The sequence below is a fragment of the Sciurus vulgaris genome, assembly GCF_902686455.1.
Source record: "Sciurus vulgaris genome assembly, chromosome: 13".
Classification (NCBI taxonomy): Eukaryota; Metazoa; Chordata; class Mammalia; order Rodentia; family Sciuridae; genus Sciurus; species Sciurus vulgaris.
The window spans coordinates 15,034,442-15,611,157 of record NC_136474.1 but is presented as its reverse complement, the minus strand read 5'-3'; the positions used below and the strand labels follow the sequence as shown (position 1 = coordinate 15,611,157).

At 48.0% G+C, this 576,716-nt stretch overlaps 4 protein-coding genes and 1 pseudogene across 20 annotated transcripts; 2 read left to right on the top strand and 3 right to left on the bottom strand.

The window, feature by feature from the left end:
• Positions 1 to 52,377: 52,377 nt before the first annotated feature.
• Positions 52,378 to 56,654, bottom strand: MC5R (melanocortin 5 receptor). 2 transcript variants are annotated; one of them, XM_079108697.1, is made up of 2 exons: positions 56,458 to 56,654; positions 52,378 to 55,259 (listed from the first exon to the last, which is right to left on the bottom strand). In XM_079108697.1, exon 2 carries the CDS (start codon positions 55,230 to 55,232, stop codon positions 54,255 to 54,257), a length of 978 nt encoding a protein of 325 aa, XP_078964823.1. In that variant the 5' UTR covers positions 55,233 to 55,259; positions 56,458 to 56,654; the 3' UTR covers positions 52,378 to 54,254. The 2 variants fall into 2 exon arrangements, with proteins under 2 accessions (XP_078964823.1, XP_078964824.1); XM_079108698.1 differs by having other exon boundaries at positions 52,378 to 55,234.
• A 40,404-nt stretch (positions 56,655 to 97,058) lies between these two features.
• Positions 97,059 to 121,215, bottom strand: RNMT (RNA guanine-7 methyltransferase). The gene is made up of 11 exons (XM_079108872.1): positions 121,152 to 121,215; positions 118,856 to 119,314; positions 117,284 to 117,419; positions 114,290 to 114,415; positions 112,032 to 112,141; positions 110,629 to 110,810; positions 109,980 to 110,144; positions 107,731 to 107,848; positions 104,254 to 104,355; positions 102,785 to 102,818; positions 97,059 to 100,990 (listed from the first exon to the last, which is right to left on the bottom strand). The coding sequence occupies exons 2-11, from the start codon at positions 119,234 to 119,236 to the stop codon at positions 100,953 to 100,955; spliced, it is 1,392 nt and encodes a 463-aa protein (XP_078964998.1). The 5' UTR covers positions 119,237 to 119,314; positions 121,152 to 121,215; the 3' UTR covers positions 97,059 to 100,952.
• A 150-nt stretch (positions 121,216 to 121,365) lies between these two features.
• On the top strand, positions 121,366 to 157,749 carry FAM210A (family with sequence similarity 210 member A). Its single transcript, XM_079108919.1, has 4 exons — positions 121,366 to 121,525; positions 147,479 to 147,995; positions 152,780 to 152,891; positions 156,166 to 157,749. Exons 2-4 carry the CDS (start codon positions 147,523 to 147,525, stop codon positions 156,397 to 156,399), a joined length of 819 nt encoding a protein of 272 aa, XP_078965045.1. The 5' UTR covers positions 121,366 to 121,525; positions 147,479 to 147,522; the 3' UTR covers positions 156,400 to 157,749.
• Positions 157,750 to 166,865: 9,116 nt separating this feature from the next.
• LDLRAD4 (low density lipoprotein receptor class A domain containing 4) lies at positions 166,866 to 530,579 on the bottom strand. Of its 15 annotated transcripts, none has more exons than XM_079108897.1 (7): positions 530,256 to 530,579; positions 478,159 to 478,244; positions 394,974 to 395,431; positions 337,615 to 337,755; positions 190,971 to 191,125; positions 174,799 to 174,852; positions 166,866 to 173,685 (listed from the first exon to the last, which is right to left on the bottom strand). In XM_079108897.1, the coding sequence occupies exons 3-7, from the start codon at positions 395,011 to 395,013 to the stop codon at positions 173,155 to 173,157; spliced, it is 921 nt and encodes a 306-aa protein (XP_078965023.1). In that variant the 5' UTR covers positions 395,014 to 395,431; positions 478,159 to 478,244; positions 530,256 to 530,579; the 3' UTR covers positions 166,866 to 173,154. The 15 variants fall into 15 exon arrangements, with proteins under 15 accessions (XP_078965023.1, XP_078965032.1, XP_078965031.1 ...); XM_079108906.1 differs by lacking the exon at positions 530,256 to 530,579 and adding an exon at positions 530,053 to 530,150; XM_079108905.1 differs by lacking the exon at positions 530,256 to 530,579 and adding an exon at positions 529,338 to 529,793.
• LOC306643012 (signal peptidase complex catalytic subunit SEC11A-like) lies at positions 413,538 to 416,841 on the top strand (annotated as a pseudogene). Its single transcript has one exon. The product of its transcript is annotated as a signal peptidase complex catalytic subunit SEC11A-like (transcript).
• Positions 530,580 to 576,716: the final 46,137 nt, after the last annotated feature.

The window sequence follows — 576,716 nt, the reverse complement described above, 5'->3', positions numbered from 1 at the left end:
AATGGGCAATGACTACACAGACTCCATTTTGCTCTGGGACTCCATGTTATGTAGGAAATAAGCTTCTCCTATGGGAACACCCGCCTCTGTACCCATCACCAGTTACTTAGTGTGACATGTTTAGCAATACAAAATGACAATTCTTATGTGGTGAAAAAGTGTTCTCTTTTGATCCCTATTTCTCCCAGACAATGCGCCATGTGAACGGTGATATCAACAATGAATGTGCAGATATTAGTAACCATTCTTCAATTTGTACCTAGGTAAAGGTCGTTTTGACCCACTTCCCCCTCTGCTGATGATCTCATGATGTTAGTTTGTAATTTCAAATCATAGCAGCACTTATGATTGATGTGATTTTTGGTATAAGAACCCCTGCAACCCTGTGGACTGGGCTGTTTTCCCAATAGTCATTTTTGAGGCGTTGTGTGAGACGGTCAGTCGGCCAGCTTAATAAAGACTCTCAGGTTTGGACTTCTCAGTGGTGGTCGGTCTGTTCTTAAGTTACACCCCATAATACTCGCCCAGTCGTGATACCCCCAGACTGTTGTGGATCTCACTAGCCCCAGCTCATCCTTGACCTCAGTGAGGCTGAGCAGACTTTCTCGTCTGTTGACAATTTGTGGAAGCTTGCTGATAATGTTTGCTGATTTCATTGGTTTATCTTTGGAGTCTTTGAAATTTGGTTAGACACTGATAACAATTGCAAATGTAGCTCTTATTCTTTTTCTCCTTGACTAGGGCCTCTGGGGCCACAGGGAGAAGAAACTAATATTGAGGGATTCTTTATGCTTTCCTAAATTTTAAATAAAAATGCCTTTTAAAATCTCACCAATGTGTTCATTTTTTTGAAAGTAACCTTTAATCAATTAAAGACGTTCTTTTCCTACATAGTTTCCTAACAATATTCTTTATCATAAATAATGTTGAATTTTTTGACATTATCCTTGAAACCCTAGCGAGAGCAATCAGACAGATGAAAGAAATTAAAGGGATGCGAATAGGAAAAGAAGAACTCAAACTATCACTTTGCCAATGACATGATTCTACATTAGGAAGATCTGAAAATTTTCACCAGAAAACTTCTAGAATTTATAAATGAATTCAGCAAAGTAGCAGGATATAAAATCAATACCCATAAATCAAATACGCTTCTATACATAAGTGACGAATCCACTGCAAGAGAAATTAGGAAAACAATCGCCTCAACAAAAATAAAATACTTAGAAATCAATCTAACAAAAGAGGTGAAAGACACCTACAGTGAAAACTGCAGAACACTAAAGAAATTGAAGAGGACCTTGGAAGATGGAAAAATGATAGGCAGAATTAATATTGTCAAAAAGGCCACACTGCCAGAAGTGTTTTACAGATTCAATGCAATTCCTATTAAAATCCCAATGACATTCTTCAGAGGACTAGAAAAAACAATTACGAAATTCATTTGGAAAAACAAGAGACCCAGAATAGCCAAAGCAATCCTTAGTAAGAAGAGTGAAGCAAAAGGCATCACAATACCAGACCTTAAACTATACTACAGAACCATAGTGACAAAAATGGCATGGTATTGGCACCAAAATAGACACGTAGACCCAATGGTACAAAATAGAAGACACAGAGACAAACTCACATAAATACGGTTACCTCATACGGGACAAAGGTGCCAAAAACATACCTTGAAGAAAAAATAGCCTCTTCAACAAATGGTGTTGGGAAAACTGGAAATCCATATGTAACAAAATGAAATTAAACCTCTATCTCTTACCACACACAAAAGTCAACTCAAAATGGATCAAGACTTAGGCACTAAAACAGAAACCCTGCACCTAACAGAAGAAAAAGTAGGCCCAAATCTTTATCATGTGGGCCTAGGACCTGACTTCCTTAACAAGACTCCTAAAGCACAAGAAGTAAAATTAAGAATCAGTAAATGGGACAGATTCAAACTAAAAAGATTCTTCTCAGCAAAGAAAACAATCAATAATTTGAAGAGAGAACCTATAGAATGGGAAAAAAACCTTTACCACACTCACCTCAGATAGAGCACTAATCTCCAAGAACTCAAAAAGCTTAACACCAAAAAAACAAATAAGCCAATCAATAAGTGGTTTAAGGAACTGAACAAACACTTCACAGAAGAAGAAATACAATCAATCGACAAATATATGAAAAAATGTTCGTCATCTCCTGCAATTAGATAAATGCAAATCAAAACTGCTCTAAGATTTCATCACACTCCAGTCAGAATGGCAATTATCAAGAATACAAGCAATAATAAGTGTTGGCGAGGATGTGGGGGAAAAGGTGCACTCATACATTGTTGGTGGAAATGCAGATTGGTGCAGCCTCTCTGGAAAGCAGCATGGAGATTCCTCAGAAAGCTTGGAATGGAACCACCATTTGACCCAGCTATCCCACTCCTTGGTTTATACCCAAAGGACTTAAAATCAGCATACTGCAGAGATACAGCCACATCAATGTTCATAGCAGTTCAATTCACAATAGCTGAATTATGGATGCCCTTCAACAGATGCCCTTCAACAGATGAATGGATAAAGAAAATGTGGTACATATACACAATGGAATATTACTCAGTCTTAAAGAAGAATGAAATTATGGCATTTGTGGGTAAATGGGTGGAGCAGGAGAATATCATGCTAAGTGAAATAAGTCAAACCCCAAAAACCAAAGACTGCTGATCCATAGTGGGGGGTGGGTAGGGGAAAATGAAGGAACTTTGGATTGTACAGAGGGGAGTGAGGTGAGGGGTGGGATGTGTGGGGGTGGGAAGGACAGTAGATTGAGACAAACATTATTACCCTATATACATGTAGGAAAAGAATTTAAAAAAAAATTTATCACTGTCAAAAAAAGTTAATGAAAAAAATAGACAAAAGTTAAAAAATGTTGAATTTTATTCAATGCTTTCCCAGCATTAACTGATCATTTTTCTTTATTAATGTGGTATATTATATTAATGAAATTTTTATGTTGAGCTACCTTTACCAACTACAAATAAAAACTAATATCTATTATACCAACTGTGGCCATATTTTCAAAGCTAAAATAAGGTTTTGACAAGACTTATTCTAAATTATACTTTTACATATTCAAAATTATTTATACAGATATAATTTCATAAATGTCTTTTAATGAATTTGGAGAAAGAGAACAGTAGCAGAAAAATTTAAATTCAAGATATGTGGTCCCTATACATGTGCCTTTCAAATAGAAGAGAAGGGAAAAAGAACCCCTTACCTATACGTAATAGTAGGTTCTCGTCTGCTTGGCGTTGATCCACCCCAGCAGACTTCTACACGAAGCTGCTGTCTCCTGCTGATGGCACAACTGATCACCAAAGAAGTGGCAAGCCACCCTTTGCTGACAGGTAAGGATCGAGCTATTTGCAAAACAATCCAGTTGTTCCATCTGCAAATCCATAAATGTGCTCCCCTATTCATACAGTTTGCATTATGATTAAAATGTCGATAGCTTTTTTTTTACCAAGTCTTTGAGAGTCTTTAAATGCCAACATACATACCCTGTGGTTTGAATGAAACTCTTGAAATTTCTCTATGGACTTTGCTGGTAGTTATGTCCCTGGAAGCCCCAGCAGGGACAGAGATTCTCAGCAGGGCATCAGTGGGTGCCCATGCCCTGAGGTGGCCTCACATTCACCATGACACATTTTCAGTGCTTGGAGGTCCTGGGGAGACCTCAGCACGCTCAGAGGGCACCCACAGAGGGGAGGGAGTTCAGATGGCCCCTAGTGGTGGTGCGAAGGAATGGGTGCAGGTGCTTTTAAGGTGGCCATGGAATGCCCAATGACATGCCCACTTGAAGGAGGCAGGCTCCCAGGCTGCCGGGGAGAGAGGCCTCCAGTTCTCATCTCTGGCCCTAGCCTCCAGCCATTCAGGTGCGATGCAGAACTGGAACTGTGTGTCAAGGGCCACAAGAGAAAGGGACCCTGAATTCAGAACTGGATGCCCAGGGGGGGACGTGAAGTCAGGACCTCCCTCTTTATACCCTGGTCTCTGACCACCTCCCCGATTGCTGCTGGGATAGGGAGGGCAGGGTGCAGGAGGACTCTGCAGAAGACCAGAGCTCCTTCCAGAACAGCAGCATCTCTGCTTTTGTTTGGGTTTTTCATAAATTTGCCTCGTTTCATTCTTTAAGGACTCGGATGCAGTACAAGCTCTTCCACATCTTGAGCTCACGAGTTCTAAGAGCTTACGCACAACCTGCTAGACTCCTTTATTCCATCTGTCCCTGGATGATTCTTTCCAATCTTCAAGTTTTCAGCAGTGGGGTTTGCTGAACAACCTTGTGATATTCCAGAGACTTCAGCTGTGGCATCTCCCGGATGTTTTCCTCTGCTTCCTGTTACCAGCCTGCCTCTGGGATGATCTGCATCCCAGGAGAGTCGGGACACATGAAAAATTGTCCCAATACCATTAGAGTTAACATTTTGACCAAACAATGATGAAAGATGTCCAGAGAGAAACATGGACTAAACAAGAAGTGTCTAAGTGCAGATAAAGCAAGATAACTTCCTTCCTCTCTAGACTTGTTTATGTTTGAATCAAGATTTATAACACGGGCCATGGTTCCAAAGGTATGTAGAGGAAATATTTAAGACAATCATGATATGAAGGAGGAAGTAAACAAGCATGCACTGAAATAAGATTTCTTCATTTCACTGCAGTGGTGCAGGGTTGGCAGCAGAAGACAGCGATGACTGTGTGCAGGTGGTTTCATACCCAGAGCCACTACCAAAACGTGAGGCGAAGAGACTAGCTCTAAAGGCTGCAAGAAGGGTTATGGAAAATAATATTCCTAAAAGACAGCTCTCCAAAGAAAAATGGAGAGAGATGCTGCTCAGGAGGAGGGAGGGGAAACTAGCCAAGGAACAATGGGCCCTGAGGGAAAGGGTTGGATGCTGAATGCTGGGCCCTAAACCAAGACCTTCCCCCATGGCTAATTAATCCAAATACCAAGGGGCACGATTTGAGTACTCATCCCTGGGATCTTACAACCACCCTCCTAAATTAAAGTTTTAACCTGTTCACCTAGCCCCTGACCATCAAGACTGCATGTATACAGCTCCCAATGATTATATCATTCTACCCTTGAAACCAAATCACCTCTGTAACTGGTGGCCATTTTCCCATCTGGAAAATGGGCCCTCACGGTGCCAAGTCCACAAAGGAATAAAGGCTTCTCTGAATCCATCGAAGTCTGCCTCCTGTCCTTTTGCACTTACACTGTAGATAAATCAAAATGAAATTCCAAACAAGTGTTGAAGAAACTAGCAGGAAGGCAAAAACCAGGAACAGAAAAAATAAAAGGAAAGCAAGAAACAAAATGTCAGGCTTGAATCCTGACATCAATCATTACAGTAGGGTAAATGTAAATGACAGGAAATAGGTAAAAACAATTTAAGTGCTAGTAATTTCCATTGTTCCTAGTTTCGTTCGTTACTATGTACAGAACCCAAGATTTTCCCCCTTTTTAGTGGTTCTTTTTAGTTATGCAGAACATTAGAATTTTTTTTTGTACCAGAGATTGAATCCAGGGGTGCTTAACCACTGAGCCACATCCCCAGCCCATTTTTATATTTTATTTACAGACAGGATCTCACTGAGTTGCTTAGGGTCTCACTAAGTCGCTGAGGCTGGCTTTGAACTTGCGATCCTCCTGCCTCAGCCTCCCAAGCTGCTGAGATGATAGGTGTGCACCTCTTATCATTTTGATGTGATTATAAGAGCATGAAATATAATGTGTTCCAAGTCAGAACTGTCGCTGGCTCTTTGCAGTACAAAATCTGTGGATATTTGTCACCGCCTGCAGCAACAACTTGCACGGGTCTTATGGGTGGTGGAGTGGAAACTGAGGCACTTCTATCTTTCTCTTTAGTGCACTGCTTTCTTGCTTGTTTATAGAGGATAGAGGAAATGAGGTTTACTTGCTTTGAGAGGAGAGAGAGAGAGACTTTGCTTAAGAGAGACCTCGAGAGAAGGACAGGCTTTGCTTAGAGCTTAGAGGAAGAGACTTGCTACGCCCCACCCAAGGTCTGCTACTTCCCACTGGTGCGTCCTGCATCCTGTGAACTAAGGGTGTGTCTACCTAAGGTGCCCTAGTGATGTGTCTCAGTTCTCCGTCTGCAATCTGCCTTCCGCCGCTGCCCCTACTCGCTGCTGCCACACGCAGGTGTCTAGCTGCTTCCGTGCGTGTACCTTCTTCTCCTGCTTTTCTGCTAATGGCTGCTGTCCTCTGTCTCACTCCGCCTACGCTTATATCACCTCCAGGACGCGGAGAGCAGGGCCACGCCTCTTACGCAAAGATTAGGCGAGGCGCTGGAGCAGGCAATTAGTGCTCGAGAACACATGCGCATACGTTGTGTGCGTGGACGAGAAAATCACCTGAGTGTGCTTATGTCAATCAACCTCCTCGCTGCCGGTGTGCTGAGGCACCATCCCGGCGCCGCCAACATGGCACAGCCCCCAACAAGAACCCAGTGCTTCCCCTTTTCTCCCCTCCTCCCTCCCCCTGTCCCTTTCCCTCTACTCTGTTGGTCTTTCTGCTATTTACTTATGGTCTCTTTTCAGCCAGAGTCTGGATGGACGCCATGGTGAGCTTCACTACGGTGGATTCATGCAGGAACGGAGGAAAGTCAGCTCAGATCCATGCACTGTTCTTTTCTTATCTCATCCCTCCTTCCTCCCCTCAATCCTCATCTGTCCCACTGATCTTTCTCCTATTTTTTTTTTTTTTTTTTATCTCCTGTCCCTTGGATTAGCTTCCAAACATCACAAAAAATATTCCACCTTTAACTTTCTGGGTCTGGCTTATTTCACTTAGCATTCTAGTCTCCAGCTCCATCCATTTACTGGCAAATGCCATAATGTCATTTTATTTGTGGCTGGGTAATGCTACATTATGTATATATGGTACATTGTCTTTATCCATTCATCTGTTGAAGGGCACCTAGTTTTGTTCCATAGCTTAGCTATTATGAATTGTTCTGGCATAAATATTGATGTGGCTGTATCACTGTAGTATACTGATTTTAGATCTTTTGGATCTATACCAAGGAGTGGGACAGCCAAATCAGATGGTATTCCCATTCCTGGTTTTCTGAGGAATCTCCATACTGCTTTCCATAGTGGTTGTACTAATTTGCAGTCCCACTAGCAATTTATGAGTATACCCTTTCCCCACATCTTGACCAACATTTATTGTTCCTTGTACTCTTGATAATTGCCATTCTGACTGGAGTAAGATGATATCTCAGTGTAATTTTAATTTGCATTTCCCTAATTGCTAGAGAGGTTGAACATTTTTTCCTATATTTGGTGACCATATTTCTTCTTTAGAGAAATGTCCATTTAGTTTTTTGCCCACTTATTGGTTGGGGTATGGGTTATTTGTTTTTTTCGTTCTTTGTGTATTCTGGATATTAAGGCCCTATCTGAGGTGCACGTGGCAAAGATCTTCTCCCATCCTGTAGGCTTTCATTATCTCTGCTGTGGAGAAGCTTTTTAATTCAATGCCATCTCACTTGTTAATTTTGGGTTTTATTTCTTGCATTTTAGAAATCTTGTTAAAGACGTCCATTTCTGAGCCAACATGTCGGACAGAGTGTTGGGCCTACCTTTTCTTCTAGCAATTGTGAGGACTGATTCCTAGGTCTGATCCACTTGGAGTTGATTTTTGTGCAGGGTGAGAGATAGGGGTTAAATTTCATTCTTCTACATATGGATTTCCAGCTTTCCCAGCACCATTTCTTGGAGAGGCTATCTTTTCTCCAACATAAGTTTTTGGCACCTCTGTCTGGTATCAGATAGCTGTGTGGGCCTTTCTCTGTGTCTTCTACTCAATGCCATTGGTCTTCTTGCCTGTTTTGCTGCCAGTACCATGCTGTTTGTGTTACAACAGCTCTGTAGCATAATTTGAGGTCCAGTATTACCATGCCTCCTGCTTTGCTCTTATAGCTAAGGATGCTTTGGCTATTCTGGCTCTCTTAGTTTTTGAAATGAATTTCATGACTGCTTTTTCTAGTTCTATGAAGACTGACCTTGGTATTTTGATTGGGAATGCTTTGAATCTGTGTATTACTTTTGCTAGTGTGGCCATTAATTCTGCCCGTCCAAGAGCATGGGAGGTCTTCCCATCTTCTAAGGTCTTCTTCCATTTCTTTCTTTAGTGTTCTGTAGTTTTCACTGTAGAGCAGACCCCATGCTTTTTCTGTCACTTTGTATTTGCTGTCTTTCAAAGAGAACCCACCTACATGCCGGTTGTTAGCTTTCAGCCCCACGGAGGGGTTAGGTCTCTGCACCTCAGTATCCACAGCCTGCAGGAACAGTCCCTTGCATACAGTCCCTGGACCTGAATCAGAACAAGCAAAATGAGCCTGAGCCATTGTTCAGGGCACAGAAAAGCAGCCTGGACTGTAAAACCGCCGCTTTGGGGTTTCCTCCTGCTGTGGCCGACCCACTGTTTAGTTCTGGCTGTAGATCAGAGCAGGCAAAGTGTGCTGATGAGATAATCCGCTCCTGATTGTGGCTTGTCCTGTCTCCTGTTCTGACAACAGCTTTGGTGCTACGCTGGGCCTCTGTGTGATAGAGAAGAGGCAGCAGAAGTGGGTGACAGGGAGGAGAGCTCGGATGGGGCCCTGAGCAGGGCTGTGGCGGCTGGGTCTTTGTCCCTGGGCTCCTACGCCTGCAATCTCACATGAGTTCAGGTGACATCACTGTGCTTGGGGCGGTGCATCTCCTTGGCTTTCTTAGTAAACTGTGTACTACAGACTAGCAACAGGGAAATCTGGGGTCAGAGTTCAGCTCAGTGACAGAGCGCTTACCTGCATGCTCGAGGTCCTGGTTTGATCTCTTGCACAGCAAAGGGAAGGAAGGGAGGTAGGGGTGGGGGGAGTGAGGAGGGAGGGAGGAAACGGGGAGGAAGGAACTCTGAATTTCATGCTTTTAATCAGAACTTGATCCTTTAAGTATATTGACTGTGTGACTAAAAGTTTAATGAGCTCTCACATCCTGTTTTTGTCAAATTTATCATTAAAAACAATAGCCAATCTTTGAGAATCTCAATGCAGAGCTCTCTGGAAAGAGAATTGTTCACATCACTAAAGAACTACAATTCCCTCACTTTTTTGAGGGTTACGAGTTGAGTGTGTGTGCACAGGCACGTGCACATGCCTGTATGCGTGTGAGCGTTGGTCATTTCCCACTTGAACTAATAACATGGGGTTAGAGAAGAAAAACATACTGGGCACACTGTCTCCACTGAACAAGTCCTTGGCATTGGGCAGGTCCCAAGGGACTCTCAGCTTCTGGCATCAAGGCTGTGTGTCATTCACAACGCACGATTTTGCCTGGAGAGTGCAATGCGTCTTTTTTTTTTTTTTTTGTAATAATTTTATTATTCAGTTGGAAACTTCACACTGGCATTTACAGGTCTAGCAGAAGCAACCTAGGCCATCGTCCCAGGCTCTGAATGAAGATGTGGACAAGAGACACCATTAGGCGTGGAAGTGCTGAGGCAGTGCCATTAGGTCACTGACCCGCAGATGAGTCACCTCGCAGGCTCCCACCGCTCACCCTACAGTCATCAGTCTGAGGATCCCTGTCTGATACAAGCACTGCTGACCCTCTGGTTCTCTGAGGGCGGGTGGATGGGCAGGATGAGAACTGACTCAGTGGGTGCGAGACCATGCGTGCGGACACTGACCGAACCTTTCAGGAAAGTAGCGTGGAGGACTCCCCTGGACCTGACCGAGCTTTTTGGCTAAATCTTCACTGTTTGGGGCAGTGTCATTTCTCTGTGGTTCCCGAGCTCCGTGATCAGAACCAGTGAGAAGGCAGGGTCTTACAGCCTTAGGGAAAAATAGCCCCAGGTTTTAACTTTCCTCCAGCTTTGTCCTGCAAGCCTGGAATCTCCAGGCCACAAGGCAGCAGGATGGTGCTTACAGACTGGGTCAAGGGCTCTGCCTTCCAAGGCCTTGGTCCCAACCTACCGGTAAGGCCAGAATTAGCATGTGATCCTCCTTGCCCTATTCTATCTAAATCTCATGTATGCACTTGACCTTGACAATCAGCACCCTCTCCCTTCCCAGTCCTAGAACTTAGTGGCCTTAGAGAGTGGGGTCCCCTGTGCTGGATGCCCCTGCCTTGCTCCCAGTTCCACCCTGGCCAGTGGGCTGGGCCTCGAGGTATGTGAGAGAGTAGCAGTTCAGAAAAAAAGGTTGATCGAGCATGTTGGAGACAAGTGAGAGGCACGTTGGCGAGAGCGTGTGGGTGTTTGGGGTGACCGGGGCTTCCTGTCCCTTCACCGGGAAGGAAGCTTCCCAGAGAGGGTGTCTTCCAGACAGAAGGAGGTGTAGGAGGGCTTGGAGGTTTGTTTTGTCTTTATTTATTAGAAGTGAGGAAGAGGTGGATGCTGAGTGTTTCAGAAGAAGAGAGCAGGTAGACAGGAAGCTTCATGATTCAACACGCAAGGGTCCAGTCAGCTGGAGGTGGGACAATCCTCCAAACCTAGCCATAGAAGAAGCTGGCCAGAGGAGACTGCTACTCACTGAGCCACAAGCCGGGTCTCAGGGAATGGTCATTGATTTACTCAGTGGGGAAGGGGTGCTGCAAGCTGTTTCCAAAAGAGTTACATCCATTTCCCAGGATCCCAGCTGAGACTGTCCACTGCTCTTTGCTGATTCCAAAGCCAGTCTCTCAAACTGTACAGATCAATCATAACAGTGACCATGACAGGCCATGCAATAGGGATCTGCCATCCCCAAACTGGACTCCACCAGGCCTATCTGGGAGTAAGGTGGCCTCACTGGTCTTTTGTTGATACCAGTATTCCCAGGGCTCTCTCTTGTCACCTGTGGTGGTTCCATTTGCAGAGTCTGCCTCCCTGTTGTGAATTAGACCAGGTGAGAATCACACCCACCCATGGATATGCTCTTCCATTTTTTAGTGGCTTCTAACCAGGGCACACTGTTCTTAAGAGTTTATTTGAAGGAAGGGTAAACATCCACCATTCTTGCATTTACAGCCGTTCTCCGCAACAGGTTTTCTCTAAATCCAGCATGCCAGATGGGGAATAGGTGTTCCTGCCAGGTACTGACAGGTCTGTAGGAAGGTGACTTCTGAGCATGACAGATGTGAGTGGCCATCCCTGAACCGTGGACTGCATGGTTGGAAGTGAACCGGTGGATGTCACTGGGCTACAGAAATGCTAAGACTCCTTGTGGTATCCACTCACCCCCACCCAGCTTTTAGTGGGCTCCATGGGGTCAGGAGGAGCCCTTCCTCTGGGTTTTTCCCCTCTTCCCCCTCAGCAGAGAAACTGGAGAAAAGGACATTAAGTGCAGTACAGTCAGTGTGAGTGCTAAAATATTCCCAGGATCAATGGTGGTGCTAAACTATCTCCATGTTTCTGATATTTTTAATAGTTTTTTTTTTTTAATCTCATCACAAAAATGCAGTGTCCTTGGGGAAGGGATCCAGCCCCTTGGCCTGCCACTTTCCAGGTGTCCTTTATCACTTTGACAGGACTCTTCAGTCTGCAGAAATGCTATGTCTTGGCATGCTTCTAGACTGTAAGATTTGGGTTGTTTTGTTTTGTATTTTGTTTATGTTTACATGCATCTTGTATTTCCCTAAAAACTAAATAAAGTTTTTGGCCTTTTAAAAAAAAAAAAAAAAAAAAAAAAAAAAATAGCCAAGACATGGATTGGGAAGAAATGTTTTTGAAAACCTATATCTGACAAAGGAGTGTTATGAGAATAAGTAATTCCTACAAAAAATAATTTCCTACAATTCAATAAGAAATAGGTGAACAACTCAAAATTAGGTAAAAGATTGAAACAGATGGTTTACAAAGGAAAATACATGAATATCCTATAAGCATAGGAGAAAAGAGCTCAACATCATTAATGTCATTAGAGAAGTGTGAATCAAAATTTCAGTGAGATACCACTATACAACCACCACAAGTTTAGCTGAAATTATAAAAACTGATGATACCAAATGTCACCAAGAATTTGGAAAAATCAGTCTCATGTATTTTTGGTGAAAATGTAAAAAGTTAAAACCACTTTCAGAAAACTTTGGATAGTTTCTTACAGAATTAAAAATATACCTGCACACTGACTTGATCTTTTCATGTTAGTCTATTTTCTGTTGCCAAAACAAAATGCTGGATGCTGGGTATGTTATAAAGAAACAAGGTTTATTTGGCTCATGGTTTTATCCAACATCTGTTGCTGGTGAGGGCTTCATGGCGCATCATCTCACGGCAGAGAAGGAGAAAGGGAAGGAGCATGTGCACAGGAGAGCAGGGAAGGGGGCTGCCCACTTCACATCAGCCTGCTCCCATGCACCTCGCCCAGGCCACAAGACCTCACCGGCTCCTACAAGGCAGGCAGCAGTCCTTCAAGGATGGTGCTCCATGACTTAATCGTGTCCCACTGGGCCCCATGCCGTAATGTCCTACCACCTCTTCAGGCTGCCACATGGGGGACTGAGCTCCCAGCACCTGAACCCAAACCACAGCCAAGCCCTGGCAACTCCACTCCTGCCACTTACCCAAGGGAACAGGAAGCACGCCCACCAAAACCTGGTAAGGTGACGACCATGATAGTTTTCTATATGGAAACAGACCCGGTGTCTGTGTAAAGGGAATGGAGACAAACAGCAATGCCTTCCTGTGTCAGAAACAGTGACCAGCCACCCGTGGACCTACCGCAGCGGTGAGCCTCCAACACCGGGAGCAACAAAGCCAGACAGGAAAAGAGGATGCTTTTCTATTGTTCCGCTTACCAGAAATTCTCAAGGAACAAGATTAATCTTTTAAAAACTCACACTGTCGCTTGCCTCTCGAGGTTGAGGGAGAGGTTTTTCTTGGAAGGAACAGGAAGAACTTGCTAGGGTATACCTTGATAAGAGCAGCAGTTGCAAGATCTGTAAGAAAAAAATAAGCAGAAATATTAAAGTGAGCTCATGACACGTTGCTCAGCGTTTGAGGGAGTTGTGGGAAGCCGTCCTTATTTAGCAGAATCAGACTAGGTGGAGCCAGGGGACGCAGAGGCCTAGCTTCTAGAACTGTCGGGAAGCATGTGGCACTGTGTGGGAGTGGTTCCCTGTCTCCTTCTGGAATTTCCCCCTAAGAGGATGGCTCCCCTAACTCCACCCTATCCTGTCCATCACAGAAGATGCTCCTCCCAGGTCTTGCCCCCTTAACCTGTGTATTATAAGTAAAGGAGAGTTGGGTGAGTTGTAAGAGCCAGACCCGGTTTGGCCAGATCCGCCACGTTTTAAAAAGAATAGTGGCTCTCGTGTGTCTATTGAGTAGATGAGCTTTTGGGGTCATGGATAGAAAAACCGCCAACATCCTCCTCCGGCAGTTAACCCTTTCCTCCTCCACAGGACGTGGCAGAGAGCCCCCCCCCCCCCCCCCCAGGGAGGTGTCTGGACTCTTCCCTTTACTTTGAAGCACATGATCAAAATGAAAAAAAAAATGCCTTGGTAGAAAGAAAGATGGGAGGTGGACGTGTGGACGTGTGATAAAGAAGGTGAAGAGAGTGCACGCGGTGGAGGCTCCGGCCGAGCGTGTAAGGGGCCCGCAGTAGAAGGCTGTCGACTTCTCCGTTTGCCGTCTGTTGTGCTAAAGTGTTAGAAGCAGAAGAGTCGCCACGGGTGTTACACGCTGTGCTAGTCAGCCGTGCACCCCTGCGACCACAGTGCCTGACAAGAACCCCTTAGAGGAGGAAAGAGTCACGGTTTCAGGGGCCCAGTCTGAGGAGATCTGGCTCCACTGCAGAAACGACTTGGCAGAAGTACAGGGGGGACAGAAGGTGCTCAGCTCCTGGCAGCCAGGAACCAGAGTGGGGTGGGGAAGGTGCCGAGGCCCGCCAGCCCTCCCAGGGCACATCCCCGGGACCACTTCCTCCAGCCAGGCCCCACCTCCCACTGGTTCATTCAGCTACTGATGGATTGATCCACCAAATGGATTAATCCACTGGTGAGGTCAGAGCCTGGGGGTCACCCAAAAGCCTCACCTCAGAACCTGGCCACATTGGGGGCCGTGCTTTCAACACATTAGCTTTTGGGGGGCACATTGCAGATCCAGACCATGACACAGACATATCCCATGTGTCTTCTCATGACCAGAAAGCACATCCCTGGGCTACAGGACTCAAAAGGACAGCTTTCATTCTATGTGGGATGAATATCTCCAAATACTATAAAACGGAAAACCTGATGTGTCCAGTTTCAGAAAATCCCCAATGTCTACATAATTAATTCAAAGGTGTTCCATTGGTCCACCCTAAAATATAAAAAGGTGGGAGGTAAAGGACCTTAGTAATACAAACCTGGGCCTAAAGACACGCTGGGCCAGCTGGCGGGGATCATGGAGCAACTGGCCTCCTAGTGGTCCATGGCAGGTGGACGTGGGAGCTTACCACGGCCCTCAGAGGTTGGCTGAGAACAGCAGGGTCTGGGGTCACTCCACGACTCCCTGTCAGCCTGCTTCCAGATTACTCGTGAGTTCTTCCTCTCTTGTCTCTGTGGCCAGGGACAGGGTGCCATTCATTCCACAGAAGACGCTTCTCCAAGACTTCCTGATGCTAATCATTTGGATCAACACTCAAAATAAGCATTCTGTCCTGACGGATGTATTTGGGACAGGAGGACAGAATGACTGCTGTATGATGAAGGTCTCAAGGGAAACCAGGAGTACTCTACCATTGTTACTTCAAGGATTAGTATTCTAAAGCCGAGAGAATTCTTCCCCACAAAGAGAGTTGGCGAGTTTACACCTTTCATTTCATTATGTATTCTGAAAATCAGGTAAGGACAACGCAGGCAGAGGATAAACGGACATCTGGCATCGAGGTCCTTCCCTCTGCCTCTGTGTTCGGTGTCTTCCTCTGCTCTCCAGGTGCCAGAGTCTTTAATGTGATGACAAGGCTCTGGGTCCTCTTGGCACTTCTGTCTCTTCTTCTACACTTCCTACTCACCCATTTCCTTCCCCAGCTATCAATCTCCCAAGGAAAGCATGGTCAGTACCTCGTGACCTTTGTCAGGGCCTCATCAGGTAACCCACCAATTCATCTGTCCATCTCACTCCCGAGTGGCCGCAGGGTGACTCCCTGCATGACACATGTGCATGCATTTGCAAAGCGACTTTTAATGCCAAACTTCAAAGAACAAATAAAACATACACACTTAGGATGCCGGTTGAGCAGTTTCAGAAACATGAGCGCACACGGGAAGCCAGTCAAGACCCAGCTCCCTGCAGTTAATCACACTGCTCTCTTAAAGACTCCTCCCGCCCCAGTGTTGGTGAGCTCATTATTTTCTTAATATGAAATACAAGCTCTCAATCCTCCTCAGGTTCGTTGTATCACTATTTCCACAGGTTTAAACTGTGTCTCTAAGTCCTGTTCATTAACCTGGAGACACGTGGGGGAGGGGAGGAATTCATGTTCAAGAAGTAATGCAAATTGGAGGGGGGGGTCTGCACATTTTCCAGGGAAGGGTGGAGACACTTTGGGTTCTGAAAGTGATCAGTGACTCACCAGAGGCTGAGCAATCCTGCTTTCTGCCCCCTTTCCCTCTGTGGCACATCAGACCAGCTTTCCGGGAAAGCTAAGGCTCCACTTCTGTGCCCAGGGCTGAATGGCATCCAGAGCTCATGCGCACCGTGGAAGGAGCGAAACCAACAAGGAAGGAACCAAAGGCCACCAGTTCAAGCCTTTATTAAAAACACTGCAGCCCAACGACAGCTCTGGATGACTGTCCTGCGCCAGCCAAGAAGTTTGCAGGTTTTACAGGACAGACTGAAGAAGGTTCGTCCAAGTTGAGTTTTGTTCCGAGTACTGCTTACTGCTTGAGGGAACTGAGGTGGCACTGGTCAAGGGACAGCATGCAGACAGCAAGGCTGAAGCTGTGGTGGAGCAGGTCCCTTGGGGTTTAGCAAGAAGGGTGGGGACTAGTAGTTAGGGCTGAGGTCTCACTGAAGTCAACGGGAACATCAGTGAGTCACTGCCTTTCTTACCAGCAAGGTATAGAAGAGTTCCACTGTTTTCTTCAAGCCTGTTCTACACTTCAATGTTGCAGTTTAATTAAATGCTAAGAGCAGCTCTTGATCCTGAGAACCAGCATAGGAATAGCTTGTTACAGTAGCACTCTTAATACCCACAGGCTGGTAAACCCTGGAGCCCAGCAGTAAGGGTCTACCAGATGTATAGGCTGTTCCAGGTGCTTTTGAATTTCCATGAAAGTTTGGAATTCATCTGTCAGTTTCCCTAATAAAAACTGTTACAGTTATATTTGGGTTATATTGCATTTCCATACCAAACTTATAAGATCTACAGATTTTTGACAAAGTTTCCAAAGCAACTGGGAAAGAAAAATGTTTAATAAACTGAAAATATTTTTAACCTGTGGGTGTCTATACGAAAAAGATATGTCTCCCAACCCACACCTCAAATCATACGTAAACATTAATTCAAAATGGAGAATGACCTACGTGTAAACACTCATAATATAAAGAATCTAGAAGAAAACAGAGGAAACTATGTTTACCACCTAGAAGAAAGGTAAAAATCTCTTAGAAAACAAAAAGCATATTTAAAAATGATAAATTATGTTTCATTAAAATTCAAAATTTCTACTCAACCAAAAGCCCTACTAAACAAAATGAGCATGCAAGTCATGGACCAGAAGAAAATATTCTGAAGAAGTAAGTGCATTAATGAACTTGTATCCAGACGACATAAAAATGCATGCAAGTTAAAAATTAAAAGACCGGCAGGAGGTCCAGCTCTGTGGCACAGGGGTCGCTTAGCATGTGCAAGACCCTGGGGTTCCAGTCCCAGGACTGAGAAAATAAACAAACGATTAAAATTACAATTTAAAATAGAACAAGTCATCCCAGCAGCTCTAGAGTCTGAGGCAGGAGGATCACAAGTCACAACCAGCCTCAGCAACTTAGCAAGGCTCTAAGGAACTTAGTGAAACCCTGTCTCAAATTTAAAAAATAAATCCAAAAGGACTGCGGACACGGCTCAGTGGTTAGGCTGACCCAAGTTCAATCCCCACCCTCAGCCCAAGGTCCACAGATGGCTGGGAATAGAAACCAAAGTCATCTGCACAGAAGAGGAAGGAGCAGGATCCTGGGTGAGTACAAACCAGAGACCAGGTTGAGGAAGGGGAAGGAATAGCAAGAGGAGGAAGAAAGTTCTGCACCCAGAGCTCAGACTCAGAGGCCCTCAGGCTGAGCCCCGATCAGGAGAACCTTCCTCCGCCCACCAAGCCTGGCCCTGAGGACTAGTCTCGCATCGAAGAGGGGACAAGACATCCTCAGGACACTCGCGGGCATACGGATGACTGAGTTGAGCACAGAAGACTGAGCAAAGACCCCAGCATCCAAGTCCAACAGAGCCCAGAATGATCGTATCCGTGTGCTGGAGGACTTGGAGGTCTGTGGCACACTGCAGGTGACCAGCTCCGTCCCTCAAGAGACTGATAAGGAGGAAGAAGTCGCAGTCCCGGGTCTGGATACAAATACCTGCAGACCTCAGTCTTTACTACCCCTCTCTATCTGTATCCATCACTCAATCAAAAATTATGAGACACACCAACAGGTAAACAAATGAAACAACCACTGTCACCATAAAGCCACCAATCCAACCAGACTCAAAGATGACACAGAGTTGGAACAGCAGAACGAGGTGTTTAAAATAACACCGACAGACACACCAAAACACACGAAGTGCAGAAAACGGGGGTAATGTGGATGATCACTTGAGTGAATTCAGAACAGAGGAAACAACTGAGTCAGATGGAAATGTTAGCAATAAAATATATCTAGTCAGAGATGCAGAGAGCTTTAGCAAGTTCGCCAGCAGACGGGAAATCGTTGAAGAAGCAGTGAATGAGCACTGCTAGAGATGATTCAGACTGACGCACTGAGAGAAGAATGTGTGGCAAAACAGCAGAGAGATGGTGCAGCAATCTCAACAACAAAACTAGTAACCAAAAGACTAACATATGTGCAATTGGCACCAGGAGGAAAAGAAGAACCAAAATATTCTAAGAGGCCCAGAAGGAAAAGAGGACAAAAGAAGCATCTTAAAGACGATGAGTGAGAATTACCTAAAGCTACTAAAAGATAGCAATCAAAAACGTTTTATAAAGCCACCTGGATGCACCAAAATAAAGTGTCAAAGCAAAACAAAGATTAAAAAGAAAGCACTTGAGTGCAGCCACTCTGGAAAGCAGTGTGGAGATTCCTTAGAAAACTTGGAATGGAACCACCATTTGACCCAGCTATCCCACTCCTTGGCCTATACCCAAAGGACTTAAAGTCAGCACACTACAGAAATACAGCCACATCAATGTTCATAGCTGCTCAATTCACAATAGCCAGACTATGGAACCAACCTAGATGCCCTTCAATTTTTTTTTCTTTTTTTTTTTTAATTTTATTGTAAACAAATGGGATACATGTTGTTTCTCTGTTTGTACATGGAGTCAAGGCATACCATTTGTGTAATCATAAATTTACATAGGGTAATGTTGTTTGATTCATTCTGTTATTTTTTCCCTTCCCCCACCCCTCCCACCCTCTTTACCCTCTATACAGTACTTCCTTCCTCCATACTTGCCCCCCTCCCTAACCCTAACTCTAAGCCTAACACTAACCCCTCCCTCCCCCCATTATGTGTCATCCTCCACTTATTAACAATATCATTCGTCCTTTGGCTTTTTGAGATTGGCTTATCTCACTTAGCATGATATTCTCCAATTTCATCCATTTGCCTGCAAATGCCATAATTTTATCATTCTTTATGGCTGAGTAATATTCCATTGTATATATATGCCACAGTTTCTTTATCCATTCATCAATTGAAGGGCATCTAGGTTGGTTCCACAGTCTGGCTATTGTGAATTGAGCAGCTATGAACATTCATGTGGCTGTACCTCTGTAGTATGCTGATTTTAAGTCCTTTGGGTATAGGCCGAGGAGTGGGATAGCTGGGTCAAATGGTGGGTCCATTACAAGTTTTCTAAGGAATCTCCACACTGCTTTCCAGAGTGGCTGCACTAATTTGCAGCCCCACCAGCAATGTATGAGTGTACCTTTCTCCCCACATCCTCGCCAACACCTGTTGTTGCTTGTATTCTTGATAATCGCCATTCTAATTGGGGTGAGATGGAATCTTAGGGTGGTTTTGATTTGCATTTCTCTTATTACTAGAGATGTTGAACATTTTTCCATATGTTTGTTGATTGCTTGTAGATTTTCTTCTGTGAAGTGTCTATTCATTTCCTTAGCCCATTTGTCAACTGGATTATTTGTATTCTTGGAGTAGAGTTTTTTGAGTTCTTTATAGATTCTGGAGATTAGTGCTCTATCTGAAGTATGATTGGCAAAGATTTTCTCCCACTCTGTAGGCTCTTTCTTCACATTGCTGATAGTTTCCTTTGCTGAGAGAAAGCTTTTTAGTTTGAATCTATCCCAGTTATTGATTCTTGCTTTTATTTCTTGTGCTCTGGGAGTCCTGTTAAGGAAGTCTGGTCCTAAGCCGACATGTTGAAGATCTGGACCTACTTTTTCTTCTATAATCTGCAGGATCTCTGGTCTGATTCCGAGGTCCTTAATCCATTTTGAGTTTAGTTTCGTGCATGGTGAGAGATATGGGTTTAGTTTCATTCTGTTGCATATGGATTTCCAATTCTCCCAGCACCATTTGTTGAAGAGGCTATCTTTTCTCCATTGCATATTTTTGGCACCTTTGTCTAGTATGATAAAATTGTATTTATTTGGGTTTGTGTCCATGTCCTCTATTCTGCACCATTGATCTACCTGTCTATTTTGGTACCAATTCCATGCCGTTTTTGTTACTATTGCTTTGTAGTAGAGTTGAAGATCTGGTATTGCAATACCCCCTGTTTCACTCTTCCTGCTAAGGATTGCTTTAGCTATTCTGGGTTTCTTATTCTTCCAGATGAATTTCATAATTGCTTGCTCTATTTCTGTAAGGTACATCATTGGGATTTTAATTGGAATTGCATTGGATTTGTATAGCACTTTAGGTAGTATGGCCATTTTGACAATATTACTTCTTCCTATCCAAGAACATGGGAGATCTTTCCATCTTCTAAGGTTTTCTTTAATTTCTTTCTTTAGTGTTCTGTAGTTCTCATTGTAGAGGTCTTTCACCTCTTTTGTGAGATTGATTCCCAAGTATTTTATTTTTTTCGAGGCTATTGTGAATGGGGTAGTTTTCCTAATTTCTCTTTCTGAAGATTCATCACTTATGTATAAAAATGCGTTGGATTTATGAGCATTGATCTTGTAACCTGCTACTTTACTGAATTCACTTATGAGTTCTAAGAGTTTTCTGGTGGAATTTCCAGGTTCCTCTAAATATATAATCATGTCATCAGCGAACAGGGATAGTTTGAGTTCTTCTTTTCCAATTCGTATCCCTTTAATTTCTTTGGTTTGTCTAATTGCTCTGACTAGAGTCTCAAGAACGATGTTGAATAGAAGTGGTGAAAGAGGGCATCCCTGCCTTGTTCCAGTTTTTAGGGGGAATGCTTTCAGTTTTTCGCCATTTAGAATGATATTAGCCATGGGCTTAGCATAGATAGCCTTCACAATGTTAAGGAATGTTCCCACTACCCCTATTTTTTCTAGTGTTTTGAGCATAAAGGAGTGCAGTATTTTATCAAATGCTTTTTCTGCATCTATTGAAATAATCATGTGATTCTTGACTTTAAGTCTATTGATATGATGAATGACATTTATTGATTTCCGGATGTTGAACCAACCTTGCATCCCTGGGATGAAACCCACTTGATCATGGTGCACTATCTTTTTAATATGTTTTTGTATGCAATTTGCTAAAATTTTCTTGAGAATTTTTGCGTCGATGTTCATTAAGGATATTGGTCTGAAATTTTCTTTCCTTGATGAGTCTCTGTCTGGTTTAGGTATCAGTGTGATATTGGCTTCATAGAATGAGTTTGGGAGGGTTCCCTCCTCTTCTATTTTATGGAATACTTTGAGAAGTATTGGAATGAGCTCTTCTTTAAAGGTTTTGTAGAACTCGGCTGAGAACCCATCTGGTCCCGGACTTTTCTTTGTTGGTAGGCTTTTGATGACTTCTTCTATTTCAGTACTTGAAATTGGTCTATTTAAATTGTGTATGTCCTCCTCGTTCAGTTTAGGCAATTCATATGTCTCTAGAAACCTGTTGATGTCTTCGAAATTTTCTATTTTGTTGGAGTATAGATTTTCAAAATAGCTTCTAATTATGTTTTGTATGCCCTTCAATTGATGAATGGATAAAGAAACTGTGAGATATATATATATATATACACATACACACACACTGGAATATTACTCAGCCATAAAGAATGATAAAATTATGGCATTTGCAGGCAAATGGATGAAATTGGAGAACATCATGGTAAGTGAGACAAGCCAATCTCAAAAAAACCAAAGGACAAATGATCTCGCTGATAAGTGGATGATGACACATAATGGGGGGTGGGAGGGGTTAGTGTTAGGGTTAGGGTTAGGGTTAGGGAGGGGGGCAAGAATGGAGGAAGGAAGGACTGTATAGAGGGAAAAGAGGGGTGGGAGGGGTGAGGGGAAGGGAAAAAATAACAGAATGAATCAAACAACATTACCCTATGTAAATTTATGATTACACAAATGGTATGCCTTGACTCCATGTACAAACAGAGAAACAACATGTATCCCATTTGTTTACAATAAAAAAAGAATAAAACTGTAAAACAGAAATGAAAGCCGAATGTTAAAAAAAAAAATAAGAAGAAGAAAAAGAAAGAAAGAAAAGGAAACACTAAAAGCGGCCAAAGAAGAAAATAGACACTACACAGAGATGAACAAGGAAATGGGTCAGAGAGGAATTTTTGTCCGAAACCACTTCCACCAACCCAGCACAGTGGTGCACTTCTATAATCCCAGCCACTTGGGAGGCTGAAGCAGGAGGATCACAAGTTGGAGGCCAGTCTTGGTGACTTAGCAAGAGTCTGTCTCAAAATTTAAAAAATAAGTAAATAAAAACGACTGGGGATGTAGGTTCATGGCAGGGCCGGGTTCAACCTCTGGTAACAAAAAGAGAGAGAAAGAAATGAAAGTCTGTACACATACATCAAGTGACAATTGTGTCACAGCCTTAACCTACTGAAAGAAAACATGGTTGATGAAGAACTCCACGCCAGGTGAAGACCACCATCCCAAAGTGAAGGTGGAATAAAAACGTTTCCAGAAAACAGGACTCACAACACCCAACAGCTAGCAGGCACTACGAATAAACGAATAAGTAAATATTTCCCCAGCAAGGCATGCTTCTGCGAGTGCGCGCGCACGATGTCAGAAGAAGGCCTGCGGGGAATGGCAAGGTCCCAGATGGAAAGTCAGGTCCACCCGAAGGGAACAAGGAGGACTGGCCTGGTCGAACCGGGGTAGAGGAAACCCGTGTGCGTCCTGAATTTAACATTGTCCCCCGTGAGATGCGAAGGAAGGTGAGGACCAAGCTCCGCGAGTAACCCAAGCCTGGACACCCGGAGCGCAGGCGCTGGACAGGCCCCGGCCGCGGGGCTCTCCGTCTAGCACAGCTCACTCTGCAGCATGATCCGGCGGGTCCCCACACAGTCGGGAGAGCTCCTGCGGACAGAGCCCCCCAGGCACTTCTGCTGAGAAAAAAGCAGAAAGTGCGTCGCAGGAGCGCGTGGGGCGCGAGCAGGCGCGGCAGCTTCATTTGTAACAGCCCAACGTGGAGACGGCACATGCCCTTCGGTGGGCGAGTGGACTTCTGGAAAGGGACACGTCTGTGAACAGGAGCACAGCCCACCGACTGTGGACAGGCGATCGTGCGAATGGCTCTCAAGAGCCCCGGCCCAACACCGAACAGGAAATCCAAAGGGTTACAAGCCACAGGACCAGGTGGACATGGAAATGCCCAGCTCACAGCGGCAGGGACAGGTCAGTGGCTGCGGGGTGAGGGAGGCCTTGGCACGGGTGAAGCCAGGAGCTAGTGGGGATGGAGCAACTGTGCTCCGATTGCATTTAGGATTACACAAATCTGCACATGTGATAAAAATTCATAAAACTGTACCAAAAAAAAAAAAACGCAGTAAAATCCGAATGAGGTTATGCCCGAGTTCCCGCTGTCATGCCAAGGTCAACTTCCTGGTTTGATAACATGGTTATATAAGACGTTCTCATTGCTGTGAGCTGGGTGAAGGGTACGTGGAAGCTCTTGGTATTTCTTTCACAATTTCTTTTTTGTTGTTGTTGTTCTTACAGACTGCGTTTTGATTCATCGTACACAAATAGGGTGAAACTTTTCGTTTCCATGGTTGTGTCCAATGTAGATTCACACCATTCGTGTGATCATACATGTACCTGGGTAATGATGTCTGTCTCAGTCCACTTCCTTTCCTTCCCCCATTTCCTGTCTCCGCATTTCCCTCTACACAATCCAATGTTCCTCCATTCTTCTTACCTGCCCCCCACCATCCTTTCCCTGCCCCCCCCCCCCACCTAGGTATCCACTTATCAGAGAAAACATTCAACCTTTTGTTTTCGGGAATTTGTTTATTTCACTTATCTCCAACACCATCTATTTACCAGCAAATGCCATAATTTTATTATTCTTTATGGTTGAGTAATATTCCATTGTGTATATATACCACAGCTTCTTTATCCATCCATCCATCAGCTGAAGGGCATCTGGGTTAATTCCACAATCTAGCTATTGTGAATTGAGCAGCTCTAAACATTGATGTGGCTGTATCTCTGTAGTATGCTGATTTTAAGTCCTTTGGGTATAGGCCGAGGAGTGAGATAGCTGGGTCAAAAGGTGGGTCCATTCCAAGTTTTCTGAGGAATCTCCATACTGCTTTCCAGAGTGGCTGCACCAATTTCTTTTGTGATTTCTTATGTGTCAGATCTTTCAAGATAAAAAGTTACAATGAAAAGCCAAGTAAAAAGATAACTGCTTAAAACAAAAAAAAAATTAATAGTGGCTATTGATCACTCATAATTAATGATAATATTCCTCAGAAAGTTTATGCTGTGTTGGACTTTTAATGGGGAATAGGATAGAAAATGAGTGCCATCCTGTTCAATGCTAACGGCAAGATGCTCCCTCCAAGCTGGAGAAATTCAGAACACAGTTTATAAGACCTAAATCTTATGGGAAACCATTCTTTTGGAAAGGTCTTTGAAACTTAACGTAACAACAATGGCAAAACCAATTTTTTTTAAACAATGTAAGTATCATTTTCATCATGGGAACTATCCAGTGTCTCATTTCATATCATCAATGAGGAAAGAGCTGTGAAAAGAAAATTTTATTTCTATTGAATTGGGGGGAAGGGCAGTAACCAGGGAGTAAACTCAGGGGCACTTGACCACTGAGCCACATCCCAGCCCTATTTTTTGGATTTTTTATTTAGAGACAGGGTCTCATTAAGTTGTTTAATGCCTCACCTTTGCTGAAGCTGGCTTTGAACTATCCTCCCATCTCAGCCTCCCATATTGAATTTTTAAGGCAAGTAATACTTGCTTCTGAACCCTAACCCCTGGGACATGAATAGCTACTGCTCAGAATCACCCCGCATACACAGTGGTTCTCTAACCCACTTATTCCAAGCTTCTAAACCCAGCTGCACCCCAACATATCATATTTACCTCTCAGCAACACTTTGGGAAGAAACGAATCTCAGGAAAAAATCTAACCATAGTTGCTAAAGGTTTTCAATTCTAAATTCCTTATGGTAATATGAAAGGAAGACTATACAAGGAAACATTCTTAGTGAATGAGAATTTTCTGGAGAGACTCACGTTCTCTTTTTTGACTCACACATTGGACATAATAAACTCAGAATCCCAAGGCCATGGGCACCTGTTAACAAACTAGGTTAGTCGTTCTCTTATCAGTTTCATACAAACCCAGCACTTTTTCCAAGAACTCTCATGAGTGTTCGCCTGCAAAAGCACACCCAAGTCCTTCCCCATGGTATAGGGTACCACGAAGCAAAGCATCCCCGTAAATGGTCGTCACCCAAAAGTGCAGACAAGCCCATCATTCCTGACACTGGTCTCTTGGCTCCACCACAAAAGTCCCAGTCCACTCTGCCTTCCCATATCCTGGCCTTTGAACTTAGTGCTTCCTCCACTCCTGCGTTCAGGCCCAAGGGGGATCACCAAGGAGACCCCCTTTCAGGAAGCACTACAATGGCTTTCAATCACAACGCACCCGGGAGTAACAGCAGTGCTTGGTTCTTGGAAAAGGCCAAGAACTGGCTCTCGGTAAATCAGACTCACTTTCATCACCAGAGTGAATTCCTTCCAGCTAAGAAGAGGCTCAAAGGCTGAGAGCTTTGGCAATTTCTGTTAATTGGAACTCTAAACACTTGTCATCAACAAAACAATTTTGAGCAGTTAACAAAAATGCCTTTTGAGAATTCACTTCAGGGAAAGGGAAAGGAAAATAGATTTTTCTAACAGTTATGCAGTGACTCAATAGCAGAAATCAGCTGATCTCAAAAATTGACAGTGAAGAATGCATTCTAAAGTTGCCTTATAGAAGGTTGCAGGATACAGAATGTGTAACCACAGCTGCATCCATCCTAGACTTTTTTGTGTACATATTCATCAAAAAACTAGCTGGTAAGTGGGTTCGTAATTTATATTCTTATAGAGTACTCAAAATTTTATGCCATTTAAGAAATAAATATGCACAGAGAAATCAGCAAAATTCTCTGTAATTTGGAGAAAGAAATTAAGTCTTTTGCAATTAATGTTTTCTTGGAAGTGGTCTCCAAGACCTGCCTATCTCCGCAGAGAATGTTCCTTCTGTTTGAATCGGGGCCTGCTCAGCCCTACAGAATGTGGCAAAAGTGAGGCTACCTCACCTCTGAGCTAAGTCCTGGGCCAGTTTTTCCACCGTACACAATTCCCTTGAGTGAAGAGATCATCAAGTCTCTTGTTTCCAGTCTCCCTAGGTGCTCTACACGCCCAGCCACGTCCCTCCAACACAGTCCTTCCCACTGAATTTGTTCTCAAATGTACCAGTGTCCAGGGAGCATCCTCATAAAGCCCCATACACTGAGTCAGCCTCTGGAGGACCCTGTACACCTCTCTGAGCTGGTCAGTCTCCTCTGTGACTCTCAGCGTGGCCAGCTTCCTCATGACCCAAGCCTCCTCCTCCTCTGCCACCCCACAAACATGACCCACCGGGCACCAATCCCTGGCCCTCTACATCCTCCACATCTCCCTTGTGCCCACCCTACCCTCCCACCAACCTCTCCAGACATTGTCGTCTCTCAACTAGATACAATAGCCTCCTGCTTGGCAGCCCAGGCTTCCTGCTGGCCTCTGCCTCCCAGATTAACAGAGGCAGCCTCAGTCAACCCTTCAACACTCCCCGTGCCTAAGGACTGGGCATGCAGGGTCCTCAGTAGGATGCTGGTGGCCTCCAAGACCTGCCCCCTCTGCAGCTCAGCCGACGCATTCCTCACCTGCCACTCACACCTGGACATCCCTCACCTGCCAGTTGCACCCAGACCACTAGACCACTTGGCCTCCACTGCACACCTTTGTCCTCCTTCTCCACCTGTCTGCCCTCATGTCACTTCTGCCTGGACAGGGACGGTCCCTGCCCCCACTCGCCACTGCCTACTTTTTCTTGAAGATTGCTCAGGAAGCCTTCCTGGTCCTCAGCCCCTCCCCTCTGTACCTGGTAAGCCCTAGGCGCAGCTCTGTGCCTGCCAGACTGCAGGCTCCTGAGGACCAGAACTTCCCTCTTTCGTTCAGCTTCCCCAGCCTCCCAGCAGTGCCGGGAGTTGCACATGCATGAACGTGTGCATGATAATAAAGGCTTGTGGGGAACCAACGGAAGCATCCTGTGACCCAGGGAGATGCAGAGGCCGGTTTTCTACCACTGCCACCTGCATTTCACAACCTATAAATAAACTCCCAGAAGTTAAAGTTAATGAGGAGCGATGATATTTCCACGTATTACCACATACAGTGGTTTTCTAACATGAACTGCCAAAATGACTCCTCTTTGCTCACTGGTTACTAGAAATCATTTAGAATCTATACCAGAAGGCTGCTGATAACAAAAAGAAGTTGCTTGTCCACAGATGGTTAAAGCAATTCTTCTTAGGTTCACCTGTTACCTCCATGGGATGGGGACCACGTGCTAGGCATTGGGCCATGTGATAGTCCCCCACCCTTTTCTTTGGCCCTGGAATTGAACCTGGGGCACTCCACCCCTGAGCTACACCCCCAGCCCTTTTCCTTTCTATTTTGAGACAGGGTCTCACTAAGTTGCCCATACTGGTCTTTGAACTTGAGATTCTCCTGCCTCACTTGGTCTCCCAAGTTGCTGGGATTGTGGGTGTGCACTACCATGTCAGTTTATCCCCATTATCTTATTGAGATCTCAAACGTGACCCATTCAGAGAAGAGGGACTCGAGGCTGAGAAAAGTTATATTCCACTCCAAAGATGACAGGAATAGTAAGCAACAGAGTCCGGCCATGAATGCAGGTCTGTCTGACTGCCCAGAGAAACGCCGCCGACTTCCTGAATCTCTCTGAGGACACGGAGACCTCAATGGCATTTAAAAGTGAAATGTTAAGCTGGGCATGGTCGCCAGGCTGTGGTACCAGCAGCTCAGGAGGCTCAGGCAGGAGGATTCTAAATTCGAGACTAGCCTCAGCCACTTAGCCAGCCCCCGTTTCAAAACGAAACAAAATCAAAAAGGGGACTGGGAGCGCCTCTCAGTGGTAAAGCACCTCTGGGTTCAATCCCCAGCACCAAAAAATAAAAAATAAAATAAAATTACAATTTTATCCAGAATTGCAGTGCACCAGAGGTTTAAAACACATCTTCAAAAACATTTTTACACATGTATCCTGACAGGTCGAAAGTATCAAAAATACCAAAACCAAAACAAAAATTAAAATTATCAAATGAAATTATTGAGTAATGTTAAGAAGCCACGATCCTGAACTCTCTGGTGAACATGAACAGGGCTGTCACCACTGACGGGTCTCAACTCTGAGAATCCCAGCGCCTCAGCGGGGGACAGCCCATGGCCGCTCCTGCCCTCCTGTGCAAAGGGCCCCCTGCATGCCTGGCACCCGCAGCAGGGCTCCCGTGAGAACAGGCCTGTGGTCCAGGCGCCTTCGGTGGCTGCAGGAGAGGTTTTCTCACTGTGAATTTTGAAGATTCTCTTCAATAATCTCTAGGATCCCCCAAAGATCCCATGATTCTATAAACCTAAATGTTTGAACTTGAACCCCAGCATGTCATGCTCATTCAAGGCCAAAGGGACTGAATCTGACCACTTGTTGATCTTGAAAAAATGGAGGACACTGGCCTCACGTCTACACTTTCCGTGCGACACTTTCTCATCAATCCTGTCTTTTTTTGGTGGTGGCGGTGCTTAGGATCAAGTCCCGTTCCTCGTGTTCCTCGTTCAGCTTTGAAGAAACATTCAGGAGCAGACTGGACAATTGGACATCTGTTGAGGACTGAGGACATGCTCAGCCTAGAAACCTTCAAACCTGCATGGTATGATCCTGTGAGTCACTACAGACTCATTTAGGAAATACGCTCTTTTTAGAAACAGAAACAGTTCTACCTTCTAGATTTTATTTTCCCTACCTGTTTTTGTTGTCTTTTTGTTTTGTTTTGTTTTGGTTTGGTTTGGCTGCCTTTTTCTACAACAGATGAGCCAGAAGTGACATCTCTATTTAGGAAAGAGGAAGGGACAGCCCTTAGGGATGAAGGTAGCCATCAGCTTTAACCACAGCGCGTCAGGTAAGGTGATGAGTGAACACAGAACTCACCTCCTGCCAGCGTGTGCTCACTACCAAACCTCAGTGTCGCCACGGACTGAACCGACATCCTGCCACCACTAAACCTTCATTTTTAAATGTTCTTCCAAGGAGGATGGATTACCTCTTGTAGCAGTGAAAGACCCAACAACCATTTCTGAAGCTACAGGCATCCTGGAGGACCAAGACTTATGTGTTGGTTCACATGAGTGATGGAGTTTTTAGACAACAGTATAGAATAAATAGTTGAGATCAATTTCCCATAAAAAGGATCCTGGGGGTGGGGATGGTTAGAGAATGCCCACATGATCTCTTCACACGTGTCACACTGGTGAGTGACAGGATGACCTGTGTGCAGAAACTCAGATGGCAGTATAAGATCAAAGAGCATGCTGAAAGTCACCTGCTTCCCACCAGGAGCTGGACACTAGAGGCGGTGCTTCCTGCCCCAGCCATTGCTGAAGAATGAGGGGCTCAGGGGAGACAAGTCAGAAGAAGCACAGGGCTGGACTGCTTGGTGTTTTCTCCTCCTGACGCGGGGGATTTGCCCAGGAAATTACCCATCCACCTCGCAGAGTAAAGGGCTGGGCCTTGGCAAAGGCCTAATGGACCACACTGTTGGAAATTCAGTGTGAGCTGGGAGGGGGAGGGGCATGCCAGCGATTCCAAGGTCTCAGGAGGCCCAGGCAGGAGGATCACACGTTTCAGGCCAGCCTGGAAAACTTAGGGAGACCCTGTCCCAAAATAAAAAATAAAGTAAAAATGAGCTGGAGGTGTAGCTCAGTGATTAGTGTACCCCTGGGTTCAATTCCTAATACAAAAGAAGACGAGGAAGAGGAAGAGGAGGAAGAGAAGAAGAAAAGCTGATGTGGACCAGACATCCAGCGACCCAAGGGGATAGCATGATCTCTGTGCGTCACGTCAGAGGGACACATCAGCAGCTTTGCTGGCTGGACATGCTGGCCCCTAGAGGCAGGTGAGCACAAAGAAGGAGCCGCCTTGGAAACAGTGCCAGGAGATCCATGGAAAGCAAAGGAACTTGACATTGGATGAGTGGGGCAGGCAGCTGGCAACACCTGGGTGAGTCCCAGACCAGGGACTTTGGCATCAGGCAGTTGACCAGGAACCATCATGCCATACACAGTTGTCCCTTGTCACCCAAGAGTGTGGTTCCGGGACGCCTGCTGGACCCTCAGCTCTCAAAATCTGCGGGAGCTCCGGTCCTTAATGTAAAATGGCACCGCATCTGTGCGTGACCTACGCGTCCTCTCAGTCTCCAGATGACACCCAATCCAAGGTAAACGTCTGTGAGCAGCTGCTACACTGTGTTGTTTAGGAAATGATGACCAAAATCTGTGCATGTTCAGGATACACACAATTAAAAAAAAAAAAAAATTCAATCAATGGCTGATTGAATTCATGGACGTGGAACCGTGGGTGCAAAGGGTCAACCACGTAACATAAACAAACGCTCACAGCAAGACGAAATCATCAACATCATGTCATGTGCATTTAAGAACACATAACAACAAAGTCCACTATTTGTATAATTACAATGCACCAGTTTTTTACAAAGGCAGTTTAGGAAACAGATCACCTATAGTCAATCTGTATTTCCTTCTGCCTAGAAGAAATATTCGGTCTTAAAACCACTAGCCAACTATGAACCATAAAACTGTAAACTGGGCACTTTGGCTTTTGTGATTTTATTTAGTTTAGTTTGATCCTCTAAACAGCCCCATGCACTCATTATCATGATCCTTGTTTTTTAGATAGGAAGCCGACAGTTAAGGGAGCTCCCTGAGGCCACTCGGGGTTGGTCTCAGAACCTGAGCTTGGCCCTCCTCGCCCACCCGCCATGCAGGGCTGCTCTGGACCCCCTCCTCCCTCTAAATGTCCCCCAAAGCCCCTTCACCTCTATGATATTGCCTGGAAAACAGGTGGGAGAGAAACATGAGGTTGGGACAAGCTTAGATTTGAACATTACTCAAGGAAGAAGGAAGAGGCCAGAACGTGTACAGTTTTTCTTTTTGCATATATGTGTGTGTGTGTGTGTGTGTGTGTGTGTGTGTGTGTGTGTGTGTGTGTGTCTTTGCAGCAATGGGGACCGCACCCAGGACCTCGTGCATGCTAGGTAAGCTCTACCACCGAGTCACATCCCCAGACCTGGAACCTGTACTGACTGTGGAATTCCAGTCAAGACAGACACTGAGGCAGCTTTGTTCCATGGCAAGGAGCTCCCAGAGCCATGTCCCAGGGTTTCGCCATTCTTCACCTCCCAACCAAGGCCGCCTGCCCTGCCCAGGTCTTACTTGGTCGCCGTCATACTAGGGATAATGTGGAAAGTCATTCTTCTTCTCCCAGGTCAGCTCACCCCGCACCTTACCTTTTGGGGCTTTTCGAGGTAATTCCTTCACTTTGTTGAACCCAGTAGTTCACAGGCTGCTTAATGGATCTAATATTTCACAGAAGTGATCTTTCACGCCACTCAGATGCATAAAATTGTGGTGTTATTTCTTGCAACTAAGCTTCCTTCCCAATTGCCTGCTTCTTGTGTCAGATGCAGGGATTCAGTGTGTCTTTGCAGACGGGTTTGACCAGCTCGCTGATATAACCACCATTTCAGCTTCAGACTCAGTGGGGCTAGTCACCACGTCCTCCCAGAGTGGCCCCTAAGAGCTACGGAAGGGTCAGTTAAGTGGAGGCACCTCCACAGACATCAGTTGGTGCAGCTGACGTCCCCGTCCCTGGGTCTTGAGTCACCGTCCTGGTCCCTGTCACCCTCCCCACATGCCTCCAGTGCCAGGACCAGGCAGAAGATTCCTGTCTGATTCTGTCCCTGCTCAGCTGCTTGCTCTCATTAGGAATCCTACTGATTTTCTGTTCTGTCCCCATAGAGTGACCCCGAATGACATCAACTCCCGCACACGGTGCAGTCTTCCCCCACTCAGCGTGCATAGGAGCAGCAAGGCAGAAGCCGAGCATCCCACCTACCAGAAAACAGATGTCCCCTCCCACCAGTCTCTCTGTGTCTCAAGGTCTCTGGTGACAAGTGTGGCTACCGGGTACCAGCAAGCCGCATCTGGTGATGGAATCTCTCCACATTCCTTCCAGACGCTGTTGTTACCTTTATCGATCTGATACAATGTGCTGGCTGACATTTGCACAAGGTTTCCAGGGACACTGGCTGTCCTCAGTGGCTTTGCCACTCAAGTGACTCTCCAGGATGAAAGCTGGATGCATGCCCAGCCTCAGTGGGAGTCTGTGGCAGGTGTGCTGGCAATCCTGCCCTCCCGCTCTGCACTGCGGGAAGATCGCCAAGCCATTGACCCTGCTCATCCCATGGGATCTGCGGGGACAAACGTCCTTCCAGATGGAATCCCAGCAGAGTTCTTATACCCTGGAAGCTCAGCTAGCTGGCTTTCACTGGAACACACATTTGCTGTCCCTTCATTGCGGTCCTGATGCAAAAGCCTGAAATGATAGAACCGGAACAAATCGTTGGCAACTGAATAGCCATGTCTGAAATGTTTGTCATCATTTCTATTAGTTGAAAACTGTAACTAAGCATCACATCCTTGTGTATATTATTTTATCCAACACCTGCAATGACAAATGAGGGATTATTTTACAATATAAGAAACTATTTTTCACATGGAAAACTGAAGCTCAAGAACTGTTGGCATGTGTCTGAGGTCTACAAGCCAGCAAGCTGGGCGCAGGATCTGAACTCAGGACTGACCATCTAGCCAAGCTCTCCCCATCACAGCCTTTAACCTACAAAGAAACCAGGTTTCCCTGGTCACATTTTTGCTTGTTTATTTTCCCCTTATATATTCAAGGAAGGAGAGTCAATCACCAATGTTCTGTGGTGCGTTTTAAAACCTATATTCTGCTCAGCCCTGGGATTTTGAGAGGAAGGAACCTCAGAGCCAGACAGTCCCATTTCAACCAGAGTACTTCTCTTTAACCTGATTTATTCACTGAATTTCCACATATTTCAAATGAGAAAAGTGCTCAATACTTGAAAGAAAAGTCAGGGATAATAGAAATGAAAGAAATCCATGGGTGATTAAAAATCTTAATTTCCATCTATGTTTTCTACTTTATCTCAAAGCCTAAGATTGCACCAATAATTTTAAAATGTCTAAAAATTGTTTTATAATACCTCTATCTCTAGTCTCAACTCTAACAGAGATTCTATAAACAAAAAGAAAAACAGAGCAGAGGAAAAGCACAAAGCTTGCATAACCAGCTCATGAGTCACAGTGCATTGACTAACAATTTAATTCAACCACAGAAATAGGAAATTCCCTGTGGTTTATCTGCCAACTGTTGGAAACTGAGAATGATCAAACATACAAACTGCGTTTTCCACATCACAGCAATCTAGACGTTTTTAATTCACCATAATACCAGTGTAACTCATTGGTGTTCTGCTGGGTACTCAGAACCAGGCAAGAAAGACCAGTCTCTGAGCTCAGCTCACCTCTAGGCAGCTGAGCTTCTGCAGACACTCTTGACTTCAACAACAGGTTAATTTTTGTCCCCCAGAGTTGGGGATAATGCAGATGTAAGGATGAAACACTGAGTTTCCCCTGAACTGTAATGAAATATTTGAGAACAAACACGATTAAATGAGGAAAAGAGATTTTGGTTAAAGATTAAACAATTTTAATGACAAAATAATTGGTGGTTTTTCTTACTAGAAAAACTAACACTCATTTATTGTGCATTTATAAACATGTTAAACTATAAGAGAAGTAAAAGAATCATTCATAACCTACAATCCAGATAAATAGTATTTTATAGTGTCCCTATTTATTATTTAATATTTAGGATAGTCTATCTCACGTAATGAATTGCCCCTGAACCTTGGTGACATAAAAGTGAAGCTGTATTTCTGTACCATACTCTGCCCAATATAGAGGGATGGAGAGCTCAGTTGCAGGTGATCTGCCCACATTCAATTGGTCACAAGGGATTTGGGCTGCATCGAACCTCAAAGGGCCTGGAAAATACATTGTGCCCAAGAAAACCAAGCCAATATCTGATACATACACAGATACAGACATAGGTATGGATGTAGATAAGTCTAGATATAGGTATGAATGATGGCTAAGGAAATGAGTGTAGGTAGGTGTGGGTATGGACGTAGCCACGGGTGTGGATACAGACATTGGGCATGGTGTGTGTGTAGAAACTTTTTCATAAGTATTCATTTATGTCCTTTTTAACATGAAACTGTGGCTGGGGGGTGTAGCTTGCTGGTAGAGCACTTGCCTTGCACATGGAAAGCTCTGGGTTCAACCCCCAGGTCTGCAAAACAAAACAACAAAGAAAAAAACAGTACCTGAAAGTATAAAATTGCATCTTAAGTGAGCATGGTGGCATGCACCTGTAGTCCCAGGTACTAGGGAGGCTGAGTAAGGCGTGGGGATGACTTTGAGCCCAGGCCAGCCTGGGAAATATAGCAAGACATGTCCTTTAGAAAGAAAGGGAGGAAGGAAGGGAGGGAGGAAGGAAGGAAGAAAGGGAGGGAAGGAGGGAGGGAGGGAGGGAGGGAGGGAAGGAAAGGAAAGCCTGCTTCTTCTTTATTTTTCATACTTCAATTTCAGAACAAAACAAACAAAAATATATGATGCACAAGATCCAACCCTGTTGTCAAATTAGGGAGGGAAAGGATTTCCTGCCTCAGACACAAGAAAGGAGAGAAAGAAACCACTGGACATCAGCAGAGGGACATGTGAGCCACTCGAGGCTGCTGTGGGGCCTTGGGGACGCTGTGCAGAGGGCACAAGATTCCCAGGTGGGATCTCCTACCCCATCTCTTCCACATGAGATGCACCCTCATCGCCCTCGAGCTGGGGGTGGGAACTCTTTGGTCACAGCAGCACCAGAATCCTCTGGCATCAGGTCATCAGTGCCTGGCCCTGACTTAATCATGGGGCAGAAGCAGCTGGAGTGGACCTGGGTTTCTGCAGGGAGCAGCCAGAGGAGAGCAGTGCAGTTTCAAAGAGCAGCACCACCAGGTCCTGACACCTTGTCATTTTTGTCCTCCTCAGCCTTCTGTCGCAATATCTCCAAATTGGGATGCCCGTTGTAGAGTGAAGTCAAAGAGCCTGGGCTTTGGGACTCAGTCCATGTTGACTCAGCCGTGGGTGCTAGTCATGATGCAGCAGGGTGAAGGCATAAGCCTATTGGAAATGATCAGCAGCTCAACCTTCTTAGCCAAGGTTCCTTTCATCCCCACGCCTTACTCAGCCTCTCCAGTACCTGGGACTACAGGTGCATGCCACCATGCTCACCATGCTCAAACCTCCACCAGATCTCCTCCACCTTCTCTTTCTCATCCTCGGGTAATCCCAGGACTTCCTTGGCAGCAGAAACCAGGCTCCTCCCATCAAACCCCTTGAACTTCTGCATGCAGCACCTACAGCTCAGTCACATACGCTGCCTCAGAACCCACTTGCTCCGCAAAAGCACAACTGGCCACCTGCTCGCGGCTCTCACCAGTGGTGTCATAGATGGACTTCCGTGTCTCCTCCATGGAGTCTCCTGAGTCCTCTGGGTTTTTCATTTCTTCTCCTGACTTCTGCCACCTTCCTCGTCTGAGCTGGCCTCTTCCCTCTGGGGCTCCTCCTCGTCATCCTTATCTCCCTCTTCTTTCTCAATCTGGTTTCCCCCTTATCTCTTCCTCTGCTTTCTGGTCACTGATTTCTTTCTCTTGTTCCTCCTCCAATTTAAGGGCAATGAAAGAGCCCAGCAACCGTGAGTGCTTCTCCACCATTTCTTTGACCCACTTCTCTGCATGCTCTGTCTGGACTTCTTTAAGGCAAGAGCCACTGTGGCACCCCAGCCAAGGGACTGAGCATGGTGAGCACGTAGAGAAAAGGAAACCCCAGCGGAAGACCCTGGGCATTCTGGTCCTTGTCATTGTGCCTTGTGGCCACAACCCCTTTCTCTGCCACCAGGGAGGCAGAATAAAAGCCAACACCAAATTGTCAAATCATGGGGATATCAGCCGTGGCCTGCAGGCCCATCATAAATGCTTTACTACAGGACTTGGCCATAGCTCCCAAGTCATTTTTGAGATCAGCCCTGGTCATGCCAATACCAGTGTCCACCAAAGCCAAGGTGTGTTCCTGAAGGCTGGGGACGAGGTCAATCTTCAGCTCTTTACCAACGCTCAACTTGGAAAAGACTGCCACACTCTCAGAGAATATTGCCCAAGCTATGAGAAGCACCAGATATCAATCCCAAGAGAAATTTCCTTGTCAGAAAAGAAAGTGTTTTCAACAATCACCCCCAATTTTGGTCCACCTCTTATTTATGAGAGATTGACCATAAATTAGGACTAGGCACCTGTCCTTGTCACCATCACAGCTGGGATATCTCTGTGTCAGCCCAGAACTCATGGAGACACAGCCTCATTGAAGAAAGATGCCTTTGTTATTCTCCTCACTTTTGCTGCTGCAATTGTGGTGTGACCATCTGGCGTATCATGGATGGTTGCATTGAAGACCCTTGACAGAAAGCAGAGCACCAGAGAGATTATGCCGAATCTCAGGAGGATGATATCAAGAGACCAAGGGATGCATCTCTGCCAAGTCCCCCAAAATCAAACCAGATAAAATCAAATAAATCAAAGGATGAAGTGGAAGGAGAGGTTCCTTCTGCATTTTTGGCATAAGATCAGTCAACAGACAGTCTTAGCTCAGCATGATCTAAGGGAGCATCCTGTGCATCAGGGTGAGGGTCAGGATGAGTCGGTGCTCACCCTTGTAAGGCAGGGGTGACAAGGCTGCAGGGTGAGGTAGATTTTGACATCTGAGGTAGAGATTAGAAGAACAGGAAGAAGATTTCATAAGATGTTGGTCCACTCACTGAAAAATGTTGGACCTGGTCAGAATTCAACAAACTTTCAACAGCCTTTAGACCCTGTGAGTACAGCTCATTTCCTAACACTGGTGTAGATGAGATCACTACCCATTTGGCTGCTACTGCTGTTAGACAATCTGGATGTGTTCTAGCCACTGGCTCCAATTTCAGGCTAAAATAAGGAATGGGCCTACATTTAGGAGTTCTTGAGTAAGAACTCGTAAACCCTGGCTGACACATTCATGAACAAACGAGGCGAAAGGTTGGTATACTTTGGGAGTCCTGGGTTTGAGGGTTGTTGCACAGCCAGTTTTAGTTGGCTGAAGGCCTTTTGTGATTATTCTTCCAGAGTAAAGGCTTTGGGACAGAGGTGTTTTTTTTTTTTTGTTTTGTTTTGTTTTTAATTCGTTCAAGGACGATACCAGCAAGGAAGAATTTGGGACTCAAGACCTACAAGATCCTGCAAATCCAAAAGTCCAAGGAGACCTCTTAATTGCATTTTAGTAACAGGTCTAAAGAAATTTGAAATGTTTCTTATTCTTTCCAAATGAGAGAGAAATTCCTTCTGCAGTCAGATTTATGTTCCAAATAATGGAATCTTTTCTTCAGAAAATTGGAGATTTTTTCAACGAAGGCCTTACGGCCTTTGCAAGCTAATTTTGTCAGAAGTAAATCAAACCGATTTCTTAATATTCCTTAGATGTACACGGCAGTCCATCATCCGCATATTGAATAAGAGCATAATTCCCAGGGCATTGTAAGTTTTCCAAATCTTGGTGCAACATTTGAGAAAAATAAGACAGGGCCTTGGGAAACCCCTGCAGTCAAGTGCCTCCTAGATTTTTCCTACTAAAAGCAAGTCAATATTAACTCTCTTAATCCACTGGAATACTTAAGAAAGCTGAGCAAAGGTCCACTCCTGTGAACCATTTTGAATTTGTGTGTACGTTAGAAAGCAAGCCCTTAGCTTTGGGAACTACTAGAACTCGGGTATCACGAATGCAGCCACTGCACGGTTTGAACATCTCCAGTCTCACCCGTTGGGCTTTATTTTGAAAGGCAGGATTGGTGTGCTGGAAGAGCTGGAGAGGGAATTATAAGTTCACTACAGTTGCTAAGAGACCCTGGGTGGCCACTGGCTTTACTGGGTACGGTGGTAACTCAGGTAACCACTTAGAATGGTCCGCTTGCATTTTGACAAGTTCAGCATGTTCATTTGCCCTAGTAGTTGAGGAGAAAGCTCACAAATACTCAGATCCTTCAGCAAGTGTAGGGGCTTCATAGATTTGAGCTCTCAGGAATAGTCGCTCAGGTTTGGGTGAGTCAGGAAATTCTAAGATTGTCTTCCTTTCATGAAGAGTTTTATGTGAACTCTTCATTTAGAGAGCAAGTCTGGGTCCAGAAGATTCGTCTGGGGCAGTATCACCTAGTAAGACATATTTTTCTGAAAATGGTCTAAATGTCCATTAGATAGTTTGGGACATAGTGGCCTTTGGACTTGATTTGAATCCCCCACCACGGAAACATTCCTTTGATGGATGTGTGAGGGTCAGATTTAATCAGAGAAGATGGTTTCGGTATCCATAAATCCTATACAAGATTTCCCATGAATCCCTATCGTAGGTCCCCCTTGTTTATTTAAAGGTGTTGTGGGAAGCAGTTCACAAGAGCCCCACCAATGCTGACTATCCTGGGGACGAGCTCAGGGACTTCCTCTAGTGAAGAAATAGTCTGGGCTGAGGGAAGGGGCCCAACGGATGGCAGAAGACCTCTTTTCCAGGGCGTTCAGAGCCGTTCCTGTCCCCACAGTGGTCACTCCAACATTACATCGCCTTCCGTAAATTTCACCCCTTTCTCTAGGTAAACACGAGTTCTGGGTCAATAACTCATCTCCATAAAATCTGCTGAAGTCCCAGATGGGGTTTTCTTCATCATGCACCCATGATTCTCTGTCTTTCCAAAATCTTCCTGCCTGAGGTCCCTCACTGGACCTGTCCAGTTTCTACCAGACCCAATCCAATGACAAAGCCAGTCTTGATTTCCAGACCTAGTTTGGATTAAAAATGCTCAAATAAAACTCTACCCATGGAAAAGTTAGGTGTAGAGAGGGCCAGGGACATAGCTCCGTGGTAGAACACTCGCCTGGCATGCACAAGGTCCCAGGTTCAATTCCCAAATAAATAAATAGACTCAGAGAGCCCAAAAGTAAATGCGAGTCCTGGAAGATTATCAGACTCACCTGACCTCCAGTTACAAATGAGAGAACAGCAGCGCCATGGGCTTCCTCCGTGACTCGTCACTCAGGGTCCCTGGGGCCACTTAGGTCTCCTGTGGACCCTCACTTCTGATCCAGAACTCTTCAAAGATCAGCTAAGGCACATTAAAATTTCAAAGTGCTTTAGTTGAGCAGACAATGATTGGTGGATTGTGCAGCAGCTGGTGTAAGTGGTCAGCACACGACGGTGGGGCGGGCCTTTCCTGGGATATTCACAGAGGAAGACAAGGAGCCACATCTGACCAGATAGCAGGCCCCGTGGGTTAGTGCGTGGTTTCTGGTGGGTGAAGTCTCTGGTTTCCATTTGCTCTTCCTTGGGCTCAGTTTATTTATCCAGGAATCCAAAACCTGGCATCATCTCCGTCTAAGGACCTTCGATTAGAGATTTTTAATAGTGGTGACTGTAAATGTCGGTTGGGCCCAGCTGCACTAGAGAATTAACGGATTTCCTGACTCAGTGTGTCTTCAAGTCAACAAGATTCAGTTAGAAGAAAATAATCCTCCAAAACAGGATGGACCCTGCAGAGTTCCTTAGCAGTGTTGCTATGTAGCTGTGACAAATACCTGAGAAGGACACGGGGCCTGCAGGGAGACTGCCTGGGTCCAAACCCCAGGTCTGCCACTGGGCAGCTGAGTGCTTGAGTCCTCTCTGCCACCATGTGCTCATGTCTGCAGTGGAGACCATACTGGAGACCCACCCGTGTGGTGGGTACCTCGTGCATCTGTGCATGGGCGAGAGGAGGGCCTGGGACCTGCTCTACTGCTCTACAGACCCAGCAGCGGTGAGAGCTGTTCTAAATGCAGAATGAACATTTGCACACACGTCGGTCACAAATCACAAGTGGACACAACTAGGGCACAATTCAGGTGTTAACCACCCATCCTTCCTCCCTAGGGATGGTGCCTACAGCCAGAAGAGCTCAGGATGGACAGGGTCTCCCCTTGTGTACTGACATCTGCTCTTCCATCCTGATGCTTATGCACTGCTCTGGGACCTACCTTTAGGAACGGTTCCACCTGGGATGATTTGTGCCCATTCAGGCCACGCCTGTCAGGTTGGAGTCCCGAGCAGAGCTCTGTTTCAGAAGTCCAGAATCTCAGAATGCTTGTGCACATGCTCCCGCTCGGGCTGGCTTTGTTCTCAACAGCTGCTGCCCAGGCAGCGGCAGGACAGGCACTACTTCCCGGGTGCCCTCTTCTGCCTTGCTTCAGAATGCCAACATGCTCTGTGTGGGCTCCATGACGGTACCCTCACACAGGTGGCATTTGTGCCTGACAACTCTGTAGCCTCAGCAACGTAGCAGACCACTGTGGAGAAAAGAGTCTCAAAGATACTTACCTCCAGGGCTGGGGTTGTGGCTCAGTGGTAAAGTGCTTGCCTAGCATGTGTGAGGCACTAGGTTCAAGTCTTATCACTGCATATAAATAAAATAAAGGTCTCTTGACAACTAAAGAAAAAATTTTTTTAAAAATCCACTCACCACCAGATACCTTGCGTGCTTGGCTTTCTACTGCTCCACACTAGGTGGTTGTTACTATTATTTAGTTATTTTTATTTTCTTAGTTACTGCTACAGCTGGTGCCTATTGGGGATCCACCAGGAGATGGATCGCACACAGTGCTAACCTGTGCTCTCAGTTTTGGGGGAATGCAGTCCCACTTTGTCAAACTTAGAAAGACTCCATCTTTTAGGCATCGGCATCGACCACCGCGTTAAACTGGAACCATAAACTCTGGTATTCGTGTGGATAATCCAGAGAGGTTACAGAAAAGATCCTTGTCACTCTGGAAACAAAAAGTTACTGCTCCCTGAGAAAAGGGGAGGTGGGAAGTAAAAACAAATGAAATCAGGACACACGCTCAACCTGACTGCAAGCTGGGCCGCCTCTCCGCTTCTTTCCACCAAAACCCCAGAGCTTCTCATGCTCTCTCACCCCTCAGATGGGCCCTGACCCTGGAGCCCTGTGGGAGGTTCCTGGAGAGGAGCTCCCGCGCATGCCTGCGGAGGCCTTTCATCCCCAGAGACTGTGCCAGGCCTGTGCACTGCACTCAGTCTCCTGGCTGAGTTACATTCCGTGGGCTCTTAACACTGGGCATTTGTTGATGGGTATGCTAGACACGGTGACTTGGTGGAAGGTTTGTGAGCCTTGGTTTTTGCTGGCAATTCATGAATCATAAATATGGAACCATCATCTATATTTCAAAGCCCTGAAGTACAGCTCTTTTAGCTTGGCTGGAAAAATCTACCCATCCAATCACAAGTATGCATGCTATTCCAGACCACAGCGGAGAAAGGAAGGCAGGTGATAGATGAGTTTATGGCTTTGTACTCAGCACCTAGCACCCTAGGCAGGTCTTTGAAGATAGATGAGTTTATCGCTGTGTACTCAGCCCCTAGCATCCTACCCAGCTCTCAGTCGTTGCTGGCTGTCCACTGAATAAGTAGAGGAAGACACCTCTGCTCCCCGGGAGCAGCAGAGAATCTAGTGCTCAATGGAGACGATAATGCAGGTGCTGAGTGACAAGGGAAGCACAGGGTGACGGGGACCAGGGAGGGGCCATCTGGGTGGGAGGGAAAAGTGCTGCTTCCCAGTGGGAACTGCGTCAACCACGTGCAGGGGTGGCCTAGAGCAGGAGGGGACAGGAGCACAGGCCCTGTAGACAGAGGCAAGGCCTGGAGGCTGAAGACCAAGAACACGGCTCCAGCTCTGACGGAGCAGAAGCAGGTCCCTGGCACCGGAGCCGAGAAGCAAGAGGTGAGGGCTCAAGGGCAAGAACTCCAGGTCAGAGGAACCGCCGGGGCCATCTACAGAATGGGATGGGATGGGCTGGGATCGGCCAAGGGAGTGGTGGCTACTACCAAGGAGCGCAGGTGGCGGGAGATGAGGTCGGCACCCAGAGGACGCGGGACGGGGTGGTGGGCGCACACACAGAAGCAGCACGTGTCTTTGCACACGTGTCAAAAGCTCCGGGTGCTCTTCTCTCCCGGGCCTGATCACGCGCGGCCTTCGGGATCCTCTCCCCGGCTCCTCAGTGACTCAGGCACAGGAAAGGCTAGGGGTCTCTAGAAAGCAAACTCAAGTCAGAGAAAAGGCAGGCAGACTGAGCCCTCGGTGGGCAGCTTCATGGATTTGGCCAAGGACCCAGGAAGGGGCTATGAGGGCAAACGGAGTCCAGCCCAGCCACCACTGACTCCCCTGCACACGCTCCCATGAGACCTCCTGAGCCCCAGATGTTCAGAAGGGAAGATAAAGTAGACCCAAAACCCCGGGGATGAGGTATGACACCCTCAGGCAAGACTGCACGCTCTCATCTCCCTCTGTCCCATTCCCCAGGCGCCAGCCCTCCCCGGGCCCTACCACTGGTGCCCTGTGGGGCTCGTGGCACCCAGGCCCATGGCAGATGCGACCCAGGCGAGGCATTGGCCCTCTGCCTCTGACTCTTCCAATTCACCACTCGCGCCGTTTCAGTGCAGGGAAGGAACAAACAGCCTCTTATCCATTGCGCGTCTCAACATTGGCCCTCAGGAATAGCTCCACAAAGGAGTGAATGTGCAGCCTTGATTCACCTGCAGAGAGTGACATTAATGGGGAAACCCCCTTAGGAGGATACCCGTGGTGTCCCCACAGTCTGTAAGGGCTGTCGCAACCAGGCCCAAAAAGGACTTAGAAGGAGCTGCCCATCCTGAGCCGCAGGACATCCTGAGCCGCAGGGCACCCTGCTGCAGCCCCTGCCAAGACGGGGATTCCTGCTAGACCCTCCTCCTGACACTTACGCCTGCTGGAGAGGGGTCTGGGAGGCTGCCCCGCTGCTCCCTAGAGGAAGGAACAGGAGCAAGTCCGCCAGGCAGGGCAAAAGCTGCTTCCTCCAGGCCTGTTGCAGCCAAAGTGGCCCTGGACGGTTAGCCTCTGGGGCCCCTGTGACACAGCCAGCACTGCCTCCGAGCAGCCCCAGGGCTGCACCAGACTGTACAGATGCCTCCAGCACCTGTCCTCACCAGTCACACCTACCTGGAACCTCAGCCACCTGCTGCCCCATCCCATCTCTGCCTGGCACACACTCGAGGAGGGTTGGGGTGCAGTTGGACTGCTGAAGCAAACTGGGCCCGCCCAGAGAGCGGCAGAAAGCGGAGAAAGCAGGTATCCAAGAACTTACGGCAACAAAGAAATGTGGCGACTGTTTGAAGCCCCTAAGCTTGACCTCAGAGACAACTACGCTCTGAGTGTGACCTTAAGCAGATTACTCTCTAAGCTTTGGTCTCTCTAAGCTTTGGTCTCTTGGGGGTGAGTTAGGGATAGGAAAGTTTATCTGTTTTTTTTTTTTTTTTTTTTTTTTTTAACTTGAGCAGAGGGTTGAATACATAGCACATTGCAATGTGCACTCACGATGTTTTTTTTTTTTTTTACATTTTTAAAATTTTTATTGGTGTACGCTAATTATACAGAATGGTGGATTTTGTGGTACAGGCATGTAACAAGTGGATCGATTTCACTCCCCAGTACCTCCTCTTTCCGCCCTCGTCCCTCCACTTGGTCACCTTCCTCTACCCTGATGGTCTCCCTTCTGTTTTCCCGAGACCCTCCCCCTCCCCCTTTTTTCTCTCTAGCTTCCACATATCAAGGAAAACATAGAGCACTTGCCTTCTGAGTCTGACTTATTCCACTTAACCTAATCCTCTCCAGTCCCATCTATTGCAAGTGACATAACATCATTCTTCTTTATGGCTGAGTAAAACTCCATTGTGTATACGCACCACATTTTCTTTATCCAGCCATCTGTCCGTGGACACCCAGGCTATTTCCATAACCTGACTATTGTGTGCTATAAACAGGGGAATGCATGCATCTCTAAAGCCTGCTGTCTAATTCTTCTGAAAGCGTCCTGAGGAGTGGTAGTCCCGTCGTTGGTCTGTTGAGGGACCTCCAGGCTGGTTGCCGTCGGCTATCTACTTTACTTGCCACTAACTGTGCAGAAGGATACCCTTTCCTTCACATTCTGGCAGCATCTATTGCCACTTGTATTCTTTGTGATTTTTTGAGCAATTTCCAAGCAAATTCTCACCTGGGCTACTTTAATTCACAGACCAGTCAGAGGGTGATAGGTGGAAGACGGAACAGAAACTGAGATAAGTTCACTGCCACCTGCTGGCAATGAGAAGAGTTTGGCCCTTGAACTTTAAGCAGATGAAAGGAGGTCTCTCCTCTGGGACCGGGAAGTGTCACCCTCAGTCAGCTGTCCCCTCTGGCCTGGGTGATGGGCTTTGCTTGAATTAACTGATTGCTTTGTTCTCTCTCTCCAGGAGCCAAGACAGGAAGAAAGGCTGAGAGGGTGCCAGGATGAGGCAAGACCCCTCCACCTACTTGGCCTTGACAAAGGCTCCTGTCCTGGCCGTGGCCACGGCTCGTAAGTAGAACCAAGGTGAGAAGAGGGCCTGGAATCCAGCAGCCTCCTGCCCTTCTGCTTTGCCCAAAAGGTAGATCTTGCCAACCCCAAGCCACCTCCTAAAAGTGTGCTTAAAGTATTAGTCCTCAATCGACGTGCAGATTATACAAGTACCCATCTGCCCCTCTTCCGGAAAACCCACGGAAGTGACCATTTAAAACATAAAAGGGAATGAATCATAAAAGAGCAGAGAACAAGATGCGGACAGCCACGGACAAGAACATGGATACATTTCAGAAGTTGGAAGGTGAACCAAGAGAGAAACCTGGAAGGAATCTCCCCAGCACAGGCTGAACTGGAAGTGAGGTTGGAAGAAAGAGAAAATGAGGTGATTGACAAGGAACTCACAGCAGAGAGCAGCCTGCTCCACTCCCCTCTGCACCCCACAAGTGCTTCAAGCACATGAAGGTTGGGCACCACAGCGCCGAGGAGCTCGATTCCCAGAGAGAGGAGCAGAGCCCACGCAGACCCCTGCTCACTGCTGCCCAGCCATCAGCTCTTCCCGCCTAACACCCTGGGCAAAGCCTGGTGATGGATGTGCCCACCCAAGGAGAGTCGCCCAGCCGGCCCTCTTCATTCCAGACAGCAGGAAGGAGCCCCGCACCCTGACTGTCAGTCACTCATAGGAATGGAAGGAGGATCCAGGCTCACTAAGCATTTAAGGGGAATAGGCCACACACACAGGAAGGAGCCTGAGAAAGAACGACCGACTTTGGAGAAAGCAAGGGATTCAAAAGGACAAATTTTTTTTTTTTAAATAGAGAAAATTGGGCAAGATATGAATCCGTGCATCTGAAAACAGCTTGCTGTGAACAGACGCTGATGAAAAGATAAATAAAATTCATAGGAATTGAACATATAGTTTCCCAGTTAAAGACGCAATAGAAGAGATGAAGGGGAAGAGACACAGTTGAAGTCCTTCAGCCTATGTAACCGAAAGTCAAAGGGAGCAAATAAATATGAAGAGAAAGAAGAAAAGACGGAAGATCAGTCCAAATGGGCAGGCACCAGACTCACGGGCATTTAGAAAAGAGACCGAGAAATGCGGGGAGAAAATGATCATAATCAAAGAGCTCAGAGAAGAAAATTTCTCAGAGCTGAAGGAAAACCTTTGTGGAAGAAAGCTCCTTGTCTCCACTGTTCCCCCTGGTGCAGCCCAGGACTCAGCTCTGGAGGCGGGGCTTGGTCATGGAGGGCCCCAATGACAGCAGTCAGGATTCTTTTTGTTAATCTCATATTTACTCTTTAAAATCTTATTCAAGATATTAAATAATACAGTTTCAGAGAGGAAAGGTCAGTGTACACAGATATCCTTTATGTATACAAACATTGTCATTGGGGTATAATTTTAATACAAAAGACCAAGACACCATCTTATTTAAGTGATCATGGCCCCTAAAATTTACTCAAACTTACTAAACAATAAGAACAAAAATGAACAAATCCTATAATTTTAAACTCTGCCCATTACTTGAAACCTTGGAGGAATCTGTGGTACAATCAACTGCTAACTAAAACTAATTTTCCATCATTGACATTTTATCTATTTCTACCTATAGTTTAATTTATAATTCAAGCCAAAAAAATTATATCTATATAATAACATTTTATCTATGTTCACTGCAAATTTTAGAGTCTCTTTAGCCAGAATTGCTGGACACATTTGGTATATTACTTAAAACTGTAGTCAGAATGAGCAGTCTCATTATCTTAAACTGTTCTAATTGCTTAAAATACACAAAGCAGCTTTCTGGAGAGAAAAAAAGCATGTTACTTAAATGCAAAGTATTATTACCCTTGCGCATTTCAGTTTGGGACCCCAAAGTAATGTGAAATTTCTTAAGAATAGTATCTGGATGACAGAGAGTGAATCTAAGTCGATAGTGATAAGAATGCTAGAATTTAGTTACAAGTCTAGAATCTTTTAAAAGTAGCATTACTTCCAGAAGACGTACAATAAGTAGAAAATAATAAAAACTACCAGTATAAATGTAAGGTAATGCTTCACTCACATTTCAGACATCTGATTGAATTCATCTCTAAAAATGTAGATTAAAAAATCATGTACTCCCTGTTTGTGACATTCGATTTCCAAAACACCAAGGCAAAAGAGATATCAGATTCTCATTTAAGATGGCAAACATCTGCACAATATCATATAAAAAGTCAAGCAAATAAAATTATATAATGAGCAAATTCAAATCACAGTGCTTTAAACAATACAACCACTGGTAGTCTCCAGAGAAGGCATGGCCTCGTTAACATTCTGCTGTAGACGATGATATTCCTCTGTCTTGGAACAAAGGCCATCAGGCCATTTCCTGCTTTGAACTAGGAGGAAGATCTTCCTTCTGTTGTGATATGTAAGGTAAACAATGGCAACACAGAAAGCAAAACTGAGAAGATGAAAGAGAAGAGGCTGTCTTCCTCTTCTACGTTTGAGGATGGGGCTCCGAGATGTCCCTGACGGTTCAATTTCCAGGTGACCCCCATTTTCTTCCCAAGTGTCCTGGGACTCCTCACCCCTGGGTGGGGCTGGTGGTCCAGTTGTAGTCTGGTTCTCCATCATCTCCGTTGTCCAGAGGGTCCTTGGTAGTGGACAGGGCTCAAGCAGGAACACAGGACCCGTGGCTGCACCAGCCCTCCAAGGGCCTGGATGCCGGGCCTGGGAAGCAGGTTCCCCCGTGCAGCCCCCTCATCCCCCCAGTAAGGGATTCGGCCAGGAGCCTGCGCTGCTCAGCCAGGCTTCCTTATGGCACCCAGACCGACTCTCGCCTTCAACTGCCTCCCTCCAGATTCTGGGGAAAGCAGTGCTCCTCTGTCCTGGGAGTCACTGTTTCTCGCAGATTTTCTCTTCTGTATAATGAGCCAAATTCTAACTCCGTGTGGTTCAATACTGCAGTTATGAGCCACGGGTGATTATTTTAAAATGTTAATATGAATTAACTTAAAAACTCGGGTCCTCGACCACACTGGCCACATTTTTAAGCTCAATGGATGAAGCACAAATATGTAAATACAGGATATTTCTGTTTGCAAAAGCTCTGCTGGACAATGCTGCCCAAACTGATTCAAGTTGCTTCCCACAAGGATTCTTACACTCTTATAAAGGACATTTAAACTGTCTTCTCTCTGAAATACCTGGCTGGATTATGACTGTGGATGTTAAAAAGGATTCAAGGAAGGCAAGACCCCTGGCCTGCCCTTTGGGGGTCACGTGGATGTACACAGGTGCTCCCGCAGGTCTGCACGCCGAAAAGGGTAAGTCAAGTTCAGAGGAGTCTGATTTTCTTGATATGTAGGGAGATGGGCTAACATTTGGAAATGCTTGAAGGAAGAGGAGAGGATTTGGTGCTTCCTGGGGAGGCGCTGAGCTGGGGAAGGTTTCCAAGTGGGGGATGACCCTGGCGGAAGAGCCCCGAGTGTAGACCGACAGAGGACGAAATCAGAACAGTTTGGATACGAATGCCAAAATCCAAACTTAAATGTCAGAAATCAGAGCCCATTTGTGACTGAAGGAATCAAGGACGAGGCTTCTCAGCTGCATAGCTTACAAGATTTTCCAGATCTAGAGCTGCCCAGGGAGAGGGAGGAGTCCACCATACTTCCGGGGTCTAGGGGCCTACAGCTCAGGGAGATGGTCTCGCCCACACAGGGGAGGCAGGGAGAGAACTCTGTGCGGCTGAGTTTGAGACTCTTGGAGAACAGTTCCCTAAAACACCAGGCAGATGTTTAGAAGACAAGTTAAGCTTGAAAATAGTGGGTTTAGGAATTCTTTTTCTAGAGTTAAAAGAAGAAATGCAGATGGCCAAAAAATTATGAAAAAAATGCTTATTATCACTGACTGTCAAGGAAATGTAAATCAAAACTATGATGAGATACCTCACTCCACTCAAAACGGCTGTTACCAAAAATATATATGTATAACAAACGCTGGGAGAAAGTAGAGGAAAAGGACTCGTGTGAACTGCTGGCGGGAACATAATTCAGTCAGCCATTATGGAGAGCAGAGTGGAGGGTCCTCTAAAAACTAAAGCTAGATCTACCGTAGGATCCTGCCATGCTGCTTCTGGGAATATAGCCAAAGGAACTGAAATCAGCTCACCCAGATACCTGCATGACCATGTTTATTGTGGCACTATCCACAATAGCAAAGATACGGAATCAGCCTCCGTGTCCACTGACGGATGAACAGATAAAGAGAATGTGTCTCACCTACACAATGGAGTATTATTCAGCCATAAAGAAAATGAAATTCTTATCAATGACAGCAAAATGGGCGGAACTGGAGGACCCTGGGTTAAGCGAAAGGCCGGCACCGCATGTCCTCCTTCCAATATGGAGGCTGAACCTGAAGCCAACCTGCAGGTAGAGTGGCGAGGAGTTGGAAAGGAAGGGAGGGTGGCTGAAGGGAGTCCAGAGTGGACAGCACATGCTGCATGCCTAGGCGGAAAAGCCACACCCAATCCCATCCATATGCGCCATTACTAGAGTCAATAAAGAATTGTACTTTAAGCTGAATCCATGGGATCACTGAGAGAAAGATTATAAAATAAGAGTAAAGAAGTTAAAATACAGTCTCTGGGCAAGTCTAAATGAGAGACTGTATGGATAAAAGAGCAAAAGAAGCTCAACATCTGGGCCCAGAAGAGGGATCAGAAACCAGGATAGGGAGTGCCGTGCAGCTGAGAAAGGAAGACACGGGTTTCAAATACCACAACTGGGCCGGAGAGGACAGAGACAGGGGAGGAGAGGACAGAGACAGGGAGACAGAGGACAGAGACAGGGAGACAGAGGACAGAGACAGGGGAAATAGAGGACAGAGGCAGGGGACAGAGGGGAGGAGAGGACAGAGACAGGGAGACAGAGGAGAGACAGGGGAGACAGAGGACAGAGATAGAAGACAGAGGATAGAGACAGGGAGACAGAGACAGGGGACGGAGACGGGGAGGAGAGGACAGAGAGAACAGAGACGGGGGCAGAGAGGACAGAGACAGGGGTGGAGAGGACAGAGACAGGGAGACAGAGGACAGAGACAGGGGACAGAGGACAGAGGCAGGGGACAGAGGGGAGGAGAGGACAGAGACAGGGGAGGAGACGACAGAGACAGGGAGACAGAGGAGAGACAGGGGAGACAGAGGACAGAGACAGGAGACAGAGGACAGAGACAGGGAGACAGAGACAGGGGACGGAGACAGGGGAGGAGAGGACAGAGAAGGGGGACAGAGAGAACAGAGACGGGGGCAGAGAGGACAGAGACAGGGGCAGAGAGGACAGAGACAGGGGAGGAGAGGACAGAGACAGGGGAGGAGAGGACAGAGACAGGGAGACAGAGGAGAGACAGGGGAGACAGAGGACAGAGATAGAAGACAGAGGATAGAGACAGGGAGACAGAGACAGGGGACGGAGACGGGGAGGAGAGGACAGAGAGAACAGAGACGGGGGCAGAGAGGACAGAGACAGGGGTGGAGAGGACAGAGACAGGGAGACAGAGGACAGAGACAGGGGACAGAGGGGAGGAGAGGACAGAGATGGGGAGACAGAGAGGACAGACATGGGGGCAGAGAGGACAGAGATGGAGGGACAGAGAGGACAGAGACAGGGAGACAGAGAGAACAGAGACAGGAGAGCAGAGGGGGGATGGCCGTGGAGGTGGCGAGTGTCCTTGCAACAGGCAGCAGGGGTGGAAGCCAGGTGCCATGGCCCCGGGGCCCACGTGGGAAGAGCAGAGCAGGCGCCAGTTAGTGGTAAACATAAGGGAAAAACCAGGCAACTGGAGGGTCTGTGTTGGGAGGACCCTGAAGACCTCTGGCCCCGCCTCCTTGGCTCCTCCATCCCTGTCACCTGCTGCCAGGCTCGCCCTTGCTAATGGGACCTGCTGGAGCCCGGCAGCAGGCCTGCCCTGGCCAGCTCGGCCCCCTCCATGCGGCTCAGAGACGATCCTATCACACTGGCCTCAAAGCGCAGACCCTGCTACGAAGGCCGAGGAGAGGAGCAAGCCCTGCGGCCGAGGTCTGCTCTTTAGAACCAGCACTAAGCGGCTTAACAAGACAACAAAAGAAAGAGAAAAAAGAGAGGGTGTCGGGACGGGATGGAGAGACAAGCCCAAGTTGTGATCTGAAAGGTATCAGAAGAAACAGTTTGCATTCCGTGTCGGCTCCAGACACCTGAACATCATCTTAACCGAACACTGAAAGAACCGACACCATGTTGGGATTCGGTGGCGAGAACGGAACACTCAATTATTAAGACGGGAAATTCCGTGTTATATGTGTCACATCATGTGTCTTAAAATAAATAAAACAATGGGATAGAATTCTCTAGTGATGAAACCATGGTGGGGGTTGGGGGAAGACTCAGGAAAACCCAGGGTCAGGGACTTCAAAGTGGGGAGAGATCACTCTTCTCAACCCAGCAAGCAGAAGGTAAAACCGGGAAAGCTGAATAGCACAGACAATCATAACCCCCAGGGGGCACCAGGATCGAATCACACCTTGCTCTCGCCATTGCTCCTAACTCCTCCCAGTGCATATGGAAGTGTCTCAGAGTCAAGTCCAAGGAGGATGTGTTAGAAGGGTCCAGTGAACCCTCTCGTTGGATAAAATGGCTCAAAGAAAATAAAATTCGTCAAAGCCTGATAGACTCAATGTATACATAGTTGAGAGGCAGGGAGAGTCCTGGGACAATAAGAAGAGATGTGCGGTATGCCAAGGATAGGTCCAGATCCGCACTGTCCAGTATGACTGTCATGGCCGTGTGAGGTGGGTGAGCACCTGAACGTGACGTCATGTGTCCCCATTCTTCCCTTTCTTGAATGGGATGGTTTGCACGGCCCCCTGTTCCACCGTACTTATTGCCTTGGGGTAATGGACCAGATAAGTTGTCCTTTTAGTTTATTGGTCTCCAGCATAAAGACTACCTTTTCAAAGTTACTCTCCCTTACCTCAAAATTCAGGTGTCCACCTCTGCGTCCAGCAGTGAGAACCGCCATGAGCGCGTCATTTTACCATGTGTTAGCCCTCACTCTGAAGCACACAGCCCTCCCGTTGCTTCACACGGAACGCTGAGTGGTGTTTGCACGCGTCTTCAGACAGTCCCATTCTAAGGAGTTCCTGTTCTCTGAGCTCCAGGAGAGCAGGGATCTCCTGATGGGCACCATGTCTACCCCATACCAAGCTCCCGAGAGATGATAAGCTCCAAACACTTGTCTGCGGAGACACAGACTTTTGGAAAGCACATAACGTCAAATGTGAAGCTTTACTTTGTTAAACCATTTCAAATGGAGAACGGGGCATCCTCCAGACAATAAATATTTTCAAGTACAAACCATCATCATTTGCCATCGATGTACCTGCTTACTTTGCAGGACCTGCTAACGAATTGACAGAAAGACCAAGAACCTTCCGAAAGCTCTCATGCAAATGACTAGTTCAAGTGGACACTCGGGTCCTTCCATCTTATTTTTTAATGTGCATTTTGTTAGCATCTTTTTAAAACTGATACATCCTTCCATTTCTTTGAACATATATTTTTTATACCAAATAAATTTCTTACAGAAAAGGAAAGTTAACATACAATACCATACAATATTTGACTTTTACATGTATTTATATTTTTATTCTTTTTTTCTTTTTCTTTTTGTGGTGGGGGAGGTTTTGTATTGGATGCCAGGATTGGTTTATTTACAGGTTTCTGTCAAATCTCTAGATACATGTATTCCTTCCAACTGGAAACACATCTAAACACATGAGCTATTACTGTTTTATTTATATGCAGATTAAAAGACATTTGCTTAAAGGCCTTTATGTAAAAAGTTGGACCTTGTGTGGAGCCATGAAGCACGAGGGCCGAGAATTAGCCAAATGAGAACTGAGTTCCCAGATGGAGCCAATGTGAACCACAAGAGTCAAAATTTGATTCCGTCCATAGAACTGGAACTCTAGAAATATCACTTAGCACTCAGGGCTATTAGAAAAGTCAACACATTTATTTAACCACAATTACAAACATTAATTGAGTGCCTACTCTGTGCCAGATGAGAGGCAGCTTGCACAGAACCCAGACTCCAGCGAGACATCCGCGGGAACACCAGGCTGTGGTTTCACACAATAATCACATTGTGATCACTTGCTTCCTGTTCACGGGCACACACAGGAATGTTTAGCAAAAAGGAACAGAAAATGTTTGAAGAGCTAGATGTCCCTTCAAAGTCCAATTGTCAACCACCTACTAATTTACCAGTGTCCCAAGATCTGGATACCCCATGTACTTTCCTACTGAAGGCAGCACCTCTTTTACCAAGACTGCACTCCCACGGGTGAGGGTCATGCCCCTAGGTTATTTCTGGCACCCAGGAAGTTCCTCTGCCTCAGAAGGCTTCAGCAGGAGGGCCCTCTTCATAATAGTAGCTCATTCTTGTATGAACCTAATGATCAACTGCTTGGTTTACATTTTTCCTTCATCGGGAGCAGTCTAGATGTGAATGTCCAAACCAAAGAGAAATTACTAACACCAAGAAGCCATTAAGAGACTGGAACACACACCCTTCCCTTCTGATGAGGACGCTGGGACCCGGAGGCCACATAGCAGGTCTGCCAGTGTCCAGGCCACTGCTGTGACCACTGAGCCCTGCATCCGCCCTTCGTTGTGTCCCATCTGGATCATTTCTTTAAAATAAGAAGAACCCCCTTGCAGTGCTTTACCATTCACTGGAAGTTCTCATTCTCCTCAAGACTGTTCTGGGAGGTCAGCACAGATGCAGAGACTGAGATGAGATTTCAGGGAAGGCCACACGGCCACTGATAGCTGAGCTGGGGCCTGAACTGGGGTATTCTTACTCCATTCTAGGTTGGAGAAGATGGGGCTCCCTGGGTACCGGATTGGACCCCTGACCTTCAACGGCTGCTAGGGTCAGGTTGAGATAGTGCAAAGCATACACAGATGAGGTTTCAGACACCAAGTCAGACCCTGGGTGAGAAGATTAAAAACAGCTCAGCTCGGGCGTGTGCTCCATGCAGCAGGAGAGGGGAAGGGCCCCTGACATACCCCAAGTACTTGGGACGCTGGATTGAGTCAGAATAAGACAGTAGGGAGTCGTCACAGAGACTTCCACAACACACGAGGCAAGGTTTGTAGCATTAGGTTTTATGTGTGGGTAAGTACAAAACCATGACTGGCAGAAGTATAATAAAGAAATTCCATCTTTGGATAATTATAAATACAAGTTGCAAAGCCAAAAGTTCAGGAAAGGAGGACCACAGAGACATCCATCACAAGTGAACAGGGCATTTCAAATGGAAAGAATTTTACCATCTCTTCTTTCCTGGAAAGCATGCATTACTCTACAGTGAACCAAGCAAAGTACGGACCTGCTTCTAGGGCAAAAAAAAAAAAAAAAAAAAAAAAAATCATACTTAATGTAGATATTCATAGTTTTTCTTTCCATAGCAGCCTGTTGTGCAGCTTAGACTCACACTCTGTATATTGTACATTCCCTGAGGACACAGATGGAGGATGGAATCGAGAAACAGGAGGATGAACAGGGACAGCGAGAAATTGTCACAGACCATGTCTGAAATGGATAAGCAACACGCACCTGTTTGACACGACAATAACCATAGGAGAAAAGGAGCCCACGTCTGAGCTGGGGAAGAGCTCGAGGGAATGCAGTTTGGATTCCCAGGGATCCTCCTTACTCCTTGGCTGAGTAAGCTCTGAGAGCCGGAGGAGGCCTTGTGTTTAATACCCGCTAGGGAACCTGCAGGTGGTTCGGAAGCCGTGGCAACAAAGAATCTCCTTGAAGGTCTTCCGCATCTCCTGGCTGCGGAAGGCGTATATCAGCGGGTCTATCACAGAGTTACACATGATGAGTATGAGGTACATGTTGAAGTGGGACATGAAGCAAGAACAGTAGACGTTCTGCGGGCACGAGAGCATGAGGACGAGGTGGAGGAAGAAGGGGGCCCAGCACACGATGAAGACGCCCAGCAGCATGGTGAGCGTGATGGCGCCCTTCATGCTGGTCCTCTGCCGCACCGAGCTGTACCCAGGCGCGGCGGCGATGCGCTTGACGTGGGTCCGCGCCAGGAGGAACATGTGTATGTACAGGGACACCATGAGGAAGAGCATGGTGAAGAACATGGAGATGAGGCAGACAATGACGTAGGTGGACTCGTAGTACAGGATGAAGACGATGCCGCACCCGGTGCAGAAGGTCCAGATGCAGGCAATGATCACCCCCGCGCGCTTGGCCGTCATGATGTGATGGTAGCGCAGTGCGTAGAAGATGGTGACATACCTGTCCACCGCGATGGCCAGCAAGCTGCACATAGAGGCCACCACGGAAATGCAGATCATGGAGTCAAACACGTTGTCAATGTGACGCACAAAGGTGTCCGCCATCACCAGGTGCTTGTTATTTATCAGGTAGATGGCGATGGTCTCCCAGGCGTTGGACATGCTCACCAGCATGTCAGCTACCGCTAAGCTGCACACGAAGAAGTACATGGGTGAGTGCAAGTTCTTGTTCTTCACGATGGCACCGATGACCAAGATGTTCTCCAAGAGGCTGATGAGACCCAGCGTCAGAAACACCTCCACAGCAATGCCCATGTCCTCGCAGGGCGAAGACTTGTTCTTGACACTGAGTCCTGAAAGGTTGCCCTCGGTGGCATTCAGGCTGAGGTCCAAGAAATGCAGGTGAAATGAGGAGTTCATCGCTGGAGAAAAACACCAGCAAGTTTACTGCAAGACAGGATTTGTCATAATCCAAAAGGTTAAGAATACACGAAAGGAAGGAAGGAAGGAAGGAAGGAAGGAAGGAAGGAAGGAAGGGAGGGAGGGAGGGAGGGAGGGAGGGAGGGAGGAAGGAAGGAAGGAAGGACCCAAAAGTCATCACAACCCATGAAAGGGGATGAATGAACATTCTGGCTTACATTCCTGATCCCTGCGATACTGCCCCTCCAACACTCAGACCTAGAATTTTCTGATCTTCCTGTAAACTCACATCCTTTCGCCTTTCTCTGAATAGAGTGGCTTTCATCTCTGTGCATCCAGGATGGTTTCACTTTTTATGCCTGTTGTCCTGGCCCCAAGTTTACTCTCAAAATTGAAGTCCCCTATAGCCTACAAAAATCTCATAAAACCCCAGCCTGTCTCCAGATTTTCACATTCCTAAGGCTACTGCACCACACGCTCCTCCAGTGAGCACAGATTTCTCAAGACCCATATTTGTGTTCTTCACACTGGTTCTGACTGTCCTCAAACCCCCTGTGATTCAGACTGCACAGTGCACACCTCAGTAACCGAGACGGTAACAATGGTTCTGTTACCTTGAGCATGATCTCGTGTGGAAGTGACTGCCTTCAGCTCCTAAGCTTCGCCTGCACAAACAGGTCAAAGTTAAGAAAAATGGGGCTGTTTTTCCCGAAATCAGTATTTCTCCCTGAATTCTGCATTATTTGAAATTCCACAAAAGTCTGATTAACAGCTTTGTAAGTTCCGCAGGAACACATATGAAGAACCCAGCCATTTACATTTATCAAGGACTACAGCCAGACACTTGTTCCTTTGTTATTCAATTTCACCTTCCTGATGTATATTCAAAAAAATCCTTTTGCCCTTCAAACTCAGATCACATCTGGGGAGAGAGAATTTGTCCTTATCCTTGCTCATACTGATAATCATAAGCATTTATGGAACTGTAATATGCATAGTTGTTATATATTTATGTCCAGTTCTATCCCAGAGATATCGACCAAGAATACTATAATATTAAGCATCAAATCCAGCTTTTTTAAAAGTTCACCGCGCCGAGCTAGCCGAGCTAGCCACGGTAGCCCAGCTAGCCACCGCCGCCCTGCTCTCTGCCACCTGTGGGGTAGGCACGATTGTGCATTCGTTTCGGGGCGATTTCAAGGAAATGGAAAGTTTGGCTATTTACCGGCGCTCCTCCCGGGCTCTGGTCTTGCACGGCGCTCAGCCTGGGCACCCGGTGTCCACGCGCCCGGACCGCCTCCGCGAGCTCAGGGCCATCGCCGGGACGCGTCCTCGTCCCGCGGAGAGCCAGCGGCTGCCGCCGCGCCGCTTGGCCTTTATGCAGCCAGCCCACCCCGTGTCGCCGCCCCTCGGACCCGCGCGTCCCTCCTCTCCGCAACCGTTCTCAGCCGGGCAGAGCCCAGGAGCCTAGGTTTTCGGTACCACCTAGCGGTCCGGCGCTGTAGAGCAGCACCTGCACCCGCGACCCGGCGCCCGGGCCAGCCTGGGGAACCACACCTGCCAAGTAGCGAGCGCCGCTCCTGCCCCAAGGGCGTCCGCCCACGTGCTTTTTTCCAATTGTTCTTCTTGCCTTTACCCTTTTCCCTCCTCCTCTCATGCACTGGTTAAAATGCCGTCCAGCTCAAAGATCGTTCTGCCTGTGTTTCTCCGGAACAGAGGTCACTGGTGTACCCCAACGCTCATCAAAGTCCCAGAAGTGGGTACTATTGCCATTCCGTCGCACAAGGAGGGAGCCTACACTTGCATAGGTCACCCAGCAAACCCACCTTCCCAACCTGGACAGCAGTGCAAATGGGGGACTCGGAAGCCTGGCAGGCTGGCCAGGGAGCCCAGGCATATCACCTGGCATGACATTGCTTCCCGAAGGAAGCCTGGAGGCTGACAGGCATTGTTTTTTCAAAATCTTGCTGGATTTATTTGCAGTTTTCTCATCTTCATGTTGTCTTTATCAGATCTTGGTATTCAGGTTACCCTGACTTTGCTAAATAGACTGCGCAGGGATTGCAATTACTTTTCTATTCTGAGACAGGATAAGTGGAGTAGGAATGACCAGTTTCTTGCAGAAAAATAATCAGGTAAATAAAGTGAAAAAGATATAGGCTAAGCTCTTCAGTTGTCCCTGTCATTGGACACTTTCTTTTTCCCAAATAGCACCCTAGCAACCATATGAGCACACACAGTAGTGGGGTGCTCTATGATCCCCTCCAACACCATTTGGAGCACCGCCTTGCCCACGGAGACCAGAGCGACCATGTAACAAATCCAGTGCTCATTTTGTTTTATTTCTGTCTTAGCTTTTCATCTCAGAAAAACTGGACCCAAACAACTCAGAAGAGGGAAAGTTTATTTAGAGCTCACAGTTTCAGAGGTCTCAGTCCATAGACGGCCGAATTCTTTCCTTCTAGAAGCACATAAAAGTCCTTTCCTTCTAGAAGCACATAAATCCTAATCAGTAAACTGAGCCCACCATGTTCCTTTCTCAGGGTATTGTGTCACTCATCAGAGGGTCCTGTGATTTCTTAGCTGGGAATGCAGATGGTCTTTGGAAAGTTCACTGCCACTCTGGAGAGGTCTCCTTCCCAATACCTCACTTCTTTTTATTTAAGATGCTTCTTCTAGACTAGTTGCTACTTCAGGCTCACCAATAAAACTGCTTTTTAAATACGATGTTATTAAATTCTCTCCTCCTTTGATCATTAAACTCCTGTTCATTCTTTAGACACCATCTCCTTCCCTCCTGCTGGGAATGTTCCCGGATACCTCTGCACCTGCCCAAGGTCACCCGCCTCTCACCTCACCTCACCTAGCCTGTCACAAACTTTCCCATACTACCTGGGAACTCCTGCGGAGGCCCCCCTTGGTGCCCCCCCATGGCCAGCATTGAGCTGACACCCCCCACAGGTGGATCCATACGAACTGCTTAGCCATAGGATGAGTTTAAAGGTAGCCAAGTGACCCCATCCACAGAGATGAAAGTGGACATTTTTTAGGACGCTCTTGGTGGGGAAATCTTTTTTCAGTGATAGCTACAACAAAGCTTTGCTCTGTCCCCACCACTAAGCATGAGTAAAACCCTGAAATAGCCATGATGGTTGCTAACTGCCACCTTTCACCCCTGGGACAGTCAACCTTAGGTTGTTCCAACAGCCTGATAAATTGAGCAAATCCAGGACTTGACTGAGACGTTGACCTACTACTCCCTGTATCATTTAAACAAATTTGACTTTGGTTTTCTTATACTTGCAGCTAAGAAGATCAGATCCTGCAGTCCCACAATTCTATTGCATGATCTCTTTTCTCTTTATTATTCTATTGTATCAGCCTCGTACAATATTCACATTCTTAGACACCAACACATGCATTTCATTGTCTTAACAGTTCATAAAAACTATGCATTCACTGAGTGGTTCACCAGCACAGCCGTATAAGTTATTGTATAAAAAATGAAAACCTTTTTCTCACATGGAGAAGATGCTGGGATTTCGTTTAGCTCTCAGTGAAACCAACACGCCATAGAATCAATGCTGATTCTCTTTCATGTTCCAGAAAGTTCATTTCTGCATCAGAATTGGGAACACGCTCTGCATTTTCGACAATGTTCTTTGAATGTTTAACAACCTTAATTGTTTTCAAGTTGAATAATTTTTGCTTGGTTCACATTGTACAGGGTAGCTATGGAGGAAGAATGCCAATTTGAATTCATTAATCTGTCACTACACAGTCTTTCCCTAAAGTCATCAACATAATTTACTCAAAATATCAGTCTTCCTTATTTTAAAAATTCCAGTCTGCAAAAAAGTAATGTCAGAAGACATTAGAAAAAAAAATTCGCCACAGATTTGACAAAAGAACCTGTTCCCTCTTTCTAGACCATTTAAAAACCAGTCCCCAAAAAACAAGGAACACACACACACCCTTGTGGAGAGATGGGCAAGAGATTACCACAATTCTAGCTACCAGTCCACTAGCATGGAGGGACCCAGAATGGCCACCCCAAGTAAACCCAAAAGAACTGCTCTCTCCAAGAACTGGAGTCAAATGATAACTAGTGTATGAGTCAGCAAATGCTTTGACAATGCTGCATAACAAAGCACCCTAAAAATACAGGAACCGAGAACAAAAATAACATAATCTCATGCTCAACCCAGCTGTAGCCCAGAGAGGCCACCTGGACTTTAGGCTCAAGATTCCAGACAGAAGGTTGTTTCAGGTCAGCTCCAAAGGCTACGAGGGGCAACTTCCCTCTTTGCTGGAAGTTAAATATGAGAGAACAGTAGCAAACCAGAGCACAAGAGCCAATTTAAACCACAAAAATAAACGTGAGCCTGTGACTGGGACTCACCTGCTGCCATTTCATCTGAGTAAGTAAGCCAAGTCCCATGTCAGAGCCCACCTCGAGGGGCAGGGATGTGCTCTGCCCACAATGAGGAAAGGGATATAGACACTTGAGAATCCACGATCCAGACAATCATAGCCAGATTCTCAGCAGATCTTCTCATTGGCACAGCTCAAGAACCATGGATCCAGGTTGAAGCCAATGACCTGTGGCCATATAGGGTTTCCCTCTGGTTCAAGGTTGGTCTGCCTCTTTCTCTAGGGACTCTGAAAAGAGAATATGCTGTGGGCAGGGCCCAACTGGGAAGAAGGGGAAATTTTGACCTTTGGAAGCCTCACATTGAAAGTTGAGTGCATGAGATAAATATTACTTCATTTCACAAAGAGATTTAAGAGAACAGTCAGAACAATTATGTTTAAAAACGTCTTACTTCCAAGACACCAAAGATTTGAGAGTCAATATATGACAAATTAAATAGGATTTCTCATCCAGGTCTCCTTCCCAGTACAGCTTCCTCATGGGTGGTGAGGAGGCGAGAGACAGAAAACTCAGGCCTCCCAGGATTCAGTTCTTAAAAATATCCACCGCGGCAGCAAAAGAGTTCCATGCACTGATAATCGCAAGGATTCGGTAACTGTCTACTAATAAAAGTGAGGCATGAGACAGAAGATACATTTCTTCAGTTTCCAGAGCAAATGCTCGTTAATATTAAGTTTTGGCCTGTTGCTATTTGCTTTTATTTATTCTATTTTTACAAACTCTATGTATTTATTAATTTGAAAAGTTTCAGCCATGAGCTCTTTTGTGATCTCTCCCATAAGAGGGACTGTGACCAAGGCAATAACCCTCAGACAGCCCCCATGGCTCAAGGGCCACACCTGCTTCTATCTGAGTCCTTACCAGAAACAACCAGAAACAACCTGCTGTCTTAGCTTTGAGGCTGCTGCTGTGGTGCTCTATTACCCAGAACCGCGCAAAATCTCAGCTCACTTAAACAGATAGCAATGAAACCAAGGAAGACGGCCACGGTCTTGCCATTCACTTCCTTCCTTCTTTCTTTCTTTCTTTACTTATTTATTTATTCTAAATTGCCATTCCCTTCTGCTGTGCCTGCCACCTTTGGCACACTCAAACTTATTTACTTACTTATGGTCTCCTTTTCCTCGCATAGGACCTAATGCCCACATAAAATTGTTACTGGCCTTCAAATACTGACACAGCCATGGAATTTCACTCCTGTGAAGAGACAGTGCCAGATATGCTGTTAATGAGTTCTTTAGGAATGCTTCTTGGTCCTCTGAAGTTCCCGCACTTGCATATGTATGCGATCTGGAAGAAAAGGAGCATTTATGCAAAAATACCTGTAAGAAATGAAGCACCCTGTCATTTAAAACCTGCTCATTTCTTGTCTAAACTTTGTGACTATTCAATTCGATGTGTTTTCTAGTAATAAGAATGAAATTTAACTTTTATGATTCAATAACAGAATCAGCGTAAATCCATTCTCAAAGACCAAAGCAAGCAAATAATTTTTATACTATGCTACAGGTTAAGCAGCCTCTATCACCCACTTGTGAGACTTTATTTAAGAAAATAGTCCAAATGAAGGGTAAACATAGAATCACAGAAGTTTGTTGCAGAATTATTCACAATTGCAAAAAAGAGATAAAATTGGATAATGACAAACTAAATCACATGTCCACCAGGAGGAATATGACCCTGAGTGTTGGCCAACTTTTTGTCACTGTGACCAAAATACCCGAGAAGAACCAATGAACAGGAGGAAAAGTGTAATTTGAGGCTCCTGGTTTCAGAGGTCTCAGTCCATGGTTGGCCAACTCCATTGCTCTGGGCCCAAGGTGAAGTGGAAGATCATGGAGGAAGTGCGTGGAGGAGGAGAGCTGCTCAGCTCATGGCAGCCAGGAAGCAGAGAGGGAAAAAGAGAGAGAGAGAAAGAGAGAGGAAGAGAGAGAGAGAGAGAGAGAGAGAGAGAGAGAGAGAGAGAGAGAGGAAGAGAGAGAGAGAGAGAGGAAGAGAGAGAGGAAGAGAGAGAGAGAGAGTGAGAGAGGAATAGAGACAGAGAGGAAGAGAGAGAGGGAGGAAGAGAGAGAGGAAGAGAGAGAGAGAGGAAGAGAGAGAGACAGAGGAAGAGAGAGAGAGAGGAAGAGAGAGAAAGAGAGAGAGAGAGGAAGAGAGAGAGGAAGAGAGAGAGGAAGAACCCTTTGTAACAAACCTGTGATTCCCTTTTTCTACCTGTCAAGAAATTCCCTAGATGTCTTTTTAAATTGGGGTTTTAGTGCATTGTAGTTATACATAATAGTGGGGTTCATGCTAGCTATTTTTAGTGATTTAGAAAAATATGTATTTAGAAGAAATGTATTGGTGGCATCTGCCCAGAGAGTTCTGATCTGACTCATTCCAATCTGCCAGCTTTGTTTTGCTCATCCTTCTTCTCTTCTGGAAATACAAGCTGCTACTCATGCAATTCCCTCCCCAGGTTCCAGCACCACTGTCCCAACTTTTTGCAATACACATCAAGCCCGTGGCTCTCTGCCTGAAGGCATTTTCCTCTGCTGTTACCTCGTGCTGGATTACTGACTGACGGAGCCCTCAACCTTGCAGCCCTGACTCAGGGAACTCTCTGCTGCCCTCTCCTGGTGAGAGGGGGCACTGCCTCAGCTGTCCCATGAAAATCTGCCAACTCCTAGGATTTCAGACCAAACCTTAAGACATTAGGTAATTAAGGATGATAGCTCTAGAATTCACCCTTATTCTATATTAAAAAATCAGAGGGAGACAAACAAAAGCGTGCTGTTTTTCTGGAAATGTGGGGGTCTAATTAACCAAAACAAAACTATTGTTCATCACAGCACCACCTAAGACTTTGCAACTTTGGGGATTATTGAAGATGCAATTTATAGTAACTCACTCACAGGTGGGTTCGATTTTACCAGTGAAATCAGATACTGTAATGTCTGCCTTTACATGAATATTTGGGACTTTTGAGAGCCACACAAACAAATTGAATTGCCAAAGCCAGTGTTGATGCTCTCAAATAAAGCTCTTGGTGAACCAATTTAGCCATTTCTACAGACCAGAGAAAACATCCTAACAAGAGATGATGCTTTGTCTGATGTCTCAGAAATTAAAGAACAATGCCTACAACAAACCCTTGCTGCCGCAGGCTGGCCCTTGCTAGTGGGGTCTGCAGAGCAAAAGAAGGGCACGTGGCCCAGACCAGGCAGACGGTTCTGGTCTTTGCTGCTCCTAATTCCACCTGAAATCTGTCTGCAGATGTGGGGGTGCAGGGCAGCCTTGCTCATGTGGAGCTCCGATCCTCAGTCCACACAGGCTTGGTATTGCCGTCTTCCCAGGTGGTAAGGACGCTGATCCGTCAGCTTGAGGGCAGGAATCTTTCCAGCAGCATCTGCCCTTTTGGGGACTATTGTTGCCCCTTCCTCCTTCCTTACAGACTCTGGATTGTGCTCAGGGACCCACTTCCTCCTGCCCACTGCACACCTCTGAGCAGGCCGCCTCGCCCGCACCACGCCCAGTTCCCAGGGTGGGCCTAACTGGTTTGGCTAATTCTAGTCAATAAGGGAAAGTGACCTGCTCAATGGTTTCTGGATGATTGACCAGATGGCCTGCATCTGGTGTGACTTGGCCAGGTGGCAAATGTGCCTGAGAGAGCCCGCTGGAAACTCTGCAGTGATCTCCCGAAGTCAGGTGCTCCCCTCCAGTTGTGGGGGTTTGCAATCCAGAGAAGGCCTGCATTCTGTGCGAGGGAGAGGGGACTGAGGGGCGCACTCAGCGGGAGAGCATGTGGTTGGCGCATGTGGGGCCTTGGGTTCCACCCGCAGCATCACAAGAGAAAAGGAGGACGGGAGGGAGGGAAGGGGAAGGGAGGGAGGAAGGCAGGAGGGAGGAAGGCTCTCCCGCGTCTGGATGTTTTCTCTCCGCATCTGTGGGAGAGGCCCAGGGTAGCCTCAGATCATGAGGCTGAGGATGTGCATTGAGCACATCCTTACCTTGGAGGAGCTGCTTCCCTATTTCCTTCCTTCTGGATGGTCTAGGAGCAGCCGTTCCAACAGGGAAATCTCCCTCTAAACAGCCGCACGCAGAGAAAAAAGCCCCCGACCTTCCAAAGGCCGTCTTTATTATGCCCAGATCGAGACGAGTCGTTTCCAGATCTGGAGCTCGAAGGCAGATTTTCTTCCCCTTGGCTGTTTTGGGGAGGCAGGAGGGAAACACTACCCATGCGATGCTGTCTGGAGGTGGAGCCTTCGGGAGGTAATTAGGCGGGTCCCCGTCGACAGGACTGATGGCCTGGTAAGAAGAGGCCCAAGAGCTGGAGTCCTGGCCACCACTGAGGAGGCAGCGAGGTCAGAGTCTGCAACCAGGGGCCTCGCCAGGACCCCGCTGAGCCGCACCGTGACCTCTGCTGCGCAGCTGCAGAGCTGTGAGAAGCACGAGTCTGCTGTTCACAAGCCGCCACCACGGCTGTGTCACGGCGGGTGGCGAGACGACCTGTTAGTGTCACTCAGGGTCAGGTTCCATCCACGCGGCGTCCACCTTCATGTGAGCTCCAAGGCGTCACTGTCAGTATCATTCTTTACATGTGGAAAGTCCAGCTTCCCACCACCGGGTGTGGAAAGACTGTCCTTCCCTGTGACCTGTGACCAGGATGGAGGCTCTCTACTGTCCTTCCCCCCTGTGACCTGTGACCAGGATGGAGGCTCTCTCTGGGGCCGTCTATTCCACGCCCCTGATCTGGGCCTGTCTGGTGCCGAGACCACACGTTCTGATTACAGCAGCTTTCTAGCCAGTCTTTAAACCTGGAATTGCCAGACCTCCAACTTTGTTTTCCTTTTTCAAAATGATTTTGGCTGTTCAGAGTCCCTAGAGATAACATGAATTTTAGGATGGATTTTTTTTTTATTCCCTGCAAAAAGCGTCACCAGGATGTGGTTGCTCTGGGAGGCCCGGAGCTCCCTTGTCTTTCTCCCACTCGCCCTCTCCTGGGCCTGCAAAGTGTGGTGAGTATATTCTCTGGAAGCCTGAGTCCTTCCTATTTATTTTTATTTTAATAGACTTTATTTTAAAGCAGTTTGATTTATTTTTAAAAAATTGAAATAAAAGAGAATTCCATAGTCCCCCCCATCCTCCATCAACACAATTTCTTCTAGTATTAATATTTTCCATAATATGGTTGAGAAACGCATGTGATTTTCTTTTTTTTTTTTTCTCTCTCTTTCTTTTATATTTGTACCAGGGATTGAACCCAGGGGCACTTAACCACTGAGCCACATCCCCAACCCTTTTTATATTTTATTTAGAGATAGGGTCTCACTGTGTTGCTTAGGGCCTCACTAAATTGCTGAGGCTGGCTTTGAACTGGTGATCCTCCTGCTCAGCCTCCTGAGCCACTGGGATTACAGGCACATGCCACCATGCCTGGTATTAGTACATGTGATCTTTAGGGTGATAAATGGTAAGGAAAGATATGATAACTGGAGTATTTAATGTGTACATTTGTTACAAATTTTGAACCAATATAAATACATGTTTTGTGTGGCTAAAGTTCATAGTTTACATGAAGGTTCTCTCTTTGAGTTACACATTCTGTGGGTTTTGACAAGTGTACGATGACCCGTGTCCACTGTCATAGTGTCATTTAGCATGTCTTCACACACATACACCCAAGACATAAAGAATAAGCCACAGACTGGAATCAAATATTTGCAAACTTGTATTGAAAAAGGATCTACATCCTAAATATATAAAGAAATCCTAAGAGTCAACAACTTAAACGAATATCCCAATTAAAAAGAATCAGAAGAGCTAAACGGAGACCTCACCAAAGAAGATACACAGATGCAGAGAAGCAGTCGAAAAGATGTTCAACACCAGATGCCATTAGGTAACTGCACATTGAGACATCGCCATCGCCATCACTATCTCAGAATGACCAAAATACACGACACTGGTGTCCCCAAACGCTGACATGGAGCACAGCAATCCTCGCTCATTGCTGGTGGGAATGCAAAACAGTACAGCCACCTAAAGGCAGCTCCATGATTTCCTACAAAGCTAAACATAAGCTTAACAAAATGAACACTCCTAGGCATTCACCCCAGTGAGTTTAAAACTTATGCTCACACAAAAATCTGCACGCGAACGTTTATAGCATCTTTATTTGTGGTTGGCAAAACCTGGAAGCAACTGAACTGTCCTTCAACAGGGGAACAGACTAGCAGACTGGTCTATCTATGCAATGGAGTGGCATTCAGTGACAAATAATGAACTACAAGCAGGGAAAGAGAGGGGAAACTTCCATGCATATTGCTTATTGAAATCAGTCAGTCTGAAAAAGCTGTGTGCTGTATGATTCCAACTCTGTGACATCCTGGAAATGACAACACTATATGGAATATACACAATCCTCAAAAACGCAGTGTGGGCAAGAAGAGAACGGAAGCCAGCTGGTGAAGGCAGGAGAGGGGATGTGACCCAGCAGTTGGGGCAGTGCCAATGACCTGGTAAGAATGAAGCTCCTGACACTGTCTTACCTGGAGCATGTGGGCTGGACCCATTTCCACATCCCTAAACTGGTGCTTTGCCACCACCTGACTCCTTGACCTATGTTTGTTCTAGTGGTGAAGAATGTGGATCTTGATCCAGTTGTTAGAGATTAATCAAATTTAAATGAGAGGGGTAGCACCCCTGGGGCACCAGGGCTGGCTTCTTACAAGGGAGAGCAGCCCACAACAAAAACGGCCTGCGGATTCTCTCTGCAGAGCTTGGAGTCCTGACAAGGCTACAATGGCTGGAAGACCTGCGCTCCAGACTTGACCCGTCCTTGTATGGACAAGAGAGCAGTGGCTGTCAAGGTGCTGTTCTTGGAAGGCAGGAAAGGCTGAGTTTGGCGATGACTCACAACCCCGTCATGTCGCATGCCTGATGAGCAGACCGTGGGAGGAACAAGACACGCGGTGATGAACTTATCCCCCAAAGAACACAGGATGCGTGGGAGCCTTTCCTAAGGTGCAGCCTGTGAGCCCTGGGCATCCGCTACCTGAGCAGCTTGGTACAGATTCAGAGGCCAGGGCGTCCTCCAGGCCTCTGGAGACAGCCTCTGAAGGAATGGGCCCCAGAGTCTGATTGTCACTACTGCCAACCTGAGGCGCTCTAAAGTTTGAAGACACCATACTGTGTACAGGTCAGAAGTCAAGGGCCCACATCCTCACCTGCACACACAGAGTGTTATAACCCCATTTCATAGGGCGGAAGCTGAGACCCAAGACCACGTGGCTTGGAAGTTGCAATTCTAGGATTCTATAAGGTCAGTGCTAAAGTCATTTGTGAAAACGCAGGCAATTTCTAATAAATAAAAATGAAGAAGCGATGGATTGGGAATCTAAACTTGGGGACTTCTCCTTCGATTTTTTTTTTTTTTTCAGTTTGTGTTACTCTGAACAATCAGTTTTAAATGGAAAGTTGTGTGTCTCTAAGAAGCCACTGCAGCAATCACGTTCTCATTAATGCAGATGAGAATGAAAACGTGACTTTAGCCACTTGATTTTACGGCTCTTTTGTGGAGCAAAAGGACCCTGGGTTACATGTTGTAAATAATGTAACATCTTGACATGAATTTCTATTTTCAGAAAATAGTGCTCAAGGGGAGGTTATTTCCAGATCAAATAAGAAAGGATCAATATTTAGAAAAGTCTCTTCATATTAAAACTTGATCTTGCAGGCCAGGGTGTAGCTTAGCGGTGGAGTTTCTGCTTAGCCTGCAGGAGGCCCTGGGTTAAATCCCCAACACCAGTTTTTAAAACAAACTTTATCTTGGGGAATCACTTCACAGTGTTTTTCTCATAGATCATGTTAGCTTCCCATAACTATAACAAAATGCCTGAGATAATTAGCTTATAAAGAGAAAAGGTTTATTTTGGAGATTCCAGTCTATGATCAGTTGGCCTCATTGCTTTGAGCCTGAACAGAGGATAACATGGCAGAGTAGAACAATTTGCCTCATCCCCTGCAAGCAAAGAGAATGGAAGGATCCAAGGGCATACCTTTCAAGGGCATCCTCCAGTTACCCAAAGACCTCCCCCAAGGCCCCACCTCTCAACAGGACCACCATGAGGACCAAAAGCCCCTTGGAGACATGCTAAGATGCAGACCATAGCATGGTTGCTCTATAAAACACCACCGATCTCTGTGAGTTAAATCACCAGGTCAATCTTTGCCTTCTCTGCAGGAAGGTCATGGTGGGCCTGCCCTCTGGGCTCCTCCTGCTGCCCCACTCAGGGTGGGCTTCATGAGCAGCCAGATGGTAGGACCCATGCCAGCCTTAGGGAGAACTGTGGTTTGGAAGTGAGGTGCCCCCAGAAGCTCACACGTGGGACAATGCAAGAGGGTCTGGAGGTGAAATGATTGGGTTCTGAGAACCTTAACCCAATCAGTGAATTAACCCCCTGTTAGGGATTAACTGAGTGAAGACAGAGGCAGGTGGTTTGTGGCTGGAGGAAGTGGGTCGTTGGGGTGTGCCTTTGGGGTACACATTTCGTGCCTGGTGAGGGGAGGCCCGCTAGGAAATTTCACATGATGTGTGTGGCTCACATTCTGTTTCCCTGAGCAGCTCTGGACTAGTAAAAACCAGTGCCCCCCAACAATACGCAGCAGAGGGCACAAGCCTGGAGGACACGGGACAGGCAAGCAGAAGCAAGACCTGCCAGCTGCCCGTGGCCTCCTGAGATAGCCTGGCTGAGGCTGAGGCAGGTGAATAGCTGAAGGAGACTGTGCAAATCAAGTCCCAGGCTGTGTGTGATGAGACCCTGCAAGAGCCGTGGAAGCAGAGCAGGGGCCCAGGGCCAGCGTGTTGCGGGGCCCTGCATCTGCTGGGCATGGGGGAGATGGGACAGAGAGTGGAGGAGAGTGAGGCCCAGGGAGGAGGACAAACACACTCCCTGAGAAAAGTGAAGCAAGACACAAAGAGAAGTCACAGGTGGCCTGGCCGGAGCAGCCTCTACAGCCCGGCCACAGCTAAGGAGTGGACGTGGTGTGGCAGACCCTCCGCCAGAGTCCACGGCCTTGCTCTGGTCTGGATCACCAGCACCCCTGAGTTATCCGTGCAGCGGGGCTCTTTCCAAACCTGTCAGCGCTACCTGGCAAAACCTGTGGAGGGCCGGCTGGCTCCAGGTGATGCTCCACCAAACCACCTTTCTCGTATCTGAGAGTTAGATGAACCATCCAGTCACCAAAAGCCACCCTGAGAGGCAGTGTCGCCAATGGTTGGGGGCCAAAGAAAGCTGTTCCTTGTTTTGTTGGCTTGCCCCTTGCTGCTCCGTCCAGTTCCTGGGCTCTTTGCTGAGTCCTGGTCTCCTGTTCAGCCCACTTTCCTGTGGCCTCGTTTGCCCAGACTGACCCTTGGCATCCAGCCCTGCCCCCAGGTCAGCCTCTTTCCCATGTGAGAAGAATATCGTTTGTGTCCCTTCCTGGCCCTTAAAAAGAATCATTGCAAAAAAAAGCTAAGATTCTCAGATCTGAAGCTGTGGTGCGCCTGCTTGTCTCCATACTAAAGACCCATTTGCTTAGCTCGAAGAGCAAAACTTCAAAATGCACAGCCTCTGCTAGTCCACGGACTGCAGCCAAGTACCTGAGGTCCTCCAGGGCAGGGCAGTGCGGGCATGTGCGGAGTAGCTCCTGCCTCTGAGGGCTCAAGAAGCCGCATGTTGAAGGCAGTATTTCCTGGGGGCTCGGGGAGCTTGGGCAGGAGAGAGATCCAGGCGTAGGTGATATTTATTTTTCATTAGACCAGGCACGTAAAGTATTTCTCTCTCCTATGGTAGTAGGTCTAACATCCCAAAAGTCCTGAAAAAGGCCCACATCGCTGCAGCTTCTCTGTTCAAACATGTCAGACATCTATCCATTCAAAATAGACGTGGACTACACTGTACTGCACAAGGTTCGTAGGATTGGTAGAAGTTTGGCTTGAAAAACACTCCTCTCCTGAATCTGTGTTCCAGCCTAAACCATCGCTGCTGCTGGTTCTGGCCCGTGCTGCAGTGACGTCTGTGGCCAGGGCGGGGCTGCGGCCAGGGGCCACTTGCTGTGCAGGTCTCACCAGATCACAATCACAGCCCTGGGCCACTGTGTCCTCGGGACATGCGCTCAGCCAAGGAAGCAAACCAACCAGCCAAGGAACCTGCACCGTGCTCTCCGGGGAGTAAACCTGGGGCGTGCTGAGCTGCAGAAAGGTGGGTGCTGCCAGCCCCGGAGGAGCCCCCGCCCCAGTCTTAAAGCTTCTCCAGCCCCAGCCCGAGGCGCTCCAGGCTGCTGCGGCAGCCACTGGCTCTGCAGTCTGCCCCTCATCGCCACGGTGTCCCACACCATGGCGGGGCTCAGCACTTGTCTCCGTTCCACTCTTGTCTCTTTTGAGGGGCCCAGGGGTCTTCCATCCTGCCTGGGAACAGCTATAACCAGCCCCCTTTCAACCCGACCCACTTCCACACGTGCATTGGAGGTATCAACCCCCCTCTTGCAACCAGGTAGAGGAAAACCACTGGCCCTGGACACAGGAACACACCTGCGGGCCAGGCTGGAGGAGGTGATGAGGGACAGCAGGCTGGGCGAGGGCGAGGGGCTCCGTAGGAATGCAAAGAAGCGAAGGACCAAGGACCTGGCCACTTCTCCCTCAGGGAAGGGCAGCACGGGGGCACTTAGCCAATGCCTTCTGGCGGCCTGGGCACTGCTCTGGGCACCAGGGACACCTGTAAGGAGAAAGCCCGTCCCCATGGTCAGGGACATCACCTGCCAGTGGCAGGCTGAGCCGTGCCACCTGCTGAGGAGTCTGGAAGAGAGCTGAAGCTGAAGCAGGATGTGGGGCGGGAGGGCGAGGCGGGGCTCTCCCAGGAGCCGTCCTGAGGGAAGCCACTGCCAGCTCCACAGCGGAAGGCAGGGAGGAGACTGGCGGCTCAGCAATGCTTCAGCCCAGAAGCTCCTGAGGACCTAGAACGAGTCCAGAACTTCCGCTCCAAAGCCAGCACTCCTGGCAGGGCCAAGTACCTCCCATGATCGAATCTGCTACGTACCGCAGAGTATTCTTCTTTCCACTGACATTAGTGTCACTTTGATAGCAAGCAAAGGTATCAGTATCACAGTCCTCGAGAGCACTGGTCCCTTCTCACCACATGCTCAGCTTTTTCCTGATGGCCGACAGGCAGTGACCACAACTTGCCCTGCCTCCTGTTCGTACTCAGGGTCCCTAGTGGATGTGTGTCTCCGGGGAGGACTGACTCAGAATTCTCTCTCTACGTGGGAAGAATAAGGCTCTTCTGAGAAAGTCAGAAGTGTAATTAGGTATAAAATTTACAGGCCTGAGGCACAGAGGCGGGTCTGGGCTCGAGTCCCAGCACTGGAAATGACTAGCGATAAGATTTAATCAGTGACTTAACCTTCTTCGGCCTCAGTTTCACCTGTCTGTTAGAAAGAGAACAATATGTCCCTTCAAAGGTTCTTGTTAATAAATGACCACTGCATGTGAAAAGAGGCTTCCCATTAATGACCAGGAAATGCAAATGAAACCCACACTGGGCTAAGGCCTTACACCCACACAGCCTCTGCAAACACAAAACAGCAGGAGATCGTAGTGTTGGCAAGATGCGGAGAAAACGCACCATTGGGCGGGATGTGAGGTGGTTCAGCTGCTACAGGAAACAAGAAGGCAGCACCCGAGTCAATCAAAAACTGCCATGTGACCCAGCAACTCCACTTGTGGGTGTGCACCCAGAACAGAACACAGAGAACCGAACGGACACCTGTCCACCCGTGCTCATGGCCGCCTTATTCCACACCTGGAAACAACCCAAGTGTTCGTTAAGGGGTGAAGCCACACACAAAAGGCAGTGCATATACCTCGAAATAATCCAGTCCCACAAGGGAATGAAATCCAGACACTCCCTGTGAGGATGAATGTCACAGGTACTACGCTTAGTGAAATAAGCCAGTCCCAGTAGGACTCCACTCTGCGAGGTGCGAAGAGTAGACAAGGTAAACTGGAGTCACCAGGCGCCCAGGGAAGAGCTCGCTTTATCATTGTGTTTCAGTTTCACAAGATGAACAGTCACAAGGATGGGTGGCTGCACCACCTCATGAGGGTATTTAGCACCACTGAACTGAAAAGTGGATAAGACAATAGTTTTTTGTCACGACATCACAATTCAAAAAATTAAAACTAAAAAGGAAGTTGTTATACACCCAAAATGAGACTGGTTCTTAAATATGCTTCTTACAGAGCCTGGCACATAAAGGCTACTCAACAAATGTTAGTGTCCCTCTAAATCCCATCCCCTGGCCCCTGATGGTTCCTGCTTTCTCCACCATAAAGGTTATTTGGGAAATATGTGGTGTTTTCATTAGCTAAAAACATTAGCCAGCACAGAAATAGGAATTATCACTGATGTCCCAAAGAGAGGACACTACTGACAGAATGAAAGCCAGTTCAGCAAAATATAGTTGGGAAAGAAGGAAAAGGAAGAAGGATCCATAGGTTGGTGGCAGCCCAAGTCCCTGGGCCCAGGTATGGGGCTTCGGGCTTCCAGAAGCAACAGGAGGTTCAGTCTGGGGACCTGCAAAGGAGTCAAGTGGGTTAAGGAACCAGAACCAAAGAAGGAAGGAGACTTGGAGGCTGACTCTGACCTCAAACAGCCTCCGTGTAGCTTGAGCAACTGCTCAGCCCTGCGGGGAACAGTCTGCCCTTCCCATGCAGCTGGGAAGCCATGCGAACTCTGCCAACAGCCATGCAGTGACCGGGCAGCTGAGAACACACGGGCTTTCTTCTGTTGCTTCACGGAGAAGCAGACCTTGATTTGAGCCATGTCATTTGGAATCAGTGGCTGTTGACAATCTGGTAAACATTCTAGAGTCTTGAGTAATATGAGGGTTTTCTGACCCAAGAGAACCCCTAACTCATGTGGCCCCAAACTGCTCATGGCAAGTGGCTCCACTCCCAAAGAGCACCTCTCCAGCTCCCCGGTGGCTCAGGCTGCCAACTGGGTGCCACTAGTCACTGCACAGAGTGAGCAGACACTGTACTGGTTTTAATCGCCCAAAGAGCCTGATTGGCAAGTTGCTGTCTAAGTGGGTTGACAAGCTAGCTACTCAAAGAAGACAGGACATGAGGAAAGCCCCGGGAGCCAAGTGGCCTCTGTCAAGAAGACCTTACCAGTAAGAGTGGGATGAGAGTCCAGAGAAACAGCAGAGTATGGAGAGAAGGGAGCGAGGGTCCAGAGGACAGGGGACGGGGACCGGAGACTGGTGGCATCTCCAGCATGAAGGTAGCTGAGGGGAAGTCTGAAATGCGTCAGTATTTCTGGAACAAGTGCTGCCACTTGTTCCAGAGATGGGTGTCCTTCTGGGGCACATCTCGGTCGCTTTGTTTTGATACCTGAGACTGTGTGACTTATAGAGAACAGAAATGCATTTCCTCAGAGTCCTGGGGGCTGGGAAGTCCAAGTCCCAGCAGCCGTCGTGGGTCTCTGGCTGTCCTCACACAGAGGAAGGCAGGATGACAAGGGACAGTGAACTCAACCTGCAAGCCCTGATTAGAGGCATTAACTGACGAGGGCTCCGCCCTCAAGACCTAAACACCTCCCCACAGGCCCTGCCTCCTAACAGGCAGTTGATGTAAAATAAGCAATCAGGGCAAATGGAGGAATGAAGGCCATCTGAGTCTGGGAAGTTGGAGACTGCCGCTGGGAGAATGGAATGTCAGTGTCTCCAGTGCCCTCTGATCGCCAAGGTCACCTGCCTAACTGCCCCTCCCAAAATGCTGCAGGCAGGGAATTGCTAATTAATGTCCCCTGGGCCCCTACCTGCCGAATCCTCCCTGTGGTCCTTCCCTCTGCCATCTGCTTCTCACCTTTTCCGCTATGTCACTGGTGTCTCCTGGGCCTAGTCAGTAGGCTGGAAGGAGAAAGATAAGGGAGGAGAGAGCAGAACAAAGAAGAGCCTAATCTATAAAAGATGCAGGGTGCGCTCACTTCTTGGGATTCTAGAACATCATCCACGGCCCTCTTCTCCCTCCTGGGAGAAGTTTGTTACTACTTTTAAATGAAATCTGCTTAATATTTGCTTGCCTTGACGGCTGCTCTGGCATTACACTTCAACACCAGAGGAAGCAGAACTTGTCACCGGTACATGGCAGTATCAAAGGGGCTGGAGTAGTCAACTGGTCCTAGAAAGAAGCGTGCAGACAGGTCTTCTCCTCTGTGATCATGGGACGTTCAGAGATGGCTGCGTCATGTTCAGACTGGTTCCGCAGTACAGAACCTTCGAGGATTTCCAGAAACATGCTTTTCTCATATCGAACGTGTTTCCAGCGTGGCACAGCAAGGGCCCTGGAGATTCTGTTCCTCCACAAAAGTAGTAAGGACAGCTGACCTCGTCGAAGTCTGGTTTCTCAGAACTCTGGATGCTCACCAACGGCTTACCACGGCCTGAGGAAGGCTTATTCAAGGAAAAAAAAAAAGCAGCAGGAACCCAGAAAGCACAGCTCTGGGGACTTGCCCGTTCCCGTCCCCCTCCTCAGCCCTGCAGCCAACCCTGAAAATCCAGTGTGGAGACCGTGATAGCTGTGGAAAGCCAGTCACCAGGCCCCACTAGGGGAGGCAGAGTGGGCTGGGAGGGCCCCCACGTCTCCAGCCCTGGAGAGCTGTCACTATCCGAACTGTCTGGCAGCCCTGGAAAGCTCTGTTCTTGGAGCTTGTCTCCCCCCTGGCTTGACTTAGAGCTTATTCCAAACCACCCCCCCAACCCCCTTGCACACCGACCAGGCTTAATATCAAAGTTGCCTGAGGAAGAAGTGCCTGTTAGGGCAAAAAAGTAAAAAAATCCCCAAAACTTAAAAGGACACCCAAAGAAATAGAAAGGGAGTGGGGGCAGGGACAGTCAATAGAAACTATTCCAGAGGAAGCCCAGACTTTGAACTTCCTAGAGAAAAATATAAGATCAGCTAGTTTAAGTACCCTGAAAAACTAAAGAAAAAAAGAAATAAGCAAAAGTGTCAAAATATCTCGCCTAAGAAAGAATTCCAGTGTATTAGTTTCCAGCTGCTGCTATAACAAATTATCACAAGTTTAGTGGCTTAAATATATATCTATATTTGTGTATCAATAGATATATAGGTACAGGAACATAATTTTTATAGCTATAGATCTCAGAAGTCCATAATGGAGTAGCAGGGCTGCATACTTCCTGGAGATACCAGGGAATCCTGTTTCCTTCCTCCAGCTTCTAGAGGGAATAATATATGTCTCCCCGCCTCTTCTCCATCTCCCTCGACTTCCTTCATCACTTTTCCTCCCTCCTCATAAGGACTCTTCATTACACTGTGTCCACCAGGGCAATCCAGGACAACCTTCCCAAGTCAAGGTCCTCAATTACATCTACAAGGTAATTTATAGACAACTTATTCACCAATTTCAGAGGTTAAGGTGTGAGCATATTTGGGACCCTTATCCTGCCTACCACAATCAATAAAGAAATAGAAATTAATAAAAGAGAACCAATACAAATTTCTGAACTTAAAAGTAAAATAACTACCAAGAAAAATTCACTAGAGGGGATCAATAGCAGATTAAGCTGGTATAAAAGAAGATCTGCAAACTCTAAAATATGAATTGAGACAATCTGGTCTGAGGCACTGAAAAACAGCAAAGGAAGGAGACTAAACTCAGAGACCCAGGGGGCCCATCAAATGTACCAATATGTGTCAGTGGGACAGAAGGAGAAAGGAAGAAAGGGGTCAGGAAGATATTCAAGAAATAATGGCTAAACAGTCTACGCATTTGATGAAAAATATTAATTTGCTTACTGAAGAAGCTCTACAAATTCCAAGTAGGATAAACCTAAAGAGATTAAAAAAAAAAAAAAACTCATTAAAAACTATGAACAGCTGCTATAGGAACCATCGATTGAGTGAAAAGCAGCTTCTGGAATGGCAGAGAATATTTGCACACCACGTGTCTGATAAGGGTTAGAGAGCCAAAGCGTATAAAGAACTCAACAACAAAGCAAGTCAGAGGGATCCAAGATGGCAGTCTAGAGGGAGGCTGCGTTCCTTGTCGCTCCGCAACGCCGGATTCAAGCAGAGGATATATGTTTCTCAGTGAGGTAGTTTTTGCTGCTTATCGATCCCCTGCTCTTTACCCCATTTGTCTGCTGTGATCACCTGCAATCTGCCAGCATATTGACGCCTTTTTTGAGAGCAGATTGCTCACTGTCAGGTGTCTATCATCCGCCATTTGCCTGCCTCTCGCCTGTCCATCGCCTGCCTTACCCCTATCCATCACCCAACGCTCGAGGTTCACCTCCCGATCGTCCGACAGCTGCCAGCAGATTGACCGCAGACCGCCAGTGGAGAACCAGCTGCCTGCTGCTGCCTGGAAGTTCACTGTTACAGTACCTGCAGGTTTGAGTACATGAGGCTGCCGCCATTTTGAGACAACAGCCAGGCCCCGTAGGACCCCTGGCCAGACTGACTGAGTCCCGTCTCCAGGATCCTTTAGCCCAACCAATCACTCCCTGCCTCTGGGGCCCTCACATCAACTGACTGCTCCCTGCCGCCAGGACCCCCAGACCAACTGACTGCACCCTATCACCGGGACCCCAGACCGACTGATTGCACCCGGCCTCCTGGATCCCACAACCACACCAAACACACCCGACCTCCAGGACCCCTGCCTGACCAACTGCATCCTGTCTCCAGGACCTACAGCTGACCACGTCCACCCCTGAGCTGCAGCTCCCCATTTGCCAATATATTTGGAAGCCAGAGCAGCCATCTTGGATAATCCTGGAAGCCGAAGCTTCGATCTTCAGGTGGGGCAAATCCCATCCTGAGACGCCTGCTGGAGGCTTGAAGTTCATTGTCAGGTACCTCTCATACATCAGGCTACTAAACACTGGGAGGTTTCATTAGTATATGACTATTATACAGTAGATTTTCTTTTTTCTCCTTTTTAAAAAAAATATTTAAGTTTTTATTTCTTTACGTTTCTTGCTTTCCTTTCCTTCTGTTTACCTGTTCCCTCAGAGTCGCTTTCTCCCTTATTTACATGATGTTATTGTCCCCATAGGGGCTATTTGGTCTAGGATTGCACGGTGTCTGATTTGGGCACTGCTAATATTGATCTCCCCTTAAAGAAAGGGTTTTTGAAACCTATAGGGCCACTATAAGCCTATAGGGGGAAATCTGCAATACCCCAGATTTGCAGCACTACAGGGGAAGATACATGAACAACATGAAAAAACAAGGGAATAAAATGATCCAAACAAATCTAGATTCTATAGTAACAGAATCCAATGACAGTACGTTAGAAGAAATGTCAGAAAAGGACTTCAGATTATACATGCTTAAGATGATTCGTGAAGCAAAGGATGAGATAAAAGAGCAAATGCAGGCAATGAATGATAATACCAATAAGCTGAAAGAGCACCTGCAGGAAGCAAAAGATCATTTCAACAAAGAGATAGAGATTCTCAAGAAAACCAAACAGAAATCCTTGAAATGAAGGAGACAATAAACCAAATAAAAAACTCAATGGAAAGCATCAACAACAGACTAGACCACTTGGAAGACAGAACCTCAGACAATGAAGACAAAATATTTAATCTTGAATATAAAGTCGCCCAAACAGAGAAGATGGTAAGAAATCATGAACAGAATCTCCAAGAACTATGGGACATCATGAAAAGACCAAATTTAAGAATTATTGGGATTGAGGAAGGCACAGAGATACAAACCAAAGGAATGAACAACCTATTCAATGAAATAATATCAGAAAATTTCCTAAACCTGAAGAATGAAATGGAAAATTAAATACAAGAGGCTTACAGAACACCAAATGCACAGAATCACAACAGATCTACACCAAGGCACATTATAATGAAAATGCCTAACATTCAAAATAAAGATAGGATTTTGAAGGCCGCGAGAGAAAAGCATCAGATTACATATAGGGGAGACCAATACGGATAGCAGCAGACTTCTCAACCCAGACTCTAAAAGCTAGAAGGGCCTGGACCAACATATTTCAAGCTCTGAAAGAACATGGTTGCCAACCAAGAATCCTATACCCAGCAAAACTAACCTTCATAAGCCAAATGACTGGGAATACAAATTATTTCTCAATAATAACCCTGAACGTTAATGGCCTAAACTCATCAATCAAAAGACATAGACTGGCAGAGTGGATTAAAAAGAAAGACCCAACAATATGCTGCCTGCAAGAGACTCATCTCATAGAAAAAGACATCCACAGACTAAAGGTGAAAGGATGGGAAAAAACCTACCACACACATGGACCCAGTAAAAAAGCGGGGGTTTCCATCCTTATATCAGATAAAGTGGACTTCAAGCCAAAGTTAGTCAGAAGGGATAAAGAAGGACATTTCATACTGCTTAAGGGAACCATAAATCAGGAAGACATAGTGATCATAAATATTTATGCCCCAAACAACAGTGCATCCATGTACATCAAAAAATCAAATAGACCACAACACAATGATTCTGGGCGACTTTAACGCATTGCTGTCACCACTAGATAGATCTTCCAAGCAAAATCCAACCAAAGAAACCATAGAATTCAATAACACAATCAATAACCTAGACTTAATAGACATATATAGAATATTCCATCCATCAACGAGCAGATACACTTTCTTCTCAGCAGCATATGGAACCTTCTCGAAAATAGACCATATGTTATGCCACAAAGCAGCCCTTAGGAAATGCAAAAAAATAGAGATACGGCCTTGTGTTCTATCAGATCATAATGGACTGAGAGTAGAAATCAATGACAAAGTAAAAAAAGAAATTACTCCAAGACTTGGAGACTAAATAATATGCTATTGAATGAAACATGGATAACAAAAAACATCAGGGAGGAGATTAAAAAATTCTTAGAGGTTAATGAGAATGATGATACAACATATCAAAATCTCTGGGACACTATGAAAGCAGTACTAAGAGGAAAATTCATTGCATGGAGCGCATTCCAGAAAAGAATGAAAAGTCAACAATTAAATGACCTAACATTACAGCTCAAAGCCCTAGAAAAAGAACAGAATAACAGCAAAAGTAGTAGAAGACAGGAAATAATTAAAATCAGAGCTGAAATCAATGAAATTGAAACAAAAGAAACTATTCAAAATATTGACATAACAAAAAGTTGGTTCTTTGAGAAAGTAAACAAAATAGATAAACCCTTAGCCACACTAACAAAGAGAAGGAGAGAGAAGGCTCAAATCACTAAAATATATGATGCAAAAGGAAATATCACAACAGACACCACTGAGATACAGAACATAATGAGAAGCTACATTGAAAATCTGTATTCCAACAAAATAGAAAGTACCAAAGACATTGACAAATTTCTAGAGACATATGCTCCTCCCAAACTGAACCAGGAATACATACACGATTTAAACAGATCAATATCAAGCAATGAAATAGAAGAAGCCATTAAAAATCTACCATCCAAGAAAAGCCCAGGACCAAGCAGATGGATTCTCAGCCGAGTTCTACAAGACCTTCAAAGAAGAACTCATTCCAATACTTCTCAAAGTATTCCAGGAAATAGAAAAGGAGGGCACCCTACCAAACTCATTCTATGAAGCCAATATCACCCTCATACCCAAACCAGGAAAAGACACATCAAGGAAAGAAAATTTTAGACCAATATCCTTGATGAATATAGATGCTAAGATCCTTAACAAAATATTGGCAAACCGTATCCAAAAACATATGAAGAAAATTGTGCACCACGATCAAGTGGGGTTCATTCCTGGAATGCAAGGATGGTTTAACATCCGTAAATCAATCAACATAATCCATCATGTCAATAGACTTAAGGATAAGAATCATATGGTTATTTCAATTGACACAGAAAAAGCATGTGACAATATACAACACCCCTTCATGCTGAAAACACTAGAAAAAATAGGGATAGTAGGAACATACCTGAACATTGTAAAGGCTATTTATGCTAAGCCCATGGCCAACATCATTCTTAATGGAGAAAAACTGAAAGCATTCCCTTTAAAAACGGGAACAAGACAGGGATGTCCTCTTTCACCACTTCTATTCAACATTGTCCTCGAAACTCTAGCCATAGCAATTAGACAGACTAAAGAAATTAAAGGGATACGAATAGGAAAAGAGGAACTTACGCTGTCACTATTTGCGGATGACATGATTCTATATTTAAAGGATCCAAAAACCTCCTCCAGAAAACTTCTAGACCTCATCAATGAATTCAGCAAAATAGTAGGCTATAAAATCAACACGCATAAATCTACAGCATTTTTATACGCAAGCGATGAAACAGCTGAAAGAGAAATGAGGAAAACAACTCCATTTGCAATAGCCTCAAAAAAAATAAAATACTTGGGTATCAATCTAACCAAAGAGGTAAAAGATCTCTACAATGAAAACTACAAAACACTGAAGAAAGAAATTGAGGAAGACCTTAGAAGATGGAAAGATCTCCCATGTTCTTCGATAGGCAGAATTAATATTGTCAAAATGGCCATACAACCAAAAGTGCTATACAGATTCAATGCAATTCCAATTAAAATCCCAATGACATACCTCACAGAAATAGAGCAAGCCTTCATGAAATTCATCTGGAAGAATAAAAAACCCAGAATAGCTAAAGCAATCCTTAGCAGGAAGAATGAAATGGGGTATCGCAACACCAGAACTTCAACTATATTACAAAACAATAGTAACAAACAGCATGGTATTGGCACCAAAATAGACAGGTAGATCAATGGTACAGAATAGAGGACATGGACACAAACCCAAATAAATACAATTTTCTCATACTAGACAAAGGTGCCAAAAATATGCAATGGAGAAAAGATAGCCTCTTCAACAAATGGTGCTGGGAAAACTGGAAATCCATATGCAACAGAATGAAACTAAACCCCTATCTCTCACCCTGCACAAAACTCAACTCACAATGGATCAAGGACCTTGAAATCAGACCAGAGACCCTGCATCTTATAGAAGAAAAAGTAGATCCAAATCTTCACCTTGTTGGCTTAGGATCAGACTTCCTTAACAGGACTCCCAGAGCACAAGAAATAAAAGCAAGAATCAATAACTGGGACAGATTCAAACTAAATAGCTTTCTCTCAGCAAAGGAAACTATCAGCAATGCGAAGAGAGAGCCTACAGAGTGGGAGAATATCTTTGCCACTCATACTTCAGATAGAGCACTAATCTCCAGAATCTATAAAGAACTCAAAAAACTCTACACCAAGAATACAAATAACCCAGTCAACAAATGGGCTAAGGAAATGAACAGACACTTCACAGAAGAAGATGTACAAGCCATCAACAGATATATGAAAAAATGTTCAATATCTCTAGTAATAAGAGAAATGCAAATCAAAACTACACTAAGATTCCATCTCACCCCAATTAGAATGGCAATTATCAAGAATACGAGCAACAATAGGTGTTGGAGAGGATGTGGGGAAAAAGGTACACTCATACATTGCTGGTGGGGCTGCAAATTAGTGCAGCCACTCTGGAAAGCAGTGTGGAGATTCCTTAGAAAACGTGGAATGGACCCACCATTTGACCCAGTTATCCCACTCCTCGGCCTATACTCAAAGGACTTAAAATCAGCATACTACAGAGATACAGCCACATCAATGTTCATAGCTGCTCAATTCACAATAGCCAGATTGTGGAACCAACTTAGATGTCCTTCAATTGATGAATGGATAAAGAAACTGTGGTATATATATACAATGGAATATTACTCAGCCACAAAGAATGATAAAATTATGGCATTTGCAGGCAAATGGATGAAATTGGAGAATATCATGCTAAGTGAGATAAGCCAATCTCAAAAAACCAAAGGAAGAATGATCTCGCTGATAAGTGGATGATGACACATAATGGGGGGTAGGGGGGGCAAGAATGGAGGAAGGAAGGACTGTATAGAGGGAAAAGAGGGGTGGGAGGGATGGGGGGAAGGAAAAAATAACAGAATGAATCAAACATCATTACTGTACATAAATGTATGACTACGCAAATGTTATGCTGTTACTCCATGTACAAACAGAAACAACTTGCATCCCATTTGTTTACAATAAAAATAAATTTAAAAAAAGTTTTATCCATGTTGTAACATCTATAGGAAATTTCTTTTCCTTATAAGGTTGTATAACATAGCATATATGTATATATATCACATTTTGCTTATCTATTCTTTCATTCATTGATATGTGGGATATGTGGGTTGCTTCCACAGTGCCATTGTGAATGATGTTTCTATGAAGATGGAAATAATAACATGTCTTAGAGCCCTTGCTTTGGATTCTTTTGAGTATATGCACAGAAGTAGAATGGTTAGATCATATGACAATTCTATTTCTAATTTTTTTGAGAAATCACCGTAGTGCTTTCCGTAGTGGCTGCACAGTTTTGCATTCCTATCAACAGTGTGCAAGGGTTCCAAGTTTTTCCCTTCTTTTCTCTTTTATTTCTTGAGACAGAGTCTCACAAGGAAGTCTTGAACTTGCGTGGCTCTAGTGATCCTTCCACCTCAGCCTTCCAAGTAGCTGGACTCCAGGCACGTGCCACCACACCCGTTCCAGATCTCCATGTCCTGGGAGTGTGTGTGCTGGGGACTGAACTCGGGACCTTGCACAGGCTAAGCTCATGGGCTGAGGTTCCCTCTAAGCCACTTTCACTGTTTGGGTTTGTTGTTGTTGCTGTTATTTTGCTTTTGTTATGGTGATCATCCTAGTGGGTGGGAGGTGGTCTCTCCATAGCTTTGATTTGCATTTCCCTGTGACGAAGGGCATGATCATCTTTCCCATACTTATTGGCCATTTGTCTATCTCCTTTGAGGAATGTTTACTCAAGTTGTTTGCCCATTTTTGAACCAGGTGGTGGGGTGATTGTTGTGTTTTGGAAGTTCTCTGTGTATTCTGTATATTAATCCTTTATCAGATATGTAATTTGTAAAATTGATTCCCATTCCGTAGGTTACTGTTTTACTATGCTGATAGTGTCTCCAGATGTGCGAAAAGCTTACACCTCAATGAGGTCCAATTTGTCCTTTATTCTTTTGCTGTTGTCTGTGACTTTGTTGACATATGTAGGAAACCATTGTCAAATCCAACGTTGGGAGGATTTTGCCCTAAATGTGTTATGGTATTAGGTTTATATTTAGGTCTTTGATCTATCTTGAGTTAGTTTCACTACGTGGTGTCAGGTAAGGGTTCAAACTCATCTGTTTGGGTGGACGTCCATTTTCCCAGCGTCATTTGCTGAAAAGACCATTCTTCCCCCACTACGTTGCCTTGAAACCCTCGTCAAAAATCATTTGACAATATTTGCAAGATTTTGTTTCTCGACTCTCTATTCTACTCCTTTGGCCTATATGTTTGCCCTTAGATCGACACTGTTTTGATCAGTGCAGCTCTGTAGTAAGTTTTGAAGTCAGGATGAGTGAGTTCTCCAGCTTTGCTCTTCTCTTGGAGACTGCTTTGGTTAACCAGGGTTCCATGAGAGTACAATAGAATTCTAGGATGGGTTTTCCTATTTATGCAAAAAGCATCATTGGGATCTTGCTGGGAATTGCATTGGTTCTGTAGATCACTTTAGATATTACTGACCTATCAATAACACGAAGTCTTCCAATCCATGTTTTAGAACACAGAATATGTTTCCATTTATTTATGTCTTCTTTGATTTCTTTCAGTTACATTTTGCCATTTTCCTTGCACAAGTCCTTTGCCTTCAAGGTAAGTTAATAAGTATTTTATTCTGCTTGATATTATTATATGTGAAGCTCTTTTGTTTTCAGACTGTTCGTTGCTAGTTTACAGAAATGCAACTGATTTTTGTATGTTGACTGTGAATCGTGCTACTAGGCTAAGTTCATTTGTTCTTTTGTGGAATCTTTAGGGTTTTCTTCATATAAGACCACATCATTTGTGAACAGAGATAATTTTACTTCTCCATTTCCAGTTTGGGTTCCTTTTATTATTATTATTTTTTTCTCACCCAGTTGCTCTGAGTAGAACTTCTAGTACCATGTGGGACAGAAGTCGGGGAAGCAAGCATCCTTGCTGTGTTCCTTACCTCGGAGGAAAAGATTTCAGTCTTCCATCAGTAAGTATGACATTCATTCTGGATTTTTCATATATGGCTTTTATTATGTTGAGGTGGTTTCCTTTTATTCTTTGTTTTTTTAAATTTTTTATTTGTTGTAATTAGTTATGCATGATGTAGAATGCATTTTTACACATCATGCATATTATGGAGTATAACCTCTCATTCTTCTGGTTGTACATGATGTAGAGTTACACCAGTTGTGTAATCATATATGCACATAGGGTAATAATGTCCGATTCATTCTACTGTCCTTTCTACTCCCATACCCCCTCCCCTCCTTTCATTCCCCTCTGTCTAATCCAAAGTAGCTCTATTCTTCCCTTGCCCTCCCCTTATTGTGAATCAGCATCCACATATCACAGAAAACATTCAGCCTTTGGTTCTTTGGGATTGGCTTATTTCGCTTAGCACAATATTCCCCATCTCCATCTATTTACCAGCAAATGCCATAATTTCATTCTTATTTAAGGCTGAGTAATATTCCACTGTGAATATATACCACATTTTTCTTTATCCATTCATCTGTTGAAGGGCACCTAGGGTTGGTTCCATAGTTTAGCTATTGTGATCTGAGCTGCTATAAACAATGACATGGCTATGTCACTGTAGTGTACTGACTTAAAGTCCTTTGGTATACGCTGAGGGGTAGGATAACTGGGCTGAATCATGGTTCTATTTCAAGTTTTCTGAGGAATCTCCATACTGCTTTCCAGTTTTTATCATAAAAAGTGTTGAGTTTTGGCAAGTGACTTTTCTCTGTTGAAATGATTTTTGTGTGTGTGTGTGTGTGTGTGTGTGTGTGTGTGTGTTCCCCTTCATTCTGTCAGTATGGTGTATTGCCTGAATCAATTTTTGCATGTAGAACCATCCGTGCATTCCATGATTAAAATCCACTTGGTCCTGGTGTATTATCATCTGAATAGATTAGTACTTTGCTTAAGATTTTTGGCATCAATATTCATGAAGGATATCAGTCTGCAAGTTTTTTTGTAATGACTTTGACTATGGTAGTAGGGTAATGCTGACTTCGTACAATGAGTTAGGAAGTATTTGTTCCTCTTCCTTTATGTATTTTTTTAGGAAATGTTTGAGAAAGATTGGCTCTTATTTAAATGTTTGGAAGAATTTACCAGTGAAAGCATCATGTCCAAGGATATTCTTGATCAGAGCTTAGATAACTTAGTCTCCTTACTCATTATATGTCTTTTCAGATTTTCTATTTCTTTATGATGCACTCTGGGTAGGTTTTGGTTTTCTAGGAATTTATCCAATTTGTTAGCATACAGTTGCTCATAGTACTTTTACAATGCATTTTCTGTAGAATTAGTAGTAATTTGTCTTCTCTCCTTTTACCTTAGTCCATCTAAATAAAAGTTTGCCAATTTGGTTGATATTTTTTCAAAGAGACAAATTTTGGTTTCATTGATTTTCTGTATTTTTTATTTCCTATTTTATTTCTTCTCTAATCTTTATTATTTCCTTCCTTCCTTCTTCTAACTTCGGTTCTAGTTTGTTTTTTTAAAGGTAGGTCTTAATTTCAGATCGTTTTTTTTTTTTTTTTTTTTTTTTTTGAGTGGGGTAACTGGGGATTGAACTCAGGGGCGCTTCACCACTGAGCCCTGGTTTGTATTTTACTTAGAGACAGGGTCTCACTGAGTTGCTTAGCACCTTGCTGTTGTTGAGGCTGGCTTTAAACTCACTATCCTCCTGCCTCAGCCTCCTGAGTCACTGGGATTACAGGCTGTGCCCAGATCTCTAAGTATTTTCTAATTTTCCTTGTGATTTGGTCTTTCATGCACTGGTTATTTAAAGGTGTGCTGTGTAATTTCCAAAATTTGAGAATTTTACAGTTTGTTTTCTGTTACTGGTTTCTAAATCCATTCCACTGTGGCTGGAGAATATACTTTCTAGGACAGGTATTCAGAGTTCATTTGTAACCTAACAAATCGAGAGGTATTAACAGTTTGTGGCCTCGTGTGCACTTGAGATGTGTGTGGTGGTGTTGGAGGGGGTGTGTCCTGTAGATGTCTGTTAGATTCAGTTCATTCACTGTGTTCAGCATTCTATTTCCTCATCTTCTATCCATCATCGAGTGTGTGGTATGGGAGTCTCCAACTATTATTGTAGAACAGTTTATTTCTCCTTTCAATTCCGTCAGGTTTTCGTGGTTATTTGTTTTTATTGTTTAGGTCTTTCTGTGTTGTCCACACTTGGCTGGAACCCGGGACCCTCCAGCCTCAGCCTCACGAGTGTCCAGGGTCAGAGGTGTGTGCCACTGTGCCCACTCAGTCAGCTGCTTCATACTTTTGAAGGTTCGTAATTCCTGTGCAAATATATATACATACATATATATATATATATATATATATATATATATATATATATATATCTCAAAAATGTTTTGCTCAACTTTCAGTATGCAATACACTTGTCTCCCGTAACTTGTTTTTAAAATTTTAGGTCTATTCAATGTTGGTATAGCTGACTCTGCACTCTTTGGCATAGAATCTTTTTCCAATATTTTCATTTTCAACGATTTATGTCTTTGGATCTCAAAGTGCATCTCTTGGGAATACCATAGAATTGGATCATGTGTTTTTTTCTTTTTATATGTATTTATTTACTAATGGGGTTGAACCCAGGGGTACTGAGCCACTGAGCCACATCAGTAGTCCTTTTTTCTTTTTTTTATGTTAAGACAGGGTCTTGCTAAGTTGCTTAGGTCCTCACTAAGTTGCTGAGGCTGGCTTTGAACTTGGAATCCTCCTGCCTCGGCCTCCAGAGCCAGTGGTGCACACCATGGTGCCCAGCTGGATCATGTTTTTAAATTCATTCTGCCCATCTCTGTCTTTTAATTAGACAGTTTAGTCAATTTACATTTAAAGTAATCCTAAAAAGGAGAGGCTGGCTTTTGTATATGCCTTTAAGCTTTTGTTGTCCACTTCCTGCACTATCACCATTTCTATTTGGTTTGTCATTCTCTTTTATGCACATCCTATAGCTATTTTCTTTGTGATTACATGTGGATTAAATTTAACATCCTAAAATTAAAACATTTTAATTTGAATTTAGACCAGCTTAACTTAAATGACATACAAAAATTCTGCTCCTGCACACCACTGTCTCTATGCCTCTGTTATTGGTGCCACAAAATCTTCTTATATATCTTTTTATTTATATGTGGTGCTGAGGATCGAACCCAGTACCACACACATGCTGGGCAAGCGCTCTACCACTAGCTACAGTTCCAGCCCACAGAATGGCATCTTTACACTCTGTGTACCCCGAAACATTCTTTTCTCTTGTTTCTTAAATTATGCAAAAATGTGAGTGACTATCCATTCTCATAATAATGCTATCTTTTATAGTATCACCTCTAATGAGTTTTTGAAAACTGGGCTTCGAGTCACTGTCCAGCGTCCTTTCATTTCAGTCTGCAGGACTTCCTGGAGCTTTTCCGGCAGGGAAACTCTAGTGGTAAGACTCCCTCGGGTCTGATTTATCTGGGAATCTCTTAATTTCTCCCTCACCTTTCTTTGAAGGACATTTTTGCCAGATACAATTCATGACTGAGATTTTTTAACACTGAAATATATTAAATATATTGGCCCATTGTCTTTTAGTCTCTAAAATTTCTGATGAGAAATCTGCTAATCTTACTGAAGGTCCCTTTTATGTGATGAGTATTTTCTGTTTGTCTTGAGAAAGTTTAATTTTAATGTGTCTTGGTCTCTTTTAGTATACTTGGAATTTGCTAACTTTGCTGAATGTTTATACTCATGTCTTTCATCAAATTTGAGAAGTTTTCAGCCATTATTTCTTCAAGTATTCTCCCTGCCCCTTTATCTCCCTCTTCTTCTGGGACTCCCGAAGTGCTCGGTTGGGCCAGTTGATGGTACCCCCAGGTCCCTCAGACTGCTCCTTCAGCTATTTTGTTTGTTTCTTAGACGTGTGGTTTCCTTCTTCCTATTTTCAAGTTCACCGATTTTTGTTTCTGCCTGCCCAACACTGACTTTGCTTCCCCTTTTTATATTTGTTATTTTTACTTTCTAGGCTCCAGAAATTTTTTCTCTTTACATTTTCTTTTTATCAATTGCTCCATTTTGTTAACACATTGTTTCCTTGACTTTCCCCACATCTTCCTTTAGTTCTTTGAGTTTTTTTTTTTTTTTTTTTTTTTTTGATGTCTTCCCAGGCTGGTCTCAAACTCCTGGGCTCAAGTGACACTCTTGCCTCAGCCTCCCGAGTAGCTGGGACTGCAGGTGTGCACCTCTGCACTGCCACACTGACTCTTTGGGCATCTGTAAGAGTCATTTTAAAGTCTGTCTAGCAGATCTGCCATCAGCACCCCTTCCCCACTGAGGGATAGTATCTCCCAATTAATTGTTTTCCTTTGAATGAGAAACTTTTCTCTGCATGCCCTGTGAACTTTTTTTTAGTTAAAAACTGGCTAGTTGAATGAATCTAACAACGTGGTAACTTAAAATAAGATTATTGTCTCCCCTTGGCTCCCCCGGACCTTTTTTTTTTTTTTTTTTTTTTTAAACCTGTTTTCACATTCTCTTCTTTTTTGGTGTTGTTTTGAATTGTCTCTGCACCAAGGGTCAACCTGAGGTATAAACTTCAGTTCCTCAAGCTTGTACCTTTGCCAGGGCAGGAGAGGTTACTTTCCCATATATTCCCTATATATATAGGTTGCTTTTGAATGTCTGTGTGGTTTACTCAGTTTTTTTGCTGCTGTGACCAAAAGACAAGAACAATTAAGAGGAGGAAAAGTCTGGGGGCTTACAGTTTCAGAGGGCTCAGTCCACAGATGGCGACTCCATTCCTTGGGGCTCAACATCACAGCAGAAGTGCGGTGGAAGGAAGTGGCTCAAGACATCACACCAGGGAGCAAAGAGAGCTCTGCTCACCGAACAAAATATTTAACCCCAAGGACGCCCCCATAACCCACCTCCTCCAGCCACACCCTACTGCCCACAGTTACCAGTTAATTCCTGTTAGGGGAATAATGCACTGATTAGGTTAAGGCTCTCATAACCCAATCATTTTACCTCTAAACCTTCATACATCGTCTCACATGTGAGCTTTTGGAGAACACATACCTAAACCAAACACTTATTAATATTCAGTTCTGAAAATTGGAAAAAGGAAAATGAACAGAAAGAAGAGCCCTGGCCCTTTAAATCTCAGGAAGTGTCCTTGGAGCAGAGGGAGGAGCAGTGGCTACCCACCTCTCAGTCTGTGAATGAAGCAGCAGTCGGCCATCAGCTCAGGTCCCTAGTATTTGCAGGACAGGACCCTTTTTGACCATTTGGCTCCCGCAGGCTGCTCCAGGAACATGTGCATGGCTCTCTGCATCTTCTCTGTTGCATATCATACTTTTCCTTTCCCTTTTTAAAATATTAATTTGCATCCCCTTGCCCTCTGCAGGCAATAACATTTTCATACCTCCCCCTACCAGCTCTAGGCAATACTAATTTACTTTTTATCTCTGTAGCAGGGTTTTGCAAACTACTATCATGAGGTAAATTCAGTTTGTGGCCTATTTTTGTAAACAGCTCTATGGGAACACAGCCAAGACCACTCATTTACATATAATCCATTGCTATTTTCTCTGCACAAAAGCAGTGTTGAGCAGTTGTTAAACAGATCCGTTTTATGACCAATGAAGCCTAGAATATTTACTGCATGGCTCTTTACAGAAGTGTTTGCTACCTCTTGTGTTAGATTTTCATTGCTGTAACAAAAAACCTGAGAAAGTCATTTTAGAGAAGGATTTTTTTTGGCGCATGGTTTCAAAGGTTTTGGTCCATGTCAAGTGGCTCTGCTTTTTTCTAGGCCCATAGTGAGGTAGTTCTTCATGGTAGAAGTGTGGTAGAGGAAAGCTGCTCATTTCACAGCTGCTGGGAAGCAGAGAGTGAGCAAGAATGAGGCCAAGGACAAAATGTACCCCTCCAGCACATGCCTCAGTGAGCTACCATCTCTAACTAGGTCCTACCTCCTTAAGTTTGTACCACTGCCCAATAGTTCAATTATGAACTAATCAACTGATATGAGGGCTCTGACCAAACCCTAACAGTCCCAACTCTGAACACTGCTGCATTAGCGACCAATCCTTCCATACTTGGACCTTCGGGAGACATTCCATATCCAAACCATAACACCTCTGCTAGCCTTTCTGGACATTTACATGTACATGGAATCACACAGTATGTTATCTTTTCAGTCTGGCTTTTTTCAATCGGAATGATTTGGAGGTTCATCCATGTAGCAGGGATAACAAGTTTGTTCCTTTTCATTGCTGAGTAATATCTCATTTTAAGAATGTCCCAGCTTGCCTATCCATTGGCCATTTGATAAGACATGTGGATTGTTTCCACAGTTTTGCTATTATGAATTAAGCTGTGAACATTCACATACAAGTCTTTGTACAGGTACGCATTCATTTCTTTTAGGTAGATACATAGAATTACTGGATCATATGATAGGTTTGTGTTTAACATTTTAAGAAAATGTCAGACTGGTTTCCAAAACACTTGTACTATTTTACATTCCACCAGTAATGCACGAGAGCTCTCCTTTCTCCATCATCCCCTACACTGGTTACATGTATCTTGATTACACCATTCCAGTGGATGAAGTGACTTGTGTTGCGGTTTTAATTTAAATTTCCAAGTCACTAATGATGTTAATCATCTTCGGTGCAAACCATTTGTATATCCATGTATCTTCTTTCACAAAACGTTTATTCAGTAAGTTTGTGCCGCTTGCCGCCGACCAGCGGGACAAACATGTACTCTTCAGAAGTTCATGAAGCAGCTTCCTTTTATTCCGGTAACACCCTCAATATATAAGCAGTTTCATGCATAAGCAATTGTAATCAGGTATGTCCATCCAATCCTGTTAAAGGTCAAGTGATCACGAGCTCAAGATACACGTAAGATATATCTGTCCATGCGCTAGGTGGCTGAACTAATTATCATACAGCCAATGGTAAACGCTTCGTTTTTCTCAAGGTGCATTCAGCACGCCCTTTCTCTACCAGTTGCCATCTTGGATGCATGTGGCATAACCCTGGGCCCCGGGTCTCGCCACCACAAGTTTGCCCATTTATAAACTGTTTCCTCATAGTTGAATTATAAGAGTTCCTATCTGTACGAGTATTTTGTAAGAAATGTAATTTGAAGATACCTCTGCACATGCTATAGGTTGTCTATTTGGGTTCTTCATGGTGTCTTCTGAAGCACATTTCCATCTTGATGAGGTCTAATTTATTAATTTTTAATGGATCTTTTGTTTTCATTTTATTGGATATTTTGGTTAGGTCATATCTTTGACTAACCTAAGGTCAGGAAGATTCTAAGAAATCAGGAAGATTTTCTTCTAGTGGTTACAGTTTCAGTTCTTATGTTAGGTCTTGAATCCATTCTGAATTGCATTTTGCACATGGTGCAAGGTAAGGTTTTTAAAACTGTCTCATCATTTGTCAAAAACATCAGCCTTTCCCTGCATGTCTTAGAACATTTCCTGAGAATCAACAGCCCTAAGTCTGAAGGTTTACCTTGGTACTCTACATTCCAGTCCATGGATCTGTGCAGAGGTTAATACCACATTCATCATCTTCTGCGGAACAACACCCAAACTTTCAAATGAAGAAATGTAAGTTTTTACAATTTATTTTTTCTTTAATAATTATTTTTTTACTATCCTGGGTTCTTGGCAATAATATATTAAAGTTTAGGATCAGCTTGTTAACTTCTGTGGGGGAAAAGTGCCAGAATTTATTTAGGCGTTGGGTTGAATCTACAGATGGCTTTGGGAAGAACAGACACCTTAACAATTTTGAGTGTTCCAATGCAAAAATATGGAGTCTCTCTCCCTCCATTTATTTTGATCATCATTATCCTCAGCAATATTTTGTAGTTTTTAGTGCGTAAGCTTCACATTGTTATATTTACTCTTAAATGTGTTTATTATCAACTGAAGCTTTTCTTGATTTCATTTTTCTTACCTGTTTGTTGCCAGTAGAAATACAAATACCTTTTGCACACTGATCTGGAAGGCTGTTATTAACCACTGCCATGTTAAATAGAAGTGGTTGAGAGTAGATGGCCTGCCTTCCTCCCTGCATTATCTTCTGTCTTTAGGAATGACGTTAGCTGCAGGTCTTCATAGATGCCCTCATCCGACTGAAAAAACTTCCCTTCTCTCATGTTTGTTGAAAGTTTATCACAAATGGGTGCATTTCACAAGATGCTTCTTCAGTTGAGATGACCGTGTAGCTCTGTCCTTTATCCTATCAATAAGGTGCATTGTTGTGTATTGATTTCCAGATGTGAAATCATCCTTGCATTACTGCCATAAATCCTACATGACCACAGCATGTCTTTATAGGGTGCAGGATTCTGTTTGCTGGCATTTTGTTAAGGATTTTTGCATCTATGTTCCTAAGAGATGTTGGCATATAGTTTTCTTAGGATGTTTCTGTCTGGTTTTGATCAGAAAAATATTGGCCTCACTATGTTGGAAGTGTTCTATTTTCTGGGAGAGATTGTGAAGGACTGATATTAATTCTTTAAATCTTTAACAGAAAGCACCACGTAGCCATCTGGGCCTGGATTTTTCATTGGGAGATCTTTTAAGTACTAATGTAGTTTTTTTAACTACTAGGATTTTCTCATTCTTCTTGAATCGATTTTAGAAACTTGTCCTTTTTTTCTTTGCAAAAATGGTCCCGTTTTGTCTAAAACGCCTTGTTGCCATGAACTTGTTCATACTGTCTTCTTACAGTTCCTTTAGTTTTTGTAAATTTTACTGAATTAGTCTTTTACTTTGGTAATTTGTGTTCTTTTTCTCAGTCTAGCTACAACTTGTGTTTTGTTGATCTTTTTAAGAGCTGTTTTTATTTCATTGATCTTCACTCTACAATAATTTCTTCCTTCTTCTAGATCTGCATTCAGTTAATTAAGTGGAAGTTTATGCTATTGGTTTGTGGTCCTTTTACCTTTTCTGAGATAGTAGTACCCTCGTGTTCACGGGAATACATTCCGAGGTCCCCAGGGAAGGCCCTGTTCTGCTTTTTTCCATGCAAACATACCTGTGCTAGTTCAGTCCTAAATCAGGCACAGTAAGAGAGTAACAAGCAGCAGTGAGGCACAGTGATTCTAACAATATGTTTCAGTACAAGCTATGTGAATGGGGTCTCTCAACCACATTTGATACGTTTGTCTTTTTACTTAAAAGGGGCATCACGGCTCCTCTTTGGCGTTACCAGAACTGTCTGCATCACTGCTCTTGAACTCTGGGGCGGTATCCAGAAACCTAAGGAGTTGAACACAAACACTATGACACTATGGTAGTCTACCTGGCAACACAGCTCGCTCAGTGACTGACAGGTGGGCCCGCAGCGCAGGACGCTGGGCAAAGGGATGGTCCCTGCCCCAGGCCAGGCAATGCTGCACAGCGAGAGAGCCCACTGTGCTACTTGGCATGGTACACAACTTCTAACCCCTGAATCATCTCTCAAGTCTTCTGGCTGCGGTTGACTTTGGGTAAATGAAACCACAGGAAGTAAACTGTGGGGGGCACTGTGGTGTGTGCTGATAGCCGTGGATTTTCCTCCAGGCACTCTTCGGGCTCCATCCACATATTCTGACGTTTTCATTTCATGTTGTTTTCTCATTCTCTTTGTGATGTCTTCTTTGACTCATGGCTTATTCAAAGTGTACTTTACTATTTCCAAATATTTGTGGATTTCCCTAATTGTGCTATTAACTTCTAACAATGCTATTGTGGTATGAAAAATACTATGCATGACTTTAATTCTTTTCAATTTATCAACAATTTTCTATGGTCTATTTTATGGTCTGTCCTTGAGAATATTATGTACACATATTCTTGGGGCTTTCCTTGGACTCTGTGGGGGTTTTTGTCGTTTGGTGCTGGGGATCAAACCAGGCCCTTGTGCATGCCAAGGATGCACTCTGCCACTGAGTTATGCCTAGCCCCTCCACCGACTACAAACCAACAGCTGGATTTCTTCCACCACATCAACTGGTCCCTGCTGACCTCCATGCGTTCATTATGTAACATTCATCACTTTACTCAATTAACCAGCAACTCTTCTTGTTATTGCAGGCTTGCGCTAAGATTCTGAATATGCTACTCTCTTCTACCCTATCATTCTGGTCTGAGTTCTAACGTCCCCCCCGAGATCTTTTCTGACCATCTAACTACTTTATATCACACCTCTGCTAATTCCTTTATTACACCATCCTGTTTTCTTCGTAGCACTGCTTGCTATCTAAAATCACCAGTGGTCACTTTGTATTCTGGCCTGCTTCCTGGGCTTACTGGGGGATAGCTGTTTCCATGAGTCCACAACCTTAACTGTTTTGGTTCCAGTATTCCTCTCAACAGGGTGGCACTCGATTTCTGATGGTAGTTTTATTACTGCCCTGTTTTCTGTGCTGTCTTCTGAAACTGCTGACGTGTGCCTTGGAACTACATCTATTAAGCTTTCCCCTCTTACCAACTATTTCACAGAAACTGTGGGTGACAGTGTTCCCTGACTCCTAGTTAAGCTGCACGTATGGGCTATGAGTGGTTTTTATTTACTCTTCTTGTTTGGATGTTTTGGGGAATATGTGTGGACAAATCATGAATTGCCATTAATTCTAAGGTTATGTCAATACATTTTAAAATATATTTAATAAATCATGCTAATATTTTCATAAAATGTTTCAATTACTAAGAAAAAGCTAGAAAAATTTACCCATCTATATAAAAATGATATCGTAAATGACCTTTGTAATAAAACTTTATTAATATGTTGACCTAAAACATATATAACATGATTTCACCATATATAAGATGATCAAAACTTTTTTGAAAGGAGGAATCTGAAAGACTGTATGTTTCTGTGAATGTTCAAAAGTTTAAAAAAAAATTGTGGGAAGGTTCCTTTTAGCATGCTGGTATGCTATTCACATGGTTTAAAAAAAAAAAATCCTGTCATGCACTTTGAAATTCCAGGATGAAGATCCAGTGCAAATGCAAGTTGCTCTAGGCAAACCATGAGCAGCTCACCCAGGACTCAATGTCTGGCGCTTTCTGACTGTCTTTACCCAGCTGATGGCTTAAGAGCTTTACTCTGAAATGCACCCTAGTAAAACTGGTGTGAGACTGATTCCTGAAGGTCACCGAAGGCTCAGATGACAGCAGATAGTTGACATAAGCAGAACAGGGAGGTCAGGACTTCTGGGTCTATTCTGTGAGCTTAGGCACTTCTACTCCTCTGAACCTCGGTCTTCTCTTCACTACCAAGATGATAAGGCCTGGTTGTTGAAAAGGCTAAGAAGTTAATGCAGGAGACGGCAACTGTATAAGACATGACCTACCACTACTGCCACCACATAAAGACATGGCCTACCACTACTGCTGCCACATAAAGACATGGCCTACCACTACTGCTGCCACATAAAGACATGGCCTACCACTACTGCCGCCACATCTACTTACTCAGGAGCAGTGGAAAGAGGTACCACCTGAAGAGCACAGGTGGGACGAGCAGTGCACGCAGTTACAGTGATGGCCTTGTGTCATTACCAGCAATCTTGCAAAGGTTCTCTTAAAAATTCCATTCTACTTAAAATTCCATTCTAATAAAGTAATAAATGTGAGAAAGTCTCTGGAGGGAAAAATGAATTGCAAGTCCCTCCACAGCATTTCTGCCCTACTGCTCTTCCTACAGGATTATTACCTGTTGGCACGTGACCTTCAAGCTAAATAGACAAACCACTTACTAACCACTCACTAAGTGGTTGGTTCTGCAAAGTAAAGGAAACTTTATCTCCAAAGGATAACAAAGGACATCTGCTGTGTGCTGGTAATGGCGCAGGAATCCACTCCTCTGAGAAGCCATGGTCTGTGAAGGTAAAGTACGGCTAAATTTCCTACATACCTGAGGACCTGTATCTGTTAAATCCTGCTCACTAATGTGTTGCTAGGAGCTCCTTAGGGATGTCTCAAAGAGAAGCGGAATAAAAAACTCTCAATTATTTGGCAAAAACTGTACAGGCAGGTTGATAATGACTGCAGAGGAAATACATTAAGATTATTCTGTCTATGAGGTGAGTCTAAAATGCCTAAGGAGCCAGGAATACAGAACAGCAGTAGAACACCTGGCTAGCAAGCATGAGGCCCTGGGTTCAATTCCCAGTAACACACACACAAACACACAAATTCCTTTGATCTTGGTGTGTTGGCACATGTCTATAGTCTCAGCTGTTAGAGACTCAGGCAAAAAAACTGTTTGAGCCCAGTTCAACAGTGAGATCCCGTCTTAAAACAAAACAAAAACCATAAGGAAATTCAAAAGGCCAAGAATAACCAAGAGAAAGAAGCACTTCGAAGGCCCGCTGACATCAGGAGCCATCTCGAGGACGCAGTGGTCATAATAACGGGTGTAAGGATGGGCGTGAAGGTGCACAGGTGGCCAGTTGGCCAGAGGACAGAGGCCAGGATCCACCCTACGAGGTCCACAAGGCGAGGAAGGGGTGGTCTTTCCTAATGGTGCTGGATGCTGGAAACCACGAGCTAACAGTCCTTCCTCAAACCCTACCTCCCACTATTCACACAGGTCAATTCATAAGATTTTGGATTTAAATGTGAGACATAAAAAAGAAAAAAAAACACAGCAGGGCACCTTCATGACCCTGAAGCAGACGAAACACTGTTCATGCAGAACATGCCGACTATGAAGGAGCACACTGGTGACCTGTTCGACCTTAAAACGCAGAACTTTTCCTTCATTGAGTATATTCACACAATACAATGCATTCAACAAGACTTGTGTCCAGAAAAGACACATTTAAAAACCAACTTATCAATGTAAGAAGACAATCAACACAACAGAAAAATGGGCGATTTCACACAAGGACAATCCAGGGCTCAATCTCATTAACAATCAGTGCAATAAAATCTGAAGCCACAAGATGCCACTGCACACACATCAGGATAATGTGAACAAACACCATAGAGTCGGTGAGGATATGGGACAACTGGAACTCTGGAAAGCTGGCAGTAGTCAATAAAGTCGAATGTGATGTACCTACTGTGGCCCTACAGTTCTATTCTACGGCAGAAATACGTAATTCACGTGCTAGAATAATCGGGGCCATACCAACAGTTCCAAAGCTGCAAATGAACCAAACATCCATCAGATAAATAATATGTGGTTTATTCACACAATGGAATACATTACAACCATGAGAATGAACCATGTACAAACACATACAACAAAAAACTCACATACTGCTCAGTGAAAGCCAGATACCAAGAATGCATCATGTTCAATTCCATTCACATACAAACAATACAAACCAGTCTATGCTATTATAGCTGCAAAGTGGTTACCACGGGGAGGAGGGGACCATTGCCAGGAGGAAGCCCGACAGGAGCCTGGGGAGTAAGTGCCTGTGTGTGTTCTGCTTGTGAAGTATCGCGGCTGTTTGTATAGGTGTCCTCCTTCAATAAAAAGTGAAAACAGCCACTGCCTCTGCCTGGCTCCTCTGCTGACTGCAGGCGTGCTCCCCTGGCTTCTCTGCTCAGCCCCGCTCTCCAACTTGTGCGGCCCTGCGGGTGATGGGAAGAGCAGCACTGCTCAAAACCGACGGCGCAGGCCTGGCTGCTGGTGGGCCTCACATTGTGCCCAAGCACACTGCTCTGCCTTCCAGCAGGTTTAAGTCCTGGGCATCCTCTCTACCTCCCTCCACAGCCTCTCCTTCAGGAATCAATGCTCTTCTCGGGAACATGCAAGTAAGTTTTGATCCCACATGATGGCACCCCCAACAGCTAACCCTGCGGTTTCAGGGAGTGATAGGCGAGGATCATCTGGACAGTGCTTTGGAGGTCTGAGACCTGCAACTGGATTGCAGGTACACCTTGGGTGGGGTGTTAAAACGCGGCCTCTGTCCTGGGCAATCTGCATCCTCTCTACCCCAATTTTCTCACCCATAAAAGGGAAATAATGGTCCTTGCACCATGAAGAGTTGTTTTAAAGATCAAAATGAATTACCAGATGTAAAACATTTAGAAAAGCAACTGACACAAGGTAGGAGACTCACAAATGTGAGCTGTCAACTTGGCTTTGTCTAAGGTGTGCTGTTCCCAAGGAAGGATGGCCCAGAATAAGTCTAGAGAGCAGAGGGCTTGGGGTTCACCCAAGAGTCTTCACAGCCAAACTATGGGGCGCATTTCCAGGTGTCTCCTGTCTCCTCAATTCTGCAGGGAGAAATGCATGCTCATGCCCCAGGCCTACACAGAATGGAGAGGAACTGGAAAACACAGGAGGGGGAGCAGAGCTGACAGTCCCCTGGCCCAGTCCCACAACTCTCTGCCACTAAGTAAACACAGCAGCCACTGCATTCAATCTTCAAAGAATCAGGACCAGTGCTGTCAGAGGGTGGGACATAAACAATTTCTCATCAGGTGCACCGTACTGATGTGCAGCAGCTAGAGAGGTGGTGGTCTGACACGACCACCGGGCCTACACACCACAGGCACCGTGGTACAACTTCCACTCCAGGGTCCAGGCCCCCGGGTATGGCCTCCACTTTGCAGGTCTAGAGACCTCTGCAGTGCCTGGCTCCGGATGACCCACATACAAAGCCTGAGGTAGACAACAGAAAGCTTGTGAAAGAGAAACCACTGGAACCGTCACGCTGCCACTCTGATCCTGCAGGCAGGCCTACACAGGAAGCCACATCTTCATCAAAATGAAACCTGAATGCAACGAGCTCAGAAGCTCAAGGACTTGCTCTGCTCTTCACTGAGCAACGCCGCACCCTGCCTCAGGGCCCGTTCCCTCACAGCCCTCTGCTCTGATCATGACCTGTGAAGTCAGGCAGCGATCACGCTTCCGAGACTTCCCATGCGGGGTGAAGGAGTGGGCCAGGGAACCCACTGCACTGACAACCGACTTTTCAGGCTTGGCCTGCTCATTAACTTAAGCAAAGCCTCTCAGTGGCTTCTCCCACTAAAGCCAGTGTTTCTCTGGAAACACAGTGGACTCAAGCACAGGAAGGTCCACTCGCTGTGCCAAGTCAGGTCTGCCACCCTCGACAGGTGAGGACACCAGAGGGCAGCTGCAAACTGCTGGAACTCACTTGCTCCTCTCCTGGACACTGTGGTCACTGGTGTCTTTCCTGGAGTAGATTCTAGACCCAAAGAATTCAATGTTAGTGTTCCTGGTAGCAACAAAATGCAGCCATGCTCCCCCGTCAATCATCCACTTCTCAGGCTGGATCTTTCCTATGAAGAGCTGGTCTGATCTTCATTTCTCATTTCATTGTTGGAGGGAGGACAACCACAGAGCAGATCTGAGTGCCCTGGAGCCTCTCATGGACTGCCCTCTTCACTGGGCTCAAGCTCAGGTGCTCTTCTTGGCCCACAAGGGAAAAACCAGGGCCTTCTCACTGGATATGTCCTGAACCAACCATTCAGACTGTGGGTGTTCCCCGTGTGTTGGCTTCCCCCTCCCTGGTGAGGGGCGATGGTGGACAGGGGTGCCATTTCCAGTCCTTCTCCTAAAGGATCATCCTGAGTCACTGTCCAGACACTTAACTGCAGCAGGGAGAAGTGGGGGGGGGGGGGGGGGGGCAAGCAAAGCTCCAGGGAAAGGGCTGCTGCCTGAGTAGGAGCCCCATCCTCCCTACTGGCCAGCACCACACGCCTCTGCTAGTCACGCAGCTCCAGCCAAGTACGCTAATGCTGGTTTTCCAAGTGATGGCACGGAAAGCCACCACTATGGCAAGAAGACGTGATCTTTGTGAAACTGACAGACTGCAGGAGGAACAGAAGAGAGGAAGGAAACCCATGTTCTCTTGTTGAGAAGCTTGCTACTCTAACACCATGATCAACAGATTCAAAGCAATTAAGAGACCATGTTTTTAAAACAAGTACTGTAGATGATTACAGAATGCCTTTGTAAGCCATGCTTTAAATAAACCATTTAAAAAGAATACACAATCATTCTACTTTAATCTTAAATTCTCTTAGTTCAACCAAATACTGGCAAGTTTCCTGAATGCTGACATATGGACAACAGTTCAAGTAAGCATGTTGTGGAAGAGTAATTATACTACTGACAATTTTAATGACAATTATAATGGTTCTGAAATTGCTTACTTCTGGGTGGGAACCTGGATCTAACATCAATGATGATTAATCTGAAGTCTAAGCATCTGCTTCCTCTACAGTCCTATGTGCCTAGTGCAGTTACATATACAAATCTGAACAAATTTCCAACAGGCTTTACAAGAGAGGGATTTTCACTAAATAAATCTTGAGAAAAATTAATTATGGCATCATTGTCCAATGAAGAAAGGTAAATGTCTAATTACAATTTTGACAACTGGATATATTAATGCTATTGTAGGAAATTAAAATACCAAAATAATTCTATGTTGCCATCTAAAATGTTCTAAGCAGTTTCAGAACTGCAACATATTAACAAATAATTGTTCATATCAAAATGCAGTTGATAAAAATCTAGCTAGGTAACTTTTATGACCATCTAAAGTCATTTTAAATTTATAACTTCAGCAACATATATTGAACACTTACATTCAAACTGTACAGAAAGCAATCCACTTAAACTTGAAAACTAATATGTAACAAAACCGTGGAAAAGAGCCCACTGCTGGTAGTCCAGCAGTGTGCTCTCCACCACACACAGCTGCAGCAAGTACAACACTGTAAACACACACTCTAAGCACACACTCACAACTCAACACTGTGAAGAATTCAGCTGCTTCAACAAGTCATATTGTAATTTTTATGAGCTAAGACAGTACAGGTAAATGGAATTCTTAAAACATTACCTGAAAATAGATATTTAAAGACCAAGGTCCCAACTCATTCTGTTAATCTGTCACAAGTTAATCTGTCACAGACAGCAAAGGCTGAATTTATACACTGGAGTTTCCGGCAGCATCCTGTACATTTACAATTAATTTATAATTAAAATAAACAGAAGGCTGTCAGATCTACGAGATGGATTGTTCATATCTGTGGAGGGTGGAGCGTTACTTTGGGGCCAGTGCATAAGTGCTCACTGTTGCTTCTCAAAGGCAAAAACCAAGTAAATACCTAAAGAAAAATAAAAAATATTAACAGTTTAGTTTCTCTCATTCACAGGATAAACAAATCTCAGTCCAATTCATAACCTGGTGAAAATTCTTAGGCTGGCACACAGCACTTGAAGAAGAAAAGCTTCGTTAATTTAAAGTTCTATTATCAGAGTCATCTTCAGGCAGATATGGGATCACTTACATTTACTTCAAAACAAAACTCTACCTGCTACAAACAGGGACACCACAAGGCCTGGCAAGCCAGTTCAACAGCTCTAAGAGCCCTCAAAACAGTTTAGCACGAGAAAAACTAAAAATACAAAAGCAAAGAAAACTAAAATAAAAACATCTTAAAACTCAAATCCTTTTACCCAAAACAAGGTATGTAGATAGAACAATTACATTACAATGAACACTAGTGGCAGTTGCAATCTAAATTCTCTGTACAAAAATCTCAAAAACTAATATGAAGATTTATAGGGCACAATATAAAAGTAGTCAGAGCAAATATAAAAGAATATATATATAGTATGAGACCTTCAGATTCATCTGATTACCTCACTGTGTTGTAGGGCCTGGGAAGGAAAGTGAGTCAAGGCCACATGACAATCGATATTTAAGGTGCTATTTACCTGGCCCCGACAGTGACATTTCTGCTTGCATTTACTCCCACAAGAACTCACTTAAACAAGGTACACTGCTTTGACAAGTGGTCACTTAAAGGCAGCTAAATGAATCTAATTCCTTGTTTTGCACACTACCCTGAAGTTCAAACCAATTATATCTTCTAATAAGATACCTGCAGATTATAGGGCAAAATACCCCGAAAAGTGACAAATCCTGACAGTATCACAAGGGATGTTCAGGGCACTAGATATTCAACACAAGTGAAGACAAAGGCCACGTAAGTTGAGCTAACTCCAGGACCTGCCCGGGAAGATACCTGTCTTCACAAAACTCTACCGTGGTCACACTACTCTGCTGCTCATTTATTAGCTTTGCATTTCTTTCAGTTGAAATGAAATGTGGCTGTCAACATGCAGACACATGAGCAGAAAACAGAGTGATCCACAACAACCCAACTCTTGCTGACAAAGGCCACAAGCTGTCCGGCACACGTAGGCAAGCCAAGAGACTTAACTGTCCAAATCCTGACTGGGACTTGTCCCCTCCTCCCTGTGATCCTTCTGTAGTGCAGTCCTGCCAAATCACATACCCATACAACTACGGTCACTGCAATGACCCCTGGGTCCAACTATGGCCACTGCCACAACCCTCTGGTTCTCTCCATCTGCTGAAGTAATGCAGGGCTTCAGAGACCTGCCAGACCCCTAAATTCTCTTCTGCAGACAGGACCTCACTTCAGAATGCCTTCCTAGAGGGCTCGTTTCCAATCACACACTCCTCTAAGATCCCTGGCTCACTGCTGCTTCACTGAAGGTTCCAGCATTATGACTTCACTGTCAGCACTGAAGTGGCCAGAAATAAATATAAAGTATACAGACATGACATCTAAGCCAAAAAATATTCTGAGATGAAGACCTCAAATAGAGACAGCTGTTTAGTTACAAGGAGGCAATGAAAAATGTATGCTCGTAAACTTTTATGCTTGGCAACAGCCTGCATATATTTTCTCTCTCTTTTTTTTTTCACAGCTATAAAAGAAAGGTGGATATAGGTATATTTTTGTGCTGTTTTAAACATCAATACACAGCATCTCAAGTGTGTCAGAACAATTCTAGAATTTTTCACTAATGATCCTTTCAAACAATCTTTGTAATTATCAGTTAACCAGCTTCAAAGATATACTCACTTGTAGCTTCCCATTCTGATTTACTTAAGGTTCCCTAAAATTAAAAAAGAAAAAAAAATTTTAGATGCAACAGGGAAGCAAACATATGCTTTATTTTTCAGTAGTGGACTACAGTGCCCCCCCCCCCAATTTACTGTAAGTACACATATAACTTACTGTTAATAGGATTATGATCTGAGCTTATAAAAGAAACCAACGAGAGTTAGCCTTTTTTTTCCTGGGCTGTACTAGGCACTGATCCCATGGCATGGCACATTCTAGGTAATAAGCATTCTGCCATGATCTATGTCCCAAGACTGAGATCAATTTAAAAAAAAGTTTTTTTAGTTGTAGATGGACACAATGTGTTTATTTTATTCATTTATGTGGTGCTGAGGATTGAACCCAGTGCCCCATGCATGAGTGGCAAGTGCTCTACCACCGAGCCACCACCCCAGCCCGAGATTAATCTTCAAGGCCATCTTTTCACCACTTTGTCCTCCCACCAAAAAGGGCGAATGTATGTAAAAGAGGGTGAAAAGTGAAAAAATTATAAAGACCATCTTATAACATCAAAGAGCACTGAGCTGGGTGTGGTGGCGCATGCCTGTCATCCCAATGGCTCAGGAGACTGAGGCAGGAGGATCGCAAGTTCGAAGCCAGTCTCAGCAACAGTGAGACGCTAAGCAACTTAGTGAGACCCTGTCTCTAAAAAAAAATACAAAACAGGGCTGGGGATGTGGCTCAGTGGCCAAGTGCTCCTGAGTTCAATCCCAGGTACCTACCCACCACCCACCCCCACCAAAAAAAGAGCACTGGAAGAACTTTTTTTTCCCCCAAAGGAACCCTAAAAGAAAGTACATACCATACAAAGGAAATTAATTACATCTAGTTAACCAAACATTGTCAATCTAGTAACCTGTGCTGCTTCGCACTTATTCAACAAGTGCAAGTGGCAGCTCTAGGACCTCATGGAATTCTGAAGAAGCAATGGATGGGAACAGTACTCCAAGACACCAGCAGAAGCATGCCATCAAGACAGCTGTAACTTCCGCTGGTGACAAAGTCATAGCAACAGCTGACACCACTATAGTACTGTTGTGTTCATAAGCAGAAAGATCAAAGTCCACCCTAAAGTTAGTGAAAACGAAGCTGTGCTTCCCATTCTAGTCACAGAGCTCTCAACCCTGAGCCAGCAGTACCTAGGAAAGCAGGGTGACCTGCAAACCGTGCCTGTAACGTTTCCCCATCTCTACCATCTTGGACACAGCACTCCATGCTCAAGTCACCTAAATAAATGATTCCATGTTCTATGGCACCAAAGGAGTTATAACTTAGGGGAAGCAGACTACTGTACATTTGAGTTGCACCTCAGTGAACCCAGCATTATAAACAAGTGAGTTTCCTAGATCTCCAGGTACGTACCTACATACATTTCAATGACTGCTTTTCCCATTTCCTAGAAAATACTTTAAAAAATGAAACCTTACCAAAGGTAACCTTACTTGACTGTTCTTCATGTACTCTGCTGCATGCTCATAGTCATCAGCCTTCTCAGAGGTAAGTTTAGAACTCTCATTTGCAGGATAAGGCTGGGGAAACATTAAATCCTAATTTAAAATGTTGCACTGACATTTACAATTCAAAACAGTAAATCACGGAATAAAAGAGTAGGAGTAATCTAAAAGTACTACTTCAGGGTTACAAACTTACACATATTTTTGACACATGGAGGGGAAAAAGGGGGAGGAGTGTTATGGCTTAGATATGAGGTGGTCACCTAAGTTCATGTGTGAGAAATGTGAGAAAGATCAGAGATGAGATGATTAGAATTTGAGCCCAATCAATGGACTAATACACTGACATGGATTAACTGGGTGACAACAGGGCATGGCTGGGGAGTAGGTCACTGGGGTTTTAACTTTGAGGTTTCTATTTTGTCCCTGAGTGGAGTTCTCTCGACTTCCTAGTTACCATGTCCTGAGCAGCTTTCCTCTGTCATGCTCTTCCACCATGATGCTTGCCTTATCTTGGGCCCAGAGCTATGGAGCTGGCTGACCATGGACTGAATCTCTGGAACCATGAGCCCCAAATAAACTTCTCCTCTAAGTTTTTGTCAGGTCTTTTTAGGGTCAGCAATGAAAAGCTGATTAAAATGGAAGAAATCCTCTCTTAAAGCAGTTATTATGGCCAATTGTTATCACAATATTGGAATATTCATGGCTGGAACAAACTATATAATTTAACTACAACCCAGGACCATTTAGCAACAAACACAAACTCCATCTTCTTGACAGCTGCTCAAAGGCTTTTTCTCTTGGAATACAAAGTTAAGATGGGTATTACCAAAAGAGCCAAATGTGAACATGATAACGATGCAACGGAATTAGAAATAATATAAATAAAAAAGTCAAGTCAACAGAGGACCTTGTTTAGGACAAAAGAAGATATGGCTGGGCAGTGGCACACCTGTAATCCCATAGACTCAGGAGGCTGAGCCAGGAGTACTGCAAGTCCAAGGCCAGCCTCAGCAACTTAGGGAGGTCCTAAGCAACTTAGCGAGACCCCGTCTCGAAAAATATAAAAAGGCTGAAGATGTAGCTCAGTGGTAAAGCGTCTCTGGGTTCAATCCCCAGTAGCACAAAAAAACAATACAACAGAAGATGCAAGTTCAAAAAGCTAAGACTTTTATGGCAAATATCAAGAAGGAGATCAATTAAAATCTCTGATTTAGATTAAAGCTGATGGCTCTTTCCACCTCTGGTCTCGAAGTCCCTCTAAACTATAATGCCACCCAAGTGACTTCTTATTATGGGGTCCTGCCCTCTTCTCCAAGTCCTTCACAGGCCCTCAGAAGAACTTGGTCAAGAAGTAAGCAAAAACTAAAGAACTTTTTCAAACTGTATGCTACCACTGCTTATGCTTCCAGAGAGCCAGGGTGATAGGTCGTATTTTCAGGACAGCACAAGGAAGAAGGAAAATGGAGAAGAGCGTGCTAAGAAAATGTGACAGTTATTACTACTTCCTTGAACATCCGTGCCTCTCGTGCTTCTCGGCCTTTTTCCTCCACGACTTCTTCGTTTCCAAGACTCGGAACATTTCACTATTGCTATCATGCTCAATTCTTTCCTTGTATGTCTGAGTCCTTAACACATCATAAATCTATCATCTAAGTACATTTTAAAATAAATAACACAGATGAGTTCATCACCTATGTGCTAAGTATAAATAACTGCTCACTGTGCATGCAGAGTCCTGTTAGGTAAGTGCAGTGTGCTGAAGGCATGAAGCACCTGGGGACTTAAGACACAGTTTCCAGTTTTCTCCTCTCCATCAAGACAAACAAAATAAGCTCCTGCTCTTAATACAGCGCAAACAGAAACATTCCTAATTCTGAAATATAGAAAACATAACTAATGAGCATTTAATTGATTACGGGTTTCAAAAGACGATTTAGGACTTAAAGGCGGCCTTTCACTTCACATTGTGGGCATGCGTGCAACTCCAACAGGAGAACTTCTGACTACTACCTATAAAAACTAAACAAAATATAAGAGTCTGTAGGTATGTGAACTTCAACAACTCATTTTTCCTCTTTGGGTCTTGGGCTGCCCATTCAAAAGATGTGAAAAGTAAGGTGGGGGCAGAGCTCAGGAGAATCAAAGGGAGAGTAGTAGAGGAAAGGGACCAAGGGGTGGAGTGGGGGAGTGAGGGGCAAGGGACTGGGAGGTGATATGGCTGGATTATACTCACATATAACACAACGTGTACAAATATATCACAACAAACCCCACTGCTATGTACAACTATAATGCACCGATTAAAAAAAGTGGGAAAAAAAGAATACAGAAAAAGGGGAAAAAAGATGTGAAAGGTGACTGCTTTACGGGGTAACCATGAGAATAAATAAAATGGAGTATGCTTCAAGTACTTAAAAGAATATTCTGAATTCAATAAACTCTCTGAAGTTTAATGCCATTTGAAGTATACTTCTGGTCTGTGATCCTGGTCAATAATAAGCAACTAACTGAATGGTTGAGATCTGTCCAACTAAACACTGCTTGGTAAAAGAAAAAAGAAATGTAATCAATGACTGTTTACAGTTTGCACAGACTTCCCTTGCTGCTGTATTAGAAGCATAGGAGTCTAGGCAGTAAAGCAGGTCCAGCAATAATACCCTAAAAGACGAAAGTCTTGCTAAATAGTCATCAAAGATCAAAATTATGCATGGTGTGAACTTGTCTTACACTTTGGCCAGGAAGGTTCTAAACTACTGATGTAATCATAGGGCATTGTTGTAAAGAAATAGTTTTCAACTGTGGGTAATTTTACCTGCCAGGGGACATTTGCCCATGTCTGTTACAACTGGGGCCCAGAGCAACTGGGGCAGGCATCTAGTGGGTAGAGCCAGGAGTGCTGCTGAATTTCCTAGGGCACACAGAACAGCTTCTCACCACAAAGAATTATCCAGTCCACTATGCCAACTGTCCTGAGGTTACTATAACAGTGCGCCGAGGCCGGGTATGGGCGCATCGCCTGTAAACCCAGTGGCTCGGGAGGCTGAGGCAGGAAGATTGAGAGTTCAAAGCCAGCCTCAGCAAAAGCAAGGTGCTAAACCCTATCTCTAAATAAAACACAAAATAGGGCTGGGGATGTGGCTCAGTGGTCGAGTGCCCCAGAGTTCAATCCCTGGTACCGAAGAAAAATAAAACCAAAAAACAGTGCACTGAATTTGATAATGGCATCATTCATCCCTTCATTCATTAAGTATTTACTGAGAACCCACCATAGAAAGTTTCTGTATCAAGCTGTCTTAGGAGCTGAAGTGTCCTGAGCAGCTAATGACAATCCGTATACTATAAATATAACATACCTAAATATTTAGGGTCTAAACAGCCTTGAATGGATCTCAAGAGCAAACAAGTTCACCAAGATATGGAATTTTCATATCTTTTCGAAACACTTACCTCCAGGGCCTGCATTCGTTTTAAAAGCATTTTATTTTCATTGTTCTTAATTTTTTCTTCATAGAATTCCAGAAATGTTTTTTTGTAGACTAGTTTCATATTGTACTTCTTTGCCATTCTGTCCAAAAAAGATGAATAAAAAGGTCTCTAAAATGTTACTCAACAGCCTACTTTTGCAATGAAAACAGTGACATCTAGGCTTAACTTAAAAAGCTATTATTTCCATCATAAATGTATAAGAGTTAAAAAAAAAAAAAAAAACTGAACAAAGAGTTAACATACCACATCTATTCTAAATCCCAGTAGGTAGTAGATAGCTCTTAGCATTAACAAGCAAGTCAGGAAATAAAAGAAAAAAAAGCTTCAGAAGTAGGCAACACTTTTCTACCAATTCCATTTGATTTTGGCTGATCCTCTGTGGCTGCGTTGAAAACAGATGCCAACTTCCTTTTTAAAAGATTCCCTTTCGCCTCTCTGGCAGGATACACGATTAATTTCAACACACATCTTGGACTGCTTCTCTGCAGTTTGTTTTACAGGTTTCCTTTTAACCCGCTTTCTAAGTTTCAAGGGTTTGAAGAGTGTGGCCAGGAGCCCCACTTGCCTGCCCTGTGCTGACCACAGGGCATGCTGAAAGCTGTCTGGGCTCCACTCTCTTGGGTCACACTCAATTACTCCACTGCTCATCAGATACCTCCCCTGGATGTGTCACGTTCTGGAACTTCTCATATCCAAGGCTGAACCCCACGACTGCTTTCCTGCCCATCTTTGCTACTGCAGTGAACCCAGGTCTTGCACTCCAGTGGCTGCATGTCCCTGAGTTGTCTCTCTTCTACCTACAGTGACCACCTCCCACCCCTCCATGTGCCACCATCCTGCACCAATCGTCATCATTTGCTGTTCCAGCCCAGTAACCATTTTACTTCTCTCCTGTTTCAGTCTCACCCTTCCTCAATGCAGCCAGATAAGCTTTCACAAATACAACTTTGATCATATTACTACCCTCTCTTCAGCCCCCGTCACTGGGCTCCAGTGTACTTAGGACACAATCTGAAAGCTCCAAACATGGCCTCTGAGGCACTCATTTACAAAGGGATCTGAACAGGTTTTGCAGTAAAAGCTATGTATATTTTTGTTCAGCTTTTTTATTGCAAAAGAGCATCTCAAAACCTTCATTTTTTTTTAGACTGTTTCATACCTGTTTGAATAAATTATTTAAAATTAGATATTAAACTGAGTAATTGTGACTTTATAAGTTTATCCTATCAGGCAATTTATCATTATTAGGCAGCAGGTAGATTGGTAAGTTTGTTTAGCACTTATGAAGAACAAAATGGTTTAGTTTCTTCTTTTATAAAGTTTGAGGAATAGTACATTTCTCCAAAGTTAACTAAATCTTAAGAATTTTAAAAATAGTATAAATAGCTAATATTTATAAAATCATACATAGTATTTTCCTCATGTCTAGTAACGTTACTTGATTTTCTTATATATTATTATTACATAGAATTTTTATATATTATAAACCCCTAAAAACCTTATAACCATAATTTTATAAGATAGACTGAGTCCCAATTCAAACAATCACCAAAGAAAACTAAGCAGACAATAGAACTTGCTTTTCTCAATTAATATTCAAAAGACTTTTATTTTCAAAAAAGTAGGAATTGAGTTTGGCCAACTGTCACACGGACTCCATTTAAATGGACCTTACCTTCTCCCCAGCAGGGAAACCACCAATATCAAGGCATATCCAACGGACTCAAAGCCTTACCTAACAGAGCCCAGCACCCCAAGTATTCCTACAATCTACAGTTTTCCAGGACTCCAGGGAATTCAGGCAAATGGGGGAATACATTCCTGAATCAGAATTTTATTATCAACATTGTTGGTAAGATACAGGCAATTTCAAAACTATACTAAAATGCAAAAGACTTTATATTAGCAAAATTATAAGCAGTTGCTAGAAGAACAGCTTTTTACTAACTGCAAGGTCAGGTATTTTCTGTTGCAGTTGAAGGCAACTGGCTCCTTTTCTTACCCACACTATAAAATAACTACAGGAATGAAAGAAAACAGGCTGTAAGAGGCCTAGGGAACCAATCCTGGATCTGAGGCTACCATCTTTTTTACAAGGCTAGACTTTTTCTTTGGAACCCATTTAAAATAGAGGATAAGTAGCAATATTGGGTTTTTCCTCTTTTAATCAGGAAGCGAAAAGAATAGCAACAGATAAATGACATTCTTACTCAGTTAGCAATGGAAAATACACCAAGAATTCAGGGACATCCACAACACCTTCCAAGTTGAAGTCATATTTGCAGCCAAATAAGGGATAATGTCCTTTCTTCTCAAATTTCACAGTATAGATTTCATTTCCAAATGACTCTGTTTCTGAAGCTTCAAGGCGTCTTCTAGAAGTGTTAGTCCCCAACCAAAACAAAAAGATTAAAATTGTGATCAGTGTAAATTATCCAGATTATGCATGTGAAAAGCTATATGATGCAATTGCAAAAGACACTTGATTGACTTTTTAACTGGATTCTAGCTACTTTTAAGAATCAGCATACTATAAGACTACCAAGAGTCTCACTAATAAAATTAAGCCAGAAGGTATCATTTTCATGGGAGTTGGACTGTCTTTGGGCCTTAGAAGCTGATGGGGAGTCTGCCTACCACTAAAACCTCTGGCTTAATGGAAATCAGTCTCTAACTTACACATAAGGTTTTAAAAGTTAATTGTTGAGCAGCTACTCAAATACATTATCCAAGTGCTTAGCATCTGTAAAACTAAACGGCATATTTGTATAAACTCTATTTGTGATCAACATGTGCTACTTAATTCTGTAAGCTTAATGCTGAATATTTTGTAAACTACACGTAGTTAAAAGTGCTTACATCAGCTCAAAGCTGTTAGGAGTTGTACCAATAAAATAGCCTCCAGGGCCAAGTCTCTCACAGGCATTTCTGAGCATCATGTCGGCCTGCTCAGACGACTCAAATGAGTAATGACAGACAAACTGACAGCTACAGATGTCGAAGCACACTTCTGGGTCACGAAATTTGTCAGACAAAAGTTCCTGAAATAAATTAAAATGGGTTAAGGTTTTAAAATAACACAGATTAAACAATTTAATTCCTAGAATTTAGGATTTTTAAACTAAAAGCAGACACACCCTGCCAACTACTCCTTGTTATCAAATCTTCGAACTATTCTTTTCCTTGTATATGACAAGAATCTAAAAACTATTCTTTCATTCTGGTTTAAAAGACTAACTTGCTTCCCATTTTCATAGTAATTTAAAAACCTAGGCCTGAAATCATGTTAAAAGTCAATCAATCAAATATTACTTTTAAAGTCGATCCTTTCATTTGGTTTTATTTGATGGCTAAAGTAAAATGACATTTAATAATTACTTGGGTTTAAAAAAAAGAAAACAAACCTGGCCTTTGGAATCTTAAAGAAATACAAGTTTATCACATTACTTTTTCACTTCCAAAACTGTAAACAAAATGTGTAGTTGATTAAAGCTATTCAATATTTAAATGAGAGCTAACAAATCAGACAAGCAGCACCAAATTCACAGCGAGACCTTCACTGCTCAAGTGCCTCAGCAGCTCTTGTCTTTAACAGTTTAGAAATTTGGAAACAGGTGGAAGATGGAAAAAGCAAAAAGATTCTGCTATGATGGGAAACTAATAAATTACAAGGTGAAGAAAACATACTAAGTTCAATTCTATTTAAATAGCCTATCACAGCTTCATGTTCTACGTCAGTAGATTCAACCAACCAGACTGTAAATACAAGACAAAAACTCATTGAGTCTATGTACTTTCCTCCTTGTCATCAGTCCCTTAACAATACAGTTTAAGAACCATTTACACAGCATTTACATTACATTAGGTATTGTGAATCATCTAAAGATGATTTCAAGTATGTAGGTTATCTGCAAATACTATGCCCCCCATTTTAAATAAAGAGACTGGAGCATCTGCGGATTATGGTATCCGTGAGTTCTGGAACCTATTACCCACACCTGACACACCTCACTTGGTTACTAAGGGATGACTAACTGGAAAACAGATCTTGCTCAAACCAAAAGGCAACAAAGTGATTTCAACAACTCAAATTGTTAAAAGTGAAAAATTCCCAGAAGTACTCAGTGAGTTAATGAAGGGATTTATCATAAGAGAATTTCTAGCTGATAATGAAAATGCATGTCCTAAAAATTTAATGTTTCAAAACACATTTTAACAAATGCATTAAATGAGAAACAAGAACAAAAACAAAAACTTTGTACCTTTGAACAGTCAGCAGTTATGAACTCTGCATTAAAAATATATTCATCACGACGATTTTTCATGTCCTCATACCGCTGCTGACACTGTTTGACAGAAATATCTGCAATATCTGGAAGGGCAAAAAAGTATCAGAGATTATCAACACAGAATGGCAAAAATCTAGACATCAATCTCAACTGATAAACTTTGGCATGAAATCCAGCCTTGGTACCAGCAAGAGGTTCTAGTTCATTTAAAATTCTTTGTCCCAATGCAAATTCTCTATTATTTCTCAAACCGATCTAGGTTTCTTACCAGGTTAATGACACCAGAAAAGCTCTAGTATGATTTTTAAATACTTATTCAAAGTTAAAAGCAAACAACTTATAAAATCTAGCATTTTCCATAAGTCCACTTGAGGAAAAATCAAGTTTTTCTTTTCAAAATGGAGTGCTCTTGCCCATTCTCCTGTTTTGAGATTTGCACTGGTGGTACAAGAGCAGTGGTGGTTTCGATACAGGCACTTTACCATCAATACAAGGAGCAGCGCCACACGCCATAGGCAACGCTTCATATACTCTTCACCACTACATAACCCTGGAAAGGCCAGTTTCGCTTAATGTTCTTGGTAAGTCACTAAAACTTAGATTTATTAAATCTTGGCTCTTAAATACATCTTTTGATATTGTGTGTGATGAAATGGGAAGTAACAAAACATTCTGCCACACGACCACGTGTGACCTGCCTTACAACACAGCACTATTACGACTGTTCTGAGCTGTGAACCACAAGCTGTGAACCACACTTTTCTCACAGAAAGTCATTTTGATGTGAAAGAATGACTGACAAAAATGGTTATTCAGACTTGAGGATCTGGGGCATATTTTCTTGAAAATTAAGTGCCATTTCAAAGAAAACAATAGATAGTATTTGTTGCCAAAGATAAAATCTGACTTTAAGCAAAAATTAAAATTCTGAAAAAGCTGTACTTGGCCACCATTGGATAAGGAGCTTCCTAATCTTTCAGGCTTTTCTCATCTATGGTGGTATTAACCAAATGTGATTTCTTGGTGTCAACACTTAGAACTGCATAACTTAACAGTATTTCCCATATATTACAAAACCAAGCAGGATATACAAGACAGACCAATGGATTTTCATGGAACATGGTATGGAGAACTCATCAATAAGATATCAGATTCTAAATTATAACTAACCTTTAAGGAACTACCACTTGTTGAGTTTTAATACAAAGTTAAAGATGAATATCCACAATTATCTGAAATGGCTATTAAAATATTTTTCATTTTACAATACTCATCAACTAAAATAACATAAAACATTGACCAACATGAGAGTCTAGCTGTCTGCTATTACTCCAGACTCTAGGGGCTAGCAAAAATGAAAAGAAAAATACCAGTCTTCTGATGAAGTTTATTGTAATGAATTAAAACACTTTTAAATCATTTTATTTCTAAAATGATATCTATAGGTAGAACCACACACACAAAAGTATTCTAGAGTCTTCAATAATTAAAGTATACAGGGTTCATCAAACCAAAAACTTGGAAGAGCTGCTTCTCAGGCAAATGCTGCAGGAGGTGCTGCTATCCTTCCTCCGACTCCTGATATCAGGAGGAGTGTGGCATCTGCCCAGCCCACGTCAGGATCAGACTGACCACAGGCCCAGGTGCTAGATAGGAACTTCATTAAGACTGTGGCCTAGATCTATTATTTCACCAAGGGCAAAGAAACATGTGATTTTCTAATCTATTATTCCTTCTCCATTTACTATGATTTTTCAATAAAGAGAAGTTTCCTCTTTCAACCATTTGGTTTCCCTGAAATACTGTTCATGTTAGGGCGAGGTAAGAAGAATGTTTCATTCCCTCCCCTTAATGTACTGAGTTACAAAACATGAGTCTCTCAATCCTCCAAGAGTGGACATGTGGCTTTTTCATTTGATACGCTCAGTCACTGTTGTTTTTCATGTTCAAATTTCCTATCTTGGCCAGGGGAGACCTTTGCAAATTTGTCCTGTAGACGTGACTATTTCCTTTGATAGCCTCCTTCCTTTGGGGAAGAACAAGTTATCCCAGGCTCACTGTCTATTACAAAACCATCAGAAAAATCTTACAATTAATTTTTGAAAACATGCGTAGTCCCCAGAAACCTTACCTAAAGATGTTTTAGCTCATGCTGATAAAGAGAGCCTTCACACTGCCCATTCCCCTGCATGATCATTGGCCATTCCTTCCTAGACTAACGATCATCTTACCAGTACAAATGAGCTTGCTAATTCTTCCCTTTCTCCACTTTAGCAAATCTCCACCTTTACCGCATCCCAGGTCCAAAACAGTGATATTGTGGTTTTTTTTCTGTCGTACCTTTTCCAAAAATTCCCCTAAGAGAGAAATTAGGCATAACAAATGATCTTTTCTTCACTTTTACTAAAGCATAAACTGTTATCTTTAATAATCTACTAATATCTAACAGAAAATGTAAACTATTTCACTTAAACAGTTATTTGTAACTTAATAGTTCAAAAAATAAATAGAGCTTGATCCTCTATTCCCGAAGATTAAAGATTCTATGTCTGGTGCTTCAGAAAGTTGAAGAAGCTAAGCTTTTTTTTTTTTTTTTTTTTTGGCAGTGCAGGTGACGGAACCCAGGGCCTTGTGCTTACGAGGCAAGCACTCCACCAACTGAGCTATATCCCCAGCCCTAAGGCAGTTTTTTAAAGATTACTTTTAGAATCTGAGTCAACATCAAACAGCAAACATTTCAAATTCTAATTTATACAATAAGATAACAACACTTATGATAAGAGAAAAAAAACTATTCATTGTTTTAAGCTTTCTCTTTCCATAGCTAGGTGTTTGATTATACAATGAATAATAGTGCTTGATTTTCATAAAAGTAGTCAGGTTTATCACTAAAAGAAAAACAAGAACTTGTTGAAAACTATACTTACCTTTTAATTTTACCATCATCAGAATCCTTAAACACCCCAATCTACCGAAACACATTAATAGCCAACAAATAAAAATCACAGGTCCCCAAATTAATAACCAAATAGAGCAAATATCAGTTAAAGGCTTGTTAATGTATTAAGATAAAGTATTCAGCAATTCTAAAACTTGATATAATATTGAATCCTAGATCCACTTTCCCTGTTTTCATCTGAGTCTAACTTTCTAGCTCATGCACGTACTACTATTTTGATGCTAAAACATTCTGTACAAATACTTCTGTTTTTCAAAGTCTGTAAGATCTTTTTGACAGAAGCACGAGTGTTCCATATTGAATTTTCTGCCATGAATCTTAAGAATATAGCATGAAAACAACCAGAAAGAATAAATAAATAATTATAAAATCTATTTCTACATGGTAGGCTAAGGGGAAAATCATCATGAAACATTATTTAAAAAAAAACAAAAAAACAAAAAAACAATTTTTATTACATTCAAGAACTATTACTAAGCTATAGGCACTAAGAAGAAAGAAAAAATGAGATAAAGGAAACACCAAAAGGGAGCTTGGCACAGATCACACTGACTGCATAAGGATGAGAAAAACAGGTGCGGAGAGCAAGTACTCTTTGAAGAATACCATGAATATGATGAGAAAATTTTGCTAAGTTTGTGACTCAAGTCTTTTTGTAAACTACCTGGTTTCCTAATTATAAAAATATTTTTAAGTAAAATGTGACAAATACGAACTCAAAATATTTATTCAATGAAAAAAATACATCAGTAAATGATACATTGTAAAAAAAAAAAAATCCTATAAATTACCTACTTCAATGAGGATAATGAAGAAGAGAGTATCTGAAAAGAAATTAGGACTGGGTCAGAGCCTCAAGAACAGAGGCTGAGCCCAACACTTTGGGCTGGATTGTAGCTTAGTGGTGGAGCACTTGCCTAGCATGTTCTAGCTCCATTACAGAAAGAAGAAAAATGTCATAATGTTAACCTTTAAAAACAAAACAAAACAGAAGCAGACACTCATTTACCCTACCTGACAACCAGCAGAATCAAATATATCACATTTCTGTAATAAATAAGAATGTTAAAAATGACACAGAAAAACAGTTTGAAAATAGTTAATTCCCACTCCTAATACTTCTCAGAATGGATAATTTTTCTTTGAAAATTAATAAGTTATCATCAAAACCAGTAGAAAATACTCATAATTAGCACTTTATTCATTGTAGTACATTAAGAAAGCATTCTCACTTTTGCTTAGACTGCCTAAAAAACAGAACAAAACAACCCTTTATTATGAAAACTTAAAAACACACGAGCCTTCAAATATTCTCTAACCTCATGTAAGTCTAATCATCACAATGTACTAGATATATAAATCATAATTATATTCTGAATCATAATTTGTTTACTCGTTTCCATTTTAATTTCAAGGGCAAGTTTTCTAGATAAAATGTTGGTTTTGAAAAGTTTAATATTTTCATTAATCCTCAAAGTAAACTTTATTTCTTCCAAGAAACCGTCCAACCCCTCCCATGCCAAAGTTCAATGGACCATCAATGCCAACTCACTAACCGACCAGAGATTAAAAAACAAAACAAAACTAGCAAACAAAAAATCCCATGGCACTGACCATTTTTTTCACTTGGTATACTCCAGGCTTTCAGCAACTATCAGAGTGAAATAATCACTTAACAGCACTAGACAACCTTAATTCCAAGTTGAAAGAAGCACGTTGCCTTTTGAAAGTCTGATCACCTTAACATCAATTAACATCTAGGCACTCAATCGAAAGTAGGTAAGAGGCGGGTGTGGTGGTTCACGCCTATAATCCCAGTAGCTCCAGAAGCTAAGGCAGGAGGATTCCAAGTTCAAAGCCAGCCTCAACAATTTAGCAAGACCCTGTCTCAAAATAAAAAAAATTTTAAAAGGGCTAGGAAAAGGTTCAGTGTTTTAAGCACCTCTGGGTTCCTTCAATTCCCAATAGTAACAAAAAAAGAAATAGTTAAATAGGAAAAGAATTTTTCTCAAAGGTCTAGTTTTGGCTCCAGCTTTATAAAGTCAAGGTTTGATCACTGAATTATTAAGAATTAAAGACCTAATAGTTTGAAATACGGTTAACACTGGGCAGAAAAAAAAAATAAAGAAAGCGAAGGTTGGGGATATAGCTGTGGTAGAGCCCTTTCTTAGTGTGCTCAAAGCCCTGGGTTCCATTCCCAGCACTGCAAAATAATTAAATAAAATTTTAAACACCCTCCAGACTAAAAGGCTAAAACCAGTTATACCTATAAGAACACTTTTAATCCAATTATTAAAGTTTCTTAGGTAAAAAATACGACTTTGACTACGCTTCTCCAAACCAACTTCCTTAAGCTCATTGTAGTGGGCAGCCACGGTTGAGCTGTGTCCTCCTTCCAAGATCTGAAAATAGAAGAGAAGAAAGAAAATTAAGGTTCAAGGTTCAGGACATGGCTTCAAACAAAAACAAACAAAAAAACCCAACAACAACAAAAACACCTCAGATCATCTGACTTATCAAAGAATAAAAAAAACTACCGAAATAAATCTCACTAAGCAATGGCATTACCAATGTAAATGCCATTAATCATTACCAGACCCGAGGTATATTCTCCCCTATTCCCTATGAAAAACATTTGAGGTTTAAAATTTTTGTCTTGATTTTTCATCTTTATAATTTTTGTGTCAACATCTTAATAAAACCAGTACACTTCTGGAGTTCTGATTTATTCAATTCAATAAAAGTAAACATATTGCGTTCCTACAAGAGAATAAAACAGAAATAAGCTATTACACTTGTTACATTATTACGAAATTGTTGTGGGGACTAAACATACGGTAACATACGAAGGCATTAAAGGGAAGTAGGCTATGCTCAAGGGAAGTAGGCTATGCTCAGTGTCAGTGACTCCTACTATATACTATTAATCTAAATCAACAATTTTCAATCTGTATTTGGTAAGACACTAGGAATTATATAAAAATTCCACAGTGGGTAAAGATTCTCCCACCTCCCTTTTCAAAGTGGCTCATTTTATATCTGTCTTACATACTGGGTTTGAGGTTAAAATTTCATTTGAAAAACAACAACAAAACTGCCTGTAAATGTCTGAAAAACCACATATAAAATACAAGCTCCCCTTTTTTTCAAGGACACCAACATCAAAATCCTGACCTGTCACTTTTCTCTCTAGGGCTGATGGTCAAATTTTGTTCCTCCTTTACTTTTCTCTCCAACTCCAGATTGTCTCAACTTTCCAATATGGTAAATTTGATATCCCTTGTTCCACAATTTCCCTGGTAAATATCAGATTATTGCATCAATTGTACACACACTATGATAATAAGAAGTTGGGGGTGGCCTGGTTCACAGACCAAGAAGGCTGTTAAATAAAGGATAGATCCTCAAAATGAAGTTGGAGATAATTATAGTCTAATTACATTAATAAAGGAATGTAGAGCCGAGTATGATTCTGAAATTTGTCACTTAAGTGACCATCTTAACTATCTCAGACAAAACCAAAAGAAATAAATACCCAATGAAAAGGAAATAAGTAACTAAATCATTAGACCTCATATTCTTTTCTTTTTATAAAAAAAAAAAAAAATTGGCTTTCAAGTTTCTGGTCAATAAGAGTTCTGAAATAACATAAAAAAACACCTCATTAATACAAATTTCATCCTAACAAAAATTAAGTGCTAAGAGTTAAAAGCCTACTGTGTATTAAAACTAGAACATTCTTAACTTATGAAGATTATGTAACAACCAGCCTAATTCCATAGCTGCTCCACATTTCCAGCTGACAAATTCTACTAGGAATAAAACACATTTAACATACTTTCTGCTTTTCAGGAATATCCTCCAGTTCTATTTTTCTCTTTTTCTGAGTGCCATCTCCAGTCGAAGGCTCATCTTTTAGATCATCATCAGTTTCCAGTTTCCTTTTCTTTGAAACACCTTCAACATCACCAGAACCTTTTTCCTCTGGGACAAATTCAACATCAAGTTTTCTTTTCTTGGATGGACTGTCTTCCTCATATCTGGAACTTTGCTCAACAAGATCATCTTCAAACTCTTTTCTCTTCTTCGGTGTATCTACTGGCCCACAGACAGAAGTCTTTACAGTAAACCCAGTCCCAGAAGCTGTTGTGGTTTCATCAATACTGAATGAAGTCTCTGATTCAGAATTTACTGAAGCTTTTGCCTGTTCCAGAGCCATTTTTTAATATTCCTCTGCTTTTGTAGAATTTTCTATTCTCAATTATTTGAATTGATGATAAAACTTCATGAACCAACACTAGAATGACAAGAATTTTATATTACTTAAAACACTAAAGCCCAAACTTTAAAATAATTTTAACTAGAAGCTAGCCGTTTAATTTCATTAACCAGTTTTTAAAAATCCCATTGTAGAGAGAACATTATGAAATGTTAATAAGTGTATATTAGGTATGACTTCCTGTAATTATTCATAAAAAGTCACTACAGGCACTAATATTGACAAAAGAAATGAGGATATATACAAACACAGGTGGAGCATCCCAATTCTCAAATCCTAAGTTTTTTGGAGTACACAACAGAGGCACATACTCTATTAGCAAGCAAATGTGGTTAACCAAAAATTTAGCACGAATATTACACTTTTCCCAATTTATGTGTAGTAATTTTCTAAACAGATACAAAACTGGTGGGATGTAAATACTTATTAAATCCTTTGGAAAGTAAAGAGAGTGGAATGGCTTTAGACAAATTTCAAGACTCGGCCTGCAGTTTAATAACCATTGTCTTCTTCAAATATATTCTTTGGCTTATGTAGAAAATGGGAGGAAGACGGAGATAACTGAACTATTGTATGGAAATTATTATGCTGGTTTGCTTATTAAGTTATTTGATAAATTACTACTCTCCTACTGCAGAGCTCAATGTGAATAGTGTGTTCAAGAAACTTACAAAGTACATACCACTATTAAAAAACAAAGAATGTTAGGTTGCTTAAGGGAATAGATATAGAGAGTCAGAATGAACCCAGATGGATTTCAAGGGATATTAACTTCCACTGGTTGGGTAAGGTATTTTGTTAACAGTACCAAAAGGTGTCAAGCAGGAAAGAACAGATTCAGAGAAGGCTGGGGAAAAAAAATCAAACAGAAACATGATTTGCATACTAATTACTTAAAATGATTACCGAGGAAAACTGACCTCTTTATTATCAAATTCCTATTTCTCCTCTTCTGCCATTTATTTCTTACAAGGAAATAGATTTTACATTCAAGTATAAAAGAAGTATATCATCTTTGACTGCCTAAATTAGCAGCCTAAATTAGCTAATTATCACCTAAAATCAGCATTGGAATCTAAGTGTGAATTTTATTTACACGGGACACTATTTTCACACATGTGCTACCATAAAAACATAATCCCGCAAAATAGAAGGCACAGCACCCAGAAAGACTGCAGTAACAGATAAGGACACTTAAATCGGCAGCCACCTGGCTCAGGGGCTCCACCCCCAGAACCTCACAAGAGCACTCTGCTCAGCACCCCCGAGGAGGGGCCTGGAGCAGAGCTGACACCTGGCGCACACGCATCGGCCAGCGCAGGGTGCTTCCACGCGCCTGGCGACCACGCCTCCGGAGCCAGCTCTGCCGGTGATTCCTGCTTCCCGTCTGCCTACACCGCAGCCAGACAGGTTGGTGGCCCCGACGCGCCGGCTAGACTGTCACTGCCGGGGCGCGAGACCACGCCACAGAAGGGCCTCCCGGGCCGCGGCCCCTGACGTCACCGCGCGGCCTAACGCTGGACCTGGGTTCAGGCTTCCGTGGCGCCGCTCCAGAGACCAGCCCGCTTCGGACCTCACAGCGGGCCCGCCCGGGCGCGCGCTGGTGCAGCTCCGCAGCGGTCCGCGAGGCCCGCGCGCTCCAGAGGAGCCATAGCCCGCCCGCCTGCCCCAAGCAGCACCCACTCTGCCGGGCGCCGCGGGGACAGGGAGCGCCGCGCGGCCGGTGCGGGAGGCGCAGGGCTCGTGCGAGGCGAGCCCGGCCAGGAGTCGGCGCGCTCCTGCCGCAGCCTCATCCAGCCGAGGGACTAACGACAAAGCAGCGCCGAGAGGCCGCCGAGAGGCCGGCCGCACTCACCTACGCCGCCACCCACGATTCTGTTTGCGGAAACGGCGGCTCCGCGCCACGCGAGTCTTGTTACGTCACTTCCGGGGGCGCGCGGTCACGTGTCGGGACGTCCCGGAGGGGAGCGTCGTGTCCTCCGCGCCGGAACTACGAGTCCCGACGTGCCGCGCGCGGCTGCGTGCAGAGAAGCAGCTCGGCGCGAGCGGCGGAGCGCATTGGTGGTGGGCGCGGCTGGCAACCGGGGGCGTGGGGCCGAGCGTCCGCCGGAGCGCCGCGGGTACGGCGGCCTGACTCGCGCTCCGCCAGGTGGCTGGGCCGAGGACACTCGCGGCCTTCGAGGAGCTGCGGCCAGGCTGTCCGGCGCGAGCGGCGGCCGCGGTCCTGAGGTAGCCTGGGCCCCAGACCCATGGGGCCGCGGGAGGGCCCCGGAGGGCACCTTCAGCTCGGGCGCACCCGGCGGCTGGCCGGCGCGCGCCACTCCGTGGACAGGGCAGGGTGGTCCGCGGCCGGGGGGTCACCTCTGACTGGCGGCGGAGCACCCTTCCGGGCCCCTCGTCGGAATTCGGGACCCTCTGCTTTTCCCTCGCGGGAGCCGGTGGGGAAGCGACCTGGAGGCGCCCGCCGGTGCAGCGTGGTGTAGGATCGGGCGCGTCCTCTGCTCAGGGACTGGCAGGTCGTCTTCTCCCGCCGCAATGGGAAAGCCGCGCCGACCTTCCTCCGCCGAGGCCGCGCTTGGCGGGCAGGTTCCAGGGAAGGGGGCCGCCCGGACGTGCCCTGGAGGAGCACCCCGGCTGCACTGCTCTGCGCCGGCCGGACTGCGGAGTGGGCTGGTGGGGGAGGAGGCGGCGCACGTTCTTTGACCCTCGCCCCGGATTTCCACTGGGGAGTCGGGAGGCGCCTACCGTACTGAAACTCGAAAGCTCCGTGGGTCGGGGCTTTCGCCCGGAGGTTAGAGTCAGAACTGTTCCTGTGTATTAAGGTGGTTATTGATGCGTGTTCATATTAACGTTGCTGGGCCACACCTCCTGCCTAAACAGTGTGAAGCGTGGATTTGCAATCCCATCCTGGATGTTCCTTTACCAAAATTGATTCCTTTAAAAGCAGCTTTGGATGCGTGTTTTGCCAGGCTATCTTATTGTGTGGGGTACAGTGATATTAATTAATAGACTTGGCTTTGGGGAGAGCTATATTCGCAGCATGTACCTCCTCCCAGTCTGATCACTGGTAAATGGAGGCGTTAGCCCTTCCCAGGTGGTTGATCTTTTGTAAACTTCGAACCAAGCAAGAGGCCTACTTTTAATAAGTAGGGAGGAGCCATTAATTTCGGAGGACTGTCCTTGTATTATATGCATAGGTGCACTGAGAACTAGCTTTTGAATTCACGAATACTGGCAACCTCCAAGGTATAGATCCTAGACATTGAGTGCGTTTTACACATTCAGGCATTAGGAATGGGCACTTACCTGGCCGGCATTTACTGTTTCTGATGTTGGGTTTTGGTTTTTTGAAATGATTGCTGTTGTAATTTTTGAGAAAATTAGTCTTATTTTGACCTTGAACTTGTTTTCTCATTACATTAAAAGTCTCTTAACACATGCAGACTCCACAATTAATTGACATTGTGCTATGGGATATATAAAGATCACATTTTGTAGCTTTTGTAAAACTTAGCTACATGTCTTGTAAAACCAATTGAAAATAGAGGAAGAAGTCTTAAAAGCAGTAGTGTGTAAATGGACCAGAGAAAAATGTTTTGCAAGTTACCATTGGTGTTATTTTCCCCCATTATTGACTGAGTAATCTAATGTATGTTTTCTGGAAATGGAATAAAAATAATAGCTAATCCTTTAATACCGTCTATGTGCCAAACTAAGCACTTTGCACTTTGTGCTCATTTACTTCTTATGCAATCCAGTAGACTTATGATTATTTTTGTATTACAGATGATGTTGAAGTAACTTTGCGAAGGTCATGCAGCTGGTAAGTAGTGGACCCAAGCTGCAGAGACCAGAATCTCTACTAATACTGAAATAGTGCCTGCTCAAAGGCGGTGCATGGCAAATAGATTTTCGGAGGAATGCTTTGATACTTCTTAACACTCTGAGTACTATGTTCAGAGAGAAAAATAGCTGGATAAGGATGCTGTCTTGCTAGAATATGAGCTCTATCAAGACAGGGATCATCATTGTGCTCAGTGATTTAACTCAGGTTCCTTGAACAGTGCCTGGCACAAAGCAATGCTTATTGATGAATGAGTCTTCATATGGGACTTATGTCAAGCTATTTATAAGAAAGTGAGAGCACCTTTCTCATAGATATAAGTATTTTTAATGTGTGTCGTAGAGTTGAAGATAATATATTGAAAACATAAAAACCGTTTTTAGAATGCAAATACAGTGTTAGAGCTTCCTAAGAATGGTGGTGTTGTGTGGAGGCAGGAAAGAAAGTTGTTTATGACAGATTTGTTTCACAAAATGATCATGGAAAAAGGACTGTTACCTTCTCTTTGTTTAGAACAGTGTCCAGAATGAGATTTTACCATCCTTTTGGAGCATGTAAAATATTCTTGTTTAAAGGCTTTATTTACAGTGGAAAGTAATATTTGGTTGAGAAATCTATGAGTTTACTACATGTATTGATTAATTTGACGTCGGTCTATCCACGCTATTTAATCAAATACTAATCTAGGTATTGCTGTGATAGTATTTTGAAGATGTGGTTAACTGTTGACTTTAAGATGATTACTCTCCATAACGTTCTTTTTATATATCTATCTACATGTAGTTGTTGATACTTAATTTTTTAATCTACATCTGTATTTGTTTTTCTTTTATTTATATTATGGAAAAGCCTGACTGATTCTAATTTGTACCAAGAGGTTTTATAGAATCTTAAGGATGAGGATTTTTTTTTTTTACTACTCTATGTAGTTTCTGAAATTGGGTCTCTACTAGTATTACATTTAAAGATTCTAGTGATTTTTCCAGTGTTAAGGAGGACCGATAGTGCATGGCAAAATGTGGCAACAGAAACAGGCAGCATATCCACTGGTACTTGTACTCAAATAATTATGGAAGTCTAGGCTCTGATTGATCATATATTTGATACCTTAGAACATTTTTGTCAAATTAATGAGTATGATGAGATTTGCTGGTTGTTCCTAAAGTAGGGAAAGAAAAGGACAAGCTCAGAACTTCAAATTCTTAGCTCATGATCCATATAAATGACATTAGCATTTCTATGCCCTCCCCCAAGCTGAGATTGCTAAAATCCAAACCCAAAGTGTCATCCTGTAAGTGGCTGAATAGAATGCAAATTGAATTTTCAACTTTGCAAGTCATTCTGCTGTTAAAATGGCATTGAATGCGAAGGAGTGGGGTCCCCAAATTTTGAATGGGGACATAGGAAAAAATCTTGATGAAACTGGGATATTAAGGCCCTCAATTCTGCTCAGTCTTTTTCTTAGTCCTTCCTCCTATGCTTAACACAGTTAATCAGGGTCTACCCCACCCCCCTTTGCTTCTAGAACTAAAATTAGAATCAAGTCCTGCAGGTCCTGAAGAATGATCTGAGAAGTGATTCATGAGATGTGCTACATTCCTAAAATTTGCATGGTTTTTTCAGAAATCTGGGGAGGAGTATGTGTGAAAATGGATGTCAAGGGCATGGAATAAGGGTGGAAGGAGCATAATGCTGGATCGGGCTACATTTTCCCAAGGATGGTAGAGATCAGTGTATTTGAAGGATGTAGCAGACATCATTTCTGCCATACTCTGATTCAGTTCACCTGTTTGGTCTACACAGAAAACACATTGAACTTGGAAAATAGCAGTGGATTACCATAAGCTTCATGGGGTGATGACCAATTACAACTGCTCTTCCAGATGTCATTTCATTGCTTGAGCAAATTAACTTATTTCCTAATATCTGGTGTGCAGGTATTGATCTACCAAATGCTCCTAGTATCTGTTATTAAAGACTGTCGAGTGCAGTTTGTTTTCATCTAGTAAAGCCAGAAATACACTTTCACTGTCCTACCTTGGGGCATATCAGCTTTCCAGCTCTGTCATAATTTAGACCACAAGGACCTTGTTATTGGTGAATTGTGTCCCTTAAAAATTCATATATTGAAGTTCTAGCCCTTAGTGTCTCAGAATGTGACTTTATTTGGGAATAGCATTGTTGCAGTTGTAATTGGTTAAAATGAGGTCATCATATTGGAGTAGTGTGGGCCTTAATCCAGTGTAACTAGTGTCCTTATAGAAGGGAAATTTGAGCAGAAACAAGTACACAGGGAAAATGCTATGTAAAAATGAAGGCAGAGATGGGGGTGATAGTTCTACAAGCCAAGGAGTGCCAAAGATTGCCAGTAAATCATCAGAAGCAAGAGGAGAGAGCATGGAACAGATTCTTCCTTATAACCCCCGGAGGGAACCAACCCTGCGGATTCCTTGACTGTGGACTTCTGACCTTTGGAACTGGAGATGATAAATTCCAGTTGTTACAACAGAAGCTTCAGCCTCTTAGCTTATGATCCTCTGTTATGGCATCTCCAGCAAACTAAGGCAGACCCTGGCCAGCTTTCCCTTCCACAGGGCATCACACTGGCACAGTATCTGACAGGCTGATTGGACCTGGTGAATGAGAAATAACAACAATTCCAGATTTGATGGTGAGGCATGTACTTGTCAGGTGGCAGGAAATAAACCCCTAAATTCAGGAGCTTCCACCTCAGTGAAATTTCTAGGGGTCTAGTGGTATAGGGAATGTCCCCATCTAAAAGAAAAAGCACTAAGGTCTAGTGGGCCCCTTTGGATTTTAGAAGTGATATATTCCTCATTTGGTTATGCTGCTCCGGCCCGTTTATGAGTGACCCAAAAAGCTGCTAGTTTTGAGTAGGCTCAAAACAAAAGAGCATTCTGCAGTAGGTCAGGCTACTGTGCAAGCTGCTCTGCCACTTGGGCTTTGTGACCCGACACATCCCGTGGTGCTGGAAGCACTGGTGGCAAGTTGAGCCTTGGCAGTTCCCTATAGGTGAACCAGTGTATAGAGCCTTAGGATTTTGTGGCAGAGCATTCCATCTTCTCTGGGTAACTGCTGTTTTTTGAGAAGCAGCTTTCGGCTTGCTGCTGGGCTTAGTAGAAACTGGACACTTAACCATGGGCCACCAAATTATTGTGCACCCTGACTCGAAAAATGAATAGCACCTTTTGGTGGTCAAGAACACAGCTGGATAGCATGTTCTCAGATCCTGGTTCAACTTGCTAGGCCTGTGGTCCTTGACTGAGTGGTCACATCTCCGTTAATCTCCTCGTGGAGTCTTTACACAGAACGAATGATTATAGAGAGCTTACCTCAGTACTCTGTTTCTAGTTTCTCTTTCACACTTAAAACTGCTATTACAGTGCCAAATAAGGTTACTGGTCTATGCCTTTGAATGTGGCCGTAAAATTTTTTTGTCTGAAAACAGCAATTTTTTAAAATTCATGTAAATCAGAGCAGCAGTTTGAAGTAGTGAAAAGTCTCAGAGGCATTTTATATGCTTTTAGATGGTGCATTTATTTCCTCTGAGAATTAGTAGTGGTTGCAGTGGTCCACAGCTTCTGTGGATGAAAGGGTAGGTGGGCCTTGAACCTGCACAGCAGTGGCTGAAGAATGTGAGAGAAAGGACAGCAGAAAAGTAAGAGGAATCGAGAGTGGGCAGTGGGTAGTTCAGAGCCTACAGATGCCAGTGGCAAGATGAATCCTGTTACAGAGGTTGTTTTGAAGGCAGCCTTATGCTTTCGAGTTTTCCATATTTCTAAATGGCCTTCGTAACTTACTGGACCAGATAAACTGGATAAAATTGGTATGTTATTTCGTGTCATTGATTTTTAACATAAATGTGGATTGTAGCAGCTCTCCCATTTGAGATCTGAAGTTCTTTTAATATTTAGGCTCCTAATTAGGCTGCATGGTAATTGGGGTCATTTCTTAAGAAGAGAAGTTAGATAAACAGTGATGAGCTTGTGGTGCAGTGTTTGCCAAATGGCTGTCAGGCATAATGTTTATGTGTATTTGTGTGGCACACTTTATAAAACAAAGCAGATCTGTGTCAATTCTAAATACAAAATTTTTTTAAAGATACATTTTAAAATCGAACCCAGAATACAAGAGCTTTTATTAGAACATGACTTCTGGGACTCTGATGATCAAATCACTTTTTCTGAGGTATACTTTATACAGTAAATACTGGCATAACCAGCTAATCCAAAAAGAAGGTCACCGTTACTTGTCTTGAAAGCCAGACTGTGAAACAGATTCTGCCGTGGTTCACTTCACGTAAAACAAATGTACAGTCTCTCGTCTGTACTTTTTTGGTCAGATGTACATAAACCTTACTTTCTCTATCAGACACATTCTTGCATTGTCAGGCATGCTTTCATGTTTCATATGACAGATTGGTTTTGACAGAAGTAGATTCAGCTTAGTTACTGTGATGAAGGCAGAGAGCAGTGGGGAGTTAGGGTTGTGTACAGAAAGTAATTGTAAATGACAGTGTTGTTATGAATGGAATATTTGTCCCCAAAGTTCACACCCTGAAGCCCTAGCCTCTAGTGTGATGGCAGTAGGAAGTATGACTTTCAAAAGTAATCTGGTTTAGGCAAGGTCATAAGGATGAAGACCCTGTGATGGGATTAGTATCTTTATTAAGAGAAATAGACATCTCCCTCTGCCAAGTGAGGGCACGGCCAGACACTGGCTATCTGCAAACACAGACTGGGAACCAAATTTGCAAGCACCTTGGTTTTGAACTTTCGGCCTCCAGAACTATGAAAAATAAATATCTGTTTTTAAAGATACCCAGTCTGTGGTGTTTTGTCACAGCAGCTAATAATAGTAACAGGAAACTAATAGAACCATTACTGTTAGTGTAATAATTCACTAATAGAAACATTGGGGCTAAGCTGGGTGAGGAGAAAAGTCATGAAGAGGGCCTGAGGCGGGGCAATGGTGGTGGGGTTAATAGATCAGAGGGCCCAGGAGAGGTGAGGTTAGGGTCAGAAGAAATGAGACAGAAATGTAGGTGGTGGTGTTCATGAAGGAGGAGATCTCAAGGGCGTGTGCAGTTATTGGCAGTGACATGGTAAATGTTTAAACTGGAGTGGGGTGGCTGAGGTGAGGCGTAGGGCAGGAGGGGAGGTCAGGAAACTGAGAAGCCAGGATATTTGGAAGGAAAAATGGAAGCTCCAATTATGGTTCATTTTTCAAAATAATTGTTAAGATGAATTATATAAAGCTATAGCGGCATTAACAACTTGGAACTTCTACAAAGCCCCATTCCTACTTTTAAAGAATTGTCTCAACTGGACATTCCACCTACCTTTTTCTTGAACCCCTTACACTTTTTTTTTTTTTTTTCTTTTTTCTGGTACCAGGGATTGAACCCAGGGGTATTTAACCACTGAGCCATATCCCCAGCCCTCTTTGTGTTTTACTTTGAGACAGGGTCTCACTGTTGCTTAAGCCCTCATTAAGTTGCTGAGACTAACTTTAAACTTGCTATCCCAACTGAGCCTCCCAAGTCACTGGCATTACAGGCATGTACCACCATGCGCCGCTTCTATTACTCTTTTTTCATTTGATATTTTTGTGCATTGGACCCTTCCAATTTCCATGCAGGTTGACTAATCTTTGTATTATCAAATGACTCACTGGAATATGCTTTTTGTTCTTCAGTTCATACCCTGAAATATATCTTCACCTTATTCACCTCATTGTACTTTATCTTTTAGGCAAAGTTGGCATGGTAGATTTCTAATTGTTTTCTATTCTTTTTCTCTGCAGTGTATCTGCCACACAGTTGACCAACATAAGTCCAAAGTGCATTAAAACTGAAAAAATTCTACAGAAACTGCTTAATAGACAAGGGTGGTGGGGTTCAAAACTTAGACTTGGATGTGGACAGCAGGTGGCACTGATTTCGAGTTTAAAATGATCCTTTAACAGTTTACGTATGAAAGACTTTTTGAGTCAAGGTTGCCCAAATGGCTTAACACACCATGTGAGAAAAGGCAGATGACAGTTTTCTGTGTTCTGCAGAGCCTCACAGTACAAGACGATAGCTGTCTCTCCACCTGACTTTGTTAGTAAGCTGCAAGTCACAGAAGCTGGACTCCGAAAGGTCTGTTGATCATAACTGCTCTAAAGTATTATTATGAAAAGTTTTTGTCTCAAGCATTTGGCCACCATAGAAGCAAGGATAACATACCTGTTGTGCAGATTATATGATCTGAATTTAACCAGATTAGGAAATGGAAGGTGTTCATGAGACTAAACTACATAATGTTTGATGCTACTTAGGACTTAAAAATGCTAGAGCTTTTTTTAATCTTCTTTTCTTCCAGTAATCCTATGTAATTTTGTGTTTGGCCATGAAGTTCAGAATATAGAAGACATAATGGGAAAACTCTATGTGGAAATAATACAGCAGGAATGTCACAGCCCTGGCTATCATTCCAGAAGAGGGTGCTCAACTTTTGAGGGGATATAGACAAGTACGTATTAGAACAACCGCTAATATGTGTGATATAATCCCATATCTGCATACTCTGCAGCTATGTCTGCCCAGCCAGAATTAGAGCTAAATGTTGTATTAATATCCAATAACCTAGTTCATTCTGCTAGTAGGAATTTCTTGAAGATTTAAAAATGTGGACAAAAGTTTGTTAGCATGAGGGTGCTATTTATAGTGCATTAATATTGGAAACACTCTAAGAGTGAGGAAATGATTAAATCAGTTGAGGTTATTGGTTTATTTTAGAATGAGTCTTAATCCGTTCAGGCTCATATTTTAGCTAACTCTTTAATGATGCATGCATAAGCTAATGGGAACGAATACAAAATTACATATAATACAGGAAGCAGTAATCCAGGATCCTAAATTAAGCTCATTCTAATTTGTCCTCAGCTGGTTGCTGTGTACAGAGGCAAAGGTCAGAGAAGACAGAACAGTTAGATAATTGTTTTGGACAGATCTCTACAACGTTACAGTCAATTTCAGAAACCACTCACCTCACGTTGCTCTTTTTGATGCATCACATCATTCTCTGCTCATATTTTTGTTGCTCCTTATTTAGGAATTTATGTCCTTTGCAATTCCGTAAGTACATTAAAATTCCATTCCAGAATTCCACCTTGTTTCTCGTACTCTGAAAAGTTCCTTTTTTACGTATGGACACTGCATCTTTCCCCTGAGCACTTCTGCCCTCCCTCCCTCTCTCCATTTCTCCTAAATCGTTCTTTCAGTGTATGCTGGGTAGCTTTGATCTCATCAGTACTGTTCACAGTTAGCTTTTTTGGTTTTCCCGTAATATCTGGTTTGTTTATAAACTTATAACTCATGTTTGACATTTGCCTCAATCATAATTATATTGTAAAGTACTTGAAGGCAGTAGCTATATATCATTACTAATTTGCTCTAGGTGTCGGAAGGCTACAGTTCTGTGATAGTATTTGGTAATTAGTCAATAAAAAACTCCCAAGTTGTTTTATAACTGTTACATATTGGTATGTTCTAGGTATTCTGAAGGTACTGAAGAAAATCCTGCACTCTGGTTACTCCTAAAGGAGTTAAAATTCTTTTGAGAAAACTGAGAATGAAATTTCCTGGAAATATATTAGGCAACAGGAGATGCTCAATAAACCTCCAAAACAGCGGCAGGCTCTGGTGGTTGGACATAGACTGACTAGCAGAATCTTTCCCTCTTACTCCCACAACAGAAAAGGAGAGGGACTGCCACCTTTGACCTCAAGCATCAGCTGCTGGTCTGCACCTACTTATCCATCTATTTTCAGGAATTCCAAATATGTTTGTGCTAACCCACAAGTTTTAAATATGTTCAAGAGTATTATAATCTGTGGGCACATGGGTGATATATAGGTATTAGTTTTAAGAAGTTTTAAGAATACTTAAAACTTAGTTTTAAGAAGTATTCTGAAGTACAAAATACTTCTTAGTTTTAAGAAGTATTCTGAAGGAATTTTTTAACTACCACATATGAGAAAGAACATGGAATATTTGTCTTTCTGCATCTTGTCTGTTTCAACTAATAGGTCCTCCAGTTCCATGCCCTCTGGTTCCATCCATTTTCTGCAAATGACAAGATTTTGTTTCTTGTGGCTGAATAATGTTCTACTGTGTATACATCTTTTCTCTCTCTTTCTCTTTTTTTTTTTTTTTTTGGTGGCAATACTGGGCCCAGCCCTTTATATTTTTTATTTTCAGACAGTCTTGGTAGTTGCCCAGGCTGGCCTCAAACTCCTGGTTTTTCTGCCTCAGCCTTCTGACTATTTGGAATTATAGGCACGTACCACCATACCCAACTTACATAGACCATATTTTATCATCTGTTGATGGCACCTATGTTGATTCTATATCTTGGCATTGTGAATAGTGCAGCAATAAACCCTGGAGTTGGGTATCTCTTTGATGTGTAGATTTCCTTTCCTTTGGATATATACCCCGAAGTGGGATAGCAGGTGATATGGTAGTTCTGTTTTTAGTTTGAGAAACCTGCATACTATTCTCCATAATGACTGTACTAATTTATATTCCCACCAGCAATGTATAAGAGTTCCCTTTTCTTCACATCCTTGCCAGTACTTACTATTTTTGTATTTTTGGCAATAGTCATTCTAACTGGGGTGAAATGGAATCTAATTGTTGTTTTGAATTGCATTTCACTGATGGGTAATGATAGTGAGTACTTTTTCATGTGTTTGTTGAAAAGTTTGATGTGATCTATTTATTTTTGTTGCCCGTGCCTTGGGGTTCTTATCCAGAAAAATCACTTCCTATATGATGTCTTGAAGTATTTTCCCTGTTTTCTAGTAGGTTCATAATTTCAGGTCTTACCTTTAGGTTCTGTGATCGCTTTTGAGTTGATTTTTGTGTGTGTTGAGAGATGGTGCCAAGCTTCAGTCTTCTGAGTATGGATTTTCACTTCTCCCAGCATCAGTTATGAAGAAGGGGGTGTCTGTCCTTTCTCCAATTTATATCTTTGGCACTTTTGCCCAGAATCAGTTGCCTGTGATTGCGTAGTTTATTTCTGGGATCTCTGTTCTGTTACATTGATCTGTGTGTCTGTTTTTGTGATAGGATGATGCTGTTTTGATGGCTGTACTTCTCTAGTATGTCTTGAAATTGAATATTGTTACATCCCCAGCTCTATTATTTTTGTTTGAGATTGTTTTAACTATTTGGGGTCCTTTGTGCTTGTGTATGAATTTTAGGATTATGATTTCTAATTCTGTGAAGAATATCATTAGTATTCTGATGGGGATTATTTTGAATCTGTAAATTGCTTTGGGTAGTGTAGACATTTTAAAAATATTATTCTTCCAATTCATGAACATGGCAGGTCTTTTCATTTTTTGTGTATGTCTTCAATTTCTTTCATGTCTTATAATTTTAATTATAGAGGTTCTTCATTTCCTTGGTTAAATTTATTCCCATATAATTTTTTGTTTGTTTGTATCTTGCATAAATGGGATCGTTTTCATTTCTTTCTCAGCAAATTTGTTATTTTTGTATTAAAATGCTACTGACTGCTAGGTATGGTGGCACAAGCTTGTAATCCCAGCTGCTTCGGAAGCTGAGGCAGGGAAGTGGTGAGTTGATGCCAGTCTCAGAAATTTAATGAGACCCTAACCCAGAGTCTCAAAACTTAAAAAGGGCTGGGGCTGTGCCTCATTTGTAGAGCCTTTGCCTATCCAGTATGCTCAAGTCCTTGGGTTCAGTCCCCAGTACTGCAGTAAAATTAAATGCTACTGATTTTTGTATGCTAATTTTGTATCCTACAGCTTAACTCAATTTTTCAGTTCTGTTAGTCTTTTGGCGAAGTCTTTAGGTTTTGCTATATATAGAATCGTATCTATAGAGATATTTTACTTTTTCCCTTATTCATATACTTTGTTTTTCTCTTTCGGGTTATTCTGGTTTAAACTTCCAATACTATATTAAATAAGAGCAATGGGATTGAACATCCATTTCTTCTTTTCTTAGAGGAAATGCTTTCAGCATATTCAGTATGTTATATTGAAGTAGGATCCATCTTTTTTTCTTTTTGTGTGTGTGCTGGAAATAGAGCCCAGGATTGTCCACCAAGCTACATCCCAGCCCCAAGCCCTTCTGTACCTAATTTCTTTATGGTTTTTATTATGAAGGAATGTCAATGTTGATCAAATGCTTTCCCTGCTCTATTGGGGTGATCGTATTATTTTACTCTTCATTCTTTTGATCTGAAAATGTTGAACCATCCTTGCATCCCTGTGGCAAATCCTACTGGGTCAAGATTTGTAATATTTTTGACTTGCTGATATTGTTTTTTTGAGACCTTTGTCATCTGTGTTCATCAGGGTTATTTGCTCTATAGTTTTCTTTTTTTGTTGTGTCTTTATCTGACTTTAATATTAGGGGAATGCTAGTCTCACGGACTTTGAGTTTAGAAGAGTTTTCCCTCCCTTTCAATTTTTGGGAATAGTTTAAGAACAAATGATATTAGTCCTTCCTTAAAAAGTTTTGGTAGAGTTTAGCAGTGAAGCCATCTGGTCCTGGGCTTCTCTTTTTTTCAGAAGTGTTTTATTGCTGATTCAGTCTCATTACTTATTATTGGTCTCTTCAGGTTTTCTGTGTCTGCGTGGTTCGATTTTGGTAGGTCATATGTCCAGAAGTCTGCCCATTTCTGCTAGGGTTTCTAATTTGGGGCATATCATTGTTCATAACAGCCCCTAGTGGGCTTTTGTTTCCTTGTGGTGTCAGTGTCTTTTTGTCGTCACTGATTTTTATTTGAGTCTTCTCTCTCTCTTTTTCTTCAATAGTCTGACAAGTCTTTGTTTTGACTTTTCTGCACTGACCTTTGTTGCTTCTTTCATTCTACTAAATATGGTTCTTACTCATTCTTTTCTGGGTCCTTGACCTGTACATCCTTAGGGTTATTTGAGATCCTTCTCTCTCTCTCTCTCTCTCTCTCTCTCTTTTTTTTTTTTTTTTTTTTTGTGGAGCTGGGGATTGAACCCAGGGCCTTGTGCTTGCAAGGCAAGCGCTCTACCAACTGAGCTGTCTCCCCAGCCCTCTCTTTTTTGATGTAGGTACATATTGCTATAAAATTTCCTCTTACTCCCGCTTTTGGTGTTGCCCATAGATTTTGGCCTGTTGTATTTCCATTTTCATTTAAGAAATGTTTTATTTTTTCAGTGACCCATGATGTGTTCAAAAGTGTGTTGTCTAGTATCCATGTATTTGTATGATTTCTAAAGTTACTTTTATGGTTGATTCCTTGTTTTATTCCATTGTGGTCAGAAAAAGTACATAATATGAGTTAAACTTTTTTTCTTTCTTTTTTGTTTTGTTTTTGTTTATTTGGGTCTAGGATGTTTCTATTAGTTCCACCTTTATATGTGATTTCTTCTATTTTATCTAGTTCATTGTTGAGGCTTTCAACTATATTTGTCTTTGACTTACTGAGTTCTTCATGGTCAAAATATTTATTCAATTCTTTTTTTCTGGTTCCCGTTTCTTGAATTTCCCATTCATCCCATGAATTGTTTTCCTAATTTTTTGAAATAGTCTTTCTGTGTTTTCTTGAATCTCATTGACTTTTTTAAGTGACTTATCTTTCTTTTTAATTGTTTATCCGACATTTCATCATTCTCCTTTTCTTTGGGTTTGTTGCTAGAGAGTTATTGAGTTCCTTTGGAGGCATCATATCTTTATGCTTTTTTGGACCTAAATTGAGATTTGTGCATCAGGATCAGTTTTCTCTACCAGTTTATAAGGTGATTTGTAGTAAATGGTGTTCTCTTAAAGATGAATCTTAGGGTGTTGATTGGTATGCTGTGTTGGCTTTGGTTCCAGTTGCATGTTCTAGTATAGTTTCTCTGTAGCTTCTTTGGCTGTAATCAGTGACTTTGGGCATGGTGTGTGCAGCAGCTGGGCTGAGGGGGCCATGCAGGGGAAGGGGCGCTCCAGCAGCTCAGGGAGTCAGGTGGGGCAGGGTAGAGCATGGCACATGGTAGATCCGGCTGGCTGCAGGCTGGGCCACCTGGCCTAGGCAGTGGTAGCAGCAGAGATGGAATATCCAGGGGGCATGCAGTGTGGAACTTGCACCTTCAGGCTCAGTCTGTGCTCTACGGGTTGGGGGAGACATTGCATGTTCCTTCTCTGAAGCTAGGCTGGTGCATGGACTCCAGGCAGCTCTCCTAACTGACTCCAAACCTGTGATGTCTAAAGAGCTCTCCCATTGCTTGGGTTGCTGGCATCCTTTGCATGGGGACCCATAGAGACTCTCCTGTTCACCTTTTTTCCTGCAGTGGAGAGTTCCCTAGCTGGGGAACTGGGTGGTGAAATACAGCATACTGGCTTTAGGACTGTGTGATGCCTCTGTGATGCCTCTGTGACTCCGAGGGCGCCAGCCCTCCCTTGCTGGGTTCCATACCTCTCAACTTGAAATGCACTTATTGATTTGTTGTTCTGGTTCATTTCAAGGGAGGAAAGAAGCACTGGGCACCTGTACTTGACCATCTTGCACTCTCTCCAAATATTCTTTTGATTCTTAGGTCACGCACTTTCCAGATTCTTCAGTTACTGTCCTGTTCTGTTGTTTTCTGGTTCCTAGTAAGGCAGTCAAATCTGAGTTCAGCATGACTGTTATGTCTAGGAGAGTAAGTTGTTTTCTTGACTGTATCCTAATAGGATATAGTTTTTATGTAATTGAACTTTCTCATTCAGCACATTTTATTTTGCTTTAAAACATATTGAACCTGTTGCTTTTGTTATCTCAGGTATTTTTTTCACTGGTATTGTTTTTATTTACATTTTTTAAATTTCATTTTTGGGAACATAAGATCTCTCAAATCTGTCATTTTTTTTTTTTTTCATTCTTATCTTGACTGTTTCTCTTCATTCTTACACAGCTTCTCTAATTTGCCTCTCTACAGTACTACTTTTCTGAGGCTTGACATATCACTGGATGCCCGCAAGCTGAGTGGATAGAAAAATTCTTGGCTGGCTTTCATGTAGTCTTTTGTCGTGGGCAACTTGGACTCCAGAGGAGGCAGTATTTAGGGAGTGGGGGAAGGTATTAATGAGGGCCTATGGGTTCTTTTGTTTTATAGACATGTTGAGCAATCCAGTTGGCTAAGTCCTAGTCTAGTTTGATACATTGATACTGGGAGTCAGAAACATGCCTGGAAAGGAAATGGGAGTTTGGGGCCCAGTACTTAGTGGTTGTAAAGGCCATTGTCCAGTTAATATATGTAGAGTAAGGAGAGAGCCCCCATTTGTATTTAGTAGAAAAATAAGCCTATGGATGAGACTCAGAACCTGTGCTAAAAAGACAAGACGGGATCCTGAGTCACAGAAACAAGAGTCTTGCGAGCATTTGAACAGACAGGAAGCAGGTGTCATGATGTGCTGCTGTGGCTCGTGCACGGTCTTAATATGAGCAGTTGGATAGGAGGGCAGTGTAAGGGAACAGAAAGGGCTGTCTTACGACTCTTGGCTGGTAGAGGAGGAGAGGCACTGGACCCATAACCACAGAAAGGCCTAGTTTTTGAGGTCCTGTCTGCACATTAAAGGGAAGAAGAAGGCAGCAAAGAGGGCAGTTGAAGGAACAGAACAAAACCTGGCACTGAAATGTAGGAAGAAAACATGGTCAGTAATAACTTGATTCATTTTTAATGGAGTGAGGGAAATCATTTCAACTAATTATTCACTAGCCAAATCCTCGTTAAGTTCTTCCATGTCTCGTTTCCATGATTTCAGTTGTCAGATGATGAAAGGTAACGACATGACCAGTGGTACGAACTGACCCCTGGAGAAGGTAGGACTAGTATGATATGAAAAATATTTGCTTTTGTGCCTGGTTTCTGTCACAGCCCCTAAAACCCTTGGAGTTTCCTGATTGGTAGGAGTGGAAATGTCTTTATTCATAATGAGTCCCTGAACACCTGAGTTTGTGCTAAGGAGGTGACAGGGTGGGGCGTCTGTGTAACCCAAGATGTGGCTACTCTTGGAGACTGAGCAGTTGGAGGATTTGAGGGTTGGAGCTTTCAGCCCCATCCACCAACCTGCAAGAAAGCAGGACTGCAGATTAAGCTCTTTAAAATGTTTTCAACAAGAGACCTGATGGACTTCTGGGTTGCTGAACACATGGAGGTCCTGAGAGGGTGAAAAACCCACTGCTGATTAGCAGTGTAGGAGGCCACCTACAACTCGTGGTTTGCTACAAAGTGAGGAGTGGTCTTGCCGGACTCAGCCTTTAGCCTGTGAGATCTGACTAGCTTGAAGTAGGTAATGTCAGAGTGGAATTGAAAGAGCACCAGATGGTGGCCTCTGGAGGTGCGCTTGGTGTATGAGGAAGAGCATGATACTGGGTCACAGAGGGGTTCTGTGTTGGGTATGAAAGTGAGGTGGGGAAGAGTCTTTCCCCTAACTCTAGGACTTGCAGGGGGCCCCCAAATCGATTAGTGCAGAAGACTAGAAGACTAGGAAGAGTATGGGCTTGACTTGACCAGGTCAGTAGACAAGAAGAAGAAGAGAAGGGAAGCTAGAAGTAACATTGATATGGTAAGTGCTTCATTTGATCATCATAAATATCACGATAAAAGTGACCTTAACTTCACTCTTAAGGGTGAGGGAAAAAGCAAAGCAAGAGCTCAGGTCTTCCAGGTGGCAGAGCCTCCATTCTTATTTCCACCTGCTAGAGGTGGAAGGAAGAGGTTGGCAGTAAGACCCTGTGGGTCCTGTTCCCATCACAGACCACCCTGGCTTGACGTAGGAACTTTGATGATCTGAAAAGAGATAAAGATACAAACATCTTGTGTAAATGAGTATTTTTAACCAGTTTTTAAAAATTGACATGTTTAAGATTGCCAAGTTATCAATGAATTTCATGAAATTCCATAGACTTTCACTAGGGGGCATAATTTGACCTTTTCTGAAGATTAAGGATTTAACAGTAGTTCTCTGCTTAGCTTGTTTGTGTGGCTCAGTTCTGGTACCAGAAAGTCTCAAAAGCAGAACAGATTGGAGGAGATGTATTATATAGTAGAGATTAAATTAAAACCATCCATATTCCTAATGGAGCAGGAAACTAATAACCCAGAGAGCACCCTGAAGAAACTGGCCTGCCTTTACATTTTCTAAGCCACAGACTGAATTTGACTTAAAGCAGCAGTCACAGTGTGATTAAGAAACACATGGAAGGAGAAAATCTGAATCGCCCCTGTTTAATGACATGAAAAGAGTTCACACAGGTGAGAGAAGCCCTTTCTGCCTTTTACTGTTTCACCTGCACTGCAGGGTGAGGCTATACTAAAATCAGTTGTGATTTGACAAGTCCACAGGAATACTTCAAAAAACTTAATTGGCAGACTTCAGTTTTTTAGAGAAGTTTAAGGTTTATAGAAACACTGAGCACATCAGATATCACAGAGTTGTGTATGCTGCCTTCTACCCCTGCAGACCCTCCTCTTAACATCTTGTGGTAGAGTGCACTTGTTAGTCCGTGAATGCGTATTGACTATTGACCAAGTTTTCCATTAGGGGTCACTCTTTGTGTCACACATCCTACGGATTTTGACAAATGTAGAATGGCATGTATCTACTTTTATAGCATAGAGAAATTCACCACCCTAAAAATGCCCTGTGCATTCCTCCTTCCCTATCCTGGGTCTCCTGGCAGCCATCTTTTTACTAACTACATTTCTGCCTTTTGTTGAAATCATATGGTATAACTATAATAAGAAGCACAGTGATCAGTTGTTATCCACCAGGGAATGATTCTAGGATCTCTATAGATAACTTGATCAGCAGCAGCTCAAGTCCCTCATATAAAATGGCATAGTATTTGCATATAACCTACATGCGTCCTCCCACATAAGGATTGGTCCATATCTCTAGATTACTTTTAATGCTGAATACAATGTAGGTGTTATGTAAATGTTTGTTATACTGTATTGTTTAGGGAAAAGTCTTTACATGTTCAGTACCAATGGAATTTTGATTTTTCTGAATACTTTCCAGCCACAGTTGGTAGATCCCCAGTATTTAGGGCTGGCTGTATATATTTGGTCTTCAGGGTTCATAGTACAGAGATCTGAAATCCCTTGTAATTTCCTGACTAATGAAAGGAATAGGAACATCTTTTGACATAATATTTGGTTTTTGTGCAGTGCTCTTAAAACCCTTGGTATTTCCAAAGTGATAGAAATGTCTTTGGTATTCATAACAAGCCTCCTGGAGCATACCTGGATTAATGCTAATGAAATGATGCTAGATTGCTTCAGGATGGGGCAGATGGCCAGAAAGAGTTGATCAGAGGATGGGAACTTTCAGCCCCACTCACCAACCTCAGGAAAGGGTGAAGAAGGGACTGGAGATTACAGTCAACAAAAGCTTCAGAAGGTAATGATTGATAGACTTCTGGCTGGTCAGTGTGTCCACACAGTACACCCAGCTCTTGGGGGAACAAGCTCCTCTTGAGACTCTCTTGCCTCTTCCTCTGACCACCCGTGTCCTGTATTATAAACCAGTAAACATGTTGCTCAGTTCTGTGAACCATCCCTGCAAATTATCAAACCCAAGAGGGTCGGGTGGGAACCCCCATTGGTAGTCAGAAGCATAGAAACATCCCAGAACTTGCACTATTCTCTGAACTAGGTGGTCTCCCTCTCAAGTGTACACTTCTTTTTAGTGCCTTGTTGCACTAGCTAGAGCTTGAACTACTAAGTTCAGCAGGAGTGGTGAGAGGTGTCATTCTCCTGCCTTGCTCCCAGTCTTCAGGAGGAAGGTGAACAGTCTCTTATTGTTGAGTATGGGTCCAACTTACCATATTTCCTTTAAGAGAGGAACCCGAGGACCCAGAAGTGTTTCACTCTTGGTGGCCCATCATCTCCCTTGAAGGTTAATCTGCTTTCCTAAATAAATTTCTGTATTTCTGTACTGACTGGTACACACTGAAATTCTTTTCCATCACCTGTCTCAAAGACCCCACATATCCCGAGTTGTGGTCCCCTCTTTGGGAATTCTTCAGATCTCTTTTGGTGAAATTAGAGTAAGGCTGGCCCCACAGAAGGGGCTAGGAAATCTCTCTGCCTCCGTTTTCTGGAACAGCTAATAGAGAACTCATTATTTCTTGTACATTTGATAGAATTCGCTGGTAAGTGCTGAGCCTGCTGCTTTTTTAAAAAGTTAATTATTTCTGGGTGTGATGCAGATCTGTTTTCCTGCCTCCTGAGGCTAAGACAGGAGGATTTCAAGTTCAAGGCCGGCCTCAGCAGCTTAGTGAGGCCCTAAGCAATTTGTCAAGATTCTGTCTCAAAATAAAAAAGGGCTGGTGATGTGGCTCAGTGGTAAAGCACTAAGAGTATTTCTTTATTACCTTTTTAATCTTTATGGGATCAGTGGTTATGATATTCTTTCATTTCTAATATTGGTGATCTATTTTCTCTCATGGCTTGACTAGAGAGATAAATTTCATGCATTTTTTCAAAGAACTGGAGTTTGATTTTGTTACTTTCCTCTTTTCATTTTCATTCATTTCTGTTCTGGTTTTTATTTTATTTTTTTAAATTATTCTCTCTCTCTTTTTTTCCCCTCCTGTGCTTGGGATGGAACCCAGGGCCTGGCAGTGTTATTGTTGGGGTGTCCAGTTGAGGTCCAGGTCCTTGGTGTCCTGAACAAAGAATTGAGCAAAACACACAGCAGTAACACGCAAAGTACAGACTTATAGAGAGTGGAGGTAGCACTCTGGAAGGTAGAAGGGAGCGGGCCACGAGTGAGAGGCTTAAGACCCTGATGTCTGGAGATTGGTGTCTTGTATGCTGAGCTGTGAGGTGTTCTTTTCCCTAAACGGCCTGGATTGAAGACCTACCACATTTGCTCCAGTTGGTTACCTTATGATACCTGATTGGAGTAGTGTCCAATTTCCCCTCTTTTGGTTACTTTAGAAAACCTAATTGGAATACTGCCCCCTTTACCCCCATTGATCATTTTAAAGCATCATATCCGTGGCAGGAGTTGTCAAGGTAATGGGACTTACCCTAAACAGAGACATGACTCATCTCCCCGTCTTGTCCTTCAGTGGCATCTTTCCTGTACCCTGTCTCTGCTGTCTTGGCATTTGAACTCCTACCTAATAACAACAGTAGGCAGGTGCTATAACACTGCGCTTCACCCTGCCCCGCTCTGTCTCTTCTTTCCCTAGTTCCCTAAGGAGGAAGTTTTATGGAGTTGAGATCTTCTTTTCAAATATGTGAATTCAAAGCTAAGAATTTCTCTGTGTGCACTGCTTTGCCAATACAGCAGATTTTGATGATGTATTTTCATTCAAAATATTTTTAAACTTCTTTTTAGACTTTGTTGACATTTGGATTATTGATAAGTATGCACTTTTGGTTTCCAGATACTTAAGGTAAGGGGCATCAGTTCTTCCTATCTCTGTGTTAAGGTTTCTAGTTCAATTTCATAGTAGTTTAGTAATATTGTACAATTTCTAATTTCCTTTCTTTAAAATTTCTTTGGTAATGGGAATTGAATCAGGCCCACTTTACTACTGAGCTGCATCCTCATCCCTTTTTTTTTTTTTTAAAGTTTTACTGAGTTGCTTAGGGCCTCCCTAATTTACTGAGGCTGACCTTGAACTTGGGATCCTCCTGCCTCAGTCTCCCAGGGTGCTGAGATTATGGGCATGCACCACCATATCCAGCTCTTCTAAATTTCTTTTTTTTTTTTTTTCTTTAAAGGTATGTTTAGTTATAGATGGAAATAACTTTATTTTAAATATTTTTTAAAGTGGTGCTGAGGATTGAACCTAGTGCCTCATACTTGCTAGGCAAACACTCTACCACTGAGCCACAACCCCAGCCCCTAAATTTCTTAACATGTATTTTATGTCCCAGAATATGATACTCTTGATATGATAAGTATCAGAATATGATACTTGCTGTATATAAACCTTAGTATGATGTGCATTCTCCTTTTGTATGGAATATTCTGTAAATGCCAGTTAGATCAAGTTGATTAATGGTGTTTAGTTCAACTATCTCCTTTCTGATTTCTGCCTGTAGTGTGTACTAGTGACTGAGAAGGCTGTTGAAATCTAATAATGGATTTGTCTATTTCTCCTTTCAGTGGTATCAGTTTTCACTTCGTTTGTTTTAAATCTTGTTAGGTGTATACATATTTACAATTGTTATATCTTCTTTCCATTATCATTATGTTAACAAAAAAGCTATTTTACAAGTACTGATTGGCCTTCAGAATGAACATTCCCATGAGTTGAATAGAGGAGGTTGGTTATATAGACAAAAAAAAGCAGAAAAAAATTAAAAGCAAATTGGTGGTTTCAAAGTTACTTTTCTTGTAAATGTTAAAAGAAGGAATTTCCCTGTGCTAGCCAATAACTTGTTTAGGGGTTTTGACTATGTAGGAAAGATTTAAATTTACTTTTTACCCCTGCAGGTTTGGTAATTTTAATTAAACCAACAATAGGCAGACTGGCAGGGGAAGAAAACAATGAATTTATTAACAACATGCCTGAACACAGCCACACAGAGGATGAGACTCAAAGGACAGCTAGATAGTTGAAGGACAGGCTGAGGTTTCAGGGAGTGAAGGGAGGTGGTGTGAACTGGAGATTCAGGAAGGAGGTGCACAGGAGCCAGGGTGGCAGGTGAGGTCTCCCAGGTAACAGCGCCTTGTGATCGCCTCTGGACTGGGCCAGGCATCAGACTCCCCAAGGATCTTGGCTTGGCAGAAAGGGGCATCTCAGAAAGAGAGAGCCCACTTAAAGCTACAGGCTGTTTACTCCACTGTTTAGAAATGTTCTTTAATGTTTAATATTATTGTATTTTTGGAATCATAGCTACCAGATTTATAAATTTTCCTGTCCATTGCAACTCTTTGCTCTCTGTTTTTCCCAGTTTTCCTGCCTTCTCTTTTTTAATTGGGAAATAAATGTGATTTTATTTGATCTCTTCTTTCAGTGAGTCAAGTATATTTTGGGGTTTTTTTGTCTGTCTGTTTTTTGGCATGGGGATTAAACCTGGGGCACTTTGTCACTGAACTCTATGCCCATTCCTTTTTATTTTTTGAAACAGGGTCTTGCTAAGTGCTGAGGCTGTCCTAAGCCTCCCAGGTTGCTGGCATCACTGGTGTGAGCTCCCACACCCACCTTCAGCTGTGCCTTTTCAATAAGTTTGTAGTGGTTCCCCAAGGCTTGTTAGTGTGGTGTAATAGAAATGTGTTCTGTCCTTGCCCCTGTTCCTGTCATAGAGCCAAAACTCCCAGAATTTCCAGAGTGAAAGGGGGTCTTTTGTTATCCATTGGGCCCCTTTGATAAGCCTGAGTTTATGCTAATGAGCCTCAGGGTGGGGCCAATATTTGTCAGGGAGACCTAGTGATGACAGCCAATTACATCTTTGGAAATTTCAGCCCCACCCTCTACCTCCTGGAAGGGGGTGGAGCAGGAAAGCCAGCGCCATTAAAAACTATTAAGATGTGATCAGCTTACAGGTGCTTGAACACTTGGTGGTGCTAGGAGGGTGGTGGGCCCAGAGAAGGCGCCGGAATTTTGTATGCCCTTCTTGTACTATGCCTCCCTCTACCTCTGTATCCTTTATAATAAACTGACAAACTCTTTGTTATTTTGAGCTGCCCCAGAAAATAATTTCAACCCAGGAAGGGGGTTGTGGGAACCTAGATTTGTAGCTGGTTGGTCAGAAGAATGTCTGGCTAGAACTTAGAATTGGCATCTGAAGTGGTAGCAGTTTCTGGGACTAAACCTTCAGTTCCTGGGTCTGACAGTTTCTCCAGGTAGATGGTGTCAGAACTGAATTGGAGGATATCAGGCTCAGAGTCCACTGCAGCCCTCCGCTCACTCATGCCCAGTGTTGGGAGTGGAGTGTACAACAGTCTGATTTTTCTTATTTCACTTCCCTACAATACACCGTTTATCTCCTCCACGTCAAATGGTACTGAACTACTTCAGGTATAGTAGCAGATGGATAGAAAGCACTGCCACCAAACTGCCTCTGGCCCTGAAACCAGTTCTGTTCCCAGAGAAACGATGTGCAAATTCATATTGTCAGGTATGAGTTGGCTCCTGGAGATTTTGATTTATTAGGTCCAGATGGTGCCCAGGAATGTGTATTTTAAAGCCACTCCATTACCCCTCTGGTCTTCTCCTCTTCCCATGATCTGATTCTGGGTTTGGAAGCCACTGGCCTGGAGGTTTCCTAAAGAGAAAGATAAATCTTAGCCCAAAAGATAGTAGAGTGGTAAACTTGGAAACGGTACAAGAAGGGGAAAGTCAGCCACAGAAGACCACGTTCTGTGGTTCCTTTTATGTGAAATGACCAAAATAAACAAATGGTGTGAAAGAACGTCCGTACAGTAAACTCTTGAGCATCACACAAGTCAGTTACCATCTTAACAGTTAAGGTATCCTGAATAGTTGATCGGGCCAACGAGGCCATGATGCCTTTAGACTTAGTTACAGTAAGTTGTAAATCATGTTTGTTATTAGATGGTGAGAAGAGACAGCCTGGTCTGTGCCTCCCTGCCCCCCACCCCCCAATATCAAGGGAGAAGAGGGAAGAGAACAGCAATGTCTTATTATTTCATTTGGTACCAGGGCAAGATGTCATTTGCAGTTACCTGGGATAGGGGATGGGTGAATGGCAAGTGACTGCCAATGGTTTTAGTTTCCTTCGTGGGTGATAAAAATGTTCTGAACTTTGATTATGGTGGTGGTTACATAGCTACGAATGGACTAAAATTCACTGATTTCTGCTCCTTAGAAGGGTGAATTGTATCTCAATAAAGTGGTTTTAGAAAACAGGCAATCAGAAATGGAGAGGTTAAAAATACTTTTTAAAAATTGGGAGAGGACAGTTGGAAAAACCAGGGGAAAAAGGTACTGATGGGAGTTTGGAAGAGTCTCTTTAAAAATGCTTTCTCTTTATTTTATTCACACACATGCAATTTCTTGTTTTCTGAGAGTTATGCTTCTGGGAATTTCAGCTCCTGGAATACTGCCCTGTGAAAGAAACAGGCTTAGGAGAAAAATAACCTTTGGGGTCCCCTCTAAAGCCATGGCCAGGACCTGCTGGAAGACAGTAGTGCTAGAGAAAACTGAAACAGACCCGAAATTTCAAACAGTGTTTGAAAGGAGTTTTATTATGAAAAATGAAATTTCATTTTTCATAAATTTTAAATGATGATTCCAACTGAGCTAATCCTTAGGATCTTAATAGGTGTGTTCTTCCGCCTTGGCCCAGGCATAGTGTAGATATATAAGTGCAGGTGGGGATACAGATTGTGGAATGCAGTAAGATAGCCTGTGCCCATGTTCAGCTTCCACATCAAATAATGAGGTTGGTTTTGTGAACATAACTAAGGCCTTAATCCTTTTTATTAGTGGCTCCGTTCCCTTGTATTTATTATCCATGTGGCTTCTCTTTTTATTTGGTGTAATGGGTCTAATGCTTCAGATTCTTATTTGTTGCCTACTTGGCTTTTGATTGTAACAGTCTCCAGTGTCATTTCTGAAGGCTTCCTGGGAACCTATTTATTGTGAAAGATTTGTAGCTTCACTTTACAACTTGTTTATATTATGTTGTTGAATTAACTGTGAGAGTTTGATAGAAACTGATGTTAATAATTAGGGAGGAAGTAAATTTGGATTAATCTTATAAGTGGAGAATTCATTAATGAAAGTTTTTATCTAACAGTTTTTGCTTTCCCAGTCAACTGTGTACCCTAGGTGATGAATCGTAATGCAAAATGAGGTGACTGTATTATTTCTTGGGTGAATAAATCTTACTGTTTATTATACAATTTTAAACTGAGATCACCTCTTCTAAACATGCCAGAAGTAAGGCAGGAAGGTGGGCAGGATGAAATGAGGTAGAGGTTGGAGGCAGGGGTTGACTTCTTGGTAGTAAGGGCTCTTTTAATTCCATCCACCCTGGGAGAGGGTTAGTAATCTGCTCAGTAATACTGCTGAGTCAGTTGGGTCCAAGCCTGTGTGCTTCTAAAACTACCTTTTACTGCCTTTCAGCTGGGAATTGGGGTGGGGAGTAGTTTTTGGTATCTAGAAAGTTCTCTCTCTCTCTCTCTCTCTCTCTCTCTCTCTCTCTCTCTCTCTCTTTTTTTTTTTTTTTTTTTTTTTTTCTGAGCTGGGGATTGAACCCAGGGACATTCTACCACTAACCACATACTCAGGCCTTTTTAAACTTTTTGATCATTTACTTGGAGACAGGGTCTTGTTAAGTTGCTGAGGCTAGACTGGAACTTTTGATCCTCCTGCCTCAGCCTCCCAAGTCTCTTGTGATTACAGTCATGTGCCTCCACCCCCTGCTGTTCATTTATCTTGTCATTCTTAGTTCTGCACTGATACCAAATGAAATATTAAGACATTACTGTTCTTTTTTCTCTCCAACCTTGATATTGGTGGAGTGTGGAGCAGGGAGGGGCAAGACCAGGCTGTCTCTTCTCACCATCTGATAACGTGATTTACAACTCACTGTAACTCATCTAAAGGCATCATGAAATAGTTAGCACTGGTCAGCTGTTCAGCATATCTTAACATGTTTGGTGGTGACTGACTTGTGTGATGCTCATGAGTTTACAGAAGCTCTTTCACACCAGGAATTGCACAATTCCTGTAACATTGCCGTGAAAGCCCTGCCCAGTGGCATACAACTATAATCCCAGTGGCTCAGGAGGCTGAGACTAGAGGATCACAATTTTGAGGTCAGCCTCAGCAACATAGTGAGGCCCTAATAAGCAACTTAGTGAAACGCTATCTCAAATTAAAAATGACTGGGGGTGTAACTTAGTGACAGAGTTCCCTGAATTCAATCCCTAGTACCAAAAACAAAAAACCATAAAGTAGTCCTCATTTAACCAGCGTACTTGGACTTGGAGTCTAAAAGGGAATTGCACAGATTTATGTCCCTGACACCTCCAGAACCAGATCTTGTGCCACACTCCTTCTTTCCTTGAGGACTGTAGCAGTAGCCTTACAAATATCCTTTTTTAGTTTGAAGAGAACTCGTAAACATTCTTTTCCATGATGACTGCTGACTGGTTTACTGTATTTAAAGGATATGTTTTAATGACATTTAAAATCACAGTGCATTAATTAATATAAATTCCTATGAATTGAGTGGCCATTTTTGTCCTTTCACTTTCTAATAGTTAATCATTAATTTACTATTAATGGTTTAATATTGGTTGGTTTAAAGTAGAAGCCTATGTATAATCCACCTTTTTTTTTTTTTTTTTTAAGTTCTAGCCTCTGTAAGAAGCTGAAATCCATCACCGTCATTCAAAATGCAATGGAATGTACCACGTACTGTGTCTCGGCTGGCACAGAGGACATGCTTGGAACCACAGAAAACTGGTCTCTTTGGACACCGTCAGAACATAAAAGGACCGTTACTTTTGAATAATACTGAATCCAGAGTATTTTGGGTTCAAGATCCTCAGAAGCAGTGGCTGCACTTACCTGCTGCCCAGTGCCTTGCCAAGGAGAGGAAATCATCGGGTGCTCAGGGACCCCGGCAGGTCCTTTGCCACAAGCAGTGGGAACAGGTGGTTTTGTCCAGAAGGGTTTTCTCGTCTAGTGCCACAGACAAAGGAATTCCTTCAGAAAAAAAAGAAGAGCTTGATCCTTTACAAGACAAATCTATTAGTCTTTATCAGCGATTTAAGAGAACATTTAGGCAATATGGGAAAGTTTTGATTCCTGTGCATCTAATAACTTCTGGTATTTGGTTTGGAACATTTTATTATGCAGCCATAAAGTAAGTTTTGCTTGGTTGACTGCTTTTCACTAATTTATCAGAATGGTAATATTACTTGTGCTAATGATGGTCTTAAATATTTTTTTTTAATGCTTTAGTGTCTTTCATTGGTAGAGGCTAATTGCTTTTTGTAGCCGTTTTTCACATTTTATTAGGAATAACTAATGTTTCATTACTGCATACAGGCATTTTGCTATATCCTCTGTGTCATTTAATCCTCATGGTGACTGAATGATGTAGGTAGTGCAGTTCTTCCCCTTTTGTGAATGAAGCAAGTAAAAATAACTCCAGAGGTGGAGCCAGAACAGAAGCCCCACTCAGGCTCCTCTGGTCTCAGAGCCACACTCCTCATTACTGTGCTGATGGCATCTGCACACGTCAGAGTCCAGAAGTAAAGTACCAGTCTCAGAAATTTGGCAGCACTATCAGTTCTTTACTTAATGTGTTTCTTGCAGTGTTTAAAAAAATGTAAAGATAACTATTTTGCTGGATATGTGGGTTTGGTGGGAAATTCCAAAGCCTGGTTACTATTTGTTGTTAACACAAAAAAAACGAACCACTGACAGATTGGGGCATTGACATTACTCACCTAGTAAGTGTCAGGAGGACCTCTCTGATCAGAAGTGCATCTGGAGGGCGTGGCCTCCTCCCAGTGTTGCAGGACACAGAGTCTCTAAGTCCATCTTTCTTGTTAAACACCGTTCTTTCCTCTCAAGGTAAGGTGTATTTGTGGTACCATGGCTGGTGGAGCCATAGGGATGGCTTTGCCAGTTTGTTCAGCTCTCCTGATGGATTTAGAATTGCTTTATACTTCCCAGAGTCCACTGATCTTCAGCGTGGACTCTGATATTTGGTGGCTTGGTGTTAAGGCAGTAGTAAGACACAGCAACTACCTGTGCCACGCTCCCCATGGAGAAGCAAACCCACTCCTGAGAGGCGAATGGTGTCTGCTTATTCTTGGAAACACGGGCTTCCAGGTGTTTCTTAGCTCCAGTTCTGAAGGATGGGCTTTCTTTTCCTTGTGCAGTCGATGCTGTTCTCTTCCTCTTCGTACCTTTCCGTGACATTACTCATCCTTCTTTGCTGTATCTCATTTTCTTTAAGAATTGTACTTTTCTGACAGAAGATCCTATGCGTACACTTTATGGAATTATTTCTTTGTTTATTAATGACATTTTCTGAACATGTTTCATATTCATAGAAGTCTTTAAAACTGCCCTTGGAGTTTTGACAGAACATAAATTTGTATACCATTTTTAAATAAAAGTTATTATAGGCATTCAGTCCTGCATGATTCTACACATAAAATTTCTTTCTTGAGCCACTAAGGATTCTCCTGAAAGAAGCTGTTACACTTGCTTGTTCCTTCTGGCCTTAGAGGGAGAAAACCTAAGTTTTTAATTAATTGAATATGAGATCCTCATTTGGGCTGATAAAAATAAATCTTCTATTGCTGCTGCTTAGATTTCTTCAGCTGTGGCATTTGCGGGGATGATTCTGCCATCTCTTGTGAAATGCACCCTCTTAGTTTCATCCTTCTTCCTCTCTTTTTCTGCAGAATGCTTCTGTCTAAACATGGTGGTCAAACTGTCCACTTCATACCCATACGCCTTAGGTGGCAGTGCTGCCAGCCAAGACGCCTGGCTTAGTTCATACAGCCTCCCTGGCTGATTGACAGGACACAAGGTGCGGTGCCTCCAGAGCCGCCATCCTCAGTGATTTTAGGGAATCCATAGACTTCAAGATAAAGGTCGATGGGTTTCACATGAAGACTTAATCACATGTAATAATTAGAAAGTAGAACTCATTGATGAAATAAAAAAGAATTAGGATATGTTCAAGTGGTGGATTATATTTCACTGAGAGATTATTTTATTGTAAAATTGAAGTTGATTATATAAACAGTTTTTGATCCAGCTACCAAGAGGCTAGCTGTATTTTAGCTTTTTTTTTTTTTTTTTTTTCCCCCAAACTGAAAAAAACTTGTCTGTTATATGCTTGTTACTTACTATTAAAAGAAAGCGGGGGCAATAGTTTGTGGTTGGAAGGATGGACATCTGCCATCATGCAGCATTACTGACCGGCAGCCAGCATTGCTGCCTTTCAAGGCACCAGAGAGCACAGCGTCATTCTATTTTTAGTTAGTGGTAAAGTTCTCTGGCTTTTGAAATACTTTATTTCAGGAACAGCTAAAGTAAAAGATTTTATCTTGTGCTGAACTTTGTTGCCACCTGTGGACATCTGTGTACTCTGACCAGAAGGGTTCTCTCTGAACACACATGGCCCAGTAATGACAGTGTCACCCTGGCCTTCAGAAGCCTTGTGTCTGGGACCTCTGGTTCCTAAAGGTGCAGATGCACCTCAGCCAGGGTCCAGGCCGATGTTCACTGTGCTTTTCCAGGCAGCAAATGTGCTTTGACCTGTGTTCTCTGCATCTGTTGAACCTCCTACTGCAGAGCTGCGAGATTAGAAGGTGATGGGCGCTCCTGTTTGACAGGGACCCTCTTTAGGTGCTTATTACCTTGTCTTACAGAGGCCACTAGCCTGTAGTGTTAGACCTTGTGCAAGGTATCTGAATTTATTATCTCATTTTTATAACAAGGTGTTTTTTTAATCACGGGTTTTTTGGCCAATTGTATTTTTTTTTCCTTCATTTTATACTGTTCAATGTGTAGATTTTATACAATAGGTTTAATTGGAACTAGGAAATAATTAATGAAATGGTTCCATAATGGCATTAATGCTGGAAGATAAAATCAGCTTGTTTTGGCAGGATGTAACCATACATAGTGACTTTAGTGACTTGGTTAGATCCATACAAAGGCTAGCTCTAGTAGCAAACCTTACCTTATGGAATTTGTGTTAGCTTTTCATAGCTGTGGCACCTTCTGAGAAGACCAGCTTAGAGCAGGAGAGATTGATTTTGGCTCATGGCTTCAGATGTTTCCTTCCATAGTTCCTGGTCCAGGGTAGAAACATGAGGGGACCATGTGGCAAAGGAAGGCTCGTTAGCTCATGGCAGCCATGAAGCAGAGCGAGGAAAGGGCAAAACGTTGTCCCCTAAGGCCCTACTCCCACTAGGTGCCCCCCCACCAATGTCATCACATTATTAATCTGTCAGTGGGTTGATCCACCCATGAGGTCAGAGCCCTCATGGTCTAATCACTTTCTTAACGCCCCACCCACCTCCAAACACTGCTGCATTGGACACCAAGCCTTTAAGCACCTGGGTCTTTGGGAACATTCTAGTTCTAAACCATAACAGGATGCTATTGTTATCTAGAAAGAGATTTGAAAAAGAATTGAAGGTTCAGATAGACAAAATTGGATTGGATTTATAGTTGATTTTTAAATTTACCTCCAAATATCCCTTCCACTGTTCTGGTGTCCTCTTCCTTTTTATGATAGGTGATTTTAATGGTCCTTCCTCATTGTCCATCAGCAATATCTATGGGAATATTTCCTGGTTGCTTAGTATCATTGGTGAAATCACAAAGAGCTACACCTTTTCCCTAGTTCATCAAATTATTCTTTAATATTAAAAAAGAAATTTATAATGATCACAATTAAGGGTTCAGGCAGTTCCCTTTCTTGCTGACAGAGGGAAAGACAGTCACACACCTGCCTGGGGCCTTGCCTTAACCAAGAGGAATGAACACTCAGAAACACCAAGAATGGGGTAGAGGGACATTTTGTCCCCCTTGCAGTGCTGCTCCAGCTGGACACAGCTCCAGCTGCCCTGTCCTGTGGGGAATATTAGCCTAATCCAGTTATGAGGGAAAAAAACACAGAAACCCAAAGTAAGCAGTGTCGTGCCTGCAACTGGCCTTCTTGCTTCAAAATTACCAAGGTCAAGAAAGATATCCTGCCCTCCTTCCCAGGAAAGAGGTTGGTAATCGAGTCCAGGAGAAGGAGACTAGAAAACAGGAAAACAGGACTACTGGGACACTTTAGGGGGGTTTACTGTAGATTTTGTATTCATTTACCACATGCCATTGCGTGTGTTAAATTTTGCAAAGGTGATGATTAGGTTAAGTTTATGCAGGTGAATGTCTTTGTTCTGATTCAGAGGTGGAGCTTTGTAGTGTCTGCAAAGCCTGCACATTGAGAGTGGGAGAACAAGGGCAGTGTAGCCAGGAAACTACACTGGTACCAGCTCAGCCTGGAGGCTGCCGCCTTCCCTGCCTCCAGGAGCTCGCTGCAATGCAGTGCAGTAATTGTTCTTTACCTGCCTTTCAGGTCTTAGAATAGAATCATCCTTTTAGTATAATTGAGTTTCCACAAACCCACAGAATCATTTATTCTCTGAATAATAGCACAATAAGCGATGTTAAAATATCCTTTCCTCCTTTGATAGTGGTATAGCTTGACATGAAACATTAAAGGTAAAAATCTCATGTCTTAAAATGTGAGTTGGGGCATTAAAGGAAGTTATGTTTGCATAAGGAAAGAAAGATCAGGTAAAGGACTCCGAGCCTCCTCTTAGTTTACTTAAAGCTGTTGATTTTGCTGTAATTGTTGCTTCTATTTGCTACATATGCTAATTAGGGCATCATGTTTTGACGCAGCCCATGGCACCACACAGAGGCTTGTGTGTCTGGTGTATATTGTGCTTTGAACAAGATGTTCCCTTAGAAGTGTTTGATAATACAGAATTAGTTTTGAAGCAATTTTATTAACACAAATCATGGTAAATTTGTGGTTTGTGTGTTTTCAGATGATCTCTTAAAAACATTTTTCCTTGAAGGCTTTTTGCATGTAATTTCCTTGTGCTTTTTTCATAGAGGAGTGAACGTCATTCCTTTCCTGGAGCTCCTTGGGTTACCTGACAGCGTAGTGAACATCCTGAAAAATTCCCAGAGTGGAAATGCCCTAACGGCATATGCCATGTTCAAGGTGGGTGCTGCGACGCACAGGGTGCCCCTCCCATAAAACTGCTGGTCAGCTCTTCAGAGTTTCTTATGACTTAAATTGTATCCTGTCTTTTATATGTCTGATGAATAAAGGCAAGTCATAATGGTTTGGAAGTACAAGTCAAATGATGGCTTGGAAGAAATGCCTTAAAACAAGGTGGATGGAGGATAGCTGGTCAGCAGTGTCGCCAGGGCCTTCTTGACAGCCCCCTGTTGACACTTCATTTGTCCTTAGTCAGAGCTCCTCGGGCCACCTGACTTGGTAGCGGAACTCTGCACATATTCTGCTCTTTCCAGTAGCTCACCTTTTTGTTTTTAATAGCTCACCTTTTCTTAGCAAACAAAGTAGTAGGGTTTAATTGAAACTTTTATGTGATGAACTTAGATTTGTTAGACATTCTTTTAAACATAAGTAATCTATAACTGTGCTCTGGATTCAGACAACATTGTTATTATAGTTTCTACACCCATACATCTTTATTTTGGAAGAAAAAGCTTGTTGTAAAATGTGACGTGTAGCCATATTAATCTCATTTTTTTCGGTTGACAAAATCTTATGAGGTTCTATGATGCTTGTACCTGAGAGAAGAAAACAGATAGAACATATTTGGGAATTAGATGTTATTTTACTTCTGTTGTGTTGTTATTTTGTTCTGTTCTGTTGTGCTTACAATTAGAATTTATACGCAGTGCTATTCAAAAATAGCATTGTTTTATTCTGTCATCCTTACTAGAGTCCTCTGAAATCTTAGATTTCCTTTTAGAATTTTGACTTGAGGGCCAAAGCTTTATTGCTAAAGTTTTTCTACATTAAAATGTATTTAATTCATAAATTATCAAGTTTCTAATCACATGGGTATAATTTGTCCTTAATATACCAAACTAGCATAATGGCGATTTAAGCAGTTTCCCTGATCCTCTGAGTTCCTTGTCCCAGGCTCCTGTGCCTCCTCCTGAAGTTCACATCAGTCTCAGTTTTTCTTTCTTGTTTTCTTCATTTGATTGTGAGCTCCAAGGAACAGGTCTTCATCCTCTTTGTTTTCACTGTACCCGGGACTGTGTTTCATAGGGAGGACATGCTCAGGGTCAGGGTAGGGAGCAGTTGCAGAGCCTAACTGGTGCAGTGGGGTGGGTGGGAAATGTGGGACTCTCTGCGTTTCCGTCATCCAGATTCCCAAATGGAACAACAGGCAGAGATGTCTTGCTTCCTCCAGGCAAAGCCCCAAAATGAGGTGTGGCAGAGGTGAGGAAGTTGACGGGTGCCCACCTGAGCACCCACACGTGCCCATTAAACGTACCCATAGATGAGCCGGTCAGACTCATCCAGCCCCGCTCTGGGCCACGTGCCTTGTTAGGTTAAATAAAACAGCACAAAATGCCTGCCTGCACAGAGCACAGATCCCAGTGAAGTTGGGATGGACAGATGGAGGAGATTGAGTTAAAAATGTAGGCAGTGTGCATAGCAGTTAAATGGTGATAAGTTTTAAGAAGAAAGAATTAACCACGAATGGGGTATGTGTTGTGTGTGTGTGTTTATTTTCAGAGGGAGGGTTGCAATTTTAGAGGCAAGGTCCCACTGAGAAGTTCAGAGCGTGGTCAGGCAGTTCCAAGGGAGAAGTATTCCAATCTGAGGAAACCTCAAGGGCCGAGTCCTGAGACTGTAGGATCCTGAGGGCTAATGGAGAGCCATTGTGCCTGGAATGAGTGAGCGTGGCAGAGCTGAGAGCCAGGTCAGGCCACCCAGGCAGCCCTGTGCACTAGTGCACAGTTATGAAGACTTCCGCTTTGCTTCTAAGGGCATGGGAAGTTAGTGGCCAAGTTTAAGCATTTGATCTGTTTCTGCAAAATCACTTGGACTACCATGCTAAGAATAGGCAAGAGCAGGGTGGCAGGGAGCCGTCGCAGTGGCTAGGCTGGAGTCCTAGTGACCAGGTGCCAGCTGCTGGAGGAGAGGCAGTCAGATTCTGGTTGTATTTTGAAGGAGCTAATTGGCTGTTCGAATTGTTTGAATGCATCTTACATAAGAGAAGGGGAGGTAGCAGGCTATCTCCTTGGTTTTTGGCTTTAGCAATTGGAAGAATAGAGTTGCCATTTCCTGTTGTCTTTTCCTGGAAAAGACTTTGAGAGGAGCAGGTCTGGCTGGAAGGTTGAAGTCTACAGGTGAGTTTTGAGTATTAAATTTTGAGATCAAGTCAGACATGCAAGTCGAAATGAGTAGAATATACTAGAATTCATGGAAGGAGTTTGGTCTGGAAATGAAAGTTTAGGAATTCTCATTGTACAGATAGCACTAAAGACGTGAAATTGGACAAGCCAGCACAGGGTGAGAAAGGAGAATGGGAAGGTCTGCGGACCAAGTATTGTCACTATGCTCAAAGGCAAGGGTGCAGAGGGCATCACACACTGACAGGAAGCCAGGTGGGGTGGTACAGTGTGTGCAGAGAAGAGCTGCCTTGGAGAGTCAGGGTGGGCTGGGGCTGGTTACACTTGACAGAGGGTTTGGTTTCCTGGAGGTTTGGGAGCTAATGGGAGTGGTTGGTGAGGATGGTGGGAGCCTCCTAAAATGAGGGCAGGAGGGGGGAGCCCTCTGGATCGAGGACCTGCAGGTAGGGGAGAGTTGGCACAGCTCTCCTGTGACTGGGCTGCACATGTGATGCAGCCCCATTTCCTGTGTGATTCCCTTCAGCCAGTTCATCTCCCGTTTAGTTATGGTCATTAAATCTCTGGACCTCGCAGAAGCCCCAGCTGGACTTCCAGGCCTCAGGTGAACTGTGAGGAAAAGGCAGCGTCCACTCCAGCAGAGTCACAGGAGCAGGAGTGGATGGAGAGTGAGACTTCACAGCAGGGAAACCCTGGCTCTTGCCCCAGTCCACACATGATGTTCTGGCCAGGTTTGGGGGTGTAGAAGCAGGTGCACCTTTGTTAGTTACTGTGAGGGGCCCTGAGCCCTTTTTCTGGTTTCCAGATGATCCTGCCCCCCAGGTCCACTAGCTTTAGGGTTAAGGGCATCAGTGTTGCTGACTGTAATAATTCTTAAGTCACGGCTTAGGTTATATAGGGACAAACGTTGATAAAGTGAGTTTATAGATGAAGCATCCCTTGTTAGGACAGAAAACGATGTAGAATGTTGCTACATTAGCCTTGTGAAGCAACAAATAATTTGTACTGATTGGTCATTACCAGGGATTTAAATTTCAGGTTAATTTTATATGTAGTCATAATCATGTGTTGATCTGCCTGTTGACTTTTTTCTTAAGATTGCAACACCTGCACGCTACACAGTGACCTTGGGAGGAACGTCCTTTACTGTGAAGTATTTGCGCAGTCGAGGCTACATGTCCACACCGCCACCTGTCAAGGAGTATCTGCAAGACAGGATGGAAGAGACCAAGGAGCTCATCACAGAGAAAATGGAAGAGACCAAGGATAGACTCACTGAAAAACTACAGGAAACCAAAGGAAAAGTTTCTTTTAAGAAAAAAGTGGAATAGGGTGCCTTATATAACAAATTATAGAAAGTTCCTGCACTTTAACCCTCTGGAGACTTTGGGCAAAGATACATGCTTCTGATTATTTTTTGATTAGTTGCCTAAGTAGACCAGTTCTCTGAGGGTTAAAGAACTAAAATACCTTTTTAAAGTTAAATATCCTATAAAAATCAGTGTTTTTTGAGAGGAAGAAATGAGCCCAGTATAGGAATTGTACATCAGTAGTATCAGTAAACCATGGCTACTGTCCTAGAATCCAGGGTTCTTTTCCTAGGTCTTCAGGATCTCTTTGCTTCATGTTCTCCGGTGTATGCAGACGGGACCGTTGACTTCTTGGATAACTGCAGCCTGTAGGCGAAAAGCTAACACTGGGTCTTAGTCTTCATGATATTCATTGAGGTTTTAACTGTATTCAGTTCTCCGTGGAGACAGGCTTGCACCTGTGAATAGGAGTGTGTTAGTCTTTCTATGAAAAAGATAAAAAGTTACCTATTAGCTAAAATATAGACCTTCTATGAAGAAAGTGGAATAAAAATTGAATCTTGTATGTAAATAAGATGTATCGATTACACATAAATGAACAGTGGACCCTTTCGAGATGATTTTTACCCAAAGCTTGTCAAAATCACATTTTTTAAAGCAAATATATAGCCAAAATGCTTTTTCAAAATTGGGTGTTGGTTGTGGTCACCTAGAATTTCACTTTCCAGTGAATCACTTCCTATCTCCTTTACCTAGTCTTTCAAGGAAAAGTGAAGGTTTTACTAAGTTTATTGTTCAAATCATATGTTCTTCAACAGCAACTCAGGCTCATGATTCCCAAAGAAGGAGAGATTTGGGAGACCACAGGTAGTGCCAGGCTGCTATGGAGATAGCACTGTTCCTGGGCCAGAAAGGGCCTCTTTCCAGGAAGCTGATGTGGATTCCCAATATCTTAGTCTCAGAGCCAGTGTTGATTTCATGATGGGGTGAATCTTAAAGTTGTGGCTGCTACTTTTTCTCACATTGGAGGGAAATACCCTTGCTTTAGTGTTCTACTTGATTGTTTCGTAGCAAATCTATCATTGTCATTAAATTCTTTGCTTAGAATGAAATCCAGCAGTTATCTAGAAACTGTGATTTGGGAGTGTACTTGGGTATGTGGGCGTGTTTCCTTTTTTTCATATTTTTTAGTTGTAGATGGGCACAGTACCTTTATTTTATTTATTTATTTTTATGGGTGCTGAGGATTGAACCCAGTACCTCACATGTACTGGGCAAGCACTCCTCCAGTGAGCTACAGCCCCAGCCCCTGTGGTTCCCTTTTATACTAACAACTACTTCTGTGGATTGGTAGGAGAGGAGGAAGTGGCCCTTTCAGAGGCCGGCAAGACAATGTGAGAGACTGCCTCATGACTGCCCTGCTGTTTGGCAGGATTTTCCTCTCAAATAGCAAGTTTAGAAAATAGTTCAAAGGGCAAAAATGTTTACATTGGGCACCTCTGATTGCCACATAGGCGCTCCTACAGTGACTGCTGTGGTTGGAATCTTCTCTGTGGGGTTGGGTGTGGTAGAGGCACATGGTGTGTCTGCTCTGCTGGTGGGAGTGCAGTGCACTGCCTCAGGTTGATGGTGCAGTGTCAGATTTAAATGTGGTCCCACATTGAGCATGTCCCTTAAATAACTGAGATATGGAATGCCAAGGTAGTGACAAATTTCTCATTTCTTTTTGTCTACCTGAGACAGCCTGGGTTAAACTCTGGTGTTACATGCAGTTTGTACTCTGAACATGGTTTCTTTTTACCTTTCACATTGCACAGGGTATATTAATTATGGGGATAAGTTGTGGGGTTTTAGATGTTATTGATGATTCTGAGACTAAAATTTGCTTTTCCTGAGTAGGTGTCTTTTATTTAGCCTGTTTAGGTTTTGAAACCATAATTAAGTTTATTTGGATGCAGAAAATCAGATACTGCTTAGGGATGCTTTGAAGGTATCTGGTAAAATAATTCTCTGAAGATTTGGGAAGTTCAACATGTTATCGTTATTTGGCATCAGGAGTGATATAAAAATGTTGTTGTCAGTGTATTGTTAACCTGGTCCTTAAGGCTTAGAGGGGACCCTCTGGTATATTGAGTTTGCAGTATTTGTTGATAGCAGGCCAGCAGATTATGGTGAGGTGCCAAGGTAATTTACCTAATGTGTAAAATAGTTTGCTGTGTATAACGAGCCTCTTCTCATTTGTAGGGGGCTTCGTGCTCAGGTTCATTCTCCTGTGGCTGCCGTGAGCCCGGAGAGGCCGAGCAGCCGGTGTCTGTGTGCCATCCACACTCACGAGGAACTAGCCAGCATAAGGTGGGCAGAAGGGCTTGCTTAGCGAATTAGAAATCAAAATTTAAAACAGATTAGGTAAGAAACTTAATTTATTCAAGAATAAAAGCAACAACCAACCTTTAAAAGTGCCACATCAGAAAACGCCCATTACTGAGACAGCCTTTTGCTATGACAGAATGCCTTGTGGATTTCAACAGGAGAAAAGGAATGCCTGTATTGAGATGACCTTCCTCCCGGTAGTGAAAATAATAAAATTCTGCCTTCAAATGTCACCATGAGTTTATCAGTTGCTACAGGATGCATGTACGCTCACTTATAAAGGGAGGACTGGTCCTTTATGCTCAGGATGAGGTGGAGCTGTTGGCTCTCCGCCTCAGTGACTTAGAAGTACTGCTAGGAGTTGTAGGAAGGAGAGAAGAAGCTGTGTGCTGGGCACCTTGAGCCCTCTCTGCTCTCTGCGCTGGGTGTACACCATCTTCAGGCTACTTTGGAAGATGATAATGGTCGCGAAATAGGCAGAAGTGATTTTAACAAATGAAGCAGGGACAAAAGAGTTCATCTCCTGTTTTTTCTAAAAATCATTTCTAGAAAATGTTTTTGTAAGGTATGTGTGCATTTCTCAATTATTGAAGGCTTCCTTCTGGGGAAGAACTTGTCATGGAAACGTAGCCACATCTCTCCTGATGACTGTGATTCCCTGTTGAAACGAAGACCTTTATTTCAGGTTTTCAAAACTGATTCTATTAAATAGGCCTCAAATAAGATCTAAATGTTACTGTTTTAGTCAGCTTTGTCACTGCTGTGACTTAAAGGTCTGACCAGAACAGTTTTAGGGGAGAAAAAGTTTGAGGACTCACAGTTTCAGTCCACAGTCAGCGGGCTTCATTCCTTGCAGCTGGAGGTGAGGCAGAACATCGTGCTGGAGAGTGTGGCAGAGGGAAGCAGCTTGCATGAGGTCAGACAGCAGAGAGAGCAGTCTCCACTTGCCTGAAACAATATGTACTCCAAAGCCACGCCCCCAATTCCCTCCTCCTCCAGCTACACCCCACCACTTAAGTAACCACCCAGTTAATCCCCATCAGGGGATCATTCTGCTGACTGGGACAAGACTCTTAAAACCCAATCATTTCTCCTCTGAACCTTCCCGCATTGTCTCACGTGAGCTTTTGGGGGACACCTCACATCCAAGCTGTAACTGTTACCAAAGTGTTTTGATCTGTTTATTGCAAGGCACTTATTCTTTTTATGCTGAAAGCTTACTTCTTAATTGATTTTATCAGTACCAGGGTTTTGGATGCTTCCAATCATGGCCCAGATGCCTCAGAATTTATGGGGCTTCGAACCAGAAACCTGTGGGGTGCAGGGGAGGGCGCGTGTTCATTCTGCAAGTGGTGTCCTTGCCTGGTCTCTCTTGTCCACTTAGATGCTATTATAGTACCAAGTTCACATCAAGTTGCTTGCAGAAGACATGCACCTGAAGGGATTTTAAAGACTTCATTCTCTCTTCCCTGATGAACCTGAATGGTCTGGGGGCCACCCTGCCCACATTTCATCTTCAGCTATGAATTTTGGCCTGACCTAGCTCCTGACAGAACTTTCTCCTGCACTTTGAGCTTGTGACTTTTATTAAAGAAATGCTGACTCAGGCCAGGTGAATGTAGTTTCCCCCTGGGATTTTTCCCTTGTGACTTCTCTGTCAAGTCGGTTCATTTTAACGAGTCAAAACAAGTCTGTGATTATCTTGTTTCTTCAGAGCTTAAAAATCAAGCTGTACTCTCTGCATCATTGACAGTCACCAGCAATAGTTACAGATCTTAATTGTCCTGTGGTGATTATGTGGCTATTTTGATAAGAATGATCTTACAAGGAGGAGTGCCTTCTGTTTGAGAACCCAGAGGGCAGAGCAGAGCCCCAAGGGCACGACTCGACTGGACTGGCGCTGGTTGGCCATGCAGAGGCTGCTGGCCCGGCATCCTAGGCAGAAGCACTTCCACAGTCCTGTCTTCTGGGATAGCAGGGTCCCTAGGAACTGTGTTGTGGGACAGTTCAGTGTCCCATGTGCTGCCCAAACAGATCCTTGCTGCTCCTCGGCTGGACAGACGGCAGCTTTGCTGCTGTTCCTTGCCCTCCCTTCACCCGCGTCTTCTGTTCTGAACGTCAGCCAACTTCAGGGCTAGGAAACCATCTTGAAAGTGAAGAAAAGGCGAGTGTGCGATGCTGCACACCTGGCACAGGTGTGCATGCATGTGGGGTGGCGGGGTGGCCTCAGCCCTGCTTCTGCCGTGGACTCAGCCCATTCCTGAAGAGCACAGGGAGCTCGGCTGCCAGTGACCAGCACTGCCACTCAGCTCTAGGGCAACCTCGAAGCGTCATCCTCTTTATTTTAATAAAATGAACTCTTCACTTTTCAATCAAATACAGTAGTGAAAGCCAGCCTTCTACTCCATTTTGACAGTTCCATAAAGCATGCCACATGAAGAATGACAATTCTGCCTTCCCTTGTACCAGTTAGATGTGTAACTCCTTAAAGCCTCAGATTCTTTTTTTTTTTCTTTTTTACAAAGGAAAGGCAGCATTTTCTGTGTATACATGTATTTCACCTTTTCCTTGTTTATGCTTCTGAGCACTAGATTTGAGATTCTATGAAGTCTATTTTTACTAATTTGTATTGAATTGGAATCAGTATTTTCTTTGGACACTTTTAATACGTGACTTGTTGCATTTGCTTTACTTCCCTGAGAATAATGGCTCCCCTGGTTTTCTCAGGCAAAGGGTGCCAGAATCTGCCCCTGCCTTGTCCTCTGCTGGCGTGGGATGGGGTTATGGAGATGTGTTGCCCTGGTGCTCCATCAACATGCACTTTGTATCCCCTTTTTAAAGCAGAGACAGGATATGGTGGCACATAATTTACATTCCTCACTCCTTTTGGTTCAGAAATAAGAGACAAATCTCTGTCCCCCTGCCAAAAGTTGAAAATATTATTGGACAAGAATGTCCACAAAACCTAATGCACCTTTGTAGTTTATATTGATAGTTTTGTTCCTCAGTCACTACGCAAACCACAGGCCTCGAGGACTGGAATTGGGTGCTGAGTGGCCTGTACTTTTAGTTAGGGAAAGAGGCACAAAGAGCAGATCTGAGGTGCAGATAGCTGCTTCCAGTGTGACACTCGCCCTGTTGCCTGGCATGCCGGGAAACTAGGCCAAGCTCTGGGACTCGTGGGATTCCTTGTGCTTCTGGAGATAGAAGCTCAAGCTGGTTCATTAATTTAATATTCCACATTGTCTCTTCTTCTGGCACCTTTCACCTTCTGGCTTTAATGTCATTACGTTCAGTTGTTTTCAGGCTCCTCTGTCTTCAGGGTGACGGGAAGTCACCACTGGTGACCTCGGTTTCTAACTCCAGGAGGGAAGCGTTCATTAGTGTCTGAAGCGCCAGCTCCATTTCCCCTTAGCCTGGGAAGGACCATCGAGTGGGACGCGCAAGGGCCAGCCGGTGCTGGCACCTGTCCCCATCTGGGTGAGCCTGACCTCTGCGAAGTGGTTAGGTAGCTGTTTTTATACGTCTAAATGAGGTTAGCTGTGAGGAGGATGTGACCGCAGCACATTCCCTGTTGCCCTCTTGGTTCGAAAAGAGTTCTCCATTTCCCACTTGCCCTGTGCATGGGGTGAACACCAGTCATGGCATCAGAGCCTGTACCTGTGGTGTACTTGGAGCCAGCCAGACTGGAACTTTCCATTTAATAGCTGCCAGTCACTCTCATCTGGCATTTATGGAAGCTGGCATTTATGGAAAATTTTAGTGCTGGGAAGTTTAGAATATTCCTGATTAAGAATTATTAGGTTTCACTAAAATTTAGGCGTTGCCATCTCAAGTCAGTGAAAAGTAAACTTGTCCTGTGTGGTGTACTAGACGTTTGCCAGGAGGCCAGCTCACCTGTTCAGGGTTCTTCCTGCAGTTAAGCGAGAGGGGAACGGCACCCATGCTTCACACCAAGGCAGCTGAGCCGGGTGCAGTGCCCTGCGCGCAGCTAGTCAGTGACACTGGACCTGCCAGGCTGGGGCTACTGTGCTGCCTCTGCCCTGCCCTTCCTGTGTAACGGGTGAGCCCACACTCTTTGTGGCTGAACAGCAAGAGTGACGGGCCCTGGTGGGGCTGGCGCCCTCCCCGTGGCCACCCAGGGCAGAGGGGTTTGCAGCCTCTTACTTGCCTTGAACTGTTGGCCAAAACACTTGCGGAGGGAGGTGGGCAGGTGAAGTGTCCGTGAGAAGTGCAGAGAATGCCCACTCATCCAAGCATGGGAGTGGGATGGGCAAAGAGGCGGGGCTGAGTGCCTGCGGGTCTCATTCCAGAAGGCCAGTGTTCCCAGGGGACATGGAGCAAGGAGGAGGCGGGTCTTGGGCAGGAGGGCCCCTCCACAGGTTGCTCAGGTCAAGATTGTCTCCCAGCTGTGTCATAAAAGGAACTCCAGAAGAAATGGAGAAAAAGAGGAGAGGTTGGGGGCAAGCAGCACAAAAAGGAAAGTTATTTTGAACTTTTTGTTCCCAAACAAACCTTTTTGGATTTTAACCTTATGTTACTAAGACACTAAGAAATTCCACCCACCCTGATGTGCGTCATGAAAGATGAAAACAGAAAAAGATGCAGCCCTCGCGTTAGTACATCTGAAGGAACAGGGTAAGGAGGGTGTGTATTTGGAGCCTGTGGGAGGGAAGCTTGGGCCTGGCGGCTGTCCCCCACTCAGCATGGACTGTCCTAAGCTTCCAGGGCTCTCGTGGCCGGAGCATGGCCAGTGCCGCCTGTCTGCAGTGGCAGCGGCGAGGCGTTGTGCAGGTCTGTTGTATTTGGGCACAACGTAGTTTTAAATTAAATCCAGAACGTGGAACTTCCAGCAGGAACAGCAGCCACTCCTGAGGCAGCCAGGGGCCAGGTGTGTGGCATACTAGTCTCTCCCTATCATAGCGGGTTTGGTAGGTGACTGCCGTTGGGCCTGGTTTATAGACAATTCTTAAAACCCAGTCAGGAACATGAGTCACTTCAGGTGAAGCTCCTGTAAACCCACCTTGGCCTGTGGGCCCCAAGGCCTGTGTTGCCCTTGAACTGTATGAGGGAGCTGTCCAGGCAGCCTGTCACCTGACAGAAACCCAAGCCAAAGATGGCATAACCAGTGCAGTCTCAGCTTACCTGGAGAAGCCTGGTGTTCCCGGCAGGTGGGCTCTGGGGGCAGAGGCCGGTGGACTGGGGTGAGGTGGTGCCTTTGTGTTTGGACATCAGAACTTATTTGCTCAATTTGCTAATGTAAATGGCTAAAACTTTCTCTGCTTACAGATGACTGGTAATGGTAACAGTAGAGACAAATCCAACTTTGGAAAGGCTTCATTGGTGGGTTAAATTATGTAAGAGCCCCTGATACAACTGCAGTGTTTTAGGTTCCAAAAAGACAGATGCGTTCTCCAGTGAGGCCTTCTGAAAGCGTATTTTCAGCCAGAGCCCTGCTGTGTCCAAATCATTAAAACTGGCGCTTTTGCACTTCTGCATCTTTTTGAAAGTGTGTAAAGGGGTGAATGAGGTTCGCGTTATTAGGGCGAAAGCTAAAGCCTTGACAGAAACATGGCATCAAACCCGAGGTAACAAATGGGAAGGGTTGACTTGTTGGCTGCAGTTTTTGAGTGTGCATTTCAATTAGAATCCATTTAAACCAAACAGATCAAAACAGTGTAATGAGGGAAATCTAATCATGATGTTCTAAGGCAAGGCTCATTATCAAGTGTTCTGTGCGTGACCTCACAGCAGAAGGCACACTTCGTTCCAGAGCGACTCTGACGCTCTGAGAGGTTCCACAGTGTGGACACCATGGCGGGGGCGCCTGGTGGGTCTGGTTCCAGACAGGCAGCAGCTCCGCTGTTTAAAGAACAGGCTAATGAGTAAAACAAGTTGGTCAAGAGAGCCAGGAATTGCCTAGCTTCACATCTGGGAGGGGTTTGGGGACAGCGCTGTGGTAGGGTGGAGAGTCCCCCAGGCTTGGGGCATAAGTACACCCAAGGTGGCAGGGACTTGTCAGGGAGGGAGCTGCTGGGATCCCAGGCAGGGAGCGCGGTCAGACAGCACGGAGAGGGCGGGCACTGCGGTCCTCTCTCCCAGCCCCTCACGGGCCTGCATCACAGGCCTGTGGGACCCTGGCTCAGCCCCCGCTGGGGCGGACAGCATGGGTTCGTTCTGGTTTTCTGCCTCCAGAGTCTTCAGAACTTGCCTCATCCTTATTCAGGGTGCCTGGTAAGAAGGGACCCCACAAGGGCCACCCTGCATGGAGGATTGGATCCACTGCCTCCTGTCCTGCAAGGGGATGGCTGTGTGGCTCGTCAACACGTTGACCAGAGAACCCAGCCTGGCAGCACCTCCCACAGCTGGTTGATCTTCTACTTCCTTTGGGAGAGGCTCCCAGATCCTTGGTGGAACCTCAGCTTTGAGGGAAGCCTGTGCCAAGCCCCTCCCAGGATGAATGAAGCAGACCATCAAGCTGAACCGAGTCTCTGAAGCCCCCATTCCTTGCTACAGAGCTTTCCCTGGCGTCAGTGGGAGCAAGACTTGGTAGCCTGCAGTTCTCTCCGGGCTGCTGCACTAGGAGCCTACAGGGTCCATTGCTGAGCGTGCTGCACTGGTCGTCACCAAGGGAAGGGAACCTGCTCCCACTCTCCTCTTCCTCCTTAGGGCTCTTCTCCAATCCTTTTCCAAAATATTTGTTGAGGGTGACACTGAGAACTGAACCCAGGTACCCTTTACCACTGAGCTATATCCCTTTTTATTTTTGAGACAGGGTCTCACTCCAAGTTGCTTGGGATTACAGGCACGTGCCACCAGCCTGACACTCCAGAAGGAAGTTGATTCAGAATCGAAAATGGATGTTACGAGTGGAATTTCAGGCCCATTCAACTACTTCAGTAGTATTTTTAATTTTGTAGTTTCCATCTGTTCATTTCAAATACGTAAAAGGGCAAACTGAGCCATCCTGCAGCCATGCCGAGTTCACTTACAACAGTAGTTTGGACGGTTGTGCGGACTTCTGTGCATGCACAGCCATGTCACCTGGAACCCACGTGCTTATGTAGAGCGAAGAATGTTCTCAGCAGAGGAACATGGAGTACACCCGTGCTGAGGAGTGTAAGCCCGCGGGAGTTTCCCTCGGCGAGCAGCTCTCCTTGTCGGAAGCCTGAGCTGCATTTTGCCCAGCCTTCCATAGCCCTCTGCGGCCCTCCGTTCTGACGGCCCCTCAGGACCCTCTGTGACTGTTCCATGCACAACCAGGATGGGAAGAGAAGCTTAGGCGGTGCTCTCCCCAGAGTAGTTTCAGGCAGACTCATCATTTGGTCAAGACCGACAAGGCTCAGTGGAGCCTGGACTTGGAACCATCAGAAGTGTTGCTCTGGGCCCTGGCCCCACTCAGGGGTGGGGGGCCTGCCTGGCACGCGGAGGCCCCAGGCTCCGTCCCCAGCACCACACGAGAAGTGGTGTTTCTCTGAGGTGGGTCCTAACCATGTTGGGTTCCATGTTTGTTGTAACTGAAAGATAAACAGGCAAAAACAAACCACCCATGGGACAAAGGAATATCACTGATTTTTAATGATTTTGTTCTGTGGTTTGACCACAGCATTAAAAACGAACAGAAAACCTGGTTTCACGAATGACAAACAGTACTTGGCAGAACATCTTTAAGAGCCTTGCAGTTACAGACCTTGGGTCTCCAAATGATGTTCAGGGGAAGGAGGCAGACACATGAGTCAGGGATCTTTCTACAGCTGGGAGTTATGTTGAAAATTAAGCACAAACTGTTGCCTTAAAAAAAGACGTTTAATGACTTCCGATTATCATAGCTCACAAAGATTGAAAAGTTCAAATACAGCTGTACTTTTTTAGTAGATTGCTTTGTAGTAAAATTTAAATGAACTAAATGCTGTGAATAGTATTTTATATATATTTTAAACAGCTTTAAACTAGACAAGAATACAATGACAAGACGTGAATTTTGAAGCCATGGAAAGAAAACAGTGATACACCAACACACACGGTGAACGGAACCAGTATCATCGACTATAAGGTCTCGGCCTCAGTTGGGTCTGTGGGAAGCAAGCAGTGCTGTGGTCACACATGTTGGTACCTCTACAGAACATTCTCACGCCCCAGACCCGGGGTGGCAGCTTTGTTTTTGACACATCAGTGCTGACCCTGGTGTGCCCTGCAGGTACCAGTGGCACCCCCTCCTGGCACCCAATACGTCGAAGGGCACCTGTTCACAGCCCTTTCAGGAGGTGCTGAAGGAAGACCAACCTAATCTCAATCCCTCCCGACATAAGACTTGCACTATAGAGGTGTTTCTTTCTGGATTGAGGATAAGCAGTAGTGATATTCTCTAGAGGGTGGGAAGATGATTGTGTTGTAACTTAAAATCAGAACATCAAAGCAAATAAAAAATACGGACTTGACTAAGCTACCACCCAGTGACAGAATAGACTGGAAATATGGACGGATGGGCAGAAATGCGTGGATTGCCTTGATGGACAGCACTTTGCCCACACTAAGATTCAGCGTGGCTTTTATGGTCACGGTGTTACAGGCCTTTCTTTTGTTTAAAAAATAATAGTAGAATATCTGAAGAAAAACAAGTGACAGACACAAACTGAGCCAAAAGAGGCGTAACTTCACGTGTAGCTGGAATTGTATCTCTAGTCACAAACCCTGTTGGCATTTTGGGTTAGGATTGGCGTAGGACACCTGAAGGGATGGGCTTGAGCATCCTGGCTTGGCTGGCTGACAGCTCATTTTCTGATGCCAACCCATGGTACACACTTCCTGAGTCCAGGGTCCCCCCACATGGGTCGGTTTTCCTGAGGTTCTCTCTCCCTACAGAGTTCCCTCTTCACTGGCTCCACAGCTTCAGTTCCCAGAGAAAAAGGCACAGAGAGACTCGAAACACACGTGGTCACAAATGCCCCGAAGCCCAACAGAGTCCTCTGCTGCAGTCTGGTCCGTCACTTTTTCGTGACGTCACCATTTGAACAACAAAACCGTGCACTTCTCACAAGGCCTGAGCCCTTCATACGCCACAAGGTAACGTGTGCTCACAAAGCAAGTTGAAGTCATTTTTTCTGACTCAAATATGTCAGACCATTTCTAAAATGGACTCAAATATGTCCAGCTGAGCGTTTCTAAAGTGATTAAAATAAGAAGCATCTAGTGGTAACCATAAAGCTGTGTGATTTTTTAAAAAATATTTTTCAAAGTGTTTTCACAGCAAAGATGCAACTCAATTGTTATATATACACTGGTCGTAAACGGTCGCTTGTTCAGACTTCTTTCCCTTATGTTATAATATTGGTATTTAATAGGAAAATAAACTACATAGACTTTATCTATATGCATCCATTTGCAAATTCCCTTACAAAAGAGGACCAAGCACACAGGCATTCACAAATTCTATGCCATTTCTGTTAAACTTGGAATCTATACATTATAGTACAGTATTAACAAATGTTTGTTCTACCCATTGGGTAGGATATGTGCATAATATATTCAACTTTTATATACAGCACCTTACAAATAAAACGTAGGAGGAGACAGACAACCGAAGAAGCACCATTTTAAGTGAGGCACAGCAAAGGTGGTGTGGAGCGCAGAAGCGGGCTGGGTTGCTGCGTCTGCTGAAGCCAGAGCAGGAGGCACCTGGCTGCTTGGAGCACGCAGAGCTGGAGATGGCAGGGTGCCTGCACTGTGCACACTGTCTAGCTTGAGTGCCCTGCCCCATGCTCGCACCAGGAACCAAGGCTGGGGACAAAGGCGCTGCATTCTCAGCCAGACATCCCCAAGCTGGACCACGCCTTCTGTCGGGCACGACTCAGGAAGCAAGGGCAGCAAGCGTGTCACCCTGGCACTAAGGGAAACCTGAGCTCGGCAAGAGCCACAGAGCTTCAACCTGTGTGCTACTGGAGGCTTGGAGCGCACGTCTCTGGTCTCAGGGTAGCTGGTAGCCACAAGTGCCAGCTGAGGACTCAGAACCTGGGTGCAAGCAGAGTCCCTTATTTCCTATTCTGATACTGAGCGCCAAACGGATTTGTAAATCCTCATTCAGGGGCCATGCTGGCCAGCAGCATTCCAACTTCAGTGTGTGCGCCGCCAGAGTGCGTGCCACCCAGCGGTCTTCTGATTGGCGACCCTGTGGGGCCGCTGTTAGCTACTGGTCTCACACTGAGAAGAGGACACTGCCCTCCTTGCCACCTGGTCACCCCGCAGTGTCCTTTTCCCTAAGCAGACTAAAGGCCTGGCCTTCTGCAGTGTGAACAGGAGGGTCTGTGCTCACGTGACCAGCACAGGCACACGTGTGCCTGGCTCAGGCTTGGCTCTGAACACTGGCTTCAGACAGACCAGAAAAGCAAACAGGTAGCAGAAAGCAAGTGGCCTTATGTGTTTGTTCCCCTCACATACTGCAGAGCTCCGGAGATTTTATGAAAATGTAATGGTGTGCAAGAGAGTCACTCAGCACGCACCAGCACGGCGCAAACAGTGGCCACGCTGCCCCGGCAGCGTCAGCAGAGGGCGAGGTGGGGCTCCCATCCAGGGGAGGGCAGGAAGGAGCTGTGTGTCTATCAACAAGTGTGTGCGAGTTCAAAGCCAGCCTCAGCAATGCCCTAGCAACTTGGCGAAACCCTGTCTCTAAATAAAATGTTTAAAAGGGCTGGGGATGTGGCTCAGTGGTAAAGCGCCCCTGGGATCAATCCCCAGTACAAAAAGGAAGTGCGGGCTGAGGGTATTTTTGAAGGCCTCTACCCAGGTGCCTCTCTGAAAGGACTGTTGGATGGAGCATGGAGGGTCTGCTGGCTCTGAGGGGAAAGCAGGAGTCAGAGTGCGAGCTTCTGAGTCAGAGCTTTCTGAAGGTGCTTCCTTTCGAGCCCCTCATTCTTAGATAAAGGTGAAGATAAGTGATGTTCTTTCCAAGTTCAGGAGATACTCATCCAGGGACCCAATCCCAGTGCTGCTCTGAGACCTCCCAGTGTGCCGTGGGCTCCCATTTCTCACTGGAGTTTGAGCTCAGGTTGGTGAGCAGTGTATCACCAGGGCGTATCTTTAACTGTTCTCAGCCAGCTTGAGATCAACCCTGGGCCGGTGTGTGTGTGTGGTGGGCAGAGGCGTGCATGTCAAACTGGTTTGTCAATCAGTCATGAACATGAAAAGCAGATCAACTAATCTATTTGATAATTTTCCACCTAGCTGGGTTTGGACCCCAGGCCTTGCGCACGTTAGGCAAGCCTAGCCTGAGCCACGCCCTGCCCCCAGCCCTACGTCAACTTTTTAAATGTGTGATGTTTCACACTCTCTTGCTTAGATTGCTTGCTGTTTGGAAAATGCTAGCATTTTGAACAAGTGAATGTAAGCCAGAAGGCAGTTCCTACAGAGGGGAGTCGGCCTGGCTGGGGCTTAGAACTCCTGGAAGCCCCAGTGACAGGGAATTGAAGTCTCAGCGGGATGCCGAAGAGTTTCCTTCTTAGGACTGTTACGGTGCTCTGTGGGAACAATATATGATTACGGACCTTCAGATCCCGAATCGCTGGTTTCACCAGCCCATGGACTTCTTAAAGACAACAGCCCACCGTGCGGCCTGCGTCTACACACTCCTGCTCATTCCACACCTCATGAGCCGGGAGGCCACATGTTCAGAAGAGCTCCTGATCTGAATCTCCCCCAGTGTGTCAAGGGAAATTGACTATTAATCAAATTTATGACCTTGGCTTTTACACTAATTCATTACTGAGGCCCAGCCTCAAAGACCTTTCAAAGTCAAGCTTTACTATGTATGTGTCTTTGCAACAACTGATTAACTTAAAAGGCAATTCTCTAGGGTACCTGAATGGGGGGGGGGGGGGGGACTCTTCCTTTGAAGGATGATTAAAGCTACTTGAATTAAATGATGGTTTTGCCAATATTATTGACATCTGCAGAATGTTCCTATATTTGTGAAGCTACTAAAAAATTTACAAGTCTCCAGCCTCGGCCCTGTCTTGTAGCAGGTAGGAAAGCAGGAATCGTGAAGCCATCTGAGCTGGAGCTAATGGGTGGATTCACTGACTTTTCTAGAACTACAGGAAGAATTTGGAATGAGGAAGCCATGAGTTGATCACCTTACCTGTGTCTCAGGAGCACCTGACTGGTCAGCCAGCCACACTGAGTTCCCACCAGTGGGATCCCCTTCTGGACAAGCATCTCCTCACCTTTACCTTTGTGTCACGGACCAGCTTCTCTCAGACATAGGTCTCACACCCAGGGAGCAAGGGACCTTTCAGGAAGCCACCAGAGTCATGGAAAGAGCCATCTCTGGCCTGCCCGGTGGGCTGGTTTCTCCCTGCCTGATAGAGGCCTTCAGAAAGAAGGTCTCTAGAACGAGACTGAAGCCAGCCCCAGGATTTCCACTGCAACCCTCAAGTGCTGTCCTCCCCAGCAGGGTCCTCGGTACGGCTGACAACTGCTGGCCATCTGTCTCCTGGTTCTGTGTACTGTGTGAAATGGATCCATCTAAGGGAGGTTCCAAGCCTCAAAACAAACACAGTGACTTACCTACTGAGGAAGAAGCAGAAGCAATCAGACTGGGATCAGACAGGACAAGGGCTTCCAAACAGTCTCCAGCTCTCAGCAGACTGAACAGACACGTGTCTGAGGAATTGCCTCCAAGAACACAGAGCAACACACACACACACATACAATTTGACATTAAAGCCGTTAGTCAAGGTCACCATTCCATTGGTCTTGTTATGTGCAGGGCCATAGAAGCCCAATAGAAAGCAGCCGGCCACTACAGATAAGCCCTTCGCCTGGTGCAGAATGTGTTAACCTGATCGACTGCTGCTGTTACAAAGACGGCGCTTAACACGGCAGGAGAAAGTTTTTTGTTTTGTTTTTATCTGTAAGAATGAATATTTGCTCACGTTAGGAATATTAAAACTAAGACGATATTTAGAATCAGTTTTCTGGTTGCATCTTAACTGCAGGTTGTGCTTTTTGTCCTGTGCTGTTACAGTCATGCCCCCACCTACCCCTGTCCTCTAACTGACCCCCTGGTCCTTGCCAGCAACAGGAAGGCTGCCAGGGAGGGAGGAGGTGAATCCCTGCGGGAGTGTAGGCAGATCTGCATGCTGAGTTCCATGTGACACTTGTGAAGTGCAATGGCTTGTTACCATGACTGGTAGGCCAGGTGCCCTTGCTTCAGTTCCAAGGACCTCTGCCAGCGTGGCTCACACAGCGAGTTCTGGGCAAGCTGTATGCAGGTGGCCGCTGGGAGCCTCCACTGGACTGACCAGCCTTGCAGAACTGACCTGGGAAAGGGGAGAGGCAAGGGGACACACCGAGAGTCACATATTTCAGCAGTATGCAAAATAACCACCTTGCATTTTAAACAATTTATTGCAAAAAAATATGTATCTGAATATATTTCATGCTACAGTGAAAAAATCTAAATCACTGGAGGAACCACGCTGCTGGCGGGCAAGGGCGGCACTGCATGATGCTGGATACGGAAATGCACGCATTGAGTTCATTTTATAAGGTATGCAGCCTAAAACTAGCGGAATAACTCAAAGAAGTCAGAGGTGCTGGAACTTGGTATTTCCTATCTTCCATCCACATGCTTCAGTGATGCACCACGATAGGATGCAAATTCTTGCAGCAATCATCACTTGGCCGAGTTACATAATTTGGTAAGTATTAGGCTACCTCCCCAAATAAGTCTTAGTGATCTGGGAACACTAGGATGTTCCTTGGGCCTAATAACCATCCACAGGGGAAAAGACAAGCAACATACAGAACTTCACGCAAAACAGTTCCCTCATATATATTTTAAACATCAATAGTGCAACTTTGGAAACACAATCTCAACAAAGATTAGCTCCTTGCATTCATCTAACTTCCCCACTTTATACCTTGGCACACAGAACAGTAATTTTGTTTCATATTTTTAAAACAAAATAAAAGTTCCACACCTTAGGAGAAAAAGCCAATGGGCTGATTCTTCCCCATGATAATATAACACTTCCTTTATTCAGTTAGTTACAAAACAGGCCATTCTGGCCTCATTTAATCTGAAGTCTCCTTTAGGAATTAAATAAATCAAATACCTCTGTGGTTCTTATTTCATGATATCTTCGAAGCACCCCCTTTCTGTTTCCCTGCCCGGCTTTGCCAAAACCATCCCCCATCCCCACCCTGCCCCCGAAGAAACGCCTTGGCGGTCCACCGGGTGGAAGTCTGCATCGGCTCCTTCGCATGCAACTCCCCTGGAAGGAAGCAGAAACAGGCCGTGTGCGCACATTTGGTTTTACTTGGTTGTACCATGTGAAACCGACACCACCTGGCCGACCCGGGGCCTCTGCCCTCCGCGGCTCCTCCTGGGTTCCAGTGTGCAGCCGAGGGTCAGACCAGATTCCCGGGCTTCCTGTCTTTGCCCTTGAGGGGGACTATTGTGCTCTCCGAGTCGCTCTGCGGACACTGCAGCCTGCTGCCTCCGTGAGCGCCACGGTGCTGGTGATGGAAGACGGCGGCGCCCGGGTAGCGGCCCATCACCTCGCTGTAGGTGGGTGGTGGCCCCTCCACCCGCCCACTGCTGCTGCAGGTGGCCGCGCTGATGCCCGAATTGCTGCTGGGCGGGCAGGGGCCCCCGCTGTACACGGAAATGTCTATCAAGTCGCTGTCGAAGATGGTCCGGTTGGGCGGGGCCCTCACAGACTCTCGGTTGAGTTCCATCTGCTGTTCGGGGTCCCGGAGCTGCAGGGTGCAGGGCCCCTGGTAAGGAGGCGGCTCTTCCCCATCCGACAGGGAGATGGTGGGAGGGAGGTCAATCTCGTGCTGCACGTAGGGGTAGGTGGGCTGGAAGCGGCTGAACCGATCCCGCTGTATGAAGGATGGGGCAGTGAACCTGTCCCTGGCCCGAGGGGCGTACATGATCTGGAAGGAACAGAGGAGAGGCCTGAGGATGTGCCCGGCACCACCCCACGGGGTATCAGGCGGGCAGTTCTCAGCGTTGGCCCGTCCTCTTCTGCACCACCTTGCAGGCAAAAGAGGAAAGCCTGCCAGGAACCAAAGACAGCTTTCTTATCCCTAAAGACTGGCCATGCCCAGTGCCAGGCCAGTTGGGAGTGGGGGCCCAGTGGAGTGCTGTGGCCGCCTGAGGTCTGGGTTGGACAGCTGTGCAGGCGGGGGCTGCAGTTTCCAAGAGTTCCAGTGGGATCATCAGTAACCCCAAGAAGGTGGGGCACAGGAAGGGACCAAAGAGTGCCCTGCACACGGCTGGCGGACGGGCACAGGTGGCCTCATACGGGTCTTGGTGGTTTTGGACAGGACTGGCCACCAGCCTCCTCAGGCATGGTCCAGCCCTGCACCCTGTGGTTCAGCGGAGTGGGGAGGGACTTTGAGTAGAATGGTCTTTATAGTTTTTGTAAAAATTAGGAAAGGGACCTTTTTTCCTTGCAGTTTCTAGACTTTCTCAGTTATTTAGATTCTGGATAAAAGTTGCCTATAGTTGCTTTTAGCCACTGGTATGAAAAATGTTTTTTATTCAAAGTAAATATGATTATAGCTTTAACCCTCAAAATAAATTCCGGTAGTGTTGTGTCTTACAAAATCCTCTAATTTATTCCACCATGAAAATTTCTTCAAGGACATAGGTCTTACAGGCGCATGTGTGTGTCTGTATGTATACTTGTGTATTAATGCATACATACACACATAGCCACTGGCTTCTCTCACACCATTATTTTTAACTTACAAGAGAAAAAACATGCTTTAAAATTAAACTTGAAGATGGGGGACCTCTTCAAGTTTACTTGACATGTACAACTGTCCACAGCTGCCAAGCCACATGCCCAGTAGCTTTCGGGACCATGTAAAGACCAGGGACTCCAAACCTGTTCTTTGCCGGTCTCATAAGACCAGCACAGATAACCCCTAGAAGATTCCAGGGAAATCCCCTCCTCCCCTTCTTAACCAGAATTATAGGCCATGTCTTAACCCCCGAGTTTATCCCTTAACTCTCCTTCCGCCCCTTCTGCGGCCCCTTACCTCGGAGGCCCCGGGCCGTGGCACCGAGCTGCCTGAAGGCCACAGGCACCCTTCCTGGAGGTGGGGAGGGGGAGAAGCAAGGGACGAGAGACAGAAGAGAGTCGTTAGTCTCACAGCACCCAACATGTGAACCCCATTTTTGAAAGGGGGATCCTGCTGCTCCTTGGACAGGGGTGGACCTGTCTAGAACTGGAGCAAGGGAGAACAGGTCCCTGTCCACCTCACACTTAAGTGGAGGGCTGAGACGCAGGAAGAACTAGCAGACCTACTCGTTCCTGGCCCCGCCGACGTGGGGTTGACCTGAAGTCTGACTCCACCTCCGCACTCGTGCTTCAGAACGACGTGGTGCCCTCTCCTGACACTGCTGGGCTTTGGGGCGTGTAGGTCCTCTAAGCGGGCAGAGGCTGCCCCCGCATTGCAATGTGCTCACCGTGACCTGCCCGGCCCTGAGGGCGGCTGCCCACTGCAGCCGCGGCCCGCTCAGTCTAGAACCCATTCCCAAAGCCCGAGTGCCCTCCGAATGTCTTCCACTGATTTTATCTCCCAGTCTGTCTACTCGCCGGTGTAAATGAACATCTAGTGTTTCACACGTTTTCTTCAAAAATGTTTGGTCAGACTGACACACAGGCCTTGCAGGGACCATTTCTAACACCGTGAAGTTTGCTCACAGCATCCCTGAGCCCAGGTTTCGGCTACTTGGCAGGGCCGACTGGGCTCCATTACCGCTTGACAAGCCTGTATTTTTGGATTCCCAGGAATATGTATACTTGACCTTTAGAGATCACTGTCTCCCCAGAGCCCAAAATGTCCCTAAGTAAAGCCCTCCGCAGTCCACCGCCCAGCCCCTCAGACGCAAGGCCACACTGTTCTTTCCCGTGGCCAGCGTTGTGTATAAATACCCTCCTCACTGCTAAACGGGGTGTTTGTCCACCACACAGACCGTTCCTAAGATACCGCAGGGCGCTGGGAATCAGCAGCAGACTGCGCACTGGCCCAGCTGTGCAAGGGGGAAGCGTGGGCCCCGGGGGCCGACTGTGAGGTCACGGAAAGGCCGGGCAGCTCTGGCACGGTGGCAGGTGAAGGACCAAAGCTGAGTCCAGTGCGACCTTGCGTGACACGGCCAGCACCAGCCCTCAGCTCCTGCTCCCCTCCCCTGCAAAGACTCTGGATTGTGGCGGCCACTCTGGTGCTGAGAACAGCACAGCAGAGTCCCCCACGCGCCCAGGGCTCCCGCTGCCGCCCTGCCCGTCAGCCACTTCACGGCCCCAGAGCTCTTGTCTTCCAGGGACCTCAGGGCTCCGCTCTCACCTGTCAACACCACACTGGGCAGAGTAAAGCCTTGGGCCTTTGATGACCAGGAACAAGGCCACCAGGAGTCCCCAAATTGGGGCTCCTGTTGTCTCAAATGGCAGTTGTCGTCCCCAGCGGCTTCATGTCCCCGCACGCTGGCAGAACTAGCGGAACGTCTACAAGGGCCCGGCCTCCTGAGCCCCGGCCTCTGCTGGACCCCTTGCAGGAGACTCTGCCCCGTCCCACTATTCCAGAGCCATCTCCCGGGTCACCGCCCTGCTCCTCGCTGAAGCCTCTCCTGCACTCCGCTCCATGGCAGCCCTGCGGAGCCCCTCCAGGCCTCTCCTCCCGCTGTGCGCCATGCAGCGCCCCCACGGCCACCCGGGACTCCTGAGTCTGCTGACAGACCTCGCTGGCTCCTCCCAGGCCCTCACTCCCGAGTCTGGCCACGCCCTCAGCCCGCAGCCAGTCCTGGGAGCTCTCCTTCCCTTCCCCGAGGGTCCTGGTGGCCACAGGGCTCGCCTCTGTCCCTCCCGGGCTCTGCAGCTGCCACAGCTTCCCGGACAGCGACGACCTGACTTCTCTTTGGGAAACTCACAGCCCCAGAGCTGGCGGCTGCTGTGGCTCATGCTCGCTTCGTCCTCATCTCTAAATGTGTGCTTGGGAAATCACGCCCACGCCTCCCTCGGACCGGCCCTCGGGGCCTCGTCCTGCCCTGGGGTCTGCTGGGTGCTTCTGGACCGTGTGCTTGACACATGGTAATCTGCGGCAAGTTTAAATTGCTCCGCAAGCCACCAATTCCTTCTTAAAGAAACTGCTTCCTCTGGAAGCCTGCTCTTGAAGGGAGAGCCTCGCAGGACAGTCCATCGGGCAGGCCTGGGAGCCTCCCTCTGTGGCCCCTCGTCCCAAGCAGCACCTGAGGCCTGGCTCTGCAGCTCACAGAAGAGGCCCAGGCCAGCTCCGGGGAACCCACCAGAGCCCTCGCCTATCACCATCACGTCCCACAGAGTTCCCAAGGCTAGAGGGGTGTGAGGGCCCGGCGTGGCCATTGCTGTCTATCTCCCCAGCCATGTCTCCTGATGCACCTCCCCAGGGATGCCCTGGACCAGGCGGCCACAGCCAGCTGGGAGAGGACCAGGGCACACGCGTGTCCCACACACGCCAGTATCAGTTGTGCTCAAGTGCACGACTCTTCTCCACACACTTGGCTAGCTTGGGCGAGACCAGGGGTCCTGCCCTGAGGTCCCTGAGGCCAGAGGCCAGATCCTGCAGCAGGAAGAGGGTGGGCCACGGGGAAAGGCGTCCCCGCATACCTGTGGCCAGGGCAGCCAGGGGCGGACTCCTCCTTCCAGTTCAGGTATTGCAGGAATCAGCATGAAAGGACATGAGAATCTGACATGGAGGAAGCGCATCCGTCACCCTGACCCTTGAACAGTTCTCTTATTTCAAATGCCTATCCAGGGCCTTCAGCAAGCGTTCGGACCACATCTTCCCCGGCTGTACGCAGACCCTAAGCAGCTGCAGCCGCGGCTGCCTGTCTTCATCCACGGCTCACCCGAGCACCGCCCTCCACAGCACTGCCTCCCCAGCTTCACTGAGGCATGATTAATAAAATGATAGGCATCGCTACTATTTTTTTTGGTACCAGAGACTGAACTCAGGGGCACCGACCACGGAGCCACCTCCCCAGCCCTACTTTGTGTTTCATTTAGAGACAGGGTCCTAAGCTGTTGAGGCTGGCTTTGAACTCGTGATCCTCCTGCCTCAGCCTCCCGAGCTGCTGGGAGTATGGCAGGGGCCACGGCGCCGGCTGGTCATGGCTGTTTTAACAACTGCCAACTCAGGGTTTCTTCAACGGCTTACTGTCACCTGCCCCGCCTCACTCACTCGCCTTTACAGGGGTCGTTTTTCAGGCCTTTCACCGCACGGCACAGAGAAGGCTGCCAGGTGGGATGCGATGGGCCAGCAGCCCAAGTAACCGTCACCACTCCTGTGCCCAGTGCCACCAGACCAGAGTGACTGCAGCTCTAGAAAGGCTGATCCCACCCACCCGATCATCGTGGGGTGCTCACCCCACACTCTCCTCCGGGCACCATGCTCGCCCCAGGCAAGGTTGCCCGTTACCCTTAAACTCCAAGGGCAGCTGGTGGAGCTGCTGCATGGTGCCCGCCCTCAGTGCCAGGGGAACCTCCCTCTGAATGGTCAAGGAATGGCCTGGCTCTGACCAGTGTCCTCTGAGGGCCTCGCACCGGCTGAGAAACAGGAGAGCTGGACACAGTGGTCTCTTTGTCTAGTCTAGTCACTCTGGTGCCAGGGAGAAGCTTTCCAAGCAGAGGGCTTCCTCCTACCGCTGGCACCTGGGCCTGGAGCCCTGAGGGCCCAGAGTGGGTCCGCAGCAGAAGGCGGAGCGCTCCCTGCGCTTGAGGAAGCCGCGAAGGGCCAGCTGAAGTTGTTCCCAGAATTGGAGCAACGAGAACAGCAATGCCAGTCACTTTACAGAGGTTGAGTGCCTCCCGCTGCGGGCTCCTTCCCGCAGCACGCCAGCCAGGAAGGGAAGCAGAGTGCATCTGCTCCCGCGCTACCTCCTCACCACTAGGACCGCCCCTGCGGGGGACCTGGGTCCGCCCCTCCTAGGCGGCATGTGAGACCAGGTGCGCATGCCCGACAGGTGTTCCCGCGGCACTTTCCCTGGCCGCGGGGGCGGCGGTAGGGAGCCAGGCAGGTGCTCCCTCCAGCGGGACCCTGACCCCTTGTCCCACTCAGGAAGCATTCTAGACTGTGAGTAGGTCGGAGGGACCTTCCTCTGGGATCACTTTGGATCAACTCTGGTCTATCTAAGGTGCATTATTCTCAGATCACTCAGGTTCTACACAACCTCTGCTCTAGCTCCTTCAGCTACCCACCGTGTCTGAGCAGGAAGCGTCCTGCTGCTCCAGGAAGCTTACCAGAGGGCACCCGATCCTGGCACTCAGGGTGCCCTCCTCTTGCAGTGCCCTGCAAGCAGGCACGCTCCTTATCGTCTAACTTTCTCCCTGGAACAACGGCATTGACAGACAAAGGCCACAACCAGTTGTCTGATAGCAATTTAGTTCCACCCAAATGGTGATAACGCCAGGGACGGGCTGGAGAGGTGTGGGGAAGCTAGACTGCTGGCTCCCAGCTCTCTGTCTGTGAGCTCAGACAGCTCGCTTAGCTTCTCCGACTCTCGGCTCCCTTATCTGTACAAGGAGGCCAGATACCACATGTGACAATCCCTTCTCCCGGTGCCTTGTGTGTGACACTCAGTAAATGGTCGCTGTTACCACTACAGACAGTGGTTACCAGTTGTTTTTATGCACAATTAGAGGGGATCATTTTCTGTTCTCTCTCTGAAGATAAGTCTTTTAAAAGAGCAAATTCCTTCACATTTTCTAATTAGTTTTAAATATTCCAAAGGGGTTATTTTGAACAGGAAGGCTGGGAAGCGAGGGCAGCTTGCGAGGCTGTTTCACCTCAGATTTCACCAGGAGCTTCTCCGCAGGTGGGGAGCTGCCAGCACCAAGACACTCTCAGCGCCTCTTTGGAGACCCTGGTAAAGCAAGCTCTCCCGAGGCTGCCCACTGAGAGTCCCCAGATGCCACTTGGAACAAAAGGCAGTGGTGCATGAGGAACCCTGAGCTCTGGACACCTCAGCTCAGCCTGGCCATTAGCTGCCCCAGAGGAATCTGCCACAATCATAGACCTCGACAGTGGACAGGGGACATAAAATGATTATGTAGCATTCAAATCTGTGATAAGCTTTGATTTTCCCCTGGATTTTTTTTCTACAACGATATCTTCCTCATGAATGGATTCCTTGTTTATCCTTGTACTAAGGAGGCCGCACGGTCACTCATGTTTACCATCTCTGAGTAAGAGGAGACTACTTTTCTTCTAGGTCTGCTGTGAGCAGAGCCCAGATGGCAGAGAACATGCCAAGGGAGCTTTCCTGCGACAGTGTCCCTCAGCCTGTATCCACAGAAGGCACAACGACACGTGTGTGTGTGTGACAGAGCGAGAGTGGGAGACAGCCAGGGAGGGAGGGGCAGTGCCGTCATGGATACAGGCTGCTCACATGACTACCAAAGACACGCTCTGTGCAGACTAAGCATGTGTGTTCCTGTGCTCAACACACATGGAACTGTGAAGCCCGGAGCTCTGGCCCCTCCGGCTTGGCTCTAGAACTGCCTCTGCAGGCAGCCCTGGTGAGCTCAGCCGGTAGGACTCAGGCCCTGGACCACCTCAAAGCTGACTGTTCATCAAAAGGCTCTCCTAAGCCTTGCATCGTGGCCCACACCTGCAATCCCAGGCACTCTGGAGGCTGAGGCAGGAGGATCGCAAGTTTGATGCCAGCCTTGCAATTTAGTGAGACCCAATTTCAAAGCAAAATAAAAACAGCTGGAGATGTAGCTCAGAGGTGGAGCAGCCCTGGGTTTAATCCTCAGTACCATAAAGAGGAGGCGGAGGGGGAGAAGGAGAAGGGAAACAGAAGGAAGGTTCTCCGCGTCTGGATGTTTTCTCTCCGCATCTGTGGGAGAGGCCCAGGGTAGCCTCAGATCATGAGGCTGAGGATGTGCATTGAGCACATCCTTACCTTGGAGGAGCTGCTTCCCTATTTCCTTCCTTCTGGATGGTCTAGGAGCAGCCGTTCCAACAGGGAAATCTCCCTCTAAACAGCCGCACGCAGAGAAAAAAGCCCTCGACCTTCCAAAGGCCGTCTTCATTATGCCCAGATCGAGAGGAGTCGTTTCCAGATCTGGAGCTCAAAGGCAGATTTTCTTCCCCTTGGCTGTTTTGGGGAGGCAGGAGGGAAACACTACCCATGCGATGCTGTCTGGAGGTGGAGCCTTCGGGAGGTAATTAGGCGGGTCCCCGTCGACGGGACTGGTGGCCTGGTAAGAAGAGGCCCGAGAGCTGGAGTCCTGGCCACCACTGAGGAGGCAGCGAGGTCAGAGTCTGCAACCAGGGGCCTCGCCAGGACCCCGCCGAGCCGCACCGTGACCTCTGCCGCGCAGCTGCAGAGCTGTGAGAAGCACGAGTCTGCTCTTCACAAGTGTCACTCTCAGGTTCCATCCACGCGGCGTCCACCTTCATGCGAGCTCCAAGGTCATTATCAGTATCATTCTTTACATGTGGAAAGTCCAGCCTCCCACCACCGGGTGTGGAAAGACTGCCCTTCCCTGTGACCTGTGACCAGGATGGAGGCTCTCTACTGTCCTTCCCCCCTGTGACCTGTGACCATGGATGGAGGCTCTCTCTGGGGCCATCTATTCCACGCCCCGATCTGGGCCTGTCTGGTGCCGAGACCACACGTTCTGATTATAGCAGCTTTCTAGCCAGTCTTTAAACCCGGAATTGCCAGACCTCCAACTTTTTCTTTTTCAAAATTATTTTGACTATTCATGGTCTAGAGATAACATATGAATTTTAGAGGAGGTTTTGTTTCCTTCATAAAGCAAAGCATCCCTGGGTTGTAACTTGCTTTGGGTAGTACTGACATCTTAACAGTAGTAAGATCCAACCACAGCCAGGTGGGGTGGTGCATAGCTGTACGCCCAGCTACTTAGAAGACAGAGGTAAAAGGACGGCAAGTTCAAATCCTGTCTGGGCAACTTAGGAAGACCCTGTTTCAAAATTAAAACAACAACACCACCAAGAAAAAGTCTGGAGAAATAGGTCAGTGGTAGAACATTCCTGGACTCAATTCCCAGTACTGCCAAAAAAAAAAAAAAAAAAATCCAATCCATGAGGATGGGATGTCTTCCCATTTATCTATCTTTTTTATTTCTTTCAGTAACATTTTTACAGTTTTCAGTGTATAAGTTTTTACCTTCCTTTGTTGATTTTATTTCTAAGCATTTGCTATTTTTTGTTTATTGGTTTTTATGGTGCTTGGGATCAAATCCAGGATCTCATGCACGCTACAAAAGCACTCTATTACAGAACTGCATCCCAAGCCCACATTCAAATATTTCTGATGCTGTTATAAAGGAATTTTTCTTAATTTACTTATTAGAGAAGATTATTCATTGCTATCATAAAGAAATGCATCTGCTGTTTGCACATTGATTTTTCTATCCTGCTACTTTGTTGAATTCATTTAGTGTGTGTGTGTGTGTGTGTGTGTGTGTGTGTGTGTGTGTGTGTGTATTCTTTAGATTTTCTACATATAAGACTAGGCCATCTGCTAAAAGAGATATTATTCTTCCTTTCTATTTGAATACCTTTATTTTTGTTTTCTAAATGCCCTGGCTAGGACTTCAATAAATATTATGTTCAAAGGTGGCAAAATCAGGCAGCCTTTTCTTGTTAATCATAGAGGAAAAGTTTTCAGCCTTTTACTACTGAGTATGATGTTAGCTTGTTTTGTTTTTGTTTTTTTCATACATGGACCTTATGATGTTGTGTTAGTTTCCTTATATTCTACTTTGTGTGTTTTTAATCATGAGACTGTTGAATTTTGCCAAATACTTCTGTATCAGAGAGAGAGAGAAAGAGAGGGAGAGAATCATATCATTTTCCTTAATGTGCAAATGACATTAATTAGTTTTCATATGTTGAGCCATCCTTGCATTCCAGAAATAAATCCCATTTTTTTACTCCAATACTGGTGATGGAACCCAAGACCTTGCACATGCTAGGCAAGCACTCTACTATTAAGTTACATCCCAGCACCTTAAAAACAATTTAAAAAAAAAAAATTTGAGATGGGGTCTCATTAAATACCCAGACTGACATTTGGGTATCCCAAGTAGCTGGGATCACAGAGAGACATGCACACCATGCTTAAATCCTACCTTTAATATACTACTGAATCCTAGTTGCTAGTATTTTATTGAGGATTTCTGCATCAATGGTCATAAGAGATATAGGTCTATGGTTTTCTTTGTGTGTGTGTGTGTGTGTGTGTGTGTGTGTGTGTGTGTGTCTTCATCTTACTTTGTTGACCTCACAGAATGAGTTGGGAAGAGTCTGAAAGGACTGGTGTCAATTCTTTAATTGTTTGGTAGAATTCACCAGTGAAGCCATCTGGTCCAGGACTTTCCTCTATTGAAGGTCCTTTGACTATTTGTTTAATCTGCTTACTAGTTATTCAGATTTTCTCTTTCTTCATGAACCAGTTTTGGTATGGTGTTTCTAGGACTTTACCCATTTCACTCCAGTAGTCTAACTCATTAGCACACCATGGTTCAGAATCCTCTCCTAGAATCCTCTTAATTTCTCTGTCTCCTGGGTCACTTGTCACCCAAATGATACCAAGGTCTATACTAGCAGACAGTGGTCCCTGATCATGACCTACTCCAGGGTCTGCTGAGAGCTGAGGACAGAGCCCATGTGACTGTCACCATATGTGAGGATGTCCTCACACCCTGGGCTTCCTCGGGCTTGTGCTTTCAGGGACACCCTCCATCCCAAGTGCAGGGCTCACAGGGATCACCGGATCTGGGATCTGGAAACACCGTGGAGAATGCCTACTATGGTACTTCAACAAATTGTGTTTTCCAGTCTCTTGGAAAGCGGGAAATCAACTGAGGGAGTCACAGCAGTTTCCAAAACAATGGAACAGACTAGAAATAATCTGTGTACTCTGTGTGGAAGTTTTGTTTGGTGAAACACGGTTGAGTAGATGAGGCTTGTCAAAAATGTATTTCTGGGCTGGGGTCGTGGCTCAGTGGTGGAGCGCTCGCCTCGCATGTGTGAGGTACTGGGTTCGATCCTCGGCCCCACATAAAAACAAATAAATGAAATAAAGGTATCCATAACTAAAAAAAATATTTTTTAAAAAATGTATTTCTTACTATTCTTCACGTCAAAACTCGTTTGAAGGCCTCTGATCTAAACCACGTACCCCTCATGTTAGATGGAAGGAAACTGAGGCTCAGAGAAGGTCTCTACCTGCTGTAGGTGCCAGGACCAGTCTGTGGCAAAGCAAGCCAGTGTCTGGATGTTCCGGCTTCTATTAGAGGGCTCCTCCCACTGAGCAAATGAACACCAGGGCCCCCGAGAGCGGCAAATCCATGTCCCCCTGCTCGAGGGTAAGAATTTCAAAGTAGAGGCAGAACCCATTTCTGGACGTCCAGCACCCCTTCGCCTGATAGAATCCACCTTCTCCCTGTCCTCCCTCAGACCCCTCGCCAGCCTAATTTCTCCTGGTTCTGTGCTTTCCACTCTAGGTGGCGGTAACAGCTCAGGTGCAGAGCCAAGACCTCTAGCTGGCCCCACACTGGCCAGCCCTTCCCGTCATCCTTCCAGGAATCCATCACCAGACTTCGTGAGACTCAACATTTCCCTCCTAACTGCCCAATCTAGGGCACATCCCTTTAGAGAAAAGATGCATCATGCAGGAAGCTCTGCTGGGAAGAAAAGAAAGGGAATCCTTTCTATTTCTAGAACAATACAATGTATCAGGGAGGAAAAGACACTACAAGGTGCCTCTTGCAGCTTCAAGAGAAGGCAGTGGGGAGTCGGGGAGCTCAGAGCAGCAGGAGATGTGGGGCCACCCGCTACCAGCCCAGGACCAGGCAGGACCCTGATGCTGTACCTTGAGAGAAGGACCCAGGCAGAGGGGTGATGCTTCACCCAGCAGTCACCGGGCTGGCGGGGGATTAGCCAGAACCCAGCCCGGGCACCAGAATTAGAATCATAGGGGGAAATTTTTATTTTGTTTTCAGAACAAACCACACCAAGTAAAAAAAATGAACGTTCCCCTTGGTTATAAATGCTAATGCCCTAGGTGTTTAGAAGGTCACTATAAGTTTTTTTTATTTAAACATATTAGGTTGGCCTCTTTCTGCAGCACAAACCATGCTCAAATGAGTTGCTCTGGATCTACAGGTGCTCAGGACATTATTGAAATTGCTTTCAGCACATGTTTATATAAGCAGAGGATGTTCTGTAAGTGAAAGGGGTGCATGTGGGGTGCAACTCAGTGGCAGAACGCATGCTTAGCATGAGAGCCCTGGGTTCGATCCTCAGCACCACAAAAAAAATAAATAAAAATTTTAAAAAAGCAATACATGCATGCATCCTCACCATGAAAGTTTTAGCTACATCGTCCAGGGACCCTTTGTCCACATCTGCTCCCAGAGCAGGATCAGTTTGCTGTGGGTCAGTCCTTCCTGACCTTCCTACAGCATCAGTTTGTGACTCAGACATCAGCCAAGTGTCACTTGAACCAACTGATGGCACTCAGCTTCGTCACTGACATTGCCTGGCGACTTAATCTACCTGGACTGTGGGCAGTACCAAAGCTCAAATCCATCCTCAGGGGACAAACAGGGAACAGGAAGACTTGCCGGATTTTGTTTTAAAGACCTCTAGGCTCTGAAGGCAATCCCCAAAGTGCTCCGAGCAGAGGTGACATCAGTAGCTCTCGAAGCTGCTTGCGCTGCCTTGGGCATACCTGGCATTGACAAGTCACCTGCCTCTGTCCGTGAGCCTCTGCTGGACGAGGGTGCTGGCCCGGCATTCTCGCCCATTTCCATCTACCAGCGTGGCCTCCCGTTCCTCAAACTCCAGGAGACCTCAATTTGAATGATCTCTCTCCTAACAGCTCGACCAGGGGACGCCCTGGCTCAGTCACAGAGAGAAGTGCAGTGGCTGGCAGTCAGGATCTGGTGCCGGGAGCTTCCAGTCAGGTGCCAAGCTGCCTGGGCCAGCCCCTGGCACTCGGATGGAGAAGGGTCACTGAACGTCCACGGCAGTACGTCTGGGCTTAAGGTGCAGCGGGAGCCTGTTTCCCTCACCTGGCGGACGCCTGAGGCGCTCTTCTTTAGTCGAGGACACCAGAAGCAGGGCTATGACCGCTGTGTCACTAAGTGGAGCCTCGGTTCACTTTCATTAACCTTACTGAAAGGTAAGTTGATCATTTTGTCAATTCTCTTCTGAAGTCCAAAGCAGGTGGAAATGAGAAGAGGCAGGCACACCTCAGTCACAGCAGGACCCCAGGGCGTGGCCTAGCAGCTTCCCACACACCCTGGAGCGTCTGCTGGGGGAGGAGCAGGGAGGGGCGTGGACTAGGCCGAGAAGGCACCCCCACATCCAGGGTACCTGGGGACGTCCCCCCACTGCGGGGGCTGAGCCCAACGTGGCAGCGCCTTCACCCTTCTCAGACAGAACTGCCCCCTCGGGCCACCCTGCTCCCAAGACCCACAGAGGCTGCAGCTGGCAGGCGGAGTTGCAGAGTCCAGAGGTGACGGACTGTGGGGCAGCAGGAGACCATGTCAGGCCAGGAGCAGGACACTCTGTGTCCTGTGGACCCAATACACATGTGTGCACCCCTACACTAGGACAAGTGGCTTTCCCTTCCACAAGAATGTTCTCACCCAGGTTTCTGGAAACCAGTGGCCTTCTCTGTCTACTTTTGCTTTTACCCTTGTGGCAGAGGCCGAGTGTCACTGGATATTTTCTTAAAAACACAGCGATCGCCTTGCAATCCAGTTACTGACAGGACACTCCCAATTCTGAGGATCCACAGAGAGCAACGGGGCTGCTGCCACAGGCAAGCCTGGGCCCCTCTTCTGGATGACAGCCTTGCCAGGTAGCCCAGTACGCTGCAGAGAAGACGTGGATTCTGATCTTTATGTGGCATCTCCCTAAAAGTTGCATCAGTTTTGCAGAATGCTCCGCAGGGCAAACTGCACACGCTGGCCACGCTCCAGACCACCTCTGCAACTTCTGCTGGGGTGGTCTGTGGCTGCCACCTGCCCCTACCAGGGCACTTTGGACCTGAGGAACACAACTTTCTACACCAACAGAGGTAAGAACCACAAAGTCTTGGTCCTCCTGTCCAACAGCCAGGGGGAAAAAAGACATGGCCTCCTCCCTCCTGTTTGGCCTGTGTCTCCTGCAGACCTGAGACTGGCCTGGTCCTCTTGCCCCTGGAGCTGCTGGAGAATGGTCCCCTCGGGGAGGCCAGGCATCTGGACTTGCACATCTGATTTAATCTGGTAATGAAGAAATGCCAGACATGATTCAAACTGCTGGTTTTATATGTAGAAAATGGCTGAATATCCATAATGGCATGTGGTCACATTCAGTGAAAGTCCCCGCCCTTCTGTGGGTCCTCAGGGGACATCCAGCCACTTCTGCACACCCGCTGTCTGCTCGCCCTGCCTGGGTGGGTTCAGCTGGACCTGCTGGGCTGGGCTGCCGTGGGAGAGGGCTGTAGGAGAGGCCGTGGCGACCTGGGCAGACGCCTCTCAGGCCCGAGTGCTTCCCTCGCACTCAGCAACCTCGGAGAGTGAGAAGGAGCCTCGGCCTAGGCGGCCTCACGGCGCTGAAGCCACACAGGCAGGCCCTGAGACACAGGCAGGCTGGGGACCGACATCACAGACGCCCGCTGCGGTCAGCCTCGTGGAGGTTTTCACTTTTCTTGTGATTTAATTTAAGTTCAGGTTGCTAGTTTTCATTTTCACCCAGAAATGGCTGCTTCCACCAAATTCAGGGCCAGGACCAACCCATCTGCAGGCTTCCCAGAACACACATGTCTGAGAGACACTGGGGATGGCCTCAGGGGACACGGATGCCCTCTGTGTTCATTCCTCTTGCTCACATGGACACAGACGGCAGTGAAGGGACCAGGGCAGGAGGTGCCCACTGAGGGAGCAGCAGCTGGCGGCATTGGGGAGCAGGCGCCTGCTCCATCACTACAGCCTTGGAGCTGTGCTGTGCTGGGCGCCCCTACCTACAGGAAGGGCCACAGAGAGCCACTGACTCTCCCCAAGAACCAAGGACTGTCAGGGCCACAGATCTATTTCATCAACCTGGGTCTGGCTTTTCCTGTTGGTCAAAATGGAAAGCCCTTTCACGAGAGGAGGGGTGATGAGGTTTCTGCAACCAGTTTTAAACAATATGGTTTTTACCTGTGTGCTCACTGCACCTTGGTGGGCCAGAGGCCCCGGGGCAGGAGGCAATGATGCACAGGTGGAGAGGCTGCACCCTCACGCTGCCCACTAGCAGGGCCTGGAGCCACCTGCCCTGCTGGGCTCTTGGGGAGGAAAGGCTGGGACCTAGGAGCTCCCTGATGGGAGGGGCCGGAGCAGCTCCCAGGTGGTCCTCACCAGCCACCTGCCCAAGGGCGCAGACCTGCACTCCCGAGGGGCAGCCTGGGGGCCCACACACGCGTGATGGGTAGGAGCAGAGGCTGCCCTGCCCTGCTGGCACTGTCCATCCATGCCTCTGCCCTGCTCCTGCTGGCTTCTGCAGGGAGGACGGCCCACACAAGCCATCACCCCGGGGTGCCAAGAGAGACCCAACCAGGCCTGGGCACCAGGGTAGAGAAGGCAACAGGTGTCAGGCCAGTCCCCAAACACTTCTTGACCCACAGCCCACCCCATAAGCTCAAGTGGCCGGCAGCATTCCCAGCGTCCCCTAGTAGGGTCAAGGCAATGGTGAGCAGGACTCCGCCGGGGCGGTGGGCAGGGAGACGGCACCGATCCTTCCTTTCTTGCCTCCAGGCTCTGGTGGGTGGCCGTGAGTGCCTGGACCAACAGAGGCAGGCGGCAATCATTCCCAAGGCAGAGTCCCAGCCCAGCCCTCCACTCGTGCGCCGTCCTGTTAGCAGGGTGTCCCAGGCAAGAGGGCACTTGGCACTGTCACTCAGGGTCCCTGTGTTGGGCTGCCCTGTCCACTGCAGGATGCTTAGACCTTCCCTGTAGAACCACAGTCCCTGTGGTGACAACACAGCCTAGCATCGCTGTCCAATGTCCCCAGGGAGGTAAAACCACTCCCAGTTGAGAATCACTAGTGTGAACGAACCAACTGCTGTCTGATACTAGAGGAAGGGAGCAGGCCACTTTAAAAAGGAACCAGGGAGAACTAGGCAGTTAGGGGACAGGAGGCCAGGACAGGAAGTCACACCTCCTCTGGGAGGACCCTCAGTGGACAGAAGGCGGGTCTGCTCCTCCCTAGTCGGCCCTCTTCCCTTGGTGGAACCCTAAGCTAGGCCGACAGTCCTAGCCAGGTCGGGAGCTGAGGTCAGGACCCAGGCGCTCTGGTGGCGGCTGAAATGCACCTGAGTTTATAAAGCGCTAGGCAGAGTCCCCTGCTGCACTCGAGGAGGGCTGCACCCCCCTCCGGGTCACTCAGAAAGGAAAGAGAACCGGGCTCCGGAACCAAAGGCCACGCTGTGCGGGCGGCCTCTGCGCGGGCCCCCCTGCACCCAGAACCCCTCTAGGGCACAGCCTCCAGGTGCCTGCGAACACGAGGAAGCTGCATGAGGAAGGGCACGGGGGACACGATTCGCCAGCCAGTGACGGCCTTCACTGGCCACTCAGTGTACAGCCTGGAAGGCCCTAAAAGTCACCGGATTGCCTTTCCAGTTTCCAGAGAGGGAGGCCCTGCTGAGCGGCCAGCCATGCCCCTGCCCATGGCCCGCCTGCCACAGCTTCCCAGGGCCCCGGGCGAGGGCCTCAGGGGAACAGCACCAGATGAAACGAAAACCCCTCAAGTGAAAACACCTGGAGTTTCGCTTTCCTGCCTTGGAAAAACTGGCTTCCTGCTGTGCCTCTGCTGGTCAGCGTGAGGGACAGCAGGAGCACGGCCACCGCCTGGCTGATGTTCACAGCCCTGTGGGGACCAGACTGACGGGACGGCCAGCTCCTGGGAACCACCATGGCGTGAGATCACAACCACACAGGGCCAGAGGGGCTGGCGGGTGAGGCTGGGGAGCAGCAGAGGCGAAGGGGGCACAGGCGAGGACAGGATGCAGGGAGGCAGCAGGGGCAGGGCTTCAGGGACGAATGTGCCTCTGCCTGTCTCTGCCCATCCAGTGGCCATGCAGGGGGGAGGCTGAACCCAGCACACCCACCTCTTCCCTCTGCCAGTCCTGGGCGGCAAGGCACAGCAGCACACTACCTCCACCCACAGGCTCGGCCAAGGCCATGGGCTCTGTGGCCCCAGTGAAGCATGGCTCTGCCGCCCCAAGGGGCCCTAGGGACCCTGGGCCAGCTGCCACTCCATACAACCCATGGGACAGCTATACCCTCCACACCCACGGCAGACTCCCTAAGTCACAGTGAGAGGCGGTTAGCATGCAGCCCTTGTCCTGCAAAAGCAGTCATAAGAGGTCCCTCTCCTGCCTTCCAGAGGACAGCAGACGCTGAGTACCCCAGGGACACTGCCCATGCACCCAGGGGGACCTCACACTCCTATAAGTTCTCCATCCCCAAGCTTTCTGCAGAGAGCCTTCGGGATCACAACTGAAACAGGCTCAGAAGGGAAAGTTCCAGGGCATCTGGTCTCCCAGATTTGACCACAAAGCAGGTTGGCTGGACGCTAGCTTTACCAGGGTAGGAAGGTTTTCAGGGCAAGAAACCTCCAATCAGGGCTCGAACACTAATTAAAGCCCAGCTCACCCGGCTGCTTGTGAGCGACATACGCCCCTCGCCTGAGCCAGCGCCTACTCCTCACCGCCCCCACCTGGGTCCTCCGCTGACCCAAACCCAAGCACCACTGGCACGTCCAGGGACATATGAGTGCACAGGTCATCACTGGACCAAGCCTCCAGGGCCAAGCTTAAGAGCACATTTCTACATAACGAACGCCAAATCTAACGCCGTGGAGTGAAGCCAGACAAGCAGCTCCCCCAGAGTCCCAGCACATGCAGGGTTCAAAACCTGGCTGGGCTAGTCTGTGCCGGCAGACGGTGCCCAGGTGGTGGGCAGCCCAGGAGGGACCAGAGTGGGTGTCTGGGGCTGTCCTGTCTCTTTGTGAACTGGGTGCTGAATGCTTAGAATGCACGCGTTTTCCCTACATCCTCAACTTCCCCAAATCGCAGTGGCTGATGCAAAAGGCTGACCCGCCTGACTACTGGAGCCCAAGAAGGCACCAGGGCACCCTGGGGTGGCCCGGGCCACACTCACCGGCTGCAACCCGTCCTCCTGCCTCCTGCTCTGGCTCGGGCGGTTGATGAAGGACCGTGTGGAGACTTTGTAGTGATTCAGCAGGCAGACGATGACCACAACCATCACTGTGACCACCACCACGATGATGATGATCTGGGCGAATTCCAGCTCCGCTGCAGGAGAAGAGGACAGCAAGTGAGCCACTGCCCTGGAAGGGGGACCGGCCAGGAGGCGGGGGCTCCGCGTGACCACAGCAGACAGAAGCCACAACCTCACTTGAAGAAAAAGAGGACTGAGCTCAGTGACCCAGCTGGCGTGTGACTGGGCTGGAGGTCACACCAGGGGTGGGGGGACGCGGGAGCCTGCGCTCCAGCTACACCCAAGGCCAGGTGCTGGCCTGCTGCCCAAGACCACCTGCAGACTGTGCTTTCCTGGTCCTGCAGGATGCCCTGCCCTTGGAGCTCTCCCCAAGGGCCCATGCTGCTGCAGAACACAGCTCCCAGACTTCGTCTTGGCAGCCTCATGAAAGGCCCTTAAGAAAATTGTCCTGCTGGCTCCAGAGCCCTGGTGATGCCCGCCCCTGGCTGTGGGAGAGTTCAAAGTCAGCCCCGAGGACTCAGACGCAGGCTGCTGCACGGCCACCCCTTGGCTGGGCAGTCACCTGAACACCTACCTCCAGGCTCCAGTCACCGACACCTCCTTCCTGCCAGGTGATACCCTCCTCCTCCCTCCCCAGTGCGGCCTCTCTAGAAAGCGTGGGTCCCTCTTGGAGCTTCTGGGAGCACACTGCAGAGGGGTCACAGGAAGGGGAGAGAGGCTGCTGGGAGGGCAGCTCCCGCGGCCTCACAGGCTCTGCCTTTGCAAGCGACTTGCACACGCCTCTCCTGGGCTTCAGCTTGCAGGCACATACTGGAGTGGTCAGGTCACCTCCCGTTTCCAGCCCGGCCAGTGCAACTTTATAAATGCCACTAATGCTGGCAGCACGCACAGCACAGCCCCACAGTGACGGAGTGATGGCACGTCACGCTGGCAGCCAGGTAGGGGCTCCTAAGCCTGGGTCAGTAGGAAGAAAGCAAGTCAGGGGTCAAGGGCAGCCCTAGAATCCAGATGTGCTGCTTTCTGGCCTCCAGCTCCTGGCTCTGCCCAGGGTTCCCTGAAGGGATGAGTCACTGCAGAGGAGGGTTGGGGGATGGTGAGGAGAGGACATGCAACTTTGATAGAAGGTGGCACGTGCGGCTCCAGGGAGGGTGGAGATGTTGTCCCAGGACGGTTTTCCCTCATTCTCCACGGGAGACTGGTTTCTGGGTCCCCTTCCAGGGCACCCAAATCTCCCAATGATCAGGTCCCTTGTATGAAAAGCAGTATTTGCATATCACATGCACATCCTTCCCTACACTTTGTCATCTTGATTAGTCATGATACTAATACAATGTAAATGCCATATAAATACTTGTTGCACTATATTGCTTAGGGAGTAATGTCAAGGAAAAAAGTCTGCACATGCTCAGCACAAACACTTGTTTTCAATCACTCTCCACCTGTGGTTGGTCCCATCACAGACATGGAGCTCCAGGTTTTGAAGGGCCATTTGTACTTCCTTAATCTCACAGCACACGCACGTGGTGCACACACACACACACATACACGTGCACACGTGCATGCACACTCTCTGGTCGGAGCCAGTGGGGAGGAGTTATCTCCCAGTGTGGCTGCGTGCTTGGGACGACACAGGAAGGAGGCTGGTAGTGCTTCTCTCCCAATCTCTGCAGCGAGGTGCATCTGCTGTGCAGACCCTGGGAACAAAGTCAGGGCTGGGAGGAGCCTGGGGCCCTGCCCTTTGGCACTGTCCTCCCTCCACTCCTTGAGCCCCACTTGATGCAGGGACAGAGATATCCAAGCGTGCCTGCTTCATCGGGCTGCAGTAAGCCCAACTCCGGGGCCTCTACGAGAGGGGGAAGTCGCTGCGGTGCACCCTGGAGAAGGGCTGAGTGCTGAGGGAGCCGACTGTAGAGGCACTGCGTGGGGAGCGGCTGGGGCCTGGGCGACAGGCCAGGTGCACCCTGGCTGGCAGTAAAAGGCCAGAGGGAATGTGGCTCTTTCCAGTGGACTGGGATGACTCGAGGAGACGCAGGAAGCAATGCCCAGAGTGGCCTGGAGACTGGCAGCCAGCAAGGCCCAGGGCCCGGCTCCTTGCCCGCGGAGGACCTGCCATTGCTCTGGACAACCCCCGAGGCCAGGATGGCAGCCTCCAGGGGCCTGGGGCACAGATGAGCCCCAGAGCCTGGCTCCGTGATATTTCCTATGGGGGAAGAAGCTCCCAAATTTATGTTCCCTTAAAGGCCCAGGGTTTATTAGGAATTTTCATGGTGGGGGCCTTCTGGAAAAGCCCGAAGCTGGCTGCAGACAGCAGGGCTCGAGACGGCTACAGCTGGGGCCCACATGTAGGGGGACCCCGCCGCGGGCTGTGGGAGCTAAGATGTGCCTGCTGGCCTAGAAACACCGTCTCCATGACTCCCTGGCTCTGCACATGCCTTCCCACGGCTGGGACGCCCGGCTGGACCCTGTGTCTCTCAGGACCCCACTCCCTGCTCCCGATGACTCCCCAGCGGCCGGGTGCACCCCTTCACCACTTCACTGCAAGGAGCAGCTGAGTGTTTCTGTCTGCTGCTTGCGAATCAAGGATAACGAGCTCCTGTTATTTACTCTGTACTCTTGGTGTCTGGCACCTAGTGGCGCCTAGAGGCGCCTGGCAGGTAGTTAAGTGGCTCTGCAGTAAGGTGGACTGATGAGTGACCGGAGCACACCTGGGTCCAGAGGAGCTGTCCCCACAAGGATAGCCACTGCTGATGACAGAGACTACGCTGGCTGCCCATGACGATGGGGCACCTGCCAGAGCCCCACCAACCTGCAGGTGACGGCGCTGGCGATGCGCGGGTTAGGGTGCTCTCGCTGACCAGGCCAGCGCCAGCAGGCACAGGGCAGACGGAATCCTAAGCCACGCCTGGCGTGACCAGCTCCCATCTGACAGGTGAGCAGCAGAAGATTCACCAGTTGCCTTTCAGGTTAAAGCCCGCCCCGTTTACAGTGTTCCCGTAAGACAGCGTCACTGCTCTGTGCACATGGACAGTGGGGAACACGGGTGAGCAAGGGGTCAACGCTGCACTGGAGGACGACTTTCTAGGCATCTTGAACTCAGAAAGCTACACAGAGCAGATCACCAGCTACGTTCCCTGAACTCTACAGGCATTCTTGTCCAATTGTGCTTCAACTGAAAAGAATTCTTTGTACAAAAGTAAGGAGAACGTCTTGCGGATTCCAACAATATGGAGTATACACTACTGAGTGAGGCTCGCCCTGTCCACAGTGCTGGGACGGACTGGGCTCACACCGACCAGGCTGGCACCCTCTGCTGACCACGCCCCAGCCCAGGGCTGCTGCTTTTTAACCGGCGGAATCACTGTGTGCAAAGATACTGCTGTGCTTTTCCACTTAAGCCATCATAGACACCTCTAAATAAGAGCACAGGTAAATCAACCTTGTTCTTAAAGGAAGACATCTATTGCCGAACACAGATCCACGCGACTTACATTCTCCAACTGGCTGCTGTTTAGGAGTCTGCTGTTTTTCCTTGTTATTCTGATCAAAAGATGTGTGTGTGCGTGCGTGTCTAGGCATACATGTGAGTGACGGTACACATTTGCCAATATGCCCACAGAAAGATTCCTAATAATTGGAATTTCACCGGCACAGGGGTGTAATCCCACAATTTGGGAGGCCAGGGCAGGAGGATTGCAAGTTTGAAGCCAGTCTCAGGAACTTAGAGACACCCTTTCTCAAAATAAAAATCAAAAGGGCTGGGGATGTAGATCAGTGGTAGAGCACCCCTAGGTTCGATCCCCAGTGCCACCACTAAAGAAGGAAGAAAGGAATTTCATGTTAAGAGCACGATCGTGTTTCATCCTGTGGCTCCTGTCAGCCTCCATACGCAAAGGCGACGCTGGCTGGGGTTCTTGCAGGAAGAGGGCAGTTCCTGTGCCTCCTCATCAGTCCAGTCCTGTCCTTTTAATTTAGACCAATTTGACAGGCGAAAATATAGATCTTGTTTTAATTTGAATTTCCCCAATTTCTGGTCATTTCGGATCTTTTCCTATGGTTACGGTAATTTGTATTTTCCTTTCTCATAATCATATTAGCTCACATTAGTTAACCTGTAATTTTCTCATTTATTTCTCACGTATTTATAAGAAATGTTACATACTATGCCCACAAAGCTCTACTACGTATATGGCAAATGTTTTCTCCCACTTACTATGCTATGCGTTTCTCTGTACACGATATCAATTTTCAGGACATCAAATACTGTCTGTCTTTTTCCTTTACAGCTTCTAAGCTTCCTGTTTGACTAGAGAGTCATCCTCAATATTCTAAAAACATATTCTCTTCTAAGACTTTTGTAGTCTGTATTTTTATATTTAAATCTTTATGTACTCTGAGTTTTATTCTTCTTTTGGTTGAAGACGGCTCAGAACATTCCGTATGTCGGGAAGACATGCATCTTCTTCTCTAATACACTATTTAAAACTTCAAGCAAGAGTAGAAAGACCTCAGTTGCGTGAAACAGGTCAGAATCACTCTCTTTACAGACATCCGCCCACCAGTCTTCCTTTCAGAGTGGACTGCTCCTTCTTAGGTTAACAGTCCCCAACTTTCTCATCTGCCGGTCACACTGGTGGGATGGGCCCGGCGGGCTGAGAGGCTGCATATGTGCCCTGGCCCTGGGGCTTCACGCACCAGGATGCCACAGCAGCTGCGCGCGAGGCACATAGGGTGCTCGGCAGTCTTGAGCTCAGGCTCGACTGGGCTTGGGCCAGGCCACAGGTGGACTCAGAGGCTGTGGAAGCAGGGGTAAGTTCCCCAGGGGTCCACGCACCCCAGCGAGTGGCCCAGCTGGAATCCTGGAGTCTTCTGATGGAGTCTGTGCTGCCCCAGCCCTCGGCCAGGCGTGAGAGGCCGCTCTTCCCACAGGCCAGCAAGGCCCAGGATGCCTGGTGCCCAGGGCCACCGTCCTAACAACTGAGGGCAGCAGTTGCAGCTGAGTGGCGCTCCTCAAACCATCCTGCTGATGGCAGACTGGCCCCTCCCTGACCCCCTTCAGGCCCAGGAAGGGTGTGCGGGACCCCCACACCTGTCTTCCCGCTCACTCCACATTCTAAGAGCTGCAGGGGTGTGACGGGGTGGCGGGGAGTGTGCCAGGCGACAGGGAGAGGGGAAGACGCGGGCGGGTCTGGTTTTGGTTCTGAGGGCGGGCCAGGGAGGGAGGCAATGGACAGGGTGAATTCTGGAAGAACTGTTACCACAGAAAGATTTTTTTTTTCTTAGCCGCAGAAATAGGAGCATTCTGAGAAAATAACAGGATGCTTTGGGATTTCCAAAATTTTGTGTGCCTGGTGTGGATTCTGAACACAACCCACCGGTCAGTTTTCCTTGCCTTCAACAGCTATTAGTGTCAACAGAAGAACGTCACAAAACAGGCCATGCCAGGCTCAAGTCAAGTTCTCACACCCCGCCGTCCCCTTGTGGGGTCAGAGTTCACAGTGCCACGAGGGATGAGTCACTGCCATTCAAACACAGAAACTGCACGTCAAATCTGGCCGAAAGCTTACAGGAAGTCACCATGGCACCTTATTTTATTACTGTAAAACGGTGATGGTGACGGCGGTGATGATGGCAGCCCTGTTCTTAGAGAAACATCTCCAGGAAACCCCAAGCTGCAGAGGGGAGCAATACAGGAAGAGAGGGCGTCGCGGGAGTCTGCACGCCTGTCCCCAGCTCAGTGAGGAGCCCATCTGCATCATACTCCAGGCATGAGCGTCTCTACTATTTTTACAGGAGTCCGGGGCAGGGTGGTTGTACCACCTCGGATCCCAATATAGCACCCGCTTTACTGTGGGGTGGCTGGCGCCACCTGCCACCCGGTCCTCCCCCGCTGAGACAGCGTTCTCTGTGGAAATCCCCCTTTCTAAACGCTTCCTTGTCCTGGGCCCCAGATGTGTTCTGTGCCCCCAGGGGAGTCTGTACCCTCCAGTGCCCTTCCTTTCACCAGGCCAAGCAAACACCTTTGCAGCATCTGGAAAAGTTGTGACACGGAACATGGTTATGTCACGGGTGGGGCTGGCCACTGGCCACTGGTTCCCCTCCCAGGATTCCCACAGCAGCCCCCTGCCGCCAGAGCCAGGATCATCCCCTGGGAGGACAGAGGCCGTGGCTGCATCTGGCCCTCGGGGAGCCCCGCTCCACCAGCTCTCCCGCCCCCGCGCTCAGGCCTCGCAGCTGACCCACCGGCATTTGGCTGGTCTGCTCTGCTTCCTGCGCAGTGATCTTCTGTCTGCATTTCCTTCCTGTCTGTCCTGCTCGGCAGAGACGGGTGTGGTGATAAGATGACAGCCTTGGGGGTGTCTTACTCTTTATTTATGGCTCTATGACACTTTTAAAGTGCTGAATGTTCCTAAAGGCTGGTAAATTCTTTCCAAAATCCTACAGAGCCCAGGCGGCGGGGTGTCAGGAAGACGGGTGGGGGCAGGAGCTGGACTCGGCTTGGGCTGTAATTGCCTCGAGTTTGTGAACTCTTCACAAAAATGCGCTTGGAGATTTCAGTGGTTGAATGAAAATTCACACTCACGAAACACCAGAGTCGAGGGGGCGTGCAGCCTGCGTGAGGAGGATGCCCTCACGGCGGCAAGGCCAGGGGACTGGGCAGCGAGGCAGCATCTCCTCTCCTGAGCTGCGTTTCCCGAGGTGGACAGGTCACCCCCGTTTATCTTACAACCAATAGGACAAAGAAAGCCCGGAGCCGGAGCCTCAGAAATACCCGGGCTGGTGCCCCCTGTTGGCTGCCTCCTCCTCACAGGCTCTTCTGCACCCCGGTGGTGGGCCCGCCACCCTGGCGCGGCTCCCACACACCCTCGAACCCACGGCGCCACTGACGACCTCGGTAGTGCCCGTTTCCGGTCTTCCTCCCCCACAGAGTGGACCCTGGGACCATCTCTTGCTCATCCATAGTGTCCTGGCACAAGGTTGGTGTGGGCGATTTGGGAATGGACAAAGAAACCCTTAGAGAGGAGGGGCCTGGATTGCCAGGCTCGCTGGCACAGAACCGCATCCCGCCAATGCTCACGATGGGCTTCGGTGTTGTGGGCGCTTGGCCCCAGGTGTTCATACTTTGCACCGATTGCCGATATTGCTACTCAGGAAGTGTGAACTGCTACTGGGAACGGGGGCTGGTGGTTGCTGTACGTTACCTGCGTATATTCCTATTTATATGCCTGTATTTACACAAGACAGTCTGCATGGTGATGAAGTGAGAGGTCGCACAGGACCTGTGGGTCTCCACAGCAGCAGGTGTGCAGCCCGACACCCAACTCCAGTCCCACAGGTGCCCCTGCTGGCCCTGGCGGCTCGAAGCAGTCAGCAGGAAGCAGGGATCCCTAGGATGGGCTCTGTCCATCCAGGTGGCGAAGCGTCTAAGGCCCAAGCATCCGTCCAATACAATGGCCCTTCACCACGCACCGCAGAATCTAGAGTTTCCTGATCTCTTTAAAAGAAGTTTACCTAAATATGTTCCAATCAAAAATGACTGACAGGATTTTCTGGGGAAAAAAAAAAAAAAAAAAAACAGCAGAGGAGTAAGAGCAATTACAAACCTTTTAAAAGTCTATCCTCCTGCTGTGCTATAAATGGAAAAAAATACATCCCTAAAACCATGGTTCCCCTATAGGATTCATTTAAAATCCACCCTCGCCCCACCTCCACGATATTAATTTAGCAAAGTATCAGAAGGATACAGCTGCACGTGTCGCAGTCTTCTTCAGAGAGCCGTGACTTGGGGTGCTCCCTCCCCACAGTCTGTCTGTCTGTCACCCTGAGTCACACTTCTGCCGTTGCTACCTGGCTGACCTGAGAGACTATCCAATGAACCCATCACATCCTGAGAGAGAGAGACATCTTTTCTTTAAATGCTGTTTCCAAAAACTCAGTGGGGGGGAAAAAAGTGCCCATCGATGAGTAAGAGAATTTCCAGGGGAGGTTTCAGTCTCAGGGACGGATGGAGAATTCGAAAAACACACACAACTCCCAAACAACAAACCTGCGTAATTATGCACAACACCTCCACCAGGAACAAGCTCACTGCAGCCTCCCAAAAAGACGAGAAAGCCCGAAGTCCATCTTCCCAAGAGAGTCCCACCCTGGCAGGTTCTGAGGGGACCGACCGCTGGGAAGCAGAGACCAGCTCCTCAGGAGCCTCTGCCCTCCGCCACTCGGTCCTCAGACCCAGCTTCAGGAGAAGCCACCGCAGAGCCACAGAGCATGCATCACCCAGAGCTGGTCTTGGCAAATGTACCTTTTTTAAAGAACAGGTCTTTAAACTGAGACTCCTTCAGTGTGCTGTTGTTCAGGTGGTCACTGGACATAATCAGGTCCTCTGCAAAGGGGGTCCGAGTGTGGCACAGCCCCCCAAGTTCAAAGCATCCCTCAGCGTCAGGCAATCTCCTCTCCAGGCAGCTCAGAGCTACAGTTATAGCCGGGTGGGGTGTGGGAGAGTGGGTGTGTGTGCTTGTCTCTCTCACTCTATCAGCGGGGCCCAGCCCAGGTGCTAGACTCCAGTGCTGTGGCTGCGACCGCAGACGGTGGCTACCAATTATCAACTGCCATCAACAGAAATCAGGAGCTCCGTGCAGGAAGCCGGCAGTGTCACCGCGCCGAGAACAAGTCCAGGGCTCCCGCGTGGGGACCCGGCGTTGTTTACGGCACCATGGATTCACTGCCTTCCTCGGGCTCAGCCTCACACCCAGACGTGCCGCTCCCCCTTCTACCGAGGTCGAGAGCCTTTTCACAGGCAGAAGGGGGACCCGCGAACCTCACAGCCTGCTTCCTTCAGCTCTGCGGGGCGCTCCCAGAGGGTGAGGGCGCTTACCAGGCGAGGCAGCACTCCGGCCGCAGGACGGCAGCCTGGCCGCCCGCCCGCGGTGGCTCCAGCCCCCAGGGCTCTCCCGCCGGAGCGCCGCGGTGGCCCGTGTCCTCCGCCTCTCCCCGAGTCTGGCTGAGCTCTGCAGCTCTCCAGGCCACCGCGACTGGCCTGTCCTCCCACAGCAGGAAGCAGCCTCCCCCTCCTCCCGTCCCTCCCTCGGTGTGTAGTGCGGACAGAACCGAGCACAGGGGAGTCGCTGGGTCCGGCGCGGGGCTCGCTCTGCAGGCTGCTCCACGCGGCCAGAAGCCAGAGCGCTGGGGCCACGGGAAGGGCATTCCCAGCGGGGCTCCCCAGCTCCCTCAGGCCAGCGCAGATGCACCCAGGTCTGCACGGGGGGCTGCACGGGGGTGCAGCACGCCTCCGGGCATCCTGTGCCTAGGCTGCACGACTGTCGCAGTTTTGGGGGGAAAATCACCAGCAGCCAAAGGGTGGGGGGCAGTGTGCCACCTAAGACTGCAAATAACCCCGCCACGCTCTGCCGAGCCCAGAATAGCCTCTGTTTTTCCTTATTTAGGGCAAATAGGAATGACACGTGGGCCACGACAATAGTGTTGGCGGTAGGAGGGGTTGTCAAAGCAGAACCAAACTCCCTTGGTTACTACCAGCACTAGAAACGAGGACAGCTACGTCAGCAGCCGCCCCTGCTGCTGCCTGGACGCGTCACCAGGGCATGACAGCACTGGCCGGCATTGATGTCACCACCGGGTCCTCAGGTGGCCAGAAGACATCACTGTCTCTGTCCTAATAACTGGGGGCAGGGCGGGAAAGGGACTGAAGAGTCACCAAAGAGACTTTCCAGAGGGTTCATGTGGTTAAAAGAAACAGGATGCCGGGCACATGGTGTCTGCCCCAATCCCAGAAGCTCAGGAAGCCAAGGCAGGAGGATTGGGAGTTCAAGGGCAGCCTCAGCAAGTTAGTGTGGCCCTAAGCAACTCGGTGAGACCATGTTTCTTTTTTTGGGGGGGTGCAGGGGGTACTGGGGATTGAAGTCAGGGGCACTCCACCTCTGAGCCACATCCCCAGTCCTTTCTATATCTTATTTAGAGACAGGCTTTCACTGAGTTGTTTACGGCCTCCCTAAGTGGCTGAGGCTGGCTTTGACCTTGCAATCCTCCTGCCTCAGCCTCCTGAACTATTGGGATTACAGGTGTGCACCTCTGCGCCCAGTGACACCTTATCTCAAAATAAGAAATTACAAGAGCTGGGGATGTGGCCCAGTGGTTTCAGCGCCCTTGGGGTTCAATCCTTGGTACCAAAAGAGAAAGAAAAGAAACAGGAGAATTTCAGTAAGAACAACACAACACTAGTTGAATACAGTTGCACAGGTCACTCAAACCAATGCAGCTTTTCTTGAGCAACTTCTAGATTAAACATGTAGCCCCACCCTGCATGATACTTTGTCCTGCTGTGTTCTCAGTCACACAGCTGGGTGAACAAGGAGGGGTTTGGGAGGCAGCTGGACGGCCACAGAAGGCTCCTCAGAACAGCTGCCTGTGCTTCAAGCAGGGTCTCCCGAGTCGCAGACACTCCTGTGCCCTGATGCCCAGGGGGTCCCGGTTGGCTGGGACGGCGCCTTCTGGCCCAGGCGTCAGAGGGGTGCTCAGATGGCACAACAAACACAAACACCTAGTCTCTCATGCTCTCTCCTGTGTCCTTGGCTAGGGACACATCTGCACTTTAGATGGACAGCAGGACCCGCTCTGGGGTTGGTATTGCTTACGACAACGGCACCGTGCATTTGAAAGATCCACAGGTTTCCCACTGCGATGACTGCGCCTCTTGTCCGGGTGGCCCAGCACGGAGCGTTTCGGTCACGGAGTCAATCTAATCGGCCAATCTAATTCGTTCTGTGTGATGCTTTCACTGCTTGATATGTTTAAACGTTTGGCTCTGTGGATGAAAGTTTAAACTGCTGCGCAAACCCTGTCCCCCACCTCCCCAGCGGCTGCCTTGTGACCCGTGGTGGCCCTGCACACTTGCTGTGCACAATGTCCACAGACACCCCCGGCCTGGCTCAAGTCTTGGGGTGTACACCACGCTGCCTGGCCGACCTGACAAGCTGCCCCCTGCTGTGCACACCCAGAGGTGGGCTCATTCTCCAGGGGGTGCTCTTGATCTCCGACCTCCTCCCTTTCTGAGCACCACCTGGGGAGGATGCTTCAAGGAAGAAGGTGCAGGGGTTCAGGCCCCAACACACACACACACACAGCCTCGCTCTGGCTGGCCACGACACTGTGAGAACCTGTCAGGATGAACTGACAGGTGCCGGTATTTCTTTTCCCTCAATTCAGAGAACACAGAAGCATGCCCAGCTCAGGAGTGTGGGGGACACTTTAAATTGCATCTTTAAAACGAGCGAGCACCCTGGCGGGCTGACCAACTTCACTACCGTGAGTCCTTGCGAGGTTCACCATGTCGCAGAGCATTATGAGGCTCCCCTGTATACAACAGAGGCCTGGAAAAGGGTGCAGGCGGGGTCCCTGAGACGGGCGCTTGCTGGCAGCAGAGAGCCTCTGCTTCATGAGCTCACTGAGTGACACTGCCTGGAAGGGCCTCTGGGTCGTTAATCCACCTGACAAATATTTACTAAGCATTTACAGCCCTCGGGAGGAAACACCCTGGACCGTCGGTGCCGTTCTACAGACCAGCCTTTCTGTGGGGCTGAACTGGTCCTCGGTTCCATCTGTAGCTCATTGTTTATTTAAGGGACCCAACAGGCTTGAAGAACTGGCTTCCAGCCAGGATGGAGGCAGGACCAGCTGAGGCAGCTGCAGCATGGTGCTCGGAATGGCCACAGGAGGCAGCACAGGACAGCCCAGCGCTGGGGACCGCCAGTCCAGGGTTCTAAGGCAAAACAGCAGGGCGGCTCTGCTCACCCAGTTTGGAAAAGAAAGTCTCTGGACGGCAAAGGGGTGCTCTGCTAGACCTGCCGCTTTCTCTTCCTGATAACCCAGGAAGCGTGCGGCTGGCCCAACCCTGCTTCCTTCAGCCTGGGCTCTGGGTCCCGCCTGTTCCCTCCCTCACTCTGCGCCCAGCCCTCAACGTGGCCACACCCCACACAGGACGTTCTCATAGACGAGGATCATTTGAAGAGTTAGACACCTTCAACGGCTGTGCAGCAGAAAGCCGGCCTTCACAGGCCTTTCCGGAGGTTACCGCCATGTTCCAGGAACTTGCAAGCACCATGACTTTGATCTGCACACCAACCCACAGGGCACGTTGCCTTGTTCTTGCCTTAGAGATGAGGCGACTGAGGCACTGAGGATAAGTGTCTTGTCCAAGTCAAGCAGTGGCAAAAGCGGGCGGGAGTTGGCTCTGGACTGTCCGACTGGGTAGCTCCCACCTGCCCATCACCTTCTTGGATGGGCAGTGAACTTCAACCCAGCCAACAACCAACCATGTGAAGCCCCTGAACCTAACTGAAGGATGCCAGTGGATCGAAGAGGACTTACTCTGATTTTTTTTTTTTTTTTTTAAGCCTGGCACCCGATTTCTCTGGGTGATACAGGGATGCGTAAAGTTGTGGATGGTGATCAGTGTCCCCATCCCCACCGGGCCACGTGGCTCCCGAAGCCACATTATGAGTCTCCAAGGTCTGTTAATGCAACTCTTGTTGCGAATCGATGGCTCTGTCCTCCACACGTTCCTGGTCTTTGAGGTTTATGGCTATGTCATAAAATTTTGCTCTGAGATGAAATTTTCCACATAAAAAGTAAGCTCTGGAATTTGGCCTTTAGAAAACAAAAACAGGACGTTTTAAGCCAGTTTGTTATGCTCGAAGTCATGAATGAGGACTTGAAAAGAACACAAACTTTGTGTTCCCACAGACTCCAAGCAGCAAGAGTTTGACATTTGTGGACATTAGCCTATAGCATGGAATGATTTAGTAATGTATCCTTAGTGTTTTAAAAATCGCAGCACAGAGAAGCCTTTATGCAGAGACCGAAATGCTTCACAGGTGCTCCCAACCAGCCCGGCTCAGTGGAAACGCTAGCAAATTCAAAAGCGTGCGACTCTATGGACCCAGCAAGCCAACAAGGTGGACTAACGGGTTATTAAAGAGCCTTAAAGTAACTTCCTAATCTGCAGTGGTATTCCCCGTATAAACTGGTTTTAGAGTCGACCTTACACATTATCTATGCCATGATGCATTTGGCATTTTTTTTCTTCTAAAGGGGAAAAAAATAATTACATGTTATTCTGCTTATGGTTACAGGTTTTCATGGTGGCCAAGCTGCTCCCACCAAGTGGATTACACACCTTTGAAAAGCACAGTTACTCTCCCAAACCTCAGAGGAGTGCGGAGGGCAGCAAGACATTTCAGAGTGGCTAAATTCAGGGGCCACTTGGACAAGAGTCTGGGTTCCAGCCCTGCCACCTAACTTGACCTGAGCTGGGAACGCTTTCCTAGCTGTGAAATGGGACTGAGCATGTCTACACCACAGAGCTTGGGAGAATGAAGAGGGCGTTCAACCCTCGTACTCAGAGTGCGGCCCAGGAGCATCGGCGTGCCAGAGTGTCCCACCCAGACTCCTGAGCCAGAGCCCGTGCGTTCAGGAGATCCCAGGTGGGCTCCCGTGCCCATCACAGTTTCAGAAGCGCGGGTTCCAGACTCCTGGCCTGGACCAGATGAGGAAGCCTGGGACGTGGAGAAGCTGTGACTTGTCCACACCACGGTGGGGAAATGGGCAGAATCCAGCCCTCCGGCTCCTGGTGAGCGCTGTTCAGCCATGCACAGGGTGGGTGTGCGCATGCAGGCACCACGATGATGCTCCCTCCTGGGCTAAGGGCAGAACCAGGTGCCATGGGGCAGGTGTGCCCCACGGTCCTCCCACCTGTGCTGATGGGTGTTCCCCACCCACCAGCCCCTTTAGGAAAAGCCGTGGTCAACGGGCGTTACCAGGGCCCACAAGGAGAGCAAAGCCAACTGGCTCGTGCTAACAGAGACCTGGTCTGGATGCAACTTCTAGGATGTTTGGCACTCTTCATTCAGAATTCCCAAGGTCCCTAAGGACTTCTGGACAGCATATGTCGAGAGAGCTTTCCAGGGTTGCCCTTCGCGAAACTCAAGAGTCAGGAGCAGACACTTCTTCACAGGCAGAAACGAAGGTGTCCTGCTCCACTCCTAGGAACCGGGTCTTGCTCTCTGCATGTCCCCCGCCCCTGCCTCCTTGCTCCCTGTGAGAGCCACGGGCCCGGAGAGTACAGCTTTGGCACTGGAGAGTTCTGGAAACGGCTTTCCACATCAGATGCATGGCAGCTGCTGGCACTGCCCACAAGGCTTCCCTACCTTTGTGAAACCGAGCATCATCAAGAGGAGGGCCCTTTAAAGGGGCAGAAGAAAACTCTACCCCCACCCCTGCATGCTTCAGGTGAAACACACACACATTCTATACGAACATGAAACACACTGAATAGTTTAAAATTTTCAAATAATTGGTGTGGCTGTTCAGAAAATTTTTGTTTTTGCTTTTCAAACATATTCCATGTCTCAATTTCATTCAGACACTGGAAGACTCAACCCCTTCATCCTCTTTCTGGGTAGGTCACGGTGCGGCTCTAGATGATTCTAACTCAGGTCCTAGGTATTGCTATTCTAGTTGTTAGTCCTTACGCCCAGAGAAACTTGGATGGCCCCAGGGGCAATGGCGCACACCTCTAATCCTAGTGGCTCAGGAGACCGAGACAGGAGGATCACAAGTTCAAGGCCAGCCTCAGCAACTCAGTGAGATCCTGTCTCAAAACAAGGGCTGGGGACGGGGACCAGTGGTCAAGCACCACAGGGTTCAATCCCCTATATCAACAAAACAAAAACCCAGGCTTGCTTCTTGAGGGCGGACACCCCGCTCAGCAGCACTGCTGCCCAGGCAAGGCTGGCGCATTCTCGGATGCGGGTGGCACCTGCAGGCATGCGGTAACAGAAGGAGCAGGTTGGCGCTAGGTCGCGGGGCTGCGTGGCCCCCACTCTCGCAGCTGCTGGGGCCCGGGCGCTCAGCCGTCACCCGTGTTCCTGAACCCTCTGAACACAGAGGTGAGCCCCTGCGGTCATCTCTGGAGCTCCTCCTTGTCCCACTGACAAGTTCCAGAATGTGTCCAGCACGTGCCCAAGACACCCTTTAGCTTGGGCCAGAGAATGGATTTCTTCTAAAATTGAGACAAATCAGGGCTGTTCAGAGTTCCCGTGACTGCTTGGGAGCACGTGCTCAGGCGAACATGGAGAACTGTGGGCCCCAGGCCCGGTGAACCCAAGTCATGCCCTCGGCAGCTCTGTGACCAAACCGTTCTCGCCTGTGGGCTGGGAGGCCCGCCCAGCACAGAGGCTGCAAAGACCAGGCCTCCCTGCTCTCCGAAAATTCTAGCATGAAGTCAGTCCTCATTTACGTCAGCCGAGAGCTGCCTACAGCCAACCTGGGGCACCTACTGTGTGCCACTCTGAGATTGGCTGGGAGCGACAAAGCCAGCCAGGAACTTGTCCCTGAACTCTCTAGTTCATCTTGAGCACAAGCTACCAAAGCAGTGAGACCTGGACAACTCCGTGCAGCACCCAGCACAGTGCTCAGCCTGGAGCAAGTGAACGCAGTCAGGAACTTGGGTCCTGCCAGTACACAAGAGAGGCCTTTAACCCGGAAGAGAACAAGATCAGCTTAACAATTAGCGCTTACTCCGTGCCAGCCAGTGTTCCAAAGCTCTTCAACTCATTTAATGAGGCCATTTAATATTTCCACTACCAATGGAGTAAGCACTAGTTATTTTTCCAACCATACAGAAAGAGACATGAGGCACAGAGAAGTTAATATGTTGCCCAAAGTCACACAGCTACTGTCAATGGTGGCACTTGAATTATGAAATCTGGCTCCATAATCTGTTCCTGACCACTGTCAAACTAAATTTAGCAGGTCCAAAGAAGACCCCTGAGCCAAAGCCTCGTTCTGGAAGGGATTTGATCTATAAGTCTTATTTAAAAGGCCCAAGGGACAAAATGACTTCTTGGAGACCAGGGCTCAAGGGAGGGCTGGAAGGGCATGGAGGCCATTTCTCTCCACCTTTAGGGAAGGAAGTCTGCACCTCAGGGAAGACTCACTTGGTAGTGCAAAAGGTAGAAAATAAACCTAAATGTTTACCAAAATCGGAGCTTTCAGAACAAAAGGCAGCAACAGAACCACAAGGCAGACTTGCTATCATTCCACAGCCTTCTCTTCCTCCTTTCTGATTCAAAGTGCCCTGTCCACTTAGGGATTGGGTGGCCCCTCGTCCGTGACGAAATCACTGGGCACCTGGAGGGGTTGTTGGGTTGGAGATCTTGTTTGCTTGTGAACTGGCAGGATTCTGAAACCAAAGGGGTAATCACTAGATGCAGTCAGGTCTCTTTGTTTAAGTTGAAATTCGGGAATCTTTCTGTTTTGATTGAAAGTGACCCAATCACATCTGTTATTCTCAACAACACTGGAGGCGCACGCCTGTCATCCCAGCCACTCAGGAGGCTGAGGCAGGAGGATGGCCAGTTCAAAGGCCAGCCTGGGCAACTGAGCGAGACCCTGTCTCAAGACCAAAATATAAATAGGGCTGGGGCACAGCTCAGAGGTAGAGCCCCCGGTTCAAACCCCCGTAGAGAAAAACAAAAACGTCAAATAGAGTAACAGTAATGAAAATGTCCAGAATTTTCTGCAGGGAATAGTCTTCTAGCAGGTTATATAATTTTTCTTAATTAGAAGGACAGAAATGGAAATATTGCAAATGCTTCCATAAATTTTTTTTGGAATGTGCCTTCAAGACGGGTCTTTAAGCTGGCCTCTCCCCCCTGCCTGGGGAGACAGACATCCAGAGGCCAAGGAGGCTGAGGGGAGAGGATCCCGCCACGTGTCCTTCTTGGTGACCTTTCACTCCAAGAGGTGACACGGCCGATGGACCCTGCCCGGCTCACGTGATGACCCCCTGGGCTGTCACTCCTGGAATGGGTCAGCGCCAGCTCCCGCACTGGGGTCTGATGCTGACCCGGAGAACCAGGCGCCAGTGGCCCTGCTGGCGAGTGACTGAGTCTCCCAGCTGCCTACCCGTCCTGTAGATGGAGACAAGTCAGAGTCTGCACGCTCCGCTTGCTCTGCTCTCCACGCATGCTGATGTTTGTCCAGTACAGGGTTTTAACTGGGCTTTAATTTGTTTTTTTAAAAAAACATAACTTCTAGCTGAGCATGGTGGTGCCCTCCTACAGCTAGCTACTCAGGCAGGAGGACCATGAGGTCAAGGACAGCCTTGGAAATGAAGCAAGAGGTCCCAAAATAAAAAATTAAACGTGGCTCAGTGGTAAAGTGCCTTTGGGTTTGCACCCCAGTACTGCCCCCCCAAAATAAATAAATAAATGAATCTAAGTAACACTATCCTTGAAATCACAGATCTTCTATGCTAGAGATTCTAAATATAAATTATTTTAGGTAGGTGTATTATTAAAAATTATATAGTAGTCAGGGGTGATGGGTCACGCCTGTGATCCCAGCAGCTCAGGAGGCTGAAGCAGGAGGATAGCGAGGTCAAAGCCAGCCTTGGCAACTTAGCGAGGCACTTAGCAACTCAGTGAGACCCAGCCTCTAAATAAAATATAAAAAAAGGCTGGGGATATGGCTCAGTGGTTAAGTGCCCCTGGGTTCAATCCCTGGTACCAAAAAAGAAAAAAAATTATATAGTAATATTAAATTTAATTAAAAGTACATGGTAAAGTTAAATTTAATGCGAACTATAATATTCAGAAAATATAAAGAAGACTTTCTTTAGCTAAATTAAAAAGAAATATTTGCTATGTAATTCAGTTTCAATGTAAGGAGGTCATGATCTATCTGCATATATATTGTGTTTAAAACTGAACATAATTATAATACAGGAGGATCTACTTTCAGAACAGTGGGGTGAGCGTTCTACAGATCCACTCTCTAGGGAAACAGCCATATTGGTGAAAATCATAAGAAACCAAAGTCTCTGAAAACTTTCCAAACTGGCATAGTAGATGAATAAACATTTATTTAAGAAAATCTGCGAAATATTCGTAAGAACAGAGGGGGTCCGGGGCACTGGGTCACGTCCTCCCCCCACCCAGGTCAGAGGACAGAAGCCCCCCTCTGTGTGGCTGTGGACACAGCCCGGGTTTCTTGCCCCGCATCCCAGGGAGGGATGCGTCTCACATGAGGCCAGGCGTTGGCAGGCTCTGCTGCAGACGTTCCGTCACAGGCAACTCCTGGCAAGAGGCCTTCCCCACTCTGCCCGCCTCTCCCCGCCCAAGCCTTTGGGAAGAAGGTATGCAGCAGGCATGGCAGGCTGGGCAGCGGCCGTGCGGCCCACCTCAGTGTGCGCCCCAGCAGCAGCAGCCAGCCCCGCAGACCAGGAGCGCCTGCCCCTGCCTCGTAGAGCAGCAGCCGGCAGCTTCCCTGTCCCAGCTCTGCAGCAGTGACTCCAGACTCTTCCCCGGGAGAGATGGGCTGCACAGACAGGGTGCTGCAAACTGCCCTGGGAGGCACTGCACGTCTTTAGAACAGCCTACAGGGAGCACGAGCTGAAACAGGAGCATCGGGAGGAGGCTGGGAGTTCCAGGAGGAGCAAGCTTAACTGGAGGCCGCAGTCGTAGAGAGAGAGAGACAGACAAGAAAAGCCCTCTGAGAAGGGCAGATTAAAACTGCACCGAGATTCCATCTCACTCCAGCCAGAATGGTCATTATCAGGAATACAAGCAACAACGAATGCTGGCAAGGGTGTGGGAAGAAAGGTGCACTCATACACTGATGGCAAGGCAAAGTGAGGCAAACTGAGAAGCAGTGTGGAGATTCCTTAGAAATCTTGGAATGGAACCACCACTTGGCCCAGCTATCCCACTCCTCGGCCTGTACCCAAAGGACTTAACATCAGCATACTACAGTGGCAAGGCCACATCAATGTTTTTAGCAGCTCAATTCACAATAGCTAAGCTATGGAACCAACATAAGTGCCCTTGAACAGATGAACGGATAAAGAAAATGTGGCATATATACACAATGGAATACAACTCAGCCATAAAGAAGAATGAAATTAAGGTATTTGCCAGTAAATGAATTGTACTGGAGACTATCATGCTAAGTGAAATAAGCTGATTCCCCAAAACCAAAGGCCAGATGTCCTCTATGATATGTGGATGCTAACACACAATAAGGGTGGGAGGGAAGAACAGAAGTTCATTGGCTTAGACAAAGGGGAACGAAGGGAAGGGGGGGAATAGGAATAGGAAAGACAATGAACTGGACATAGCTTTCCTATGTTCACACATGAATACACCACCAGTGAAATTTCACATCAAGTACAACCACAAGAATGGGAAGTCATATTACATGTATGTATAATATGTGAAAATACATTCTACTGCCATGTATAACTAAAAGGAACAAATAAAAAAACCAGAAAATAAAAAAAGAAAAGCCCTCTGAGGTCAGAACAAATCTCAAGGCTAGCCTCAAAACTATCCCTGCAAAAGGGACTGAATTTAATTGAATCAGACTCAGCAGCCACTCATGCCCTAGGCGTAAAGGAAACAATAAAGCAATCAGTTAGCAATTAGTGGAACCCAGCAGCTGGGTGCCCATCAACCAAGGCAGAGAGCTTAGCAGAAATAGGAGGTAAAGATGCCATCAAAGATAGCCTTGCTAAAATCCCTGTAGTCCTGGTGACCGCCTTATCCAAGGCTATGTCCTCAAGGAGTGACGTCAGAGGCTTCACAGTGTAGGATAAAGAGAGTTGGGGGCAGTCCAGCGAAGCCCCTACATGAGCGAGAGAGCAACAACAGGTCCCGGGAGGAGGAAATCAGAATCCAGATTAATAGACCATGATCAAAAAGGTCCAGTTTCAACAAAGTGAACACGAGACAAAGGAACAGGAAATGTGTGACCCACAAACCAGAAATAAAGTGGGCAAGAGAAATCACCTGGGAGAGAATTCAGGTGTCAGATTTAACAAAGACATGACAGCAGTCATTAAGTATGCTCAAAAAAAAAAAAAAAAAAACGTGATTAAAGACGCAAAGCAAGGCGCAATGACAGTGTTGCATCAACTGGAAAAATATCAACGAAGAAACAGATTATAGAAAGAGAGGGAGACAGAGGAGGAGAGAAAGAAGGAAGGAACAGACGGAAGCCTAGTGTCAAAAATACAATAATCACATGAAAAAATCCACTAGAGGAGCAACACAGCAGATCTGAATGAGCAGGTGACAGGTTTGTGAGTGTACAAATGGATAGATATTATGCACTCTGAATAACAAAGAAAAACGAGAAGAGCCTCAGAGAAATGTGGGACGTCATTAAGCATAGCAACGAACAGGAACACCACAGGAAAGGAGAGAGGAAAAGGAGCAGAAAAGTAATCCCAAGAAATAATGGCTGAAAATGTCCCAGATTTATTTTAAAACATCAACCGATACACACAGGTATATCAACAATCTCCAAGTGAGATAAATGCAAAGAGATCAACAAGCAGGCACATGATAGCAGAAGGTTAAAGGTCAGAGTAGGCAAGTTGTCAGGTGTACACAACACATCCTCCATGAGGGAGCCCCAGTAAGATGCAAGGCTGACTTCTCATCAGGAACAATGAAGAATCGAGGACAATGGTATGACATACTCGAAGTGCTTTAAAAATGGTCAGCCAAGACTTTTATATCCAGCAAAACTACCTGTGTGTATGTGTGTGCTACGTACATACACAGGGGCTGGGGATGGAGTACTTGCCTAGCATGCACTAGGCCCTGAGTTCTATCCCCAGCCCTGCAGAAAAAAGTGAACATGAAGTAAAGGTATTTCTAGATAAATAAAATCAGAATTTGTTGCTAGTAGACTCACTCAAGAAATACTAAAGGAAATTCTTCAGGTTGAAAACAAATGATAGTAATGCAAATTCAACGGACAGAGATTCAGTAATGGTGATTATGTAATTAAAAGAGTGTAATGCATATTTCTGTTACTTTCATTTTTTAACTGATTTAAAAAGCAATTGTATAAAACAATATAAAAACACAATATTGTATGATTGGCCCTATAGCATTTAAGTGTGATATATTTCACGGAAACAACACAAAAGAGGTGGCTAGGAGAAAAGCTGTATTGGACAGAGGGAATGATACCAGATGGTAACTCAAATTAACAGGAACAAACAAAACCAGAAAAGGTAAACCAGAATATTAATATAGAAAAAGCTAAAAATATACACTTGCTCTGCTTTCTTCTCTCAGCTTCTTTAAAAAAAGACACAAAATGACATAAAGTAATAATTATAACAATGTCTTATTGGTTTTGTAACATGTAGAGGTAATATATACAATAACAACATACAAATAATAGAGGGATATTTGAATACAATTTTTATATAGCATCAAAATTAAGGTAGGGATGGGCTGGAGATACAGCTCAGTGGTACAGCACTTGTCTAAAATGCACCAAGCCCTGGTTTCAATCCCCAGTACCACAAAACAACAACACCAAGCAGAACTCAAGTAGGTCAAATCTTAGATTCTGATAAGTTAAGGTGTAAATATTAAACCCCAAAACAACTACCAAGAAAATAACATTTAAAAAAAATCATTAAGATAATTAAGTTATCAAGCTAGAAAATATTCACTTGATGCAGAATAAAGCAGTAAAGGAGAAAAAGAAAGAAAAAGATATGAGACATGTTAGAAATGAAAAGTAAAATGGCAAATGTAAATTAAGTAATATCAATAACATCTGATCTGAATAGATTAAACATTCCAATCAAAATGTAGAGGGAAAACAGGATTCAAGTATCTGCCATACACAGAAAATACATTTTAGATTTAAAGATAGAAATAAGTTTAAAGAATGGAAAGATAGACAGACAACAATAAGAAGGTCAATGTGGTTATATTACTGTTAGACCACCCAGAGTTTAAAACAAAGAAAAAACTGTTACTAGGTACAAAGAGGAACGTTTAACAATGATGAAAGGGCCACTTCACCCTTATAACAACTTATAACAACTTATAACCTTATAACAACTGTAAACATGTATGCACCCAATAACAAAGCCTCCAAATTCAGAAACAAATACAGACAGATTTGAAAAGAAAAATAGGCAACTTTAGAATAATAATGGATAGTCCAACACCCATTCAATAATGGATAAAGCCACAACAGGATCAACAAGGAAATAGAAAACTTAACCAAAGTTATAAGCCAGATAAGCCTATCAGACATCTATAGAACAATATTATCTTTGCCAATAAAATAAGAAGTCTCCTCAAGTACACCTGGAGCGTTCTCAAGGACAGAAATCATGCCTGATAAATCCGAAAGGACTGAAATCATAGGAAGCATGTTCTATCATCATGCTAACCTACCTAACAACCAGAGATACTGACTTGGAAAGAGCCAGACATTGTGGCAGCACGCAGGTGCCGTCGCAAGCTGTGAGTGTATTCGGGGAGGCTGGGGCAGAAGGAAGTCTACACAGGTGAGAGGCGATCCTTGGCCACAGGATGAATGGGAAGCGTGCTGGCAGTCCGGTGCTAACCGGGCAGTCGCTGGGCAGCTGTCCCTGCAGGAGAGCTTTTGGTGAGAGGCTGTGGTTCTGGCAGCGTCTTTTCTGACACCTTCTTGCTGTTCCTCACCCTCCTTCATGGTATCCCGGGTGTATTTATTTCTCTATTCCTGGTTAGGGCCAGGGAGCGGGTGGGCCGAGTCTGCAGGGTGGTGACCTGAGGGGCGGCTGCTGCTCTGGGGACAAGGGTGTGCCCCTGGGCGAGGCCAGCCTCTGGGGCTCTTGTCAGGCCGTCACCCCCATGTAACTGCGAGGAAACGTCACGCTGGGGAGGAAACAGGAGACCTGGACACAGAGACACCCAAGGACCGCTCACAGACCCCTCCGCAGTGACAGCAGAACGAGTCTTCTGGAAAGACCGGCGAAGAATCAGTATGGATTCCTCCGGAAGAGGCTGGTAAGACTCACCAGGAGAGCCACCCGGGCCTGGGTGGGCTCCTCCTCACGGGAGGTTTTAAAATGACTCTTTCAATTTCTCGTCAGTTGTAAGTCTATTCGGATTTTCCATCCTTCTTGATTCCGTTTTGGTAGCTGCTGCCTTTCGAGGGATTTGTTCCTCTAAGTTCTCTAATTTGCGGGCGTACCGGGTGTACATTGTATTCCATTAAAAGCCTTCTATACTGCTGAGAACGGTATTAAAGCTGCCTCTTTGATTTCTGATCTCTTTGTCTACTAAAGGTTTGTCAAACTCCATCTTTTCAAAGAAGCAAATTATGTTTTGAAGATTTTCCCTATTACATTACTTTCTGCTCTAATTCTTTGGCCTGCAATGGATCTTTTCCTGTGGCCGTATGAAAAAAAGTCATCTGCTTTGCTAATCATGTCGCCCCCTTTTCCTCGCCATCAGAAAGCAAAAAGGAAGCTCTGTGGTATTTTCTACAGCGTGGGCCCCCATCCATCAGGACTGCCAATCTACTAATCAGCTTTAAACAAAATAATAGAAGTATCTGAGGGCATGCAGGAAGAAACAGGCATTGTGAGAAATTTCCACTTTGATTTCACATGCACAAGTTTGTGTTTGTGCTGAGTTATGATGCGAGATGTATTTCTCATGATGCGTCGGGTTTAAGAAGTTCGAAAGCCACCTGCTGTACGAGTAACCAACTGTTAAGTATTCATCCCCTATGAAATGACCTAAGTCACAATCTCCCACAAAACTCAGTTCTTCATTGGGAACATGCCAGTCACACACTATTCAAGGTCTTTTTAACATTTAGGATTAAAATTTAAAGGACTGGCACAGGCACACCTCTGGCTCTGTCTGAGGACCAGGTTGGTGTCCTTGTGTCCTTAGGTTGGAAGACCTCAGCTGGGACCTGAGCCACCACCTGCAAATCGTGCGACTGGCTTGGTCACTAACCCTCTTGAGCCTCGTTCTCTGCATCTATAAAGATGGCCTGATTGCCCTACCTGCCCTGGTGCTGTGAGATCAAGCAGGACACACGTGGCAGAGCCTCGGCATGACAGAGCTGGCCTTATTTCCCACTGGCCTCACCTCCGGGGGACACTTTGCACCACACTGACTCCATGGCCCCCGAGCCTTGCGTCTGACTCTGTGTATGTTCTTAGGTGCTGTGTTCTCAACTGGCTGTGGACCCTTAACCTGGGGACTGGACACAAAGCACTGCTAGGCGGGTCTCAGGCTGACTGCATCCGCAGCCAGAGGCAGGTCGGGGCCTCTGCATGTTTTGAAGCTCCCAGGGGCTCAGTGTGCAGTCGGGTGCAGAGGTGCTCTCAGCCTGGGTGACTGCTGGGCTTTATTTCTTTATTTTTAATACTCTGTCGTCTTCTCTCTTCGTACAGACAGCCAGGCGGCCAGGCTGCCAGGCAGACACCCGCGAGCCAGTGGAACATCTCCCTTCAGGGTGCAGCTGACGTCAGGAAGAAACCCCAAAGCAAGACAAGCCTGCTGGCTGGCCTCTGCAGTCCCCTCTACCCGCTGCTGAGAGGACACATGAGGCTCAGAAAGCACTGATAGCAAACCAGTTTCCAAAATGCAAGTCTTCAGTTTAAATACAAATGACTATTTTTCATATTCTTAAGGATTTCCTTCTATTACTTACATGGCATTATTTTGAAACTGTTAAGAGAGAAAAGAAATTGACTTCCACAGTGAGCACAGAGTTGGGCTCTTTCTTCTTCGGACTTTAACTGTTCAAGAAAAATGAAGCCGCCAGGCCCGGAGCCCCGAGCCACAGGTTACGGTCAAGGCGTCTGCTTCTTTTCATCCATCCTCAGAGAGACACCCGAGCACGAGAAGCCCCGAGGAGCCCGGCCAGCGGACAAGCGCCACCCCCAGGGTCGCCTTGACAGTGAGGCAGCCTCTGGATCTATACATAAAACAATGCAAATTACTTTTAAGAGTCACGTCGTTTGTGAACGTAGAGACCGGAGCTCAGCCGTGTCTCCAGGTGAGCTGGACCGGCAGCCGCCCTGCCCTTGAAGCAAGAGGAGGTCCCGTCATCCAGAGTCCGGCCCTGGGTGGAACTCTGCCCACCAGGGACTGTAAGAGGACAGGGACGGGGAGTTCCCTGGTGGTCAGGCAGGCGTTGTAGCAGAGGGGGCCTCTGGGAAGGTGGGCGCTGCCGGGTGATGTGAATTCTGAACCCTCCATCACAGGCGTGAAGGTGATCAATGCCCAAAAAAGAAATCCGATTGTGCCTGAAGTGCCACTGGACAAAGTGACCCTGCTCTGGGGTAGAGCCTGACCCAGGCAAAGCTAGAAACAGCCGCAGGTGTCTGGTGGGAACAACGCATCTGCAGCCAGAGTTGCAGTCTCCCCTCTGCCGACTACCTTGGCTCCACCCTTGTGACTTCCCAGTGGGTGTGGGAGGGGACCCGGCCATGGTGCCACCGTTTAGCCCCGAGAAAAGCATGACAAACTAGGCTGTCAGTAAGCCCGATATTTATGGCAGCAGAAACTTTGAATAAGAAACAAGAATTAGGGGCTGGGGCTCAGTGGTAGGGCATTTGTCTAGCATGTGTGAGGCACTGGGTTCAATGCTTAGCACGGCATATAAATAAATGAATAAAAATAAAGGCCTATCAACATCTAAAAAAATTTAAAAAAATAAAAACACACAAGAATTATAAAGTTGGGTGTGGTGGTGCACACCTGTGGTCCCAGCAACTCAGGAGGCTGAGGCAGGAGGATCACAAATTCAAGGCCAGCCTCCACAAACTTATAAAGATCCTGTCCCAAAATAAAAAAGTAAAGCTGTGTACACTGGCACGCTTGTAACCGCAGCGGCTCAGGAGGCTGAGGCAGGAGGATCACAAGTTCAAAGCCAGTCTCAACAAAAGTGAGGTACTAAGCAACTCAGTGAGACCCTGTCTCTAAATAAAATACAAAACAGGGCTGGGGACGTGGCTCAGTGGGTGAGTGCCCCTGAGGTCAATCCCTAGTACCCAAATAAAATAGAAATAAAAAGGGCTGGAGTTTTAACTCAATAGTAGAGTTCTCACACACAAGGCTTGAGACTCAGAATCCAGAAAAACAAAATATGTGGAAAAGAAAAATAAGAAACTCGGTTCCTGCACATTCAGCTCTAGCTCAGTGGGGTAAAGAGGGGCTGGCCCTGCCCTTCTCCTGCCTCTCAGGAGCCACCACACACAGGGACAAAGCTCCTAGCTGGACAGCGCAGCCTGTGGGGCAGCAAACTCGTGCCTCCTGCCTTCGACCAGCACAGATCATTCTAAACAGAGTACGAGATCCCAGAGGCAGGGACTGAAAATAAAAGGAGAGGCAGAGAGACGGAAGACGTGGCTGAGCCTCCTGTGGGAGCAAATGGTGGATGGAGGGCTCCAGAGAGCAGAGCGTAGGCCGCTGGGCCACCCAGGGCTGAAGGTCAGTGCACAAGACTCAGCCCAGGATCCAGGCAGTGGGACCAAGCGGGGGTGCAGGACCAGAGCTCTGAGAACGGAGCTGGCCAGGGGCCGCGCGGGGAGAGGAGGCGCTCCGTGCTCCTTTACATGGTGAGGTCATCCTCAGACGACTGCGCTTTTCTTTAAAAGTCTCCAAGGCCAGGGAGGAAACAGAAGTTGTAAGATCCTGCATCATCTGGGCGATGGGTTGAAAGCACATTTCTCTCCAAGCCCCATCGCTGCAGTTGTTTTAAACATCTCACTCAGAATATAAAAGGCGAAATTTCCAACAGACCCAGAAAGTGGAGCAGCCAGTAAGCAGGCGCAGCTTCCAGCTGCGGAACGTGATCACTGCCCGCAGGATCCCTACGTAAGACCCACCGCTCCCACCCAGCGGAGGAGACCCACAGGAAAAGACGCGAAGGAGAAGGGGTGGGCAGCACCCTCCCAGGGCCACGGCACCTGGAGGCGGCCGTGCAGGGACAAGTCTGCTCTTCACAAGCTTCTAAGGTTCCAGGCGGGAGGCCCGGAAACGAGTCCTGCGAGAACATCTTTCCACAGGCAGGGCTGGCACCACGTCCTCGGCAGGAACCTGGGGCCTGGCTCCTGGGGCAAAGGCTCCAGGACCCGACTCGAGGCACCGGGAGTCAGACGTGGGCAGCTCAAAGACCCAGCGCCGTTCCTGCGTGGGGAGAGTCCAGCTCGGTTACTATTATTTAGATGTGTCTCGGGGCTGGACTTTCAAGGCCGGGGCAATGGCGGAGCAAAGGCTCATGATCCACGGCAGTGCTGAATGCTGCAGAGAAAGAGTCCGCTGCCTGCCCGGCCTGGGCAGGGGCCCCACGCAGGCCCGCCCAAGACAGGTGACCGCGCGAAACCCACCAGCACGCGGGTTTCCTGGCCAGGGCAAGGGACCTTTGGGACAGGACGTAACGACTGACCCCTCTGTGTCATTACGGGTGTTCCACCCGTGGAACCAGGCCCACGCCTGCACGGAGCGCCGGCCACGGTGGCCCTTCCTGTCAGGACGCCCCACTGCTGGCAGCTCCGGCGTGGCCCTTGCATGTAGACGGCGCCGGGCACCAGAAAGGGCTCGGTGATATCTGCAAACAAAGGGCAGTGAGGCCAACTTTCGGAATTCTGGAACGCGGTGCCCCAGGGCTGTGGTTTCCAAAGCCGGGCACCCAGACCAGCAGCCTCAGCGCCACCAGGGAGGCTGAGCAAAGCGAATTTTCAGGTCCCTCGGGTCCAGTGAATTCGAAGCTCCAGGATGGAGTCAGCAGACGGGGCTTTACAGAGCCCTGAAGGAGTCTGCCCGTGGAGGCAGCAGAGCCTTCGACAGGAAAACCCCAAGAAGGACGGGAACGCGTACATGACATTGTGACGGCGCCAGCTTCCCAAGCCAATCCGAGTTCCCTGGGTCCCTCATCCGCGTGACTCTGGACTCACAACCTTTTTAAACTGCTATTAAAGCGTAAGTATCGACGAGACCTGTGCAGAAATAGTCCGCCGGGCCAAGAGGACACAAATGCATATTGATCCACCTTGACTTTTAAGGTATCCAGATGGCGCTGTTGTTTTTGGCAGGGGAGAGGGGCCCAGGTATGGAACTCGGGGACATTCGACTACTGAGTCACATCCCCAGCCCTATTTTTGTATTTTACTTAGACAGGGTCTCCCTGAATTTCTTAGTGCCTCGTTTTTGCTGAGGCTGCCTTTGAACTCTCGATCCTCCTGCCTCAGCCTCCCAAGCCACTGGGATGACAGGCGTGCTCCACGGCACCTGTCCAGTTTTGAGATCGACTCATCTAAAAGTCAGACCCTTGAGTGTGTGTGTGTGTGTGTGCACGTGTGTGTGCTTCCCTTACAGTGAGAACTCCACTGTCACAATCTGACGGCGACAAGGCCGTCACCAGCCCCTCCCAGCTCCTCCCCTTCCCTAGGGAGATTCTCGGCTCTAAGCACAGCAACGGCAGCCGCGGGAGTTTGCCACCCTTTGGACTCACTCTCTCCGATTCACTCGCTGTCTGGCATTAGCTCGCTGGTTCATTACAGCGTTGTCTTGATGCTTCTTGAAGGGAAGATGCTGGATAAACCTGAGGCTTTGCTGAACAGGTTCATTAGGGAGGGAGGAAGTTTGCAGAGGCAGCTCACTCTCAGTTCCCCTGTTTGATTCGTTCTCCGGGCTTTTCTTCACGTGAAGATCATTTTCTTCCAACACAGGGCTCGTAATTCTGTGATCTATTACCAGGAATCAGCCATCTCCACATACGTCACATCGGTTTGTGTTGAGTGACTGATATTCGGGTTTATGCAGCTAGTGTGCTTACATTTGGAGAAAATCGGGGAGACCGGTTGTCTGCATCCGTAAGATTCATCACTAAAACGAAATGCTTTCCCTAATGGGCTTCGGAGGGGGAGGGAAACCAACGTGCTTTCCAAAGATAATCTCCTGGAGAGGAAGTCCCCGTGGAGACTTAATCAGATCTGGGGCAGAAGTTATTGTTGCCCAAATTACTAATCATTAGAATGACCCTTCTTGCTCATTAGTGATTAATACGTGTGGACACCCTTCAGCTGGAGCAGGCTGCTAATCCCCGTGGTCAGGCAGAATCCATTTCTTCTGCTTTTTCTCCACCTCAATTTTAAAGGCTTAGAAAAAAAGGTCTCTTAAAAAAAGAATCCATGAAATAATTTTTTTAAAAAAGAAAAAAACCCAGAAGTCCCTGTTATTTATTACCAAAGATAATAAATTAATGGCACTTACAGTTTTCATGCTAGACCGAAGAGGGCTGGTATCGGGTTTGTTCCCGATGCATTAGAAATGAGCCCCAGTGACAAATGCCCGCTCCCTCTCCCGCGGGCTGATGTGCTGACTGGACAGGGGGATGGGGTACTCGGGCTGTCTGGGTGCTATGGAAATCGTGTTGAGTGCACTTGACCATCGGCCACGGGCCAGACAGCCTCATTCTTATTCCAGCCGGGGAAGGGCCTTGTCTGCGTTGGCCTTTTCCCCGAAAGGCTGCATACTTGTCAGCTCAGACGTGCGTCAGATGAGCTCTTTCCTCGTTATCTAATATTTCACCGGGCCGTGGGACCAGAAGATAAGGACCACCTGAGCTTCCACGCGGGCAGACAGCTTGGGTGCCCTCAGGCCCTGCACAGAGCCTGCAGCCCGACGAGAGGACGTGCACAGCGCAGGTAACCACTGCATTTGGAAGAAAGCTCGGAGGGCTTTGGACGCACATTATGACTTCTCCCCGTCCCGATGAGGCAGAGACAGGCCCGCACTCCTGACTCGCAGGATCATCTTCAGACCACTTCCCTCTCTTCCTCCAACCACGCGCTGTTTTAAATGTGCCCGAAGACTAAGCATGATTAAAAGGGGTGGTGTGGAATTATTTGCCCAGGGCCGACAGGGAATAGGTGCCAGGGAGGAAAGGTGGATTTTGCAGGCATCCTGCCACCTAGTCACCCAACAATGTAAACATTTATTAAATCTGCAGCTTGGGCACCGTGACAGTCACTGAGGACAAGATGATAATTTTCTGTTTTCAGAGAGGCCTGGAATGGCTTGGGGAGGAAGGGAGTGAGCTACAGACTGACAGCTACAAACCAATTGGCAGGAACGGTAACACGGATACTGGCCACAGTGGAAGGAAGACAGCTGGGAGACAGCTGGGAGGAGGTGACCATTCCCCTGGGGCTTTTTGGGGGATTTTGGTACTGGGGATTGAACCCAGGGACACTTAACCCCTTTTCCTTTTTTCTTTTCTTTTTTCTTTTTTTTCTGAGACAGGGTCTCACTAAGTTTCATAGGGTCTCAGTAAGTTGCTGAGGCTGGCCTCCAACTTGCAATCCTCCTGCCTTAGCCTCCCCAGTTGCTGGAATCTAATAATTATCCAGATGAAAGAGAGAGAGAAGAGGGGTCAGGATTCTAAAGAGACTAACAGGAAAAGAAGGCCTAAAGATGGCAAAAGTCAAAGTCTGGAACAACTAGTGGTCTGACATGCCCAGTGCCTTGTGAGGGAGTCCAAAGGTGGAGACAGATTCCTGTCCTGCACATCATCCTGTGCATCTGGGGAGCTACTGGAGGGAGTGAGGCCATGCCACCCAATTTGGGCGTCAGATGGCCTGGGCTCGCCTGGACTCTGGAAAATGGATTAGAGGAGAAGCCTGGGCTGAAAGACTCCTGGGAGAGCTGAAGCCAGGAGCCACCCAGGAGGGTAGGGAGCAGGCACAGCCCGTGTGGCGAGGCCCCGGTGGGAGGGTGGGTGAGCGAGGCAGGGCTGGGCGGTGGGAGAAGCGGTAGTGGTGGCAAGTCCCTGTCCTGTGAGCCTCACATGCACAAAGCCCAGCCGCACACCAGAGGGGGCCAAAGATGCCTGAGGTAGCGCGACCCACTGGGCGACGTCCTGGGCCACTGCTGTCCCCAGCCCGGGCACGTGCTAGGTGCCACCAACCACCAAGTGAAGGGACAAGTGGGAGCCACACCCACGGGCGGGCCTCCCAGCCTCTCGAGTGACAGAGTCTCTTTCGCTCTCTCTTAAAGGTCATGTCTGACTCAAAAGTGGTGATACGTTCCCTTGAATATCTCTGGGGCCAAACTGTTTTCTTTCTCTTTGGAACTCAGAAAATGTTTGCAACTCATCTAAGGTCTCCCACTCTCTGCTTTCCGGCACTACTAGTTGGACTCTAAGCACCTCACAGGAAGTGCATGAGTCTGGTCCTCCACCAAGGCCACCAAGCACACGGCCAGGACACAGGTGCAGCCTGCTGCCCAGGCTGGGTGTCCCAAGCCAGCCAGTCCCCCTTCTGCCGCGCACACTGTCATGTCTGCAGACTGAGGCTGAGAATATCTGACCTATTTATTTCACAGAGTTGCTTTAAGGGGGGGAAAAAAAAAGAGTGAATACAAAAGAAACACCAAGAATGTATGTGTATTTATATGATTCTATGCCTAAAGGACAAAAGTGCTGACTTTTGGATAGCAACTGGCCCACTCTGGTCAGCTAGCACACCTTAAAGTGAGAGTCGTGATTTACTCACGTACGGTCCAGACCAAACCACCAGGAAGGCCAGGCTAAAGCCAGAGCGCTCGGAGTGCAGATGCATCAGGCTCACTGGAGAAGAGAGCTGAGATGACGGGAAGCCACCTGGGAGGTGGGGACCCAGGAGCAGAGCCCCTGGGCTGGTGGGGGCGAGGGTGCGGCCATGCCCACTGCCTGCCTTGCTGTATCTCCTGGGCCCAGGGGGTCCCGGGTACTGAGACCTACCTGTTGACAATACCTCGCCACACCCACTCCAGGAAACCACAGTGGACAAAGCAGAGCAGTGTCCCACGTTGGCCGAGGCCGGCCACTTCCGCCTGCTTAGCCAGGCCTGCCCACTGGTCTCAGGACCACCGCCCCGAGGGGGTCACCCTCAGCTCTGAAGTAACACTGTTCTCGAAGGGCACCCACATTCTAGTGTAGTCCAGGCGCCATTCTTTAACCAACGGTGCCCACACCACGGCCTGCACTCAGCACAGGATGGACAAGGACAGGAAGTGGCCCTCTTCCTCCTTCCCCAGGAGCCTCTTGCCCCGTCAGGCAGCTCAAAGCTGGAGGAAGTGGCCGTTGCCAAGAGCATCTGTGCCAGGCCCCGTGCTGGCGCTGCGAGCACCTGGCGGGAAGCACCGTGCCCGTTTTCAGAGGAAGACGCGAGTGCTGAGCGGGATGATGCTGCCCGGCAAAGGAAGCCAGGCCAGTGGTGACAGACTCGAGGGCCAGGCTCCCGGGGCCCCAGAGGTTAGCTGCACAGCTCCCCAGTGGGGACAAGTCACAGAAGGTGTGACAGGTTCACTTCATAAAAAGAGCCCTAAGCTGGGCTGGGGTTGTGGCTCAGTGGTAGAGCACTCGCCCAGCATGTGTGAGGCACTGGGTTCGATTCTCAGCACCACACACAAATAAATAAATAAAATAAAATGTCCATCAATATCTAAAGAAATATTGAAAAAAAAAAGCCCTAAGCCATGGAATGCAGCAGTGCGCTTCCCTGCACCCCTCCCCACACAGAGGCCTGCACAGCACAGCACACACATGCTCACATACGTGCACACACATGCACACACACACATGTATGAGCACATACAGACCCCCCAGACCAAGCTGTTGTGATCGGAACACCTGGGTCCAGCTGTGTGTACATACGCCCCCAGGACGGGATTGCAATTTGTATTTATATTTTTAACCACTGGTAAGGGTTAGGAGCCAGAAGAACTCACAAAACCAAAATGACCAGGTTCAGATTCCTGGACAAACTTCCAAAAAAAGAAAGAATAGAAAATGAGCAGCAGACAAAACAGAAGCCAAGGCTAAGATGCAGTTTTGCAGCTGGATGATCTCTATCTTTTTATAACAGTGAGTCCCTTTTTCATGTTTCCAAAGACAGGACTCCAAAGAATTGAGCAGAGTTCATCCAGAGCAGACCGGCTGCAGGCGGCTCGTTGTGGCTGTTGGAAATACACTTGACCATCTCCAGACAGTCTCAAAGGGAGACAGGAAGCCAGAGGCAGCCTCGGTGATGACCTTGTTACAAGAAAAAATCCGACCAGAGGAAAAGCGTCACAGGGAACACAGGTGCAGTTTTCCCAACCAGCCAGCCACCTTGGGGCACCTAACTGCAAAACTGCAGGCTGAGGACCTAGTTAGAAAGGATGGACTTGCAGTGATTGAGCAACGCTGCTTTTCTCTTTCGTTAAAAGCTTGCTTAAGAAGAGAGCTGGAGTTCAAAGACGTTTTATGGCTCCCTAAGCCAGAAAAATACAGAATCTGGTTCTGTTAGTCTGTGGCCATTATTAGGCCCAAGGCCCTGCCTCTGTACGAGGCGAGAGATGGGTGGCCGCTGGTCAGTCCCAGGAAAAACCCAGGGACCAGAGCCGTCACTTTGTACCTCTGTCAGCCGTGGCACCACAGCTAGTCACCCTCACAGCCAGGCAGGTGCTCCTGTCATTCACACGTACGCCAAGGATGCCCTCCTCGGCAGCTGCCAGCACGCGCGAGTGGCAACTTACACCTGGGTGATGCCAGTGACCGGAGACCAGTGAGACCGTCCCTGACCCCGGGGGACTCAGCTCCAGGGAGCCCACCGAGCAGACGAGCCTTCAAGACCACTGCAGAGGGTGGAGGGATGCAGATGAGGACGGAGACAGCAGTGCCAGTTGGCCAGCTGGCTGGAGGGGCAAGGAGGCGAAGGGCACCAGCTCTCCAGGGTCAAGGTGAAGTCTAAGTTGAGGGCAGTGAAAGCTGCGGAAGCTCCTGGATTGGGACTGGCCTGGCATGGGTGGCAGACGTGGAGTGAGCGGAAACCAGGAGACGGAGCGGGAGGCCCCTGGAGTCCCGAGAGGCGTGTCAGTGGACGTGAGCAATGAGCGCACATGGAATGGGGGAAGCAGACCTAAGAACAGTGATCCACTCACAGCTGACGTGTGGCGAACCAGGGAAGGAAGACAGGGACAGCAGGGGAGGCCCGAAGAGGGAAGCCTCCAAGGGCCTGAGCCACTCACAGTGCCCGGCTGTGGCCAGCCCAGCAGGGACACAGGCACCAAGGGCACACACAGGGATCAGGCGAGGGACAGACAGACAGATGGTGTTCCAGACCTTCTAATAAAGGCAATTACTTAGAACTGGGAGCTACTTTTCCCATAAAAAATCACAGTTGGTAGGGTGGCGTCCAGGATACCTTGACGGAAGTCCCGTTGATCCATAGGTACCCGAAATGCTGTAAGCAAAGGCAGCATTTCAGCTCTGCTGACTCAGAATCTTTGGTGACTTTGCCTAAGAAGCTAAGACCTATGTTAGCATGTCTCCACCAGCTGAAGCCTGTAGTTCAGGACAAACTTAGGGACACTTGAGCTTGATTGGCACTTCCTATTCATGGCAATCACCAGCCAGGAGCACGCCCCTCGGCTACCATGAGGAGCCCACCACGATGGATTCTCTTCCAGAAGGAGGAGGTCAGCCACCATGGTACACGTTGGAGAGCTTTGGGCTCAGGGAGCAGGGAGGAAGTAATTTCCTGTTTAAAAGGAACTGCTTCTAAACACTTTCTGTGTGCAATCAGCTGCTACCTAAAAATTCAGATGGCATAATTTGAATTGTCATTTGATAATAACAACTTACAAAAGTCGAATGACTATAATGATAATTATTTCTTTCATAAGGATTTTGGGGATATTTTCCACACTCATAAATTACTAATATGATTTTAAACAAGTAGTATTATATTATTAACACAGAGCAACTTACGTTCCACCGTCATCTCTGACTCAAAAAAAGACAAGATTTGGACATCCTAAGCTGGTCACTGTGTTTTTATGGTTTGTTTTTGATCTGTTTACATTTCACATATTTATGCTCATTCAGTTTCAGGTTGTTTTTCATCTCACGAGTTAGTCTAGGGGTGTTGCTCTGCGGTACAGCACCCCTGGCACACACGAGGTCCTGGGTTCCATCCCAAGCACTGAAAAAATAGCGTTGCTTTAAGTTAAATATGTGACCTCTAGTTAATAAGCCAGCACGGGCTGCAACTTGCCCACAACAGCGCGGGCACCGTCTTCCTCCAGGTGGGCAGGGCATCTCCTCCTGCGAAGGCCAAGGCCGCTCCTTTCTTCTTCCGTACCCAGGGCTCCTGAAGCTCATTCTCTGGCATCGGGCCCCATATTTGGCAAACGCTACTTGGAGTGGGACACTTAAGAAGATGGTTGTTCCCATGACAACAGGGAGGACAAGGACGATAGCCATGGTCAGGAAGGTCACAGGAAACCGCTCCCAGCTCCCAAGACAACCAGGGGCCAGGTTACTCCATCTTCTTTTGGGGAAAACGTCAAGGTGTTCCAGAGGAATTGAAATAGTTGTTAAAATTAGAAAACACAAAAGCAAGGCTGCCATTCAGAAAGACATTCAGAAAGACAGAGAACCAATTGTTCAGAGGGGAAAGGGCCCTGTTGAGTCAGCAGCAGGTGCTTTCAGCTGTGATTCCATGGAAAACTTCAGTCATGAGACTTGGTTTCTCTGCCATTTTTCTGGGATGAAGCTCTTCGACCAACATCGGATTTCCAGAGGTCAAGAGCCTTTGGTTATTAGAGTTCCAGTCTCCCCACTCCTCTCTCACCCACCCCAAAGAAGCAGGAAGGCCGGGCCTCCCTACTCCCAGGCCAAGCCTCACTGGGGTGGGGGGCAGTACATAGTGTCGCTGTTTGAAAACAGTAACCACAGCTCAGTTCTAGAGGCTACAAGAGGAAAGCCCAGCCCTGACTCCAGAGCAAGGGAGAATTTCAGCATAAAACTGTGCTACGTTGCTGGTGCTGTCTCCACCTTGGGAGTCGGAGTCCATTTGCGGCAAGCCGGTTTTGTTTTCTGAAGAGGTAGGCCGTGCGTAGCCAAACCATGTCAGAATCAGCCCAGAGCAAACCACGTGCAGCTGATGATGCTGCTGCAGTTCTCGTTAGTGAGGTTCCACTGCTCATCCAACAAGAGCGGCCCAGGCCACGGTGCTGCATGTGCCAGCTCCACCTGCTCACTTCCCTCCCCATCGCCCAGGAGGGAGTCACATGTTTGTTTTTTGAGAATAAAAACCTCTCCATTCCTCTTGTTTTCTCTTAGGATTTTCCTCAAAGTTTCTTTCTTTGAATCACCATCAATGGAGTGAACTCGGGTGCCTGCTCTCCAACGTCATTGCGTTCATAACGCCTGGGCTCAGGGACGCAGAGGTGGGTCACCTCCAGACATCTCTGGGCTGCCTGCAAGCAAACTCCAACAAGCCGCTCCCGGGGGCTCTGGGGGCCGCACCAGCCCAGCATCGAAACCCAAACACGGGTGGGCAGACCTCTCCCTCTTTTCTCATCCGTTACACAATCACTGAAATATCAGTCTTGTTTCCCAAAGTAGTCACACTTCTTCCCGGGCAGTGCAGGCACGGAACGGCGCGCCCAAGGCTGCCTTACCCATCATGGACTGGTTACCATCACGTCTGCTTCAGATCGCACTGGCTGAAACTTGCAGGAATACGAAACTGATTTCACGTAAATTCAGATGCTTAGAAGCGATGCTATACCACAAAGCAAAACGAAAACATCACCAGGAAATCTGCCAGAGAACTTTACTTTTTTAAGGATCAGGTCAAGACATCCCACAATACTTTTTAAAACTTATGGTGAGGATTCCTTTCCACAAAAAAACCAGGAAGTTTTGTTTCACACTGTAACTTTTTGCCCCAAAGTCAGGTCCTCCGAGCCACTGAGCCAGCGGCTTCTATAGGTAGAACTTGGGGTCAACGGTTGCGGGCTGCCCTTCCTCCCAGGCCCCCGGTACCACACGGTCACCCTCCCTCACTGACACTCCACCTCCTCAGCCAGGGGACGTCCCCTCCTCTGCTGGGACTGTGACTTGACCCAGCAGGCCAATCTGTGGTCTCACCCAACAGACCTGAGAGTACCCAGGCCGCCAGCGTGCCAGACACAGGCAGCAGTCACACCCTGTGGAGCGGGAGGAGGGCAGAAGCTGGAGCTCCGGAGCACGTTCCAGCAGCCTGGAGCCTCCGTCAGCTCTAAACTCAGCAGAACCAGACTGAGAGTCACGAACATGGATGACGGGCCATAAGCCAGACAAGGAACTGGGCGAGGAACCTGCTCCACCGACACTGTGGCGACCTCTAGAAGACAGGAGTTCCTTCCTAGTGCAAAAGCCCTTCCTTTAAACTCCTTTGTATTTCTGAGATTTTTGCTTCATTTGTTTTGTTTGTTGTTGTTGCCATTTTTCCTTTTGAAGTAAAATCAGTGACTCAGCTGAAGCAGGAAAAAAAAAAAAAAAAAAAAAAGGAAAAGAACAGATGACATGTCACGTCCCCTAAAATGGCCTGTGTTAAAGGAGTGTTTAAAAAACAAGAAGGCTCTCCGGTGCCAACAGTCCCATGAGACGCTTGCCAGCTCTGATTTATTTCCCCTGTGGCTACTGCGGAACCTGAGTCAAGAGAACAGGAAGCTGTTTCTAAAGCTTTACAGTAACCAGTAAGACTATTCTGAGAACACCTGCCACCCTGGGACACCCCCTGCAAGTTGTGGCATTGCCGGGGACCTATCAAGAGAGATGGTGGGCAAAGGGCTCACGCCCAGGGTTGGGGCTCCAGCAGCATCGAAGCTGGGGAGTCTGGGCAGCAAAGAAAGTTAGCCCAAAACACACGCAGCCAGGGAGACCCTTCGGCTGGTGATTCTGACGTCCTCCTTAGATGCCAGGCGCTGGGGCTACACAGAGAATCAGGACACGGTTCCTCTAGATCGTGGTGGGGAAGATGTGCCGGCTGGTGAGTCTCAACGGGACCAAGATCTGAACAGGGGTCTGCATGGAGCGCTGCGGACAGGCAGAGAGTGGCTGGTCCTCAAGGGGTCAGGGCAATGCAGACGTGCCACCTTGGTGGGTTCTGCCCCAGCGCTGCAGCCCCACCACGGTCTGCTGCTGTCCGAGCAGACTTTCTAATGCAAACACAAAAACCCACGTAACACATCAAAGTAACAGACTGTAGAGTAAAGTGGACACTAGTTAGAGGGACCTTTACACATCAGGCCACCCCATACCTTTCCCAGTTATCCAAGAGGAGAAGCAAGCGTTCACAATGGTGCACGCACTAGGTCATACACACAATAAGCGTTACGTGGTGTTTTTATCAGCGGCTCAGAGGGCCTTCATCTGAGCATCCAGAGGCCCACAGAGCTCCCTCTGTTACAGGCCAACCTGCTAAAGCTGCTGCCTCTCTTTCAAGAAGTTCCTGACCAGGGACTGTAGAGACAGCAGCGTGAGATGCAGCATGTCCCCACCACCACGTGGCTTCTGTTCCCTGCAGAAGATCTAACCCTGCGCTCTTGTCTCCACTGTCCGAAAAGGCTCTAAACAGCTGAAATTAAACCTGATGTCAGTCTCTCTACCCTGGGTAGTTCTGAGTTTGATTCTCTAATAGTACCAAAAACCAATTGCTCTCCTCCCCAATCTAACAGAAGATGAGTTCTAACCCTATGCTTCCTTGCTTAGACCGGTGCATGTGCTCTCAACCTGCTCTTGTCACCTCTAACTCATTGAGCCCAGCATTCATCTAAGATTTCTCTAATATAGGAGGATTCGTACAGGAGAATCATCGTGAAACAAACCTTTTGGAGCAACAATTCCTGGGCTGGGGATGTGACTCTGTGGTGGAGCACTTGCCTAGCATGGGGAGGCCCTGGGTTCCTTCTCCAGCACCAAAAAAAAAAAGAAGAAGAAGAAGAATGAAAATTGGAGTAACGATCTATTCCCAAATAAACACCACAGCTTCACAATACCCCACAATAGGCACAGGGCACGGTAGGGAGCCCCTGAATCCACACAGAGGTCTCGTGGGCCAGGCTCGGCCAAGACCAGGGCTGCTTGGTGCCATCTGGGCTCCTCACTAGAATAGAGCGCGAGTCCTTCAGCGGCTCTCACCCTGGCACTGGGAACAGCCATTCCACGAGGGGGTGTGTCTGGTGGCTGCAAGACGGGTCAGACAAGCTACTTCAAAGCCCACCAGCTGGTTGCCAGGCTTCGGTGGCCCTGATTTAACTACAAACGGGTGAGCTCTGAGCATGGGATGCTGGCCAACGGCTCCACATAGGAATCACAGGATAACTCGAAGCAAATCCCCCTTCCTCCCACTGATGGTTCCCTGCTGTTTGTTTCGTTAGTTTGTTTTATTTTTGGGTATTGGGGATGGAACCCAGGGGTGCTAAGCCACCGAGCCACATCCCCAGCCCTTTCTATTTTTTATTTTGAGACAGGATCTCACTGAGTTACTTAGGGCCTCACTAAGTGCTGAGGCTGGCTTTGAACTTGCGATCCTCCTGCCTCAGCCTCCCCAGCCTTGGGGATCACAGGCGTGCACCGCACTGCCCAGCTGGGTTTTCTTCTCTAATGTGCACTGAAGCATGATAAGAGATCTGGGGACCCTCTTGACAAGGATGGAAGGATCCTGAAGGATCCTTAAATCTTCTAAGACCAACATGACAATGAGTGAAAAGGCTAAAGGCTTCTCTATTTATAAACTAGACTCTCCATTCCAAGCCCGGCTGCAAGCACTGTCATTTGCATTTGGATCCCTGTCCTTGGTAAGACTGCAGCAACCAGAGAATGACAGTCAGTTGAGAAGGTGGCCGGAGAGAAGACAGAAGGCCTAACTTCTGTTGCTGGAGACCCGTCAAGAAAGCTCTGTAGATTAATTCTATTTCATTACCCCAACACACTTAAAATGCAGGTCTGGCCTGAAGGAAGAATCTCAAATACTCCTCACCCAGGTTAGCGATGATTAATTGAAATGGCTTACGAATAATTGCTCCACTTTTTTCCCCCCACAATTCTGAGCAACACTGGCATGTGAATTGCATCAGGCAATCTCAATCTGCCCAAAGGAGAACTCATTTTCTCTGACTCTGGTAAGTCCAGCTCTTCGTCTCCTTGGCTGGCAGAGGAGGTGTGGTGGTGTGGAAGAGGCCTTGCTTCCTAGCCATCCCTGTACCCAGGGGCCCATGGATGCAGATGCAGAAACAGTAAGGCATTCAGGGCCCAGGGGCCAGGATGCAGCTCAGTGGGAGAGCACCTGCCTGGTATGGATCAGGCCTAGGTTTGATTTCTGGTACATAGCCACCCCCTCCCCCGCTCAAAGAAAGTAAAATAAGAGGCCAACTTCAGCTTCATATGTCTTACATAGGGTGCTGGAGGCGGCACAGCTACGAGAAAACGGCAACTCCATCTGAACTTAGTCCCAGATTCTGACTCAAGGGGCTGAGTCAGAGCCCCCGTAATCACAGCACGCTTACGTACCTGCAAGCAATAACATTCGCCTTTCTATTTCCACTGAGAATCTGTGTTGCTGGGGACACACAGGTGGGCTACCTCGTCACTGAGGCTGTGCTGTCCCAGATGGAGTGTGCCCTGGCGGCGCCTCTGGACCCGGCTGAGACACCTGCTGGATCTCCGAGGCAAACAAGGGCTCCTGCCTACCCCGTGGTGTACAAAGGTCCTTTAACAGTGTCTAGCGCTGCGGCTGTCATGGCGTTTTCCCACCTGCTAAGCAACTGATTAAGGGGTTGTCTGGCCAAGAGCATGCTGCGCCCCAGCTGCTGACGCCTGTCTTCTTCGCCCCAGGGCTGGCGGGAAGGTGGCCGCAGGAGCCCTGGGGGTGCTACCATCTCACTGCAGCCTTTGTCCCTCTTCCTCTGCCTCTGATGGCTGCCCATGTGCTCTGGTGTGTCTGCACTCCCTCTTGGCAACAGTCTAGGCAAAGAGCTGCAGGACGAGGTGGGATGGCCTGAGCCACATAGTGCATCTTGAAGACTGCAGCCCGCTGAAGGGCTGGCACGCGGAGGAACAAGCTGCTGTTCCCATGTCTGTGACTCTTTGTTGTAGGACACAGAGTACAAGGGTCAGTTTGCTGAACAAATGAAAATGTCACTTTCTAACACCATCTTCTTTCTTTGCTTCCGTTACATGAGAAAGGTCTGTCCTTCGAAGGCCTGAATAATTTTTCAGAAAGAAAACCACCGGCAAAAATAAAATACTACCCTGTAAAGAATTTCTGGGCCCAGCATCTTAATTTTGATGGAGATCAGCTGTCTTCCCTCCCTTGTAAATAATAAACAAATAAAGAGTATCTTAATCATCCAAGAGGCATATAATAGCAATTCAACCAAGTCGTTGGTACAATTATCCGTTTATATCAAAAGGGAAATTAGCCCAAAGGAATGCTAATCATTATTAGCACTATAGAGTTTTTTTTTAAGAAGATTTTCTTCCTCAAAAGACAAAGAAATTCCTTTTCAATCAAGGTGCAGATAAACAGCATCCAACTTATGAAGTAGTTTGGTTCCCCCAATTCATTTTGCAACTGACTTATCCTGTGACTGAAAAGCTTTATTTTCTTCAGAAATAGTAGTGCAGCAATTTATCCCTGGAGAGCTTAGCTCCGGTAGTGAGTTTCCACTTTAGCTCCAAGTCAGAGCCCTGAGCCTGCAGGAGGACGGGGGCCAGGGTGGGAAGGAAGCTCTGGGACTCAGACGCGAGATGGGGGACCAAGGGCGGGGAGGAGGAAGAGGGCACTTCTCAGCGCCCGTGAGCCAGGCTTCTTGGAAGTACGACACCATCCTAGATGAGCAGCAGTGACAACATTGGGTCACTCTCATGACCCCTCTGACCTTCTTAGGATCTTTTTTTTCCATATTAAGTATTTGCTCATGTCAATCCACTGAAATCAAGTCATTCCTAACATGTTCCCATGCTGAGTACTCACAGATAGCACTGCACTGGGCGAGGGTGCAGGGCAAGTGGGGCTAACGCACGCCCAGGCACCCCGAAGGCAAGAGCAGGGCCACCATCCATGCCCTCACAACGGCCATGCCACTAGGTCTGGTGTGCTCACTGGAAACGCAGTCCTGGTCGGGATGTGGATTTAAGTACCTCGCCTAAGGTAAGAGGCAGTTCGACAGGAGACCTAGACCCACCTGACCTCCAAATACACTCTGCTATAACAACACGCGAGCTCTCGACCACACAAAGACCACTTCTTCTGATCCAGCGGGAACGTCGCTGGTTCTAATTCCATTTTCCCTTCTTAGCAAGAATGGGACAATGTGGCCCCTCCTACCGCTCAGTGTGGCAACATGGGGTTCTGGCCACAAGAGAACAACAGATGCATTGGGCAAGACTTCTAGAAAGGTCCTTTAAACAAAGGAGGGGTGGCACTTTGGGTGGCTGCTCTTCCTCTCCCATCTAGCCTGCCAGATGGTGTCAGAGCCAGAATTCCAGCAAGTCCTTCTGGACCATGAGGAGACCTCAAGTTTAGATGCTTGGTGATGGTGGGTGGAGCCGAAAGAGGAGGAACTTCAGGCCCCCAGGACTTGGTGGAGCATCATCCTGGCCATACAGCTTCTCCAAACTGGTGCTTGACATGAGGGGAGAAATACGCAGGTTGTAAGGCACTGTGTCTGTCTCACAGTTACTAACGTAACAGCAAATCCATAGCATCAAACAACTACATTATTCTCAGCAAGCCACGGCGCTCTCACGCCAGGGTAGAAGCAGCAGTTGTCACTGTGTTGTTCTCTTTTTAAAATATGAGAACATATTCTAATATTTTGGGCAAAAAGGTTCTCCCAGTTCCATTTTAAAGAGAGCACTTTCTCTATTTAACCAACGTCCCATCTCGATTTTTAAGCTGAATTGCAACCAGCAGGGGAAGCTTCATTTGCATCTAGGGAAAAGAGAAAGAGAAGCTAAGAGAAAACCCTTGTTTGGTCCTAAGAGTCAATCTCCAGAGAAGTCCAACGCTGAGAAGATGTTTCTAAGTGCTGCAAACAATTTGAGGGTTTTCATCTTGACTTAGGCAGTTGGTTCTTCTACAAAAGCGTGACTTCCTCAGGGTGGCTGCGTGAGGGGTGGTGGCAGTGTTTCTGAACCAGAAGCCACGGAGACGCTGAGGATGCAGGTCAGGGCTCAGTAACTAAGACATCGTGCAATATTTGCTGTAAGAGCTCCTCGGCCATGAAGCCCCTGTGGGTAAAGAGGCCTCTTGTCTGCTCAGTCCATCTACCCGGGGGATCTCGAGCAAGCTGATTAGTTACCTTTAGAGGAGGACTGTCCCAGGTGTGTACTTCTTACCCCCAAGTCTATGTGTCTAAGCAACACCCTGGAAGGCTCACTGTACCCACAAAAGCATACATCTCAGCTCAAGAAGTGAAAGGATGAATACCAACCAAGACAGACCAAAGAGCCCACAACGAAGAGGGTCAGTGAAACAGGATTGGCTCCAAGAGGCACCAGCAGGTCACTTCCCTCCAGAGACAGAGGGGCTGGCTGGCTCTGGTTCTGCACAGCTGCAGAGCCTCCGTGTTCCAAGCCACACTCGCCCCAGAGGGAGACTGATTGGATTGAGTCTCCAGCACAGTATTTGGCACACAGTAGGTGATCGACAAATCTAAGTATAAAACCCTCAGACCACAAGCCAACACCACCTCACTTACCTCCACTGTGCAGAGACTCACCTGCAGTCATTTAATATGGGCTAATCGTGGCAGGCACACTACCTGTTCTACTGAAAACAAGAGACTGTGACGCCATCGTGCTGAGAAAAAGACAAGTGCTGGTGTTCCCTCCGGGGTACCCTGGCCTGAAGGGGACGGGGAAGAAAGGAGTGCGGGTATAGTCTGCCCATCCGCCCGAGCCTGCTCCCCTTGGTCTCCTGACCCTGACTGAGGCCTCAGCCTCATACCCTTTGGCCTTGAGATCAACCCACCAAGCCTTGGTCACTGGCCCCTTCCAACCCGGCCCACACTGCAGGGGGCAGGGCCCACGAAGGTGTATCTCTGCATCCCCCTGAGAAGATGCAGGTTCCAGAAGGAAATCAGGGCCCAGGGGTGCCCAGCCGTCCAATGAGATGGGCTGACCTGCTGGAGAGCAGCCTCAGGCTGGTTTCCAAGGCCACGTACAAGGTCACCGCGCTCCTCAGAGCTGGTTCCAGCAACTCAGATGCAAGCCCTTCGAAGCTCCACTCCGCATGTGCGGCCCTGCCGGGGAGGAGGAGCTTTGTCCTGGGCTACAGGAAGGTGGGGTGTAGGTGCAGAGCTCCGCCTGGAGGGTGGCCCTACTGCGTGAGCAGCAGTGGCCCCGCTGTCTGTTTGTTGACAAAGTTTGAGAAAGGAGGAGAGAGCAGGGTTGCAGCACAGCTGACTGGCTCTCTCTCCAGGCCTGGGCACCAGCATGGTCCAGCCCTGAGGGCAGCTCCTGCCAGGGCCACAGACCTGCTCCTGCAAGGGGCGGAACCTCTGTGGCCGCAGCCCCGGCCCTGTGGACAGCAGGTTGCCTTTGTCCACATCCTCAGGCAGCCGTCCTGGTAGCACAGCCAGGCGCCCACACCTCTGTTCCCTTCCACTGCTTGGGCCCCGCTGGGCGCACAGCCTGTCACGGGCTGTCAGAGTGGCCTGAGCCCCACTTCCGGATGCCTCACCCAGCTCTCCACGACAGACAGCTAGAAACCTAAAGGACGACGCATCACGGTTTTACAGACCCTCGGGGACATAAGCAGCTGGGACGACTTCTGTTTTAGGAGGTTTCTGACCATCGAAGACCTTTTGCTTTGGTGGTGTGGCTTTTTTGAACCGTGCTGCTTTGAGTCCAGATCGTGACGGGACTTCCTTACCTTTGCCTTTCAGAGGCGGCGAGGGGCATGGTTCTCTAAGTTCCAGGGCAGAGCCGTGAGCCGCGTCGGTAGGCACACGGCTTCCCTGCGGTCCCTGCGGGCTCAGCTTGGCTCGGTGTGCTACCTTCGGGGGACAGCCAGGAGTCTTCAGAGAGGGCAGGAGGCTCAAACCCAGACTGGCCCAGGCCTGCGGTGGAGCAGACCCGGGCTTCCACCGTCCCTGCGGCTACAGGCAAAGTGGAAGTTTGGAGAGCCGCCACTGTGGGCAGGAAAGACGGTTCCCAGACCAGCTGCCGAGGAGAGGGACCGGGAGGTAGCCTTTCTGCTGCGCCTCCACATGGGGCTCCGCAAAGCCTTTGTTTCCCTTTTCCTTTTTTTTTTTTTTAAGGAATTGGGAGCATATAAAAGATCTGTTGGCATTTACAAAAACAACACCAAGGCGCGCAGGAGAGTAAGCCGTGTCCCGGCACTAGGCAGATCTGACAAGAAGCCGAGAGAGAGAAATCAACCTGCCCAGGCACCGGCAAGGGTGGGAGGCCCGGCCACCATCCTAGGTGGACACGTGGGTAGGGAAGTGGCCAGAGAGGTACAATTAGCCTACAGAACAACGTAGGCTTGTTTCTGATGGGCTACTTGGATGGCTGACTCTAGTTCAGAACACTGCGCCAGTCGGGGGTACAGGGAAGCAACGTTGCCATCAAAAACCATGGAAAGGGGGTAGGGGAGTGTGGCAGAGGAAAATGGTCCAGAAGACCGTGCCACGGGGCTTAAGCTGCAGCTCAGGGACCCCCCGAGGGCTCTCTAAGGCCACCTGCTTAAAGATCCTCCAGGCCAGGGGTGGGTGTTGTGGCTCTGAGTCTCCCAGGGGCTGCACTTGAGTATTTACTGACGCAGAGCTAGGGATCCTTCAGACCGTCAGCACAGGAGCTGTGATCCTCTATCCGTGTTGATGTCCCAACACTGGGACTGTTGAGACGGGATGTAAGGAAGCTCCATGCCCTGGGTTTCTCTAGTGGACTGAGAAATGGGGGGAAAGTCACAGAAAACGTTCATCTGCTCTGTGGATCTTCCTTCTGCGGGTGAGGACCTTCTCCCTCTCCCTCTCTTCCTCTCCCCACTCCACCTAGGACATCATCTCTGTATGAACAGATCGGGGAGTCAGGACTCTCAATGTTTACTCGGTAAGCCACCCCGGGGTCCAAGCACCCAGCCCACCCCCTCTTCCTACTGGCATCTGCAGGCGCGGCTGGAAAGAGTTTCCTCTGGGGTGCCTGGAAAGTCTCTCTAATGCTACTGCTCATCCACAATTAAACTGGATTTAACCGTCAGGCTAAAAAAAGACTATGGGTTTCTGCTGAAGATTAATTGGATGGGAATGTGATTGATCGAATCATGTTATGTGCATGTATAAATGTGCATAATGAATGCAGAATTATAATGCACCGATTTAAAAAATAAAGAAAAAAATAAGGTACGTGGAAAGGAAAGACTAATGGGTGTTGTGACCAACTCATGTTCCCCCAAAATACCATGTACCATCGCCTGCTATCCCTGAACCAAAGAGGTCTGTTATCCTCAAAGATAAAAATATATTTGACTTAAAAATACAGAGTGAGAAGGCATAGTAAACCTTCAGGTGCATTTGTGGTAAACCATCAGGTCTGTCCCCAAATTGGAAGGGGAAACAAGGGGTTAACTTCCTCTCCTAACAACAAAACCCTCCTAGCACCGTGAGATGGAGCAAAAACAGTCTCCGTGTCGAGGGTAACAGCTGGTCCAAGTTCTACCTCCCTTTCTCAGTCAGGTCTATTTTTGGCCTGCAGCAGAGGAAACTTGGCAGCTCCGTGTTTCCAGAAGTCACCTCCCTACTTCACATGCGAGGGCACAGCCGGGGACACACGGGGACCCCGGGGTGGGAGGGGGCAGGCGCCCTCGGAACCGCCCGCTCTGCACCTGCTCAGCACGCCTGCCAGCGGCCTTCGCTGAATGGTATGTGGCCCCTGGAGAAGTCAAAGTCCCAGAGCAGAGAGTGGCAGAGGGGTTGAGGGCTGGGGTTTGGGGGAAGTGGGGACGTCTCCATTACAAGACACAAACTTCCACTCTGAGATGAACAGGTTCGGGGAGCATGTTCTCTGCAGTGGCGGAGGCTCACTGGATTCTGATGACCATTAGGTGACATCAAATCTGGTTGCACGCCCTGGACGTATGCGATCTCTACTTGCCAATTAGATATTTTAAACAAAATGATTAGAAGAAATGCACTGATATCAAATTTGGAAGGGAAGAACCTCGATCGGGGTGGAGACATGAGGTGGGCTGAGCTTTCCTGGATTCAGGTCAGCGGAGCTGGCTGAGAGCTACAGTCTCAAGCAGACTGAGTGGGTGTCGGGGTTCGAGGGTACCGGTTCCCATGAGGGTCCCCCCGCCAAGCGCGGCATTTACTCTCACGACAAGCATCCACCCGCAGAGTAGGTTCAATGATGGTGGTCTGCAGAGGAGGAAAGAGAAACCTCAGGACATTCAAGGTGCCCAAAGTGCCACTTCTCAATCGCCCGGAGCCACCAGGGTCTCACTCCACCACCAGGGGTGAGGGTCTCCAGGGCCAAGACTGGGAAAAGTTAAAGAACCACACAGCCTTTGTTGGGCATTTCAGACTTTCCATTTCTTTAAAAATCACGACTCATTGTTGAGCGTCTTTGGGTTTTGTTTTAGGTTTTCTCTAATATAAACAAAACCATGATCACTTCTGATTCCTGGAGCGCCTGATGTCAGAACCACTGTCAGGTCTGACCTCTCCTAGCTTGGCTTCAGCCCCACAGAGACTCGGGAGGCTCAATGGTGGACGCCTCACCGGGCACGGCGGAGGTCCTGCGCTGAACAAGGTGAGCTCGGGTGCTTTCTGGGAACAGCAGCAGCCTGTTCTCGCTTCCCCCGAACGCGTTTCTTGAGCTGTAATCAGGACACACTTGTGATGATGAGGCACGTGTCCCTCGAAAGGCTGCTCCGCAAACCCATCAGCTGGGTGTTAATCACACGGCAGAACCATTTATTTTCCCGTATACTTCTCTTTCTTGAAATACCTCTTCATTATCTCATTTACTCCCATATAAAATGGTGCTCAAAAATCTAAGTAGGGCTGCAAGATCTTAAGGAGTTTCCGAGTGTGTGCGTGTTCCTCACTGAGAAATTTCCAAAAGTTCAAATCCTGGGACATGAGGACAAAGAAACGGGTTAATACCCTTAAAAGGGATAAAGAACATCGGATTTATGAACAGCAGCCCATTTTTAAATGGAGCAAGTAAAACTAATTACTCATGCAATGTCCCTCAAAATAATTGAACCTGTTTGTTTCAATGAAATCTTAAAATCTTCCAATTTTTCAACCATTAGCGTTCTGTGGTGTGGTCCCCGTGGCTACTCTGGATGTGCCCTGAGGCTGTGAGGTCCAGGAAAGGAGAGGCTTTGAACACCCTGAGGTCAGGTGATATAGCCAAGGTGAGGAAACAGCCACAGCCCCGAGGAGATTCTTCTGAGTCTGAGGGTGGTGCGTGGCAGGCTTGGGACCAGGCTCATTCAGCAAGAGGATGCTGAAATTGAGACCAGAGCCCTTCAGTTACAATCCTCCACATGAAAGGCTGAGGCCAAAAGAGAAAGCCCAAGGTCACAGACCCTTCCACGGACAGGTGACAGTGAGCTCTGACTTCTGGTCCTGTGGGAAAAGGTGAAGTAAAAACTAAATGAAGAGGAAGAAATACTGTGTTCAGACTCTCATTAGGGAGGCAAGGTCTTCAAGTCAGTCACTGGATCACCGGACATGCCGATGGGCAGTGCCCACTGCAGGAGGGACAGGCTTCACTTCTCCCACTGGCGGGAGGCCCGCCCCTGAGGCAGGGCTTCCTGGCTGCAGTGGAGGCCAGGCAGAGAGAGCCTCCCATGCTCTCGGATCCACGTTGTGCTGAGTTACCTATCCCATCCTGACCTCACTCAGAAGCCACAGAGAGAAGTCAGCAGCATGATGGGTGCCCGGTGACTTGGGTTGTCACTTGGGGTCTTTCAGAAGGTCACCTACAGCACTGGGGGGCTGTTGCAGGCTTGTGCCAACACTCCCCCAAGCAGGGATGCTCCTGAAGTCACTTTACCCACTGAGGGTTTCAAGTCCCCGAAAAACATTCTCTGGTTCCTCTATTTGATATGAACAACATGCATTTAGGAAGAAAAATCAAAAGCAAACTAACTGATGAGTTCCACTTTTTCTAACTGTGAACCTGAAAGCTAAAAGGTACCCAGCATACACGAAGACTGGGGGACCGGAGATCTCAGACTGGGGCTCCTTGTAGATTATGAACTGGCAGCTGGACATCTCCAAGAGAAGACCCGTGCCTCCTGGTTAGAAGGCACCAGACAGAGACCACCCAAACGTGCAGACTCTAAACAGGAAGAGGCCTCACGGATCTCATGCCGCTGCGGAGGTGCGGAAGCTGAGGTCAGGAGAGAGGAAGCGATTTAGTCAAGGTCACAGGGAAAGTCATTCACAGAGCTGCTGTTGAACCTCAGTTTTCTGACTCTGTAGCAGTGCAATCTTGGCCTCTAGGCTTTGAGAAAACAGCAGCCTATATGCTAAATATGCATTTGTATACAGACACACACACACACCCCTGCAAACACAAAGTTATGCACGTATGGGTACACACATGCATGCACACATATGCATATATATAAATTTCAATTTGAGGCAAATAGAGACTATTTGGATTAGGCTTTATGCATAACTGACATGTCGTGAAAAGGACCGGGCTCACGCGTCTCGACAATTTCCACAGACACTGTCAAGGTAGGTACCACTTCCCAGGTCTCTGCCTGTGTCTTCTTCGCTTGTTTGTTGGTAAGGGGGGCAAGCAACAGAAACCACTGGTCACATTACAGAGACCCTGTGAGCAAGTGGCCCCGCCGATGCGGTGAAGAGAAAGTGCTACCTTTACAGTCACCAATGACCCTTTTATTGAAAATGCCACCAATGTTGGTCTTACAGAGAGCGGGTGCTACTGCATTCTGAGGCAGTGAAGGTGACACACTGCCGTTCCTGCCAACCCCAAGACAGTTCTGGGAAGGGGACACTGCATTCAGCAGTTCCACGACCTCTCACTGGTGGGATGGGCTGTGGACGGCTGAGTCCCCTGGTGGCTCCATGGGAGAACTCAAGCTTCTCCTGCGATCCTTCCTAGTGATGGTCAGGGAACAGGAAGTGACAGCGGCAGAGGACTCATGGGTGACTCGGGGCTGGCCTTGATGTGTGCTCTTCTCAGTTACACCATTTTGCATTTCCAGGGAATGTAACTGCTAAGGTAGAGCACCCAGAAACCTCTGTGGCCCTCTGGGGACTTTCTTGCTAGCCAATAACAGGGATCTCTGAAGCCATATGTGTACCTGCCCCACCAGAAATGGACCCTGTTCCCTGGTCCCAGCAAGCTGGCCAGTTACTCAGGCTTTCTCTACCCAGGGATCGCTTTTCGTCTGGTTACTGTTTTAATGCTTCATGAGTAAGCCGGGTGTCTGCGGCCACCGTGTGGGTCCAGAGCAAGACCACTGGGCCAGGAGTGCTCCTGGCCAACTCGTCCACTGGGCAGGAATGGCCGCAGGCCTCTGTGCGCCTCAGCCCCCTGCGTTGCCTGGGCTGATCTCGGGATGCGACTTTCTCCTCTTTGGAACCCATTAAGCCTTCTTTTCTTTTGCCAGAGTGACACCTGCTGGAGAATATGTTCGAATGCAGTCCACTCCTGTGGTGCAGCCCCACTCAATAGCCTCCCGGGTCTACTTCTGCACAAGGGCAAGAATTTCAACCAGCTTGGATAAACACACAAGTTGTGTGACAGGAAGATAAATTTGGCAATGGTTGCTTAGGAACTGACAACACTGTAATCAATAGGTGATTTCCCAGAACGCACCACTGCAACACCTTTTAAAATGCCATTCCAAGTTTACGAAACCATTCACCGTATTCCAATATGTGAAATTTCCTTGAAGATGATTAGATTTATTTCTGTTACAGAGCTTTCTTTTTTCTAATTCAAAGTCAAAGTGAAACATGAGATTAGCCATCAAGATGTTGGTTCTGCTGGTGTCAGCCATCTGGGTGTTTACTTAGCTGCACAATGCAAGTCACGATGATGACGAAGATGATGACAATGACGACGATGACGGCAACACTTACGCAGGGACTACTAAATGCCAGAGGCTACGTAGTTCAGCTGTTTAGCTCACTTCTTAATAAGTCCTGTTCTTCCCGTAAAAAGCATTGTCCAAAGAAAAACAACCTTAGAGATGAATTTTTGAGAAGGTCAAGTGTAGATCAGGATCTTTTTCAAAGTGTAGGTGATGCCTAGAGTTTGCTCATTTTCTTACGCCTGATGGAAAGTCTGGAACATCCATGCTTGGTTTTCATCACAATGCATTGATTAATGGCTATTAGTGGCCCTTTAAAGGGTGGTTCTCTGTAGACCCAGGGAAAAGGAGTAACTCAGAGAGAAGAACCCTGGCAAACTCCCCTCGGTCAGGTCACACATCACACATCCCGTGATGCTGCGCACGGCTCAGGAGAAGACCACCATCGTGGGCTTTTCCAAATGCATTCCGACATTTCCTGCTGGTGTTTGAAATTCCTCCACCCCAAGAAACCTGCTCACCCTTAAAATATAGGGTTTCAGTCAGGGGCAATGGCACACGCCTGTCATCCCGGCAACTCGGGAGGCTGAGGCAGGAGGATGGCAAGTTCAAAGCCAGGCTCAGCAACTTAGCAAGACACTAAAAAACTTAGTGAGATGCTGTCTTGAAATAAAAAATAGGAAGGACTGGGGATGTAGCTCAGTAAAGTGCCCCTTGGTTCAAACCCCAGGACCCCCTTTGTCTTCCCCCAAAAAATACAGGGCTTTGGTGCCGCTGTTTCAGGAGAATTTCCTTGGTCTCTAAGTCAGAAGTTATTTCTCTTTTCTTTGTCTACATGGCCATTTGATCTGAGCTCATGATTTCTTTATTTTTTTAAGTAACTCTGGCTTCAGGCAGAGCCAAGCTCCCCGTCCTACTCTCCCCATACAGCTACCTAATCCCCATCCATGAAATTCACATGGTTAAGGATGCTTACAGACTGTGGCAATTGTGTGGTTTTGTCAGATTGCAAGGCTCTTGAAAGCAGAGTTCACACCTAAATGATTTCTGCCAACGTAAAAGTACCCATTCCAGGGAGGCCCTGTGGGCTGCTAATGACATTTAGAAATGACAGTGGCTGATCACAAAGAAGGAAGCTCTGTCCACAGAAACGTGCTGTTTCCTGAGCATCTCAGAAAGTCAAAGTAATTAACAATTCATGACTCTAGAAAACAATATACATGGGTTCTAAAAAAGATGGGATTTATTAATCCAGGATATGCAGGAGCGAATCACAAACCCCAGTGACTCTGACTAGTTAGGGCAAGAACGCACTCCGAGACCGTCATCTGGCTCGTGCCAGAAGGTCAGAAGTCCAGGGCAACACGGACCCACATTTTCTCTATAACAAGGAGCTATTAGGAAGACACTAATGAAGTGATTTAAAAAGAATGTAAGAATAATTCACACACAAGAAACTACTTCCAACCTTCAAAGAAAATAATACGACTCTCAAACAAGCTCTGCATAATAATCTAAGTCCCAATTTTTCTCTACCTATAAAATAAGACCGGCCAATTCCATACTCCGTAAGCTCCTTTCAGCCTATAATTCTGCGTCTTTGTCTGATTACAGTGAACTTCTTTGAGACACACCTGGATTACCTAATAGGACAGACTATAATTTTTCAACTAAGAAACCAACTGAGCTACATTGCTTGGCACTCTGGGGTAAGGATTACTGTACACTTTACTGACGTCTGTGGTTTATTTCTATTTCCCAAGTTTTTGCATCCTATCCTTTTTCTGTCCCAGGACCCCACTCAGGACACCTCTTTCCATTTAGGATCATGTCTCCTCTGGCTCCTCTTGACTGTGACTTTATTTTTGATGGCCGTGGTAGTTTTGATGATCTTGGTCAGTATTTTCTCAGAATCCCTTCTGTTGGGGTTTGCCTGACCTTTTGCCCCACCATGATTAGACTAAAGACAGGGGCTGGAGAGAGGAGGAGCACAAAGCCCAAGTGTGATTTCATCACATCCTATCAGTGTGACATGGTGAGCAGCGATGTCACCCATCCCCGGGGACGCTGACCTCTATCACCGGCCATAGCAGTGCGGGTCAGGCTTCTCTCCTGGTGATTTGCTCCTTGCCCTTTGCATGCACACTCACCAGCACACCTGGGGAGTGCAGAGATGTGCTCCCCCATAGAATACCTACATGAGGCCCTGGTTACCCCTTGGAACCTGCACAAGTGGAAATCACTCACCTCAGTACTTCTTTCAACAGTCAAAGCTATTCACATTTAAGTTCTGTTATAATGTTCTTGAATATGAGCTTTCCCCAAAATAAATAACATCATTAAAGGTATTACTAGTAGGTCTTTGCAGCAAAAAAATAAATAAATAAGTAGCTCTGTGTCTGGACTCTGAGCTGGCATCCTTCACGTGCAGATTTACATAGAGGACTGCTCCATGTCCCTCACATCACCCTTCCAAGATGACCCCTGAGCACATCAAAGTGGAATACCAACAGGAAGGCCTATTTTGGCTGGGGTTGTGGCTCAGTGGTAGAGCGCTTGCCTCGCATGTGTGAGACCCTGGGTTCGATCCTCAGCACCACATAAAAATAAATAAAAAGCTATTGTGTCCATCCACAACTAAAAAAAACTAAAATAAATAAATAAATAAATAAAGTCACATTTTGAATTAAACACTTAGCATAATACCACTAGACTATGTAATGGTTTTATTTCAGGTTTATGGCCTCCCCCGACATATTAGCAGAACACATAGAAACAACTCATTGGCTACGTTGAGTCACTCGTACTATCACAGTGGGCACTGTGGCCGCGATTCACAATGAAGCAACTGACCTGGAGCAAACAGGTAAAATGCAAAACGCTCGTGGTGCCTGAATTGCCTGTGAGTCACTGATTGGTTGGTAACATTTACTGAGCACCTACTGTGTGCCAGGCATGGGGAGAAAGATGAAGTTGCCATACTATCTACTCAAGCTCATAGTAGATGATGAGTAGGGTCATGGGAGGAAAGCCCAGCAGCTCTGACGGAACAGTCAGGAGAAACAAGGCACAGAGGGAAAAACGGGAGGGACAGACCCTGGAGGGGAGGCCGAGGACGGTGACGCTCACACTCCCCACCCGCTGCGCAGGTGGCCGCTCGGGTGCCCGACTCCTAAACCTGACCAAGGGCTGGTGCAGTTGCCCACACCTGCTCCCAGGTCACAGGTGGCACTCAGGTGACCAGCCCTGCCGGCCTCACTCATTAGCACCCAGAGGACACGAACAGCATCGACCAGAACCACAGCAGGCTACCAGGGGCCAGGACCAGCGCCTCTGGGGAGGGTCAAGCAGACACGCTCACCAGCAGGGAGGTGCACCAGGGCACCTGGGCCCGCAAAGATCTAGATAACAAAGGTATCAGAGGAGCAGAGATTCATTAAGTTCCAGGGCTATTAATGGGAATCACCCCCTGTTCTTGGCACAGCTTGGGGAACATAATGTTTCAACTCCTGATGAGGAAAAACTGATGTTCACATCACGAAAATAATTATTTTAGAAGAAACAAATCCTTTCAATTTAGGATTTTTCTAGCTCTGTAATTTAATTTATTTCTGTGTTGCAGGGCGGTGTGCAGACATATTTTAAGAACGCCATGTTTTAAAATCTTGTCTCACATCTTCAGACGTTTCTCTGTCACTATAACCAGTGTCTAGACACCCAAATTAAGTACTGTAAACCCGGCGACAGTCAAAACGAGCCTTCTGCTTGAGATAATGCGTACACAAGGTCACAAGCACACAAGCACGCAAATATTTTCAACATGCACCCAACAGGAGACCTTTATTTGTAGACAAAAATATTGATGTTGCTAAGTGATACTGGACGAATCACAAGCTTTAATTTTTTTTTAAATTTCCATCTCCTTCCCACTCGTAAACAATTTTAATGCTACTCCGGATCTGCACATGTTGAGTCCCAACGAGAATGTCACACTTACTAAACACACATAATAACAAAATACTAACCTATTATCCTTTTTCAAATCCTTCCTTAAAAATAAATAGAGGATGGATACAGCCTTACCTAAGCAAAATCATAAAGCCAATGAACCAAACGCAATGACACTTGGTTAGTTTCAACCTAACTCCAGGTCATTTTTTTAACACAGCAAATGCCCAATTTTTCTTAACAAAAGAGAAATAAAGCCAGGCAAAGACCCACAGGCAGCTACAAACGGAAGCGCACAGAAGAACTGCACCTGTGCATTCCCCACTAGGGCAGCCAGCAAAGGGCGAAAGGGACACAGTTTGAGGTTCTGTTGCCTTCTCTGTACCTTCTAGAAGGATAACACCGCCTGAAACTGGGATTCAACAGGGAAGGAAGAAAAGAGAGCAAAGGTCCTCGAGATGCCACCTGCACACTCAGCCCCGCTGACAGGAAGTGGTGGGAGAGAGATAAGCACTTGGCCACCCATCAAAGGAACAAGCCAACTAGTGCAGGAGCCGGGAAGAGCCGGAGGGAAGGAGTCTGCCTGGGGGTGGACTTACGGTCCCTGGGGCCAGAGGAGCCGAGGGATGTTTCAGACACATAAATCCAGGTCTGGAGCACCTTCCCATCCTTCCAAATCCACCCCCAACAAGGCCACACAGCACAGAATGCAAGTAAGCACAGTGGCAAAAGAGAGGTGTGGCGGCTGGGACAGCACTGGGACTCAGTGACCTAGTGACACCACAGCTGCTCTCCAAGCAGGGAGCAGGGAGCGTCCTGAAGAGGGCAGGCGGCAGAGGGAGAGCTGCTGACTCCCCTGCACCTCTGCAGTCCCCGGGGCTGCAGGCCGGGCCTGCGGCGGGCAAGCTTCCACCTCTCGGCCTCACCTCCCTCACCCTCCAAGGTCACCACCCCAGGTGCCCCTCAGGTCGGGGGCTTCTCAGGTCTCCCTTTTCAGATGGACCCTACTGCAGGGGCTGTGACTGACAGCCAGCATGGCCAAGGGCCGGGCCCAGGGGGACAGCAACTGGACACCTCAGAGAACCTGCGGGTGGTGAAGAACGGGACACGCCACATTTACAACCAGCACAGGCTAAACGTGGAGGGCGGGGCTGGTGCTAACTCAGTGGTCAGTACTGGGCTCCAGACTCCTCTGGTAGGGGGACGGGAGCTCTGCAGGGACCACTCTTCACAGGACTCTCGGACACCTGGGGTCTGAGCAGACATGATTCCAGATCTGCACATGTGGAGTCCGGCGGGCGGGCTCAGCCAGACCAGTGACCTTCTCCAGCACCTGGCCCACCCTCAAGCCCCTGCGTTCTCTGTTCTTCACCCAGGGGCCGCTGCATCCTCGTGTGGCCGCTGCGACTTTGGCAGACAACAGCGTGCTGCTCTGTGCTGCTCGATCCTGGCATCGGCAAGGCTCATGCGAGGCCCTGTCCTTGTCACTGCCACCAGGAACATCTCCTTTCTCATGACCACGGTCCCCCTTTATGGACCAGAGAGCCCAGCCATGCTCCACACCCCAGGGCGCTGATTATGCCAAGCCCTCTGTGGTTCCATGGGTCCGAGAGCTTTGTCTCCGTCCATCACAGTGAAGGAACAACCATCGGCTGAGGACTTTTCTAGATCTAGCGTTGCCCTCTGTAGTGGAGGGTGAGGCCACATCCTTCTTCCACGTGGGTCTCTGTAGCTCCGGTGCTCCCGTGAGCTGCTCCTTGTCCTCCCTCCAAAACTGCTACACATTGTGTTGGCGCGCGTCAGGGCGCGAACTTGTGCTACTCATTGTTAGAGTGATATGTTTTCAGGCTCCTTGCTGCAGACACCGCGACTGACTTCTCCCAGGCGGGTGGCTGTGCAGGGTGGGGGTGGGCTGGGGGTTGATGGCCAACATTCCAAAATTAAAAACAAAAGGTCTGCCGAAATGAAATATGCTGGCTGGCTGATGGCAGCCGTTCAGGGTGACCCACACCACACGGATGATCATCTCTATTTTATGAGGAATAAAAGCAGCTCAGAGAAATGAGGACATGTCTCCGAGGTCTGTGGTGGCGGGGGCTGAATTTGAACCTGGTCATGTTCGATGGCAAAATCGCCTTCTTGACCCCTCTGCTGCAGGAGAAATCCACAAAACAAGGAAGCAAGGAGACCCAAAGCCCGAAGCTTTGAAACTCCACAGACTAAAATAAGACCGTCTTAGCTGCCCCGTGCACTACTGGTCTGAAGCACAGGCGGCAGGGCTAATTTTAACTCCTTCTGTTCTCTGTGTCTTCCCTCTGCTCTTCCCCCAGCACCCTGGGTCCCTTCTGTCCCTGGTCACAGCGCAGCCCTCTATGTTCACTCCAACAGCTCAGCCACTCAACTTTAGTTCCCTTTCTTCAGATATTTAAAACACAATTACAGTTTTGTTCTTCCATTTAAACACCTAGTGAGTAAAATAAATTTGACAGAACCATTTGGTTTTTTTGAACCTTACACTCAAGAACTCCCCGCCCACAGGTGCCCCCGCTGGATGTCGCCCAGCGCCTTCTAGACACTGCCATGGGCCTGTGGCCGGGACCACCTCCACCAGCCCAGGGTGAGCACCCTCGCCGTTGCTGAGAGATAAAGGCAGCCGTTCTCAGTATGGTTTCAGCCCAAACAAAACTCCAACTTCTTATTCAGAATGTTTAATAAAATCAACAGGCGTTAAACACTGCCGGCAGGGAGCTTAACAAATTAGAGGCTTGCATGGCGGCTCCCTCTGTGCCCGATGCAAACGTTCCTCATCTCTATACAGCCTTCCAGAAACATGGCCACGCCATCCCGGCCAGCCCGTGCTCCCTGTGCGCCTGTGTCTTCCGAGGTGCCCACCGGCATTGATTTGTGACACAGGTGAAACGCCACCCCGTCGGGATCAGCTGGGCTGAGCTGAGCAGCTGCTTGCTTCAGGGGGGCTGGAGACTCCAGAAGCTGCTTTTGGATGCATGAGATTATGAAGAGAGCCCCCTTTGTGATGCCCAGGTGGAGACGGTACGCCTGCGCTCTGCCGGCGTTCACCAGGTACTAGGAAAACTGGGTCCACTCTGCGAGGCGCGGCCAGGTTTCCAACTGGGGAAGGCCGTCCTCACCCTCAGCTGGCTAATTAGCAGAAAGCTAATTTTTACATCGTTGTAGCTTCTAAAGAAGCTCAGAATCCTCCACCCTAACTCGGAGGTGTAAGAAATCACAGGATCTGAATGCAGGCCACTCAAGTGAGGCCTGAGCTCAACACTTCCTCCCCCTTTACCTCCTAGGATGATTAGCTGAAACAAAGCCTGTGAGGGGAGGTGGGGAACCGGGAGAGATGCACAGTTCTTGCCGGCACGGAATGGAAAACACCGACCGCTGGGGCCCCGAAGCCTCGTCTAGCATCAGAGAAGTTCAAGGTGGTAGGAAAGGGGTGCAGCTGCACAGCCTCAGCGCTGCAGCCGTGGAGGAGATAAAAGAGCAGTGGACCCACCTCCCCAGGCAGGGGGCTCTGCCTGCCAAGGGCCACAGCCTGGCCAGCGAGCAGCCCCTGAGGGACGTAGTGCCTTCAGCGTCCTCCCTCACTAAGCCAAGCCGGCAGTATGGGGTGGGGACGTGGCCTCCTCTGCACACAGGGGCACCTCCCGGGCTGACCTGCAGACATGAAGACACGAAGACACATCCTCTTTGGGGGTGCGCCAGCGCGCCAAGTAAACCAGTTCTGTCCAGGGACATCCAGCGGCAGGGAAACTGTGGTATTAAAGAAACACATCTCCAGGCTAGGACTGCAGCTCGCTGGCTCAGCACGTGCCTAGCGGGCACAGGGTCCTGGGTGCAGTGCCAGCACCAACCAACAAACAAAAGCCACCACCTTCAGCCATTTGTTGTTGAGCTGTTTCAGGCAGACAGTGACAGTGGGGAGGCCGCCATGACGCTCCTCCACAGGGTTCGGTCCCCGACCTCCCTTCTCTTGCCTGACAAGGTGCAAACATCAGATCAAGGCTGGCTGCTCCCATCCTTCCACCTGTATGCATTGGCCTCCACTACTGTCACTACCCTACCAAAAAGGCCGCCCTGATCCTGGAAGCATCCAAGCACAGACCCAAACGCTCTCACTTCACAGGTGAGGGAGACTGAGCGCCAGAAAGGGCAGTCAAGGGCTTGAGGTCCTATGGTTACAGAGGCTGCTACGAAATCACTCCGCCTCAGCTCTGCTTTAAGATAACTGCTGATGTGAGTTCCTGGATGGAGCCAACCCGGGTCGCACCAGCCGGGCTCTTGCCAAGGTGAGTGCTGCTCGATGGTTTCCGTAGCCTTTCAAGAAGTATTGGCATGTATCAGCTCTTAGTGCCCCCCCCCCCACTGTCCCCTGGCACTCAGCAGACCTGCTGCCACCAACCAGCTCTCCGGGCTCCCGTAGCTTTCTTCTTCCACCAGCGCAGCTCACTTTGTAGGTAATAAAGAGCATCACTCATGATCGGCCACCAGCAGAGGTCATGTAAAAGAATGACCAGAGTTACTTTCTGGTCCTAACTGCATCACTCCAGAAAAAAAATCCAACAGAAAATCCCAACAGGGACAGGACAAGATTAGACAGGACCGACATTGGGCTCTGTGGGGTCACCAGAGAGTTGCTCGTCTGCAAGTTTAACATTTAATCTTATTTGTATTTTTCCAGTTCTTCAAAGGAGGGTTCTGCATACATTTTGGTTTTGCCAAAGGATTCCTTTGCAAATAATGTGGACATTGAAGAACGAGGCTCCCAGGAAGTACTCCCTTCTCCAGGCTTAAACTAGAGCTCTGAGGTTCCAGGCACCTGATGTGAAAGGTACGGCCGGTGGGTAGCTCATCCAGGTGGTGAAAGAGTCTTGGGGAACAAGGTCAGAAATGAGAGCGCTGTAGGCTTCTGGACCCATCTTCCTTCATGTCCCATCAGCGGGGTCCGCGGGGTGCATAATGAAGCAATTGGTCAGGCCCATCAGGGGGAGGGTGTCCCTGCCCCCTGTCCTCTCAGCTAAGGACCTTCCAAAGACCCCTGCAGATAAAGTCTGAATCGTCTAGCCCTTAAAAACGCCATGCTGGGCTGGGGATATAGCTCAGTCGGTAGATTGCTTGCCTTGCAAGAATGAGGCCCTGGGTTCAATCCCTAGCACCACAAAAAAAAAAAAAAAAAAAAAAAAAAAAAAAAAAAAAAAACTGCCATGCTAACTTCAAATGATGGCTATTTACCTTCTAAGAAAGCATAGGTAATCACCTGAGTGGTGGCACATGCCTGTGATCCCAGCAGCTTTGGAGGCTGAGGCAGGAGGATAGCAAGTTCAAAGCCAGCCTCAGCATTTAAGCGAGGCCCTCTCTCAAAATAAAAAATAAAAATAAAAAAGGGGTCTGGGGCTGTTGTTCAGCGGTTAAGTGCCCCAGCGTTCAATCCCAGTACCAAAAAAAAAAAGTATAAGCCATGGTTTGTCTAATAATTCCTTTAATTACAAAAGTAATGCCTGATCATCACAGAAAATTTAGAAAGCAGAGAGACGCACATAAGGAAGACACACACAAAATACTACCATCATCCCGTGCCACGTTCTGCAGGCCTCAGAAGCCGCAGCCTGTGCCCCAGCCAGTGTCTGAGGCCACGAAGTCAAACATCTGGGCCTCCAGAACCTCACTGTGTAGGGATGACTCTTCTCCATCCTCTGAAACTTCACTGGTGTGTTCAGACTTAAGCTTCAATGTCAACGGGGCCCAGGTTAGTTCTACCCGTAAGTTTCTAGTTGACTTGAGAGAAAACAATTTCTTCCATTGTTGTTCTGAAACTGTAAGACTCCACCCTCATGTCCCCAGTATAGGCCACCACCATACGCCATCAACTCCCTCCAAAAGCCACTCCAGGTAAACCAAGCTCTGTGCCCACTGCTGGCTGATTGCACAATTTTCTGTCCCCAGAGAACACATCTTTGTACCCATCCTTGTTTTCTTTTTGGATTTATAATAGTATTTAGCTCAGGGCTCAACTCCTTCCAGCTTCAAATGCCTTCCCTGTTCAGGAGGAGGGGAGGGAAGCTCAGCTGCTGCTATTTCTGGTGTCAAAGAAGGTTTGTTTACCCTGTCAACGAAATCAACAGTTGGACTCCCTGGCACCCCAAAAAACGCCTCTGGCCCACCACGGCACCCTGATTAGGAAAGAACACTCAGAGAACAGCCCCAAGGCAGAGCAGAACCCTGGGCAAAAAAAAAAAAAAAAAAAATCACATTTCCACCGAGATTTCCCAACTTTGTCTCTGAAAGTGATTTTTGAAAAGCAGCATGGTTGCCCAGCAGGCCCAGTGGCTTAGACAGCAGCAGCAGGTCTGGAGGCTGACAGGGGCCAGGCTTGCTTCATGGTGAGTCACATGGGTGTGCACACGTGGGCTCAGAGTGCACGTTCGTGAGTGCCCTCCAGGTGGGCTCCCACTTCATGCCAGGGCCCAAGCTGGTCCCTTGAACACTTCCTCAGTTCCCCCTCCAGAAGTCCTACTGAGGTAGGTGATGGGTCCTTACTGAAGAGACCAGTGGAGAAAGACTGATGCCCCCCTAGGGACAAAGGGGCCCCAGGAGAGAATCTGACTTGGAATCCAGTTGACTCCACAGGAGACCCCAAATGAGCAACAGACTCCAAGCGCTTCCGCTCATCTACCTCTGACGCCTCCTGTCCGTCGGATCAAGAAAGAAGATGTGTAAGATACACTATAAAAGCTCATGGACAGATGAGATGCTGCTTTTAACAATAAAGCAACCGTGCAAATCATCTCCATTTCAAAAATCCCTTTTCCTTAACCTCCCTTCAGGGTTCTAAAACTTTATAGACCCTTAAATTAGACACTTCCATGTCCCTTGCCCCCTGCCAGCATGCCCTCCTAAAAACAAAGGTCAACGCACTGGGGCAAAGCTGCAAAGGATGGAGCCCAAGGGCCTCAGTATTCGGACGACCCAGCACCCCCGGAGGCTGGCCTCTGCTGGGAGGGCGCTGGCAAGAGAAGGCTGTAGACACAGGAGGAAGACAATTTTAGGAGCAAGGGTGTAAGTCCTTCAGGTCCAACCCCATTTAGATCTTGTGGTTGTCCGGGAAGGTATTAAGGGCACAAAAACCATATTGCTCATCTGTGCACTTGTTACCACACCTGACGGTTTTCAAGGGAGGATTTAGATTTAATTGGCAGGATGGAACAAGAATAGCCATGTTAAATACATCCTGAAGAAACTGAAACAGGCGATCCCTAAATTGCCTTGTGATGAGCCACGTGCACCTCCCCTCTCTCAGCACAGAGAAGGCGCCCTCCAGGAGCCAGCTCTGCCCCAGACGGGCAATGATGTCACACAAAAGGCTGTAAAGGCAGCCGCTGTGACCACGTTGATTAGGTTTATCCAGAGGTGATTCTCCTCAACACCTGGGCAACCAACTGAGCAACACAGGACAGGAAAACACCAGGACTCGGAGAGGAAGCAGATAAAGGGGAGGCACTGGATCTTTGCCCCATGAGTGGCCCTTGCTCTCTGTCAACAGATCCAGCAGCTCTGTGCTCAAAACAGCCTTCCATGGCTGGGTGCTGTGGCACACACTTGTAATCCCAGCAGCTGGGGAGGCTGAGGCAGGAGGATCGCAAATTCAAAGCCAGCCTCAGCAACTCAGCAAGACCCTGAGCAACTCAGTGAGACCCTGTCTCTAAATAAAATACAAAAAAGGGCTGGGGATGTGGCTCAGTGGTTACGTGTGCTTGGGTTCAATTCCCATTACAAAAATAAAAAGCCCTACTTGGTAGGGAAGAACGCTCCAGGGCAAGGCTTTATTTAAAAAGTGCCAAGGACCAAAAGGCCACCCCTCCAGCGGGTGGGGGACGCTCACATGTAAACACAAAGGACGATACAGATGCTCAGGACAGGAATCTGGGCCACACTTTGGGGAGAAACCAGTTCTGTCTGGAGCGTCAGGGATGGCTTCAACCAGGAAGCACAGGGATCTTATTCAGGTGGAAACTGCGCACCAGACAGGAAACTGCAGGAGCGTGACTTTTTAAACCACGACCCGAATCCCCAATGTCAAGTGCACGACAGCCAGCTCCGTGAACAGAATCTAACTGCCGTCAGGAAAGTGTGACTTGAGTTCAAAGCCATCTTCCTTCAGTGTGTAAACTTTTCTTCAAGGCACCAAACTTCTCATGCCAGGCAAGGTCCAAAGGTAGTCCCACAGTACAGGGTTAGGCGGTACTTCCACGCGTTTAACAAGGGAAGAGTGTCCTGAAGCAGTGGAGTGGCTAGCAGTCATGTTCAGACTGCTGGACACTGTAACAGGAAACAACAGTTCTAGTCTCAACAAACTCACATCTCAAAAAAGGGACCTGGAAACCCATCACCCTTGAAGACCCATCTTCCTCCTGGGATGGGTGCTCTTGCACTTGTCTCAGCAGGCACACAAGTGTGTACATCCCCTTTTACACGGATCACGTGGCTCTCACTGCCTTTACTTCACTCAGTAACAGGTGCTGAGTCTCCTTCTGTAATACCTTTAACTACGTCCCTGCTGCTGGCATTGGCTAGTGCAAATCCAAGCTCTCGGTATTAGGAGGAGCCATTTCTCAGCATTGCGATAAGCATCCTCTTATATTTCTCTTTGTGCACTGGTCTAAACCGCTAAGCAGAATGGTGTGCAGGTTTTACATTCTGTTCTAGTTTCCCCAACATCTTCCGAGATGGCGGGTGGGAAGGCCTGGCTGGGGCAGACTGGTTTGGAGGTGTAGGGCAGGCATTGGTGGCTCGCCTTCTGATGGGGCCATGCGGAAACTGTCACGGAGACTGGAACACGAGGGCCTGTGTGAGACACAACCTCAAATTCTCTACCCCACAGGGAAGGGGCCAAGCTCGGCTCTGCTTCGTCCCCACTTGGAGATGTCCACAAAGTCCAAGGGACCAGTGCAGGCAAACCACCGAGCAACCCTCCAGATAAGAAATGAGACAAAAGTGCTTCTGAGACTCCAAGAGAGTCTTCCATCTTAAAAACCGTCATCAGTAGACACTGATTATCTGTGTATTTCACACCAGATCTTTCTCCTGAAATGGTGTAACTTACAACATGTGTGGCGCTTCCTTCAAATTACCTTCCCTGTGGCTCATTATCATCTGAAGCGATTCATAATGTTCCTGTGAATCACACTGGACAGATTATTTTCTTTACATCCAGTCAGCAGCTGTTGAGGCAGACTAATAAATAACCAGCGCAGAACCCCCACTGAACTCTGAAAGGGCTGTAAATAAACCTAACAACCCGCAGCATAAACACATCTCCCGCTCCCAACCAGGATTGAATACCTTTCAGAAACTCTGCTGGTTATGAACGTGTCTAAAGAAGAAGAAAAGCTCTAGAGGACACATTTGGAATGCCTGTTTCTTCCAGAAAAAATATGAGTCCCACAGTTTCCTGTTTCCCTTGGCCCCACCCTTAACTGCAGACATCTGCAAACATCTGCAAACTGCCCTTACAAACACCAAGTTTGCACACTGACTTAACATCCATTGAATTTTGGATACAAGTCTGTTTTTGTTATCTCCATTTCTTGGTTCATATCTCCTACCGATTTTTAAAAAATTTGTATTTTTAACAAAAGACAGACACAGATAAATCAGAAAGATTCGTTGTAAAAACAAACAAAACACCCTGTTTTACCCAACTGCCCTTGGGAGCTATTTGTGTGACTTGGGACGGAACCAAAAGGAGTGTCAGCATGTTGATGCCTGACACTCGGTCTGCCCCAGTTCCCTGGGGACACCAGGGTCTCAGAGCTGTCCTGATGGTGGTCTCCAAGACCCAGTCGGCCATAGCTGGCCCAGGGCAGCCACCACCTGGTCCTGTCTCAGGGCAGGGGTCTGCCAGCTAGGTGCCTGTCCCTCTCCTCAGTGACACGGGTCACAGTTCCTTTTCATGCACTAGGGATTTCTTTTTCGAGATAAGAGTTATAATTAGCTGATCCTTTACTTGTTGAATGTACTTAAAGCTGAGCCAAGTGACCAAAGACACGAACTCAACCCTTAAGTCAGTCCCTTCCACCCAGACACAAGCTGTAGCGCTCCCCATTTCATCTGTAAATCCCGTTTGGGAAAAGAAGAAAGCAAAGATATCACCTAAGAGGGAGGAAGGCTGAAGTGTGTGGGGCAGGGGCGACAGTCGCCCGAGTGTCTGCAGCACACCACGAGCTTCTGTAGCACAGGACCCAGCATCAGGAAGAGCTCGCATGTTTGTCCTATTGGCAAAACAGAATATTAGCTTCCTGGAGTTCCCAGGCTGCCCTTGAATAGCTCTTTTTCTATGTAAATAAGACAAAATGAAATTGAACTACTTTTAGTGACAGAAAAATCACCCTCATAAATTTCTCCTTCTGCTGGGCGTCGTGGGACAAGCTCTCTCAATCAGGTGCCCCGAGCTGCTTCTTGGCCCCCACATCGCCCCGGTGGCCTAGAATGAAGTGCTGCTGGGAAGGCACAGGGTGACAGCCCCGCAAGCTTGCATCATGCCAGGGGCCTTCGGGGGCGATCACTCCGCTTGGAGAAAAGGAGAGCTGGGCAGGACTCACGCATCTTTCTTCTTTGTCGGAAGGGGAAGGAAATTAAAATCAAAGTCAAAAGTTACCCCAAAGGAAACCGAATTTCTCATGAAAGACCAAAGAGGCGCAAGAGTACTGGTCCAAATGTTCCTCCCAGGGACAAACACAAAAGATCAGTGGGCATTCCCTCAAGGAATTCACTGAGCAGATAAACTCTAAAGGCTCGAACCCTGACCACAGCCAAAAGTCCCAAAAGAAGGCTCTTGGCAGTGACAATGAAAGAGTCATGGAAATCAAAAATGTGAGTGATGCCTGTCAGGTCCAAACGAGTCTACCGAAGGAAGGCTGCTTCCCCTCCACGTCCGCTTAACTCTTTCCAACAACCTGGGAAGGGTGCTTCAGGTATGGAAACCAGCCACGTGTTGTTTGGCCATGAGGCAGGTACAGAGGTGTTACTACACCCATCCGACAGACGGGGACCCCAGGACCGACTCTGCGGCCCAGGCTGTGGAGGCCTTGACGCAGCATCGCCAGGCCAGGAGACCAGGCCTCCTGCTGGAGCTGGGTGTCGATGAGGGTGGCACCTGACCAATCTGCCACGGTGGTTCCCATTTCCAGGCAGAGCCTTGCCTACGTTTCCATGGGGCACTTTCTCTCTACCGCATCTCATTCTTTTACCAGCTTTCAGAAACAGCTCCGTGGAGGCCAGCGTATTGTTAGGCCAGTCACCGGGAGTCACGTTCTCTGGAACAGGAACCAAAATGACTTTTCATGGATCCTTCAGAGAAGAGGGATGAGAAGGGGTTGGCCGATCATCTCCTCAGTTTCAGGCACTGCCACGGACCACACACCATTCAAAAGGAGTCTGCACGCTGCAGGAAGGAAACGAAACCAACGCCCAACGTCCTCCATAACACACTTCAGACACCAAGACACGGATAAAAGGACGTTGAAACACAAGCCGTGGAATCAGAAAACTAAAATCACGTACAATCAGTCTTGGGGGGAAAATATCACCAGGGACAAAAAAGAAAGTTTCACTGCAGCAAAAGGGGACTTCACCAGGGCCCAGCAAGCAAATGATTATGCAGTTAAAGACAGAGGTCAGAACACAGAGCAAACAGGGAACCAGAGGGAGAAAAGAAAACTCAACCACACAGAGGGAGGATTCAGGCTCCTCTCGACAGGGGAAGGCTGGCCTGCCTGGGGACCAGCAGACTGCCACTTCAAAGGCCATGCGTGGCAATACTACTGCAGGAGAGCAGCCACGGTGACGTCCTGAACAGGAGCCTGAACAGGAGCGGGCGGCCGGGTTCCAATAAAACTTTATTTGAAAAGCCAGTGGGACAGATTCAGCCCACAAGCTGAAGTTGACTGACTTCTACACTAATGATGATGATGATTTTTTTTTTTAAGTCAGCAAAGACATTTATAAAAGAGCTGAGGAACACATTGACTACCAGAACTTGCAAAGGCAAAGACTGAAATCACATGATGCATACTGTCCGACCACAACAGAATTAAGTTTAAAAAGTAACAGTATCAGGATGACTAGGTAACTCCCAGATATTTGGAAGGTAAACAATCCTTTTCTAAGGAATGCACACATCGAAGAGGAAATCCTCTGAACTGAATTAGTCCAAAATTTTGGGGATATAACTAAAGCATTTAGAGATGTCTTGATCTTCCAATCACTGTATTAGAGAAGATGTAAAATCAATTATCTGAATTCCCACCTTAAGAAAGTAGAACAAAAGAGTAACTCCAAAGTAAGTAAATGGAAGGCGATAACAAAGATGGAACACAATAATTTTTAAAAAAATAGAAAAGTAAGGGGAAAAAATCAATGAAGGGAAAAGCTGGTTATTCAACAAGATCAATAAAACAGATAAGGCTCTAGCTAGACTAAAGAAGAAGAAAACAGCAGACATGAATACCACTATCAGGAACAAAAGACAAAGTACCACTGCAAATCCTACAAATGTTAAAGGACACAAAAGAAAATTATAAACAGTTTGACAACTTAGAGGGAAATAGAAAAATTTATTGAAAGACATAAATTATACTAATGAATGCAATGAGGAACAGAAAAATTAAAGAGACCTATGTCAATTAAATCACACACACACACACACACACATTCTAGGCTCAGATGGCTTCTCTGATGAATTCTAAAGAATATCTAAAGATGAAATAAAACCACTCTCACTCCAATTATTTCAGAAAAGAGAGGAGAAGAGACCACCTCTCAAGTCATTTTATGTAGCCAATATTAATTACTCTGAGGTCAAACCAGATAACTACATCACAAAAGGAGAACATAATAGGCCCATATCTCTTATGAATCCAAATGCAAAAATCCTTAGCAAATTTTTAGCAAACAGACACAGCAATACATGAAAAGGATAATGCATCATGGCCAACTCGATTTTATCCCAAGAATGAAAGGTTAGTTTGATAGCCAATAATCAATCGATATAACTCATCAAATTATAGAATAATTGACACATAAAACTATACATGTTTATGGGGCACCAGGTGATGTCTCTACATGTATATGTTGCTTAATGTTGAAATCAGAATAAGGGTATCTCTCTCCTCAAATATTTACCATTTCCTTATGGTGAAAACATTCAAAATCATTTCTTCTAGTGTGTTTGAAATACACAGTACATTATCATTATCAATCTACACTGAACAGATCACTGGGACCTTTTTCTCCTGATTATAACTTAATATCTATTGATCAACCTTTCCCCCTCCTTCACCCGTATATGCTAGAATAGTTTTTACACCATCTGATCATTTCAATAGATACATTAAAAGTATTTGGCGAATTTCAACATGAATTCATGATAAAAAAAGAAAACCTCCAAGCAGAGGTAGGAATAGAAGAGAACTTCTATAATCCCATTAAAAACAATGACAAAAGGCAAACAGCTAATACCAGGCAACAAGGCAATGATGTCCTGTTTTTAGCCACATTTACTCAACTTTGTACTAATGGTTCTGGCCAAGGCTGTAAAGCAAGAAAAGGATTTAAAAGCATAAGGTTGGAAACAAAGAAGTAGAACTGCAGAAGACATGACTTTGTACAGAGAAAACTCTACAAAATCCACAAAAGAGCTGCTAGAACAGATATGTGAATCGAGCAAAGTCAGAGGACGCAGGTTAATGCAAAAAATTAATTCTATTTCTCTACACTAACAATAACTTAGAAATGAAAATTTCTAAAAACTTCCATTTGCAAGAGCATTAACTAACCTTAATTCATGAAGGATGTACATGAAATGTACAGTGAAAATTATAACACTTTGCAAAGGAAAATCAAAGAAGATCTTAGTATACGAAGAGAGAGAAAGCAAGTTAATTGATTAGAAGATTAATTGTCATTAAGATGGCAATTTGTTTCAAATTAATCTTCAAATTCTATGAAATTGCAATTAAAATCATAGCATGCTTTTTTGAACAAACTGACAAATAAAATTTAAATTTTATATGGAAAGGAAAGGACCTAAAGTCAAAAGTCTTGACAAAGGATATGGTTGGAAGACTTACATTACCTAATTTAAGAGTTCTTATAAATCTACAGTGATCAAGAGAGTGAAATTTTAGCATAAGGAAAAACACGGAGTTCAGTAGAACAGAACAGAAACTCCAAAAACAAATCCAATCAAAATTAATAGGGCCCATTAATTTTCAACAAATATTCCATGGTTATTCAATGGTAGAAAAATAGCCTTTCCCCAAGTGGGGCTGGGACAGCTGTGTCTTTAAGGAAGAAGTGAACTTGACCATGAACTCAGACCACACTACAAAAATAACTTGACAGAATCATAGAACTTAAATAGAAATTTAAACTATTAAACCTATAGAAGAAAATATTTGTGACATTAGATTGGGCAAAGACTTCTTAAATAGGACATAAAACCCAGAAACTAAATAAAATAAGAAAAATTATAAAATGGACCTCACGAAATTTTAAAACTCTTGCCCTTTAAAACAGCTAAGAAAACAAAAAGCAAATCACAGACCAGGAGCAAACATTTGCTATATTTATATGCAAAACAAAGATTTATATCCAGAATATACTGAGGTTTCTTCAAAATAAAAAGACAAACAACCCAATAAAATATGAGCAGAAAATGTGAACAACACTTCACAAAAGTAAATACATAAATAACCAATAAACACATAATACTCAATATCATTAGCCATCAGGGAAATGCATATTAAAACAGCACTGTACAACACCCAGGATGACGAAAGTAAAAAGACAATAGTAGGTGTTGGTGACGATGTGAAGCAACCAGAACCCTCATTCTTCATTGATTAGAATCCAAAATGGAACCACCATTTTGAAAACCATGGCATTATCTTTTAAGTTAAACATATATTTCCATGTGATCTGGCCCGTCAAACCCTTTGGTATTTAACAAAGAGAAATGAGAATACAGCCCCACAGTAAACACTTACAGGAGTACTAGTCATCTTAGCCCCCAAACAAGAAACAATTAAAATGGATAAACAATTAGAACAGATTAACAAATCCATACCTTAGACCACTACTGAGCAATAAGATGGAATGAACTATCAAACATACCATTATTTGAATGGATCTCAAAAATATTATACTAAGTAAAAGTAAAACATTTTAAAAGGACTACATAATGTATGCTTTGATTTTTATTATATTCTAGAAAAGGAAGGTGTACACCAGCAAACTTCCTGGGTGATGAGATTGTTCTAAAACGTGACTGTGATGTAGATGGCTTGATGGAAGAGTATTGCTAATGTTCACCAGGCTGTATACCAAAAACAAGTAGGTTTTACTGTTTATAAATTAAACTTCAATAAAGCATACAAAAAGATGTTCTACAACCAGGCAGAAAATTACCAAATGTGACTATAAGCAAGTTACTTGCACATCAGACAAAAGCAAGACTTAAGTCTTCTCTGTGTATATTTTGACTTCTCTGTAGGTAATTTAAGAGAAGATAATGTAAACCAAAGAACTCAGCACACGGTTCCTTAAAACATGGAGGATGTACGTTAGGAAACATAGACGTTTCCTTGTCATCCATGAAATACTTCACTTGGTTCTGGTTGATTCGTCATTTTCATAACAGACTACGATGGATTTGTCTGTCTGAAATCTTTCCCTGATCTTTCCTGGTCCTATGCACGACACCTTTCATCTAGTGGGTGTTTAATGAAGTCTTATCTTGGTGACAGTCCAGCTCACAATGACCTACTTTTCTCAGCAGTGTAAACAAGCTGCGATGGGCACAATGGTGGCCTAAAGCTATCCACATCCTAATCCCTAGAATCTGGAGACATGTTGCTTTATTTAGGAAAAGCCAGTTTGCAGAAGTAGCTACTTTAAAGATCCTGCCCTAAGGACATGATGTGTGCTGTCCAGGCGGGACAGTATCAGAGGGTCTGGAGAGTGAGTGAGTCCCTCCTTCCTGGCTTAACCTCTGGCCTGGCGGGACGATGGGCCCCTTGGTGCTCCTCCAGTATGCTTGGCCTTCTGGGGAAACCACGTGTTGTGCCACCTTCTATTCTCACAGAGCTCTGTTCATGGCAAATAAACTCCAGGTCTTGATTGGCCCAGTGACAGCTGTGGTCACAGGCAAGTCTGCTTGGCTGACGCCAGTGTCCATGGCCAATGGAAGAATGTCCAGGGGAGAGGTTAGTTTCTCGGCCCTCACCCCAGGTTTATACTTGTCCCTCTGTCAACTTTCCTCTTTAAAAGAGCTAGCTTACATATAACTAAAAGGAACTAGAAGCCAGCTAGTCCAGCACGCCCTCCACCGAGCCTGCAGCTCAGGTAAAATTCCCCAGGGCCGCAGGCAGGACTGCCGGAGTCTCTCCCTTTGGCCCACGTCATGCCCTCAGGCAGAGGTGGGATCTGGTGCCAGCCTAACATCTAGCTGCCAGCACACTCCCGCTATTGTTTCTACTCCTTGGTCTTGAAGCCTTACTGTCCTAAGGTATGTGCCTCCAAAGGGCACAGGAAAATAAGCAAGGTGCCTCACCCATTTAAGTTAAAATGTAATTAACATTTCTGCTTACAATAAAGAAAGTTTTTGTTTACAGGGTGATATAACTACAGGTCTCATTAAAAATTTAACCAGCTTTCTGAAAATAAAATTTTGACACATGCAGAGCATCATCAAGAAGCCCAAATACCAAACACACCCAGGTTGTGCATGGAGCTAATTACCCTCTAATTTTAAAAGTGTTGATGTATTCATGTGGATGTCACATTAAAGAACAAGAGAGGGTTACAGGAAGTGCAGACACAAACTGCCTGGAAATACTAGTCTGTAAAATCTAAAGAGGTGGCAAAATATAAAACCCCCAGGAGAGACAGTGGCAGAGAAACAGGGGATGTGGCTTCCCAGAGTTCCGGGAAGGCCCGGAAGTGTGCCAGGAGACACCCGTGAAGACTGTGGGGGTTAATGGAACACACACAGGGGGCAGCTGCCTTCTGGCCAGTCCAGTTCAGTGCCCTTGGAAACTGCACTTTTTACTCAGGCACGTTCTGAGGGGCCATTCACCAATAAAGTGAATATTTAAATGAAACCCAAATATTGGAAACTGAGTTTTTGGTGGGCTTAGTGGAAACTGCACTGGTGTATGTGAAAAAGAAGAAAAACTGAGGTCATGACCTATATACAATTCATCAATCTGTTTCTACTTTCTTCCCCACTAAGCCCTTTACCCCTGAAATACTCTACACTCCCCAGATCTGCCAATTTCAATGTTATTTTATTTCCCTTTTTCGGTCTTTCAAAGTAAGAAGGGAGTTAAACAGTCAAAAGTTTGATAATAGTTGGGGACTGGAAATATACCAAAGGGAACAGATTATCAGTCTGAAAAAATATCAGCAAGAAAAATACCTTTGTGCAGAGTAACGTGCCCTGTGTATCCAGACGAGAGCCCTCTGCCCCAGATCAACCTTCAGCCTATCACGCAACTATTACTGCCGTGAGGGACAGGGATGCTACCTGCCTTGATCCCTTATCCTCTGACACACAGTAGGTGTTTGGGAAATATGATGAACTAATGAACGGAAAACAATGGAGGAATTTATAGACACCATTTCACCCAAATCAGGAGGGACCTGTGCACATGACCTAGGTCCGAGTGAGGCGCATTTCTGCTTCCCTGAGCGTCACCTTCCAGCTGCCTTGACACCGAGTCTCCAGCTCCTGGTCAAGGGCTCCTCCTACAGCCCCTGCCCTGGATGGGGTGCCCCTGGCCCCAGTTTGGGGGCTGAAAGGGCCTAAAGCCAGGCAAGCCATTAGACAGTAGGAGCAGGAAGGTGGTCAGAGGGCTCCCAACCCGGAGGCTAGGAACCCACCACATTTCACAAGCCCATGGCTATTAAAAATTAGTACATGGATGAACATGGCTCTGTCTGCCAAGTCTGAGGTGGTGGGTTCTTCTCCTTGCATTTAAAACCACAGATAAGATAGATATGAAAAGACTGGGGTGAGATTAACCTAGCTACAGAGGTTGTCTGGTTGCCTGGATCGTCTGTGTCCTTAGACACAGGCCTCCGTTCTGATGCCAGCCCTGCTCCCAGTTCTTCAGACTTCTTCAGGAAACAGAAGACAAGGATCCAGTTTGTGCTAGTCCCCCACCAATCTCACAGCCCCTGGAGGGATAACTCAGCTCAACCTGTTTGGAAATAAACTCAGATCACCAGATCAGTCGCTGGCAGATCCGTTTGACAGTCATCAATTTAATGCCACATTTAATCCAGACAGAAGACTACAGCAGAAGTTTCAGACTCAAATTTAAATTGATAGGCACTTACTTCTCAGAGGGAGGAAGGCTGTATAATCCCAAAGTCTGCTGCCTTGGTGGCCTGTCCCCTCTTTCATACTGGAATTACATAGTGTGAGCCCCCAATCCACGACCTGGGGCCAGTCACCACAGGCCCTCATGTCCTCTGATCCGATTCTCTGCTCCCTCCTGCATCACCCAGGCCCCTGCCCTTGTGCCCACCTCCCAGCACCTGCCACTCTGCCCTGCACAGGTCCTGCTCTCTGCTCTCCTCAGTGACACCACCCAAGACAGGCTGCTGCACTCTGCCTAAATCAGGAGTAACCAGGGCACAGGGCCAATGCAGCTTGGCACAGCAGAACGTTACGTGGTCGAGGAGGTGTACCTTTCCAAAGGCCTTCCCGGCCTTCCCACTAGCAGAGGCAGGCCAGCTACCCTCTGCCCCGGGCGCCAGCCTCCAGCACCCTGCAGTGCCCCCTCCACGGCACCCTGTCCTCAGCCTCACGCTGCCTCAGGCTGCCAGCACAGCCACAGACCTCGAAGCACAGAGATCTGGCTCTGGACTACTTCTTCTGCTGAAGGAGGCCCAGCGAGGTTCTGGTCCAAGAGGAGACCACTAGTTACCAAAGAGGAATTCTGCCTTTCTCCTAACTTGAAGGGTAGCGCGTTTCCCTTCCCGCTCTACAAGCTTTCTCCATCAGTGTTGTAAAGTGTGAAGGTTAGGCTGTAAGACGGGCACCCCAAGTAGGACAGCCGCACAGCCGTCTCAGTACTGAAGAGTCTTTGTATTGAAGGAGCATCAAACAGAAGGCCTGATCCCAAGTTGGAACTGGCGCTATCCTGTGCCCTTGCCTGACCTTCAATGACATGTCACTGTCCCCAAGACTGGGCTGGTTGTGAGCCCAGGGCAGGCCCTGGAGTTGAGAAATAACGGCTTCATGCTCTCACAGTGTAGGAACCAGGGGCAAATGGGCTAGGCCTGTGGGTGGCATGGTACGGCCAGCAGAACTACTGTGTTAAGAGGCACCTGGACTCTATTCTGAATCCAAACTATTGGCCTGGAAGCTTTCTGAATGAGGTTCCTTTGGAATGAAGAGCTGCTGCCTGGGGCGCCTGGGCCTCCAGGACTGCAAACTGGAGATTCCCATCTATACTGCCTACCAAGTGCCACGCCTCCGATTCCAGCACCCGCCTCTTCCTCACCACTCAACTGCACATAAGCTTCTGGGGATCAGCGACCCCTGTCCCCTCCTGAGGGGGTCCACCCTGAGCCTGGCTGGGCCTGTGCACCTGATCGAGGCTGTCACACCTTACGTAAGAAGCCATGATTTTTACAGCTAGGGAATGAAAGCTTTCACTCAGGGTGACACGGGGCTGGTAGAGGTCACGCCATCAGTCAGCAGAGACACCCTGGCGGCCTCCCTCCTATGGGCCAATCTGCTCTTGCGGCAGCTAGAGATTCCGCTGATTTTGGCCAGGATAATTCTGAACTTATACTGGACGGACACTGTGCTCAAGCACATGCAACCCTGCCAGAATCATGTTCCTCCTGTCCAAAGTCTCAGAATGTTCCAGAAACATATCAACTATTTCAGAAGCGAGGACTGTCCACTAAATGGCCACAGGATTCAACAAAAGCTCAAAAGAAGAGAGACATCTTTTAGATTCCAATGTTTTTCTGCTGGAAGAAAAACAGAGGACATTTGGTCCTTCTCAATTTTAAAAGTCTGCAGCTACACATAGCATTTCAGCCAAGCTGTATTGATTTTCTTTTCTCTTCTTTTTCTTTTCTTTCTTTCTTTTTTTAATACTGCAGCAGCTTGGTGACTTCACAAATCATCCTTCAAGGAGCCTGGAGATGCGTGGCCAGAATCACAGCCAGGAGGCGAATTTCATTCTTTTCGACTTAAATGTGAAATTTATGATCGGACAATTTGTTTTTCTCTAGGACTTGGATTCTTAATGACACACATCTGAGGAGAAGACTCACCTTGAAATATCACCTAGTCACCTTAAATTACCTGAGCTATTTCAAAATAGCTTCCCACTAAAGAGATAAGCATATCACTTTCATGAAAGAAAACGTTATCCAAGGACAACGGGGCTTCAAAATGGAACCTCTTTGGTCTCAGTGGGAGCTGCTACAGTGTGTCTCTGTAGATAACACCAGGCGACGGGCCCGATGTGTGTGGGTGACAGAGGGGAGGAAACGTGGGTGTGATCACGTCAGCGAGCTGTCTTCCACGCACGTGTCCATTCAGGTGTCCTGCCTTTATTCAGAGAGGGATTTCTAATGGCCTGAAGGTCAGGTTTTCTCTCTCTGTTTTTCACACTGGAGGAACCAGCAGCTCAATTCCCGCTTCTTGGCCTGTCCACACCAAATACAGAAAACACACTTCACAGAGCCACTTGATAGATTCCATCACGAAGGACTCATGCTCTGAACTGCCCAGCGTCCTACAGGGTTTCTGAAATCCTGAGCGGCTACCGCCTGCCTCTGAGGTTTCCAAAGTCTCAATATGCATTTTACCTCTTCCCACACGTGGATGACCTCCTCCTAAAAGGAGCTGGCATTCAAGGGAGCTCGCAGTCATCGCCACCTGTTTGCCCTGACCCAGGCCATCCCTGGAATGCCTTTCTATTTGGGACTTGGGAGAAATAAATCAAAGGGAGCCTTGAATTTCCCTGACCATTAGTTCTTCCTGTAAGGTCACTGCTGTGGCACAGTTGGCGTCTGTCCTGTGCAGGGCACCTGGAGGGCCAGGGCTGCTGCCTGAGGGGAGGTAGAGGCAAGCCCTGGTCTGTTCAGAGGCAGAATCAGGCTGCAGGGCCTTTAGTGAGGTCCTCTCTACATACTCCCCTTCCAGATTTTCTAAACAAGGATTTCAAGGAGTGATGCTATGTGGATGTCCCATCATCTTACTGACCTCAGTTGGGCCCCTTCTCCTCTACCCGCCTATAACCCCCAGCATTGTAAAGTCAGGAAAATGGCCGAGGATCTAACCCCTGCTGCTCAATGTGTGATCCAAAGCTCAGCAGCAGGTGCGTTACCCAGAAGCCAGAGTCTCAGGCTTCACCCTTGACTTTCAAATTCAGAATCACATCTTCGTAAAATCCCCTGGGACTCAGGCATCTTACAGTTGGAGAAGCACTGTTACACAGAGCCAGCAGAGTATCTTAGTGGGAGCCATGAGTTCCACTGCAGAATCAGACTGAAGAACAAAAGCCAGTTCTGAGCAAACTCTGTTTTTCCTTTTCCTTTCCTTCTTTCCTTTTTTTTTTTCGATGTCAGGGATTGAACCCAGGGGTCCTCAACCACTGAGCTACATCCCCAGCCCTTTATATTTTTTATTTCGAGGCAGGGTCTGGCTAAGTTGCTTAGGGCCTTGCTAAATTGGCGTGACTGGCTTTGAACTTGTGATCTTCCTGCCTCAGCCTCATGAGCCACTGGGATTACAGGCATGCGTCACTGCACCCAACTGAGCAAACTATTCTTTAGAACATGTCATAATCTAGCTGTAAGTTATAGTATTTACCCTCTGAAAAGAGGGTTTGAAAAAGACAATACTAAAGTCAGTGTGCAACGCGGAGCTGCGGTGAGGGCGAACGGGCGCTGTCTGCAGTGGGGCACCTGGAGAGCACTCTGCAGAGGCTGGCCACGGGCAGCTTGCCTCCACTGCAGACTCAGAGGAGGAGGAACATCTACCCATGAGCCTCCGCTGCCAGGCTCCTGCAGGACAGCCCAGGTCGGCTGTCCGGGGCAACACCTGCAGCAGGGAAGTGAAGGGCCAGGTACGGAGGGCAGAGGGCAGGCAGGCCCCAGAAGCTGGAGGAGCACACAGCCTACTGACCCAAAAGAGCCAGCAGAGGCAGAGACGGTGCCTGCATGTCTCACCAAAACACAGCAGAAGGCAAGCTGCCGGCCAGGGCCCCTGGATGAGCAGAGCGAGGCTGGGCTACAGGGGTGGTGGAGGCCTGGCTTGACGGGCTGTTCCTGAGGCAGGGCGCCCTGGGTCTGCCTGCTCCCGTCACCTGCCAGGCTAAGCCATGCAGGCCTGCTCCTTGTCCCTGCTCCTCTTCTGCAACTCGTGACCTTCTTCCGACCTGCCCTGGGCCCTCTCTTTCGCTTCCTTCATAGGAGTCAGGCCTGTGGCCAAGTCACCACCCATCCCCAGGAGATCGGTGAGCAGCCAGCAGGACCACGGGGGACCCTGCAGGCTGGAGAGCGGCTCCCCTGTGGTTGACCCAGTATTGGGTCTTGGTGTGGGGCTGAGAAAAGGGGGGAAGAATGGGCCCTCCTTTAAACAGACTATGGATATGTAAAGATGGTCTTAAGGCAATGACAAGGAACACCCTGGTGCCTTGCCAGCAACTCTGTCAGGGGCTACACAGGTTGGTTTTGTCCAGAGCTGTTTGTGAGGGACTTCAACTGCTGGTGAGTATTGCTTTCACCTAACAGCAGCGGCGAGAGGTCAGTGCTGCCCAGCTCTTGTTTGCTGCATATTCCACCAAAGCTCCCATGTTCTTGCCAGGGAAGGGGCCTCCTGGAGAAGCTAGTGGGCAGCAGCCTCCCTCAGCCTAGTGGCCAATCTGTGAGTGGCCCCCTCTCCCCAGGGCACTGTGCAAGGCCAGGCGGACCAAACGCCAGCAGGAGGCCTGCCTGTGTGCAAGAGGCACGGTCTACACCTCGATCAAGGACACACTCATATGCCGAGTCAGTATTAAGACATCTTACGCAATACTTTCCAAGGCTGATCCCCAACGGTGTCCCCAAGTGTCTGTGGGACTGCCACTTCCTGAGCAACTTTAAACCAATTTATTTGGTCTCCCTGCCTCAGAGCTGAGCTGAGTAAAAACATCAGTCATCAAACTTCCTACCAGGGGACCTGCATCAGGGTGCAAAGCCCACTCCCTCCATCAGCATTATTTCCAGGTATTTTTTCTTTGCCAAGGGCTACTGCAAACGTCAGGGACGCTCTTCACATGCCACACATGAAAATAAGATGCATGACAAAAACCCTCCCAAAGAGAGACCAGTGACTTCAGGACAGGAAGGGAAATAGAGGGAGGGAGGCAAGGCAAGGGAGGCAGAAGCTCCTGGACAGGACTCACAAATCTCACTTCAAACTGTGTCTACTGTTCACCCGCTTTCTATCTGAGCAAGACTCCTGCCCTGTCTAAGGTTTGGATCACTCATAAAAATGGATGACTCCCTTCAAGGATCTGGTAAAGATGAAATGATCATCTATGGAAAGTGCTTTGTATATTGTATATCATGTAGAATTGACATCTTATTTTTGTTCCCACTGGAAGGAATACACACACACACACAAAGAAAACACAAATAGGGCAATTAACACACATGACAACAGAGAGAACCGTATCCATTATTTAGTTAAGTATGACCCTCCATCACAATTCAGTTCACAGATGCAGAAAACAGGGGAGGCTGGTCTTTGCCTGGTGCTCTGGCTCTGGCTCTGCAGCTGCTGCTAACCCCACGTCCCCTCTGACAGACCGAGGCTCTTCCTCTTCTCAAGCACATAGGCCTGTTTGGAGAGCACGGTATGCTTTCCACTATTGTGAAAATTCCTTCCACACACTTCAGCATCTGCTGCAGCTAATCTGGGGGTACCAGCCCTGGGCCGCGTGAATCAAGGAGTCACTCACAGGCTAACTGACAAGAGGGGCCTCGTAGGCAAAGCCTCCCGAGATGCTGTCCATTTAAGGGGGAAGGGAAAGGAACCTTCAGAGAACAGGTTTCACACGCTTCCTATGGGAGTGTGATTTCCCTAAAAAATCCCACGGGGAATAAGCCTCCCTCCCTTCAAAAGGAAATAAAGTAAAATCCCCAGTTCAGTCCATGAGATTTCGAGCACTTTCAGTATTTTAAAAGTGTTATGAAATGGAAAAGACTGCTCCAGACCTGCAGGCTCCGTCGGCATCCACGCATGGGTGGTCACGGCGCTCTCTGGGAGCAGTGACAAGCTGAGGGGGGCAGGACAGCCAACACCTGACACACGTCCTGCAGCCCACACTGGTCACAGCAATGTGGGGCTGAGGGTCTGCAGGGGCAGAGAAGGACCCCAGATGGGAGTCCAGATCAGGCAGAGTAGCGAGACCCAATTGGCAGGCGGCTGCAGAGTTTAGGGGTGCAGAGGGGAGCGGGGTCATCCTGCAGGGACATAATAGAATGAACACGTGTGTGAGCACGTGGGGCTAACCCAGGAAGCACACCAAAACATGTGAGATTGTTTCCCTCCAGCACCGCGTGGAATAAAATGGCACATGCGCAGAGACTTCCAGGGCTCTGCACCCCTTGTGCTGCTACAGAACCTCTTGCTCCTCTGAGTCCTGCTTGAGAATTTCTGCCAAGTCCTGGTGGCTACCTGGGTTCTGCCATCTTGTCCCAGTGCCCAAATCCAGAGCCCAGCTCTCCTCCTGCCCTTACGCTCCACTAACGTGGTCACAGCCGGAAATCTCAGTTGGAGAAAACCCGTCTTCACCTCTGCACTTTCCGGGCCTCATTCTTCCCGGGACCAGGGCTCAGGTAGGCTGGGTTTCTGATCCCACCAGTGCTCTGGGCTCCTGCTCAGGTCCCTCTTCCAGAGCTCCTAAGCCAAATGAGGAGAGGCCTCTTGCAGGTCCCCCTGCCAGACCTCGGGACCCTCCCAGGCGCAAAGCAGGATTCCTGCCTTCTGAGGCCTGCAGGCTTCTGATGACGGCGGTAACAGTCCTGCACCATCGCAGTGACAGGAACACCAGGGCTTCCTGGTCATCCGACTAGCTGGTGCTCCAGGTGTCCAGAATCACCGAGATCTAGAGGTAGGTAGCTCTGTGGTCTGAAAGGCAGAGGCTGACTTTCACAGATTCAGGTGTACGATCTGGAGGGACAGGGCAACCTGGCTCCCAGGTTCAGGACACTACACACTTTGTTCTCCCAGCAAAACAAGAGGCTAGCATCTTCTTTCTACAGTGGAAACACTCAAGCTGTCCAATGTTAAGCATCTGCTGAAGGCCAAACAACAGTGAGTAGAAGCATCAGAACGCGAAGCACGTCCACCAACTCCCAAACCCTCGCGCTGTCATCACACCAAACACTGTTTCCCATAGATTTAGTTCTGCAGATCCAGACCTGACCACACGTGTGTCTGTGCTGATCACGAGCTTACACACACGCAGGCAGAGGCACACACCCACACCAATCGCAGGGATTGTAATTAAGCCCTGCTAACACTCAGGCACACTCAGGATAAGCAGCCTTAACTAGGGCAACCTTAATTTAGAACTAGGGCGGAATAGATAGTGACACAAGCCAACTTAATTGGCACTCTAATTCTTTTTAAGATCAAGAAGATCAAGTCTCACTTGAGGCTTCAGAAGCTGAGAATAAAAGGGCGAGCTTAGTTCTGACCTGGAGAAGAACGGTGGGCTTCCGGTATGGAGACCCTGCCTCAGCAGCTCCTTTGGTGGGGGCGGGACATGGTTCATTCCACACCATCCAGCTGTCTGGATGCTGCAGTAAGCTGGTCTGCGAGTAAAGACACATGGGTGGTGTTGGGTGAGGACAAGTAGCGGTTATCATTTCAAGCCACTGAGCTTAGAAGGAGCTTGTTACACAGCATTACAGAGGTTCTAACTGACAGGTACAGGTGGTACCCTTCCCTTCTAGCAGCAGGAAGACAGACAGTTGAGGCCTTTGCCAGACTCTATTGCCAGATCATAGAGTAACCACCCGGCTTATTTTTCTTCTTCAAAGTCCCAGATCAAAATATTTGCCTTTATTTAATTAACCTCCTTTTTTTTAAATATAAAAAACTACATGTTCCTTTTATCTAGTAAAAAAAATTAAACAGGTATAACAATGTGAAATTATTAAGCTTCAAAAGAAGCATCTGGATGCAATAAATATAACTGTCAAAAAAAGGGTGCTGGCCAAGTGTGCATTTTCAAAGGGAAGTATAAAATGAGAGCAACCTGCCAGCACGGGTCAGGTGTGACTTTCCAGCTCTTCTGCGTGCTGAGCGCAGGAGGGCCACTGTGATGTTCAGAAAGTTCCTCTGGTGTGCTCAGGCTCGCTCCTAACCCTGAGGGCAGAGGAAGGGACACCTGAGAGAGATCCTGGGACCCTGGAGCCGAGAGGCCGCTGGGAGGAGACCCCCTCTGGGGTCCGCTGTGGGTGGCACTGGCCCCTCTCCAGACAGGGCAGATGGCGCTTGCCCTTCATCTCAGCATCATCCTGGAATATTCCAATAAGGGAGGGGGCTCAATGGACCACTAACTGACTCCCACCCAGGGACCAAGAGAGACAGGCTGCCGTTGGGTTAGAGGCAGCGAGGACGTAGCTGCCACTGCATGGGAGGGGCCGGAGGGTCCCAGAGCCTGCCAAAGCAAAGGCTGTGTGTCACCAGGGAGAGCCGCTGAAGTGAGTTCGAATCCTCCCCAAACAGTCCAACTGTAAAAGTGGAGGCATCCCACCGGAAAAGGTCTTCCTGCAGGGTCAGCCCAGCACCAGGGGTGTGGCTGCCGGAGGCGCACATGTCGGTCTGTCCGGGCATGGGCAAGAGCATCTCCCGGGGAGCAACTCTGGAGAAGCGGCTGGAGGAGCCTTTTCCTGCTTGTGACAGAGTGCCACGGGCTCAGCTGCTGTGAACTCCAGTCACTGATCAGCCCCGGCTCCCCGGGAAGGAGTCAAGCAGGCTCAGAGCCCCGGGGCTGGAGCAAGGTGCTGGTCGGGCTCGGAATCCTCTTTTGCTTCCATCGATGCCTGTCAGACCTGGTTCCTTGCTATGGCAGGACCTGGGCTCAGCCACTCTTGCTACGCGGCCACTCCCTTCTCAACAGGGCAGCCAGCTTCTCCCAGGCCAGCAGAGGCAGTGGTGTGGGCAGAGCAGGCCCTGCACATCTCTTCTAGGGACCCGACTGATTAGATCAGGCCCATCCAGGATAATCTCCTTCTTCACTGGAATATTAACCACATTTGCCAAATTCCTTCACCTTTGCACCTAAAAGGAACTTAATTCTTGAAGTGCCTGTCCTATTGTGTCCCTAGTTCCCCTCTGCCTTCAGGAGAGGGAACTGTCTGTTGTGGGCACACCAGAAAGCTGGACTCATGGGAACCATGTTAGAAGTCTGCCTAGCACTCCAAGAAAGTACCAGAAAGAAACGGCTATAAACACACGGAGACCCAAGAAGTGCAAAGCCCCTCTCTGCTGTCACCAGGCAGGCACAGCACCCCCACTTCCTGAAGGGCTTGATCCCAGCTTTAGTGACAGAAGTGAGAAGGCGGAAGGGTAGCTGAGCCTCGTCTACTTTAAGCTCCTGACAAATGCGCTGAATACATTTTTACATACTAGAATATGTATTTAAGATAACACTAAAATATTACTATGAACAAGTTGTCAATGAATTGTTTACTGAAATCCCCCCAAAGTTTCCCCACCACTCAGTTTTTAAGTGTTTGATTCACTTAAAGGATTAAAAATGCATTTGGACCAGATTTTAAACAACGACAACAACAAAAACCGAAGACAATCTAAATCTACATGTTCAGGTATGGCTTCGTGGCCAGTAACGTGTGGTTCTACCCCTCTTCACAGTGTGTGAGCGTCTGCCTGAATGACACAGATGAGGAGCTCCTCAAGCAGGTGCCAGGCGCCATGACACGAAGCTTCGTAGGTCAGTCACATCTCCAAACACAGATCTCACTTGTACGGTTATTTTTTAAATGGAATTAAGTCCTTAAGACCACCCGGTACAGACATGTTGATATCTCTAAGGATCTGGGGGAAAATAAGTGCAAAAGTCACATCATTAAGCATATTTAAGCAATTAGTATTACAGTGTAACCCTACACAAATGTAAACAGTTGGTTTGTTATAGAAGCTTTTCTGGAGGCATTTCTGGATAATGTTCCAATTTCTTTTTCTTTTCTTCTTCTTCTTTTTTTTTTTTTGGTAGCAGGGATTAAACCCAGGGGTGCTTAACCACTGAGTCATATCCCCAGCCCTTTTTACGGTTGATACTGAGACTGAGTCTCACTGAGTTGCTCAGGGCCTTGCTAAGTTGCTGAGGCTGGCTTTGAACTCTCAATCCTCCTGCCTCCGTCCCCTAGGCTGATGGGATGAGACACATGTGCCCCTGTGCCTGGCTAGTGTTCCCTTTTCAAGGGGCTGCCCACACACTGGAAATGGAGCTCCCTGGTTCTAGATCACAGGTGCCAGTCTGAGAGTGGTCAGAGAATTGGGCAGCCCCTCCCGAGAGCGAGAACTCAGCCTGCTGCAGCCACTGTGGAAAAGCAGAGCAGGCGGGCATACCAAAGCAGACTGGAAATACTGTCCTGTTCCAATATGCTACGAGGGGGAAAATGATGTAAGAAACATGACCACCAGATGAGGTTTGTTGGTTTCTGAGCTCTGGTTACCCAAGAGCTTCAGGTAAATGATCTCATCCTCACCCGGTGCAGGAGGAACGCATGCTGTTACCCCAATGCAGACAGGAGACCTGGCCACTCCAAGGGTCATAACTTGCTTGTGCAAACCAAACCTAGCGTCAGAGTTGACTGCGCCCCAGCCTTGAAGGAACATAGACTAGATTTTAAGTTGTATTTCTAGAAGTGATTATTAATATCTTATAAATTAATTTTTTCCAGACTTCTCATTCTTGTCCTAAATTACTTCCCATTTCTAAGGTAAGTTTAAGATAACCCACAGAGCAAGTGAGCAACTGAACTGGGAGAAAGCTCAGGTGGCTCTACTCACCCCCTCACTGAATGGACCCCGGACTTGGACAGTGGCAGCTTCCCAAACAAAAGCCATCGCTGCCCCTTCCTCTCAGCCACTCGCGTCCTAAAGCAGAGCAGTGGTGAAGGAAGACTGTGATCTGTGGCTTTGGGGCCACCTCCCAGCACAGGTGCTCACAGAGGATATTAATCAAGCAAACTGTCATTATTTGAATCTCCTGGTTTGTTTTATTGTGCCCCATATCTAATGAAAACAAGCACCAAAAGCTCTTAAAGACTCTTGAAAATCTTCCACAATAGGACAATTTTTATACCTGAATCAAATTACAAAATCGTCTAATTATGTAAATACACTTAAGAAGATAATTAATCTTCTCAATCACATTCTGCAAGCACATTCATAGTTAAGGCACAGGACAGTACCATTTAGGAGGGTCAGAAAGCACACAGACACACTGCCCTCTAAACAGGGGGAGGGCTCAAGCGGCCTGTCCAGGTGGCAGGGACGTCCATTAGAGGCGGATGAGGTGGACTGAGGAACGGACGGTTGGAGGCGACAGAAGACAGCTGAAGGGTGTGAGAGCACCCATGAGATCCCTTAGGTGGGGCTGGGCGGATCGTTGACGCTCAATTAGTTTTCGCTTCACATTCAAGTTCATTTGTAGACTCACGACCCAGAAAACCCTAGGTCTCAATGACCTCACGATCTGCAAGGCCAAGCGCTGCATCGGGCACAGAGAACAAGAGGGCTGGTTAGAACGGAGTCTCCCCAACCACAGCCCGTGCATTGTGTGTGTCCTGCACGTCACCAATGGGTCTTTTTCGGAAATCAAAAAGGATCGCTCAACTAATCAATAATAAATAAATAAAAATCAATAATAAATAAAAATCAATAATAAATAAAATAGCAATCAATGAAGAGAAGGAAGACCACTGGCGCAGAGGAAGGGCTCTGCAGGGGAGCGGAAGGGAGGGCAAGAGGACCTACTGGGGACTGAGAGGGAGAGAACTACGCTCTGCACCCTTGTTAAAACGTCACAGAGACCCACTACGAGGTGCCACCATATGCACTCAGGTTTTCTTCATGTAAAAGGAAGGATTCCATAGGTTAACAGGCAGGGAGACTCGCTCACGGAACAAGGCAGACTAGGCCTTCGGACTCCTCCAGGCATCCGCTCCACAGGCTAACCTGAAGGACAAGTCTCCCAAACATGGACACAGTGGCAGGACCAAGAGGTGGCTCAGCATGGCCTATGTTTTCCATCTCCAACTCCACCCCCTCATTCTCTGAATGACTTCTTTGTCGTCTTAATATCATGCAAAGTTCCAGGTGAGTGGCTGGTCGTCCCTCCTCCCCTGGGCCATCCCACCCTAAAGGATAGCTGCCCCCCCAGCGTTTCTGTGTGGACGTGTTGGGCAGCTGGGCACTGGACACATGTTCCCCTACTCTGCATGAACATGGAACTTCCTTTGTCAAGACAGATCTACTAACATCTCAGCAAAGGGAGCGCTACAGATACTGAAAGGCATTGAGGAAAAATGAAATTGGGACTACTGAGACAACAGCAATTCTTCCAAACCCCACTACCATGCAAGGTTTGTGTTTCTCTGGGTTCCTTTCTGGTGATACTGGAAGACAGTATTGGTAGTTAAGTGCCTCCTGCTAAACAGGTTTGAAAATCAGACTCATCTTCACTAATTCTTCTGAGAAATTACCAGTCATGTATTTCATTGCCCAAACCCTAATAAAGGTGTTACTAAAAAACTAGTGCCAGGCACGGTGGCACACGCCTGTAATCCCAGTGGCTGGGGAGGCTGAGGTAGAAGGATCGAGAATTCAAAGCCAGCCTCAGCAACTTAGCGAGGCCCTAAACAACTAAGTGAGACCCTGTCTCTAAATAAAATACAAAAATAGGCCAGGAATATGGCTCGGTGGTTAAGGGCCCTGAGGTCAATCCCTAGTACCTGAAAAAAAAAGAAAAAGAAAAAAAACTGATAAGTTATAGAGCCAATAGAGGATGCTCATGTTCAAAACTATTATCAAAACTTATTTTCAAACACGGTCACACACTTTGTCCCTCTTTTTCATGTGTCTTCATTATTTAAATGCACCTGTAGCTAATGCAAATTTTACCAAGTAAGTTCTAAGCACATTCTAAATGTTAAGATTTTGTAGGTAGCAGTATCTATTTTGAACAATAGGACTTGGTTATAAAAATACTCTTAAAACAATTTGGAGCTCACAGAAATGGAAAATCAATATGAACTGGAAAATCATAGTACTTTAGGGTATTTACCAGAGGTAATATGAAGTATGGCAGAAAATTTTATTTCTGCTAACTTTTTGAAAGATATCAAATCCCTGTAGAAGAGGTTAAGGCCCCTTGCCTTTAATCAAAAGAAAAAAGTAGACAAGAGAAAAGGGAACCCAGACTTCCTCTGGAACACCAGGGAGAATCAAGAACATGATTCCAGGTGTTTCTGGAGAGATGTAAGTTCCATTTCTGGCAAGGCACTTAATGAGAACCCCAGAGCAACCCTTGGTTAGAAACAGCTGAAGTGCTGGATGACATAAACAACCTCTAAAATAAAAGAGAGAGCAGGGGACAGAGCAGCGGACATTCAGAAGCCAAAAGCTAAATAAAAGCAGGAACTCAAGGAGCACTAAGGGTTTCACCTTGAAAGTGTCTGTGGAAGTGACGAATCTGAGCTTCCACTGTGATGTGCTCTTGCCTACGAATCTGTGGATCCAACCACCAACACTGCTGCTGGATAAAGCTGAGTCTCCAAAAGAGTCGTGCCCTCAGGATGCTGGCGAACTGGGTTCAAACCCACCCCCAGGTGCCCATTTCACTTCAGTGGCCTTCAGGGAAAATCCCTTCCCCTTGAGCAGAGGGGGAAAGCCATCTCCTCCCATCGGAACTGACAACCACCAGCCTGCCATTATGCAGGTCAAAACCTAAGATCATTCTCTGATGAGTCAATAACAGAAAATGGTCAGAAGCTGAGGGTGCGCAAGGCATCTGGAGTCATAAGTGCACATGCCCCTGAAGGACCACACCTTCAACCTGGGTCAGAAACTCCCACAGAGTTCTGAGAAAAGTGAGCTCACTGAAAAAAATTAAAAATTGAACAACAACCCATTTCCCTCTGAGTGAGATCCAGCAGAAGCACAGAAACCTGAATGAGAATGGCAGAATTTTCAAATATGGGAAGTACTAGATGCAAAAGATAAAATTAAGAATGTAAATGGAGGGGCTGGGGAGATAGCTCAGCTGGTAGAGTGCTTGCCTCACAAGCACAAGGCCCTGAGTTCAATCCCCAGCACCGCCAAAAAAAAAAAAAAAAAAAAAAAAAAAAAAAAAGTAAATGGACTTGGAGAATATCATAATAAGTGAAATAAGTCAAGCCAGAAAAACCAAAGGCCAAATGTTTTCTCTGATATGCGGATGCTAATTCACAAGAAGGGTGGAGGGGATAGGGAAGAATAGAGTTACTTTATATTAGGTAGAGGGGAGGATAGTAGAGTGAAACAGACATTATTTCCTCATGGACATGTATGACTGCATGACCCATGTGATCCTGCAACATGTACAATCAGAGAAATGAGAGATTACACTCCATTTATGTATGATCTACCAAAATGCATAAATGCATTCTACTGTCATGTGCAACACATTAGAACAAATAAAAAATTAATATTGTCTGCTATCTTAAAAAGGGATCAGAATCTTTGTATAAAGAGTAAGACACAGTTTTTAAAAATGACCAATCCAATTTGAAAAAGAATAAGATTTCTAAAGTGAAAAATACAATAACTAAAACATAAAGCTACTAGATGATTTAATAGTACACAGGTAAGGAGTACACTAACGACAAGAAATTATTCAGCACCTAAAGATAAAGGAGGGAAAATACAGAAAAGAGACATGAAGGATGGAGTGAGAAGGTTTAGCTTATAATTAATCATGAAGAAAGGATAAGAACTAGACAGACATTATTTGAAGAGGTAATGGCTGAGAATTTTCTAGAACTGCTGAAAGACATCAATCTTCAGAGAAGGAATCTAACAAAATACCAAGGAGGAGGGGAACAGGATATCACATAAAGATGCAAAGGTGGCCTGAGAGAAGAGCTCTCCCGTCAACCGCTGGAAACAACAGGCTCTTCCCAGGTGCCCCAAGTGTGCCACCAGGACCATACTCCTGGGTGAAAGCCAGGCGTCCACTCATCACCCTCCCCAGAACTCAGAGCCTTGCATCTTAGAGGTGGTTGTAAGAGTCATGCAAGGTCTCCCACCCAGTGGATCACGTAATTCTCAAGCAACTGTGGGACTCACTCCAAAATGAAGCTACCCTCGCTCCATCAGGGGGCTCCTTGGAAGGAAAACCAACTCATTATTTTATGTGCATTCTGCAGGCAGATGAACCTATAAGGGAAGCCATCCAGTTAGCAAAGGGAAACTTGTTTCTGAACTTAGTCATCAACGATACCACCTTGTCTCTGGGAGGCATCCAAGTCGCCCCGATTCACTGGCCTGGATGAGTGTGTATGACAGACTCACCCTGGAATTCTTCCCTGCAGGCCAGTGCAGTCTGTGTAATCACTAAAACATCCTGCTCCACCCAGATTAGTACCCCAGGCCAAGCATAAAGGTCAGTAGAAAAATGTAAGGAACAGCCATCTACCTTCTAAGATAGGTTTTGATGGTTGGTGGGATTTCTCAGCTGGCCCAGTTTGGAACCCTGAGAGGGAGTGAGGAGGCGGGCTGGTTAGCACTGTAGGCTGGCCTCGTTCTGGTGGCGTTCTGCTGATATTCACCTTGATTATGAGACAGATTGAATGGATTTGGTCTCAGTCTCTGTGACAGTCAGAGGACGGTGAACACATAGTAAAATTCATCAGAAGCCAAGTCGGTGTAGAAACACGGGGTAGATATTTTTGGAAGACAATTCTCCATGGGTCTAGGGTCTCTGCTTATCTTGTAAGCAGAGGCAGTGGCCTTACTTTATTCTGGATTATTACTTCAAAGACGTCTAGATAGCAAACAGTCAATACTGTGTCTCCCTAAAGCAAAGGTCTAGTTTGTTTACTTCAGCATAATATAGATACTATCTCCTTCCTGAACAAAAGGCAGACATATTTACTTCCCATTATGAAAGATCTGGGTTCCCTGAGCTCAGGGTCTAGTAACTCAACCCACTAGCTGCACAGGCATTCACTGGGCCCATCTGTATCCTAGTAGGACTTTGGGGCAAGGAGAATTAAATATGCTGGTATTCATGTTGTGTTTTACTCTGCAGCAAAGTCCTTTGCTCTAATCCAGAAGTCTCGTGTCTCCTGCCAACACCCATAAAACTGTGGCAGGCTAGAGGGAAATTTCAGACACTTCACAGTTCTTGACACAAACAACCCCAAAGAAAATAGACCAAAAACTTCAAGATGCAATTCATAGAAGAAAAATCAGAAAAGCCAAAAAATATATCAAATTAATGCAAATTAAAGCTCCAATAAGATATTACTTCACATTTACCATCCTGACCAAAATTGAAGTTTCCCAATCAAGTGTTGGTAATGAGAGGAAACAGCTCAACACAAATACTACTGGTGACAGTATAAATTGACACAATCGCTTTGAAAAACAATATAGCCTTCTGGTACATATCTCATGACCCAGCAATATCTTTCCTAAGTAGATAACCTAGTAAATGTCTTGCACACAGGCACCAACAAATCTCATCAAGAAAATTCATGATGACATTGTTTGCAAAATTAAAATATTTAAAAAATATTTCAAGTAATTCAAACATCTATCAATAGGAGAATGTATATGTAGCTTGTGGCATATTTTTAAGGTAGAATACTATACATATGACAATAGGGATGAATGTCAGAAACATGGCTGAAGAATAAAACGAGCTGAAGAAGAATATAAATACTACAGCTCCTCATATTGTTTGAAAAGATACAAAACAAAAAATGTTTTGAGAACACACTCAGGCAGCCAGCCATGAAGGATGAGGACGCTGGACATTCTCTGGTGGTGGGAACATAGATGTCCACTGGATTCTGACAATTCTCAATACTCCACTTACCCTACAAATATTTGCTTCTATCTACTCAATACTGATAACCCATTTTTAAAGGGGTGCCAGCTACCTCAGGAACACGGGCTGATGTCTGGCTACTTCCCTTTGAAGAAGGTTCCATTGGGAACCATGATGAAGAGCTTCATCACACTCCAGAGCAGAATCCAGACACATCTTATACGACACTACCCTGCACTTATGAAACTTGTTAGGATTAAATTACACTGATGCTCTGAGACACTGATCCCTGAATCAAAAAATGTCTCCTTGAAGGGCTGCTCTGTTGGGTACAAACAATTTAGGACAGCCACACTGACAATGAAGAGCCAGCTACTAAGTGTGTGTCCCTGAAGCCCTGCTGCCCTGGAATCCTCAGCAGCCACGCATGAACCCAGCCTCTGCGGGGAGGTGCCCAGCTCCTCCCTGTCACGCCTCCTCGGCTCTCTAGGCTGCGCTGGGCTAACAAAGACGGGCGTGTCCACAGCAGTACTGAGACCTGGCACTTCCCGTAGAAGGTGTGATCTTCTGCAAGTGTAGAGAAAAGAGATGGTTCAGTTTTGCTGCTGTCAGGGCTGCTATAGACTCTACCGTATTAGAAGTGTGCTATTGGAGCACATTTTTGCAAAACCCTCACTTTTCTACCTTCAATTATAGGGGTAGGAAAGAGGGGAGAAATGGAAACGAATTGATAACAGGTCCCAAGAACCACGTGTGCAGACTTTTTAGGAAACAAAACAAAATAATTCAGCTTGCTTAAGGAGTGGTTTTCATAAAATTCAAATAAATGTCTTAAGTAGAGGTGATCTTAATTTAAAAATATTTTAGCCTAACAACCCTCTTATGTCATTGTCTAATATTTTTAAGACCCTAAAAAAGGTAAAACAAAGAGGAAGCCGTTATTAAATGACAAGACTCAAATGTTTGAAATCCTAAGTCCCGAGATCTCAGGTAAAGCGTGAGAGGCCCTTCTGTCAATGCTGAACATCTGATCAATTACCTGTTTTATTTGACAATTTAACACTGCTAATCTGACTAACACTGTTAAGTCGCGAGTCCTATCATCAGAAGGCTTCTAAGACAAACTGAGCTTTCACTGTTACCAACTAAAATGTAGGAACCGCCCTAAGTCAAGTGTCTGGAACCCCGTCTGCCTCGAGTCCTCTGCTATATATTTGGAAGCTTTACAAAAAGCAGAGTGGAGACTACTCCTCTTGCCTTCCCTCATGGCCACAGGCAGCTCACCAGGGTTCTGGTTCATTTAAAACCAATGTAACTTCAGGGGTGGGCAGAAGAAAGAGTGCATGGCCGGCCCTCTGTGCCCGAGTCCATCTTGACATTCTTTTTTCTCTAACAGCTGACCCTTTAACACTTAAGTAGTTTAATTACTTCCTAACTACTTAAGTATTGCAAGAATGCTCAGAAAGAAGAAAAGCTGCCCACCGGAATATCTTCAGTGCTCAGCCCACAGGGGTAATATGGAAATGAGGGCCAAAGGCTGGTTGGGGTTTTGACCAACATGTCCTTCAATCGAATGCCAGAGCAATGTTGTGTTCCACCACCCAGAAAAGCCTTCACATTTTGTTCATCTGTAAGTGGCCTCACGACATGGACTGGAGGGACCCTGAAGCTCTCACCTGGGATATTAGCAGAGGCCACAACAGCAACGTGGGGCCGGGTCATGCAGAGGGCTTCTGCCTGAGTTTAGATCATCCGGCTGCACTGCTCGAGGCCGATTCTGAAGAGCTCAGGGACACAGCTGTCTGGGTAGAATTTAAATATATACGTGGATACACTGAATCTGAATAGTCCTCAGACTGTGTAACACACAGCACCCAGGTCAGGGATTCGATTCTCTTCCTCCTCCGGGCCCTGGAATCTTGACTCACCGTGGGTCAGCAAGGCCCCCCAGACTCAGATGCTATGTTTAATTCTATAGGAATGGGCTATTTAACTCCAAACTTCATAAGGGAGGGAGGAAAGGAGAGGTAGGAATATTGGTTGAGTCCCTAATTAAATACACCAGACACTCTGCTAGGAGACTTATTTGCATTCATTTAATTCCTACAGAAATTCTACAAAATTGGTTTAGTATCTTATTGCACAGATGAGGCTGAAGAAACTAAGTATAATTCCAATGTCACACACCAGGTCCACAGAAGTCAGAATTCAACCCAGGACTTCAGCATCCCAAAGCTTCTGATGAATAGATTTATATTTTGGAATGAGAACTATGTATGGTTTATTAGAAGTTAATTCAAGTGTTAAACTACATAACAAACTACAAATGACATACAGCATTAACAACTTCCAGTGTCTCCAGCTTCCCCTTAGAAAGCAGTGGAATCTTAGACGGTGTGCAGGTAAGAGACACGCCTGTCGGGACTGTTTGAACCAGAATTCTTCCATCACCCCAGTTTCTCACTGCTCGGTAAGGAAGCCATGACCCTTACTACCCTCTGCTGAGAATTCCCGACCTGTCTGCCTGCGATTTCTCCAAGTCCTGACTTTCAGAGTTTCCATCACCTGGATCTCTCAACACTCTTTCTGCTTCAAATGTAAGATAAGCTAAGGTGTGCCAGGTTAGGATCTGTCTTTTATACTTTTACCTTGGTCTGACAGCCTCTAACGTGCTTCCGTGAATCAAAGCCCAACACAGCTCCAAAGCCTAGGGTCCTGGGGATTCCCACATAGCAAAAAAGAAAAAAAAAAAAAAAAAAAAAAAAAAAAGTCCAGCAAAAGTTCTTAAAGATCACAGAAAAAAGAAGACAAGCAAGAGGGGCGGGGGCAGAAGAGTGGCAGAGCCTGACCTGCTGGCAGACACCCAGACTCCTCCCCAGGAGAAAGAGGAGTCAAGCCCCTAAGTTTGCATTTTCCATAACAAAGATGGGAAAGAAGCATGTAATTCAATTACTTCTTAACTATTTAAGTAAGGCAAAAAAAAAAAAAAAAAAAAAGTTCATGGAAAAAAAGTTGCCCACTGACAAAAACATCTTGTGTTTAGCCAACACTGGTAAAACGGAAAATGTGACCAGGTCTGTGGCTGTCTCAATGTTTTCAGAAGCTCAGGCCACTCAGATTACAGAATCGGTACCAGGCTCCACACAGGCCTGGGGACAGGTAAGGTGCAGAGCTGACACTGAGGGCCAAGCAGAAACAGTCCCCCTCCACGAGCAGCCCCTCCACGCCAGGGCAATTCCAATCAGCAAAGGGCAGCGGTGGTGAAGGACGTGCTGGAGAGAATTGTTCACCAAGCCACATGCGTCTGTGGAGCGTGTGTCCTGTGCAGTCCTGCCCCTGTGCTGAGCAGGCCCTCTGCACAGTTCTGAGCCTCCTGAGTCTCAGGGACCTGCTGCAGGGCACTAGTGACCCCACCCGTGTGGCCCACACTGCACACGCATCACCTGACTCAGAGCACCAGCCCCTGGTCCAAACGGCAGGGACAGAAGCCAGGACATTCTCCCCAGAGTAATGTGTAAAGCAGGTCACAAGGATTTCACTTACCAGTGTTTGTGGTAATTTAAGTTTTCCCAAACTTATTTTTAAGCAAAATTTGACACCCCACAATCTTATGGCCAGCAGGAATTTGACTAATACTACCCAGGCTAATATTTGAAACTAATTACCTTCCACCTCCAAAATAGATGGAAAATTTTAAATTAATTTAAACCCAAAATGCAGTCCTGGTTAACTGTTAGTGGGAGGAGGCAGAGAATACTAGGAAAAATCAATCTCCAGTTTTCTCAATTTAAAAGCAAGAGTCATTAATTTTCTAAACCTTTCCAGGAAGGATTGGTCAATTCGATTTAATACAGCGACTATGAACCACATAAAATTAGTCCATGATCTAAGGAAATATGAATCTAGCATACAAAAGACAAGCGGATCAGGGACATAATACACATTGAAGAGGAACCCAGCACCAACATGGTGAGTCCCCAACGTTCTCCACTGTGGAAACTCTTGGTAAGCACACTACAAATCCCCCACAGGATGGCCTTATTCACAATATTTTCTTACGAGTTGTCCCCATGGGAAACAAGGCTACAGTTGAGTAAGCAACTATTAGGTATGTAGGGATCTGGAAAGATCCCTGGTATGCCATGAGCCAGGTAGAGATTTCTTATTTTAAGTATTTGGTGCCACAGAAGATGAACAGCTAAGGGGCTAAAATAAATGGTCCAGCTAAAACATGGTCACATGTCCTCATGAAGCTTATATCCAGTCTCTGGACTCAGCACAAGAGATAACCATCAAAAGAAACAGGAAGGAAACCACATTTAAAAACACTACGTTTCGTCTTCCAAAGCAATCTTTATCCAATCTTAGACTAAGCAAGACGAGCACTCGTTATAAACTGAATCTCTATGCACAAAGACAAGGCTCTAAAAACATAAGGCATGTGCAGATGTTTCACAGCTTTGTGATTTCTGGAACATTCTGCCCAGCACCAGTGACACCAAAAACAGACTTCCTGGGCCACTTCTTGATACAGCCTGATTTGAGAGATTAAGTTGAGCAAATAAAGAGGAGGCTAAGGTCTTTGCTTTGTTTTGGGTTGAGAGCTTTTCCTTCTTCAGAGCATACACGTCCTACCCTGGCACATCCGCGGGAGGAGAGCTGCCAATGCTGCTACGGGAGATGCATGCAGGCTGCAGGTTTCATACCAGGGGTCAAAACCAACCTTTTTGGTCCCCAAATTTCCAACTTAGTCCCCAAGGAAGTTTTTCCCCATTAGAAAAAAGCTATAGCATTCATGCTGTACATTTCCTTTACCCATAATTTCCAAAGAACACGCCCATTTTGCTGTCAAATAATAACCTGTGGAATTATTCTGCTGCATATCTTCCTTTCCCTCTTCAGAAACAGGGTTGGAACTCAGTGGCGAAGAGGCCCCCTCCTCTTCCTCTGCCTTTGTACTCATACTATCCCACAGACCAACGACCCAAGTCCATTTCCACGGGTGACCCCATCCAGCTCAAAGGACCTTGCTCTCCCAAACCACTTCTACTTTCCCAACCTCAGTGTGAGTTTTTTCTTTGAAAGAGCCGACTTTAATTCCATTTTTTTTTTTTTTTTTCCTAAGCAGATGAAAAGATCACCTCGGCACCATCTCAACACCTCTTTCCGTTTTTGTGTTTTTAAGTTTACCTCTACGGACTGCACTAATCCCGTAATAGCCTCTGACTCTATCTCCCCGGACCTCTAGCTTATGCTTTCCTGCTCCCGTTTTCTGCGGCGGGGACAGGGAGTGTCCATCACCTGCTCTGGGTGGGGACCTCACCAGGAGCTGAAAGGAGCCAGGTGCGCTGAGCCGGCTGTCTCACGCTCTCCTCATCGCCTCACCCTTAACCATTTCTCTTACTTCCTCTGGAACTCTGTCCAAAGGACCCCTCCCTACATCAGAAAATCAAAAAGGTTCAGAGGGGAAAGGACTTTGTACAGTTACCTGGCCTTTCACAGAAGAGGAAACAGAGGCCCACCAAGGCTGGGTGGCATGCAGAAAGTCACCAGGCACAAACTGATGAAGTTCCCATCCCCACGGAAACCTACTGCCTTTTCTGTTCAAGATCTAATCACGTATAGGTTCTCCTTGCTTTACCCAGTTCAGATATGAAAACACCTCAGTTACCACCTTGGTGTGTGTGTGTGTGGCTGGGGATGGAACCCAGGCCTCACACATGCAAGTACTGTACTAATGAAATACTTCCCAGTCTTGTTACCATCATTCAGTTAAATAACAGCTGTCCGTGAACAGCATGGTTCAAATTATAGTTATCATAGTGTATGAACAGCAGATGCCCAAAATGCAGACTAGACAGCTAGCTCTGGAGACCACAGCCCACTAGAGAAGTAACAGACGAGCATCAGGATCAGTGACCAACCAGGTCATCGTTTTCAACGTCTGTAGGTGATTGATCACTGGGCAGCAATTATTCACCTACAGACAGCCCAGCGTGTAGCCGAGTTGCTTCCTGCCTCCCAGGGCTAAGTATCCATGCTGTTCTTACAAAGATGAGTGAGCAGAGAAGGAACTGACCACTGAAGATGAGAAGTGCAGCAAAGAAACTGAAGAATTAGTAATGGTGGGAGTGACATCTGGCTCCACCGAGGACGGAGTGACACAAGAGCAAAGACTGGGACAGTGGCCCTGCTGCTGGCTGAAAGGTCCTAACATGCCACCACAGAAGGTGAGCTCCTGACAGAAATGTTAAAAGGTCAGAGGGATCATTTAATAGTCCACCAACTATTAAGACTGATTTGCATGGTTCACAATACAGGGTTTTCATGGTCCCACACGTCTGTGCAAGTGAGTACCATGAGTTACAGATTAAAGTCGTGTGGTCCACAGCATCGAGGATGAAGTTCTTTCACTTTGTTCTGTCCTTATTGGGATTCACCTTAAAATCCCCTCCTTAGTGTTGACAGAATTGGAGGCTCAGCTCATGGGTAACCAGTTCCTATGGCCCAGGGGAACTAAGAGACCATTTTACATGCTTTTGTTCAGAAGCAATCTCTACCTCTGGGAGTCCCCAGTAGCCAGGGACTATGCTACAGGATGTCATGACAACCTTGGAGAGAGGGACTAAGGGACTTGTCCAAGTCACAGGGAAGAGCTGCAAACCAAAGCCACTCTCCCAACTCCAAGTGGAACTCTCTGCAGACACTTTCCAAGTCTGTCCTCTGTCTTCTGTCCAGAGGACCCCTCTTACTAAGGGTGTCTATTCCCGAGTCAGAATTGATCACCAACAGCAATGGCAAGCAAGGGGGCACCGCATGAGAATGCTGGCCTGGGCCCGCCAGCCACAACTCTCCTCCCGTCTTCTGCAGAGGAAAGGCGTGTTACGGAAACACAGAAATGCCCGCTGTTACTTAGCTCTCTGTTGGTGTCCAACTGATCACTTGAGGATGATGGATATTCTTGAAAGCCGTGCCCTTTCTTCGGTGTCCTCCGACTGATGAATGGCCTCTGAGTCCCTCTCAGGCAAAACCAAACTCACTCGGAGAGGGCCTCATCCCACGCACGCCAGCTCCGGCGTCTGCCCTCCCTGCAGCACGCTCACACTTGCATTTCCTGCACCTGCCATCCTCCCACTTTATATAGAGCCCCTTTAAACTGAATCCACAGTCTCTTTCAGAGCAAAGGAGCCCCCTTCCTGTCCTTTCCCCTATTTCCTTTTCGGATCTTTTCCTCTCATCTGAGACTTAGATTAGAAAAACACAGAATATTTTCTTAAAGTCTCAACTACTGTTGAGTCCCTGGGTCCTGTGACCTAGGAGAAGGGGACCTTCCTGCACACCACATTGTGCCAGCACGTTGAGGTGGTGAACATGCTGCTGCTGGAGACAGCGGCCGACGGCCAACATCTGCAGAAGAGGACTCTAAAGACTGCATGGGAAAGAGGTCACACCGAAGCACAAAGCGCACACTTTTCCACAGCACCCTCTGGAATGGGACGTAGGGCTTTCTTCCATGTAACTGAGGGGAAAATATTATGAAAATACATCAAAAGGAAAAAGAATAAAAGTTTTAAAAGTAGCTTTGGTACTTAGTTTTTAAAGTACCCTGAGTACTTAGTACTTTCAGTTCTACAAAGTTTAAACATTTTATCACGTATCATCAGTATATAAGTAACCACAGAAAAACCACAAGAAACATGATTCATGAATAATCAAAAGTTAAAATTCCACAGAATACGGACAGCATCTCTTGTTCATGTTAACACAACCACACGACTGATTCCACCAGACTGTTCTCTGCTGCCCTTCATTCTCAAGCATTGCTTCTCTCAAATTCTTCCTATTACACCACGTCTGCTGCGTCATGACTGACAATGACTTCAGGACTCAATCCCTACGACACAGCAATGAGTCTGTGGTGAGCTGATGAGAAGAGATCAGAGCCTGAGGCTGCTCCGTGGATGACCACAGAGTCCAGCTGGGCTCCCAGGAGATGGCCAAGGACAAGCAGAGAGTCCATCCAAGTGCTGCATGGGCAGCTACCTTCATAGGTTGGCCCCGTGACCCCAGCAGGCAGTGCCTTTTTGGTGTCAAATGTGTGGACTGGTGGCATCAAGGCCCAAGTCCGCTGGGCAGGTGTGAGAAGCAGTGGTAGATCATCAGCCACCAGCTGGGAGATAATGTTTCTCTTCCCATATATAATTTTTTTTCTAGACAGAGTTAACACATAATCAAGAATTTACTGTATAGCTGTTCTGAATACCTACAGACCTTGCATGTAATAATACTTTTAAAAAAAATTTTAATGATGTGGTAGCTAGTATAAACTTCTTACACAAAAATTTGTTAACACACACCAATAATTAGTATGCAGTGGTGGGTATGTGAAGGAATGAGTAAAACATAAATCCAAATAAGAGCATTTTAGAAAAAAATCATTATAACATCTGGACACAATCCTAAAAGCTGCTCTCTTAGGTGCCACACAGGGTCTGTTCACTCTAGGGCAGGACTTTAAGAGACATGACTCCAATTGACAACAAGTCACTTGGTAATGATAACACTGAAACCCATTGATAGGGAACTATAAAAACCTAAGTTGAGCTGGCTATCAGAGCAGGTGGGATGGTTTTCCAGACGCTATCTGGAAAACCTATGGAATGGATATTTGGTATTTTAGTGATGACTCAAGCCCTTCTGAATACTTGCAATATTGCCCAAAGATTTCACCCTCTGATGTGTACCTGTCTCCTGTAGTCCTCCAGAACCTGGACAGTACAATTCACAGAGGTTTGAGAACACAAGAGCAGAGAGATTTTAAATGTTACAGTCTTGGGGTGTAGCTTAGTAGCACGGCTTAGTGTGCACAGGGCCTAGCATTCAACCGCCAGCAACACACACACACACACACACACACACACACACACACACACACAGGAAAAAAACAGAAAAAGAAAAACATTGATTTAGGTTAAAAGAATAAAAAACACATTTTAACACAATTTCAAATGTTTTAAAAATATTATTTACTTTGCTAAAAATCATGACATAAAACCTCCCTCATTAAAGAATGTCTTTTGCATTTACCAAGAAGTAAGCCAAACCAAGAACCCTCTGGCCCTGCGCGACCCCCTGGCTGGGGAGGGGGCTGAGCATGGGGATGGGGCATCGTGGGAACACGCAGCACTCTCCTGGCCTCTGGTCCTGACCTCCCAGCTCTGAGCTGTGATACCCACCCACCTGGCTGGCAGGCCTCCCAACAATGTGCCCTTCAAGATTTCAAAACCAAATGCAGCAACACAGTTTGAAATAGACAATGACAGACTGTGGAGGTCTGGGAAGAGAAAGAAAGGGACTGAAGGCCACAGCCAGACAGACAGACAGACAGACATGCTCAAGGAAACTGCTCTCAGCCAGGGTTTGGGGCTGCACAGCTCACCAGGCAGGTGCTGAGCTCTTTATGTCTTCAGACTGCTTAGCACTGCAGCGGGCTGTCTGCCCAGGAGGATGAGGTAATGTCTAGGTTTAATGCCAAAATCTCTCCTGGCAGGACACGTCGGGTAAATATCTCTACTGCAGGAGACCACATTCATTTGCTGCTGCTGCCAGTTTGATTATTGTTATTATGCTCATTAATATTAATACTTAGCCTTCATACCTGTTTAAGATCGAAGATGGGAAAGGCAGGATTTTTGCTAAAATCGTGTTAGCAAGAGTGGGACAAGAGGGGCAGGGGCTCGCTCCCCGCCCTGGCCCCCTACTTCCCCAACATGCCAGCTGCAGCCCCAGTCTCTGCTGTCCCTCATCTGCAGAGGCCCCTGCACCAGGCTGTCCAGGTGGCTGTGAATCTGGAATGGATCTCATTTCCCCCATTTCATCCTGTCGGTGAGAGGGGTTGAGGGGTGGCAGGCAGGTGAGGTTGCAGCCCCCTCCGGCTACCTCAGCAGTTAGAACATTTGATAATGTAGAATTTCCCTGGTCAGATTGCCAATGGTTTCACCTCCCTTCTTAAAAAAAAAAAGAAGAAAAATAAAAAGGAATCTAAATTTGCTGTGCCATCTATTTTTGATGACCTGTTCTGTGGCCTCACAAATTACAGGCGCTGCGGAGCCAAAGCGCACCAGGTCTCGGGCCGTTCCCTTGATGATCTTGTCTGTGTGGTTACTGTCGGCAGTCAGCCTTCACGCTGCAGCGTGTCATCTCACCGCGGCGCTCACAGAAATGCTCAAGGCTTCTGTCCTTTCATTTAGATTTTCCCCGTTGTTACCAGCCGAGGCCTCTGACATCAGCCTCCATTCAGTTAAAAAGACAGGACGTCTTTCTGGGACTGAACGGTGAGCTTCGGGAGGGTTCACAAAGCACTGCCTATGGGGGGTCACAACTGTCACCAAGTTGATCTCTGTTGCCTGCCCCCCCAGCATTGCTGCAGGAAGGGGCAGGGAATCATGAGGCCAAGGTGCAGTCTTCAAAAACAGGCACTGTGGGAAAAGCAGCAGGTGGGAACGGCCTGAAAGGACAGCTGAGGCAGCACCGTCCTGCACGAGAGAGAGGTGGCTGCCAGTCCACCTGCTCTCAGGAAAGGGGTGCTCTAGAGGAAGAGCTCAGGAGCCAGCTCCTCCAGAGTGGAGGGGGGAAATCCAGAGGAAGCTATTCCCTGTGCCGTGGCCAGGCCGGGCCAACCCAGCTGGTGCCAAGAGCATCCCACACAGTGACTCCATGAGGTCAGCTAAGTGTTGCCTTAAAAGGTCGAGCGAGCTCCAAGTTGTTCCTGACAGCACCCACTCTCGTGTCTTGGACAACATGTCTACGCCATATGCACGCTTTTAAATAGGAAGCCACACGGCCTCGTGAACTGGGAAGGTGTTGCTCCAGAGATGGGGAGGGAAGGAAGGGAGACCCCGGTGGAACCCTCTGCTGTTAGCAGAGTGGAGAGGGACATGGCTGCTTGTCCCAAGAATAACGTTGGAAGGACACGTGAGAGCCAGGAGGCAGGCGGCCCAGCGACTTTCCATGGCTGGTGAGGTGTGTGGACAGCGGCAATTCTGCCCTCCTGCTGCGGCTTCTGCCCTCGCCCCCCAGAAGACACTTCTCTCCTCACTGTGGCTCTGGTTCTCAGAAGCCAGCTTCTTCCTTCCTGAAGTTGGGGGGCTTGTGTTGTATACAAGAAAATCAGGGCTTCCACAAATGTCTGACCTGATCCTATGTCACAAAAGCCACTTGTGCCTTCTCACAGGACTCAGCAGACATGACTGGAAATACGGTAACAATCAAGATTAAAAATGTGCTGTCGTCGCCCCTTTTAAGATGCCACGAGAACTCTCTTCTGTTGTAATAAAAAGAAGCTAAATAAAATTCCCAAGAGCAGCAGTCTAAACTTTATTTAGACTGGAAAATGCTCATTATGAGTCAGGCAACAGACTGGATGGAAATTACTAATTAATTGAACATTACAGCTTTAAAACACATTAATTCATCTTACTGCATTTCCTGAATATGTGCACATTTTTTATGTTCTGTTAAACTAATAAAAACAGAATCTTTAAAGATTATTAATGGGGAGGTTCTAACCCTGTGCTTCTTGGTTATCTTGCAGTCCACTGAGGTCCTGGACGTGAGGCTGGGACAGATCAACATGCGAGCATGACATTTTATGCTATGTGGTTTTAATTTTGTTGACATTAATGCTGTGGTTTTGTGGTAACTGCCACAAACCCGGGAATCACATCCTTCTTCTCCCTCCTCCCAACACCTTCATTAACCTCAAGTCTAGGGGACTCTTGACTCCAAAACCAAATCCAAAAGTCATATTTCTGTGATGTGCTCCTCTCCAAAACCATCGGACGATGTGACCCAGTTCACTGCCGATTCTTGAGTCTTCCTAACTGCAAATGCTCCAAATTTAACTGGATGCTTTAAAGGTTGAATTTTGATCTCCTATTCTTCATCTCCACAGGGGATGTGGCTTAACTTCCACAGGAAAGATTTAGGTCAGATGAAAAGATGGTATTAAAATCTTCAACAAAAGATTTGTTAAGCATTAAACTGTGCTACTGACTGTAGAAACCTCATCCCCTGAAACGTCTTTTAATAGAATCAGGAGGGAGACAGGGTCATCCGGTTTGCTTCCTGACTTCAAGCAAGACCCACTGAAATTCTGGGCAGCTAGAGGCCCTCACTTTCAAGGGGTGTGTGTGTGTGTGTCCCAGAGGAACGGATTCCACAATCTTCCTTAACAATCTCCTCTAGTTCCTGACAGTCTTCAGGACTCAGGATTCATTTCCTTATGCTTAACCTAAATCTTCAAAGCTGCCACAAGCTCATTTCCTCCTGGGTGCTCTCTGGTATGATGGGGAACAGCTGGTGCCCAGTCTGTGTATGAGAACTCCTCCTGTTCCTCCAGGCAAGGGAGGGAGGCCAGAAGGGTGGCAAGGGACACAGCAGAGTCGGAGGTTGTTTACAGAATTTTAAAAAAGGGATGTGGGGGTACAGGGTGAAAACTCAAAGGGAAAATACTTCCCAAGGAGGCTGGTAGCTGAAGATGGCTGCAGACCTCCAAGCCCACTGAATTTTGTGAAATAGCAGTATTTTAGTTCTGCTGTGGGATCTAGGTGGGCCTACTCTCCCTCTGAGTTTCGGTTGTCATTTCAATACAGAATTAATAACCAACTGCCCAAGGACAAGAGGGCAGGGTCAATGAACTCTGAGGTCCCTCCTGTTATGGAGTTTGTGATTTAATGCATCTATTCCAGACCCATCTTTAGCTACTCTAGAAGTTACTGGCTGATTCTGAGAAGCAGAGGGGGAATCCTGAAGTGCCCCTGACAGGTTTCCTCGGTCACTTCAGTAGTTAACACTTCCCTTCAGGAGAACCATCTCATACTGCCCTGGTACTCCCCTAAAAGGCAAATAAACTGACTCACTGCAAGGGACAGGCCCCACAGCTGCTCTGGGCCACGAACAGAAGACGCTCGCAGACAGACAAGCGGTCTCACAATTCCACCTTTGCAAGGACATTCTGGGCCCACTTTGCCCACTGAGGACAAGAAGTGGATTCAGCTCCCATCCCCTCCTGCCACATCCACCTCTCTGACACTAGAAGTGTCCCCAATTGATGACATGGGGCCATTAGAACAAGAGATTCTAGATTTTGTTTCTGTGATGAAGCTCCATGTTTACATTCACTGGAATTCTCAGTCTTTCCCCCAAATCCCACCATCTGAACCCTCCTGAATGGGCCCACACATGTACATTCAGAGGTCATTTTCTCAGACAGTTTACTCCCTGGGAGAACTTGATGAACCAGAAATGTCTCTGCCAAAGAAAGGTCCACTCGAACACAGTTGATTTGTGTCTTGAACTGAAGATCAGTCCTTTAGGGGTGACAGAACTACCTTACAAGTTATCTTTTTTTTTTTTTTTAATTTTCAGAACCGGGGATGGAACCCAGGCATCCTTAACCACTGAGCCACATCCTCAGCCCCTTTTTTTATATTATATTAGAGACAGGGCGTTGCTGAGTTGCTAAGTGCCTCGCTAAGTTGCTGAGGCTGTCTATGAACTCACAATCCTCCTGCCTCAGTCTCCAGAGCTGCTGGGATCATAGACGTGCGCCACCGTGCCCGGCACAAGTTGCCATTTTTAAAGACTTGCTTAACAATTGTTTAACAATTCACTGAGAAAATGTGCATCCTGGGAGACAATGGGGGATCCCCAAACGTTTCACCAATTGCATATTTTCTTCAAGTTCCCACTATGAATGTAACTTGATGCATACGTCCTGTGAAGGGGCAGGTCACAATCTACTATAAGGGAAGATTCATTCTGGCTGTTTCATGAAACACAGAGGGAAGACTGGAGAGATGCCCTTAAGGTAGAATTTCAGTGGGCACACCTCTTCACCAAATCATCAGAGGAAAGCTTTCACAGACTCCAGCTCCCAAGCTCTTCAACTGAGACCATGCTGGAAATGAACCGTATGAAGTTGTTTTTACTTTTTATTAATTTCTTTTAAACATAAGAAGTAGTTAGATGAAGATTCTATCTCCCTTTCAGTGAATATATGCTTTTGTGTCAGGCAAGCCAAAGGTAACACAGACAGGACACAGTAAATGTCAATATTTAATCTTTTCCATTTTTAAACCATGATGCGCCATCCCAGCACGATTAATAACCACCCTGCTTCTTCCCCCAACTGACTCCGGCTCTTTTTGTTGCTAGGTAATATCTGCAATTAGTTGCCTTCCAAATACAGGAAACGTGGCTCAGTGGTTGGGCGCTGCTAGAGTCAATCCCTGGCACAAACAATCACAATATAAATAATAATAAATAACAAAACGAATGTGGCTGGTGGAAAGAGCCCTAGCAGCTGCACGTTCGCCTCTGTCTCTAAGTTCTGGCAGTGTCACGTCGTACTCCTTCCTGACCAATAAAGGGGCACCTTGCCGTGGTTGCAGGAGCCCTTGTGGTGTGGTAGGTCTTGGAGAACTAGCTGCGTTCTCAACTCCAGCCCAGCTGCTTGTCTATCTCCACCAGCTAGCTCTGCAGTGGACAGAGCACGAGGGGCAAGCACCACCTGGAAAGAACCTGACTCTTCCTGACCTCTACATCCATAAAACACAGTCCTGCGGTGTTGGACACCATGAAGACAGCTTGGCAGGCATCCACAAGAAACTCCTCTGCCAGTCCTTGCAGCAACTCACGCAGGCTCTCGGTGGTGCTGAGGGTGCCACGAACCAACAGCCCTGCCACGCAAAGCTCCAGCCTGGCATGGCACTGCCCACTCTCTTACCTTATGGGAAATGCTGGCTCAAGCAACAGATGAGTTCTCCAGTCCCTAGTTCTGCTTTTGTTCTTTGTAAATGGGGCGAAAGTCTCACCTGACATTAACTTTACTACTGTCGGGGCAAACATCCTCACTCCGATCAGGGTGTCTTCTGCTATAAAATCAGACATTAGCATCTTCAGGATGGGCCACTGAATTAAGATGACCAGGAGCACACAGACTCTTCACAGGAAACAGACACAAGTTAGGTCCCCTCACCTCTCCTCACCTCCCCTCACCTGTCCTCACCTCACCTCTCCTCTCCTTTCCTTCCTTCTTTTTACTTTTTAAGGCAAAATTTGCTTTTACATCCAATCAGCCATTTTCAAGTGGACAGTCAGTGGCATCTGGCCTGGGTTTTTAAGGGCATAAACAACTCGGAAATCGTGATGGGCGCTTTGCTGAGCCACCCACCAGCCAGGAAGGGATGGAAGGGTGCTCCCCTTGGTTCGCCCTTCCATAACCAGGGGGAGGCCGATGCCCTGCGCTCCGTTTCAGCTCTTTCCGCGCCAGTTTTCTTTCTCCCGGGTACAGAGCCTTGGTTGCCTCTGGTCAGACAGTATCAGATTCTCTTCTCCTAGATGATTTACCGGTTGTCCCTGCATGTGACAACAGCCATCAGTCCCCCAGCTTGCTGCCTGCATGCACAACTAGCCAAGCCAGCGCGGCCAGCTCTGCAAGAGGGAAGCGGTGCCAGTTACAAGTAAGTAGGCAGCAAAGGACCTACCCCTGAGGCCCTAAAGGATCACAGACTCAGGGTGCTGGTCTGCGACGCCCCACCCCGCCGTGGGCACTGGGCCGCGAAAATCCAGCCTGCCTCCAGCAGCGGCGTCCCGACTCGGTTTCTGGAGCCCGCGGGCTGCTGGGAGGCCGGTGGCCGCGCTCAAAGTCCACTCCCAGGGCTGCAGCTTCACCCCCGGGGTCCCACGCGGCCCGCCTCCCGGCCACAGCAGCAACATGACCTCCAGAGGAGAGCGGTGACCCTGCCAGGGCGCCTGACGTGCCGCCCCCACCTTACTCAACAGCATGGCCACCTCCTGTCCTTCGTTTCCGTGAAGGTCACTTATTTACCTGGGGCCTCGATATCTGAATGGAAACGAGCAGGGCTGGTCCCACCTGATCCATGGGGATATCAGGGGACATGATGGAAAACCACTAAAATTGAGCCCCAGCACAGCAAAGCCTCAGGCCGCTGGGGAGAAGGCGGCCCAGCCCAGGACACCGACAGCAGGCACTGCCCAGCCCGAGTCGCGGATCCGTGTGGACCGGCTCTGAGCGTTCCCATAAAAGCTGCAGTTCTGGCATTGGGGAGGAAGTGAGGGGGCCTCCGGCCACTCAGGTGGTGCTCACCCCCTGTAGCGCTGAGTCGCCTCCTCCAGTAAGCATCCCTCCCTGTCCCAAGCAGATTCAGGCAGCAGAACAAGATCTCACCATGGCTGGCTCACACCCTGAGGCCAGGCTTACTGCCTCGTCCTGCAGCCTCTCCCACCAGCCAATGCGCTTCCCGCTCTCACTCTTTCCCACCAGCCAATGGGCTTCCCGCTCTCGGGCTCTTTCCCACCAGCCAATGGGCTTCCCGCTCTCACTCTTTCCCACCAGCCAATGGGCTTCCCGCTCTCACTCTTTCCCACCAGCCAATGGGCTTCCTGTTCTTAAGACCTTTCGCTCCAGCCAAGAGGCTTCCTTCGGGTCGGCTCGGTCTTTTCATCTTCGGATGTCCAATGCTTAGCAAAGTTCTAGCAAATCACAGGTGCCTGGTAGGTACCAGTCGAATGCATGTTGTAGAATATTGCTCCAAATATGTCAGTGGTGTCACTGTGGAATATCCCACTGGATAATGTGCTTTCCCAAGTTGTCAATGATTCTTTATCGTAAGTGTTAAAATACATCCAATTACATTGCCGTATCCAAGGCTGGGCTTAAACAACTTTGTATAACTACCAAGGACATTTAAATCTACCACCCACACTTCCCAATCAACAGCAGATTAGCTGACACTCATTTGTAAAATTGAAGATAGAGGCACCTGTGCTGGACATGTGCATTAGAGACCAGCTCTCAGGTGAAGTCATGGCCTTCCACTTCTAATAGCTGGGAGAGGAAGAAGTTCTTAAGAATGTTCATCACTGAGAAAGTGTTTTTAGTATCTTCCATAGATAACATAAAAATCATTGTTTAAAATTTCTTTTCCAAATCTGCTCCAAAAATCTATGTTCTGCCCACTCTGACCTTTCACTCTCCTAACTGCCAACTCTTCCTGCTCCTCTCAGATGTCTGTGGACTGAAGCATTTCCCAGCCCCCACCCCATGCCCACTGTGACAGAGGATAAAAGCTAAGGCCAGACCTGCCAGCGGGGATTCGCCTGCTCATTGCTTGGGCAAGGATGACAAGGGTCTTCCACCGAGTCTTCCTTCCCTGAACGGAGTGAAAGAGAATGCAGGCCTAATCAGAATGGCCCAGATCCAAGGATCCAATCAGGGAGCCAGGAAGGCCTGGATCGATAGGGCAAACAGCAGGACAGAGTCAGAGTGCTGAGCCCACTACTGGAGGACAGGTGCTCACGTCAGGGGAGCTGCTGGGCTCCTCCCTCCCAGAACCCTTGCTCCCTTCAGGTCCAGAAAAAGCACCGGTCCAGAGCCATGGAGTCAGAGCCACTCCTTGTGCCTCTTCCTACTTACTCTTTTCTTTTTTTTTTTTTCAGTCAACCACTTGGCCACGTCTGGGCTCAATGGTGCCACCAGGTTCACCCACCTGATCATGTCAGTATAAGTTGCTGGGAGTGTCGGGGGGACAGAGCAAAGAGCAAGCCGTTCAGACAGCACAGCGACTTCTAAAGCGACCTAACCGATGCTCTGGGTTCCACATGCGGTTTCTGCTTGGCTCCTCCAAGGGCAGGGTTGCCGGCAGCACAGCTCTGGGATTTCCTGGATTTACTCTATTGCTAAGACAAAGGCTGAAGGCACACAGTGGATGAATCAAAAGCTAAGTCACAAGCAAGCTGGAAAACCCTTTTGTAAGTGAGAGGGGGTATTCTTCTCTCCTGGAGAAGAGAGTGCGTATGAGCAGCTGTGGCTAGGGAGAGGAGGAGTAAGAAACAACCCAGGTGGGCTTGGGGAGGGCCTGGAGGAACACTCTTCCGCCCCACTGCAGTAAACATGGTACTTCTGGAAATACAAAGGGGAGGTTTGAGAAGGCAGTCAGAACACACTGGATAAAAATCAGAGAGCTTTAAGAGTGTTGCCAGAAGATACAGAGAGGTGAAGGGCTCCGGACCACCCTCCCCCAGCCCTGCCCCAGCTTTCTTCCCTTCCCCACACCCGCGTGGCCTTCAGGCACTGGGGTGACGTGCCTGGTGCCCTTCCACCAGCAACCCAGCCCAGCCATTCGATGCTGCAAAGCGGATGTGACCAAATCCAAGCAGCTTACCCCTGCAGCCCCTGTGTCCCGTCAAGGTGACTCCATGCCCCAGGAGCTCAGGCCATCCCCCTTGGGACACTTACTGTTTATCTTTGGTCCCATCAGCAGCAAATCCCGCCGACCTGGCGTTCAGCATACCACAGCACCTACCGTCCCCCCAGCTGCAGCCCTCGGGTCCCTGCACTGCCACAGCGTCCTGTTCCATTATCACTGCAGCCTCACGGCTAGCTCCTCTCTCCCTCACCCCAAGACAGCCATGCTCAAAACAGAAGCCAGACGGATCTTTTTCAACGTAGGGCAGAGCATATCTCATCTCCATTGAGAACCTCTGGTGCCTCCTTGTTTTGGAATGAACTCCTCTTCCAGTGGTCTAGGAGGCCCTAGCGAACTGGCCCCTCACCCTCCTGTGACTTTCCTCAACTGAATCAGGCAGGCTCTGTCCCAGGGCCTTTGCATGGACTGGACCCTTTCGCTGCAGGTCCATAAGTTACTCCTCTGATCCTTTGGGTCATCACGCAAATGCCATGTCCTCAGTAAGGCCTTCCCTGGAATCCTGACACTTCCAATCCCCCTTCTCTGTTTTTTCCAAAGCATTCATTACCATATAGAATACCACTTAATTAATTTGTTTAGTTTAAATAAACTAAATAAACTCTCCCTGCAGTGGAGTGTAAACTCCATGAGGGCAGGGACTGTCTATTTGGCACACAGTAAGTGCTCAATATTTGCTTAATGAATGAGTGAGTGAGCAGGTGAGTGCACAGGGCTCACATGCTATTGTACCATCAACTTCCAGATCTCTCTCCAACCCCACCTTTCAACTCAAAGGCAAAATTTAAAGTCTGGATTTCATCCCAGTGGCTGAGGAGGCTGAGGCAGGAGGATCAGGAGTTCAGAGCTAGTCTCAGCAACTTAGTGAGGCCCTAAGCAACTCAGTGAGACCCTGTCTCTAAATAAAACACAAAAAAGGACTGGGGATGTGGCTCAGTGGTTAAGTGCCCCTGAGTTCAATTCCTGGTACCAAAAAAAAAAGTTGAGATTTCTCAGCATCCCAAAACTGATATTTAACTATTTGTCTTTCACCAGTCTCTCAATAGGTCTTTTACTCTTCCCTCTCTCTGGTCTTACCCCTCCCTGCCTCTCAACCAGCCTGCTTCACCAGCCAGCTCTTGAATACATCAGCTTTCTTGGCAAAGACTGTTTCCCACAACACAGAACACACCTGTGATACCTCGGAAAACACACAGGAGCTCTGAAATCCTACTTAGGCATCTTAACAGGTCTTCAAACAGACACACAGGTGAATCCCACACTCCTGAGGAAGGGCTTGGTCTAGCTGGGCAGGCACTTGAGGACCATTCCATATGGTGTTCACCAGCAACGGCAAAAGGTGCCCCATTCCTATGATTTGAAAAGAAACAAAAAGCCACTGGGAAACATGGATGAGACCCTGAAGCTTTGTGATTTCCACTCAGGGGTCTGGAAGGTAGAGGAACCCCATCCTACTGGAGGGGCAGGGGTCATCTGAAATTAGAAACAGCGGTCCTAATCGTTTGCAGGGCTCCAGGTAGTTTTAGAACCTGGGGAGAAAGATCTGCCTTTTGCAAACCGATGAACTCCTGAAGGCACCTCGAAACACGCCCCTCTATACCTCTATTTCCCCACCTGGTTTCTTGCCTTTGAAACGTCCCAGTGCCCAGCAGTCCCCCATAGGACAGAGCCTCGGACCCAGGCCCTGGTTTTCCATCCTGCTCACCACCTTGGATGTTTGAGTCCTCGTGCATAACCAGTCAAGAGAGGCTCTCCATTTCTGCTCCAGCCTCTTCCAGCCTCTCTAGTCTCCCCTCCAGCCTCTTCCAGCCTCCTCTCCAGTCTCTCTAGCCTCCTCTCCAGCCTCTCTAGCCTCCTCCCCCTCCTTTCTTTCTTCTGTCACTGCCTCATCTTCTTAGGTGACTCATTAGGCTCCACGGAGCTTCTCAGGGCTCAGGTCTCCTCCTTTCTGAGACCCTGGATGTTGCAACTCGTCCCCTGGGGCTTGCTGGGCACAGGTGGATGCTTCCGCTGGGAGCTGAGAGTTGATTACAGCAGCCGGCGCCCAGGCTAATTATCTCTGTCCCAGTGGGAGACGGTGACGTGCCCTTCATCACCTTGGCTGCCCAGCAAGCCCAGCAGATGCTGCATAACCCCAGTGGCGACCTGTCCTTGCAGGAGCCGTCCCCTCTGCACACTAGAGGGCTCCCCACTGACCAGCCTCAGAGTGGCCACGGTCACCGCAGGACATGTGTCCAGGCACCAGGTTCAGCCTCTCTGTGCTCCTTCACTTAGACCGCTCGACGCTGGATGTCTGTTTTTGAGTTTGAGGGGAGGTGGGGAGAATCCAAACGTTCAACCACTTACAAACTCCCCAACTATTCAGCCAGAGTGGGACTCTCGCCAAGCCCAAGAACCTCTGACACCCACATGGCCAACGGGAGTCTGTTCTGGGGAAGGAGAGGAAACGTACTTATGAAGGACGAGGACAGGGTGTGGTCACCACAGTCTCCTCCTGCAGGGCTACCTGGGCTCCTCCAGAGCCTCACCTGCTGCAGGACAAGGAAGTATGAGGAGACGGAGGGGAGGCCAGGGGCTGCAGGGGTCCCCCAGGGGCAGCAGGTGCCTGTGGACGTGTCAGTGACCCCAGACACTGGCCCCTCTCCATAGGCCGCCAGTCTTGACCCTGGTCTGGGTCCCTGCTGTCCTCCTCCCACAGTGCAGCCTGTACCTCTCTGTGTCCCTTGCCTCCCCTTCTCCAGCTCAGCTAGACTGTGGCCCTCCTCCCTTGGCCACGGAGAGCTTCTCCTCACCCTGAGTCCAGCAGGCTCACCACTGCCTCCCTCTTGGTCACTGAGACTCTCCTCCACCCAGGGGCAAGGCCTGCTCCTCCTCTCCTGCAGGCCTCCCAAATGCCACTCTGCACCAGCAGACCCCACTCACTGTCCCTGCTAATGCCATTTCCTCAGGGAGTCATTTCCTGATGCGCCAGCTGGAGCCCTGGCTCAGGACTCCCATGATCACCAACCTAACTGCCTACTCCTCCTACATTCCCCTGAAGACACCTGATCAAATGCTCATCTTCCACCTGCTTATTTTCTCTGGTGAGGTGTTAACCGGTTAAGGTCACTGGCCATGTTTTCAACCAGTTTTTTTTTTTTTTTTTTTCATTGTTGAGTTTTAAGAGTTCTTTGTAAGTTCTAGATAAAATTCCATTATCAGATATGTCTTTGAAAACTTATTCTCCCAGTCTGCGGCTTGTCTTTGCATTGATTTAATAGTGTCTTTCACAGAGCATAAACTTTTAATTGTAATGAAGTCTAACTTATCAACTTTTTCATGGATCATTTCTTCGGTATTATATCTTAAAAGTTATTACCAAATCCAAGGTCATCTAGATGTTCTCCTGTCCCCTAGGAGTTTTGCAGTTTTGTGTTCTACACTTAGGTCTGTGATGGATTTTGAGTTAATTTTCATGAAAGGTGTAAGTCTGTGTCTCAGTTCATTCGTTTGTTTGTGAATGTCCAGTGGACATTGAAAAGACTATCTTTTCTCCGTTGTAATTGTCAGATCAACTGACTATATTTCTGGGGGTCTATTTCTGGGCTTTCTGTTAGATTCCACTGATCTCTTTGTCAATTTTTTTTTTTTTTTTTTTTGTCAGTACCCCATACTGCCTTGATTATTGCAGATGTACAGTTGGTCTTTTGAAGTCAGGCAGAATCAGTCCTCCAATTCCAATTTATCCTTCAATTTGTGTTGGCTACATTGAGTGTTTTGTCTCTCCACATAAGTTTTACAGTTTGCCGATATCCATAAAATAACTCACTGTCATTTTGCTGGATTATAATGATTGCATGGGAAGAAATGACGTTTCAGCAATCATGAGTCTATCCATGAACATGGAACATCTCTCAATTTAGTTCTTTGAGTTCTTTCATCAGAGTTTTGGAATTTTCCTCACTTATATATATAGTGTTAGATTTGTTTCATTTCCTACATGCAAATGTCAATGGTTTTATGCTTTTCATTTCAAATTCCACCTGCTCATCCTTGCTGTATTGGAAAGTCAAAATATATCAGCCACATATCCTGCAACCTTGCTATAATTGCTTATTTGGATTTTTTTTATACTTATTGGGGGTCTGATTGCTTATTTGCTTATTTTGATGTTTTGCCAAGTTCAGAGAAACTGAATCTTCACACAATATTATATTTTTAAGAATTATGTGTGGCTCTGGGGATTTAAGATATTTTTAATAATTTTATATGATTTGCTGTTACAACATAATCCCCTCCTCAGCTAAAGTAATTGAATAATTCTCTAATGAGAATAAGAAAGCCAATTTCAATTTTCCAAATTATGATTACACAGTTACATATTAGAGTCATTTAAAACAGAAATCAACAGCCACAGAAGAACACTGAACGTGGTCCCTGGGAGCAGACGCTCACCACGGTGCACCCTACTCAAGGAGACACTTTGTTTTCCTGTGCTAAGGTCAACTGAAACCAGGGGACATGGTGACAAGAGCCACGTTGATGCTTATGTGGTTTAACTTAATGTTTTACTGAGAGGTATTCTAAAGGCAAGACCGCAGCATGATCTCACCGTTGGAGATTGTTTTCCTTATGATGAAGAAGCCAAAAGCAAAGCTTGTTGGAACAAGTGCTCAGGGTTTCTTGGTTAAGGATTGCTTTGTTTTGAAATCCCACCGTTGTACGAGGAACTCCGCTTTTCAGGAAAGTGATCCGATTTAATGCCGACTTGAATCTCCTGCTATTTCCTGTTCTGTTGCATCCGTCTCTTGCCCTCCTTGCCCTGTGGCCCACAAACACGCAGCATCTGCTGGCAGTGCAGAACTGCTCCCCAAAGACTCCGAGCACACCCAAGTTCCTCTCGCTCTCTCCTTCTCCCGTCTCCCAGCTGACCCAGGCCCTGTGAGCTGCGTCTGACCACATCGCCACCAGCGCCTCAGCTGCTTAGGCAGAGGAGAGCAGTTCTTTTTCTCCCAATCTTGTTTATCTCCTGAGACTCAGGAATCCAAGTTTCTATTTCTAAAAGGGCAAAATCAGAGGAAATGGGTTGAATCACTGTAAGAAGTAAGACATTCCAAGAAACCTTCCATAATCACAAAAGCTCAGGGTTTGTAAGGACCCCAGCTGCCAGGACAGGGACTGTGCTACCTTGGTTGGACACTCAGACTAATATTTATGCTACGCAGGCCCATGTCACCATGCCCTGCTGTAGACAGCCTTCTCCAGAGGCACTCTGCAGGCCCAGACAACTTACCAGGCAAGGGGTTGAACTTCAGTACCCTCCGAACCTCCCTGGCTTGAAAGTTAACGCTCTACTAAGGTCTAAAGTGTGGCCTCAGAAGTGGCCCTTTCTAAGTGACCACTTACTTTGTAGTAACTTCAACGTCCACTGAAGCACCTGAGAGCCTTTAGGTTGAGCCCAGTGACCAGTTGACTTCCCAGCAGGCACGTGCTGAGGACCTTCTGTGTCTGGCACCATGTCAAGGACGCGGTCCAGCTGGCGCACAGCACGCCCTGAGGGCTTGTGGGCAGCAGTCCTCAGAGAGGCCCCCGTGGGCATGTGAGCCTGAGCCTGCGTGACGCTTCACAGAGGGAAGTCTAAGCAAAGCCTTCGAGGCAAGTGGGCCCTGAGCAAGTGGGCGAGGGCAGAAGAGCACAGGACATGAGTTCAGTGCAAGGCACCTGGCACCTGTCCCAGGGGGCTGGCAAGGCTAGACACTGGAGAAGGGCCAGATCACAGAGGGTCCTGTAGCTGGTAAGTGATGTGGAGTCGAGCTAGAATTTTAGGTGAACAGCCCACAGAGCTGAAGTGTGTTTTCAAAACAGACCTCAATTAACATTTGGAATGGACTGAAGGAGAACAGGTGCTGGTGAGGGACAGCAGTTGAGAATGCTGGCCAGCTAGGGCAGCACACCTCCCACCACCCAGCCACCACGGTCAAGTCCCAGGACACTGTGACAGGTCTAGGTGGAATCCGAGATCCCGATTGCTAACAACCTCCCCCACCACGCCCCCTGAGGCTCCAGGGTCTCGGAGGACAGAGTGGGCTGGGTCTGGGGACGAAAGGAAGAGGCTGTAAGCTCAGGCAGAGACAGAGAAGAAGGGACAGGTTCCAGAGACAGTACCTTTGTCTCCTTACTCTTAATGTCTGTACTGTGCCCTGCTCTGTATCAGAACTTGATCCAGATCACAGAGGACAGGGAGCAAAGGAGCCAGTGGGCAGAGCAATGAAGAGAGAGTCCCCGAGGCCCTTGATGGACCTAAAATGGGTGTTCAGAGCTAGGGTCTAAAGAAAGCCTGTGGTTCCCCCAACCAACGGATGTGCCCGCTGGGTTTGCCCTGCAGCCCTGTGTCCTCAACTGCCCAGCAGGATGGGCGTGTGTCAGGGGCCTCTTCGACACCTGCTTTCTCCTTCCTAAATGTGGATACAGCTCACCCAAAGGAGCAGTGAGGAGCTGGGGATGCGGCTCAGGGGCAGTGCGCTTGCCTAGCATGTCCCAAAAGAGTGGAGGGTTAACGGGGCCAGAGAAACAGCTATTCCACGTAAACGCTCAGACGGCCCCTGCGCTCACGGTTTTACTTTCTAGACTGCAATTTCTCAGCTAAGCAAAGACAGGGCTGGATTAGAAGATGCTTAGTCTCTTTCCATGACCCATAACCTGAGCCTCTGAAAGTCTCCTATTTGTTCCTAAGGTCTACCTCCAAACCGCTCCACCAGCACAGCGGGGCTTTATTTAGACTCTCGGCCTTCTGCAGCTCCTGAGGCAGAATGTATCACAAGTATTTCACAAAATGCAGGCAGCTGGGGTGCTGTCTCCCAAGACACCTGCTTGTCGTGGGCTCTGATGAGTGGGCTGCAGGGACTGCCTGAGCTGCTTCCTCCATTTCCCACCACGGGGGACTCCTTCCTTGGTCTTCTGACCAGAGGCCCCCTCCACACACACACGCATCCCAGGGAAGGAAGACTGATGTCTTGGATCAGCGCCATGGATGTCTTGCCAGAAGGCAAAGGGAGGCACAGAAGTTCCCCTTAGGGAAAACCGACTCACGATCAGGTTTCTTATTTCTGGTGTTCCCATCTCTATTCTTTACCTCAGAAAATTCCAGCAAAATTAGTAAACTATTCCTTAACACGAGTTTAATCTCCTTGTGGGCCTGAATTAGAACTCACTTTACAAGTTGACTTAAGTAACTTTTCTTGAGACATCAAAAAGGATAAGAAAAAATGCCAGTGGAGAACTCTATGATGCCAAGCAAGCGCACGGTCTATTCTCATCTAAATAATAGCGTATCGCTACACTCCCTGGCCCAATATTAGCCCAGCAAGTACCAGCTGGGGGCTCCACCTGGGGCAGGCAGAGTCGGCCAGTCAGTGGGTAGAGTGGGTGCAGCACGGGGAACAGCACGGAGGTGCTCACCAGACCTTCAGAGAACACTTGGCTTTGGGGCAGGGGACAGCGAGGGCCACGGGGGTCCTGAAGACAGAGTCAGCTGCCACAGGAACCCTAGCAACCTCATGCAGGAAGCCCAAGGAGACCGCGTCTTCCTGTTTTTTGAGATAAATTTGACTGAATTGTAAACATGAAGTCTCGGAATTTATTTTTAATGTTGGCAATTTACTCATAATTTTTAAAATGCTGAGGGACAACAGTGTACACACCAAAACAAACACGCCTGGACCAGAGGTGGCCATGACTGCTAACTGCGACCTCACGAGCCATCCAAAGCAGTGTCAGCTCTGTTCAGACTGAAGAGCCCTCGGTCTGCTCCCCAGATCAACCTGATTTACACCCTAGGTTCCCTCACAAAGCTGCGTTCTGATGAGACCGACCTCTTGCATCCCCGGAACGCACCGTTCTCGTTCCCGCGCTCGACCTTCCTTCCCCCACGAGGCCCGGGTCTCCTCCTGCAGCCCACCTCTCACTGCTCTCCACATTTTCCCCGACTCCTTGCTGAATGTACCTTTTATTGTCACGACCACACAAGTGAGCACAGAGCTGCTAGCGCCCTGTGCTCTGCTGCATGCGGGAGCAACGTGTTCCATGCACATTCATGCTATTCTGACAAGGCTGGAAGTCCTGGAGGGAAGGGGCCAGGGCACGCTGGATGCTCACGAAATCCCTTATGTAGGGTAACGGGAGTCCATGCGTTTCAAGCTAGGAAGGCACTCGGGACCTCAGCCTGGCACAATGCACTTCGTCACGTGAAAGTGACCAGCCACCGCTAACTCGCTGTTCCTTATGTAGGAGGGAGACGAGCTGCCTGGCCCCAAAGGTCAAGTTAAGAGCGTGCCAGCACAGAGCCACAAACAGCAGCCATGTTCCCATTCTAAATCAGCCAGTCTGCTCTGCTTCCTTTAGGCCTCAGGTGGATGCTCAGCCAGGCTGAAGCATACCTGGGGGCTTTCCTACACCCAGGGGGAGCAATACCAGGTCCCAGCTGAAGCTTCTGGACACCATGGCACATGCCTCTGATCCATGAACCACCTTAACCCCAGAGGCAAACGACCCCTGCTCTTGCCAGATGGAGAGTTAACTCCAAGGGCAATCCTCAGGGGTCCACCATCTGGAGCCCTTTGCTAGTCACTTCCCCAAGGCGGCCTGAGTCCTCCCTAACTCCCACCAGGAAACCTTGAGCCAGACAGAGCCCGAGATTCCAACACCCCTTAGGACCTTAATTGTCTGGCTGCGATGTGCTATTCACTCAGAAGTGCCCGGGCTGCAGGAGAGAGGCCCAGGACAAACAGCTAGAGAACCCGGCAGCCTGAAAGCCCTGGCGGGCCACCTCCCTTCCCTCGAAGGATTCCAACCTAGGAAAAACGAAGACGCATTTTTCATGGCTCTGTTTTGAAGCAAACAACTCACCTGGTATCCGATCTTCCGGTTCTAATCAGGTCTGCTTTACTTTTTTTAAACAGAACTATGCTCTGTTTAAACCCGTCTGATGTGCTGGCAGGGGAGGGGAGTTCTCCATACTCCTGTAAAGTACTTTCATTTACAAACAAACACTGTTCGGAGAATGATAATGGCAGACTGAAATGATGAGCAAATTTGGAAGTATCTTTGGAAGTCTGCAAAAGACAAGCAGACTTACACACGCCCACAGGGTCTTCTCCACACACTAACAAAGAAAAGAGACACATCTGGGCTCGTGTGAACTGCAGGACCTGCCCTTTCCAGCCACCGACCACACAGAGGCAATATGTCTGTGGGGCAAGAGTATTCACGAGATAATATAAAATTCTGCACTGTGATAACCAGAGACCTAGGTGATTCATAAACAAGATCGTTTTATTGCACTTGGCCTTAACCTGCCTCTCCACCTTTTAAGGCCAGAAAGGTGCAAACTAAGGTAAGAGAGCAGAGAGGATGGGTGCAGAATGAAGAGGAGGACAGTGGCCTCTCATGAGCTCGAAGGACACCAGGACCCTGGGGCTTGGCTGGCCACCAGGCAGTCTCCAGGTGCCGCCCCTTCGTTTACATTCTAATGTGTCCTGGGCACAGAACAGAGCAGCACTGTTGTGCTGGAACGTTTCTGGAACCCTGAGTCTATTGAAACCGAGGCCTAAATGACCTCTTTTATGGCTGGCTGGCTGGCTGGCCATCCCCCTCCCGAGCCCGAGTGAACACGAGGGACACCAGCACGGCCTCAGTTCCAGGTTTCGGCGAACACCAGGGATCTCAGAGGGCGAGGGCCTGACGTGGTTCCTGGGCCTTTGGAAGGCGTTTCTTCAAAAGGCGGCCGGTGCAGGAGGAAGTGCCACCTCAGCTTGGCCGTCGCCAGGGCCATGGCGTGGGCTGGGGGGACAGAGGGCGGCCCTGCCCACCAGCTGGGTCTCTCTCACCCTCTGTCCTCAAGGGTTGCTGGCAGGCAGGTGGCTTTGATATCAGTAGCCAAGATGAACTCACCCAAACTGAGTCCTGCCTAGAACCAGGGATCCAGCTTCTCTGAACGGAAGGCCCAAAGCCATGTGTCTGTGATCTGCGCTTCCTTCCCTCAGGCCTCTCCCTAGTGAGATGCATGTCTTCCCTTGAAACAATTCGGCATTAATCATTCAGCAAATTTTTTCTATGGTGCCAATGACTCTATGGAAGCCTAAAAAAAGCAAGCAACGCTGCTCTTCAAGAAAAATGTCCTGTCATCAGTGAGTGACCAGCAGAACCCGGGAGGGGCCTGGTCTTCCAGGATCGGCCGGGCTGCCCTGGTGGAGCGGAGGCAGAGGCCCTCGGGCCCCCACTCCCATCGTGCTCTCTGGCTCCCCAGGGTCCTCTGGCGCACTGGGCGTGTGCTTTTTCAGCATCACCTTGAACTGCAACCTTGGAACACCCCAGCCTCCTGGGTCACAGAGGAGACAACCAGGTGGTGCTCAGGAGGTTAGGAACCCCAGCCGGGGCCACGTTTCTTTCTAATGGTGAAGGCCACGCTTACTGTGAGGGACTGAACCAAGCGTCCCACAGAATCACCTCCTTCGCCTCCTTCACGGTCCCTGAGAAGACTCGCGGTGGGAGAGCCACGGCAGAGGAAGGGTTTGAGGATGTTCACAAGCCCCATCCAGACCCAGGCCATGGGTCTCTCATCAGGACAGCTCATTCTGGGCCATTCTGTGGTTGGAATGGTCGGTCCTCAGTCTAGGACAGTACATGGTCTTAAAGAGGACAAGGCAGGATTGGGGCCCCATCAGATCAAACCAGTCAGAGAAGTCAGAGAAACACCCAATCACTGGGCACATTCAAAGTGTCTCAGACTAATCATGGCATCAGTCACAGTATCTAAAGGACTTAAAAATCCAAGCTTGCTATGTCTCCCACAGTAACAAGTTTCCAACAACCATCGGCCAACGAGCCTCCTTTAGCCAGGCAGCCTAGGTGAGGAGAGGCCGGAGTTGCTGTAACTGTCAGCAGAGGCCAGCAGAGGAGAAGCAGCAGTTATGACAGCTTCCCACGGCAGGGACAGTGGCCTTGGTGGGAACTCTGGGGGCCCAGGATGCTGGGGGTTGAGAGCAGTACATAGTACTGGGGAAAGGAAGGTCCTGCTTGTGGACAAGAGGCGAGGCCTGAACCTGGGGGAGCAGGAACAACCCCGGGCACCCCTGTCGTCCCCACTCCCCACACCCAGGACACCAATCAATAAGCCAAAGTTCCTCCACCAGGATGAGAAAGGAAATGCAGTTGCTGGGATGGCGCGCTGGCCTTCCGGCCACATTCCTGACACCTCTGTTTCCAAAGCATGTTCTGCACAGAGCGGCCACAGCCACGGGCAGGTGGAGGACTGCCACCCCCAGAGTGACCCAAGGCGTCAAGCATGTCTAGACCTCCCGCTCCACAGGGGCAAAGGGACTCCACGCACATCTCACGCAGCCCACGGCCCAGCAGCCCAGGATGTGCGGCTTTCTGTGGCACAGATTCGAATCATGCACCGTGAGGACCAAGTCCAAGTCCAAGTCCAAGCTGGGGAGGGAGCCTGCTGAGGCCAAGATATGCAACTCAACCTGACTGCCTCTTGTCTAGCCATCCTTATAAAGTGTTGGAAAGTTTGTTTCTTCCTGAAATATGAACATTCAGGAGAGACTCAGCTGGAGGCTGGGGACATACTCAGGAAACACTTCTCCATGAAAACGTAACTCTGGAGAAAACCAGGGGACTCTCAAACATTTCTGCAGCCTCATTAGAGACTGGCAAAGATCTTCGGGTATGCTGCTTTGGACATCAGGGATTTTGCTAATTGCCTTTTTCATATGAGATGCAGTCATCTCAGAGGGACACTGTGACACCGTGTCCTCTGACCCCCAGATCTCTGGGCTGAGGAAGTTTGGAGAAGGATACAACTCAACATTTTTAATTCCACTCCAAATAATTCTACTGTTTTTTTCTTATTTTTATTGTGGTAAAAGATAATTAATTTTGCTGGGTGTAGTGGTACATGCCTGTGATCCTAAAGGTTTGTGAGGCTGAGGCAGGTGGATCATAAGTTCAAAGCCATCTTCAGCAATTTAGCAAGGTCCTGTCTCTAAATAAAAATATGAAAAATGGCTGGGGTCGTGGTTCGGTGATTGAGTGTCCCTGGGTTCAATCCCCAGTATAATAATAATAATAAATGTGCCATTTTAACCACATTCAGCATGCAGTTCAATAGCATGAATTACATCCACCCTGTTGTGCAATTGTTACCACTGTGTTTCCAAATCTCTTCTACCACTCCAAGCAGAACTTGGTGACCATCAAGAAACAAACCCCCATTCCCTACCTCACCTCCACCCCTGCCCAGCTCCTAGTAACTTCTAATCCACTTTCTGTCTCTCTATGGATTTTTCTGTTTGAGCTATTTCACACCAGTGGAATCATTCACTACCTGTCCTCATGGCTGCTTTCACTTGGCCTGACGTTTTCCAAGGCACATCCTTTCTGCGTGTGGCATACACTAGGACCCCTCTTCTGTTCAGGCTGCACAATATTTCATGGCATGGAGAGACCATTTCTCTATCTGTTCATCAGCTGAGAGGCATTTAGGTTATGTCCAGCCATTACAAATCCTCATTCTAGACTGTGTTCAATTCTTTGGGACGTACACATAGAAGTGGAATTTCTAGGTCATATGGTAATTCTGTTTAGCTTTTCAAGTAACCATCAAACTGTTTTCTACAGCAGCTGCACCATTTTATAAGCCTACCAGGATGTCTCTCCATTGTCAAGGCTCACTGTTTTCAGACGTTTTTACTGTAGCTCTTCTAGTGGGTATGGTGGTGTTCATTGTGGTTTTGATTAGCATTTCTCAGATGACTAAGGACATCATCTTTTTTCAAGCTTCTGGTCCATTTGCACACCTTCTTCGGAGACATGTGTACTTAATTCCTTTGCACATTTTTTAGTTGGGTGGTCTTTTTGTTATCGAGTTTTAGTAGTTATTCATAGATTCTGGATATTAAACCCTTATCAGATGTATGATTTGTATATATTTTCCCATCCTATGGGAATGTTTCACTTTTTTAACGTCTTTGAATGCACAGAAGTTTTGAATTTGGATAGAATCAATGTATCTGTTTTTTCTTCTGTTGCTCATGCTTTGGTGCCATGTCTAAGAATCCACTGCCATGGAAACTTACCCTTAAGTTGTCTTCTAAGAGTTTTAGGGGTTTAGTTGTCATATTTAAGTCATTGATCCATCTTGAGTCAACTTCTCTATGTAATGTGAGATAGAGGTCCAATATCAGTTTTTTCTCATGGAAATTCAACTGTCCCAGCGCCACTTATTGAAAACACTTGGCATTCTTGTGGAAAATCAACTAGCCACACCCACGTGGGTGTTCTGTTTCTGAACTCTCAATTCCATCTGCTTATATATCTATCCTTGTGGTCATACCACACTGTTTTGATTACTGTACCTTGTCAATTTGGGGAAGCAAGAATCCTTCAACTTTGTTCTTTTTCAAAAAATTTTTGGCCATCTGGGGTACCTTTTGAGTTTAAGGACCAGTTTTTATATTTCCATGCATACACACACAAGGCTTTTAGGATTTTGATAGGGACTGAATTAAATTAGATCTGTTGATCACTAGGGAATAAAGACATTCATCGACAGGAAGTCTTCCCACCTATGGATATGGACTCTCTCCATGAGGTCTTCTTTAACTTCTTTCAGCAATGTTCTGTAGTTTCCGGTACACAAATCTTTCCTCCTTGATTATTCTTTTAGATGCTATTTTAAGTGGAATGACTTTCTTAATTTCCTTTTTAGATTGTTTATTACACATGCACACAGACACTCTTGATTCTCATGTGTTGATCTTGTTCCAAGCAATTTTGTTAAATTCACTTATCAGTTCCAGTAGGTTTCTGGTGGGTTCTTTGATATTTTCTATGTATACTATAACCGTGTCATCTGTGAACAGGAATAGTTTTCTTTCTTTCTTTGCAATCTGCAGGCCTTGTATTTCCTTCTCTTGACCAGTTGTTCTGGCTGGGACAACTCCTGGGACAGCGCAGACTACCTGTAGTGAACCTCAGCCCCCTTGTCTTACTCCTGATCTTAGGGCAAAAGCCTGCAGTCTTTAAGTATGTATTAGCTGCAGGGTTCCCATACAAGCTCTGCTACATACTGAATATTTGGGTTCCCCAAAAACTCATGTTAAAACCTGATCCCCAATTTAAAGGTATTGGAGGGCTTTCAGTGAGATTAGGTAATTAGGGCAGAGCCCTCATGAATGGAATTAGTGTCCTTATTTAAAAAAAAAAAGGACACCAGATAGCTGACATGAGGAAGGCTACCTACCACATAGGGAGGCAGCAGTGAGAAGGTACAGCCTATGAACAGGACTCCGGCCCTCGTGGGATAGCAGATCTAACGACCCTTTGACTTTGGATTTCCAGCCTCCTGAAATACACTGCTGTTGTTCATAAGCCAACCAGGCTATGGTATTTTGTTATAGCACCATGGACAGGAAAAGAGTCCCTACATCTTGTTGAGGAAGTTCCTTTCTGTTCCTAGTGTTTTGAGTGTTTCTATAATAAAAGAAGGCTGGGTTTTGTCAAAAGCCTTTCCTGGGTACTGAGATGATACTGAGATGATCATACAGATTTCTTTTTTCTGTCGTAATACAGTGTATTATCTTACTTGAATTTTATGTTGAACTACGACCCATTATCTTTAAAAACTAGTTGAAAACTATATATCATCACACAAAAACAATTCTCTGAGCTCTACTTTAAATTTGTCAAATATTTCTTTCAACATATATTTATTTTGATCTGGGCATTATTCTAAGTAATAGAGGTACAGGAAGTGCATGCCTATAATCCCAGTGGCTGGGGAGGCTGAGGCAGGAGGATCGCAAGTTCAAAGCCAGCCTCAGCAACTTAGCCAGGCCCAAAGCAACTCAGTGAGACCCTGTCTCTAAATAAAATGTAAAAAAGGCTGGGGGTGTGGCTCAGGGGTTGAGTGCCCCTGGGTTCAATCCCCAGTACCAAAATAACAAACCAAAACAAAACAAAGCCTCTGTCATCACTGTCCCAGTAGAGTGACATTCTGAATAAGGAGAAAAATAAGCAAGAGAGATAAAATGTCTCGTAGGTGAGTTTGTGATGTGACAGGGAGAAAGCAAGCAAGAGAGGGTCCGCAAGAGAGGGTCCGCAAGAGTGAAGCGCCGAGATCTTAGAGAGAGGCCTCTCTGAGGACGTACTACAGCTCACACGTGGCTGGCTTGCCGAGTCGGAGAGATGGCTCTCAGTCAAGAGGAGACGGTTGCCCGGACAGACTCAGTGTCTTTCCCACAGTAACCCCCTGCCAAACCGCAAGCCTCACCAAGAAACCCCATCTCCCTGGCTCCGTGTCCTGCACCAGCCGACAGGACCCTGATGCCCGATTAGCATGGTTTTAGGTGCTGCAAACAAATGAGGACGCACCTGGAACAACGCTGCCCTCCTGAACCCCGCGCGGCGTGGACTCCGCCCACAGATGGACGAGCAGCTCCCAAGGCAAACACTGGACACCCTCCCTTGTCGGCTGGGTGCCCTTCCTTCATTTCCATAGCTGCAGATGTTCAGGACCAACCCTGGCCCACAACTCCAGGAGGCTAACTGCCTGACATTGATGACTGGTAACAATCTCTAAGAGGCCCAACTGTCCCTTCACCTCTGAAGCCACATACTCACAAAACATGCACGTACCCCTCTGACCTCCGGGAAGAATGGAGAAAACAGCGTGGGTAAGGACTGGCTGTCTGATGACCTGACCAGTACGGGAGCACCCCCGGGGCCGCCTAACCAAACCTCAGGCATCAAAAGAAAACACATCTGGGGTTTGAAACGCCAGATATGATGCAGGTTAAACACAAACTGATTTTAATGACAAGGCAGAGATCCTTATGAGAGCTCATAGATCTCGTAGGGAGCTCCCTAGAGAGGGTACCAGTTAGCCTTGCAACCAGGGGCTGCCATCTTGGGCCGAGCAAGCATCCTCCAGCCCGTGTTTCCTTCGCCCTCTCCCTCAAGGCAGACAGGAAGCACTGTCTGAGCAACAGGAAGCCTGCCCTGCCTCCTCTTGTGCACCGGCCAGCCAATTAGCATGTCGCCATGAGGGGCAGATGCACATGAATATGGAGCACACAGCCTCGTTTCCCTGTTCAGTCTGTCAAGCCACGGATTCACTCATCCAGTTTTGTCCTAACACCAAGCCCTGGGAATCGGGGGCTGAAGGAAGGAAGGCTTCAAAAGCCCCCTCCACAGGGATGTGAAACCCAAAGCCCTGGCAGCCCGGGAGGGTATGTCTGAGAGGGATGGCTTTCTACAGCCAGGTGTACTTCCTGGTGATATGCTGGACACAGAGGCCTCTCGAATATTCCACAGAGCACACAGTGCTAATGCTATGTCATTCATTTACGGAAGGAAAAGGGAGGCCTCAGTAAGCCTCACTGGCAAGAGGCATAACCAGACATTTTGCAAGAAAAACCAAAACACCGAAATGAGATTATTGGTTGGTGTGAGCTCAGATAAGTGTAGGGAGGTGAAAATATGCCATGTCTAATTTGATTTATCAGATTAGAGCGATTTCTATAGAAAATTACTATTCTTCACTCATCAACACAGTTTAAAGCAATGTAAACACGCTCTTATTGCTACTGTGCCCAGAGACTTCTCTGCTGAGCTATTAGCCATAGTTTCCTTTTATAACAATCATAATAGAAAATGTGGCCAAACAGATAGATGGAGTGTTCCCAGCAATATGGAGAAACAGTTGTGTTTATGCAGAGATTAGTCTTTCAGATTGAGAGATCTCCAAAGCTCCGTTTGTACTTGAAAGGCTTGTCTTTTTGTTAACCAGTAAATAGCTCATTCATATTCCACAAAGAAAACCCTCTAAATTGGGAGAAATAGCCGTATTTAACATTAGGTAGGGAAATGGGGCTGAAAGCGAGAAAAGAAGCCTATTTCCCCCATTTCTTGGACAAGATTAAAGCTTTCCTTTATAATTTAAAATAGCCTCTGTTTTTTTCCACATGTAAGAGGCAGAAATTTCATGAAAGACTGAGAAGTACTATCCATAAATGCAGAAATTATGCCAGAGAACAAGTTAAGAAACACATTTTTAAAAAGAAATCTTGGGCCCTTCTCTCATATTCTGCAGTACATACTTCTTAGCTGCTACATCTGCCGCAAAGATGGGGGGTGGGCGGGGGGTTGCCAAGAGGGCCTGGAACACAGCATGCTGGGCCGGCATTCTGAAGCACAGGTGGCCGTGGGAGGACCTACAGTCGCTTACGTGGGATTAAGGGTAAGTGTCCAAACGGTGTGATCGGGGTGGACACTGCAGGATATATATGAAAGCCACCAGAAAGGCCCGGGGTATTCGTCACCATCTCAAACAGATGACAGGTTGGGAGATGACAGTATGTGTTAACAACTGTTTTAAAGCCAGTTTAACCCTAAGAACAACAGGATGGAGCACTGATGTCCACCGGCAGCAGAGGGATGAACCCCACTCCCTGCCAGGCCTTGTTTCCACAGGACACTCCTGGGCTCTGGCAGTACGAACAGCTGGGAAGAGGGTCTGGTGATGGAAGGAACGGGAACAGAGGGCCGTGGAGGAGGAGAGAGCCCGAGGGGCTCAAGGTCCACTGAGAGTTCCACAGCCCCAGGAGTCTGCCTTTCCCTCGAGTGCACACACGTGTCATGCCCGACTCTGGAAGGCCAGGTGCTGTGGGACCTCCGGCTGCTGCCCAGAGAGTCTCAGTCACGAAGGTCTAGAGCAGCCATGAACAGGAACCTGGCTCGCTTCCCCTGAAATCCATTCAGGGTCTGGCACAGTGGTCTGCACTTGCTGTCAGCCCTCCCGTAAGATGGCAGGGAAGGCTGGCCCAGCAACGCACCTGACGTGCCCAGGTCTCCCACAGACCCCTCTTCTGAGGGCACTACCACACTCATGAAGCCTGGGCAGCGAACCTCTCCACCAACAGGTCAAATGCTCTGCTCCTCCATTACAGCTTTGTTTGGGGGCTGTGCCTCTCTGGCTGTCTTTACTGTCCCTGCTCTCCACTTAGCCACCATGACTGAGCTGCCGGGGCCTTCCGCGCCATCTCTCTGCTGTGCTGACACGTTCCTTTCTTGGGGCTCTTTCGAGGCTTGAGCATGGAAGAACTTTGCATCGTGAAGGAAAGATGGTAAGTCCTAATTGTGTGGCTCCCAGAGTTCTTTTCTCATCATAGTTAAAATCATTCCACTGACTGTCTCATCATCATAGCTGAAGTTCACCTCACCTTACATCACACGTGGTGGCTTAACCAGAAGCCCAACCCCTCCCTGACTGCAAGGTTGGGTGGTCACAGGCCGTTCGCGTGGTGCAACACCTGCACACTCGTCCTGGCTTCTCTCCTGGCTCCACAGTCTGCCAGGCCCCCTTGTCTGTGTTCAAGTTAGAGAGGGTTTCATTCACAAAACCTGGCTTCCTGGTCCTACTGCCCTGTCCTACTGAGCCCGACCTCACATCTGACCCACAGAGGGCATCCCTATGTCCAGTGTGACCACAGGTGAGGAACCGCCTACTTCCTGTGGGATGATGGGAGGTCTCACAGTGGTGGCTGTTGCTCTGTGGTCATGGTGGACATCATGGAGGACGACACCAGGCACCTCTCACAGACCTCCGTGGTTTCTGCAGAATGACGCTGCATCACATTAGCCTGACCAAAGACTTGACCCTAACGACCTCCCCAGGGTTGTTTGCTTTCCTGCAGAACCATCCAGTCAGCTGGGTAGCGCCACTTTCCCTCCAGTCTTCCTTGACTCTTCTCTGCTTTTGTTTATGATGTCCCCTGTACCTTCCTGGTGTCCCTCGTAACCCTCCCATGGATTGCTCGAGGCTCTCTGTCCAGAACCTCAGCGCCTAGCCAAAGAGAGCTCTGCAGCCTCTGACCCTCTGCCTTCTCTGGTCCCAGGAACACGTGTGCTCCTGCACCTGACCAATGTCCGTGCAGTGACCTGCAGTGGGGTCGAGTCGTCTTACGCTCCCGCAGACTCGTGCAGACCACCAACCCAGGCCATTCCAGAAGTCGTGGGTGCGTCTGTCTCTCACCTCACTGTGAGGAGTGAGGACGCTGATGTCAACAGACACGGTGCGAGGGTCTCAGGCACACAGAGGAGGCTGCCCACACTTCTCTAGAGGAAGGCCGTCTGGGAGGAGCAGGGCACCCTGGTGGGTGGCTGCTTGGCACAGGAAGAAAGCATGATGATTAGAGTTTCGTCATTCTTTGGTAAAACCTTTGATTTTGTACATATAAAGTTTATAATAGTGCACGTATATAATTTTAAAATAATTAAGCACATGAATAGGGATCACCCCCAAATCTTTTATGAAAAAGGGGCCCATGTTCTAAAACATCAGAAGCCATGAATTCTCTCCCTTAAATAGTCTCATCACTAAGTCTCTCTGGACAGCAGCATCTTCTCATATTCACACATATTCCTTCCTCCCTCCCTCCCTTCCTTCCTTTTCCTTCCCCTCCCTCTCTTCCTTCCTTCCTTCCTTCCTTCCTTCCTTCCTTTCCCATCTCAACACCAAATCAAGTAGCAAATTTTTAAAAAAATAAAACCAGGGACGCATATGGCATTGGTCACATGACATGGATCCCCTCTAGTGAACTGCTCTAAAATGATCAATTTAGGACAATAATGTCAGTTACCGGTGTTCTCAAATACACTATGCTTCTAGCACATTCTCTGAAAAGCACCTCCTTTGTATTCCTCTTCAGCAAGGGCCCTGACACCTCATGCAGGAAAATGACCCAGGAGGCCTGCTGAGCGGCACTAAGCATGTGACAAAGCTGCATCTAGTGTGTGACTTAAGGCAGAAGCTTAGGGGTTGTTCACCCTGAGTTTATTCACCTTTAAAACTGAGAGGTCTGCGGCCGGTATACGTGTTCCATAACCATCCCTCAAGGAGAGTAAACACCATCTGAGAACATGCAGAACGGGAAGGTGGTCCCTTCATTTTATCTAAAAATCACCTTTTCGTGGGAAGATCAGTTTCCTGTTGCGGCTATAACAAACTGCTACGAACTCAGTGGCTGAGAACACCAACTGCATAGCTTAGGGTCTGGGGGTGAGGGCTGCAGGGGAGGAGCTGGCAGGCTGGCTGCTTCCCGAGCTCCAGTGAGGCATGGCCTCTGGCTTTCCCATCTGCTGGTCGCCACTGCGGCTTCTGTCCCTTCCCTCAAAGCCAGCAGCGGTGGACCGAGTCCTCCCCACATCACATCTCTGGGACCCCTCTCCCATTCCTCCCTCTGACAACAGGCTCTCTGCTTCTGAGGACAGTTCAGGGCAACTTCTGCACCTTGAGGTCCCTGATCTTAATCAGACCCAGGAAGTCCCTTGTCCTTGGCCACGCAGCGAGGCGCAGCCTTGCCCTAGGCGTGCTCATTAACAGCTCTTCTCAGTTGTGCGCAGCTCCCATCCTCGCTGCTAAATTTCCTTTGCATGGATGGTACTCTGAATCCTCACCCGCGGAGTCAGCACAACCGTGGGGCTTTGCTCCGCTGTCCCTGCCTCGGAGTCAGCTCCTCCCTCACGCATCCTACGCCTGACCTTCACGCTCTGTGCACTGTCATCTCTGTCCAATTGGGAGACTTGCCATTCCTCCACTCTTCAACAGGGACATGAGAGGACCTGCCAAACTCCCCAATGAGAAAAGCAGAGCCATCGTCACCATGGGCTCCGATGATGCAGACCGCGGTGCTGGACGCCTCTCTCTCTGCTCCACCGACACACGCTGACCACGTGTCTGCCGTGCGCGACAGAGGCCCTCTAGGCCGGGCTCCCACCTCATCACCAGGCAGGACGGTGGGACCGACACTGGATGAGCACCCTGCCTGGGGAAGGGGGTCCTCCTGGGATGTGGCCGGGACCTCGTGGTGCAGCAGAGAGCACCACGGAAGCTTATGTGGGGACCCCAGAGCTGGGCCAGGACAGACGGGTGTGGCCCTGGGAGGCGAGCGGGAAGGCAAAGCGGGGCAGAGCCACTTGACAGCCCTGAAGCCGCACAGGTCACAGGGTTCTGCTGCCCTAGGGTTTATCAGGATCTGTTCCCTTGGGATGAGGGTCCCGACCTACATCAGTGGAGGACGGTCTGCAAAAATGCTACTGTTTTCCTATTTGTGTGGAATACTTTCAGAGGGTGAAATTACAGTAAAAACGGATGTATATGTCCAGTCACATGCCACGTGACGACATTTTGGTGGACGATGTACAGCACCTAGGAGGGACACACACTACACAGAGGTGTGTCAGCTCCACCATCTAGGTCCACGAAGTCCACACACTGACGAAGACCTGGTAACACATTTCTCAGAGCTTGTTCCAATCAGTAAGCAACACACACACACACACACACACACACACACACACACATTATAAATGTCAAAATCGTCACCATTGGGCTGGGGTTGTGGCTCAGTGGTAGAGCGCTTGCCTAGCATGTGTGAGGCACTGGGTTCAATCCTCAGCACCACATAAAAATAAATAAACAAAATAAAGGTCCATTAACAAAGTATTTTAAAAAATCATCACCCATTAAGTGCCTACTTTGTGCTGGACACTGAGGGTTCAAAATGAATGGAACATAGTCCCTATAGGGGAAATACTGGGGTGTGATCCTGGCCAAATGATATCGTTCTATCGTGAGCATGTACAAATATGTAACCACAAATCCCAGCATTATGCACAACTATACTGCACCAATACAAAATATGGAAAAAAACACAGTGCCTCCCCTCTGGAGGGATTCCTTCATGGCTTAGAGGGAACAGAGTGACACAGGAACACAACGGGAAGAGAGAAAGGAAACCCACCAACTGAGAGCCTGCAGCAGCCCAGGTGCCGTGCTGCGGGCCTCAACTGCCTTCCCTGCGGGGGCTCCTCACCCAAAGCTACGGAGGAATCTGGAGAGGAGCAGAGGGTGGAGGAGGAAGCTGGCAGGTGGCACTGTGCCCTGGGAGCCGGGGCTCTGAATACAAACAAAACAGACTATTAGGCTTATTTCAAAAATGTTTGCTTTCTTCTTAATTTAAAAACACATACCTGCAATTCAGCTCCCAATCACCCTAGCACCACTGGTATTTGTTCTTTGTACTTTGAACCACCAAAAATGGTACCCGGGGTGCAGATGGCTGCAGACCAAGGAGACCAAGCAGCTGAGCTCCCGGGGACTGTCCCTGGGGGCTGCATGGGGGGAGAAGCCTGATGTCACAGGAAGAGGTGAGGCTGCCCCACTCTGTTCTCCTGCCTTAAGCCTGTGTCACAAGGAACTGAGGCCACCTCCTCCAGACCAACAAGGAGGGTACACCCCGGGAGGTGACCCAGCCCTGGGATATGCTGATGCTCCTAGTGTGTCCCCATCCACCCAGCCAGAAGCCCGTGCCACTGCAGCTCCAGCACCTTCCTGCCTCTGCTGCTCAGAGCCATTTCAGGACCTTCAGGAATCTTGCAAATGTCTTTCAAATCCAGTAAAAAGCACCCACATCCCCTGTGAGACAAAGAATTGGAGCTGACTACCTCATGGCCATTCCGTTTAATCAACACTTAATTAAATGTGTCCATTTCAATTTGACAGTTTTCTCTTTATATCTTGGGGACAGTGCAGGTTTTTTTTTCAGGTCTCTAATATTTGCTTGGAGACCCCAGGCTCCCTGCCTAGGGAAGCCCCTGGTCCTGGGGCCAGGGTGCACGCAGCATCCTTACCCCTCTGCAGAGCTTTTCCTGACCCCCCCACCTGCACCCACTCCCCTGCCCAAGGTCCAGCTCACGTGCTCACAGGTGTCCCAACCCCCGTCCGCTGTAGGCACACCGTGCCTGGCACAGAGACTGCTGCACTTGAGATGTCACATCCACCCACTCAACATGGATGAGCACCTCCCAGGACCCAGCACAGTGTACACCCCACGACCCTGGGCTGTTCCTTGGGCTCAGGAGCTCACCATGTCCAAAGGCCACACAGAGCATGCACCACATCAGTGTCGGTCACAGGAACACAGTGTCTCTGGATGAAGCAAGGCCTCTGCCCACCTCACCCAGACAGGCTGCCTGGACCCGTGGCATAAGTGGACTCCCAGTCTGGGCCAGTCACCTGCTGTCACCCTCTGCACAGACAGGCACCCTTCAACATGGACACGTGACACCAGCCCTGGAGCAGCAGGCAGCATCTGGCTGGCTGCTCCCTCTGAGGACGGGTTTCCCCTGAGTGATTTCTGCAAAGTGAGAATAAGCTAATAAGGGGTGGGGTGGCTGGGTACTGGTGGGGGCAGAAAGTGGGAGAGCATGGTGTCGCTTGTCCACAGGGCCAGGGCCAGGAAGCACATGCACAACAAAACTGGAGGCCAGAAACCCAAAATTCCTTACTGTTTGTGATGACACAATGTATTAAAATGCAGTTCCTCTAAATTTGGTATACTGGAATTCTTTCACGCATTCGTACAACACATTGAAAACCTCTTTCATATTGCGTGGAAACTCCATCTAAATAAACATTAGCTACACACTGTGCAAAATCCAATTTGTTTTAATCAAACAGCTGCATTTTATCATGGTTGCTAACATTTCTCCTCTGCATGGACACCAGGTTGGGGTGTGGGGAGGCCTTACCTCATCACAGACCAGAAAGGGCGCTCATCAGCTTCAGAGAGGAGGTAGGCTTTTCTCTGGAGAACAACATCACACTGAACAAAACCAGCCACAAGCCTCGGGCCGTGAGGAGCTCGGCCTCCATCCAACCCCTGCGCTCTGCAGCAGCCCCAGAATGAACATCTGCAGTGGGGACGCGGGCCCGTTACCCCCGCAGCCTGTTAGCAGATTTTAATGCTGCGATCACAGCTTTCTATTTCTATCAAGGTGCTACGAGGTGCCAGACTCTGGATTCACACATTGCGTCATTATGGTCCCCTGTGAACAGATTACACAGCAATATTGGGGACAGGGTTGGAAGGGAATGTGCAGGGCTGCCAGTGGGAAAGGCAGATGGAGCTGGGGCAAGCTGTGAAGGGCGGACGGGCCACCTCGCCAGGAGGCTCCAGGGTTCGCTGACACTGGTGGGGGTCCCTGACCAACGCCTCTCTTGAAAAACCTTAAAACAATCACATTATTTACAAAGAAACACCTCTCTTGGCCAGCTTCACATTCAATATTTATCTCATTAAAGTTATTAACAGACGTGAAGTCACTGGTTCAGAGTGCTTTTTTGAGTCACAAGGGAATGTAGGGATCAAAATTGACTTCCTTGCGAGCAGACTGAGAAAACCTCCACGCAAGCTGTTAATGAACAAGAAAGGTCACCGCAGAGAGCAGAGAGGCTGTCTTTACTTAACTCATTCTTGTGTACAGGGAACACATGAATCCAAGGCGAACTACAATGCAAGCCGATGGCGGTGCTGCAATGCCAAGGGCACAAGGTCAAGGGTCCAGCTGCCTCCCAAGTTCACGCGGGATACTAGGGCCATCCGCACGCGGCCTGCTTTCCATAGAGCATGCATGTGCACATGGACCCACAGGCAGAAGCAAAGCAAAACAGCCCAACGTCATCTCTTCTCAAAGGGCAGCAGAGCTGGACCTGCCTCTTTATTCCGATCTGACTCCAGCTGTCACGCAGCCGCTGCGTTGGCACAGGGTGAGCATCCCACCATCTGCAGGCCCAGCCCCTCAGTGCTGCCCTCTGACCAGAACTCGGCCCCCGGGAAGAAGCCCATCTCTGTCCCCTTCCACTGCCACTGGAAATCTGCACTGAGGAACAGGTGTTCCCGGCAGGTGGGAGGCTTGCTGTCCCTCACAAGGTGGGGGGCCTTCTCTGCCTCTGGCCATTCCTGGCAGTTCTCTGTGGTGGGCAGCCTCCACTCACGGCCACAGGCCCAGACGGGACACATCACTGCCAATTTCCTTAACGTTAAGGGGGGATACTATGTGTTCCGACCACCTCTGGTGTCACGACAGTTACATGAGACGATTCAAGCAAAGCACTTTGTTAATCCTCTGTTAATTCTGTTGAGGCAGAAACTCAGAGGAAAAGTTCTTTTGCAAGTTGCAAAATGTAATCAAGATGTCAACTGTTATGACTGGATTCCCCCAACATGGGCTACTTTTCCACCCCTTGGCCCCAGGCTGGCTCATGGCAGAAGACTCAGGTGAGGCTACACTGTCCTCTCCAGCTCAGAGTCCCCACTGAGCTCCTGCCCCAGAGCCTGAGGAGGGGGCATCGCACTCTCTATGCTGCTGAGCTCACCCCCTTCAGCCCCTGGAGGGGGACTTCCTCTTCCAGTGGCAGCCGCCACCCTGAGGCTTCCCCTCCCTGGAATGACGGCAGACCCTCCCTCTCTCCCTCCCTCCCTCCCTTCTTTCCATCACACACCCAGAGCCTTCAACATGACACCAGGTGTCACGCTGGCCCCGACAGCACAGCCGTAGTGGGCCCTACGCAGGGGCAACCCCGAGCCAGGGCACACTCTGACCGACTTCGTTCATCTTCTGACATGGCTGCGTGTGGATTCCTCCAGACTCTTTTTATATAATTTGACAACAGGATATTTTCAAACCCTGTTGACAGGTGCTGGGCTTCACCCTCAGATAACCCTCCAGCTGCGTCTCTGTCCCTGCCCTCAGGGGGACGTGCCATGCTTATGAGAGGTCACCTGCTCTCCAGGTGAGCCCCCTCTCTATTTCTCGTCTCTCCCTGTCACCACCTGACCTGACAAGACAGTGTGGGGACCTTTAACAGGAGAAAGAGAACTGGCCTCAGAAGGTGCTCTGGCCTGACCAACTATGCCCTCCAAGACTCACGGTACAATCCCAACCCCAGGGGACAGTCCAGGGCAAAACCCTCACGACAGGATGGTGTCCCCACAGCGCTCCCTTGACCCTGCCACCTCACAAGGACGCAGCAAGGGGTGTGGGCTGGGACCGTGAAGTGTGCCTCCCCAGACACTGCATCTGGCAGCACCTCCATCTCTGAGAGGCAGATTCCTGTGGTTCAGGAGCCACCAAGCCTGTGGCATTTTGCTATTGCAGCCCGAACAGACTAAGAAGCAGACATATTGAGGTCTCCACCAAAGGCTGTGTTTCTGCCCTTGAGAGAGTTGTTTCAACTTGCTGGGTTTCAGTTTCATTGTCTATGAAGCAGAGTGCTGACCTAGGTCACTGCTAGAACCTTCCAACAGGTTGTGTGTTCTAGACTCACCTTCTTGTTCAAAAATGTTCAGTGACTTCCTTCAGGACAGCAAATACAAGCTCTTTGGCCTGATGTCCTGGCTTTCTAGAATCCGATGCACCTTTCTAAATCGGCTCTCACCTCCAAGCACCAGGCTGACCGTGACCACTCCCGAGACAGCTCTGTTCGCCCATCCCCCGTACTCCCGTCAGGCTGCCCAGGAGCACAGGCCCTCCTGGCACCCCCACATCCAGGACAATGCCTTCCTTCGGTACCCAGGCTCCTGGTGACATCCCCTGTCCCACACAGGGGCACCGAGAGACTGGCCCAACCTGTGCAGATCTTCTCAGATGCTGCTTCTCAGTGTGGGATGGATGCAGCTGGAAGGCAGGGGGCCACAGATCCCTGACAACGGGGTTAGCAGGATGCACTACTGGATCTGAAAGGGTGGAGACTCTTTTGGTTCTCTGCGATCAGGCCGGCATTCACAGTTTTGGTTCCATGCGCCCTCTCTCTCTCTCTGGGTAACCAGCCCAACACTTTTGTCTTCTAAGCACAGTGAAGAGGAAGGGGAGGTTTCTCCGAGGGGTGCCTTCTCCTCGGTTGCCATTCTGGGGGAAAGCATGTGAAGTCTAAGACACAGATGCCCATCAAGCGCAGGCAGGTGAACAGCCTTCCTTGACAGATCTGGCCACACGCCCCTGACAGAGAGCTGCTGCTGGACTTGAACCTGCCGCCTGCTTCAAACCCGGACATCAGACCCTCCAGCAACAGCCCCCCAGCCCTTTCACCCCTAACGAGGAACCACCCTCACTTCCTCCCCAGGGGGAGGGATGACAGGGCCAGAGGTCTTTCTCAAGTTCCTTTTTTCTCCCAATTTTTAGAATAAATAAATAACAGATACCCGGCACTCCACACTAAAGGTAGAGAAGAGGCACACACCGTGGAGCTGGTCCTTCCTGCTGCCACCAGGTGAGGGCAGGTGTCTTCTCTGAAAGAGGGAATAACACTGTACTCTGTAATATAGAATACCATACTCGTCTTGTTCCAGCTAAGGCACAGGAACACCCCAGGAGTCACCGCACTAAACCTCTGCAGATGCACATCATGCTCCTCTTTTCACAAGTAACAGAGCCCAGAGGTGCTCAGTCCTCACTGACCAGTGGCCCCCAGCACCCAGGCAGGGTGGTTGGGGCCCATGCCCCTTGCCTACTATGGCCGTTCCCACCAGACAGGTCATCTCAAGAGGGATGGCCTACGCCCTAAGCCAAGAGCCTGGGGGAGCCTGACAGAACCAGAGGGAGGGCTGAAGAAAAGAGGTCTCTGCAGGACCACCGTTCCTGCTGGACAAGCACAGCGGCACTCCCGAGAAGGGCCCCTGCAAGGAGGGAGGTGTGCTCGCTGCCGGGCCCAGGAGCTCCCGCACATCCCACTCGACTCTCCACTGGCTGCTGGCTGCCTGCCTGAAGGAGATACAGCTATACACACATTTTAACTTGGATTTTCCTTTTCTTTCTGGGAACTAAGAGGCAAAAACCATCCCTCCCCTCTGCTCTCAGCTCTGGGGACATAAGGAGAACAGATGAAAGAGTAAAAACATGATCACTGCCACTTTTAGGTTGCTGGGGTCCCCACGCGCCATGCTGGTGTCTCCACTGAGGCGCGACCCAAAGCTGCCAGCCTGGGTAGGTTCCTAGAACACCCGCCCCCAGGGGTCACTTCCACCTCTGCATTTCTCCACCATCACAGGGCAGCTTTGACCTTCAGCTTCTTTTCTGTGACTACCCAAAGATGGTCCCTTCCACACTTTACTGAATACCCTCTGGATCATTTTCACAGCATATATGACCCGTGACCACCAAGCTAAGCAATGAGGTGCCTTCCCACCTGAGGGCTGGCACGTCGAGTCAGGCCCACCCCCTCGGTGGCACCCTGCCATCCCCCAGCCACCTCCACATGCACACTGAGAGTCACTGTGAACAGAAGCTCGCTTCTGCACCAGGCACACTCCGTTCCTGACACCCGGGAGACAACCAGCAAGAAGAGCCCTCACGATCACCCACGGAGTCAAGCAGGGCGCTTAGATTTTTACTTAATTTCCTCCAGCACCAGGGTAGGACTGCCCACCACGGGATCCAGATTTGGAAAGTTCTCAGAGATTCATAAGAAGAGAAATCCAGCCAAGTGAGACTCTAAACCCTGCCAAATTATGAGGCTAAACCCTAGGAAATGAACAGTCAGGACCGGCGGCTTCCACTGGAGCGGTCCTGGGTTCTTCAACATACGCAATTAACGCAGGTCACCCGAGAGCATGCGTTCTGGGTTTCGTGACACTAATGACGACCTGCTTCTCGCAGCAGCAGCTCTCCCCTGGCCTTGGAGGACGGGGGCTGAGTCAGATTATTCTGCATTCTGGGCATGAGCGCAATTTAAATCAATAGCGTTATCATACCATGACTGGCCCTTCACGCTCTCCCTAATGCCTAATAATTGTCAAGTTTGCACTAAAATTGATCAGCAACAGGGCCCTTTCTCTTAGCACCCCTCCCTGCACACCGTCCCTGCCAGCCCCCGGCTCCCCCAGGAAGCAGGAGCGGCATTGATTACAGGAGAGCTTGCCCTGACTTTCCCCAGTTACTTAAGCCGGCGTCTCATTGCGTGTCCTTAGAGACCAGGGCTTCGCTCAGGCAGAGAGCGTCTAGACAGTATTCATGACCCATCTGTCTGGCACGGCCCAGCGGATGGCAAACTCTATTAGAACTGAAACCATTTCTCCCTCCTCCTCCTCCCATCCCTCTTCCCTTTGCGAAGCAGGAATCTGATACTGAAAATTACTATCATTGTTGCAATTCTCAAAATAGCACCACCAGACTTTCATTAACATCCACGCTAGACTACTAAATATTTAAAGAAGTGGATACATTTCATCCGAAGTGGGACAGCCCCCCACACATGAAAGCAGTCACAGAATCAAAATGTAAATCTAAGAGGTTGTTTCTATCTGGGTAAATTTAGTGTCACAGCAGGAGGAAATGATGCCTCCGGTTTATTAAAACTTTCCCTCGCATTTGTTCTCTGTCTTTGTTTATTTGAAAAGGCAGAATTACTGCTCAAGACCCTGCAAGATTTTAATTGATCAACAACCATCTTAGAGAAACAAAGGCAGCCGACTAGGAGGGGGTCCCCCCCCCCCCCCCCCCCCCGGGCCAGAGCCCGCCCCGCCCCACACACTCCCCCAGGTGGGAGTTGTTGCCAATGACAACCTGCTGCAACCTGATCCAGCAGGGTCCCAGGCCAGCCAGAGACACCCATCCTCCTCCTCACCTCGCTTTAAATACCATCTTGGATCATTTTCACACATGTCAATAAATTGTTTTGCCATGGATTCTTTTTGCTTTTTTCAAGTTGAAAAGGGGGTGGGGAGCTGTCAATACACACCGCTCTGCAGAACAGCTGGACACATGACCAAGGTAAGCCAGAATTAGTATTGAGCACGCGGAGGCTTTGCAGCGTCCCCAACCCAGCCACACCGGGAGGAAAGGGTGACAAATTGGAAGATCCCTGTGGCTGGGATCCCGAGGCTCTGCCCACCTCCAACGGCACAGCTGCAAGCGTCTGGAAGGCCACGGTGCTCACACGTGCCCGGGGACCCGGGGGGCCTGGTGAAAGCCCTTGCCTGGCCGAGGTGGGCTCTGGGTGCTCGCAGGTGGAGGGCAAGCCGGCCCAGCAGGCAGGAGCTGCAGCAGGACCAACCTGAGGGAGGGCGCTGGCTCCCCTTCACGTAACCAGTACCCGACAGGCGGATCCCAGGAGGGGCCGCTTGCCAGGCAGTCAGGGAAGCCCCAGGGAACCCACAGAAATCCACAATCCCAAACGGTGGGGATCCCTGGGTTAATTTTTCCCAATCTATTTGAAAATCCAGCATGAAACCCAGATTATCATAATCTACACAGCAATGAAAAATGATCACATAAATAACTGTTCTTGGAGCACTCAGAATAGTGGACTGTTTGATCTCCACTCCCCAAATCCTATGCCCCTTTTAAGAACCGATGAGCTGATCCCCTTCTTATTAGAATAATACCATGAGAAGGGGAAAAAACCCAAAAGGATATACCAAAACCACACCTGAGTTCAAAACCTCTGGAACAGCAAGTTCTAGCTGTGTGTCTGAATTAATGACCTACCCTCTCTGAGCACCATGTTCCCATGAACCTTTCTGGGCTGGGTTTGAGGGCCATGTGAGGTGATGTGAGTGAAGGCAGAGGCAGCTCCCCACCTCATCTCGCCCTGGGGCGGCAGATCGTCGGGTGAACAGGACGAGTTGAGTAGAACTACCTGCCAGGCACCACAGACTTCCTGAGGAGTTACTATGTGCAGGCGCTATTCTGTTTGCTGACCTGCACTATTTCATAAATCCCAGGACCATGGGTTGAGGGAGACACCAATACTATAACCCTCGTTTTACAAATGAGTACGATATTCCATGCTGTGGTTTGAACACAGCCCAGCTCGTCACTCCGACAGTGTCTGTCACAGTATCCACAGGAAACGTCACCATTCATGACACCATCACAGTGTCCACAGGAGACGTCACTGTTCATAATACTGTCTGTCACAATGAGTCAACAGGAAATGTCACCATTTGTGATGCTCTGTCCCAGCACCCACAGGAAAAGTCACCATTCATGATGCTGTCTGTCACAGCGTGTCCACAGGAAATGTCACCATTCCTAATGGTCCATAGGAAATGTGTCTCCCAGTAGCGCTATGAAACCTACCAAGGATGCACTGCCATGAAATGGGGACCCGCTCAGCCTGAGGCTACACACACATCTTGCACACTCGCCTACTCATGCACACACCCCATATTTTCCAACACCCATGCACTTGTGCATGCATACACACCCAGACCCACACACACTCTCGCACTTCTTCAGGGCTCAGTGGAAAGCACGTCACACGTCCCCTGGCTGGACGTGAACCATCCTTCATTCATCAGCATGTGGGTATCTAGAAGTCACGGCTGGTCCAGAAGGGTTGCTGGACCAGAGACTCTCGACCAGTTATAAAGTACAAAGTCTCCCATATTGCTGGTGCAAGAATAAAGTCACCCAGAGCAGGGTCACACTTTGGTCAGTTTGTGTCTGTGGTACCAAGTGCACATTCTAAGGGCAACTGGGGGGCAGACCTTACGTCATCTCTTTCTTGGGCCAGGATCGTACAGATATTCATAACCCCCGGTTCCAACTAGCAGGGAAAGAGGTCATGCAGACAAAGACTATCCATCTTCTGTTCAGATCTGAGATCTCTAAAACAGTGTTCATCCATTCAGCAAACACCTGCAGGAAGGCACCCCAACTCTACACATGGCACGTGGGCTGGGCAGAACCCTACGAGATGCTGCCCAGAAGGCCAGGCGTGCACAGCAGCAAAAGGACACTTCCCAGGTGCCCATTATGTGTGGTCAGTGCTCAGTTAGGAGGGTCAGGGCCTTAATACACTGTGGAATTACTCTTGTCCACACGTGACATCAGGCAGAACAGACACCATCTTACCAGGGCACGAGCGGCTGCCAGGCTCCAGGCAGCAGAAGTTAATTTCTGGGTATGAGGTAGGGTCAGGAGGGATACCCCCTACCGCAGCCAGGAGGTGGTCAGGGCAGCAGACAGCAAATTCCAAGATGTTAAATGTCAGATGCTGGGGTTTGAGAGGTTCGTAAGGGGCTTTCGAGAACTGCACATGTCCGCCTGGGCTGGAGACAGGGTAGTAGTGGCTGTGACACCACAAGGTGTCTGGGGACACAGAGGCCAAGGCCCAGGGGAGGGCTGGGCGTGGGGGAGCCACCACAGAGGGCAGCTGAGGGGTGCCAGAGACCATCGGGTGAGGACCCTGCATCTCAGGGAATAGAGTCTCAAAAAGGGTCAAAAGCGGGGATGCAGAGGGCGGCAGCTCCTTAGGAAGCTACAGGTGGGCAGGTGAGGGCAGGGCCTGGGGCAAGTGGGGTCCCGCGGAGGCTGTGGAGCAGGGCGGGGGGAGGGAGGGCTGGGGCTCCCAAGTGGAGAGATGGGGGTTCTCCTGGAGTTCAGCCTCTGCCCAAATCCTGGGAGGGGACCTGCAGTGGGCACCACATGGGGCAAAGGGGCTTCCCAGTGCACCAAAGTCACGTTGACGCTTCAGTTCATACTGACATAAAGGAAACCTCAGGAGTCACTTGTGAAGAGTCACAGGGGAACTGCTCATTCTTTTTGCTTTGTTTTGTTTTGTTTTTTGTACTGGAGATTGAACCTAGGGGCGCTTAACCCTGAGCCACATCCTCAGCCCTTTTTAATATTTTATTTAGAAACAGGGTCTCGCTGAGTTGCTTGGTGCCTCGCTAAGTTCCCGAGACTGGCTTTGAACTCAGATCCTCCTCCTCAGCCTCCTAAGCTGCTGGGATTCCAGGCATGCATGATCGCGCCTGGAAGAACTTCTCGTTCTTAAATGATCTCATCCTACATGATATCAGCTTCAGGGTGGTCCAATAGTTGATGGGGAGCTTCTCTTCACAGAGGCATCCCCACTGTTTAAATGGAACCAAAGGACAGAGCCAGGTCATGACTTTCGCAACCCATAATGACTGACCATGTCACAGAAAGACAACCAGACCCCAGGAGCCCAGGAGATGAGAGCATGGGGAAGGGGTCCCAAGCACGGCTCATGCACACCTGAACCTCTGCAGACCTCGGGGTCCTCCCACCCAGCACCCGGAATTACAGGGGCCAGAGGAGCATGTTCAGGGGTTCTGTGGGCAAGCAGTCTGCAAGTCCAGAGAGTGGAGACTTCAGAACAAATCAGACCCTCCCCACAAAGATCATGGGGTGGGGGGAGAGGAGAAGTGGGGAGGCTGGGGACAGAGACCCAGCAGAGCGAACATGATCCTGAGCTGATCCGTCCATCACGATGCCGCGATGCTGCTGCGGACAGAACAAATTAAAACACACGTTCACAAGACAACTGGAGGATAGGCCCTCCAACGGGATCCCAGGTGACATCGGAGAATCCTGCTAATGCTTACTGAGACAGGGGCAGAGAGCCCCGGCTGGGCTGTGTGAAGCTTGACCCCAGGGTTCCCGGGTTCCCAACGAGCTTCGCCGGAGGCGGGGGCTGCGGCAGACAGAGGGTCCTTAGAGCCTGGTGCTCGAAAGTGGCTGGTGATTTGAACAGAGTCCCTTTGGGGAAAAATACTGAGGGTGATGGGAAGGGGTGGTTTGGGAAGACAGGCAATCAGCTCAGATTTTAATATGATGGATCAAGTTATCTATTTGGTTATTATCACCCCAAGGGACCTCAGGGGGGGAACAGAGTTTCTGAAAAAGTTCTGGAGTTAAAATCCTGGCGTAATTGGCACACTCTATTAGCTCCAGTTCATCTGGCTCTGAGGCTTCGTTTTATGAGGCCACCTAGAGGGAAAGAAGCGGCTGCTACCTCCAGCCTCCAGCAGGGTGGGCGCCCCTCGGCCCCTCTCCCCCCTCGAACCTTCTCGCTAATTGGAAAGTCCACCGAAGCTGAAAGGGAAATGCTGTTCCCGCGACAGCTGGCTGCCTCTCACCTCTGGGCTTCCTCTCCAGGGCCTGGGAGCAGGTGCTCAGGGAAGGTCAGCTCTTGCCAAGATACTGAGAGCACGCGGCTCTCTCCACACCGCACAGGCCTGGGAAGGCAAAGGGACCCTGCTCCACCCACCCCCGCAGGACGTGGCGAAGGGACACAGATGGTCAGCCAAGCATGCACGTGGCTCTGGGTTGCGCCCCAGCACAGCCACAAAAGCATCTCCTGCCGTGGAAGAGCCACGCAGAGGACACTCCCGGCTGGGCAGAACCAGGAGCAGCAGCTCACTGCAGGGCCGGGTGCAGGCGCCCCAGCGGCAGGTGACCGCACAGAGGCCGCAGCGCTGCGCACGTCCCACCCTGGCTGCTCTCTGGGCCCAGCCCTTTTAGCTCTGTCTCAGGCTGCCCTGCCAGGCAGCCCTGCTCCTGTCCTGGGACGGGGCCACCCCACTCACTGCAGCACCATTTCCCACTCCTGGACTCAGCCCCACCTCTCACCATCCGCACACCGTCCTCCTGAAGCCACCAGGACCGCAAGTCCAACCAGACAGACCGCGCTCCAGAGCCACACTCACTGGCCGGCGCGCCCCTCCCCACCTCGCTCAGTCATCATGTTGGCGCAGGTGATGCCCCTGCCTTGACTCAGGCACCCTGCCGGCAGCATCTGACTTTCCCCGTAATGCCTGACCAGGGGAGAAACCGGACAGACCATATAATTAGGATGCCAAGGGTTCAGGGGCACAGTATTTTGGTAAAGCACAAGTAAGAAAAGATGTGAGAAGAGCTGGGATTGTAGCCTGGCGGCATGTTCTTCCGTGGACCGATGCACACGGAGCTCTTCCTGCGGAATGATCAAAGCCAGCCTCACCCTCACGTCTGCACAAAACCCTTTGAGTCTTGTAGCAAATCACATCTGCCCCACTCAGTGGCTGCCTGACTGTGGCTGGCAGAGCAGAGGGGCAGATGAAATCAGATGCGCCTCCATCCAGGTTCCAGAAACCAACAGGAAAGGCTGCATCCTGGTGTCAATGACTTCATAATAATAGTTGTGTTTTCTTTCTAACCTGAATTCATGCTAAACCTTAGGAAATCAAACGAGACAACACAACCAAGACACCGCAGCCTTAGTGCACACCCAAAGCCAATGGCATGGACAGAAAAGTATCTCTGACTCCCTGGGAATCCAGAAGATTCCACCTTGCTTCAGCCTCCAGCCCTGCACTCGAATGTCAACAGTGAACGTCTCCTTCAGGTGGGAAGAGAACAGGTCAACAAGCCTCTCCTGTTTTCAAACAGGAGCAAGAAGAGGCACTGCTGGTTTCTCTGGAGGGCAGCGTTCTAAGACAAGAACTCCTGTGTATAGACTTCTTCAAGGTGGAGGGGAAGGAGAATCTCATGAGCACAGCTTGGCTCCATGAAAGGGACACTGTCCATCTGCTGTAGCAAACACTCTGGCGGATGGTCCAGTTAAAAAGGTGTCATCTAGTGAAACTCACTCGAGATGGCGCACCTCTAGATGCGTCACGCAGCCACTAACAGGAAGTCCAACGCTCCTCGTTTGCACTAGACTCTTGCGGGCAGGGTGCAGGGGAGAGGGCGCGTCTTCCTTCTGGATTAGACCATCCTCCAGGCTTCACGGGGGGTGCAGTTGTGTAACTAAAGGGACTATCAGCAAGGATGGGGAAGAGACAACCTTTCCAGAAGTTCCTGACCAAGAGGACAGGCCAGCTACCCGAGCTCAGAGCAAGCATCCCCCAGTGGCAATCCTCTGCCTCCCTTTGGGAAAGCAGTGTGGGGCAGCTGCTGGCCAGGTCACAGCAAGCAGGCACACTTCTCAGGGACGGAACGGGTGGGACACACCCAGCACCTCCCAGGAGCACCCCCTGCAGCACACCTGGAAACTCCTAATACATGTGAAGGGTGGCCCTGACGTTGAGGGCAGGTGACACAGTCACAGTGATCCAGCTCCCCCAAACTGGCTGACTCACATCACAGTGACCGTGAGTGTCCACCTCTCCCTTAGGTGTTTCACAGAAATCCTCACGTGGCAGGAATCATCCCAGCCCACAGACAGCGACGCTGAGCCTTAAAGGGGCTTGCTCCTCCCCCAGGCAGCAGAAGACAGCCACAGTGGTCATCAGCCTCCTGCGTCTCTGTCTTCTTGAACGAGAGCACGCTGTAAGAATCTCCCATCTGAGCTATAAAGACACATGTTCCAGGAATTTCTGAAGAGTAGGGCCAGCACTTGGCCAATAGGATCTAAGATTCCTGGGTTAGGACAAGACAGACCCACTACAGGCATTGCTGCCTCATCTGGCTGCTAAGCAGAATGAAAGTGTGCACATTTTTATAATGAGTGGAAAAGAGCCAGGAAGGAATGCAGATGAGGAAGGGGAAGAGGGAGGAAGGGAATGACTGGTGGAGAAGGAACGAGAGGAGCAAGGGTTACAAGTGACAGAGGACCTCGTGGGAGGACTGGCAGTGAAGGAGAGCATCTGAGACAGGGCTGGTGGACAGAGGACCTCCCTGCAGCGAGGCCCTCCCCACAGGTGGTGACGTGACCTTCACAGTTTGTCACGCTCAGGTTCTCTGTTGCTCAGACCTGGAGAGAATTAAATAAGAAACTTGTGCATCGCTCTTCTCCTGGAAGATGCCTGGAAGCTGAACCGACCCACCTCCACCACCTCAAGGCCGGGTCTAGGTGTTTCATATGTCTGTAGCGCTCACAGCCACCATGCTTGTGGCCCCACTGTGCGGAGGAGGAACAGGAGCACAGGAGCCAGCACAACCTGCCTAACTGCAGGCAGGTCCCAGGGACTAGTCTGGAGCAAGCACGCCCCAACTGTGTGGTTGGGTTGCGGGGCTCATGAACCATCTCCCATTATAAGAAAGGTGGTCAAGAAGGTCCCTCGCTGCTCCTGGCTCAGGGGCTACTCCACAGTCCTCCCAGTGCCCCTCCCTGTGTTGGCTCCCACACTCTCAGCAGGACACCACCCAGCAAGTGCACCAAGGCCAGCTGGGTTATGCAAAGGCTTCCGAACCAAACAACCTGAGTTAAACATGACCCAGTACCAAGAAAGCACACAATCCATCCTCACCTTTGAGAACTGATCTGGCAGTGTGCAGGGAGGGGACATGGTGAGCGCTCAGGGTAAGAACTTGCACACAGACACAACTGAGAATCTTGAGGAAGGCTGTGCATTCAGGCTCTTGACGTTAGCAAGCATAAGCAGCAGACTTAAGATCCACCAGCACAGTCATTTTTACACTGGGGTATATGTAGCTTTCTCCCAGCAGAAAAACGCAGTAGGAAGAGAGAAACTAATTTCTTTTCTTAAATCCTCACCCATTCTCACATTTGTAGCATTGGTATTTATGTAGTCTAATTTCCCCAACAAAAAATTTTACAGGGGCTGGGGAGATAGCTCAGTTGGTAGAGTGCTTGCCTTGCAAGCACAAGGCCCTGGGTTCGATCCCCAGCACCCCCCCCCCCAAAATTTACATCTGTATCAAATATAACTCCTCAAAATAATGTCAGTAAGACTAGGGTGAGAAGCTGAAAGCATCCTGAAATGACCTCAGTGAGACCCCACAAAGAGGGCTGTGCCGGTCAGCGATCCATCGTCTACAAACATCTAACATAAGTCAACCTGGGAAGAGGAAAAGGTATTGGCTCACAGTTTCAGAGGTTCAGTCCATGGTTGGTTGGTGCCATTGCTTTTGAGTCTGTGGTGAGGCAGCACATCATGGCGGGTTCACAGGGTGGAGCCAAGCTCAGGGTGGGCAGGAAACCAAGAGAGAAGGAGGAAGGGCCAGGCCCAGTGTCTCCTGAAGGGCACATGGCTGGAGGACCCATGACGTCCCTCCTCTTGAAGGTCCAACCACCTCCCAAGAACACCAGCACTGGGGACCAAGCCTTCAACACTCGGGCCTTGGAGACACTTGTCCAGCGCTCTCCCAGGTTGAGATTCTCCCAGACAACCCAAGGGCACATGAGAAACCATGCTCCTTTTCCTAAGAGAAACTCAGTAAGGTATAAACTGCCTTCCGGCAGCCCCTTGCTCATCCTAAACACCATGAGATCAGAAATCGTTGAACTTCAAACTCTGATTTCACCTTTTCAAGATCAAGAAATGCTCACAGCCTCCGCCTTGGGGCTTCTCCCATGCAAAGATCTCACACAACAGAAAACACATGAACATAACCTCAAAGAGTCTCACATCAATTTTTCTACTTTGTTGATTAATTACAGATCCCCTGCATAGCTTTCTTTCCTTATTTAAAATTACTTCTGAAGTGATGCACTCTTTAAAAGAAAAAAACAAAAAAACCCATAACACTGACATGAAGAATATGCAAGCAACGTGTGACTTCCAGGAAGCGGTCCACGCTTCTCCCAGGAGCAGCAAAGACCTGTCCCAAAGCACAGTGCCACCAACCATCTCTGGGAACAGACTGGATTTTCTGCCCTTTCTCTCTCAACAGAAAGAACAAAGAACACGTTTCCTATGAGAAAACACGAACCTCTTTCCCTAGCCGGAAATTGGCATCCTTTCCACTCCTCAACAACCCCGCCGCCTGTCCACTTCAAAATCACAGCCAGACACCACGGCGCCAAGGTGAGTGGAGGGACTTACAGTTGAAGATGCCCGGAGGCGGGTGCTCGGTCACCAGCAGACAGTTCTCCTCATCACTGTTGTCCCCACAGTCGTTCTGTTGGTTACAGACCAGCGAACCAAGGTACAGGCATTTACCGCTGGTGCAGGTGAATTTGCAGTCTGAAAAAGTACAATATAAAGCATGAAGATGTCAATGCAACCTGGGCGCTCCGAGTCCTTACTGCCCCTGGGCTCTCCCCCCACAGTGGCTGGCGAACGGATCATCTGGATATCCCAGGACACTGCACTTGGAGAAGGTGCGTCAGGTGAGACCATCCTCCTCTGAAAAGCACGGGGACGGAGCTCTCTGGGCGGCCACAGCACTACCTGAACTTGAGCGACAGGAGACTCCCTCCCTCTCCACAACCTGCCCCGCCTGCAGAGGGGATCCGTGGTTCCACTCGACAACATCCATGGCCATTATCTAGACTTCCAAGGAGGGGGAAGCCCCTGGGAAGAGGTAGCAGCTCCAGCAGAAGTTGGAGCTCCGACTTGGCTAATGGGGCCCATGAATTTCATTTCCAACCTGCCGTTTTCTTGTGGTGAAACTCTGGGCAAAACTGTCAAACCTCCCTAGTGTACATTCATCTCGTGCCGAGAAAAATCAGTTTTAATACAGCAGGGGTAGCATTGATTTTATAATGTAAAACACAGGGAACATTATATGTGCCCTCTGCTACCTAACAAGCATCCGTGTCAAGGGTTAACGTTGGTGAATTATAAAAATAGTAGGAAGCAAGTATGGTGGGGTACACCTGTAAACCCAGCTACTTGGGCGGCTGAAGCAAGTTCAAGGTCAGGCTGGGCAACTTAGCAAAACCCCATTTCAAAATAAAATAAAAAGGGTTGAGGATGTAGCTTAGTGGCAGAGCTCTTTCCTAGCACGCGTTAGGCTTGGGGTCTAATCCCCAGGACAGGGGGTGGGGAAAAGAAGGATGGGGCCCACACCCACATCCCTGTAGGTCACACTGAATGCAGGATCGCTGAAACCTGTACAGATCAATATTTTAAAATGGAATTCACTTTAACAGGACTTTAAATTTGCAAACCTGACACATTACTGTCACTTTAAGCGATTAAGCATAAAGGAAATTACAGCGTGATATACAATCGGTCGCATAAACATCCATGTGGATCCTGTGCTGCAGATCACCTTGCATTCTGACTGGGAACTTTCTCCTGGGAGTTCCCACAGAGGTTGGTGGGATTCTCACAGGACATCCCGCCCCAGACGGCTGATAGAAAGCCTCAGGAAGAGCCCACGGTCTCTTCTGATGCTGATGGTCACAGCCTCTTCAGCTCCCCAGGCCTTGCTTTCCTCTGTCTGGAATGAGGGCAGCAGACCTGGACCAAGTCCAAGGTCATTTCAACTCTAATATTTCATCAGCATGCCCAGGCTCTTCCAGCCTGCTAGCCCCGTGTGGGGCTGTGCCAGCAGAGCCCGTTCATCCCGAGGGGCTAGATGCATCCCACAAAGAGAACAGCCCCTTACCTGTCCTAAAGAGACAGAGCTCAGGTCTCCAATGTGCTTTTGTGAACATGCACAAGAGGGATATTAAACCTTCCATTTATTCACATCCTGAAAGCATGCAGAGAGAGAAACCACGCACAGCCCAACCTCATTTAGAATAACAGGTGAATGCAGCCCAAAGGCGCGTCCACAGGCTCATGGCCGGCTGCACCTCCAGGCCAGAGGACAGGAGCTGAGTGACGGGTCCTGTGGGGAAAGAGTGCCTGAGCCAAACTCACCACCCCATGAGCTGGAAAGGTGGAATCCCAGCTGCCTGAAACCACATTAATGAAGTAAACTTTTTTAACTCAATGGGGATAAAAGGAAAAGGGAAAGAATTTTATCTTCTTCTCCAAAAGAAACACTGGACTTCAGATTAATACCAAACATGAAAAGGACATTAGCCCAAGACAGGTACTCTCAGCATTTCTAAATGAAGATGGGAAAGACGGGGTGTACCAACATAAACGGAATCAAACTCTAACTCAGAAGTTAACCGTCGCTGTGGTCTGAAAGGAGCAGAATAACCATATTCAAGTTATGTGGAACTTGGACCAGTGGGGAAATGGACCTGTGTCCACGCTGCGCTCATTTCAACTTGTTCCAAGGGAGACATGCCTCAAGTAACCACACATTTCTGATGGAATGAATTATGTGACTGATTCATTCACATAATCAATACTTCAGCCCCTTCTATGCCGTGTGCTAGGTCCTGAGACCTGGGAAGGCAGGGTTGAAAGAGTGCACCGTGTGCTGTGTGAAAACGTGAACAGGGCTGATTCATCTGCTGGCTCCTTCCCAGGCCACTTCATAGTGCCACCCAGCTGGAGGAGGCACTCAATGAGCAATGTCTTTGTTGAATCACCTAATCTGAGCCTCATAGGAACCCCATGAAGTGATTAGAGCAGAGATTGCTCTTCCCATCTTACTCCGCTCCTGCCCCGACCCCTGTGGTGCCTCCGTTCCCAGTCTGCTTTCACAAATGTGTGAGACGCATCGCGGACACAGCACGCGGTGAAATGCTGACGACAGCCCGCTTCCTCGAGGAGGATGAACATCGCTCGGAAAGGCTGCGCCACTGATTTGCTTGGACTGCTCTCCCTTCTTGGATGACAGCAATCCCCACGTCAACCCATTAGCTTCCAAATTCACAAAATCTAAATCTTCTCGAAGGTGAGTCCTGAGCCCAACATCAAACTAAAACATCTGTCCATCACACGGCCACCTGACTCAAACTGACTGGACTGAAAATGTGGATATAGAAAGCTTCTTGATTTGACATAGAAAATACTAGAAATTGCTATGAGGCTATTAAGTGTTAAAGATCAATGCAAAAGTTGGGATGAAATTGAAATTGCAGACCATGATAAAACAGCTGTCCACAATAACAAAACGGGTGTTAGCAAAATAAATCCTAAAGGTACGTGTGACTATTATGAGTCAATAAAAATAACTGGTGTAGGAAAAATACATATAATAATAACTGGTATAATAATAATAATATAATATTATTATATTATAATAATATAATAATACAAATAATAATAACTGGTGTAGGAAAAAGCAGGTTTCCAACTTGACCCTGACTCACTAAGGCCATCTCCACCACACTCTGCTACCCCAAAGCCCCCTGCATTCTGACCCTTTAATAAGTAGATTATTGTGATATTTCCAGCAAATTAATAACCCTACAAAGAAAGGCTCTTTCCTGAGCTACATGCTGGAATTGCCAGGACATCATTTAACACAACCGATGCCCAGGTCCCAGCCAGGCCACTGCTCTCGTTGGCTTATGGGTGGCCTGGGCAGCAGGGCTTTCTAGAACTCCTGAGGTGGGTTCCCACAGGCAGCCAAGATTGAGAACCATTGACCACCAAGAAGGTGGCAACTCACTTATAAAATCCTTTCCTTGACTAATGGTATTTTAATAGGATGATCAGTTGATATTTGCTAGTTTATAAAAAGTAATGCTAAAAACCAACCTCTTAAAATAGGCGGGTATTGAGGCAAATCCCGGGTGGAGGGCCTGGTCACGTCAACGATTTATTTCATCAACTTTGGCGCTGATGCAGTTTTGAACCCTGTACAACATTTTGATACATTGGAACAGAAAATCTTTTTCACTGAGTAAAACTCAAGTCAGGGAAAGAAGAGAGGAAAACAAAGAAAATATTTGTATAACATTTTGTCTGTCCTCGTGGAACCAACTGAGCACGTCCCAGACGTCCGGGGAGACTAAGGATGGTTAAACATGAGAAACACACTGGTGACAAAGTCACGGTGACTTCAGAAGTGCAGCATTGGGACGAACACAGAAGGAGCACCTTGGGAACCAGTTTCCTTCAGAAGTCATGGACTTGCAATGTTTAAAAAAATTCCCCTTCTTAAAAAAAAAAAAAAAAATAGCCATGAATTAGCAAATGAAGACAATAGCATTTCTTTCTGCCATGATTCCCTATTTGATTTCTTATAAACCTGGCAGAATCAACAACAGATTTTAGAGTCACTGCATGCACTCCTAGTTCTAAGAGCATCCTGTCTAAATCTGGGGTCTTCTTTAGCTTCTCCACATTTCTACACAGGGCTTCTGAAGAATCCTTCAGTGTCTTGGAATTACCTCAGAGATCCTCAGGATCGTGCTGAGAGGGCCCCAGAGGTCACTGGTCCACCCCCCCCCCCCCCCCCCCCACCCCCACAGATGCAGAGACACATCTCAGGGAACCCCTGACCTACCCCAAGATGAAACCCAGATTCCCTGTAACGGACGTAGAACCCAAGATTTCCACCAAATTGAGAGAAAAGTCTGTTTGTCCTGAATGTCCTCCTAATTATGCACAAACTAATATTAACCACTCAGGGCATGCAAGGAAAGAGAATAGAAAAGAACAATGAAGAAAGTTTCCTCATATTGTGTTACCCTTGAAGAAACAGGGAATTCTGTGAATCTTGAAACCAGGACAGAAGTGAAACATCCTAGTGTCCTCTGTGAATCCTAAACACAGACTAAAAGAGGCTCTATTTTTAAAATTCCTAAGGACCAATAGATTAACAATCTGAATATTCTAAATCTAACCTTAGGATTCAAAGATAAATGTTCAATCAGCTTGCGGAACAAGTTCGCCTCGTAGAGACTGAATCTAATCCACTTGGGAGAGTCTATGAAGTCAAAGGCAAAAAAACAAAAACCCAACAACAACCAAAAAGAAAAAAAGTTGTTCTCGATTTTTCCTAAACTCTTCTTAAGCCTAAGCTTTCACAGATACAATCTCAGTCACAAAATAAGGACCTATACACAGCATCGCATCTCAGCTGTAGAATCAGCCTTTTTTGTGAATTGGCAAAGTAGTGTATGTTAGTTATTGCTGCTAAAATTCATACAGCAACACTGACTCATTTAGTTCACACTTCTACCATTCTTAAACCTGGGAGCCGACAGTGATTCTGGCTCCACTGCCTCTGACATTAAAGTCTGAGACGCCTTCTCGCAACAGGGCCCTCCCCAGAGCACTTACACCAGGAATAGCACCAGGGTCGCTGGTTAAGGAGAAGAAAAGAAGGAACAGCTTTCTAAAATTAGCATCCATCATTGTGTCATCGCCCATGGATAGGGAGGACAACAATGTTGTTACTGGTTTATATAAAAATCCAAACCACCTATGGCTCTACAAGGTATACGATTTCCCAAAGTAAAAATAAAGTTCGATAAAGATGTAAAACAACGAGGTAAAACACACACATGAACCAAGAAATGCAGGAAAAAGGAAAGAGAAAAACCGTGGCTAGAGATGGCTCTTGTGACTGGTCACTAAGCTGAGTGCCCACCAATCAGGCAGCTGCCACAGAAAACCCTAGGCACGGTCAGGAGCCCTTGCTGGCCCACTGGAGCGGGCAACCCAGTGGAACAAGGGCAGGCCTTTAGCCTAAGAGGACGCGTCCCTCTGCTTATCAAAGGGAGCTGTGCCACAAGGGGAAGGCCACCTCGGGGCCGATTTCACCACAGAGGGCAGGGGGCTCCCCTAGCCTGCTCCCTACACGGCCTCCAGTGACGCTGGCCTACTGGAGTGGTTTCTACAAAGGCAGCCGAAAGGCAGCATGCACAAAGTCAGGGCATGGCTCATCGCGAAGGGAGGGACCAGTACGCAGCTGATTCTTCCTCCAGGTCAGTCTTTGCCAGCATGGGAGCGTCGTAAGGTCATCCACGCACGCCCTCTGCTATCACGCAAGGCGCACACGCTGGGCGAGCAGAGGGGCCGACATCCAGCCCACTGCCTGCACCAGCCTCCCCTGCACCGCTCGTTGCATCCAACGCCACGTAAATTCAGCCCCTTGGCCAAGGATGCTCTGCCCTCGCTCAAAGACAAGGTCCACGTTCCTGGTCATAAACTGGGGACAAGGGGAACTCAATTTAAGGTTTACATTCTGTGTAATGAATTAAGTTACTCCACAACCATTTAATCCCCCCTTGAGTGGCACAACTAGGACCATCGTTGCCTTTCAGAAAGACGGATCTAACATGACCAAAGGGCATTTGCCCTGGGATCAGATGGACGCGGAAGAGCCTCCCATCCAAGACAGAAATGAGACTTTTCCAAACTGAATCCATTCTATGATATAGACTCTCGGTCCCATTCTGGGTCCGAAAAGATTATTTTGATGTTTCGCAAAAATCTCAGAACCATGTGTGAAAAATGCACCAGGTGCTCTTAAAAGGCCAAAGTACCCGGCTTCGGATTTCTCACCCTGCAAGTACCCAGTAGAGCAGCTCAGGAAGCTTGCCCACTCTCCATCAGTCACTTCGACTCTTCTTCCCTTTCTTCTTTTGTGGTACTGGGGGCTGGACCCACCTCTGAGCCGTCCCTAGCACACTCCTCCTTGTTTGTTTGTTTTTTTTTTTTTTTTTTTTTTTTTTTAGTTTTTATCTTGAGGAAGGGTCTTGCTAACTTGCAGTCCTCCTGCCTCAGCCTTCCCAGTTGCTAAGATTATAGCACCACTGTGCCCAACACCATTGGTCTTTCTAAAAGTCAGTAAAAGTTCATTAGCATTCAAAGCAGTAGGTAACACCATTTCTTTCCGATATTTAAAACCCAACAAATGAATGAGTTTGTTTCTTTGGTTTTCTGTATATAACACCTGAGGAGGCATTCTTAGTAACTTCTTTCTCAGAACGGTACAGAGTACTGATAGGACAGGGAGGAGTCACCTTGAAAACTCCTGGAGGAACAGAAAAAGGCATATTGATACCTACGGCTCACACAGAACACGGTTTAAAATCATGTGGCCGACAGGTCACCAGTGGCCACGTCTGCGCACTGGGGTCCTGAGAACTGAAGTTTCTTGTGAATTTCACATACGGCTTTATAACTATGAAAAACAGAAAGTCATTTTTAGGAAGGAAATGCCTGTGAATACCAAATGTTGTAGAATTCTAAATCCATCAATATCATAATTTTAAAGACACTGATAAAGTGCCAAATTTCCTGTGGCATCATCCAATCAGAAACCCTAGCACATTTACGCTATTTCAGTTACTTCTCCTTCATTAAGGCACTGAGCACCTCCCTTGGGCTGGGGAGCACCGGGGATCCAACTCCAAAGGACCCTGCCTGAGGGCCCTCGAGGCAACCAGGCCCTGAGCGGCAGCCTACGGGGCCTGCGGGCTGCTGACCAGAGGCACTAACAGACTCGATGATGGAGGGTGACTGCAACGTGAGCATGCACACGGGTGTGCATGACATGGAAAAGCACAGCTCAGCGAGTTCGTGCAAAGGGAAAAAGTAGCCGGGGACGTGCCTCTGTGGGAGGGCACTTGCCTGCCCTGTGTGAGGCCCTGGGTTCAAACTCCAGCAACGCAAAAACACAGAATAAAACAAAACCCACCCTGCAGCCAGCGCCTGATCAATGTAAGTTCAATCCCCAGTACCAAAAAATACACACATAACACACAGAGGGGCAGAGGCGGTCTCCAGGGTGTTCTTCCCTGCGTTCTTGCAGGATCTCACCGCCCTGCTGTGGACCTTTGGTGGCTTCTCAACCCACAGGTCGTATGTGAATGTGTCTGACTGTTAGGGAACTGGAGACGCTGAATATGAATTCATCAAGATGAACCTTGCATAACCCCCTTACGATTTTGCTCTGCAGAGGACACGGCGTAAATGAGAAAGCCCACCGGGAGCTCAGAGTCGTCCACTAATGGATGTCCTCTCCACGCACATTTGAGGTGTGTGGGGGGACCACACCAACTGGCAGGATCCACGTAGAGAGGCACAGCTGTTCACAGCAGAAACCTGTACCCCAACGCGAGGACCACAGGGGTGTAAGGGCATTGCTCTCCGGCCCAGCAAAGTCTGGGGCTCCTTCCCTGCAGTCAGTCGGCATTCCTTTGTGCAGCCCTCAGTACGGAGTCCTGCTCTGCTCCCCGCCACAGGCCCCAGGGGAGAAGCAGACAGAAGGCACCCAGACCCAGGAACCGGGCTTCTTTCCAGCTCTACACTAAATATTTGGCTTACCCTCAGGCAAGCATCCTAACCTCTAGATCCTTATTGGTATAGTGAGGTGCCTGCATTAGATCAGCAGTTTTTAATCCTTCCTCTGAACAGCCTAGGTGTTCCTGTTGGGCCTCGGGGCCTTCCGCAGAAGTAGGGGGCGGGGTCAGGAAAGCAATCCCGGCAGGTGCGCTCAGCTCTGCAAGGAGTTAGGCTACCTGCCGAGATTTCCCTCTGTAAAAGACATATCTGCTAAAAAGAGTCAGAAAGCCCTTTTGCAGCCTTATATTCTTTAAAGTGTGTGTGTTGGTTTTACCTTTTTGCAGTGCTGGGAATCGAACCCAGGGCCTCTGACGTGCCAGGCAACAGCCCTCCCACTGAGCTACCTCCCGGCCCTGATGCCGGCTTTAAACTGCTCTCAAGGTTATCCGGGCGGTTTGACAAACCGACGCCTGCATCCTGGACATTCTGACACAGGTGGACACCAGCACCTCTCCGTGGGCCCTCGTCAGCGGCACACGCACGCACACCGTGGTTTTCCCGTCTTGAAACCCAGCCCTGGACCCAGCCCATCTCTCCCCTCCTGCAACTCAGCTCCTCAGGCTCGCTGTCTTGACTCCCTGTCTCAGTTTCTAATTCTCCACCAAATATCAGCCGGGCTCTGGCCCCCATCACTGCATCAAGGACCTCCGCGTTAACCCCACGGGGGTGGCCACAGCCCTCGTTTCCCTAGGTTATAGCTGGCGCAGCTGTCACTCCTGACCCAGGGCACAGGGTGGAGCACACCCCGCGGGCGGCCGTGCGCCCCTCCCACCTCACAGACCGCTCCTTCTCGGTCCCTCTCCTCTCCCGCCCTCTGAACCTCACATTTATACTGGACTTCCCAGAGTCTGCCAAACACCTGTTCAGCATCTCCACAGGGAAGACCTAACAGCCAGCTCAACTTCCATGTCCAAAACCAGAACCTGGAGACGGGCACAGTGGCACTCGCCTGTAATCCCAGTGACTCCGGAGGCTGAGGCAGGAGGATTGCAAGTTCAAAGCCAGCCTCAGCAATTTAGCGAGACCCTGGCAACTCAGTGAGACCCTGTCCCTAGATAAAATACAAAAAAGGGCTGGGCATGTGGCTCAGTGGTTAAGTGCCCCCGGTTTAGTCCCCTGTACCAAAAAAAAAAAAAAACAAAAAAAAAAACCCACACACAAAAACAAAAAGGCCAAATACCTAATTTTCCCACCCAAATTTGCTCCAGTATTAGTTTTCTCTATCTCAGAAACTTCATCTGAGAACGGAGAAGTCACTGGCATCCTCTTTAACTCTTTCTCTTACACTCCAAACCACTAAAAAATTCTGTGGATCCCACCTTTCAAATACATCCGGAAACTGGCCCCTTCTACCGTCTCTCTGCAGACATCCTAGTGTAAGGCCAGTCCTCTGATTTGGGGTCCTTGACAAGTCACCCTTCTCCCCTCCCACCAGAGTCTGGTCAAGACAGCCATCAGAATGTTCTTGCTGAAATGGAAGCAGGATCGGTTCTCTCTCCACTCACAACTCTTCACCGAGGGAAACCTCAAGTCCTCACCATGAGCGGACGTGACCTCCTCATCTGGTCGGGTCAGCCTCCCTCCCTCCCTCACTGGCGGGGCACGTGGGCCTCAGGGTTCCTGGCTCCCTGCTCGCTCCTCCTGCCGGGAGCTGTCTGCCCAGGACACCTGCTCGCCCACTCCCTGGCCTTCCTCAGAAGTCCCATTACACCCAGGCAGCGGCCTTCCTGGCCTCCTCTCCTGGCGGATTTCTCCCTTCGTCTGATTTCCATCTAACTTTCAACACATATGTGATGTTGCTTGACCTCTTTTCTCCATTAGAACTTAAACTACATGAGGACAGGGAGTCTTTTCTGCCTGGTTCTAACGACGAATCCCCAGAGTCCAGAATAGGCCGGGTATGTGTGACACGCCTTCAAAACCACACGGGAAGTAAGTCCACGTAGTAAGTCCTGTCGGGAAGCTCCTATAGCAGTTAGCCACTGGTGTGTCCCCTGCAAGAAGAAAATGTTCTTCAGCCGAGCAGATATCCTCACCAGGGGTCCGTCTGTGTGTGTGTGTGTGTAAAATGTGCAAAAAATGAGGTAGGAAGGAGACCAGAGGAAACAAAACAAAAGCAAACTATTAGCAAATCAAGACTTTTTCCAAAATCTATTGCTTTAGTTGTCAATGGACCTTTATTTATTTATATACGGCACTGAGGATGGAAGCCAGGGCCTCACACATGCCAGGCAAGCGCTCTACCACTGAGTCACAACCCCAGCCCCAAAAAGAAGATTTTTAAGGCAAAGAGTCAGTTAAAAGTTTTGGCCAAATCGTTTTTTTTTTTTTTTAATTGCCTGTGGTCTTCATATACGGAATTGTTTCCGCTCGCGTCCTCAATGTCATAAATATTTAGTCTTTCCCATCTGTCCCCTTCCAGATCTCTGGCTGAGTTCCTAAATCACAGTGTTCTGTTCTCAGCCCGGCGGCCTGTGCTTGGACGGCACCCACGGTCTGGCTGAAGCATGGGGTGGGTTGTTCAGGAACAGCCAGCTGCGTCCCCCGCACTCCCAGCACCCCGAGACCTGGGCGTGGACCCCGAGCTCCCACCTGTCCACCTCCTCCTTCAGGAGAACATGCCGACTGCTCCCTTGCGACTGGAAACTCGGACCAGGGAGAGGGCCGGCCGACCCATCCGGGGATTGCTGACCCCAGCCTTGTCCTCTGCTACTTTTTTACCTATTTGGGTGAAAACTGGCTGATTTTCTCTCCTCCCGTGGTGTTCGCACCCCCGCCTGCCACCCATCCTTGATGAAATTTCCTGTTTGAAACCTGGCACCTCCTGAGACCTCTACAGCATCAAAAGGTCTGCCAGGCGCTGCCCGGGACACCCGCTACGTGAATGCTGTGCCCCTGGCTCCTCAGCCACCTCTGGCTGGGGCTCTGAGACGGCATCTCTCGCTCTTCAAGTGGACAGTAGGTGTCCTCCTGCAGAGGGACGTCCCTCGCCCCAAACACGGGAGCTGCTAGTGAGCTGAACTCTCCCCGTGGGCTCTTCACAGTGAGTTCTTCGGATTCCAGAATGAACCAAATTCAAGGCCAGGGATCAAAGTGGGAGGAAAGCCACAGCCAAGTCGCACTTGAGAGGGAGAAGGAGGTGGCCTAGCTGATGTGCAGCAGAAGGCCAACCTAAAACTGTGCTGGCCTTGGGCGGGATGTGGGGACCCTTGACCTTATGTTCCAGTCCCAGCCACAGCACTGCTTTATGGGGACAGGTCACTTATTTCCTACAACCTAGGCCAGGTTAGAATTCCAGGATTCACAGAGACAAAATGCAGGGCTGGGGCTGGGGCTCAGGGGTAGAGCACTTGCCTGGCACACGTGAGGCACTGGGTTCGATCCTCAGCACCGAATAAGTAAATTAATAAAGGTATCGTGTCCATCTACATTTAAAAAATATCTATTAAAAAAGACAAAATATATTTTAACCTGCCCTTTTCAGGCACAAAGAGACTTCAGTTTTACTAACAGTCAGGACTAGGGTCTTAAACCATCTCCTCAATGGAACATGGATAAAATTCTTATCTCCCCAAATTGACATGGACCTGTCTTTCTCCTCCATTCTTCCCTGAGGTGCACCCAAGCTGGGAGCTTGCTCCACCTGTCCAGGGTCACCTGAAGACTAAACACCAGCTCGAACGTGCTGTGCCTCTGGGACGTTGTCACCAGATCTCTTCCCACTGGATTGCTGTGCTCCTCAGTGTGGTCTCCTGGAATCTCACCTCCCTATCACAGGCTCCAATCCGTCTCAACCTCCTGTGGCCATCCCTCCTGCCCCCACCCGCTCCTCTGACAGAGAGACCCCAAAGACCATGGGTGCCTCCCAGCACGGCCTCATCTGCCCTGCAGCGGCTGAGCTGACTGGCTGGAAGGGGAACCTCAGGAACTCCAGGTGGGGAGGCCTGGCAGGAACCCCGTCGCTGCCCAAGCCAGCCATTCCCCTGCAGAACACTCACACTGAGCCCTGGGCCTCACACCTGGGAATGAGGCCCATACTACCTCACTCTGCCCTTAATAAGGAGAGAAGTATCCAGTCAGGTCACACCCTTGAACATGGCTTTCTCATCTCCCCTCCAATCTGTCACACCGATGGGAGGGGCTGCCCTAATGGACAGAGTTTTAATCGTATTTCATGGCCGTATGGAAGATTTCTAAATACCATTTCTGTGAATAACTTCATGAAATAGCAATGAAAATGGCATAAATGAGACAAACGGAGCATAGAATCTGAGACCTAACTGCACATTAAAAATACAAATTACATTTTGAGACAACAGCCAGGACCTGTAGGACCCCTGGTTAGATTGATCGAGCCCCGTCGCCAGGACCGACCACTCAGTCTGACAGACCACTCCCTGCCTCTAGGACACCCAGAACTACTGACTGCACCCCGCCTCCAGGACCTCAACTTGACCACGCCCACGCCCCGAGCTGCAGCTCCCCATTTGCCAACACATTTGGATGCCAGAGCAGTCATCTTGGATTGTCCTGGAAGTGGTAGCTCCCATCTTCAGTTGGGGCAAATTCCATCCTGAGATGCCTGCTGGAGACTGGAAGCTCATTGTCAGAAAAGGTTTTGGAAACCTATAGGGTCACTATAAGCCTATAGGGGGGAACTGCCATACCCCAGATCTGCACTACTAGAGGGGAAGATACATGAACACCATGAAAAAACAAGGGAAGAAAGTGATCCAAACAAACCTAGATTCTATATTAATAGAATCCAGTGACAGCACGGTAGAAAAAAATGTCAGAAAAGGAGTTCAGGATATACATAATTAAAATGATTCATGAAGCAAAGGATGAGATAAGAGAGCAAATGCAGGCAATGAATGATCACTCCAATAAGCAGTTGAAAGAGCAACTGCAGGAAGCAAAAGATCATTTCAACAAAGAGATAGAGATTCTCAAAAACAAACCAAACGGAAATCCTTGAAATGAAGGAAACAATAAACCAAATTTAAAAACTCAATGGAAAGCATCACTAACAGACTAGATCACTTGGAAGACAGAACCTCAGCCAATGAAAACAAAATATTTAATCTTGAAAATAAAGTTGCCTAGAGAAGATGGTAAGAAATCATGAACAGAGCCTCCAAGAATTATGGGACATCATGAAAAGACAACAATTTAAGAATTATCAGGATTGAGGAAGGCACAGAGATACAAACCAAAGGAATGAACAAACTATTCAATGAAATAATATTAGAAACTTCCCAAACTTGAAGAAGGAAATGGAAAGTCAAATACAAGAGGCTTACAGAACACCAAATGCACAAAATCACAACAGATCCACACCAAGGCACGTTATAATGAAAATGCCTATCATACAAAATAAAATTTTGAAGACTGCAAGAGAAAAGCATCAGATTACATATAGGGGGAAACCAACACGGATATCAGCAGATTTTTCAGCCCAGACTCTCAAAGCTAGAAGGGCCTGGAACAACATATTTCAAGCTCTGAAAGAACATGGTTGCCAACCAAGAATCCTATACCCAGCAAAACTAACCTTCAGATTTGAAGACGAAATAAAATCCTTCTATGATAAACAAAAGTTAAAAGAATGTACAAATAGAAAGCCTGCACTACAGAATGTTCTCAACAAAATATTCCATGAGGAGGAAATGAAAAACAACAATGGAGGTCAGCAAAGGGACCAATCAAAGGAGAAATCAAGTCAAGTTAAAAACCACAAATAAACCCAAATGACTGGGAATACAAATCATATTAATAATAACCTTGAACATTAATGGCCTAAACTCATCAATTAAAAGACATAGACTGGCATATTGGATTTAAAAGAAAGACCCAACAATATGCTGCCTTCAAGAGACTCATCTCATAGGGAAGGACATCCAGAGACTAAAGGTGAAAGGATGGGAAAAAACCTACCACGCACACAGACTCAGTAAAATAGCAGGGTTTCCATCCTTATTTCAGATAAAGTGAACTTCAAGCAAAAGTTAGTCAGAAGGGATTAAGAAGGACATTTCATACTGCTTAAGGGAACCATAAGTCAGGAAGACATAACGATCATAAATATTTAGGCCCAAACAACGGTGTATCCCTGTATATCAAACAAATCCTTCTCAATTCCAAGAATCAAATAGACCACAATACAATAATGCTGGATGACTTTAACCCACCACTGTCACCACTGGATAGATCTTCTAAACAAAAACAAAGAAACCATAGAACTCAATAACACAATCAATAACTTAGAGTTAACAGACATATATAGAATATTCCATTCATCAACCAGTGAATACACTTTCTTCTCAGCAGCACATGGAAACTTCTCGAAAATAGACCATATGTTATGTCACAAAGTAGCCCTTAGTAAATACAAAAAAATAGAGATACTGCCTCGTGTTCTATCAGATCATAATGGAATGAAATTAGAAATCAATAACAAAATAAAAAACAGAAATTACTCCAACACCTGGACACTAAATAATATGCTATTGATCGAAGCATGGATAACAGAAAACATCAGGGAGGAGATAAAAAAAAAAATTCTTCAAGGTATATGAGAAGGTATTCTTCAACATATCAAAATCTCTGGGACACTAAGAGAGCAGTACTAAGAGAAAAATTCATTGCATGGAGCGCATTCAAGAAAAGAATAAAAAGCCAACAACTAAATGACCTAACATTATAGCTCAAAGCCCTAGAAAAAGAACAACACCAAAAGTAGTAGAACAAAGGACTGGGGATATAGCTCAATTGATAAGAGTGTTTGCCTTGCAAGCACAAGGCCCTGGGTTCAACCCCCAGCACCACAAAAAAAAAAAAAAAAAAAAAAAAAAAAGTAGTAGAAGACAGGAAATAATTAAAATCAGAGCTGAAATCAATGACATTGAAACAAAAGAAACAATTCAAAAAATTGACAAAACAAAAAGTTGGTTCTTTGAAAAAGTAAACAAAATAGACAAACCCTTAGCCACACTAACAAAGAAAAGTAGAGAGAAAACTCAAATTACTAAAATTCGTGATGAAAAGGAAATATCATGACTGACACCACTGAAATACATAACATAATGAGAAGCTACTATGAAAATCTATACTCCAACAAAACAGAAAATACCAAAGACATCGATAAGTTTCTAGACACATATGATCCTCCCAAACTGAACCAGGAGGACATACACAATTTAAACAGATCAATTTCAAGCAATAAAATAGAAAAAGCCATCAAAAGCCTACTAACCAAGAAAAGCCCAGGACCAGACAGATTCTCAGTCAAGTTCTACAAGACTTTCAAAGAAGAACACATTCCAATACTTCTCAAAGTATTCCAGGAAATAGAAAAGGAGGGTACCCTACCAAACTCATTCTATGAAGCTAATATCACCCTCATACCCAAACCAGGAAAAGACATATCAAGGAAAGAAAATTTTAGACCAATATCCTTGATGAATATAGATGCTAAGATCCTTAACAAAATATTGGCAAACAGTATCAAAAAACATATTAAGAAGATAGTGCACCATGATCAAGTGGGGTTCATCCCAGTAATGCAAGGTTGGTTCAACATCCGGAAATCAATAAATGTAATTCATCACATCATTAGACTTAAGGTTAAGAATCATATGTTATTTCAATTGACGCAGAGAAATTGTTTGACAAAATACAACACCCATTTATGCTCAAAACACTAGAAAAAATAGGTATAGTAGGAACATACCTGAATATTGTAAAGACTATTTATGCTAAGCCCATGGCCAACATCATTCTTAAAGGAGAAAAACTGAAACCATTCCCTTTAAAAACAGGAACAAGACAGGGATGTCCTCTTTTACCACTTCTATTCAACATTGTCTTTGAAATACTAGCCAGAGCAATTAGACAGACTAAAGAAATTAAAGGGATATGAACAGGAAAAGAGGAACTCAAGCTGTCACTATTTGTTGATGACATGATTCTCTATTTAGAGGATCCAAAAAACTCTACCAGAAAACTTCTAGACCTCATAAATGAATTCAGCAAAATAGCAGGATATAAAATCAACACACAGAAATCTAAAGCATTTTTATACATAAGTGATGAAACATCTAAAACAGAAATGAGGGAAACAAATTCATTCTCAATAGCCTCAAAAAAAAAAATTACTTGGGAATCAATCTAACCAAAGAGGTGAAAGATCTCTACAATGAAAACTACAGAACATTAAAGAAAGAAATTGAGGAAGACCTTAGAAGATGGAAAGATCTCCCATGTTCTTGGATAGGGAGAATTAATATTACCAAAATGGCCATACTTCCAAAGGTGCTATACAGATTTAACACAATTCCAATTAAAATCCCAATGACATTTCTCAAAGAAATAGAGCAAGCAATCATGAAATTCATCTGGAAGAACAAAAGACCCAGAATAACCAAAGCAAGCCTGGGCAGGAAGAGTGATGCGGGAGGTATCACAATACCAGACTCTACTATAGAGCAATAATAACAAAAATGGCATGGTACTGGCACCAAAATAGACAGGTAGACCAATGGTACAGGATAGAAGACATGGAGACATACCTATGTAAGTACGGTTATGTGTACAGACAAAGGTGTCAAAAACTTACAATGGAGAAAAGATAGCCTGTTTAACAAACGGTGCTGGCAAAACTGGAAATCCATATGCAGTAAAATGAAATTAAACCCCTATTTCTCACCCTGTACAAAACTCAACTCAAAATGGATCAAGGATCTCGGAATTAGGCCCAAGACCCTTCACCAAATAGAAGAAAAAGTAGACCCGAATCTCCATTGGCTTAGGACAAGACTTCCTTAACAAGACCCCCATAGCATAAGAAATAAAAGCAAGAATCAATAAATGGGATAGATTCAAACTAAAAAGTTTTTTCTCAGCACAGAAAATAATCAATAATGTGAAAAGAGAGCCTACAGAGTGGGAGAAAATCTTTTCCACACACACTTCAGACAGAGCACTCATCTCCAAAGTTTATCAAGAACTTAAAAAACTTTACACCCAAAATACAAAGAACCCAATCAATAAATGGGCTAAGGAAATGGACAGGCACTTCACAGAAGAAGATACACAAGTGATCAACAAATATATGAAAAAGTGCTCAGCATCCCTGGTAATTAGAGAAATGCAAATTAAAACTACCCTAAGATTTCATCTAACTCCAATTAGAATGGCTGTTATCAAGAACACAAGCAATAATAAGTATTGGTGTGGATGTGGGGAAAAAGGCACACTCATACATTGCAGGTGGAGTTGCAAATTGGTGCAGCCACTCTGGAAAGCAGTGTGGAGATTCCTCAGAAAACTTGGAGTGGACCCACCATTTGACCCAGCTATCCCACTCGGTTTATACCCAAAGGACTTAAAATCAACATACTACAGTGATGTAGCCACATCAATGTTCACAGCAGCCCAATTCACAATAGCTAGATTGTGGAACCAATCTAGATGCCCTTCAATTGATGAATGGATAAAGAAACTGTGGTATATATATACACAATGGAATATTACTCAGCCATAAAGAAGAATAAAATTATGGCATTTGCTGGTAAATGGATGAAGTTGGAAAATATGCTAAGTGAAATAGGCCTAGCCCCAAAAACCAAAGGCCAAATGTTTTCTCTGGTAAGTTCATGACAATATATAAGGGGGGGGGGGCAAGAAGAGAAGAATGAAGGAAGTTTGGATGGTGTAGAGGAAAATGGGGTGGGAAGGGGTGGGAGACAGAAAGATAGTAGAATGAGACAGACAGTATTACCCTATGTATATGTGTGATTACATGAATGGTGTGAATCTACATAGTGTACAACCATAGAAAAGTTGTACCCCATTTCTGTACAATGAAACAAAATGCAGTCTGTATAAATTTAAAAAAAAAAAGATTTTAATAAAAAAAAAAGATGGCAAAAAAAAAAAAATACAAATCAAAGTAGCTTTTCTCCGTATCTGAGTACACCAAATTATTCTGTTTAGAAATGTAACCCTCTCTACCTCTAAGCCCGGCTCTGTGTTTTCTTGCTTTATTTTTTCCTGTGGTAGTTACCACCTGGTACTAAATCGTATAATTAACTTCTTGTTTTGTTTACTGTCTCTAATCACTAGGAAGAAAGTTCTCCTGAATATGGGCATTTTACACCCCACCTCTGCAGCCTTCCGCAACATCTCCATCCTCACCCAGAATTAAGTACCGTGGCTTCCGTGTTGCCATGGCAACCTGAGCATCCCTCCACTGCACTGCCTGCACCAGGCTGCCGTTACTTTATTTGTCTGTCTTGCCGGGTGGCTGGCGAGGGCCCCTGAGCCCGGGACACGTCGTGATCTCCACATCCTGTGTCCAGCAGAGTAGCTTATTAATAACTGCTTCCGGTGGACTGAAGCAAAAGCACCAGGGCAGGAGTGAAGTCCAGGCACGTGGGGTCCCGCTTTGTTTTTCATGTGCACCTGATCTCTGTGCCTCACACAGAGGGCCACACGGAGCCTCGCAGCATACGGCCTGCGCCCCTGGTTTCATCTTGACCCATAGGGCCCAGTGGCCCTTGTCCATCGAGGTCATAAAAGCTGTGTCAGTGATACAGACTAGAATATCCACCTCCATGCACTGCAGGACACGTTAGGAGCCAACCAAACTAACAGGAAATGCTAGCGTTCATGTGTTTTGCACATGGTAAAAACTGTGCACAAATTATGCCCAGAGGTCATCCAATTTCAATGAATGAAGCAGTGACTGAGGCTTTTCCTACGTCTTCTTAGCAGCAGAAACTTGTTCCCCCAAAAGGCTGACCACCTCCAGAGTTCTCTGCAGGCCGTGACTGACTGTGATCACAGCAATGTTAATGGCCTCGACCAGAGAGTTCTGGACACTGCCAGGGCTATGGGCCATCAGTGACCTTCACAGGCCGCACCCCAGAGCCATGCTCCTTCCACATCGCCTTTGACCTTCCGGTTACCGGAGAACACAGGATCTTTCCATCACAAAGCCTGGTGTGTGAGAAGCGGGGAGGCAGACGTGTTGCTTGAGATAGGCCAGAAAGCGCACTTTGGATGCCGCAGCTGTGATCTAGGAAGCACGCGTTCATGGCAGTGTCTGTTTGCAAGTGGCTTCTAGAAAGCTCTTCTCGGGCCGCAGAGGGAGCGTGTTTCTCCGGCTCTGAATTCCAAGGCTCAGCTTCCTCTCTGCACCTGGCCTGTCCTCTCCACAGGGACTCTGCCCTTCCACCTCGAGCCCCAGGTGACCTGCACGCTGAGCTATCTGTTTAATAATAATATGCCTTTGATTGCTAAAGGAATGACAAAGTAATGGAATGAATTATTAAAGAAATATATTGGGAATGAATGAGCTACCATCCAATCCATTCAGTAAAACTGAGGCCATTTGTTAATCCCAACAGAAACTAATGCGTTGGATGGGGCCCTTTTCAGACAGGGGAGTTACTATTCCACGTGCACCCAAGTGTGGTCCCGCCACCCGCTGGAACTGGGTGATCACCTTATCTCCCAGGTCCCGTATGTACAAAGTTTCAGGATGCCACATGCACAGGGCCACCAGCACAGGCGCCAAGACTGCAGGAGTGGAGTGTGGCTCCCGCGCCCGCACACCTCAGGCCTGCCCCCCACCCTGCAGGGCTCCTCCTGGGGAGCTGGGCCCTGTGGTCCTCTGCCTCCCCGCCTCCCTGAAGTGCCCAAGGTCTCCAAATGCTACAAACAGCTACTAGGGGGCAGCGGGGCAAGGAAGGCAGAGAGGAGGGCAGCACACAGACCAAACTGCAAGCAGTCGCCTTTCCAGACTCCCCCACCCAGCCCCAGATGGCTCCCAGCTTTCTCTCTGTGTCCCTACAGCTACTTATTCAATCATTTATCTTTCAGCCCATAAACGCCATATGCCTGGTCTAGTGACAGGGTCTCCACATGTGATATCTAATGACAAGTGGAGACTCAGAAAGCTTAAGTGAGTGGCTGGTCACCTGGGATGCTGGAGAGTCACTGTTCACGTGGTTGGTCCCCTACCTCAGGCCTCCTGGCCCTCACCTAGCTGTGGTGTACAGGTAGGAGGAGAGGGACAGAAAGGGACAGGAAGGGGCAGACAGGGGGCCTCCCAAGGTGGTGCAGCTGTGGCACCTGTAGACCAAGAGAGCAGGTCAAAGCCAGGCTGGCCTCCCAATGTCACCCACCTGCCTTCTCTACCCACCATTGCCAGCACACCCCAGGACACCAGGGATCTGGAGAAGGGTCAAGACAAATCAGAGTATTCACAGGCAGGCCCACACACGGCCCCAACGCCCAGCACAGCCAGGGTTCCAACCTGTTACGTGGGTCCCATCCTGTGGTCCTCTCCCACCTCGGCAAGGGCCCCAGACAGAAGCCCGTCTCTGGTCCTAAATGCAGAGATACTTCTGCTCCTTCTGACGAGCAGCATTTGTTTCAATCAACGCCCCGGGTGTGCTTTCCTTGGTAGCGTGGAAGGGTGCCCAGGGTTCCCCATCCCACTGCTGCTCAGATGAGGACATCTTGCTGACCTACGACTCCACCTGGCTGCACCGAGTCCCTGGTGCACCTGGGACATCAGGTACTGAGGTGCCTTCCAGCATCAGTGGCTGTAACGAAAGTTTCCACAGGATCCAGCACTTTCTAGAGAGTTCTCACAGCATTCCTCAGCCTCGTCCAAGCTTAGGAGGCGGGGGTCAGGGCGCCGCGGCAACAGCCAGGCAGGGACGCTCGCGGGGGGGGGCAATGTCTGACCCTGGGCGTCTCTGGCCAGAAAACCTGGGGGCTCCCAGAGGCAGTGTGGGTGGGACGGGTCTGGAGCCAGGAAGGACTCCGTAGGCACTGCTGCAGTGTGCTGGCGTCCCGTGTGGCGGTGACAGGCTTTTGCTTCCCAGTCACTGTGATCTCCTTCCTATGACTCTCACCTCGCTGCTGCATGCCTCGCGGGGAGTTTCAGGAGCAGCGGTGCGGAGGGCGAGGTTTTATACAAGGTGCAGGAGCTGTTTTCAGTCTATGGTCCACTGTTTTACCTCTGTCACTGGCTTCTTCCTTCCAGGGGACCCACCTGGGCTTCGTCACCGTCACCACCTGCCGCAGCCCTGATTGTGCTCACTGGGGACTCCTCTTCCCTTCAGGCCTGCATTTCCCACACCTGTGACAAGCTCGGAAGTTAAACAGCCGTCCTGCCCTCTGAGAGGCTGTGTCCCAAGATCCCCTCTTTTCAAAAAACTCAAGATTGCAGGTGCTGGTCCTTCAGTCACTCAGCGTGGTCGCCAGCTGACCAGGGGCCAACGGTGGCTTCACTCTGAGGTGCAAGCAGACGGTGCAGAGTCCACCCGTCCACAGCACCGGTGCCCAGCGCCCAGACATGCACAAGCCCTGCAGGGAGCCCAGCATCTGCCAGGGGGCTTCTGTGAGCCCAGGATCTCAGGGTTGGAAGAGACCCTAGAGGCTCCATCAACCATCTCCCTCAGCTCAGAGCTGAGTGAGGGCCAGAGAAGGGAGAAGCTGGACCATGATGCACCAGCATCAGACCCCCAGGGCCAGGTACCAACGCAACCACCTACTGCCTGGGCCACCCTGGGCAGGTGTGAGCCCTTCCAGGTCACAGCGTGCACGCCTCTGGATGCGGGCAGCAGGATCCATGCCCAGGAACCTTCTAAGGATAACTTATATCATTCAAGTGAAGAACTTAAACATTCCCAGCCACAGGACATTAGATCTGCATCTAAGTTTGGGTCAAATCATGATCCAAAACTTTGGCTGAATAATTTCTAAATTGTTTTTCCTACATGGATTGTAATTTATATTGCACAATATATTGTAAAATGACAACCCTAATAAACGTACATCTAAGCTGTACATGTCTACATAGAGGTCCTTGTCTCCAAACCCACACGTATCCCCAAATACCCAGATACCATTATGGCATATAATGTTCCCAATAAAATGCAGCAAAGTACAAATAAGAAAATTAAGGGACCCTTCCACCCCCTAATGATCACCTAGAGGTTATCTGTGAAGGTGATCGATGTATTCCAACTGAGGCATTTCCTGCCACCCTCATTACGGGTGATCAAAGCAACATGGGGACACTTTTCCATGTCTTAGAATCAAGCCACCAGTGAATCCAACCATTCATTCTCTCCTTTATACAAAACTTCCATTTGCTGGGTTTGAACCCCTGGCGAATACGTCAAGGTGGCAGGGCAGGGCTAGAGCTTGCTGGGGTGGGAGCAGCACATGCTGGCTCGGCACTGCCTCCTCAGGAGCGGGCTGGCTCCTGGGAGGCACACCGGGGATACCTTGGAACGAACGTCAGCAGAAGAGATGAAAGTTTCTGAAACCAGCCTCCTGGCTGGCCCAACTAGAGCCCCCCAAGCTTGTTCCTCAGCCGTGGTGCAGACCTCAGCCTTGGCACACCAAGGGTGACTGATGCGCCTCGACGTGCGAGGTACTGAAGTGTGACGGCTGGAAAGCTGGACACAAAGCCTGAGGAGAGCACCTAGGGTGGGATGAACCCAGAAGCCAGAAGCGATAGGGCAGAAGACAGAAAATACCAGCAGAGGCTGCAGGGACGTGGCAGGAGAGGCGGTGTCGAGGGCCCATCAGGCAGAAAGATCCAGTGGCCTGCCCTCCACAGCTCAGAGGTGAGGGGACAGGGGCACAGGCCTGGACCTGTGTGAGGCTTGTGACAAAGACAATCCAGCCCTGACGGCCAGCGCACAGGCAGGGCTGGTGTGAACAGGGTGAGTCCCCGGGTTGTGGCACGGACCCAGGCCCAGGAGTGAGGAGCCCCAAGGAGCCTGCTTCCGGCACCCGGGGAGTCCCCCAAACCAGGTCCAGGTCATCAGAGGAGAGCCCAACGGGGGAGCAGGCCACAGAGGGGACAGCGTCCAGTCGGCAAGACCCCAGAGTGCAAGCTGACAGGTGGCCACTCTGGCAGCACTCCTGAACACCTGGGAAGCCGCACCCCTGGCTGCCGCATCCTGGACAAGAGCCGAGCCTCAGAATCGGATGACTTTGCCCAGGTTCCTTCTTCCTCGGCAGCTGGGGGTCTACAGCACAGAGCTGTACCACTACTGTCAGGACTGACATCCCGTAAGACAATGGCAAGAGAGGCAGATCAAAGGAGCCACACAAACCATCACCAACGATAAGTTACTCAAGCAAAAAGGAATACCGACATCTCCAGGACACCGAGAGGAGCTGACTGTGTGGCTTGAAACACATCAAGCATAAAGTCACTAGGTTATTTGCAAATAAGTGAAGAGATGGGCCTAGATCATCACACCACAGCGAACAGGTCAACTGCTTTTCCTGGACACCTGACTCTTGCACTGAACTTTTGTGCAAAGTTTGAGTCACTGTGCGTAACCTTGAGACAAGGAACCAACTTATGCAAATATGTCTCTTAGAACATATTTTTTCTAATTTTCAGATGGTGGCCTGGTCTATCCCTCCTAGGCTGAGACATGAACCACGGAATTTCAAGCTACAAGCCAGTCTCCATTCATAATCATCTCCCCTCATTTTCCTAATGTAACGTGGACTTCGGAGGCCCGCTGACTGAGAGCGGATACAGCTGTAAGACTGTCCGGAGTTTGAAGCATGGCTCTATCACTTACTGCCTGTGCAACCTCCAATGAGTCAGTTAACCTCTCTGAGTTTCAGTTCCCTTAGTACAAAAAGAAGAGAAAAACAGTGCCCACCTCACCAGGTTGCCATGAGGACTCACTGAAATAACAGAAGTAGCACAGAAATAGCGTGGCATAGAAAGCACTATGTCTGCGTGTGCTGTGATCACTAATAACACCGTCTATTATAATAAACTTGTATTTTCCCTTTATTAGGAATTTTTAAGGGATTAATCTCATATTACTCACTTCTTTCCCCCAAAGCATCAAGCATAGCTTTCTTTTGTTTCTTTTTTGCTGTAGCAAAGAACATATTTGTGAAGAGCAATTAAAACTTTGTGGAGTAAATGAGTGAACGAGTTCTGTGCTGCCGGACAGGCTCAGGTGCCCCGCAGTGGCTGAGGCACCAGGACACAGACACCTGAAGCACACAGGCCTGGCTGTCATACAATGAAACAGCGGTGCTTCGATGAGGTCTGTCTTCACCCTGTTTATGCAGCAGGGACGTGATCATGAGCCCACTGACCTCGTCCAGAGTGCAGGTGGACCGCGGACCACAGAAGGCCCGCGGCTGTTCCTGTCGGAAAGGAAACTGGAACAAAACGGGGTTTCCAAAGGCGCTGGCCTGGGATAAGCCCGCGCACACACCAGAAAGACAGGTGAGAGCCAAAGAGGCCCAGGGCACCCAGCTGGGGCTGGGGGACGTGGGACAGACCCCGGTGTCACCCACTGACCTGCCCGAGGGGCCCAGCTTCCCCGGGAAGCTGCACAATAAACCACAACAGGGCCACTGGGGCACCACGGGGACGTTGAGGACGATGACTGGCCACAGACAGTGGGTGCGGGGCAGAGCCCAGAGTCACAGCAGGCTTAGGCCTCCAGTGTCCAGTGCTGGCCGCTGGTGGCTGGACGTCCTCAGGACCTTGTTGTCCTTACTCAGAAAAAGAACCTGGGAGACTGCTGAACTAGAAGGCTTCTGAGGATCTTTCTAGCATTAAACTTAGCTTTAAAGTACACTTGGTGTCAGCTTCCCAATTAGGTCCCGCTGATGACCACGGTATTCCTGGCCCAGTTCACGGCCCTGCCTCCCCGGCCCCTGCCGTCTTCCTGACCCTTCTGCTTTATCTTTCCTTCAATCCCCTCCATCACAAAGAGCCAAAGCCCCCGCCAACCCTGTCCCTGCACTGAAGATTTAAAGACCTGGTCCACCCACACCTCACCTGCGTGACCCTGTTGGTCAGCCCAGAGTCCAACGCCAAAGATCACCCACCCTGGGGGCAAAGCAGCACAGAGATAAAGACAGGAGCAAGCCGGCCCTGTCCACTCGACCTTCAATCCTCAACGGCCCCACGAAAGCTGAAATCAGTCTCAGGAAGGAAACACAGAGGGAAGGGACCAGAGAAAGCCCTGGGACAGCAGGCTGTGGCCTGGGCAGCAGATCCCAAGGGAGACAGGCACAGCGAGAGCGAGGTTTCCTCTGGCCACTTGGAGGTGCTGTCCACGTTGAGGATCCCCGGGGGCTGTTTCAAAAGCAGGTCAGCCCCCTCAGTACTCCACCTGCCCCACCACCCCTGGGAACTCAGGTAGCATCCTCACAGGACTCTGACCACAGAGGAGACCCACCCAATCAGGCCTCCCTTGGTCTGGACAGCGCGCACACCCTGCCCGCTGCAGGGTGGCCTCGCGGCCAGGGCCTCAGGACAACCACGGCAGCATCAAGCAGCACACGCTGTTTAGATGAATGTGCTGGGACCCGCTGTCGGGAAGGAACGCTGACCTGAGAAAGGTCACCCCTCAAGTCTGTGACGCATCCTAATGAGAAAATGCAAGTGACAGAGGTTCCCAGGTCATAAGGGACCACGTAGGTGTGTTTAGGAAATTGAAACAAACTCTGTTTATACAACACAAGATTATATGGTACGATATGTGAGAGGCGTAAACGGGCATTTCTGGGGTGTGGGACCCTATGCTGTTCCATGCAAGGGATGCCCCCAGTTATCACATCTCTGGTTCGAACCACAGGCAGACTTCAGTTACCCAGGGTCACAGATGAACACAGGAGCAAAGGTGACCCCCCAAGGATCTCTCTCCTAGGTTTTGCAAAGTTTTCGTACTTCTCTGTGCATGAAGATGTGTCTGGCCAGGTGCGGTAGCACATGCCTGTACTCCCAACTACTCAGGAGGCTGAGGCAGGAGGATGGCAAAGAGGAGGCCATCCTCAGCAACTTGTGAGGCCCAGTCTCAAAAAGGGCTGCGGATGTAGCTCACTGGCACAGCACCCTGGGTGTAATCCCCAGTAGCAGGGTGGAAAATGTGTCTGGTGTTTGAGGGAGTTTAATCCATGGCAAGTAATGAAGCCCCTTCAGGAGTCTACACTGCCCAAGGGCTGCAGGCCATGCAGGCTTGTTCCTGAGCTCCCCTGGCAACTTCCTGCTGGAAGCTGGCCTCGGGCTTCACCATCCCCATCCTGAGGAAATAATGGGGCCTTTGGGTTGAAGACCTCTGGCAAAGCTCCAGCAAACCTAGAAAAGCAAAAGTAAGAAATGGCAAACTGTACCGCCAGGGACGTCGTCATGCTCTCCTACTTAGGACACTGAAACTTGACTCCCTCCATCGAAGCCCAAATTCCACAGCCAGACAGCCACTACACTCTGGGATCAGAGTCCTGTGTGCCCTCTGGCCCGAGCGGCAGCAGTAACTTGGATGCACAAGTACTAAACTACCTGCACGGGCCCACCCCATCTAGAGGTAGGTGTCACTGACTCCGTCCTAGGAGATGGTCACACAGCGTGCCCAGAGCAATGCACCAAGTGGCTGTCAGCTGTCACGACGACAAGGATCTGAGAAAAGCTACTCATAAAGAGAGAAAGTTTACCTTGGCTCACAGTTTTGGAGGCCCCAGTCTCTGATTGGTCCCACTGATCTGGGGACTGTGGTGAGACAGCACATAAGGGGCCAGGGTCCCTTGATCCTCCTTGAGGACACGCCCCCAATGGCCAGAAGACCTCCTGCCAGCCCCACGTGGTGTGGGTCCCACCACCTCCTGACGGCACTGCAGGTAGGAGTCCGCGCCTGGAACACAGGCCTTCAGGAGACGCGGCAGATCCAAACTGCAGCACCCAGAACAGCAGGGACGGCCCAGTCTCTCAAGTCCACGTGGCTCAGGAACCCTGTCCCTTTGGACCAGGAGCCCTGCTTTCCGAGGGCAGGTACCCTGGCCTGCTCCCTGCACCCCTAGAAGAAAGGCCAGCCCACTCCCAGGGCTACACCAGCCATTAAGTCCCACAAACGAGGAAATGGTGGATGTGGCTGGAAAGGCTGACGTTCTTCTTTTTTTGGGGGGGAGTACCAGGGATTGAACCCAGGGGCACTCAACCACTGAGCCACGTCCCCAGCCCTATTTTGTAGTTTACTTAGAGACAGGGTCTCACTGAGTTGTTTGGTGCCTCACTAAGTTGCGGAAGCTGACTTGGAACTCATGACCCTCCTGTCTCAGCCTCCAGAGCTGCTGGGATGACAGGCACGTGCCACCACGCCTGGCCCTGACATTCTTTTATAACTGATTTTTACAGTGATTTTTTTACACATGCCAACATTTCTTGGAAATACTTACTACATAATACAAATTATTATACTTTAGGGTTCAGCAAACACTGGACGTCTAGTAATTTTTTTTTTTTTTTGGTTGACTGATTGAATAGAATTCCCAAATCCAGAAAAAGGTCATTTCTACACTCAATCAGAGATGCTAGTCCTTTTCTCAAATCACATTTAACCATGCAATTTTCTGTAAAAGATACTGTTCTTGGAAAATTATTTCAAGTGCATAGTCATAGACCTGGGGCCTCAATTGATCGAGAGAGAGAGAGAGAGAGAGAGAGAGAGAGAGAGAGAGTTAAAAGGAGTGATTCAGTCTCCAAAAAACTTGATGCACATTTAAATATACTGTGATAAAACTCCTGTAGAAGCTTTCATTAACTTTATCCCAGTTTTCTATTGACATGAACACAAAATAGCTGAAATTCGTGAATCACCGACCAACTGCACTTCAGTGAGTAGTGGACATTTACAATTCTATTTTCTTAGCACTGAAACGTTCTTCCTTCCCTATGAGAGAGGCCCTGTGGCCAGGGCACAGTCCTGTGACCCAAACTCCACCCAGTGCACTGTCCACACTTGACCCAAGCTAAGCCACCAGACAGGGAGGGCCAGAGAAGTCCCTCTCGCTGGCAGTGTCTGCTCCTTGCTCAGCAAGTCCTGACGGATACAAAATCCTAGGTAGTCCACCCAGGCACCCGGGCCACCTTCTCCACGTGCCAGAAGGCAAAGGCGAGAAATCAGTGAGTCTTCGCTTGATTAGTTCAGCTTATAGATAAAAAACAAACACTCGAGAAGCTTCTGGGGGCAAAGTGATCCTCCGCAGGCACAAACCAGTACACTACTGCCCAGTCCACCTGTTCATTTACGGAGCACCTACAATCTGCCAGGTGCTCTTCTACAAGCCAGGGCTACAAAAACAAAAAGACAAAATCCACACCCTCAGAGAGCTCACAACCTAGAGACGGAAACAGGTGAATAAGTCATTTTATCTCCACCATAGTAACAGAGCTAAGTCCGTCTGCAGAGGCTACACGCCAGCTCTGTCTCTCCAGTTCCTCAAATGCCCCACCCGTAACTCCATCAATGGCATGTGAATGAATGAGACAGTGAACGAATGAATTTCAATCATTCAGATGGAAACACCATGATAACTTGCAATGTAATAGAGAAACATGGGGTCCTTATGATCAGAGAAGTATTTGCTGACCTGAATCCTGAAGATGAGGAATTTTTCAGAGAAAAGAAAGGCAAGGATATTAAAGGGCAGGAAAAAACAAAACAGAGACAGTAAAAGACATGCCCTGCTCTGGGAACAGCAGGCAGTGGGATTCAGCCAGAGTGGGGGTCCACATGGGGAAGCAGCAGACAATGCAGCAACTGAGGCAAAGTCATATCACTGTCTGATTGTTGTCAAGGAGTCAGAGTTGGCCTGAGCAAACATGAACTTGAGAATATGGTACCTTCAAAAACATACAGTGATTTCAACAAAAACATGTTCCTCACTGGTTTCTAACAGCACCTGAAAAATCTGCCCTTTTTAATGAAGCCAGCGTGTTTCACGAAGTTCCTCCTAAAAAAGAAATCAAAGTATTTTACCTAGAATAGTAACATGTTAGTTTAGCAACAAAATGTTTTTTTCTAAACACTTCTTATGGCAAACCCATGAACCAGGGGACTGAAAAGGACAACTCTGCTCTTGAGGAATCAATATAGATCTGCTTGTAATAGCTCCTGCCATCTCCCAGGGCCCCTTGGAACTCCAACTGGAAGGGGCAGGTGTGGCACACTACGAAGTTTCTGTCTGCCTTCTGTGCAACCTCTACACCCCGCTACCTAGAAGGAACCCACTAAAATCAAACTAGTCTTTTAGAAGCAGAACTTTTAGTGTCTCAGAAAATGCTTATAAGTTTTTGGACTGTTTCTAGACACCCAAACTCCATAATTTGTTAACATGATCACAAAGCAAACCTGAGCCAGGGGAGGAAGGGAGTCAGATACAGTGTATTTCCAAGTCCAACATAAGCCACTTTCTGTAATTTGCACTGTGCTCCATCTGTGAATGTAGGTCAAGTGTGACCAATGAACCGTAGCAAAATGGGCATATTATAGCCAAATCACAAAAGGTGATTTTATTTATTACTACAGATATTAACCCATGTATAACCAGAGCGTTTTTTATTTTTAACTTCTCATTTTAAGATAATTTTAGACTTTGAGAAGAGCAGCAAAAATACCAGAGTTCCTAGACCCCTACACCCCACTCCAACGCCACCCTCTGCCAGCCAAGGTACGAGGATCAAAACAAGAAGCTTACTTGGCAAGGTGCTGTTCCCAAGCTCCTGATGTCTTTGGAGCTAACCAGCTCCTCTCGCGAATGCCCCTTCTCACTCCTGGACCTACTCTAGGGCCCAGGTCACACTTGGTAGCACTGTCTCTGGGGCTCCTCTGTGCCACGACAGGTCCTCAGGCTTCCCACGAGTTTCAGGCTCGATACTTTTGAAAGGCCCTGGTCTGGTATTCTGCAGGATGCCCTTCAATCTGGGCTGTGCAGTGTTTTATCAAACTAGAATTATACACTTCTGGGAATAATACCACAGGGTTGACGTACCTTGTAGGTGTGTTATATCCAGGGCAACAAAAGCTATTATATTTATTAGGGCTGATACTAACCATGCATGGTTGGATTTACTGGTCTCCTTCACTGCTAACTTACCACTTCCTTTTTGTAATTAATAAAAATTTATATTTGGGGAGATAATTTAAGACTATGCTAATATTCTGTTTCTCTAACTTTCACCAAAAAACAGATCTCACCTACAGCAATCACTAGGGTGTTCTAGTGGTGATTTCCTATTTCCTCAATGCTTCTACATGGATATACTGGAACCATTCTGCACGAGAGCCTTCCTCCTCCTCCAACATAATGTTTTATTCTGATGCGTGGCCCACAGTCCGTAATCTGAGACTGAAATGGTCCATTAAGAATCAGTGTAGGCAGTGTTCATGCTATAATATGTAATGCAAAACTTGCAAATGTTCCAGAGTTAAATGATGAAATACTGGTTGCAGACAGAGACCGTTAAGAACGCAAGTCCTCTGGGCATGGTGGCACACGCCTATAATCCCAGCGACTTGCGGGGGCTGAGTAGGAGGACCACAAGTTCAAAGCCAGCCTCAGTAACTTAGTGAGGCCCTAAGCAACTCAGCAGGACCTTGTCTCAAAATAAAACATAAAAAGGGCTGGGGATGTGGCTCAGTGGTTAACTGCCCCTGGGTTCCCTTCCCAGTATCAAAAAAAAAAAAAAAAAAAAAAAAAAAACCCAAGTTCCCTATGAGCTATAATAAGTTAATCACTTGACCTATTCTAGCTTAAAGTCTCCCTATGTGTATTAGCAATAAATAAGAGGCCAGGTTATTTAATAATCTATAAGTAGGGTAACCACAAATGATCGGGTGAAGAGCCATCTACAGCGAGGACAGATCCCTTGAGGGTGATCCAGCAGTTTGCACAGCATCCCCAGGGGACCCACAGGACCTCGCTGACCCTGGGAGGGGAGGCAGTGGCTTCCCACCCCCCACCACGAGGCACTTTCTCCTCCGAGTGGTCCTGTCTGAGCTGGTGGCCCAGTTACTTCCCTGGTGCGACTCCCTCACGTGGGTAAGGTAAAGCCGAGAGCAGGTGGGCTCCAGCTCGCCACTAGCCTTGCTGGGGGCCTGGGGCGAGGCTGGAACCTTCACCTCTCCACACTCCCCAGGAGATGTTCAGCGCTCCTTCTGCACGCGATCGCTGCACGCGATCCAGTGATTCCAAGCTAACTTCCACTGCTTAAAAAAGGAACTCATATTCACAGCAGTAATCTACAAAACCAAGACCAATGGCTTTAAACACAAAGGAGGGAGGAAAGAGAAGAGAAAGAAAAAGGAAAGTGGGAATATCAGTTTAAGAGGGGAAAAAGGAAGAGGCACCCCCACTGCCCCACCACAGGAGGCCTACGAGGAGGTCAGGCGCTTCCTCCTGCCGCTCTCACGGCTCAGCCTCACCGACCACTCCCTCAACATGCGTATTTGGTTGAATTTAAGGGCATATGACACTATTTTTTGTTTCAACCAGAGAAACAGAACACAAGGAAGACCTGAAAAATAATCGATCATATTCCAGCTCTGAAGACACGGAAAGAGGAAGGGGTGCTGTTTTCCGTGGTTTCTTAACCCCCGCCCCCGTGGTCTCAAAAATACTTTTCCAGAATCACTTTTAGTGGCTTCATGTTTTTATATGCACTGCCAAATTAGCCCCCCAAAAGTTCACTCATTCACTTTTTAGTCAGTATTTATTGATCCCCACTTCATGGAAGGTGCTGGAGCTCGTGGGGGGACTGTCGGTAGTGGGGGACTCATCTCCGCCCTCAGAAACTCATGGAGACAGACGTTAGTAAGAAACGTGCAGACATATAACTAGAAGCCAAGGCAAGGAATGGGGAGAAAAGCTCCTCCAGGCGCAGAGGGGCAGCCACTGCCCTGTCAACACGCAGGCTGTCCTTCCACTCAGGCCAGAAGTGGGTCTTTGAGCTCTGAATGGCCTCTCCACCAAAGTTCAACCCTTGCGCTGATCTAGCTTCTGCATGGTGTTTGTACCCTGATACCCTGGGGACAAAGTAGAAAAGGTAGTTAATAAATGTAAGTGACCCGAGGGGGCAACAGCTTGTCTTGCTGTGCTCACATCCGAGAGGTGCTAATGCAGGTCCTCTGTGCGGTAGGTGATTTGCATCAGTGCACAGAGTTTATTCAGGATCGACACGCTGCACCCAGGCAATCCTCTACACTGGCCAAGGGGAAGCCACCTTTTCCTATGAGCTGGATTATTTACGTGCCTCTAATAATAAGGGACTCGGAGAACCTGAGGGGTCAATGCTGGTGGGCTGCTCTGGGTGGAGTGAGTGGCCCTCAGTAAGAAGGTGTGATAACGTGCCCCAGCCCAGCCAGGACAGCGGGGCTCCTCCAAACACAACCAGGCCACCCAACACTGTCCACGCAGAAAACAAATCAGAAGAGAGTCTCGGGGCCCCCACCTGGCCGCCACGTGCGCTGTTCATCATGCTCTCGCACGGCATCAGACGATGCAAAATTGACGGGGACAGATGCAGGAGCAGAGGCCACCCGCCCCGGCCTCTGATGTCCATTAATAGACAGTCATTATATTTTACTGCAGAATCGTGTCTGGGCTCCAGAGGTCAAGGGCTCACATCCACCTCCATCTGCCACACCAGTGACCCCCCATAGCCCGCGTCATATTCTATCAGTCGGCGTCCAGGGGGTGGGCACTGGCCACTTCCCTCCAAGTCCTCCCACCCATAGCTGGTGAGGGCCAGCAACGGAAACCCCGCGGGTGAGGGAAGCACGCCCGCCCAGCGCCAGGAGGACGGCAGCATGGCCGGGCCCCTCTGTGTCGAGGTCCCCAGGCCTGGACACTTCAGAGGCAGGAGAACCGTGAGGCAGGTCTGGGAACAAGGGAGCAGGCGCCAGCAGGAAGCAGAAGCGCTTCCCAGGAAGCACAAGCACCACGCGTTCCAGGCCAGCGACGGGGCCCAGAGGACAGGGCCCTGCCTAATTGCCCAGGTTCTGCAGGACACTGCACACACCATCACCACGGTCACAGGAGAGGCCCAGGTCGCAACGTCCACGTCACTTCTTTTTTTTTTTTTTTTTTTTTTTTTTTTTTTTTATTGTAAACAAATGGGATACATGTTGTTTCTCTGTTTGTACATGGCGTAAAGGCATACCATTTGCGTAATCATAAATTTACATAGAGCAATGTTGTTTGATTCATTCTGTTATTTTTTTCCCTTCCCCCCACCCCTCCCACCCCTCTTTACCCTCTATACAGTAGTTCCTTCCTCTATACTTGCCCCCCTCCCTAACCCTAACTCTAACCCTTCCCTCCCCCCCATTATGTGTCAACCTCCACTTATTAGCGATATCATTCGTCCTTTGGCTTTTTGAGATTGGCTTATCTCACTCAGCATGATATTCTCCAATTTCATCCATTTGCCTGCAAATGTCATAATTTTATCATTCTTTATGGCTGAGTAATATTCCATAGTATATATATACCACAGTTTCTTTATCCACTCATCAATTGAAGGGCATCTAGGTTGGTTCCACAGTCTGGCTATTGTGAATTGAGCAGCTATGAACATTGATGTGGCTGTATTTCTGTAGTATGCAGATTTTAAGTCCTTTGGGTATAGGCCAAGGAGTGGGATAGCTGGGTCAAAAGGTGGTTCCATTCCAAGTTTTCTAAGGAATCTCCACACTGCTTTCCATAGCGGCTGCACTAATTTGCAGCCCCACCAGCAGTGTATGAGTGTACCTTTCTCCCCACATCCTCGCCAACACCTGTTGTTGCTCGTATTCTTGATAATCGCCATTCTAATTGGGGTGAGATGGAACCTTAGGGTGGTTTTGATTTGCATTTCTCTTATTACTAGAGATGTTGAACATTTTTCCATATGTTTGTTGATTGCTTGTAGATCTTCTTCTGTGAAGTGTCTATTCATTTCCTTTGCCCATTTGTTGACTGGACTGTTTGAATTCTTGGAGTAGAGTTTTTTGAGTTCTTTATAGATTCTGGAGATTAGTGCTCTATCTGAAGTATGATTGGCAAAGATATTCTCCCACTCTGTAGGCTCTTTCTTCGCATTGCTGATAGTTTCCTTTGCTGAGAGAAAGCTTTTTAGTTTGAATCTATCCCAGTGGTTGATTCTAGCTTTTATTTCTTGTGCTATGGGAGTCCTGTTAAGGAAGTCTGGTCCTAGACCAACAAGATGAAGATTTGGACCTACTTTTTCTTCTATAATCTGCAGGGTCTCTGGTCTGATTCCGAGGTCCTTAATCCATTTTGAGTTTAGTTTCGTGCATGGTGAGAGATATGGGTTTAGTTTCATTCTGTTGCATATGGATTTCCAATTCTCCCAGCACCATTTGTTGAAGAGGCTATCTTTTCTCCATTGCATATTTTTGGCCCCTTTGTCTAGTATGAGAAAATTGTATTTATTTGGGTTTGTGTCCGTGTCCTCTATTCTGTACCATTGATCTACCTTTCTATTTTGGTACCAATACCATGCCGTTTTTGTTACTATTGCTTTGTAGTAGAGTTGAAGATCTGGTATTGCAATACCCCCTGTTTCACTCTTCCTGCTAAGGATTGCTTTAGCTATTCTGGGTTTCTTATTCTTCCAGATGAATTTCATAATTGCCTGCTCTATTTCTGTAAGGTACGTCATTGGGATTTTAATTGGAATTGCATTGAATTTGTATAGCACTTTAGGTAGTATGGCCATTTTGACAATATTAATTCTTCCTATCCAAGAACATGGAAGATCTTTCCATCTTCTAAGGTGTTCTTTAATTTCTTTCTTTAGTGTTGTATAGTTCTCATTGTAGAGGTCTTTCACCTCTTTTGTGAGATTGATTCCCAAGTATTTTATTTTTTTCGAGGCTATTGTGAATGGGGTAGTTTTCCTAATTTCTCTTTCTGAAGATTCATCACTTATGTATAAAAATGCGTTGGATTTATGGGCATTGATCTTGTAACCTGCTACTTTACTGAAATCACTTATGAGTTCTAAGAGTTTTCTGGTGGAATTTCCAGGTTCCTCTAAATATATAATCATGTCATCAGCGAACAGGGATAGTTTGAGTTCTTCTTTTCCAATTCGTATCCCTTTAATTTCTTTGGTTTGTCTAATTGCTCTGGCCAGAGTCTCAAGAACGATGTTGAATAGAAGTGGTGAAAGAGGGCATCCCTGCCTTGTTCCAGTTTTTAGGGGGAATGCTTTCAGCTTTTCACCATTTAGAATGATATTAGCCATGGGCTTAGCATAAATGGCCTTTACAATATTAAGGAATGTTCCCACTATCCCTATTTGTTCTAGTGTTTTGAGCATGAAGGGGTGCTGTATTTTATCAAATGCTTTTTCTGCGTCTATTGAAATAATCATGTGATTCTTGACTTTAAGTCTATTAATATGGTGAATTACGTTTATTGATTTCCTGATGTTGAACCAACCTTGCATCCCTGGGATGAAACCCACTTGATCATGGTGCACTATCTTTTTAATATGTTTTTGTATGCGATTTGCTAAAATTTTGTTGAGAATTTTTGCGTCGATGTTCATTAAGGATATTGGTCTGAAATTTTCTTTCCTTGATGAGTCTCTGTCTGGTTTAGGTATCAGTGTGATATTGGCTTCATAGAATGAGTTTGGGAGGGTTCCCTCCTCTTCTATTTTATGGAATACTTTGAGAAGTATTGGAATGAGCTCTTCCTTAAAGGTTTTGTAGAACTCGGCTGAGAACCCATCTGGTCCCGGACTTTTCTTTGTTGGTAGGCTTTTGATGACTTCTTCTATTTCAGTACTTGAAATTGGTCTATTTAAATTGTTTATGTCCTCCTCATTCAGTTTAGGCAATTCATATGTCTCTAGAAACCTGTTGATGTCTTCGAAATTTTCTATTTTGTTGGAGTATAGATTTTCAAAATAGCTTCTAATTATGTTTTGTATTTCCATCCTGTCTGTAGTGATATTTCCTTGTTCATTCCGAATTTTAGTGATTTGGGTTTTCTCTCGTCTTCTCTTTGTTAGTGTGGCTAAAGGTTTATCAATTTTGTTTATTTTTTCAAAGAACCAACTATTTATTTTGTCAATTTTTTGTATTGTTTCTTTTGTTTCAATTTCATTGATTTCAGCTCTGAGTTTAACAATTTCCTGTCTTCTACTACTTTTGGTGCTGTTCTGTTCTTCTTTTTCTAAGGCTTTGAGCTGTAGTGTTAGGTTGTTTATTTGTTGAGTTTTACTTCTTTTATTAAATGCGCTCCATGAAATAAATTTCCCTCTAAGTACTGCTTTCATAGTGTCCCAGAGGTTTTGATATGATGTTTCTTTGTTCTCATTTACCTCTAAGAATTTTTTAATTTCCTTCTTAATATCTTCTGTTATCCATTCATCATATAATAGCATATTGTTTAACCTCCAGATGTTGGAATAGTTTCTGTGTTTTACTCTTTCATTTATTTCTAACTTCAATCCATTATGATCTGATAGAATACATGCTAGTGTCTCTATCTTCTTGTATTTGCTAACATTAGCTTTGTGGCATAATATATGGTCTATTTTAGAGAAGGATCCATGTGCTGCTGAGAAGAAAGTGTATTCACTCTTGGTTGGATGGAATATTCTATAAATGTCCGTTAAGTCTAAATTATTGATTGTGTTGTTGAGATCTATGGTTTCTTTGCTCAATTTTTGTCTGGAAGATCTGTCCAGTGGTGAGAGCGGCGTGTTAAAATCACCTAGTATTATTGTGTTGTGGTCTATTTGGTTTCTGAAATTGAGAAGGATTTGTTTGACATACATAGATGAGCCACTGTTTGGGGCATAGATGTTTATGATTGTTATATCTTGCTGATTTATGCTTCCCTTAAGCAGTATGAAATAACCTTCTTTATCCCTTCTGACTAACTTTGGCTTGAAGTCTACATTATCGGAAATGAGGATGGATACTCCAGCTTTTTTGCTGAGTCCATGTGCATGGTATGTTTTTCCCCATCCTTTCACCTTTAATCTATGGGTATCTTTTTCTATGAGGTGAGTCTCTTGCAGGCAACATATTGTTGGATCTTTCTTTTTAATCCAGTCTGCCAGTCTATGTCTTTTGATTGATGAATTCAGGCCATTAACGTTCAGGGTTATTATAGAGAAATGATTTGGTTTCCCGGTCATTTGGTTCATTTTTAAAATTTTGTTTATTTATTTGTTTGACACAACTTGTTTCCTCCTTTATTTGACAATTCCTTTAGGATAATTCCTCCCTTTGCTGATTTGCTTCTTTGTTTTTCATCTCTTCCTCATGGAATATTTTGTTGAGAATGTTCTGTAATGCTGGCTTTCTTTTTGTAAATTCTTTTAGCTTTTGTTTATCATGGAAGGATTTTATTTCATCGTCAAATTTGAAGGTAAGTTTTGCTGGGTATAAGATTCTTGGTTGGCATCCATTTTCTTTCAGGGCTTGAAAAATGTTGTTCCAGGACCTTCTAGCTTTTAGGGTCTGGATTGAAAAATCTGCTGATATGCGTATTGGTTTCCCCCTGAATGTAATTTGGTTCTTTTCTCTCACAGCCTTTAAAATTCTGTCTTTATTTTGTATGTTAGGTATTTTCATTATAATGTGCCTTGGTGTGGGTCTGTTGTAATTTTGTGTATTTGGAGTCCTGTAAGCCTCTTGAACTTGATTTTCCATTTCATTCTTCAGATTTGGGAAATTTTCTGATATTATTTCATTGAATAGGTTGTTCATTCCTTTGGCTTGTTTCTCTAGGCCTTCCTCAATCCCAATAATTCTTAAATTTGGCCTTTTCATGATATCCCATAGTTCTTGTAGATTCTGTTCATGATTTCTTACCATCTTCTCTGTTTGTTCAGCTTTGTTTTCAAGGTTAAATATTTTGTCTTCAATGTCTGAGGTTCTGTCTTCCAGGTGTTCTATCCTATTGGATATGCTTTCTATGGAGTTCTTAATTTGGTTTATTGTTTCCTTCATGTCAAGGATTTCTGTTTGGTTTTTTTTCAATATCTCTAACTCTTTATTGAAATGATCTTTTGCTTCCTGTATTTGCTCTTTTAACTGTCGATTGGTGCGATCAATCAATGCTTGCATTTGCTCTTTCATCTCATCATTCAATGCTTGCATTTGCTCTTTCATCTCCTCGTTTGCTTCTCTGATCATTTTAATTATGTACATTCTGAACTCCTTTTCTGTCATTTCTTCTGCCATGCTGTCATTGGGTTTTATTGATGTAACATCTAGATTTGTTTGCAGCATTTTCTTTCCTTGTTTTCTCATGTTGTTCAGATATCAGTGGACCGCTGAGATATTGCAGATTTCCTCTGTTGATTTACAATGACCCTGAAGATTTCTATATATATCCCCTCTTAGCCTTCAGTAGGCTGAAGTCTTGGAGGAGGTTGATAATGCGGTGCTCCACAAGGAAGCTGCCTCTCTAGGAGTGGTGGCCTTCAGGTGGGGTATATTCCCTGCTAGTGGGCAGAGGTGCCTCCACTTGTTGACCAATGGTCATCCAAAGGGGACCTAGGCTGTGGGCTGAGGCAAGGCCTGTTTGGGCCTGAGCCTCTGGTTTTACCGTCCTTGTGGGAAACCTCACCCAGCAGGGAAGACTCACCCGGTGGGGAGGTCTCGCTGGTCAGTTTCCTCCTAGAGGTTCCCCTCAATTTACATCTACTGCCTGGGCTGGGCTGCCTTCCTCTGCAAAGTTTCCAGGGGCCCGGCCCTACCTCCTGGGCCTGGGAGCCTTACCCTTCGCAGATGAATCTCCTTAGGCTGCCCCTCCTCAGAGAATTTGCCCATAGGCCTGGAACCTTCGCTCCGCCCTAAGCCTGTCTCTGTGCGGCTCTTCCACCCAGAAGCCTCCTAGATCCTGGGACCCTGTTCTGCACCTAATCGCCTGGCTGCGTGGCCCCTCCTCTGAGCAGCCACCTGTGGCCCCGAACAATCGCTCTGAGTCCCAGAGACCCGCCACAGGCCTCTTCCTCCAGACAGCTGCCCAGTATGCCGGTGCGGTCACTAGGAGTCCAAGAAACTCACTTCGTGCCTCCTCCTCCCACCAACCACCCGTAGCCCGGGGCAATCAATCACTCCGAGTCGAAGTGACCCTGCCCGTTCCTCCTCCTTCTCCAGATAACCCCCCGGGTGTTCAGGAGCAGTCCCTCTGAGTGGCTCTGAATCCACGTGACCCGCTGCACGGGTCCTCTGGGCCACCGCCCGGAGCTCTGGTGTGGTCCCTCAAGACCAAGCGTCCCACCACGCTTCTCCTCCAGGCAGCCCCCCTGTGTTCAGGAGCTGTCACTTTAAGACCAAATAACTCACCACTCGCCTTCTCCTCTGAGCAGCCGCCTGGAGCGCTAATGCAGTCACTGCGAGTCCAAAGGACCCGCCGCGCTCCTTCTCCTCCTTCTCCTACTCCTCCGGGCAGGCCCCGGGGTTCAGAAGTGGTCAGGGTCCAAACAGCTCGCCACGCAGCCCCTTCTCTGGCAACCGCCTGTAGTTCCCGTATAGTCGCCCGAATCCAAGCGGCCGCTCCTCTTCCTCCTTGTCCTCAGGGCAGGCCCCGGGGTTCAGAAGCGTCGTTCTGATTCCAAACAGCTCGCCGCGCGGCTTCTCCTCTGGCAACCGCCTGCAGCTCTGGCGCAGTCTCTCCGAATCCAAGTGGCCACGCTCCTCTTCTCCTCCTCAGGGCAGGCCCTGGTGTCCTGAGTCCACACAGTTCTCCCCGCCTCTCCTCCCCCGGGCAGCCGCCGGAGCCCCAGTGGCTGCTCCGAGTCCCAGCGCTGTGCCAACCGGCCTCCTCTATGGCGCTCCAGCGGGGGGAGGGGCGTCTCGCCGGCAGTTCTACTTCACAAAGTTTCCTGCGTTCCGGGACCCCCGTCCCATCCGGGATGCCCCCCCAGGGGGTGAGAGTCACCCGGCTACTTTGAGTTGGTCCCAAGCGTCTCAATATCTCCTCTCTTGAATCCTGAGTTCTGGAGCAACACGTAATGCAGCCACCCTCTAGGCCGCCATCTTGAAAACCTCCCACGTCACTTCTTAATAGACACGATCCTCGGTTTCCTGTGCAGGTCTCTATCACGTCCAGAAACCCAAAGCACTTGGAAAAACCAGCCCTGAGAACCTCAGCTCCTGCTTCTGAATCAAGACCCGGAACTGTCACCAGCTGGAAGGAGCCAGAGCCCTGGGGGTGGCCCACTGGGTGTCACAGCCGGGATGAGCCAGCAGAGGCCCAGGCCCACTACGCTGGTGAGAGGGGAGGATGGAGTGTCGAGGAGCCGTGAGGCCACAGGCCGAGATCTACCAGGAAAGGTGACTTCCTCCACCACAAGGAAACACCAGGCCAGAGGACCAGAGGCCGACGGAGAGGCGCCGGGCGCCCTGGGCTGCTCCCACCGGCTCCTGCTCGCACTCTGGGTCACAGCAGGCCAGGCTGCGAGCCCCGGGACTTGTCAGCAGGGAAAACGCCTCACTATGAAGTGCTCGGGCCGCACACTGGGGCTGCTCATTCCAAGTGACCTTCCTGCCCACAGCTCCCACATAGGCTATAGGAAAGGCTGTGGCTGGATGGAATCATTGTGCAGGGTCATATTTAAAGGCAGGGCAGCGAACTTGCCCGCTGACACGCTCCCTGAGAACGGGGCATTCCGGGAGATCTCCCACTGTCGTTCAGGCACAGGTTCAGTGTCAGATAACCTGGGTGCAGATCCCGACTGCCGTCAAGCAGCGGTGTTGCTGTCTCTTTAAGTCCTAGTTTTCTGCATCATCAAATGGGTTTATGCCTATTTCTTAAAGTGGCTGTGAAGATTAAATAAGTTACTTGATTTTTTTTTCTTTTTTTTTTTTTTTTTTTTTTTTTTTTTTTTTTTTTTTTTTTTGCTTTTAGAAAGATACTTTCATGGTCGAGCACAGTGACACAAGCCTGTGATCCTGGCAGCCCAGGAGGCTGAGGCAGAAGGAGCTCAAGTTCAAAGCCAGTCTCAGCAATTCAGTGAGACCCTAAGCAACTTAGTGAGACCCAATCTCCAAATAAAAATGTATATAAAGGGCTGGGAATCTGGCTCAGCGGTTGAGTGCCTGACCACTCAATCCCTGGTACAAAAATAAACAAATAAATATACAAAGAGACTTTAGACGAAGTGTTTAGTACAGCACCTGACTCATGGTACATAAATCAGTGGGAGCTAATAATATGGCACTTGTTCATCACTATTACCACCTGTTCATCAAAAACAAATTCAACGCCCTGGTTAAGACATTCATGACCTTTCACAGAGGTTCCCACTTACCAGGGACAGGGGGTACATCCCTGTGAAAGAGCAGTAGGGGAGGTCCCTGGGTCACATCTTCTTTTCTATCAGCAATGTTCATTAGTCTACCATCTTACTGAGGTTTTCTTTTGTTACTTCACAGCTCACGTGAGAGGTGTGATTTCGGTTCTTTGCATAGGATTTGGAAGTGTCTCAGACAATGGACATTAACATAGGTCCTGAATATGTAAAATTACTTTAAAAAACTCGACACAAGTTTGAAATCCCAACAGAGGCATACTTGTTTGGGGAACAAACTTGCTTAGCAGCAGTTCACACGAAAACAGGGCTTTTCCCCTTCTATACACAGAGTGCACCTGAGCTCCACCCAGCCACGTTTGACGTGCAGAGCACAGTGCCAGGCACACAGGAAGCACCCAGAACTCGGCCGTGCCAACGGGGAGGGCGAGACCGAGCATGCCCATGTGACCTCGGCCGGCGGTGGAAGCACAGGCCACAGTGTCACCAGGCTACAGGTCTGGGGTCACTGCACAGCACCCTGTCCACAGCATCCTGTGTAACCTGGACACCATTCAGGAAGCAGCAGGAACACGGGGCATGCAGAATGACCGACCAGGAGCGCAGCCCATGGGGCAGCACACACCCTGCCCTGTGGGCTCAGGCTCAGGGTGTTGAAGGACATACCAAAGATGCCCTAGGACCTGTCTCTCCAGGGCACCTCTTGACCCGATAGGACACTAGAAATAGCCATGTTTGAATTAATTGGCCCCTTTTAAAAATACACCAAGGAAGCGAGGTGAAAGCCATTTCCCAGGACACGGCAGCCGTGGGGGTGGGGACCAGGAATCAGGAAGCTTCGTCTCCACCGCCTCAGATCCCGACATCACCTTCGCCTGGGCAGGGCGTATCTAGATGCCCTCACTCAGCTTCACCAGAACACCCTCCTCCCGCCTCTGGCCACACACAATGGTCCTCGGCTATGTGGACAGGAAAAGACCTGTTTAAGGTGACAGACTCCCCATGTCCCCATTAAAGATAAAAAGAATCAGGCCCAAGCTGAAGTCTTTCCTTTACATCCAAGGTCCTGCCCAGATACCTGGTCCCGTGAAGGTTCTGCACGGCACTAACAAAGCTGCTGCTGAAAGACAAGTAAGGAAGGTCACAGCCCAAGGACACAAAGGCATCACATCACACGCTTCTCCCTCCAAAGGCAGTCTCGGCGATCACCTGGATCCTGGATTTCACAGAGAAACTGAGGCCCAGAGAGGCAAAGGAACAGCCCCAAGGTCACCCACCACAAAAGGAAAGATGCCAACACGCACCGTCTCCATTCCCCAGGCCAATGTCAGAGCTGTGAATCCAGCTCAGGTGCACTGGTTAAATAATGACACCACAAGGCAGAAAGGAGTCGTGGCCCCAGTGCAGCAGACCAGACTGGACACAGGCCACTGGTTCTTTCTTACCACAAAGGAACAGTTATCACAAGTCCATTATTTTTATAAAACACTTTCATTTTTACTTTAAAAAAGAAAATGTGGAAGATACAGATAAGCAAATACAAGAAAGCAAAATCCACCTCTAATGCCATTTTATCCATCTATACAGTCTGTTCTTTGAATATGAATCATCTTCATATTATTCCATGACCTACTTTTTTTTTAGCTTAAAAATACACTATAAGAATTTCTCAAGGGCAGGAAATGGCCTTTCCAAACATTTTAATTTCATCATAAGGATGTGCCATTCTCCTTTAGCCACGTGCTTCCTGGGGACTAGCTACCTCTCTCCACGTTTATGGTACCAGGCAATGAGTGAGCAATCCCTTCTAACCTCCTGTCATCTGTAAGTCAGATAAGCATGCATTTCCTCGCTTCTTCCAAATTCTTGATAAAAGCCTGACGCACTGTGATTAGAGGTTTGCCTCCTCGTTCACATTTATCCATTTGCCAACAATCTTTGGATTGGCTGAGTCAGAATCCAAGGTATGAGAGTCCCCAGATCATCACAAATATTTGGCATTTTGTTTGCTCCATTTATGTCTACTGATTGCTATCTAAAAACTGTCTGCAAAGTATTATGAACCCAGAGATAAATGGGGGGCGGGACTTCTATGACTTTTTGTCACAGAATTATATTCTGATTTAGTATCCCAAATTTCCAAAGATTTTCACCTAAAAATCTAGACTTTTACGTTTTTCATAGTTAATCAAAAACAATTCCCGCAGTGCCAAAACTGTGTTCTCGCCACATATCTAGATTATACAAATTATTCCTATTACGACAGACAAAAATCCTGTCATTCAGGACTTAGCTGCTGGGCAACCGCTAATGCTGAGCATGTTTCTGCAAACGGGATGTTTGCAGGGAAGCAGGAACTGGAGGACCTTGGGTGATGCAGAAGGGGCCAGAGGCTGTAGCTGACTTCAGTGCAGGAAGTTCAGGAAGGTAAAAGCCACCAGGACCTCAGGGCCTGGAGCCTGAAGAGAAGGTTGGAAAAGGGAAGAGGCAGGTTTGGGAGTTCATATAATTTTAAAAGGCAGTAATCAATGCTGAAAGGCTGAGGTGCCTGGGAAGTCCTCATCTAGAGTGGGAGGAGACACAGCACGTCGGGGTGACCAACGGACTTGTTCCCATCCTCAGTGACTAAGAATGAGAAGTGCTCAGCCACCTGCAGCTGTCCCTCTCACACTTGACCAACCCCATGGGGGCCATGGGCTGGCCAAGTGCCAGGAGACACAGAAGTCAAGGTGACCTCGAATAGAGGAGTCCTTCAGGTGGGCTCAGAGTTCGGAAAATGGACAATGTTTTGAAAAGCAACCATTCAAAAAGAGACATAATGTAACTTTGCTAATACAGAGCCGACAGTAGGAGCTAAAATTAATAGATATTTACCAAGATTCTCCCTCCCTTTGCAAAGGGCAAAGGCAGACAGACTGCCACCTGCCAGCCCACTACTGAGTGTGTGACCACCTGGGCTGATGTACCAGCACTCCCCAAATCCCAGCTGTGTCCCCCCACCCTGAGCCCTCTGCCCGCGGTGCCTGCCCTGGAGCAGGACTGCGCCGTGCTCCCTCCCACCTGGCACTTAGAGCCCTGGCCTGGACATCCCGTCAGTAATAGGCCACTCCAGCCCGCCCTCCTCTCTGTCCCCAGCTGTTTCCTGTAAGGCTCAACTGCTGCGTGGAGTGACATGATCTGTAGGTTCACGTCTTTACTACCTCCCTGGCCCACAGGTAAGTTCCACAGACACAGACGTGGCCTGTCCCTTGTTCATCTCTGTGTCCCCAACACTACCACAGCACCTGGTATACAGCAAGTGATCAACTGATACGTGTCAAAGAAATGAATCTAGGAGTAGACCTGGGGACCCGCAAATAAGCCACGTCTGTTCCTCCACCGCCCTCACATTAGAAATAAGACTTCGTCCTGCTCCGCGTGCTTCCCGAGAGGGAGCCAGTGCGGGGACGCGGGTGGCCACACACTGCTCCCACCCCTGTCGCGCTCCAGAACACACGTAAACAGCGCTGGATCTGGGGCGACACCAGTGCCTGTCCAGCCACAGGCTGCATCACAGTCCTCTCACGGTCCTGGGCGACTCCTCCCGTTACCTTCCCAGTGCCATGTCGCTAACCTGTGAATGGGGCCACGTAACCAGGCTCAGGCGATGCCAGCAGGTCTGGGCCCCACCCCAGTACCCTGGCCCCCGGACTCTGACCCAAGCCAACTTCCGACTAGAAATAGAAACCCCTCAGGCCTCCAGGGTCTTAAAGGGACAGGGGAGGACAGAAAACAACTCCGTGTCACTTTTCATACCCAGAAATGGAATCATATCTCCCCGGCCTCCCTCTTTCTTTCCCCCACACTGAAACAATAATCATGCAAACATATATGACAAGGACATGGCCCCGAAGCAGCCTTCCAGCCACTGTAATTACATCTTGCCTTGTTAAGTGAAATGTTTTGAGAGTCACTTCCCTGCACTTAGCTCAGTGCCTTGCATAAAATATCCACAAAAGTCAGGTGGGCGCGGTGGTGCATGCCTGTCATCCCAGCAGCTTGGGAGCCTGAGGCAGGAGGATCACAAGTTCAAGGCCAGTCTCAGCAACTTATCAAGACTCTGTCTCAACATAAAGAACAAAAAGGGCTGGGGATGTGGCTCCGTGGTTAAGCGCCCCTGGGTTCAATCCAGGAACAAGGAAAGAAAAAAAAAGAAAAGTCAGCAAGAGGGCCAGTGTAGATGGGCTGGCCAGACCCAAGAATATTCTTTCTTCACCTCAAGCCAGATCACAAGTGAAGAAGAGCAGAAAGGATACAAATCTAAACTGTTTGCCAACAGGAATGCTTCAATTGTATTTCCACTTTGTTACACAGTCTAGCAAAAAAGCAACTATATCCAGATGACCTGTACATACTAAAGATTCTGGCTGTGGGGTAAGATCAATCTTGATGGAATACATCTGGAACCGTGCATGGCCTGGGACAACTAAGGTCCACTTAGGAGGCACCAACGTGAACAAGGGGCTTATTTGCTGTTGTAGAACACTGACAAATGAGCCAGGAGCACAGGCTCATGAATTCCACTTACACTGTCCTCACTGGAAACCTTTAGGAAAGCCCTTTTGGAAGCATCCTCAGATCCCATGGGCAAAGGTGAAGCCACCTGTGTTTCTGCCGGCATGGACTGAGGTCGTCGGGGACAGCAAATGTGCACTTGGGGCCCAGCTTTGCCACTGAGGTGGGTCAATGGCTACCACCAGCTTGGGGCCATAGAGGCTTGCAGTGAGCAGCAGAGGCAGGTCTGCTTGCTTCCTTGGGCCCAGCACAGGCCCAGGGGCTTCCTCTGCATAAATTTGTGTATTTTTCCACAACAACCTTCCAAACTCTATTATCAATTTTACCCCATTATGGATAAAAGTGAGGCATGGGGAGGTAATGTTCACTCAATGCCACACGCTAATGGCAGAGCCAGGGTTTGAACTCGGGCAGGCCACACACATTTAAGCACATCAATGTCTCTCTCTCTGGAGCAAAATGTATAGAGCACCTTAAGCTGATCTGGACATCAAGGCCAATTTCTTGGAGTGAGGCCACGTAGCAGAGGTAGCCCTGGGTAGGCACAGCTGTGTGATGACACCTGTCAGTGGCTTCACATGGTGGTGAATCAGCAGGACCAGACTGACAGGTAGACAAGCAGCCTTTGAGGAAAGGCAGGCCAGCACATGCCACGCTTCACACCTGACGCCACCACATTCCTGAATTCCCACTAGTGACAATCACCACAATGTCTTCTCTTCCAACATGACCGCCCAGAGAGCGGCCCTCTTGACCTCCAGCCACAGCAGGGAGGGCGGAGGGTGGGTGGGCACAGCACAGCCGACCCAGCTCCACCCTCTCCGACGTGGCTCCATGGCACGGGAACTGTGTTGGCAGCACCAGCTTCCACAATGGCCATTCACTGTCTCCAGCACACACAGCCACCATGGACACACCCCCTACTGCTCCAAACCAGCAGAAGTAGGAGCGCCCACAGCTCCAGTCCGTGAAGTCAGATTGCTGCTAAGGTAAGAGTGATCCTGCAGGAGGTCGCCAGCAGGGCACACCCCAGTGGGCTGCAGAGGCGGCTCTCCCTGCTGGCTTGAGTGCCTGAGCCATGCCCAATCCCGGGTCCCGCTCCAGCCCTGCCTGCCTGCTAGGGATGCTCTCCAGACTTCAGCCCAAGAGCACATGCGCATGCTGTCCTTCAACACAGACATTCCGCAGAGCAGTGCATATACCTCTTGGCCAGGCTGTGCACCGTCTCTGGATAAATGTACCCTCCCTTGTCTTCCATTATCATCCAATAAAAAATATCCAGCTGCTTCCACACAAAGAGGCTAGAAATGGGATAAAGCCACGCCACGGCCCAGGTTACAGGAACAATTTAGCTGTGACACTCCGGCAGGCCTCTGTGCACCTGCAGCACATGGCACAACGCCAGGCTCCGCCTCTTATGAACTGGCAGGCTCTGGGCCTGGGCTGAAGGCGGGAGGGATGAGATGGAGCCATGATAAGGTGCAGCAGAACCACGGGCAAGGGAATCTGGACAAGCTTTAACACCTCCAAGAGGTGAAATGTGTGGGTCTCCCAGGGCGAGTGAGTACGTGAGTGTCTGCGAGTGACTCGAGAGAATGGGAAACTCAGAAGAACACGGGACACAGCTTTGGATCACACTGGCGAAGAGACACTGAAGGGCAGTGCTCTCGGGAGCCCACCCACCTGGACCTACATGCAGTGGGACCCGGGACTGTGGGGTTCACATGTCCCCAGCCTGCTCCGTGAGGACGGGTGTGGATCCCATGGTAGGACACGTGAGTAGGAAGTAGGGAATTCCGGAAGGGAGGACTCTGGGGCTCACAGGGAAACTCGTGACTGAATTCCTTCTGCAGAGGAGAGACGACGCAGACTTCTAGCTGGGGAGGAAGGAGCAGGGTCAAGTTGTCCCATCTGAGGATTTTCTATAAAGAATTTAAGTTTTGCTCTCCTCTTGAATTTGTAAATTGACTTATTTGAAATGTCAAGTGTGCATTTTGAAAGTTCGCCTACCCTGCAGAGAGCCAGCCTGGGTCTTGTGCTAGTGTCAATGCAGGATTCAGACACCGCTGGGGGCTGGCCTTCCCCTCTTCATGAACAGCTCAGCCATGGCATGCTCCTGAAGGCGAGCCGACCCCAGGGGTGGGAGGCTCAGGGTGGACAGGACAGGAGGCACCCAGAGGTCTCGGTATGCACCGAGTGGCCAGAAGGAAGTGAGGCAGGGTGCTGCTCCCCAGAAGTCTGCCACAAAGTTCCTGGCACACACTACGGACTAAACCCCAATCCAGGCAGCCCTGGAGCCAGGCAGACCGAGTGGCCGTGATTCAACACACAACCAAGGGAGCTGGGTGGAAGAGTCCAAGGTCAGAGAGCACTTTAGGGGTCCTCGGACACGGCTTCAGGGACCAGCAGCCAGAGGTGGTGGGCAGAGGCGGGTCTAGCTAGAACCATGTTTAAGGACAAGGAAAGAACTCACGTGGTGTTACACAAGAGGTGTACCAGGTACAGGGAACAGGGTCCCCTAAGCCAGTGACAGGGAAGTCCTGTACCAACTGGAGTTTTGGTTTTTTAATGACAGCTGTCCTTTGTGATGTTTCTGGAATGGCAGCTCTTGCCCCAGTTGGCTGGACTCTTGGGAGGTCACAGCAGAGAGTATCACAGCTACATGGGCACCTTCTCTCTGCCAGTCTCCTCTCTTCTCAACAGACCACACAGGACAACCAGGAAGGCAGTGACAAGTCACAATAAGACTACAACGACCAAAGGAGACCCCAGAACAGGGAAGTCTCTGCCCCACTCCTGTATGTCCCACGAGGGGCCTTCTGGGGCTTCCTGGGTTCAACTGACATCTCCAACTTCCCCAACTCCACTGCTACCTGCTCCTGAAGGAGAACCAGATTCTGGGACATGCTGGCTAAGAAGTCACCCAGGATGCCAACCTGTACTGAGTACCAACATACCACCATGACCCCAGACTTACCTTCACAAATACCAGAGCAGAGGAAAGTGCATTCACCATCTCTCCATGAGCCTATGTGAGGCCAGAAGCAACACTGTCCAGTGTTCTGCAAGGAAGTGAGCCCCCAGGAAGAGTGATCTAGGGTGGGTGGGAGAGCCGTGGGGCTTTGGCCTTGCTGAGTGGGACACACGTCCAGATGGTGGCCCACGCACACCGGCTGCTCCTTACGACACACAACAAAGCGACACAGAGCAGTGCCAGTCAGCGTGGAAGCTGTTGGTGGAGGGGCACACCACCTTCCAACACGCCCTGAGCCAGGGAGCCCCCGGTTCTGCTCTTCCCCAACACACCTGAGACTTCCCTCTTCCTACCATCTTGCTGCCCCTCCTCTCCAAGAAGATCCACGGCGAATCTAAGACTTCTGATGAGGTCGACGGCTTGCTTCACTTCTCTTTGTTGCAAAACTGTTTTTATTGTGGCAAAATAAGCAGGACATAAATTGCCCCACGTTAACCAGCTCTGGCATCCAGTTCTGTGGCCTTGAGCACACACACGCTGGTGCGGGCTCCTCACCGCCACGGTTCCTTGTGGCTTTCACTCCTGAGCATTCTAAAACCGGCACGAGGAAAAGGACTGAGGTTACGCCAGAGGACAGACATGCAGAAGTCTGCTTTCCAGCTTGCAATACAGTGTACGACACTACCAAACACCTTGAGATCAAATTCAGTGTGGAGCTTCCACGTCCTGGCTCTGGGTGTCTGGCCCTCCTGTGCTGACCTGGATTCTGAAGGAAATGGCCCATCTCTGCTCTGACTCCACATCTTGGTGGGAGACACCATCACAGTCCTGCATCTGGATCTGACCCTGCTGCCACCAGTGAGTCACCTGGGCCCAAAGCAGGGCCTCTCTGGGCTTGTGTTATTCCTGACCCAGGAGCCTGGAACCATGTCCTCACCTCTGGGGCCGTCTCCAGGATGGCTCCCGGCAGAGGAGACAACTCATCTTCCTTCCTTAAGCCAGCTCTGTGACATAGTGTACGCCAAGATCAATGGCAGCATAATTCCAAAAGGGCAAGGGAAACACCCTGAGTTCTCTGAAGTTTTACCACAAAAGAAAAATTAGTTTTGGTGATAAAGTCAGTATAGCTCCCGTCCTGCTCCTGATAGGAGGAAGCCCTGAGCAAGGCACCTTACGGCCATGCACCATCTGGGCCTGTGGGTGATGTGGCTTTACAGTGAGTCCCCAGCACATGATCCTGTTCCTCCAGAGCTGGGCAGAACAGATAACAGGAAACAGATGGCAAGATTCTGAAGCACTGACCTTGGTGTGATATTCTTAGGAAGCCAGGCAAACCACCAGCAGCTGAGGCTGGTCTTCCCCCAGGGCTGCCAGACGCTGGCAGCCTGGGGAGGAAGAGCCCCTGTGTGATGGTCAGCAGCCCCTCCTCCCAGAGGGCCAGGGGCCCACAGCTTACTCTGCCTTCTTTAAGGCATTTTCTGCAATGCAGCCGGCAGCTGAAACTTTCATCAACATATTTTCTTCTGTTCAATCTCAAAATTGTACCAACGGAGAACGAAATACCCAATTAGGGCACCACAGCATTGCCATTATGATGTAGTCTTTTATTATCATCATCCCTGACAAATCTTGAACCAAGCAGTGTCTTCCTTACACCTCTCGGAAATATTCTGCAAACACCCAAGTTGGCTGGGAGGGGGACGTGTCCACGTCAGTCTGTTCTCTATAGCTGGTCACGAAGCCTCACAGGACCATAAGCCCCACCCACAGGCTCATCTTGTTTCTGTCGGCATCCCATTTCTGGGGTTTTGCCTTTAAACACAGTGTCCTGAAATAAGCAGAGACCTGGTGCCAACCTGAGCCACCGAGACCTGTGATAACCACACAGAGATTCTCGGAAAACAGCCATCACCCTGGGCCAGCTCCGCACAGATGGAAGGAATGTCTCAAACACAGAGACAGCCCTTTCAGAGGGGAGACAGTGAGCAAGAGAGGAAGCCGCGTGCTGGAGGTGCCCACAGGCAGAGGGCCAGCAGCACGCGAGGCCATCCGAGCCACGCTGACAGGTGCAGGTCACACTGAGACAGGGTCACCTTCCATCCACAGAGGCAGATATGAAACTTCTACTGTGTAAGTGAGCCCCTGACTTTTCCAAGGCCGTTATGTGTCACCCACGTCTCGAAGATGTGAGGGAAGAAGGGCAAGAACATGTATTGAGTATCAGCTGTAGGCCTGGCTCTGCGTCCTGTTACTTTACCCATTGCTCTGCTCATTCCTTACACTAACCCTCTGCTCATTTCTATTTTAGTGTCATAAATGCATGCTTCAGCGAGGTCAGCTAACTGTGGACATCAGAGCAAGGGACCAGTGGGTTGGGTGGCTTCCCCTGAAGCCACGTCCCCCTGGTCTCTGGGCTCCTCCTGCCACAATGAGCACGAGAGGATTCAACACGCAGGGTTCTGGCAGCATCCACACACCAGTGCACCAGGGTCGAGGAGCCCAGAAAGAAGACACAAGGGGCCACATGTTACAAGTGGTTGCCCACTTTCTGCACGAGCCTGATTTCTTCAGAGACAAATGGCTCTGCTTCAGGGGTAACAGTGATGTCCAAATTTCACAAGTAAGATGGACAAAACCAACATTTTCCCAAGAACCTTATGAGACCCACAGGTTGTTTTGGACCTGGATGTTCAGTGACAGGAAATTCACCTTACACCAGGGCGACATCTACCCCTGATCTAGCACCCGCACCATCCTTGACTGCCGTGCACACCTAAATGTCCAGCAGTATACAACCCTCTCACTTGAAGTCTCCACAGAAAGAGCTGGGGATGGAAGGATCTGGAAAAACAAACTCGGCTGTCAGACCAAATACCAAATAAATGTTTCTTACTTTACAATTTTTGTTTAATTTATTATGGTGTCTTACCTATTTAACAGCTATAAAAAACAAAGCATTTATAACAATATTTATGTGGGTCATACTTAAGTAACCCTAAAATAAATAAAGTGTCAGGAACACTGAGGTTATTTCTAGTCGTCAGGGTGCGTACACTTATAGTGCCTCTGAAAAGGAAGATGACACTCGGCACAGCAGGAAACCCCTGGGAACAGCGCCGGACAGGTTAGAAGGGAGAAAAGAGACAGGAGTTTGCAGCTCATTTGGAATAATAACATAAATTATGTATTATTTACACACAGAAACATCATCATTGATTAAAACCAGGTTCATAATGGAGAGTCAGGTGTGGGCTACACAGTGCGATCTGTAAACCAATAACCTCGGCAGGTTCTGAGGAACATCTTCACTAACTCCGTCAAGCAAGCTTTCAAGGTGTCACAAGAAGTCATGATCGATTTCTGCATCTACTAAATCACCAGTGGGAAGATGTTCTCCCGTGCACAGCAGGAAAGAGCTCAAGACCCTGGTGAGTCCCAAGGATGCAGAGGCAGAGGGTGAGACGACGAGGCTCTCGGGGGTCGACAACATAAGCAAAAGTGAGAGACCTGGACTTGCAGAGACTATTCTGGGATGGACCAGAGGTCTGCTTCACCCAGAACCCTGGTCACAGTAGGACAACGAAGGATCTCCAGGCTGAGGAGTCTGGACTGTTCTTGGGAAGAAGAATCCACAGGGGGTTTGGGAACAGGAGAAAGTTTGAATAAAAGCCACACTTTAAAGGCTATTGGTGGAACCAGAGGGGAGTGGACACAGGAAGGAAGAGCACCTCCCCGCCAGCCTCCCACCCGGAGCTCTGTAAACACCCGCCCTGTCAGAGCCCCAGCCGGCAGGACAGGAGCCTGCCCTTCAGAGCTGAATCTCCACACTCTTCACAACACCTCTACGGTCTTACATGGCTGGGGAAACGCTGTCCGCCCATCTGAGGCCTTCCCGTTATGTATCCCCACACAAGACATTTGGAAAGTTCTATAGTAAAGAAACGGGTTTAATTTGGTCATGAATCCACCCTTGCCTCTTTTATTGCAACACAGCTTTCCATATCTCCTATTCTCTAGGCAGCTGTGGAAAGTGTGGGCTGTGTCATCTCTGAGTCAGCCCAAAGGCATGACCTTGAAGTCCTCAGTGGGGAGGCAGGGAGGACCGGAAGCCTTGAGCGGTCCACTTCTGGGCAATGGAGAGCTGGCCACACACCCAGCAGACCACATCCACCCACTCCTGGTCCCCAGGGACCCAGGACCCACATACTCAATGCTGTGATTCTTCCTTTGTGGTCCTTAGTGGCTAAGAAAATCTCAACACCAGAATTCATAAAACAGCTCTCTTTCGGGTACCTGAAGACTAAGAAATCAACTTTCTCCTCCTTTATTCATCTATTAATAGAACTGATTACCCTTTGCATGGGGAAGACTCAGATCAATTCCACAGGAATCTGATCCATTTGCCTAGTTGTGCAAGGTGAAGTGTGAGGGGTTTTTGTTTTGTTTCATTTTGTGTTCCCCCTAACACTGAAATGATTGAAAGAGCCCAAGAAAATTATGCCAGACCTTTGTGGCACCCAAGGGCAGGGAGGAGGCAGAATCTCAAACCAGCAACCTCACCAGCGTGTGTCCAGTGACAACCCTGGCAGGAGGCTCTCCCGGTCACTGAGAAGCACAAGAAGTCTGGGCAAACCTCGGTGGCTATTAAGACACCTGACTGCACAGGCCTGAGGGGCACTAGGGGCTTGTTTCTTAAGAGCAGACCTCAGTGAAGTACAGCCAGGCAGAAAGACAGCCTGGAAAGATAAGAACTGAACTCGGACACTTGAGTTTTCAGTCGCTCCAATGTAATGTGTGTTAGCAAGGTCTGTGGGCACGCCATCCGTAGGCAGCCTTTCCAGGAGTGCACTGCGCTAAGCTGCACTAATGAGCACTGTAAGCCAGGTGGGGTGGCCCCTCTCTGCCACCTGGTACAAAGCATTAATTCCGAGTTCACCAGTGGTGAAAGGGGTGCTGGCAATGGACAGAAATGGATTTCAATGCAGCCTACAAGTTAGGATCAACTGATCCCACTGAAGTCCAAACATGGCATTAATAAAGCTCCGCTCTGTAGACCCGACCATTCTGACTCTGGGAATTTATCCCAAGGAAATCATCTAACACACAGAAGAGGGTTTCGATGAATACAGGAAGGCTTTCATCAAATCATTGTTTATGAGTTAAAACTGTCAAAAACTGTACCATCCACCAACAGGAATATAATTTCAAAATGCACCTACATGATACGATGCAAAAGTTTAAAGTCGCAGCCTCCTGAGCCTCCACCTCCAAAGAGAATCGGAACATGAACCGTACGTAATGGGACAAATTCCTATTAAGTGGAGGTATGGTTAATTACCTAGTGACTTTTAGCATGTCCCCAAACAAGATTTAGAGCCAACGAAAAATGCCTCAACCCCAGTCAGAACATTTAGGGCGACATCCTTCCCATTACCCCAGAAAAATCAGTAAAATCAGTCTCTTCACTCCCCAAGACGTTTGGAACATTTAGTTGTCCTGGGATAAGACCTCAGTCAACAAACATCAGAAGAGAAAGCCCGTCAGCCTCTGAGACCGCGCTTCAGTCTGCTGCTTAGCAGGGAGAGAGGACCAGCCCAGTCATCTTGCATCGCAGGTAACGTGTGCGAACTACGGAGCAAACGGAGAAGAGAACAGAAAAACTAAAGCAGTGGCCACGTCTACGGGGACCCACCTCCAAAGGCCTTTATTTTACCACTGGTGGTTTATCCTAAGAAGGCAGGGGAAGCTCAAAGCCTCGTCCTGCAGGTAGTCACGGGCTGGGCTGTGAAGACTGTCAAGCACCCAGGCAGAGAAGCCGATCTGCTCATCCTGCTGAAGGAATGTACTCTGTTCCTTTCTTCCATTTTTAAGATTTGACCCTCCCAACCCACCTTGGCTTCTCCCTTAAACGCTGTTCTCAGAGCGACACTGGCTCCCAGGGCTGCCCAGATTTCAATGTCCACAAGCACCTGGGATCTTGTTAGGATGAAGGCCCTGACTGAGCAGGTCTAGGTGATGCGGAGACTCTACCTCCGAGGGTAAAGCCCAGGCGGCAGCACGGCTCCCCAGTGAGCCCAGCACACAGATGAGTCGCACACAGCGCTGCTGGCGACATTCCAGCTGTGGCCACCCCAGTGTGCTCCGTGGCCCAGCAGCACCAGACCCGGCATGGTGAGGAATGATGGGAACCAAGCAAGAGGCTGCTCTTCGAGCTGCGAGCCCTGAAATCCTCGCTGCAAGCGGCAGGTTCCGCAGGGAAGAGGCCCCGGATTGAGCAAGTGAACTCCTGATTTTCCCAGTCCCGAGGTTCGACTCTGCGACTATTGCAATGACATTGACGGAGAGGCATTAAAACAGGCTGGAAATCATAATCTACAGTGCGCACATCCTTCACGTGTATTTTCATATGTATATCGCATACGTGTACATACATGCATATATATGGAGATATATTTTCACATGCTCTAATTGTTCACTTGTTACTTTCCTCAGAAAAATAAAACTCCAAAAACATGTATTTCAAAAGTTTTCATAAATGGTATACTTGTTGCTCAATTTAAGTATCCCGTCTCTGATAAGGTGGGACTTAATGGGTTAATAAGAAAGCCCAGCTGGGCAGGGCTGCAAGAGGGTAGCCCTGAGCAAGACTGTGGGGTTCCAGGGCCCGGCGGTGGTGACAGTTATAATAACCGTGACACTTACTTGGGCCTTCGTATGTGAGAAGCATTGTCCTACCTACCAAGAACTCTCCAGGAAGAACCTGAGGTTCTGATTATTCACATGGTGCTTCATATTAGCCTGGGCTTCCTTTCTTGTGGGGCAGAATAAGAGTGGGTGAGGACCACATGTGGCCAAGTGTGAGCCACAGTGACCCAGTACCAGGCTCCAGAGGATGAGGAGCTCATGGCAGGAGCCTTAGCAGAGAAGAGATGACAGACAGGAGCCATTCAACCCCTTGGGGACAGCAAGGACACCTTGGGAGGCTCCTTCCTGGTCCTGGGTTGCTCTCACTGCTGAACCCTGGGCTGCTCCTCCTCAGGTTCCCCTTGCCCTATCCCTTCTTCCTTTCTCGTTCCCTCTTTTCCTCAGAACTACCTTTAAGAGCCTCTATGCAGGTACCTTCTAGATGCCTCTCCTCCTGGTCACCTCCTGGGTGTGGAGGAAAGGCTGAGCAGCAGCACACCTGGCCATTTCAGAAATGCTGCAGGGCATGGTGCTCCACCTGGAGGGAGGGGACTGTCCCTGAGGGAGCAACTCAGGAGGCCAGGCAGCTCAAGGGTACATGCTAAGTGAGGTCCAGCCTGGGAAGTCTGCAGACGGATCAGAGAGCTCGAGTTTGCTGTGTCTGTTTCTTCCAAGTCTGTCTAAAGTGGCTGTTGAGCCTGCTTTCACTGGGCCATGCACCCGCGGACATCTTCCCCACCACCTCCGTGAGGTCCCCAGGCCACAGAGGATGCTGCGAGGTCTCTGGAGTCGGCCCACATGGCCAGAGTGAGGGTGAGGAGCAGCAGGGTCAGACTGGGCCACCTGACTCTGTGCTGCAAGACTCCGTATCAGGGACTGGAAACCTCATCAGGATGCTCAGCCCTCCCCGGAGCAGCCATCAGAGGGCTGCATCTTCACTGCAAATGATCCAAAGGAAATGGAAGGGACTTGAGGGGCCTGTCTAGGAGCAGAGAGCCAGGCAGAGGAAAAAGCAATTCCAATCCAAACCCACGTGGCCCCCAAGCCTGAGCCTCAGTCCCTCTCTCCAGACGCCCCAACCACCTGGCCTGCTCTTTGCAAAATGTGAAAAGTTAACATTTTTTTAAGGACTCATATGACTGGAGAACGTAGTCACTTTTCATGACTTTTTTCCTACCATCTTTCTTCTACATAAAAATATAAGCCAGAAAAAAAAAAAAAATCCTCCCTGGATTCCTTGAGGTTCCTTAACTTCTCAGTCCCCAGTCTGCAAATTCAGAGTCAGAGTCCCAAAGGATTAAGTGGCTTCCTGGGATGTTAAGTGAATCAGACAAAGAGCCAGGATCCAAATTCAAAGGCCTCTGTGCCTCAGGCCATGGCTCTGGGCACCCGCCAGACCCAGTGGTTCCCTGCAAAACATGCAAACTGGCAGCCAGGGGGCAAACCAACATTCACTTGTGATGTCCAGCTCCGTCTGAGCTCCTTTGTAAGAGAGCGATGCAGACTGCAGCTGAGCTCTGCCAAGTCGGGCCCGCGCTCCGCCACCCCCGCGCTCCGCCACCATCGGCACAGAAATAACCCCGGGAAGTAAACCCAAGATGGAGGGGGGGCGGTTACTCAGCAGCAATTAACTTTTTCCCTTTGGAGAGTTTTCCTAGTTCCGTTTTGGGGGGAAAAAAAATCCCCCATACATCCTCTGCCAGTGACACACTTTCTTGGAGAGGGGCCTGGGGGAAGCCCACCAGCCCGGCAGAGTGCATTCCACAAAACCAGACTCATCACATGTCAAGTGCTGGTTCCGATGCCTATTGAGCCAGAGACAGAGAACAAAGTATTGTGTTGTCACCTCAGTCACCATAGCAGCCCTCGTGCCGCTGTGGCGGACTATTAGCGACCCACCAAACCTCGCCAGGAAGCCTCTGGCCCAGCGGGACGGGTTCTCACCTGTGAAAGCATTTGTGGCCTGGAAACCAGCTTCCTGCATACTGCTCCCCAGTCAAGCCTGTGCTCCGACGCTTAAGCTGTCCCGTCGCAAGGAAGCCGCCCAGGCGAGGCCTCAGGTCACTTCCATCTTAGCCTGTCTGAGTCCATTGCTCTGCCGGTCCAGCGCTCGGGAGCATCTGATGCCCACCAGCCCTGCTCCCACACCCGAGAGCGGGCGGTGGCAGGACGGCACGCAGTCCGGCAGCGTGCAGAGCGCACAGTCCCGTCAGCCGTCCAGCCAGAGCGTCGAAGCCATGGTGACCCAGGCGTGGAGGAGCTGTCCCGCTGAGACCTGCTGTCCCACTCAGGGCACAGGCCTGCTCAGCCTCTCCGTGGCCAGCATTGTCCACGGGCTCAGCTCTCCAGGGGAGCCCGGCCTGTCCTGATCTGCTGCTCTCCGGGCTTCACCTCTGTCCTTGCTGAAAGTAAAAAGAAAAAGGTCACTTTCTAAGGCATCTGGAAAGCCAGTAAGATTCACAGACCCACAGAAGCCAGAGAGAGGTCACTGGAGCCAGGCCGTGACCCCTTGTGGGCTCTCGAGGAGCCCGCCCGGGGAGCGGGGCCGCTGTGGTTTGGATCTGGATGTCCCCCAAAGGCTCCTGTGTGGAGGGTCGGTCCCCAGTGCAGCAGTGCTCAGAGGTGGAGCTCCTGGCGGTGATGGGTCAAGAGGCCTCTGCCCCCATCAGTGCATCCTGGGTTCACAATGGAGCAGACTCTTGGGAGGTGGTGGAGCCCACAGCAGGTGGGCCTGCTGAGAGGACGTGGGTCACTGGCGGGTGTTTCTTGTCCCTGGCCCCTTCCTTTCTCTCTTTGCTTCCTGGCTACCACAAGGTAATCATCTCCCCTGCCACACAGTTCTGCCACCATGATATTCTGCCTCACCTCAGGCCCAAAGCAATAGGGCCAGTCAACCTGGGACTAAAACTTTCAAAACTGTGAGCCAAGATAACGCTTTCCTCCTTTAAGATGTTTGTTCCTCAGGTATTTTGTCATAGTGACAGAAAGCTGACTAACACAGGTGGGGTTCCCCATTACCCCAGACTACTACTGAATCCACCCCTCCACAGCTATGGAGAGCACAATGTTCCAATATACTTCCCAAGTTACTCAGAGTTCATGTGCACCTATAAGAAGTTGTTCATTTTCCAAGCTGGTTTCTGAGGTCTCTGGAATGGGATCTTTGGCGCATTCACACTGCCTATGGGGACTGCAAATTGGTGCAACCACTTTGGAAAGTAGATGGAGAGTCCTCAGAGAACTTGGAACGGAACCACTATTTGACACAGCTATCCCACTCCTTGGCATATACCCAAAGGACTAAAAATCAGTGTACTGTAGTGACACAGCCACATTAATGTTTCTCAATTCAAAATAGCTAAGCTATGGAACCAACCTAGGTGCCCTTTGACACATGAACGGATAAAGAAAATGTGGTATATATACACAATGGAATACTACTCAAACATAAAGAAGAATAAAATTATGGCATTTGCCTGTAAGTGGATGATTCTGGAAACTATCATGCTAAGTAAAATAAGCCAATTCCAAAAAAACAAAGGCCAAATGTTCTCTCTGATATGTAGACACTAACACACAATTGGGGGCAGAGAGAATAAAAGTTCAGTGGATTAGACAAAGGGGAATAAAGGGAAGGGAGGATAGGAGTAGGAAAGACAGTAGAATGGATCAGACATAACTTTCCTTTGTTCGTATATGAATACACCAGCAGTAGAACTCCACATCGTGAACAACCTCAAGAATGGAATCCTAATTAGGATTAAGTTATATTCCATATGTATATATAATACATATTATATTATAAGTTATATTCCATATGTATATAATATGTCAAAATACACTCTACTGTCAAGTGTATCTAAAAAGAACAAATTGAAAAATAAAAAAAGAAGTGGAATCTTTGGTTCATATCCACCAACATAAGCACTCCAGGAAGGGAAAACCAGGAGTTAGATTGAGCAGTTTCTCCAAGTGATTCTTAAATCATGATCAAGCAGGATTTATCTCAGGGATACAAGGATGATTCTCCATACACAAATCAATAAACACAATCACAGCAACAGAATGAAGGATAGAAACCAAAAAATTATCTCAATGGAAGCAGAAAAGGCTGTGGATGAAATTCAACATCTCTCCATGAGAAAAACTCTCAACAAATTACGTATAGAAGGAACACAACTCAACACTATAAAGAACATATAAGGCCACAGACAACATCAGATTGAATGAAGAAAAGCTGCAAACTTTTCCTCTAAGATCATAAATGAGACAAGGATGACCACTTTCTCCATTCTTACTCAACATGGTGTTAGAAGTATTATCCAGAGAGGTAAGACCAGAGAAAAAAAGAAAGGGCAGTCAAACTGGAAATGAAGTCAAATTATCCCTGTTTGCAGATAACCTGATTTTTATATATAGAAAAACCTAAAGATGATACTCAAAACTATTAGAATTGATAAACAAATTTAGTACAATTGCAGGATATAAAATTGACGTGTAAAAATCAGGACCATTTTTATACACCAAGAACAAACTTACTGAGAAAGAAATCAAGAATATTTCTATTGACAGTGGCTACAAAGAATAAATAAACATTGAGGAATAAGTTTAAGAAAGTGAATGATCTCTACAAATAAAATTACAAAGCACTGGTGAAAAATATTGAAGAGGACACTAAAATATGAAAAGTTATCCCATGTTCATGGATTGGAAGAATTAATATTGTTAAAAGACCTGCATTACCTGAAGTGATTTACTGATTTAATGCAATTCCCATCAAACTATCATGACATTCTTCACAGAAACAGAAAAAAAAAATTCTAAAATTCATATGGAACCATGAAAGACCCCCAAATCCAATTGCAAAACAATCATAAGCAAAAAACAAACATGGCGGCATCTCAATACCTGACCTCAAAACATACTACAAAGCTATAGTAAGCAAAACAGCATGGTAGTGTCATAAAAATAGATACATAGAATGGAAGAGTACAAAGAATCCAGAAATTAAATCCATGAGTTTATAGGCAATGGATCTATGACAAAGGCACCAAGAACACACATCAGAGAGAGCATAATCTCTTTAATAAGTGATGCTGGGAAAGCTGGATATCCATGTGCCGAAAAATGTAACTAGACCCTTATCTCTCATGATATTAGAAAAATATATTTGAAATTGATCAAATGAATATATAAATATAAGACTCCAAACCATGAAACTCCTAGAAGAAAACACAGGAGAAACACTTCAAGACATTGGTCTGGAAAATATTATTTTAATATGACCTAAAGTACAAGCAACAAAAGCCAAAGTTCACAAATAAGATCACATTCAATTAAGAAGCTTCTGTGCAGGCAAGGGGTCCATCAACCTGCGAAGAGGCAACCTGCAGATGGGGTCAGTGCCTGTGAACGATGCCTATGACGATGGACGGGTACCCAGGACACAAGAGGAATCAAAACAACTAAGTAGGAAAAAATAAACACCCACAAGTCATCTGATCTAAAAATGGACAAATGGCCTGAACAGGTATTTCTAAAAGTGAGATTTACAAACAGACACATAGATGTGAAAATGCTCAACTCAATCATCAAGGAAATGCCAATCAAAACCACAGCGAGATTTTCTCTCCCCCCATTTCGAATGGTGATTAACAAAAGGTCAAAGCATAGCAGACGCTGCTGAGGACCTGGAGAACAGGGAACCGTCATGCACTGTTGGCGGGAAGGTAAATTAGTACAGCCATTAAGGAAATCCTCAACCAACTAGAAAGAAAACTAGCAGGATCCAGCAATCCCACTTCTGGATACGGATCCGAAGGAAATTAAATCAGTATGTTAAAAAGACACCTGTACTCCCATGTTCCTTTGGGCATTCATTCTCAACAGCCAAGGTACAGAATCAGGGATGGATGCACGGATAAAGAAAACGTGGCATATGTACACAATGCGACATTATTCAGCCACATAAAAAGACACTCTGCCATTTGTTACAATAGAGATGGATCAGGAGGATACGCTAAGTGAATAAGCCAGGCAGGCACTGGCATCCCTACCTCCCACCAACTTTTTATTTTTTTATTTTTGACTGGGGATTGAACCAAGGGGCTCTCTACCACTACTACACCCTCCCCCTTCTTATTTTTCATTTTGAGACAGGGTCTCACTAAGTTGCTGAGGCCAGCCTCTAACTTGCAATCTTCCTGCCTCAGCCTCCCATGTAGCTGGGATTACACGTGTGCACCACCACGCCTGGCCACATCAACTTTTTAAGTAAACTCATGTAGTACACTATAGTCATCAATTTTAGAAAACGGAATTTATCCCGTCAGATAAAAACAAAGGACCCCTTGACCTAAAATCTTGTTTTTCCTCTGCCCTTTTCTGATTCTTTTGGTGCCCCCAAATACTAGACTTCATTGTTTTCTCTGTGTAGTTGTTTTACGATGGACTCCACTGAAGAGCTCAAGCCACCTCGTTCCTTTAACAATCGAGTTATCCTGATGAACAAGACAGTAAAGGGAAGCCAGCCCACGAGAGGGGTGGGTCCCTGGAACTGCTTCTCAGTGGGGGACCCCCTCCCAGAATGGGACCAGTATGTTCCATCAGCGAAGGTCAGGTGACCCACAGTGGGCAGAGTGAGGGTGTCAGAGACGCAGCCCGTCGGCAGAGGCGCAGGCCCGCTCCCCGCAGCACGTGTGCTTCCTCAGCTCAGGAGCCGACTGAGCATCAAGGGACCGGGCGAGGCATGTGTGCAGCACACATTCAGAAAGGTGAAGGTGGAGAAGCTGACTCTACTGGCCCTTCCTCTCTCTGATCTGGTGCCTTCTGCCTGTGACTTGCCCTCCCAGAGAGGTTCCTCCATGGTCCCCAGCCTCGGCCCGGAGCCTGCTTCACAGCCTAGTCTGGTCAGCTCCCTGCTTCCCATAGCTCTGGCTCCTTACAGGTGTCCCAGTCACCCTCGCCCTCCTCTGCCCTGGACCAGAAGTGCCACCAGCACACAGCCGGCGACTGGCTGGTCCTCAGAATCTCCTGGGTCCCCAGTGCCCAGTACCTGGGCTGCTCGTGAAGACAGGTCTAGTGAGTGAGCAGAAGAGCCTGGGAAGGCGGCTTCAAGGAGCCTCCTACTCCAGGCTCCCAGCAGAAGGGCAGATGCAGGTACAGAGCAGGGCTCAGCCGACCCCCTTCGCAAACCCACCCGAGCCCCAGGCTAGCCCGTGGCGCTCCCAGGGCCAGCGGCTGCTCCCCACTCCATGTGGCTCTGGTGCCCCCCACTGGCAGGGTCTTCCTCCCCCAGTAGAAGAGGTCAGGAGTGACCAAAGCCACGATCCCATGTGCTCACACTTCACTGAAGGCCCGTCTGCTCCAGGAAGGCTGTTAGAGGCCATGAAAGTAAATCTCCAGCAACAGGGAACAAGCTCGGTCCGCAGGGGTTAAAGAGCCGAGCCCAGCAGCTCGTCTGCAGAAGGACGAGACCCACGCTGGACTGTGGCCCTCCAACCACAGTCCCCGAGACTTGGGAGACTCAGGTCATTCCCTAGAATCAGGGAAAGAAGAGAGAAGGGAGCAGGAGGTGACTCACCCGAGTCGGAGGCAGCCTGAGCCACGAGTCGAGAGCCCCCCTCCACAGCACGGCCCTGCTGCCACTCCGTCCTCTTCACACACGCACACACTCACACACACGCACAGATGTTCCATTTATACTGGGAAGATGGGCAGGACCGACCAGGAAATAAATTAATTCAATATTGCACTTGAAAAAATGTCATTAAGTCCCTCCCATAACAGAGCAACAGTTACTAAGGAAATAGAGCACATCAAACGGAAAAACGCCCCCACAGGAAGGGACATTTCTAAAAACACCAACACTCGCAGAACCGAAGCTGATAAGTTGTAGACTATGTTTGGGTTACTAGTTGTTCGTGAAAACTTAGAGGAGATGCAGTCCTCCTAGGAATCACTCGGGAATGAAAACTGCTGGCATTCATAGCACAGCTTCATCAAAAGCACGCTGTCAAAACAGCAGATATGAGGCAGGGCCCAGGAGGGGCACACGGGCCCAGAGGCCAAAGCCCAGCGGAGAAGGGAAACACCTTTTTTTTAAAAATCACATAACATTTAAAACACTGTAGTGCATAAAGAATCAACGCTGCAGTTTCGTATTCTATTTCCTCTCGCTGCGGACAGACTGTTTGGCAGGCGGAGTGTCTGTTACCTAGGTGACGGCCAGACTGCCAGCCGCAGCTCAGGCCGCAGGGACTCAGAGCCCAGGCCCCGGCCTGCCTCTGCTGATCTCCTCTCCTCTACCCACCAAGAAAGTTCCGCGGAGAAAGAAGCACCAAGAAACCAGGAGGTGGCTCCAGATTTGGGGACTGTCACAGAACTTAAAACCGAGTCCATCTGAGAGTCGTGCTGCCCAGCTCAGCGCACCGTGTCAACCACTGCTGGCTGAAAGCGGTTCAAGGGGGCAAAGGACTTTTTAGTGAGATGGGAAGGAAAATGGGAGAAAGAAGCCCAAGAACCTACCCCACTGGCTGGAATCAGGGACACCCTGGTGGACAATCAGTGCCCTTCTCCACAATGCATCCTTCTGTCCTGATGGACAGTTGAGTCAGTCTGTCCCAAGATTTTCTAACGGAAAACCACCACCACCACAAGATCCCTGCCCTCAAGGCAGCCGGGCAGAGACCTGTGCAGGAATCCTGCCCACCTATGGGACTTGGCCAAGCCACTTGTCCAGGCTGACCTACCCTGGCTCCCATTTCCTTATCTGCAGAGGACGTGAAACTCTAGGGTCCTTCCAGTCTGCACATTTCCCATGGCCGTGTGCCTGGCCAAAGGAGGCAGGGCAGACGTGCATGGGAAGGACACGGGGCACAGGCACAGATCTGCCTGAACACAAAACCAGTCAGAGCAACAGGCTGCCTGCCCCGCGCAAAGCCGAGTTGGGGCGTTGGGAGCTCCTCCCGCTACTTCTCCTTCCTTGGATCTGGGGACATAAACAACAGGAAGCTTTTGTGGTCCAATCTCAAAGCCATCCCAGCTGCGGGTAGCTCAATGGGCTCTGGCTAGCTCTTCAGTATAAGGAAGCGGGTGCTTTCGGTCAGCAGTTCAGAGACCAAACAGGAAGCACAGCGATTATATCAGAACATCACCTTGGCAAACATGACTTCGATAAGGTCTGAAGCACCTACGCTGTGGTGTTCAGCTCACACCAGGCTGGGAAAGAATCTCTCCCCAAATAAACAGGATCACTGTCCAAGGAATCCCTAAGGAGCCAGGAGAGGAGGATGTCCGGTGGCTCATCACCCGAACCTTTCACTCCGCAAAGGAGGAGGCTCCCGAGGCCCAGGGAAGAGAGCGTGTGCTCCATGGGAAGCCAGAGGAGGACCAGAACCAGGCATCTGGATCCAGACCCGAATCAGCCAAAGGGAGAAACTGACTCAGACTGGAGAGGGGCACAGTGCACCTCCTGATCCACTGGGAATCAGGGATGCTGGTGCTGTGCTTTGGATTTGAGGTGTGCCCCCAAAGCTCCTGCGCTAGTACTGGAGCGAAATAATGAGATCCCAGACCTGTAACCTAACTGGTCCATCATAGCCCACAGGGACTAAGGGTGGTAACTGTAGGTGGGGGTGTGGGGTGGAGTGGGTCACTGGGTGGATGCTCTGCGCCCCTTCCCCTCTGCTTCCTGGCTGCCGAGAGCCCAGCAGCTTTCCCCTGGCCACCCCCTCCCGCCATGACGCTCTGCCTCACCTTGGGCCCGAAGCAACGGCATCAGCGGATCATGGACCACATCTCTGAAACTGACTGTCAGCTCAGAATAAACTTCCCACCCTCTTGTTCTTACCAGGTGTTTTGGTCACGGCAACATAAAGCTGATTAACACAACTAAAATGGTTTTCACTGGCCGAGTCCCAAACGGGGCCATGCCCACAGCACCACATGGACACAAGAGAGAAAGGTCAGGATACCCCCAGGGGAAGGTGCACTCACAGCCTGGCCCGCGTACCCCACAGTCGGGTCACCCCCAGAGGAAGGTGCACTCACAGCCTGGCCTGCGTACCCCACAGTCGGGTCACCCCCAGGGGAAGGTGCACTCACAGCCTGGCCTGCGTACCCCACAGTCGGGTCACTCCCAGGGGAAGGTGCACGCACAGCCTGGCCTGCGTACCCCACAGTCGGGTCACCCCCAGGGGAAGGTACACTCACAGCCTGGCCTGCATACCCCATGGACACCCTGGTTGTGGATACCAACTGGGCGAAGGATGGGTGCTCGGGACACAGTCACCCCCAACTCACTTCCACCCCGAGGTCAGCCGGGTGTGAGGACACAGGCTGGCCAGGTGGGGATGGGGCTCTGAGGGGCTCCTCACCCAGTGCTCCCCCACCCACTTGCCTTCAGACAAGACTGGCCTGGATGGGCTCAAGAGACAGAAAAGAAGGGCGTCCCGCGGGGGCTGCCGGTGTGCAGCCAGGAGGGGCAGGGAACCCTGCTGCGTTCCTCGGAGGGCGTGGAAGAGAACACAGACCACCAAGCTGTCCGCAGGGGACGAGTTCCGTCCACCTGCCAGCCACTCCTTGCTGTCAGCATGCAGCAGACTCTCGGGACACCTGTGCCTGCCCGCGGCACACCCTGCCCCTGGCCTGCAGGACACCACGACAGTTTCCTCTCCTCGTTCCGCACAGCAGGAAGGCGTGGGCCGGCACGCATCATCTTAGGTGCTGCAGAGACATTCGTGAGCAAGCACACCCAGCTCCCCGTGCCCTCGGTACCGACCTTCTGGGTCTGGTCTCTCCCTGGAGGAGCTTCCCACCGTTCCCTAGCCTCCTTGGCCCTGACCGTGGGACTGGAGGACAACAGGTGCCCCTGAAGACTGGTCGTGCTGCATTGATCCTGTGTGCACCTCAGCTGGGCCACCTTCTCAATCTGCTGCCTCCTGCCTGCATCCGCTGCACAGAGTACCAGGGGCACTGGACGCAGGGAGGCCAGTGGCCATGGGGCACTCAAACTCCAGAGGAGCTCCACCTGGCGGGGTCTGGAGCACCGTGCCCACCCCTACACCACGCAAGACACACTCCAGTGCACACTTCCGCACAAATGGGCCAGCGACAGAAGTCCAGGCCCGGCTCAGCCCCCTCTGCCCACGTCCAAGCCAGGCTGCGCATGAGTTCCACAGTTACTAATGCTCCCCTGAGGCCCGGTTTCCTCAGCTGTAAAACAGAAGTAAGGAGGACAACCGCCCCTAGAGTCCTTGTGATCACGGGAGTGAACACGTAGAAACACTGTGTCTGGGAGCCCGGCCACTGCAGGTGTGACAAGCCACCTCAGCAGGCACTGCTAGCATTGTCTCTGAGAATCCACCCTGACCCTCCACTTCCGGGTCTTAACCCACCCAACTGGGCACAGCATGGTCCCTCATGATTTGGTCTTGATCTTTACAAATAAAAAAAGTTCTCAATAGATAGAAATCAAAGCTTAAAATCATTCCATGTCAGCTAAAATTAACAACAGGGAGAAACAGGGTAAAGCATACAAAATTAGAGGAAATGCGTGGGGTGGTATTTGGTATGAAATGTGGTAGAAGAGATGAAAAAAAGAAACTTGCCTTTAAAAGGAAAAAAGAGCCTCTTGATATCCCTTGATATTCAATTTTTTTCATGTTTTCATACTGAAACACCAACTTTAAAGGCAGCAACAGAAAGGACTGAATACACTCAACCAACGTCTACATCTCCTCGTTGGAAAACACGCACACAGGTCCAGTCTGCCTTTCTTCCATCCTCTTCGGTTTGGTTGGTCGCCTCTGTGAAGCACTGGCTTTTAAAGTCCTTCACATGTGTTCCTCAAGCTGTCACAAGGTCCCAGAGGGAGACTCCAAGGTGGCAATCCAGTGGCCGGGGCGCAGGGCTTTGGGGAGCTCAACGCCTGGACCCTCTCGCTGGACTGGCAGTGGACATGCATGGACCAGGACAGTGGTAGCTGTTCTTCCTGAAGCCACCTCTGTGCAAGCTACAGCCACACCAGGTGTCTGTGATGGGCTCAGACCCGTCAGGTGACCTCTGGACGCATTTCCCCAGGGATGACTCTGGGCCCAGCCCCAGGCCCAGGAAAACGCGGTGCTTGTCCACATACCAAGAGGTGCCGGGGCAGAACAGCCAGCCCTTGAAAAGCTAATAATAACTGGTCAGCAATAAAACAGCCAAGGTTCCCCACGGAAATGAGGAGCCGCCTGATTTCAGCTGCTGGCATGAGCAAAGGTTTCCTAAAGGCTCCTTGTTTACGGAGCTCCAGACCAACTCCACATCTGCCTCGTAAACCCAAACACACGGAACGCTTGAACCCTAGGGAAGGAGTTCTGTCTTGTTTGCTCACATCCATTTTTTGAGAAATATATTCCTTCGGGGAAAAAAAAAAAAACTTTCCACTTTATAATTTTTCACAACTCAACATCCGGTTCGAGGTGGGTGGTCTATCTTAGATACTTCCAAAGGAAACGTCCACGCTGCAGGGACAGATGTGACAGAAGCACAGGGACAGCAGCAGCGAGCCCCTGAGGGAGGCCTCCTGACACCCAGGCCTGCAAGGCTCTGACAGAGGCCATGCTCAGTTTGATGCAGGTGCCACTGAAGGTCACTGGCGACATTTACACGCAGCTATAGATGGTCAGCAACGCGCACTCTGGCACACTCCTTGCCGCCTGAATGTCCACTAAGACAAAACTGGGGAGAGGTCTTGCGTACCTCTGGAGACAGGAGGACCTTCCCACTGTCTGAGGAGCAGACCCAGATGCAGACCCAGCCCAGGGCCTCTTGGAACCAATGCCTCTGCTCAACCTCTCTGCTGTTCTCACTGGGCAGACCGGAAGTGACACGTGATTAATTATGCACCATCCTCAGAAGATCATGGCTTCCGCCCCCATCAGGGAGACGCTGTAGATTCTGAGAGCCAAATGACAATCTCTGCTGCGGGCTTCCAAGAACAGCTTGGAATTCAATGGGCAAAGGCATCCCCGGAGGCACAGCACGTCCTGGAAACAAGTCACTCCGTCCAGACAGTCAGAGCTGGAGGAACAACTCAAGCCGATCACAGAAATCTAAAGAGATGAACATTGCAGCAGGGGTCTAAAGGACATGATAGGAAGTGGCTCTGCGTGAGGTTGGCTCCCCAGCTGAGGTCACCAGCAGCAACTGGGCCCAAGAGGGTGACAGACGAGCTCTTGGTGGTAGCTACACTCGAGGAGGAAGGCAGCGTTTGGGAGTAGCCCGGGCACACAGGGCCATTGGCTGAGCAGCCCTGACCCCCCACACACTGAGGCAAACGAGGACCGTCTAGCTCTTCCTGGAAGGCCAGACGGGGTGGGCATGGAGAGTGCATCTGCCCTGCAGAGCAGCGTGGAGAGGGCAGAGAACCCGGGGGGGAAGGAAGGCTGCTGGCAGTAACTAAGGGGACAACACACACCCGCCCCGGGTGCTCTGGAGGCCTCCAGCCAAGCAGAAAGAGCTCATTAGACTGGTTTCTACTGCCTTGGTAACAAAGGCCTAGGTATGTGCTCTTACCCAGCAAAAGCAAATGAGTTATTTGTGGGAAAGCACCACAGACAGGCACCCGCAGCAGCCCAGGCAGTGATGCAGAGACAGCCCTCCCGGGATGCAGAGCCTGGTGACTGGAGCGCAGGCTGGGACTTGCTGAGTCGCTGAGCTGCAGAGGCTTCAGGCACCATCCCATTCTGAACCAGGGACCCGACCCAGCAAAAGTGATCACCACACACATTGGAGACGCAGGGAGGGTCTGGTTCTTCCATCCATCGTTAGACCCAGGTGAAAGGATTCCTGAGCCCCAACCAAGGAAACCACAGGGCCCTAGCAACAAGAGCAAACTAGACCCACCAGATCTGACCCTGAAGGCACTGTTCAAGGCACCACCAGGGTCAGACCTCACCATCCAAGTGCACCAGGAACCTCAGCAACCTGAAGCCGACTTCCTCAGCATTTAAACCATTTCTTCTTTAACTCTTCGCTTTCCCTTTAAAATCCCGCCCTTGTTATTCCCTTTCCCCGTGGAGTCTCGACAAATAGGAGCAGACCTGTCCTAATCCCAGCTCCGCAATGCCAACCTCAGCAAAGTCCTTCAGGTAGAGGCCAGGGCCTCCGGAGTCCTGAGAGGCCAGGATGGAGGGCAGGAGCAGGGAGGACAGGAAGAGCGGGAGGAGGCTCCATCACCACGGGCAACAGCCTCCTCCACCGCCCTCCCTCCCACGGGCTGGCGAAGCACACACAGTGCCTGGAGCGACACAGACGAGCACCTGACTATGGTCCTCGCGGGGAAGCGGGCCGTGGCTGCTTTTCACCAGTGCTCTCCCCGTGTCCCCAACATCCCACACAGCCCCCGAGTCCCCAAACCCCCATGCATCCACTTGGTCTTCAAGACAAAGTACACATCCATAAAAACATGAAATAGAACACGTTGAAATGCACAAGACTCACGTCCAGGAGCAAGGGGCTGGCAGCGGGAATGGTGACAGGGATGCAGGCAGCTGCGTTGTCCCCCTGGGCACTGGTCTCCCTGAGCACTGGTGCCATCCCACAGCTGTGAGCGAGCGCAGGCCAGATGGCCACTCCGAGCGCCTACTCAGGTGCATTCCGGCACCTGTCTGAGCCTCACACTCGTCCTCCCTAAACTGGGTGGCCACATGTGTGGCTCCTCAACACCTAACCGGGCCCTGAGTAAATGGCTGGGGCAGCAAGGGGTGTAGGGAACGGCCCAGGGGCCACTGCCTGCCGCCATGCAACCCTGAAGAAGCGCACGGGGTTGCCGCTGGCCAGCCAGGCTTCAAGGGACAGGAGGAGGAAATGTCTGTCCTTTGCCCAAGTCAAGGGAGAGTCGGGAAGAGAACCTCGTGACCGGCCCCAGTGAACTCCACTCCACAGCTAAGCCCCCAGTGAGTTAACTCCTGGGCCCGTGCAGAGCAAAACTGAATATTTTCCTCTTCAAATAATCGCTTACATAGCTCAGCATGGGTGGGCTCTGCTTTTCCCTTACCGTTGAAAAGCCTCCCACCTACCTCGAGCCTCCCACTGCTCCTGCCGACCCTGCCTCCCACGTCCCCCAGGAAGCCTCCTTCCACCCGCCACACAGCCAAGCACTGTGAATGCACAGTGACTCACCGCCAGGGATTCCCCACACAGAGAACCCACTCCAGTCAACTGACTCATCTCCACACTTCCTTTGAGTGAAAACATGTTATTATGTTCAATAAAACCATACAAGAAATAATAGCTAAAGATGGCATTTAAATAACTTATACCAACACCTAAAAATGGCTTCCTGGAGGCAAAGGGAGTCACTGGCATTTTCAAAGATATTCTCCGAGCTCCCTCTTTCCTCCTCCTCCTCCGCCCACCTCCCGGGATGCATGAGTCATAGCTGCAGCCACAGCTGCAAGGACCCCTGGCCCAGAGGTAAACTTGGGCGAAGCGGGATTACAGTGAGGACGGAGGCTGCCACTGAGATTTAAAAGCAGTCTAGCTACTCCCCTACCACCCCTTTCCCTTTCAGTTCCCATGGAAACAGACCTCCGATAGCCAAAAACAGGGTAAAGATAGCACCATGCCCAGTTTTCCCCACAATCTGTTTCCATGGGAACTGGAAAAGAAAGGAAGGGAGGCTGGATAGCCAGACTGCTGAAAACCTCCGTCCTCATCAGCTGACTCGCAGGCAGCACACCGGTCCCAGCAGCCCGTGGGCCTCCACGCAAGGGCTCTTCAGGAATGAAACGTCCACTTGGGGTTGGAGTCTCAGGGAGAGCCAGTCGCACAGCAGGCTGGACAAGGTGCTCAAAGCCAACTGTGGACCTCACATCCAGCAGGCGAGTCACCTTCAGCCAACAGATCCCACACCTGGCTGGGGGGCAGAATCACCCCAGACCTTCTGAATCAATGCCTCTAGGGGTTGGGACCAGGACTCTAGTGCTTCATGAGCTCCAGAGGTGATTACCATGCAGGACCATTTTGGGAACCTTATGGTCTAGACTGGAGCTTCTCGAGGTTCAGCATCCATGCAAAATTCTGTGGGGACCTTGGTGAAGTGCAGGTTGGGGTCCAGGAGGTCTGGAGCAGGTTCTGCATTTCTAACCAGCACCCAGGGATGCTGATTCTGCTGGTCCATGGACCACATCAGAGCAGCAAGATTCTAGAGTCCAATGGTTTGACTCTTGCACTTTTTTCAGAAACCAAAGATGGAAACCACAGTCGTTTCTGCTGTAGCAGCTAATTCCTACTTCAACTGCTAGTCCACTACCCACAACAGACTCTGAAGAAGACTGACGCAAGGGAATTCACGTCATGCTTCATACAACCCTCCTGCTACGTGTGTCCCCGCCTTCAGGAGTATCCATGAGGACCAAAAGGTAACAACGTTCAAAACCATGTGTAATCATCAGGTAAATGTGGCTGCCTCCTCCAAATCCGATCTCTCTAAGAAAGGTAAACACATCAAACTAGCGGTGGGGCATGCGGAAACATGGAGAAAACGTTCACAAATATGGACAGAGAAGAATGCAACTGTCCACATGTGATTTTAAAAGAAAATAGAGAAACTGTGGGGGAATCTCTGGAATTTATGACTAAAGAAAATCATTCAGATAGACTTAAAATCCCTAAAAGAAAATTCTAAAATTCTAAAAAAAAAATTGTACAAAATCAATGTAATTTCCATGTTTTCATTAAACATATGCAGGGTAATACAAAGGTAATGTTTACTTGCATACCTAACCATAAAATGATTTTGAACCACGTTAAATGCTAGCGTATTATTCAAAAGCAAGTTACTGATTTGCTCTTTTAAGAACTCTCCATTTTGCTTATATAGATTTTGCAAATTTTTTGCAAATCTCCAGTTTGTCTCATTAAATACATTTTGTACCTCATTCAAAAGGCATATTAATCTTTGAAAATTAAAATAAGAACAAAGATTTCAAGTATAAATCACTAAACCATATTACAAGCTTTCTTGAAAAAAAAAATCTGATTCTAAAAATGTAGAGAGAGAAAAATCAATTATTTGATTAGTCAGCACACCAGCAGCTGAGATAGCTAAGCGCTTCTGCACAGCCCTGGAACTGCCGGCAGCTAAAGAAAAGGTTGGACATACAGTCAGGTCTCACACTGTCTTCCACGGAAGCAAAAATAGACAGGCAGATATTTATACACGTGTGGATAATGTCATGCACCAACTTTCTTAAAAATACGAGTTAATTTGTGATTCTGTTATTTTGAGGTTCCCAAAGCACACCAGCCAGAGGGCTGCAACTCCCGCGACGAGAGACAAAATCAAACGAGGGAGCTTTGCACTGGCTGGAAGGATGTGTGCGCATGTGCACGTGTGCACACACACACAGCCACAGTAAGCGGCTGTGGCAGATGATGCCAAAGGAGGGTGAGAGTGACTGGCTCCATCGAAACTGGTAGAGATGATTGGGAACAAATGCAGAGGCATGCTTCCACCCAGACCACCACAATCCAAAAGTCTGAAAGGTGTGGGCAGAAAATTCGCTGTGGTTGTCTATTGTGCGCATGTGTTTCCTTTGTGTTAACGCCAGGAGCCACCGCAGCAGAGTCAACAGGCGACCTACAGGGCGGGCTGTCGAATAGCTTTGTACAAGGTCACGCAGTCTCTGTCCCTGCTCCTTAACCTGCCAGGACAGCACAAAAGCAGCCCCGACACACAGCACTTAAGCAGCCATGTTTCAATAAAACTTTATTGATACAAACAAGCACTAGCCAGCATCTGGGCCACAAGCCATAATCTGCCAGCCACTAGACCAGCATATACCAGACTTTCCTTATTTGGGGAAAATGTCTTAACTCCTATTCCATGGCTTCAGGGAAAAGGGAAAAAAAAACTCTCTTCAAAGTCAGTCTCATTCTGTTTTTTGGTCACCCTTGAGAAACCCCTGGACTCCGAACACCCCAAAGGCTCAAGAATTTCCCAACGCCCTCATACCAGCTCTGCTCAGCTGCAACAAATTAACACACAATCGTCGTTCCTGACACGCCATCTGGGTTCTCCGTTCTTTTTACATACATCTTGTCTCCTTCACTTCATTCTAATAGTTCCAAGGGAAAGACTTTATTTGCAGTTCCCTTTAGAATTTAGCTTAGTATTCAGCACTAAGACAAAGATATCAAAGGTTCTCTGACCACCCAGTCACCCTTCTTCCTAAAAAGTAGGTAAAAATACAGGAAAAAAAAAAAAAGAAAGAAAAAGAAAAACACCAGCTTTTATGTCTATCTCAATGAGACTATGGAGAAGAAAGAGACTGACCCTACTGGATAGTGGTCCCAGCAAATCCACATGGTGATAGGTACTGAATTCAACGATTCAGAAGAGAGTGTACTGGACTACACTGTGAACAAACTCATTTTTCATATTTGAACAGGATTATAGAAGTTGGAAATAGGAAATGCTCTTCAGGTATCATCCACCGCAATGCACTATTCCCCGTAAGTAGAAAGGTAGAGATGGAAGGTACCACTTCCCGTCTGGGAAGACAGCAGGAAAGGCCCGATTTCAGAAAAGGGCCCGCTACCCGTGGTGCCCGTGGCCCCCTGGCAGAGCAGGAAGTGGAAAGAGCAGAGTCTAATGCACTTCTGAAGCTGTGATAATAAAACCTGCCTCACAGGGGTGGCAGGAACCTCCAAGTAAGGGGAGGCCGATGTGCACAGAGCAGAGTCGCACAGGATCAGAGAACATGAGTCGACTCTAACAGGCAAAGCGCGCACCAGCTCTAAACCACTAATCACACGAGGCTTGTTGGGGACCAAGTTTAACAGCCCCAACGTGTATCCATGGCCACCTCCCCTCTGTGGCCACCCAACACGTGAGTAGAGATCACAAGCCACATCTCTCATACTCGGGACCATGAGATCCCACAGGACAAGGGTTTTCAGTTCCTTTGCCCATTTATTGATGGGGTTACTTGGTTTTTGGTTGTTTAGAGGACAAGCATTCTCAAACTTGGGCTGGTAACCCGTTTCAGGGTTGTGAAATATACAAAGTGAGCCTCCAGAGACCTCTGCACAGGGACTGACATACATGTACCAGCACACGTGCACCCGGTCACCATGCAACATCCTGTTCTTACTGTGAATTGTGGTCAGGAATTAAAATCCATTTCCAATCCCACCCAGGGCTGCTCAGCCTGGCTTCTTCCACAGACCCTGCAGCTGGGATGCAGCTCAAGCTCAAGAGCACCTGTGCCCTTCCTGGGGGCTGGCCACTGCCCTCTGCACCCCAGTGTGACCCCCAGGCTGCACCCATCTGAGAGTGCCCAGGCTGCGACTGCTGGCCCTAAGTGTGGCTGCCCACCACAGCCAGCCTGGGCCGCACAGCCTCACGAGGGACACAGCTCTCAGCATCGTTTCCTTATCCACCTGGACCAGGCTGAGGAGCTCCCCAGGGGCAGGGAGCACACCTCCTTCCTGCACCTCCGACATCAGACACAGGTGTGTCAGAAACATTCACCGAATGAGAAAAGACGAAAGCAGAACCCGTGGCCACCACTCCTGAGGTCACACGCCCTCTGTCTGTGTGGCCAGGCCTCCTCATCCCGGAGGCAGATGTGGTCCTCCTGTCCTTAACCTCGATGTCCAGCTCACCTTGATACACATGCATGCTGAGCTTCCTCAGGCAAAAAAACCAAAACCCAGCCTGTAACACGTTCCTCCTTCGCACCCTCTGCCCTCAGCTAGCAGGGTGAACCCGAAGGAAAGCAGACAGCTCCAGGGGCCGCCTTAGAGACAGGGATTCACTTCAGAAGGACTATTACAAATCACAGGTGAGCTTATCTTTATGATACATGTTATACAAAAATCATGTGTATTAGGTCATACATCACACACCAGGGTGCACTATCTAATCGTACACATATTACATAGTTCCCATACTTGCATACATACATATCGGTGTATGTATCATACACATACTGGTGTTTCTAACTCAACGCATGAACTTGTCGAGTTGGGGACAAAGTTCCCTGACACGGCTTTGTCCAGAGATCTGGGGCGCTCTGGAATCTTATCAGCCCCCCTTGGTTTTCACAGATCAGAGTACTTCAGACTTAAAGAAGCAAGGAGCTCCCATACACACTGGTCCCCACATCCTGGGAAGAGGACAGAGGGCGAGGAGCAGGCGAGCACCAAGCAGACGTCCAGGAAAGAGCTGGCACACGGCAGGCTCTTCCACCTGGACGGACGGACAGAGGGACAAAGTTGTTCAGTTTGAATAGTTTCTACAATGAACTTCTGGTGTAAGCGGGACTCTCAGAAACGGCAGCTGCTTAAGCAGAAAGTGGCCACGGCTGAGATGGGCCAGGCCCGGGCGGCCACATATGCGTTCCACAGAGAAATCGCCCGCCGCACCCGTTCCCCTTGTTCACTGGCACCTGATCTTGGGGCCTGGCCTCCCGGGTGGCCTCCTGATGGGTCTGCTCTTCCCCACCTTCGTTCTCCCGTCCTTCTCTGCGGGGTCCTGAGCATTGGGGTCCCGAAGTCCCAGCATCAGGCCTGCCATCGTCCCCCGCTACAGACCGTCTTACAGGCACCCATGTCCTGATGACCCCAAACCTACAACCTGAGGCAGGACCCCTTTCCTGAGCTCCAGAGCCTTCATTTCTAGCCACCGTCTAGACAGTCTAGCATGCAGACTGATACAGCCAGTACCAAACGCACCCAACTCTCATACACCAAAAAGAGCCCTCCTCCCAGATCAGCTCCTCCTCCTCTTGCACTCCTCAACTCAGACTGGCCACCCCAGGTCTCCACTCACCTCACCGTGTCCTTCACCCCACAGTCCCTAGGACACCTCCAGCCAGGACTGTGGTCCCCACGCCTGTGGGTGGGGCAGTTTCTGAGCATGAACACGGGAGCCCTTTACACCAGGACCACCCAGCCCGCCGGCCTGTCCTCCACTCATGTCCCTACGACAGTTACTTTCCAAAGCCACAGGGCTCTTTCCGGCTTCTGAGCGGTGTACCTTAGATTCCCACCTCCAGCGGTTGGGATTCCATGGGGAGGGGTCACAATGCTGCCTCCTCTTATTTGAGGACCTGCGCGTGGACAGAGCTGGGCTGCTCCTCCTCCTCCGCGTGGCCCGGAGGCTACAGCCGGGCCCCTGAGTGAAGGGCGGGCAGACAAGCCTCCACTCACACTTGGGAATGCCTGATGCTTCTTGGGCCCTTTAATAACTAAAAGTCCTGCAAATCTGAAATGGGCTACCTCACGACACGGTGAGCACCGTCCCGCAGCTGCTGCTGGGGTGCTGGGGAGGAATCAGCAAGCAGACAAGAGCACAGCAGACAGGCAAGGAACTCCTGCCTCTGAGATGATTTCACGAATACAGTGACCACATCTGGGCTGACCTATCCCACGCCTCACTCAGAGCCCTGTCACCAACAGTGACCTCAGGGACACACCCTACCAAGACCACCCTGATGTCAGTCGCGAAGACCAGCCACAACCCAGACTCCCCCTGAAGCCTTTATGGAGCGTCAGGAACTAGGGCAGTGACCATCGATTCCGCCTTAAAAAATGGAACTTGAACCCCACGTATTCTTGCTACAGGAAGCAAAAAGTTACGAATTTTGTTTTGCTTTGATTTGTTTTTAGAGATAGCAAGCCAAAGAATTCAGATGACAACTATCAGACCACTCTCATATTTATTCAGAAGGATTTTTTTCTGTGGAAGTTATCAACATCAAACAAATATATTCCAGATTCTGATCTTTAATAAGAGCTCATATCCTACCATAGTCAAGCCAGTAGTAAAGAAATACCAATCTTCAAAAGATCGAATACTTTGTTTTGGTCACATAGCGCTTCGCTGCTGCCGGTGTCCCGCTCACCGGTCCCGCCATGCTGTCTCTAGACTTTTTGGACGATGTGCGGCGGATGAACAAGAGGCAGCTATATTATCAAGTCCTAGATTTTGGAATGATTGTCTTCTCGGCACTAATGATCTGGAAGGGGTTAATGGTAATAACTGGAAGTGAAAGTCCAATTGTAGTGGTGCTCAGTGGCGGCATGGAACCTGCATTTCATAGAGGAGATCTTCTCTTTCCAACAAATCGAGTTGAAGATCCCATATGAGTGGGAGAAATTGTTGTTTTTAGAATAGAAGAGAAATTCTTATAGTTCATCGAGTCTTGAAGATTCATGAAAAGCAAAATGGGCATATCAAGTTTTTGACCAAAGGAGATAATAATGCTGTTGATGACCGAGACCTCTGTACACAAGGACAACACTGGCTAGAGAAAAAAGATGTTGTGGGGAGAGCCAGAGGTTTTGTTCCTTATATTGGAATTGTGAGGATCCTCATGAATGACTATCCTAAATTTAAGTATGCAGTACTTTTTTTGCTGGGTTTATTTGTGCTGGTTCATCGTGAGTAAGAAGCCTGCATTGCTGTTCCTGGGAAGATGCCGTACTTTTTGTTACTGACCGTTCAGAGTAGCTGTGGGTCTGGGATTGGTGGAATGGAGAACACACATGTTGGCGCTTCTCGGTAGCCCTGGTTTACGTTAGTTTATGTTTCCACGCCAGAATCTGTTTGGGCGGGTGCGTGTGCGCTAGAGTGCATTTGAGGGGACTTTCAATCATAGAATTTCATGTTGTCGTTGTCACACTTTCACATTTTTGTACATCAGTGAATTTTTTATATTAAAAGGTTGCACCAAAGCCCCCAGTGTTTGTATTTTGAAGCCAAGCTTCACTTCTAAAGTGCCTACAAGAGTTCTGTAAATGAAAATGCAACTCTGCATGAGTTTTGAAATTGTCATTCCTCCTTATGATGGGAATGGCACATACTGAGGTGGTCATAAGTCTTTAACTTTTCAGAATTTTAAATAAAAGGCTTTGGACATTGAAAAAAAAAAAATACTTTGTTTTAGCCAAAATCCAACAAGTTTGGTTTTTCCCATGGATGACCTGAGCCATACCATTAATTGAAAACAAGACCAGGAAGAAACCACATTCTAGATCAGTTGAGAAGTAATCGGGGTCTCTTCCAGAACATTCGCTGACGGTGGGGTAAGCACACAATTTGTTATGAGTTCAGGAGTTACGAAAACAAATATTTACTTTCAATTTCAAATTATGTCTATACAATGGTCAGAAAAAAAGAATGGTCAGACCCAACTAGGAAATCCTGGTGACTTTGAGACAGCACCTCCCTGACTCAAATGACCCTCATTGAACGGGTTTTTCCAGGAACTACATTCAGTATCAAGTCAATTTACTCCTAGGACATTTCCCCACATTAGGACACAAAGTAGGTATTGCCAGAAAAGGCAGCTGTCCATGGAGGAGACTCACACGTGCGGGCTACGGGATGCTGGGAAACGCTCCTAGGAGCGCGTGTCAGACCCCTTGCTCCACAGGGATGGAGCACTAGTCCACGGAGCGCTAGACAAATGTTGGCAACAATCCCTCAGGGCCAGATTTTGTGCTGGAATTTGCTGTCCTGTTCGCATCTCCAGGTGGCACAGATGCAGCCGTGCCAGGCAGACAGCTCTCTTGGCATCCGCAAGAAGGAGGCACCCAGACTTAGTTCACGCACTTCTCTGTCGCTCGCTCCCGCAGAACCAGTGCACAGGGTAGAAAGCAGCTGAGCGCACCAGGCTCCGCTGAGCGGAAGACGGCCGCCTGCCCCTCTCCAGGGGACAGAACGGACAGTGCCACGCAGAAGCGGCTCCCTGGCTCCTATCCACACTCGCCTCCCTTCTCCATCCACCTGGCATCCCACGGCCAGTCTGCAGGCGCCGTGCGCAGCTGCTCTCACCACTGGAACTGCACAACTCAGCACACCGCCTCATGGGCCTCTCGGGTCCCCTCCTGCCTCCCCAGCCCGGCTGTGAGTGGCTGTGGACGAGGACACTGTCCTGGCTCCGAGTTCCATGCCCTCAGAGCACTCCACACCATGGGCACCAGCGTTCGTTGGCCCTCGTTACTGTCACAAGATGCCTGAGATAATCACCTTTTTAACAGGGCGGGTTTGTGTGGCTTGTGGTTTCAGAGGTGTTAGTCCGAGACTGATGGGCTCCACGATGGGGCCTGTGGCCAGGCAGAATGTCGTGGTGAGGAGTGGGAGGTCCAGCAAACGCTCCAACTCATGGCGGCCAGGAAACAGAGACAGGAAGCCAGCGTCCACTGTTCCCTTTGAGGATGTGCCCCAGTGACCCAAAACGTCCTATTAGGTCTAGCTCTTAAAGGTCCACCGCCTTCCAACAGCGCCAAGCTGAGGACCAAGCCTGGAACACGTGGGCCTTTGGACACAGAACCAAACTAGCACTCCACCCAACTCCAGCAACGCAATCGATTCTTAGTTTAACACTTCCCCACGGACTGGTTGACCTTCCTTCCTCCCTCCCTTCCTTCCTCCTTCCTTTCTTCCATCCTTCCTCCTTCCCTCCCTCCCTCCCTTCCTTCCTCCTTCCTTTCTTCCATCCTTCCTCCTTCCCTCCCTTCCTTCCCTCCTCCCTCCCTCCCTCCTCCCTCCTCCCTCCCTCCCTTCCCTCCATGCATCCATCTTTCCTTCCTTCCTCCTTCCCTCCCTCCCTTCCCTCCATCCATCCATCTTTCCTTCCATCCTCCCTCCCTCCCTCCCTTCCCTCCTCCCTCCCTTCCTTTCCCCCCCTCCCTCCCTTCCCTCCCCCCTCCCTCCCTTCCTTCCCTCCCCAGTAAGGCAGTACTGAAAGACTCCCACTCATACACTACCTGAAGTGTCACTATCTTCATCAATGCAGGAAACAGAATAAAGTGCTTCCACTGAGGATTTTAAAATTCACTCACTACTAGCTTGACATGTGTCCCTACTCAAAGAGTCAAATAATATGTCTGTCATTAGAGAACATTTTTTAAAGGCAGTAATGCTCACTGTGAAAAAGAATGGAAACAGAGAAAAATGAATTGACCAACACTTACAACCCTCACTGCCAAAGTCACCCAACACTAATGGCAAGTGTCTTTTAAATCAGATGATTATGCATGTTTTTGTAAAAAAAAAAAAAAAAAATCATATTACAGATACTGTTATATAAAGTTTTCACTTAGTATATATTAAAACTCATTCTATGCTAACGACACATATTCTTTGGAAAAAAACATTTATATATCCACTGTATACTTGAGATCAGTCTTTCAAAGTTCACAGTACAAGTCGTGTTTGCAAATGTAAAGCCTCTGATGACAAGACTGGGCCTTGGAGAGATGGCAGAAAGAACATGCACAGTACCTGGAATTGTCTGCAGACTCGTGATGCAGACAAGGCACTGCGAAATATCAAGGGTTGAGCTGTATTACCACTCCACTGAGGAGGGCCTGCTGATATGGCAATTAAAATGTTCACATTTTTTAAAACAAGATTGATTATAAAGACTTAAGGTACCTCTGAGACCACAACCAATATTTATTTTATTTTTATTGCAGTACTACTCCTGACACTACATATTTTATCATGGAAATGAGAACTAGCATTATCACTGTCAGCTGTCAAAACAGTTCCTGAATGCCAAGGTCATAAGCCAGCACTAATCCAAAGACAACGAGATAGTTAAGAATGCAAAACTGTCCTCAGAGCTGACTCCCAGACTCAGCCTGTCGGCTGCATGACAGGTTCCACCCTGTTTAGACCAAGCTCTTTTGGGCTGGAATAATTAACACACACACACATGCACTTGAGAAACCTGCATGTTAATTTCCACCCTCCTTTGCCTCTGGTGCGGTCCTGGAGATTTTCATTAAGAAAAGCAGAGTGCAGCCTGCCAGCAAATCCTCTCCTGCTCCCATTCTTATTATTCTCCAGCCTCTGCTGCCAGTTGGCATTTTGATGAGTAACCTGATAACTACATCACACAGAACTGGTTAGACACATGAGGAGTGTTTCACAAAAGATGAGTCAGCCTCTCGTACTTTAAGCAAAGAAAAAAAAAAGTAGTTTTCCAATTAAGCTCTTCCGTAAAGGCGTGAAGTGTCCACCAAGCGCACAGCCTGGGAACCACCTCCGTCTTGTGGGATCTGCATAAGCAGAGTTAGAAGGACCCTTCCTGCCCATAAACACGCCCCCCGCCTTCCCCGCTCACTTCTGCTAAACTGCTTTCCTTCCTGTTAGATCTATCAAACTATTTCTGCTATTGTAACCTTTCTAATTTTCTCCTTGTTTTATCCAACTTGGTTTCAAAACTGTATTGATGTCTCTGTGAGGGTCCAGCTGGAAACATCTGGATGCACACCTGAAGCAAGGAGACGGCGATGGAGAGGTCACCGGGCTGCAGCCTACAGGCTCGAGTTTCACACCAGGGCGGCGCCTGTGGCTTTGGATTCCTCAACAGCCGCTCCACCCCGGGCCCATCAGCTGCCTGTGAGTTCCCTCTGACCAGCGCATGTTCCGCCCAGCACGTGAGGTCTGCTGGGACTGCATTCGATTTTGAATATGAGGCCACTAGAACACTAAAGCACTACTATTTTATAAAAGCACAGTTTGGACCCCCATGCTGAAATCATGGGCAATACCGCCCGTGGAAAAGAGAAGTTCCCTTGTAAGCCGTGAGACCCTCCGCCCAGGATCGCTGTCCAGGATCCGACGGGAGCTCACGCCAAGCTCAGCACCCTTGCCCGCGGTGGGAAAGATGGCCTCACTTTTCTTCCCAACACCTCTGCTCACGTCACATCCCAAACACGAGTCTTCGCCCACAGGCCTCGGCAGGAGACAGCTGCACGTTCAGACTGCCCTGCAGTCCAGACTTGCCACCTACGTCAAACCCTGCTGCTGACAGAAGTCAGAGCCTGGGTCTGCCGGGAGCCTGCTCAGACTGGCTGGACGCAGAGCCCAGCAAAGGTGGCACCAACGTGTAGATGACGTCACACAAGGAGACAGAGGCCCGGGAGGGGGAAGCTGCAGAGCCCCTTCCAGCTTGACCCTGCAGCCTCACCTGTGCCCAACACCTGACAGGGATGAGGGCCGCAGGGAGGCATCCAGACCACCACAGACGGCCTCACTCGAGCTGACCAAGAACCCACAGGGACGGGCCCAGCAGGGTGATGTCCTGACCTTCCCAGCAGAGGGGACAACACAAATCTGGCTCAGGGCCGTGGTGGAGTTGGCCGTCTCCGCTGGCGGTGGGGTGGGGGCTGTTTAAAGCCATGGAACCACCACCCAGAGGAAGGGGCAACAAGCTCTTGGAATTTCTGTAAGAAAAGCTCATGTACTGTTCTGCAACCTGACCTCTCCCCCTCACTAGAAATCATCATCACCAAAAACGTTGGTACAGGGTACACATTAAGATGACAGAGAAATGGTGACAGGCATTGAGAAGCGTACCGGGAGTGGACAACAGAGTGGGACTCCTGTGGTCACAGGGGCGTCTCCCCAGCGAGCCGTGGGCTCTTGCAGTGGGTGCTGCTCTGGTACTCAGAACACCACACACGCGCTACTACCTCCACTCCCTCTGCTACAAGCTGGCACTTACAGAGAGCATTCAACGCTCAAGCACTTGGTGCTAACCCTAAGGGCAATTCTTAAAATCCAGTGGGGTTTATGCTCAGCTCCTACCCTATGTCCCCTCCTCCGAGGAAAAACAGAAGCACTGGGGAGACCAGCAGAGACCAAAGCGGGAAAAAGTGGGACAGAAAAATACAGAAATTCTCCCTGGGCCAGGAATGGACCTTCCGATCACCTCGGGCTGGCATGGTGAAGGAGCAGGGTGGATCCCTTCCTTGACTCAGTTTACATCTTCTAGTGTCTTCTTTAATTTCTTTTTTCAGCATTCTGTAATTTTCCTTGTAGAGGTTTTTCATCTCTTTGGTTAGATTTATTCCTAAGTATGTTTTTGATGTTATTGTGAATGGAATTGTTTTCCTGATTTTTTTCTCAGGAGAGTTATTGTATAGAAAAACTACTGACTTCTGTATATTGAATTTGTATCCTGATGTTTTGCTGAATTTGTTTTATCAGTTCTAGAAGTTTTCTGGCAGAACTTTTAGGGTCTTCTAGGTATAGGTTTAAATATCTGCAAGCAAAGACGATGTGATTTCTTCCATTCTCGTTTGTATCACTTTTATTCCCTTTTCTTGCCTAATTGCTCTGACTGAAGTTTCAAGTACTATTGAATAAGAGTGATGAGAGTGGACAACCTTGTCTTGTTCCTGATTTTACAGGAAATTATTTCAGTTTTTTGAGTTTGTCATCGATAGGCTTTATGATGTTGAGGTAAGTTTCATCCATCCCTAGTTTCCTCGGGGCTTTTATCATGAATGAGAGTTGAATTTTGTCAAAGGTCTTGATTCTATTTATTTGAGGTGTTACATTCATTGATTTGCATATGCTGAACCATCCTCACATTCTTGGAATAAAACCAACTTGATTGTAGTATATAATCTTTTTAATTTTTTAATTCAATTTACTAACATTTTATTAATGATTTTTACATCTGTGTTCATCAAGGATATCGGTAGTTTTCTTTCCCTGATGCACCCTTATCTGGCTTTGCTATAAGGGCAATACAGTGTTCCCTCCTTCTCTATTCCATGGAATAATTTGAGGAACACTGGCATTAGTTCCTCTTTATGGGTCTGGTAGAATTCAGATGAGAAGCCATTTGGTCCTGGGCTTTTCTTTATCATAAGGCTTTTCATTACTACTTCAATCTCATTGTTTGTTATTGGTCTTTGGGGTTTTCTACATCATCTTAGTGGTTTAGTACCATCATTTTAGTAGGTTAGCATGTGTCTAGAAACTTATGTATTTCTTCTAGATTTTTCAGATATATTGGAATATAAGTTTTCAAAATAGACACTAATGAGCTTCTGGATTTCAGTGGTGTATGTTGTAATACCTCTTATTTCATCCCTAAATTTATTAATTTGAATTTTCTTTTTCTCTATTTTACTTAGTTTGGCCAAGGGTTTATGAAATTTGTTTATCTTTCCAAAGAGCCAACTCTTTGTTTAATTGATCCTTTTTATTGTTCTTTTATTCCCTATGTCATTAATTTCAGTTCTGAATTTTATTATTTCTTTCCTTCCCTAACTTTAGGAATAGTTTATTCTTGTTTTTCTAAAACTTCAAGATGCATCATTAGATTATTTCAGATCTTTCTGAATTTTTTTACCTAGGAACTCATAGCTATAAACTTTCCTCTTAAAACTGCTTTCACTGTCTCTCAGGTAGTTTGGTATCTTATATTTCAATTCTCATTTGATTCTAAACATTTTTAAATTTCTCCTCTCATTTCTTTGATCAACATTTAAAAGTATATTGGTCAATCTCCATGTGTTTGCTTTTTTGTGATTTTTCTTGCTGTTGATTTCTAATTTTGTTTCATTATGATATGGTAAGATGCCAAGAAATTATTTCAACTTTTCTATATTTGCTAAGACTTGCTTTGTGGCCTAATATATAATCTATTTTGGAGAAAGTTCAATGAGCAGCTGAAAAGAAAGTACATTCATTTATTGTTGGGTGAAATAATCTGTAGATGTCCAATTGACTATAAGTTCAATTGACTTATAGTATGTTTTAACTTTGTAGTACCTTTGCTAATTTTATGTCTGGAGGGCCTATTTATTAGTGAGAAAGGCATTAAAATCACCCAATATTATTGTATTGGGGCCTCTCTGAACCTTTATGTGGAGCAGTATTTGCTTAAAACAACTAACTGCACCAATCTTTGAGGCATATTTACTAGAGTTAGATATTGTCATTGACTTGTCCCCTTTACCAATGTGTTCCAAAATTCTTTGTCTCTTCTAACTAATTTTGGCTTGAAATCTGTTTGGTCAGTTAAGAGAGCAGCTATTCCTGCTAGATTGTGGGTTCCATGTGCATGAAATATCATTTTCCATCCATTCTTTTCCAACCTGTGAATTTCTTATGAGATGTGTTTCTTGCAGGCAATATATACTTGGGTCTTATTTTTAAGTCTAATCTGTCAGTCTATGAAGATTTGAAGAACTGAGATTTACACCTTCCCAAGTTCTCTTGGTTGATTTTATTGTCCTCTGCGTGTGGAATTCCTTTAAGTATTTTCTGCAAGGCTAGTTTAGTAGTCATGAATTCCTTTAATTTTTCCTTACTGTGAAAGGTTTTAACTTCTCCTTTGATTGTGAGGAACAGCTTTGCCTGATATAACAACCTTGGTTGTCACTATTTTCTTTCAGGACTTGATCTAAGTCCTCCTGCATTTGGGGGTTTCTTGTAAGAAATCTGCTGTTATTCTAATTGGCTTTCCTTTAAATGTGACTATCATTTCTCTCTTACAACTTTAATTTTTTTTTTATTATGGATATTTTGACATTTTAATTATAATGTGTCATGGAGAGGTTCTTTTTAGGTCTTGTGTATTTGGGGTTCTAAATGTCTCCAGTAACTGCATTTCTATCTCATTCCTAGGGTTTGGAAATTTTTCTACTATTATTTCACTGAATAAGTTTATATCTTATTAGCCTATATCTCTGCTGTGTTCCCAGTGCCTTAAGTTTGAGCTCTCAATATTGTCCAGAGTTTTAGTACATTCTGATCAAAGTTTCTCATTTTGTTCTTTAGTACCACCTGAATGTTCAAAGATGTCTACTTCATCTTCAAGCTCTGAAACTCTGTCTTCCACTTGATCTAATCTATTGGAGAGGCATTCAACTGAGTTTCATATTTGATTTGTAGTGTATTTTGCTTACAAGATTTATGTTTGGTTCTTTTTCAGAACTTCTTTTTATTGAAATGCTCTTTTATATCTCATATTTCCTTTCTTCATTCATTCCTTAGATCTTATTTTACTTTGTTGATCATCTTAATAATCAACTTTTGTAATTCCTAGTCTGGCATTTCATGCATTTCAATGTCTGTGGATTCAGTTATTGGGAGATTAAAAACTTTTGGAGATATCTTATTGGCTTGTTTCCTCATGTTGTCTGATATACTATATTGTTTGTACATCTGTTGTGATGGATTTCTCTTCTTCTATTCTCTGAGGGTCATTTAATGAGCACTTCTCTTATTGTGAGCCCTGGTCTGGGGTTGTATTTTACTGTCCATGCATCAAATCAGCATAATTGAGGTGCTTAAGTTCAAACATGAGCACCACTTTGAGAGTGCAACACCAGCAATAGAAATTTCAGACCATAATATTGACAATAAATTTAAAAATATATTGCTAATCATCTCTACCATTCTTTTAGACAATGGGAAAAGTGAGTGAGAAATAATATTAAATAAGCTGAAAAGTTAAACATTAATGACAGCGTACTTAATACTAACTTAGAAGAAGGGAAACAAGAGAAAGAAAAAAGGTGGGCAGAGGAAAGGAGACAGAAGCAAAAATGAAAGAAGAAAGAGAAGGGAAGGGGAAAGAAATGAGAAAGAAGAAAATAGAGATTTAGAAAAAATCCAGTTACCTGAAAGAATTCATGAAATCGTATGGAATCATGAGAACACTGTTAGTGAGGAAAGACACAGCCAGCAAATGCTCCAGAAAAGAACTATCCACCCACATCGTAAGAAGATTCAGCTCTCTCCTTGCTGTGACACCTAAAACATAGGCACTCCTCCCTGTTCTCTCAGTCACACGCAGGCATGAGCTGCCGTGCAGTGAACTGACCATGGGGAGCACATGTCACAGGCTTGGGGTGGCCCAGCAGGACAGTGGCACATGGAGGAGGCATGGGGTGGCCCAGGACAGTGGCACGTGGAGGAGGCGCGGGGTGGCCCAGGACAGTGGCACGTGGAGGAGGCGCGGGGTGGCCCAGGACAGTGGCACGTGGAGGAGGCGCGGGGTGGCCCAGGACAGTGGCACGTGGAGGAGGCGCGGGGTGGCCCAGGACAGTGGCACGTGGAGGAGGCGCAGGGTGGCCCAGGACAGTGGCTGTGGCGGAGACACATGGAGACTAAGGTAGGAGGAGCAGTGTGGTCCCGGGAGGTCGAGGCCAGCGTGGGCCACGCAGTGGAGCCTACCTCTTTCCCATAAGGAGGGGAAGGAGAGGGCAGAGGGGAGAAGAGATGGATGAGGAAGGAAAAGGAAGACCTCCAGTGAACCACCTACTGTCGTCTTAGGAACTAGAACAAGAACAAACAAAACTCAAAGCTAGAGAAGAAAGGAAGTAACAAAAATTGGAATAGGGCAAAGGAAAACGGAGACTAGAAAAAAGGAAAAACATCATTTTTTAAAAGATCTGAACGATGGTTAGCCCTTCAGCTCGACTAGGAAAACAAGATTCAAATTACTAACATTAGAAATCAAAGTGGAGACATTGCTACTCATTTGATGAGAAGTGCAAGAGAGGACCGGGAACAAGTTCATCCACCTGGACGCGAAGGACAGATTCCTAGAGACCTACGAGGACTGAACCACGAAGAAACAGAAAGCTGAACAGATCTGTAACTAGAAAGAGGCCGAACCATAAACAGAACTTCCCTCGAAAGGAAAATCAGGACCAGGTGTTTTCACTGATGAATTTTACCAAGTATTTAAAAAGAATCAACACCCATTCTTCTCAAACTATCCCAAACAAACACCACTATCTGATGCCAAAGTCAAACGAACACGTTACAAAAAAACTACAAATTACAAACGTCCTTATGAATAGTTGGCACAAAACCTCCAGCAAAATACAGTCATGTGCCCCTTGTGATGGGGTTGTGTCCAGCCATGCACCATTAGGGGACTCTGGTGCAAACACCACAGACTGTCCTACACAAACCAAGACGGCTCTGACGTCACGAGCAATCTAACCTATGGGACCACCATGGTATTTGCAGCCCATCATTGACCAAAACTTCATTAGCAGAACTTGGCTCTAATAGTACACCAAATCCAGCAGAATATTAAAAGGGTTATACAGCATGAACAAGTGGGCTCATTCCTGGAATGCAAAGAGGTTCAACAAATGAGCATCAATAACTATATCACATTAACAGAATAAGCGCAAAAGAAACATGGTCATCTCAGTTGATGCGGGAAAATTATCTGACAAAATTCAACACCCGTTCAACAACCAGAAACAGAAGGAATTGCCAACGTTCTAAAGATTATCTAAAAACCCTACAAGTAACATCATACTCAAAGGTGAGAGGCTGAGAACTACTTTTCTAAGCTTAAAAAGCAGAACAAGAAAGCCCATTTTGTCACTTCTACTCAGCATAATACTAGAAATCCTACAGAGAGCAATCAGGCAAGAAAAATAAAAAGTATACCAATTGGAAAGGAAGAAGTAACACACATCTGTTCACAGATGACATGATCTTATAAGTAGAAAATCACAAAAATTTCACACACACATATGCATGCACACCAAAATTATTACAACTAATAAGTTCACCAAAGTTGCAGGATGCAAAATCAACATATGAACATCAGTTGTATTGGTATGTATTGGTATGAGCAAACTAGAAAGAAATTTAGAGAACACTTCCATTTACGATAGCACGAGAAACAATAAAATATCTAGGAATCAACTTAATTAAGGAGTGTACAAAACAACTGTGCACTATAGAATACTATGCAGCCACCAAAATGATTATCTCTTTTCAAAATATTCTTCATCATCTTTCATTACCATTTCAATAAAAAGATTATTTTATCTATAACTTTTAAGAAGAGGACATTATCATTGCACTCGTCAACTGCACCTATTTTGGTTGTATTCATGTATTTATACCAACTTTTTACTTTTACGTCTGAAAAGGCCACAAAATGTAATATGTATATGGAAGGAAAAAAAAGACTTCAGAGACGAGGTGTTCACCACATAACACATTAATTTTTGAAAAGGCAGTATTTTTAAGAAGTGGATACCAATCTCAAGCTACACAGGAAAGCAGCCCCTAAATTGTGGCAAATGAAATTCGTTTCATGAATTCCAACAGAGAATCCGCCTCTCCCCTCCTCCACCCGAAGTGGGCCCGTCAAAACCAAGGACGGCCCCAGACTCACCGTGGTCCTCCTGGCAGGAGAGCACCGTCGTCTGCTCTCCTCTCCCCAAAGCCACAGGGTGGAGCACAGAGGCACCCCGGCTGCGAGTGCAGGACGTGCCCTCCCTCTCGAGCCCAGCGTCAGGACCCAGCCCCGTTCTGCACGCAGGGGAACGACCCCCCGATTCTTGGAACCCAGTGTTCCTCACAGCAGTGCAGAGCCGGAGAACCAGCACAGTCCCGTTCTGCTTTCCCCAGAACCTTATCTTGACAGAGTAAACACATGCGTGACCGTAACCTTTACACCCTCAGAAGCATTCACAAACAGACCCGCCAACGCGGCGGCGAGGGCACGTTCTGCTGGGGCTGGGGATCCGCTGTCAGTCGAGAGTGGCAGTGGCTGTTTTGAGATCCGTTTCTAGAAGCACAACTGCCTTGGACGTGTGACACCAGAGCGAATGAGAAAAGAGGTGCGGTCTGACCCCCTCTGCCCCGCATCCGCGGGATGTCTGATGAGATGACCCCCTCCCGCAACACAAAGGGCGACACACACCAGCAGGGGCCAGTCTAAAAACAAAAACGGGTGGGCACAGAAAGGAAAGATGGCACAGGACGGGATGTGCCCATCACAGCAGAGAAGTGGCAAGCAGGACAGAAACGAGAGCAGAGACGCTTGTCCCACCAACAGATGCCTGCTCTCCTCACAGAGGAAGGAAGCATGGAGGAGGGAGAGGGGCAGAGAGCAGAAGGGGAGGTGCAGAGACTTGAGGCCACAGAGGATGATGAAGTCCCCGAGTTCCAACAGGAAGCCTGGGCCTTCTCTACCACCACAACTTGCCACCCGGATCCAGCTACAGCTGTACCGAATGCCCAGCAAGATGGGGGTGCCTCCATCTCCCGTGCCCAGGACTGAGAAAATACGAAGGCGCAGTGACAGAGCACAGGTGTAAACTCAGTTCCGAAGCCCCCTCTGCCTTTCAGTGGCTGGCAGGGATCAAGTCACTTGGACTTTGTGAAATGACTTTGCTTATCTGTAAAAATGGACAGACAACGTTTTCCTTTTTCTTTGTATAATCAAACAAAAGCAAACTGACAGGGAAGGGGTTTCACTGAATTTTTAAACTTGATTTTCCATGGAACTGGAAATAAAATGGACAGAATTCAAAACACCTGGGTAGATGGCCAGGGGTGGCTATGGTTGGGCAGAAATTGTGCAGGGGGAGCAAAGAGAGGTGCTCACACCCCAAAGGACAGGTACCATCCCAGGTCTGCCACGGGGACCTGGGAGCACTGAGCAGAGCGAAGGCCACGGTCCTCCAGGACCCACGTCTTCCAAGAATCTGAGGAGACCGAACAATCCCAGGAAACCTCAGAGATGGGCCGGGTCTGTAGGAACAGTCGCATCTCTGACAGAGCAGAGGCAGAGAAGCTCCAGACACCTCCACACCACACCACCTCTGGCAGAGCCGGCCTCGGAAAATCCAACTCGCTCCAAGGGAGTCATACGAAGGGACTGGGAAAGGCAACGAAAGCTCTTCTATGAGGGAAAAAAAGTGGGAGACTGCCATAAAATGTACCCATGGACAAAGAAGACTCCCTGAACCACGGCCAGTGAGAATTTAAACCACAAAGAGGCAGTCACGAGGGGAGGAGGGAAAGGGGAGGGAAGGAAGGAGGACGGAAGCCCAGACAGCAGGACTCCAGAAGGACATGGCGGGAAGGGGGAGGAGTCCTGTACGGGCCACAGAGATCAGAAAACACCACTGCGAGGGGAGACACAGAAGGGAAGGGAAGTCCGGAATGAGCCCGAGTGAGAAGAGATGTGGCAGGAAACAGAAGAAGAGGTGGGTGACGTGGACTAGGAAAAAACCAAACCAAAGCGTTAGGAAGGATCAGGAGAGAAAACGGTGGATTCTGAAGAAGAGCAAAGAGGTTCAAAAAATGCATCACAGGAATCTCTAAAAACTAAAAACAGACAATAGAATAAAACAAATATTTAAAGACGCTAGTCAAGATAAAACCCAATAAAAGAAGACCTAAATCTATCTATCAATAGGGAACTCAGGGCCCTGTATTAAGAGGTCACCTCTGCGACAAAGAGAACTGGCCCAGTCAACAAGCAGACCTATTCTAGTAAAACTGGACTCATTAAATCTGACTTCAAAAATAAGGAACAACTCTATGGACACCTTGACAGATGGAAAAAGAAATCCAGTCATCTGTTAGAGATAAATGCAGTGAGCAAAACTCGCACACCAGAGCACTTCTTCAAAATCCTGAAAACATTGAACAAAGTACGAGCAAAAGACATGGCCAGGCACGTTCTCCTGTATGGAAGCCACAGACGAACAGTTTGGAACACACAGATGACTACTGTCAGGGACTACTGATCAATGAGAGGCAGTCGGGGGCTGGGGCTGGGCTGGGGCTGAGTGGTAGAGCACTTGCCTAGCACGTGTGAGGCACTGGGTTCAATTCTCAGCACCGCATATAAATAGATAAAATAAAAACCCATTGATAACTAAAAAAATACTTTAAAAAGAGAGAGAGACAATCAGAGAGAAGAAGGCATTTAGCTGCAGACCCAGGGTTAAAGCAAATGACATGATCAAGGTAATAAACCAAGTCTAAGTGTAGCTGTGTAGATCAGTATAGAAACTAAACAACCAACAAAACTCTGGGCAATGAGGGACAGGAGCAAACAACCGGAAGACGGGGTATGGCCCCCGATGCCTCTTCCCAGTGGCCGAGAACTGAAACATGGCACCCAGGCTTGGGCGCAGCTCAGGGGCAGAATGTCTGCTTGGCGCGTGCGAGGCCCTGGGTTCAACCCGCAGCACCATCACCATCGTCATAGAAGACGATAGAAAAAGTAGCATATGTAGAAACATATCTATCAGTGTGGAGTAAATGCCACAAAGGTACCACAAGCCGATCCAGATCAACAGGGAAGGGGAAGGAGGGCACAGGGAGGGAGGAGGCAGGGGATGCATGCCACCCACCATTGGTCACACTAGGGGCTTCCTCCAAAACCTGGAGAAGTAAAGGTGTTTCATAAAGTTACCATCAAAACGGTCACTGCTAGAAAAGAAGGCATTCACAACCGTCACAAACCAAACAGAAGTGCAAACAGGTCCCATGCGAGTCTGGGGGGGGGGGGGTACAGGTAAAGGAAGAATGGATTCAAGATCATTTTCCCACGTACGTCTACGAAAACAGCACAGTGAATCCCACCACCACGTACTCGACAGGGCTCTGACTAGATAAGACGTATCCGTGTTTGTATAATCATACCAAAAGGGATTCTGCTGTCATCTATAACTAAAAGAACCAATAACTAAAATAATGATAACAGAACCGCATGAGAGAACTTGTATAAAACATTTAAGCATAAGTAAATAAGATGTATAATGAAAAAGACTTAATAAACACATAAAATATGACAAGAATGTAAATGAGCTAAATTCACCAATTTAAAAAATTTCAGATGAAGCCATGAAGCAAAATTCAACCCAGTCTCAGCAGACTAGGAATCAAGGGGCACATTCTCACCTTGGTAAAGAACATCTACCAACAACCCATAGCCAACATTATACCTAATGATGAGAAACTAGAATATTTCCTGCTAAGATGAGAAGCAAGACAAAAATGTCCCTCTCACCTCTGCTTTTCAACACCGTACTGTAAGTCCTCGCTAATGCGATAAGACAAGAAAGGAAAATCAAAGGTGTACTGATCAGGGAGAAATACAAATGTCTTTGCTTACAGATAACAAGGCTACAGAAAATCCAGAAGAATCAACAGAACATTGGAACTAGTAAGCAATCACAGCAGGTTGCAGGATGCAAGGCTCATACACAAAAGTCAGTACCTTCCTACAGACCAGCAATGAACAAGAGCAATGAGAAAATCAACCCCAATTCCACTTACATCAGCACCTCCAAAAAGTGAAACACTCAAGTGTGAATGTAACAAAATATGTACAAGACCTATACAAAGAAAAATCCAAAATGCTGATTAAAGAAACCAAAGAGGAGGGCTGGGGGTGACCCTCAGCATGGGCCAGGCCCTGGGTTCAATCCGCAGTACCACAAAAATAAAAATTCTTAAAACAGAATTCCAATCAAGACCCCAGCAGGCTACTTCGTGGATATCAACAAACTGATTCTAAAGTTTACATTTAGAGGCAAAAGATCCAGAAGAGCCCACACGATTTTGAAGGAGAACAAAGCAAGAAGGTTGGCACCTCCTCTTACGAGTCAGTGCGATACCGACAAAAGGGAAACAGAAGAGCAGCCGAGGCAACGGGACTGCCAACTGTGCACAGGGCAGGGCACCGAGGAAAGGCGGACTTTCCAGCAGATGGTGCAGGACCACCGCATGCACACACTAAGTGAAAAACAGAGAGACGCTGGCGTCACACCCTTCACACAAATGAACCCCAAACGCATCACAGGCCTGAACGTAATGCACAATGAAACTCCTAGAACATAACACAGACAACCCTCAGGTATGGCAATGGCTGCTGGGACTCAACACCAAAAGCATAGCCCATGAAAGAAACAACGGATGAGCTGAACTTCTTTAAGATTACAGACTTATGCCAAAGACAAGGCCAAGAGAATGAGAAGGCAGGCCGTGCACGAGAGAAAATAGTTGTAAGAGACGTGTGCTAAAACACTATGACCCAACACATGCAAAGAACCCTTAAAACTTAACAATAACGACCCAAATTAAAAATAAGTCAATGACCTTAAAAGATACCTCATCAAAGAAGATACACAGGAAGCAAATAAGAAAAGCTATGCCACACCGCACATCATCAGGAAAATGCAAATTAAAACAGAAATGAGATACCACCATGCACTTAATAGAACAGCCAAAGTCCAGAACATGAAACTCTGGTGAGGGAATGGAGCACGAGGAACTCGCCTTGCCTGCTGGGACACGTGAAATGGAACAGCCACTCTGGAAGACGGTTGGACAGTTTCTTAAAATGCCAACCCCACACTTACCGTATGACCCAGCAGTCGGACATCTTGGTATTTACCAAAAAGAATGGAAAAATTATGCCTGAACAAAAACCTGCCTGTGGACATGTATGGCAGCTTTACTCATATTTACCAAAAAACTTGGAAGCAACCAAAATGCACTTCAGTAGAAGAATGGACAGATGAAACAGTCGTGCACCCAGACAAGGGAATAGTATTTAGCACTGAAAAGAAATGAGCTATGGAGCCATGAAAAGACATGGAGGAACTTGAAATGCATGAGTCAAAGAAGCCAATCTGAAAAGGCTCCATGCCTCCTGACTCCAAATATATGATATTCTGGAAAAGATGAAGCTATGAAAACAGAAAAATAATCAGTAGCTGACAGGGGTTGAGGATGGAGAGATCAACAGCAGGGAGAGGGGGGTTTTAGGGTGGTGGAAAGACTCCGTATGACACTGTGCTGGTGGAGACACGTCCTATACTCTGGTCCAAACCCCCAGAGTGCACAGCACCACTGGTGAGCCCCAAAGAAATTACGCATTTTAGATGATGATTTCTGCACATTTAAGTCCCACTGTGATGCAGACGTCAGGGGAGAGGGAGACTGGGCAGGGGCACTGGAGACACCTCTGTGGCCTCGGGGGGAATTTTGCTGTGAACATAAAACCATTCCAAAAAACAATTTTTTTTTCAATTCAATTCATAAAGGACTATTTTGTTCCACTTGATACAAATACATTTTAAATTCTGGATGAGATGAAAGTTTCTAGGAAAATATAATTTACAGCATCAAAACATCCTATCAAAGCTACCAGAATGGACAGACTTCCACAGAAAAAACCCATATCTTCAAAGAGCCACCCCACAAAGAGCACTGAGCAGGTTCCACTGAGGTCATCGACCGTGACCAATAATTCCCAAGCCATTTTATGCTTTCCCAGAAGAGTGGAAAACAAAAGGTGTGATTCTTTAGAAGTAGCTATGCAACATCGATACTGAAGCCTGACGGAGAGGAAGGTCAGCTGTCCTCCTACTACGTTCAATACAGAACCCTACAGCATCGCAAGCAAGGCCTGGCCTGAGCAAGAGCACAGGACCAGTGCACTTCAAATACAGCTCAAGATCAGAAATTCATTGTAACTAGTTATCCCGACCATGCCTGATGAAGAAGCACCAGGTGAAAGACCAAGAAAAGACGTGAATACCCTCGCTCACGCTGTATTTCAACACTCCTGGAGGCACTAGCCAGTGTGGGCAGGTAACCGTTGCAGACAGGCCTGGAAAGTTCCATTGTAGTGGAAACAAGGGGCAAAATAATGGCTATTTGCAAAAGATATTATTGCACAATGCAAATAAGAAGAGCCTAGTTACAGTAGCTCTAAAAAAAGATTAAGTTTCCAGAAATGAATGCTAAAGCAGTATGTAAAGTTTTCTGCAGAAAACTTGAAGACACGGGCTGGACACAAAGGAACACTCAACCAGTGGGAAGACGGGTCACAGTCGGAGACGGAGGATCCAGCACCAGGAGGACGTCGATTCTCCAAAACGTACTCACTTTCATGATCCCAATGAAAATACCACATCTTTTAAAACCAGAGAAGCTCAATTCTAAAACCGAAATGGAAATATTAACAAAAGAAGTAAGACCACGAGGGGCCAGGCTGTGGTTCAGTGGCAGAGAGCTTGCCTCGCACATGTGAAGCCCTGGGGTCGATCCTCAGAATCACATATAATAAATAAATAAAGGTACTGTGCACACATACAACTAAAAAAAAACAAAACAAAACAAAACAATGGAGGGGAATGGAAAAACATATCTATATTTATTAACATATTAATAAATATAGAAATCATCAATAATTAATAAATTAGTTCAAAAAATGAAGATTAAAAGAATAGGAAGAGAGGACAATAGAGTTCAAAACTAGGTGCAAATGCAAGTGGGAATCTAGTGCACGATAAAGGTCGCATTTCCGATCAGGGAGTAAAAAATTACGCCCCAAGTGACGTCAGAATTGGACAAGCGTCTGGGAAAACACGACTAGATCAATAACACATCACAGAGGATGAATTCCACCTGGATAAAGGATGCAAACGTAGAGTTTGATTTTCTTTTTAAGTTCCTCAAAGGAACAAGAGAACATACAGGAGAATTCCTTTTTAACTTTGGGATAGCCTCCTAACTCTAAATCTAGAAGTTGCAAAAGGAAAGAATGATAGATTTAACAGTATGATCCAAAAGACGATCAGAGATGCAACAGGAAAGTAGAAGAAGAGAAAGAACAGATACAAAGAAATGATACAAACAACTCATATAAAATACGTGAGAAAATATTTCATCACCAGTAATAAAAACAAGTGCAGATTAAAATGACTATGGGACATTTTCTTACCTAGTAAATTAGCATAAATATAGAAAAATATTGACAATAAACTCTGTTGGTCAATTGCAGAGAAGCAGGGTGCTGGGGTCTGCTGATGATTGTGCACACTGGGACAACCCTCGGGTGAGCACTGATAATCGTCATTCAGGATCCCAAATGCATGTCCCCAATCAGCAATTTCACTTCTGGAACTCTTCCTACAAACGTATGACCATATGTGGAAAACAGGCACATATAAGGATATTTACTTCAGGATCATCCATCATACAAAATGACTGGAAACAACTCAAATGTATATTTATGTGACATTGAGCAAAATATCCTGGTAAATCCATTCAGTCCAGTCAAAACTATGCACTGTTTAAAAAAAATTAAAGAAAAAAAAAAAAAGTTCAATTTCTGAGAATGGACTCTTGAGAATTCCCAAAATGAACTGTTCAGTGAAACAAAGCAAGATGTAAGACAATGTTTACAGAATCCACAGTCTGGGCAAAAACGTGAATGATAATATATTCATATATGATCAGACATGCTCAAAATTTGGGGACGTTTAGATAAGAAAATAATAAAAGTGATCAAATATTGGGGAGTGGGAAGACTGCATAAATGAGGACCAGAGAGAGGAGGGAAATTATCCAACAAATCTTTTTATATGCTTAAGCCACCTCACCTTTTGAAAACTGAAGGCAGGCCAGGTTCAGGGGTGAAACCTGTGTTTGACCCCAGTGACTCAAAGCAGGACTGCAAGTTCTCAGCTACCTGGGTGACTGAATGAGATGCTGTGTCAAGTACAGTATAAAGGGCTGGGGTGTAGCTCAGTGGTGGGGTGCTTGCCTCGCATGCACCAGGACCCAGGTTTGAGTCCCACTACGAAAAATAAAATAAAATTTGAAGGTAAAAATGAGCACTACATTTTACATTCTTGTGAAGATGATATAAAACAGTCCTAATTCATGCCTAATACCAAGTAGGTGTTCAATAAATGTCCAGTTCCCCGCTTCTCAATAGGATAAGGACAACACTAGAAAGCCCAGCCATGTGACGGCCTCACACTGGGACCCAGAGAGGACCTTCTCTCCAGGTTCTGCTCCTTGGGTCTCTAACCCTTCCAGAGATCTGGTGTCCATCACCGGCAGTTTCTCACCATCCAGTGGCCACTCCCTTTTCTTTAAGTTCATGTCCCTCTGTCTTCAGGAACACATGCAGGCACCCTACTAAAATCTCCACTTCCTCTCCACCTCCTCGGTCCAGCTTCCTTGAATCTGGTCTTGGTTTTGAAGACTCGCCCCACAGAGCACGCTAGCGAGTTTTCTCAACAAGTCCTCGTCCAGTGTTCATGGCTCCATGTGGTGATGCTGCCACTTAGCAATGACCTGAGGTCGTGGAAAGACTTCCGTCACCATCACTGTTACCACGACGGTCAGAGGACAAGGGGCTGACCGCTCAGGAGCCCCAGAGATGCAGCTGTGCACGGAGTCGAGAGATAGCACGGGCCCAGGACAAGACCCTGTCCTCTAGACAGTCCATGAGGAGGACCCTGACAAATGCAGGGAGGACTGGAGGAGAAGGAGGTCGTGAACTAATGGCAGTGATGACAATACCCACCTTTCCCTTCAGCGCCTGTCCTGCCACATTCTCTGTGGCGCTTGGTCTCATTCAACCACAGATGGCCTTGTAAAATACGGAGCTCTCTCCTTTCACAGATGAGGAAACCGAGGACAGCACCAAGCAACCCAGCAACTTCAAGGACTCAAGATAAAGTTTTCTACGTTGCGAATTAATATTTTCTGGCTTTTACTAAAAGAACAAACACAGCCAGACTTTTTTTTTTAACTTTGAAATATAACCACACTGGTTTTCAACTGATATCTTCACAAAGATTTTAAGGTTTTGTATTTATCTTTAATATTATTTTTAGAAGAGTGTTGCCATCATAATTACCCAAATCTGATGGTTGTGAAATTGTATGGAAAAGACTAGAAAAGAGAAGACACAAAGAAACTTAATTCAGAGCTGTAAACAACCAGTTAAAATTAAGGGGAGTTAATAGATTGCAAAAGAGAAGAACTAAATTAGCCACAAAAAGTCAAGGTATGACTTTAAAACATCACAAGGCTATAAGCCTAGAAATACGTTTTGAAAATGTCTACTGCTGGATCTGAAGTCACAGGTAAGGACTTTCGGAAACTGAATAATGAATAGGTTTCCATGGAAAGCAGCAAATCCTCAGGTGCAGGGTAGAAAAGAAACCGGTCCTCAGAGAACAGTCTGCTGGGCCAGATAAGAAAGTGGGGCTCTGTCCTCAGGGCCAGAGGGTACTCTGGATGAAATTTAGCCAGCCACTACTCACCCACATTTTGAACAGGTAGGGAAAACAGGGGACAAAGGTTTATTTCGAGAAAGAAGCTGCAAAACCACATATGTCAAGTTGTGCTCTGAATTCTTTCTGGCTCACTCTGTCCATTACCTCACCACCTCCAACGTACTTCCCGCACTAATTTATAGAAATCACGTCACCCACAGACACAGGCAAGGCTGGTATGTCCAGGAACAGAGGAGCCACTCCTGGAGGAGCCCATCTGGGAGGGAGCCCGCCACATTCCTGGTAAGCTTCAAATTCCGGAGTTGAACTTGAACTAGGTCTACTTGATGTCCTGGGCACTCGCACCATGTCCGAGGAAATCCTGAGGTCAAGGAAGCTCTCCTTCAAGACCAGTCGCCCTGCTTCTCCCCCTTGCTGAGCTACCTCATGCCCTGTCACCTCTGGCTCTGAACTCTGCTGCTGCAAAATACAGACACTTAGCCAGGGGTGATGGCCACACCTGTCATCCCAGTGGCTCAGGAGGTTGAAGCAGGACGTGGTGAGTTCAAAGCCAGGCTCAGCAACTAAGTGAGGCCCTAAGAAACTTGTTGAGATCCTGTCTCAAAATCAAAAATAAGAAGGGCCTGGGGATATAGCTCAGTGGTTAAGTGCCCCTGGGTTCAATCTCCAATACCCCCCAAAAATGCAGACATTTGTCACCTCCACATCAAGGTATCCAACACTGGAGCTGCCCAGAAATAGGATTATGCGGCTTTCTTAAGTGAGTTCTCTGCTACTGGGAGAATTCAAGCAGAGAAAAGGGCACCACCTGTCTGAGGGTCCTCACTCATCCACAGGGAACTGCCCCAAGCTGTCGGGAGCCCTGGTTCCCTGGCAATTCTAGAAAGAGGGCAGCAAGCTCCTCCCTAGAACACAGGATGATTTTGAGGGCTTTCCATAAGCTCCCTCCTAGGCTAGAGGCAGCACGAAAGCAGAAATAAAGGAGAGGCAGTGGACGGCGTGGGCACAGGGCTTCCCCAAATATCCCACCTGATTACACCACTACAACCAGAAGTGACAGTCCGAGGGACAGCCACGGGGCTGGGGATGGTTCTTTGGCCATCAGAGACTCAGCATCCTCTTGTGAACAGCCACGTGCAGAGTCGCAGAAGGACTTCTCGCAAGACACACGATAAAGCACATTACCTCACTATAAAGCTGAAATTGCAGGACAACATCAGGAGTAACTACAGTTCTGCAGAAATGCAGATGCACCGTGTCCAGCTGGAAGCCAGGAATGTCTGTGGTCTGCAAATAGGCCCTAGGGTTTCATCCATCTTCCATTTGAAAATCTACGTCAAGAACTCTCCTATTATAAATAAAATTACTATAAAAATTAAACACAGTGACCCTGAGCAATGTCTCATGACCCAAGCATTAAACCTCTCATGTCTCAGACCTAGAAGACAATCATATCTAAAATACACACCATGACCTGCGGTTTCCAAAAGTTCAGTCACTTCAATGCCCTCTGCGCTTTTGCCACAACCACAGACCATCTGTGCTTACTTGCTTATCATTTTTTTCTATAAGTTGAATAACAAAAAATAAGTTTAGTTCAAAGAATTTCTGTCAGGCATGGCGACACCTGTAATTCCAGTGACTCTGGAGGCTGAGGCAAGAGGATGCCAAATTGGGAGTCCAGCCTCAGCAGCTTAGCAAGGTCTGTCTCAAAATAAAAATAAAAAGGGCTGAGGATGTAACTCAGTTATAGAGCACCACTGGATCCAATCTCAAGAACCTTAAAAAAAAATGAGAATTTCTACCACTATCTTAAATAGAAGACCAGTATTGGTGGTCATAAATCAAAGTCAAAGAAGAGCAGGAGGAGGAGTGGAGGGAAGAGAGGAAAAGAAGGAGAAGGAGAAGAAGAAATTAATCCAGTGGTAACATTTGGAGAGAAACAAACTGAACGTAAGTCATGTCCTCTCCAATGACTACTGAAGCCAGGCGTGGGGGTGCGCACTTGTTAACCCAAGCTACCGAGGAGGCTGAGACAGAAAATCACACATTCGAGGCTAGCCTCGGCAACTTAGTGAGGCCCTATCTCAAAATAATTTTTTAAAGGGCTGGGCATGTAGCTTAGGGCTTGCCTAGCACGTGTGAGCCAGGGCTTCAATCCTCAACACAGGAGGAAAATAAAAGATTAGTGAACTTGGCTTCCCTGCAGGGAGAGAGTTCAAGTCCCATTTCTCCTGATTGGTAAAACCACCAAAGTCCAAGAAGCAGCGAGGGGCATGTGGAGAAGGGGCTGCTGAGCCAAAACGGAAGCTCAGGTGCTGCCTCCGCCTGGCACTCAGCAGCTGCGCCCCCCAGGGGAGGCCACCCCACTTCTGAATGCCTGTTTCCTGCCAATAAACAGGGGCAACAGTACCTCCGTGGCTACTGCACAGAACTGCTGTTCATGATGAGAACCAATCAGTCCACACAAATGAAAGCTGGTGTCACGGAGAGGAGAGGGGGGAAATTAATGAACATCGAGGAAGCGTTCAGCCAGGATAAAAGGTTTATCAAAAACAAGCATTTTTTAAAAATGGCTCACCCAGTGAACAGCCTGGCACGCCAGACGGCTTGCTGCACCTCAGACCAGTGAGCTCCGACTTCGCCGAGATGCAACAGGCTTGGAGCTCACGTCACAAGCACTGATTGGTCCCTACTCATGCTTAGCCTTTCCTCACTTGCAGCCTGAAAGCCAAGGAACAGAAGAGTCCCCCACAGTCCCAAGCCAGGGTAGGTGAACACCAGGCCAGGGCAGGCTCTCCAAGCAATAAAGCTATTAATTTGCAAATGAAGTGACTGGCTGGTTGTCCCCGTCACTTGTATACAGAATGAGCCCTGCTGGACTAAGTGTGAACCCTTGGTCCCCAAAGATGAGATTTCAGGAGCGGGGCACCTGGAGCCTGGACCAGAACCATGAAAAGCAGGTTTCCCAGGCCCCCAAGGGAAGGAAGGGGAAACTGAGTCAACGGGAAGGGGAACCACCGTCCCTGGCAGAGAGGGAATGCCATCTACTACAAAGGACTTTTTTGGACTCGGATGGCAACAGTGCAGCCCATGTTCACACAAAAGCCACCAGAGAGGATCTCCAGCACCAGGGTCCTTCTTGGGCCTGGGCCTCTGCAGCATGAGGGCAGCCCAGACAGATACTGGAGATGCCCCTTCCCGCTATATACACCGCCTATGGAATCCCTTGACCATCTAACGCTGTACTAAAAACATCATGAAGGCTCCACCATCCAGGGTCATTTTAAACCCAGATAAAGAAAAAGAACAGGAAAGTGTAGACTACATCAATGGCATTTAACCAGATTCATCACGAATTAGCCAGGCCTAGCGGCACACACCTAGAATCCCAGTGACTCAGGAGGCTGAGGCAGAAGGATGACAAGGTCGAGGCCAGCCTCAGCAACTTGGCAGGACTCTGTCTTATAATTAATAAATGAAAAGGACTGGGGTTGTGGCTCAGTGGTAAAGTGTCCCTGGTTCAATTCCTAGTACAAAAAAAAAAAAAAAAAAATCACCATGAACTAAAGGCTCCCTCCTCAGAACCATGGATGGCCATAGGCCTGCAGGGAAGCAGGGAAGCAGGGAACAGGACCTGCAGAGCGTGCGCTCCAGGTGCGCAGTGCCTACCTGAGGGGCCAGCTCCCACGTCACAGCATCCCTGGCACTGACGGTGATGCTGAAGGAACAATGCTTCACTTCAATGGACACAAGGAAAGGCGAGGGACGTCACAGAAATGGGCCAAATCACCTAAAATAGCAGGCGCTCTGCTCCGGGAATATGGAAAATCTACTCCAAATGACATCCAGAGAAGGATATTAAACGCAGTGTGAGATTCAATTGGATATGGATCAAGATTAAAAGAAGGCACAGATTCCTCGGGTAGAAACAGCTAGTATCGCATGATGAGAATATTTTTTTTTGCCTCTTAAATAGCTTTTATTTGTACTATATAAGCGATAAATGTTTATTGAAGAAAAAAATACCAATAGGATAAAATCACCCATTATCCCATTACCCAAACGATGTTACTTATATTTTGGTATATTCTTCCAAACCTCTTTCTGTATGAATATAAGTCTGTACATTTTTAACTCAAGTGGGATCGCAGGGTACAAGCTGTTCTATAACTTTCCTTCTTAACTTAACAGCCTTTCTTGAACATTTTCCATATTCAGTGAATACACTTCGACACGTTGTAAGGTCTCACGGAGGTACCATGGGAACACACAGGCATACCACCAATTATACAACATGTTCTGCATTGTTGTGCAATTTGTTGAAAAGATGGAGGAAACCAATTACAACTGCTGATTTTTTTTTCAGATGGAGTCTCCCTGGGTTGCCCCGGCTGGTCCCTGACTTGGCCTCAAGTCCTCCTGCCTCCCTCTCCTGCATGGGGAGGACTACAGGTTTGAGCCAACACACCCAGCTTCAACGGGGAATTTTTTAAGTGACAGATGCCTCTTAGTAAAAATGCTATTTGTAAATCCATCAAAATGAATTCAGACAAATGCAAAACAGTCTTTCTTTTTTTAAAAAAAAGAAAATCATCCAAGTAGCTGAGCAGGCAAGCATCTTCCAGCCAAGCTTCTGGGGATGTGTGCGCTCTGCCTGGGGGTAGGAGGAGCTGGGAACCTACTCACTGAAGCTGTCCCTGAGAGTTCGAGGGCAGCTGAAGGGGCAGGACTTTATGGCCAGGGAGCCTCCTTACAGCCCACTGTCTTCCTCAGGAATGATTCTTTCCACTGTGAAGAGTCCGTCTGGAGCCGAGCTCTGTGCCTCGCGTCTCCTCCACGGATGTTGGTGGAGCACTACCCCAGCTTCCTCCCGGCCGGCAGATCTGCGTGGTCTCTGCTTCTGCAGCTTCTGTATCCTTCCCCTAGGAATGTCAACTGTGTCTGTCAGCTTTCCGTCTCTGACCAAAACACCCAACAGGAACAACTTCGAGGAGGAAAAGCTTAATTGTGGCTCATAGTTTAGAAGCTGAGTGGTGGCTGGCCGACTCCATGGCTTTGGACCCAGTCGAGGCAGAACATCATGGTAGAAGGGCGCAGGGGAGGAAAGCTACTCAGCCCCTGATGGCCAGAAGCAGAGAGAGTGAGGGAGGAGGAGCCGGGACAAGACACATCCCTGGGAGCAACCCCCGTGTCCTGCTTTCTCCAATCACACCCCGCCTCCCGAAGTTACCACCCAGCATTGTGGGTCTTTCAAATGATTACTCCATCATATGGACTGATCCACTGAGAAGGTTCCAGCTCTCAGAATCCAATCACTGCAAGCTCTGAAGTGACCACAGGAGCTCTCGAGGGACGCCTCGTATCCAGACCACAATGACTCCAAGAAGTCTGTTTTAACCATTCAGTTTCACGATCCTGTTAATTGAAATAGTCTAGCTGTGTTTTAAGTACATCGTGCTGGAGCGCAAACTGGCCGCGTTGCTACCTTCTTTCTATTTATCCCACCTATTTTGTCTATCCCTCCTTTCTTACTTTCTTGAGGATTCATCAAGTACTTCTTACCATTTCAATTTCCCCTCCACTACCATGCCGACCACACATTATCAGTACTTAGTGATTACTCTGGAGAAGACAGTGTGCATTCTCAATAGAGTCCAACAAATTATTGCTCTGACAACTTCTCTAAGTGTGGAAGGTCTACCTGTGAGGCTCTTATTACCACTTGTGATTCTGTCTACACAGAACCCTATGCAATGTCCTCTTGGGATTACCCACATCTCTATTGTTGTACTACCCTTCACTCCTTCCTCTGTTTCCATGCTTCCATTTAGGATCATTTTTTCCTACTGTCTAAGGAATACTAAATTATTTCTTTCAACATACATTTTTTTGGTGACAAGTGCTGTCTGCTTTTCTCTTTCTGAAAATGGCCTTTGGTCATCCCCATTTTTAAAGATCTTTTCACTTGGAATAGACTGGAGAGAATTCTAGTTAGACAGTTACTATCATTTTTTGTTTTAAAACTGTCTTTTCATTGTCTCCCAATTTCTATTATTTTTGTTAAGAAGTCAGCTGTCGGTCCTGTAGAGCTGCCGTGCGACTATCATGCTTTTCCTCCGGCTGCGTTTGAATATTTTCTCTTTTTGTCTGCTTGTGCAATGTTACGGCAGGTGTGGTTTCCCTTGCATCTGTTGAGTCTTGAGTTTGTAAAGTTTGAACCTCTGACTTAATGTCTGAGTTTGGATCATTCTTAGCCAATATCGCTTCAAAAAAACCACTTCCACCCCAGTCTCTGATTTCCATCATCCAGACTTACGGTTAGACTTTTCACCATGTCCCCAGGTTCTTTCCTCTACTTTTCCATTCTTTTTCTCTCTATGCTTCACTCTGGATATTTCCTAATGACCTACATTGAAAAGTTCAATAAGCTTCTCTTTTCCAGTCTGCTATCAAAATCACCTACTTCATTCTTCATTTCCTTTGTTTTTCCACTGAAATCCTTGTTTTATACATTCCATTTTACTTGTTAAAATTCTCCATCTTTTCATCTACTTCCTTGAATCTATTCCTCATGGGGACTTGTTAAATCTATACCTAGTTATTCCAACATCTAGATCACCTGTTCCTGTTTCCTTTGTTGGTTTTTACTCATTTTCTTCTTCTTTTAATCATTAAGCCCTATTTCCTTGCATACCTGTTAATTTTTTATGGAATACCAGACATTGTGTATCAAAAATTAACAAAACAATTTGAGGCTCTGGCTGATGTTATCATCCTACACAGGGTTTATTTTTGGTTTTTGGCAAGCAGCTGGAACAAGGACAGATTAATGTAATCTGCTTTGAAGGAAACTGGTTCAAGGCTGAGTTCCAGTCTCTCATGAAGGCTATCCTATTTCAAGTGTACTCTTATTCCCAGGTTGGGACCAGGCCCTAATAGAAAATATGAGATGCTTATCAGGCCTTGAATTCCCACTCTGGTGGCTGCAGACCCCTGAGCCTGCCAGCTCAGCCTCTCAGGCTTGAAGAATCGTTTTCTCTTTGCTTCAGCAAATACCTTGGAGCCAAGAGCAGAGCAATGGTGGGACTCACCTTAATATTCTTGCCTCCCCCAGGACCTTGGTCTCTCTGTCCACACTGCCTTCACACAGCTGTCACTCCACATATCGTTTCCCTGCCCCACAAGGCTGTGCAAAGCTCCATTTATGGCCCCAGGTTTTTGGATGCCACTTCTGTTTGGTTTCTTTGCCTAGCCACTCAAGTCCCTTATGAACCAGCCAATTTACCAAAAGGAAACATCAGGTTCGACCCATATGTTTCCTTCTCCTTCAAGATCCTGGTCCATGGTCCCCACTGGTCATTTTTTTTTTTTTTTTCCCCTTGGTCCCATTTTGCTCCATCTCTTTGTGAAAAAATTGTTTTCAAGCTACTCCACTTTCACTCTAGCAGAAATCCGTTTATGGTAAGTTAAACCATTGCTTTAATCTTTGGAGCCTCCATCCTATCCAGCTAACTTCTCTCTTTTGTTAGAAAAGCCCTTACAGGCACGTCGTTAAATAGCAGCTGATTTAACAGCCCAGATAAGCAGTATACAGTCATTCCAAATATCCATCAGAATTTTGCCCACACATGACATCCACTCCCCTGCTCCTGTTGTGATTCTGAACATTTCCTGGGCTTTGACCAGCTTGTATCTGCCAACTCCCACCTCTGAGTTCCTCTCTCTGCATGGCTGCCCACAGTGGGCCCAACCCGTTTGGTCTCATGGGAAAGTCTTCCTTCTGAGTCAAGCTGCTCCACACCCCCAGTCACTTACCAGTCACTCAGACCCAGGCAGCCTAACGTCACCCACCCTACAATAAGCGTGTCTACTGCTTCAGCCCAAGTCAAGCACAGTGCCGCGTTTCTGTTCCAAGCTTAAAGAGCCCCCTCCAAGTCCCACCTGTGATTCTCACAGCGGGCAGACCTTCAGCTTCAGGGAAGAGCCCCGGGCGTTCAAGCTGGTTCCCAAAGTAGCCAAGCTTCTCCAGCAGCTAAATAGCTGACCCTTCCGGAAAGTGTCAACGTGTATGCAGTCACCTGCATGACCAGTGCTGCTTTTCAGACTTTCCACATTGAAATGTCTGCCTGTTAAAGGAGCCCCTCTGTGCCCCACGCTCAGGGTTCAGGGTCACCCTGCCTCCCTCCTCTATGGCTCACTCACCAACATAAAAGAACCCTCGCTGGGTGGGGTGGCGTAATCCCAGCAGTTGGGGAAGCTGAGGCAGAGAGATCATGAGTTCAATGGCAGCCTCAGCAACTTAGAAAGACCCTGTCTCAAAATAAAAAATAAAAAGGGCTGGGGATGTGGCTCAGGGGTTAAACAGCCCTGGATTCAATCCATGGTCTAAAAAAAAAAAATGAGGGCTGGGGCTGTGGGTCGGGGGCAGAGCGCCTGGCATGTGTGAGGCACTGGGTTCGCTTCTCAGCACCACATACAAATAAATAAATTACATAAAGGTCCATCGACAACGTAAAACGAAAAAAAAACTTAAGCGAAAGAAAAAGGAAAGTTCAAACAAGTGGGGTATAGGGGAAATGCACATAATTTTAATATTAAACCTTTCCCTCAAAAAATCACAATGAAATCTGAAGCCAAGTAAAATAATTTCATATTATCCTCTTACTCGTAGTATAAAAACAAATACACTCTTTCCTGAACAAAAAAATAGAGTATTTTTGATCCTGGAAAATGCAATCCCAAGCCAAATAAAAATAATTTTGTATTATCCTCTTACTTGTAACATAAAAACAAATATACTGTTTTCTATAAAATAGGGCATTTCATACTTTATATAATAGACCGAATAGTTGATGCATATTATGTGGTAACTGACTTTAGCACTACCGTCATTTAACATACAAAAATATCTTAATCCATGTGTTATATAACAACTGTGTTCTAAGATTTGCCAAATATCCCCCTTCTGCCACGAATGGGCAGATTATGACATTTTCTGGCAAACACATGAAATTAGACCTGTTTCCTTTGGTTTTCAAGCCTGGGCTTTTCCAGCATATTCCACCCAGGCCCATCTCAAAAGCTCAGGCTCACAGACAGCAGAGAAGATCCCACTAACGACAGCTTGCGGGGCCCCCGTCAGCCCTCCCCTGCTGCAGAAGCACCCTCACACCTGCGGTGCCATTTGAAGGGCTGATTTTCATCCCTCCGCCTTAGGGTTCCACCCGGCTCCGTGTCCTCAGTGCCTCACAGCTGTCTGGGACAGAGGCCCTCCTTTGTCAAAGGGCTTCCCAAGAGTCTGTGGCATGCTGCCACCTTCCTACAGTGCTGGGAGCACACTGTCACCGCTGGCAGATCTGCAGCCCTCCCTGTCCTGCTGGCTGCACTGAGAAGCCTGCACTGGGACCCAGGAAATGTCCAGGCTCAGTCCATGGTAGATGCAGTGGACCACAGGGGCAGAAGATTCCGAGGGCCAGGCTGATCCTTGGGCAAGGTGGACAGTGTTGCCATATTCTGGGGTAGCAATAGTTAAAAGGGTGCAGAATCAAGCCCTCTCCCCAGACTGCTCCCAAATGTGAAGATGGAGTCACAACCTTGCCTCTCTATCTGGCACGCTGCGGTCCTCCTCCTGCGTGGGCAGGTGTCCCCAGGGGGTGTGAGCCTCCCTTGTGGACAGCCATGTGCCCTCAGACTGTGTCACATGAAGTAAGAAAGCTTGCCTCCTAATTCCCCAGAACCCACGAGCTCGATGTGACAAGGAAGGCCAATGATGGACGACACTCTGTGATTTCTCCTGCCTCCCCTCCCCTGTGGGTCAGCCACGGCGGAAAAGATTTCATCAAAGAAAAACTTCTCTGACCTCTGAACACCCAGAAGATGCCTGTCTGGTCAACAGTTACACTCGGAGTCGTCACAGTTATTGTCATGCTGAGCATCATTCAGTGACCACGTTCTGTGGGTTGGTTGGTGGAGGATTTTCATTTGTTTTTGTGGTTGTATTTTTTGTTGTTTTTTGGAGACAGTCTCACTGTGTTGCCTGGGCTGGGCTTGAACTTGCAATCCTCCTACCTCAGCCTCCCAGGGAGATAGGATGAGAGGCGTACGCCACAGCGCCTGGCTCCAAATGACCCTTTCGAGAAAGTCATTGCTAAGCCCTTGACGACTTTTACATCCCATAAATGAGTGGACACAGCGCTGCCCTTGAAACCTGGATTCCCAAAGTCACCGCCCGTGCAGTCAGCGACTGGATGACTCGCCACCAAAGAGGAAACTCGCATGTTGGAGGATCCCGAGGGAAAAGGAAGGGTGACGAGCAACGAGGTCCAGGAGTGAGAAGCAAGCTGAAAACAGAGGCAGTGGACTGGCTAAGCCCAGAAGGCTGCAGGCCACGCTGGCCAGCCACTCAGGTGGGCTGCCAGAGCCCCTCGCAGCTACATCCCCAGCTTGCTAGATCCATCGTGGATGCGGGGGACAGGCAGGAAAGGAGGTCTCGGAAAGACATCTGGACACCACCGGCCAGGGAGGCAGACACGGCCCCAGCCCTGGAATTCTCCAGGCAGTGAAGGAGGTGGGAGCTTCGGGGGAGGAGCAAGATGTAAGAAGACAGGCGTTTTAAAATGCATTTCCTGTCTACACTCCTCGATGAGGAGCCACGAAGGGAAGGAAATAAAACTGAGAATTGACACAAGTCCTTCTGTCCAGGGGAGAACGCTTCTGGCAAGAGAAGTGTCCCAGCTGGGACTCGTGTCCAGGGCTTCCCTGAGGGCTACCCTGTCCCTCCTGCACACCTTGAGGGCAGCACGGGGGCCAGCTGATGGCCACACTCCCTTCCGTCAGGCCTCTTCTTCCGGTGGGCCTCAGCAGCACACAGCCCCCTCTGGGTCCACTGTTCTAAAAGCACTGTTTCCCTGGGAATGAACCTGGCTCACGGCAGGTGCCCAGGCCTAGCTGCAGAGAGGCAAGGAAAGGGGAGTCACAGGGGACCCTGGAGTCAGCAATCGGGGTTTTAAGGCTGCAGACCTCATCAGTGACTTACAGCCTGATGGACCACACCCAGGAAAGCAGGAGGCACCTTCTTCTTCCAAGCAGGAAGACCAAACCAGTGAGCAGAGCCCCCAAGGGCACCTGGAAGAGGGCAGCTTTGCCCGTGTACAGGAAGTGAGCTGCACACACCATCCAGCCCAGGATCCACGGCTTACAGAGCCTCTCCCAGCACTCTGAACAACTGGCTTCATAGTCCCCAATCCTCCAAAGGGTGTAAACTCAATTGCCACCCCAAACTATCACCAGAGCAGGGACAAAGCACACTGAGCCAGCCAGGCGTGGTGGCACATGCCTGTAATCCCAGCAGCTTGGGAGGCTGAGGCAGGAGGATCATGACAGCCTCAGCAATGGAGAGGCACTAAGCAACTCAGAGAGACCCTGTCTCTAAAAAAAACACAAAATAGGGCTGGAGATGTGGCTGTGGCCAAGTGCCCCTGAGTTCAATCCCAGTACCAAAACAAAACAAAACAACAACAACAAAAAAAAAAAAAAAAAGCTGAGCCAATGGGACTGGTGCCTAATTCTAGCTGAAGACTCGACTCGGCTTCAATTAATTTGTGACTTTTTTTATAATGTTAATTTTTTTAAAAAGTTGTCATTTTTATTCCTTATACACACATATTAAGAGTAATAGCTGTGTCACCAAAAAGGTTAAAAAATTAAGAAATCACTTTTTAAACAAATTGTATGACATAGTGTAACAATATAAAAATATTAGTGACAACTTTTCCAGGAAACAGCTCATTGCTACCTCTAACTTAAATAATGTTCTACTGAGTGAGGTCAAAGTAGTCTGCTAGAACGTCTCCTCTGTGTATATGTGTGTGTGTGTGTGTATGTGTGTGTGTCTAGGACTGAACCCAGGGCCTTGCAATGCCAAGTACACGCTCTACCGCAGAACCACCTACCCAGCCCAGAGGTTCCCTTCTAATCAGCTACTTAGCAACTAAGAAGCCCCAAGCCCTTAGGAAACACGCCAAAACCACCACAAAATGGGTCAAGACATCTCCCCTCAAGCCCACTGATTCCCAAATTCATTACTAGAATGACTTAAAGATGTTGTTTCTTCACTTGGTACTAAAAAGTTGGAGGAAAAAAAGACATTTAAGTAGTGACATTGTGCTCAGTCTCTCAGATGCTATCATCAAAGCATGTGCTGAGATGAGAGGCAAGATGCAGTTTGGTGGCATCCAATTCTCCAAGGAATAATAATGCTTTCTCCATTTCTCTCACGTTCTGACTCCAGAATGCATAATACTGCAAAAAGCAACCATTCTCCTTAATCCAAAGACTGAAATGTCATTTAGTCAAGGAGACCGGCGGCCTCCCACAGTCCTGCTCAGGAGGGGATCCTGAGGCTGGGGCTGTGGGCAACGGCTTTCAACGAGGCTTCCTCAGGGAAACCAGGTTGGCCTTGCAGAGGACAGCAAGCTGAGCTGACCCTTTGCACCTGCAAGGCATGTTCAAGGGCGAGTCTGAAGGTTCCCAGAGACTCAGCTCTGCTCATCATACCTGGTTAACCAGCGGGAGCACTTGGGAAGCCGCACGCTCGCGGACACTGGAGAGGACCTGCCGGTTGACAGTCAGTGCTGGGGACTCCGCCATCCCTGCTGAGGGAAGAGTGAGGCCAGTGCGAAGCCAGGCAGTTCACTGCCAGCTTCGGTTTTTGTTTGGTTGTTTGTTTTCTAATTCTGGGCATTGAACCCAGGGGCGCTGAAACATGGAGCCACATCCCCAGCCTGTTTTATTTTTTATTCTGAGACAGGGTCTCGCTAAGTTTCTCAGAGGCTTGCTAAGTTGCTGAGGCTGGCTTTGAACTCTCGATCCTCCTGCCTCAGCCTCCCAAGCCTCTGGGATCACAGGCATGTGCTACCACGCCCAGTTCATGACCATCTTTTTAAAGTCCAGACGGGTTGGTAAACATCAGAGGGGAAGTATAATGCAACAGAGGAAGTCTTCCCCGTGATTTTACAACTGTGATTAAGGTATCGCATTCATAAAATTCTATGAGGAAAATTGTACAGTGTGATCTTTAACCTTGAACTCAAAAACTTGTTATTTAAGACGGGGGTCTTACTACAACCCAGGCTGGGCCTGAACTTGTGGACCTAAGCAAACGTCCAGTCTCAGCCTCCTGAGTTGTGGGGCTACAGGAGCGAGCCATAAGCCAGCTACACTCGTTCTGTTGTGCTTGTTTTTAATGGTGCTGTCCTTGGATTAAGTGCATAGCTATTCCTATGGATTTTTATTTTCCAGAAGAGCCACAGGCAGCCTAGAGGATGCCACAGGATGACCCCACGGGACTTTTCTACAGTGATATGGAAATATAGACTCCTTCTCGGAGACAGCTGAGGGGATCGTTCCTCACACCCAGGGTCACGGCCACAGCACCAGGTCCCCACCCACGGCCCCTCACTCCAGGTCCCCACCCACGGCCCCTCACTCCAGGTCCCCAGCCACAGCCCTGACTGAAGACTGTAGGGAAATCAGAGGCACTGCTAGATTTTCATGTTCTCAACCCCAGCAGCCTCTGAAGACTTTTGAAATCTCTTGAAAACTATAATGACCATCCTGAAGGACGCATGGCCCAGAGACTGGCACTCTGAGGATGGCACTGGAGTGGGAGTTACCTCTGCTGGCCAGGGTGGGCAATGCCACCTCCAGCCAGAAAAACTAACGGTCCCTGAAAGGTTGGTGAAAGCCACCAGGACAGGAGGCTCTCTCCCGCCAACGTGGGTCTGTGGGCAGCTGAGGAAGCCCGTGTGGCTCCTGTTGCTCCACACGGAGACAGACGGAAGTCTGCCCTGTGGTCCCGGAGGTGGAGTGGAAGCTGGGTGTCCCACGGTGACAGGTCCTGGCTTCAGGAAGCACCCGGAAACGCGGTCAACTGACAGTGGAGGGGTGGAAGGACTGGTGTGAACGTAACACAGCTTTGTCTTCCCCAGTGATGGCCATAGCTTTTAATTTGACTTCATCTTCAGAACAGCCCTGTGAAGGACAGAGGTATCGTCCTCCCCTCTGTTCAGAGAAGAGAACTGAGACTCCATGAGTTAAAGTCAAAAAGAGGTGAAACTCGCCCACAGCCACAGCCAGGCTCAGGGGCAGAAGCCTCTGGTTCCAGAACCTCTAATTTGCCGACCTACCAGTCATCTCCTTAATGGAAATCTGGCTCTGCAAAGCCTTCCAAAATGAAATTAAAAAAGAAGGAAAAGTAAATATGCTAACTTATGAGAACAATAAATACTTCTCAGGCTATCCCCTGCAAATCACATAAAGCCAAAACATGACAAAACAAAACCGAATGCAAGACCCAAACCCATCTGGAAGCTGTTATTCCAGATGGAAACAGCGAATCATGTTCAGAAACCTCAAACTCAGTGAGGAAGGAGCAGAGGTCAAGACCAGATGAAGAGGAGGAGCTGGGCGGGGGAGAGGGGCCGCCCGCTTCCTCAGCCACGGCGCACCAGCTCCGGGCCTCTCCGAGCAGGTCACCCTGCGCACGCTGGGGACCAGGGTGTGGGCTCACCTTATTTTCAGCCACAGTTCTGTCTGTCACCACCCCCAACACAGCTACCAGACAGCAAGCCCGGGCAGGCCCCCACAGCTCCCTCTGGGGCTCTGATATTAGACAAAGGGGATGCCAGGCTGGATTAGAAGCACCCTGCTGGTGGCCACCCATCCAGCTCCACTGTGGGTGCTGGTGTGTTCAGGGGTGCTCCATTCTGTCTTTAGGGTCAGCCACGGGAGTCTCTAGAGAAGGGCCCTGAGGAATGAAGGCCACTTGGCCTCAGTCCATTCTGCCCACCACCCCACTGCCACACCTACTCTTGGCCGTCCTGATGGCTTTCACCCAGAAAGTGCTGCCTTGAAACTTTGCTTTTGGCAATTAGTTGCAGGTAAGTCACCTACAAATTGTAAACCACACCTGGACGACTTTGTCACAGCTTACGGGGACATCCCTGGGCACGCAGCCTTTGAATGAACGATGGCTTCCCATGGTTCAGCCTCTCCATTCAATGCTGCTTGTTGAAACGGGCAGGATGTTCACCTCTCAACCCACAGTCAAGGGTCTGAAATGGCGCTGGCGGACTCTCAGTGCCCTCTGATGCCCTCATCCGCGAGCATCGCTTGGTCTCTATCTTACGTGGCCTTTCAGAAGCATCTGGTGCACTGGCAACACCTGCCTGCCTCTTCACGGTTACCAGGTGTTCGTCAGCTTTTTATAGCTGTGACCAACTACCTGACAGGAACAACTCAGAGAGGGAAAGATTTATTTTGGCTCACAGCTTTGGATGATTCAGCCCATGGCCCATGGCTGGTCCAAGACAAAAACATCAAGACAGGAAATAGCAGACACAAGCTGCTCAGCTGGGAAGGGGAGAGAGAAAAGGGGCCAGAGAGGACAAAATCCTCTGAGGCACGCTGCCTGTGACCATCCTCGTGAGCCAATCATTTTCCCAAAGCCCCACCTCTTAACAAACAAGACCTTGGGGGACATTTCAGGTCCAAACCATAAGGCCAGACTGCACTGTGGAGCCCCACTGACGCTGTCTGGGGCATCTCTTCCTCCACTGAGCTCCCAGAATTCAGTGCTTCCTGGGGCACCGTCCTGAGCAAAGCTGCCTGTTCTGAATGCCATCAGCTTCACCTAAACTTGCTCCCCTTTGAAGAAGTGATAAAAGAAGACACAGTGGGGGAGGCAGGAAGAGAAAGGAGGGATGAGGAGGGGAGGAAGCACTGCTTGCTCATCTGCACCTGTGTGACGGAAAACAAATAAATAAGAGTGCTACAGCCCACAGGGCAGCGGCCCTGCGGGACCTCTCCCCGCAGACCAGCCCTGAGGCCTCAGAAAACACGCAGACAGCTAAAGGATTCTGTGAGTAAGGAGCGTAACAGGCTTGGCACCTCTAATGACTACTTGCAAGAGAAACTGGAACCAGAAGGCACAGAAAAGAACCTGTTTGTGATTTGATTTTCAGTGACCAAGTCATCCTCATCTGAGTCACGCACTCCCACGGTGGCCGACGGCATTTGTTGCCAGCATTGTAACGCACTCAGGGGGCACTCCGGGAGCTGCGTGCGTCCAGGAGGGCTGATGCTCTCCCAGGACAGTCCACAGCTCACATCGGAACGTGCACAAGGGCGCAGGGCCAAGTCAGTCACGCCAGGTCCCTGACGGCTCTCACCATCCACTAAGAATACGCACTGGGTTTTTCCTTTCTGGTGGTGATTACAAACCTCTTCCCAGTTATGGAAAGTGGATAATATAATAAGTGCATCTCGTTGTTTTAAATAAAGACAGGACCAAAGAAAGGTACATGAAAACAATCATCTAAGATCATTTGAATCATCTGTATTGGTTCTGATTTTCCTGTTTCAGCTGTATCCAAAATCTAGGAAACAGAGAACCAAGAGAATCCTAAGCAACAGTTTGATTCTACAGCCATATTGGAAATTACCTCCTGTGACTCAAAATTCAGAGGCTGTAAGAAAAAGACTGACGTTAGACTGTCAAAAATCAAAAAGAGAAATGTGAAAACAAGTTAAAAGACCTCAAACATAGAAAATAAGACCTTGAAATAGTATTTGTAAGTTTTATCAAAAATCTATTTCCCTGACAGAATGTTTCTGGAAGTCCATGGGGAAAAAGTTCAACAAACCACAAATTCAGATAGCTCTGATCATACAAAAGGGGCGCCACTTCCTTCCTAATCAGAGACCTGCAGATAAAAGCCACCCTTAGATACCATTTTCCACCAATATCCCATGGGTGGGCATGGAAGGACAGGAACACCCTCCAGGCTCACACGGCACACCATGGAGGTGCTGAGCCCGGGGAGGGGCCCCTTGGGGACATCAACCAGAGCTACAGCAGTGCACACTCAGGACTCAACAACTCCAGTTCTGGGAATTTATCCTAAAGGTGCTTTTGCATGTTTGTGAATTGAAATTATGTGAAATGCAATATGTGATTCATAGCATTCTGCTTATGAAAGCCAAATATGCAAATAAATCAAATGTTCATCAATAAAGACTGTTGAAATCAACTATGTACATAAATTAAACAGGACACCAAACAATTATGAACAAGGAAGAAGGGGCAAGGGGGAGGGAGCGGTAAGTAACCTATGTGCTCATGCGGAAGGACTGTAAAGACATTAAATACTTAAAACATGGTACAAGATAATGGATATGATGTTTTTAGTAAATGGGAGACAGGAATGGTTAATAACCTATTTTCAAATTTGTTTATAAACGCGTGAAGAAATTCTAGAAAGACATAGAGAATAACATAATTGAGAGACTGCATAGCAGATTTTTGAATGAACACCTTTTAATAATGGAGTTTAATTTCAAATCATGTGACAATACAATTAAAAATAATCATAATAGTTCCTCACTATAATCTAATGGCTATCTTTCTTACCCACCTCTACATCAGCCAGCTGATGGTTCTTGAGTCTCCCGGGTCACTAACCTTCCCTGTCCTCACAAGATCCTTAATATCCCCCAACAATACTGGGTCTACTGGTCCTCTACCCTCAGGTCTGTTTTCATGACCAAGGGGCTCAGAAAGTGGAAATTATTTGAAACTGAAACAAAGGAAGCCATTTTCCTGGACCTGCAGTACGCTGAACACAATCTGCAAGCACTGAGGTGGGCGGGATCAGCCTCTGGGTTTAATCAAGTGACAGTGGCGGGCTCCTCTCACTACTCAGGGTCAAGCACCTCTCCTGGCCTCTGAGCCGGCACTTTTCCAGGTAGCCTCATCCATAGCCTGTGCTGAACAAACAGGTAGGACTCCCTGTGGTCAGCCTAGTCCTATGCCCTGTGCCCTGCAGCACAAGGCCACTCTGACCAAGCCAGGCCCAGCACAGAGACACAGACCTGATCCTGGCAGCAGGAGATCCATCATCTGCACCCAGCGCGTGGCTCCCTGGTGGTTCACATCAACCGAGCTCCTGAGATCCTCCGTGAACACCAATTCCTACTCCTCCTCTTCCTGCCTCACCCACCACATACAACCTAAGCATCATATAGAGGAGTCACTGTCAGGAGGAGATCACGAGGGGAGCCAGGACTCCAGGTACCAGAGGTCTAACTCCTTGATCCCAGTGACTGTGCGAGCCAGCTTTCGGCCACCGTAACTGATACACCTGACACAAACCACGTAGAGGAGGAAAGGTTCGTTTTGGCTCACGGTTTCAGAGGTCTCAGTCCATAGCTGGCCAGCTCCATAGCTCTGGGCCTGAGGTGAAGCAGAACATCATGGCAGAAGTGCATGGTAGGAGAGAGGGGAAAGGTCCAGGGACAAGATAAGCCCTTGCGGGGCATTCTCCTAGTGACCTACCTCCTCCAACTAGGTCCCACCTCCCAGTAGTTAATTCAGCTGTCAATACATGAATCCACCAATGAGGTCCAAGTACTGGTGGTCTGGTCACTTCCTGGAAGCTCGACCTCTGGACACTGCCGCCTTGGGCTCCAAGAGTTTCAATACATGAGTCCTTGGGGACATTCCAGATCCAAACCACAACAGTGACCAAGACTGGCCCTGAGCGTGGAAGCCTCAGAGACACCCACAGACCCTGGCACAAGCCTCTGTGTTGGCGTACAGGACAAAGAGAGAGCCTCCCACTTCCCCCCATCACAGACCTGAAGGACCCAGGCTGCACCACTGCGTGGGGTAGGACTTGTGCAGTCCAAGGCTGTACCCAAAGCCTTCCAGCTGCTCACTGCACCTAAAAACCTCCAGAAAGGACTTTCCACGCTGCACTGACTGTAGTTCGAGCTGGAGTTTTGGTACAGCTCCTTGGTCTCTGAACAAGACACTTAGCCACTTTCTTCTCTTCGTATCTCAGACAGCAGCTTCTTTTACTATCAGAACCTAAGGCTCCCCTATCTAAGCCTTTTTTCCCAAGACCCCTAATAATACACGCACTTTCTAGTCACAAGAGAGTTTTGTTTTCTTTTGGGCTTTTAAGCTTCTTTTCTCTTCTTGGGAGTGAGGGGCAGAGGGGTTACTTTAAAGATCTACCTCATGCATAGAAACTAAAAAGCACTCACTAAAAAGCAAAATCTTTGGGGGCAAAGGTAGCACACGTGCCCTCAGTGGCTATGGGAAGACACGAGGGGAACCTGGTGCCAAGAGGGCCAGCCCGGCAGGGACAGCCTGAAGGGCGGGCAGTCCAGCATGAGCTGACCTCAGTGCACTCCTGCCTTCCTGTTGGTGACTATAAGGTCAACTGAGCAACCAGGGTGAGACAGCCCCAGGTCGCTGGAGAAGTCTACAGAGCTAGTCTCCTCATGAAAAGCTGCCCAAAATATCTTCCAAAAAAGAAGGATCCAAAACCTGTCCTCCTGTCCCACAGCCAAGTTCTCATTTATAGTCAGCGGCAGGTCCCTGTGCTCCACAGCAGACAGTACTGGCATATTATCCTCTTGTCCCTCTGCAGCTGGAGAGCGAGCTGGAGCTAACAGAGAGCTGGGGGACCCCAGGACCATGTACCAGCCCACTGCAAACTCCAGGGGCAGCAGAAAGGCACTCAGCTGCGTTCGGCGTCCAAGTGCATCTGTGAAGTATATAAACTAAGTGTGTCAATCACCTACCGCGAACAACTGAATCTTGCAGAACCCAGAATCTCCTTCAACCTGTCCCAAACCCGTCTGTCCTCCTGACGCATCACGCTCCTCGGGCAGCTTCAAGGTACCTAACAGGCTCTTTAACAGCTTTCTCTCCTAACAGCGACATCCTAGCAAGCTGCTACTGCCCTCCGCGGAGCTGCCGACAACAAAAAAATTGAGCTTCAAACACCAGGCTTGGCAAACTGGCCGCAGAAAATCCTGAATCACATGATGGCATTTTAGAGGTCCCACAAAATCCCATTTCCAAATGAAATCAACCCCGTCCCCCAAACCGGACTGCAAATGAACAAGGAGACCAACAGCCGGGGACAGAGTGAATCACAATGGTGCGCTAATTGCCCGTCTATCTACATCCCAAAATAGCTGAGGGCGGCAAGATTGTGGTTGCGTTAAAATAACTACAGCCTTTATTCTAGGGTTGAGCCAAAGCATCTGATGTATTCCAGTGCTTCAGCTTCTAACATAATCACATTTAGGTGCTTATTTGGAAGGGAGGAGGTGAGGGGAGGAACGCCCAGCGCTGGGGCCAGGGGCTACCAGGTCCGGCCACCAGCATCAGCACCCCGATGTGGGGTGGTGGAGGGACTCTCCTGCTGCTGTCTCAGTGGTACCCAACTCAGACCCTACAGACAAAGAGGCCAGAGGACTGAGTCCCTAACACTACTACCACTTATGCGCCCGTAGGTGAATGACAGGCACCAACCCCAGAAGAGATCAGAAAGGATCACTTCAGGAAACTTACAGTCTGCAAAGAGGTGGAAGGGGAAAAGGCACCGAGCACCACAGAAGAGGTCATTTCACACCACCGCACTGGCTCCCTGAGGGCAAGATGGCATCTCCCTGCACAAGAGACAAATACCCCACCCAAGGTTCCTGTCGGTTCCTGTGGCAGGATGGTTTATTAAACTCAGTTAGAACCCTGCTTAGAGATAATCCTCCCCCCAACTTCTGTCACCTTATTATCACACTAAATACGTCCCCACCTACCCTCCACCCGGTTCTCAATTCTAGAGTGTTCCAGCAGGAAGTCCCCTTTGAGGTCACCTGAGCCAGCACAAGTTCCTTGGGCTTAATGGAACTGTGGGAAGAGTCTTCTTGATTCAATAAGCTTAGGGAATTCTGGGTTAAAGGACACTAAGGTTTTCTGGGCTGCAGGACTCAGTGCCTCTAACATGCTGTGGGGACATTAAGAGTCTCCAGCCAGGTGCCACCTGCACCCCAGCTGCTCAGGAGGCTGAGGCAGGATCGTGAGTTCAAAGACAGCTTCAGCAAATTAGCCAGGCCCTAAGCAACTCAGTAAGACCCTGTCTCTAAATTAAAAAAAAAAAAATTATATATATTTATATACATATATATACACACACATATGTATACACACACACACATATATATATATATTAAAAAGGGCTGGTGATATAGCTCAGTGGTTAAGCACCCCTGGGTTAAATCCTCAGTACCCGCCCCCCAAAAAAAACTCTCCAAGAGAGGGACGTGATCAACCGTATTTACAAACCCAAGTGACTGGGGAAATCTTCAGCCCCTGACACCAATATTCCCTTGACACCCTGGTCAGGCTCTGGGCCCACCTTCCTCTTCAACCACTAGACAAACATGCTGGCGGCACAAGCCGGGTATCGAGCACTGAAGACACAGGTTCCTCAAGGGACTCATGGCCAGGGATTCAGACACCTGAGCTGGTCAGTACTAGTCCCAGTTCACCCCACTCCCTTCCCTACCACACCCCAACCAGGACCCCAAGGCACTCTCCGCTCAGCCTCAGAATAAGATCATGGTCAGCCTAGACTCCTCGTTTAAACATAATACAGTGTGTACAGAGAAGGAACAAAGACACCAAGTTCCCCCTTCCTGCTGTCACTTGAGGCCTTATCTCATGGCTGATTCTCACTCGCCACCCCAAAAATGAGCAAGGAGCTGTTCCAGGATCAGCACCGAACAGGCCTAGGAGGAGGCAGCAATGCTGCTCAGTGCTGGTACTGGACACCACAGCACAGGCCTGCTCTGGATGGGGATCATGGCCCACCTCGTGGGCTTCGGGTCCTTTGGACAACACAGTGCAGAGCTTGCCCCTCTCATTCCCAGGCCCTGCAGAGGGTTGAGTCCTCACCACCACCACAGTCTGCTCTGCCTGGAGAGCTTGGCTCAGGACAGCAGCCAGGCCGCGAGCAGGTAGAGCTGGCGGGAGACGGGAAGAGAGGGCTCCACCTGGAAGGCACTTCCAGGCCCTCAAAACCATGGCTCTCTAGGGCCAGCAAGGGCCAGGAGCCGAGGCTGGGGAGGGTGGGACTCCTCGGGAGCCCAGACTCGCCAGGCCCTGGCTGACGCGCTGCTCCCAGCTCAAGTCCATTCTGAGTGCACGTACTCTGCTCAGAAGGCTGAGCCGTGTGGTAACGGGGGACACAGGCGGGCAGCCCTTCAAGTCCCCCTGCTGAGGGGGGACTTGAACATCCTCGTACACAAGGACCCTAAAATACCTGTCACCACCCGTGCAAATGCCACCGAGAGCATCCACGCAGAAATCACTAAGATTTTTCTAGAATGTGCTTTCCCAGCTAACGAGGAAAAGCTGTCTTATCACAGAAGGCTGAAGTCTCGACCAGGGCTGACTTGGTAGTGCTCTGGAGCCAGTCCTGTAGGTCTCTGGCCGCAGTCATCACTCAGGTACGAGATAATTTCCTCTGAGCACCACCCCCGCATGGGGGCTGCTGTTACCCACTTACCGTGAAGAGGTACAGAAGAGGCAGGTGTTCCAAAACCAAGACTCCAAAGAAAAACCTTAAAAGCCCTTTGCTTCGAGATATCAAACAAGTACCCCACACACTCGAAAAGCTCCACCACCTGTATTCAAATTCGTTGACCTGCAGGAAGCGGGTCTTCCCTCATCTTAACCATTCACAGACCGCCACAGCCACATCCACAACATGGGACGCGTGCGGCTGCCGGGCAGGGGACAGCACTGCCCACTGTCCAGGGCTTGGTTTATAAAAGTGATGCTCGCTTTCCAAGGAAATCAGATCTCCAACCTTCTTCTACTGAGCTACAAATGTCAGGTAAAATGCCCACGAGCTACACAAAACCACGGATCTCGGTCGAGCATTCCTGCCTAGAATTCCAGCGAGCTTCATACAAGGGCAGAATTCCGGAACAGAGTGACTGGATGAGCCCCTAGGTTCACACCACGCAGGACTCGCCCACGGCCGCCTCCCAGAGCGTGACAAGGACCGCTCTGGTTCCCACCTGCCCCGGCCTAGGGTAATGACTCACCGAGGAAGATGGACATAACCAGGCGCAGCACTCATGGCTCAGAGGCGGGTCCCCACCAAGGCTGGCCTGATCCAGGAGCACAGCCCAGAGCTGCCTGGGTCCAGGTGCCTTTTCATCCGAGCTCCCAGGCTCCACAGGCTGCGTTTCCACCTCGCGCAGAAGGCCAGTCTCCTGTGGGTAATGCTGAGTTCTCCCTTGTCTCTAAAAGCCGGCCCCTCCCCCTTGTGCCACCCCACCCTTGGACCAGGCCGGCCCCTGAACAGTGCCAGGGACATCACCCTACAACCACCTCCTGGCCTTCCCGCCACCATGCTGCCTGTCACCTGAGGGAGGACCTCGGAATCGTGGGGGGCCCACTGCCCCCTGTCAGCTCACAGCCTGCTCCGGGGAGTCCTCTGGTGAGCACTTCCAATTAGGACAAGTTCCAACCTCCGTTTGGAGCTTCAGGTCAAACCTGGCTCCACCCCACACGCCTTATTGTCTGAAGGATCAAAGAAAGGCCCGTTCCTCGTCCTAGATGTGACAGATAGGCCAGACTTCAGCACTGGACTTCAGGTGTGGACACCACCCTCAGGGCTCCAGAGCTCAGGAAACTGTTTTGATAACAAACAGGCGCTCCTCTTCCAACAGCTCTCGGGGTCACCTGGAAGTCTGGTGAAGAGGTTGGACTGTCCCAGCCCTTTCAGAGGTGGCACAGGCCACTGGATAGAGGGCTGTCACTCCACAGGGCCAGGAAACACCCAAAGGCACAGTGCCCTCCTCCACCAGCCTCAGGGGCCACAGGGCAGAGTCCCCTCCAATATTAGAAGGTCCTCGATTCCAATGCTGCCCTTTCCATGAACACTGTCCCACAGCCAGTGGGTACCCAGGACCTCTCTTGTCAACAGGGTGGCCATTTCCTTTCATGCCATGAAGCAGAACAAAAGACAAACACATAGGTGAGAACATCAAGTGACCGGTACACCACACAAGGCCACAAGGCCAGCGCTCTCCCTCAGCCCTGAAGAAAGGTGCTTAAGATGACAGAGGCATCTCATTTGGCAGATAGGAACTGAAACGGGTGGTCAAGGTCCCAGAACCATTAAGAGTAGGTCCAGAATCAAGCTGAGGCCTCCCGTCTCCAACACGCCTGCATGTTCACATGCCATGATTACGACCGTGTAGAAAGGACATACTTTAAAACTTTACAAGACTGGAAGAAATTCACAGAGAGAAAAACATGGTGAAAATGGAATCAAGGTAACTTCATCCTTTTGTTTCTAAACTGTCCTCCTTTTATTATTTAAAAATGTAAATTAAATAATACTATTCATGAATCAAAGTGCACGTTCATCCGTGAAAGCATATGTCCCATTGCTTTGGTGCTGGTGCTGGTTAAGAAAAACAAATGGCATCTGTCAATCATCGGTGCTATCACCAACAGGCTCACAGAAGGTAGAGCCCCCTTTGCCTCTGGGCGGACCCTTCAATTGCTGGGTCAAGACTTTCAGTATTCTTTTCCCCTAACTGAGAAGGCCCTGGATGGAACCTCCGCGCCAGGGTCCCAGAGTGACCACAGGGCAGAACAGCACACCAACCTGGACACGTAGCAGGATTAAGGACCCTGGGCGTGGTGAGCCTCTTCGATGGTGGTCCTCCTGACCTTGCCTCATGTGTAAGCTAAACTGTGCCCCTTCCCCCAAACCCAGAGGCTGAAATCCTAAGCTCCAAAGTGACTGTATGTGGAGATAAGCCCTCTAGGGAGGTGGTCGTGGTGAGGGGAGGTCACAAGGGAGCGCTCTGCTTTGGTCGGCCTTTCATGGCCGTGACCGAGATACCTGACAAGAACGACGGAGAAGACGAAGGTTCACGTGGGCTCAAGGCGGTGCCGCCCAGGGAGGCCCAAGTGCATTGTCTGGGCCGGAGGTGAGGCAGAACATGATGGCAGAAGGGTCCTGTGGAGGGGAGCTGTTCCGCTCGGGGGGGTCAGGAAGCAGAGAGAAGCAGGAAGGCGCCACAGGGAAGGTGCACCCTTCCAGGGCTCCCCACAGCGACCCACCTCCTCCGCCACACCCCTGCCTTCAGTCACCACCTCAGTCCTTCCAGACTAGGGTACACTGCCTAGGCCCCAGCTCCCCATCAGTTGCTCTGCCTCCGAACATTCCTGCCTCTACGCAGGAGCTTTCCTGGGACATCTATCCAAAGCCCTGTCCAATAGGGCTGGTGTCCTCACAATAAAAGGAAGTGACACCAACGCAGAAGTCCTCCCAGCCCCCACCAGCGCACAGAAAGAAGACCATGATGAGAAGGTGGCCATCTACCAGCCTCCCCAGAAGCCAACCCTGACAACACCCTCAATTTTAAACTTTGACCCTCCAGATGCATGAGAAAATAAATTTCCATTGTTCAAGCCACTCGGTCTGGTTTAAAATACACCTAAGCCCCTCCTGACACACAGAAGATCCTAGAACTTTATGCAGTCTGGATTTAAAAATCACTGTTTGATTTGGGGGCACTTCTTGCTAAGTGTGCCAAGGTGCCTGTTGACCCTGAAATCCACTTTACTTCTTCTACCAGCTAAAGTCTGTGTACAAGCCGTCGTGTGAGGCTGTGTCGAGTGTGACCAGCAACCCCAGGTGACTGCACAGTGCAGACTGAGCAGTGAAGAGACAGCAAGGCGGCCCTGTGTCCACAGCCAGGCTGCCACACATCAAGCTGCCGGTGTCCCCTGGGTTCAGGCCCAGTGTGACCTCCACACAGGTGGCTCCATGGAGCAGTGAGTCCATAGCAGGAACTGTACAAAGGAATTCTCTTTGAGGTCTCCCCAACTCACAAGGTGTGGCCCAGCTTTCCAGGATGGGGCACACAGACAAGGATATGCCCCGGCTGGCGTGTTCAAGGCAAGCCCTGCACCAGGGGAAATTCCAAGCAGGAGAGAAAATATCCAGAGTTTCTACAAAGTCCAGATGCCAAAAAGGGGTCTCAGTACTGCTGATATTTGTGTTTAAGCAACTTCCCTGAGGAAAGCCGTTGGTTAAAGTTTCTCAGTTTGCAAATAAAGATTCCATAATTAATTGCTTTCAGAGGAAGAACAAAAATATACCTGTCCCTGAAGCCTGATCAGCCGGCTCCCACACTCTGTCCTGGGCATGTTCTAGTTCTGGAGTTCAGTTTGTGCCCACTGCGAGTGTTGACAATCTCTCAACTAGCCGCATAAAACCAAACTATGAAGATAACCACTGTTTTTACTGTTCTGCAAAAGGACTGGCACCCACACCCACAGTAGGCTGTCCTACCATCAATTAGGATGTAAAAAGTGTGCAAACAGGATTTCCTGAGCAACCTTGAAACTCACATTTCCAACCGGCCTTACCAGCCGCCGTGCACACTCTCTGTGCAGAGCGCACTCGGGAAGGGGCACCAGGTGGCAGGGGAGAGCCCTCAGGTCACAGCCCCACTGAGCTGACAAAGGGGGAGACCTCGGGTAAGTCACTGACCTCTCGACTTCTATGTCCTCTATTGTATGAAGGGTTTTGATTACATGTGAAAGCTTTGGCCCCTCCAGGTTCCAAAGAAGAAAATATAACTTGCTCTTCCAGAAGAACAGCTCTGTTTTAAGACTCAAACTTCTATGGGCAAAAATCTCTTGCTACCTATTCAGGTTAAGTGATGGAGCCTTTCTCGGAAGGGGCTGTTTATCATCATTACATCTCAGAAGAGCCCCTCTGGTCAGTTTTCCCATGTGTCCCCAGCCTACATGTGTTGCAAAGTGCTGTCACCTTGCCTGCCACCAGTCCTTCCTTCGTGGACACAAACCACCCTTGGCATGGACACATCTTGGCTTACAGTATGGAATTAAACCGAAATGACCAAGGCTGATTGGGCACCACTGGGACAAACCTCTCCCGCCAACCTCGGAAATACTCTAGCATGAGTTTGGAGAGCGCTACCTACCGCTGAACTTGGACAACAGGACTCGGCCGGCCCACACGAGACTGAGCCTGACGCTCGCGGGACGCGCCTGGCTTCAAACGGTGCCATTAACCAGTGGCTTTTCTGGAACTTGAAACAAGTGAAAGGCAAATATTTAAAATTAAAAAAAAAAAAAAACAAAAAAAAAACTTGAAAGATAAATTTTGCAAGCAGCTTCAGAGGGTGTCAGGGGAAGTGACAATGATGAATGAGGTCATACTGCCACCTGAAAATTCACAGGCAAATGGAGAAACTAAGAGGGAGAGTGACGCTGACCCAAGACCTCATACTAGGGAGGCAGTCGGACTCTTCAGAGGAAAAGGTGTACTAAAGTTATGATGTGGTCCAAAGTCACGGCCGTACTCCCTGGCTCTCTCCTGTGACGGCAGCAAGGGCGAGCGTGGTGGAATATTCTGGTCCGGCTCTGAGGCCCGCAGAGCCAGCTTATTTCTCCATGGGTTGCATAGATCTGTATGACTTCAACTCGAGGAGGTGTCTGCTTCATGCACCTAACCCTGGTACGCGTCAGTATGTGTTCAGAGGTGGTGGAGGGGAAACGAACCACAAAGCCATCACATCAGATGCTACCGACGTAGAGGCAATGCAAACACAGGAGATCAGCAACAGTCTGTCCACAGGGCAGAAGCTTCCCAACAGCAGCCTAGAAATAATGTCTAATCTCCTTGTCCGTCACCCCACCACATGCTGAATCAAAATGTGCAGGATCAGAGGCCATAGAAGGGACGTAGGACTGATTACAAAGAATGCTAATCATGCTCCAATGCTTCAAAGACTCAAAAACTCTGTAACTTAGCCAAGATCTAAACCATCTCCAGTTATGTTCCCATCACTGTCCACCTTAAAAGTCAAGATGCCAACAATGAAGGTTCACAGCACTCCTCTGGCAGGGTGTCCAAGTCCCAGACCCAAAGCCGGCTGTCTCAGGAGCACCCTCACAAGAGCCAGCCCCCATGCTGGAGTCCACGGTGTCTCAGGCATCATCCCCTTTCCAAGTGCCCTGTGCAGTTGCAATGGAAAGGTCCTAGATCTTCCCCAGAGTTACCGAGGAATAAGCAACAGGAATCAGGAGATCAGTCAGGACCGTTGATCTTCCACCAAGCACAAGGTAACCTAGTCCTGCCCCATGAACTGCTAGACAAATCCTCCAGCTGATGACCAGAAAACAGTCTCCTGCAAACTCCAACAAAGTGGCAGAAACCAAGGAAGCTCCCAGTCCACCTCTCACAAAATTCAGTCAATCGTGGGTTCTCACATGCCTCTGCTTCTTCAGCAGAAGACACAATCTGTGAAGGTTCCCAACATCTCCATTATAAATTCTGGAGCAAACTGGGCTTGAGAAAGCTTACACCAAGGGTGCCCTCTCTCTTCTCTGGAGATGTATTAGAGATGCTGCATTTCATTTGCTGCTGTAAAGGGCAACCAAAGGCTAAAGATGGGAGAAGGCCCAGACTCTTTTACATGCTGGAGACATCTGAGTTGTGCTAAAAACATTCAACAACTCAATGTTTCTGACCTAGAGTTATCCCTAGCCACACAATCATCTGAGTTAGTAGATGAAAGTTTGGGAAATAGAGGGTGGGGTCAGAGATTCACAACTATGCACAAAGCACAGAAATAAGACCCAGAAATAAGGTCAGCTGGCAACCCACCGAGGAGCACAGATGTTCATGTCAAGGTATGCCCAGTGTTACTGCTGTCTGTCGTGTGCTTTTAAAACATCTCTGACAAAGAGCCCAGAGAAAAACCAGACCTTTGGAAATGCTTCATCAACATCTCCTCCACCCCACCATTCCAAAAGCTGACAAGCTCCTAGAGCCCAGGAAACTTCTGAATCCCATATGGTTTCAAGACCCAGCTGAGCCCTCGAATGACACCCAACAAATGCCTGAGGACCAGACTAGAAGCCATGCCAGTGTTTCTGTTTGTAGCCTAGAGGGGAATTTTTTTTGTTTCACTGGGATGTTTCTCAAAATTTCACCTGATTGATTCAAAAACCAATAGATTTGGGGGCAATATTTCCCTAATAAATGGGAAATTTCCCATGCTGTGGCCTCTGCTGGAACACTCAGTCTCAAGCAGAAAAAGCACAATTAAAAAAAAAAATGCACACCATTCCTCAAAACCACTGCTTTGTTAAAATTCAGGGAACTTAAAGATAAATCACATTTGCACAGACCGAGGCCCTCGCTGCTCCTGAGCACTAAAGATCCAGCTGCTCGACTTTGGAATACACCAGCGATGACTTGCACAGGCCTGTCTGCAGAGGGCCAGTGTGCAAAGTGGTTCACCATGGAAGAATCAGGGCTGAGCCCACACTGAGGCAGAGGATGCAGCACACCCCAGCCCAGCCCTCCCAGGTCCATCGGCAACACTCCGGGCCCACAGACAGAGCCCACCTCTGTAGCCAGCACCTCAGCTTCCCCGACGACAGAAGTCAGCCTGTGAAAGGCTTTCTCCAGGACCATCTTCTTGTTGGTACCAGGGATTGAGCCTAGGGATGCTTAACCACTGAGCCACATCACTGATCTTTTTATGTTTGATTTTGAGAGAGGGTCTCACTGAGTTGCTTAGGACCTTGCTAAGTTGCTGGACTGGCTTTGAACTCACAATCCTCCTGCCTCAGCCTCCTGAGCCACTGGGATTACAGGTGTGCACCACCACACCTAGCAAGACCATATTTTATGGTTTCAATCAACAAGTACTCAATTATGATTTACTGAATGAATGAGTAAATTAATATACAAAAAAAAAACCAGTTCGCTTTTGCCTTCTGAGGTCCCTCTGGGTGGCAGAGAGCGTTGTTGCTGATCGCATCATTTGTCATTTGGTTTTGTGGACACAGCAGATTGGGCCTCAGTTGGAGAGGTGTAAAGACGTCAGCAAACACAGCCAGGCTGAGGGCCGCGGGCGGGGAGCAGGCAAAGTGGCCGAGCAGCCACGCCCCCCAAGGGGCTACTCTGCTGTGACTCAGAGGCCAAACTCCATCCAGTCTGATAACAGTCCCTTTCAGTTTCATTTAGGTTTTTTGTTTTTTTTTTTATTGCCCATAAACAGAAATTTTCTCATAGTTTAGTTAGCCTCAGGAAATTAAAACCCCCGTGCGTCATCACAGAAGGGCCGGATGGGGCCCTGCAGGCCGGCTCTCTCAGGAAGCCCAGGTGCCGAGCAAGGTCTCCAGGTCTGCTCGCTGGGGCTGGCGAGGTCGGTGCAGGCAGTCTGTACCCTTTTATGTTCACCAGAGAGGCAAAGGTTTGGTATAGATGAGGTTTAATTAATAGAGGAAAGGTTTTTCCCACTTTTCTGGTATACTAACTTCTTAGAATGATTTATATTTCATTAATATATTAAAGAACTGGATAGTTTTATATCTCACTACTGCCCACAATTAGGGAGTTGGTCACAGATCTGACAGGGGACTGCAAAATTCTTTCAGGATACCCTGATTTTGTTTCTTAACAAAAAAGAAAATGTGCACATTCTCATACAGGAACTAAGACACAAAAAAATTCCTGAAAAAAAATCAGATTATTTTTTAAAATATACTTGTCGAGAGAATGAATAAGAAAAACAGATGACCAAAGAAAACAAATAAATGGAAAGCTTAAATAGCCATCAGTTCTTCTGCTGAGCAAAATTGAATGATTTCATGTTATAATGGTTTCAGGATTGTTGTGCCTTGACATATTGAGATAGTTGGAAAATGCTCAGGATATAAACAAAGATTAACATAGAGAAGGTTGCTTCGGATTTCAAACCCACTGCAAGCCAGCCTCAGTGGCTCTGGAGACTGAAACAGGAGGACCCTGAGTTCAAAGCCAGCCTCAGCAACTCAACGAGACCCAGTCTCTAAATAAAATACAAAAAAGGCTGGGATGTGGCTCAGTGGTTGAGTGCCCTGAGTTCTATCCCAAGAAGACAAATTAAATAAACTCACTGCAGGCTGAACATTTAAGGCGCCCAAAGTGTTAACACTGTTCTGTGGAGAACCACGGATAAGAAGGAATCTCTAGATCCTGTCCGTCATCAAGGACCAGGAACAGAGACCTCAGGCCCCTGAGAATCTCGGGGAAACAGCATCCAGTCCGATGGCAACATAGAAGGACGCCCCATCAGTGAAGGGAGGCACAACTACCCGGGCCCTGCTTTCTCCTCACCAGCCCCGGGGCCCACCCTGTCTGTGCACGCATTAGAACTCACACAAGGAGCGTTGGCAGAACTAAACCACGGTGGGAAGAGAGCATGTGGTCAGCTGGCAGCTCTTAGAAGCACCCTTGGGGCCCCCTAAGGACCTGGAGCCTTGTTTTACTTTGCAGCAGTTCAGAAGGCTCCACTGAATCGCAGGCTCACGGTCAGGCCGTGAGGCAAAGCCACAGGTATGCATGGCCGCTTCCTGCGGGAAGGCCAGAAGTCGGCTGTCCTACACTGAACATCCAGAAAGCCCCAGAGGCTGCCAGGCCTTGCCCTGGTCCCACGAGGCGGAGATACAGTGGTTCTTCTTCAGGTCCTGAAAGCCGGTTCTTGAACATGAGTTTTTACCCCAGAGGCTGAAGCACCCAACTCTGGCAAGGAAAGGTTCACATCTGGTAGTCTGCCATCCATCCCTCCTCCTCTCCAACATCCCATCACTCCATGGCCGTCCAGGGGCTCAGCACTGGGCACAGCAGGGTTTGCAGATGAGCAGAGGTCTTTTTATTTTTTTATAGACTGCATTTGGATTCACTGTACACAAAAGGGGTACAACTTTTTGTTTCTATGGTTGTACACGATGTAGAGTCATACCACTTGTGTAATCATACACATACATAGGGTAATGATGTCTGTCTCAGTCCACCACCTTTCATACCCCTGCCTTTCCCCCCTCTCATTTCCCTCTACATAATCTAAAGTTCCTCCATTCTTCTTTCCCACCCCCAATCCCCACCCCCATTATGTATTATCATCCACTTATCAGGGAAAACATTTGGCCTTTGGTTTTTTGGGATTGGTTTATTTCACTTAGCATGATGTTCTCCAACTCCATCCATTTACCTGCAAATGCCATAATTTAGTATGGCGATTCTGCAGAAAACTTGGAATGGACCCACGTTTTGACTCAGCTATCCCAATCCTCAGTTTATACCCAAAGGACTTAAAATTAGCATACTATAGTAACACAGCCACATCAATGTTTATAGCAGCTCAATTCATAATAGCTAGATTGTGGAACCAACCTACATGCCCTTCAACAGATGAAAGGGTAAAGAAACTGTGGTATATATACACAATGGAATATTACTCAGTCATAAAGAAGAGCAGAGATCTTTAAGACAGGAACAGATGGATCCCCCAAAGGACTTCACCAGTGACCACTGGCTTTCACTTTGTATTACAACTGGTAATTTTCTTTCTTTTTTTTTTTTTTTTTTTGGTATTGGGGCACTTAACCACTGAGCCACATCCTCAGCCCTTTTTGAATTTTATTTATAGATAGGGTCTCACTAAGTTGCTTAGGGCCTTGCTAAGTTGCTGAGGCTGGCTTTGAATCTCTCATCCTGCCCAAGCTCCAGAGCTGCTGGGATTACAGGTGTACACCACCACACCTGGCACCAGCTGACAATTTTTTTTGTGGTGCTGGGGATTGAACCCCAGGCCCTGAACGTGTGAGGCAAGCACTCTACCAACTGAGCTATGTCCCCAGCCCCCAACTAGCAATTCTTAATCATTTTTTATTTATGCCCTTTCCACTACAGTGCCCAAAAGACGGATTCAGTGTTTTTTGTTAAACTGTAAATTAAAGACCGATGACACCCTTGAAGAAGGTTTGAAGTGAAGGGATGAGACAATTAACTAGCCATTCATACTCAATTCTACTACATGACCACGTTTACAATCCCTGGAACAAGTCTAGGCCCTGCGACCTGCAAAACCCTCCGCTCCCAGGGCAGTTCCCCCAGTCAGTGCTGTGCTGACCATTAGCACACGTTCTTCTTTCTTTCTGGTTCGTATTATTGCAGCAATATTTCTTTCTAGAAGGAGCCAGGCTATGTATCTGCTCCCATCATCAACTAAATTTTCCTTCGCTGTAAACCTGAGATAGTGTTAGTATAAACTACTGGATATGGAATAAATGATTCAATTTCAATAACCTCTTTTCCTTTGAGGAGACGGGCAGACACCTTTATTAGTATAATTTTGGCTGAACTATATGGAAGATGGCCAGAAAGAGATCACTTTATTAATGTGGAATTGAGAGAATGCAGCAGTTTCCCATTTTATTCTGGGTTATATATTCTACTTTTATTCAACTGGACAATTACAAAACAGCCCTAAGTTACATCACCTTACAAACCCCACAAATCACTGTAAGAACTGCTGCAGAAGTATATCTTCAGCTCAAACTGCGAAAGCAGCATAAATTGATGATTATAATTATTCCCATGGTCTAGAGTAATCGCTTTAGAGATAATGACAGCACCGCGGTGCTTCTTTGATGGTTCTAGGTCTACATGAGATTTTCCCAAGATCCAGATGATCACACTAAACCCAGGCACACAGGTATATTTTGCCTTAATCTCTTTGCCTCCTTTGATACAGGATCTTAACATTTTTCTCTGTATGGAACCAATTTTGTCATATTTATTTAATTGGGCTGCATTAATTATTCTCAGCTGCAAGGAGTTTCTGTTAATTGCCAGCATTTCCCCTGAAATTAACACTCGGTGACCAAATGGGTCCTGGAGTGAGCCTGCTCCTCACACGCGGTCACCTCGGCACTCACCCCACCAAGCTCCACTTGGGGTTGGAATCATATGGTGATGGAATCTGGGGACCCTCTGAGGTGGAGGCTGGTGGTGGAGAAGCTGCCAGTCAGAGGTCACCATGCATGGCAGTCAGGGCACGAGAACAGGACGTGTCAAGTGTGCCTGAGCCGAGTCCATGATCCACCCACAGAACGCCACCTTCCAAAGTGAGGCACCGCCTTCCAGGACTCCACGTCGGGCCCCACCCACGAGACGCAGGGTGGACACGCACCTCCTCCAGTGCATTCGTGAAGGTGGCAGAGGCTCTGAGCTTCCCAGCCCTCAAAACAACCAGGCAACCCTTCCGAGTGCATGGGAAATCCCTGAAAGTGTGAGTGGCCAAGGGGGGGGACAGGTACTAGGTGGGGGCCTAGGTGGGCCCAAGGCCACAGGCAACCACACGGAAGGGACAGCAGTGTGCACTATTTGAGGTCACTATTTTTTGAGATGACTCAGCCAAGAGGGAGTGTAGGCTAGCACAGCCCTGAGGCCTCCAGGTGGAGATGGGCAAGGGTCTGGGCAAGGGGCACCCGAGGGAAAAGCCCTGGGACTGACCGCTGAGTGGAGGGTTCCCAGGACTAAGGCTGAAAAGGTTCACAGCCACGTTTTGATAGACAAAAACTTGAAAACAACAAATGGTCATTATACCAAAACAACTGTACTAAGAAAAAATATCTAGTCAGGGGCAGCAGCACAGCCCTGCGATCCAGCTGCCTGGGAGACCAAGGCAGGAGGATCCCAAATCCCAGGCCAGCCCAGGCAACGCAGCAAGACCCTGTCTCAAAGGATAGGAAGGACTGGGGTGCAGCTCAGCGGCAGAGCGCTCACCAAGCAGGTGCAAGGCCCTGGGGTCCGTCTCTGGTAGTACACGCCCAGGCGCGCGCGCATGCGCGCGCGCGCACACACACACACACACACACACACACACACACACACACATATCGTGGTGTCGGGCACTAAGGGAGCAACACCGTGAGGTTCACCAAGACCTCACACGCTTTGCCACAGCCTGCCCTCACACCTCCTCTTCATTCTTGGGGTGATCTTGCCTTATGCTGATGACCCCTGTTTTAGTCCACTTTTTTCCTGCTGGGATTAAAGGATCCAACCAGAAAATTTTAGGGGAGGAGAAGTTTATTTGGGGGCTCTTGGTTTCAGAGGTCTGAGTCCAGAGAAGGGTGGTTCCATGCCTCAGGGCTCCAGGTGAGGCTGAACATCATGGAGGAGGAGTGTGGCAGAGGGAAGCGGCTCACATCATCAGGCAGCAGAGAGAGAGAGAGAGACAGAGAGACAGAGAGAGCCTCCACTCACCAGATATAAATATGCACCCCACAGCCACACCCGATGCCCACCTCCTCCAGCCACACCCCACCTCCTCCAGGTACCACCCAGTCAATCCCATCAGGGATGAATTCACTGCTTAGGTTAAGACTACAGCCCAATCATTTCTCCCCCAAACCTTCTTGCCCTGTCTCTCACGTGAGCTTTTGGGGGACACCACATTCAAACCATAACATCCCCAAATCTCCACCTTCAGTCGTGACCTCTCCCAGCCTCTGACTGCTGTCCAGCCACGTCCCGGCAAGTGTCCTCCAGGTGTGTCGGGCCGAGGGGCCTGGGGCCCAGACTCCTCGTTTGCACTGACCGGCCTCACTGCCATCTCTGCTCCCACCAGCTCCCCATCCACCTAGCCTGGAGCCCAAGAGTCGCTTTAGAACCTGGCCTCTGCTCTTCCACCCGCCTCCCTCACACTCCACACCCACTGTCAGCCCACGGAGCTGCTCCGCCGCAGGCCCTCCTCCCTCGCTGCTACCTCACTGGGGGCCAATCGCCTGGACACGTTACCTACCAACCACGTCCTCCCTCAAGACCCTCTGTGGCACTCCACAGCCCACAGGATGGTCTGCGCGTGGTGTTCACATGCCTTCTGGCTTGGCAGTTCTCTTCTCAGTTTTCTCTCTGGTCTTCCTTCCCAAGATCCCCGGCGCGTTTGCTATTCTTCCATGACTGCTGACGTTCATCCGCATGAGACCTTTCCTGGGGTCCGAATGCTCTGCTTGGTGGCGGGGCATGTTGGACAACAATGTGACTGTACCCAATGCCACAGAACTGCGGGCTTAGCGATGGCAGCCATGTGGTCTTCCAAGGTGCTGAACTGTTCCACCTCCGCCAGCGCCGTGCCAGGCTTCCACCACGTTAGCTGTATTTCTCCATAACTTCTCTTTAAAAGATGGGGCGGAACACTTGAGAAACCACTAACGATCAAAAGACATAAAACTGACCAAAATATCACAATGCCAAGTGGTGACAAGGTCCCTTAAGGGCGACTCAAAAGCACCCTTGCATCCTTCAAAGCACAAAAACCCACTTGGCACACTCGCCTGGGTCCGCGAGACAACTGTTTCTGAAGTTACTGGAGACTGTCAGCACATCTTCTTAATTTTACAAACTCAAGGGGCTGCACAGAGGGACGGTGATGGGGCACGTGACCCGCAGCCAGACTAGCCAGAGGAAGCAGGCCTCCCACCCAGGTGCCGCCTGCTGAAGCCCAGGGAGAACGAAACCCAGAAGCAGCATCACTCTGAGAATATAATGGTGCAGAAGAAATGTCAGCACAACGCGACCCTGCAAAACAGGTAGCCACTTGGGAACTTCCAGAACTAGGGGCCTGGGATGTGGCTCAGTGGTAGGTGCCTGCCTAGCATGCACGCGGCCTGGGGTTCCAGCCCAGCACTGCAGACTCAGGCCCACAGGTCTTTTAGGATGAGGCCTCCTCACTCAAGCCCTGTCCCCACGTGTACCCTTCACATTCCACCCTGGAAACCCCAGGAGTGGCCACGGCTTCCTCGTTCCTCCATCTGCCTCCGTGGCTCCACAGGAAAGTCCCATCCCTACGTGGAGTAAGTGGCCCAGGAAGCAGGAGCACCACTCTCCACCAGGGCGGCCCCCCGAAGGACCACCTGGCAGCTGTGCGGCTTCGTACTTGGGACTCGTCTGTCCACTCACTCAGCAACTCTGCCCCCAGAACGTGACTGGCTGAGTCAGGCCAAGGGTGCCCGAGCAGCCCCAGCCCACAGTGTGCAGGAACTGGCCCAGGCCTCCTGCACTGTCCCCTGACCAGTGCATGGTCTCAGCTGCTCTGCCACAGCCGCCGGCACCGGAGAGACATGCGGGGAAACGTGGAGAGCCACGGCAAAGCGGATCCCAGGACAAGAGGAGGAAATTGCTGGTCACAGGTCAGGCTGAGGCCAGACAGACCCCAGACACCAGTGCGCAGCTGGCCCTGGGCCAAGCACTCAGCTTGCGAAGTGAACTAAGCGTCACCAACACCAACACAGGGGTGGCAGCCAACACAGAAACAGAACTTATACAAAGTTCAGGTAGAAAGCCAGGCAGAAAACGCCCAGGTGACGCTTCTAGCAAGCCCCAGGCCCTCGTGTTGCAGGACACACACTCTGTGACCAAATCCCTCCCTGCTCCCCTGTCCAGGACGCCCTGGGCTCCGCTCATTACCCGTCCACGCTGACCACCGCTAAGATTTCTCCCAGGCAAACCACCTCACGCCTCATCCTCCACTGCAAACGCTCTTGACCTCTGGGGAGGTCGGAACCTTCCTGACAACCCTCAAAGCCCCGACCCTCTCCCAGGAGCAGGCGCAACTGCAGGGACCACAGATGCCCATGGTGGCCTGGGGCGAAAAGTCACGATGGTCAGGCCACGCCCCTTGCCTCCCCTTTCCTTCATGCATTGACTCTGAGAAGAGCCCAGCAACCAGCCTCCCTTTGAAAGAATTATGTAACTCTGACGAACGTCAAGAATCCATAAGGTCTCCTTCCACCAGGTTGGCCATGACCTCGAGACTGCAGGAGAAGGTCACGTCCCTCGGCTCAAGCGCTTTGGCCTGTCGGACCCGCCGCATCCCTGAAGGACGCGCCCTCCTGGAGGCTGCCGCGCAGATGTACCAACGTGACTTTGCGGGCACTGCTGAGACTCAGTCTGTTACAACTGGCATCGGCTGCCATGGGCAAGTCATCAGAAGAAACTGACCTTGGCAAAGCATATTTTACACTTGAGTGCAGTTCACTGGGTGACAGCCAGCGGGGGGCAGGGAGGCAGGAAGAGAGGGACCGTGCTGGAGCGTGCTGCCCGACACTGCCCCCCACCACCCGGCACTGCACAAGTCACCTCACCCACACATGCAGACCGAACCCACGAAGCCAAATTCTCGAGCTGCTGCTGAGAATCCCATAAAAAGCAATGCTATTTCTAACCTCCCTCACCATGGAAAAATACACCCGCCACCAAGCAACCCAGAATCTCTGAAAGGTTTATTTTTATACTCTTTTCCCCACGCCCCCACCCTAGCCTCCCCCACAAAAATTTTAGGTGGAAAATTTGCTAGCTTTTTAGCAGCTTAACAATACCGTGCTAGGCATCAACTGCAGAAGTTGCTAGCACACTTGAAATTAAAGCAGAACGTTAAAGGTGCTTTTCTGACAGGATTCTATACGCCGACTTGAGAAAATAATATAATCTAATACTATAGAAGAAGACAGAAACCACCAAATAGGCAGAGAAAATCCCCAAGGCCCCAGACCACAGGTAGAAGCAAAAGAAGTGAGAAGTTCCTCTTCTAAAATCAGGGTCCCACTTGCTGACCTGCCTCTCTACACGACCCATCTTTCCCAAGCCAGCCCAGAGAGAGGCATCCATGGCCCCTGGTGCCCGTGCTGGGCTTGAGTTTCTCAATGCCACTCTGAACCTGAATCGGAAGAGTAAGGGGACGGGGGAAGCAGGGGCTCCAGACCTGATCCGTGGTGCTGCACAGATGTAGGCCCAGGGCAGGACGGGCAGCGGGGGGAAGGAGGCACTGGTGATGAACGAGGACTGGAGAGCCAGAAACTTCCAGAAGCCAAGGGAGACCCTGAACCAGGACTCCAGCCATGGGGTCACCTCTCTGATGACAACCTGGAAGGACAGCAGAGGCTCTGACCCCTGCAGCCCAGCTGCCCATGCAGATAGGACATCTTGGTGCAGCTCCAGAGGAACTAACCTGAAGGTGGAGTTTACTCCTGGAAGTTGGGGAGCCGGGCACTCACGCCTCACAGCTGAGTCTGTTTTATTGCTCACTGCCAAAGATGACTTCGTACATACAGCTGGTGAAGACAGCATGACCTGATTCACCAGAACAGAAAGCAGGGCCCACCGTTCAAAGGTAACGAGTGCTCACCCCAGTCCCACTCCTCTTGTTTGATTTTACCCTGGATGTTTAGAATTTAAGGCAAGAACAGGAAGTTCAGGTTGGGCATGCATGGTCTGTTAATTGTCAAGGGTCTCCCCACTGGGACCACTGATCCCACACTGACTCCCCATCCCACCATCTATCAAGGACCTTGAGGGAAACCAAAAGAAGGTGGAATTCTCCCCAACCATATCCTTCTCGTCTGCTGAGAGCCAACCTGATCTAAGGCTGAGGCTTCATTCGCTCAAGAAGAGGCCAGGAAACAGGCAAAGAGCGTGAATGGAGACTCCCTGGCCAGCACCCTGCCACACCAGCTCTGGCAGGACGCCTGGAAGGTCTTCAGGGATTCTCCCGCGTCCTGAAAGAGGACACAGATTGCCACCTCTTCTTTTCCTCCAATCCTCCCACCTACCACATACCAAAATACTGAACTAGGCATCTTCTAAATAATATCCCATTACAAGTCAGAGGAGTTGAGACTCAGAGCTACAACCCAACGTGGTAACCAAGTAAATAAAATCGACAGGGCGAGAACTCAACCCCAAGTCTGCGGCTTGTGACTCTACTTTCCAAAAGCAACACGGCCAAGGGGCAGGTCTTGAGCTCACCCAGGAGGCCCAAGTGATGACATGCATTTAACAGCAGCCTAAACATGCAGACCCAAACCCATTTCAAAGCCAAGTTCCAACCAATCCACTGAACAAAAAGAGGGTCAATGCAAAACGCAAGACCTCCGAGGGCCTTCCCAGACAGGCAGAGCACGGAGCGGCAAGGCCACCTGTCCTCTGCGTCAGCCCTCAGGAATGTCTCGCGGCCCAGCTGAGAGCTGCTTAAGGGACCAAGCTTTACAAGTAACAGAGTGAATATAAATTCCAGGACAGTCAACTGTAAGAACCTATTTTAGAGGTGCGAAAGTTCTTACGACACCTCGGAATCTAAGTCTGTGCTTGAAAATTACCCGTGATGCGTGAAGCCGCATGTGGCTCTGCAGAGACCGCCCTCGGGTCTCGGACCTCTCTGGGGGTGGGGGAGGGGCAAGGCAGCCTTCAATCCAACCTAAAAGCCACATCCAGCACTGCAAGTCGCGAAAAAGTTTTCCATTACCAGTTTTGAAAGTTGCTTAAAATAGCTGACAGAATGAGGTAATCCCATATAAGGAGGGAAATCAGATACTTATGTAATTTTCAAGAATTATTTCTACTTTTGCCAAAGTTTTGCAAATCAAGTTTGGCAGCCCTTCGGGGGCCCCGTCCAGTGGTGTGTTCAGCGACCTGGTGAAGATCGACTTGAGGGCAGCTTTAGTGGGTAAACTCAAGGAGGCAGTATTTGGGATGAAGGATGCAAACAGAACTGCGTCCCCAGTTCCTAGGCCCTGGTGGGGACGAGCCACCGCCTCCTGCTCCAGGCTGGTGGTAGGTGTGCCAAAGTACAGACGGAAAATCGTGCAGCTACTCAGTTCTCACACGTCAACAAAGGTGGGAACTCTGAAGCATCACGCTGCTATGCCAGGGTCACAGGGCCAGATGGACAACCATCCCTGACACAGACCCACCCCGGAGACCCCCTCCCACAAGCCCCACACTTTCAGACCTCTGAGAGTGGAAGTCGCATAACCGCTCCAGGCTGCAACACAGACAGGAACCCGCCACACTGACTCGGCCAGTGGCCCACTGGGTAAGGCCCACTCTTGAGCCCCACAACATCAGGAAGGTTCCAAATCATGAAAGGCCCATTCAAAGTCCAGCACCCGTGTGTCTTGGTGGAAACAAGCTAAATCCCTTCCCCAGTCCCCACCGGTCATCAAAGTCCAACAGCACCATGAATAAAAAGGCAGGGTGTGCCAAGGGGTCTCCAGCAACATGTCTCATCTGACCAGTTCCCTTGAGCATGCTGGTTGGGCACGATCCTTCAGCAGGACGCAGGCCAATGCGGGGGTTGGGGACCAGCCTGGCCCTTATCAAGTCTCCATTCTAGCAAGGGATTTGCCACAAGCCATGGGTACACCACCTGGCACCTTAAAAATCTGGAAGAAATGTATGCCTTGTACTTCATAGACCTTCTCACCTCCCTGAAGAGTCTCGGGTGCTTCCCCACCCGATGCTCCCTGATATCAAACGAAGCCTGACAAGTAGGCAGAACAGGAACCACTGAAGTCACTTAGGAGTTGAAGGAAAGAGGCACAGGGAAGGGAAGGGAGCACGCCTCAGGAAGAGCCGGATGCTCCTGGCGGCCTCCAGCATCTTCCCTGGCTGTCCCCGGGGGGCTGGCTCTGATGGGCTGGGCCTGACAATGTCAGAGGCGACCGAAACACGTATCGTCTAAGCTTCCGACCACAGACACCCCAGTTCCCCGCCACTCAGACCCACCCCACCAAGCGGCATGCACACACACAGGCAGGAGAACGTAAGACAAACGCAGCAGCTCGGGAAGTGGCCACCTCGAAACGGCCAGTGCTGGGACAGACTCTGCTGCACAAACATTGTCACAAAGAAGAGCCGAAAGTCCCACTCACCTTTAAGATTATGAAGAGCTGGATCAGTGCCTGGCAGGTCCCACCGGAGGAGGCGGACGTCTGCGGCTGCAAACGGAGTGCTCACACTACAGAGAGGAAGAGAAGAGAAGGACTTCAGGGAATCAGTTCTGCACTTCTCCCAGCACATTTAACCCCGCACACATGCCAGCTTCCCAAAACTGCTTGAGGGCTATCAGAATAAAAGGCACAAATATCAAAATAAGGACAATAAAAAATGCGAAGATAAGCAGCAAGCATTAAAGGGAAGAAGAGGGGATTTCAGCAAGACATCTGGAGTAAGGGACATGACTGCCCACGCCCTCCATGGTCCCCGGCCGCTGCAGGCGGCGGGCACTCCTGTTGCCATTGAAGACACACTCGCACCTTCACGAGCCACTAGGAACAAATTGTGGACAAGGTCCTGCTTGGGCTGATTTTTGGTTTCCTCAATTCAGAGACCCTAAGTTTGACTGCTTTTCAAGCCAGTCGCTATTTTTCAGAGCAGGGGACCCAACCCAGGGCTTCCCACTGGCCAGGCAGGTGCTCCACCAGCGGGCTCCAGCCAGCCCAGTGGAGAGGGTGTCCTTCCTGAACACCAGGTTGCCTGGCGCCAGACCACCCCACCTCTGGCGAAGGGAGGCAAGCCCACCGCTGTGCTTCCTGCCCTGAAGTCCCCACCCGCCTGTGAGCCCATGAATCTCTAGCTCGGGCAATGACGTCTGTGACTGCGGCCCTCTGTCCCCTCCGCGGCGCACCCTCCCCCGGGCGCTGTAGATTCTGTCCAGGTCCGGCCGCCCGTCCCTCACCCCACGTCGGTGCTCTGACTCCATGTGCACCAGGCGGGAAGGCTGAGCCCCAAGCCTCCTTGGGAGACCTCCCGCGCCTTTCAGAGCCACCGAGGTAAAGCTCTGCCTCTCAGCCCTGCCTGCCAGTGGGTCGCACGCTCCTGTCCAAGGCTGAATGAGCCTCCATCTGTCTAGCCCGTGTGCCGTGCTCTCTCCAGGAGACTTGTCCCTCAAAGCACATCGCTGCCATATGTCACTCCTGAGTGATCCGCCAATGCTAAGGCATCCAGATAAAAATGACTGCGCCTAGCTTGAGGGTCCCACAGAGGCCCCCACACGCACCTGAGCCCAGTGCCTCCTGGGTTTGAACAACTCCTCCCTGTCGATACTGTGAACCTACGGATGTTCCTCTCTTTTCCACGTTTTTATTGGTGCATTATGGTTGTGCATACTGATGCGATTTGTGGATATGTATTCATTCGTAGCTGCACACAGTGTGACAATACAATTTGGCCAGTATCATCCCCAGTGCTTCCGCCCTCCTTCCCCTCCCACTCCTGGGTCCCTTGCCCCTGCTGACATCCCTTTGAATCCCATGACATCTGCTCCCACCTTTCTTTTCCTTTTTCCCCTCTAACTTTTGCTTATGAGAGACCGCACAGGTCCTTAACCTTCCAAGTTTGACTTACTTCCTTTAACATAATGGTCTCTAGTTCCATCCATTTTCCTGCAAATGACATAACTTCATTTTCCCTTATGACTGAATAAAACTCCATTGTGAGTCTCCACCACGTTTTCTTTATCCACTCATCTTTCATGGACATCGAGGCGGGGTCCATAATTTGGCTGTTGTGAACTGTGCTGCTGTAAACATGCTGCAGACATGCATGTATCACTGTAGCATGAAGACTTTAATTCTTCAGGGTAAATACTGAGGAGTGGTCTAGCTGGCTCATACGTGGCTCCGTGCCTAGCCTTTTGAGGAACCTCCATACTGATCTCCATGGTAGTTGTACTAATTTACAGTCCCACCAACAGTGTAAAATGTTCCTTTTTCTCCACATCCTCTCTAGCATTTATTTTTATTTCTATTCTTGATGACTGCCCTTCTGACTGCTGTGACTAAGATCTCAGTGCAGTTTCGATTTCCATTTCCCTAATTGCTAATGATGATGAACACTCTTTCATATATTTGTTGGTCATTCGTATTTCTTCTTTTGAGAAGTTGGACATTCCTTTCTCCTCTCGTTTTCCACCCACTGACAGAAGAAAACAACGCACTTCTGATTCTCCAGAGCTTAGGAATACCTCAACCGGGACTTCTCTCATTAAGCTTTCCAGGACTCAGATGCTGAGATCTCTTGGGAAATGACAGAACTGTCCTGGTTAGGGCAAAATATCACACAACTCCATGGTGGAAGATGCCCTTGTATAATCCCTTCCCTCGAGCGAGGGAGTAACTTGTAACCTGCTTCTAACAAACAACACAGGTGCCCCCTCCCATCAGGTTTCCCTGTGTAACTACACAGGGGGAGGTTTCCTCGCTGCCTCTGAAGAAGGAAGCTAACAAGACAGGACCCCACCTGTGAAGGGGCCACGTGGCAAGGAATGCAGAGGCCTCTGGGAGCAAGGAACAGGGACCCCAGCCCTCCAGGTACAAGCAAGCTGACTCTGCCGACAACCTGAATAAGCTTGGGAGTGGACCCTTCCCCACCCAAGCCTCCGGATGAGAACGCGACCCCTGAGCCACCGAGACTGTGAGATGAGGAGCGTGGTGTTAGGCCTCCGGGTTCAGGACATTTTGCCACGTAGCAATGTAAAATTAATAGATCTACTTTAGTAATAGATTATAAAATATGTACCTACTAAATGCAGACATAACCAGCACATCGGAACAGCGCTCCCTGGTGCAGCAATGCAGACCTTCATTTCTCCCACGCCTGGTGGGCGAGAACTCATCACCATCGTCCTGACATCCCAAGACTTTGCAGAGTCAACCACTGAGACGCCCTCAACGCTGTTTTAAAAGAATCAAACTAAAAGCGTCATGATTCGTGGATCTCCATATACTACCATAAGGCCACGGTAACTGCATCGGTCCCTCCTCCTGCCAGGTCCCTACCGCCAAAGTTAATTTCAAAACAGCTGGAACATCTTGGGCTTCTGCTGTAGCCCAGACACTGAAGGCCCAGTTCCTCCTGTGCCTGTCGCTTCTTTCTACCTGGGAACCTGAGTCCCAGCTTAGAGATGTCGCTCTGTAGTTAGCACCTGGGTCTAAGAGCCTTGATGCTCCTCTGGCATTTAGCTCTGTCACAGCTCAAGGTCAAGAGCAAAACTCCCCCAAGAAAATTTTCAGAGCAAGAATTTGTGATTCCTTCTTAATTTTCCATCTGTATCAATAAATCTGTCATTCCCAAACAAAATGAAAAAGTCCTGTGTGAGTCCAACAGGCTCTAATTCTGACACATAATTCTGAAGCAACTTCCCAACAATCTTTTTTTTTCAAATGTGTTTTTAGTTGCCAATGGATCTTAATTTTACTTATTTATATGCAGTGCTGAGAAGCAAACCCAGTGCCTCACACATGCCAGGCTCCACCACGGAGCCACAGCCCCAGCCCTCCTGACAATCTTTTTCAAAAATTCTTTAAGGGTTTTTTAACTTTTATTTTTAAATCAGTGACTTTTTAACTCCCTGAACCAAGATTTTTATCTAAGCTCTGTTTAAAATAAAAGTTGAAAGCCAGCTGTGGTGTGCACATTCGTAGCCCCAGCTCTTCCCGAGGCTGAAGCAGGAAGATTCCCCGAACCCATAATTTCGAGACCAGCCTTGGCAACATATTAAGACAATGTCGCTAAGAAATAATAATCAAAGAAAAGCAGAATGTCTAAATAAAGTCAGTTTCTGTTACTCTTAAGAGATAAATTATTACTTTTATTACAAAGAATACTGCAACTAAAATTGTGTCTTAGATTTTGAAAAGGCTGATTTTAATAATAGGGATATTTTTAAATATTCAAATTAGTCAAATTATATATAAGGTACAAAATAAAAACTTCATTCATTATAGAAACTTGTCATACTCCCCCAAAATCTATATTCAGGAACTTATTACACATTCCCGTTCCTTCGCAAATCACTTTGTAAACATGAACATTATCTCCAAGGCTTATCCCCAGATGCTTAGCTTCTCAGACAGAAGGATTCTCACACCCAAGCCAAGAAAAACTACAAACAGCAGTTCCAGAACACAAGGCAGAGTTCCAACAAACTCACCTCCTCTTCCCAGCATAATCTGTCCTCTCGGGCCCGTCTCTAGCTGTGAAAGACAGCCAATGGCCCACAGCTCGGAATCCGCCCCGGCAGGGGTGCGGCACGAAACCAGAGTCCAGGCAGAAGGGGCAGCTGCCCAGACTGGAGACCAGCCCCAGGTCAGGGTGCGGACCCGACACCCCACTCTTTCTTCCCCTGTTCCAGAGAACAGGAGTCTTCTCCACAGTCTCCATAACACAGCTCTACACAAAGTCCAGTCAGTGCTTCACACCAGAGACTGAGTGTGATATCATGTCTCCACTTAGGACTTGAGGGCTGCAGAACCGTTCATCCAGAGACAGGGGAGAACCAAGGAGCACAGCCGCTCACTGACAGTGCTGGCTGCCTTCCTCCGCGCTGTCCCCTGCTGCTCCAAGCATCTGAGGAATCCACAAGTGGCTTCCAAAGTGTTAAAGGACAGCATCATGGGACTAAGCATGTCACCACCCCCAACCATCTCCTGGATGACATCTTCCTGGCATGTTTGTGCCCGTGAGCCCCTGCGAAGCAGGGCAACCAGAGGGAGTGGCCATGAGCAGGCCACCGCAGGGACACAAAGGCAGAGGGCACTGCACCAAAGGGATGGAGCCCCACTGACCGTCTATTTATCGAGAGGTGCTGGGGACTGAGCTCAGGCTCCCGCACAGGCAAGTGCCATGCCACTGAGCTCTCCTTCACCCTCACAACCTTCTCACTTCCTCTTTAAGGTCAAGGAAGAAACGTGTTCCAAAGAAGGGTTCGGAAAAGCCTGGCTGCAGACTTCCTTCCCTTCTCTGCCCCGGGCCCCACTCCAGCTGAGAACGGTCCTGTGAAGTGCAGCCATGAAAAACAGCGAGGCCCGGAGACAGGCAGCGGGCCGTTCCGTGGACATTACCACTTGGGATAGGAAAAAACACAACGCTGTTCCCAGAACCTTGAGTGCTGCGGAAGGAAACGAAGGGTAAAGGACACAGTGGTGCCCCTGCAAGGAAAGGCCATTCCAGCGGGAGGTGGGCCCGCGTCCCCTCAGACACAGGAACTCCTGCATTGTCTCGTCGGCTCACTTCACCTGCGCTCCAAGAGAGGCACGCGTGTATTACATATCCAGTACCCTGTCAATGCCACCTTGCTTTGTTTTGATGCTCTGGTCACAGCTGGTGGGCAGCACCCCTGAGTGACATCATTCTCTCACTGGGTCACGTGGCTTCAAAAGGAACTGATGCTGAGATATACTGATCATGGGGTGTCTTCTCTGGGGCCCAAGGGCCAGCACCAAATCCATCCCATGCATGGAGTCCAGCCTCAGTGGATTACCAGTGGCCAAGGTGGCCAGAGCCACCCAACAACAGGACACCGACCAGTGGCCTCCTGTAGAGCCCAGGCCTGCTCTACAAGGCCACCCCTACCCAGGGACCAAGGAGGCCAGTTCCGGCCGGCCACCCCACCACGGCCTCAGATCTGGTCACCTGTTGCCCAGCAAAGCCTCGGCAGCCACTCCACTGATGCACCTGGAGCTCACAAACACTCAGGAGGGCCCACTGGGAAGCACCTGGCAGACGCACCCCGCCAGGAGAACCCAGAGGACAGGAGAGCCAGAGGCCATCTGTGGGCTGTCTGGCCTAGATGGAGTCTTCTTATCCCCAAATAGAAATAAAGGGCCTCTCCAAAGCAGATGAAGGCGAAAGGTCCATTTTGCCTGCTGGGAGAGAACGGAGCAAGGTGGCCGCCCTGCCAAAGCATCTCCCCCAGCTCAGAGGCCCCGACTCCAGGCCTTTGCTAGGAGACTGGAGAAGAACCCGGATTCTCCTGAGCTGACACCCCTGGGTGCTTCTAACCAAGCTCAGGCAGTCCAGACTCTGCCTGGCTCCCACACACCTCCCAGAGGCCACGGAGCTGGAATGTCGGACACGGGAGGAGCAAAAATGGAGGCTCCTCAGTCCTCCAACCTGTCAGCCGGGCGAAGGCCGTGCATCTGCCTAAAGCCAAACAGCTTTCCTGTCCTCCAGCGCCTTTGGCTTGAGCACTTCATAGGTCTCCTGTTTTCTGGGTTTTTAAAAACATGCCATTTTTTCTCTTCTCTCCACCCCTCAATATTGTCATTAACTGGGGACCCCAGAAGAGCAGCTTCAGAAGAAAATTCCAGGCACAAGACCAGCTTTCACATCTATCACCTCTCATCCTCAGACACTCAGCTCCAGTCCCGTCCACTGAACTGAGCAAGGAAGGAATCAAGGAAGTCAGAGGTGAAGGGTCATGACTTAGTTGCACAGATAGGTCAAGACATTGACCTCTGCCTTCCTCAACTGTGGCGCACCTACCACTGACATCCCCCTGTGGCAGAGCCCACACAGTGGGACAGGGCAACTGCCGCTGGCATTCTCAGGACACATGTCCTAACAACCTGCACATCCTACACTCAGCCTGGGCCCTGGGCCCTCCACTGCCCATCGGAAAACAAGGGAGGCTTCTCGCAAGGACCAGTCCATGACTGCCACACCCTGCCCGGAACACCCTGGTCCTGAGCTCGGCCTCAGACACTCCACTCCCGGCTCTCTTTGACCTCCCACTGGGAAACTTAATGGATATATCATGCACGCAGGGTTATGATATTTAAACACACACACACACACACACACAGATCTGACTTTTTTAAGCTTCTAAAAACAATACTCAGCCTAACTGTCTGAAACACACCCCATCTTCTACTGCAAATTACTTTTCTAGTGCTGGTTTTGACCTACTAAGATGATTTTATAAAGGGTGAGTTTGGACCTGCATAGAAGAGCAAGCTCCAGCTACCAATAAAACTTTGCGGATGTCCTGAAGGATGGATGATCCTTTCCAGCACAGCCCTGCAGGACTCATGAACCAACCGGAAAGCAAAGAGGAGCTCAGTGTTCTCTGCTGGAGCCAAACAGAGCTCACCCCATCTGCACTATCTGTGCCTGAACTTTGCAAATAAAGCCTGGAATCCAATATTCCGAAATAACTTGATGAAAACACATTCTACTGCTAAAGTGTCTTTGTCTTGGCTTTCACTGCCTCAGTAACCTCGTCCAGGGTCATTCCAACAGGCCTGGCACAAGCGCAGCTTTGCACTCCACAGCAGGCTTCGCTGCACCCTGCAGGTCAGCCATGAGCCCCAAGCTCACACGCTCCCAGGAAGCGGAGGCCCTGCAACGTCCTGCCACAAAGCACTAGACAGCCCGACTCTTCGGCAGACCAAGGCAGCCCTCCGAGCTCCCCTAAAGTGTGGTTCGAATCTGACAGCGGTGACATCCTTCAGATGTTAATGGGGATGTTCCTGGACAGAGCCAGGGAAGAGTGGTGTGCAAAGCACCCAAGGGGACACTAAGAAGAGGGAGAAGAAGAATACGGAGAGGACACCGATTTCAAAGGCAGCATCAGGCCTGGTGCAGAAACCATAACCTGCGCAGCATGAACCAGGAATAGACACTGGGAGAAACTCCCACACCACCAATTCAGATGGACGAAAAAGCAGGGGCAGGGCGTGGGTGGGACGTGCCAGCATCAGAGGAAGCCATCACTCAAGTGGGCTTCCCCTCAGGGCCAGGGAGATGGCCACATACCCTACTTCATGTGAAATGACCTAGTCTCCAAATAGTCCCATGTTGCCTGAATTTGATAACAAATAAATGCATGCTTCTACTGCCTGGCTAGAGCCCAAGCACAGAGGGCAACATCCGACCGCAAAGACTATCACTGTCACACAGGGGGACCGCTTCCCTCTGCAGGGTCATGAGTTTTGTTTAAAACATTACCAAGCCCCTCTTCATTCTATACCATGCTCAGAAGTATGCCCAGCATCTTCTCATGAGACCATCAGAAAGAGTACTACTGGGAACCCTGCCCACCTTAGAGGCCAGTGGTGACCAGCTGTGGCCTGGGCGACCTGCTCGACCTGCTAGTGGGTTCCTAAGGGTAAAAATGAACTCCCGGAAAAGACAGGCCCTACACTAAGTTAGCTCTCTCTTACTCGAAACCATCCCGACTTTCCTCATTCTTGTGGGTTTCGTTAAACCAAGAAGCCCAGAACACTGTAAACTGATTTGCTAGTTTCCATACTTGCTGCCAAATTTCCACTTCTGCAAAACCAATTTGAAGCCAAAAGAAAAAAAAAAGAGTAAAGCTAATCTTCTAGTTCTCCACATGGTCCAATTTATTCAGAATGTGGGTAAAAAGTTGGAAGACAAGAAATCAATTGTTGGCAAATAATGTCAAGGTAAATCTATGGTCTTTATTTTTAAAGTCACTACTTTGTCTCAGAATCACTTCCTCTTCCAACTTCTGGAAAGCTGTTTTTGGTTTTTTGTTTTTTTTTTTTTTTTAAAGGTGGACACTGCCAAACAATAGCCTTGTTATAAGCCAAAGTGTGGTTATTTTAAGGTAATTGTTTTACTACCTTTTAGCTAAAGGAGTTCTCGTGAAAATCCATCCAAACCACTAACTTTGTTAAGAATTTTTACGGGTTGACAATATAATACTGCACACTTCCAAACGTTTGAGGGTTTCATTTTGTGCATTACTATGGCTTTTAGAGCAGCACAATCTGAAGTCAGAGGCAGAGGTGAAGGAAAGGGAAGCTGGAGGGAGAAACACTTGGAGTGACTCAGAGCAAAACCCCATTAGCAGGAAAACCAAACCCAAGGGCAAGAGGTGATGCTGTGGCGATAAGTACTAGACGGAAGAGTAATTTTGAAAGCATGAAGCATTTTGCATCTGCTGACTCATTAAAATATCTCCTTTTCTTGGAGTCTTCAGTAGTCAGCTCAGGGATGCATCTAAACACCCTTAGGCCCTGTGTTTTCAGATCCTGAGGTGAAATGAGTCCTCACTTAGATAGAATCCAAAAAGCCAGGATACTCAAACCACTGGGATTCTTGAGAAGCAAAATTAAAACCACACGAGGAGACTGGCCAGCTTCCTGAAGACAAGAGCTGTAGGACACAATGAGGAGGGGAACAAAGGGACACAGAACACAACTGTGCTCCTGGCCTCAGAGGGAAAGCACCGCTCCACAACAGCTTGAAAAGCACAAGAGTAAACTTTAAGTATAAAAAATTGGTAAAAGGAAGCATTGGTCTGCCACAGGACCTTAAACCAAAGCTCAGAGGATGGTTAGTGGCACAGCCTGCGTCAGTCCTCACCACAGGGAAGCTTCTGCCAAGCATCCCCAGGGAGTGCAGGACAAAGCTGGCTCCTGATCAGTCCACCTGAACAGAGGCCTCCGGCTTAGACCTGGAAAGGCAGAAGGGACCTGCAGTGGAGCCCCGCCACGTGTACATCGGCAGAGAGCCTTGTCCATCTCAGACTTGGGACTGGGCTGAGCGAAAACGGACAGCTAGCATCGGGCACAGAACACTGTGCAGGTTGTTTCTAGAAAGCAACTCATCACCCAGGCTGCGCCCCTGAAATCCTACAGTCCTGAGAAAACTGTCCTCCTTTCCAAATGCCACCACACGAGTGACAGGGAGAACTGGCACTGCAGGTTTTAAAATAAATAGGTGGACCACTCTTCTAGGGACTGCTAATGCTATGGGCCTATGTGCACACACAAAACACACACACATGCACGCACGCACATGCACATACACGTGTACACACAAAACACATGCACACTCACAAAACACACACGCATACACACATGCACAAAAAATGTGCACACACACACAAAATACACACGCATGCATGCACACTCACAAAACACACACACATGCGCACTCACGCACACAAAATGCACACACATGCATATGGAAACAACTAGTGATTGTAACAGAGTTTTCAAACATCCCAAACATTTCTCTGATAATCTAAAAGTGCATGGCCAAAAAAAAAAGTGCATGCATAACTGCCTACAGAAAATGTTTCTAGTAGAATTAATTATTTGGTCCTTACAAGCAAAAAATGCATTTTTGGAAAAAATGACTGCTAATCTTTCAGCATGACAGTATAGAACACTTGTACCAACCTCCTGTTTGCCACCACTACCCTACCCAAACGTAGGCCAGAACTCAGGAAATGTTATTACCCCAAGAGATTCCATGTGAAACTGGATCTATGATGGGTCCACAGAAGAGATTTCCAATCTCAACAGAAAATGAGAGATGCAACATTTAGTATCACTCAGAATTCTGTCCATTTCAATCTAAGGGTCAGTGATTTCCACCTTCTGAGGTTGTGAGTGAACTTGTGACTAACACCCAAAGCAACTCTGAAGCTAGGGTGGGACAGGGCTCCAGGGATCTGTCAGGAGCCAGCCAGGACCGCAGGACTGCAGGGCTGGGCTGAGGCAGGGCCAGTGATGCTGGGCTCACTCTGGAGCAGCGTCCCTCTCCTCCAGGTGAAAGCTATGGCAAGCTGCCGCCCAAATGTGAAGGCCACTCCAGCAACTGTCCTTCAATCTAAGATGATCATTTCACCAACTAAAAACAATAAATGACATTCTCAGCCACACCCACTCCAAGCCCAGAACTGCAGAAAACAGCCCTCGGAGACGCTCAGAATTCTCCTGCCTCTGGACACAGGAGTATCAGGCCAGAAACAAAAGAAAAGAAAACCCCTGGGTCTGTCAGCTCCCTGTGTGTCACACACACTTGTCCTCAAGGCTGATGGGCTCACACCAGGTGAAGCACTGGGCTCTGGGCTCCAGGCTGTGTGTGCAGACAAGGAGCAACGCCCTGCCCTGGAGGAGCTCCCGGGACTCCCTGAACACCCTGGCAGCTGGGGAGTGGTGATTTATGAAGACTATTTGTGGAAAAATGGCCTTCTGTGTTTCTGGGTCCAAAGGGAGAAGCAGGGAGGAGACCCAAATAAGTCTTTGTTTTAAAAGTCTGGGCAAGTGCTACACCCTGTTCCAGCTACGGAGCAGCTATGTCCACGGAGCCTGGCACTCCTCTTGGTCACGCTCATGCGGCCACTCAGCCCCGACGCCCGCTTTGCTGCTCTGAGTCGGAATCTTGGTGGCGGGGTGACCAGGAATCCACATTTGAGCCAACTCCCAGAATAATTCTGAAGACGCGCCGACATCGAGAACCGGAGCAATAACCCAGGTCAGGCAGACCTAGGTGGGAGGAAGAGGCAGTTTTCAGAGCTGGAGGAAAAGGGCCCATCCAGGGGGCTGTGAAGATCCTCCAGAGACAGAGGAGCTAGCCCAGGAGGCTCTCTGAGGCCTCAGCTCCTCCCGACTGAGCCAAAACCGGCAGGTCACCTAGGGAGATTACTTCAGTAGACTTTACCAACGGCCAAGCCAGCAGCCCGGCGTGGGGCAAGTGTGTGGCAAGTCCTTGGGTACACACACCCACGGGGACAGGAAGCCCCTAAGGGACTGCTATGAGCTACCTCCCCTCACTGAGAGTCAGCTCTGATGGGATTTGTTTAATGGATCCAGGAAGAGGAAGAGGTGCCTGCTATGCTCCTGGGCCATGGAAGAGTTCCTCTCCATTACACAAGAAAAGAGGAGACGCCTAGAGAAGTGCCTGCCTCAGTCGGCGGGTGTTGGTGCCACACGTCGGAGATGGCCAGGCTTCAGGCAGAGGACCCGGCAGCATGAGGTCACTGGGAAGCTGCAGATCACTGGGGGTCAGCTGAGAAACAGAGAAAAACGGGGCCAGTGGGAGAGGGGACGGGAGGCAGGGAGCCTGCCAGCCACACAGACAGGTCCAGCCTTCACCTTCCAAAGCCAGAAGTGATGGGCCAGGCTTGTGTGTGAGGGCGCTAAGATGGTTCTCGGGATGGGTCCTGGGCCAGGAGGACGGGCATCCTCTGTGATCTCAAGGAATGCACACTGGCTCAGCTCCACCCGGCCCCATCAGAGCAGCTGCCTGTGAAGCAGCCCCGAGGCCGTCCTGACCCACACTCCAGGAAGGGTGGACAGATCTGGAGGAGAGAAAAAGCAGGCAAGGCAGAGAGACAGCCACGGAAGTCCACGCAGCGGACGTGAAGAACGCCAGGCAGCCGCTGTGGGGCCGGGGAAAGGAGTAGTGTGAGAAAACACAGCAGGTGAAACCCCAGGAGCTGGCGATGCGAGAACGGAGAGCCAGGCGGGTAAGGCGTCCAGCCTCATGGCTTGGGCAACACGCCCTTTCATCGAGTGGAAGAGCCAAGGGCTCTTGTGTAAGTCACAGGTCGATCCGCCAAGGCTGCCTCCACCTTGACGCCACCGGTTGCTTACCAGCCAGCTGTAAGGAAGACTGTCAGGAAGACTGCGCTGCAAGTGCTTCTGTAAAACGACACAGTTGTGAGGGACACCCAGGCGCCCTCTGCAGATACGGCCCTCACCACTCTTCAGCAGCGCACCTCGGAAAGCTTTGCGAACAGAAATCAATCCACATTCAAAATCTGGGAAGAAGAGGAAGGCTAAAGAGAAATGGCTTCTCACGATCCAGAGCGCAGCCATTGCTTCGGCACCCAGAGGGTCTCCAAACGGAAAGGAAGTACGGCACGACAACTAACACAAAACACACGACGGAGCTGCGCGCCAACTGCTGTGAAGAAGGATACTGGGCTCAGGGTCTGCAGAAAAAGGGCCAGTTCTTAAAGAGCTGTCCTCACCAAGGGCCAGTGCACACCTCGCGATGGCAGACTCTTGGAGGACATTCGCTCTGCCTCTATGTTCTCATCTCATCATTAAGTATGGGTGTGTCTGGCGTTGGGGACCTTCCCTTGGAAAAGCAGCAAGGCCTACCTCAGGATGAGACTCAGGGGAGCTTCGAAGCGCCCCAGTGTCCAGCCCATGCTTTCATGACCAGCAATACAGAGCTCCACCTGGCAGGGCTACATCCTGGAAGGTCCCCTGCAAGGCCACGCAGGAGCATCGGCAGTCACCTCATCCCTCCTGCCTTTGAAATCGCATCCAACCAGCCTACAGCAGCCCAGGCTGGAGGGGAGGAGCAAGGCCTGAGCCGCGGCAGGGGTTGGAGGCGGCACACAACCTTCCCTGAGCCCGTCTGATCTATTAGATTCACTCCGGGGTTCCAGTACAGCTTCCCCCCAAAATTCTAAAGTCATGCTGACCGTACTCATTAAAGGAAATAAGATAATTAACCCAAGAGAAGCCGAAGTTCGACTGCCACCCAGTAAGGACCTGCGCACAGCCAGGTAATGTCGTCGGACTGACCCGGGACCAAGAACCGACACCCACTTATGATCATAACAAACACTTAGCCTGGCTGGCCGTGATTCAAGCACTTTGTGGTACTGATTCTTTCCATCTTTTAAGAGCTCTGTGAGGCGGGGGAAAACCCACATCTGCCTTTCAAAGATGTGGGGAATAAGGCCCAGGGTGGTTGACAAAGCATCCAAGATCACACAGCTGGTGAGAGGCTGGACTGGGACTGCCCTGGGCAGGCTGGCCCAGAGAAGGCTCCCCTACCACTCTGCTCCAGCAAGCTCCTGCCTCAGGCTCCATGCAGCCTCATGGGGCTTGGTCCCCAAGGCCCTGGCTCTTCCCGCCCAGCACTCAGAAGGCTGGCATGCATGCTCAGCCCCGTGCACAAAACCCTGAGGGCCCTGCGGTGCCCAGTTCCCCATTTCTGAGGTGGTCTCTGCTCCCAGGCCCTGGAGGCATTTGCACTCCCGCCACCTCTGCTCTCTCTCTTGGGCATGTTGCAGGTACGATCCAGGCCTGGTCGGTGAGCCCTACCTCTTGGGCGGTCTTCAATACAGGTGTCTTTATATATCCTGGGCTTCTCCAGGACAGAAGTTCTGCACCTTTTGACAACAATGGCTGCTTCTAACCATGAGGCTGAGTGACCAAGTGGGCTCATCTGTAGCTCAGTGGCTCCAATCGGCACAGATGGGCCCTGGCTTCAGGGTGTATGAGGACCTCATCTATGGAAGACTTGGGATGTTTCTGCTAAATGACTTTTCAACTTGACGGTGGTGCAAAAGCCATATGTATTCATATTTTGAGTTTTGATCTTTTCCCAGTCTCGGGGCGAGTGGTCTGATCCTTCTGCCACGCCCAGGAGCCCTGGAATCACAAGGGGAAACAACCAGCCCTATACCTCGTGCTGCCATGGCTGGCATGTTCGATGCATTTTCAACCTACACTGTTTCCACCTTACAGTGGGCTCATGGGGACACTGCCCATCATGGGTACAGGAGCATCTTTGCTGCCCAGACAGCAGAGGGGCTGAGGCAGGGCCGTCGGAATTTACAAATGTCTGGGGTTGGAAATACAAAGCCCACAGCAAGGGTTCTCAGTCCCCTACGTGAACTAAACGGGGGCTTGTAGAGACATTTGCTGAAATCTGCTCCCTCCCAGGCAGGTGCTGTGCTGAGCATTTTCTCAAAATTATCTTTCTGAAGATGAAAGAGACTTGGAACACGTGAAAAACAGTTCACCAGGAACCAGGAATCAAGGCCTTTGGCTCAGAAGCCACATTCTTTCCTGGTAAACAAGATGAAGAAAATCTATCATCTAGCAAATAGAACAGCAAGAACCCCTGGTCTATTTTTCCACCGCTGGATGGAATGTCAGGGAGGGATTCCACTCCTCACCAGAGCCAGAGCCAGGTGCCGCCGTCTCTCAGCCTGCCAGCCCTCACCACGTGTTAACACCCAGGGTGCTGGGAGGCAGTCCCTCCTGATCTCTGGGGGCACCTCCTGCTACTATGTGGACATAGGGACAAGAGGGGCTATGTCAGAGGAGCAGTGGAGGAAGCAAGCGGGGCCACCAACGGGGTTCAGATGGGTCACGTGTAAAGCCCCAGAGCACCCAGGACAGCCCCAGGGCAGCTGCCCATCCACCAAACTGAGGGAATGAAAGGGAGCCCCACTCTGCATCACGGCCAGGGACAGCCCTGGGGAAGCATATTTCAGCCACGTTTTCAGTGTCCAGCAAGGTTCCAGCAACTTCTCTCTTCTCAGCATGGGCTGCCTTCAGCAATGACAAGCTCCTCCTCCCTCAAGAGATGCCACTCAGGGCTGCACAGCTTCTGGACAGTCGAGGAAGGACCATCATGAATGTCTGTGAGACAGAAGGTCAAGAGAAACACGGAAGGTCCTGGAAAGACAGACGTCTGCGGGGAGGGAAGGTACAGGAGGAGGAGAAACGGCAACATCAGAAAATAAAGCGATGAAAGAAGAAATAATTGGGTGAACCAGAGGCAAGTTATATTTTAGAATCCTGTCATTTCCCACTAATGGTTCTGAGCCAGCCCCCAGTCACCCCAAATATAAGCAAATTTTGCCAAGTTCACGTAAAAACACTACTGCTCAGCTGTTTGTCAAAACAGATCAGAGAAAGATTTGCAAAGCTCTCTCACACACATAAGTTATTTATGACAGAACACGAAAGAAAATCTTCCAGAGTCAGGTTCCTGTGACAAAGAAAGTCCTGAGGGACCTGGACGGGGCGGAGGAGGGGTAGGGCGAGACAGCAGGGAGGCCGCGCTCCGGGCGGGCAGCAAGCAGGCACTTCCAAAGCTTGGGCACGTGGGCTGCTCGGCTGCCACAGAAGGCATAGTTCAAAGCAGGGGCCCTCAGTGAGGCTACCACGGGCTCTTAGGAGATGCTCTGGAGAACAGATTACAGTCGTCTCTATTGGAAGTGACCGAGCTGTAATAACTACCTACTACGCTGAAAAAAAAAAAATTAAATATATATATACACACACACACACACACACACACACATTTGATGATGCTTGGGAGGGAACCCAGGGCCTCTCACAGGCTAAGCATGCACTCCATCACTGAGCTGCGGCCTCAGCTCCTGCCGTGCAAAAATTCCACTCAATGTTTCCCAAGAAATCTGAGGGACTCTATTGTGTCCACTCTACAGAGAGGGGACTGAAACTTGAAGAACGAGCAGCCTTTCGGCAGAAAGTCAGCACAAGAAAGCAACTGTGCCAAGGGGATTCTCCAGACCACCGTGCTCCCACCTCCCACTGGTGGCCGCCATGGGGCCAAGGGACCTGAGCAGCAGGTCTGCCCACCGCACACGGAGTGGGCTCCCCTATCAATACCCAGCCAGGGAAGAAAGGGAAGGGCAGCATGGGGGTCTCATCCCTTCTCGAAGAAGACACAGGGTGGCCACCAAGAAGAAGAATACTGTCGAGAGTGACCCTTCAGTTGTGTGCAGAGGATAGACATACACAGAAGGAAACAGATAAGAGAAAAATCTGGAAACAGATTAAGAAACAACTGGAAACATGAATTGAAACCATACAGTAATGGACGACACACTGTGGTTTCTTTCACTTAATGCAAAGGTAGGATGTCTGGTGTTAAAATTCATTTTACCTGGCCAGGTGCAGTGGTGCACACCTGTAATCCCAGCAGCTCAGGAGGCCCAGGCAGGAGGATTGCAAGTTCAAAGTCAGCCTCAGCAAATTAGCGAGGCCCTGCCTCTAAACAAAATACAAAAAGGGCTGGAGGTGCAGCTCAGTGGTTAGGTGCCCCTGGGTTCAATCCCTGGTACCAAAAAAAAAAAAAAAAAAAAAAAAAATTTTTTTTTTCATTTTACCAAAAGTCAGTTAGAGATGAGGAGGTAGCAGGAACCACACTGTCCCCTTCAGTCAGAAGTGCTGTGAGCCTAGCCAGCAGAGCCCCACGGCCAACCCCAGTGTGTGCTAAGAACATTCTGGCATCCAGCCTGGGCATGAGATGGCCAGCTCTACCCCTGACCCGGGTCTGCCACCACACTGGGCCCTCAAGCCCTGGATGGTGACAACACCTGTCCCTTCCTAACTAAAATCACAAGGCCCCTCTAGGGGGCATGTTCTGGGCAGATTTTTACAGAAGGTAAAAGGCTAGTCGTTTAGGCTCATTGTCTCTCTGCCTCTGCGAAATGTTCTCATTATTGGCTTAAGAAAAAGGGGATCTAAATCACAGGAGACCAAACCACAGCCCCAACACTGAGCTGGAAAGAAATGTCAGCAACCCAAATGCTGAAGAACCGATCGGCCAGCTGCAAATGCCCAGAGTCAGGTCGCCAAAGCTGTTAAGGGACCTGGTGAAGGAAGGGAAGGGCGGTTCCAAAAGGAACTCTGGTCTTCGGTCACACCCGATAGCTTATTCCACTCCCTGGTCCCCCTCTGGTCATTTCTAAACGTGTGTTTAAGGAAGTTTGAATTCTGAAATCATGAGAGCAAAATGGAAGTAAAGAGCCGATCTGGTGACCATGAAATCTTCCATGAAATGCTCCCTCACCGCGGGCCCTTCCACCCGGGGCTTCTTAGCAGTAGACTCCGCTCAAGTGCTAACGACAACAACAAAAAGACTCCATGGAATCCACTGATTCAGACCAAGCAGGAGCTTAAGAAGGAAAACTCCCACCCCTCGGCGACCGGCTTGCTTGCTGTCAAGCCAAGCGCTCCGAAAGCCAAGGAGCGGGGCTGCGGCTGGAGCAGGGGCTGCCTGCTGAGGTACACGGCCACCGCCACGGCGGGTCTTGGTGGGGAGAAATGGACTTTGGATAATGAAATTTCCTTTCTGAACAGTAAGTAAATAAATGAAAGCTAAGGAGGAACTGAGGCCGGCAGAAGCTGGACCTTCGACACCTGCCTGCTCCCCAGTCTTCACCTGCCACGTGCCTCCATCACCCCTGCTGCTGCCAGTGAGGGTATCCCGCACAGCCGGGGGACACTGGGCACAAGGTAAGCCTTGGTGGTGGGCTGTGCCAGGCACCGCAGTTGTCCAGCAGTGTCCTGGTCTCCACCACCTCGACACCACCAGCAGCCCCCGCCTTCCAGCTGTGACAACCAAAAACGTCTCCAGAGCCCAAGGGACGTCCCCTGGGAGGCCAGACTGCCCTGCCAGAGAATCGCTGCCGTGAAGCAGCCCGAACAACCGTGTGATCGTTCAGTTTTCACAGTCCAAGGCCACAGGCTGCACGTCCAGCCCCAGATGAGATGACCACGGCGCCCAGGTCTGCTATGAGCCCAAGGCAAAGGGCCAGGCGGCTGGGGCGGGAAGCCCGCGGCTGGTAGGAAAACCACCACTCCCGGCGTCGCCCCGAGGCTGGCAGACGTCATAAAGGAGCAACAGGACTGGCACGCAGTCCTCTCTCCTAGCCATCGAAGGAAAGGGGAGCCTCAAGCTGAACCTTAAAGTGAAGCTCAGTGAAAGGGAGGAGAGTTTCAGACCACAGCTGCCCGCAGCACGCGGCCGGCCGCACACCTCACGTCAGCGACTGCAGGGTGATGGGCGGCACACGTGGGCCGGGCTCCAGCCGCAGCACCAGGCTGCACGCAGGCCCCCTCGCAGACTCGGCGGCAGCACGCTCTGACGGGAAATGACTTGTGACAGCTCGTAAACAGCCCTGAATGCAAACCATTGTCAAAGGCGGCACGCACAGATCTGCGCTCCTCCCGTTCCCACACGGCAATTTTCTCATCACTCTGACAAGAGAAATGTTTAAGGGAAAGGCAACAAACAGCTCTGAGATCTCGGGCAATGTTTTCCAAATAAGTGCACTGACTTCCATCAAGCAGCCACTCCGGCTCCGCAACAGGAGTTTCCCCTCCCAGCTTGTGCACCTGCTCCAAGGACCGCCAGCCACCTGGGCTTCCCCGCGTGAGCCGCTGGGGACCCTCTCCAGAGAAGGGAGGAGGCTCGGTTCCACGCCAGCACGCACTCCGGCTTACCGGGGGTCTCATTTTCAAAGGACCCTCTGGAAAAGCATCTACAGGGTGCCACACCACTGGAAATGCCATGGGTCGATTTGTAACGTGACCCAAGCATCCAGCACTGTTCACACCTGCTGGCATTCATCGGGTTTAAACCCAGCTGCCCTAATAAAATGCTGAACCCAAGGCAAGAGGCTTCAAAAACCCTTTAAACTGTTCTAACCCAGTATTTCTCAAACTTTAAAATGCACACAAATGCCCTGGTGATCTTGTTAAAAGGCAGGTTTTGATCAGGGGTCAAAGCTGGGGCTTAGACTACATTTCCAACCTGTACCCAGGTGGATCCATGATCTCAGGGGGGTCGCTCAGATAACAGAGCCAGGAAAGGAACCCTAATTTTTTTAAAGAGACAGGGTCTTGCTATGTTGCCCAGGCTGGCCCACACTCCTAGGCTCAGGAGATTCCTCCAGCTTAACCTCCAGAGCAATTGGGACTATGCCCAGCTTAGGGACTCTAATTTAAAAGAATAGCAATTTCTACTCCCAACATGGAGAGGACCCATCTCAAATATCAAGAGGATGTTTTTAGAGTGGGCAACAAGATTTAGATTCATCCAAACTTCCCACCACCTTCAGGGCAGCTCACGGATCTGTGTTCTGTCAATATATATAATCTCTGTTCTGATTTTCAATAGAATGATAGTGTATTCAAATCTTGGTGAGCCGGACACAGTGATGCACACCTGTAATCCCAGTGACTTGGGAGGCTGAGGCAGGAGGGTCCCAAATTTGATGTTAGCCTTGGCAATTTAGCAAGACCCTATCTCAAAATAAAAAAATAAAAAGGGTTGGGATGTAGCTCAGTAGTAAGGTGCACCTGGGTTCAATCGCCAGTACCAAAAAGAAAAAAAAAAAAAAAAAGAAATCTTATGTGTACACGGCACGCTTTCCCCTGGGGAATCAAAGTGCTTTAGATAGAATCTTTCTTGAGAAGAAATTCACTTGAATTCTGGACAACCATTAACCCTTCTTATGTCCTAAGTCAGTGGCGTGTTGTTTTCTAAGACGTTAGCAAGCACAAGGGTCAGACAGGGACAAGAGGATGATGAGGGAAGACAGGCCAAAGTGATACTAATGCTAGGAATACATTCTCTCCCTATGACACAAACAATGAGCCAAGCTGCTGCTTCCCTGACCTTCCCCATCCTGAGAAAATGAAGCGACACCAGGTGCTGGGCCAAAACCTGAACACCTACCGTCCTCCCACTCCTCCTTCCAGCTCCCCGACCTAACACGGCTGCAGCTCCCCACACCCCTGCCCTGCAGGCCATTCCCCAGAGACCCTTCCCCTCCTGAAACCTCAGGGGAGACATGGCTCTGCTTCAGGCCTGGAGGGCTTCCCAGCTCACCCGAGCCCTGTTGGGGACCTCCAGGACCTCACGTGTGTGCACACTCGTGCATGCACACGTGCACGCCGGGCCTCAGGTCCCTTGCTCCTCTCCAGTCTCTGACCTCAAGCACTCCAGGCAAGCTGCTGCTGAGTCTTCGCAGAGCTCCTTCAGTCTAGAAATCTCCCCAAGTACCTTCCTGCCAAATGCCACCATCTCCATGAAGCTCTCCAACCCCTATACAGCAAACCCCACTTGGGAGTGAGTTTTTTTCTCATCTTCTTCTGTCTCTCAAAATGCAAACCTCAGCAACGGGGAGGGAGGGACACAGCACTGGCCATCCATCAGCATCCCCCAGGTGTGTGGGCATCTGGAGGCAGGTCCGAGCATCTGCCTTTACAGCCGAGAGCCTGACACCATGCCCTAGAGATTGCAGTCTGTCCCCCTTCGCCAGCTCATGGGTTCAGCCATTGCTCGTGGGTTTATTCATCGAATATCCCACACCAACTTGGAGCACCAGGCCCATCTCTTGGGCATCTGGAGACAAGAATGAATGAGTCTAGCCCAGTTTCACAGAACTCATCGTTACACATTGACCAGGAACAGATATTTTCTGCTATCATTTTTATCTCACTACTGCTTTTCAGTCCCAACGCACTATTAAACGAAAAGAACTGGGTGTTTTTAATGTTTCTCTTTTTGATGCTTCTTCGGCACAGGCGTTTTTGTTTCTTAGGCTCCCCTTTGTTCAGAGCAACAGTCTCTAGAGGAAAGGCAGCGTTGGTTCATCTGTGAGCTCGGCTGTGCCCCAGATAAGCTGGGTGACCTGTCCTTTCCACACCTGTGGTGGGGGCCCCTTCCTACACCCACACTGTGCAGTTTCCATACCACAGCTAAGTGACCCTGTCATACACTGCTTAAAACAGTACAATGGCTCCTCAAGGCATATAAGATCCCACTTGATCTGTGCAGGTCAGCTTCTTGTCACTATGACAAAATAACTGAGATAATCAACTTACAAGGAGGAAAGGTTCATTTGGTTTGTGGTTTCAGAGGTTTCCGTCTACCTTCGCTTGGCCCTGTTGCTCTGGATCTGTGGTGGGAACACATGGTAGAAGAGACCGGTTGCCCTCATGGTGACTGGGAAGCAAAGAGAGACAGAGAGAAGCAGCTGGGTCCCCATATCCCTTCAAGGGCGTATTTCCAGTGACCGACTGACTCACTCCCACTAGGCCCCACCTCCAAAAGTCTCCAGCAGCTCCAACAGGGCCACAGGCTGGGGACCAAGCCGGGCCTTTGGGGACACTCTGGATCCAAATCATAACATAGCTTCAGAAAAGGAAACCTCTACCTGCCCATAGGACCCTTGGCCCTCACCCCATCAACCCTGGCTCTCCATGCTCCCTCCTGTCCAGTTGCTTAGGCAGCTCCCTCTACCCAGGAAGGGCCTCCATCTCCACTGGCAATTCAGCAAGACATCTGTCCCTCTCAGCTTGCCACCTTCCTCCGGTATCCACACGCCATGGTCTCCCTGGGGCCACAGGCGTGACTTCCACGGCTCTCTCCCAGCACAGGCCTATGTGGATGCACGGAGCTCTGGTTCCCCAGGAACCCTCCACGCCTTTCACCTCTTCAGGGCCAGTCCCAAGGACAGGGCCTTTGGAGGCCTCGTCTCTAGGGCTGAGCAAGCAAGTGGGCAGGAGGAGGCCTCCTCCCTCCTTCCTAACAGAATTTTGCCATCAGAAACTCCCCCAAGTGCTGGGGACAGAGGCGGCTGGGGCCCAGAGGTGCCCTGATCCATCAAGAGAGTTCGTGCTCACCTGCAAGGGTGGGGAAGGCGCGCATGGCCAGTTCTGTCCTCCTACCCTTAAGAGAATATGCGAGGGATGACTCCGAATTCCAGACCTCCCCGTTTCCTCTGAATACATTCCCGTGCCCCCACCCACTGCTGCCCAGGTGCAGAACTCAAGGGGTGGCACACGGCGCCTCCCCTGGCAAACGAACCCTGACTGGCTCCATCCACCCAGACAGGCGCCTCAACCGCTGGCGTGAAATCGGGCACGTAGGAGCCTCTGGCCACCCTGATGCTAGTTCACAAGCAGGCTAGGAAGTCCTTGCGGAGGCTGGAGGGCAGGAAAAGGGAACCCTAACACACGACTCTTCCGAGATCGCCTTGCGCCTCTAAGGAGAAGCCGAGCCAGCGGCGCACTTCCCACGCACCCGCTGCACGTCGGCGCCCCGGGCGGCGGAGCACGGCAAACTGTCTGGCTCCCCACAAGGACTGCCTGTCACACGCAGACGCCAGCAAGAGCCCCGTCAGGCTCCTGCTGCCCGTTCCCCAGCACACAGCTGCCGCAGCCCGTGGGCAGGTGTGACGTCTGACACTCGGCCCATCCCGTCCCGCTGCCTTCTGTGTCGCCTCGCAGCTTCTGACAGCGCACCAGGACTGAAGGCGTCCGCCACAGCAGGGCTCCTCCGAGACCAGGCCAGACAACTGGGCCACGCATCTGGAGCCCAGGCTGGCGGAGAAGACCTCCGGCGAGGGAGAAGCTCGAGGCGGAGGCAGCGCGCCTGTCTCGTGCCATCTGCTCCTGGGCCTCGCGCGGACAGTGGTTTGGAAAACCAGCGAACACCAAGACGCAGAATAAAGAGAGGGACAGCCCTCGAGGCCGCGTGGACTCCGTCCTAGGGACGCCCCCTCTCTCGCAGGGGCGAGAAGCCAGACGGCCCAGGGCAGAAACCGCTGTGGGCGTGGCAGACCGTGGCCAGGAGGCCTCTCCATGGTCCGCACAGAGGTCTGGCTGCCACAGAAACCCGCGGCACCTCCGACCCTCCCACTGATGTCCTGCTTTTCAAGGTCGGACCCCTGGTCCTCCACACCTACAGCAGTCCCACCAAGCCCGAACCTGCCCTGGGGACCCCCCACTCCTCATGTCAGGACTTCAGGGCTTCCCCATCATCCAGCCAGCCACCTGATGGACAGCGGGGCGTGGCCCTGTCCTGCGCAGAGCATGCGCAGTAAGTCATGGTCAGGGCAGGGAGCGCGCGTGCCTTCTGCTCTCACTGAGAATCCTGTTTACACAAGGGGACATTCGGGCACTGACCGGAGGACCCATGCCCCTTCTAACGATCGTACTTCACAGAGCCACACAAACAGTATTCTTTCCGATTTGCTCCTTTCAGTCGCCAGTTGAGTTGCCATGGAAGCCACTGGCTAGTTTTGAGGACCAGTAACAGAAGCAACCAAGGAATTCTACATTTGGGCTAAGCAGTTGTCCTTCAAGATACCAGCTCCTCAAATTGTAAGTGACCCCCAGGGCTGGACGCTGGAAGCCAGGAGGAGCCAGTAAGCCTGGTGTGAGGTTGTTTCCCAGTACAACACAGAAGCTGGTGTCCATCTGTCCATCCCCTTTCACTCCCTCGCTCCTTCCTAACAACACGAAAGGGTAACACTTTGCCAGCCCCGGCCAACACCCAGAAAAGACACAGAAGCAGAAAGCTCTGGTCTGGGAAGGGAGGATAGTAGGTACAAGGGGAACTCCCAACTAGCATCCGGGAGGTGACCCAGGACCATGGCACCCAGGGAAAGCAGAACATGGAAGGTGACGGTCTTCCTCCTGTTAGAGGTGTGACTTTAGCTGGCTCCTCCAATCCCAACTTGAGAGCAGCAGAGTTACAGGGAATTGGAGAGGTTTCCTAAAACACTGGGTCTCACTGCACAAACCAACTCCAGGGGATACACAGAGCATCCCAATGGCACGTCCCCTGCATCTGGAACATTTTTCTTGGAAAGCATTTTCCTGGGATCCAATTATTTAAAGGGGTTCATAACAGAAAGAGCATTATCAGGAAGAGACCACGTGGCCAGAAACACAGGGAAGCAGGTGAGGCAGTCAGAACTATAGGTCCACACTGTTGCAAGGAGGGCACTGCGGAGGGTGGGGGGCACGTGAGGACAGAAAAGTGAGACCAGCCTCTGGTTGACCATCATCATGCACACTGGTCATCAGCCAGGATCCCCTAAAGGATCTCTATCTTCATCAAGTTTGAACTTTTACCATAAAAAAGTTAACAAATAATAAAAATAATAAAAAGTTAACAAATCAAAGAATTTTTTTTTTTTTAAGTGACAACTAAATGCAACAGAGCATAGTAGACTGTCTGAGCCCAGGAAGAGGATGTCAGTAGAGAAACGCGTGAAATCCAATCAGGTCTGGGGTTGGGATCAGCAGCCCTGGGGGGTGCTGGCTTCTCAGCCTGAGTGTGCTGTGGCCCTGGAGTCCCTGGGGCAGGAAAGCAGGGTGCAGGGTGCCCAGGAGCTCTCTGCACCGTCTCTGCAGCTCTCCTACAGTCATCTCAAAAAAAAAAAAAAAAAAAACACCTTTTTTAAAAAGCGGTGCCTTAGTGATAGAAAGGGGAAGAATGCATATTTAAAATCCTGCAGCCATGTTGAAAACATAACCCAAAATACCTACTCCTCCTGGCACCTAAAAAGCTAGCCGGGTTGGAATGCAAGAGAGTGTCTGGTAAGACTGAACATGTTTCTAATTATGACTTGCAGAGGCCTTGAGTTTACCCAGGATCATTTTTGTTCTTAACACACCATCACTATATCTGAATACGATGAATATTCATTTTCTGTTAGGAAAATTTCTTTAAAAAATTGTAGATAAAAAGGCATTACAGAGTATCAGAAATAAAATAAACCTACCATTTTAAAAACCCCCGTTATTGTGTTTGGGATCTACCTGAATGACTACAGATGGTCCCTGACTTACTACAGTTCAACCTGCGAGTTTTCAACTTCACGATGGAGAAAATGCAATACGAATTCAGGAGAAACTGTACTGTTTTGAAGTCTGATCTCTGGATGCCAGTTTTCCAAGTCACTGACAAAGTCAGAGAATCCTACGCCATGGGTCACCTTTTCATTACAGAGTACTGGCCACTCCAAAGCCTGCTGCAGCCCATACACAGCTGGCCAGTCACCCAGCAGGGCACATTGTATACGATGGCCAGGCAGAGTGATGGGAATCCCCACAGTCCCAGGTTCTGTGAACACCCATCCACAGTCTCCAGGCAAACACCCGGCAAGCCACTGTCCCTTAGCTCAGCTCCAGACAAGCACTGCACTGAAACCTGACCACAGATTCCGGCGAGAGACAGCCAAGGGGACAAGGCAACATGGTAAGTGGTAGCCTGCTGAGTTTCAGCCCATCCAAACATAGGACTGCAAAAACACACCCGAATGCCCATTCCCAGGTAACAGGGCAGCTGAGGGCCCCAGGGCCATGCTGGGCCCTAAGAGCACAGCACCATCTCGACACAGTCAGAAGCCTGTGCAGCCTGGAGTCAGGGACAGCCGGCTGCAGACCACCCAAATCTCTGCAGGCTGCAATCCGCTCCTCAGTAATGCTTTGTGATGATTTCAGGCGATACGGGTTATCTGAATTTATCATTGTTCATGCACTTTAATTAGCCTCTAAAAATACAGGGACCCAACCTTCATGCCAATCTTTGTTCACACATCGAATCCGTTTTTAACAATGCATTTTTAATTTGCTCTTGAGCGTCTACTTATACATCTGTCAGTGCCTGCCTTCAAATTCCAGGCAGAGACTGACTCTGGAGAGAGGACTGAGAGGCACAGCGTCCCGAGCTCGGAGCCCCACTCCACGGAGACACACAGGCACCTGGCACGCAGATTTCCAAGCTACAGGCAAGTGTGGTCTGGACTGGGAGGAAGAGAGACTGAAGAACAGCCTGTCACAGATGCCATCTGCAGAGCCTTTGCCCCTCACCCCCTGCAGGAGCTGGAGCTGCCACCCGTGGGGGAGACCTAGGGAACGACACCCCTGCACCCACACTGAAGCAAAAATGACTGGCCGTCTACCTCCCCTGTGCTGGGAAACTGCTGTTCATATCCCTTAGGGACCCGTGGGTCACAGCAAAAGTCAGGTGCAACGCTATGGACCCAAGAGCCAGCCCCAGTTCTCGACTGACCTGGGCGTGTTGCTTAATCTCTAACTTCAGTTTACATTTGGAAAGTGAAGATCATCAAAGTAGCCAGTACAGGAAGCAGCAGCCAAAGCCCTGTTGAATATTAATTAGGTGGAGAGGTATCTTCGGCTAGAATAAACTCAACAAAAACTTTAGGCTGCTCCTAAAATCAGCCTCACTTAAATTCAATGCATGGATTGAAAAAAAAGAAAGTTTCCCTCACTTGCCTGCATCCCCAGGAGCCAGGCAGCCCCGCCTAAGGCTCTTCCAAGTCCAGGTGCACATGGTCCTCAAGGCCGGGGCCTGCCTCTGCTCACGTGCACCACACATACTGGTACCTGACAACCTTTCTCCACATTTCCCGCAGGGTGCTGACCGGGCACAGTTAGGGAAACTCACTGCTTCCACCAAACAGAGGGGGAGGGACACCAAAGTGAGGCCCACGCCACGCCACGAGCCTGAGAAGGAACACGCCGACCCAAAGAAAGCAGAGGTTATGAACAGGCGACCCCTGTACCCAGAGAGTCAGACCAAGTTCCTGATGAGGCATATGATGCCTGCTTCCCAAATTTAAAACAAACGTTCCCACCTGACCACAAAGACAGAAAATCACAAGCATGAGATCCATACATCCACAAGCTCCACCAAAGTTTCACATGGAAGCATTCCAAGGGCCTGCTGGATGTGTGCGTGCGCACACGCGGGTGTGCATGTGTGTGTACGCGTGTGTACATGTGTGCGTGCATGCATGTGCACGCGTGTGTGTGCGCGTGCATGTGCGTGTCGGGGGAGGGAGAACGACACCACTGTGGATGAACGCGAATGACTGAGCCATGAAGAGGAGCGCACTCCGCGTGCACAGATAAAGAAGGTGAAAGACTTCCAAGGTTAAGTAGTCATTTTAGTAACAAAAAGGGAGGCACAAGTAAATGGAAAAAAACTGAGGTCTTAGGGCAAAGGCCTTGACATTGATTTCTGTTTACAACTGTTACGGTTTGGATCTGAAATGTCCCCAAAGGCTCCTATGTCGAAGCCTTTGTCCCCAGTGCACCTGTGTTCAGAGGCGGGGCCTCTGGAAGGTGACCAGGACCAAGGGCTCTGGCCTCACCTGTGGACCAACTCTGACGAATGCCTAGCCTAGGGGGCTGTGGGAAACTGGTGGAACTTGGGGGTGGGGGGCCTAGTTGCTGCTTCCTGCCTCACTGTCTCTCGGTTTCCATGTCACCAGGAGACGCGCGGCTTTCCTGGGTCATGGGTTTCCGCCATGATGTTCTGCTTTGCCTCAGGCTGAAAAACAACTGGCAAGCACTGTGGATTGAACCATGAGCCCAAATAACCTTTCCTCCGTCAAGCCAATTTTCTCAGGTATTTTGTCACAGTGATGGAAAGCTGACTAACATGCATTTAACAAGTGACAGACAGGTAGGAAGGGAGAGCGCTGGGAGGGAAGGTGGGGAGGTGGGGACGGGTGCGGGCTGAGGCGAAGCTGTCAGTGCTGTCTCCACATTCTTGAGAGCTGTTACTGCGTCCACTCTACAGAAGTCACACCCAGGGTTAGGAGCCAGAGTGGCAGAAGCTGGAGACAGCTTCCTTTCCCTCCTCCGGTCTCTTGGGGCCCTGCCCCCACACCTCTGTGACAAGGTGACAAGGTGCCCTTCAGGAAAGCATGGCCTGATTGGGAGACTCAGATCTGCTGGGGTCAGACACAAAGCCCGTCGGTCCTTTCAGCATAAAAGAGCCCAGAGTCATTCAAACCAGGGTGCAGAACTAAGGGACACAGGGACAAAGGCGTGGGGGATGGGGCGGGAGTGCAGGGCAAGCTGGCCAACGGAGGAGCCAAGCCAGGAAGCTCCAGACCAGCAGGACAAGGAGCCACCTTGAACTGACTGAACTCTGGCTGTTCTACAGCCGAAATAAAGACAGGCATCTGAGGTCAGAGCCGTGCAGAAGCTGTTAGATGCACTTTAATAAACTACTTGGAAATCACATTTATTAGAGTTAAGTCAAGCAACACAACTCTGCACTCAGTTCTCATTTCTTTTTTCTACTTACTTTACAGACCACATCGTATACTAAAGGGTAAAACGTTATTACTCTGTATTATTGTTCTAAAAATTCCATTTCTTAATGAAAATCATTAGTAAGTGCTTGAAGGTGTGTCTTCTGTAGAGGAATAAATTCAAGAAAGCTCTTGCCTGCCTTACTTTAATTAGATGTCACTAATCACCCCACACAGCCCCAGGCCTAAAACCAAACACCAGGGGGAATGAAATCACTCTTTAACAGCTTCCTAAAATCTTTACCCCTTAACCCTGGAAGAAATGGGAATTATCAAAGCATGAAGTCGGGAGGTTGGTTTGGAGGTGATGTGAAATATCCTTCTGGATAAAACTTGAAATGCCGGAAGGCTGAGCCTGTGAAGGTACAGGATTCCAGAGGCTGATGTGTCCATGCATCTCCTTGACTTAACACGCCCTGTTAGACGCACACTGCGTCTCTTTCCTAAGACCCTCCGTGTTATATAAGGGTCTTGGCACTACACATAGATTTTCGTAGCTATCTTGGAGTCACTTCTGGAAGAAGATGGATATGCATAAAGAACTACACAGGATCAACTGCAGTCCAAGGAGCAGTGAACCCGGGTTGCCCACAGAATCCCTTCTCTGCTCAGACACTGGGCTGAGCTCATCTCACACCTGAAGACCCGGAACTCTGGAGCCTGAGCCCTATTCCCCACCAGAGGGTGACCAGCCGAGACTCCCAGGGCCACCCCAAGAGGAGGCCCTGCCTCCTGCAGACGGTGGAGGGTAAGGACAAAACAGAGGGAGACTCCTCCAGGAACCCATCCCACTGTGACCTCAGCAGTACCTAAGTGTCTCCGGACACGAACGGGAAAGCACGTTCTTTAAATCACAGAAAAAGATGGTGGCGACACTAGACGATGTGACTGTCACCTTTACGACCCCAACCTCCAGCAAGCGTGATGAGAACACGGCTGTGTCTCACGCACGGCCCTGGAGAGCAGCATCCGAAGTGCTCAGCACGAGGGGGATGGGGTTGCTGGTGGAGAAGCAGATCTCTGCTACCCAGGGGGGCCCTGCAGTGCCCAAGTTGAAATGGTCACCCTGTCACCAGCCTGCCCAACAGGAGGAGCGCTGCCCACCAAGGCCACAACAGCAGCATTGGGCACAACGCTGGGCCTTTACCTGCTGCCCCCACAGTGCCCGTTGGTCCCTGAGATATGCCTGTTCCACGACACTCAAGTCCCTTTAGCCAAGCTTTGCGTCCACAGGCAGGAGCTCTGGCCCATCCCAGCTCTCCAGGGTTCAAAGCAGCTATTCTTCAATGTGATGATAAACATCAGGATCGCTAAAACCACCCCTGCAAGTCTCTCTGAGTGAACCTTTGAGTGCCCACAAACCACACTGGGGAAGCACCCAGTGGGCACTAGGACCGGGGGGGGGGGGGGGGGACGTGGCACTGCTTTGTATCCTCACAAGCTGCACAACTGTTTCTTAGGCAAAACTGGTGAGACCACAGCCCAATCCATCATTCTCCCCTCAGTTTGCTGCCCACTTGCCCAGCAAACTGAAGACTGACTGTGTGCATGCCATACTGGGCACCTGCAATATGGAGTGGACAGTACAGTCCAAGACTGCTCCGCATTCACAGTATTTGGTGAAGGCAGGCACAGTTAGAAAGGAATGGCATATGTGCATGTACACACACATACACACACACAGGTGCAAACAGGCACACACACACAAGTGCAATCATGTACACATGCACACACATACATACACACTGGTGCAAACAGACACGCACACACGCATACATACAGGTGCAAACAGACACACATGCACACACACGTGCAAATAGACACACATGCACACGCATACACACACAGGTACAAATAGGCACACGTGCACGCACACAAATACACACAGGTGCAGACATGCACATGTGCACACACACATACATGCACACATATAAATGTGCACCATCACTGAACTCTGAGGAAGCACCCGGGATGCGGGCACTGCCCTGCCCTGGAGCGCCCCAAGGGAAGAGGGAGGCAGAACAGCAGCTCACAGTCCAGAGCACCCACAGGGAGACCAGGAAGGACCTGCACTAGGGCACAGCACACAGGAGGGGCAGTGTGAAACCACTTCCAGTGCCAGTCTGTGCAGCCCAGGAGCACTGAGCCTGCAGACGGTGCAGCACCTTCCAGACTGGGCACTGGCTGTTCAGTCAGCAGGGCCAGGCAGGGCGGGGGCGCCCGGGGCTGTTCTGTGTGGAGGTGACCCGAGAGACTTTTCAAAGCACCTCGGCCTTGCCTGTGCCCAACTCCACTGCTGAGAGAGGTCTTGGATTGGATCTTTTAAAATTCCAGCCTTTTGGTTATCAATGATTTTCTATGTCCAAGGCCATGAAAGCCAGGCCAAAGAAATATTTATATACTTATGAAGTCCCTTCGGTCCCCTACAGCTGGTGTGAGGAAGGTCACCTGGGCCCACGCAGCACCAAGGGTGTCCCCACAAGCACCTGTCGTGAACATCAATATGCAGTCCCTGGAGCCAGGGGAGGCTGGCCTGGCAGGCACGGCTGCAGCCAGGGCCTGGGGCTCCCTGGCGTAACACAGCTGGGGCAGCCCACGGGGAGGAGGCACATCACAGGGCACCTGCACGGGATGCCCCAGCTGGAGGCTAGCCAGAGACTTCAGGCTCTGCTCCTCCCAGGGCCACACGGGGCAGCTGGGTGCCTGCGCCCCCCCACCAAGGCACGCTGTAGCCAAAGAGAGTTTCAAAGGGTAAAGGAGAGAAGGTGAAGGCAGGGAAGCCTCGTGAGTCCATCTGAAGTCTCTTCAGGCCGAGGGACAACCGCTGCTGTCATGAGCTGGAAGGTTGCACCTGTAATTCATTCTAACTGATCAAAATTCAGACTAGTTAATGCACTAGCTAATTAGAATTTAAAAGGGTGCCATTGCCATTCAGGCACGCTCATTTGGGAGCTATTGAAATCCCCCTACAAGGCGTAGGTGAAAAGGGAGAGAAGTCTGTTTCAACTTCTAAGTGGTCCCTTCAATACCCTTTGTTCCCTCAAATCCCTGAGCTCAGGAGGCTAATCTCATTGGATTAGCTGCATTAACATTTCCAGCATCCTCTCCCCTAGGACCAGCCCTCCCACCAGCAAGCTAGGTCCAAGGACACAAATGTTCCATCAAATCCAGTTACAAACAGCGATCCGCATGCCAGCACTCCGACAGAAACCACAGCCCTGGCGAGTCCACAGAGGCCAGGGCTGGCGGGGAGTGCCCGGGATGCTTCTGGGTGACACACTCCACACTGAGAACACTGGCAGTCACCATCCAGGTAGCACCCACCATGTGCAGGCCCCTCCCCGGCTTCATCTGTGGAGTCTCCTGAAGAATGGCACAGCCCACAGACATGTGAACCCCGGGCCGGCAGGGCCCTCCTCCTCAACCTGCTGCCTCTCAGGGCTGTGTACACAATGCCACATGGGTACACCTTCCCCGTCGCCTGTCAATAGCTCTGAAGAAATTAGCTTATCGCAGAAATTCAGCAAGCAGAGTAAGATATAGAAGGCTTCCTTTTGGGGGTGAACAGAGGCAGACCAAAGTTGGCTTTGGTCCCATCCAGGAGTGCTTGGTGTTTGGGAAAAAGTTTTTAAAAAGCTGCTAGTCTAAAATCCTTCCAGTTGAGCGAAGGGACCACCATCAAGAAGTGACATAGAGAAGGGACAAGTCCACAGTGGCATGCTTTTGAGAGGTGGTTCCACCTCCTTTTACACCAAACCTCACCCAATCACTCAAAGTTGGGTCTCCTGCTCCTACCCCAGAAAATAAGACAAAAAGCCCTTTACCACTCTTCATTGATCCCTCTCTCCAGCCTCTGGCAACCACTGATCTACTTTCTGTGGATTTGCCCGTTCTGCACGTTTCATATAAACAGACACACAAAATGTAACCTTCATGGCAACTTCCTTTCACTTAGTACCCTATTTTCAAAGTTCACACTGCAGCATGTATCAATACTTCACTCCGTTCTATTACTGAATAATATTCTATTTTATGGATATGCCACATTTTGTTTGTCCATTCATCAGCTGATAGACATTTTGGTTGTTTCTACTTTGGGGCTATTAAGAATAATGCCAGGGGGCGGGGAGGACGGGGCATAAGCAGCTCTCCATCTCCCCCGCGATCTCCCGCGAGTTCCGCATCCACCTTTCGCGGAACTTGCTCACAGCACTAGTGCGACGTGAATATATCGAGGTGTCATGGGCGCGTGTGGACGAGATGAGGGGCTACGCTGAGAAGCTCATCGACTATGGAAAGCTGGGGGACACCAAGGAACAAGTTATGCGCATGGCTGACTTTCGGCTCCCAGAAAAGGACTTGATCCCAAAGCTGTTTCAAGTACTGGCCCCTTGGTTCCAAGATCAGAATGGGGGCTACACAAGAATGTTGCGGATCCCAAACAGCCGTGAACAAGATCGAGCCAAAATGGCAGTGATTGAATATAAAGGGAACTGCCTCCCATCCCTGCCTCTGCCTCGTAGAGACAGCAACCTTCACTCCTAAACCAGCCGCTGCAGGGTTTGCAGCAGGACCTCCACCAGAACCAGAAAGCAAACTTCAGCAGCTCCCCCACAGTTCAACCGCCAAGGATTTAACTGGAGCAGGAAGGTCTGTGACTCTCTTCAGTGCCTGTGATCACAGGCCTTTGGAGCTCTTTTAATGTCTGAGAAGAACTAGAACTGTAAAATGCCAGCCTTAATAAGGCCCAGAACCTTCTGGGGAGCCACATGCCCTCTCTTTGCACAATAGATACAATTCCTTACATGAATGTAGGTGAATTGAACTTTTTGTCTTCCCTTAGAATTTCTAGAAAATAATAACTATCAAAATGCTCAGTCTAAAAAAAAAAAATTAAATACTCAGTCAAAAAAAAAAAGAATAATGCTGGGCTGGGGTTGAGGCTCGGTGGTAGTGCACTTGCCTGATGCACTGGGTTCATTCCCCAGCACCACATTAAAAAAAAAAAAAAAAAAAAAAAAAAAAAAAAAAAAACCTAAATAAACAAAATAAAGGTATTGTGTCCATCTATAAAAAAATATTTTTTAAAAAGAATATTGCTACCATGAATGTTAGTGTACAAGTTTTTGTGGGTATGTGTATTTTCAATATGTATAACAGTGGTATTGTTGGGTCAGAGCCCTCTGTGTTTTTGAAGAACTGCCAAACTGTTTTCCAAAGTGCCTTTACAATTCTACCAGTAGTGCTCTGGCTGCACTAGTGCACACCTGTAATCCCAACAACTTGGGAGGTTGAGGAAGGAGGATCGCAAGTTCAAGGCTAGCCTCAGCACCTTAGCAAGACCCTGTCTTAAAATAAAAAATAAAGAGGGCTGGTGCTATAGCTCAGTGGTTAAGTGCCTCTGGGTTGCATTCCCAGTACAACTCTCACCCCACAAAAACAGGTCCTTAAGTAGGTGCATGAGAGTTCCAATTCCTCCACATTCTTTCTGACACTTGTCATTGTCTGTCATTTAGATTATTGTTATCCTAGTGGATGTGAAGTGATATATCAGTATGCTCTTGCTTTGTAGTTCCCTGAAGGCTAATTATGTCAAATACTTTTTCATGGGTTTATGGACCATTTGTACATCTGCTTTGGAAAATTCTCTATTCCGATCCTTTGCCCAATATTTTTTTTTTTTTTTTTTTTTTTGGATCCTGAGAACTGAACCTAGGGCATCCCACATGCTAGGCATGTGCTTTCCCACTAAGCTATATCCTCAAACAACTAACAATTTTGTGTTAGTTGTCTTTTTCTATTTTGAGTTAAAAGACTTTATTTATTCTGTATATAAATTGTACCATTTGCATCTAATGTGATTACAGATACAATTGGAGTTGAATCCATCATTTTGCTATTTGTCTTGTTTCCTTTATTTATTTCTTGTTTTCTTTTCATATAGAGTGTTTTTGTATTTTATTTTATACCCACTATTCATCTTTGTAACTATACCACTTTATTTTAGCTGTTGCTCTGAGATTTAAAATGTTTGTCTCTAATAAAGTATACCTTCAAAACATACAAAAAGAGAAAAAGAAAAGAAAGGAGAGAGAGGGAGAGATCCTGGATCTCTCCAGGTTGATTTGGTGTCCCCTAGACTTGGGCCTAATTATGCTCTGGGGCATAATTGTTAAGAGTTTGCATTTTCCAATAGTTTCCGAGCACGCGTGTCGTGGGTATGGAGAGCAGCCTCACTCTGCTTTCTGATTCCTTCTACCATCAGCCCCACAGAATGGAGACTCCCTGTGGAAGGAGAGTCACTGACCCAGAAAACAAGAGAAAACCAGGAGGGCAAAGGCCCTACCCAACCTCTTATTTCAGAGACACAATTTTAACAGCATTTCAGACAAGTTGCTAAGATTCTCTGGTCTTCAGTTCTCTCCTTCGTAAACTGAGTGATCACAACACCTTCCAACTCATAAACGAGGTGGAAGTATCCAGCAAAACTATCCCTTAGAAATGGAAGAGAAATATCAAAAGTAGACTTTAAATGTCGATTCTTTAGTAATAAATAAGAGTTTCTAAATTTTTGGAAGGAATTCTACATATGGGTGAAAGTGATAAAAACATGGAGTGATCAAACATCATGGTACACTTTCAGACAGTGAAGGCAAATAACGATCTAATGAGGAAAACGATCAATCCTAAATGTGGTCGCCTGACGAGACTGCTGTATTCCAATGAGAAAGGTCACACATGGCAAGTGCTGAAGAGTATGAAGAAGTTTTCAGAGGGGAATCTGAGGCCAAAGACCCTGAGTGACCACAGCACCTGGGACAGGCCAGTCATCCAACAGTGCACCCTGAGAGAACGGACCTGGGGCTGTTCTGGAGACAGGCTGACTTGGAGTCAGAGCAGGAAACAAAGTCCCTGTTCCCTGGATGTCTACCAACTGCTTTTTTCCACTGAAAAGAATCGCCCCAGTTCCACTAGGACATGGAGCCAGGATCAAACTCTCCTGGCCAGAAGGAATGGGCGGCCACTGTCCATAGCCCAGAGTCAGAGCAAACTTCTTTGACACCAAGCCTGTGGGCTAGAACTAGGGTGCTAAGAGCCCATCTGCGGTGGCTTTGTAAAGCCTCGTCCAGTCAAACCATGGGAGGAGGTGGGCAGAACACAGCAGGATGCTAGTGACCCAACCAGAGGCCAGGACATGGGAGATGCACGCGGTCCCCCTGTTTCAAAGTAGATGCCAGCACTGTCCTGACAGTCACAGTAACTCTGCAGGCAGACCAGTGTCATCGCTGATATTTTCCAGAGATGAGGGACCAGGACGTAGGCTGGCCTAAGACCACATCCCACAAATAAAGCAGAGCCCAGCACCCACACATGGGTCCTCCATGGCTCTTCCAGTTCCCTCAAAGGGGTCCTTGGAGACTCCCCAACTCTGACAGCCTCCAGGGCCACCCAAGTCACATCTCCACCACATTAGTCCCACAAGCGGGTCCCCACAGATAAGCTGAGCTGCACAGGGGCCGCCTACTGCTTTTCCATCACTCTGTCTCCTTTTTAAACATAGGGCTGGATGTCAGGGGTATGCAGCATGCCCCGCACCAGGCCCCGGGATGGAATGTCACAGCCCTGTCTCTAAGTTGAACTGTGCTTCCAAGCCAGCCTATGAAGGGAGATGGTGCTTCCAGGGTGTGGAACATCGCCTCCAAGACAGACATTAGCACTTCCGCAAGACATCGCCTGCCACTGTCTAGCAGCATGACACAGAACGCCCGGTGTGGGACAGACCCTGCTCCGCCAAGATGGGGTGCCAAGCCAGCCGCGGGTAATGGTAACAGGGAAAGATGGAACGAGGATCGTGTGTGACTGTCCCCACACCTAATGAGGAACTCTGCTCCCTGCAGTCCCGCCCGGCTCACTCAGGCAGCGGCCATGTCAAGAACCACGCTCTGGAGAGTCAACCTTGCTGACCCCATAGTAACTTCATTCCTGCTTCCAAAATGCTTAAAAAGACACACATCTCGTGGTTTTGCACGATTTTTCAGAAACTGATTTTCTGATTCCACACCCTTCATTAATGTGGTTCACGGGGAATTTTCTCATGAAAACAGAAACACATGGTCATTATAGAAAAGATGAAAGGCAAGGTGTTCTGAGATGGCCCCTCAGTCCACACTCCGAGAAACCTATTTCGCTAGGGTGTGTTTCCTTCATCTGTTTTCCAGGAGGAGGTCTGTGTGCCCGTGTCGTCTGAAGCAGAGGTTCCTGGCAGAGAGGAGGACCGCAGCTCAGCCCCACCAGGCAGGCCAGCTGCTGCGCCCGCTGCCCGGGACAGAGAGGAAACCGCTGTCAGAGGCTGATCTGCACAGGTGAGTGTGGCTGGTGGCCTGATGGCACCATCAGTGGAAATGAACTGCTGCTGTCTGACATCTGTCTTTCTCGGGACTCCCCCCGGCTCCCCTAGGTAGCTGGTCTCACAATCCTTGTGGATTTTAAATGCAAGGCAAAAAAAGTCAACTCAAGAAGCTGAGATTCCAGAATATAAGCCTGGTCAGATGAGAGGAAAAGGGGCCAGATTTCCAGGTAACTGCTGCTCACGTAGTCGACTTTGAAAAGTCAGAAAAAAGACCCAAGGACTATATTCCTCTGCTTTGAACATTTCCTGATACCGACCTAAGATCATAGCAGAGGCAGCTTGTCTACATGCAATGGTTTTAATAATGTTAATAAGCCTGATGGCCATTTACAGCCTGATGAATTTGCTTTAAACATGTAAATAATATCTAATTCATTATGATTTATTTAGCCAGCAAGTTAAATCTGAGGGAGAGCAAGAGTCAGTCTGGAAAACAGTGGCTTCTCTGGACTTCTAGAAGGTAGTTCTCTTTGTGGGGGAAATAGTAAAATAAGAATTCTTGTAGGGCGGGGGCTCAGTGGTAGGGCACCAACACAGCATGCACAAGGCCCTAGTTCCATCTCCCAAAATATGAAAAAATAAAAAGAATAATTTAATGTAAGTGCATAGAAACCCAAGCGGAGGGATGGGTGGGGCCGTGACAGCGCCCAAGGACACCGACAAGGGCCAGGGCCGGCCTCCCGGGCTCGTCCCTTTCACTTCGGCAGCTGTACTTCAGTCCTCCCGGCAGGATTTTGTCTGCACTGAGGCCTGACCTGACCCACCAGCAGCTTTGCCGAGAGCCCTGACCCGGCCTGGCCGTCACCCAGGATCAGCAGGAGGAGGAGCCAGACTGCTCTGCCCGGAGCACCCCGCCCTGGGAGTCCCGCAGACCTGCCCCGACCTCCCGCCACGCAGGGCTGCCCCAGCCTCCATGTTCACTCACGCGTCATCACACGGTCCAGGGCTGCTCCAGGGGTGGGCAGAGCAGGGACAGGAGGATGACCTCAGAGCTCACTTGCTAGGCAAGACAGCTCCAATGCTTGCAATAGGACATGACAGAGGACAACAGCACAGGTGTGGCCAAGACCCAGGAGGGGCCCCTGAGAGGCCCTGAACGAGCCAGGCACCTCGCCTCTGCAGGCACCCTGGAAAACCACGGGGCTCTGCCGGGCAGGAGCTGGTCAGGAGAGCAGCTCAGAGGGAGGCGGCAGGCAGGAAGCCCGGGGCGGAGGGTGCATGAGCCACCGGAGCAAGTGTCCCACGGTCACTGCTGTGTTCAGCTGAGACACAGAGAGGCAGAGGAAGGAGGGCTAGGGGATACCTGCGGAAACCCAGGGAGAGAGACACCCTGAGCACCAGGGTGGTGGCCAGGACGAGTGACCGGGCTTGGGACGAACTCCGAGGGCAAAAGCAGTGGGGTCTGTTCACAGATGGGGTCATGGCTGGGGGCGAGGGGGTGAGTAAAGGAAGGACAGGGACGTGTGGCCCAAATCTGGGCAGACAGGAAAACTGACTTCCGAAATGGGCCGGTGAGAGAGTAAAGGACAAGAGGCAGGGGACCAAGGGGACAGAGGGAGCAGGCAGGGGATCAAGGGAACACGGGTGGATGAGGAATCAAGGGGACCACATATCAAGGGGGCATCAAGAAGGTCTGGGGCTCACATAGGAATACACGACCAGCACAACTTCACATCATGTACAACTAAAAGAATGGGAAGATACTCCACCTACGTATAATACGTCAAAACACATTCTATCCACGTGGATAATTAAGAAGAACAAATAAAAAATGTTTTTAAAGGGTTTGGGTTGAGGGTAAGAAGTGTGTGTGTGTTGCTGAGGATGGAACCCAGGGCCCTCTACACTCCAGTCAAGGGCTCCCCCTGAGCTACACCCTAGCCTGAGAGCTCTTGTTCTCACATGCTGGCTTGGGGTGACGATGCCCAGCAGGCAGTGAGGTGTAAGAGCCTGGAGCACGCAGTCCAGGGGTGAGACCCCCACGGAAACACCTAACCAGTCTTCATACCTGCAAAACAATTCCGCCCCAAGCTCTGCAGATGTGGGTCCACAGTTCTCAGTTGAGAACTCTCCCTCCACCCACAGGTGAGAGACCCTGTTTCCTCCTGGCTCTGTGGTCACCTCACCTCCTGGGCAGGCTTTCTTTGGCCAGCCATTTCACAGAGAGCAGACACCAAACACCCAGAGATATCTCTGCCTAGAGAAGGCGGTCCTGCGCTAACACCAGAAACAAGGACAAACAGGTCCCAGAGGAGTGTCTTTCAGCTAACAGGTGCTCAGCTCTTTGCCAGCTTTCAAAAGCAGCTCCTCTACTCTCTCCTGGGCTCTGCTGGGCATTCCCCCACGACTCCAAGAGGGAGCCCCAACGCGAGAAGTCTCACCACGTCCTCCCAACAGTAAACAAGCAGACAAGCTTACAGATGGCAGTTACCACCAGATCATCCACTGCAGAGGATGTCCTGAATGGCGGGGAGACCTCTCCACCCTCTTGGCAGCCTGGCCGGTGTAAGGGGCACCTTTCAACCTCAGTTCCCTTGGGGCAGACCCGTTTGAGAGGTGCCGAGGCTTTTGGGATACCCTGGACGCCCAACAGCGTGGGGTGTGACTGCAAGCAGCGCCCTCACCGCCACTACTTAGTGCTTATTGATCACACAAACTAATTAGTGGCGGAGATCAGAAAGCACTTCATTTGCCACCTAAACTATTGAGCGATGACCTGGAGCGCTAGCCGCGAGAACACTGTCGCTCCTGTTGCCTTCGGAAACCAGGAGGGACCAGCCCAGAGGGCGGCAGGCTGCGGCCTGTCTCCACGGGGGCTCGACATGGGGCTGGTCTGCGCCGGGCCCTCGTGCGCTCTGCAGAAGCCGCGCGTGCGCAGCGCCCAGGAGCATCTTCGCGAGAGCTTGTCGGAGGCAGCGCCTCTGAAGGCTGCGGAGGAGAGAGAGCAGCAAACTGCGAAGCAAGTGCGAACGCGGTGTGAACGGCTTCCACTTGGAACACAAGAAGGGGATCAGAGCACTTGGCAACCCAAGCGGAAGAGGCAGAGCCGCGCACAACAGTAAATAGCTGAGCAGGAAAACGGATGCAGCGTCAAGCAGGAAGGGAGCAGCGCACAGGCGGTGCTGGACCAGGTTGAGCCTGGGAGGAAGGGCCAGCACCGGCCTGGAGACATGCTGCTGACCAGGAGGACAGAACTGAGGTCCTCCTGCACCCACAGCTGAGCAAACTGAACCACAGGAGAAGCCAAAACCATGCTGAGAAAAAGGGATGTGACCAAGGTCGGGTTTAGCAGGACACAAAGAAGGGCTATGTCACCCTGCCACCTGGCCACCAGAAACGGGCCAGATCCTCATGTTTGCAGAACCTCCATCATCCTTCTGAGCCACGAAGCGTTCCCCAGCCAAGTCTCCTTCATCAGGGAAGAGGGGTGTGCAAATCCCTGCAGGACATCTCTGCTCTCCACACTCCCCCAGGACAGGACTTCACAGTTTGGCTCTGTTAGTCTCACTGATTCAACTATTCATACTTTCAAAGGTAATCTCTAGTGCTTTACCCTAACCTCTCAAAAGTTATGCCCACTGGGCACCTGCCGGTCCACCAGCTGCAATGCCTGGGACCTGGTGGCTCTCCCACAATAACCCTGCTGTGGCCTGGTGGATGATAGACTCTCATTTCCAGTTTGGCTTTGCACCTTAAAATAACAAACCCCAAACTGAATTCTACCTTCAGCTAATAGGCACTCGAGAGGAGGAGAAGAAATAAATCCACTAATTATAGTTCTATGTACTTTTCATTAATTATTTGTTCCTTAAAGCCAAGGAACATGAAATTAGATGTTGTCTGTGAAAAGCTTTAAAAAGTTACAAACATTCTGCAAACAGAAGGCACCATCATCTCCACGTGAAAGTGATCAACCTGGCTTCCTGGTGTGAACCGCGTGGAATATGAGACCTTAGCATTTTACAAAACGCACATAGAAAGCAAGTATTGAAGAACAGTAGTCAAGACAGAGCCCCCAGGGTGAACCGTGAGATGCAAGATAGATCCAAGGGGTCAGACTGGATCCCAAGCGTCCCCCAAAGGCTTGGTCCCCAGGGTGGCGCCACTGGAAGTGGTAGAGCCTTTACGAGGTGGGGCCTAGCGGGAGGTCTTCAGGTCATTGGAGCTCTTCTCCCTCTCTTTCACCTCCTGTCCATGGGGTGAGTCATTGTGCTTGGCCACTCCCTCTCATCAGGATGTGCTGCCTCATCACAGGCCAAAAAGCAGCACTAACCAATCATGAATGGAAACTTCCAAAACCATGAACAACGACAATAAAAACCTTTTCTCTTTATAAGTTAATTACCTCAGGTATCTATGACAGTAACAGAAAGCTGACTAACACTGTAGGTATTCTAACAGGCTTACTTTTTTTCACCATTCCCACCTTAATGTGGTTTTCAGTAAAGATGAGAAGAAAGTCCAGGAGAAGCAGGAGGACCAGTGCTGGGCCACCTCAGTCCAGCCCATGATATGGAAGGAACAGCGATGATCATACAACAAGGCTAGTCACAACCAACGTTCACAGACACGTCCCCCTTATTCAACCCTTACAGGGAGACACCAGTCCTGCCCTCTGGGAAGCCAGCCATCTTGCCTCTGAGGCTTCTGTCTACTGCTGTTCCTTTTCCAAAACCCGTGTGGACCCCTCGTGCCCAGTCACTCTCCCAGGAAGACCTCCTTCCTCCAGCTCCACCTGAGCCTCTGGCGGGGGCCCTTTCCTCTTGGGTGGTATCTTCTGTGTCCTCCCACGGGTCAGGTGAACAAGCCCCTCAGGCATCTCTTAGAAGGGCACTGATACCCTCACTACCTGAAGACCCCCTGAAGTCCCCACCTCTTTGTACTAGAGCAAGGGGGATGCAGTTTCAATGCACAAATGGGGCTGGGGGGACAAGCATCAGGCCACAGCACTGGGCCTCTTCCAGAAATCGCCCTCAGCTGACCGGAGTGCTCCGAGTTCTGCCTCCGTCTCCTGGGGAGCCGCCCCAGTGCAACGTGGCACATCCCTCTCTCCGCTGTGTCCTTTTATCTTTGTGCCCAACAGCCAAGTGCTGGACATCTGGGGAGTTCCAGCAGAGGAAAGGAAGGAGGCAGGGAGGGGCAGAGACATGGTGGCCTCACTGCCCTCCATGTTGAACCAACCATGCAACCCAAGGCCCGAAGACAAGCCCGCTCTCTGTGCTCTCCTCTGCTACTTGCTCCTCACACACATGTTCTATCTTCTCCTTGGTCCCCAAGTCCCCAAGGGCAGGCTCTGGGTCTCCAACCACTCCCCTCCAGCACCAGCTTCACAAATCTTTGCACACTGACAAAACAGCTTCCTTTTATTGAGGACTGACTGTGGCGTTGGCCCCCTCCCAACTGGTGAGCATTCACATGACCTTACTTAATCCTTCGGAAACCTAAGAGGTGAGCAAAGAGTTAACTCTAGAAAACAGCAAGCTGAGGTGTAGAGAGTCAGGATCTCCCCAGGTCACTCAGCCTCAGAGGGCTGGACAGGAGCCCAGGAGAGGCGTCTAGGAGGAGCAGATCAAAGCAATCCCCGAGGGCAAAGACTTATGGACAACCAGGAGGCAACACATCTAAAGTCCTTCCAAACACAGAAAGGACCAGCAAGGGAGGCCGGCCACCTCTCTGCCCCAAGGGTGCCTCCCCACTGGGTCAAGGGCAGGCAGCCTCCATGCAGATGGCAGAACAGAGGCCATTCCCTGGGCACATAAGTGTGCCTGGATTTTAGAACCCCAACAAATAAACCATGACATCCCAGCCAAAGGGCAAGATTACACTGCAGAGCTAAGCACTAAGAGATCCACTAAGTAACTCCATCTGCATTTACTGTTCAACTATCAGAAAACAAATGCCATGATTTTCCTGGACTAAACTGTGCATAGCTAGTTGTGACTATACATATGCTTATTATTATTTCATTCCTCTTCAGACAAAAAAACTTTTAATCCACAGACCTCAATCTCCCTCTGTATAATTTAGAAGTACGAATTTTGAATCTTACATTTAAAGATCACCAGGATGAAAGTTAAGGGTTTAAAGAGTGCAACATCTGCCCTGCACAGGGATGCACACCTGTAATCCCAGCAACTCAGGAGGACGACACAGGAGGATCGCAAGTTTAAGGCCAGCCTCAGTAACTTAGGGAGGCCCTGCCTTACAAAATAAGACGGGACTGGGGATGGAGCCCAATGGCAGGGTGCACCTGGGTTCAATCTCCAGCAACAACAAAAAGGTGCAACATTTATCTGAATAGCCAGAGAAGAACAAAACCAAACTCTCAACCACACCAACCGACTGTCAGTGTCTCCCGCACCATGGAGATTCTGCACGCATCATGTCCAAAGGCCCTCTGTGCCAACAGGGAAGCACGGGGGCACTGTACCACGCATGGAAGCAAGCCGCATGGCAAGGGCAAACCAAGGGCAAGCCTGGGAGTGCACGCCCACCAGCAGACATTTCCCTGTCTGAGTGAACGTTCCAGAACCCTCCACACTAGAGCACACAGCTTCCCGAGGAACCACCACCCCCCCACGCCACTGCCTGTGTCAGAAAGCAGAGCACTCCAAGGACCACAGCAGGAGTGTGCGCTCCTTCAGAAGGCACGGAGTGACCCAGCTGGGAGGGCCACCACCCCATCAGTGTCCTCCGCAGCCTCCAACATCGAGGCCTTGGCATTGTCCCCACTTCCTGGCACAGGTGAGAACAGGTGTGTCCCTGGGACAGGGCGTGGCCATGACAAGCAGCCAGGCAGATGGCAAGAACCCAGCCAGACACCAGGAGCCAGGGAGACAGGGCCCGACATCTCCACAAGCAGGCAGCCACCCAGCCGAGCTGCCCTCTGCCCTGCCTGCACTCACTCCCCGGGCACCCCCACGAAGGCTTTGCACAGAACAGAGAACGGTGTCCACCCGGTGCCACCGACCCTGCTCACTGTCCACCAGACAGTGCCAGCCAGAGGTGCACCCCAGCACACACCCGCAGGGCAAGTGAGCACCACCCAGCACACACCACCCTGAGTGAGCACCCCACACATGCCAGGGGCTCTGTGCCCAGAGGAACACAGGTGCCCATGAAAGGACCACACTAAGTACCACCACCCCGGGCACTGGTACACCCTGCTCCCTCCAACCAGCGCGAAAACCATTTCCACCCTAGTTGTTTCCAGCCTTTCAGTGAAAGGCCACCTTCGATCAGCTAATCGCCACCTACTAAATGGCTGTCACTTCTCAAGCGTTAGGAGCAGCCACTCAGGAGGTCGGGCACTGCCAACAGTGCCTGAGCCCCAGAAGGCCGAGCCTGGGCTGCAAGCAGAAGACTTGAGGGCACGTGCAGAGGGAGGGCCGGGCCTCCTGTGCCTGGGCCTGCAGCAGGAGCATCGGCCACCAGGTGAAAGCAGCTCCCTTCTGCATCCTGGCACAGGACCACAGACAGACTCGCTCTACCCACCTCAAAAAGTGAGTTCAGAAGGGAGACAGCTGCTCCCAGTCCTGGTCCTCATTCCTCCACTGTGACTCCAAATGGGTCCCAGGCAGGGAGTCGGGATGGGGGGAAAGACCAAGAGCAGGCTGCACTCTTAAACCCTGCAACTTCAAATACGTGTGGGGCTGGGAGTGTAGCTCAGTGGTAGCATTCGAGGAGTTCTGGGTTCAAACCTTAGCACCAAAAGAATGAAAATAAAACGTGTGTGTGTGTGTGTTTATTATACTGTTTATCGCCCTTAACCTATTAAGTAGAATTTAACTGGTATTTAAAATAACACAAAGATCCTACACCTCCAGATGAGATAGTCCATTAATATAACTGCATCTGCCCTTAATGAATCTCTAGCAAACAGAGACTCTTTCCACCTAGGATCCAGATGATGCAAACCTAGATTTTTATAATAAAAGGATAGGATTATTATTTTTATAATAAAAGTAAGCACCATTCCATTTCACAAGCTCGCAGACTTTTTCACATAATTTTCAGCACTGGCGAGGGCGCATCACCCTCCTGTCTGTGGGAGTGCGAGCAGCCCCCACCCCCAGGGCTCGGAAAACCAATCTGGCAATACTTTTGAAGGACCCTAAAAAGTTCTCACACCCATACTGGTCAAATTACATTGTTATATTGTGTACATGTGAGAATACATAACAACAAATCCCACCATTATGTATGACTATAACGTTCCAATTAAAAAACGTGGGGAAAAAAATTCTCACACCCAACTTCCCTTTTAGGAAGCTAATAGGATGTAATAAAAAAAAATCAATGTACTATTATTTATAATAGAGAACACTAGCAGTAGTCTCAATGTTCTAAAATTGCTTTTTGCAAAAAAATCACAATACAGTCACAGAGTAGGATATTACACAGTGATCAGAAACAGTGTTTGGGGACAATACTGAAATCACATCAAAAATGTTCATGATAGAATACTTAAAAAGATAAGGCTATATAAATTCTATACATGATTTTTAAATTAATCAATGAAATTCTGCATATGATTTTATAATTAATCAATCAATAAGCCTGGGGGGGAAAAATTACTATTTACACTGATCATCCCTAGAGATAGTGGAATGTAGTAATTTCAGTCATGTTTATTCTGTGTGTGTGTGTGTGTGTGTGTGTGTGTGTGTGCGCGCACGCGCGCGTTTTACCGGGGATTGAGCCCAAGGGTGCTCTACCACTGAACTACATCCCCAGACCTTTCGAGACAATCTCACTAAGTTGGAGGCTGCAATCCTGCCTGGCCCTCCAGAGTCACTGGGATTGCAGGTGGGCGGGTGCCACCATCCCTGGCTCCTCTTTGTTTCTTTCTCTATTTCCTAATCGTCTTCAGTAAGTACATAATTGGGAAAAGAAAACTTTACATCCTCTGCAGGTCTGGACAGGAGTGCCTCCTCCAAGATCCGCCCCGTCTAACTGTGCTGAGGAGGGGCCAGGAAGACGGAGCCCAGGCCAGGACATCACTGGAGTGACCACAACTCACCCACCCCCTTCCCAGCTAGTGTGTCGCATAAACATCATCAAGGTTCCAAAGTGTCCTGCCGTGAGTGGGGTGCCAAGGAGGTACTGTGCAGGGGACAGCATACATCCCAGCCACCAGTCCCGAGGAAACCCCAGGGGGGTCAGGCTCAGGATCAGTGATGGGCTCCTTCCCTGCCCTGCTGCCGTGGAAGGTTCTCAAAGAGCAGAAGGTCTGCCCCGCCAGGCACAATTACATTTGCGTCTCTTGGGAACTCTCTTTAGTCCCCCTAATTCTGAACCAAGATAGATACCACATTGACCCAAGATGGACAATGTCACAGGAAATGCGTGTCAACACATGTGGCTGATGATTCCGTGTCATGAAGTCAAACACAGGGACATGGTGTTGTCCCCTGCCCTGGATGACCTGGATCCTTCTGCATGACTGGACACCGGAGGAGGGGCCTTTCTGGCCCTGCCTCAGCCCCACGCAGACTGCTGCTCTGAGGGTTTCGGCTAGGAGATGGGTGACCCTAGAAGACACAGAGCTGAGAGGCTTTCAGGGGCCTGGTGGAAGGACTTCCGGGCACTCGAGGCCTCACTTTTCCTTCAAGGAACTCGAGGAACATCGACAAAGACAAAGCCGATGACAGTCCGATTCTGGAAGCTGAGGCTCTGCCATGGCGGGACAGGCAGAGAGCAGAAGAGAGAGGAGGTCAGAGCACCACAGGGTTGTGGGGGGCGACAGCAGGGAGCCAGAGCTGGCCTGTGGGCACAGAGGCAGGAGAGACAGGCCACTCTTCCTTCACTAGCTACTGGGTGGTCCCGATGCAGAATCTCGGACCTGGGCCCAGCCTCATGTGGCTCCAATCTCAGAGTCCAAGTCCTGGAGCCAGACAACCGGGCTTGGTCACAGCCCCACTGTGTGACATTGGACAACTTCTTTACTTGTATCCATGCAATGGGAACAGCAGTCATATGGATGTCACAGAACTGCTGTGAGGAGGGAATCTGTCCATAGATGTGCAGCACTAAGGACACAGCCTGGCACAGGTGAACACCCGTGTAGTTTTGAATTGCTATTGCTATGATCCGACCAAGCATCCCGCATTAAGGCAGGTCTGGCCAGAGGTCAAGGAGCCAGAAGAAAGCAGCGTGGCCTCTGCTATGGGCTCTCCAGCTCTTTCCTTGGGGCAGATCAATGAGACTGAGCCATGGAATTCTGGCCCCAGCTCTGCACAGGTTGCTGGCCTGGGGGACACAGACAATGGGAACAATGCCTGGCTGTGCCTCTGCCAGCTGCAGGCCCAGCCCATTCCTGGAGAATAGTGGCCGGCCAGCCTGCATCTGCAAACTCCAAGGCGGGAAGTCCATGCATGCCCAGAGAGTCCCTGCCACACCCAGTGTGGAAGAAGGACTGGCCAGGATGAATGGCGTGGGTCTTCCCCTCTGAAGCCTATTCAGAGAATCTCCAGTCCCTTTAGGAGCCTGGTAGAAAAGTCACACACACGTTGCTCACAACTCCCAATTCCTGACCTTAGTGCCACTCCAAGAGGCCAGACCCAGAGTCCTGTCTGCAAAGAGAAGAGCGAGTCATTTGGCAGGGGCCCCACATATGAGGTGGCTTTGTAATATGAGCAGTGTGTCCACTAACAACTAGAGCAAGACCATTAAGTTCATTACACCTGTCACTCTGCCAGCTGAGTCTCCAAATTGCCCTGATGAAAGTACATTATGCCCAAGGAGTGCCACCCAGCCCCCTCCTGGGGCAGCACGCACTTATCTGGCGCAGACAATTTGTTCTCAGTGTGTACACCTGCCGAAGACACGCAACTGTAAACAGTTTGGAACTTAGCTATGGGACACCTTAGGCTCTGAGCAGCTAAGAACAAAGTTTAGGTCTGGGAAGAAGACTGGGTACCGTATTCCCTGGTGTGGAGGAAGAATGTGGGTGTGGACCAGAGCTGGGACGGGGAGCAGACTAGCAAATAAAAGGACACGGAGTTGCTAGGCTGATTCTGTGACCCTGCAGCACAGCCAAAAATAAAAGCAGGAGACACACCCATTTCATTTCCGAACCAAGTCCCGGCGCTCTAGGCAGCAGGCGGAGACCTTTCCTGCAGCTGCACATCCACCAGGCCCGGGAGCAGCGCCCAGCCAGCCGGGGCTGCAGAGAGCATTTGCAGTGCAAGCGTGTTGCAGACAGCAGTAATTTATTTATCCCTGTCATGTAACATTAACAATCTGTCTGGAGCTTGGCAAGCACCAACTTGCACTGTCATATAAACTGTCTGCCAAACTTAAAGTTTCGTAAATGCTTCTCTTTTTCCAGCAGACAATAAAGCATCATTAAAAAAAAGTTGCCATCCTCTATGTTCCTTTCCTCTCTTCCTTTTCAAAAAAAAAAAAGGGGGGGGGGGGGGGGTAGAAAACCAACAACAAAAGAACCATGAAAACAGAAGTGATCTCAGCAGGATTCTTAACCTTGAACGTCTCAACATTTTTCCGATGGCAAGTAAATGAGTAAATAAATAGATGGGGAGGGGGTCCGAGGTGGCAGGGGTCAGTGGTAAGGGAGGTACTTCAGCAAAATTTGCAAAACAAAAGTACAGTCATTAAAAATTAATACAGGGTGTGGACATCCAGCGCCCACCCCCTTCTGCTCGTGGGGACTTGAGCCAGACTCTGCGTCCTCATTAAGTGCAGTCTGGCAGGCTGCCGGAGTTTTAGTGGGTTCTGGGAATGCCAATATATTAACCAGAGGACTTTTTGCATACCCTTTAGAGTTTTTATTCTAGAAAAGTCAACCATTTGGCACAGTACTGCCTTATTTTTGTCCGGGAAAGCTCTCAGCTGCCAATCAAGGGAGAAATTATAGCTGTGTTCTTCGTAATTTCCAAGACCTAGCTGGAAAACAGCTTGGTGGAAAGAAAAGTCCTCAGAAAAACAGTTTAAAAGGCCAAAGTACCATTTTTAGTGGGAATTCAAAGAAAAGCAATCCATACTTAAGTCACATGGAGATGTGACAACACAGACATTGTTTTCAAGTCTTCCTGTGGCAGAGGGGAAAAAATGATATTAATTAGAAATCTGAACCTAATATTTCTATAGTAATTAAGAGTACAGGTGCTTGCCTTTTCCTCTGAGTTTCTTAACAAGAAACAAACAATGGCCACACACACAAAAATATCTCCCGCAAAAGTGGCAGGTCTTGTGGCCTAAATTTTCAGAGTAGGCAGAACTTTCGCATTCGTATTTTAAAACTTAAGATTCACTTTACATGCACACAATAATACAGATCAAGATGTAACTGCCACTAACACAGGCCACAGCAGTAGAAAGCCACATTGGCTTCAGAAAAGAATGGCTTCCAGGAGATTTTTCTGAGGCTTAAAAAGGAAGGAATGGAAGAAGGGAGGGAGACTGGAAGGAAGAAAACGAAGAACTATAGCAATTTTACCACTATGCACATTTAATATCCAATTAATAATTCTAAAAATTTGTCCAGGTTAAAAGAGTACACTCTGCTTTTACAGCTATGACTTTTCTGCGTTAATTCTCCCCCCAAAGGAAGGACACCTCACCAAGACTCCATAAGCCTAGATGCAGAAGAAAGAAGAGAACAAACCAGCAGGACTGCCAGGAAGACGTGGGCAGTCTGCAGCTGCAGGCATTGCTGCCCAGAGCCCCAAGGTGGCTTTGGTTTTACATGATGGCACAGAGAGATCGCCTCCTACACACCACCACAAGCTGACTTCATGCAGGGTGAACGCACAGGGATCCAGAGCTTAGGGGGCTCTCCACCCCCCGCTGGCCAGAAACTACTCACAAGGAGCAAAAGTCACTCTCCCCTTTCTCTGGTGCCTTGTCAAGCTGGGCAGTTACCCATCCAGCAGCCCAGAGAAAAACCAGACTGTGTCCCATGAGCCACAAGACTGCTCTGCCAGGCTGCTAAGTCAACCAAGCCTACAGCACAGCCCCGAACTGTAAACACCTCTGCAGACGGGTCCTCGTTCTTCCAGTGCCAGGCAAGAAAACTATTCTTAGAACACTGTCAGCAGTTGGGGGGAAATAAATATTTGTCTGTGTATGTATATATTCTGGTGGGGAAGAGGGAGGAGAGGATGTTAAATCTCAAATGATGTGCCAACAAATTGGCACAAAATCCCTTAATAAGCAGCTGGCACTGGCTGGGTTCCACTGCAGGATTGTGGTCATGCAAACCAAGCCCCCGAGAGGATTCAAGAGACAGACCTAAAAACCTGCTGGCAGGAATCTTCTCCAATATAAATACAAATCTCCACGAACTAGAACCATGGCCAAGGACAGCAAACTCGTCCAAGGGTAACAGCAGAATGTTAAGAAATTAGAGAAGTCTTTTCAAACAAGAGAGGAAGGTAGCTACAATTCCATTACAGCAAATCCCTTACTAGCATTTACAGTTGGGGCCCTGATTCCTAACAGTATGTTCAATGTCAATAGCAGAGTGAAGCTCCTAAAAGAATTAAGCTTTCAAAAATCATCAGGAATTTACCCCCATGTTTTAAAAGCACTGCTTTGCAAAAGCCATCAAATAACATTTCATGGGGATGACAGAAACCAAATATTATCATTCAATAAGTGCATGTGGGTAACATTCGGGTCTACTCATTGTGTATGTAATGACTAAAATTTGATACTACCATGCTTTATTGAACACAAAGACTATATTCCAAGAGAACTGTGCAGAGTACAAAGGCAGATTTACAGATGACAGTAAGCTCGATTTAAATACTAGAAAAAGACTAAATGCAGGCATGACCCGATGCAGAGGCAGATTATCCATGCACACTTGACAGAAGCTTCTCCTAATTCAATACACAGTCCTGGAGCTCCAGGGAGAGAGGGATGGCAGAACAGTCAAACTAGTGCACAGGGCTGTTTTTAAAGGGAGTTTCCCAGCCCCACTCCTGGAGGAAGGGATCACCTCCACCTCCGTGCCAGCCATAGTACCCTTCGGGATGTGTGTGCAAGTGTCGCTGGGGATGAGTCGGGGCTTCTACCACTAAGCCACACATCCAGTGCCCTATTTTTAAAAGCCAATGCTGCTCACCATCTCCACCCACCTCTATCTCAAATCACTTACTAAGTGTAGCTCTTGGGATCTATCTCACCTCACATCCCACAATGCCTCGAGCACAGTAGGTCACCAATAAATATCTATCACAATTCGTATGTGACGTCAAGAGAGAAGCACTGAATCCTAATTGAGGAGTCCAGGGATGGGAAGATGCCAAAATAATTAGAAGAGGAAAAGAGAAGGGAGTAGACACAGAGGAAAGGCAAAGCAAAGCAAAATGATCCAATCCTAGCTCATTAAAAGATTCTTTGGGGAAAACAAAAATATTACGCTAGTTTATGTGGCCAGCGCCGCTCAGCAATCTGCCCGGGCTAGGAAGCCCCACTTGCTTCCAGGAGTTCCTCGGCGTCCTGACCGCCAAGGCAATGGCTCACCAGGTAACCCGGAGCCCAAGTGCCGCCCACCCACCACGCATCGCTGCACTCCCGAAAACCTCTGCTCCATCGCGAAGCCTGCTCCTTTACCAATTGAAAAAAAAAAAAAAAAAAGTTTATGGAACAAGCAGACGTCTTCCCCGCCACCGTAGGGAACTGACCTAAACAGAGCCCACCGACTTCCACCGACCTACTCACAGGGCGCGCCCCCAGCCACCCGGGGCGGCGCACTGGGCGGGGGTCCCGGGGGAGCCTCCTCAGGGCTGTGCAAGGCAGACCCCGCAACAAAGGCAAGTGCCGGGCCGGGCTGGGTGCGCGTTCGCTTCCTGTTTATTCCTCGGTGAGGGGCAGAGAAATTCAACACACGCCTGCTTCCTCCGGGGCTCGGAGACCCAGCCCAAGGGGAACAGCAGCCGCCCGAGACAATCGACTTCCCAGCCAATGCCTGGAGCTTCGGGCGGCCCCGCGACCGACGTCAACGCGCGCGGGGGGACCCGGGGAGACGCCGGGCGAGGCGGGTCTGAGGGGCTGGGAGCGCGGAGTGCTGGGGCTCGGGTGCAGGCTGAGGGGTGCGGGACACCCGGAGAGGGGTACGCCCGCTGCCGCCCCGCTTCCTTCCCGCAAACTCCCGACAAGGTCCTGCACGGTCTTCCCGCTTCCTGCTGACCTCCAGTCCCTCCGGCTGCAGCGGTGCGCTGAGAGGCCTAAGAGAGTGCAGACACTTTGGGCAGCCACCCCCGCGCCCATCCTGGCCCCGGGCGGGGCGGAATCGCGTCCTGCAGCCGCGGGACACAGGGTGGGGGTCGGGCACGCTGGCCCCCGGGCCAGCGCCCGGGACGCCCTGGAGCCCCCCGCCCCCGACACAGGCTCACGGACCTCGCGCAGGTCTCGGGGGAACGCGCCGCGCAGGGACGGCCGCTGCCTCCGGCCCCGCAGACGGCGCAGGCTCGCGGACGTCCCGATCCCGGAGCGTCGCGTCCCGAGTCCCGGCCCCCCTTGGCCGCCCTCCTCCCGCCCAGCGCGGCGGTGAACTTGAGCCAGCCGCCGCGACCCCGGCAGCCACCTCGGCCGGCACTCACCTGCGGCCGCCCGGGCAGCGGAGGCGGGGGACCGCCCGCAGTGCGGCTCGCGGGGCCACCCGGGCCTGCGGGCTGCGGGGAGGGCGCGGGGCGCGGGGCCGCCGGGCGGGGCGCGCAGCGGGCCGGCGGGGAGCGCGGCGCGGGCGCCGGGTCTCTTTAAGAGCCGGGGACCTTCCACCCCGGCCGCCCCCGCGCTCCCCGCCCCCCTTTCACTTTCCCAGGGACTCGCAGCCTGTCTGGCGGCGGCGGCGGCGGCGGCGGCGGCAGCTCCTCCCCGGCTCGCTGAGGATCCCGGGGCGGGCAGGGCCAGCCGCACTCGCCTGCCGGTCCCGCCGGGCCGGGTGTGCAGCCTGGCGGCGGGGGGCGCCGGGGAGACGGGGCCGGGCCGCGGGGATGTGTCCGCCCCCCGTCGCCGGGGGAGAGGGCCCGCCTCCCGCCGCCGCCGTCTGCTCCAGCCGTACTGTGCGCGCGCGGCTGTCTGTCTCCAACTCCGCCAGCCTCCGCGCCCTCCTCCTCCCGCTCTGCGGCGGGGACCCGGCGCGCGGCCAGGCCGCGGGGGCGGGGGAGGGGTCCCCGCCCAGACCCCGCGGCGCGCAGCCCGCACCGACCTCTGCCGGCGGCGTGCGGGGAGGCGAGCGGGCGCCAGGCCGCGGGACCCCCGGCTCGGCGGGGTGGCCGGCCGCGCTCGGGCGCAGGGCTCGGGCTCGCGGGGCGCGCGCCCACCGCCGGCCGGACCGGGAACTCCAGGCGGTGCGGAGAGGCGGTGGGCAGGGGCGCCGGAGGAGCGGGCCGGCCGTCTGCAGACCGGAGACGGTCTCGGGAGGGGGTGCTGCGGTGTTCGGGGCACCTATTACCGGCGGCGGGACTTGGGTGCCAGCTGGGAGACCCGCAGAGGGACCGCAGGACACCTAATGAGACAGCTGCTGGACTCCACTGGTCGCCCTCTTAGGATGCCGCCCTCTTTAAGGGAAATGGCTTCAGACTGGGAGGTCAGACGGATTTTTCCTCTTCCAGCTGTGACCCTTTCTCCTTGAAGGCCGGGACTTGACCTCCACTTGGGTGCAGATAACCTGTCGTTTGGTTCTCCAGATGTACAAGCATTGACAGGGGCCAACCTAACCACGTTTGATGAGAGATGGATTGCCGTGCTGGCACATCCGTGTTTCCACACGATGTTATTGCAGTCACCAAAACTAGGATGTCCCTTCTGCCAAAGCAAAACGCCCTGCTGATGTACTATTCTATCTGGATTAGCAGGCTGGGTTTAACGAAGATGCTGTTCATTAAAGGGATAATGATTTTCAAGTCTTCCCCGGCCCCCTCCAAAAAGTTGTTCAGCTCATACTTCCATAACATACGAAAAATGGGTCTTTGGAAATCTTGGTTAAATAACCAGTAACCTTTCCGCTAGTGGAATGTCGGTTTCGTCTTGTTTCCTTTCAGTCTTCCGCTAGTCCAGTCAGCTGTCATGATAATCACTCTGGTTTGCTCATATTTAGGATAATAAAAACTCCCATAATTAAGAACATGTAGTAAGCACTTTTCACCAACTATTTTATTGAATCTTTAATAACTATAAAAGCTATTCTCTGTTTTACAGATAAGAAGTTGAGACTGAAAGATTTCACAATTTGCTCCCAGACCACAAAGAGATGTGTTAACAGTGCTAACTGGGCACATAGGAATCTGGGTGTTGAACCAGCATACCATACTGCCACCTACCTACAGCAGCTTTGACATCCCCATCCGTTGAGCAAAGCCCAGAAGCATCTGACGGCTTCTGCTCTTTACCAGGCACTGTGCCTGTCTGGCTGGGAATGCCCTGGTCCCCAACTGATTGAGAAGCAGGTAGACTAGTGGGGGAACTGTGGATCTGGCAGCTAGGACGAACTTAAAAAAAAAAAAAAAAAAAAGAAAAGTGGGTTGGTAAGTGCTTAATCATCTGACTCTGATAAGCGTGTAGTTAGTTTACTTTGTACACAGTGCATCCTACACTGAGTGACTCTCATGCTGTGGCACTGTGTCCGAGCCCTGTTTGGGTGGAAAGAAAAATGGCCTTTCTTTCTAAACCCCTCATGGAAGGAGAAAATGCTTTTCCAAAACCTTGAAACAATTTGTTCTTCTATTTCATTGTGCATGATTTCTGTGTGTATAATTTAATCCTTTAAATTGAAGACTGAATTTTAAAATCATAACCTCAATTTTACCATTTGAGAGGAATCTCAAATTGCCTTTTCTCGTCTTCCATGTTTTTTAACTGAGAATGGCAGCTCTGTTTCTGTTTCTAGAACAGCCAGAGGAGGAGACTCCCTGGGTTTTCCATTCTGTCCCCACTGTATTTGCTTTTCATTTCAGCTGTTCCTTTCCACACCCTTCTAAAAACTTTCTCTCTCTCTCTCTCTCTCTCTCTCTCTCTCTCTCTCTCTCTCTCTCTCTCTCCCTCCCTCTCCCTCTCTCTCTCTTTCAGGCACAGACAGGGGCAGTGGAAGAGTTAGAGGTGTTGAGACACACATTTGCTCTATTTGCTCTGAAATTCAACACAATTCTATGTCAGCTTCCTCCTGACCTTTAGCAGCCTACAGTATTCAGTTCACCAGCCCAGACTGAACCTCAGGAGAGCAAGGGCTTTCCTTTGCTCAGTCCAGAGGAGCACTGGTATCCCTGCCCAGTACTCAGAACAAAGCCCAAAACCCACTAAAGGCTCAGATTTTTGCTGAATGAATGGAGCCTAGTATTGAGATAGACCAGTAAACAATATTGAAGCAGAATATCAATTCATTGGTTAGGAATGAGCTGAAACTGGCTTCAAGGAATAGGAAGTGAAACTTTTTTTTTTTTCACTGTAAATCTATTGGTTTATTTCATGTCAGTTATACCCTGCCTGTGCTTACTCCATGGAAGGCTACTAGTCAGTCATCTAAGGAGACAAAAATAAAAAAGGCAAATAAGCAGTTGTTGAAAAAAAATGAATCTGAGGACCCAAAGTAACCACAAGGTAAATGTGAGTCAGAGAACATAATTCCTCTATTTGGATCACATGCATAACATTTAGATGAAACTTAAGCTTTCCAAAATGATCCGTCCTACTCTTTGTACCCTTTAATTTAAATAAGAATCAGAGGAGAAATTGAGAAAGAGAAGCTTATACTGTGGGTAATTCTGGTTCTGGGAAAGTGAGACTTTCAGGCTAGATAGATACTCAGGACCAAAATCCTAGGTGGAGCATCTCCAAAAGAGAGGGCTCTGCCCTACCTGCCCCTGTGGGGGGTACCCCACAGTGTCATGGGCCTATTTTATCCTGTTACCCAACCCGCTTCTGCCTCAGAGTTCCATCTGTGAACTGGAGGTAACACTAATTTCTGTCTCCTGGGATCTTTTGTGTCGTTGGCCATCTGCACCTATGTCTGCTCCCTGGGATCCTGCTACTCCTCAGCTCCAGGACCCACAAACTGCATTCCTCTGTCTTTGGGATTAGGTCTGAAGTCATCTAAAAGCAATGGCACATGCCTGTAATCCCAGCTACTCAGGAGACTGAGGCAGGAGGATGGCAAGTTTGAGATCAGCCTCAGCAACTTACCAAGACCCTGTCTCAAAAGAAAAAATAAAAAGGACTGGGGATGCAGCTCAGGGTAGAGAACCCCTGAGTTCAGTCCCAGTACCAGAAAAATGGAATCAAAGGAGACAGAAAGGGAGGGTTTCGAAGGCAACTTCTCTGCCTTGCTACAAACTCCCCGGGTAAAACCAAAAGCAGTTACTTGCCCTCTCTTGAAGGATTAGGGGTAAAGGAAAAAGAAAAAGAAAACTCATTACCTCAAGCAATATCCACCCAAACCCACTTATGTTTATTAACTGTACTCAGGGATGAAACAGCTTCTGATCGATGACATGTGTGTTTTCAAATCATTTATAAACATTCTAAAGGTCACCGATCTTCAGAGCTCCTGCATCCCCTCTGTCTGTCGTGGTCACTGCTTCTGCCTCCTCTGGTGCCCTGGTGCCCCCAAGTGTACCCACATCCCGACAGAGCCTCTCAGGTTTCACCCCTTCTGCAATGACTACTCGGGCCTCTGCTCAGGTCATTTCTTGCTGGGCCTCCCTTCTAGAACATAAATTGTCAGTGAGTTAAGTGTTAGCTTAGTAACTGGCCCAAAATAAATACCAGCTACCTTTAGTCATTTTCACTGCCTTCCAAGCAAGGAAGGCTCTCTGGAGGCTTTACCTTGTGCCAACCTAGCCAGACTGTGTCCACGTTTCCAGGGGTCTTTTCCTGTAGGGTTCCATGAAGTCTGGTTGGCCACAGAGAAATTTGTAAAATTTGGAAGAAGAATCAAGTGGTCAGGCTCTACAGGAGCATGAGGGGCTTCAAGCTCTGTGAAACCCTCCCTTCTCCTTGGCTTGAGATTCCTTTGTCCCTACCAGGCCTCCCTTGTCAGTGTCCCCAAGTCCTGGTCAGGGGTGTGTGCAGCCCTGGTGTGGAGGTCCCTGGCCTCTCCCGGGGTCTTGGCTTGTTGGAGTTGCAAGGGCAGAAGGCAGCCTGGCCTGGTCAGTCCCAGAGGCTGCCCTGGGTGTGCACTTTGCCCTTCCCCCACCCAGGTTTTCTTCCCATTCCTCAGGCTTGCCAGTCCCAGAACCCACAGCCTTCCACAGACTTCTCGCCAGCCCGCGACTGCCCATGATACATCCGATCCCCTGCCACTTGCCAAGGCTCTGTTTTCTGACCAGACCCTGACTGACAGGATCACACACATCTAGGTGTGTCCCCACCTTAGCTGGAGATTGGTCATCTGTAGAGAGCATGCCACTCTCAGTCTAGGTTTCTGATGGTGTTCCATTAAAAATGAGTAATCTAGAAGCCAGGCACGGTGGCACACATCTGGAATCCCAGTGGCTCAGGAGGCTGAGGCAGGAGGATAGAAATTTCAAAGCCAGCCTCAGCAACTTAGCAAGGTCCTAAGCAACTCAGCGAGACCCTGTCTCTAAATAAAATATTAAAAAGGGGGGCAGGATGTGAATCAGTGTTTAAGCACCCCTGGGTTCAATCCCTCGTACAAAAAAAAAAAAAAAAAAAAAAAAAAAATACTTAATAAGGTACTTAACAAAATACCTAAATAGCCAAAAAGCCCATGATAAAGTGCTCAGCTCTCCTAGAACTCTCATAAGAACATGGCCAATAGAGTGGCTAAAGTTTAAAAACTGACAATTCTAAATATCAGCAAGGAAGTGGAGCCCCGGGGACTTGTGCAGGCAGCAGGTCCGCTCCCCAGAGGACAGAGAGAAGTGGGTGCAGATGGCCACCAACAGGGAGCACGAGGATGTGCATCCAGTTTGTTCACTGAAGTGCTGAAGAGAGAAGGGGAAACAGCCCCAGTGTCCATCTGGGGACAGAGAAGAAGTAGGTCGTGGTTCATCCACACAAGGGAAGGCCACACCACCATTTTAAAAATTTTGAACTGCTGGCGTACGCAACATAGATCAATGTCAGAGGAATGTGCTTGAGTGGCAGAAGACAGGCACAAAAGAATGATGTGTGGTTGTACTGATGTGATGCTCCAAAGCAGAGGAAAGCAGTTGACAATGACAGAAGTCAGGACCCTGGTTTCCCCTGGATGGTAAGCAGAAAGGGCAAAGAATATTGAGGGTGGGTATGGAATGATATGTATTTGGATCTGGTTGCAGGGGTATATGCATATAGAAGATGCAATAGTTGCACACATAAAATCATTGAGCTTTATATGTCGTGTGTGTGTGTGTGTGTGTGTGTGTACGGTCAAGTTCAGATGTTTTCAAAGGGGAATTTATTATATGTAGGGAGACTGAGGTGAGTTCACTCTGCAGTAGGGCCACCTCTCTCAGATAGGGGGATTGCAAAGGGGAACTGCATCCAGTGTTATAGTTGAGACCTGAAATTCCCCCAAAGGCCCTTGTGTTAGGAGCTTGGTCACCAGACCATGGTGCTGTTGGGAGGTGCTGGAACCTTTAAGAGGTGGGACCTGGTGGGAGGAAGTTAGGTCATTGGAGCTGGCAGTTGAAGGGGGTAATAAAAAGGAGAAAATAGAGTCACGAATCTCAAATCTGCCATCAGGCACTTATGCAAACGTGCGCTGGTGACTTTACCTCTCTGAGCCACAAGGCCTCATCCAGAGAACACGAGGCATAGACCAGATGATCTCATAGTCCCTTTGAGATCTCCCATTCCCCCATCCACCAAATAACTATTGAGGTCCCACAGTAGCCCAGCCCTGGGGAATGCAGCTGCAAAGCAGACCAAGTCCCTGACCCCTGGGCTTACATTTCACATGGAGCGGACCCTGTTGGTGGCACAGAGGGAATAAGGCTCCCGTGGGAAATGCATGAGTACCGCAGGCCCCCAGTTCCTGCTAGCTGCATCCTGACGGCTCTAGGTGAAGGCTCAGGTCAGGGCCCATTTCTCCACGACCAGAGTCCTCCTCCTCAGAAGACAGACGGAAGCCCAAATAGCCACGTGTATTTGCTGAAGTAAGAAAAAGAGGAGCCGGGTGCAGGGATGCACACCTGCCATCCCAGCCGCTCAGGAGGCTGAGGCAGCCTCAGTGGTTTAGCAAGGCCCTAAGCAACTCAGTGAGACCCTGTATCTAAATCAAATATAAAAACAGAAGGGGGATGTGGCTCAGTGGTTGAGTGCCCTTGGATTCAATCCCTGGTACCAAAAAAAAAAAAAAAGAAAAGAAAAGAAAAGAAGAAGGAAGAAGGAAGAAGGAGAAGGAACAGGAGGGAAGAAATTTCATTTCAGGACCTGATCTACTTTAGCATTCTGGTCACAACCCTCCCTCCAATTCACTTGGCCACTGAAGGACAGATTTAAAAAAAAAAAAAAAAAAACCTGAGAAGTAAGGCCAACCCTCGATTAGGCCACACTTGGTAATCAGGTAACTTGGTCTCAGTCAGCTGCCAGCTGATTTCAGTTAAAACATGAGCCCAAAGCTTGCCCTTGTTATCAATTTTAGAATCTCCAGAGCAGTGTTCATGGGGTAAACCAGTCTCAGAAATGGCTTTCCTACATTCTCACCAGAATGGTTTCCCAACTTCCTCAAACCCATGTTGCCCGGCAGCCTGGTGCTTGGGGCCATGTTGAATTTTGCAGAGTTTTGTCTTACGTTGAACTGAGACCTGGACTCCAGCAGGTGGCTTCAGAGGCCCTGGACTACTGACTGGTGCATCCTCGGCCACGTGGATCCCTGTCTGAAGGCTGCTACACACACCCACACACACACATACACACACACACATACACACTCACGCGCACACACCTCTCCGAGCAGACAGCCAAGGCTTTCCCCACGCTGAGCTGTCTCCTTGAGTCCTCCTGTCATTCTGGAAGCTCTTCCCTAGACAATTCCAGCTGGCCAGACCCCTCCCAGGAGTGTCGCACCCAAAAGTAACTGTGGTGCCTGTGAGGGTTGTACTTCCCTATATCAGACCAGTCACCTGGACATGCAGGCCAGCCCTGTCTTCCTCCATCTCAGCAACTGATCACAGAGAGCCCACAGCCAGGCAGCTACAACCCAAGCCCTGCAGCCGGGTTCTTTTTATTGCAGACGCTAAAATGTAACTCCACCTGACTCTGCACAGGGAACTTCTTGGCTCACTCTACCTGTGAATTCCAAAGGTTGGGGGTGGCTTTAGGCAGGTCTGAAGGCAGGTGTTTTCATTTTGTTTTGTTTAGAGCATTATACTTAACATAGTATCTGGATTTGTTTTAACAAAATTTTATATGCAAGGAATTTGATTTCAAGCCCCTTCCCTTCTCCCCTCCCCAAACTCCCTCCTCAACTCTGTGTGTCTTCCTTTCACTCCTTTATTTATTTATTTTTGATTGGAAAATTCCATATTTACATAAAGGTGTCACTCCCTTTGGTACATTTACATATGTATAAAACATGACTTTGTTAAATTCATTCCATATTTCTTCCTCTTTCCCTTCCTCCCTCCTCCTCCTCCTCCACTGATCTTCCCTCACTATATCTTTATGAGGTTCGATTCCCTCCCCATTGCCTCTCTTCCCTATTTTGCTCTTGCTTCCACATATGAAAGAAAATATTGACCCTTTATTTTCTGAGTCTGGCTTATTTCACTTAGCATGATGTTCTCCATTTCCATCTACTACCAGCAAACGTCATATTTCATTCTTCTTTATGGCCAAGTAAAATTCCATGGTGCATATATACCACATTCTTCATAGAACTAGAAAAAGATAGTCTTTAAATTCATTTGAAAGAATAAGAGGCTCAGAATAGCCAAAGCAATTCTGAACAAGAAAAGTGATGTAGGAGGCATCCCAATACCTGATCTCAAATTATACTACAGAGCTATAGTAGCAAAAAAAAAAAAAAAAAAAAAAAAAAAAATCATGGTTTTGCCATCAAAACAGGCATGAAGATCAGTGGAAGAGAATAGAAGACGCAGAGACAAACCCACATACTTACAGTCATCGAATACCTGACACAGGTGCCAAAAATATATGTTGGAGAACAGACAGCCTTTTTAACAAATGGTGCAGGAAAAACTGGATATCTATATGCAGAAGAATTGTACACCATATGCAGGGTGTAGAAGTGCACCCTGCAAAGAGTCAAATCAACCTGTACTGAACACTTAGGAATCAGGCGAGAAACCTCACAACTGCTGGAAGAAATCAGGGCCAACTCTCCACCTATAGGTGAAGCCAGGTTCTCAGTGAAGGTTTTCAGTCCTTTGTCTCCATCTCTCCTTTCCTGCTCAGTGGCCTCCATTGGGCCTCATTCTCAGTGGGGACCTGTCCATGGGCACAAATAACCTCTGGGCGCTCCAGCCTCCAGTCCTGCAGGCAGCTTAGCACTCCCAGTGAAAGAGCGCATCTTTCCCAAGAAACCTGGTGGGAAGGTCCTTAGAGGGCTCAAGGCTGGGGTGAGCCCAAGTTTACCCAAAATCCAGTCACCTAAGCCATCAGGACCAAGTCCTGATCCCACCCTCACATGAAGGCCTCCCAGAGGAAAGAGTGTTTCCACAACCAGAAAGGAAGACTAGCTAGGCAGGAACACTAAGAACTCGTTCCAGTTGTGTCCAACATGTTTAAATATTGGCCTCTTCAGGCACCCATCCTGCATGTGGGTACCACCTAGCACCAGCCAAGGAAGAGCAACAGGCCCCTTAACAGAGAAGGTTTTATAGGGAATAAAATATAACATGTAACATATGTAATATATGTTTTTATATAACATTCTAATAGAGGCATTTCCTCCTGTCATCAAGAATTCTTTGACATATTTTAAATACTTAATAGTACTCTATTTCATATTATAATTTATCTAACTGCTCTTCCTCTATAGTTAGACATTATGTGATTTACCAATAAACAATTTTTAAATCTTTTTTCAAAATTATTTCCTTGGAAGAGATTCCTACGAGTTGAATAAATATGTCAAAGACTATTTCAAAGTTCTTGATACATATTATCAAATGGTTGTGCAGAAGGGTGATTCCAATCCACACTAACCACGAATAAATAAGAATAAATAAGACCTTTGATAACTGGGAGACTGGCCCACAGCTATTGACGACACATTTCCAGATTTCAGCTTAGAGCATGGTGAGCAAGGGATTCCCCCTAAGACCACCCAGGTCAAAACACAGTAGCAGGTGAAGTTTGCACAGGCCACTCTGCGTCTTGGTCCATGTGGGCTGCATGACAAAATGCCTTAGACTGATTAATTTATGAAAACAGAAATTTGTTGTTCACAGTTCTAGATGCTGCCAAGTCCAAGACCAAGCGCCAGCGACTACAGAGTCTGACGAGGATGGCGCCCTCCGGCCTGTCTTCACAGGACACAGGGAAGAGCCATGTGTCCTCAGCTGGCAGGAGGGGCGAGATCACTCTCCACAACTTCTTATGAGGGTCTGATCCCATTTGTGGGGGCAGAGCCCTTCTGACGTCATCCCTTCCCCAGAGGCTCCGCCTCTTAATACAACCACACTGGGTGTTAGGTTCCAAGACAGAATTTGGGAGGACACGGACATTTGAGCTACCATCCTGTTCACTTTCCTGACAGGTCTCAGCATTGCCCCATCCCTCCCTCCTTGAAAACGTGCTAATAAGGTCACTGATGTTGCGGGACTGCAAGGCTTAATCCAAGGAGGTTAATTAGCAAGAAACAGTTAAATACAGTAACCCCTGACTGACCTTCTAGGCTTTGATGGCCATAAGTCTTGGGCTCCAGGTTCCTGCAATGACACCAGGTGAGTGGCTGCCTTCCCAAACCCCTCCTAAAACATACTCAAGGGCAGTGTGAGTGGCCGAGACTTCCGTGGCCAACAGGTAGCATGTCAAAGTACCTGTGGGAAATCCAAGCAGGGGTCGGGAATTCTGAACAGTCTCCACAGCACAGAGGAAGAAATAGGCCAACCGTGTTCAAACAGTCCTGGGCCACCTACTGCTGATGAGGACATCTGTGCACAGGCCACGCTGACAAGCCAGATATCTGTTTCATCCTTAAAACAAACTTTGGGTCTCACACACATTCAGTGATATGCCCGAATCGTGGCTAAGTGACAGAATCCAGCCCTGAAGGCCAGGTCTCACTGCCCCTTCCATGTCTCTGACCCTGGGGTGTCCCTGTTTACTCTATGTACACGGCGTGTTATTAAATGACGTAGTAGCGGAAAACAGTAAAATAGTTGTAGATTATTGGTGAACACACCGTGGATGGCTCAATATCGGTTACTCATCACCATCAAAATGTCCAGCTCTCCACTGCAGGGAACAGTGTGTCTCCTGGTCAGGACTGTTTCTGAGTCGAGGCAGCTCTGCCCTCGCCATCTCCATCCCCATCATCAAGAGGCACTACCCAGCAACCACAGCACAGTGCAGGGACATTGCCCACGCACCCCCGCAGCCCTTCCTAGCAACCCTGCAAGTGGTTCTAATGTAGGGCTCCATGAAGGCCGACCCTCCTCTGGCTTCCCCTGGGGAAGTGCACACAGGTAGGCATCCCCACTCAATCAGGAGATGATGTGGCGTGATCCAGTTTTCATTTTATAAAGCTGGCCTGGGTGGACTGTGGACGGTTCCGACGGAGACTCAGGTGGACGTACCCCAGTATCCGACTCAGCTCACCATCCCTGCCACCTTCTTGGTGCACCACCAAGCCCTCTCACCTGCAGCCCAGCAGTCCCCCAGCTCCCTGACCTTCCCTGCCTGCTCCCTGCTTCCACCCTCTGTGGTCTGCACGGGCAACCTGGATGATGTTCATCTGCAGTGAGTGTTCATCTTCAGCGGCTCCTATCACCTGGGACTCCAACCCAAGTCCTCTCCCAGAGCTGTGCAGCCTCTGCTTACCTCCTGGACACCCCCACAGGCACCTTCCCCGGACACCTGGCACACACTGGCCATTGCGTGCACCCAGCCCAGGCCATTACCAGTTGTTCCCAGCTCTCTTGTCCCAGTGCTCTGTGTGGCTGACCCTTCGCTACCTCAGGTCTGTGCTTAAACATTAAGCACATCACCCCATCCCTTCACTCTGTCTTCTGCACAGCACCTCGGCCACCTGACGTGGGACTTGCTTATTGTCAGGCTCTGCCCTCTGCAAAACCAGAGCCCTGAGTTTGCCGCTGTGCCTCAATTCTAACTGTCCCAGTACCCGGGCTGCACTGGAACTACTCATGGAGCGCACCCCCGCGAGGGCCCACGGAAGGCTGTCGTGCTGGGCCAGGTACGAGAACCTGGGAACCTGGCCAAGGGAGGGTTTGAGGAGGAGCAGGAGGAATACCTGAGAGCTGTTCAGGGAGAATGGCCAACACCCTGTGGTGGAGGGCTGTGTGGGGTGGGCAAGAGGGTGTCAGGATGCCCTCCAAGTCTCTGACTTGCCCAGCAGATGGGACTCCATTCCAGGGAGCCACCAGGGAAGAAGCAGACTGGCAGGGAAGACCTTCAGTTCAGGTTTGAACATTAGTCCTTGACTAGGAAGTTCAACCTACATAGGGCCAGAAGAACTTTCTGCCGCACAGAACTTCACGTTCAGAAGGAAGGGCCCAGGAACTGGCACTAGCCGGGAGTCCCTGGCCTGGGGAGGGCCCTAACAGAGCCCCTCGCGTGGTCAACAGAGCCTGCGTCCCGGGCAGCGTGGGCCTCTAGACTGGTGCCACGCGGCGACAGTAAGACGGCAGCGAAGGTTGGCCTCAGACACCGGGGCTTGGCCTTTCTGAGGAAACCAGCTCGGAACCCTCCTGTTTGGATGGCATGACAAAATTCAGAGGGTGAAAGAGAGGAGGTCCCCAGATGTCAGGGGCATTGATATTTACCTGACCAGGAACTTGACAGGCTTCTAGAAAGTTCTACATTGTGGAACTAGAAAGATGTTCCCTGAGCATTTGTTGAGCTAGATGTATAGAGATTAAAAAAAAAAGTACACCAGTGGTTCACAGTCCTGAGTAGAGACACCTGACCTGATGACGGGAGGTCGCAGACATGAGTGGCCGTGAGCCCTACTCCACCCCCAGGGAAGCCCAGGTCACAGACACGAGTGACAGTGAGCCCTACTCCCACCCCCAGGGAAGCCCAGGTCGCAGACACGAGTGACCGTGAGCCCTACTCCCACCCCCAGGGAAGCCCAGGTCGCAGACACGAGTGACCGTGAGCCCTACTCCACCCCCAGGGAAGCCAAGGCTCCTATCAACCAGGGACTTGCCAGCAGCTTGAAATATGGAAGAGAGCTCTCCTCAATTAGGAGGGAGGAGGAAGAGAAACGAAGAAAGGCTTTATATGCCCAGAGATTAAATCCTTCCCATCGACCACAAGAGAGGCCAATTACAGGGAAATTTCATTTTAATGGCCCCTATGTTCAAATAGGATCACTGTGGACTGTGAGTAATTCTGTTTTAGTACGTGTGAATTAAACCCTCTTGCTCCCCACCCCCCTCCGTAGTGCTGGGGATCGAACCCAGGGGCTTGTGTTTGCAAGGCAAGCCCTTTACCGACTGAGCTATCTCCCCAGCCCAACCCTCTTGCTTTTGCAGGAATGCTCTCCACCAATGAGCTGTGACCTGAAGCTGTGTGATTTGTGAAAATGCATTGTAATTAATTGAGCTTTAAAAACTGACTTTGAAGATCTCCAAGTCTTGGAAATAAATAGCTGTTGACTGGGGGTAAAAAAAAAAAAAAGGTACTTTCTAAGAAGGTGACCTCAGCTACTTAACTAACATGGGGCTTCTCTAAATTCACCTTAGAGGGACAATGTAAAAAAAAAAAAAATCTACATGTGTTCAAAGGGGACTAATTTTAACTTTAAAAAATATTTTAGTATTAAACAAAATAAAGAATGATTTAGTAAAGTTCAAGTTTAGTGAGAAACATCAGTATGAACTCAGACTTTTAAAGGGTTTCCAATTCTGTTACTAAGAGAGCAAGGGCAGCCCCTACTCCTCTGTACAGCTGTCGGCAGTCTGACTCCCAGAGAACCCAGGGCCTCGACTTTGGTTACCAACACTCCGGTCCACAACCAGGAATTAGGAATCTGTGGAAAGTCACTACTGATGCCAAGCTGAGAATACGGAAATTAAAAGGGGCCCAGCATACCTGCGAGTGCCAGAGACTGTTTTCCAAATTGTGTGAGATACTACAAGGGAAAAAAATAAAATAAAAAAACACCCACTGGCCAAACAGTTCAGCTTTGCTTATCATAAAGAAGGTGCACACCCGGGCCCTGGAACATACCAATGGAGAGGAAATCACAAGGCTGGATGAAGCTGAAGGAAGGGAGCTGGCGGTCTCAGCCAAACCTGGCAACAATCTCGGGAACATAACGATGTAACTGGAGTAAGCTTGAAAAACATCAGTGACTATGTCCTTTGTAAATTTAAAAAAAAATTTTTTTTGAATTTGTTCTAATTGGTTGTACATGATGTAGAATGCAGTTATGCATTTTGATAGGTCATACAGAAATGGAGTGTAAACTTCTCATTTTTCTGATTGTACATGTTCACCTTGGCCATGCAGTCAGACACGCACAGGAGGTAACAAGGTCTGTTTCACTGCACTATCATTCCTTCCCATACCCCTTCCCCGCCCTTCACTCCCCTCTACCTAACTTATTATTTTAAAATGTTGAGAATATAGAAATGAAATGACCTGGAAACTAGGGTGGGGACAAGTACAAAATAGTCGCTAAATGAAACTTCTACAAACAATAAAAAAAAAAAAAATTAACCACAGAATCCAACACCATGCTCCCTGGTATTTATCCAATGTGCATGATGTTTGCAGCACTTCATAACTGCCTCAAACCGGGAGCAACCAGATGCCCTTCAGTAGGTGACTGGGGTAAATCAACTACAACACATATGTGTAATGGAATATTCTTCAGCAACACAGAAACGATGGTGATCAGAGATGGGAGAAACTTGAATGCATATTAAAATTGAAAGAAGACAACCTCAAAAACCCTACATGCTGTGTGATTCCAAATATATGACATTCTGGAAAAAGAAAGACAGTGAAGACAGTGAAAAAAAAGAAAAATGAAAAGGAAAGAAAGGAAAGGAATAAAGTAAGAAAGAAGGGGAGGGAGGAGAGAGGGACGGAGGGAAAGAAAAGAAAAGAAAAGAAAAGAAATGAAAAAGAAAGAAAACAGTGGTTGCCAGGAGCTGGGGAAAGAACGAGATGAGTAAGCAGTGCCAGGGCAGCAGAAGTGTTCTGTACAACACTGTACTGGTGATGGCGGACACTAGGTGGTGATGACAGACACTGTAGTGGTGATGGCGGACACTGTAGTAGTGATGGCCGACACTGTAGAGGTGATGGTGAACACTGTAGTGGTGATGGCGGACACTGTAGTGGTGATGGCGGGCACTGTAGTGGGGATGGCGGGCACTGTAGTGGTGATGGCGAACACTGTAGTGGTGGTGGCGGACACTGTAGAGGTGGTGGCGGACACTGTAGTGGTGGTGGCGGACACTGTAGTGGTGGTGGCGCACACTGTAGTGGTGGTGGCGCACACTGTAGTGGTGGTGGCGGGCACTGTAGTGGTGGTGGCGGGCACTGTAGTGGTGACGGTGGACACTGTAGTGGTGATGGCCGACACTGTAGTGGTGATGGCAAACACTGTAGTGGTGATGGCCGACACTGTAGTGGTGACGGTGGACACTGTAGTAGTGATGGCCGACACTGTAGTGGTGATGGCAAACACTGTAGTGGTGATGGCGGACACTGTAGTGGTGATGGCGGACACTGTAGAGGTGATGGTGGACACTGTAGTGGTGATGGCGGACACTGTAGAGGTGATGGTGGACACTGTAGTGGTGGTGGCGGGCACTGTAGTGGTGGTGGCGGGCACTGTAGTGGTGACGGTGGACACTGTAGTGGTGATGGCGGACACTGTAGTGGTGATGGCGGACACTAGGTGGTGATGACAGACACTGTAGTGGTGATGGCGGACACTGTAGTGGTGACGGCGGACACTGTAGTAGTGATGGCCGACACTGTAGTGGTGATGGCGGACACTGTAGTGGTGATGGCGGACACTGTAGTGGTGATGGCGGACACTAGGTGGTGATGACAGACACTGTAGTGGTGATGGCGGACACTGTAGTGGTGACGGCGGACACTGTAGTAGTGATGGCCGACACTGTAGTGGTGATGGCGGACACTGTAGTGGTGATGGCGGACACTGTAGTGGTGATGGCGGACACTAGGTGGTGATGACAGACACTGTAGTGGTGATGGCGGACACTGTAGTGGTGACGGCGGACACTGTAGTAGTGATGGCCGACACTGTAGTGGTGATGGCGGACACTGTAGTGGTGATGGCGGACACTGTAGTGGTGATGGCGGACACTAGGTGGTGATGACAGACACTGTAGTGGTGATGGCGGACACTAGGTGGTGATGACAGACACTGTAGTGGTGATGGCGGACACTGTAGTGGTGACGGCGGACACTGTAGTAGTGATGGCCGATACTGTAGTGGTGACGGCGGACACTGTAGTGGTGGTGGCGGACACTGTAGTGGTGATGGCGGACACTGTAGTGGTGATGGCGAACACTGTAGTGGTGACGGTGGACACTGTAGTAGTGATGGCCGACACTGTAGTGGTGATGGCAAACACTGTAGTGGTGATGGCGGACACTGTAGTGGTGATGGCGAACACTGTAGTGGTGATGGCGGACACTGTAGTGGTGATGGTGGACACTGTAGTGGTGATGGTGGACACTGTAGTAGTGATGGCCAACACTGTAGAGGTGATGGTGAACACTGTAGTGGTGATGGCGGACACTGTAGTGGTGATAGCGGGCACTGTAGTGGGGATGGCGGGCACTGTAGTGGTGATGGCGAACACTGTAGTGGTGGTGGCGGACACTGTAGAGGTGATGGTGGACACTGTAGTGGTGATGGCGAACACTGTAGTGGTGATGGCGAACACTGTAGTGGTGACGGTGGACACTGTAGTGGTGATGGCCGACACTGTAGTGGTGATGGCAAACACTGTAGTGGTGATGGCGGACACTGTAGTGGTGGTGGCGGACACTGTAGTGGTGATGGTGGACACTGTAGTAGTGATGGCCGACACTGTAGAGGTGATGGTGAACACTGTAGTGGTGATGGCGGACACTGTAGTGGTGATGGCGGGCACTGTAGTGGGGATGGCGGGCACTGTAGTGGTGATGGCGAACACTGTAGTGGTGGTGGCGGACACTGTAGAGGTGGTGGCGGACACTGTAGTGGTGGTGGCGGACACTGTAGTGGTGGTGGCGCACACTGTAGTGGTGGTGGCGCACACTGTAGTGGTGGTGGCGGGCACTGTAGTGGTGGTGGCGGGCACTGTAGTGGTGATGGCGGGCACTGAAGTGGTGATGGCGGACACTGTAGTGCTGACGGTGGACACTGTAGTAGTGATGGCCGACACTGTAGTGGTGATGGCGGACACTGTAGTAGTGATGGCCGACACTGTAATGGTGATGGCGGACACTGTAGTGGTGATGGTGGACACTGTTGTGGTGATGGCGGACACTGTAGTGGTGATGGCGGACACTGTAGAGGTGATGGTGGACACTGTAGTGGTGATGGCGGACACTGTAGTGGTGATGGCGAACACTGTAGTGGTGACGGTGGACACTGTAGTAGTGATGGCCGACACTGTAGTGGTGATGGCGAACACTGTAGTGGTGATGACGGACACTGTAGTAGTGATGGCCGACACTGTAGTGGTGATGGCAGACACTGTAGTGGTGATGGCGGACACTGTAGTGGTGATGGCGCACACTGTAGTGGTGATGGCGGACACTGTAGGGGTGATGGTGAACACTGTAGTGGTGATGGCGGACACTGTAGTGGTGATAGTGGGCACTGTAGTGGTGATGGCGGGCACTGTAGTGGTGATGGCGGACACTGTAGAGGTGATGGCGGACACTGTAGTGGTGATGGCGGACACTGTAGTGGTGATGGCGCACACTGTAGTGGTGGTGGCGCACACGGTAGTGGTGGTGGCGCACACTGTAGTGGTGGTGGCGGACACTGTAGTTGTGGTGGCGCACACTGTAGTGGTGGTGGCGGACACTGTAGTGGTGGTGGCGGACACTGTAGTGGTGGTGGCTGGCACTGTAGTGTTGATGTTGGACACTCTAGTGGTGATGGTGGACATTGTAGTGGTGATGGCGCACACTGTAGTGGTGGTGGCGGGCACTGTAGTGTTGATGTTGGACACTCTAGTGGTGATGGTGGACACTGTAGTGTTGATGTTGGACACTCTAGTGGTGATGGCGGACACTGTAGTGGTGATGGCGGACACTGTAGTGGTGATGGTGCACACTGTAGTGGTGGTGGCGGACACTGTAGTGGTGGTGGCGGACACTGTAGAGGTGGTGGCGGACACTGTAGTGGTGGTGGCGCACACTGTAGTGGTGGTGGCGGGCACTGTAGTGTTGATGTTGGACACTCTAGTGGTGATGGCGGACACTGTAGTGGTGATGGCGGACACTGTAGTGTTGATGGCGGACACTGTATTGGTGATGGCGGACACTGTAGTGGTGATGGCGGACACTGTAGTGGTGATGGCGCACACTGTAGTGGTGATGACGGGCACTGTAGTGTTGATGTTGGACACTCTAGTGGTGATGGTGGACACTGTAGTGGTGATGGCGGACACTGTAGTGGTGGGGGCAGGCACTGTAGTGGTGATGGCGCGCACTGTAGTGGTGGTGGCGGGCACTGTAGTGGTGATGACAGACACTGTAGTGGTGGTGGCGGGCACTGTAGTGTTGATGTTGGACACTGTAGTGGTGATGGCGGGCACTGTAGTGTTGATGTTGGACACTGTAGTGATGATGGTGGACACTGTAGTGGTGATGGCGGACACTGTAGTGGTGATGGCGCACACTGTAGTGGTGATGGCGGGCACTGTAGTGTTGATGTTGGACACTCTAGTGGTGATGGTGGACACTGTAGTGGTGATGGCGGACACTGTAGTGGTGATGGCGCACACTGTAGTGGCGGTGGCGGGCACTGTAGTGGTGGTGATGGCGGACACTGTAGTGGTGATGGTGCACACTGTAGTGGTGGTGGCGGGCACTGTAGTGTTGATGTTGGACACTCTAGTGGTGATGGGGGACACTGTAGTGTTGATGGGGGACACTGTAGTGGTGATGGGGGACACTGTAGTGGTGGTGGCGGACACTGTAGTGGTGGTGGCGCACACTGTAGTGGTGGTGGCGGGCACTGTAGTGTTGATGTTGGACACTCTAGTGGTGATGGGGGACACTGTAGTGTTGATGGGGGACACTGTAGTGGTGATGGGGGACACTGTAGTGGTGGTGGCGCACACTGTAGTGGTGGTGGCGGACACTGTAGTCGTGGTGGCGGACACTGTAGTGGTGGTGGCGGACACTGTAGCGGTGGTGGCGGACACTGTAGTGGTGGTGGCGGAGACTGTAGAGGTGGTGGCGGACACTGTAGCGGTGGTGGCGGACAATGTAGAGGTGGTGGCGGACACTGTAGAGGTGGTGGCGGACACTGTAGAGGTGATGGCGGACACTGTAGTGGTGATGGCGGACACTGTAGTGGTGGTGGCGCACACTGTAGTGGTGGTGGCGGACACTGTACTGGTGGTGGCGCACACTGTAGTGGTGGTGGCGGACACTGTAGTGGTGGTGGCGCACACTGTAGTGGTGGTGGCGGACACTGTAGTGGTGGTGGCGCACACTGTAGTGGTGGTGGCGCACACTGTAGTGGTGGTGGCGGACACTGTAGTGGTGGTGGCGCACACTGTAGTGGTGGTGGCGCACACTGTAGTGGTGGTGGCGGACACTGTAGTGGTGATGGCGGGCACTGTAGAGGTGATGGCGGACACTGTAGTGGTGATGGCGGACACTGTAGTGGTGATGGCGCACACTGTAGTGGTGATGGTGCACACTGTAGTGGTGGTGGCAGACACTGTAGTGGTGGTGGCGGACACTGTAGTGGTGATGGCGGACACTGTAGTGGTGGTGGCGGACACTGTAGTGGTGATGGCGCACACTGTAGTGGTGGTGGCGGGCACTGTAGTGTTGATGTTGGACACTCTAGTGGTGATGGTGGACACTGTAGTGTTGATGTTGGACACTCTAGTGGTGATGGCGGACACTGTAGTGGTGATGGCGGACACTGTAGTGGTGATGGCGCACACTGTAGTGGTGATGGTGGACACTGTAGTGTTGATGTTGGACACTCTAGTGGTGATGGCGCACACTGTAGTGGTGGTGGCGGGCACTGTAGTGGTGATGGCGCACACTGTAGTGGTGATGGCGGGCACTGTAGTGTTGATGTTGGACACTCTAGTGGTGATGGTGGACACTGTAGTGGTGATGGCGAACACTGTAGTGGTGATGGCGGACACTGTAGTGTTGATGTTGGACACTCTAGTGGTGATGGCGCACACTGTAGTGGTGATGGCGGACACTGTAGTGGTGATGGCGCACACTGTAGTGGCGGTGGCGGGCACTGTAGTGGTGATGGCGGACACTGTAGTGGTGATGGTGCACACTGTAGTGGTGGTGGCAGGCACTGTAGTGTTGATGTTGGACACTCTAGTGGTGATGGGGGACACTGTAGTGTTGATGGGGGACACTGTAGTGGTGATTTCGGACACTGTAGTGGTGATGGGGGACACTGTAGTGGTGATGGCGGACACTGTAGTAGTGATGGTGGACACTGTAGTGGTGGTGGTGGATACTGTAGTGGTGGTGTGGACATTCTAGCAGTACATGGTACGTTTGTCCAAACCTTTGAGTAGACAGCAGGTAGAGTGAAACCAAGTCTCATCTCTGGACGTTAGTAATGCAGTATCAACTGGCCTGTCATAATAACCTTAGCATCTCCTCCAAGCAAGGCTGGGTGCGGTGAGGGACTCTGAGAGGACCTATGGGAATCCTCTGGGATTATCACTCGATTTTTCTGTAATCCCAAAAGTGCCCAAAAAATAAAGTTTATTCACTAAAATAAAACTGCTAATGATTTCTTATCTACCCACCTCAGAAATGGACGGACAGGAGTGGAAGCCAGTGTCTCTGTTGTCAGACGTAACACACACTTAAGAGTACTCCAATAACAAGGTACTCGTCTACGCATCGCCGGCGTGGTGGACTCCAGGGATGGTCTTAGAGCCATCTCCACAACCCAGGTATGTGTCCAGAAGTGTCAGTATCAGTCATGGTAATTCTGTTACCATCTTGCACTCATAATTTAGAATACCATGTTTGTTGCTCCTTAATCAAATTCAACATGATATGTTCTTCAAAAGCACTTTGTGGGACTAGAACTGTCTCGGGCTTCTGGCGGAGTGGTCAGATCAGCCTCCTGTGCTCATTGTTCCCTCTCAGAAGTCCACTGTGATGAGAGAACAGACAGACTACACACCCCTGCAGAAGACACCAGGTTTCTGAGGATACTTAGAGAACGGGAAAGGGACGGGGCTCACTTAGACAAGCACCCAGAGGTGAGTAAGTACATAGATCAAGGTGTCACGATGCCCCAAGCCCCTGGGAGACACCTGGACTGGCAGGAGAAGCGGGATGCCGCCAAAGACCCAAGGGTTAAAGCCTTGGTCCCCAGCTTGGCACTGTCAGGAGGTGGTGGAAACCACTCAGAGGTGGTGCTCAGTGGGAGGTGTTAGGTCCCTGGGCACACACCGTGGAAGGGGTTGTGGGGTTCTGGTCTCTTTCTTTCTTCCTTTGACTCCTGGTCATGAGGTGAATAGGCTTCTTCCCCCACATCCTCCTGCTGGTGTATTGCCTTGCTACAGGCCCAAAATGAATGGGGCCAACTGACCATGGACTGAATCTACAAAACTGCGAGCCAAAATAACCTTTCCTCTTTTTAAATTGATTAAAATAAGTTATACCTGCATTTTAAGTATATATATATGTATATATATATGTATGTGTAGATATATATACATATATATATACGTATATATGTATATACCTGTGTATGTATACATATATATATATATATATATTTGTTGCCTATTAACTTACTAGGACTCAAGTTCACCATCACAAGTTCATCATCATTTCTCAGGTTATTTTGTTACAGTAACTGAAAACTGACAAACACAGAGGAGGTATACATCTGGGAAGAGGAGCATGTGTAGCGACTGGCTAGTGACTTACTCCCTCCCAGAGGTTTTAGATGAGGAACACAAAAGGAAGCAGGAGGCTCGAGGCAGAAAGGCAACGTGGTCAGCTCTAGGGCTCTCTGCTCTGCCTTCAGTCATTTCTATAACAAAGATTTATTGAAAGGAACTTTGTACCAAAAAGTTAACTGTTTTAGAGGATTCTCAGTAAGCAGAGGTAGCTCAGGGGTAGAGCACTTGTCTAGCGTATACCAAGCCCTGGGTTCAATTCCCAACACTGCAAAAGCAAAAACAAAATAAACAAACAAAATCAGTAAAGCAGACAAATCCTGACCTTGTGAAACTTGTGTCCTAGTAGCAGGCAACACACACACATACACATACACACACACACACACACACACACACACACACACACACACACAAACTTAATCCCCAAAGCAAGAGTGTTTAGAAGTGGGATCTTTAAAAAGAACTGGGTCAGGAAGGTTCTGCCAGAGGAATGGATAAATTAATTGAAATAAAAAAATATAGCTTCCAGGCACAGTGGTGCATAACTGTCATCCCAGCGACTCTGGAGGCTGACTCAGGAGGATCACGAGTTCAAAGTCAGCCTCAGCAACTAAAACAAGGCCCTAAGCAACTTAGCAAGACCGTGTCTCAAATGTCTCTCTCTATACATATATATATACACATACATTTGCAAAAAGAATATATGTATATCTATATATCTGCAGCTGAAATTTTTTTCTTGCCTCACAGTAAACATTACTGTGAAGATTGTGTGTATTATACCCACTTACACTTTTATTGACCATTATTACATCCATAAACAATCAGAACTATTGCTTTGTGTTTTTAAAGTTACATAAAGGAAAAAAAAAATAAAGTTACATAAAAGATATATAGCATATATCACTTGCATCTTTCTTTACTCGATGTAACATATTTGAGATATTTCCACGGATGAGAGTGAGGACATTCATTTTAACTGCTGGAGAGAATGGCATCAAATGAACAAATTTCATTTTTCAGACGTTCCTCTGCTGTAATAAAAATAATCACTCACATAGGATTTCTAGCACACCAGGTACTACCTGAGCACTTGAAGTTCTTTAATTCACAAGATGACCCATGATATATGCACTACCATGACAATTCTTTCTGGAGGTGAGAAAACCACCTCAGAGAAATTAAGCAAACTCAAGGGCACCCAGCTGGCAAGGTCTGAGCTGGAATTTGAACAGAAGTTTGACTTCAGAGTTATCTTTTAACAAACATACATGCTAAAAAAAAACAAGTCGTTTCCAATTTTTCACTACTATAGAGTGCTACAGTTGGCATTCTCGTACATTTTTTTTGTCTAAATATAAGAGTCTAAGGCTGACAACTGTGAGATCACTGAGTGGTGAGATAGGCACCTGCTTGGTGTGGTGAGCCAATTAATGACCCCCAAAGATATCCATGCCCTAGTCCCCACAACCTGTGAACATGCTATTTTACAGGAGAAGAAATTTTGCAGCTGTGATTAAATGTTGGAGTTTGAGATGAGGAGATGATCCTGGGTTATCTGGGTGAGTCCAATGTAATCACAAGGGACCTGATAAGAAAAAAACAGAGGATTAAGAGTCCTATAAGGAGAGGCGATGGTAGGAAGAGAGAGCGGTAGAGAAGATATCTGAAGATGCTCTGTGACTGACAATGAACACCAAGAAATGCAAGCAGCTTCCAGAATTATGGAAATGTGGGTACAAAAGAAAGTGCTAGAGAAAACTCTCACCCTGAAGGGAATCCCAAGAGCCATGAAGAATCTGAAAATTTATCTCATTTTTAAACTAACAAGTTGGCCTGTTGCTATTCTTGGATGCTGGCAGAAGACCTGAGATTCCTGGGTCAGAGACGGAAGACACGTTTTCCGCGGCAACAGCAGCTCAGCATTCTCTCACCAGTATCCTGAGCGACAATTCTCACGGTGATGCAAAGAGGGCCAGCTGACACCCACTGCACAGGGGCTGCACCGTAGGAGAGGAGCCCAAGGCTGTGGGACCCGAGTCTTTTATTCTGGACAAGAAGCATGCCTGGGCTTTTCCCCAAGAGGAGACACCATCTGTATCTTCCATGGCTGTTGAATAGACAAACATTCTTCAAAAGATGGCCCAGAACAAAGGGTCACCTCGCCGGACATGCTGACCTTTGATGCCCAGCCTGCAGGTCGACGGGTGAGGACTGATGCAGAATTGTCTCCCGACACTAACATACCCTCCTGCTCATGTTTGCGTACTCACGCGGCACATAACCTACCCCAAGTTGACACCTGTCGCTTTAGCTCACCTAATTTAACCATGTCCCCTGTGTGAGGACTTGCAACACACTCACCTCTTCTCCCCTGAGGACGTGTAGGTATTTCCATTTCTTTTTCACTTTTACAACATGAATGCAGCGAGCAGCCTGGTTTGTGTCTCTTTGTGTACAAGTGCGGGAGTTTTTCTCAGGGTCTGAATTTGAAGGCGATTTCTTGGTCTTAGGGCATGTTCATCTTCAGGTTTTAATGACTTTTCTACTCAGAATCCTGATGAAATCACATTTGTGGTGACCATTTAGGTGCTACTCCCCAAACCTTCCTACCAGTCATCTATTTCCTCTTCCTATAAAGTTCCCTCCTGCTCATTCAACAGGGGTAACACGTAATCTAAGGCAGTTTGGTACTTGGCAGGGCTCAGGTGAGTGGCTTAGGGAAGTAGGAAGTACTGGAAGACAAATGCATCCAAAGGGATGGCCAAACCAGATTCAGTGTGCTGTGTCTCCCTCCAGAGTTCCCTTCCTCCCTGAGAGAGCAAGTGTCAAATCCTGTTGCTTACCCAAAACACCTACGATTGACAGGCTGTGGCTGAAGCAGAAGAGAGAAGAGGGAAAGTGGAAAGGAGGAGGAGTAAGGATAAAGAGGAGGGAGGAAAGAGAGAGACAAGAATGAACATAACCTTCACTATTTTTTTTTTTTTTTTAATTTGGAGAGCACACTTTGCCAAGTAAGCAGGAAAAGTGTCTCTTCAGCAGTGTTTGGAAGGCTTTGCTGGCAGAGTTTTAAAACATGTAAAAGGATAATAAAAAAAAAAATAGCAATTACAATGTACTACTTACTAAAATAAGACACAATGTAGCTTATTTTGCAAAAAGGAGATTGTTGCCTCTGGTTATAGTTTCTACCCCTCCCCCCAATAAATATCAATATTATAAAACTTAACTCTTTATCCTTTGGTTGCTATTTTAATTTGCTTATTTGAAATCTATCAGCAAATGGAGAGAGATCTGTTAAAATAAAACAAAAAGCAAAGTATGTTAACATTTTATATAAAAAAGAAATAAATCATATAAGGCAATAGTAGATGGAACTTTTTTTCCCTATAAAAACCAAGGCTGTTGAATAGACATTCTTCAAAAGATGGCCCAGAACAAAGGGTCACCTCGCCGGACATGCTGACCTTTGATGCCCAGCCTGCAGGTCGACGGGCGAGGACTGATGCAGAATCAGTGTATTTTGCTTATGATTCTGCATAACAAACTGCCCTAAAACTTAGTGACATAAAATAACACTTTGTTTTGGGTCCATTTTTGTGGGTCAGGAATTTGGGGAAGTCTGAACAGCGTAATTGGCCTCCGCCCCACCTGCCATCAGCCAGGATGATCGGGGCCAGGATTCAGTTCTGTGATAGTTTCTTCCCTCAGTTCTTGGTAAGCTCAAGGGCTCTGGGGCGTCTCCAGCAGCATCGTGAGTGTCTCAGCAAGTGACTCGGGGTGTTTGCATCCTTTTCCCTGGTGCCCAGCTTCCAGAAGGAAGGAAGGAAGCAGAGCAGAGGCTAGCTTAGGGCTACCCCCCGCCCCGTGCTTGGCACGACCTTGCGTTTGCCATGACCTAAGGGTGGAGAAATACAGTCCAGCTTTGGGCAGGGGAGTGAGAAGCTCACACTGAAAATGAGCACAAGAGGCGGCAGATCTGGTTGCAGCCAATTTTAGAAAACACCTCCAACCACATGGTGAAGTCGGCTTTGCAACTTATTAATTTTTATGACCTTAGGGCCAAAACATCCTCGATGCAAAAATGCCAAGGATTTTTCTTTATTAACTTTTACTTTATTGTCTTTATATAACTTTCCTTTAGAATTAGGAAAGTCAATAGACTGTTTTCAGGTGCAACTACCCAAAGACCAAATCTTCAAAGTAAATAAAATCCCTGCAGTCCTCTATGTCCCTGCCCTGGTGGGACCATCGTGTCTGTCCACGTACTTCTGATTGGCATCCAAGCCTAGACTCAGGTAAGCACTCCCGTGCGCAGGTACCTGCTGGAGAATCGGGACTGCACGTCTTGCACAGTGGATAGATTTTCCTGCTACCCTGCTGGGCACACAACCCAACATCAAGCACCGTCAGGGACTTCCGTTCCAGATGAACCTTGCACTGAAAGTGCAGGTCATGGCGTCTGCACCCCCCCATGTGGCCAGCGCGAGGGTCCATCTCCAGGGGACACCCTCCTGAGTCCACCCTCCTGAGTGAATGGGACAACTGCCACAACCCTGCAATCTTGCATTTGCCCATGTAGTGTGGCAGAAAATAAGCGTGTTGCTTTAAGACACTGATTTTTGAGGCATGCACCGTGTTCGTTTCCTCTGGATAAGCTAGCACATCCTGGTGCGCACAGCCCAAGTGGTGGACGTGGGGCTGGTGACAAATAACGTGGCCATCCTTACATATAGATATGTCTGCACCAATGCTCTTGTTGTAGAGGACAGACGCTCAGCTAGCGATGGTGAGGTCAGAGGATTCTCATGGTTAACAAGTAGTTTTAGACTGTATTCCCCCAAAACTGAGCAGTTCACATTCCTACAACCAACGCTTGGAGAGAAGAGAAACATCACGTTGCCGCCTTCCAGCTCCCCACGTCAGTAGCCAGCACTCCATGCTCTGCAGCAATGGCGGGAGGCAGACTCGTCTTAATTTTTGTCAGCAGGCCGGGCCAGATCACGCCACTGTGGCTTCGCCTTGCATTTTGCCAGCCAACCTTCCGACTCTGCGTGTGAACGTCCCAGTCTCCTCTGCGGCGCTCTCCCCTTGTGTGCTAGAAATAGCGAGCGATGCAGCATGTTTATCTCTTGCCTTTGCTTACAATCTATTTTGCTGTGCAATGTTTGAACATTATGTTTTCAAATGAATCTGCTGGGAAGATGGGAAAGTTCTAGAGATGGACGGTGGTGGCAGTTGGTCAGCAATGTGAATGTACCTGGTGCCCTCCAGCGCTAAACTTAAAAGTGGACAAAAATAAGACATATAAGACATTTTGCGCGTATTTTAACACAGTATATATATATAATATATATATGTACATACATGCGCATGCACACACGCACATATGTATGCATATTGTCTGGTGTGGTAGGGCACACTTGTAATCCCAGCAACTCAGGAGGCTGAGGCAGGAGAATCACAAGTTCAAGGCCAGCCTCATCTACTTAGCAAGGCCCTAAGCAACTTAGCAAGACCTTGTCTCAAATTAAAAAATAAGAAGGGCTGGGGATGTTGCTTAGTGGTTAAGCATCCTTGGGTTCAGTCGCAGTTACCAAAAAAAAAAAAAAAGAAAGAAAAGAAAAGAAAATACATATGTACATAGCTTCTGGGTTTACTTTCCTGTTTCAGAAGTTCTCTCCCATCCAAACATTCAAACTTACAGAAGTATTATTTCAAAGTTTCTTCTTACACAACCAGTGTAACTCCACATCATGCACAACCACAAGAATGGAAGTTGTACTCCTTGTCTGTGTATTATGTTAAAATACATTCTACTATCATGTATAACTAAAAAGAACAAATAAAAAAATTTTAAAAATAAAATTTCTACTAATGTTATGGTTTCATTTTTTAATGAAACCATAACATTAGTAGAATGTTATGCTAACTAAAATTAGCATAATTTTAGCATTGCTAAAATTTTCAGCTAGTTTGGAGTTTACTTTATTTATTTATTTATTTTTTATTTTATTGTAAACAAATGGGATACATGTTGTTTCTCTGTACATGGAGTAAAGGCATACCATTTGTGTAATCATAAATTTACATAGAGTAATGTTGTTTGATTCATTGTTATTTTTTCCCTTCCCCTCACCCCTCCCACCCCTCTTTTCCCTCTATACAGTGCTTCTTCCTCCATACTTGCCCCCCTCCCTAACCCTAACTCTAACCCTAACACTAACCCTTCCCTCCCCCCATTATGTGTCATCATCCACTTATTAGCGATATCATTCATCCTTTGGCTTTTTGAGATTGGCTTCTCTCACTTAGCATGATATTCTCCAACTTCATCCATTTGCCTGCAAATGCCATAATTTTATCATTCTTTATGGCTGAGTAATATTCCATTGTATATATATACCACAGTTTCTTTATCCACTCATCAATTGAAGGGCATCTAGGTTGGTTCCACAGTCTGGCTATTGTGAATTGAGCAGCTATGAACATTGATGTGGCTGTATCTCTGTAGTATGCTGATTTTAAGTCCTTTGGGTATGGGCCAAGGAGTGGGATAGCTGGGTCAAATGGAGGGTCCATTCCAAGTTTTCTAAGGAATCTCCACACTGCTTTCCAGAGTGGCTGCACTAATTTGCAGCCCCACCAGCAATGTATGAGTGTACCTTTCTCCCCACATCCTCACCAACACCTGTTGTTGCTCGTATTCTTGATAATCGCCATTCTAATTGGGGTGAGATGGAATCTTAGGGTGGTTTTGATTTGCATTTCTCTTATTACTAGAGATGTTGAACATTTTTCCATATGTTTGTTGATTGCTTGTAGATCTTCTTCTGTGAAGTGTCTATTCATTTCCTTAGCCCATTTGTCAACTGGATTATTTGAATTCTTGGAGTAGAGTTTTTTGAGTTCTTTATAGATTCTGGAGATTAGTGCTCTATCTGAAGTATGATTGGCAAAGATATTCTCCCACTCTGTAGGCTCTTTCTTCGCATTGCTGATAGTTTCCTTTGCTGAGAGAAAGCTTTTTAGTTTGAATCTATCCCAGTGGTTGATTCTAGCTTTTATTTCTTGTGCTATGGGAGTCCTGTTAAGGAAGTCTGATCCTAGACCAACAAGGTGAAGATTTGAACCTACTTTTTCTTCTATAATCTGCAGGGTCTCTGGTCTGATTCCGGGGTCCTTAATCCATTTTGAGTTTAGTTTCATGCATGGTGAGAGATATGGGTTTAGTTTCATTCTGTTGCATATGGATTTCCAATTCTCCCAGCACCATTTGTTGAAGAGGCTATCTTTTCTCCATTGCATATTTTTGGCACCTTTGTCTAGTATGAGAAAATTGTATTTATTTGGGTTTGTGTCCGTGTCCTCTATTCTGTACCATTGATCTACCTTTCTATTTTGGTACCAATACCATGCCATTTTTGTTACTATTGCTTTGTAGTAGAGTTGAAGATCTGGTATTGCAATACCCCCTGTTTCACTCTTCCTGCTAAGGATTGTTTTAGCTATTCTGGGTTTCTTATTCTTCCAGATGAATTTCATAATTGCTTGCTCTATTTCTGTAAGGTACATCATTGGGATTTTAATTGGAATTGCATTGAATTTGTATAGCACTTTAGGTAGTATGGCCATTTTGACAATATTAATTCTTCCTATCCAAGAACATGGAAGATCTTTCCATCTTCTAAGGTGTTCTTTTATTTCTTTCTTTAGTGTTGTATAGTTCTCATTGTAGAGGTCTTTCACCTCTTTTGTGAGACTGATTCCCAAGTATTTTATTTTTTTCGAGGCTATTGTGAATGGGGTAGTTTTCCTAATTTCTCTTTCTGAAGATTCATCACTTATGTATAAAAATGCGTTGGATTTATGGGCATTGATCTTGTAACCTGCTACTTTACTGAATTCACTTATGAGTTCTAAGAGTTTTCTGGTGGAATTTCCAGGTTCCTCTCAATATATAATCATGTCATCAGCGAACAGGGATAGTTTGAGTTCTTCTTTTCCAATTCGTATCCCTTTAATTTCTTTGGTTTGTCTAATTGCTCTGGCCAGAGTCTCAAGAACGATGTTGAATAGAAGTGGTGAAAGAGGGCATCCCTGCCTTGTTCCAGTTTTTAGGGGGAATGCCTTCAGTTTTTCACCATTTAGAATGATATTAGCCATGGGCTTAGCATAAATGGCCTTTACAATGTTAAGGAATGTTCCCACTATCCCTATTTTTTCTAGTGTTTTGATCATGAAGGGATGCTGTATTTTATCAAATGCTTTTTCTGCATCTATTGAAATAATCATGTGATTCTTGACTTTAAGTCTATTGATATGGTGGATTACATTTATTGATTTCCTGATGTTGAACCAACCTTGCATCCCTGGGATGAAACCCACTTGATCATGGTGCACTATCTTTTTAATATGTTTTTGTATGCGATTTGCTAAAATTTTGTTGAGAATTTTTGCGTCGATGTTCATTAAGGATATTGGTCTGAAATTTTCTTTCCTTGATGAGTCTCTGTCTGGTTTAGGTATCAGTGTGATATTGGCTTCATAGAATGAGTTTGGGAGGGTTCCCTCTTCTTCTATTTTATGGAATACTTTGAGAAGTATTGGAATGAGTTCTTCTTTAAAGGTTTTGTAGAACTCGGCTGAGAACCCATCTGGTCCCGGACTTTTCTTTGTTGGTAGGCTTTTGATGACTTCTTCTATTTCAGTACTTGAAATTGGTCTATTTAAATTGTGTATGTCCTCCTCGTTCAGTTTAGGCAATTCATATATCTCTAGAAACCTGTTGATGTCTTCGAAATTTTCTATTTTGTTGGAGTATAGATTTTCAAAATAGCTTCTAATTATGTTTTGTATTTCAATCCTGTCTGTTGTGATATTTCCTTGTTCATTCCGAATTTTAGTGATTTGTGTTTTCTCTCGTCTTCTCTTTGTTAGTGTGGCTAACGGTTTATCAATTTTGTTTATTTTTTCGAAGAACCAACTATTTATTTTGTCAATTTTTTGTATTGTTTCTTTTGTTTCAATTTCATTGATTTCAGCTCTGAGTTTAACTATTTCCTGTCTTCTACTTCTTTTGGTGCTGGTCTGTTCTTCTTTTTCTAGGGCTTTGAGCTGTAGTGTTAGGTCGTTTATTTGTTGAGTTTTACTTCTTTTATTAAATACGCTCCATGAAATAAATTTCCCTCTAAGTACTGCTTTCATAGTGTCCCAGAGATTTTGATATGATGTTTCTTTGTTCTCATTTACCTCTAAGAATTTTTTAATTTCCTTCCTAATATCTTCTGTTATCCATTCATCATATAATAGCATATTGTTTAATCTCCAGATGTTGGAATAGTTTCTGTGTTTTACTCTTTCATTTATTTCTAACTTCAATCCATTATGATCTGATAGAATACATGGTAGTGTCTCTATCTTCTTGTATTTGCTAACATTAGCTTTATGGCATAATATATGGTCTATTTTAGAGAAGGATCCATGTGCTGCTGAGAAGAAAGTGTATTCGCTCTTGGTTGGATGGTATATTCTATAAATGTCCATTAAGTCTAAATTATTGATTGTGTTATTGAGATCTATGTTTTCTTTGTTCAATTTTTGTCTGGAAGATCTGTCCAGTGGTGAGAAAGGCATGTTAAAATCGCCTAGTATTATTGTGTTATGGTCTATTTGGTTTCTGAAATTGAGAAGGATTTGTTTGACATACATGGATGAGCCACTGTTTGGGGCATAGATGTTTATGATTGCTATATCTTGCTGATTTATGCTTCCCTTAAGCAGTATGAAATGACCTTCTTTATCCCTTCTGACTAACTTTGGCTTGAAGTCCACATTGTCTGAAATGAGGATGGATACTCCAGCTTTTTTGCTGAGTCCATGTGCATGGTATGTTTTTCCCCATCCTTTCACCTTTAGTCTATGGGTATCTTTTTCTATGAGGTGAGTCTCTTGTAGGCAACATATTGTTGGATCTTTCTTTTTAATCCAATCTGCCAGTCTATGTCTTTTGATTGATGAATTCATGCCATTAACGTTCAGGGTTATTATTGAGATATGATTTGGTTTCCCGGTCATTTGGTTCATTTTTTAAATTTTATTTATTTATTTGTTTGACACAACTTGATTCCTCCTTTATTTGACAATTCCTTTAGGATATTCCTCCCTTTGCTGATTTGCTTCTTTGTTTTTCATCTCTTCCTCATGGAATATTTTGCTCAGAATGTTCTGTAATGCTGGCTTTCTTTTTGTAAATTCTTTTAGCTTTTGTTTATCATGGAAGGATTTTATTTCATCGTCAAATTTGAAGGTAAGTTTTGCTGGGTATAAGATTCTTGGTTGGCATCCATTCTCATTCAGGGCTTGAAAAATGTTGTTCCAGGCCCTTCTAGCTTTTAGGGTCTGGATTGAAAAATCTGCTGATATCCATATTGGTTTCCTCCTGTATGTAATTTGGTTCTTTTCTCTCACAGCCTTTAAAATTCTGTCTTTATTTTGTATGTTAGGTATTTTCATTATAATGTGCCTTGGTGTGGGTCTGTTGTGATTTTGTATATTTGGAGTCCTATAAGCCTCTTGAACTTGATTTTCCATTTCATTCTTCAGATTTGGGAAATTTTCTGATATTATTTCATTGAATAGATTGTTCATTCCTTTGGTTTGTTTCTCTAAGCCTTCCTCAATCCCAATAATTCTTAAATTTGGCCTTTTCATGATATCCCATAGTTCTTGTAGATTCTGTTCATGATTTCTTACCATCTTCTCTGTTTGTTCAACTTTGTTTTCAAGGTTAAATATTTTGTCTTCAATGTCTGAAGTTCTGTCTTCCAGGTGTTCTATCCTACTGGATATGCTTTCTATGGAGTTCTTAATTTGGTTTATTGTTTTCTTCATGTCAAGGATATCTGTTTGTTTGTTTTTTTTTTCATTATCTCTAACTCTTTATTGAAATGATCTTTTGCTTCCTGTATTTGCTCTTTTAACTGTCGATTGGTGTGATCATTCAATGCCTGCATTTGCTCTTTCATCTCATCGTTTGCTTCTCTGATCATTTTAATTATGTACATTCTGAACTCCTTTTCTGTCATTTCTTCTGCCATGCTGTCATTGGGTTTTATTGATGTAACATCTAGATTTGTTTGCGGCATTTTCTTTCCTTGTTTTCTCATATTGTTCAGGTATCAGTGGACCGCTGAGATATTGTAGGTTTCCTCTATTGACTTACAATGTCCCTGATGATTTCTATATATATCCCCTCTTAGCCTTTAGTAGGCTGAAGTCTTGGAGGAAGTTGATAATGCGGTGCTCCACAAGGAAGCTGCCTCTTTAGGAGTGGTGGCCTTCAGGTGGGGTATATTCCCTGCTAGTGGGCAGAGGTGCCTCCACTTGTCGACCAGTGGTCATCCAAAGGGGACCTAGGCTGTGGGCTGAGGCAAGGCCTGTTTGGGCCTGAGTCTCTGGTTTTACCGTCCTTGTGGGGAAACCTCACCCAGCAGGGAAGACTCACCCGGTGGGGAGGTCTCGCTGGTCAGTTCCCTCCTAGAGGTTCCCCTCAATTTACAGCTACCGCCTGGGCTGGTCTGCCTTCCTCTGCAAAGTTCCCAGGGGCCCGGCCCTGCCTCCTGGGCCTGGGAGCCTCACCCTTTGCAGATGAATCTCCTTAGGCTGCCCCTCCTCAGAGAATCTGCCCGCAGGCCTGGAACCTTCGCTCCGCCCCTAAGCGTGTCTCTGTGGGGCTCTTCCACCAAGAAGCCTCCTAGATCCTGGGACCCTGCTGTGCACCTAATCACTTGGCTATGCGGCCCCTCCTCTGAGCAACCTCCTGGGGCCCCGTACAATCGCTCTGAGTCCCAGAGACCCGCCACAGGCCTCTTCCTCCAGACAGCCGCCCAGTATTCCGGTGCGGTCACTAGGAGTCCAAGCAACTCACTGTGTGCCTCTTCCCACCAACCACCCGTAGCCCTGGGCAATCAATCACTCCGAGTCGAAGTGACCCTCCCCGTTTCTCCTCCTCCTCCTGGTAACCCCCCGGGTGTTCAGGAGCGGTCGCTCTGAGTGGCTCTGAATCCACGTGACCTGCTGCACGCGTACTCTGGGCAACTGCCCAGAGCTCTGGTGCGGCCACTTGAGACCAAGCGACCCACCGCGCTCCTCCTCCAGGCAGCCCCCCTGTGTTCACGAGCGGTCGCTTTAAGTCCAAACAACTCACCAATCGCCTCCTCCTCTGAGCAGCCGCCTGGAGTGCTAATGCAGTCACTGCGAGTCCACACGACCCGCTGCGCTCCTCCTCCTCCTCCTCCTACTCCTCCGGGCAGGCCCCGGTGTTCAGAAGCAGTCGTTCTGAGTCCAAACAGCTCGCCGCGCCGCTTCTCCTCTGGCAACTGCCAGTAGCTCTGGTGTAGTCACTCTGAATCCAAGTGGCCACGCTCCTCCTCCTCCTCCTCAGGGCAGGCCCCAGTGTTCTGAGTCCACACAGCTCTCCTCGCCACTCCTCCCCTGGGCAGCCACCGGAGCCCCAGTGGTTGCTCCGAGTCCCAGCGCTGTGCCGAGCGGCCTCCTTTACAGTGCTCCCAGTTGTCCGAGTTCACTGCTCCAGCGGGGGGAGGGGCGTCTCGCCGGCAGCTCTACTTCACAAAGTTCCCTGCGTTCCGGGACCACAGTTCCATCCGGGACGCCTCCCCAACAGGAGAGAGTCACCCAGCTGCTTTGAGTTGGTCCTAAGTCTCTCAATATCTCCTCTTTTGAATCCTGAGTCCTGGAGCAACATGAAATGCAGCCACCCTCTAGGCCGCCATCTTGAAACCTCTGGAGTTTACTTTTGAGTGTGAGGTGGATTCAAAAGCAAGTGGATTTCCAGCTCTTGACTCAATCATTCCATATTTGTTTCTCTGTCATTTCCATTACTACACTTTCCTGGTTTTATTTTTATTTAGCAATTAGAAATTGCCATTGTACATGTTCCCATGTAACTAAAATGAAGTTGAAATTTGGAGTTAATCAGTCATGAACGCCAAAACAAAAGCACGCGGAGGCTGCTTCATGTTGACTAATCTGCAATAATTACAGGTATCCAGTTTGATGTGTTCATTGTAGACGTGATATGACATCTCCTGAATGGCGGCTTCATGTCTCTATTTCCTGATTACATTGTTTCATATAACAAGGTTAAGAGGAAAATAACCCAGGAACTGGAGGCACACAGCGTGGAGCCAGGTGCAGTCTATTCTTTCTAGAGGTACCAGTGTTAAAGAGCTTGCATTTGCTTGTGGGCATTTTCAGTGGGAAGAACTAGAAACATGGATTTCTTTAAAAGTTATGAGTGTAAGCTAATAGCTTACATTTTATCTTCTGAAAGTCTTGGTTGCTACAGGGTGCAGTGACATGTGCCTGTGATCCCAGCAACTTGGGAGGCTGAGACAGGAGGACGGCAAGCTCAAGACCAGCCTCAGCAGTTTAGCAAGGCCCTAAGTAACTTAGCCAAACCCTGTCTCAAAATAAAAATTAAAAAGGGCTGGGCGTGTGGTTCACTGGTAAAGTGCCCCTGGGTTCAATCTCCAGTACCAAAAAAAAAAAAAAAAAAAGTAAAATCTTGGTTGCTTTGTGTCCACCCAAAAACAAACCATTTCTGGTTATAGGGTGGGGATGCAGCTCAGTAGTAGAACATGTACTAAGCATGAGTGAAACTCTGGGTTCAGTCCCACCACCCCCAAAAGAATCTCGATTGTTACATTCTTAACCCCATTACTTATTCACTTTAGTCTGATACATGTAGAAATTTTAAATAAAAGAAGTTTAATAAGCATATAAAATATGTAATGTGCATTTATATATTTCATACATGAAATGATTTATCTGGGTTTGTTTTGTTTTGGCTCCAGGGATTGAACCCTGGGGCGCTTAAACACTGAACTACATCCCCAGACATTTATTTTTTATTTTTTATTTAGAGACAGGGTCTCTCTAAGTTGCTTGGGGCTTTGCTAAATTGCCAAGGCTGGCTTTGAACTTGGGGTCCTCCTGCCTCAGCCTCCTGCGTGGCTGCGATTATGGTGTGTGCCACTGTACCTGGCAGTTTATCTGTTTTATATATAAAACACATTAGCAGCTGACACTCCCCGTCACCCTGAGTGGAGTTGAAGACCTCTCTGACTCTTCTGCCATTCAGAAGATTTTCCGTTAAGGCTGGAGAGAGTCCATGCGGTGTTCTCAAGTTCTTAAATCAACCATTTCCTCTGGGTGGACAGGTCGGCAAACACGCAGCTCCGTTCACTTAGTTTCCTTTTAATGTCTGGAGGTTGTTTGGCTTGCTCACTTAAGGAGTCTGCGTAAGGCCTTGCCTGGCTCCGAACACCCTCTGTTCAGAGAAGCTCCATTGCACATCCTTGGCCTCCCCGCATCCTGGGTGGTCCTCCTGTGTCCCTCTGCACAAATACACGCAGGTTCCAGACTCGTAGTCATGTTTCTCCACCTTTCTCAGCAAACGTGAGCACAGCGTGTATACCGTTGGCGTCCTGACGTGCATAAGTACCCAGGATTTTGTGTGCACGTTTGTTTTCTGTTCCCTCTGGTGTGCACTCTGGAGAGCAGTGATAGGCCTTGAGAAGACTCCACAGCAGCTGCCCGTTCCCTGTGCCCGCCGGCCCAGCAGGAGGCCCCACTTTACTCCTCTCCAGCACTTGCCGTTTCCTAGCGGACGTGCCATGGTAACTGATGGTGACTGGTTTTCACGTCCCTGCGGCTGGTGGCAACGTCCCTTTCCTCACACACTGGACCTTGGTTTCCTCTGCTTGTAAAATCACCCACCTTTCACATTCCCTCCAGGTGACCTCCTGGCAATGACCATGAGTTCGTGGTGGCTGGGGTTTGAGGTGTGATGCGCCACGGCTGTGACACACATGTGCACACGTGGCAGAGGTCATCAGGTTGCGAGCCGTTAGCATGTCGTGGGTTGCATACCGATTGCATGTTAATAAATACTCAAAGCAATCAGCAATACTGATCCCATGCCAGGTCCCTAGGTAATTATATCCCTTTTTTCTAAACTGTGTCAGGACTCTGTTAACCAAGAGCCCTTTGGCCTGTGTGTCTTCACAATGTAAAGTGTATCGAAAATTTCTGTTGCCAGAGCACAATGGAAAGTGGACCTCAGAGAGGCTGGGGGGCCTGCTGACGGGAGGGTGCCAAGCGCCCAATGCACAGGCTCTCTGGTGTGCCGGCCGAGCCGTGGTTACTCAGAGTGACCCTGTGCTGTGGGCCACCAACCCCGGGCCCTGGAGCAGGTCCCAGGCTAAGCTCTTTACTTTTGAATCAACCCCACAGTTTCAGGAACAGATAACAAATTATCTAAACCTGGAAAAAAAATCTCTGCCCAGAACATTTATAAACACATGTCAATTTTTGTAACATCACGTATGCGTCCTTCAACGTGGCTTGGCCAACAGACACATATATGAACACAAGCTCTAATTAACAATGAATGCTGAAAAATCGGAGCTTGGCCTTAAATCAATGTCCTTTTACCTAGTCCAGTCTGGGAGGTGATTGTGATACTCTAAGCAAAGGAGAACAGAAACCAGCTTGTGTAGAATAGACTCAATTCTCTTGTCTTATTTGAAATTAAATTTACTCAAGAAGCACTCTTAAAAGGACAATAAACTTTTAAGAATCACATGATTTAAAAAACTTAGAACTCCATGAGAACATGTCACATAGAGACAAAAGGGTCCTCCCAACAAGGACTCACCGGTCAGCACCACGGTGGCCTGCGTGCATGAAGTGGACTGACCAAGTAGTGAAGACGGGACCACAGAGGACCTGGAGCAGGAAGACTCGGAGCTCTGCCCCTGAGCAGATGCCACCCCACAACAAATAAGCAAATGACTACATGTATTGAACATAGGTGCAGATGTTATGTTAACGTTGTAAGATGTGCAAATGGATTTTAAAAAGCCAGTTCGAATATGAACTATGAAAAAAATCTATAGACAGTTGATCCTTGACTTATGATGGATTTGCATTCTCATTTTGAGTTCGAAATGTGGAAACTCACATTGCGTAGGAGTGGCCTGAGGATGTGGCTCCGTGGTAGATCGCTCCCCTAGCACACGTGAGGCCCTGGGTTCCATCCCTACCCCAGAAAAGGAATCAGCCACCTGATTACTGACCATCCCAGCTCGGCCACTTGCAGCCCACGGAGCATCCGCTGCACTTCTCCTGCTTGCGGAGCTGACAGGAGTCTGTGCAGAGACGGGGCTGCTGCTGTTGGGGAAAGAGCAAAACACATTTCAGCCGCTGTGACAGCTGTGCTTCCAGCTACTTGGGAGGCTGGGGCAGGGTGATGGCTGGAGGCCAGGAGTTCAAGTCCAGTCTGCTGGGCAACATCGAGCCACCGCATCCCCCAAACAAACACACGAACCAAAACCTCACAATTCAAAGCAGGGTTCCTACTGAATGCACATCATCCCTGCTCCATCTTACAGGTGAAAAGTCAGAGGCTGAACCCCCACGTTTGGGAGCGCCTGTCTGGGATAAGTGATCCGCTCGCCAGAAGGGAAGGAGTGACATGGAGCGGGCATCACAGGGAGCCCAGCTCCCAGGAGTCACCCTGCAGGCATGGCCGAGGCACCCCTCTCCCCACCTTGCACACAGGCTAGTGGCCAGGTAGCCCCTTCCTCAGCCTTCCCACAGGATCCTGAACCAGTTTCCCAGACCAGAGGTTAGTTTTCCAAACTCGGCCTCCAACCTGAGCGACAATAACATGCTCAACTCAGCAGTCACACCATTGTTATTGAGATGGGGTCTCCCTAGGTTGCCCAGGCTGGCCCCCAATTCCTGGGCTCAAGCCATCCTGCCTCAAGTTCCCAAGTGCCTGGAGAGTCACGTCCTAGCCACTCGAGCTGCTCGCTCCTGATGGAACGGCGCCCACGTAATGCACCACCAGATCCAAGAGACCTGATGGCACCTCACCACAGGGGTTACACCAGCCGTTCTCCAGGGCAGTCCCGAGGGACGTGTGCAGGACAGTGTCCTCAACACCACACCCTCCAGGGACCGTTAGCCGTCCGTTGACGTGCGTGCCTGTGTAAGGTGGGCACAGTGATGAAATCACCCAGCAATGCCTTTCTCAAAATGGGCCCGCGGGTTAAGAGATCATGGCCAAGGACGATCCCAGTAATTTGGGAGGCGTCCCTTTCTCTATAAAAGTCACAGTGAGGTCGGTGCCGCTGTTCCATAGACCAATTTCAAGAATCAAAGAGAGAGCTTTGAGTCAAAGTACCCGTGGGACTCAGTGCTGCATGACCCAAGGCTGGCGTCAGGGGAGAGGGAGGGACGGGGAGAGCCTGGGAAGGAAGGGTCGCCTGAGACAGGAGCTGAGAGGGTGGCTCCTGTCATGCGCACAGAGAAGAAACGGGCTAAAATGATTTTTCAAAGAAGGAGGAATTCTATCCTCAGAGGCTTTGGGGAGACGTCTCTCCTCACACAGGGAGGAGGGGAATGCTTAGCTCATGGTGTCCCTTTCTGAGGGCCCCACCCAGGCAAAGCAGAGGGGCTGAGAATTTAGACACAAAACCTGCCGTTCAGACCACAGAACAGAATCTGGGCAGCCTGGAAACCCCAGCGAGAGGAGAGGTAGAGGGGAGCCCTCGATTCTGTGGTTACCAAAGCTCGTGGGTGGGATTCCAGCGGGCTGGGAGAGCAGAGCAAAACCCCCAGGTCAGCCCACTCAGAGGGGTCCGAGACTCGGGCCGGGGTGTCGGGACAGTGCCATGCTGCTTGTTCCGAAATAACCATGCTGAGGGAAACAGGTTATTTGCAGAAGTTACATGGTCACTTTGAATTTAGAGCGAACATTTCAGGAACATTTTGCTCTGCAAACAAAACCCTCTGCCCTGGTTTAATACAATGCTCTCTGGGGAAGAAGAGCTGATTTCTTCAGGAGGGAAGGCTCCGCGGACCTGCTGACAGGTAACCGTGCGAGCGCCCCTGACGGGTGGCCACAGGACCCCTGGCTGACAGCTCTGCACGCACATCAGATTCCCACCTCAGGGTGCTCACGGCTTCCGAGGCCCAGGACCAGTCAGCAGCTGCTGCCCGCGCTGGGCAGTCCTCTTGTTTCTGTCTGTGCCCAGGCGCAGCGTCAGGCGCAGGGTCAGGCCCACCAGAGGGCTGTGGCCAGGACTTGGGCGCTGTCCACCTGGAGGAGACGGGAAGGCTTTCTCTTGGGGGAGCCATCAGATGCAGCCTGGCTCACCAGACGATGTTTTGAAAGTGACTAGCTTCACTCTGCTCTGCTCCCTTGGGAACACTTCAATAAGTTGGTGACATTTTCACTCTACAGTTGCAGGAGAGTTATGGGGTTTTTAAAACATTTTAGGGCTGGAGTTGTAGCTCAGCGGTAGAGCACTTGCCGAGCACCTGTGAGGCACTGGGTTCCATCCTCAGCACCACATAAAATAAATAAATGAAATAAAAAATTTTAGTGTAGATGGACACGATGTCCTTATTTTGTTTATCCATTTTTTTAATGTGGTGCTGAGGATGGAAGCCAGTGCCTCACAGGTGCTTGGCAAGAGCTCCACCTCTGAGCCCCAGCCCCGCCCAGGAAAGGTATGTTTCATCTATTTGCAAATGAGAAGGACGGTTTTGGTGGCCAACACCCTGCAGAGTCAGAGGACGCTTCTGCCCAGAGTGTGCCTCGTGGCTACTGAGCAAGGCTACAGAGACTTGGACTGTTTTTTTAATCGACACAAAGCAATGTTACATCCTTAGGAGCAGCGTGTGCCGCCTGCACGTATTGAGCGTGGGGTAAACAAATCAGGGCATTTACCTGTCCACCTGTCGCCCGGCATCTGTCACTTCTTTGTGATGAGACCATTCGAATGCTCCCGTCTTGTTTGAAATACTTGATTCCCACTGAAGCCACTTTCCCCTGCTGACTCCTGGCTTCCCCCGTGGTCCTGCCTCTGAGTCCAGTTCTAGCTCTGGCTCTGGCCAGTGGTGGTCTGGTCCTGGTTTGGCCCCGTCCATGCCTCACGGTGGCAGCCGCCATGACCCTGGGCAGGCCTTTCCACCTGCCTGCTCCTTTACCTCTGTCTGTGACTCTGCCCCATCCAAAGATCGCGAGGAAGGAGAGTGGGTCTCAGGATCTAGATGGGGCGGGGCGGGCCTCTGCACTGGGCTTGCCCTGGGGCTGAGCTGGTGGAGGAGGCTGGTGCTGAGGGTCTGCGTGAACCCACCTGAGAAAAGCCGCGGCTCTTACAGTGTCTGTGAGGAATTCTCAGATGAGAGCCCATCAGTCCAGCTACAAAGTCCACTGCAAAAAAGAGCATGCGCCTCACTGGCACTTAGAGGGCCAGACGTGCCTGGGGAGGTGAAAATCCTCAGCCCTGCCAGGAGACTCACAGCTGAACTATGCTGTCGATGTCCTGGGCTCTTCGGAGAAAACTACTATGCCTTAGCATTTTTTTTCTATAAGAAACTAAGTCAGTAAAAAGTGCTTCAATAAATTAGATTAGTTAATCTGATTCAATAAATTAGATTAGTTTGAGATATTCTATGTGGAATATAATGCAACTCTATAGTTTTACTTTTCAATTTTTGATTTACTCGTAATAGTCACACTACTTGCAAGCCACACGTGATGTTTTGATCAATCCTGTGATCACCAGGGTAGACCATTCCCCCATCTGAGAGTTTTATCATTTCTTTATGATGAGTTCATTCAGATTTTTCTCCTCCTTTGGGACATGAGATGCACGGCTGAAAGCTGTATTCCCCTGCTCTGTCACGGAGCACGGGACCTCCTCCTACCAACAGTGACCGTCCCCCTCTCTCGCCCCTCCACTCTCCCCGTCCCTGGCAACCACTGTTCTTACTCTCAATTGGGACGTGAGTTTGTTTTATCTTAGCTAGCCTAGATAATCTGATCTTTCCAAACTTCTGTTGGTTTTTTTTTTTTTTTTTTTTTTTTGGCAAATAAGCTAATATTACTTTGATGTAAGGTTTTAAATTTAAAACAATGTAAACATCATGTTCAACTAAGTTGAAAAATTCTGACAAATTTTGTTAGCCCCACAGTAATTATGCTCTGTGGTATATTATTTGACAAGATTTCCAAAGTCCTTAGTGAACTTTAAGATGGTGGGATTTAAAATGAGTCAACGAATGGATAATCCTTGAATAGGTATTGCTGCTTCTGTGTTCTACAGAGGGATTACCCCCTTAGGCCCTGGTGACAAGTGTGTTCATTCTGACTCACAATATTTACACTCTTCACAAGCTACAGAGGGGGCTGCGTGTGCTCCAGGGGTCCTCGCCAACGTGTCCCTGAATGCCTCTGGTGGGTCCTGCTCAGGGGCAGAGAGGCGCCTGGCCTGAGACCTGCACTAACTGGGCCCACCTGTCACTGACCCCACCTGTCAGCCACCCTTGGCCCTTCCACTCTCACCTATGACCTACGACCCCTGTGGGCCTGGCATGCAGTGGCTTGCCTGACCCTTCTCCCTCCCATCTTTCACAAGTGTTGAGCCTAAAGGTCATCAGCACCCCGGCCCCATCTCTGTAACTGTGTCCAAAGTCCCTCACCTGCCACACGGCACTGTCTGCTGAAATGCCCTGTATAACAGCACAGCACCCAGCCCCCACTTCCTGATTTTGTCCGGGAGGTGGAAGCTGTTGGCTTCGATTGACATTATGATCAACCCTGGGATTAAGACGATACCAGAAGTGCCAGGTGCAGAGGCACAGTTCTGTAATCCCCGCAACGAGGGAGGCTAAGCCAGGAGGTTCACAAGTTTCAGGTCAGCCTGAGCAACGTAGTGAGACCCAGTCTCAAAATAAAAAATAAAAACCCTAGGGATAAAACGTGGAGTGAAACCACCATTCGACCCAGCTATCCTACTCCTTGGAATATATCCAAAGGACTTAAAATCAGCATACTACAGTGACACAGCCACAACAATGCTTATAGCAGCTGAGTTCACAATAGCTAAGCTGTGGAACCAACCTAGACGCCCTTCAACAGATGAGTGGATAAAGAAAATGTGGCACATACACATAGTGGAATATTATTCAGCTATAAAGAAGAATGAAATGATGGCATTGGCTGGTAAATGGATGGAACTGGAAACTATCACGCTAAATAAAATAAGCCAATCCCAAAAAACCAAAGGCCAAATATTCTCTGACATAAGGACACTAACACACAGTAAGGTGGAGAGAGAAAAACAGAAGTTAATTGGATTAGAAAAAAAGGGGAATGAAGGGAAGGGAGGGAGGTGGGGATAGGAAAGCAGGAGAATGAATCCACATCACTTTCCTGTGTCCGTACAGGAACACACAACCAGTGTAACTCTGCACCATGTTCAACCACAAGTGTGTCGAAATGCACTCTACTGTCATGTGTAACTAAAAAGAACAAATAAAAACTTTTTTTTAAAAAGGGCTTGGGGGCTGGGGAGATAGCTCAGTCGGTAGAGTGCTCGCCTTGCAATCACAAAGCCGTGGGTTCGATTCCCAGCACCCCAAAAAAAAAAAAAAAAGGGTTTGGGATATGGCTTGGTGGTTCAGCGCCCCTGGGCTCAATCCCCCAGTACAGCAACAACAGACTATACCAGGAGCAAAGAAATGTATCAGCACACGGTGGCATGTACACAGTGGCAGAAATGACAGCATATTCAGTAGGAGGTGCCCTTATCAGGGAAAAAAGAACGATTTTTCCTGAAGAAAAGTGTTGGTTTTCTCTCGAATGAAAGAGTGTTAAGAAAGACAAGGTGAATGAAAATAGGAAGTAGTGAATGGCTTAAATAAACTTTATTTTTCTTTGCTCCAAATATCCGCAAATAATGAGTCTGCAAATAAAGAAGCAATAAAATGTGTTAAAATTTTGGCAACATTTGTTCGGTCTTAATGGGTTTGTGCATAAGAAAAAAATTCAAGTGTATGAATCCTTCACTGCCAAATATTACACTAATGCAACACTAGAATTAGGTCCTGTCTTTGTTAAAAGGGCAAAGTGGTCCTGGGGTACTTAGTCTGCTATTCAAAAAGTGATGAATCACCACGCATGGATCACCAAAAACATTGTCAGATTTGTAATTTCAAAGTCACAGAAAACTGAACAACGTGTGTGTGTGTGTGCATGTGTTGTGTGTGTTGTGCGTGTGTTGTGTGTGTGTTGTATGTGTTGTGTGTGTGTGTTGTGTATGTGTTGTGTGTGTATTGTGTGTGTGTGTGTATGTGTTGTGTGTGTATTGTGTGTGTGTGTCTGTTGTGTGTGTGTGTGTGTGTGTGTGTGTGTGTGTGTACTTGGCTCCAGAGTTCAGGAACCGGGTTCCTAAATGACAGAAGAGCAGAGGCAGGGATGGTTTTGCACCCAGAAGACTGCGGGTCTGGGGGCCAGCAGATTCCCAGCTGGGGAGAGAGACGCTCAGGTCTGTCAAGGGGTCAGGCCACTCAGGTGCCAGGGGGACGTGAGGTGCTGTGGACAGGCATGCCACGACTGCGGCCTCTGGGCCTAGGATGGCCCTGGGCCATCCTCAGCAGCATCCTTGAGGAAGTAAAGGACACGCTGGCATCTCTGTGTCTGTCCTCACTGCCTGGACCCCAGGGGCCTGCCCAGAGTGATGGCTGTCACCTGGCTTCCCCAGGTGGGCTTCTCAGGGCGGGAACTCTGGGAAGCGGGTCCTGCTGAGCTGGCTGCACAAACCAGGAGCGAATGTGCATCCTGAACAGGGGGTCGCCTCTGGGCCTCATGGAAAGTACGCCTCCCAGCAGGGCGGCCCAGGGAGACTCAGGGCGCCCCGGACGCAGGTTTCAAGCTGATGCTGTTCAGATGCTGCCCGACAGAACCAGGGCACCGAGTCAGGATCCAGTGCTCTGCAGTCCAGGAGGCGAAACACTGGATGCAAGAGCCTGTGAGAGGGAGTCAGGAGGCCGGGTAGAGGACGAGGGCCGCCTCGCGACAGGAACGGCAGCCCCTGCCAGCCTGTGGGAGGAGGCCTGTCTCCTTCTCCCTCGCTCTTCCCTCCCACCTGGCAACGGTTTCCAAGATGAGACATTCTTCAGTGTCTTATTCTTTTTTTTTTTTTTTTTAGATTTTTTTTAGTTGTCAATGGATTTTTTATTTTATTCATTTATTTGTGGTGCTGAATATTGAACCCAGGGCCTTAACGTACCAGGCAAGCCCTGTACCACGAAGCCACAGCTCCAGCCCAGTATCTTATTCTTTTCAAAAAATTTTTTTACTTGTAGATGCACACAGTACCTTTTATTTATTTGTTTATTTATCTATTTTTATGTGGTGCTGAGGATCAAACCCAGGGCCTTGCACATGCTAGGCAAGCGTCCACCACTGAGCCCCAGCCCCAACCCAGTATCTTATTCTTGATTATCCCTCAGGATTCATAAACAAATATTAAGTTCCTTTTCTTCCATTGGCATTATTTGCACAGATCAATAAGAGCCCGACCTCCTTTTCATAGGGTTTTAATTGGACACATCGATCATGTGCCTGGGCTGTCAATGGTGTTAAGCTGGAGAAGACTCTTCCTTGATCAGCGCGAGGGGCCTGTCCTGGAGCAGCTCAGGCTGAGCTTGGGAGTGGCACTCAGGTCCTCTGCACTGAGGGCCAGCAGCCCACGGCCCACGTGGAGGACCGCTGGGGACACTGGGGATATTCTGCCTTAGTAGAGAAGGCGAGGGCAGGGTGACAACGTCTCCAAGGTGCCAGGGCGGGAAGGGCTATTTCCAGTGGGGCCAGCAACCCTGGCTTCGTTCCTGGCGTCTTCAAAGCCATTCCGAGGACGCATCTGCAGACAGCTTCGCTGAGGTGCTCAGCCGCGGCCCAGGAGCCGCCCGTCTCCAGAGCTGCCCAGATCTATTCTGGGGGCATTTTCCCAGCGTGGTGCCTTCTAGCCAGTGGGCAGCTTGCACTTGTGCCTTCCTGGGCACCACAGGCCGACTGGCACGCCAATCGCTGGGCCCCAGCTTCACTGCCGGAGGATGGAGCAAGGGACAGTGTCTCCCAACAATGGGATTCGCATAAACGTGAAATCCAAGCTTCCTCCAGACACGCTGACCACGTTCTCGTAGCTGGCCAGAGTGGAAGTGGGGCTGCCCAAGGACAAGATGTCCAGCTCCAGTGGCTCAGAGTCCAGTCGTCGCTGTCACCTGCTGCTAATGAGCTCTGGCCCAGTGATCTTCCTGGGAGGTAACTTTGCACAGAGACTTGGAGGGACCTTGGGAGGAGGGGGCGCTCAGAGGCCTGCAGGAGACAGGAAGGTTCCCCCTCAATGCCCCACGTGCGGACGGAGCAGGAACTTCCTCAGATCGTGGCTTTTTTATCTGGGAAATAGGGGTGTGATACTTACTCTTCCTGTTTGGATTATGCAAATCAAATTATTGCTTTAACCACACCACAAGCAATGCTTCATTCTTCACGGCTCTATGAGCTGCTCATTAGCCCGCCTGCTTTTTTTCCTCTGAAAAGAGTTCAGTCCTTTCGCCATTGAAATAACCAGCACTGGATTATCCTTCCCAAATTAAAATCGCTTCTTGCTCAAAAACACTCCCCTGTTGACAGTACTAAACTGGACACTTTAGAAGGGCTAAAGCAGTGAATTCTACGTGTATACTTACCCCCCGACACCCCCCACACAGAGCCCTCCTCGCAGCGTGGATGTTGTCCACTGTATCCCCAGGACACTGATGTCTGTCCTCAATTGCTGCCCTGACAAGTCAACACGGCGACCTCAGCAACATGGTGGAATGGGAAGCCCCAGTGTCATTCCCCAACGCAGACAATGACTGAACCGTGATGGATGGTCAAAGAAACCTTAT

What these genes read in the sequence shown, in the direction of transcription:
- LDLRAD4 (XM_079108897.1), bottom strand. Translation starts at nt 395,013, where the DNA reads ATGCAGGAAGCTGGTTTCCAGGCCACAAATGCTTTCACAG. An exon ending in AGGAGGACGGGTTGCAGCCG is followed by an intron (nt 174,853 to 190,970) that starts GTGAGTGTGGCC and finishes CCCCACCTCCAG; the next exon opens with GAAGGGTGCCTGTGGCCTTC. An exon ending in CACGGCCCGGGGCCTCCGAG is followed by an intron (nt 173,686 to 174,798) that starts GTAAGGGGCCGC and finishes TGTTCCTTCCAG; the next exon opens with ATCATGTACGCCCCTCGGGC.
- FAM210A (XM_079108919.1), top strand. Translation starts at nt 147,523, where the DNA reads ATGCAATGGAATGTACCACGTACTGTGTCTCGGCTGGCACAGAGGACA. An exon ending in TTTTATTATGCAGCCATAAA is followed by an intron (nt 147,996 to 152,779) that starts GTAAGTTTTGCT and finishes CTTTTTTCATAG; the next exon opens with AGGAGTGAACGTCATTCCTT. An exon ending in CGGCATATGCCATGTTCAAG is followed by an intron (nt 152,892 to 156,165) that starts GTGGGTGCTGCG and finishes TTTTTTCTTAAG; the next exon opens with ATTGCAACACCTGCACGCTA.
- MC5R (XM_079108697.1), bottom strand. Translation starts at nt 55,232, where the DNA reads ATGAACTCCTCATTTCACCTGCATTTCTTGGACCTCAGCCTGAATGCC.
- RNMT (XM_079108872.1), bottom strand. Translation starts at nt 119,236, where the DNA reads ATGGCTCTGGAACAGGCAAAAGCTTCAGTAAATTCTGAATCAGAGACT. An exon ending in TAGCAAGCTCATTTGTACTG is followed by an intron (nt 112,142 to 114,289) that starts GTAAGATGATCG and finishes TTGCCCTTCCAG; the next exon opens with ATATTGCAGATATTTCTGTC. An exon ending in TATTTTCCATTGCTAACTGA is followed by an intron (nt 107,849 to 109,979) that starts GTAAGAATGTCA and finishes TTTTTTGGACAG; the next exon opens with AATGGCAAAGAAGTACAATA.